At 43.3% G+C, this 571,370-nt stretch overlaps 6 protein-coding genes across 18 annotated transcripts in view; 3 read left to right on the forward strand and 3 right to left on the reverse strand.

The window, feature by feature from the left end:
• The first annotated feature begins 67,823 nt into the window (after window positions 1–67,823).
• Window positions 67,824–134,009, forward strand: nmt2 (N-myristoyltransferase 2). Of its 3 annotated transcripts, XM_068006813.1 has the most exons (12): window positions 67,824–67,958; window positions 89,302–89,440; window positions 102,175–102,319; window positions 105,250–105,368; window positions 107,008–107,099; window positions 107,197–107,313; window positions 109,605–109,775; window positions 111,935–112,043; window positions 112,543–112,713; window positions 127,413–127,580; window positions 128,760–128,897; window positions 132,325–134,009. In XM_068006813.1, exons 1-12 carry the CDS (start codon window positions 67,846–67,848, stop codon window positions 132,343–132,345), a joined length of 1,503 nt encoding a protein of 500 aa, XP_067862914.1. In that variant the 5' UTR covers window positions 67,824–67,845; the 3' UTR covers window positions 132,346–134,009. The 3 variants fall into 3 exon arrangements, 2 of the variants coding, with proteins under 2 accessions (XP_067862914.1, XP_067862924.1); XR_010967328.1 differs by lacking the exons at window positions 128,760–128,897; window positions 132,325–134,009 and adding an exon at window positions 112,817–112,976 and having other exon boundaries at window positions 127,413–127,500; XM_068006823.1 differs by lacking the exon at window positions 112,543–112,713.
• A 3,966-nt stretch (window positions 134,010–137,975) lies between these two features.
• On the reverse strand, window positions 137,976–141,003 carry rpp38 (ribonuclease P/MRP 38 subunit). Its single transcript, XM_067998920.1, has 2 exons — window positions 140,834–141,003; window positions 137,976–139,448 (listed from the first exon to the last, which is right to left on the reverse strand). Exon 2 carries the CDS (start codon window positions 139,398–139,400, stop codon window positions 138,462–138,464), a length of 939 nt encoding a protein of 312 aa, XP_067855021.1. The 5' UTR covers window positions 139,401–139,448; window positions 140,834–141,003; the 3' UTR covers window positions 137,976–138,461.
• Window positions 141,004–160,411: 19,408 nt separating this feature from the next.
• On the reverse strand, window positions 160,412–232,766 carry olah (oleoyl-ACP hydrolase). Its single transcript, XM_068006841.1, has 7 exons — window positions 232,658–232,766; window positions 221,159–221,290; window positions 181,318–181,456; window positions 171,034–171,133; window positions 164,818–164,987; window positions 162,459–162,541; window positions 160,412–161,241 (listed from the first exon to the last, which is right to left on the reverse strand). The coding sequence occupies exons 1-7, from the start codon at window positions 232,662–232,664 to the stop codon at window positions 161,099–161,101; spliced, it is 774 nt and encodes a 257-aa protein (XP_067862942.1). The 5' UTR covers window positions 232,665–232,766; the 3' UTR covers window positions 160,412–161,098.
• Window positions 232,767–235,448: 2,682 nt separating this feature from the next.
• Window positions 235,449–328,393, forward strand: crot (carnitine O-octanoyltransferase). 9 transcript variants are annotated; one of them, XR_010967332.1, is made up of 19 exons: window positions 235,449–235,571; window positions 236,863–237,019; window positions 248,510–248,649; window positions 250,271–250,395; window positions 252,225–252,406; window positions 257,306–257,430; window positions 261,363–261,471; window positions 265,008–265,101; window positions 270,403–270,528; window positions 270,823–270,924; window positions 274,414–274,497; window positions 288,273–288,380; window positions 289,216–289,346; window positions 291,391–291,514; window positions 299,349–299,427; window positions 299,537–299,630; window positions 299,785–299,904; window positions 327,954–328,038; window positions 328,303–328,393. XR_010967332.1 is itself a non-coding variant. In XM_068006894.1 (18 exons), the coding sequence occupies exons 3-18, from the start codon at window positions 248,535–248,537 to the stop codon at window positions 315,355–315,357; spliced, it is 1,755 nt and encodes a 584-aa protein (XP_067862995.1). In that variant the 5' UTR covers window positions 235,449–235,571; window positions 236,863–237,019; window positions 248,510–248,534; the 3' UTR covers window positions 315,358–315,859. The 9 variants fall into 9 exon arrangements, 7 of the variants coding, with proteins under 7 accessions (XP_067862995.1, XP_067863008.1, XP_067862977.1 ...); XR_010967334.1 differs by lacking the exon at window positions 328,303–328,393 and adding an exon at window positions 307,682–307,947 and having other exon boundaries at window positions 327,954–328,021; XM_068006894.1 differs by lacking the exons at window positions 327,954–328,038; window positions 328,303–328,393 and adding an exon at window positions 315,321–315,859.
• Window positions 310,427–435,050, reverse strand: abcb4 (ATP-binding cassette, sub-family B (MDR/TAP), member 4). Of its 2 annotated transcripts, XM_068006854.1 has the most exons (28): window positions 434,962–435,050; window positions 432,240–432,389; window positions 431,787–431,838; window positions 424,859–425,009; window positions 412,751–412,811; window positions 411,629–411,820; window positions 397,247–397,418; window positions 387,005–387,129; window positions 384,849–385,020; window positions 379,880–379,993; window positions 378,852–378,962; window positions 374,198–374,323; window positions 370,900–371,103; window positions 366,904–367,074; window positions 364,231–364,392; window positions 363,894–364,061; window positions 362,885–363,031; window positions 353,839–353,943; window positions 352,618–352,695; window positions 348,041–348,124; window positions 340,590–340,793; window positions 329,674–329,774; window positions 328,301–328,441; window positions 324,284–324,440; window positions 320,390–320,587; window positions 314,554–314,760; window positions 312,251–312,397; window positions 310,427–311,193 (listed from the first exon to the last, which is right to left on the reverse strand). In XM_068006854.1, exons 2-28 carry the CDS (start codon window positions 432,326–432,328, stop codon window positions 310,993–310,995), a joined length of 3,840 nt encoding a protein of 1,279 aa, XP_067862955.1. In that variant the 5' UTR covers window positions 432,329–432,389; window positions 434,962–435,050; the 3' UTR covers window positions 310,427–310,992. The 2 variants fall into 2 exon arrangements, with proteins under 2 accessions (XP_067862955.1, XP_067862964.1); XM_068006863.1 differs by lacking the exons at window positions 397,247–397,418; window positions 411,629–411,820; window positions 412,751–412,811; ... (2 more) ...; window positions 432,240–432,389; window positions 434,962–435,050 and adding an exon at window positions 389,311–389,449.
• Window positions 435,051–496,082: 61,032 nt separating this feature from the next.
• rundc3b (RUN domain containing 3b) overlaps window positions 496,083–571,370 on the forward strand; it is a 118,828-nt gene continuing 43,540 nt past the window's right edge. For both annotated transcript variants that reach the window (XM_068006945.1, XM_068006951.1), the window contains exons 1-5: window positions 496,083–496,825; window positions 523,198–523,313; window positions 558,796–558,929; window positions 563,330–563,415; window positions 563,774–563,863. In XM_068006945.1, the coding sequence (XP_067863046.1) occupies window positions 496,731–496,825; window positions 523,198–523,313; window positions 558,796–558,929; window positions 563,330–563,415; window positions 563,774–563,863 (521 nt within the window). In that variant the 5' untranslated portion in view covers window positions 496,083–496,730. The remainder of the gene's footprint in view (window positions 496,826–523,197; window positions 523,314–558,795; window positions 558,930–563,329; window positions 563,416–563,773; window positions 563,864–571,370) is intronic.

The following is a 571,370-nucleotide window of genomic DNA, read 5'->3' on the forward strand; positions in this document are numbered from 1 at the left end:
CTCAAATGGTGTCTATCTGTGCATGCATAGGCTGCACCTGCAGGGGCATGGTTAGTGTTGTGGCAAATATGAAACTTTACCCACAATCTTACTATCTATTCTGCACATATGCCATTTTGACTGGCTGGGGAACAAAAGGGCATGAATACAAGGTCTCCAGAGCAACCATCAAATAAACATATTAGAGTTAAGAAAAGTCTGCCTGGCTCTCAAGTATTTTGATCCTTCCACATATTGGGCACGATTTTAAAAGTGAAAAACTGTTTAAATTTAAAAGTGGGGGGCAGGGGGGCATTCAAAATCGCAACCATTTCAGACCCGCCTCCAACCCGCCCACTTCTGGTTTTCACCGGGGCGGGACGAGGGGCGGGCGACCAACCCCCTCCCAGGAGGCGGGTCGGGCCTTAAAACCTTGCCAGGTGGCTGTGGGCCTCCATTTTCCTACAGTTTCCGATTTCAACTCGGGGGGCCGGGATTCCAGGGCCTTCTCTTTCACGCACGTGAAAGGAGGCGGGAAGGCCCGAGACTAACAGGTAGTTGTTTTAATGGCACAGCTTGTGGGCGCGGAAAAGCAGGAGTGCATCCCCCAGGCCCAACAAGCCTACCTGCAGCGACCCTCCAACGATTGCGGACCCCCGATCTCCCCACCTCCCCCCCCCGCCCCCCCCACGATCGCGGACACCCGCGATGACCCCCAATCCCGCACCCTCCCCCCCCCCCCCCCAATGACTGAATCCCCCTGTGACTCCATGCCAAACTATGCCCCTGTGCCCACCCATGCCCCCCCCCACCACCCCACACAGCCATACAAACAAAGACTTACCTGAACACATCCGACTGAGACCAGCCTGTCAATCAGTCCGGTCAGTCGAACGGCAAACCGACAAAAAAAAATAAAAGACGTCCTTAGTCAAAATCGTACGGGCATCCGGGAAACCCGTGCTTCCGGGTTTCCCATCCGCAATTTGACCCCCCGCCCCCTTCCCGGCTCGGGGTCATAAAATCATGCCCATTGTCAGTCCTTCTATGAATAAGTGCAAGCAGTCTTGTCACATATTAAATAAAGCTAAATTTACTAAAAATTAAGATTTCTATCCCACATTGTTGTATCCAGAAAGGTACATTTCAAATTTACTTCTGAGTTAGGCTTATTTGTTAAAACTGCAATGCTGCAGTTCTAACTAGTTGTTCAAGAGAGAAAAGAGGGATAACCTGGAAACTTCCCATCTTCCACACTCCATAAACTTGAGCCCATCCAAAACTCTGCTGCCCGTATCCTCACTCGCACCAAGTCCTGTTCACCCACTGCCCACGCGCTTGCCTACATTGGCTCCCGGTCTGGGAACGCCTCGATTTTAAAATTCTCATCCTTGGTTTCAAATCCCTGCATGGCCTCGCCCCCCCCAATGTCTGTAACCTCTTCCAGACGTACAGCCCACCGAGATCTCTGCACTCATCCAAATCTTGCCTCTTGCGCATACCCGATTTTAATCGCTCCACCATTGGCAGCTCGATCATCAGCAAAGTGATGGAAGGTGTCGTCGACAGTGCTTTCAAGCGGCACTTACTCACTAATAACCTGCTCACCGATGCTCAGTTTGGGTTCCGCCAGGACCACTCGGCTCCAGACCTCATTACAGCCTTGGTCCAAACATGGACAAAAGAGCATGGTGGTGAGCTGCCTTCTTGAACTGCTGCAGTCCGTGTGGTGGTGATGTATTTCCAAGTCGGGATGGTGTGTGACTTGGAGGGGAACGTGCAGGTGGTGGTGCTCCCATGTGCCTGCTGCCCTTGTCCTTCTTGATGGTGGAGGTCGCGGGTTTGGGAGGTGCTGCCGAAGAAGCCTTGGTGAGTTGTTGCAGTGCATCCTGTGGATGGTACACACTGCAGCCACGGTGCGCCGGTGGTGAAGGGAGTGAATGTTTAGGGTGGTGGATGGGGTGCCAATCAAGCAGGCTGCTTTGACCTGGATGGTGTCGAGCTTCTCCAAGTCACACACCATCCCGACTTGGAAATATATTGCCGTTCCTTCATCGTCGCTGGGTCAAAATCCTGGAACTCCCTACCTAATAGCACTGTGGGAGAACCTTCACCATACGGACTGCAGCGGATCAAGAAGGCGGCTCACCAGCACCTTCTCAAGGCCAATTAGGGATGGGCAATAAATGCCGGCCTTGCCAGCAACGCCCACATCCCAAGAACGAATAAAAGAAAAAATTTAAAAAGGAAGGAGAGAGAAATCAGGGAACTACAGACCAGTTAGCCTAACTTCAGTAGTAGGGAAATTGCTAGAGTCTATTATAAAGGATATGATAACAGGACACTTAGAAAATATCAATGGCATTAGACAATGTCAACATGGATTTATGAAAGGGAAATCATGTTTGACAAACCTACTGGAGTTTTTTGGGGATGTAAGTGGTAGAATAGATAAGGGAGAACCAGTGGATGTGGTGTATTTGGATTTTCAGAAGGCCTTTGATAAAGTCCCACATAAGAGGTTAGTGTGCAAAATTAAAGCACATGGGATTGGGGGTAATATACTGGCATGGATTGAGAATTGGTTGACAAACAGGAAACAGAGAGTAGGAATAAATGGGTCTTTTTTCGGGATGGCAGGCAGTGACTAGTGGGGTACCGCAGGGATCAGTGCTTGGGCCCCAGCTATTCACAATATATATCAATGATTTGGATGAAGGAACCAAATGTAATATTTCCAAGTTTGCTGACAACACAAAACTAGGTGGAATCGTGAGTTGTGTGGAGGATGCAAAGAGGCTTCAAGGCGATTCAGACAAGTTGAGTGAGTGGGCAAATACGTGGCAGATGCAGTATAATGTGGATAAATGTGAAGTTATCCACTTCGGAAGGAAAAACAGAAAGGCAGAGTATTATTTAAATGATGAAAGATTGGGAAATGTTGATGTACAAAGGGACCTGGGTGTCCTTGTACACCAGTCACTGAAAGTGAACATGCAGGTGCAGCAAGCAGTTAGGAAGGCAAATGCTATGTTGGCCTTCATTGAGTACAGGAGCAAGGATGTCTTACTGAAGTTATAAAGGGCTTTGGTGAGACCACACCTGGAGTATTGTGTGCAGTTTTGGTCTCCTTACCTAAGAAAGAATATACTTGCCATAGAGGGAGTTCAGCGAAGGTTCACCAGACTGATTCCTGGGATGGCAGGACTGTCGTATGAGGAGAGATTGGGTCAACTCGGCCTGTATTCACTCGAGTTTAGAGGAATGAGAGGGAATCTCATTGAAACATATAAAATTCTGACAGGGCTAGACAGACTGGATGTAAGAGGATGTTTCCCCTGGCTGGGGGATCCAGAACGAGGGGTCACAGTCTCAGGATACGGGGTAGGACATTTAGGACTGAGATGAGGAGAAATTTCTTCACTCAGAGGGTGCTGAACCTGTGGAATTCTCTTCCACAGAAGGCTGTGGAGGCCAAGTCACTGAATATGTTTAAGAAGGAGATAGATAGATTTCTAGATGCAAAAGGCATCAAGGGGTATGGGGAGAAAGCAGGAATATGGTATTGAGATAGAGGATCAGCCATGATCATATTGAATGGCGGAGCAGGCTCAAAGGGCCGAATGGCCTACTCCTGCTCCTATTTTCTATGTTTCTATTTAAATAATATACTGCTTTTCTATTCCTCCTGCCAAAGTGGACAAATTCACATTTTCCCACGTTCTACTCCATCTGCCAAATTTTTGCCCATTCACTTAACCTATCTATGTCCCTTTGCAAATGCCTTATGTCCTCTTCACAGCTTACTTTCCTACCTACCTTTGTGTCATCAGCAAATTTAGCAACCGTACTTTCAGTCCCTTCATCCAAGACATTGATATAGATTGTAAATAGTTGAGGCCCAAGTACTGATTCCTGTGGCACTCCACTTGTTACATCTTGCCAACCTGAAAATGACCCATTTATGCCTACTCTGTTTCCTGTTAGCTAACCAATCCTTTATCCATGCTAATATGTTACCCCCTACTCCATGAGCTCTTATTTTGTGTAGTAGCCTTTGATGTGGCACCTTGTCAAAAGCCTTCTGGAAATCCAAGTACACCACATCCACAGGATCCCCTTTATTCGTGTTGCTTGTTACTTCCTCAAAGAATTAGTCAAACGTGATTTCCCTTTCACAAAGCTGTGTTGACTCTGCCTGATTGCATTGAAATTTTCTAAGTACCCTGTTATAACCTCCTTAATAATAGATTCTAGCATTTTCCCTATGACAGATATTAGGCTAACTGGCCTGTAGTTTCCTGCTTTCTGTCTCCCTCCTTTCTTGAATAGAAGAGTTACATTTGCTATTTTCCAATCTGATGGGACCCTTCCAGAATCTAGGGAATTTTGAAAAATTAATACCAATGCATCTACAATCTCTGCACCCACTTCTTTTAGGACCCTAGGATGAAATCTGTCAGGACCTGGGGACTTGTCAGCTTTTAGTTCTAATAATTTTTTCAAAACCCTTTCCCTGGTGATTGTAAATGTTTTAAGTTCCTCCCTCCTTTTCGCCCCTTGATTCACAATTATTTCTGGCATGTTATTTGTATTCTCTACAGTGAAGACAGATGCAAAATATCTATTCATTTCATCCGCCATTTCCTTATTCTCCATTATTAATTCCCCAGACTCACTCTCTAGAGGACCAATGCTCACTTTACTTACTCTTTTCCTTTTTAAATACCTGTAGAAACTCTTACTATCTTTTTTATATTTCCAGCTAGCTTTCTCTCGTACCTAATGACCTCAAGGTCTGCAAATTCCACTCAATCCTGAGAAATGAATTCCAATGGAACTGTGGCCAAATGAGTATGCTCTTGTACATATTTTAGACATAACCCTGCCTCCAGGCTACACCATCACTTTCTTCCCCCAACCCCAATGTCTACAATCCGTAAGGCAAGGGACCACTTTTTTTCAACAGCCCTCATCATGAGGTGATGTATTCTGGAGCTGTAGCACAATCACTTTGAACAAACATGGGTAAAATACAGGTGGTACAGGGGGTTCACAGGATGTTCCTGAAGCAGGGAAAGCCCCAAGATGCAAGGACAGTTTCCTATACTCCACTGACCTTCTAAATTGTTAAAAAGCCATGTGTAAACCAAACCCATTGCCTAATGAGTGCCCTGTTCAATCCTCTTCTTGAATTTTAGTGACTGGCCAAGAAATGGCCTTATCCTTTTTGATGAGTATAACAGTCCAATGTATCAGACCCTAAAGGTATGTATCTGCAAGTACTATGTAATCAGTAACATATTATGCCACACCTAGAATGTCTGGGATTTTTGATCAATCAGGAGAAATTGAAATCCCAATTATACCTGACCAGTCCCTCATAGGATTCTGCTTCAGGGCAAGGAAAGTATTACTTCTGTGGTGCAGGAAAAGTTTGCCACTATAGAAGTGGAATGCTTTGGAATATGGATAGATCCAAAATATAGATACAGTATGACCTTTGGTTCTCCTTTCCCAATGAGTTTGATGGTAATATTTGTGTTTGTGGAGGTTGGAAATGAGGAAGACCCACCTACAATAGGTAATCTCACCATTGATCATTATTCTCAGAGTGGTCTGACTGACTCAGATCCATCAAATGCTGACTGTTTTCTCAAACAAGATGTTTAGAAAGTTAGGGAAGCTCGTGTTCCTTATGAAACTTAGCTTATTGGACTTGGTCCAAAAGCCATTTTATGAAAGGTAACTGAATGAATAAATCCTAGCACACTTAACAGTATATTGGCCTGCTTTAATAAGTACAACCAGCCTAAAAATGTCCCTTAGACTTTGTTCTATCATGTGTATGTCTATTCCATACACATTTTGTCTGATAGAGGTGCTAGATCTTCAAATATATCAGTTCCTGGCTACAGGATTGATTAACAGAATGCCAATATTGTAAACTGATCTATTTAATCAGCACTGACTGAAATATATAATATTTGGTATTCAGACTGAAATTAATGATACCAAGCTATATCAAACAGGTGTGATGTATCTGGAACTGCTTCATATTCAATAGTGATTCATTCTAATCTCTCTATGTGTGGATTAAGTAAGGCCAGAGCTGATCCAGAAAGTGCATATGTAACCTTTAATCTCATCATAAACTGATCAGTGGTTATCTTTGGCACATATTGCATCAACTCTATAATACTAGCTATTTAAAGCCTTGGTGCTTATTCAGATATGTAGTCAGTCCAGCCTATACTATTTATCAATGGCAAAATAGAGTTTTAGGCTGGGGTCTCTGAAGTTAAGACAGGGATCCTTAGGAGTAAATTTGATCCACTTTGATCTGCAATGTTAAAAAGGAGATCGGTTGCTGTTGACTTTCTAGGTCATTTGCAATCCTTTAAACTTTCTCCTGCCTTAATTCAGCGACATTTTCTAAAATAGGATCTCTAGATGCAGATATATAACTGGAGGAGTAATCCATAAACTCACTGGATATTAAAAATGTATCTTTCAAAAATTGAGTAAAACTACCATGTGTAACTAGAATTAAAGACGGTATGTCTTCTTTATCCTTGTGTTCACCTAAAGGGCGTCAGATCCAAATCTATTTGTAACTTGACTGAAAACTGCTTTTAACTTAATAGACAATTTGCGGAACAAAGCCAGGAGCCATCAGGAAGTACTTCTGGTGATTTCACCCCAAATATCTTTTTGATTAACTATTATTAACACATAACAGACAACTTGTTTCATCCCAGCTGGTTTACCTCAGGAAAAAAGTACACTGGCATAATGAAATACACAGCTCCCAGACTTTGTTATTTCTTTAAGTGAATCAAGTTTTAACCCTGAAGGAACCATAAATTTGAGAAGGAAGAAAAATTGACCATGGGCAAAAGATTTTGATTTTGTTAAAACCCTTGTGTATATATAAAACTCAAAATCCTATTTGCCCTTTTTACTGCTTTTAAACATTGAGAATTTTACCATTTAAGATCCATTACCATTCTCTATTCTTTTTCCCAAAATACGCTACTTTGAATTTATTGCATTGAACTGTATTTGTCACATATCATTTCCCCCATACCCATGTCCAAATAATTTATGTATATTGATTACTAGAGGGCATAACAGATCTCTGGAGCATGCCATTAGCTACATTTGGTCAATCTGAAAAAACATCGATTTCCTCCCACTATCTGTTTTCTATCCTTCAGCCATCCTGCTTTCCATGTTGCAACTTTACCTTTCATAGCATAGGCCTCCATCTTTGCAACAACTACCTTGTAGATTGTGCTTTTATACCTTTCTTATAAACAGCCCGGAGATCATTCTTTCCCCATATTTGCTGTCTTGAATAAAAAATTGACCATGGGCAATTTTCCTTTTTAAAACGTGTAAGTGTAAGTGTCGGTGGAGGAGTGACTGTTCTCTTTCACCTTTGGAGTCTGGTCTCAAATTCTGCCCAGACTCATGATGAAAGTTTCACCTATCTGCTGGCTATAAGAATCTCATGTGAAATGAGTTTTCACAAGAACCCTTTCATGTGACGCTTTGTCAAATATTTCTTGAAAGTTCAAATACACCATATCCACTGCATTCTTATGTACACACAGAAATGTCCTTGGCAATTTTAATGAAGCTAATCACTGACCTACCCCTTACAAATCTGACTGACCCTGGAAATGATTAACCTATACCTTCCTATGTGTTCACTAACATTATCCCTTTTTATGGTCTATAGCAGTTTTCCTATTACTAATGTGAAGCTAACTAGAGCATATAGTTGCCTGTTGTCTCTTTTCCCTTTTTTGAACAGAGTGTAGCTTTTGCCACCCTCCAGTCCTATGGCACAATTTCTGTTTCCACAGAATCATAGAAAATTATGGTTATTTCATCACCAGCCTCAATCATTCAAAAATAAAGATTCCATGGCCCCATTAAATTAGATTGTTGAATGGTAAAGATGAATTTTCAGGCTTCGTTCCTCAGTTAGGTAGCAGTTACGATATATTTCAATTATATGTAGTGGAAGATAGCATTATGGTGGAGCTTTAATTTGCCTTGAAGGACACTGAGGGGTGTGATGGTTCAATCATCAATGAGCTGTCAGAATCTTTGTATCCCTTTATTGTGCCAGAACTTGAAGCCACTTTTTTTCACTCTTGGGATATAGGCATTGCCGGCAAGGCCGGCATTTATTGCACCTCCCCGTGGCACAGGTGGAATGTCACCACAGCCCCCAGCGATAAGGAACTGATGATCGACATCTCCGCATAACTGCAGTGTGTGCAGACTGGGAGATGTGAGTGGCCAGCGAGATTCACAGAGGTAAATGTATTCAAGTGGCCAGCACTATTTTTTTTGTTACCCAGGGGTGATTTTGTGGATCGTTAATGTAATCGACCATCATCTAAACTAGTGTTGTCCAGTGAAAGGGGGAAGTTTTCTTTTGTCTTTGGGTAATTGGAGTTTTGTGATATATTCTGAGTTTTTTGCCCTTCCAGATGAATCTGATGATTTTCTTACAAAGGAAGACAAACTTGCATATATATATAATGTATTATGTGTCTCAGACATCAGAAAGTACTTCACATGCAATAAATTATGTTGAAGTGCAGTGACTTATGAGGGTAAATACAGCAGCCATTTTACACACAGCAGGATCCCACAAACAGTTATGGGATGAATGATCAGTTAATCTATTTTTGATGCTGATTGAGGGAAGACTGCTAGTCAGGATACCTGGACAACTCCTTGCTCTTCAAATGGTGCCACGAGTTCTTAAAAGTCCATCTGATCAGGCAAGGGGGGTTCCAGTTTAACATTTTAGTTGAAGGACGGTATTTCTGATGAAAAAGCACTTGAGCAGCAGCCTAGATTGGTCTTTCTGACTCGTATAAGAGTATGCTACCAACTGAATCACGCTGACATTAATTCGGTAAATAGAGCTCGGGCAGGAGGATCCAGATTGTGAACTGTGCTTTGGGCATCCTGGTATTACAGCATTGGTTTTCAGGATTATCTGGAGCTGCATGGGAACAAGACCAAACCCTCAATGTCCTATTAGCAAGCCAACCTAGCTCCTTAATCATCTGTACTCTGGAACGTTGCAAGCTTGCCTGGCTCAGGTATAGGATTATCATGTCTGCCACAGAATTGACACTGGTCTGATCTTTTATTGCCAGCGACATCATCCTGAAGCCAATTCAACTCCAAAGGGAGGTAATCAATATTTGAGCATAATACAACTGACAAGCATGGGTTTGAGCCCTTGCTAAGCGATGGGAGATATTAAGAACTCCTCTTAAGTAGCATGATGAGCAACACAACTGATCATTACATTTGTGACCACATTGCCACCATTCTCCTGAACGTAGCATAGACATGCACCATCAAATGGTAGATCCACCTATGGAGGCACAGAACTTCAACAGCAACTGCCTGTTCAGATCAGTTTAGCAATTGAGTCCTGGAGATATCTGTGTACCTGACCTCATGATAACATTTTCTAGCAGTTGTTGTCCGAAGCTAGAGTTTCCACATCACCTATAGGAGGGACATCTGCCATTGTGAAAGGATCAACACAGGACAGTTGGCAGCATGCAAGCCACCTTGATGCCACTGCTGCATATCAGGCTTACACATTACTAACTGCTTAATCAAGATCCTCCCATAAGGGCCTTTAGCAAAGAGACATGACACAAATCCACTTCAGAGCTTGGTCTTGGATCTAGAAGTGTTAATAATGCATTAGATAAATAGGCAAACAATGTTATAAGATTAAATATGTCTATATTAGTTTTGGTTTTAACATTAAATAGGGATATTTTGGGTAAGTTTCCTTCTATAATTTTATCCCCTTGGTCTATCCAGGAACATAGGAACATAGGAACAGGAGTAGGCCATTCAGCCCCTCATGCCTGCTCCGCCATTTGATAAGATCATGGCTGATCTGTGATCTAACTCCATATACTTGCTTTTGGCCCATATCCCTTGATACCTTTGGTTGCCAAAAAGCTATCTATCTCAGATTTAAATTCAGCAATTGAGCTAGTATCAATTGCCATTTGCGGAAGAGAGTTCCAAACATCTACCACCCTTTGTGTGTAGAAATGTTTTCTAATCTCACTCCTGAAAGGTCTGGCTCTAATTTTTAGACTGTGCCCCCTACTCCTAGAATCCCCAACCAGCGGAAATAGTTTCTCTCTATCCACCCTATCTGTTCCCCTTAATATCTTATAAACTTCGATCAGATCACCCCTTAACCTTCGAAACTCCAGAGAATACAATCCCAATTTGTGTAATCTCTCCTCGTAACTTAACCCTTGAAGTCCGGGTATCATTCCAGTAAACCTACGCTGCACTCCCTCCAAGGCCAATATGTCCTTCCGAAGGTGCAGTGCCCAGAACTGCTCACAGTACTCCAGGTGTGGTGTAACCAGGGTTTTGTATAGCTGCAGCATAACTTCTGCCCCCTTGTACTCTAGTCCTCTAGATATAAAGGCCAACATTCCATTTGCCTTCTTGATTATTTTCTGCACCTGTTCATGACACTTCAATGATCTATTTACCTGAACCGCTAAGTCCCTTTGGACATCCACTGTTTTTAACTTTTTACCATTTAGAAAGTACCCTGTTCTATCCTTTTTTGATCCAAAGTGGATGATCTCACATTTGTCTACATTGAATTCCATTTGCCACAGTTTTGCCCATTCACCTAATCTATCAATATCGCTTTGTAATTTTATGTTTTCATCTGCACTGCTTACAACACCACCAATCTTTGTGTCATCGGCAAACTTTCTATGCCTTCATCTAAGTTGTTAATAAATATTGTGAATAATTGAGGCCCCAAAACAGATCCCTGCAGGACTCCACTAGTCACATCCTGCCAATGTGAGTATCTTCCCATTATCCCTACTCTCCGTTGCCTTTCGCTCAGCCAACTTCCTAACCAAGTCCGTACTTTTCCCTCGATTCGATGGGCTTCTATCTTAGCTAACAGTCTCTTATGTGGGACCTTATCAAATGCCTACTGGAAGTCCATTTAAATAACATCCATTGACATTCCCCTGTCCACTACTTTAGTCACCTCTTCAAAAAATTCATTCAGGTTTGTCAGGCACGACCTACCTTTCACAAATCCATGCTGGCTCTCTCTGATTAACTGAAAAATCTCAAGGTGTTCAGTCACCCTATCCTTAATTATAGATTCCAGCATTTTCCCCACAACAGATGTTAGGCTAACTGGTCTATAATTCCCCGGTTTCCCCCTCTCTCCTTTCTTAAAAAGCGGAGTGACATGTGCAATTTTCCAATCTAGAGGGACAGTTCCTGAATCGAGAGAACTTTGAAAGATTATCGTTAGGGCATCCGCAATGTGCTCACCTACTTCCTTTAAAACCCTGGGATGGAAACCATCTGGTCCTGGGGATTTGTCACTCTTTAGTGCTATTATTTTCTTCATTACTGTTGCTTTACTTATGTTAATTTTATCGAGTCCCTGTCCCCAATTCAATATAAGTTTTCTTGGGATTTCCGGCAAGCTATCCTCTTTTTCAACTGTAAATACTGACGCAAAGTAATTGTTCAACATGTCCGCCATTTCCCCATTGTCAATGACAATATCCCCACTTTCAGTTTTTAAGGGGCCAACACTGCTCCTGACCACCCTCTTTTTCCTAATATAAACTATAAAAGTTCTTCGTATTGGTTTTGATATCCCTTGCAAGTTTCTTTTCATAATCTCTTTTTGTAGCTCTTACTATCTGTTTTGTGACCCTTTGTTGATCGTTGTATCTTTCCCATTCACCAGGATCTGTGCCATTTTTTGCCTTTTTGTATGCCCTTTCCTAATGTCTTATACTGTCCCTTACGTCTTTCGTTGTCCATGGCTGTTTTTTTTGGCAAGTAGAGTTCTTGCCCCTCGGGGGTATAAACTGATTCTGTATCACGCTAAATGTTTCTTTAAACATTTCCCACTGATCATCAGTCATTTTACCCATTAACAGATTTGCCCAGTTTACTGTGGACAGTCTCTGTCTCATCCCATTGAAGTCGGCCTTGCCCAAGTCTAGAATCTTAGCAGCTGATTCACTTTTATTCCGTTTCAAACACTACATCGAACTCGATCATGTTATGATCACTATTGGATAGATGTTCACGCACAGTTAAGCCGTTAACTAAATCTGGTTCATTACTCATTACTAAATCTAGTATGGCTTGCCCCCTTGTTGCCTCTAGGACATACTACTGCAGAAAACTATCCCGAACACACTCAAGAAATTCACTACCTTTCTGACAGTTGCTCGTCTGCTTTTCCCAATCTATGTGAAGGTTAAAGTCCCCCATTAAGACCACTATGCCTTTCTTACACACTTGTCTAATCTCTGCATTTATACAATTTAGCACTTCAGAGCTGCTGCCAGGGCTCCTATATACAACTCCCACTATAGTCTTAGATCCTTTTCTATTTCTCAATTCAACCCATAAGGTCTCTGTTGGCTGCTTACCCCTGGTTATAGCCTCCTTTATCATTGAAGTGATTTCATCTCTAATCATTAAGGCTACTCCTCCCCCTCTTCCATTTTCCCTATCTCTCCTGTCGACCTTATAACCCAGTATAATTACTTCCCAATCCTGACCATCCTGCAGCCATGTCTCAGTAATAGCTATCATGTCATACCCTCCAATTTGAATTTGAACGTGTAGTTCATTTAATTTATTCCTTATACTCTGTGCATTTGTATATAGAACTCTTAGTTGGGCCACACACCCTAGCCTGACTTTCATCTTTGATGCTGTGTTAATCGCCTTACACTTTCTAGTTTTCACTTTATCTGTCGTGCCTAAAGTACACTTTCTTTCCGCTGTTCTACGCTTTTCCCTTTCACTTGTTCTTGAACAACTGTTTGTACTATTTGTATTGTAGATTTCCCCTGGGTCTTCCCCTCTCTTGCTGCTCTCAACTTTATTCCCTTCTAACTCCCCGCTCAGGTTCCCATCCCCCTGCCACTCTAGTTTAAACCATCCCCAACAGCACTAGCAAACACCCCCGCGAGGACATTGGTCCCGGTCCTGCTCGGGTGTAACCCGTCCCGCTTGTACAGGTCCCACCTTCCCCAGAACCGGTCCCAATGTCCCAGGAATCTAAATCCCTCCCTCCTACATCATCCCTGCAGCCACGCATTCATCCTGTCTATTCTCCTGTTCCTATACTCACTAGCACGTGGCACTGGTAGTAATCCTGGGATCACTACCTTTGAAGTCCTGCTTTTTAATTTATCTCCTAACTCCTTAAATTCACCTTGCAGGACCTCATCCCTTTTTTTACCTATGTCGTTGGTAACAATATGGACCACGACTGCTGGCTGTTCATCCTCCCCCTCCAGAATGCCCTGCAGCCGCTCCGTGACATCCTTGACCCTAGCACCAGGGAGGCAACGTAGCACCCTGGAGTCACGTTTGCGGCCGCAGAAATGCCTGTCTGTTCCCCTTACAATGGAATCCCCTATCACTATAGCCCTGCCACTCTTCTTCCTGCCCTCCTGTGCAGCAGAGCCACCTGTGGTGCCCCGAACTTGGCTCTTGCTGCTTTCCCCTGATAAGCCATCGCCCCCAACAGTATCCAAAGCAGAATATCTGTTTGAGAGGGAGATGGCCCCAGGGGACTCCTGCTCTACCTGCCTAGTCCTTTTACTCTGCCTGGCGGTCACCCATTTCCTTTCTGCCTGCGTAATCTTTACCTGCGTTGTGACCACCTCACTGAACGTGCTATCCACAAAACTCTCAGCAGTTCACACTATGTTGTCCGCACACCGTGCTGTCGCACTGGCAGGCCCCTGTATTTCTACAATTTGTGACTCAGATGAGTCAGGCCTGCCCCACCTTCAGGTACCAGTTTAATCTCGCTAACCAATTAACTTACTACAGCAGCTTTATCTAGTTTGACATCCCTGCAGCCAAGTGGATGGGTATGTGGTCTGCTGCCAAACTTCTGTCAATGGGGACCAGGGACCACTCATACAATTTTCCCTTGATTTTCCTGTCCCTACCGCTCCCCTAAAGGAAAATATAACACAACTCTGTTTAAAACTGATCTGAGTGGAACTTAACTCTTCTCTGTCAGTTCTCAAAGTGTTGCATTGGGGTTCCAATTTTAAAGCTGCACTTTATGTAAAAATAAAGTGTTTGTCAAACTTTTTTTTTACAAACATGCTGAAACACATTATCCTATGTCTTGCACATGGTGTCATGATGAGTATGGTGTACACATCAGCACTCCTGGAATGATTCTTGATTTTAAGGGGAGTTTTTCTTTAGCTTTTCAAGGATACTAATTGAAGTTTTTTTCAAAGAAGTATCTATACTTATTGCCACAATCAGGAGAGGCTGACACACATTTGAAGGAATTCTATAAATGTATGGAATTTTACAAACGACTTTGAACAAACAACATCTGGAAGGTGAAGTAGACTGGTATACATCCAACTTTATAGTGTTAAATCTCTTTAGGTTTACCATTTGATGCGCCAAAAACTGGTTCAAAAAGTGGCCAATACAATGATGCTTCTTATGCCTGTATTTGCTTTTCAACCTGATGATTTCTTTATTTTTGATTCTGTACCACGTTGGATAACGGGCTCTTCAACTTCAAAACAAATCCCAGACATAAAACCGAAGTCAGTAACACAAACGTATAACCTTTCACCTATTTCTCCCCCTTCTCTACTCCCAAGCCTCTTCTTGTAACTATAGTTTTCCATCCCTCGCGTCGTCCTGGTCAGTCCTGGATGAGTACAGCTCCAACATTGCTGAAGAAGCTCAACACCATCCAGGACAAAGCAGCCCGCTTGATTGGCACCCAACCACCACCCTAAACATTCACTCCCATCACCACCGGCGCACCATGGCTGCAGTGTGTACCATCTACAGGATGCACTGCAGCAACTCGCCAAGGCTTCTTTGACAGCACCTCCCAAACCCGTGACCTCTACCACATAGAAGGACAAGGGCATTAGGCACATGGGAACAACACCACCTGCACGTTCCCCTCCAAGTCACACACCATCCCTTCATCTTCCCTAAATTAAAAAATCTATTTTTTTATTCATTCACGGGATGTGGGCATCGCTGGCAAGGCCAGCATTTATTGCCCATCCCTAATTGCCCTTGAAAAGGTGGTGGGTGAGCCGCTGCCTTGAACCGTTGCAGTCCGTGTGGAGAAGGTTCTCCCAAAGTGTTGTTAAGTAGGGAGATTCAGGATTTTGACCCAGCGACGATGAAGGAACGGTGATATATTTCCAATTCGGGATGGTGTATGACTTGGAAGGGAACGTGCAGGTGGTGTTGTTCCCATGTGCCTGCTGCTCTTGTCCTTCTCGGTGGTAGAGGTCGCGGGTTTGGGAGGTGCTGTTGAAGAAGCCTTGGCGAGTTGCTGCAGTGCATCCTATGGATGGTACACACTGCAGCCACAGTACGCCGGTGGTGAAGGGAGTGAAAGAGGGGCCTTAAAGGCAACAAAAGCATGAATGAGGCTGGTGTAGGAAATAATGTTTTAAAGGTTTTTCAACATGTAGCTGTTAGTAAAATGAGTTAATGGATAATAACATTTTTGTTTGCAAATTACAAGATTTTAAATTGTTTTCACAATTGACTAAGTGGCATTAATTTGGCAAATATACACAAGATCATCTCCTCATGTAATGTATCTCTAATTGTTCAATCACTATTAAGAAAAGCTGCTTTTAAATGTTGGTTTTAAAAAAAATCTTCAGCCAGAAAATTATTGCAGGTGTTCCAGCATTTTAAACCAGCTAGAATTCTGCCTGCCTGAAGCTTTGATTTGCTCGTCTTGTTGATTTGAATGAACCTCCCCTTTGAATGTGTTCTTTCTGCTCCACCAAGCTAAGCTAACTGCAGTAGCCAGGGTGCCCCTGCAGTGAGCCTTGGGAGGAGCGGATAAAACGGAAGCAGATTAGTGACGAGCAATAGACACGCACAGGAGCACTGCTCGTGATCTATGATTGTATATCTGTGCATTTGGAATGTGGAGGAACAGAGAAAACAAGTGTGAGTATGAAGAATGATGGAGCAGTTGTGTTGCCAGGGAGAGAAGTATTCTTGCTCTGTGTAAGAAAATAGTTGTTGGTCACTCCGAAGAGGGCCGTTGAATTTCTTCAGTAGCCACAAAGGGGACTTGTGGTTGTTTCCCCTTCCTTGTCTTCCTGAAAATAAGCCGTATCACAAAAGATGGGGTGGCACAGTCGTGAACATGGCCTCATCACATAAGAACATAAAAAACAGGAGCAGGAGTAGGCCATACGGCCCCTCAAGCCTGCTCCATCATTCAATAAGATCATGGCTGATCTTTGACCTCAACTCCACTTTCCTGCCCGATCCCCATATCCCTTGATTCCTTTAGAGTCCAAAAATCTATCTATCTCAGCCTTGAACATATTCAACGACTCAGCATTCACAGCCCTCTGGGGTAGAGAATTCCAAAGATTCACAACCCTCTGAGTGAAGAAATTCCTCCTCATCTCAGTCTTAAATGGCCGACCCCTTATCCTGAGACTATGCCCCTAGTTCGAGACTCTCCAGCCATGGGAAAAAACCTCTCAGCATCTACCCTGTCAAGCCCCCTCAGAATCTTGTATATGTATTGAAACATACATGACTGGCAGCATTCAGCAACACGTTCTAAAGCAACAAAACCATTTATTTTATTCCACGTGCCAAAAATTAACCCTTATCTTGCCAATACCAGCCTGTCACTTTAAACCCCAAAGCACCTAAACAGCAGCTCAGGAAGCAGTAATGCCAGGTTTTTATGGGGGCAGTCTGCTCCTGATTTGCACCCAGCATTATTAGAAAAAAATCTATGTGCAGAACCCTCTGACAGTAGTCAGAGGAAGCTTTCATCATATCAGCCTGTGCTGGATTTGAAGCTAGGTTCCAGAGGGCATGACTAAGTATTTAACCCACTATGTCACCCAGTTCACTCTCTCCCTTCCCAAATTTCTTTTAATGTTTCTTCATTCGAAACAGATAATAGAGACAAAGAATGATGAGAAACACATACAAGCACATTCTACAAAAGCTATCCTATCTATTTCAAGCTCTGATGCTCAATGATAATACAGCATATTTCTGTGTACATCAATCAATCATTGACTTCTGTGCACAGTTTTTTTTAAATCAATTATTGTTGATGTCCCATGCCCTGTCTGACTCTCCACCTTTTCTTGTCATTATTTAATCTTTCTTAATGTCACATCTTTCATGGTAGATGTAAAGCTGATGTAGTAAGCTGAATTCCAAAAGAGTATTGAAGAAGCACTGGAAAAACAGCAGATTGCTTGACACATTTACACGTTCACAATAGAATTACACATTCAGCTTTTTATATTTCTGTGAAGAATCCGTGACCAAAAGCAAACTCACATTGTTACTTATTGTTTATTTGTCTGATAACCTCATATGTTCTTCATGTCCTTATAGTAAGAATATTATGTGGGTTTTACTAGTGAAGGTTTAATTTTGCTCCAATATTTTAATCCTTTTCCCTTTTGATCTAATGTTGGCATCCTTTCCCCATCCATTTCACCCCTAAAAACAACTGTAAAGATTTGAATTTAATTTGTTTCTTTACTCATTTCTTAGCTGCTGCTAATTGTCTGGGAAAGGTAGGGAGATGAGAGTAATTATTAAAAGTACGAGAGTTCAAAGTATGGTTGTTATGTAATTTTTCATGCTTTTCCCTTTAAGCTATAACATGTTCCTGGTCCGTGTCTGTTTTTAGCAGTCCTGTTAACGTGGCTATGGTTGTTTCAATGTGAATTAATATAACTGTGCCCAGTTCCAACCCAGCCACACTTTTTGACCTTTTCAAATGCTACATTACAATTTTTTAGAAGCAAGCGTAGCAGTAGTATAACGACATGCCATCCTTTCTTAGTTTTTTTTGGAAACTGAAAGTTGGCCTGAAAAATAATGCCTATAGGAAATAGCGTTATTTGTAGGAATGAATACTAGTGTGAAATGATTCATTCTAATAGAAATACAAACAGTATTTTAAGCTAAATGAAAAAAAAGTAGTGGATAGTACATGGCAGCACAACTACTGCTATAGACTACTGCAAGGAATAATAGAATGCAAATCATGGCCCCATGAACTCATTCAAAAATAGCTATGCAAAATGACATAAGCATATTAAGTACAAGTCATAGAGTCATAGAGTCATACAGCACGGATAGAGGCCCTTCGGCCCATCGTGTCCGCGCCGGCCATCAGCCCTGTCTACTCTAATCCCATATTCCAGCATTTGGTCCGTAGCCTTGTATGCTATGGCATTTCAAGTGCTCATCCAAATGCTTCTTGAATGTTGTGAGGGTTCCTGCCTCCACAACCCTTTCAGGCAGTGAGTTCCAGACTCCAACCACCCTCTGGGTGAAAAAGTTCTTTCTCAAATCCCCTCTAAACCTCCCGCCTTTTACCTTGAATCTATGTCCCCTTGTTATAGAACCCTCAACAAAGGGAAAAAGCTCCTTAGTATCCATCCTATCTGTGACCCTCATAATTTTGTACACCTCAATCATGTCCCCCCTCAGCCTCCTCTGCTCCAAGGAAAACAAACCCAATCTTCCCAGTCTCTCTTCATAGCTGAAGCGCTCCAGCCCTGGTAACATCCTGGTGAATCTCCTCTGCACCCTCTCCAAAGCGATCACATCCTTCCTGTAGTGCGGCGACCAGAACTGCACACAGTACTCCAGCTGTGGCCTAATCAGTGTTTTATACAGCTCCATCATAACCTCCTTGCTCTTATATTCTATGCCTCGGCTAATAAAGGCAAGTATCCCATATGCCTTCTTTACCACCTTATCTACCTGTTCCGCCGCCTTCAGGGATCTGTGAACTTGCACACCAAGATCCCTCTGACCCTCTGTCTTGCCTAGGGTCCTCCCATTCATTGTGTATTCCCTTGCCTTGTTAGTCCCTCCAAAGTGCATCACCTCGCACTTTTCCGGGTTAAATTCCATTTGCCACTGTTCCGCCCATCTGACCAACCCATCTATATCGTCCTGCAGACTGAGGCTATCCTCAGCGAACTTACTGATCATACCTTTTACATTCATATCCAAGTCATTAATGTAGACCACAAACAGCAAGGGACCCAGCACCGATCCCTGTGGTACCCCACTGGCCACAGGCTTCCAGTCACAAAAACAACCTTCGACCATCACCCTCTGCCTTCTGCCACTAAGCCAGTTTTGTATCCAAAGTGCCAAGGCACCCTGGATTCCATGGGCTCGTACCTTCTTGACCAGTCTCCTGTGGGGGACTTTATCGAAGGCCTTACTGAAATTAAGTCGATGGATGGCTATATGCTTTTTTGATCTGTTAATAAAGCCTCAATACTATATATGTACATTTAATTACAATATTTTTCTTTATCTCAGCCCTTGTTATATCGAGTTACATTGAGTCTACAGCACAGAAACAGGCCATTCTGCCCAACATGTCTATGCTCTACACAAGCCTCCTCCCATCCTACTTCATCTACCCCTACCACCATACCCTTCTATTCCTTTCGCCCTCATGTGCTTATCTAGGTTCCCTTTAAATGCATCTATGCTATTTGCCTCAACTACTCCTTGTGATAGCACGTTCCACATTCTTACCACTCTTTGGGTAAAGAAGTTTCTCCTGAATTCCCTATTGGATTTATTAATGACTATCTTATATTTATGACCTCTAGTTTTGGACTCCCCCACAAGTGGAAACATTTTCGCTACGTCTACCCTATAAAACCCTTTCATTATCTTAAAGACCTTTATCAGTTCACCCTAGAGAAAAAATCCCCAGCCTGTTTAATCTTTCCTGATAAGCATATCTTCTCAGTTCTGGTGAATCTTTTTTGCACCTTCTCCAAAGCCTCTATATCCTTTTTATAATATGGAGACTAGAACTACGCACAGTTCTCCAAGTGTGGACATAACTTCTCTGCTTTTCAATTCTATCCCTCTAGAAATGAACCCTAGTGCTTGGTTTGCCTTTTTTATGGCTTTATTAACCTGCATCGCTACTTTTAATGATTTGTGTACCCCGAGATTCCTTTGCTCCTCTACCCCATTTAGACTCTTATTATCCAAGCAATATGTGGTCTCCTTATGCTTCCTGCCAAAATGCACCCCTCACATTTATCTATATTGAAATTAATTTGCCAATTACACATCCATTCTACAAGTTTATTAATGTCTTCCTGTATTTTGTTGCATTCTTCTTTTGTATTAACTACACCCCTAATTTGGTGTCGTCCGCAAATTTTGAAATTGTACTTCCAATTCCCGAGTCCAAATCGCTGATGTAAATTGTGAACAACAGTGGTCCCAGAACCAATCCCTGTGGAACAACACTTCCCACCTTTTGCTAGTCTGAGTAGTTACTCTTAACCCCCTACTCTCTGTTTTCTGTTTTGTAGCCAGCTAACCATCCATTCTGCTATCTGTCCCCTGACTCCACATGCTCTGACTTTAGTCATGAGTCTACAATGTGGTACCTTATCAAAGGCTTTTTGAAAATTCAAATATATTACATCTACTCTCATCTCCTATTTCTTTGATCTTCAGACTTGTTATTTTCACCAGATCCCCCCCCCCCCCGCCCCCTATCTTATTAGTTTAAAGAACTATCCATCGCCCTTTTTATTCTTTCCGCTAGGACACTGGTCCCATTCCAGTTCAGGTGGAGCCAGTCCCAGCGGTCCAGTTCCTTCCTGTCTCAGTACTGGTGCCAGTGTCCCATGAAATGGAACCCCTCCTTCCCACACCACTCTTTCAGCCATACATTCACATTCTTGATCTGTCTATCCCTATGCCAATTATCATGTGGCTTGGGTAGTAATCCTGAAATTACCACCCCTGAGATCCTGTTTCTTAATTTAGCTCCCAACTTCTGATATTCCCTTAGCAAGACCTCCTCCCTTTTCTTCCCTATGTCATTGGACCCAACATGGATCATGACAACTGGATCTTCCCCCTCCCTTTCCAAGTTCCTCTGCAGTTGTTCCGAGATATCCTTTACCTTTGTACCAGGTAGGCAACACACCCTTCTGGACTTTCAGTCGTGACTGCAGAGGACGCTATCTATCCCCCTAATTATCGAATCCCCTACGACTACAACCTTTCTGTTCTGCTCCTCCCCCCTTGGACTGCCTCCTGCTCCATGGTGCCATGGTTAGCTGTTCACCCCGCAGCCTATATCCTTATCCTCTGAGACAGCAAGTACATTGTACCCGTTAGATAGGACCAGTATCTGTGGGACCACCTCCTCTACCTCCCCTTGGTTCCCCGTACCCCGCTGACTAACAGTCATGCTCTCCCCTTCCTGTACCTGTGCTTTCCTCTGAGGTTTGACTGTACTCTGGAGAAAACTATCCAAAAATTCCTCCCCCTCCCTTATGTGTCGGAGTGTCTCTAACTCGCACTCCAGCTCAAGGACTCTGAGCCGGAGTTTCACAAGGCAGAGACATTTCCTGCAGATGTAGCAATCCGGGACAGTCTCGCTGTCCACAAACTCCCACGCATCACAGTCCCGACACATAGGGGGTCATTTTAACCCCCAAAAACAGGAGGGTTAGGGATGGATGGGAGGTTAAAGTGCTGGCTTTTTGGAGCGGGACAGCATCCCGGCTCCAACACGCACTTTCGGGTTTAACCAAGGGTTACAAGGCGCACAACAGACCCCCAGAAGCTGATATTTAAACAGCCAATTCAGGTACTTGAAAAACATTAAGTGATTAACTTTTTGTGTATTCCACAAAAAAAATCAAATTTAACTTCTCCTGAACGTGTCTCCCGTGGCTTCTGAAACACGCTATGGACATGGAGGCAAGTTACAGCCGAAGCTCATTTGGCCCTTTAAACCAGTGATTGACATATCTCAATAATTAGGTAAAATATTAGAGCTGGGCACTAGGTTCACTCAGAAAAACATTTGGCTGGGAGTTTGTGTTTAGATTTCTTTGTTGAGACTGAGAATTCTTGTGTTCAGACAAATTTACCTACATTTTGGAGCCCCTCAAACTGACATCATCAGGAAAGAGGGCGCAATGCATGTATTCCACAGTACATTTAAGGAGGAGGCACATCACCATCTGCGGCAGGCACAATGTGCAGTTCTGGGATCTGCAGGTGCTCAAGACAGAGGTGCGCAACAAGGATCTGGAGAAGAGCAGAGTGGACCAACGCAGGGGCCAAGGTCGCAGGAGGCACTACCCACAAAGGAGGGTCTACAGGCAGAGGCTGAGCTTCCTGGACTTCTCTGAGGAGCAATGCCTATGCAGGCTGAGATTGAGTCGGCAGGTGCTTACAGACATCTACATGCTCCTTCATGAATAGCTGCTCCCAGGTAGACCTGGTGGCCACGCATTGCTTGTCACAGTTAAAGTCACCACTGTCCTCAATTTCTTCGCCTCCAGATCCTTCCAGGGCGCCACCGGTGACATCTCCAGGGTTTCATCTCCAATGGTTCCATTCTTAACTATCCAGTTGTAGCCAGAGAATCACCTCAAATGGCTTCTCTTCCCGCTCCACATCATTATCTCTGGAGCCCCCAAGGATCTATCCTTGGCCCCTCCTATTTCTCATCTACATGCTGCCCCTTGACGACATCATCTAAAAACACGATGTCAGGTTCTATATATGTACACTGACAACACCCAGATCTACCTCACCACCACATCCCTCAACCCCTCCACTGTTTCTCATTTTGGAGCTTATCCGATATCCAGTACTGGATGAGCAGAAATTTCCTCCAACTAAATATCGGGAAGACTTAAGCCATTGTCTTTGGCCCCCGCCACAAACTCCGTTCCCTAGCCACCGACTCCATCCCACTCCCTGTCCACTTTCTGAGGCTGAACTAGACCTTAGCGTCCTATTTGACCCTGAGATGAGCTTCCAACCGTATATCCACTCCATCACCAAGACCGCCTACTTCCACCTCTAACATCACCCGTCTCCGCTCCTGCCTCAGCTCATCTGCTGCTGAAACCCTCATCCATGCCTTTGTTACCTCAAGACTCGACTATTCCAATGCTTCTCTAATTTTTTTTATATTCGTTCATGGGATGTGGGTGTCGCTGGCGAGGCCGGCATTTATTGCCCATCCCTAATTGTGGCCTCTTGCGCATCCTCGATTTTAATCACTCCACCATTGGCGGCCATGTCTTCAGCTGCCTAGGCCCTAAGCTCTGGATTTCCCTCCCTAAACCTTTCCGCCTCTCTACCTCTCTCTCCCCCTTTAAAACACTCCTTAAAATCTATCTCTTTGATCAAGATTTTGGTCACCTGTCCTAATACCCTCTTATGTGGCTCGGTGTCAAATTTTGTTTGATAATCGTTCCTGTGAAGTGCCTTGGGACATCTTACTACATTAAAGCAAGTAGTTGTTGTTGTCTCAGTTATCTGCACATAAGTGTATACAACAAGTGACAGATGGCTTGTTTGCCAGGGCATCAGACTACATCAACAACATCAGCCAGGCTAAGAGGGCAGTGGGTTTCAACTCTCTGGCTGGCTTCCCATGGGTGCAGGGTGCAATTGATTGCACACATGTAGCAATCTGAGGACCTGCACATGAGCCAGGAATGTTCATCGACCAAACGGAGTATCACTCCATCAATGCGCAGCTGGTTTACGACCACCGGAAGAGGTTTCTGTAGATGTGTGCCAAGTTCCCTGGCTGCTTCCTTCATTTTGCGCGAGTCCAACATCCCGGCCCTCTTCCTCGCACAAGACAAACTTAAGGGTTGGCTCCTTGGACACGAGATACCTGCTGCAGTCGTGGCTCATGGCACCTTTGAGAAATCCCACCAACGAGGCACAGCAGTGGTACAACGATAGTCACATCACCAACAGGTCTATCATTGAACACAGGAATGCTGAAGATGTGCTTCAGGAGCCTGGATCAATCTGAGGGATCCCTTCAGTACTCACCAGCGAGGGTGTGCAGAATAATAGTCATGTGTTGCGTCCTGCACAACAACGCAGCAGAGAGGGTTAGAGGTGGAGGAGGTCGAATGCACTTATGAAGCATTCTCCTCAGGCGGCAACATTGAAGAGAAAGAGGATGAGGAGGAGGAGGACGAAGGTGGGGATCCCATCCCCAGAGCAGCGGCACACATGACTGCTCGTGATATCAGGGATTCCCTCATCTCTAACAGGTTCTCAGAATGAGATTTGCAAATTGAAGACTTTGAAATACTCTGGCTGCCTGGAACAACCCCCGCCCCCCCACCCACCCACCCACCCACCCTGTCCCCCACCTCCGTTTGCACAAACCAGTCTTTAAACTATGCATACACCCATTGCACACACGCCCAATGGGTAGCATCATGTCTTGGCATTCACGATGAAGCACATGAAAGGGTGAATTCACAAAAGGGACTCAAGAATGGGCAAGATGTGGCAGTGGTGGTGAGAATTAAAACATTTAATGTGACATTAAAAAAAATATATAAATTAACAATACCCCTATGCGTAGCCTTGGTGAATAACAAAACCTTCGCCTTTCTCTTCCTACCGCTTCTACATGGTGCATCCCCTGTGGATTCAGCAGAGGTAGTGGCAGGTTGCTTATGTCCCTGCCCTGACTGCTGAGATGCTCTCAGTCTACACCCTCTGGGTTTTGGAGCCTGTGAGGGCCCCGCCAGAGACTGTTCCACCTGCACCGGTGCAGGGGCACACTCGACCATCGGGAGAAGAGGCAGCATTGCGGGTACTGATTGGGGAGGGGGGGTGCTTTGAATGGAGTCCCCACTTCCATATCCCCTTTCGCCATCATCCCTCCCTCGGGTCAGTGCAACATCACTCCCACCACTCTGCTGGCCAACAGGCTGGTGAGCAGATGTGCCGCATTCTAAGGCCACAGCAAAAAGTATCTGCCTGCTGGTTTAAGGCGGCAGACATGTTGGCATCCAGAATCCGCAGGGCCTTTGTCATGGCCTGCATGGACTCATTAGAAAGCTCAATGGAGGATAGAATTCTCTCCATCGCAGACATTCTCGCACTTACCTGCGCCACCACTCCATCAGCGATGGAGTTGGACTCCTCCATCCTCTCCGCTATTGTGGAGAGTTTCCAGTACCTCGCAAAAGTGCAGCTGTACCTCTATCATTCTCAATCTCAGTGATGGCACCTGGGGTTCAGCATCTGTGTCCAGCCGAGCAGAGTTTGGAGAGGAGTGTGCCCCCCGACGCAGACTCTCCACAGCTGCCCCTGGCACCAGTGTCTGCTCATGCACACTTGTGAGTGGTGAATCACCAGGTAACAACCCAACTGACTGGCTAACAGAAACCAACAAAGTGCGAGTATCTGCGCTGGTGCATGGCTGGATATAATGTGACAGTGCTCCCTCAGAAGGATTGAACTCCTTGGAGGAAACGCCTTCTTCCATAACGGCTGACCCTTCATCAATCGGGAAGGCCCTGGAAGACAACATAAACCAATATTAAGTATTCTTCAGAGAAGTGACAATCTTTCCAATTACCATACTGAGGTGTGGAACAGATCAATCATTGATAACATCAATTCATCATCTGTGTGAAGGATGTTAAAGTTCTGTCACCAGCTATCTGCGGGTTGCCAGTCTCTCCATCTTCGACAGACAGACATGCAATGTTCTGACTGATGGCCATCGCCTTCTCCGCATCTGTCAGTTGGACTATTTATGGTGGTCCACCTCCAGTCCTCCTCCTCTCCCTTGCATTTTGAACTCTCCTCTCCTACAAGGGGAGAAAGAACAGACCTGTGAGTGACTGAAGGTGACGGGGTCACCCGATGGATGCATTGCTTTGGGTGAGTCTGACAATGAAACAGATGCATCATATAGTGACTATCAGATAGATGCATCACATTGCATCAGGATTGGGGTGAGTGGCAGTGATGGGTGCACAAATGGGGAGGTGAGGAAGTGGATAGAAAGTGAAGGTTAGTTGATGATGAAACTTAAGTGGGTGTCAGGAGTGATGTGATGGAGTAGGCTTGCCAACACAGAGTGAGAGTGAGGGGGGGCGGGGGGGTTCTCTGCACAGGATGTGGGTGAATCAGCAAATGTACTCACTTCTCCTGACCTGGTTAGGTCATTAAACCGCTTCCTGCATTGAACCCAAAACCTGAGCACCATGTTCCTGCTGCTCAACTCCTCTGCCCCCTCCAGCCATGTCTTCTTAGTGGCCGAGCAGGTCTCTTTCTCCTATCTGCTGGATACAGGACCTCCTTCCTGCTTCTCACACCAGCCAGTAGCACCTCAATGGAAGCGTTGCTGAACCTGGGTGCTGCCTTGGCTCTGTATTGCTCCATTTTCCTTGTTCCTCCTGTCTCCTTCAAAATCCATTTTGCATTGGCCCTTTAAATACTCCAGTTCACAGCACATTATGCAGGTGCACAGTACGCCTGCTGCACAGCTTGGAGACGCGAAACCCGGAAGTAAAATTAAGTGCCTTCAATTCAGTTGCAATTTCTCAAACCGACACACTAAAATTATTTCCAGATTTCCCACGTGACTGATAACCCACCTACTGAGTTTTGGAAGTTCAAATATCCATCAATCTTAGTCTTGAATATACTCAATGACTGAGCATCCACAGCTCTCTGGGGTAGAGAATTCCAAATATTCACAACCCTCTGAGTGAAGACATTTTTCCTCATCTCGGTCCTAAATGGCCGACTCCTTATCTTGAGACTATGATCTCTAGTTCTAGTGGGATAACGTTAAAATTAATGAAATAGAGAATACCAACATTAAAGGGTACTGAATTGCACTGAATAAAAATTTGATATACATAAATAATAAATAGGAGTTAAGGGGATACTAAAATAAAGAAGTTAATAAACAAAAAACAAGACAAATAAGTTACAAATTGATCTGAAATCAAGTAATTGTATTATATCTAGAATTAAATTACTACAAACAAATAAATAAATAAAAACTAGAAATAGCAGTGCAGGCTATGGGCATAATTTATTTATATATTTACTGATCTACTGTCGCCGCTTGGTTTAAATTACTTAGCACTTGCTCCCCCTCTGCACCAAATTCCCGTCATCACTTTGTTTAGCAGGTTCCCCCAACTCTCATCCAGCTCTGTTCTTAAAGCTCTGTGCTTTTGCAAATATCCCTCCAAGATACACCTTCAGAAACACACTTGTTACAACTGGTGAGTCAACTCCCAGCCACAATAATTAACATCTAGTCAGGGACCCACTTAAGCTGATTGACTGTTAACTGCCACTGACTTGCAGTTCTCTGTACAACTCATCCATTACTGAATTCCCACTCACACCAAATTCCCGTCGTCACTCTGTTTAGCAAGTCACTCTGTTTAGCAGATTCACCCAACTCTCATCCAGCTCTGTGCTTAAAGCTCAGATGTATTTGACATTATAAGGAGTTTTAGCAAAACAGAGTGCAGCCAGCTGGTCATATTCACAGACATGTGCTTGAAAGGGACCATTGTCATCTGGATGAAAATTGAACAGTAATGAAATATCTTCTACACCTAGTCAAAGATTTTGTAAAAGGCAAAACTGAATGTGTAGAGTCTTGTTTGATTAGAAATGAGTTAGATGATGGTTAGGGCAAATAATATGGCATGGTGTGCCTTATCCTGACAAATCGTGCAAATGTTTGCACTCACCATGAGTAATACAATTTGCTGCCCGATTACCCTCAATTTTGCATAAAAAGTACTAGAGGGAATGAAAATGTCAGGGTCTGAGCTGCAACACATCACTTGCTCTAATGATGGTTACAGCCTGGATAACAATGTTATAGAATCATAGAATAATGGAAGATTACGGCACAGAAGGAGGCCATTCGGCCCATCAAGTCCCTGCCAGCCCAATGCATGAGCAATCCAGCTAATCCCACTGCCCCGCCCTATCCCTGTAACCCTGCACATTTTTTCATTTCAATTATTTATCCAGTTTCCTCTTGAAGGCCATGATTGAATCTGCCTCCACCGCTCCCTTGGGTAGTGCATTCCAGATCCTAACCACTCGCTGTGTAAAAAAGCTTTTCCTCATATTGGTTCTTTTGTCAATCACCTTAAATCTATGCCCTCTGGTTCTTGACCCTTCCGCCAATGGGAACAGTTTCTCTCTATCTACTCTGTCTAGACCTTTCATGATTTTGAACACCTCTATCAAATCTCCTCTCAACTGTCTCTGTTCCAAGGAGAACAATCCCAGCTTCTCCAGTCTATCCATGTAATTTAAGTCCCTCATCCCTGGAATCATTCTAGTAAATCTCCTCTGCACCCTCTCTAAGGCCTTCACATCCTTCCTAGAGTACGGTGCCCAGAACTGGACACAGTACTCCAGTGTGGCTGAACCAGTGTTTTATAAAGGTTCATCATGACTTCCTTGCTTTTGTACTCTATGTCTCTACTTATAAAGCCCAAAACCCCATATGCTTTTTTAACCCCTTTCTCAACCTTGCCACCTTCAACGATTTATACACATATACCCCCAGACCCCTCTGTTCCTCGACCCCTTTTAGAATTGTGCCCTCTAGTTTATATTGCCTCTCCTCGTTTTTCCTACCGAAATGCATCACCTCGCATTTTTCCACGTTAAACTTCAGCTACCACGTGTCCGCCCATGCCACCACAGTGTCTATATCCTCTTGAAGTCTATTGTTATCCTCCTCACTGTTCACTACCCTTCCAAGTTTTGTATCATCTGCAAATTTTGAAATTGTACCCTGTACTCCCTGTTCTACAATTCTCTTTCAGAGGTCATATAAGTTCATCTCACATTTGCACAGCACCTTTTCACTTTGATCACGTCACTGAAAGTGGACTGGTTCTGACCATTTAAATCACGGTCATTATCTTCACATCTGAAAATATAACACCATGAGTAATATTAGGTCTACACAGAAGCAGGTTTCAAAAAATAAAATGAAAACTACATTTTAAACCGTTTAAACTAGATTGATGCCTATAGGAAAACATAACATTCAGTAAATTAAAATAGTTAACATTTCATACCAGTCAAAAATTTCTCAACTAATAACCCTACAGCAAAACATAAAGCTGCATAACATGTAAGAACATTTTATTTCGATTTTGTAAATACAAAATACTGATGTTCCACATATATTTATCATCATTAATAATTTATGATAAATTTGGTATATTTCAGTGCCACATATATCTTGCCTTCAGTAGCCCCTTGAGTCAGAGATGGTGTGTGTGCAGGCCATTCACCCCCTCGAGCCTGTTTCGCCATTCAATTAGAGTATGGCTGATCTGCACCTCAACTCCATTTGCTCCAAATCCCTTGATACCCTTACCTAACAAAAATCTATCAATCTCAATCTTGAAAATTTCAATTGACTCAACATCAATAGCCTCTTGGGGGAGAGATTTCCACTTCTCTGTGAAAAAGTGCATCCTGATTTCTCTCATAAATGGCCTCGCTTTAATTTTAATGATATGCCCTCTTGTTCTGGATTCCCCCACCAGAGGAAAGTTTCTCTATAATAGAAATGTCTGTGTTTTCCACTTTTTGATTTGATCTCAATATTACAGAATGGAGACGAATATTGGGCCTCCATTTCATATTTTGAAACCTGCCCTTTTCAGAAATGTCCTGACCTTGCCAATGGTGATTATTTGTCACAGAGTAGGTGCTATTTAAATGTAACTTGGAACTTGTTAACATTAATATAGGATTATGGTAAATGTTTTGGGAATTGTTTGTACTTTAGGGGATTTTGGACATTTCTCTGGATTGTTTTTAGAAAGCCTATTGATTTTAGTTTTTGAGTGGCTCAGACCTTCTCGATATGTTTGTATAGTTAAATCCCTATCGTCCTACTTGTGTTCTATGATTCTTCTTAATTTGGCAATCCTGGAAAAAGAAACTGAGATCATGCTTGTAAGATTTGGCTACACCTTTAAACCCTAAGCCAACCTGAGTACATATCAACACATAATATGGCATACGTGTCAAAAAAATTAATATATGCATAACCAGTACATTTTTAAAAAAACTACACCATTCCCACATCATCATACAGGATGTTTTGGATACTAAATGTGCAATTTATTTTAAACCATCAAGCTAATGGCTCAGTCCATTCAAAATAATGCAACGTGGATTTGTAGTTGCAAAATTGATGGCAATTCACATTTTAGCAAATGGTGAGAGACTACCTGAGGAGGTAGCTTCATGCCGGCCGCAGTATAACCACCAGCACTACAAAAAAGGTTCCATTTCAAAAAAGTTCAATCTTTATTTTTAATCTTTTTAATGTTAAGAAGCCAACAGTCCATCAGATCTTCACAAACATGAGATTTAATTGGCATTTACAAGACAACGAGCTTTTCTGAATGAAGAGTGATGCAGCACTGTCAGCTGGACTATAACTTGGTGTTGTAAAATTGTTTACAATTGTCAACCCCAGTCCATCACCGGCATCTCCACATCATCAGTATAATTTGGGTTCTACTCGCTCCACATCTTTCTAGGCAGATACCGGATAACTGTGCCCTAAAGTAGGGGTGTCCAAGCCTTTTATCTTCGTGGGCCACATAGATGTATACCCTGGGGTTACATATAAAGTTTAAATCCACGTTCCCATTAATCTGCATATATTTCAAGTTGCCAATACTAACAGAACTTGGTGTTAAGGATTTATCTACCAATGAGGCGAAGGTGTGAAAAACAGCCCTTTCCAAAACTGCAGGCCCACAAAATAAAAGCAGAACAAACTAGCAAATAAGTAATGTCAGTGCAAATGGGACTGAGTTGCCTGAGCTTCAAGGCCAGACTGCTAGAGCTGGGGGAATGCAGTTTGGACATCTTTGCCCTAAAGTACTAGTGCAGCTAGCTTTACGTAGCAGTTCTGGTACAATGCTGGGTAATTATAGAAAATGGCAATGCTTTCACTAAGTAGAACAACCTGAATAAATTAGTGTTGGTTTAGCTCTGCTGTAATAGCAGTTTGACGGTAACCAGAGAACGCACTTACCATTACAACAAGGAGATTCTGAAACACATGATAAGGGGACAAGCCATAGTGTATGAATTTTTACGAACTCTTTTGCATTGGATAACTTTGCTTCTTGCACTATAACAGAAGCCAAGAATCTTAATACCTGCCATAGGAGGTAAAAATATATATCAAGATATTTTGGGTTTAAAAAAAAGCTATGAATATTGGAAAACAGAAAATGTTCAAAACACACAACACGTCAACGGGCATCTAAAAGAGAAAAAGACGGGCTAACATTTCAAGTGGGACTTCATCATACTGTGTTCACATGAAAGGTCACATCTGAAACATTAACCTTTCTGTTTCAGGCACCAATCCTCCTGCCATGTGTTTTCAACATTTTCTATTTTCATTGAATATACTTTGGCCCACACTAGTGAGAAAAATGATACTATAACGAAGAGTAGAGTGGATGGAAAACTACGTGAAAATGGATCTGCAACAACTTGCACTTATATAGCGCCTTTAACATAGTAAAACATTCCAAGGCGCTTCACAGTAACGTTATCAAACAAAATTTGACACTGAGCCACATAACGAGATGTTAGGACAGGTGATCAAAATTTTGGTCAAAGAGGTAGGTTTTAAGGAGCATCTTGAAGGAGGAGAGAGAGGTAGAGTGGCGGAGAGGTTTAGGGGGGGATTTCCAGAGCTTAGGGCCTTGGCAGCTGAAGGCACAGCCGCCAATGGTGGAGCAATTAAAATCTAGGATACGCAAGAGGCAAGAATTGGAGAAGTGCAGAGATCTAGGAGGGTTGTAGGGCTGGAGGAGGTTACAATGATAAGGAGGGGCGAGGCCACAGAGGGATTTGAAAACAAGGATGAGAATTTTAAAATCGAGGCTTTCCCAGACGGGGAGCCAATATAGGTCAGCGAGCACAGGGGTGTTAGGTGAACGGTACTTGGTTCAAGTTAGGATATGGGCAGCAGAGTTTTGGATGAGCTCAAGTTTTTGGAGGGTGGAAGATGGGGGGCCAGCCAGGAGAGCATTGGAATCAAGTCTTGAGGTAACAAAGGCAAGGATGAGGGTTTCAGCAACAGATGAGGTGAGGCAGAGGCGGAGAGAGATGATGTTATGGAGGTGGAAGTAGGCGGTCTTGGTGATGGAGAGGATATGTGGTCAGAAGCTCATCTCAGGGTCAAATAGGACACCAAGGTTGCAATCGGACTGGTTCAGCCTCAGACAGTGGCCAGGGAGAGGGATGGAGTCGGTGGCTAGGGAACGGAGTTTGCGCCAGGGACCAAAGACTATGGCCTCGGTCTTCCCAATATTTAGTTGAAGGAAATTTTTGCTCATCTCGTACTGGATATCGGACAAGCAGTTGACAAATGAGAGACAGTGGAGGAGTCGAGAGAGGTGGTGGTGGGGTAGAGCTGGGTATTGTCAGCATTCATGTGGAATCTGACATTGTATGGGGCAGCATGTAGATGAGAAATAGGAGGGGGCCAAGGATAGATCCTTGGGGGATTCCGGAGGTAACAGTGCGGGAACGGCAATAACTCTGCTACAATAGGAATTCAATCCAAGTATTCTCAAAAACTGAACTGGACATAAATACAGCTGATTATATACCTCACTAATACAACTGTCCTTTTATCCTTGTTGAAGAACAATATTTGTGAACATTTCGTACATTTCCTTTGCTGTATATACTTATAATCAATTTAATTTCACCTGCGAGACTCCTAACATTAGCTAACTCTCACGCTGACCTTGCTTCCTGTCCTCTTAAACATTTACTAATTGTCTTATGATAAAGCCAAGATGAAAGGATTTCTATGCAGAGCTTGCTTACATTTTTTCTTTCCTTTATTTATTTATATTACCTTTCCTGATCTCTCTATCTGTACATTTTTTATTGTATTACAATAACTCGGTCGCCTAAATATCATGAAATTGTTAAGTGTGTAAAAAGTTCTGATAATTCTTACATTTTTCCTTTTGAGTTTGTCTTGCAACCTTTTGACGATAAAAACTAACCCTTTCTATTATCTGCGTATCATGCTGCTAGCCACTTGGGGGCACTTTTGCAGTCACTTCCTGCTGACATACCAGCCACCCATGCTTGTTCAAATGTTGGTGTGTGATCAGCAGATCAGTGGGGGTGGAGACCACAATGCCTGACACTTGCAAAGTGTTGTTACATGCTTATTGGAATATGTTGACAGCTCACTTTGTCTAACTCTTTTCAGGCTTTCAGGCGGATGAATGAAAGGACAAGTTAGTGAAGGGAGAACATCAGGTCGGAGCTGAAGAATGGAGAAAGCAAAAATAGAGATATACATACACACGACAGAAAGATTGAAAGTCAAAGATAGGAAAAGGACAAATAGAGAATTTGTAAAAAACAGAGCTAGACACAGACTTAGAATTAAAGACAAATAAAACAGAGAATAAAAAGGAAACCAAAAAATATACCGATAGAGAGATAAGGAAAAGTAATATAAATAAATAAAGGAGAGAAAAAATGTAAACAAGCTCCACATGGAAATCCTCTGATCTTGGCTTTATCATGAGACAATTAATAACCATTTGGCACCTCTAACAGGACAGGAAGCAAGATCAGCATGTGAGTAAGCTAATGTTAGGGCTATAGCAGGTGAAATTAAATTGATTCTAAGCATATACAGCAAAGGAAATGTATGTAAATATTGTTCCCAAATATTGTTCTTCAACAAAGATAAAAGGACAGTTGTATTAGTGAGGTATATATAATCAGCTGTATTTATGTCCAGTTCAGTTTTTGAGAATACTCTGATTGAATTCTGATTAATCGCAGCAGTTTGCTGTTTGGGCACTTTTAGAAGGAATGCACCAAAGCAGACATCTCAAATGCTACCTTTAGACAGCAGGTATTGGTTTCATTCTCTACCTGTGCACCAAGTTATACTGCAGCTCTGCTCCATTCAGTATCCAGGGAAGTGAGAGCTCCGTACATGGCTACTGCCTTATTGGCTCTTTAACAACATTAAAAGTAGAAAATTGATCCAGCAGATTACACCAGATCGTTTTAAACTCTTAAATTAAAAAAGATATCTTTCAACCAATTGCTGTTATAGTGGACCTGTTGTGAGACGATCTCCTCAAAGTGTTGCAGTGATGCAGAAACTGCAACATAACCAGTACTTCAATTCTGAGCAATAAATTTTAAAGTCTCCTGTTAGCAAAGTGTAGAGAATGAAAGTGCATTTATATAGCACCTTTTACAACCTCAGGACATCCAAAAGTGCTTTACAGCCAATGAAGTACTTTTGGAGTGTAGTCACTGTTGTAATGTAGACAACGCGGCAGCCAATTTGTGCACAGCAAGGTCCCACATACAGCATTATGATGGTGACCAGATAATCTGTTTCAGTGATGTTGGTTGAGGGATAAATATTGGCCGGGACTCCTTACACTGAGTTTTTAATATGGATCATTGTGGGTGGAAAGTGGACAAAGACCACTTCCCTAGACAACAGGTACTTACCATCCAAAGACAATGAAAGAACGGAAGAGGAAACTGGACAAAAGAGGGAGAGAGATGGTAACTGATATATCTCATTTATATCATAGTCCTGTAATATAACCTAGTTTATCATCTGCTGACTCTACTGTTTAGACCCTGGCTTATTTACAGCAACAGATAACTGCACACATTTGAGGTTCAGCATACACAGTTGCTCCAAACTTATGACTGAAACTTTGGGCTTGAATTCTATGCCATTTTCGATGTAATTGCAGTGTATAATTGAGGGTAGGAATTTACTTTGGCAGCAAAATGGGACCAAAACAATTTTCCACGCCAAAACCGATTGGTACTAATTTCCTCACCCTTTTTGTCTCTCGTTTGCTAAGTGAGCTCGTTTTCATATATCAGGAATAGGGCCAGGGTTGCTGCAGCTCTGAGTTTCCTGCTTTTGCACTCACAAAGCAGCAGGGGGAAATCACACTCAGAATTATAAGGCGCAGCTGTTGCCGAGATGTGCTGAGACAGACAGAAGTGTGGAGTTTCTGAGCCTGAAGAGTGTAAAGAGTTTCGTTGTGCATTCTACAGCTGGGAATGACTTTTTTGCAGACCTGAACCTGCTTCTGACTGTCTGAGACCACCAGGAGATTTTCACACACCCCTATTCCCAACTCACAGTGAGGGCTTCTCAGGAGCCTACCTTTGTATACCATTACCATAGAGAAGGAAGAAGAGAAGGAAGAAGAGGAGGGGCAGCAGCGCAGGAAGGAGCATAGAAGAGTCAGGCTGTATTTAAGGATGATTGACCCCACCAGATATTACCACCCCCCCCAAATAGAATACACAAGCAACACAGGTCATATGAGGATCTTAGTGAGGAGATATATATAAGAAAGTGCACTTCATCAAAGCAGCAATAGGGCAGTTCTGCCACTTACTGCATGAGAATCTGCAGCTACATCATCTGCCCACACTGCTCTCTGTGACTATGCAGCTTTTATAGTACCATAGAACCATAGAAAAGATACAGCACAGAAGGGGGCCGTTCGGCCCATCGTATCCGCGCCGGTTTATTTCAGGTAGCCCCAGGGGAATCTCTGTAGTATCAGCCAGGGTGCAGTTTGCATTTGTTAGCTGACTAACTCACTTTACAGGAATATTGGAGAATTCATCACCTTTGATGTTACAGCAAGACAGCAGCAAGATAGATCCACAAGTTTTAAGGGGTTTCTTATGGATTTTGGGTTGATTTGCTGAGTGAGTTTGTATCAGCCAGATTAGTATGCGCCATAAATTGCCTTGGCACGAGAGATTCCCTTAACTGTGCTATAAGACCATAGGACCATAAGAGATAGGAGCAGGAGTAGGCCATTCAGCTCCTTGAGCCTGCTCCGCCATTCAATGAGATCATGGCTGATCTGATTGGTACCTCAACTCCACTTTCCTGCCTTTTCCCCATATCCTTTGACTCCCTTGCTGTTCAAAAATTTGTCTAACTCAGCCTTGAATGTATTCAATGACTCAGCCTCCACAGCTTTTTGGGGTAAAGAATTCCAAAGAATCACGACCCTCTGGGAGAAGAAATTCCTCCTCATTTTCGTCTTAAATAGGCGACCTCTTATTCTGAGACTATGCCCCCTAGCTTTAGAATCCCCCATGAGGGGTAACATCCTCTCAGAATCTACCCTATCGAGTCCCCTCAGAATCTTGTATGTTTCCCTCAGAATCTTGTATGTTTATGAATCTTGTATGCCTGGCAATCATCTTTTTCCAGATTTTCTACTTATCCTGCTCCTCATCTAAAAGGATGATAGCAGCTGCCTTATGACAACCTTCAATATTGCTCTGTTCATGGGTTGGCCTCTGAGTTGCACTTACAGGCTTCAGGTCTATGGGTCCCTCAAGTATGCAGAAATTGCAGCACGACCTGCTTAATTGAATCAATTCCAATTAATGAACTGGTATTTTTCCAAATACTTCAGCAATGCATTTCTGACATTGAAAACAAGTAATGGAAACTTGTACCATAATGCACAAACATGTCGACCAGCAGCTTCCCCCAGGTGTCACTCTACTGTCTGAAAATTTAAGCCCAGTATGACTTATACTTGTGACTCAGCATGGGAAAATACTGTTGTGGCAGCTGCTTCTATTTCTTGACAGCCATGCTGCCATCTATGATTTCAACTGAAGCAGGAAAAACGGAGGACCGAAGACAAACAAGTATCATGTTGGAGGACCTGAGTTTAATACTCGGCACCCTCTGCTGGCTCTGAAATGGACATTGAATAACACTGAAGGATTGAAGTACAAGCACCCTCTGCAGGGTGAAGACAGAAAAGAATAGAGTCAAAAAAAAATTCCAGGCTATGAAAAATTACATTTAACACACGATAAACAGCTCTAATACCTAGTCCCTAACAGTAATTTTTAAAAATCATTTATTCTTTATCATAAAATAATTTTGGGAGATTCTGCTTTATCTAGTAATAGCTACTAACTCATAGGAAGTGATTGTGTGCATTTTTATACCATTTATAAGTAACATCATTTCCACCTTTTTCCTATTTCATAGAGGTAACACCACTATATTTCAGCTATTGGACCTGTTTTTCTTTTGAAACTGATTTGAAGAGAAACTTGCAAGCGGAAAGATTCTCATCTTGTACCATTCAACAATGTGCAGCTTCGACTGCACTGAGGCCAATCTTCTCAGCAAAAAATATTCAGCATATTTTTACTCAAATAACTTTACAAAATTAGCTTTCTCTGTTTACCTATTTCTCCCTTCCTCTCCTGAAAGCGAGTTTATTGCTTGGGGGGTGGGGAGGTGGAGCTTCCACCCAAACTGAGGGCAAAGCCTGCCTTAGTATTTTGGATGAGTGGGAGTAAAATACACAGGCATATAGACCAAGCACCGATCATGGCAGGGCACATCTTTAGTGGGGACTGGCCTGAATTGCGAGTCACCCAATTTCCCAGATGCTGGCTGACCCAAATTCTACCAGCAGTAAAGATCCACTAGTCAGACCCTCATGTGCTTTGTACTGACATTGCCCAAGCTATCAATTTAATAGGAATTATATGATTTCTACTGTTATATTATTATTATATTGCTATCTGTTATATTGAGACGATGTTAGCCATGGCTCAGTAGTAGCACTCTGGCCTCTGGGTCAGAAGGTTCTGAGTTTAAGCCCCACTCCAGGAACTTGAGCACAAAAGCTATGCTGACATTCAAGTGCAGTACTGAGGGAGTGCTGCACTGTCGGAGATGCCATTTCTCGAAAGAGACGTTAAACCAAGGCCCCATCTGCCCCCTCAGGTGGACATAAAAGATTCCATTGCACTATTTGAAGAAGAGCAGGGGAGTTTTCCCCGGTGTCCTGGCCAATATTTACCCCTCAACCAACACCTAAAAACAGATTTGCTGTTTGTGAGACATTGCTGTGTGCAAATTGGCTGCCACGTTTTCTACATTACAACAGTGACTACGCTTCAAAAGTACTTCATTGTATGTAAAGCACTTTGGGACATCTTGAGGTCGTGAAAGGTGCAATATAAATGCTTTCTTTCTGTCTTTCTATGTATATATATATATATATCTACAGTAAATAAAACACTATGGCCCGGAATTTGCTCATATAATTACGGTGAGGCTAACAGCGCTCACCATTATTTCTGTGCATCTGGTACAGCAACTGGTACAGAGTGCATATGCGCTGTCAAATGCGGAAATCCGAAAGTTTCGCGGGAAGGATAGCTCGCTGGCTGAAATGAATGGACCAGCATGAAGTTGCTCTCCTACATAGCTGGAAACAAACTAATCTACACAGAAAAATGTACCCTGGGTTTTTTAGGTCTAAACTAACTTTTAACAGCGTGATAAGTAATAATAATTGCCAAACAACTTCTCTGGCACTGAAAATTAACTTTTAACAATGTAGAGTCTCATTCCTTCTGATTTTAATTGTTGAACATTTTAAAAAAATGTAATTTTAATTTTTTTACTTTTTCTTTTTGTCTTTTTTATCTATGTCTTTTAATTCAATATTTCTTACCCTCTCTTTATTTCACTTTCTCTAACTGATTTTACATTGAATTAATTGTTGTAGCTTTCACTTCCTGGTTGTGACTCTGCATTTGTCAAGGATGCTTGAGTCTGGTTGCTTGGTTGAGGGGACAGAGAGATGCTTTTCCTGTTCACACAGCTCACGATGTCCAGGAGAACACACTGCACTTTTTACAGCTCACCATTAGAAGTTCCTGCACTAAAGCCCATGGATCGTTTGTGGGTAAGATTAAATCTAATGAGCAGCGGGTGCCGTTCGTTTGCCGCTCAGAGCAAATTCCGGGCCGATAAGTGGCCTCACTGGGGGTAATTTTAACCCCCAAGAATGGGTGGGTTGGGGGTGGGTGGGAGTTGAAAATAGTTGTTTTATTGGGTTGCAACTGCAAATTTTTCGGACTTTGTATTCCCAGTGGGAAGCTTGTACTTTAACGCGCCCACATTAAATCCGGAAGTGGAGCCAGGTTGCGGTCATGACCCAAAAAACAACTACTTTCATATTCCACCAGCCCTCAACCCACCCGTTCTTGAGATTTAAAATTACCCTCATTGTCTCTGAGCTATCGAAAAGAAAAATCTGATAGGATTTCTGCTCCTGGTTGCTAGCCACTGATCCCTGTTGCAAATTGTGCATGTGTTGATGTTGCATAAAAACAGAATCAGGCTCAAGGGTTGTGCCTTGGGTTGACTTTCAACGCTCTGTGCCTGGGTTCATGTGTGAAGATTGACCACTTAAACAAGGTACTGGAGGCCTGTTGGTACCCATAAGGCTCAGCAAAATTCATAATGGGGGAGAGAAAAATGTGAATTCCATCTGTAAAAAATGCAGACAAAATTCAGATCAGGTTGATTGGGAAAGTGTAACAAATGCAGACAACAATAAACAATATATGTTTAAGGGCCCTGTATATGGACTGTTGGCAATTTTATTGCCTAAGAAATGCCAAGCATTTTTATGATACATCAAAGAAAAGAGAATAGTAAAGAAGGAGGTGATCTCATTACAAACAGAGTTGGGCATAACAGTCATCGAGAATAAGGGTATGTAGAGACTGCTAAATGAATATTTTGCTTCCATCCTCACAGTGGAAAAGGAGGATATGATATTAGAACTAATCTACCCTACAAGGTGGAAAATTGCCCAGGTATGTCCTGCCAAACAAAAAGCAGGACAAATCCAATCCGGCCAATTACCGCCCCATCAGTCCACTCTCAATCATCAGCAAAGTGATAGAAGGTGTCGTCGACAGTGCTATCAAGCGGCACTTAATCACCAATAACCTGCTCATCGATGCTCAGTTTGGGTTTTGCCAGGACCACTCAGCTCCAGACCTCATTACAGCCTTGGTCCAAACGTGGACAAAATAGCTGAATTCCAGAGGTGAGGTGCGAGTGACTGCCCTTGACATCAAGGCAGCATTTGCCCGAGTGTGGCACCAAGGAGCCCTAGTAAAATTGAAGTCAATGGGTATCAGGGGAAAACTGTCCAATGGCTGAGTCATACCTAGCACAAAGGAAGATGGTAGTGGTTGTTGGAGGCCAATCATTTCAGCCCAAGAACATAGCTGCAGGTGTTCCACAGGGCAGTGTCCGAGGCCCAACCATTTTCAGCTGCTTCATCAATGACCTTCTCTCCATCATAAGATCAGAAATGGGAATGTTCGCTGATGATTGCACAGTGTTCAATTCTATTCGCAACCCCTCAGATGATGACGCAGTCCGAGCCCGCATGCAGCAAGACCTGGACAACATCCAGGCTTGGGCTCATAAGTGGCAAGTAACATTCGTGCCAGACAAGTGCTGGACAGTGACCATCTCCAACAAGAGAGAGTCTAACCACCTCCCCTTGACATTCAACGGCATTACCATTGCCGAATCCCCCATCATCAACATCCTAGGGGTCACCATTGACCAGAAACTTAACTGGACCAGCCACATAAATATTGTGGCTACAAGAGTAGGTCAGAGGCTGGGTATTCTGCGGCGAGTAACTCACCTCCTGACTCCCCAAAGCCTTTCCACCATCTACAAGGCACAAGTCAGGAGTGTGATGGAATACTCTCCACTTGCCTGGATGAGTGCAGCTCCAACAACACTCAAGAAGCTCGACACCATCCAGGACAAAGCAGCCCGCTTGATTGGCACCCCATCCCTAAACTTTCACTCCCTTCACTACCAGCGCACTGTGGCTGCAGTGTGTACCATCCACAGGATGCACCGCAGCAACTTGCCAGCACCTCCCAAACTCGCGACCTCTACCACCTAGAAGGACAAGGGCAGCAGGCAAATGGGAACAACACCACCTGCACGTTCCCCTCCAAGTCACACACCATCCCGACTTGGAAATATATCGCCGTTCCTTCATCGTCGCTGGGTCAAAATCCTGGAACTCCCTCCCTAACAGCACTGTGGGAGAACCTTCACTACACGGACTGCAGCGGTTCAAGAAGGCGGCTCACCACCACCTTCTCAAGGGTAATTAGGGAAGGGCAATAAAAGCCGGCCTCGCCAGCGACACTCACATCCCATTAATGAATAAAAAAAAGTGCAGGGAAGACTAGAAATTACAACTACAACAAATTGCATTCATATATCGCTTTGAACATAGAAAATGTCCCAAAGCACACAAGGTGTAATAAAAAAAAACAAAAAATTAATGAAGGGAATAAACTTACAAGAATGAGTATCAACAGAAAAAGTGTAATGTATAAACTAATAGGATTGAAATCAGACAAATCTTCAGGTCCAGATGATTTATTCGCAAGATTATGAAAGAGAGTTCCTTATTGACCTAATAGAGTTCTTTAATAGAGTCACTGAGGTGATAGGCAGAAAAGGATTAACGTTTGTTGATATGAATTTTCAGAAGGTGTTTGATGAGGATCCATGCAAAAGATTACTAGCCAAAATTAAGGCGCATGGAATCAGAAGCAGCCTTGTGGCATGAATGGGAAATTGGTTGAAAGCTGGGAAGCAGAGAGATGAAGTAAAAGATATATGCTCAGATTGATGGATGGTAACAAGGGTGTCTCCCAGATGCTGATTTTCACTCTGTTTATAAATAACCTTGATTTAGGAATAGAAGGGAGTGTATCCAAGGTTTTAGATGATACTAAATTAGGAGTGAATTGTGGAGAAGAGGATATAATATTGCAGAAGCACATTTGCAAATACATACACCTATACAAATCATTAGTTAGTCTGCAGTTAGAATATTTGCATCCATTACTTTGTGAAGGATATGAAGGCTATGGAGATGGTACAGAAGAGATTCACTAAGATGGTACCAGGGATAAAAGTCTTTAGTTATGAAGGAAGAATAGTCTTACTACAATTGTACAGGGCTTTGGTGAGACACACCTGGAGTACTGTATACAGTTTTGGTCTCCTTTCCTAAGGAAGGATATACTTTCCTTAGAGGCGGTGCAATGAAAATTCACTAGATTAATTCCTGGGATGAGAGGGTTGGCCTATGGTGAGATATTAAGTAAATGAGCCTATACTCTCTGGAACTTAGAAGAATGAGAGGTGATCTCATTGAAACATACAAGATTCTGAGGGGGCTTGACAGGGTAGATACTGAGAGATTGTTTCCCCTGGCTGGCGAGTCTAGAACTAGGGGGCATAGTCTCAGGATAAGGGGTCAGCCAAGACTGAGATGAGGAGGAATTTCTTCATTCAGAGGGTTGTGAATCTTTGGAATTCTCTATCCCAGAGGGCTGTGGATGCTGAAATGTTGAGTATATTCAAGACTGAGATGGATAGATTTTTGGACTCTAGGGAAATCAAGGGTTATGGGGATCAGGCAGGAAAGTGGAGTTGAGGCCAAAGATCAGCCATGATCTTATTGAATGGTGGAGCAGGCGCGAGGGGCTGTATGGCCTACTCCTGCTCCTATTTCTTATGTTCATACGTGAACTGTGGCTCTTTTCACTAGAACAGAGAAGGTTAAAAGAAGATCTGATAGAAGTCCTCAAATTATAAGAAATTACCATAAAGTAAATGGGGAAAAACTATCTCCACTGGCCAATGAGTCAGTAACTAGATAGTTTAAATTTAAGATCATCACCAAAAGAATGAAGGGAGAGGTTAGGTGAATTTTATTTACACAGAGGACTGTTAGAACATGGAATGACCTAACAGAAAGAGTGGTTGCAGCAGAATCCATTATAGCTTTTAAAAAAAGAAATACATTCATTTTTGAAAAAAGAAAAATATAAAAGGCTTTGGAGATAGAGATGGGATTAAGTGTTTAGCTCTTTCAGAGACCCGGCACAGGTGGGATGGGCCAAATGGTCTCCTCTGTGCTGTAAAATTCCATGATTCTATGATATGACAGAGATAGTTCAAAGCAGTAGGCATGGAACGATGGCAGATGCAATAAAACATAATAAAGTATGAGGTGGTACACTTTGGATTTAATAACACAGAAGAGAATACTAGGATAAATTCAGCAATGCCACACTTCAAGTGGGAAGCCACAAGAACTGACAGAAGGATATGAAGGAGCATTGATCAAAAATAGGGCTACAACACTGTGGCACTGATTCTCCAACCCAACTCCTTTTGAGCATGACCCTCCACTGAGAGCACAAAATTACTGAATTTAACCTGTACTGTAGTCTAAATGAGAAAGCAATGGCAAAGCTAGTTGAAGATGTGAAAACAACTTAAGTTTATACATGCATTTATCACATGGAGAATGACATCTGAGTTCTTAAAAAAATTATCCAGTAAGCTGATAGGTTTTAGGCTTCATCACAACTGCTACAGGATACAAAAGCAGGAAAACAATTGTACAGAGTACTGGTCAAACCTCATTTGAAGTATTATGTTCAGTTTTGGACACCACATGATAGGAAGGATATAGTAGCCTTAGTAAAAATCCAGCAACAGGTCCCAAGGATGATACCTGGGATGAAAAGTTAGAATTACCCCAAAGTCTCAAAAATTAAAATCAGCCAAATATCTTTGACTATTGAAGCTGTGGAGATTCTCATCATTTGGTGTACTGATACTCAAGGGTAATTTCCTTCTGGGCCTGGCAAAATCCATTGTGCAGAAGGTCCAGGGTGAAAACGCTCCTTTGGGAAGGTCTCTCTGACTGATTGGCCATGTTCAGGTATGCAACCGGATGACCATGGAGTATGACCACTCAGTATGGTGTCCACTATTTACTTGAAGCCATCTATGACTGCTGGGTACAGCAGGATATCAATTATTTAATGACAAAAGTGGCCAAATTGTTATTTGAATTTATTACCATGCATTTTTAATTTGGACAGACTGTTCTTTGTTAGTGGTGCCCTCTTTCTTTATTTGTAGTTGTTCTGGTGGCAATTACAAGTATCCAAAGGCACTCCATCAGCTCTGACAAAAACATTATATTCAAGGACAATGATGATGAAGCACATTTTTGGACAAATAGTTGTTAACCAAAATTATAAACATATTAGCAAAGAATATAGGGAGCTAAATTGGGCCGCATAGCGCCCATTGTGTAGGCGCTACGCAGATTCCTAAGGACCCAAAATGGCATCCTCAATGCGCGCGCGTACTTCCGGCGTGACTTGCGCAGAATGCCATGTTGGTAAAGGCATTTGCACACGTGCACTTAAAGAATGCCAGGACCATCTAAGGTAGGGAGATTATGCAGTAGATCAGTGTGCAACGCTGATTTAAAGGGACAGATGCGATTTTGGAACTCCACGCTCCAGCTAACGCACTGTCTTAGCCTCGCACAGCTGAACAGATCTTAAACGGCATGGTGGACATCCCAACAGTGCTATTTAAAGGGATCATGCAGGAGTTACAGGTTAGTTGTTGGATTATTACTTCAGGCTGCTTATACGGGAGTCTCCTATACTTGAATACTAGGACAAGGCGACGTTGCCTTAAAATTAGAACCAGGAGTGAAGTTAGGAAACACTTCTACATACAAAGGGTGGTAGAAGTTTGGAACTCTCTTCCGCAAATGGCAGTTGATGCTAGCTCAATTGTTAATTTTAAACCTGATATTGATAGATTTTTGTTAACCAAAGATATTAAAGGATATGGGGCTAAGACGGGTATATGGAGTTAGGTCACGGATCAGCCATGATCTCATTGAATGGCGGAACAGGCTTGAGCAGCTAAATGGCCTACTCCTGTTTCCATGTTCCTTTGTTCCTATAATAAAGTTTCAATTCTCCACAGGGATTGGGCTGGCTAACTGATAGACAACAGCCAGGTCACTGGCAGAGTGGCAGGAATGGGTCAGGAACGCTGTCATCCTGAGAGAGGACAGCAGGTTCATTTTCCATTGAGCCACTGCCACTTGCTGCCTTCTGTTATGCTCTACTTTCTCCTGCAAGGAAGCGGGACGTGTGTCGGTGAGTATACTGCAAGATGTTTGGGTGATGTGGCTATCATGGTTGAAACGTTGCCAGTGTGTGTGACCTGCGAATTGTGGGTCTGTGGCTTGCAACAGTATGTTGGTAGGTGGGTGATTGGGGGGCAGGGGGGTGTAGTGCTGAGCAACATTTATTCAATATTTTGAACAAACTCAACAGTTTGTAAACACAAGGATGGGACTTGCATCTGTGTTTTACGTGTGTGATTTCTGATCTCCATTCAGATCCGTATCTTATATTTTGAAAATATAAGAGTTCTTCAAACTTAGAGCAGCCAAGTTATTGGCTCTCTCAAACAGATATACCGCTTTGGATACTGTTGGGGGAAAGCAGCAAGAGCCAAGTTCGTGGCACTATGGGTGGCTCTGCTGCACAGGAGGGGAGGAAGAAGAGTGGCAGGGCTATAGTGATAGGGGATTCAATTGTAAGGGGAACAGATAGGCGTTTCTGTGGCCGCAAACGTGACTCCAGGATGGTACGTTGCCTCCCTGGTGCTAGGGTCAAGGATGTCACGGAGCAGCTGCAGGACATTCTGGAGGGGGAGGGTGAACAGGCAGTAGTCGTGGTCCATATTGTTACCAAAAACATAGGTAATAAAAGGGATGAGGTCCTGCAAGGTGAATTTAAGGAGTTAGCAGATAAATTAAAAAGCAGGACTTCAAAGGTAGTGATCTCAGGATTACTACCAGTGCCACGTGCTAGTGAGTATAGGAACAGGAGAATAGACCGGATGAATGCGTGGCTGCAGGGATGGTGTAGGAGGGAGGGATTTAGATTCCTGGGTCATTGGGACCGGTTCTGGGGAAGGTGGGACCTGTACAAGCGGGACGGTTTACACCCGAGCAGGACTGGGACCAATGTACTCGCGGACATGATAGCTATCACTGAGATATGGCTGCAGGATGGTCAGGATTGGGAACTAAATATACTGGGTCATAAGGTCTACAGGAAAGATAGGGAAAATGGAAGAGGGGGAGGAGTAGCCTTAATGATTAGAGATGAAATCACTTCAATGATAAAGGAGGATATAATGAGAGGTAAGCAGCCAACAGAGACCTTATGGGTTGAATTGAGAAATAGGAAAGGATCTAAGACTATAGTGGGAATTGTGTATAGGATCCGTGGCAGCAGCTCTGAAGTGCTGGATTGTATAAATGCAGAGATTAGACAAGCGTGTAAGAAAGGCATAGTGGTCTTAATGGGGGACTTTAACCTTCACATAGATTGGGAAAAGCAGACTAGCAACTGTCAGAAAGGTAGTGAATTTCTTGAGTGTGTTCGGGATAGATTTCTGCAGTAGTATGTCCTAGAGGCAAGCCATACTAGATTTAGTAATGAATAATGAACCAGATTTAGTTAACAGCTTAACTGTACGCGAACATCTATCCATTAGTGATCATAACATGATCGAGTTCAATGTAGTGTTTGAAAGGGAAAAAAGTGACTCCGCTGCTAAGATTCTAGACTTGGGCAAGGCCGACTTCAATGGGATGAGACAGAGACTGTCCACAGTAAACTGGGCAAATCTGTTAATGGGTAAAACGACTGATGATCAGTGGGAAATGTTTAAAGAAACATTTAACGTGATACAGAATCACGAGCTCTACTTGCCAAAAAAAACAGCCATGGACAACTAAAGAGGTAAAGGACAGTAAAAGACATAAGGAAAGAGCATACAAAAACGGCAAAAAATGGCACAGATCCTGGCGAAAGGGAAAGATACAAAGGGTCACAAAACAGATAGTAACAACTACAAAAAGAGATTATGAAAAGAAACTTGCAAGGGATATCAAAACCAATACGAAGAACTTTTATAGTTACATTAGGAGAAAGAGGGTAGTCAGGAGCAGTGTTGGCCCCTTAAAAACTGAAAGTAGGGATATTGTCAGTAACAATGGGGAAATGGCGGACATGTTGAATGATTACTTTGCGTCAGTATTTACAGTAGAAAAAGAGAATAGCATGCTGGAAATCACAAGAAAACTAATATTGAATCGGGGACCCAGGGACTCAATAAAATTAATATAAGTAAAGCAACAGTAATTAAGAAAATAATAGCACTAAAGAGTGACTTATCCCCAGGACCAGATGGTTTCCATCCCAGGGTTTTAAAGGAAGTAGGTGAGCACATTGCAGATGCCCTAACTATAATCTTTCAAAAGTTCTCTCGATTCAGGAACTGTCCCTCTGGATTGGAAAATTGCACATGTCACTCCGCTTTTTAAGAAAGGAGAGAGAGGGAAACCAGGGAATTATAGACCAGTTAGCCTAACATCTGTTGTGGGGAAAATGCTGCAGTCTATAATTAAGGATAGGGTGACTGAACACCTCGAGAATTTTCAGTTAATCAGAGAGCGCCAGCATGGATTTGTGAAAGGTAGGTCGTGCCTGACAAACCTGATTGAATTTTTTGAAGAAGTGACTAAAGTAGTGGACAGAGGAATGTCATTGGATGTTATTTATGTGGACTTCCAGAAGGCATTTGATAAGGTCCCACATAAGAGACTGTTAGCTACGATAGAAGCCCATGGAATCGAGGGAAAAGTACGGACTTGGTTAGGAAGTTGACTGAGCGAAAGGCGACAGAAAGTAGGGATAATGGGTAGGTACTCACATTGGCAGGATGTGACTAGTGGAGTCCTGTAGGGACCTGTCTTGGGGCCTCAATTATTCACAATATTTATTAACAACTTAGATGAAGGCATAGAAAGTCTCATATCTAAGTTTGCCGATAACACAAAGATTGGTGGCATTGTAAGCAGTGTAGATGAAAACATAAAATTACAAAGCGATATTGATAGATTAGGTGAATGGGCAAAACTGTGGCAAATGGAATTCAATGTAGATAAATGTGAGGTCATCCACTTTGGATCAAAAAAGGATAGAACAGGGTACTTTGTAAATGGTAAAAAGTTAAAAACAGTGGATGTCCAAAGGGACTTAGGGGTTCAGGTACATAGATCATTGAAGTGTCATGAACAGGTGCAGAAAATAATCAATAAGGCAAATGGAATGCTGGCCTTTATATCTAGAGGACTGGAGTACAAGGGGGCAGAAGTTATGCTGCAGCTATACAAAACCCTGGTTAGACCGCACCTGGAGTACTGTGAGCAGTTCTGGGCACCGCACCTTCGGAAGGACATATTGGGCCCGATTTTAGCAGGGATGCGGGTTCTCGGCAGATGGGCAAGCGGGCGCGTGGGTAACGCGCCCAGTGAAATTAGTGGATTTCCCGCGCGATTGTAGCAGGCAACCCACTAATTGGATTCACTTACCTGCTCCTCCGGGTTCCCCGCTGCTGATCTGCGCGTCGGGCGGGCTGCGCATGCGCAGTAAGATCTGTCAGCTGGAGGAGCTCTATTTAAAGGGGCAGTCCTCCACTGACATGCTGCAACCAATAGCAAAGATGACTGCAGGGAGCAGCCCAGGGGGAAGGCTGCTCCCAGTTTAATGATGCCTCACCCCAGGTATCAATACATGGGGTGAGGAGGAGGGGGAGGACAGAGATCTTCCACCCGGCGGGCGGGAGGAAGCGGCCCGCCTCCGCCACCAGGAAGGCCTGGCTCGAGGTGGCAGAGGGGGTCACCTGCACCACCATCATAGCGCCCACCTGCACACAGTGCAGGAGGCGGTCCAATGACCTCAGTAGATCAGCCAAAGTGAGTACACGTAGTCATTCCCCTACACTCCGTCTGCCACATCACTGCCCCCACCGCACATCTCCTTCGGCACTGCCAACACTACTCTGTCACATCACCCCTCATACCCACTCAAACCCCATCCTCACCTTACCTGCACCTACTCACCTCGCCAGTACTCACCCCGCCACTACCACGCAACCCAATCCTCATACAATCTCATTGATCTATCCCATACTCACCCTCTCGTGCATCTCTCTCATGGCCAGCCTCACTCAACCTGCCACCACCTGTGCTGCAGCCACAGGGCATGCATCACATATGTGCAGTAGGCAGCGTAAGGCAAACGTGTCGTGAGCATGAAGGGGATGCACAAGGGTCTTTGAGAGTTTGTCATGGTTGTTACTTATATTGAATTTCAGAACAACTCACATCACACATTATATTGGCACCACTACTGCCATGTCTTCGCGAATCCTGTCCGGTTTGTGCAATAATGCCCGCTCCTGGGTATCACTATGAGGACCCACCACTGATGCCACCCATTGTGTCACTGCAGAGTGGGTGTAGGTGTATTTGCAGGGCTCTTCTGCGCAGACGACTGAGAGACATCGGGGATGTCCCCAGTTGCACCCTGGAAGGCTGTGGAGGAGAGGTTGTTGAGGGCAGTGGTGACTTTGACAGCGACAGGTAGGAAGATGGTGCACTGCTGCTCAGAGAGGTCCAGGAGGCTGAGCCTCGGTCTGTGGATCCTGTGGCGAGGGTAGTGCCCTCTGCGACGCATCTCTCTCTGCGGTAGCCCTCCCTCCTGCTGTGCAGGTGGATGTGTCACAGCACTCTGTTGTGGAGCTCCACGTGTCAGAGGTGGACGGCGTGGATGGCGAGGCTGGTGAGGCTGGTGATACTGTTCGCCCTCCGAGGAGGTCATGACTGCAGCTACGGCGGCCCCCATCCGGAAGATGTACATCTGAGGGAGTCCGCAAGGTAGGTACATGTCTCCGGACCCCGGGGTAAATGTGCAGGTTGGTGACTTTGACCGTCAGGAGGAGGGTGGTGGAGGCCAAACTTTGTCCCAAATGACAGAGTGGCCTCCTGAAATGGGTGAGGGTCTCCCCCCCCACCCCCCCCCCCTCCCCCCCCCTCCCCCACCTGTCAAATGGACCTTTGCAGCTGCCACAGGCTGACAGCTGCAACACGTCCATTCGAGCTGGGAGTGTTTCCCCCAGTGTGGGAAACAGTCCCATGTTGATCAAAAATCACACACAGTCCCTTAATCAGGTCAGTTAATGACATGAAATACCAAACTAAATATTGTCAAGTGGCATCCCGCTGGCTTTAATTGCCTGCAGGATTCCCACCAGCGGGGGCTGCGCGCGCACGCCGGCGCGTCAGCGGGGAACCCAGAAGTGGGCAGGATCGAGGTGCGATCCAGTCCCGCTCCTGGATTTCGGGATTTTCGGAGCCCCCCGCCGAGAACGCACCCGATAGCGGGTGCTAAAATCGAGCCCATTGGCTTTGGAGGGAGTGCAGCGTAGGTTTACTAGAATGATACCCGGACTTCAAGGGTTAAGTTACGAGGAGACATTACACAAATTGGGGTTGTATTCTCTGGAGTTTCGAAGGTTAAGGGGTGATCTGATCGAAGTTTATAAGATATTAAGGGGAACGGATAGGGTGGATAGAGAGAAACTATTTCTGCTGGTTGGGGATTCTAGGAGTAGGGGGCACAGTCTAAAAATTAGAGCCAGACCTTTCAGGAGCGAGATTAGAAAACATTTCTACACACAAAGGGTGGTAGATGTTTGGAACTCTCTTCCGCAAACGGCAATTGATACTAGCTCAATTGCTAAATTTAAATCTGAGATAGATAGCTTTTTGGCAATCAAAGGTATTAAGGGATATGGGCCAAAGGCAGGTATATGGAGTTGATCACAGATCAGCCATGATCTTATCAAATGGCACGAGGGGCCGAATGGCCTACTCCTGTTCCTATGTTCCTATATTGCTCATTAAAAATTCCAGAGTTCCCATCATCACCATGCTTCACTATATTGCAGCACAGATTCACTTCACCATTGACTTCCACCACTTCCTACAGCCACAGTGCACCTCCCCTTGAAGAGGTGCAGGCTGTGTTTAAGTGGTGCTCGCCATTCGTTTTATCTGGGCCCCCTGCTGATGAACAGCCAATCAACAGCGCAGGTAGCACTGGCTGCACACAGCAATCATAGAAATCACAAGCAGCACGAGTGTTACATACTGCCTGCATCTCAATGACCAGACATGGGTTAATTGTGCATCGTGATCCCCATGCCTGTTTTCGGGGGTTAACCAATTTAACCCCTCATAATGAGAGAGTTTATAATATATAAATATGTCTTGTCAATTTATTAGTTGTTTGTTGCTTATTCCACTGATTATTTGCAGTCATATATCTATGGGAGGCAGTGAGGTCTCTCCTTTGGTGACCCTCGATGGTTTGGTACAGATTAACTGTTGGTGCAGAAAAACATGATAACAAGAAATATGGCCCTGGGAGCACTGATGAACATAAAATAAATTATGAGGACTTTGATAAGGTGTAAATTAAAATAGCTTGGCTTAAAAATTTACGGTCAAGAAAGTGGAGTCTAGAGTTACGATAACATAAGGTTAAATCTCATGGGATCCAAGGTGAGGTAGCCAATTGGATACAAAATTGGCTTGACGACAGAAGACAGAGGGTGGTTGTCGAGGGTTGTTTTTCAAACTGGATGCCTGTGTCCAGCGGTGTGCCTCAGGGATCGGTGCTGGGTCCGCTGTTATTTGTTATTTATATTAATGATTTGGATGAGAATTTAGGAGGCATGGTTAGTAAGTTTGCAGATGACACCAAGATTGGTGGCATTGTGGACAGTGAAGAAGGTTATCTAGGATTGCAACGGGATCTTGATAAATTGGGCCAGTGGGCCGATGAATGGCAGATGGAGTTTAATTTAGATAAATGTGAGGTGATGCATTTTGGTAGATCGAATCGGGCCAGGACCTACTCCGTTAATGGTAGGGCGTTGGGGAGAGTTATAGAACAAAGAGATCTAGGAGTACAGGTTCATAGCTCCTTGAAAGTGGAGTCACAGGTGGATAGGGTGGTGAAGAAGGCATTCAGCATGCTTGGTTTCATTGGTCAGAACATTGAATGCAGGAGTTGGGATGTCTTGTTGAAGTTGTACAGGGCATTGGTGAGGCCACACTTGGAGTACTGTGTACAGTTCTGGTCACCCTATTATAGAAAGGATATTATTAAACTAGAAAGAGTGCAGAAAAGATTTACTAGGATGCTACCGGGACTTGATGGTTTGACTTACAGGGAGAGGTTAGACAGACTGGGACTTTATTCCCTGGAGAGTAGGAGGTTAAGGGGTGATCTTATAGAAGTCTATAAAATAATGAGGGGCATAGATAAGGTCGATAGTCAAAATCTTTTCCCAAAGGTAGGGGAGTCTATAACGAGGGGGCACAGATTTAAGGTGAGAGGGGAGAGATACAAAAGGATCCAGAGGGGCAATTTTTTCACTCAAAGGGTGGTGAGTGTCTGGAACGAGCTGCCAGAGGCAGTAGTAGAGGCGGGTACAATTTTGTCTTTTAAAAAGCATTTGGACAGTTACATGGGGAAGATGGGTATCGAGGGATATGGGCCAAGTGCAGGCAATTGGGACTAGCTTAGTGGTATAAACTGGGCGACATGGACATGTTGGGCCGAAGGGCCTGTTTCCATGTTGTAACTTCTATGATTCTATGATTCTATGATTCTATATCTATAATATGCATTGATTTTGGGCAAATTGATATCTGAATGTTTCAAGAAAAACTATGCCTGGTTCATTTAAGACTGCATTTCCTGGCATTACAGTTCATAATAACTATGAAAATACCAGAGTAAGCACTATCCGATTTACAAATACATTCTGCTACTTACTCCAGTTACATAAATTCTATTACTCTGAGAGATTTTGTAAGGTTCTCACCATTGGGATGTCCAACACTCACTTATCTCAAGGTTATTTCAAGATGACATTTCTGATTATATTACTGTGCTAAACAGTAGATTGTGGAAGGAACTTCGGAAAGGATTTGGATTTATAACAAATAATGCTTTTGCATACCCTAAGCTGAACATAGTATATATTTGCTAACTCCATTTCACTGTAAGTAACATCAGTGTTTCCTATCGATACAGTAGCCGTTGGTGTGCCAGGACCACAACTCTCATGTAACATGTATATTGGGGGATAGGGCGTGGAAACTTGTTCAGCAGCCTTTAAAATGGTTCAGATACTGAGGAGAGCAGCAACAGAATGGGGGAGCAACAGGTATATATTGATTATTGTATCAGAGTAAACTGAATGTCAGCTTATGTGCATAGATGTCTTACCAGTGATTTTATGCAATGTTATAATTGATTTGACTGGATGAGCAGCCTGAAGGACCTGAAGAAGGGAACTGTTCACTGCAAGGAGTCAGAAAAAAGCTTCATAGCTTCAGTGGGTCTGACTTTCAGACCCTCATAGATGAAAGGCAGCAAAAGAGAAAAAGACTGCTGTAGATTCATGGGAGGAAGCCCTGAGAAATTTTCGGGAGCTCTGTGGAGGTGGCAGTGACCCCCCACAACAACAGACCACTGCCGGAAAAAGTGGCCTGACGAGTGCATGCAAGAGTGCTGCCACTGTTCCTTTTCTTTCTTGGGCACCAAGGCCACTAATACACTCAGCACCCTCTTTTATTACTTGTAACAAAAGTCTTCCTTGAAACTGCATTGTGGTTCAAGGGCCTCCTTACGCTTTGGGGGAGAAATTGTTTCCGTCACACCCAATATCCAGGTCTCCAGCAGCCTAACCAGTGGTCCTTAAAAGAACTGCTGGGGGTCACCGAAGAAAAGGTAAGTTTCCTTTTTTTTCTTACCTTAATGTGGAGCTAGGAGGAGCAGGAGTGCTTCTTATGGCTTCACAGCAATATTGGAGCCAGCCGAATTTTCCGGGGCCCCAACCAGCAAGCTGCACTGGGAGGACTGATTGGCATATTATATAGATGAGGCCCAAGGCCCAATTTCCAGTGAGTCTCAGGTGTGCATTACAGGCGTGTCATCCACTTCAATTTCCGGTGTGAAATCAACTTCCCAATATGTGTTGGCATCGGACCATAGGAATTGCTAGGTGAAAAAAGACCAAGATCCATCTAATTCACAGTCTACCATCCTGATGTGGAGATGCCGGTGATGGACTGGGGTGGACAAATGTAAGGAATCTTACAACACCAGGTTATAGTCCAACAAATTTATTTTAAAATCACAAGCTTTCGGAGATTATCTCCTTCGTCAGATGAATGAATGAAAAGGTTCTCAAATCGCATATCTTATACTATGTTGGGACAGCATCACACCAATCAAAAGGTGTCGTTGTTATTCAAACAGGCCAGTCACGGAGAACAGCACACTACACTAGATATACATTGTGTCTATTACACAGGCAGGCAGAAAGAAACTCAAAATGGCAGAGAGAGAGAGAGAATTTTAAAAAACATATAATTTTTTCCCCCTTTTTTGCTGGTGGGGTTACGTGTAGCGTGACATGAACCCAAGATCCCGGTTGAGGCCGTCCTCATGGGTGCGGAACTTGGCTATCAACTTCTGCTCGACGATTTTGCGTTGTCATGTGTCTTCGGGTAAGCGTTCTCCAAGGCGGCCTTCGAGACACACGACAACGCAAAATCGTCGAGCAGAAGTTGATAGCCAAGTTCCACACCCATGAGGACGGCCTCAACCGGGATCTTGGGTTCATGTCACGCTACACGTAACGCCACCAGCAAAAAAGGGGGGAAAAAATTATATGTTTTTTTAAATTCTCTCTCTCTCTCTCTCTCTCTCTCTCTCTGCCATTTTGAGTTTCTTTCTGCCTGCCTGTGTAATAGACACAATGTATATCTAGTGTACTGGGACGTGCTGTTCTCCGTGACTGGCCTGTTTGAATAACAACGACACCTTTTGATTGGTGTGATGCTGTCCCAACATAGTATAAGATATGCGATTTGAGAACCTTTTCATTCATTCATCTGACGAAGGAGATAATCTCCGAAAGCTTGTGATTTTAAAATAAATTTGTTGGACTATAACCTGGTGTTGTAAGATTCCTTACATTTTACCATCCTGATAGTCACATGATACACAATAATGGAGTTATTGACTAATAATAGCAATCAGCCTCTATCAATTAGTCTACAACAGACCCAGACACGAGGTGAGCAAACCCCCGGTGGAGGAAAGCTTTGGGAACCATAGGTCCAAAGTCACCTGTTCCTCCCAAGCACGTTACACTTACCATCTCTCCAACACTGACTTACATGCACAACTTAAAAAAAACATCCTGTCTTCAACAGGTTGTCACCAGTGGATTTATAACATCAGGCACCCTTCACTTGCTAACCGTCACCTGATGCAGTCAATCTAGTTTCAGGAGAAACTGGCTTATAAAGACCATGAAAGGCAGGTAACAGGAGGAAGCATTCATGACATAGCTGATAAGCTATGAGGAGCAGGCCATAGATCAGTAACTCACAGCACTAGTTGTGGGAGATGGTGAGAACAGTGGGACAGTGCAGGCTGCAGGTTAGTGGTTGCAGACCTAGACATTCACCACAGCATCCCTGTAAAGTATTAAGCCATTAGAAAAATCCTATCCTTTCACTGTGCCCTCAATCTCTAGAGGTTCCGTTTACTGATTCTTGGCTCATGCATGCTTTGCCTACATCATAACAATAGCAATAAGGGCCAGCAGAAGATGAACTGGAGGTTGATGAGGAGGAGGAGGAGGAGGAGGAGGGAAGATATTTCTACCCAGTAGATTAAGATGATGATGATGATGAGGATGTTGTTGAGGATGAGGATCAGGATGAAGAGGGCCAGACTAGTCTCTGGATCAAAACCTTTTACCCTGTTCCTCAGCCCCAACCTATTGAAGGGTAAAATTATGGCAGCTAGCTATATGTGGAATGTCTGCTATTGGTTTGCAAAGTGAAGATTATTGTATGTGAAGGCTTAAAAGAGAAAGGAATAAAAGACAAGCCACGGAGCAGTACTCAAGGATCAAGTAGCTGACAGCGAATAAGGCAGTAGAGCGTGCAGGGCCTGTAAGCCATACAGCAATGGGTCAAAACCATTCTTTCCTAGTCACCGGATTGATGTGCTACTCTTTTTTCAAAATGCTTCATTTCATAATTCTTGAAAACGGTGTGAAAAGCAACGTAAATGATCTCTTTTCTCTGGGAATTTCTATTAGCTTTGCAGCATTTTACAAGGCTAATAGAGAAGCTCAATTGCACAAAGGGTCAGCGTGAGCACATTTGAAGCAAATTTTGCTGCGCATTTGTAGTTGGTGATCAGAATAAAGGGAGGAAGGCTGATAAGGACTTATCAAAGGATAAAATGATGGTAACTAGTAGTCATGGAATGCCTGCTGTCATGTTGCAAAGTAAAGATGATTTTACCTGAACTCATGAAAACAGCAGAAATGATTTCTTTGCTTTGAAAAGCAATTGATTTTGTGTGATTGGCAGGAATGTTCATGAGATCAAAAGGTCTGCACAAGCACAATTGAAACAAATCTTGCCAGGGCTTTTGTAGTCAGATAACAAAATGAATGGAGGAAGGCTGACGGACTTAATGAAAAATAAAGTGATGGTAACTAGTAGTATGTGGAATGGCTGCTGTCAATTTGCAGGGTAAAGGTGTTAGCCGTGGTTCAGTGGTAGCACTCTTGACTCTGAGTCAGAAGGTTGTGCGTTCACAATCCCACTTTAGAGACTTGAGCACAAAATTTATGTTGCTACTTTAGTGCATTACTGAGGGGAGTGCTACACTGTTGGAGATGCCATCTTTCCAATGAGACATTAAACTGAGGCCCTGTCTGCCCTCTCAGGTGGCAGTTAAAGATCTCATGACAGAGGAGTACTTCATGGTGTCCTGGCCAAAATTTATCCCTCAACCAACATCACTAAAAACAGATGACCTGGTTATTATCACATTGCTGTTTGTGGGTGCTTGCTGTGCACAAATTGGCTGCCACATTTCCTACATTATAACAGTGGCTATACTTCAAAAGTAATCAATTGGCTGTAAAGCACTTTGGGATGTCCTAAGGTCATGAAAGGCGCTGTATAAATGCAAGTCTTTTTTTTCTTTCTAAAGGTGACTGCACTCACTTGGTTCCACCCTTACTTATCTGATCGTACCCAGAGCATTTCCAGCAATGACTTCTCCTCCCATCCCTGGCACCATTACCTTTGGAGCCACCTAAGGATCCATCATTGGCCCCCCTTTTCTTCCTCATCTACATGCTGCTGCTTGGCGATATCATCCACAGACATGGGGTCAGCTTCCACATGTATGCTGATGACACCCCTCTCTACTGTCTTGACCCCTCCACTACCACCATGTTGTCAGATTGCATGTCTGACATCCAGTCTTGGATGATCTGTAATTTCGTCCAGATAAACATTGGTAAAACTGAAGCTATTGTCTTCCATTCCCCTCCATCGCCACTGTTTCAGGCTGCAACCGACTGTTTGCAACCTTGCCGATTTGACTGAGCTGAAATTCCAACATGAGAACATAAGTACAGAAGAAATAGGAGCAGGAGTAGGCTATCCGGCCCCTCGAGCCTGCTCCGCCATTCAACAAGATCATGGCTGATCTTCTACCTCAACACCATTTTCCTGCACCATCCCCATATCCCTTGATGTCTTTAATATCTAGAAATCTATCGATCCATGTTTTGAATGTACTCAATAACTGAGCCTCCACAGTCCTCTGGGGCAGACAATTCCAAAAATTCACCACCCTCTGAGTGAAGGAATTTCTCCTCATCTCAGTCCTAAATGGCCTACCCCTTATTCTGAGACTGTGACCCCTGGTTCTAGACTCCCAGCCAGGGGAAACATCCTCCCTGCATCTACCCTGTCGAGCCCTGTCAACCATATGTCCCACTTCCCGGAATTCTCTGACTCTAACATCTTGTGCATTAGGAACATAGGACAAGATTAGGCCATTCAGCCCCTCAAGCCATTCAATCATATCATGGCTGCTCTGTATCTCAACTTCATTTACCCATCTTTGACCATATCCCTTGATAAACTTATCCAATAAAAATCTATCAATTCAGTCTTGAAAATTGCAATTGGTCCAGCATCTAAAACTTTTGGGGGAGTGAGTTTCACATTTTCACTACCCTTTGCGTGAAAAAGTGCTTCCTGATTTCACTCCTAAATGGCTTCACTCTAATTTCAAGATTATGCCCCTTTTTTCTGGATTCCCCCACCAGAGGAAATAGTTTCTCTCCACTTGTCACATCTTAACCATCAGAGTACATTCCCTTTATCCCGATTGTCTGTCTCCTACCTCTCAACCAATTACCAACCTATGGCACAAGATTGCCTCCAATTCCATGCACTTTGCCAATAATGTCTTGTGCGGAACTTTATCAAATGCCTTCTGGAAGTCCATATAGATAACATCTATAGACACTCCCATATGTTAATGATCTCCTCAAAATAAATTCAACTAGATTAGCCAGACATGATCTACTCTTCACAAATACATGCTGACGCTCTCTGATCAGCTGATACTAGTCCAAGTGTTCAGTCACTTGACAGATTCCAGTAACTTCCCCAAAACTGATGCTAGACTAACAGGGCTGTAGTTATATTGTTTCTCTTTTCATCCCTTCTTAAATAATGGAGTGACATTTGCAACTTTTCAATTTTTCAATCCAACAGCAAAATTTCCAAATCAAGAGAGCTTTGGAAAATTATGACTAACACATCCGCAATTTCCTCAATTTTCTTTTAATGCCCTGGTGTGGAAACTGTCATGTCCTGGAGATATGTCTATCTTAAGTCTCATTATTTTCCCCATTACCATTTTTTAACTTATATTAAATCCAATAAGATCCTCCCCTTGACTTATTTTTAGTTTCCCTTCTACCGTTGGCATTTTATCCTCTTCCTCTACTGCGAAGGTGGATACAAAGTATTCATTTAACAAGTCAGCCATTTCCTTATCATCCATTATAGTATCAGCTGCAACTCTCTTTAATTGGCCCACATTCCCCTTTACCACTCTCTTTTTCTTAATATATTTATAAAAACTTTTACTATTAGTTTTGATATCCCTTGCCAGTTTTTTTTTCATATTCCTTTTTGCTCCTCTTATTACTTTCTTTGTATCCCTTTATTGCTTTTTATAGCTTCCCAGTCTGCTGGATTTTGACTTTTCCTTGCGATTGTGTAAGCCTTTTCTTTTAGTTTGATACTGTATCTTACCTCATTTGTTGACCATGGTTGCTTAACTACACAAGTGGAGCTTTTGCCTTTTCGGGGTATGTTTCGGCTTTGTATTGTACCAAATACTTCTTTGAATACTTCTCACTGTTGGTCAGTAGGTTAATCTGTTAACAATTCAGCCCAGTTTGCTGTGGTCCATTTATGCCTCATTTCTTTGAAGTTTGCCTTATTCAAATTTAAAATATTGGTTTGAGACTCTCTTCTCCCTCAAAATTAATATCAAATTTGATCATATTATGGTCAATGGTCGCAAGATGTTCCCTTACTGTCAGATTGTTAACTAATTCTGGCTTGTTACTTATCTCTAAATCTAATATGGCCTGCTCCCTTGTCAGTTCTAAAACATATTGTTCCTGAAAACTTTCCTGAATACACACTATTAATTCACTGCCTTTATGAATTGAGCAGTTCTGCTTCTCCCAGTCTGTGTGAAAATTAAAGTCACCTATTATAACCACATTGTTCTTGCTACATGCTTCTCTGATCTCCGCATTTAAACATCCCACCACTACATCACTACTATCAGGAGATCTGTCAACAACTCCCACCAGAGTCTTGTATCTTTTGCTGTTTCTCAATTCTGCCTAAAGTGTTTCCACTGCCTGGTTGCCCTTACTGAAATCCCTTCTTTTTACTGCTGTAATTGTGTCTTTTATCAATATTGCTACTCCTCCTTTCCCAATTTCCCTAACCTTTCTAAAGATCTTATAGCTTGGAATATTTAGCTCCCAGTCATGCCTAGCTTGTAGCCAGGTCTCTGTAATGGCTATTACATCATACCCTTTAAGCTGAATTTGTGTTTCGAACTGGCTTGTTTTATTCCTTATGCTATGTGCATTCATGTACAGAACTCTTATTTGGGTGACTGTCCCCACCCTGCCCATATGTACTGATGGTGCTCTTGTCACACTTTTTGACTTATCACACTTTTTGTTGTTGATGCTGTGTACATTGTTAGACCGGCAATTTAATATGTTCTTATTTTTCATCACTCCTGCTTTATTTTTAACTAGTATTTTATTGTTACTTCTTATAACCTTTCCTGTAAGGACAGAGTGACTGAGTACTTGGACAAATGTGAACTGATCAGAGAGAGCCAGCAAGCATTTCTGGTATTATTTCTATGCGAACCCTCCCCCCGCTATTGGTTTACAGTATTTTTTACAGCCCTATTTAACCATTCCCCTTCCTTCACCCCACCATTAGTGGACGTGCCTTCAACCATCCAGGCCCTATGCTCTGGATTTCCCTCCCTAAACCCCTCTGTCTCTCCATGCCCTCTTTCTTTAAGACCCTCCTTAAAACCCACCTCTTTAACCAAGCTTTTAGTCACCCCTCCTAATATCTCCTTTTTTGGCTCATTGTCCCTTTTTATCGGATTACACCTGTGTGAAGTGCCTTGAACATTTCTTTATGTTAAAGATGCTATATATCTGTAAGTTTTCATGTTATTTTTCAGCAACAAGCAATTTATGTTTATGTTGTGGTTTGTTGGCAGGGTAGTTCAATCACTCAGAAGTTCTGTCTGAGTGCAATTGAAACTAATCTTGCCATTAGTTTTCTTGTTGGGTGATGAAGCTGCTGTACATAATAATGGATAAGAACTTTAAAAATTGCTACATAAATGCAAGTCTTTTCTTTCTTTATAATTGTGGTTGTCATTTAGCTTAACTGTACCTTGTTAATCTCTCATTTGTGGTTTAGTAATGTTCAAAATAAAAAGTAATTTTTTACTGATTTTGTCCAAATTTAGACTTGATTTTTTTAGCTTTAATTTTTCCCCTTGATTTTATCCCACTTTTTGATGCTAACAATAAAAATTGAAAAACATCTAAACCAACACAGACAATAAAAAGTGACTTTAAATGTTCTTATGATTTGTTAATTCTCTCCATCTCTCCTCACCCTCTTTATTTCTCATCATTTTTTTCATCCTTACTAAAATGCCTATCTATCTTTCAGTCTTCAATTCTGATAAAGGATACACACCCAAAACATCATAACCTGTCTTTTCTCTTTGCAGATGCTGAGTGACCCCTATGAATTTTTTTCAATTTCTGTTTTTATTTCAGTGCACAACCTTAGTGTTCTTTTCAATGCTGATTTCAGTATTGAACCCCATTGTCATCACCAAGACCATTTTCTTCTATCTCTGGCTTGCTTACACCTCTACCTCACCCCACTGTTTGTGAAACCTTTATCTATGCCTTTTGTTACCTTGAAGGTTGATTTCTCAAATGCTCTCCACTATTTACAAACTTCTGCTGGTTCAGAACTTTTTTTTTTATTCGTTCACGGGATGTGGGCGTCGCTGGCAAGGCCAGCATTTATTGCCCATCCCTAATTGCCCTCGAGAAGGTGGTGGTGAGCCGCCTTCTTGAACCGCTGCAGTCCGTGTGGTGACTGTTCTCCCACAGTGCTGTTAGGAAGGGAGTTCCAGGATTTTGACCCAGCGACAATGAAGGAACGGCGATATATTTCCAAGTCGGGATGGTGTATGACTTGGAGGGGAACGTGCAGGTGGTGTTGTTCCCATGCGCCTGCTGCTCTTGTCCTTCTAGGTGGTAGAGGTCGCGGGTTTGGGAGGTGCTGTCGAAGAAGCCTTGGCGAGTTGCTGCAGTGCATCCTGTGGATGGTGCACACTGCAGCCACAGTGCGCCGGTGGTGAAGGGAGTGAATGTTTAGGGTGGTGGATGGGGTGCCAATCAAGCGGGCTGCTTTATCTTGGATGGTGTCGAGCTTCTTGAGTGTTGTTGGAGCTGCACTCATCCAGGCAAGTGGAGAGTATTCCATCACACTCCTGACTTGTGCCTTGTAGATGGTGGAAAGGCTTTGAGGAGTCAGGAGGTGAGTCACTCGCCGCAGAATACCCAGCCTCTGACCTGCTCTCGTAGCCACAGTATTTATATGGCTGGTCCAGTTAAGTTTCTGGTCAATGGTGACCCCCAGGATGTTGATGGTGGGGGATTCGGCGATGGTAATGCCGTTGAATGTCAAGGGGAGGTGGTTAGACTCTCTCTTGTTGGAGATGGTCATTGCCTGGCACTTATCTGGCGCGAATGTTACTTGCCACTTATGAGCCCAAGCCTGGATGTTGTCCAGGTCTTGCTGCATGCAGGCTCGGACTGCTTCATTATCTGAGGGGTTGCGAATGGAACTGAACACTGTGCAGTCATCAGCGAACATCCCCATTTCTGACCTTATGATGGAGGGAAGGTCATTGATGAAGCAGCTGGAGATGGTTGGGCCTAGGACACTGCCCTGTGACCTGATTCCTTTCCCACATAAAGTGCTATAGACTCAGTACCGCTTTCCTCAATGGCTTCTTGGGTTCCGGTGAAGTGACTTCAAAATCTTCATCCTCATCTGCAAATTCCTTCCAGCCTCGTTGCATCCTATCTGTGAAATCTTCTACAGCCATATACCTCAACCTGCATCATTCTCTGTCGCTGACTCTAGATTTGTGCTTGTTCCCTGTTGTTTCTAATCTACCATCAGATGCAGATTTTCCAGCCTCTACGCTCTTCCTCAGTGGACTATCCTTTCAAAATCAAATAGCAATGCTACCTCTCTCTTCCTGCTTTCAAACTCTTCTGAAAATCCACCTCTTCAATCATACCTTTGGTCTTGTTTCTCCACAAAATTCCTTCCCTCCTCAGTATCCATCTTTCCCCTTGTAAAAGACTCTGCATTGTTTTTCTATATGAGGAGCACTGTATACAGTAGACATTACACACTCACGATCCCGAAGTGGACCTTCATGCACCAGGAACACATATTGCAAATTTCGGCAGGGAAGCAAGTTGGCATAGGATTCGCCATCTGTAAACCTATCCTTACAAATCTAACTGTACCTGCTCTTCTCAGATGTATATTTGGTTGTGAGAAGCACAGATTGCAAGGTCCACTTGTTTGATTCTACGAGGTGCAGGTTGTCTGGTGCACATGTGATTGTGAGCGGCACAGATTGCCCAATTTATGTGTTTGGTTGCAGAAGGCACAACATTCCCAGTGCACATGTTTAGGTTGCAGGAGGTGCAGATTGACTGTTGCATGTGTTTGGTTCCAGGAGATTCAGGTTACCTGGTGCATGTGTTTTGTGGGAGGCACAGGTTGCCTGGTGCACATGTCGAATGTGGAAGATACAGAGTGCCCATTCCATGTGGTTGGCTGTAGAAAGTGCAGGTTGCCAATGCATGGGCTTAGTTGTGAGAGGCAATGAATTGCTTGGTGCATATGTTTGATTGTGCCTAGTACATGTGTATAATAGTGGGAAGCATAGACTGTCCAGAACACATACTTTGGAGGTGGATGGTAGGTGTAAGGTTCTTGGTGTTTAGTTGTAGGAGGTACAGGTTGCATGATGGATGTGCTCTGTTGTAGGATGTGCAGATTGCCCAGTACACATGTTTGGTTGTGGCTGGGGTGTACAGGTTTCCCAGTAGACTTGTTTGTGGGAGGTGCATGTTGTTCTATGTTTGATTGTGTGAAGCACACGTTGCCCAATGGATGCATGAGGCACAGATTGCCAGGAGCACATGTACAGTTGTGGAAATGCAGGTGTCTGATCTGCATTTTTGGTTGTGAGAGGCGAAAGTTGCCTGATGTGTGTTTGATTGTGCAAGGAGGTGCAGGATTTCCAGTTGCACATTTGGATCCAGAAGATGCATTCTGCCTGGTACACATGTTTGGTTTGAGAGATGTTGGTTTCCCACTGAATGCATTTGGTTGTGGGAATGTGAGTTGCCTGGTGCGTGTGTTTGGTCACAGAAAGCACAGGTTGTTTGATGAATGTGTTCATAGAATCATAGAAAGTTACAGCACAGAAGGAGGCCATTCGGCCCATCGTGTCCGTGCCGGCCGAAAAAGAGCTATCCAGCTTAATCCCACTTTCCAGCATTTGGTCCGTAGCCCTGTAGGTTATGGCATTTCAAGAGCATAGCCAAGTACGTTTTAAATCAGTTGAGGGTTTCTGCCTCTACCACCCTTTCAGGCAGTGAATTCCAGACCCCCACTACTGTGTTCAATTGCAGGAAGCACAATTTATCTGGGAGGCACAAGTTTTCCCAATATGTGTGCTTGTTGAAGGAGCAGGTTGTCTTGTGCACTTGTTTGATTGTGGATGATGTAAATTACTCAGTGTGTACTTGATTGCAGGAGGTGAAGGTTGCCTGGTGCATGTGTTTGGTTGGGAGAGGTGCAAATTGACCAGAGCACATATTTGGCAGTGGCTGGGAGGCATAGGTTTCCCAAGAAAAGTGTTTAGTTGCAGGATGCTCAGATTGCATGATACATGTGTTTGCTTGTGGGAGGCGCCCATTGCCTTCGGCACATATTTGGTTATAACTGAGAGGTGCAGGTTTCCGAATACACTTGTTCGTGGGAGGCACAGGTTTTCCTGTTCATGTGTTTGGTTGTGAAAGGCACAGGTTGCCCACTGCACGTGTTTGGTTGTATGAGGTGCAGATTGTCAGGTGCGTGTTTGAATGTGGAAGGTGAAGGTTGCCTGATTAATGTTTAAGGTGTTAGCCATGGCTCAGTTGGTAGCACTCTTGCCTCTGAGTCACAAGGTTGTGGGTTCAACTCCCACTCCAGAGACTTTAGCACAAAATCTAGGCTGGCACTTCAATGCAGTACTCAGGGAGTGCTGCACTGTCATAGGTGCTATCTTTCAAATGAAATGTTAAACGTAAGCCCTGCCTGCCCTCTCAAGTGGATGTAAAAGATTCCGTGGCACTATTTTGAAGACGAGCAGGGAAGTTCTCCTTGGCCAATATTTATCCCTCAACCAACATCACGAAAAGAGATTATCTGGTCATTATTTCATTGCCGTTTGGGGGACCTTTCTGTGTGCAAATTGGTTGCTGCATTTCCTACTTTACAACGGTAACTACGTTTCAAAGCCACTGTATAGATTAAACTCTTTGTTTTTTTTAGGAGCCACAAGTTAGCTTGTACACATTCGGTTGCAAACATTTGGTTTGCCTGATGTTGATCGCAGGAGTTGCAGATTGCCTAGGACGGGCGTTTGGTTGTGCCAGGGAGGTGCAGGTTTCCCAGTGCATGAGTCTGTTTGTGGGAAGTGCAGGTTTCCCGGTGCGTGCGTTTGTTTATGGGAAGTGCAGGTTTCCCAGTGCATGAGTTTGTTTGTGGGAAGTGCAGGTTTCCCGGTGCATGCGTTTGTTTGTGGGACGTGCAGGTTTCCCGGTGCATGAGTTTGTTTGTGGGAAGTGCAGGTTTCCCGGTGCATGCGTTTGTGGGAAGTGCAGGTTTCCCGGTGCATGAGTTTGTTTGTGGGACGTGCAGGTTTCCCGGTGCATGAGTTTGTTTGTGGGAAGTGCAGGTTTCCCGGTGCATGCGTTTGTGGGAAGTGCAGGTTTCCCGGTGCATGAGTTTGTTTGTGGGACGTGCAGGTTTCCCGGTGCATGAGTTTGTTTGTGGGAAGTGCAGATTTCCCAGTGCATGCGTTTGTTTGTGGGAAGTGCAGATTTCCCAGTGCATGCGTTTGTTTGTGCGAGGTGCTGGTTTCCCAGTGCATGAGTCTGTGGGAAGTGCAGGTTTCCCGGTGCATGCGTTTGTGGGAAGTGCAGGTTTCCCGGTGCATGCGTTTGTTTGTGGGACGTGCAGGTTTCCCGGTGCATGAGTTTGTTTGTGGGACGTGCAGGTTTCCCGGTGCATGCGTTTGTTTGTGGGAAGTGCAGATTTCCCAGTGCATGCGTTTGTTTGTGCGAGGTGCTGGTTTCCCGGTGCATGAGTCTGTGGGAAGTGCAGGTTTCCCGGTGCATGCGTTTGTGGGAAGTGGAGGTTTCCCGGTGCATGAGTTTGTTTGTGGGAAGTGCAGGTTTCCCGGTGCATGCGTTTGTGGGAAGTGCAGGTTTCCCGGTGCATGCGTTTGTGGGAAGTGCAGGTTTCCCGGTGCATGCGTTTGTTTGTGGGAAGTGCAGGTTTCCCGGTGCATGCGTTTGTGGGAAGTGCAGGTTTCCCGGTGCATGCGTTTGTTTGTGGGAAGTGCAGGTTTCCCGGTGCATGCGTTTGTGGGAAGTGCAGGTTTCCCGGTGCATGCGTTTGTGGGAAGTGCAGGTTTCCCGGTGCATGCGTTTGTTTGTGGGAAGTGCAGGTTTCCCGGTGCATGCGTTTGTGGGAAGTGCAGGTTTCCCGGTGCTTGCGTTTGTTTGTGGGAAATGCAGGTTTCCCGGTGCTTGCGTTTGTTTGTGGGAAGTGCAGGTTTCCCGGTGCATGAGTCTGTGGGAAGTGCTGGTTTCCCGGTGCATGAGTCTGTGATGTGGAGATGCCGGTGATGGACTGGGGTTGACAATTGTAAACAATTTTACAACACCAAGTTATAGTCCAGCAATTTTATTTTAAATTCACAAGCTTTCGGAGGCTACCTCCTTCCTCAGGTGAACGATGCGGAAATGAAGTCCTCGAAATGAAGTCGCATTTATAATTCACAGAACAATGCTTGGTGATTACAGACAGTTTTTTCAACTGCCCGTTGCCAAGGCAATCAGTGTGCAGACAGACAGTGTGCAGACCTGGCAGGTAACACCTGTCTGTCTGCACACTGATTGCCTTGGCAACGGGCAGTTGAAAAAACTGTCTGTAATCACCAAGCATTGTTCTGTGAATTATAAATGCGATTTCATTTCGAGGATTTCATTTCACATCGTTCACCTGACGAAGGGGGAAGCCTCCGAAAGCTTGTGAATTTAAAATAAAATTGCTGGACTATAACTTGGTGTTGTAAAATTGTTTACATGAGTCTGTGGGAAGTGCTGGTTTCCCGGTGCATGCGTTTGTTTGTGCGAGGTGCTGGTTTCCCAGTGCATGCGTTTCTTTGTGGGAAGTGCGGGTTTCCCGGTGCTTGCGTTTGTTTGTTGGAAGTGCAGGTTTCCCGGTGCATGAGTCTGTGGGAAGTGCAGGTTTCCCGTTGCATGAGTTTGTTTGTGGAAAGTGCAGGTTTCCCGTTGCGTGAGTTTGTTTGCGGGAAGGTGCAGGTTTCCCGTTGCGTGAGTTTGTTTGTGGGAAGGTGCAGGTTTCCCGTTGCGTGAGTTTGTTTGTGGGAAGTGCAGGTTTCCCGTTGCGTGAGTTTGTTTGTGGGAAGGTGCAGGTTTCCCGGTGCATGAGTTTGTTTGTGGGAAGGTGCAGGTTTCCCGTTGCGTGAGTTTGTTTGTGGGAAGGTGCAGGTTTCCCGTTGCGTGAGTTTGTTTGTGGGAAGGTGCAGGTTTCCCGTTGCGTGAGTTTGTTTGTGGGAAGGTGCAGGTTTCCCGTTGCGTGAGTTTGTTTGTGGGAAGTGCAGGTTTCCCGTTGCGTGAGTTTGTTTGCGGGAAGGTGCAGGTTTCCCGTTGCGTGAGTTTGTTTGCGGGAAGGTGCAGGTTTCCCGTTGCGTGAGTTTGTTTGTGGGAAGGTGCAGGTTTCCCGTTGCGTGAGTTTGTTTGCGGGAAGGTGCAGGTTTCCCGTTGCGTGAGTTTGTTTGCGGGAAGGTGCAGGTTTCCCGTTGCGTGAGTTTGTTTGCGGGAAGGTGCAGGTTTCCCGTTGCGTGAGTTTGTTTGTGGGAAGGTGCAGGTTTCCCGTTGCGTGAGTTTGTTTGTGGGAAGGTGCAGGTTTCCCGGTGCGTGAGTTTGTTTGCGGGAAGGTGCAGGTTTCCCGTTGCGTGAGTTTGTTTGTGGGAAGTGCAGGTTTCCCGTTGCGTGAGTTTGTTTGTGGAAAGTGCAGGTTTCCCGTTGCGTGAGTTTGTTTGTGGGAAGGTGCAGGTTTCCCAATGCACGCGTGGGGTTGCGGGAAGCACCGGTTTGGTTGCTGGAGGTGCGCGTGTCTCTTCCGCGCGGGGGCGCTGTTTCTGGCTCCGCTCGGGCTCGAGCTCAGTGGCGGTTACATGATGGCGGAGGACAGCGAATCGGCGGCCAGTCAGCAGAGCCTGGAGCTGGACGATCACGACACCTGCGGGATCGACGGAGACAACGAGGAGGAGAATGAGCAAACGCACAGGTAACCGGCGGGAGATGGGACGGGGCCGTCTCTGTGTGTGAGAGCCGGGGAGACCTTCACAAACCCCGGGCTCAGGGCCCGCCAGACAGCAGGCCGGGGACACGGCGGCATTTAACGGGGAGGCGGGGGGGGGGAACCAACCCCCTCCTCCTCCTCCTCCTCATTCAGGGCACCCGATACAGCCAGAGCCAACTGGCCGAACGTAAACTCCAGCTCCAAGTAATAATCGTCAGGGCTGCACCGGAGAAGGGGATAGCTGGAGGCTGCCGCCCGGGTCGGTAAACCGGGAGGAGGAGGAGGAGGAGGGGGGACCCTGCTTGAGGGTCGAGCATCTGTACCATGCAGGTTCGACAGGTAAATCGAGGGGAGGGGAGTCGGGTCATCGCCTTGCAGGTTCGTGGGTAAATTGGGAGGGGAGTCCCTGGCTGAGGGTCGATTGCTTGTGCCGCGCAGGTTCACAGGTAAATCGGGAGGGGGTCAATTCCCTACCCCGTGAAGGTTTGGCAGGTAAATGGCGAGGCGGGGTGGGGGGGGGGGGAAAGAGGGGTGTGTTATTAAATTCTTGAGGTATTGTCACCTGTTTAAAATGTGTAGTTATTTTAAGTGAAATATTGTGTGCCCGTTATTGTCATGAAAGTGAACCCGTGACAGTGATCCGCTATCACTGTGTGATCAGTACAGTTCCTACTAAAATATAGTTAGATTTAATATTTATTTTATAATATTATAGTAGCTATCACTTGAATAGCGTTAGTAGAAATATTTGAAATTTTTTCTTCTGAGCATATAAACTTATTAAATTTATAGACAATTTTTTTTTGTTGTCACGGTATGTAGCACTGAGCTGCATTCTAGTTTGATCCTTAAATATCTCTAAGCAGGGATTAAAAAGTCTGAATATAAGTTAGCAGTCAGAAATTATTTCTTCCACAACTGAATATGTAAAGCAGTAGTGCAGTTACAGATCCAATATTGCATTATATTGTGTTGATGTCACTTTTTGTGGCTACTCAGCTTGCATTTTAAAAAAGTCTACAGTAGCCCATTAACAATGTATATTTATTCCAAGAGTGTAGCCAAATATGGGTCAACTTAGTGTTTTGTAGAGAGCCTTAGTCAAGTGTCACAACTGAATTACATAGAATCATAGAATGGTTACAGCACAGAAGGAGGCCATTTGGACCGTCAAGCCCATGCCGGCCCTTTGTAAGTGCAATCCTGTTAGTCCCATTTCCCCACTCTTTTCCCGTAGCCCTGCAAATTTTTTCCCTTCAAGCATTTATCGAATTCCTTTTTGAAAGCCACAATTGAATCTGCTTCCACCACCCTTTCAGGCAACGCATTCCAGGTCATAACTACTGGCTGCATAAAAAAGTTTTTCTTCACATCGCCTTTGGTTCTTTTGCCAGTCATCTTAAATCTGTATCCTCTGGTTCTTGACCAATCCCCCAATGGGAACAGTTTCTCTTTATTTACTTTATCTAAACCCTTCGTGATTTTGAACGCTTCTATTAAATCTCCTTTTAATCTTCTCAGCTCTAAGGAGAACAACCCCAGCTTCTCCAATCTATCCACGTAACTGAAGTCCCTCATCCCTGGAGCCATTCTAATAAATCTTTTCTGTACCCTCCCTTAAGGCCTTCACATCCTTCCTAAAGTGCAGTACCCAGAATTGGACACAATACTCAATACTCCAGTTGTAGCCGAACCAGTGTTTTATAAAGGTTCAACATAACTTCTTGCTTTTGTACTCTATACCTCTATTTATAAAGCCCAGGATCCTGTATACTTTTTTAACCACTTTCTCAACCTGTTCTGCCACCTTCAAAGATTTGTGCACGTTTACCCCCAGGTCTCTCTCTTCCTGCACCCCCTTTAGAATTGTACCATTTGGTTTATATTGCCTCTCCTTGTTCTTCCTACCAAAATGTATCACTTCACACTTCTCTGCATTGAATTTCATCTGCCATGTGTCTGCCCATTCCACCAGCCTGTCTATGTCCTCATGAAGTCTTACTATCCTCCTCACTGTTTACTACACTTCCAAGTTTTGCATCATCTGCAAATTTTGAAATTGTGTCCTGAACACCCAAGTCCAAGTCATTAATATATATATTAAAAAAAAGCAGTGGTCCTAGTACCGATGCCTGGGGAACACCACCGTGTACCTTCCTCCAGTCCAAAAAACAACCGTTCACCACTACTCTCTTTTCCTGTCACTTAGCCATATTTGTATCCATGCTGCCGCTGCCCCCTTTTATTCTATTGGCTTCAATTTTGCTGACAAGCCTATTACGTGGCACTTTATCAAACGTCTATTAAAACATGACCTGGTTGTCATCTGCATACTTATTTGCAAAAGATGAAACCTTTTCAGTGATGATTGTAAATACACTCTAGATAAGTACAGAATACTAAGAACTGCTTGAAATTTTAAGGTTCTGTAGTTTCATGTAGGTGAGAAGAACATGGGGTTGGAGAGAGAGAGTCTTTAAATACTGGATTGTTAGGAGTAATTGGAGCAGTAATCTAATCAAGAGGTTTAGGTAATGTCATAAACTACAATAAATAACTGCCATCGGAACGACAGGATTGAATTCTTATTTTGAAGTTCTTCCTGTGTGTTTAGTGTATCATTTACATTTTATGGAGTGATTGTTTTCACGTTTGAGTTCACATTTGTGAAGGTTGTGGCTGTCACTGCCAAAGTCACCTGGTTGTGATGCAGAAGGATTCTTGTGTCACAGAATTAATAATGGCAATGTCACACAAGTTTACTACAAAATAATTTGCAGTTGATTGCCAAGTTAACTATGACCAGTTGATTATGACTTTTGTCGCTAAGATTGAGACCATCCTTTCTGCTGCTTCCCTTGCCTTCCCTTTGCCCACCAAACCAAGCCCCCCTCCAGGCTCCCCCATCTCTCATAGTGCCCTCTCCGAATTGAACTCTTACATGAGACCCATCTCCTGCTCCCTTGACCCCACTGCTGCTAAACTGCTGACCACCAAACTTCCCTTCTTGGCTTCCATGCCAGTTGTCCTTCTCAATAGTTCCCCCCCTCAGCTTTTGTCCCCCACCATTTCAAAACCGCCATCATCACCCCATCCTCTTTTTGAAAAAAAAACTCTTGACCCTTCTGTTCTTGCAAACTACTGTCCCATCTCCAATTTCCCTTTCCTCTCCAGAGTCCTTAAACATGTTGTCACCTCCCAAATCCGTTCCCATTTTACCCGTACTCCATATTTGAATACCACCAATCAGGTTTCTGCCCTGCCACAGCACCGAAATGGCCCTAACCAAAGTCACAAATGACATCCTCTGTGACTGTAACCGTGATGCATTATTCCTCCTTGTCCTCTTTTATCTCTCTCCAGCCTTTGGCACAGTCAATCACACTATCCTCATCCACGCCTCTTCTCTGTTGGCCAGCTCTTACCTATCTAATCATAGTCAGAGCATCTCCAGCAATGATTTCTCTTCCCGACCCTATACTGTATCCTCCGGAGTCCCCCAAGGATATACCCTTGGCCCCCTCCTCTTCCTCATCTGCTTACTACTGTTTGGCAACATCATCCGCATTTATGGGGTCAGCTTCCACAAATACTCTAACAATCAGCTCTACCTCTGCATGTAAGCTGTTCACGTACTGTGTTTTATGCTTTAAAACTAATTAAGGTGTAACTTGTGAGCAGGCTTTGAGCATAACTTAATGGGACTTCTCATATTAGCATGTGACATAAAATGTCTGTTTCCAGGATAACTAGCAATGTCAACGTATAAAGCGCATAAATATACAATATTTACACAGATACAGTTGCAATTATTGGTATTTTCACTGCATCTGTGCTTGATTTAAATGATTAGCTGATGGTATTGTTGCACTATTGTTTACAGGAGTATATTAATACTGTCGCCTGCATTAATCCTAGTTTCAACAATATTTTGATAATTAAGATTTCTTTTAAACATGCCAGATGTGAGGGAACTGGTGCGTGTTGTAACATTGTCCTTTCAGTTCTGGGATTTTGATTGAGATTCAACCCAGTCAGATGGGATTCAAGTTTCCCCTCTCTCTTTTGGCTGCGAACAACCGACATGATATGATTTTAAATAATTTAAACCTAGTTCCTGGTAGGCATAGACCATCTTCAGCTGCTTCATCAATGACCTTCCCTCCATCATAAGGTCAGAAATGGGGACGTTCGCTGATGATTGCACAGTGTTCAGTTCCATTCGCAACCCCTCAGATAATGAAGCAGTCTGTGCCCGCATGCAGCAAGACCTGGACAACATCCAGGCTTGGGCTGATAAGTGGCAAGTAACATTTGCTCCAGACAAGTGCCAGGCAATGACCATCTCCAACAAGAGAGAGTCTAACCACCTCCCCTTGACATTCAACGGCATTACCATCGCCGAATCCCCCACCATCAACATCCTGGGGGGGGTCACCATTGACCAGAAACTTAACTGGACCAGCCACATAAATACTGTGGCTACAAGAGCAGGTCAGAGGCTGGGTATTCTGCAGCAAGTGATTCACCTCCTGACTCCCCAAAGCCTTTCCACCGTCTACAAGGCACAAGCCAAGACTGTGATGGAATACTGTCCACTTGCCTGGATGAGTGCAGCTCCAGCAACACTCAAGGAGCTCGACACCATCCAGCACAAAGCAGCCCGCTTGATTGGCACCCCATTCACCACCCTAAACATTCACTCCCTTCACTGGCGCACTGTGGCTGCAGTGTGTACCATCCACAGGATGCACTGAAGCAACTCGCCAAGGCTTCTTAGACAGCACCTCCCAAACCCGCGACCTCTACCACCTAGAAGGACAAGGCATCAGGCACATTGGAACAACACCAACTGAACGTTCCCCTCCAAGTCACACACCATCCCGACTTGGCGATATATCGCCGTTCCTTTATCGTCGCTGGGTCAAAATCCTGGAACTCCCTTCCTAACAGCACTGTGGGAGAACCTTCACCACATGGATTGCGGCGGTTCAAGAAGGCGGCTCACCACCACCTTCTCAAGGGCAATTAGGGATGGGCAATAAATGCTGGCCACGCCAGCGATGCCCACTTCCCATGAATGAATAAAAAAACCATCAGACTGTCCATGAATTGGCACTAATGACTCATTTATACTTGACCAAGAGGAGCAGTGTTGGAGTAATATTTAACTGCAATGTGAATGAGCAGCCATCGCTATATTGCTGGCTTGCAGGGGGTGCGAAATAGGCAGAGTTGTCAGTGTTCATATTTAAACATGTACGCAGAGCTCAGCTGACCAGCCGCAATGACATTTTTAATAGAACAGAGCTGGCACAATAGTTCTTTTTAATCAATACTTTAAATTGTGCATCTTCAGTAAAACTTAGATTTGTTCTTTATTGCGATTTAGTTTGAAATCAGGGTACATTGGTGAAATCTGAAAATGACAGCTCCCAGATAGAAGCTTTTAAGAAAGTTGAGAATCTAATGGCACATCATAAGATCTGTCTTAGAAATCTTCTATTAGGCCTATCAACCAAAAGGTATTAAACCGTATACCAGTATCTTTCTATTTTTAAAAAAAACTCAACACTTCTGGCTGTGAACTTTGTTGCACTCCTGTGTAACAGTAACAGCTTGCATTTAAATAATGAAGAAAAATAAAGAAATAACTTTAATTTATATAGCATGTTTCACAATCTCATGATGTCCCAAAGCTCTTTACAGCCAATGAATACTTTTGAAGTGTAGTCACTGTTACAATGTAGGAAACGCGGCAGCCAAATTGTGCACAGTAAGGTCCCACGAATAGCAATGTGATAATGACTAGATAATCTGTTTTTTAATAATGTTGATTGAGGAATAAATATTGGCCAGGACACCGGGGAGAACTGCCCTGCTCTTCTTCGAATAGTGCCATGGGATTTTTTACGTCCACATGAGAGGGCAGATGGAGCCTTGGTTTAACGTCTCATCCGAAAGATGGCAGCACTCCCTCAGTTCTGCACTGGAGTGTCAGCCTAGATTTTGTGCTTAAGTCGCGAGTGGGTCTTGAACCCACAACTTTGATTCAGACGAGAGTGCTACCACATAGCCACGACTGAAACTGTTAAATGACTCTGTATAATGCCTTTAACAATGCAAAAAATCCCAAATTACTTCATGAGAGGTGCGGGCAGGGACTCACGCAGTGCAGGAGTTAGAGCAGATGACCTAAAAGGTGGGTTTTGGGGCGCCTTCAGCTGTCTGGCTCCTACTCTCTAGAACTCCTTTCCCAAATTTCTCCACCTTTCCATACCTATTTCCTTCTTTAAAAAAGCTCTTTTAACCAAGCTTTCAGTAACTCCTAATCTCTCCTTTCCTACTTTGGTGTCTATTTTCCTTATGCTTATCTATGAAGGGCCTTGGGATATTCGTACTTTAAAGCTGTTATATAAATGCAAGTTGTTTTGAAGGTAGAGAGGGGAGTTATAAAACCGAGGGGTTTAGGAAGAGAATGCCAGAGTGTAGGGAAGTGATGGATAACAGGAGGAAAAAGACTTACAGCAAGCCAATGTCAGAAGAGTTGGGGGTGTGAGATAGAATAAAGGGTTGAAGGAGGTTGCAGAAGTAGAGTGGGATGTGGCAATGGAAGAATTTGTAAACCAGGATGAGGATTTTGAAATATTGCATTGGGGACAAGGTGGCTGTGCAAATCTTAGAGGACAGGATGGAAGGTAAGTGAGATGTGGTACAGGATAAAGTGCAGGGGGCAGAGTTTGAAACAGTTGAAGTTTGTATAGGGTGAAACTGGCAGGGAGAATGTTAGAGAACAAAGATATAGATGAGTTTCAGCTGCTGCATGGGTGAGGTAGGGAAAGGGGTCGGTGATGTTCTGTAAGTGAAAATAGATGATGTTGGTGATAGAAAGGATATGGGATTGGAAGATCAGATCGTGGTCAAAATGACGAGATTGTTTTTCATCATTGCATTCAGCCTATGAACCGCCAGCTGGGAAGGGTTGTTTAGGTGTGGGGTTTCTGGCAGAAGCTGAACAGGCTGGTTTTGGTTTTGTAAATATTGAGCTAGAGAATGTTCTCGCCCAACCACAAGTTAATATCAGACAGCTTAGTAGCGAGGAGCTGAGGGGTCAAGTTGGATTTCATCAGCATATATATGTGATCATAAGTAGTACATGGAGGTGAAATTGTCCATCTGATCTCTGTTACATGTCTGCTGGCAATATGAGATGTCAGGGCAGTGACTTGATATTGCTATGTTGAACCTTCTTAATTACAATTTAAAAGGTCTGTTTGTGATAGTGTAAACACTGCAGACTGCAAATTAGTACCCCGAGTGAGCTAGTTTTCTGTCCAGGTCTACCTTAACTGTGAGTAATGAGAGGATGAAAATCTGATATCACTTACGGATAAAAAGGATGTGTAGTCCATTAAAAATTAAGTTCCTGATGGCTGGTTCATATCTTTAACTGTGAAGTTCCCCGCTGCCCAGTTGTGTTGACTGAAACATGCATTTTTTAAATGCCAATTCATGTTTATTCTGTTTTTTATTATACGATACGTTTTGATGGAGAAAGAAATTGCATTTAATCAGGATTCCACTTATGCAGTACAAGTGGCTCTACTGCTCTTTTAAGGGCCACAAATAATATTAACTGAGCAGATTGAGCCTCATCAGGGGACTACACTGAGTAAAACTATTTCCGCTGGTTGAGGAGTTTAAGACTAGGGGATATCGCCTAAACATTAGAGCCAGAACTTTCAGGAGTGAAATTAGGAAACACTTCTACACGTAAAGGATGGTAGAAGTTTGGAACTCTCTTCCGCAAACAGCAGTTGATGCTGGTTCAATTGTTAATTTTAAATCTGAAATTGATTGATTTTTGTTAACCAAAGGTATTAAGGGATATGGGGCTATGGCGGGTATATGGAGTTAGGTCACAGGTCAGCCATGATCTCATTGACTGGCAGAACAGGCTCAAGGGGCTAAATGGCCTACTCCTGTTCCTATGTAACTCTTATCTCTGTTGTAGTACTCACATTGAAACCTCAGTTGATAATGTGTAGAACTGCTTTTATACACCGATAAAAGCTGACATTTCTTGATGGTTTCATTATATAAAAGTATGATAGCTCATGACTGCTGGTGTGATAACATATTTATACAACTTGTGAACCTGCTTGGATGTAACTCATTCATAACAACTTACATTTATATAGTGCCTTTATCGTAGTAAAACATCCCAAGGTGCTTCACAGGAGAGTTATCAGACAAAATTTGACCGACCTTTGTTGTGTTATATGATTAGTTTTAATTGGTGTTTGAACCTCCTCTATATGTGGCCTTAATGGAATCCAGTACAGCGCTGAACTACACCTAACCCTTATTTCTAAAGCTTTCTGCTCAAATACTGCCACTTGATGAGGTTACAGATTCATGGTTGATTTTTCTTACGATTTACATTTTATGGGGAATCCAAGACATTTGTTACATTGGGACAAAGTGATTTGGTTTTTGAGAACTTTTATGAATCTGGAAGTAGTTACATTGTGCATGAAATAAGATAATGTATGCATTCTATTGTCATTTTGAATCTCCTAAAATTGAATTCTTGTAATGCAGATAGATTATTTTTCTCTAATTTTGCACCTTTTGGTATTCAGTCTCCACTGCTATGTTATATTTCAATTGTCAGTTATTTTTTGCAAAAGAAGCTGTGGGGAGAGATTGTTTAAGAAAAAATATTGCTTAAAAGTTGTGTAATTTATTCAGCTCTGCAGGGATCTGTCAATTCTGGTCTCAGTGGGGAGCTGCTCTGCTAACAAAGAACAAACTTGTATTTATATAGCACCTTTCATGACCTCAGGATGTCCCAAAGCGCGTTAAAACCAATTACATACTTTTGAAGAGTAGCCACTGTTGTAATGTAGAAAACGCGGCAGCCAATTTGCGCACAGGAAGGCCTCACAAATAGCAATGAAATAAGTGACGAGATAATCTGTATATGGTGTTGGCTAGGACATTTCCTATGGATGAGACCTATAACTTACATTTTCTATATGACATAATCTGGGCTGACGTTCCCCAAGCAGTACTGAAGGAGTGCTGCACTGCTGGAGGTGCCATCTTTTGGATGAGATGCTAAACCGAGGCTCCATCTGCCCTCTCAGGTGGATATAAAAGATTCTATGCCATAATGCTGGGTGGCACACAGTTGGGAGTCCTCCCAACAATTGGCATTAAATGCCTTAGGAGGCTTGGCAAACTCGTGGGGTGGTGGGAGGGGTGCAAGGTGGAGTAAGTTTAATTGAAAGGCAGCTTGTACTTAAAAGGTGACTTATTAACGAGGGATGGCAGCAGAAAATGGCAGGGAAATAAAGTAACTCATTTTAGTGAGGGTGATTTGGAGCTCAAGTGAATTCAGGTAAAAATTGAGGTAAACTGTCCTTCAAGAACTATTTGAGAGGAAGTGGTATTGGCAGTAAGTGGAAGATCTCTAACCAGCAGGACATGCCTGCAGAGGTTCAATGATCTGAGAAGGGCAACAAAGTTAGGTGCTATGGAGGCTCAGAGTACTGCCTCATAATGTTTGGCAGATTGCTGTGACAGAGAATGCCATTCTCTGGCACCATCACAGAGGGATATTTGATGCAGTGCACTTTGGAGTGAGTAACAGCTGCAGAAACATCTACATCTCTGTTCCCTGACAGGGAAGCTTCCAGATCACTGAGTGCTGCCAACGTGGAAGTATTTGCTAATGGTCAAAGGAGAAAGAAGAGACTTGCCAAGGCACTTTACAGCTAGTGAAGTTCTTTAGGTCTGTTTTCCTGTAGATCAGCGGTCACCAGTATCCTGACCCTGCTTTCAGTGGGATAGTAAGAGAATGCTCCATGGAGCTTGATGTGCCTCAGCACAGGGGCAGAGGAGAGCTCCCAAGATGTCCCCTTAGATGCACAAGTGGAAGGTAATCTGCAGACCCAGGTGGTGAGGATCCCAGCCCAGAGAAGCAACGTGCTGTGGTCCGCCTCAGAATTCAGCAGCCCTGTGAGGAGGGTGTCCTCCGTCCCAACAAGCTTGTTTATAAAGGTCAGAAGCTGTCCGCATCATTGACCCCAGGTCTTCAGGTAGCACCTAGAAGTGTAAGAATAGGGGAAAAGAGAATTGTAAAGACTCATGGGTTAAGCACACCATGAGTCTTTACAATTAGTTTCTAATGATCCATGCTGATGTGTTGGGTACTTCAGTTTGTTTTTATTTCTTCATTCCAATATAGGAACTGCAGATGCTAATATGGATTAATGGATTTTATTATTTCAGACATTCGTGCTGATAATCTTAAGTAAATCATTGAAAGGAGATCCCAGGCCAGTTGTTGCCAGTAATCCCTTGAATCGCTCTGTGAGGAAAATCTGTAGCACAGTAGTTACTTTCTCCTGTACTGTGCACCCCGTCCTTGTTCTTGTAGTCTGGAGTTTGTCCTGTTAAAGGTTCAAAGCCTCTTCCAGGGCTTCAGGAGTGAAATGAAGCCTCCTGAAGTGCAGCCCTCAAAATTTTCTTTTTACAAAAAATACGAAAGCAGACAGAAGTTACATAGAATGTACAGCACAGAAACAGGCCATTCGACCCAACAGGTCCATGCTAGTGTTTATGCTCCACATGAGCCTCCTCCTTCCCTATTTCATTTAACCCTATCAGCATATCCTTCTATTCCTTTCTCCCTCATGTGTTTATCAAGTTTCCCCTTCAATGCTACTTGCCTCAACTCGTTATAGTAGCGAATTCCACATTCTAATCACTCTGGGTAAAGAAGTTTCTCTTGAATTCCCTATTGGATTTATTAGTGTCTTCCTTATATTTATGGCCCCTGGTTCTGGTTTCCCCCGCAATTGGAAACATCTTCTCTATGTCTACCCTTTCAAACCCTTTCATAATCTTAAAGACCTCTATCAGGCGACCCCTCAGTCTTTTTTCTAGAGAAAAGAGCCCCGGCCGGCTCTATCTTTCCTGATAGGTAGAAACTCTCAATTCTGGTATCATCCTCGTAAATCTTTTTTGCATCTTCTCCAGTGCCTCTATATCCTCATCATAATCTGGAGACCAGAACTGTTCACAGCACTCCCAAGTGTGGACTAACCAAGGTTCTATACAAGTTTTACATAGCTTCTCTGATTTTCAATTCTATCCCTCTGAAAATGAACCCCGGTGCTTGGTTTGCCTTTTTTATGGCCTTATTAACCTGCATCGCTACTTTTAGTGATTTGCGTATCTGTACCCCCATATCCCTCTGCTTCTCTACCCCATTTAGACTTTTATTATCCAACCTTATTATGCTAAAGCTTTATAAATCACTGGTTAGACCTCAGCTGGAATATTGTGTTCAATTTAGCAGCAGAATTGTATTCCAGCACAATCTGTGACCTCATGGCCTGGCATATTCCTCACTCTACCATTATCAACAAGCCAGGGGATCAACCCTGGTTCATTGAGGAGTGTCGAAGAGCATGCCAGGAGCAGCACCAGGCATACCTAAAAATGAGGTGCCAACCTGGTGAAGCTACAACTCAGGACTACATGCATGCTAAACAGCGGAAGCAACATGCTATAGACAGAGCTAAGCGATTCCACAACCAACGGATCAGAACAAAGCTCTGCAGTCCTGCCACGTCCAGTCGTGAATGGTGGTGGACAATTAAACAGCTAACGGGAGAGGAGGCTCCATGAACATCCCCATCCTCAATGATGGCAGAGTCCAGCACGTGAGTGCAAAAGACAAGGCTGAAGCGTTTGCAACCATCTTCAGCCAGAAATGCCGAGTGGATGATCCATCTTGGTCTCCTCCCTGTTTCCCCACCATCACAGAAGCCAATCTTCAGCCAATTCGATTCACTCCACGTGATATCAAGAAATGGCTGAGTGCACTGGATACAGAAAAGGCTATGGGCCCCAACAACATCCCGGCTGTAGTTTTCCAGAACTAGCCGTGCCTCTAGCCAAGCTGTTCCAGTACAGCTAAAACACTGGCATCTACCTGACAATGTGCAAAATTGTCCACAAAAAGCAGGACAAATCCAATCCGGCCAATTACCGCCCCATCAGTCTACTCTCAATCATCAGCAAAGTGATGGAAAGTGTCGTCGACAGTGCTATCAAGCGGCACTTACTCACCAATAACCTGCTCACCGATGCTCAGTTTGGGTTCCGTCAGGACCACTTGGCTCCAGACCTCTTTACAGCCTTGGTCCAAACATGGACAAAAGAGCTGAATTCCAGAGGTGAGGTGAGAGTGACTGCCCTTGACATGAAGGTAGCATTTGACCGAGTGTGGCATCAAGGAGCCCTCGTAAAATTGAAGTCAGTGGGAATCGGGGAAAACTCTCCAGTGGCTGGAGTCATACCTAGCACAAAGGAAGATGGTAGTGGTTGTTGGAGGCCAATCATCTCAGCCCCAGGACATTGCTGCAGGAGTTCCACATGGCAGTGTCCTAGGCCCAACCATCTTCAGCTGCTTCATCAGTGACCTTCCCTCTATCATAAGGTTAGAAATAGGAATGTTCGCTGATGATTGCACAGTGTTCAGTTCCATTCGCAACCCCTCAGATAATGAAGCAGTCCGTGCCCACATGCAGCAAGACCTGGACAACATCCAGGCTTGGGCTGATAAGTAGCAAGTAACATTCGCTCAAGACAAGCGGCAGGCAATGATCATCTCCAACAAGAGAGAGACTACCTACCTCCCCTTGACATTCAACGGCATTACCATCACCAAATCCCCCACCATCAACATCCTGGGGGTCACCAATGACCGGAAACTTAACTGGACCAGCCACATAAATACTGTGGCTACAAGAGCAGGTCAGAGGCTGGGTATTCTGCGGCGAGTGACTCACCCCCTGACTCCCCAAAGCCTTTCCACCATCTACAAGGCACAAGTCAGGAGTGTGATGGAATACTCTCCACTTGCCTGGATGAGTGCAGCTCCAACAACACTCAAGAAGCACGACACCATCCAGGACAAAGCAGCCCGCTTGATTGGCACCCCATCCACCACCCTAAACATTCACTCCCTTCATCACCGGTGCACCGTGGCTGCAGTGTGTAGCATCGACAGGATGCACTGCAGCAACTCGCCAAGGCTTCTTCGACAGCACCTCCCAAACCCACGACCTCTACCACCTAGAAGGACAAGGGCAGCAGGCACATGGGAACAACACCACCTGCACGTTCCCCTCCAAGTCACACATCATCCCGACTCGCTGTTCCTTCATCGTCAGTGGGTCAAAATCCTGGAACTCCCCACCTAACAGCGCTGTGGGAGAACCTTCACGCGGACTGCAGCGGTTCAAGAAGGCGGCTCACCACCATCTTCTTAAGGCCAATTAGGGATGGGCAATAAATCATGCCGACCTTGCCAGTGACGCCCACATCCCATGAATGAATAAAAAAAAATTCTGGGCACCACACTTTAGGAAGGCCTTGGAGAGGGTACAGAGGAGATTTTCTAGAATGGTACCAGGGATGAGGGACTTCAGTTATGTGGAGAGACTGGAAAAGCTGGGACCGTTCTCCTTAGAGCATACAATGTTAAGGGCAGATTTAATAGAGGTGTTCAAAATTTTGAGGGGATTTGATAGAGTACATGTGGACCAACTGTTTCCAGTGGCAGAAGGATCAGTAACCAGAGGACACAGATTTAAGGTAATTCGCGAAAGAACCAAAGGGGAGATGAGGAGAATTTTTTTTTACCTAGCGAGTTATGATTTGTTATGCACTGCCTGAAAGGGTGGTGGAAGCAGATTCAGTAGTAACTTTCAAAAGAAAATTAGATAAATACTTGAAGGGAAAAAATTGCAGGGCTACGGGAAGAGCAGAGGAGTGGGACCAATTGGATAGCTCTTTCAAAGAGCCGGCACAGACACGATGGGCCGAATGGTCTCCTTCTGTGCTGTATTATTCTAAGCAGTATGTGGCTCCCTTATCCTTCCTACCAAAATGTAATACCTGACATTTATATTAAAATTCATTTGCCAATTACACACCCATTCTGCAAGTTTATTAATGTCGTCATGTGTTTTGTCGCAGTCCTCCTCCGTATTAACTATACCCCCCAACTTTGGTGTCGGCCGGAAATTTTGAAATTGTACTTCCAATTCCCGAGTCCAAATCGTTTATGTGAATAGTGAGCAGCAGTGGTCCCAGCACCAATCCTTGTGGAACACCACTTCCCATCTTTTGCTAGTCTGAGTAACTACCTTTAATCCCTACTCTTTGTTTTCTGTTTTGTAGCCAGCTTGCTATCAATTCTGCTACTTGTCCTCTGACCTTAGTCATGAGTCTACTATGTGGTATCTTATCGAAGACCTTTTGAAAATCCACATATATTACATCTACTGCATTTGTTACCCTTGTCTACCCTTTCTGTTACTTCAAAGAATTAAATAAGGTTGGTCAAACATGACCTTCCCTTTTGAAATCCGTGCTGACTATTCTTTATTATATTTTCGGTTTCTAGATGTTTTTCTGTTACATCTTTAAGTAAGGATTCCATTATCTTTCCTACCACCGACATTAAACTAATTGGTCTATAGTTCCCTGGACTGGTTCTATCTCCCTTTTTAAATATAATTGTAAACAATTTTACAACACCAAGTTATAGTCCAGCAATTTTATTTTAAATTCACAAGCTTTCGGAGGCTACCTCCTTCGTCAGGTGAACGATGTGAAAATCGTTCACCTGACGAAGGAGGTAGCCTCTGAAAGCTTGTGAATTTAAAATAAAATTGCTGGACTATAACTTGGTGTTGTAAAATTGTTTACAATTGTCAACCCCAGTCCATCACCGGCATCTCCACATCATTTTTAAATATAGGAATCAAATTAGCTTTCCACCAGTCCTCTGGCACTCTTCCCTTTTCTAATGAATTTTTATATATTTGTAATTGTGCCTCTGGTATATCTTCCCTAACTTATTTTAATATGTGGAGATGCCGGTGATGGACTGGGGTTGACAATTGTAAACAATTTTACAACACCAAGTTATAGTCCAGCAATTTTATTTTAAATTCACAAGCTTTCGGAGGCTACCTCCTTCCTCAGGTGAACGATTTTTCCGCATCGTTCACCTGAGGAAGGAGGTAGCCTCCGAAAGCTTGTGAATTTAAAATAAAATTGCTGGACTATAACTTGGTGTTGTAAAATTGTTTACAATATTTTAATATGCGCAGAGACAATCCATCCAGACCAGGAGTTTAACCTCTCTAAAGTTTGATTAATTTATCAATTATCTCCCCCCTTTAGATCTTAAATATCTTCATATCTTTTTTGATCTCTTCTTCTAATGTCATGCCCACCATGTTAGTCTCCCTGGTAAATACTGAGGCAAAGTAATTATTTAATATTTCTGCCATTTCGCTGTCATTACCTGATTTTCCTTTTGTTATTTATGTGTCTGTAGAATACTTTACTATTTCTTTTTATATTCCTTGATAATTTAATTTTATAGTTGCTCTTTGCCTTTACTCACGTCACATATTTGCTTAGATATTTCTTCCTCTATCTCCTTTTCACTATTAGGTGGTCTGTAGTATACCCCTATTAGTGTGATCAATCCCTTTTCTTTTATTTCAATCCATACAGATTCTGTTTCTATCATTCTGTTAGTTATGGCTCTTTTTTCTACTACCATTATGTTATCCCTAATTATTTCAGCTACTCCACCCCCTTCCTTCCCTATCCTTTCTGATTCTGTTATAGCCTGCAATATTTACTTGCCTGTCCTGTTCTTTATGTAGCCATGTTTCAATTATTCCTACTACATCTGGTGCCTCGCTTTGAATTATTGCCTCCAGTTCCCCCGTTTTATTTTGAACGCTGTCTACATTGCTGTACAGGCAGTTTAATTTTTTTTTTATTTGTTCATGGGATGTGGGCGTCGCTGGCGAGGCCAGCATTTATTGCCCATCCCTAATTGCCCTCAAGAAGGTGGTGGTGAGCCGCCTTCTTAAACCGCTGCAGTCCGTGAGGTGTAGGTTCTCCCACAGTGCTGTTAGGAAGGGAGTTCCAGGATTTTGACCCAGCAACTATGAAGGAACGGCGATATATTTCCAAGCCGGGATGGTGTGTGACTTGGAGGGGAATGTGCAGGTGGTGTTGTTCCCATGTACCTGCTGCCCTTGTCCTTCTAGGTGGTAGAGGTCGCGGGTTTGGGAGGTGCTGTCGAAGAAGCCTTGCCGAGTTTCTGCAGTGCATCCTGTGGATGGTACATACTGCAGTCAAAGTGCGCTGGTGGTGAAGGGAGTGAATGTTTAGGGTGGTGGATGGGGTGCCAATCAAGCGGGGTGCTTTGTCCTGGATGGTGTCGAGCTTCTTGAGTGTTGTTGGAGCTGCACTCATCCAGGCAAGTGGAGAGTGTTCCATCACACTCCTGACTTGTGCCTTGTAGATGGTGGAAAGGCTTTGGGGAGTCAGGGGGTGAGTCACTCGCCGCAGAATACCCAGCCTCTGACCTGCTCTTGTAGCCACAGTACTTATGTGGCTGGTCCAGTTAAGTTTCTGGTCAATGGTGACCCTCAGGATATTGATGGTGGGGGATTCGGTGATGGTAATGCCATTGAATGTCAAGGGGGAGGCAGTTAGACTTTCTCTTGTTGGAGATGGTCATTGCCTGGCACTTGTCTGACGCGAATGTTACTTGCCACTTATCAGCCCAAGCCTGGATGTTATCCAGGTTTTGCTGCATGCGGGCACGGACTGCTTCATTATCTGAGGGGTTGCGAATCATGAGCGAACATCCCCATTTCTGACCTTATGATGGAGGGAAGGTCATTGATGAAGCAGCTGAAGATGGTTGGGCCTAGGACACTGCCCTGAGGAATTCCTGCAGCAATGTCCTGGGGCTGAGATGATTGGCCTCCAACAACCACTACCATCTTCCTTTGTGCTAGGTATGACTCCAGCCACTGGAGAGTTACAGCAAGAAGTTTTGAATGCTTTATCCTTTGCAGTTCCCCTTTAAGAACCTACTTCTGCCTGCTTCATCAGGTTCTGGCAAAAATGCCTGTTCCATATAAATATATTTTATGGAGGCATACCGGAAGGTGGAAATAACAGAATTTGGGATGGGTAACGTCACCCCATCCTAAATCTGTAATGTGCATGCCGCACACTTTATAGGGTGGATCTATGGTCTGCCCCAATTTCTGGTCACAGGGCAATCAGGTCATATTCCCCTCCCCTCTCAGAATATTGGAACATTAAGAACATAAATAGGAGCAGTAGTAGGCCATACTGCCCCTCGAGCCTGCTTTGCCATTCACGAAGATCATGGCTGATCTTTGACCAGCAACTCCACTTTCCCGCCCGATCCCCATATCCCTTGATTCCCCTAGATTCCAAAAATCTGTTGATCTCAGCCTGCAATATACTCAACGACTCAGCACTCACAGTCCTCTGGGGTAGACAATTCCAAAGATTCACAACCTTCTGAGTGAAGAAATTCCTTCTCATCTCAGTCTTAAATGGCCGACCCTTTATCCTGAGATCATGCCCCCAAGTTCTGGACTCTCCAGTCATGGGAAACAACCTCTCAGCATCAACCTGTCAAGCCCCCTTCGAATCTTGTATGTTTCAATGAGATCACCTCATTCTTCTAAACTCCAGAGAGTATAGGTCCATTCTACTCAATCTCTCCTCAGAGGACAACCCTCTCATCCCAGGCGTCAATCTAGTGAGTCTTTGTTGCACCCCCTCTAAGGCAAGTATATCCTTCCTTAGGTAAGGAGACCAAAATTGTATACAGTACTTCAGGTGAGGTCTTGTCAAAGCCCTATACAATTGTAGCAAGACTTCCTTACTCTTGTACTCCAATCCCCTTGCAATAAAGACCAGCATGCCATTTGCCTTCCTAATTGCTTGCTATACCTGCATGCTAACTTCTTGTGTTTCTTATGAGGACACTCAAATCTCTCTGAACACCAACATTTAATAGTTGCTCACCATTTAAAAAATATTCTGCTTTTCTATTCTTCCTACCAAAGTGAATAACCTCACATTTCCTCACATTATTCTCCATCTGCCACCTTCATGCCCACTTATTTAACCTGTCTATATCCCTTTGCAGACTCTTTGTGTCCTCCTCACGCTTACTTTCCCACCTAGCTTTGTATCGTCAGCAAACTTGGATACATTACACTTGGTCCCTTCATCTAAGTCATTATTGTAGATTGTGAATAGTTGAGGCCCAAGCACTGATCCTTGCGGCACTCCACTTGTTATAGCCTGCCAACCTGAAAATGACCCTTTTATCCCTACTCTCTGTTTTCTGTCTGTTAACCAATCCTCTATCTATGCTAGTATATTACCCCCAACCCCATGAGCCCTTATCTTGTGTTACAACCTTTTGCGTAGCACCTTATCGAATGCCTTTTGAAAATCCAAATATACTACATTCACTTGTTCCCCTCTATCTACCCTGCTGGTTACATCCTCAAAAAAAAAACTCTAATAAATTTGTCAAACACGATTTCCCTTTCATAAAACTATGTTGACTCTGCCTAATTAGAGTTTATGGGCGTCATTTTAGCACCCGCTATCGGGTGCATTCCTGGCGGAGGGGCTCCGAAAATCGGAGAATCCCGGCGCGGTATCGGAGCCCGCCCCGAACCCGCGCACTTCTGGGTTCCCCGCTGACGCGCCGGCGTGCGCGCGCAGCCCCCGCTGGTGGGAATCCCGCAGGCAATTAAAGCCAGCGGGATGCCACTTGACAATATTTAGTTTGGTATTTCAGGTCATTAACTGACCTGATTAAGGGATTATGTGGGATTTTAGAGCAAACTGGGACTGTTTCCCATACTGGGGGAAACACTCCCAGGTCAAATGGATGTGTTGCAGCTGTCAGCCTGTGGCAGCTGCAAAGGTCCATTTGACAGGTGATGGGGGGAGACCCTCACCCATTGCAGGAGGCCACTCTGTCACTTGGGACAAAGTTTGGCCTCCACCACCCTCCTCCTGACAGTCAAAGTCACCAACCTGCACACTTACCCCGGGGTCCAGAGACATGTACCTACCTTGCGGACCCCCTCAGATGTACATCTTGCGGATGGGGGCCGCCGTAGCTGCAGTCATGACCTCCTCGGAGGGCGAACAGCCTCGCCATCCACGCCGTCCACCTCTGACACGTGAAGCTCCACAACAGAGTGCTGTGACACATCCACCTGTACAGCAGGAGGGAGGGCTACCGCAGAGAGAGATGCGTCGCAGAGGGCACTACCCTCGCCACAGGATCCACAGACCGAGGCTCAGCCTCCTGGACCTCTCTGAGCAGCAGTGCACACGGAGGCTCAGAGTCACTCGACATGTAGTCGTGGACATCTGCAGCCTCTTTCATGCCAAGCTGCTCCTGGCTGGCCCGAGCACCATCTTCTTGCCTGTCGCTGTCAAAGTCACCACTGCCCTCAACAACTTCTCCTCCGCATCCTTCCAGGGTGCAACCGGGGACATCGCCGATGTGTCTCAGTCGTCTGCGCAGAAGAGCCCTGCAAATACACCTACACCCACTCTGCAGTGACACAATGGGTGGCATCAGTTGTGGATCCTCATAGTGATCCGCAGGAGAGGGCATTATTGCACAAACCAGACAGGATTGGCGAAGACATGGCAGTAGTGGTGCCAATATAATATGTAATGTGAGTTGGTCAGAAATTCAATTAAGTAACACCCATGACAAACCCTCAAACACCCTTCATGCTCACGACACGTTTGCCGTACGCTTCCTACTGCACATATGTGATGCATGCCCTGTTGCTGTGAAAGAGATGCACGAGAGGGTGAGTATGAGAGAGAGCCATGAGATTGTATGAGGATTGGGTTGAGTGGTAGTGGCGGGATGAGTACTGGCGAGGTGAGTAGGTGCAGGTAAGATGAGGATGAGCTTTGAGTGGGTATGAGGGGTGATGTGACGGAGTAGTGTTGGCAGTGCTGAAGGAGATGTGGGGTGGGGGCAGTGATGTGATAGACGGAGTGTAGGGGAAAGACTACGTGTACTCACTTTGGCTGACCTACTGAGGTCATTGGAGCGCCTCCTGCACTGTATGCAGGGGGGCGATATGTTGGTTGCGCTGGTGACCTCCTCTGCCACCTCGAGCCAGGCCTTCCTGGTGGCAGAGGCAGGCCGCTTCCTCCCTCACGCTGGGGGGAAGATCTCTGTCCTCCCCCTCCTCCTCACCCCATGTATTGATACCAGGAGTGAGGCATCATTAAACTGGGAGCAGCCTTCCCCCTGGGCTGCTCCATGCTGTAATTTTTTCTATTTGTTGCAGCATCTGTCAGTGGAGGACTGCCCCTTTAAATAGAGCTGCTCCAGCTGACAGATCTTACTGCGCATGCGCAGCCCGCCCGACGCGCAGATCAACAGTGGGGAACCCGGAGGACCAGGTAAGTGGATCCAATTAGTGGATTGGATGCTACAATCGCGCGGGAAGCTGACTAATTTCACCGGGCGCGTTACCCACGAGAACCTGCAGCCCTGCTAACATCGGGCCCTATATGTGAAATATTGTAAGGTATGCTGGGTAAAGAAGTGCTTCCATTTAATTTCATTGTTACAGCAAGTTAATTGTACATAACCTTTTACAAACCTGTACCTAGAAGTAAGTTAATTGCTTCAATGTCTTTCTGAAAGATAAATGAAAAGCAGAAGTCATATTCTATTCCTCATTCAAATTATACAAGGGGAGAAAAGAGAACTTCACTTGGTGTACCAGAGTCAGTACAATGCTACTGAAATATAAAATTGCTTAACTCGCAGAGACAGAACATATGAATAGAAGTGTAATTCAAATGTGTTATACTAGAGTTTTTTGCTAAATGCATCCCATTACCAGTGTGGATTGAGCAGGAAATGTTAGGAGATAGGAAGAGATATGATCAAAGTTTTTTTAAATAATGAAAGAAATTTGATGGGTGGATGTAAAACAATTTTGTATAGAACTAAGGGAGGGTTCTGTAATTTAAGGAGTAACTGCTATCCATTTTGAGTTGTAGAATTAAAGTATTCAAAAAGGAAATGGACAGCTTCTAGGCCCGACAGGAGGAGATGAGCTTAGTGCCAAGGCAAGATACAGATGAAAATGGTTAATTTTGAATCGTGACCGAAGAGTGCCACAATAGAAACTTGATGGACTAAGTATCATAGTAGTTACAATTACAGGAGGAGGCCTTATCTCATTCTAATATTCATCTGTGTCAATAGAATGTTGATACATGCAGTATTAATGAATTATTACATAGCTTAATTTATAAAATTTACTGTTGTAATATCCATTTTTCTCATATTTTCTAAATTTGCTGACAGAAGTCCTGGAGGGGATACTGGAGCCAGAAAGAAGAAGAAAAAGCAGAAAAAGAAGAAAGAGAAGCCTAGTTCTGCTAGCACCAAGTCTGACTCTGCTTCAGATTCGCAGGAAATCAAAGTTCAACAGCCTCCTTCAAAAGTGAGGCCATATTTTTGTTTATTTTACTAATTTGTTCACATTGCATGCAGAACAAAGAAGAAAAACTCAATGTGCACAATTTCTTATGTGAAAGTGTTGATAAGTGTGCTTTCAGCTTTTAACATGAACACAGTTTCCTATACTTCAAAACTGACTAGTGCTTAGAACTGAGATAATTTGTCTGCTGGTTTACTCCTGACTAGTAAGTGAGAAGACTGCTATGCTAGCGCAGACGCTGTACGCATCAATAACAGAATCTACTGACAGCATAGTTACAGATTTAATATAAACCTATAGTCAAAGAAAGGATACAGCACGGAAGGAGGCCATTTGGCTCAAGAGCAATCCAGCTAGTCCAACTCCCCTGCCCTATCCCCGTAGCACTGCAAATTTTTTCCTTTCAAGTACTTATCCAGTTCCCTTTTGAAAGCCACGATTGAATCTGCCTCCACCAGATCCTAACCACGTGCTGCGTAAAAAAGTTTTTCCTCATGTCATCTTAGGTTCTTCTGCCAATCACCTTCAATCTATGTCCTCCGGTTCTTGACCCTTCCGCCAATGGGAACAGGTTCTCTCTCTCTCTATATATATATATATATATATATATATATATTCTGTCAAGACCCTTTATGATTTTGAATACCTCTATCAAATCTTCTCTCAACCTTCCCTGTTCCAAGGAGAACAACCCCAGCTTCTCCGGTCTATCCACGTAACTAAAGTCCCTCATCCCTGGAATCGTTCCAGTAAATCTTTTCTGCACTCTCTCTAAGGCCTTCACATCTTTCCTCAAGTGTGGTGCCCAGAACTGGACACAATACTCCAGTTGTGGTCAAACCAGTGTTTTATAAAGGTTCATCGTGACTTCCTTGCTTTTGTACTCTGCCTCTATTTATAAAGCCCTGAATCCCTTATGCCTTTTTAACCACTTTCTCAACCGCCCTGCCACCTTCAACGATTTGTGCACATATACCCCCAGATCTCTCTGTTCCTGTGTACCCCTTTTAGAGTTGTGCCCTCTAGTTTATATTGCCTCTCTTCGTTCTTCCTACCGAAATGTATCACTTCGCATTTTTCTGCCTTCAGCCTGCCTATATCCTCTTGAAGTCTATCGCTATCCTCCTCACTGTTTACTACCCTTCCAAGTTTTGTGTCATCTGCAAATTTTGAAATTGTGCCCTGTACAACCAAGTCCAAGTCATTAATATATATCAAGAAAAGCAGTGGTCTCAGCACTGACGCCGGGGAACACCACTGTACACCTCCCTCCAGTCTGAAAAATAACTGTTCACCACTACACTCTCTTTCCTGTCCCGTAGCCAATTCTGTATCCATGTTGCTACTGCCCCCTTCGTTCCATGGGCTGCAATCTTGAAGATTAGCCTACCGTGCGGCACTTTATCAAATGCCTTTTGAAAGTCCATATACACCACGTCAACTGCGTTGCCCTCATCTACCCTCTCTGTTACCTCATTAAAAACTAGTTAGTTAAACAGGATTTACCTTTAACAAATCCGTGCTGGCTTTCCCTGATCAATCCACCCTCGTCCAAGTGACTGTTAATTCTGTCCTGGATTATCGTTTCTAGAAGTTTCCCCACCACTGAGGTTAAGCTGATTGGCCTATAGTTGCTGGGTTTATCCTTACACCCTTTTTTGAAGAAGGGTGTAACATTTGCAATTCTCCAGTCCTCTGGCACCACCCCCATATCTACGGATGTTTGGAAGATTATGGCCAGTACCTCCGCTATTTCCACTCTTACTTCCGTCAGCAACCACGGATGCATCCTATCCGGACCGGGTGACTTATCTACTTTTAAGTACAGCTAGCCTTTCAAGTACCTCTTCTTTATCAATTTTTAGCCCATCCAGTATCTCAACTATATCTTCCTTTACTGAGACTGTGGCATCATCATCTTCCTTGGTAAAGACACATGCAAAGTGCTCATTTAGTACCTCAGCCATCCCCTGTGCCTCCAGGAGTAGATCTCCTTTATGGTCCCTAATCGGCCCCACCCCTCTTGCTAGCCATTTACTGTTTACATGCCTGTAGAAGACTATTGGATTCCCTTTTATGTTGGTCGCCAGTCTGTTCTCATACTCTCTCTTTGCCCCTCTTATTTCCTTTTTCACTTCCCCTCTGAACTTTCTATATTCAGCCTGGTTCTCACTTGTGTTATCAACCTGACATCTGTCATACGCCCCTTTTTTCCATTTCACCTTACTCATTATCTCTTTTGTCATCCAGGTTGCCCTACCTTTCTGCTTCATGGGAATGTGCCTAGACTGTACCCGAACCATCTCCTCCTTAAAGGCCGCCCACTGTTCAATTACAGTTTTGCCTGCCAATCTTAGATTCCAATTTACCCAGGCCAGATCTGTTCTCATCCCATTGAACTTGGCCCTCCTCCAATTGAGTATTTTTACTTTAGAGTGGTCCGTGTCCTTTTCCATAGCTGTTCCAAACCTTATGATACTATGATCGCTGCTCCCTAAATGCTCCCCCACTGACACTTGCTCCACTTGACCCACCTCACTCCGTAGAACCAAGTCCAGCAATGCCTCCTTCACTGTTCGGCCGGAAACGTATGGTTAAGAAAGTTATCCCAAACACATTTCAAAAATCCCTCCTCCTCTGTGCCTCTTATTATTATTGTTATCCCAGTCTATATTAGGATAGTTGAAGTCCCCAGTTATCACTATTCTATAGCTTTTGCACCCCTCCAACCACTCCACCAAAGATGAGCCTGGGTTCTGCCAGCTAATAACTAAGACTGAAAATATGTTCTTTACAGGCAGCCACCTAGCAATGGGTTTGCTGATATGAGTTTGATGTTAGTCTGTCGAGCTTTATCCATTACCTTCTAACACTAGACCCATTGCTTTTTATTTTGTGAAATGTGTTGTGATTAGAAGGGGGCAATAGTAGAATATTTAAAACATTTACTGAACCTGCTTGATACTATAACTGACCTGAGAGTGCTTGATGTTACTGCGTACAAAGCAGGGAAATGTTCCAAGCCTGATGCATACTAAATTTTGTTAGACTTTCACCAAACTTGATAATGAATTTACTCATGGTAGTTGCCTTTAGAAAATAGAAACCCACATATTCTCATACACCGATGTGTCATCTCAGTATGTCAAAATGCTTTATTAGATTTTAAATTGAATGGAGGAAGAAAGAAAGTTGGTCATTGTTAAAGTGATGCTGATTAAACCAATATAATTTGTTGGGCTAAGTATTCTGAGTACGCGCAGTGACAAGGAAGCTCGTCTGCTGCCAGCGCACATTGGAAGATTTTGGGCACGCTGTTTGGCCTGTGATTTTCTGATATATGATGGTGGTGAGTGAGGTGCTGCTGGCATTTTTGCTTGAAACATTTTTAAGTATCTTTGCTTTTTTGGGTGGGAGGGATATGAAAAGCATGATTTCAATGGATTTAAATGTAAGACCTATTGAATGCACAATTTTAAAGTCATGAAAACAAGGCTTTGAGTTTGATCTTTTATGATTGGAAGGTATCTGCTGAAGCACAGAGCGAACAGAATGGATTGTGCACCAAGTGGGAACTTGAGAATTTGGTGAGAGTAGGGTCTAGATGGGGAAGGAGGTGCTAAATTTTAAAATAAAAAGCAAAAAAAACCAAAACAAACAAAGTAATTATCTATAAATAAATATAAGAGTAAGATATGGCAGAGCAGATTGTGTGTCTGGACTGCAGTATGTGGGAGTTTGTGGACATCGAGAATGTCCCGAGTAAACACCTTTGCAGTAGATGTCTCCGCCTCGAATCTCTCCAGCTCAGAGTCATTGAGCTGGAGTGTGAGTTGGAGACACTCTGACACATAAGGGATGGGAAGGAGTATCTGGGCAGTTTGCTCCAGACCTTGGTCACACCTCATAGAGAGGTGCAGGATCAGAATGGAGTTGGTGTGACCGATAGTGTACAGAGTAAGGGGAACCCAGGTGAGATAGAGAACATCAAGGCAGCATTTGACCGAGTGTGGCACCAAGGAGCCCTCGTAAAATTGAAGTCCATGGGAATCAGGGGGAAAACTCTCCAGTGGCTGGAGTCATACCTAGCACAAAGGAAGATGGTAGTGGTTGTTGGAGGCCAATCATCTCAGCCCCAGGGCATTGCTGCAGGAGTTCCTCAGGGAAGTGTCCTAGGCCCAACCATCTTCAGCTGCTTCATCAATGACCTTCCCTCCATCATAAGGTCAGAAATGGGGATGTTCGCTGATGACTGCACAGTGTTCAGTTCCATTCGCAACCCCTCAGATAATGAAGCAGTCCGAGCCCGCATGCAGCAAGACCTGGACAACATCCAGGCTTGGGCCCATAAGTGGCAAGTAACATTCGCGCCAGATAAGTGCCAGGCAATGACCATCTCCAACAAGAGAGAGTCTAACCACCTCCCCTTGACATTCAACGGCATTACCATCACCGAATCCCCCACCATCAACATCCTGGGGGTCACCATTGACCAGAAACTTAACTGGACCAGCCATATAAATACTGTGGCTACGAGAGCAGGTCAGAGGCTGGGTGTTCTGCGGCGAGTGACTCACCTCCTGACTCCCCAAAGCCTTTCCACCATCTACAAGGCACAAGTCAGGAGTGTGATGGAATACTCTCCACTTGCCTGGATGAGTGCAGCTCCAACAACACTCAAGAAGCTCGACACCATCCAAGATAAAGCACCCCGCTTGATTGGCACCCCATCCATCACCCTAAACATTCACTCCCTTCACCACCGGCGCACTGTGGCTGCAGTGTGCACCATCCACAGGATGCACTGCAGCAACTCGCCAAGGCTTCTTCGACAGCACCTCCCAAACCCGCGACCTCTACCACCTAGAAGGACAAGAGCAGCAGGCACATGGGAACAACACCACCTGCACGTTCCCCTCCAAGTCACACACCATCCCGACTTGGAAATATATCGCCGTTCCTTCATCGTCGCTGGGTCAAAATCCTGGAACTCCCTTCCTAACAGCACTGTGGGAGAACCGTCACCACACGGACTGCAGCGGTTCAAGAAGGCGGCTCACCACCACCTTCTCGAGGGCAATTAGGGATGGGCAATAAATGCTGGCCTCGCCAGCGACGCCCACATCCCTTGAACGAATAATAAAAAAAAATTCACGGAAACTGATCCTATCCGACAGGTACGATGTACTTGCTACCTTGGAGGATGAGGATAAAGACTGTCAAAAGGACAGCCAGAATGCTGGCCATGGCACCCTGGTACAGGAGACTGTCCAAAGTTGTGGGGGGGGGGGAGGAGGAGGAGGAGAAGCGTGATGTGGTAGTTGTAGGGGATTCAATAATTAGGGGGACTAATAGCATCCTTTGTAAACAGCATTGAGAATCCCACATGTTATGTTGCCTACCTGGTGCCAGGGTGAGGGACATCTGGAACTGGCTTGGAGAGGGAGGATCCAATCGTTGTGGTTCACATTGGGACCAACAACATTGGAAAGAGTAGGCAAGAGTCCCTGTTCAGAGAGTACCAGGAGCTAGGAGCTAGGAGCTAAATTTTTAAAAATCAGGATCTCAAGAGTTATAATCTCTGGATTATTACCTGAATCATATGCAAATTGGCATCGGGATAAGCAGATTAAGGAAGTGAAGGAGTGGTGTGGGAAAGAGGGGTTCCATTACATGAGACACTGGCACCAATACTGGGAGAGGAAGAAACTGTATCATTGGGACGGGCTCCACCTGAACCGGGCTTGGACCAGCGTCCTAGCGGAAAGGATAAATAGGGCGGTCACAAGGACTTTAAACTAGTAAATGGGAGGGGAGGGCTCAGGTGAAAAAGGTAGTATAAATAATAATTCTAAAACAAATGAAAAGGAAGCGAGTAGAGTAATACTCAGAAATTATGCTTTAGGCACTACAGGTAAAGGGAAAACTAAAAATTGTAAAGTAATTAAATCAGTAGAGAGATATAAGAAATGTGCAAGGAAAAACAACATTAGAGCAGAAGGACAGGTGACACAAATAAGCGTTCTTTATACAAACCCATGGAGTATAAAGAACAAACTGAATGAATTGCAGGCGCAAATTCAGCTTAGAGGGTACGATATGATAGCCATGGCTACAAGACGGTCAGGAACTGGTGCGCGTTGTGACATTGTCCTTTCAGTTCTGAGATTTTGATTGAGATTCAGCCCAGTCAGATGGGATTCAAGTTTCCCCTCTCTCTTTTAGCTGCGAACAACCTACATGATGTGATTTTAAATAATTTAAACCCAGTTCCTAGTAGGCATAGACCATCTTCAGCTGCTTCATCATGACCTTCCCTCCATCATAAGGTCAGAAATGGGGATGTTCGCTGATGATTGCACAGTGTTCAGTTCCACTCGTAACCCCTCAGATAATGAAGCAGTCTGTGCCCGCATGCAGCAAGACCTGGACAACATCCAGGCTTGGGCTCATAAGTGGCAAGTAACATTCGCTCCAGACAAGTGCCAGGCAATGACCATCTCTAACAAGAGAGAGTCGAACTACCTCCCCTTGACATTCAACGGCATTACCATCGCCGAATCCCCGACCACCAACATCCTGGGGGTCACCATTGACCAGAAACTTAACTGGACCAGCCACATAAATACTGTGGCTACAAGAGCAGGTCAGAGGCTGGGTATTCTGCAGTGAGTGACTCATCTCCTGACTCCCCAGAACCTTTCCACCATCTACAAGGCACAAGTCAGGAGTGTGATGGAATACTCTCCATTTTCCTGGATGAGTGCAGCTCCAACAACACTCAAGAAGCTCGACACCATCCAGGACAAAGCAATCTGCTTGATTGGCACCCCATCTACCACCCTAAACATTCACTCTCTTCACCACTGGCGCACCATGGCTGCAGTGTGTACCATCTACAGGATGCACTGCAGCAACTCGCCAAGGCTTCTTCGACATCACCTCCCAAAACCGTGACCTCTACCACCTAAACGGACAAGGGCAGCAGGCACCTGCACGTTCCCCTCCAAGTCACACACCATCTTGACTTGGAAATATATCGCTGTTCCTTCATCGTCGCTGGGTCAAAATCCTGGAACTCCCTTCCTAACAGCACTGTGGAAGAACCTTCACCACATGGACTGCAGTGGTTCAAGAAGGCATCTCATCACCATCTTCTCGAGGGCAATTAGGGATAGGCAATATATGTTGGCCTTGCCAGCAACGCCCACATCCCATGAACAAATAAAAAAATATATAACAAGAGGTAAGCAGGCAGTGAAGACTTTATGGGTAGAATTAAGAAATAGAAAAGGATTTAAGACTGTAGTTGGAGTTGTGTATAGGCCCCCTGGTAGCAGCTGTGAAGTGACAAATGCAAAGATTAGACATGCATGAAGCAAAGGCAGAGTGGTTTTAATGGGGGATTTTAACTTTCATTTAGATTGGGATAAGCAGACGAGCATGTCAGAAAGGTAACGACTTTATTGAGTGTGTTTAGGACAGCTTTCTGCAACAATATATCCTAGAACCAACAATGGGTCAGGCCATATAAGATTTAATAATGAGTAATGAGCCAGATTTAGTTAACAGCCTAGCGGTGCGTGAACATCTATCTAATAGCAATCATAATATGATCGAGTTCAATGTTGTGTTTGAAAGGGAGAAACCCGTAACAGCTGCTAAGATTCTAAATTCAGGTATGGCCAACTTCAACGGGGTGAGACAGAGACTGTCCACAGTAAACTGAACAAATGTTAATGGGTAAAACGACAGAAGATCAGTGGGAGGTGTTCAAAAAAGAATTTAACATGATACAGAACTAGTTTATATCCTTAAGGGGCAAGAGCTCTACTTGCCAAAGAAAAACAGCCGTGGACGACAAAATAAGTAAGGGATGACATAAAACTAAAAGAAAAAGCATACAAACATGCAAAAAATAGCACAGATCCTGGCGACTGGGAGAGATACAAAGAACAGCAAAGAGTGACAAAACAGATAGTAAGAACTACAAAAAGGGAATACGAAAAGAAACTTGCAAAACGTATACAAATTATGTTAGGGAAAAAAAGGGTTGTCAAGAGCAATGTGGGCCCCTTAAAAACTGATAATGGTGATATTGTGAATGAAAAGAAGGAAATGGCGGATATGTTAAATAATTACTTTGTGTCAGCATTTACAGCAAAGGAAGAGGATAGCATGCCGGATACCCCAAGGAAACTAATTTTGAATCGGATGGGGACTCACCATAATTAACGTAAACAAATTAATAGTAATAAAGAAAATAATGGCATTAAAGAGCGACATATCCCCAGGACCAGATGGTTCCTATCCCAGGGTTTTAAAGGAAGTAGGTGAGAACATTGCAGATGCCCTAACTATAATCTTCCTAAGTTCTCTTGATTCAGGAACCATTCCTTTTAGATTGGAAAATTCCACATGCCACTTCGTTATTTAAGAAAGGGATACCCGGGAATTATCGACCAGTTAGCCTAGCATCTATTGTCGGGAAATTACTAGAGTCTGTAATTAAGGATAGAGTGACTGAACACCTTGAAAATTTTCAGCTGATCAGAGGGAGTCAGCAAAGATTTGTAAAGAGTAGGTCATGCCTGACGAAACTGATTGAATTTTTTGAAGAGATGACTAAAGTAGTGGACAGGGAGAATGTTGTTTATATGGACTTCCGGAAGGCATTGGATAAAGTCCCTCATAAGAGACTGTCAGCTGAAGTTGAAGCTCATGGAATTGAGGACAAATTATTGACCTGGTTAGAAAATTGGCTGAGTGACAGGAGACAAAGAGTAGGGATAATGGGCAGGTCCTTAAATTGGCAAAATGTGACTAGTGGTGTCCCACAGGGATTTGTGTTGGGGCCTGAACTATTCACTGTATTTATTAACGACATAGATGACGGGATAGAGAGCCACATATCCAAGTTTGCCAATGACACAAAGATAGGTAGCATTGTAAGCAGTGTAAATGGAAGCATAAAATTACAGAGAGATATTAATAGATTAAGTGAATGGGCAAAACTGTGGCAAATGGATTTCAATGTAGGCAAGTGAGAGGTCATCCACTTTGGGCCTAAAAAGGATAGATCCGAGTACTTTCTAAATGGCGAAAAGCTTGGAATAGTGGAGGTCGAAAGAGACTGAGGGGTCCATGTACTGGATGCAGTTCTGAAGAAAGGTCTTCGACCTGAAATGTTAATTCTGTTTCTTTCTCCACAGATACTGCCTGACTTGCTGAGCTTCTCCAGCATTTTCTGTTTTTAGCACACAAATTAGAATTCCACATTCCCTGAAATTTAGAAGATTAAGGGGTGATCTGATCAAAGTTTTCAAGATATTAAGGGGAACTGGTAAGGTAGAGTCTAGGACTAGGGGACATAGCCTAAAAACACTTCTACATGCAAAGGGTGGTAGAAGTTTGGAACTCTCTTCTGCAAGCGGCAGTTGATGCTGGTTCAATTATTAATTTTAAATCTGTGATTGATAGATTTTTGTTTGCCCCATATCCCTTAATATGGGTATATGGAGTTAGGTCACAGATCAGCCATGATCTCATTGAATGGCAGAACCAGCTCGAGGGGCTAAATGGCCCACTCCTGTTCCTATGGTTTCAGTTCAGATATCCCAATTATCCCAAGAATATACCTGGACATTTGTTGTTTACTTAGGAAAAAATGCCCCAGCATTTAATTGTAAATTAACCAAATTAAATTTGTTTGATACCCAAATTAAACCTTATCTGGAGCCATAAAATAAACAAAAACCATGGTGGGTTTAAGTGGTGGGAATTTTGTGCATATATAAAGGCTATAGGTAAATTGTAAATGAATTGCACTATTTTGAAATGCTATAGTTTGCTCATTCTTTTTTGCTACATTTCACGTTCCAAATAGACTTTGGATTTGTCGTTGCCCAAAACCCATTTCAGTAGGGTTCTACTCCTGAGTTTGGCATTGCACTGGCCCTTGGGGAGCAAATTTACTTCTGAAACCCAACTTCCAAAATATATAGCCACACGCACCCCCAACATTCCCTTCTTTTCCTCCCCCCTCCCCAACACAGAGTTAACTTCCCCGTGTATTGAGATCAACTGCTGAAATATGCATATATGAGCACTATTTATAATATCCCCCCACTTTCAGTTTTATAACTTTTCTCCCTTTAACCTTTTCTCTTGAAGGGAGTAAATCATGTTAAAGTGGTTTCACGGGCAACAGAGACCTCACGACTTTACTGAAGTGGTCATTTTTCATATGTGAGCTTAGACAGTGAGACCAAAGTAGTTAAGCCTGATCTTTGCCTCACCTAACGTCTGGATGTGCAGTCTAGTGGAAGGAGGGGGGAGAGAAGACTGTTGTTGGATAGAGATCAGGAATGGGAGGAAGTCTCCCTCCCCTGCCATCCCAGGGTTACTGAGGCTAATTGTAGTATTCCATTTCTGTCCTGACTGGGACTAGTTAATTCAGATGGAGATTTTAACTTGTGGCCTTCCAGATTGTTTGGCCCAGTAGAGGATTGGTATTAATGGGAGTGGATCTGAATGGGGTTTGCTCAAAGTGTGGTTCTGCACAGATCTGTGCTGGCTCCATTGCTGTGTATTATTTTCATTAATGATTTTGATGCAGGCATTAATGGAACTATTTGTAAATTTGCAGATAGCATAGAAATGTATACAGGCATAAGTTAATATGGACAAAATGCGTAGGTTGCAGGTTGATTTAGGTAACAAGTTGCATTTATATAGCGCCATTAACGTAGGAAAACATCCCAAGGCAGTCACGCGCTTAATCAGACAAAAATTGACACCGAGCCAAAGAAGGAGACATTAAGAGGGATGACTAAAAGCTTGGTCAGAGGTAAATTTTAAAGAAGGTCTTAAATGAGGAGAGAGAGACAGAAAGTGTTAGGGAGGGAATGCCAGAGTTTAGGGCCTAGACGCCGAAAGACACGGTCGCCAATGGTAGGGCCAAGGGAGTAGGGGATGCTCAAGAGGCCAGAGTTGGAGGAATGCAGAGTTCTTGAGTGCTGGAGGAGATTCCAGAGATTACAACGAGGGATGAGGCAGTGGAGGGATTTGAACACGAGGATGAGAATTTTAAATTAATGGACCGGGAGCCAGTATAGGTCAGCGAACACAGGTGATGAGTGAGCAGGACTTTGTGCGAGTTGGGATACAGACAGCAAAGTTTTGGATGAGCTCAAGATTATGGAGGGTGGAAAATGGGAAGGCCGGCCAGGGGAGCGTTGGAGTAGTCGAATCTGGAGGTAACAAAAGCAAGGATGAGGGTTTTAGCAGCAGATGGGCTGAGGCAGGGGCGGAGCTGGATGATCTTACGGAACTGGAAATAGGCGGTCTTTGTAGTGGAGAGGATATGGGGCGGAAGCTCAGCTCGGTCAAATAGGACGCTGAAGATGTGAACAGCCTGGTTCAGTCTGAGATAGTGGCCAGGGAAGGGGATGGAATTGGTGGTGGGGGTCAGAGTCAATATCTTCTGTCTTCCAAATGTTTAATTGGAGGAAATTGCAGCTCATCCAGGACTGGATGTCGGACAAGCAGGTTGACAACTCAGTAGCAGTGGAGGGGGTTGATGGAGATGGCAGTGAGGAGCTGGGTGTCCTCATGGTGTTGCGAGAATGATGAGGATGGTTTTGGGAGGGGACAGCACGTTCAAAGACTTTGGAGAGGAACGGCAAGTTGGAGACGGAGTGGTAGTTTGCAAGGACAGAGGGGTCAAGGTAAGTTAGGGGAATAGATCCGGGTGTGGCATATATCCTTCAATGTGGACAAGTCCAGTCACAGAAGGTAAGTTAGCTAGCTGGGATGATGAGGATGAGCCATGAGCTATCACAGTCTTCTGGACTTTTTAGTGCTTTAGGGGGTTGGAGAGAAATTTTCCAGAATTTATCCTAAATTGACCAGACTTTTTTTTTTAGTGTACAGTGGTTTTTGAAGCTAGCAGCTTCAAGTTTAGAAGCAACAGTGAAACCATACCAAACTAAGAGCTTAGGACCTGAGAAGAGCAGCCTCAAAAGAATGAAGTAGTAAGCAAAAAGCATTGTCATCAGAGATAAGGGTTGGAACTGCTGCTTGCAAGTTCTGAAAGCACCAGTCTTGCTTTGTTTATGTTCACAGTTTCTGCAGACTTGGAGATGCTGTTGGTTTTATTGAATATTTTAAAAGTTAATTGTTTGAGCCCGATGATGTTTTGGGTTGGAGTTTTTGTATTTTAACCAACACCACCCAGTAAAAGCTGATTAGCTGATTATTCATCTCATAGGTGTTTATAGGACCGTGTGCTTATGACTGCTGCATCTGCCTACAAAACAACAGTAGCTACATTTCAAAAGTAATTAATTGGCTGTGCAGAGTTTTAGGACATCCTAAGGATATGATCGGTGCTATATAAATGCAAGGTTTTTTATTCTATATGAAACAGGAGTTTTGTTTCAAATTCTCTTGCTTAATTGTATGTAAAGTAGAGCTCACTGCAATAGGTTTGATAATGTGTATTGAGATAGTGTGCAGATTGGTAGATTAGAATGGTCAGAAATGTGCCATGTATTCTGGGTGGCACTGTTAAATAAGCTTTTCTTATGTCTCAAAGTCACTTTTGCAACTGTATTCCATTCAAAACTGGTGACAAAAAGGGGAATATAAATTACTCTGCACGAGAGATTCATTGGTGCTTAAATGAACCTTTTTTTAAACATTTTTTTTAACCTGATGATGTTCATTCTCATTAGAATCCCTCCGTTCCAATGCAGAAACTACAGGATATTCAAAGAGCCATGGAGTTGCTCACAGCATGCCAAGGCCCTGCCAAGAATCTGGAGGAGGCAAGTCAACACAGATACCACTTCTGGGACACCCAACCGGTACCCAAACTTAGTACGTTTAACACATATTCTGACTGACTACACTACATATAGATGTCTTCTGTTGTTGTGAAGGGTGCAGTTTCAGCTCAGCAATCCTCTTATAGTAAAAGGAGGATTCCTAAGCACAGGAAAGGTCCAACATTTGGTTTGTTAAGACAAGTTATTAACAATGTAATGTTACTGGACTAGTAATCCAGAGAACGTGAGTTCACATCTCGCCATGACAGTTTGAGAATTTGAATTAGTTTTCAAAAATCTGAAAATAAAAAGCTGGTTTCAGTAAAAGTAACCATGAGCTGTTGAATTGTTATAAAATCCCAACTGGTTTGCTAATGTCCGTTAAGGAAGGAAACCTGCTGTCCTTACCTGGTTCAGCCTATATGTACTCCGGTCCCACACCAAGGTGGTTGACTCTTAACTACCCTCTGAAATGGCATAGCCAGCCTCTCGGTTACTACCACTGTCTTGGCCAATTAGGGATGGGCAGTAAATGTTGGCCATGCAAGCGATGCCCACATCCTGAGAATGATTTTTTAAAAAATCAATGCCAGCTAAATAACAATTGTCCCAAAAATGTGCTGTGGGTGTTGTCTGGGATTGATAGTGGTCATGTATTCCTAATCAATCTGCTTTTTTAAGATACAAAAACAAGTTTTTACCCTATAAATGCATCTTCTGCAAGAGCATATAGTTTTGAGGGGTAAAACTTACTATTTTTTTTGCTTCCCTAAACAATCAGTGGACTTTCTGTACCATTAATATGAATACCTTAATGCCAAAATACATTTATTAAACTTAAACCTGTTTTTGTTCAAATATGTTAATGTTCATACTGCATACTGAATATTGAAACCCAACACAACTGTGAGATGGGCTAATGACAGAGGTGAAAAAGAAACCTAGGCTTGCCAGATGGGCCAAGTTAGATTGTTTTGGCATAACTTATTTTGCTGCATCCACTATGAGCATTCCAGTAAAGCCACTCTGGACCATAAAGTTCCACATAAGGCTAATTCTGGGGGATATCTAGCTTGACACTAGCTATAGAGACTATCAAGCTAATTGTATCCATTTCGAAATTTCAACTCTCCTGCCCTCCCCCTTTCCATTTCATCATATCCTTCTAGAAAAGCGAAGACTGAGAGATGACCTGATAGAGGTCTTTAGGATTATGAAATGGTTTGATAGGGTAGACGTGGAGAAGATGTTTCCACTTGCAGGGGAGACCAGAACTAGGGGCCATAAATATAACTCAGTCACTAATTAATCCAATAGGGAATTCGTGAGAAACTTCTTTACCCAGAGAGTGGTTAGAATGTAGAACTCGCTACCATAAGGAGTAGTTGTGGTGACTGGCATAGATGCATTTAAGGGGAAGCTAGATAAACACGAGGGAGAAAGGCATAGAAGGATATGTTGATGGGGTTAGATGAAGTAGGGAGGGAGGAGGCTCGTATGGAGCATAAACACTGACATAGACCCGTTGGGCCGAATGGCCTGTTTCAGTGCTGTACGCTCCATGTAATATTTTGGTATGCTGGAAAATTGTTTTTTGAAGGCAATCATCGAAACAACATTAGCTAAATAGCAACCAGTTCCAAATCTCACTATATCAAGAAATTCCTCCTAAATGCCAGCTTAATTATGATTTTCTACTTTGAACGTATGCTTCCAGTTTCCAGTTGTGACCTCTCTACATTCTGTCTTTCGATCAAACCTCACCATTCGTTACATCATAGAACCATAGAGGTTTATAGCACAGAAGGAGACCATACAGCTTGTTACCTGTGCCAGTTTTTTTTGAGAAGTTCAGTACTAATCCCACTGCCGTGCTCTCTCCCCATATCCTGTATCTTCCCCCCCCCCCCCCCCTTTTAAATATTTAATCCAATTTTCCCTTAAAAGATACAATGATTACTGCCTCAATCACACCCTGATCCAACAACCCCTTTAATTGACAAAATTTGACCTAAACTTTCTCCTCGCTCTCCTAGTGATAATTTTTTTAATTGATGACCCTTCATCAGCCTAATACTTGGTTTCCCTTATTATCTACTGTTTTGTACCAATTGCAGGCTTTTAGGGACTGGTTGATTACCATTCTTAAATTATTTTCTCATTCCTTTCACTTTAACTAATGTCATGTATAGTTATTTTATTATTATCATTTAATCTTCATGTACTGAGTTCAGCAGTATAAGCTACAACATATGCCCTTAAATACTGTAAGATAGTTAAAGGAAAAGTGCAAACACTTTCATATCTTTTCCATAAAGGATTATTTATTATTAGTGAATTCATTTATCAATTTATATGTTCAGCTCTCCACAGCTCATGAGCTATGGAGAGCTGAACATATAAATTGATATATCTATTTACAGTTCTTCCAAAATCTGAATTATTTTACAAAATTAAGTTCCTATGAGGAAAACTGGAGGTGGCATTTACTTTTGGCACTTCTGGTAACAAGAAAGTGATGTCTGTGCACTGACTCCCTTACATTGTTTACATTGCGATAACGGCTTCCTTATCTTGATTGCAGTATTGTAGATCCACACAAAAAAAATGGGTCTATGATTCTATCATCTGGCTAAGGGAGCTAATTTTAATACTGAACAAGGTGGGGAAAAGGAGGGAATGGCACTTAAATATCAACCTCTCGATCTGAACTACAGAAGCACCAAGTGTAAACATTTTTCTAAAAAACTTGCAGATGCTACTAAATTGAACATTAGTCTTTTAAAAGCCTGTTAATTGGTATATTTAATTGTGAAATTAAGCCATACAAATTTAATTTTTTGGTTTAATAGTTTGTCTCAGAAAATGTGTCTGTTTACCGAGTCTCCGTTACATCTCCATCTAAATATAGTTGATTTATGTTAACATCTACATTAAGTAATTGGTGCATTTATGAAAGTGTTTCTGTTTTGGTCCTTATAGATGAAGTTGTGACAACTCATGGTTCCATTGAGCCAGATAAAGAGAATATCCGTCAAGAGCCATATTCTTTGCCTCAGGGCTTCATGTGGGATACTCTGGATATGGGCAGTTCTGAAGAGGTTTGTAGTTCAAACATTTTAAATTTGAAAAAGGTCACTGCTTGTTTTGTTTTCTTTTTCTTATAAATATGATCATCTTAACTAAAATTCAGTTTGTGTAATATTTGAGCATTATTCTCTCCCCTTTCCTTGTTGCAAGCTGTGAGAACAAGACATTGGGTAATTTATTTTTCCATAGTTTTCATCAGCTGAGAGGGGTATGAGGCTGGATATTGTAGTGGGTTAGACTCAAAGAAGGTGTGGAACACAACTTGAATCCAATCCAATCTAAAATGTTGAAATGAAAATTCTTTCTCTTTGCCTGGAAGGGTCTTGTTGAAATGAATTTGAGAATTCACAACCTAGGTCACAGCAGATGTGAGCCCACTGCACAAAGATGCTAAATTGAAGAAGCCATTGAGATAACTGATGTAGGGAATTGAAATGCAACACTTGTGAAATTGTGTAGGTGAAGTTGGATCAGGATTTACCATTTATGTTTAGGAGTGTGTATAGTGGGACCTAAAGTGGCTTTGTAAATTATTTCAAGAAACTCATAGCCAGTGGTTAATACCAGTATAATGCAGGATTACTGAATCACATTTGTCCAGGTTAACATTTATCCTTCAACCAACACCACTAAGATAGATTATCTGGTCATTTATCTCATTGTTGTTTGTGGGACCTTGCTGTACGCAAATTGGCTGCTGCGTTTCCGTACATTACAACAGTGATTCCCTTCAAAATGCTTCATTGGGTACTACATTCTAACGAAATTTAAGGCAGTCTGACCAATTGCACCAAATAAATCCAATTTTTGTAGATTGTTTGCGATATGATTAATTTTATAAAACATGTCTTATAAAATGTGGCTGTGAAATTAACTTCATCAACATAAAATTATCATTCATATATGTTTTTGAGTGCATTAGTAGGAAAGCTTGCTGTTGCTGATATATTTGTCTCAAGGATTTTAATACACAATGTTACTGGCCACATGAACAGAGAATAAATCCCTTTGCCTTAGCTATATAGCTTGCTCATTACTCTTGATCGTGCAGCTTCAGTTTTATCTGCACTATTGTGTAAATAGCAATTGAAGGAATTTGAAAGAATTCACCCAATAATGAGAGTTTCTTCCTACAGCAGGAAGTACTCTTTTATGATTGGGCAGCAAAGGGAGCTTTATCTGCACCATGCCCAATGCTGTTTGATTCTTGCATTAGTGCACAAAGTAGAAATTGTATAATTTCCAGTACTGGGATTCCTTGTTGAGTGTAGAAATCACACCAAATTTTATTTTTAAAAAAAGGCAATCTGTATTTTTAGCTCAAATATCAATAAGATGAATCCATAATGAAAACTGATTTGGCATTCCCGTTTCCCTACATGACCCAGGTTTGTAGTAGTGAGCTTGACTGTACCTAGCTTCCTTGTCACAAGTTTACATAATTATGCATTTCAGCTGCCACAATGGAAAATATTTATCCATTTCATTTTTTAAATGAAACTGGAACATGCATCACAGTGTCTGACCATTGTTATAAAACTGGCACACTGAAACTTTTTCACATTTAAAAAAATTGAATATTCAGTGACTGGTATGAGGCTTAGATTATTAATGTGTTATGTTTTTTAATTAAACTGTTTTTGCTTGCAGCTGAAAGAATTGTATACATTGTTAAGTGAAAATTATGTGGAAGATGATGACAATATGTTTAGATTTGATTACTCTCCTCAGTTTTTACAGTGGTGAGTACACAATTCTACTTAATGCTGCTTTTTGTGACTTTTATTTTAAATTAAAATTAATTAGGATTGTTGATCTAAAAGGTGCATATTCTTACAGGGCTCTTCGTCCTCCAGGCTGGTTACCACAGTGGCACTGTGGAGTTCGTGTATCTTCAAACAGAAAATTAGTGGGGTTTATTAGTGCCATTCCTGCCAATATTCGTATTTATGAAATGTAGGTTCTCATTCTATTGCATTTGTTTCAAATATCGTTTAATTGTTTCTCTCAGCTGTTTTTTGTGAAAGCATCTTTTTACTACTGAACTAAAATTTAATTGCTGTAAAATTGCTGTCATTTTTTATTATTGAATTCCTTTTTTCTTTTACCTTTTGAGAGATGAAGTAACATGTTTATTTCAAATTTTTATAATGTGCTCAGGTTGTATGGTTAAGACCTCTTACAAGCTGAAGTCATATTATACCCTTGATATACAAATTCTTTTGTAACATGGCCATTTTCCACATTTCAAATCTGTGAGCACTTGATACTGGCACTCAACTCAAGTGTCAATCTGCTGCAATTTTTATGCTGCCATTCCACTCCTGATGGCATTGGAGCCTGCCCAATTGTGATGTTTCTAATGCTTCCATGCAATGTCAGATCCTGGCCAGTGTCAGTTTGTGACAGCATTCACTCAGTTGACGAGCCTATGACTAGGACATGAACTGACTTGATGGTAATGTGCTTGCAATCATTTGGGGATGGTTCCTCACTCCAACAACATTTCCCAGCAATACTGTCTCTAAACTCAGTAAATATCTGTACACCACCACAGCATTCCCTAACCTGGCTGACTGAAGAGGACTTAGTGGTCAAATGTAAATTATTCACCTTGCCTAAATTCCCTTTCGTCTGCACGTACCAAAGCTAGGCCTTTAATATATGTATGTGTTATAGTAAAGAAAGAAACATTTGTTAAAGGTGAGCCATATTTGCAGTATGGATAACATGGCAACAGTAGCACCATTGTTGCTCCTAGAAACAATGTTATTACCATAAGAATTGTCAGTATACAACATATACATAAATTTTAAATGATCAATAATTGTACATATTATGCAGGTCATTTTAATTTATTGGGAAGAATGCACTGTTGGCTGTTTAAAATGCTAATCTGGACCATAAGAGATAGGAGCAGGAGTAGGCCATTCGGCCCCTTGAGCCTGCTCCACCGTTCAATGAGATCATGGCTGATCTGATTTTTACCTCAACTCCACTTTCCCGCCTTTTCCCCATATCCTTTGACTCCCTTGCTGTTCAAAAATTTGTCTAACTCAGCCTTGAATGTATTCAATGACTCAGCCTCCACAGCTTTTTGGAGTAAAGCATTCCAGAGATTCACAACCCTCTGGGAGAAGAAATTCCTCTTCATTTCCATCTTAAATGGGCGACCCCTTATTCTGAAACTGTGCCCCCTAGTTTTAGATTCCCCCATGAGGGGTAACATCCTCTCAGCATCTACCCTATCGAGTCCCCTCAGAATCTTGTATGTTTCAATAAGATCGCCTCTCATTCTTCTAAACTCCAATGAGTATAGACCCAACCTGTTCAATCTTTCCTCATAAGACAACTCTTCCATACCCGGAATCAACCTAGTGAACCTTCTCTGAACTGCCTCCAATGCAAGTATGTCCTTCCTTAAATAAGGGCACCAGAACTGTACGCAGTACTCCAGGTGTGGTTCTCACCAGCACTCTGTACAGTTGTAGCATGACTTCCCTGCTTTTATACGCCATCCCCCTAGAAATAAAGGCCAATATTCCGTTTGCCTTCCAGATTACCTGCTGCACCTGTATGTTGACTTTTTGTGTTTCATGTACAAGGACACCCAGATCCCTCTGTACCACAGCATTTTGTAGTATTTCTCCATTCAAATAGTATTTTGCTTTTTTATTTTTCCTCCCAAAGTGGATGACTTCACATTTTCCCACATTATATTCCATCTGCCAAATGTTTGCCCATTCGCTTAACCCTTTGCAGACACTTTGTCCTCATTGCAACTTGTTTTTCCACCTATCTTTGTATCATCAGCAAATTTGGCTAGTAATCTGTGCAATATCTATAAAATGGTTTTTATTGACAATGCAGCAGTCTGGCTAGTGATCATGTCGTGAGTTGTACACTGCAGTTTTCTTAGAGCATTTCATTTAATGTATTCTTTCAAATTCGATATGTTCCTTTAATCCTACTTTATATTTGTATTAGACATTTATTCATCATTAGAAACCACTTCATTGCATTTGTTTCAAGTTGATTCACGATAATGTCACACAGATGAAAGATAGTATTTCCACTGAGGAATATAGTCTAGCATAGTGTAATATAGGTTTATATTGTATGATGGTTTTTTATAGAATATTTAGGATTACAGTGGTGAAGGCACAAAGAATTTTAATGGTCAGTTTTATAATACTTTTTTTTAACCTCAAATGCATAATTTTATGTTTTGTAATTGTTTCTGTCAGCGAGAAGATGATGGTAGAGATCAATTTTCTTTGTGTGCACAAGAAGCTGCGGTCGAAACGTGTTGCACCGGTTTTGATCCGTGAAATTACACGAAGGGTAAATTTGGAAGGGATCTTTCAGGCAGTGTACATAGCAGGAGTGGTTCTTCCAAAGCCTGTAGCTACATGCAGGTAGCATATTATTTTTGTTCATCTAAATTGTACATCGGAAGTTAATAACTGTAAGTGGTTGTGTCAATACATTTGTTAGACAAATGTATCCATTCTTCTCCAGCAGAGTCCCACCAACAGACATGAAGTAATCTATTTTCAAAGAAAAAGAATAATCAGTCAATCTATCTTTAAGTGATTGAGACCAGGAGTACTTCTTTGGCACCATTGGATCTTTAATGTCCACTAGATCAGATAAATGGCACCTAAATTTAACATTTCATCTGAAAGATGACACCCCTGACAAAGCAGCACTCCCTCAGAGCTTCACTGGAGTGTCAGTCTAGATGATGTGTTCACCCCCTGATGTGGGCTTGAACAACCAACCTTCTGACCCAGATGTGAGATTCCTATCAACTGAGCTAAGCAGAAACACAAACAACAAAAAATGCCGGAAATACACCAGATCCAATGCTGAAACATTAACTTGTCTTTTTTCCTCGCAGATGCTGATGGGTTTGCTGTGTATTTCCAGCATTTTCTATTTTAATTTGAGATTTACAGCATTTGTAGGGTTTTTTGTTTTGTTTTACCAATGATCCACAAATAAATGAACAAATGCCAGGTGTTGTATGTAAAATTACTATGATATTGTAGGCACTATTCCAAATTGGTAAAATGAAGGCAATTGAATTCCTTAAAAGCAAATGATTTGTATTGTAGGTAAAAAAAAAAGTGACAGTCTATAAAAAAAAATCATTTTTGCTTGTTTGATTTCAGCATTTGACTTGCTTGTTACTACGTTTATGTACCTTGTTTATAATGTTAATATCATGGAACAACAACAACTTGCATTTATATAGTGCCTTTCATGTAGAAAAATGTTCCAAGGCCCTTCATGGAAGCATATTCAGACAAAAATCAACACCAAGCCAAAGAAGGAGATATTAGGAGCAGCAACTTGGTCAAAGAAGTGTGTTTTAAGAGTCTTAAAACTTGGTCTTAAAAGTGGAGTGGTTTAGATAGGGCTTCAGATGGCTGAAGGCATGGCCACCAATGGTGAGACGAAGGGAGAAAGATGCACAAGAGGCCAGATTTGAGGAACATAGTTCTCACAGAGTTGTAGGGCTGGAGATGGTTACAGAGATAGGGAGGGGTGAGGTCATTAAGGGATTTAAACACAAGGATGAGAATTTTAAATTTGAGGCATTGGGAGACTCGCAGCCAATTGATGTATAATTAATGAGCACAGGGTCAGTGGGACTTGGTGCAGGATAGAATAAAGACACAGTTTTGGATGAGCTGTCGTTTATGGAGGGTGGAGGATGGAAGGCCGGCAGGAGAGCATTGAAATAGTTGACTCTGGAGGTGACAAAGGGTTTCAGTAGTAGATGGGCTGAGGCTAAGGCAGGAACGGGCAGTGTTATGGAGGTGGAAGTAGGTGATCTTTGTGATGAAGAGGATATGAGGTTGGAAGCTCAGTTTGGGATCAAGTTGGATGCTAGGGTTGCAAATAGTCATGTTCCATCTGAGACTGGTTGGGGAGGGGAATGGAATTGGTGGCGAGGGTACGGAGTTGTGGAGGCCAAAGGCTTATCAGGATTGGATGTCGGAAAAGTCATCTGACAACACAGAGGTAGTGGAAGAGTGAAAAGTGGTGGAGCGGTAGAGCTGGGTGTTGTCAGCATACATGTGGAAGCTGATCCCAAATCTTGAAATGATGTCGGCAAGGGGAAGCATGTAAATGAAGAAGAGGAGGGAGCAAAGGATAGATCCTTTGGGGACTTCAGAGGTAATCGTGCAGGGGCGGAAGAGAAGCCATTGCTAGAGATGCTGAAATTATGATTGGATAGGTAAGAGTGGAATGATGTGAGGGCAATCCCACTGAACTAGACAATAGGGGAGAGGTGTTGGAGGAGGATGGTATGGTCAACAATGTAAAAGGCTGCAGAGAGCTCAAAGGATGAGGAGGGACTCCACTCAACTCCTTTCTGTGACCAAGTTCAGAACTTCACACGTTTGGTTAGAAACGCACATCCTACCATTTTGGCACAGCACCAGTATGCTGTACTTAGTTTGCTGTTAATATTCTTGGAAGCTTGCGATCCAAGTGTCTTTGATGATGTTAGGATATCATTGATGCATTTGATTTAAGATCAATACTGCTGTTGTATTCCAAGGTACTGGCATCGATCCCTGAACCCCAGGAAGCTGGTGGAAGTGAAGTTCTCTCATCTCAGCAGAAACATGACTTTACAGAGAACCATGAAGCTCTACAGGTTACCAGATGTAAGCAGCTCAAACCACTTGCATCTTAAAATAGATACTACGGAAATAGTAACGCCCTTTCTAATTGGTTTCTTTTTGTCCCTTTCATACAGTGTTTGTTTCAGTGAGAGGAGAATTGAACAGTTTCAGAATGATATTTTGCATCATGTTCAGTTGTCCATCATAAATTGTACTGTACACAGATCATACTTTTATTTTGTGCTCTGCAATATTTGTTGTCAAATTGTCAGGAAGAAAAATTCCTAGCAGCTAAAAGAATCATCTTTTAAAAATATTCTTTGGTGCAATTATTGGAAAGTCAGTATTTCTGTTTTTTTTTCAGTAAATGTAAAATATACACTCATAGCAGTTAGTGGGTATGTTTATATTGCTACGGCATGGGTTCAAATGAAGGTACAACATAGACTAATGGTATGAAATTAGGCTAAACTGGTTAGAAATGGCAATACCAAATTCTGTTTATCTCAATGACAATTCCATTATATTTCTTTTCTGCTAGACCCCCAAGACAACAGGTTTGAGGCCAATGGAGCAAAAGGATATAAAAAGGGTACAAGAGCTGCTCTTTAATTATCTAAAGCAGTTTGAGCTTGCTCCAGTGATGAGTGAGGAAGAAGTGATCCACTGGTTATTGCCCCGTGAAAACATTATTGACACTTATGTGGTAGAGGTAATGCAATGCTGTTGTGTGTCTGTATATTTAATGACATTCTGTTTTTAAGAAATTTATAACAAAAAACTTTACACCACTCCCCACCCCCATCCCTTGACAGTCATCTAGGCTCAACATGAAAAATAGCCACTTGGGTGAGGAGTTGGAGGCGTTTTATCACCCGTGAAATTGTATCCTAGCACCAGACATGGTCTTTTTGGGGGAAAGGAAAGAGAGAAATTACGTTAAACATACCTAATCAGAATTTTTTGTTGAAACAGGTACTTACTTTATTTTTGAAAATTGTACATTATCCATTTGAAAAGAATATAAGGCAGGCTTATTGTTGTGGTTCATACATAATGTTTACAATATCAAGTGTTCATTCAGAATTTGATTTGTTTCAAAAACTTAGCCACTATTTAAACTCATGCTGAGAACATTTGCAGGAAAGCAAGCTATGTTGTCAATATACCATTGTAGAACAAGCAGAAACACTTTCATGCAAGCTTTAGCAATGTATTTAAAAAGCACACTTCATTTGGTAGAGAACATGGAGTATTCTTGTTAGAGAATTGGCTTTCTTTCACCATCTTACTACTATTTCAATAATATTGAAATGGAATGAGTAATAAATTGTATATTGACACTTGAGGAATGTAGTAACATTTCTGCAGGAGCATGGAAAATACCAGAATTATAAGTTACTCAAATATTTTTAATGGTGCCTCTAATATGCAGAAAATAATTTATTCCAGACATAATATACTTTTGTAAAATGTTTGCTTTGAAAGAGGAAATTGACTTTCCATCTTCAGTGGTTTAGTAGTAAAACATAGTAGAATGGATTATTAAATTTAAGACCTTTTTGATCTATGCATAATATTTCCATAATGAAGACTATTAATGCAAGCTTAGTTTTATGTTTCTGTCAAGTATCTGCACATTGAACATAGCAACACTAATTGTTATTAAGAAATGCACTCGAGACATTGGCATTTATTTTCATCCCCCAGTGGAAAATTGTCAGGAGATGGGCAGGGCAAGAGCAATGACAGTTGATGGGGGGGGGGGGGGAACCTGTCCTAGTTTCTGGGTCATCCATCGTGTGCATGGTTGAGATGAGCTGCCAGCATGAAACATGCTCCCCATCGGCAACACGCTAATTAGGAGGTGGAAAATTGGGTGCTGCTGCAGGTTCTTGAGGCTGAGCAGCAGTTTAAGGGGGAGGTGCATTTTTTGTGGCCAACACAAGGAAGCAACACTGTGCAGCTGCAAGATGTTGTCAGGGGAAATTTAAATTCAATTAATTAAATAAAATCTGGAATTAAAAAAAACTTGTATCAGTAATGGTGGCCATGAAACTACCGAATTGTCGTAAAAACCCATCTGGTTCATTAATGTCCTTTAGGAAAGGAAACCTGCTGTCCTTATCCGGTCTGGCCTATATGTGACTCCAGACCCACGGCAATGTGGCTGATTCATAATCGCCCTCTGAAATGGCCGGGCAAGCCACTCAGTTGTACAATCTTACTACAGAAAGTCACAATAAGAATAAAACCGGACGGACCACCCGGCATCGGACCACTAGGCACTGGACACGACAAAGGCAAACCATGCCCAGTCAACCCTGCAAAATCCTCCTCACTAACAAATCTGGGACTTGTGCCAAAATTGGGAGAGCTGTCCCACAGACTAGTCAAGCAACAGCCTGACATAGCCATACTCACAGAATCATACCTTTCAGCCAACGTCCCAGACTCTTCCATCACCATCCCTGGATATGTCCTGTCCCACCGGCAGGACAGACCAACCAGAGGTGGTGGTACAGTGGTATACAGTTAGGAGGGAATGGCCCTGGGAGTCCTCAACATTGACTCTGGACGCCATGAAATTTCAAGGCATCAGGTCAAACATGGGCAAGGAAACCTTCTGCTGATTACCACCTACCGCCCTCCCTCAGCTGATGAATCAGTCCTCCTCCATGTTGAGCATCACTTGAAGGAAGCACTGAGGGTAGCAAGGGCACAGAATGTACTCTGGGTGGGGGACTTCAATGACCATCACCAAGAGTGGCTCGGTAGCACCACTACTGACTGAGCTGGCCGAGCCCTGAAGGACATGGCTGCCAGACTGGGCCTGCGGCAGGTGGTGAGCGAACCAACACGAGGGAAAAACCTACTTGACCTCGTCCTCACCGATCTACCTGTTGCCGATGCATCTGTCCATGACAGTATTGGTAGGAGTGATCACCGCACAGTCCTTGTGGAGACAAAGTCCCGTCTTCACACTGAGGACACCATCCAAAGTGTTGTGTGGCACTACCACCGTGCTAAATGGGATAGATTCAGAACAGATCTATCAGCTCAAAACTGAGCATCCATGAGGCGCTGTGGGCCTTCAGCAGCAGCAGAATTGTATTCCAGCACAAGATGTAGCCTCATGGACTGGCATATTCCTCACTCTACCATTACCAACAAGCCAGGGGATCAACCCTGGTTCAATGAGGAGTGTGGAAGAGCATGCCAGGAGCAGCACCAGGCATACTTAAAAAAAAAAGGTGCCAAACTGACGAAGTTACAACACGGGACTACATGCATGCTGAACAGCGGAAGCAACATGCTATAGACAGAACTAAGCAATTCCACAACCAACGGATCAGAATCAAAGCTCTGCAGTCCTGCCACATCCAGTCGGGAATGGTGGTGGACAATTAAACAACTAACGGGAGGAGGAGGCTTTGTGAATATCCCCTTCCTCAATGATGGTAGGGTCCAGCATGTGAGTGCAAAAGACAAGGCTGAAGCCTTTGCAACCGTCTTCAGCCAGAAGTGCCGAGTGGATGATTCATCTTGGCCTCACCGATATCCCCACCATCACAGAAGCCAGTCTTCAGCCAATTCGATTCTCTCCACGTGATATCAAGAAATGGCTGAGTGCACTGGATACAGCAAGATTATGGGCCCCGACAACACTGTAATGCTGAAGACGTGCTCCAGAACTAGTTCCAGTACAAGTACAACACTAGCATCTACCAGACAATGTGGAAAATTGCCCAGGAATGTCCTGTCCACAAAAAGCAGGACAAATCCAATCCGGCCAATTACCGCCCCATCAGTCTACTCTCAATCATCAGCAAAGTGATGGAAGATGTTGTCGACAGTGCTGTCAAGCGGCACTTACTCACCAATAACCTGTTCACCGATGCGCAGTTTGGTTTCCGCCAGGACCATTTGGCTCCAGACCTCATTACAACCTTGGTCCAAACATGGACAAAAGAGCTGAGTTTCAGAGGTGAGGTGAGAGTGACTGCCCTTGACATCAAGGCAGCATTTGACCGAGTGTGGCAACAAGGAGCCCTATTAAAATTGAAGTCAGTGGGAATCCGGGGGAAAACTCTGCAGTGGCTGGAGTCATACCTAGCACAAAGGAAGATGGTAGTGGTTGTTGGAGGCCAATCATCTCAGCTCCAGGACATTGATGTGGGAGTTCCTCAGGGCAGTGTCCTAGACCCAGCCATCTTCAACTGCTTCATCAATGACCTTCCCTCCATCATAAGGTCAGAAGTGGGGGTGTTCGCTGATGATTGCACAGCGTTCAGTTCCATTTGCAACCCCTCAAATAATGAAGCAGTCTGTGCCCGCATGCAGCATGACCTGGACAATATCCAGGCTTGGGCTGATAAGTGGCAAGTAGCATTCGTGCCAGACAAGTGCCAGGCAATGACCATCTCCAACAAGAGAGAGTCTAACCTCCTCCCCTTGACATTCAACGGCATTACCATTGCCGAATCCCCCACCAACATCCTAGGGATCATCATTGACCTGAAACTTAACTGGACCAGCCACATAAATACTGTGGCTACAAGAGCAGGTCAGAGGCTGGGTATTCTGCAGTGAGTGACTCATCTCCTGACTCCCCAAAGCCTTTCCACCATCTACAAGTCAGAAGTGTGATGGAACACTGTCCAATTGCCTGGATGAGTGCAGCTCCAACAACACAAGAAGCTCGGCACCATCCAGGACAAAGCAGCCTGCTTGATTGGCATCCCATTCACCACCTTAAACATTCACTCCCTCCACCACCGGCATACCATGGCTGCAGTGTGTACCATCTACAGGATGCACTGCAACAAGTCACCAAGGCTCCATCGACACCACCTCCCAAACCCTTGACCTCTGCCACCTAGAAGGACAAGGGCTGCAGGCACATGGGAACAATACCATCTGCACGTTCTCCTCCAAGTCACACACCATCCCGACTTGGAAATATATCGCCGTTCCTTCATCGTCGCTGGGTCAAAATCCTGGAACTACCGACCTAACAGCAATGTGGGAGAACCTTCACCACACGGACTGCAGTGGTTCAAGAAGGCGGCTCATCACCATCTTCTCAAGGGCAATTAGGGATGGGCATTAAATGCTGGCCTTGCCAGCGACACCCGCATCCCATGAACGAATTTTTAAAAAAGGAAGAATTCCAACAGGGCCCTCAGATTTTCTCGTGGAGCATGTGGAGATTCTCGTGGAGCATGTTGAGATTAGAAAAGAGATCCTCCGGCCCCTTACATGGCCAGCGGATACCAAGACAAATCTATGGAACAGGCTCCCTAGGGAGGTGGTGGAAGCAGTTATAATTGATGTATTCAAATTCAAATTGATAGTTTTTATTCAGAAAATAGCGTTTTGGGATACAGTATATGAGTAATTTGAAACATGACATACAGTAAGTGTAGCATGCTTGGAAGGAACAAGGTGTCTTTGGACTTATGGTTCCCAAACAAGCTCCCCCACTGCAATTTTCCTTGTCATTTCTGGGACTGTTGTAGACTAATTGATAGAGATTGATTGCTATGATTAGTCAACAACTCCATTATCATGGTATCATGTGACTACATGGATGGTCGATGGCAAACTTGATGGACCTTGGCCTTTTTTCATCTAGAAATGCCTGTGTTCCAAATTGGTGAATGTGATCAGCATTATATCCAGAATCTAGCTTCAATGCAGAAAGAAATTTAATGGTCTCACCAGAAGTGTCAAGGTGAGACTCCCCATCACATCTCTCATGCTTTCTGCACAGCCCTGCAGCCTCAGCGCTGTCAATCCTTCCCTTCTTTCCCCATGGCTGTCCATAAGCTAGCAGGAAAAGCTTTACTGCACCTCCTTTCTGTTTGCACTCACCCACAAAAGCTGCTACTAACCCCGCAACGACTCCTGCATCTCAATCTCACTTGCTGCTTCTTCCTGTCATTGTGCACTATGGTAAGCTTTCTATGATAAGCTGACTCATACATGTTGAGGGTTGAAAGCCTTTGGCTAGAACATATATTAACCCACTTCCACTCTACAAACTTCTCCTGCAAGAACACAACAGGAGGGAGACAACCAGCAAAGGAGGAGATCAGGCTATGCTGTAAACATTCACTCCTATGGAAAAGGACACCACTGAAATCGTAAGAAAACACACAGCAGTCAGTATTGGAGACGAATAGGCTGGAGGCCCGGCACAGCAGGGTTTGTTGGCATCTCCCCTTTCTCTTTCCACTTAATTTTTTCAATCACCCTCATATAATCATACCCTGAATATGACAACCTGGTGTTAGACTGCACTGCCACTGATCTGCTTGTGCTTAACCTCCCAACTACATCCTAACCCTGTGTCATTTAGATAGTAATTTTGGAGGGATTATACTAGGGATTTCACCAGGCACAAGTGAGCAGGTGGAGGTGGCAAGAAAGGCCAAGCCAAGACCTAACCAGAGGGACAGCTCATGACCTAACTCTACTGAAGAGGACAGAAATGTTGGGGCCGATTTTCGGATGGCCGAGTGGGGGCGGGGGGGGCTTGTAAAATGTGGAAATCCCGGAGTGAGTCCAGAGCCCGGCTCCAACCCGCCCACTTCCGGGTTCCCCAATGACTCGTTCGGGTGCATGCACAGCTGACAATTCACATACTTATTTAGATAGTTGAGGTCCTTGACAGTTGGGATGTCTTGTTGAAGTTGTAGAAGACATTAGTAAGGCCACACTTGGAATACTGTGTACAGTTCTGGTCACCCTATTATAGAAAGGATATTATTAAACTAGAAAGAGTGCAGAAAAGATTTACTAGGATGCTACCGGGACTTGATGGTTTGACTTATAGGGAGAGGTTAGACAGACTGGGACTTTTTTCCCTGGAGAGTAGGAGGTTAAGGGGTGATCTTATAGAAGTCTATAAAATAATGAGGGGCATAGATAAGGTAGATAGTCAAAATCTTTTCCCAAAGGTAGGGGAGTCTATAACGAGGGGGCATAGATTTAAGGTGAGAGGGGAGAGATACAAAAGGGTCCAGAGGGGCAATTTTTTCACTCAAAGGGTGGTGAGTGTCTGGAACGAGCTGCCAGAGGCAGTAGTAGAGGCGGGTACAATTTTGTCTTTTAAAAAGCATTTGGACAGTTACATGGGTAAGATGGGTATAGAGGGATATGGGCCAAGTGCAGGCAATTGGGACTAGCTTAGTGGTATAAACTGGGCGACATGGACATGTTGGGCCGAAGGGCCTATTTCCATGTTGTAAACTTCTATGATTCTATGACCTCATTGGCAGGAGATTTTGGCAGGGGTGCAATTTTCAAGTATCCTCGCGTGTTTCCCATGCTGTGGGAAACACTCCCTGTTGAAGCAGACGTGTTTCAGCCAGCAGCCAGTGGGAGATGCAAAGGATTATTTGACCGGTTTGGGGGGGCACCTCATTCATTGCAGCACTCTGTCACTTTAGACAAAGTTTTGGCTGCAACACCTTTGTCTTTCCACTCAATTATTAATTTATACCCTAAACTCTGCTGTGCAATCACATTTACCTACTTTGCTGACCCCCTCAAACTCTCACCGTCAGGATGGGGGGCGCCATAGCTGCATTCATCACTTCATCCGAGGACGAGCACCATCGCTAGGCACGCCGTCCACCTCCGCCACATGGAGCTCCACAACACAGTGCTGCGCCACACGCACTTGCACAACAGCATGGAGGGCAACAACCGAGAGAGCGGCATCGCAGGAGGCACTACCCTCGCCACCGGGTCTACAGACCGAGGCTCAGCTTCCTGGACCTCTGAGGAGCAGTGCATACGGAGGCTCAGGCTCAGTTGCCAGGTAGTCACGGACATCTGCAGCCCTCTTCATGCCGAGCTGCTCTTATAGTGTCTGTTGTGCCTGCAGAACAGAGAGGAGTGCCGCTGGAGGAGGCCCCATCCACATCTGCCACCCATATTAAGGAGGAGGAGGCAGAGGAGGAGCGACCCATTGGCAAAACAGCTGCTCACCTGGCTGCTCGTGAGGCCAGGGAGTCACTGATATGTGAACGGTTCTCCTAACATCAGACAGTGTAAAGAGTCCAGTTCTCACCACCTGGACAGAGGAGCGGCCACACCAGCCCCTTCCCCTGCACAAAATAGTCGTGCACCTACACCCACTGTAGAGTGACCCTGTGGGTGGCATCAAGTGTGGGTGTTCATGGTGAACCTCATGAAAGGGACTTATTGCACAAGCCAGTCAAGAATGGGCAAGACATGGTGATAATAAGAATTATTGTGAGTGGAAAAAAAATCAAATATAAATTTTAAAAAAACATGACAAAGCGTCAAACACCCTTATGCATCCCCTTTGTGCTCACAAAAACTTTGCCGTACGCTTCCGGCTACTCCTATGTGGTGCTTCCCTTGTGGCTGCAGCAGAGGTAGTGGCTGGTTGCTCTTGTTAATGCCCTGACCGATTAGATGCTTTGGGCCGACGCCCTCTGGGTTTCGGTGCCCGTGAGGATCCACCCAAAGACTGCTCCACCTGCACCTGTGCAGAGGCAGACTCGACCACCTGGAGAGGAGGCAGCATTGCGGGTACTGGTTGAGGGGGGGCAACGGGTGAGATTTGGAAGCGTTTTGAGTGGCATCCCCTTTTGCCATCATCCCTCTCCTGGGCCAGGCCCACATCACTCCTACCACTCTGCTGGACGACAGTTTGGAGGACGTGTGTGAAGCCTTGTAAGGCCAGTGCCTGAGTATCTGCCCGCCTGTTTAAGGCGGCAGAAAGTTGCTCACCCTGAGTCCGAATGGCCATTGTCAGGGCCTCACTGGACTTATTGTTGAGCTGTGCTTGAAGCTCGATGGAGGCTAGCCTTTCCTCCATTGCAGACATTCCTGCACTTACCCGCGACACTATCTCCGAGATGCCCTCACGTCCCTATGACAGTATTCCACTCGTGCAGGAGTTGGACTCCTCCATCCTCTGCGCGATTGTGGAGAGTGCACGTGGCACCTGTTCCAGCACCTCGCAAATGTGCTGCTGCCCCTCGATCATTCTCCTTTTCATGGATGGCCCCCAGGGTTCAACATCTGTGTCCAGCTGAGCAGAGCCTGGAAAGGAATGCTCCCACCGACGCGGACTCTCCACAGCTGCCCCTGCCACCATTGTCTGCTCGTGCTCACATGCGTGGTGACTCACCATGTGCGACCCCAACTAAGTGACGACGGGGACCCACCGAGGTGTGTGTATCTGCGCTGGTGGATGGCTCTCTCAGATGTGACACTGCCCCCTCAGAGGCCGGCATGTCCTCTGAGGAATCGCCTTCCGCAGTCGCTGAAGGTCTTGTAAGAGAACAGAAGGCAATATTAAGCATGATGACAGATGTTGAGGTGCTGAAGATGGCAAGGCATGTTAACATCATTTGCTATTGTGAGTGCTGAATGTTAAAGTTCTGTCACCAGCTGTTCGTCGGGTGCCAGTCTCGGCGTCCCCCACGGACAGGCACTCGAGGGTGCGGCTCAAATCGAGAGCTTCCTGCTCTGCGTCTGTGAGGACAACCTGATGTTGCGGCCCCCCTCCGGTCTCCGCCCTCTCCCGTCCATTCTGGGCTCTCTTCTATAAGGGGAGAAAGTAGAGAGGCATGAGTGAAGGATGGTGACGTGGTCAACCGCTGAATGCATTGGTTTGGGTAAAGTTGACCGTGAAAGAGATGCATCAGAGGGTGAGTATGAGACTGTGCCATGACATTGTATGAGGATTGGGTGGAGTGGTAGTGGTAGTGGTGGGATGAGCACTGGGGAGGTGAGTAAGTGCAGGGAAGTTGAGGATGAGGTTTGAGTGGGTGTGAGGAGTGATGTGATAGAGTAGTGTTGGCAGTGCAGAAGGAGTTGTGGGGTGGGGGCAGTGATGTGGAAGACGGAGTGTAGGAAAATGAGTAAGTGTACTCACTTTGGCTGACCTAGTTAAGTCATTGAAGTGCTTCCTGCACTGTATCCAGCTGCGGGATACATTGCTGCTGCTGCTGCTGACCTCCTCTGCCACCTCAAGCCAGGCCTTCTTGGTGGCAGAGGCAGGCCACTTCCTCCTGTCCACCGGGTAGAATATCTCTCTCCTCCTCCTCCTCACCCCATCCAGTAACACCTGGAGTGAGGCATCATTAAACCTGGGAGCAGCCTTTCCCCTGGGCTGCTCCATGCTGCTCTTTTGGTTGTTTGCTGCAGGAGCAGCATTGGAGGATTGCCCCTTTATAAAGGGCTCCTCCAGCTGACAGCCTGTGATGCGGGTGCGCAGTCCGCCCACTGCGCAGGTTTCCAATGGGAAATCCGGAAACCAAGGTAAGTGGCTTCAATTTACCCACAATCGCGTGGGGAAAGCACCGATTTTACTGGGCGGGTTACTCACACTCTCAGTCGCCTCCCCCTGCCAACCCACCTCCCTGGTAATATCGGGGCCGTAGACTTCAAGGACCCGGCATTTTTTTTTAAATGTACACTAGCAATTGCTGAATTCATTGACCTGCCTAATAATATGGTGGAGTCCACTACCAACTTGTATGTGGTTTTCATGCCTGGCATTGAACACTCTACAATCAGCCAGCTTATGGTCACCTCAGTGGCCATTACAGATGAGCCTTCACTTCCTGCAGGAGTTTAACACCAGTAATAGCACCTCTCGGGTGTGCATACTGGGGCCATTCAGGCTTGGGGCTCAGCCATCATGTCTGCCTTGAACAAGCTGGGAGATCGAATGGATAGGAGCTTCACTTGAATTGCCGATCTCAGAGTTTGCAGTCCTGCAGATCAGTAGGTGTGTTGAGCCGCAGCCCAATCACATTATATGAAGGAGCCCGCGCGATGATATGGGTGCAGTCAATGATACATTGGACTTGGGAGAATCCTGCAATCTGTGCAAGCTTTAGCCTTCTGCTTCTGCATGTCCATGAGGAAAATGATGAAAGTATTTTCGTTAGCAAACTTTTGGGGAGAGAGTTCCAGACTTTTACTACCCTTTGTGTAAAAAAAAGTGCTTCCTGATTTTGCTCCTGAATGGCCTAACTCTAATTTTAAGATTATGTCCCCATTGTGCTTGATTATCCTACCAGAGGCAATAGTTTCTCTGTATTTACCCTATCATATCCTTTTAACAGTTTAAACAACTCGATCAGATCATCCCTTATTTCATACTCAAGGGAGTACAAGCCAAGTTTATGCAACCTGTCCTCATAATTTAACTCTCTAAGCCCTGGTATCATTCTGGTATATCTGTACTGCACCTCCTCCAAGGCCAATATATCCTTCCTGAGGTGTGGTGTCTGACCAAGGCTGTATACAACTGAAGTGCACTTCCTCCCCTTTATATTCCAGCCCCTTTGAGATCAAGGCCAACATTCCATTAGCCTTTTTGATTGCTTTTTTTGCTAGCTTTTAATGACTCCCAAATCTCTCTGCTCCTCTACAGTTCTTATTTTCTCACTTTAGAAAATACTCTGATTTATCTTTTTTGGATCCAGAGTGGATGACCTCACACTTGCCTGTATTGAACTCTGTTTTCTATAGTTTTGCCCACTCACTTAATCTACCCATGTCCCTTTGCAACTTCTTGCCCCCATCTGCACTGTTTACTGTTGCTCCTAATGTAGTGTTATCTGCAAACTTGGATATACAACTCTCTTGTCCTTCATCCAAGTAATTAATAAAGTGAAAAATTGAGGCCCCAGAACAGATCCCTGGGCAACACCATTTGTCACATCCCACTAATCAGGGTACATACACTTTATCCTCACTCTCTACTTCCTATCTCCTAACCAAATTCCAACAGAATAATAAAATATGGAGGAAAAAATAAAAAGTTTTTTTTAAAGTCAACTTAGTTTAAAAAAACACAGCAGGAGTACTTCACTGCCGACTGGGAGTATCAGAATCCACCATCATGAAAACCCAGGATAGGCAGTGATGTTGGAATGTCAATATTTTCCTCCATATTTTGTTATTCTGCACCCTGGCTAAGAGTACAAGTAACTGACCTGCTCTGTTGTCTACCAACGTTGCTTTTGAAGGATTGTGAAGGCAGGTTAGGTTGATTTGTTGAGTTTCCTTTCCTTCCCTTCCCCCTGCTAATGGTTAGTTGGTGATTGAGAATCATGGTAAATGGTTCTCCAGGAAAAGGATTTGGGAGTGATCATTGATCATACTCTAAAATGAATTTAAGAAAATGCAGAAACACATTAAAAGGGTGATACGTTTCTTTAAATACCATAGTTTCTTATCAAAATGCCCTTACATGGCATGGCAGCATGACCTAATCACAATTGGTTCACATGGAATTTTACATTTCTGAGCTAGTGGTCCTTTGTTATGGGTGAAGCAGACTCGACCTTCAATCGCTTTGTTTTCTACCCTTCTACAAACTAAAGTAAGCAAGTTTCTCTTATCTTCCTTCCTGGGGTCTGCAAAACATTCTTTAAGTTTTAACTAGGTTAGTACCACAAATGGATATTTTCAAGGTTTAGAGAATGCAGGTGGAATCTACCTTTTCAGAATGTTGATGAAACTAAGAATTGAATTTTCTGGCTATATTCATGTGCTATTTCTTTCGTATACTGGAGTCAGCATTCTACATTTTATCCCTTGTTAACCCTTGTCCTCTAACAAGGAAACAGCGGTTCAAACTAGTAAATGGTAAATTTAGGACTGATTTGATGAAGTTCTTCATGCAGAGTGATTAATGTATAGAATAGACTTTCAAATAGAATAGTGAAGGTAAAAATTCTGGAAGCATTTAAGGTACAGTTGGATGGTACAATGTGGAGATTTTATGATCTTTTCGGATGCCTGAATTTGAACGGGCTTGTTAGATGAAATTATACGGGCTGAATATCTTCCTCATCTAAAACTACCTTAGGATCTTTCGAAAGCATCTGGTCAAGCAAATCAGGTACAGGAGGGCATTAGACTAAAATCAGAACAAGTGAGACTGACAGTGTACAGTCAGTGTGAGGCCAATTCTGGAATATGGGGTGCAATTTTGGTTGGACTAGCTCAAAAAAGATTTAGATGCATTAGAAGAGGTTCAGAGGAGTGTCCAGGATGATTCCAGGCCTTGTAGAGACTAAGTTATAAAGAAAAGCTGAAGCAACCAAACTTATTTTCACTGAAGAAAAGACAGGTGAGACATGATCAGTCAGCACATTCGGCTGTTAACCGAAAGGTTGGTGGTTCGAGCCCACCCAGGGATGGGAGCTTTGAGTTTCTTGAAAGGGGAAAATTTACAGGGCAATGGGGAAAGAGCAGGGGAGTGGGACTAATTGGATAGCTCTTTCACAGAGTTGGCACTGGCGCGATGGGCCGAATGGCCTCCTTCTGTGCTGTATGATTCTTTGATTCTATGATACAGGTCTTCCAAATAACGAAGACCGTAGGTGAGGTGGAATTAAAAAGCTACTGATCTTGGATAATGAGTATAGAACTAGAATACACTGCTATTTGTATGATAATTGTAAACAATTTTACAACACCAAGTTATAGTCCAGCAATTTTATTTTAAATTCACAAGCTTTCGGAGATTTTCTCCTTCCTCAGGCAAATGTTTCAAGATCTCCTTGAAGCCTACGCATTTATACATATTGAACAATAAAACATGGTGTTTACAGACTGCCCCTGCAACTGCCCGTTGCCAAGGCAATCACCGTGTTCAGACAGAGACCACATCATTTGTATGATACACAGACTCAATTTACTTCAAATTACTTTGGTTGTATCAAAATATTTTATATACTTGTTTTCTTTGAAATATTCTACTATCATTTTTCTTTGGAAAATTAGGTTGCGTTATCCAATTAGATTGTATTTAGTCTCTAATGGAAATACGAAGGTAATTTTGAACATTAATGCCTTTACTGCCAGAGTTGATCAGGCTGATAATTGTGCAGGTTCTTCCACATTTGGCTATTAATTCAGGGTTGTAAGCCTTATGGCAATTTTTGCCAGACAGCTGGTAGAGAATCTTGTTAACTTTTTTAGGCATTTTGAACACTGGTATTTTCCAGAAATTGACAAGAAAATCAACATGCCCTCAACTTGAGACAAAATAGTCTGAAAAATAAAAATTAAAAACCACCAATGCTGGAAATTCCAAATAAAAACAGAAAATGTTGGGACTGCACAGCAGGTCAGCCACCATCCATAAAGGGAAAAGATGGGTTCTGATGTTTCAGTTATGTAACTCGAAGTAATCCATCATCAAAATTGCGTTCAGTGAAAGGTTACACACCCGAAATGTCACTAACTGATCTTTTCTCTTTACAGACGCTGATTGACCTGCCTATTTCCAGTAATTTGAATATAGTTTGATTTAAATCTATATATATCCATTTTATCCATTATATTCTGTTGTTCCTAAAATATGTCCATCACCACCTTATACATCAAAACAGATAATGGTGGCATATTTATAAATTACTGCCAATTTGTTAAATTCATTGACATATTTTGGATGTGTTTTGTCCTTTATAGCCCAACAATACAGAAATTGATTTTTAAAAATTCTCTTGACTTTTAGCACAAATAATCATGCATACACCTACATTTCTGGTTTGGTTCGGTTCTTTTAATACATTGCGAACTAGTCAGTCTTAAATTGACTTTACCCGTTATAAAATGTGTGCTAGGAATACCTCTGTGCTATTAAAAGCATTGTGGATTTCATTTCAAAAATTACAAATTTTAAATACATCTTGGGTGGTATTATGGTTCCCCACTGAAAAAGTACTTACACGTACAGTTTGAGTGTTGTGGAAAAACGTATTGTTGGTAGAAAGGGAGAGGAGTTGTAGAGAGGGTGTTTTTATATTTCTGTATTAACCAGAAATAATGTGTGATATTTGAAGTCATGAACATGGTAGATCCAAAGTTCATTATAGATGGATCTTAACACATTTTTGTAAATTGCTTTGAATTTTAGGGTGCAGCTTAAATTAGAAAACCGCAAATTCTCTCAACGTCAAGCATGCCTTTAACAAAGAATGATGTTTAACAGACTTTAATCCATTCTATTGATTTCCGAATATTCTTATTTAAACATTAATTGACGATTGCATCTTTGAGGAAGTGGCTGAGTAAAATTACTTACTCAGCAATCATGTATTTGCAAATTAATTCAGCTTCCTCGAGACATCAAACACAGTAACTTCACAATATCTCTGTTCCCCCTCCCCCTGCCCTGTGCAATTTGCACTCACTTGCAGTCATCATTTTAATTTGTATTAAGTGTTTTTTTAAAAAAGTAGCAGTAATGGCTATTGTATTTGTTACCAAATTTGGATTGTCCATGTATTTGTGGACAAGTTTTGTCTTCAACTTTGATATTTAAAGATGATCAAACTGATATTCAAAATGGCCTTTAACATATCCTTTAAATAATTGTTTCTTTTCTTTCAGGGTTCTGATGGTGTGCTGACAGACTTTGTGAGCTTCTACACTTTACCTTCCACAGTTATGCATCATCCTATTCATAAGAATCTTAAGGCTGCCTATTCCTTTTATAATGTTCACACTGAGACCCCACTCATTGATCTCATGAATGATGCACTAATAATTGCAAAATCGGTAAACTTTTCATTATTTAATCTCTTGAAGTAATACAACATAGATAAGTCACAGCATAATCAAATCAGTCATGGGCAACATTGTCACAAATATGTTTTGAGGGTAATACAGTAGCTATAGAATGAATTGTTTATGTGGGTCATGTACTGAGCAGCTTTCCAGTTGAGTGCAGTAATGTAATTCATACACTGTTTATTTCTAGAATAAATAACATTTTATTAGATTAGATACGTCAGAAGTAACAACAGTCCCTAGAAATGTTGGAGATGGTCACTGAACTATGGGTGAATTTACACTGGAGCTAATGGTCGCAGATTGGTAGCTAAAGTTTGGGTTCTAGACGAGCACAACTCTGTATACACTGAAGGCTCATGCATGGCTGGAAATTTTAACTGTTCCCTTTAGGAGAGAGCTCTTCACATGGCTAGGTACATGAAAGAACAGTACTGTCTGGGAATTTTGACAAAGGCAAAATATTTGTGAGATTAGATGATGTTAGGATTAGGCCTGATTATTAGCCTGCCAGCAGCCACTGTCTAGGTATACACATAAAGAATGACTGCTTGGTTGAGGTCCTAGGGAATGGCAAATGGCTGGCTCGCACTTTAGAACTGCACCCTGGCAAGAGTGAGCATATTCAGGACAGGAATATAATTCTTTTGCATTATAAAATATTTCTTAATTAACCATCACTGTACAGCACTTAATTTCAGTAACTATACTGGCTTTCTTGTTCCCTTAGAATAATCATAGTAACACTGAACAAATGTGCCTATTTATGTAATGGGAGTTGCAAAATTCCTCTCCCACCCTACTCAAGGGTGAGATATATTCCAGCTTGAGCTGAAAGACAAAGCAACTCACTAGCTTTCATGTGTTATCATCATGTTTATTCCCCCCTCTCCAGTTCTTCATTTTGTTTTCTGCTATCTTGCTACTTTTGAATCTTTGTAGTCTGTTGCAATTCTTCTATACCCTGCTACATAGCTACTTGTCAATATCAGTTTTTTTTTTAACTATTCCTGTGATTAAAGCCCAAATAAGAGCTGTGGCAAATGAAAAGTTATTTAGGCAAGGTGAAAGAGAAGTCCTCAGCAAGCAAGGAAATAATTTCTGAACATTTTATTTTTCTGTCAACTCCATTCATTTCCTAACAAATATTTTAATTTTTCTTTACAGAAAGGATTTGATGTGTTGAATGCACTTGATCTAATGGAAAACAAAACATTCCTAGAAAAACTAAAATTTGGTATAGGTGATGGCAATTTACAGTACTATTTGTACAACTGGAGATGCCCAGATATGGAACCTGAAAAGGTGAGAAGCATTGATATCTTCATTGTAAACACTAGGGCTAAAAATACTTGGGCCCACTCTGCCACTGTTAGTGTGGCGGATCTGAAATCCTGCTGTACTGCCGATCTCTGCTTCTGGCCCTGCTAGAGAATTCAGAGTCAAGGTGGGTTCAGCTATTTTAGATATTGCCAGCGGACACCTGTGCCAGTATGGGTACAACTTGATCGGGAGAGGAAGATGTATCATTGGCAAGTCACTGGGGGGGGGGGGGGGGGTTTGAAGGGGAGAGAGCACAAGCCAGTTGTGCTGGCTTAAAAGTCTTTTCCGAATGTCAGCAATCAGTCCCCTTTGTAAGAGGGTTGATTTGCCCGATCGTGCCATCAGTTTTCTGGGGTGTCCAGTCCTGGACATCCTGATGAGTCCCACTTGCACCCATCCAGGGATTTGGATGCCAGTATTTTTTGTGCGTTTAGAGGTGGAATCGCAGTAATATTGGCAGGGGAAGCCATCCCTCTGGCCCCGCCTCCTTCTGAGGTTATGGAACAGACAGACACCTTTTTCCCACCCGAGGCCCAGGGGAAATTCTTTTCGCCTGCTCTTCAGGATGGAGACTTGACATTTCAGGGTCCCATCCGATTTTCCTCCCCTTTCTGCTTTCATGCCCACTTTACACCAGCAGTGTGCTTCAGGGCCTGAGGAAATCCATGCTCATAGTATGTACATTATTATTGAGTTTGGCTCACACATTGGCCCTGTATTTGCTGACCTACGTTAGCCCCTCGTCCCCCATTGCCTCAGATTTAAAATAGGAGCAGGAGTAGGCCATTCGGCCCTTCGAGCCTGCTCCGCCATTCAATATGATCATGGCTGATCCTTTATCGCAATACCATATTCCTGCTCTCTCCCCATACCCCTTGATGCCTTTTGTGTCTGGAAATCTGTCTAGCTCCTTCTTAATTATATTCAGTGACTTGGCCTCCACATCCTTCTGTGGTAGAGAATTCCACAGGTTCAGAATTCCACAGGTTCACCACCCTCTGAGTGAAGAAATTTCTCCTCATCTCAGTCCTAAATGTCCTACCCCATATCCTGAGACTGTGACCCCTCATTCTGGACTCCCCAGCCAGGAGATACATCCTCCCTGCATCCAGTCTGTCTAGCCCTGTCAGAATTTTATACGTTTCAATGAGATCCCCTCTCATTCTTCTAAACTCGAGTGAATACAGGCCAAGTCAACCCAATCTCTCCTCATACGACAGTCCTGTCATCCCAGGGATCAGTCTGGTGAACCTTCGCTGAACTCCCTCTATGGCAAGTATATCCTTTCTTAGGTAAGGAGACCAAAACTGCACACAATACTCCAGGTGTGGTCTCACCAAGGCCCTGTATAACTGCAGTAAGACATCCTTGCTCCTGTAATCACATCCTTTTGCAATGAAGGTCAACATACCATTTGCCTTCCTAACTGCTTGCTGCACCTGCATGTTTGCTTTCAGTGACTGGTGTACAAGGACACCCAGGTCCCTTTGTACATCAACATTTCCCAATCTCTCACCATTTAAATAATACTCTGCCTTTCTGTTTTTCCTTCCGAAGTAAATAATTTCACATTTATCCACATTATACTGCATCTGCCATGTATTTGCCCACTCACTCAATTTGTCTAAATCTCCTTGAAGCCTCTTTGCATCCTCCTCACAACTCACCATCCCACCTAGTTTTGTGTTGTCAGCAAACTTGGAAATCATTGGTATATATTGTGAATAGCAGGGGCCCAAGAACTGATCCCTGCGGTACCCCACTAGTCAGTGCCTGCCGCCCCGAAAAAGACCCATTTATTCCTACTCTCTGTTTCCTGTCTTTTAACCAATTTTCAATCCATGCCAGTATATTACCCCCAATCCCACGTGCTTTAATTTTGCACACTAACCTCTTATGTGGGACTTTATCAAAGGCCTTCTGAAAATCCAAATAAACCACATCCACTTGTTCTCCCTTATCTATTCTACCAGTTACATCCTCAAAAAAAACTCCAGTAGGTTTGTCAAACATGATTTCCCTTTCATAAATCCATGTGATATTATTTATTGAGACATTTCACTGATAATCATCTTTCATAGGAATTGTTTGAGGATCTGACTTATACAGGGATGTAATTTGTTAAAGCAGTTAAAATTTTTCTCCCCTAACCAACTTGAATTTCACAAGATTCCTATCAATGACGCAGGCATTCAGCTCATCTTAGCCATCCATTCAAAAAGGTCATAAAGCCCAATGCTGCATGTAATTGTTTCTTAGATGATTCCGTGGTCTTCACCATTACTGTCCTATCTGGAAGTCCATTATAACTGTTGAGTTTGTAACATGTCTGAGTCTTGGAGCTTTTGAGGCGAGCAGAATTGGTAACCAGTTAACCTTCTGCATTAAGCTAATTATTAATTTATAAGTTTTTCCTAAACCTAAATAACGTGGCAGCCTGATTGAAGATGGCAAGACAGTTTTTTTATAACCTTTACTTACTTTAGGTAGCCGATATATACATATTTTGAAATGTGATAGTTATGGACATATAATGAAGGAAACAATACAATAGTTTGTTTCTGATTTGTTGGTATACAACTGTTAACATTAGATTGAAATTTAACATTTACGCTACTAACTGTGAGAATTCCAAATGTCGTCTCTAGTGCGACAACTCATCACAACTGGAGCAAGTAGCTGAAATGTTAAGCAGCCCCAGAAGTCACCTTGTGGGTTACTGGCATTTAATAACAAATCTTAAAGCTCCGAACAATAGTAACTTAGTTTATTTGTATTGTAGCACTGATGGATTTTAGTGATTTTATAAACTAATTGCCAAAGGATTTATACAATAGCAATCTGTAGTAATATTGACTGCACTCTGAACTTACAAATGTAATTTCATGGCAAACTGGGTATGAGCTGTTGGAGTCAATTTTGCTAATATTGGTGAATAGCTATAACAATAAAATTAAGGAATGCAAAAGTCAAGGATAAGTACAAGTCATTCAAAGCTCAATCCCCCAGTATGATAGCTCTCCCATTTTAGTATCCATCTGCATTGAAACCCCACTCCCCTCGGTGTTTTACCTCTACTACCCTGCCTGATTAAATTATTCTAAATATTTACCACTCTCAGTAAAGAAGTTCTTTCTAATAACTTTTTAAATGTACTTTTCACTAATTTAAATTTTTCTCTGGTTCTATTTTCCTGACCTTTTTTAGGGAAATATTCTGGGTTTACTTTATCTATGCTATTTAATACTTTTATATACTACAATGAGGTCCTCCCTTAATTACCATCTTTTCAAACTGCTGAGCTTGAATTTCTGCAGTCTTTATTCATGAATCCTCCCCTTCACACGGGGATAAAGCTTGTCTATCTTCCCCCTATTTTTACTGAAAGTTTTGATTTCTTTTTCTGTAGGTTGGTCTAGTTCTACAGTAGAACACAGTACTACTTCTGTAGAAGCCTCTTCATAGAAGCCAAGGGTCCAATATCATGCCTTTGATCAGTGACAAAAATCTACCAGCTCAACACAGAATTCTGTAAAAGGAGCTAGTAGTTCCAACCGTGTTTTGCTTTCAACAGAATGAAGACCATTGATTCTTTTTTAGGATTTGATTTTATTGTGCAGTGAAGTGTTGCATAATTCTATGGTGTTTTGTTGGGAGTTTAAACCACTGTGAACAATTTTATCTATTTACCATTTGCAACCTGAATGAGAATTCTCATAAATGCCTGAGAGAGGATTTCGTACGCACTTTGTTTTGTTAATTTCAAGAGGCAGATCTCCATTTCAACTTTCATAAAGAACATGTTACTGCTACCTTAGGTAGTGAGGAACTGGAGGCTTCTTTTGCAGAATGACAACTCAGTCCTTTGTACAAATGAAGTGCGGTAGTAAATTGTGTGAAGAAGAAAATTGTTACTGTTATATCTGGTAGGTGGTCTTGTACTGCTAGACAGATTCCTATTTATTGACTAGTGTTTTGTAAGTGTTCACTATGGGAACAGTGAAGGACCTGTGGGATGAACTGACTAATTTTTACCCAATTGTGTCATGTTTGCAAGATAGAGTATGGGAATTTTTGCAATAATGCATTAGTGTAAATTCCAGAATCTCCAGCAATGCAAATAAATTGGAAAGTGTCCCACTCTATTCCATATGCACCCTCAATGTCAACAGCGCAATCTGGCTGCTCATAGATAGTGTTCATGGCTTATTTGTGAAAGAGGCTGCATCCCCCACATTTTTTTATGTACGGCTGGGACAAAATTTTACTTGTCACTGTTAGTTTTTAAGCTTTTTTAAATGCCACCTGGTGTGGCCTAATAGCAGTGGTAAAAGTGCTTGCTTTACAATTCAGAGATCAGGGATTGAAGTCCTGGAGCTGCTTGACATTTCAGCTGTGAGCCTGGTTTGTGACTAATTTTCAGGCCTCTGGGCAAGCCATAACAGGAGTACCTGAGTTGGTGGCAGTTACGGAGAACAGCAGCTGAAGAAAGCTGCATGTAGAGGCAACCACGCAGATAAAAATGTAAATTTAAAATAAAAAATCATGATGGATTAGCATCTTTTTTCTGCCAAATCTTTTTTCATTCTCAACACATGAGCATTTGGATATTTCTTTTTCTCCAGATACCTGGATATTGAGTCAGGTGTGTGTGTTTTTTTTGGTACAAACTGCACATGTGAATACCTGACAATAAATAAACTAAATCAAAGGGAAATACTTTTTTTAAAAAAAAGAAAAAGGTGAAAGCTGAAAGCTTTGTTCAGTGTTGTGTTTTGCACAAATTATGTTAAGAGGAAGGATTTGGGCCTTGTTTGTTAAAGCATGTTTAGCTGTTCAGCAGCTTAAAACTTTGCCTGGTCAAGTAACAGGTTACGTACAGTTTACTATTATTGCTATGCATGCTTCACTGAAAAGGCCCCACACTAGAAAATGTGTGCAAGAAATTATCCATTCCTAAATCTGTTCTGGAATGGAGGACCAACACAATTTAAATGTTGCCAGAGAAAGAATGTACTTTTTGATTTCAGTAATGTTTTAAAGTCACCAGCATGACTGTTTGATGTTTGAATTAATAAAAATCATTACAACTTTGTTATTACTTGCACGTGGTTTAATTCTTCCAGTTAATGCACGGTTAAATGGCATTTAATGATATCACTCAAAATATATAAACTTTAGACAGTTTAATACATTAGTCATCCCATCAGAAAAATCTAACCTTTACACTAAATGTATATATTTCTGAATGGGTGTTTTTCTTACCCTTCCCTTTTCTAGGTTTCCCTTCATACTTAACTAGTCTTGCTGAGAGGACAGATAGCTCTGAATGTGCTGATTTTTAAGCAGTTAGGAGTTATTTGTTCTCATTTTTCATTTATCTCAATGGGAATTGGTCTATTTCTGCCAGGCATTTTACCTGTGATAAGAATGAGATTGGAAAATTGAGGGGAAAATTGTGGGTGTAACTGTTCTATTCAGTTTATATTTTACCATTCATTAAAACCTACTGGAAAAGTATGTGGTTCTAGAGGTTGGATAAGGGCAGGATTAGCCTTTGATGCCCCCCCTTAATGAATAACCTGCTAAAAATCTTAGCTCACACATATAAATTGGCCACCTCGGTGAGATGCTGGAGAGCTGCCGAGTCCTGTGGAACCAGAAATCAGCATTTGGTTACTGACTGCAAGAACAATGGAAAAATGGGCTCAGGAAATGTGAATAGAATTAAAAATTAAGGAATACTTTTACAGATCAAATAGGATATTTAAGTCTGTAAAGAGGTAGGAGGAATTATAGAGGTAAGAGCCAAGTATATGGGTAACTGATTTCTTTATGTGCTTGCTATTTTAAGTTTTATTTTGAGGTATTTAGTGGTGGTGAGGAACTGATATAGCTGTGTATTGCAGGATATTTTGTTGGACAGCAAATTTAAATTACAGAAAGATTATGTAATTTAGTGCATAATGAAAGTAGAAAATAACTTATTAAAGACAAGCACTTCAATGAGAGCAGAAAATTGATACTCATTGACCATGGAGAGGATGAGAAATTTATAAGGATGATTTGAACTGGTGCTTCTGAACTTCACTTTCTTATTCTTATGAATGTGAAAGATTTGACTCTTTTTATTAAAATAAAATTCAACCATCAGTGAGCAGTTACCAGGTAATTTTTTCATGTGATTGAACATACAAATTGTAATTTTAAAAAAATCTAAAATAAGTGCTGGAATAAATAGTTTATAAAAAAGTTCTTATCTGTTTTCCATTGAAACGGCAGGAACCCGAATTTGATTTCCAGCATTTGAGGGTGTTTTTTTTTCTTTGTATAAGAACGTGGTGGTCACAGTTCAAGTTTAAGTGGGTTAGTAATGTTACCTCCTCTCCTGCTCCAAAAATGCCATATGTCCCTTCAAATTCTTTGCAGTTTTACTAAAATATTTTCCCTGGAATATGGTTTAGTTATTTGATTTTCACTCATTCCAATAGACCTTTTACCTAAATACAAAAATGTCAATGCTTTTTCCTCTGTGGAAATGTTACCTAGGAGTTAATACACTATCACCGCACATAAAGTAATGACTGAATCATTGTTCTTTATGCTTTTCATTGATTTATTTATACCATTTAAAATCATGTATTTGTGCATGTGGGGAATAATGCAGTGTGTGAATTCAACACGTGCAGTTCCAAATGAGATTTCAGTCACTTGTGCATTTTTAAGCCCTGATTGCCCTCTACTACATATACTAACTCTGACTGTTTTAGTTTGTATATGTACAGGGTTACCTGTTTGTGTAAGAAGTATCCATTGCACTAAATGGTCCAATAGCTGCACTGATCCGGCTGTTGAAAATAATTGTGTGTGACACTGCAGGTGCATAGTTACAGGAAAATTTGCACATTGAGACATATGTAGGTTTAATTTTAAGAAGTAGCTAGTGTTTAGGCATGATAACAGTGCATAATGTCAGATCTAAGAAAATCACTTAGCATCTGGCTAACTTCATTGAGGGGTAGGGTAGTGTTGCGATTGTGGTTCTGGACTAGTAACCTAGTTATAAGTTCAAATCCTCCTGCACAGGAGCCTAGAGTCAAAAGTCTGAAGGGTGCAAGAGGGAAATTAAGTCTGGAAGAGGTTGCAGAGGTAGGATGCAGCCAGGCACTGGAGGGATTTGCAAGGACTTTAAATTGTAGGTTTGCAAGGATGGGAGAGCAGGGCTTAGTAATGGACAGGATAGGGGCAGCTGTGTTTTGAACAAGAAAAAAGGTCACCAAAAAGCATTTGAAAAAATAAGTCTGGAGAGGACAAAAGCAAGGATAGCTATTTCAATAATGGAGGAGTAGAGACAAAGAATGTTATGCAGAGGCAAAAGTGGTCTTGGTGGTGGAGAGTGTTGTAGGAACTCCTGCTCACTACGAAGTACCACACCTGAGTCGTGAGAGTTGTACAGAGATTTTATTCTCGAGCATATGCAGGGGAGCACGTCATGGCTGTCTGCCACCGACATTTCAAAGAATACATACAGAGTCACATCTTTTATACAATCATACAAACAGCCTTGGCAATACTTGGAGTGGAGATGTGTTACAAAACAATGTATGGTTGTGCTGTCAGTCTCTCAACCATTAGGCCTGCTCTTAGGAGTCCATTACAGTTACAGATTCTAAGACGTACGCTCGAGCCGGTGTTTCCAACTGTCTCAGCCTCAAGGTCCTTACTCTATGGTTCCCTGACCCTCTTATCTGGCCTCCACAGTCTCCAATTGTTGTTGTAACATGTTTATAGCTGTGAATTGCTAAACTGCTACCACTTCACTTTTAGTCTGCTGTCTGCTTTTAGTCAAGCTCCTATATGCCTTGTGGTTACACTAGTTGTCTCATAGCTAACAAATTAGTATACATTTAAAGATTATACCCTTTATTTTTACATCAGTATTAATATAGCCACAACAGAGGACATGCAGTTTGAAGATACTGGGTGCATTCAGTATATATACACACAAGACCTGACTCTCTGGCTCCAAATTATGTCAGAGAGAGGGCATACAGATAAGGAAAAGGGAGGGACTAATGACAGACTCTTAAAGGATTCTTAAGGAGATAATGTGGTAAAAGGAAGAGAAGCTATTGTTAATGCATTGCCTGCACCTGGCTAGGTAGATGTGGAAATATGCAAGGGCAGCCTCGTGGAGCTATACATAAAACAGAGGAGGAGGCCAACATAATCAACAGTGTTGAATGCTGTGGAAAGATCAAGGAGGAATAGCATACTAGAGGATGACATTCACAACTTTAACCAGGGCACTCACTGTCATGGACAGAAGCCGAACTGGAGAGAATTGCTGGAGCACAGGATTGGGAAATAACATGGTTGAGCACCTTAAAAAAAGATGGGTTAGAGATGAGGCTACAAGATGGATGAGTCAAGGATGGATTTTCTGAGCAGAGGGTGATGACAGTGGTTTTGAAGGAGAGAAGGATTGTGCCTGTGAAAAGGGAACAATTAGCAATCTCAGCTAACATGGAAACTAGGAGTGGTAATTGAGTCAGGCGTTGAGTGGGGAGGGGAACAAGGGGGTGGGAGGTGAGTTTCATGAAAGATGAGTTTGGAGGGGGCAGGGGATCAGGGCTGGGGCAGGAACAGGAGAAGGGAGTTTGAGGAAATTCAAAAACTAAAATTTAATTCATGTGGGAAAAGTGTTCCAACAAATTTAAAAATTTGAAAACTAGATAAGTAACCCCTTGTCATGTAAAATATAACATTAATATAATTGCATTAATGATAGAGGAAAGCCATTCTACAAATCACAGCAGTTTCACTCACAAAGCAAAATACAGCAGCTGCTGGAAATCTGAAATAAAGAGAAAATGCTGGAAGCCCTCAGCAAGTCAGGCAGCATCTGTGGAGAAAGAAAGAGTTAATGTTTCAGGTCAAAGACCTTTCGTCAGAACTGGAAAATGTTAAAAGTTTTTAAGCTTTAAAAACTTTAACTCTAACATCTTCCAGTTCTGACGAAAGGTCTTTGACCTGAAACATTAACTCTTTCTTTCTCCACAGATGCTGCCTGACTTGCTGAGGGCTTCCAGCATTTTCTCTTTTTATTTCAGTTTCATTCATTAAATGGGGTAAAAATCTCTATTTTCAGCACACTGCCTGAATATGCTCAGTAACAGACATCACAGAATAATTTGATTGAGTATAGCAATCTTTAAAAATGCAACAGTTGGAAAAACAAGCATGTAATAGTATCACTGGACATATGATTTAAAAATATCCACCATACAGACAGGAAACAAAAGAATGAATTTCAGATTTACATGACTAGAAGAGCAACTGTATGAAATATTTATTTTTTTTAAATCACTATGCAGTGAAACTATTTTCCCTTCCTCCCCTTTATTCTGTTCCTTTTTAATCTGCAATTTATTCCAGTTCTGACAGAGTCTACAACTGAACCTGTTCTGTCCACAGATGCTGACTGACCTGCTGAGTGTTTCCAGTATTTTCTGTATTTGTTTCACATTTCCAGGCATCCGATATTTAATTCTTTTTCTTATTCTTTTTTGGCTTCCGAATTTTATTTGGATTTGGAACTACCTTCTTTATTTTTAGAGGCAGCAATGTCACTCCTACTTTCTTGCTTTTTGTACTACCCAGTTCTAAAGGAAAGTCACTTGATGCTACTTCATAGAATTTACGTTTCTGACTTTGTGGAAACACAGCATCTGCTAATTCAGTCTTTGGCATTTCACTGGTATCATCTTGCTCTTTTGTCTCCAATCCTTCAGCATTCTTAATTAGCTTACTTTGCTGTATCCATGAAACATTTAACAGAGGTACTTTTGGGGTAATGGCTTTAACAGTCTCAATAAAAGTCTCTGAATTCTTTTTAAATCCCAGTGCGAGTATAGATTTTAAGCCCAGCACCGGTGCCACGGTCTCACTCAGACGGGGAACTTGACAGGCAGGTACTGCCCGACTCACGCTCAGTTGAATGAGATGGTGAGTCATCAAAGTAGGTTTCACAGACTTACACACCAGAACCAAACACAATTCATCTTTCTCCAAAGCCCGAGTGACTTCATTGATTCCAATGGCCAACTGTTTCCTAAGTTCCACATTAGTCCACCCTTGTTTAGACTCTTGAATCCTGATCAGAGTATAGTCTTCCTTCTCCTCTTTGACCTCCTCGGCCTTCTTTTGGTCTTCAATTTCTTTGACATTCTCTTGCGTATTCCTCTTTTCCTGACTTTTTGATGCCTTGGAAACTCTTTGTTTCCTGGGCCTTTGAGTAGGTTCTATTTTACACAAGCCAGTCTGTTGAAACGTTTCCTGTAACTTCTTCAAGACGAATGCCATGCTTTCCCCGTCCAAAGATTTCCATCCTATGCTGTATGGATTGTGGAAAGAAGTCTTAGCAGGTGGAGGTCTAGCTTTCCGTACCCCTCCTCCTTTCCCAACTTGTGCTGGACTTTCCATATTTTGATTTAATGTGAATATGATACAATGTACAAAACCTCTGCCAATCTGTAAAAAAGAGTGTATTAGAGAAGTAAGCAAACTAAAGGACTAATATTTTGACTAACCAAATTAGAATCAAAGAAAGGTCACACCCAGGATATTAGCCTGCATTATCTACTAGAGTTCCTCTCAACCACCAAGCCAGCAGTGCAGAGCAAGTTACAGCTGACAGTAGTTAATTGTTTTAGATGATTCTAGGGTTTTTGCCTCCACTAATCTCTGATCACTGTGTGAAGAACTTCCTGCTATGTCAAAAATTACCTTTTATTAGTTGAAACTTATGTCCCCTACTTCTACTCCTGCAATTTAATTTAAAGTAATATCCCAGGTTAGCCTTTTCTATATCCTTAATAATCTTGTATACCTCTATACAATCATCTCTCAGATACCTTCTTTCCAAGCTGACAAGCCCAAGATTCTCCAGCCTCTCATAACTCACTCCCAACACAATGCATCAGCCCCATGCTCCTTCATGGCTTGAATGTCTCTTGGCAACTAGAACTAGATGAGCTGTTCAAGCACTATAGAATTTGATCACTACCACCTATAATGTATATTCTACTGTTTTGCCTATATAGTTCAACAACTTATAAGCATTATTGATTGTTGTTCTGCTCTGGTTCAAAGGTTCACTAGATTAATTCCTGGGATGAGAGGGTTATCCTATGAGAGAGAGATTGAGGAGAATGGGTCTATACTCTGGAGTTTAGAAGAATGAGAGGTGATCTCATTGAAACACAGAAGATTCTGAGGGGGCTTGACAGGGTAGATGCTGAGAGGTTGTCCCCCTCCTGGCTGGAGAGTCGCAGGATAAGGGGTTGGCCATTTAAGACTGAGGTGAGGAGAAATTTCTTCAGGGGTTTGTGAATCTTTGGATGCTGAGTCGTTGAGTACATTCAAGGCTGAGATCAATAGATTTTTGGATTCTAGGGGAATCAAGGGATATGGGGATTGGGCAGGAAAGTGGAGTTGAGGTTAAAGATGCCAATTAACCCCAAATCAACTACCACAAGCCCAAATCCTGTGGAATAAAAAGACCCCCCCCCATACCCTTGTTTAAAAGATTATAAATTTTGTACCTACACAATGTGAACTGTAGTGATACAAATTATGTTGAAATGTAACATGGTAGATCATAAACTATTAAGTGAGCATATCCAACAAAAGTAAATATTTTCAAAACGCGGATTTCTAAGTGTTTTACAGTAACAGCACTTTTTGGTCTTCAGAAATATTAAATATACCACAGTCATCCATAACACGCCAGATTTTATTTACGGTTCATTTAAAACCTGTACCGTGTAACATTACAGCTTTAAAAATCCTGCAGGGAGCCTCGGGTCTGGGATAAACGCTGCTGTTTGCAGATCCCTCCGCCCACTGTTACTCACCCGCCGGGAAGCAGAAAGTGGGTCCAAAGCTCTAGTCTAGTCTATAGCTCTAGTCTAGACCCAGTCTAGTCCCAGCCCTGTCCGTGCGCGGGCTGTCCTTCCTGCTTTAGAACCACGCGGCCTGACCGACACAACGTTCCATCCTCCTCCCAGCCGGGTGAAAGGGGTGACACGGACGCATGCGCAACCACACGTTGGCCGGGGCACCGCCCAGTCGGGACGATGAGGTGTGAGCAGTCCCTCAGTCCCTCCCCCTCCCTCCTTTAACAGGTCGCAGTCCAAGAGCTGGAGGCAAAAAAAAGAGAAAAACTGCAAATGGCGATCTGAAACTAAAACTGAACTGCTGGAAATGTGCAGCAGCTGAGTCAGAAGTAACTCTTCTGGTGAAAACCATACCTCCCAAACTATAAACTGGAAAATTAGAGTTACATTGCTTAAAATCAGGGAAATTGATTAACATGAATATTAAAATTACCTTATATTTTCATTTTGAAAGAAAACTTTTTTTTTGCCTTAGTGTTGAGTTATGGTTTCCACAATTCCAAATACAAAGAGCAGCCAATGCGTAAGGAAAGAATTTGGCATATTAACATATAATGTTAAATAGACAATTAAAAAGAAAATAAAAATCAAACCAAATGCCAGCCTTCAGAGCTTCAGCCCACACAAACACCCAACTCATCCAAAACTCTCACTCGTATGCAGTAAGATCTGCTCTCCTATTACCCCATCCATCACGTACATGATGGATGTGCCCTCTAAAATGGGGTTTGGGGAGGGAATCCGCAATAGGATCTAACTGGTCTACACAGATATCAGAAGCGCAGTTTCAATCAACGAGTGGGAATCAGAAAGCTTTCCGATCAAATAAAGGCAGGGCTGTCCTCTCTCCTCCATCTTGTTCGTGTGTTGCATCGAATCCTTTGCCGAGTCCATCAGGAGGGATGCGGGCATAAGAGGGGTGATGATCCCAGGCAGCGGAGGCACTCAGGTCAAGGCCTCCCTGTACATGGATGACGTCCCTGTCTTTTGCTTGGATCAGCTGTCAGTCCGCAGATTGATGAGCATCTGTGACCAGTTCGAACTGGCCTCAGGGGCCAGAGCAAAATCATAGCAAGAGCGAGGCCATGTTCATTGGGAACTGGACCGACCAATCCTTTGTCCCCTTCACCGTCAGGTCGGATTACCTGAAGGTGCTGGGGATCTGGTTCGGGGGGGGCCGGGGCGTGCACCAAAAACTGGGAGGAGCGTATTGCCAAGGTCAAGCAGAAACTGGGACTCTGGGATCGACAATCCCTCTCGATTGTGAGCAAGAACCTGGTCATCAGGTGCAAGGTGCTCTCGGTGTTGCTGTACGTGGCCTAGGTCTGGCCCATACCTCGCTCCTGCGCCATGACAGTCACCCGAGCCATCTTCCACTTTATCTGGAGATCAAAAATGGACCGTGTCCGCAGGCTCACGATGTACAAATCTCCAGAGAAAGGGGGGAAAGACGTGCCCAATGTGGCCCTCATCCTGAGGGCCACCTTTGTGGGCGGCTGCATCAAGCTGTACGTAGACCCTCGGTTCGCAAACACAAAGTGTCACTACGTGCTGAGATTCTACCTGTCCCTGGTGTTGAGAAGGATGGGCCTGTTCCACCCCACCTGTCCTTCGTGGAAAAGTTTGTGCAGATAAATACCTTTGACCACAAGGCAATCAGCAAGTGGTCCGCACATAACGTCCTCGAGACCCTGCGGGAAAAGGTGATGGTGGATCCTGTCGATTGGTTCCCCGAGCAGACTGTCAATGTCATTTGGCAGAACGCCTCATCTCCAGAGCTTTCAAACAAGCACCAAGACCTAGCTTGGCTGGTGGTGAGAAGGGCCCTTCCCGTCAGATCCTTCATGCACTCCCAGAGTCTCAGCGCCACCGTGCACTGTCCCCGAGGAGGCTGCGGTGGAGATGAGACCGTCACCCATCTCCTTCTGGAATGTGCCTTTGCAAAGAAGGTCTGGAGAGAGATGGAGTGGGATCTGTCCAGGTTCGTCCCGAGCAGTTCCTTAACACAGGATTCTGTGCTCTACAGGCTGTTCCCGGGGACGCACACTGAGACGGACATCAACTGTTGCTGGAAGACCATCAACTTGGTGAAAGACGCCTTTTGGTCTGCCCGAAACTTGCTGGTCTTCCAGTGCAAGGAGCTGTCCTCGACCGAATGCTGCAGACTGGCACATTCCAAGATCCAGGACTACGTGCTCAGGGACGCTCTGAAGCTGGGTGCGGCCACCGCAAAGGCTCTGTGGGGAAAGGCAACCATTTAGAGCCTTCCCGCCATTGTATACCAAGGGGATGTAATCAGGGAAAAAACCCCTCGGGCAGAATGTAAAATTCAAATTGATGTAATGAATCTGTAATCAATAATCTGTATTGATTGTGATGCAATGAGGCACCCTAGAGTGTCATGAACTGTAATTATGTCCAATGTGTTCATTGAACTGTACTTGATGTAACCAGCTAATTGTATAATCTGTATTGTGTACGTTTGAAATGTGATATGACAACTGTATTGTATGTATTGCTGCAAATTTTATGAATAAAGTATATTTTTTGATAAATAAAAAAAATTACCCCATCCATCACCAATGTCCATTAGTTCCTTGTTCCACAACACACTGAATACAAAATCCTCACCCTCACAAATTTCTCCGTGGTTTGGGCTCACCCTTTCTCTGCAACCCAATGCAGCCCTCCTCCCAGCACTTGTGGTTCTCTGACTCCAGCTGCCTCTGCAGCCCCCTCCTTCCTCATTTGTGGCAGAACCTTAACTGTCTTAGCGCTACTCTTTGAAATTTCCTCCCTAAATCCCTCCATCTTGCTATTTTTCTGCCTGCTTTTAAAAACATCTCAATCTTACTTTTGTTCATCTCTCTTATTGGAGCTCAATGTTCATTTTGGAAGGGTAGTGAACAGTGAGGAGGATAGTGATAGACTTCAAGAGGATATGGACAGGCTGGTTTTTTGGGCAGACATGGCAGATGAAATTAACGCAGAAAATGTGAAGTGATACATTTTGGTAGGAAAAACGAGGAGAAGCAATATAAACTAGAGGGCAGAACTCTGAAAGGGGTACAGGAACAGAGAGATCGGGGGTGGGGGGGTTTATGTGCACAAATCGTTGAAGGAGGCAAGGCAGGTTGAGAAAGCAGTTAAAAAAGCATACGGAATCCTGGATCCTGGGTTTTATAAACAAAGGCATAGAGTACGAAAGCAAGGAAGTCATGATGAACCTTTATAAAACACTGGTTAGGCCACAACTGGAGTATTGTGTCCAGTTCAGGGCTTCGCACTTTAGGAAAAATGTGAAGGCCTTAGAGAGGGTGCAGAAGAGATTTACTAGAATGATTCCAGAGATGAGGGACTTTAGTTACGTGGATAGACTGGAGAAGCTGGGGTTGTTCTCCTTGGAACAGAAACGGTTGAGAGGAGATTTGATAGAGGTATTCAAAATCATGAAGGGTCTAGACAGAGTAGATAGAGAGAAACTGTTCCCATTGGCGGAAGGGTCAAGAACCAGACGACATAGATATACGGTGTTTGGCAAAAGAACTAAAGGTGACATGAAGAAAAACTTTTACACAGCGAGTGGTTAGGATCTGGAATGCACTGCCCGAGGGAGTGGTGGAGACAGATTCAATCATGGCCTTCAGAAGGGAACTGGATAAGTACTTGAAAAGAAAAAGTGTGCAGGGCTACGGGGATAGGGCGGGGGAGTGGGACTAGCTGGATTGCTCTTGCATAGAGCCGGCGTGGACTCAATGGGCCGAAAGGCCTCCTTCCGTGCTGTAACCTTTCTATGATTTTGTCTCTGTGAAGCACCTTAGGTTGTTTTCTGTGTTAAAGTCATACGTAAATGTACATTTTTGTGAAAATGATTGTTTGAAAATGTTCTTTTATGATTTTTTTTGCATTTGGGATCCTAAATTCTTTCTGGGGTATCTTTTTTTCTATTATCAGTGTTATTTAATTTCTTTATAATTTTCCTTGATTTGTATAATGAAAATAGCTCCTGGTGTTGCAGAAAGACTTACTGAACATTAGAATTGAGTTTAGATGAGCCATGTACTTGGACATACATGCTCTTTCAGTGAGCTGGAGAATCAGGGGAAGGTTGCCTTTTCTAATAAAACCATGAGGAGACACTGGGCAGCCCCAGTGTTATCAAACAAAAACAAACGGAAGTGCCCCCTTTTTAGAGGGGCACAACTAATACTAAACCATAAAACAAAGTAAACTTATAATATGAAATAATAATATTTTCTTCCATTCCATCCCTGGCTCATTAACCTACATATGACAATAGACCTAGCAACCTTACTTGATTATGGAAGAAGTGTTTGAGACTTTGATCAGGAACAGCATAATGGAACTTCTGGAAGAACCAGAGCTGATTGAGGAGAGCCAGCATAAGTTCAGAAGGCGGGGTGGGCGGGGGGGGGAGTAGTCCTGTTTGATCAATTCACTGATTTTCTTTGAGGAGGTTACAGATCTGGATAAGGGGAGGCAGTTGGTTTTACATACTTTTCAGAAAGTCGTTTGGTACTGTCGCACATCATAGACTAATGCACAATCTGTGAGGCATGAGGTAGATGGTAAACATGATGTGGAGATGCCGGTGATGGACTGGGGTGGACAAATGTAAGGAGTCGCACAACACCAGGTTATAGTCCAACAGCTTTATTTGAAATCACAAGCTTTCGGAGCTTTGCTCCTTCGTCAGGTGAGTGAAGAATTGCATAAAGGCACAGCATATATAGTCAGAGAACAATGCCTGGTGATTACAGATAATCTTTCTAACTGCCCTTTATCACACCTCGGCAGAGAGATAATCACAGCAATCAAAGGAGTGAATGGTGTTCAGACAGGTTAGTCAGGGAAACATTACATCCAAGAATACTGAGGTGGGGTCACAAGGGGTCAAATCAGAAAGACAGAGAGAGAGAGAGACCAGAAAGACAGAGAGAGAGAGAGAGAGAGAGAATGATCAGTTGTATTAAAAACAGATAACTTTTTTTCGCTGGAAATCGCAGCAGGTCCGGCCGCATCTGTGTATGGAGAACAAGCCAACTACGACTTGAGTCTGGATGACTCTGCGTCAGGTGGGGTTACATGTAGCGTGACATGAACCCAAGATCCCGGTTGAGGCCGTTCTCATGGGTGCGGAACTTGGCTATCAATTTCTGCTCGACGATTTTGCGTTGTCGTGTGTCTCGAAGGCCGCCTTGGAGAACGCTTACCCGAAGATCGGAGGCTGAATGTCCTTGACTGCTGAAGTGTTCCCCTACTGGGAGGGAACACTTCAGCAGTCAAGCACAACAATCACCAGACAGGAGGGTTCCCTCCCAGTCGGGGAACACTTTAGCAGTCAAGGACATTCAACCTCCGATCTTTGGGTAAGCGTTCTCCAAGGTGGCCTTCGAGACACACGACAATGCAAAATCGTCGAGCAGAAATTGATAGCCAAGTTCCGCACCCATGAGGATGGCCTCAACCGGGATCTTGGGTTCATGTCACGCTACATGTAACCCCACCTGATGTAGAGTCATCCAGACTCAAGTCGTAGTTGGCTTGTTCTCCATACACAGATGCGGCCGGACCTGCTGCGATTTCCAGCGAAAAAATGTTATCTGTTTTTAATACAACTGATCACTCTCTCTCTCTCTCTCTGTCTTTCTGGTGTCTCTCTCTCTCTCTCTCTCTGTCTTTCAGATTTGACCCCTTGTGACCCCACCTCAGTATTCTTGGATGTAATGTTTCCCTGACTAACCTGTCTGAACACCATTCACTCCTTTGATTGCTGTGATTATCTCTCTGCCGAGGTGTGATAAAGGGCAGTTAGAAAGATTACCTGTAATCACCAGGCATTGTTCTCTGACGATATATGCTGTGCCTTTATGCAATTCTTCACTCACCTGACGAAGGAGCAAAGCTCCGAAAGCTTGTGATTTCAAATAAAGCTGTTGGACTATAACCTGGTGTTGTACGACTCCGTAGATGGTAAAGTATTAGGCTGGATTGGTGCTTGGCTGGAAGGTGGTGAGTGAAAAGTAGTGGTGTGTGGGGAAATGTTAGCATGGAAATAGGTTACGAAAGAAAGAATCTGCATTTATATAGCGCTTTTCACAACCTCAGGATGTCCCGAAAGGCTTCACAGCCGATGAAGTCTAGTCGCTGTTGTAATTTTGAGAGACACAGCAGCCAATTAGCACACAGCAAAGTCCCACAAACAGCAATGAGATAAATGACCAAACAATCTGCTTTTGGTGGTGTCGGTTGAGGGATAAATATTGGCCAAGACACCTGGAGAATTCCACTGCTCTTCGTCGAAAAGTACCATGGGATCTGTGGCAGTATCTGAGTATTTTCAGCATTTTCTGTTTTTATTTCAGATTTCCAGCATCTGCAGTGTTTGGTTTTGATTTAAGTACAAAATATTATGGTTATTCCCACAAAATTAAAAAAATGACTCCTTTATCTGTTTCACTGCAAAGCTATTCTAAATTACGTTTACCCTACAATGAATTTGGCTTTACAGTTGTTATATTTACTGTTGAACAGCAATTCTGGTACTCCTTCCACCAGAGGGGGATATGGAGCTGCTGCTCTCCTTTTCTGATGCCACTTATCCTTGTGCTGTGACGTGAATCCCTGAGCTTGATAGCCATGAGAAAAATGCACCATTTTGCCCCCTCCCCCTTTGTAATGTTTTAATTAACTTAGCAACATTTAATTTAACTGCCAGTTTTGTTTCGACATTTTAAAAAAATTCCTACTGATTTACCTATTTAAAACAACTCAAGCGTCCAGGCTAACCTCAGATTAGTAATTTTGCTGCTTTAGCTCCTAATTTATCATGTGCCTCTGTCGCACTTACTTTAAATCCTCTATAATATTGCGTGTGCTACAGAAATCGGATAGTTAGTATTATCCATCCTAGTAAAGACTGATACATATCAAGCTATTTCTCAAGTACTCGTTATTCATTTTTCATAGGCTGGCCCGTGCCTACTATGAGCTGGAAACCGATAACCAAATTTATGGAGTGAATCGGCTAAGTGTGCCTCAGGAATAATAATCTACCCTTTTACTGAGATTTTGGAAGTTGCATGGGATACTCCTTGTGAGTGTTAGGAATGTGAATTTTAGACAAAAGGCTGCGTCCTGAAGTTATATGCCAAGGATGAATTCAACAAAGGCTTGAAAATTTATTAAAACTTAAATGAACCTGAACATACAGCCAACAACTGAGGTTACAATGGATGCTTTGCCGCAGAAGATATACACATTACAGTCGGATGAGTTCAGCCCTCCAGATGCCTCCTTTATCTCCCAACCTATGGTTATGATTTCACTTCATTTATCCTGTTTCTATGTCATTGGTATCAGCATTCCAGAACCCTTTACCCGCTCTCAACCTCTATTCTGGCAGCATAGGGTTTTGAGTTGTACAGAGAAATATTGGTGTTTTAGGGTCAGCATGATACAAAAGGAGCAATATTGCAAAACAACAATATAAGAATCCAGTTTAGAGTGATAAAGCAAATCTAAATGTAAACGTGCTTGCTATGTGCATTTTGGCTGCCATGTTTCCTACATTACAAAAGTGACTACACTTCAAAAATACTTAATTGGCTGTAAAGTGCTTTGGGGTGTCCTGAGGTCATGAAAGGTGCTATATAAATGCAAGTCTTTCTTTAAAATGTGACAATTTTTCAACAAATTTAATTTAGATGTCTCCCTGCCCGCAATGATTATCTTCAAAATGCACTGCATCAGTGAGTACTGAGCCATACAGAGCAGGAAGGATTCAGATTTGATTCCTGGCCTGTCTTACATTGGTAAATCTCAGTTGGAAAGGTAGTAGGGGCATGACCGATGATTTCAATATCCTGGGTTAAAAGGGAAGAAAAAACCACCATGTTCGCCGATTACTATCTTGAAACGTACTTGAATATGTATATGAGGTCACAGGCTGGGATGGGATGAGACAAAAATGGCTGGATTCCCATTTCTGATTGCTATCAAGTGGCATGTGCTCAATTGTGTACGTGTGGATGCCTGGCTGAGATGGACCCACTGGCTGTGCAGCTTGACAGCAAGAAACCACCATTTGGATAAGGTGCTAGATGGCCTAGCTCATGGAACCATACTCCACTTGGAAGTGATGCCTTCAAGAGAGGAGGAAATTGGAGAAAATTGCAGGAATTTGTGCTGAAAAGCAATATAAAAGCAGGGATGTTATGCTGGAACTGTATAAAACACTAGTTAGGCCACAGCTTGAGTACTGCGTACAGTTCTGGTCACCACATTACAGGAAAGGTGTAATTGCACTAGAGAGGGTGCAGAGGAGATTTACGAGGATGTTGCCAGGACTGGAGAATTTTAGCTATGATGACAGATTGGATAGGCTGGGGTTGTATTCCTTGGAACAGAGGAGGCTGAGGGGTGATTTGATTGAGGTGTATAAAATTATGAGGGGCCAAGATAGAGTGGATAGGAAGGACCTATTTCCCTTAGCGGAGGGGTCAATAACCAGGGGGCACAGATCTAAAGTGATTGGTAGTAGGATTAGAGCGGAAATTAGGAAAATAAATTTTCACCCGGAGAGTGGTGGGGGTCTCAAACTCACTGCCTGAGAGGGTGGTAGGGGCAGAAACCCTCAACTCATTAAAAAAAATACCTGGATTACCAGAAATACCTGAAGAGCTGTGACCTGTAGGGGTACGGACCAAATGCGGGAAAGTGGGATTAGGCTGGGTGGCTCGTTTCTCAGCTGGCATGGACACGATGGGCCGAATAGCCTCCTTCTGTGCCGTAAATTTTCTATGATGCTATGAAGTGACAGTTAACTATTTTTGAATGTGTTAATGGAAGGGACAGAATTACGAGAGACACTTTCACAGGAGCAGCAAGGGTGATTTTATCACACTGGTCAGAAAACACAGGTGTGCAGCAATATATTCCTACACTTACCACCACCGTGTGAACATTACAATTTCTGATTACACTCTGCAGTGAGTTAAAACACTCAACTGGAAGTTAATTGGAATTATTCAAATCAATTGCCTCAACAAAGCACATTATGTATGCTAACAAATTCGAGAGGACATGACATCATAACTTGGTGGTGGAGGTGCACTATGGAGTCCAGAAGGTGTCGAAAACTTAATTACCCCTTATATACAATGCATTAACTCCAAACACTTATTTTCAGACAAGTAAGAATTTTAATTAAGAGTAACTTGAGCTCAAGTGGAAGTGTACCCCAAACAATGGTTGAGGCTACGTCTTCACTGTACATAGAAAACAGTTAACTTTTATACAGTTAATTCAGTAATGTCTGTCTATCATAGAATATGGGCGTACATGTACATTCCCCATTAGTTGAAGTGGTTAGTCAATCAAGCAGGGAGCCTGCCTCCTCTGGACATCCATAGCTCATTCCTGTTTTGGTACGTAGCAGGCCTCACAGGCATGAGAACACTACCTCCCTAAATTCCAAAGCTGGTTAATCAGTAGGGCTGAAGTCAGAATCAAGGCCACATGGCCTCTCAAGAAACTGTATTCTCATTATATTATAAGCCAGCAATACCCTTATCTGAAAGGGGGGAGGGGGGGAGGCCAGACAGTACCAAGCACCTGGACAGCCAACTTAATTATCAACGTACCAAGGACAATTGTGTCTTTCTGTGTGTGAGTGAAATTGTAACTACCCTATGTATGGGAGTCAAGGAGTTAACATTGGTCAAATACCCATCATGCTTTTCTCTTTTTATGGTCAAGTAACTGTTCACGTATTTCTACATTAATGTGGTCTTTATGGTTTTCCACAAAGGAAGTACAAATTATTACATTTCTCAGAATCATATATACTAAGATTAATTCTTTGGAACTCAATCAACTCTGCCTGCTCCAGGAACATGAACTTGGACCCTGACTTCAATGCAAAGATCCGAAGTACACTGAGGAATCTCAGTCCCACTGAAAATAGCAGACACATGGCAAAAGGAAACCAAAAAGAGGTTATTCAAATTCAAGAGAAAAACCTCGTCATCACAGATTCAGCAGTCTGGTAAGTGTAAAATAATGATTGGGGTAAGGATAACCAGATTGTGTCAGGAAGGGACAGAGCGTACAAACAAAAGACAATAGGGTCCGGTTAAGAAAAAATGGTAATAAGACAAATAGGGCCATAGTACAAAAAAATATTAAGATGTCTAAAAACGTTAAAAAGACAAATCTAAAGGCACTGTATCTGAATGCACGAAGCATTCGTCATAAGATAGATGAATTAACAGCGCAAATAGAAGTAAATGGATATGATATAATAGCAATTACAGAGACATGGCTGCAGGGTGACCAAGGCTGAGAGCTGAATATCCAAGGGTATTCAATATTTAGGAAGGACAGGCAAAAAAGAAAAGGAGGTGGGGTGGCTTTGTTAGTAAAGGATGAAATCAGAGCAATAGTGAGAAAGGATATTGGCTCAGAGAATCAAGATGCAGTATCAGTCTGGGTGGAGTTAAGAAGCACCAAGAGACAAAAAACACTGGTGGGAATTGTCTAAAGGCCTCCAAACAGTAGTGGTAATATAGGGGATGGGATCAAACAGGAAATTAGAGATGCATGTAACAAGGGTACTACAGTAATCATGGGTGATTTTTAATCTGCATCTAGATTGGCCAAACCAAATTCGCAATAATACTGTGGAGGATGAATTCCTGGAGTGTGTACGAGATGGTTTTTTAGACCAGGAGCCAACCAGGGAACAGGCTATCCTAGATTAGGTATTGTGCAATGAAAAGGGGTTAATTGTTGTGCAGGGTCTTTTAGGGAGGAGTAACCATAACATGATAGAATTCTTCATTAAAATGGAAAGTGAAGTAGTCCAATCTGAAACTAGGGTCCTAAATCTAAACAAAGGAAACTACGAAGGTATGAGGAGTGAGTTGGCTATGATAGATTGGGAAGCTTCATTAAAAGACATGATGGTGATAGGCAATGGCTAACATTTAAGGAACAAATGCATGAATTGCAACAATTATACAGTCCTTTCTGGCGCAAAAACACAAAAGGAAATGCGGCCCAACCGTGGCGAACAAAAGAAATTAAGGATAGTATTAGATCCAAAGAGGAGTCATATAAAGTTTCCAGAAAAAGTAGCAAGCCTGAGGATTGGGAGCAGTTTAGAATTCAGCAAAAAAGGATCAAGAGATTGATTTAAAAGGGGAAAAATAGAGTATGAGTGTAAACTTGCAAGGAACATATAAGTGGATTGTAAAAGCTTCCACAAGTGTGTAAAAAGAAAAAGATTAGTGAAGACAAATGTAGGTCCCTTACAGTCAGAAACGGGAGAATTTATAATAGGGAACAGGGAAATGCCAGAGCAATTAAACAAATACTTTGGTTCTGTCTTCATGGAAGAGGACACAAATAACTTCCCAGAAATGCAAGGGAATCAAGGGTCTAGTGAGAAGGAGGAATTAAAGGAAATTAGAATTAGTAAAAAAATAGTGCTGGAGAAATTAATGGGACTGAAAGCCGATAAATCCCCAGGACCTGATAATCTGCATCCCAGAGTACTAAAAGAGGTAGCCATGGAAGTAGTGGGTGCATTAGTTGTCATCTTCCAAAATTCTATAGATTGTGGAACAGTTCCTGCAGATTGGAGGATGGCAAATGTAACCCCACTATTTAAAAAAGGAGGGAGAGAGAAAACAGGGAACTACAGACCAGTTAGCCTAACACCAGTAGAAGGGAAAATGCTAGAGTCTATTATAAAGGATGTGATAACAGGACACTTAGAAAATATCAACGGGAATAGATAAAGTCAGCATGCATTTATGAAAGGGAAATCATGTTTGACAAACCTACTGGAGTTTTTTGAGGATGTAACTGGTAGAATAGATAAGGGAGAACCAGTGGATGTGGTTTATTTGGATTTTCAGAAGGCCTTTGATAAGGTCCCACGTAAGAGGTTAGTGTGCAAAATTAAGGCACATGGGATTGGTGATAATATACTGGCATGGATTGAAAATTGGTTAACAGACAGGAAACAGAGAGTAGGAATAAACGGGTCTTTTTCGGGGTGGCAGGTAGTGACTAGTGGGGTACCGCAGGGATCAGTGCTTGGGCCCCGGCTATTCACAATATATATCAATGATTTGGATGAAGGAACCAAATGTAATATTTCCAAGTTTGCTGACGACACAAAACTAGGTGCGATTGTGAGTTGTGAGGAGGATGCAAAGAGGTTTCAAGGTGATTTAGACAAGTTGAGTGAGTGGGCAAATACATGGCAGATGCAGTATAATGTGGATAAATGTGAAGTTATCCACTTCGGAAGGAAAAACAGAAAGGTAGTGTATTATTTAAATGGTGATGGATTGGGGAATGTTGATGTACAAAGACACCTGGGTGTCCTTGTACACCAGTCACTGAAAGCAAACATGCAAGTGCAGCAAGCAGTTAGGAAGGCAAATGGTATGTTGGCCTTCATTGCAAGAGGATTTGAGTATTGGAGCAAGGATGTCTTACTGCAGTTATACAGGGCCTTGGTGAGACCACACCTGGAGTATTGTGTGCAGTTTTGGTCTCCTTACCTAAGAAAGGATATACTTGCCAAAGAGGGAGTGCAGCGAAGGTTCACCAGACTGATTCCAGGGATGGCAGGACTGTCGTATGAGGAGAGATTGGGTCAACTCGGCCTGCATTCACTCGAGTTTAGAAGAATGAGAGGGGATCTCATTGAAACATATAAAATTCTGACAGGGCTAGACAGTCTGGATGCAGGGAGGATGTTTCCCCTGGCTGGGGGATCCAGAACGAGGGGTCACAGTCTCAGGATATGGGGTAGGACATTTAGGACTGAGATGAGGAGAAATTTCTTCACTCAGGGGGCGGTGAACCTGTGGAATTCTCTACCACAGAAGGATGTGGAGGCCAAGTCACTGAATATATTTAAGATGGAGCTAGATAGATTTCAAGACACAATAGGCATCAAGGGGTATGGGGAGAGAGCGGGAATATGGTATTGAGATAGAGGATCAGCCATGATCATATTGAATGGCGGAGCAGGCTCAAAGAGCTGAATGGTCTACTCCTGCTCCTATTTTCTATGTATCTATGTTTCTATGTGTTTCATCTTCCAAGGAATTTCCCAGTACAATAACAGTAAGTCTATAACTTTGTTTTTAAATATCTCCCAGCTTTACTTCATCTTCATATATTATTTGCTGCCAGTATGAATGCTGCAGCAGTCTTTTTCATATCAAGTGCATGTGTACATTGTGTTGATCTCCACACAGAAATGATGTTCATCCAACTCCCCTGCATCCATCTGTGAAACTATAATCATTTCAGAGAACACTGATGAGGTCCAGGAGGGATGGAATCTACTGCCATTGAACAGTTTCCACCCAAGGAGGGGAGTCCACATTGCATTGTCAAGTGGCAATAAGACCCTGTCATCCTGGATGCTCCACAAGATCTTCTCAGAGCCACATTAAATACACAGGAAGGTCTGCAATAGCTGTCCACGGGTATATCAATTATATACGGCAGATGCAGACCATTTGAAACCTACATCCCAGAGCTTTATAGAGGAGAACATGTGTCTGCTTAAGAAGGCTATTGATGATGTCCATGCCAATGTGTAACCTGAGAGCCCAAACTGGTGTGGTAATACAGTCTAATATTTTAGTTGTCTGGACTCATTTGACAGAACAGATGGGCTCTCTAATTAATCTTCTCACTGTACTAGGGCAAAAGTAGCGATCCTCATCATTCACTTTGCTGTGTGATGTAGGTGTTCACAGTCTCCTTGAGTCATCTGAAGGTCCTTCAGCAGGGATTCTGGGGCTACCATTTTACCAGCAGCTCAGATGGCCATCGCATCCAGGGTATCACCCTGTGCAGCATCCTTCAACAGAAGGAAACCTCTCAGTATCAACTTTCCAAAAATTCATAAACAGAAATGGGAAACCAAATTTTAGCTCTGTTAACATTGGTGTGACGATGTACTCTTATTGGTATTGTTTATCTTTTGCACTTAAAACTAAAAGAAAAAGCATACAAAAATGCTAAAACTAGCACAGATCCTGGCAACTGGGAGAGATACATAGAACATCAAAGGGTGACAAAACAGATAAGAGCTATCAAAAAGGGAGTATGAAAAGAAACTTGCAAGTGGAAAAAGAGAGTGGTCAAGAGCAATGTGGGCGCCTTAAAAACTGAGGAGTAAAGATGTCTTACTGCAATTATATAGGGCCTTGGTGAGACCACACCTGGAGTATTGTGTACAATTTTGGTCTCCTTACCTAAGAAAGGATATACTTGTCATAGAGGGAGTGCAATGAAGGTTCACCAGATTGATTCCTGGGATGGCGGGATTGTCGCATAAGGGGAGATTGAGTAGACTAGGCCTGTATTCTCTAGAGTTTGGGAGAATGAGAGGTGATCTCATTGAAACATACAAAATTCTCACAGGCTCGACAGGGTAGATGCAGGGAGGATGTTTCCCCTGGCTAGGGAGTCTAGAACCAGGGGTCACAGTCTCAGAATAAGGGGTAGGCCATTTAGGACTGAGATGGGGAGAAATGTCTTCACTCAGAGGGTGGTGAATCTTTGGAATTCTCTACCCCAGAGAGCTGTGGAGGCTCAGTCTTTGAGTACATTCAAAACAGAGATTGATAGATTTCTAGATATTAAAGGCATCGAGGGATGTGGGGATAGTGCAAGAAAATGGCGTTGAGGAAGAAGATCAGCCACGATCTTCTTGAATGGCGGAGCAGGCTCGAGAGGCCGGATGGCCTACTCCTGCTCCTATTTCTTATGTTATGTTCTTATGATGATGCTGATATTGTAAATGAAAATAAGGAAATGGCACACATGTTAAATAATTACTTTGCGTACAGGAAGAGGATAGCATGCCGGACACCCTAAGGAAACTAATTTTCAATCAGGGATGGGGACTCACCATAATTAATGTAAGCAAATTAACAGTAATGTAGAAAATAATGACACTAAAGAGCGACAAATCCCCAGGACCAGATGGTTCCCATCCCAGGGTTTTAAAGGAAGTAGGTGAGAACATTGCAGATGCCCTAACTATAATCTTCCTAAATTCTCTCGATTCAGGAACCGTTCCCTTAGATTGGAAAATTCCACCTGTCACTCTGTTATTTAAGAAAGGTGAGAGAGGGAAACCAGGGAATTATAGGCCAGTTAGCCTAACATCTGTTGTTGGGAAATTACTGGAGTCTAGAATTAAGGATAGAGTGACTGAACACCTTGAAAAATTTCAGCTGATCAGGGAGAGCCAGCATGGATTTGTAAAGGGGAGGTCATGCCTGACGAACGTGACTGAATTTTTTGAAGAGGTAACTAAAGTAGCGGACAGGGGAATGTCTATGGATGTTGTTTATATGGACTTCCAGAAGGCATCTGATAAAGTCCCTCATAAGAGACTGTTAGCTAAAGTTGAAGCTCATGGAATTGAAGGAAAATTATTGACCTGGTTAGGAAATTGGCTGAGTGGCAGAAGACAGAGAGTAGGGATAATGGGCAAGTACTCAAATTGACAGGATATGACTAGTGGTGTTCCACAGGGATCTGTGTTGGGGCCTCAACTATTCACTGTATTTATTAACAACTTAGATGACAGGATAAAGAGCCACATATCCAAGTTTGCCGATGACACAAAGATAGGCAGCATAGTAGGCAGTGTAGATGGAAGCATAACATGACAGAGAGATAATAAAGTGAATGGGCAAAACTGTGGCAAATTGATTTCAATGTAGGCAAGTGTGAGGTCATCCATATTGAACCTAAAAAAGATCAGAGTACTTTCTAAATGGTGAAAAGCTTTTAACAGTGGAGGCCCAAAGAGATCTAGGGGTTCATGTACATAAATGTACTTTAAAATGTCATGGACAGGTACAGAAAATAATCAAAAAGGCTAATGGAATGCTAGCCTTTATATCTAGAGGATTAGAATACAAGGAGGTAGAAGTTATGCTACAACTATACAAAGCCCTGGTTAGACCATACCTGGAGGACTGTGTTCAGTTCTGGACACCGCACCTTAGGAAGGATATGTTTGCCTTGGAGGGAGTGCAGTGTAGATATACTAGAATGATACCTGGAGTCCAAGGGTTACATTACAAGGAGAGATTACGCAAACTAGCGTTGTACTCCCTGGAATTTAGAAGATTAAGGGGTGATCTGATCAAAGTTTTCAAGATGTTAAGGGGAACTGCAAACGGCAGTTGATGTTAGCTCAGTTGTTAATTTTAAAACTGAGATTGTTGATTTTTGTTAGCCCCATTTCCTTAATACCTTTGGCTAAGGTGGGTATATGGAGTTAGATCACAGATCAGCCATGATCTCATTGAATGGCAGAACAGGCTCGAGGGGTTAAATGGCCTACTCCTGTTCCTATGTTCCTAATTGTTGAAGTCTTAAAGATGTTGAACAGAGAAGCTTAACTTCTTGTATCATTCCGTCATTTACAGTTACTGCCTAGATTGTAGTGGATTTAGCTAGTTTCTCATTTTATTATTTTTGTCCTCAATATTTATACTATATTTACTGTGTAATAATTGTCTAGTGAAGTAAAAGTCCTTTATTTTTCTTCTGTATTTTCTTTTAACCTATACGCCAATCTTTTGATCACAGTTCAAGTGCAGATTGGACCCAATAGCATGTTGGCTGTTTAATTCATTATTGTAACTCTAACAATTCCAAATGTGGTTGACTTTTAACTGCCCTCCGAAGTGGATAGCAAGCCCCTAGATTGAATAACACCACCTCAAGGCAACGAGGGATGGGCAATAAATGCCAGCCTTGCCAACATCCCAAGAATGAATTAAAAAAAAAATTAGTCACTTGTGATGCTCTGTTTTTTGTTTTAGGGGCACTACTAATCTTCCTTAATTCATGTAGAGAATGTTGATTGCTTCTGTCCCAACAGCATATTTTTTTCTCCGCTATCGGGTGCGTTCCTGGCGGGGGGGGCTCCGAAAATCGGGGAATCCTGGAGCGGGTCGGGAGCCCGGCTCCAACCCGCCCACTTCCGGGTTCCCCACAGACGCGCCGACGTGCGCGCGCAGCCCCCGCATGTGGGACTCCCGCAGGCAATTAAAGCCAGCGGGGTGCCACTTGAGAGTATTTATCTTGTCATTTCAGGTCATTAACAGACCTGATTAAGGGAATATGTGAGGAGGGGTTGGATTTTAGAAACAACTGGGACTGTTTCCCGTACTGGGGGAAACACTCCCAGTTGAAATGGACGTGTTGCAGCTATCAGCCTGTGGCAGCTGCAAAGGTCCATTTGACAGGTGGGGGAGGGGGAGACCCTCACTCATTACAGGAGGCCACTCTGTCACTTGGGACAAAGTTTGGCCTCCACCACCCTCCTCCTGACAAGAAAATTCACCAACTTGCATATTTACCCCAGGGTCCAGAGACATGTACCTACCGTGTGGACCCCCTCAGATGTACATCTTCTGAATGGGGGCCGCCGTAGCTGCAGTCATGACCTCTTCGGAGGGCGAACAGCTTCACCAGCCTCGCCGGCCAAGCCGTCCACCTCTGACACGTGGAGCTCCACAACACAGTGCTGTGACACATCCACCTGCACAGCAGGAGGGAGGGCAACCGCAGAGAGAGATGCGTCGCAGGGGGCACTACCCTCGCCTCAGGGTCCACAGACCGAGGCTCAGCTTCCTGGACCTCTCTGAGCAGCAGTGCACACGGAGGCTCAGAGTCACTCGACATGTAGTCGTGGACATCTGCAGCCTCCTTCATGCCGAGCTGCTCTCGGTTGGCCCGAGCACCATCTTCTTACCTGTCGCTGTCAAAGTCACCACTGCCCTTAACAACTTCTCCTCCACATCCTTCCAGGGTGCCACCGGGGACATCGCTGATGTCTCTCAGTCGTCTGCACAAAAGAGCCCTGCAAATACACCTACACCCACTTTGCAGTGACACAATGGGTGGCATCAGGTGTGGGTCTTCATTGTGATCCTCAGGAAAGGGCATTATTGCACAAACCAGACAAGATTCGTAAAGATGTGGCAGTAGTGGTGCCAATATAATATGTGATGTGAGTGGTCAGAAATTCAATATAAGTAAAAACCATGACAAACCCTCAAACACCCTTGTGCATCCCCTTCATGCTCACAACACGTTTGCCTTACGCTTCCTACTGCACATATGTGATGCATGCCCTGTGGCTGCAGCACAGGTAGTGGCAGGTTGAGTGAGGCTGACCGTGAAAGAGATGCATGAGAGGGTGAGTATGAGATAGAGCCATGAGATTGTATGAGGATTGGGTTGAGTGGTAGTGGCGGGATGAGTACTGGCGAGGTGAGTAAGTGCAGGTAAGATGAGGATGAGCTTTGAGTGGGTGTGAGGGGTGATGTGACAGAGTAGTGTTGGCAGTGTAGAAGGAGATGTGGGGTGGGGGCGGTGATGTGGCAGACGGAGTGTAGGGGAATCAGTAAGTGTACTCACTTTGGCTGACCTACTTAGGTCATTGCAGTGCCTCCTGCACTGTATGCAGATGGGCGATATGTTGGTGGTGCAGGTGACCTCCTCTCCCACCTCGAGCCAAGCCTTCTTGGTGGCAGAGGCAGGCCGCTTCCTCCCACCCGCCGGGGGGAAGATCTCTGTCCTCCCCCTCCTCCTCACCCTATCTAATGATACCTGGAGTGAGGCATCATTAAACTGGGAGCAGCCTTCCCCCTGGGCTGCTCCATGCTGTAATTTTTCCTATTTCTTGCAGCATCAGTCAGTGGAGGACTGCCCTTTAAATAGAGCTCCTCCAGCTGACAGAGCTTACTGCGCATGCGCAGCCCGCCCGACGCGCAGATCAGCAGCGGGGAACCCGGAAGACCAGTTAAGTGGATCCAATTAGGCTGCGATCGCGCGTGGGGCAGACTGATTTCACCGGGCATGTTACCCACGCGCCCAATAGCCCCCCCGCCGCGAACCCGCAGCCCTGGTAATATCGAGCCCATTGTTGCAGATATTGCTGGGAGCACTACAGCAACTTGGAAAACGATACATGAGAATGGTATATACACTCATTTTGACTGAGGTACTGTATTCTGGACTATTAGGAAAAAAGATGATTTTCATTATACTAACTTTATTCCACCAGAGTAGAAAATAATCTAGTCTGAGTGTGACTTATAATTCTCTGAGTACACCATATTACTCTGGGATCTGTGGTTTAACAAAAGTTAATTGCCATTCCACTTCCATTACCATTAACTGGCTGAATTACCATTTGAAAGTCACATTTTTATAATATTTTTGTCCTAAATTGACTTCGTATAATATGTATGTTTGTCGTCTAACTTCTAAGAATTATTCAGCTTGTGAATTAGTAATTTTTATCATAACTCTAAATAATGTAGATTTTCCAGATGTCATACTGAAACACTTTTTTTGAGATGTCATGCTGAGAAATGTTTGAGACTTACAGAAATATGAAGAACATCTCAACTCATTTTAAATGAACTGACCCATGTGCACAGTTACTTTCTTTTATTTTTGATGTAGATCATTACTACAGACTTGACACAACATATTTAGTATCTTCTATGGAAAATAAATCAATTTAAAATAAATCAAAGCATGTCTAAAATGTATATGTTTCTCTTTTCTTTGCAGGTATGAATGAATAAAAAAGATGTCATGAAAGCTTATGTTGAAGTGATGGTAAAGAAATACAGGAAATGAAATAGCATTTTGGATTAAGTAAACACCTTGGCCCTGGAATTCCGGGAGGGTAGAACTGTGGTGTAATCATGTGAGGGAGCTGCAATTTGGGCCAGAATGTGGATCCCCCAGGTTTCCACCCAATGTGTTTTTTCCTGGAAATTGCACTCTAGAGAGGGCAGTCTTTTCTTCTGCCCAAGGAGTACAATGATGGTGTGCCTGCGGGTATTCCTCCACTACCCTGGGAATTCTGCCCAGCTTGCCACCTGATAGGCCCAGCTTGTGTTCAAATAGCAAAGGAAGGAATTTCTTGTGACTGCATTAAACATTCATATGCTACTGTCCCCAGGCACAATTTCAAGCCCATAGTGTTTAAATGTGGAACAAGAATACATCATAGTATGTGTACAAAGTGGAAAAAAATCTTTGTTAAACTTATTATAATATTGTAGAAGTTCCTAATATTTGAACTAAAACCCTTATAAGCTGCCCTGGTCTTTAAAAATAGTTTATTTCAACAGTTTCTAAATGCTTCGTAATGTAAGCTACTAAAAAGTTTTCATTATCTGGCTCTTTGAGGTAAAAATGGCCTCCAGGAAAAATACGGATGGTAAATTCCCCACTTGTGAAGTCGTTCCAAGCTGCAGGAATTAAACAAAATACAATTTTAATTCTCATCTCATTGCTGAATTGCCACTAAAACCTAACTGGTCTGGTTCATTAATGTTCATCAGAAAGAGGCCGAAAACAGCCAAAGAACCCAACAAGGCTGGGGACATGGAGGTTCTGCCAAATGTAATGTCAGGACCTCATTATCATTTTTTAAATTCTGTTTCCCACATGGCAGACAGCCTAATTGAAAACCAGCGGCAGGAAACTGCAGCTGGGGATCCTTGGGGATGGTCCCCGGCAATTGGGAAGTGGGCAGGCTCCAGATCGGGGCTTGGGGGAGGGGGGGAAGGAAGGGGGATCGGCCGTTATCATGGGAGGGGAGCAGACTACAGATCGGGGCTGGGGGTGGGGGGGGGAAGAGGGGGATCAGCTGTGATCGTGAGAGGGTAGTCATGATGTGGAGATGCCGGTGATGGACTGGGGTTGACAATTGTAAACAATTTTACAACACCAAGTTATAGTCCAGCAATTTTATTTTAAATTCACAAGCTTTCGGAGACTTCCTCCTTCCTCAGGTAAATGTACCTGAGGAAGGAGGAAGTCTCCGAAAGCTTGTGAATTTAAAATAAAATTGCTGTACTATAACTTGGTGTTGTAAAATTGTTTACAATCGTGAGAGGGGAGCAGGCTGCAGATCGGAGCTTGGGGGCGGGGGTCGGCGATCGCAACAGGGGCTAGAGAGAGGCTGCGATCGGCCAAAGGGAGGCCGTAGGCTTCCTTGAGGGGCCGGGGAGAGCACTCCTGCTCCACAAGGAGTGCTAAAAAGGCACTTACTTTCTGGAGCTGGCCGCTCCCACCTCCCTTTCACTGCCGGGTTTACCGAGCCTTGGGAAACCTGGCCGGCAGCAGTTAAATTTAAATCAGGCTCCCAATATGTTAATGAAGTGTCCCGCCACTTGTGCGCTACGCTAATTGCAGCCGTAAAAATGGCAGCAGGCACATAAGTATCGGGGTGGGGTCTTGTTTCGTGTTTTTTAGGATTTAACCCTCCTCCTCCCACCCATCATGGGTTTGGGGGGGGGGAACTTAATATCGAAGCCTTTATTTCTAAGACATCAGATAGCAGTGTGATTTATACTGATAGTAGTTAGTAGACTAATAAGCAAATTTGATGCATGCATGAACCAAACAAAAATTATTTTGTGCAACTGTAGGTTCAAGCTATATGCTGGAACATTAGTCTCACCTTCAAGGTCATGTCGCGCATTCTCCTCTCCATCAAAAATGCTGATGGAACAAGAGAAGAACTTATTCTGTAGTTTTTCAAAGCTGTAGCAGAAACAAAACCAGTTCAAAATTATTCGAAAGTCATTAACTTCATACTAACAAACAACTTGCATTTGAATAGCGCCTTTCACGTAATAAAATATCCCAAGGTGCTTCACAGGAGCATAATCAGACAAAAATTGATATCTCACACTAGAAATGGCAACAGTTCAATTCTTTTTAAAACAAAAACTCACTTCATTCTATCCTCCCTTCAGATCTACTTCACACATAATGGGGGTGATTTTAAACCCCAAGAACGGGTGAGTTGGGGGCGGGTGGGAGTTGAAAATAGTTGTTTTTTTGGATCGCGACCGCAACCCGGCTTTATTTCTGGGTTTAACATTGGCGCGGAAAAGTACAAGCTTCCCACTGGGAATACAAAGTCCGAAAATTTTGCGGTTGCGACCCAAGAAAACAACTATTTTCAACTCCCATCCGCCCCCAACACACCCGTTCTTGGGGTTTAAAATCACCCCCAGTGTTGCAGACGTGGCAGCAGTGAGGTGATTAGATGTCAAGCTGTTTTGGGATAGCCTATAGAAGGTGCAAAAGAGCAGCTTGGTGTGAGTTGGCTGTGGAATTTTCCTTCTACAAATGCCTGGCCTCAATTCAACGCCTCCCTAAAGGAACAAGTAAGTCTGGGAACCTGCCAAATGGGGAATCACAGGCACAAGCCTTCATCCTGCCAGTCCTTGGGAAAGTTGTCTTCTGAAATGCTCCTTCTCGCAAAGGTGATTGAGGAGGTAACATGGAGGGTCGATGAGGGTAACGTGTTTGATGTAGTGTACATGGATTTTAGCAAGGCTTTTGACAAGGTCCCACATGGCGGACTGGTCAGAAAAGTAAAAGCCCATGGGATCCAAGGGAAAATGGCACGTTGTATCCAAAATTGGCTCAGTGGCAGGAAGCAAAGGGTAATGTTTGACGGGATTTTGTGACTGGAAGGCTGTTTCCAGTGGGGTTCCGCAAGGCTCAGTACCAGGTCCTTTGCTTTTTGTGGTATAAATGATTTGGACGTGAATGTACGGGGCTTGATCAAGAAGTTTGCAGATAATACAAAAATTGGCCGTGTGGTTGAGAGTGAGGAGGAAAGCTGTAGACTGCAGGAAGATATCAATGGACTGGTCAGGTGGGCAGAAAAGTGGCAAATGGAATTCAATCCAGAGAAGTGTGAGGTAATGCATTTGGGGAGGGTGAACAAGGCAGGGGAATACACAATAAATTGTAGGATACTGAGAAGTGTAGAGGAACAGAGGGGCCTTGGAGTCCATGTCCACAGATCCCTGAAGGTAGCAGGACAGGTAGATAAGGTGGTTAAGAAGGCTTACGGGATACTTTCCTTTATTAGCCGAGGCATAGAATATAAGAGTAGGGAGGTTATGCTAAAACTGCATAAAACACTGGTTAGGCCACAGCTTGAGTACTGCATACAATTCTGGTCACCACATTACAGGAAAGATGTGATTGCACTAGAGAGGGTACAGAGATTTACAGTGATGTTGCCAGCGCTGGAGAATTTCAGCTGTGCGAAAAGATTGGATAGGCTGGGATTGTTTTCTTTGGAACAAAGAAGGCTGAGGGGAGATTTAATGGAGGTGTATAAAATTGAGGGGCCTAGATAGCGTGGATAGGGAGGACCTGTTTCCCTTAGTAGAGGGGTCAGTGACCAGGGGGCATAGATTTAAAGTAATTGGTAGAAGGATTAGCGGGGAGCTGAGGAGAAATGTTTTCACCCAGAGGGTGGTGGGGGTCTGGAACTCACTGCCTGAAATGGTGGTAGAGGCAGAAACCCTCAACTCATTTAGAAAGTACTTGGACGGGCACTTGAAGTGCCGTAAGCTACAGGGCTATGGACCAAGTGCTGGAAAGTGGGATTAAGCTGGATAGCTCTTTTTTGGCCAGCACAGTTACGATGGGCTGAATGGCCTCCTTCTGGGCCGATCTTTCTATGATTCTATAAAACATTTTTAATAAAGTTGCGTGTTTAACTTTGTGCACTGTCTGAAAGAATGCTGCTGTAGTGACTGACTGCATTTTATCTACTAAAAAGTTAGTGTTGAAGGCAGAAAAGAGTTTAATCCAACTGGATTCTTTCATGTTCACAATATGAACTACACATAGTTACAATATTACAGCAACGCGATCACATCAAAAGAGGATCATTGTGCTTCAATTTTAATGTGAAAAACAAATCAAAAGAGAACAGGTAGAAAATAAATCTAACACATTGTACCCACTTTATAATTCTAATCTTACTATACATTATGCAGATTTACTTTTTTAAGTCCATAAGTCTAATATCTGCTTTTACAACTGGGACAAAGAGTTGCAGAATGTCTTTATTTGTAAGAATTTCCGATGGGGTGCCACCGACAGATGTCATCCATTCCAAGAATTCATCATCTGGGAGGTCTGACCTCTTCTGGGTGGGGTAATGAGCCGCAGACTAAATTATAGAAAAAGATGAAATAATTAACCAGTATCATTTCAACCGTTAACCTTTATAACCTTTATTAAAAAAGCGAAGCCAGATAATAAGTGCAAATGCATACATGGCATTTTTTTTTATGATCATAAAGGTGCGGGATATCAGTGTAAGCTGTAATCACTTCCAGATCAGCTGCAGCACAAGTTACATGCTGCTCTATTTACTCTGCTCCAATAATGTGCCTTAATCCCAACTTTTTATTACACTAATTCACTTTTTTTGTTTCTCACACCAGCCATCCTTGAGTGAGTACCAATTTTAGTTCTAAATTATGGTCAGTTTTGTTTTGTTGGAGAACATGGCTGAGATTGCCCAAATGTACTTAATCTAGGACTCTTGCAGCTGCCAGCAAGGAGACTTTCATCCAGTCAGGCTGGGTTCCAAATATGATGGATGAAAGGATGTGTGGTAAATCCACTGCTTCACTTAGTCCCTGTACACAACAATCCTGCTGAGAAACTGATAAAGCAGCATGGTCACTGCCCTTTAGTCACCTTGTGTGCCTGTGCTCCACTGAGTTGACCTTGTGCACAGTGAGCTTATCTAAATAAATGTTTACGGCCCTTGGCACATAACATGTTGGGAGCGTACAAGGGGCTACACACAGCTCATACACCACTAGCAACTCCTTAAAAAGGTCTGCTGGTTCCCTTAAAAGGGAAATTAGCTACAATTCAAAACATGGCAAAAGCAAGGAGAAAAGGCAGAACAGCGCAATTCCAAAACACTTTGCTGGAAGTGCTATAGAGAAGGGTGGATCTTTTTGGAGCTGATGGCCACTTTCTACTCAAGAGTACTGTCCGAGCAGCGTGAATAGTGTGACAGAGAAAACTATGCTGTCTCAACTGTGGTCCGAGCCTGGGAGCAGGCGGGATGAGGAAGAACTTTGCTGGGCTATGCAAGGTTGCCAAGTGTGTTCACACTTTGCATAATTTAACAAAGTTGTCTTACAAGGTACCTTAATAGCACTTTAATGTAAATGTGGTGTAGCAGCGCAAAAGGACAATGTACTGCTGTTTAACAATGGCTTATTTATTTACAAATGCATAGGCATGCCCATGTTTGACATGGAGCTCTGCATTGCTGCCATCACAATGAATTTGCACCTTGGCCCATAAAATGTGGCAAGCAACGAACACTAAGCACGCTGCCCACACAAGATACCTGCTCGCACTCACTTAAGGTGGCTGCTAGTCTGGGCACGTGAACCATAAACATCTTGCATATTGCTTACTTCAACATCTGTCTCTGTACTAACTCCTTGCAGGAACTGCTTGCACATAACCAGTGCTAGCAAATGGAGAAAGTGAGGGTTCACTTCAGCTGTGACCTTTGACTCCTTATGAGGAGAGGGCCCTGGCGATTGTGGGCATGGAGACGAGTGGGGGAGGGGAAGGTCAGAGGCGTCTCAAAAGCAGGATCATCTGATTTTCATTCTTTCTTTCCTTATTCAGTTACTCATTCCCTCAAACATAAACATATACTGTAGTGTTTTATTGCTACCATTCTAAAATATGTTCTTCTTCTGTTCCTCTAGGTGCCCAAGGGGCGGTGGTTCAGAGACCTCGAAACAAACACAATGAGCATATCACACACTCTCACTGCTCATACAGTGGCAACGATACATCCACTTCATTGAGGTCAGTCTTGAGTTACAGGAGGGGGTAGAAGCACAGAGCACAAGCCAGAAGGAGCAAATGTAGGTGGAATTAAAGGAGATGCAATCTGCTGGCTAGAGGGTCAGTACAAGAGCTCTGGTAGCTGCTGAGCCTTAGCTTACCACAGCCACAGCTTGCAAAGCTTGTAAACTCAAAGAAAGAAAGAACTTGCATTTATATAGCACCTTTCATGACCTCAGGACGTCCCAAAGCGCTTTACAGACTTTTGAAGTATAGTTAGTGGTATAATGCAAGTAACATGGCAGCTAATTTGCATACAGCACGGTCCCAAAAACAATGAGATAATTACCAGATAAATTTTTTTTATTCGTTCATGAGATGTGGGCGTCGCTGGCAAGGCATTTATTGCCCATCTCTAATTGCCCTTGAGAAGGTGCTGGTGAGTCGCCTTCTTGAACCGCTGCAGTCCCTGTGGTGAAGGTACTCCCACAGTGCTATCAGGTCGGGAGTCCCAGGATTTTGACGGAGCGATGACGAAGGAACGGCGATATATTTCCAAGTCGGGATGGTGTGTGATTGGAGGGGAATGTGCAGGTGGTATTGTTCCCATGTGCCTGCTGCCCTTGTTCTTCTAGGTGGTAGAGGTCACGGGTTTGGGAGGTGCTGTTGAAGAAGCCTTGGCGAGTTGCTGCAGTGCATCCTGTAGATGGTGCACACTGCAACTACGGTGCGCTGGTGGTGAAGGGAGTGAATGTTTAGGATGGTGGATGGGGTACCAGTCAAGCGGACTGCTTTGTCCTGGATGGTGTCGAGCTTCTTGAGTGTTGTTGGAGCTGCGCTCATTCAGGCAAGTGGAGAGTATTCCATCACACTCTTGACTTGTGCCTTGTAGATGGTGGAAAGGCTTTGGGGAGTCAGGAGGTGAGTCACTCGCTGTATAATACTCAGCCTCTGACCTGCTCTTGTAGCCACAGTATTTATGTGGCTGGTCCAGTTAAGTTTCTGGTCAATGGTGACCCCCAGGATGTTGATGGTGGGGGATTTGGTGATGGTAATGATGTTGAATGTCAAGGGGAGGTGGTTAGGCTCTCTCTTGTTGGGGATGGTCATTGCTTGGCACTTGTCTGGCGTGAATACCAGATAATCTGTTTTAGTGATGTTGGTTGAGGGATAAATATTGGCCAGGACACCGGAAGAACTCTTCATATAGTGCCATGCGATCTTTTGCTTTCATCTGAGAGGGCAGGCAGGACCTTGTTTAAACGTCTAATCTAAAAGATGGCACCTCTGACAATACAGCACTCCCTCAGTACTGCAGTGAAGTGTAAACCTAGATTATGTGCTCAAGGCTCTGAAGTGCAACATGAATCCACAATCTTCTGACTCACAGGCAAGAGTGCTACCACTGAGCCAAGGCTGACACCTATCAGCAGTTCATTCAGGCATTGGAAAGCATGCAAAACAGCTTATTCCGTATGGGGGCATCTGGCTGTGTTGTAGATTACCATGAAGAGTGTGTGCACGTCAGGCCCTGCGCTGTGGAGCCCTTCATGGTCGAGGACTAGGCTTGGGCATAACTTTCATCACAAATTTATTAGCTAGGGTTCTTGAGACCCAGGACTTCAACTTACAGCAGTCTGTCTTGTCTGAATTCACCATGTTGGAGAATCAGATTGAGGTAGCCATAACATGGCTTGAACTACCTCACTGCCGCTCAGTAGCCTACTACCACACAGATCTTGGAATTCTTTGGCCCAAAGAGTTGTGGAGGCTGAGTCATTGAATATATTCAAGGCTCAGTTAGACAAATTTTTGATCAGCAAGGGAGTCAAAGGATATGGGGAACAGGTGGGAAAGTGGAGTTAAGGCCAGAATCAGATCAGCCATGATCTCATTGAATGGCGGCGCAGGCTCGAAGGGCCAAATGGCCTCCTCCTGCTCCTATCTCTTATGTTCTTATCTCTGAACGTGCTGAGGGAGCACCCAGAAGGGAAATGGCTGGAGTCTGCTAAGATGGGGTTGTTTCTCAGGCTGACATCACATCCAGCCACTCCACTCAAATAAGTACAGATGTGTCATTCAGGATACAGGCTTAAGCAGTCACTGCAGATCCTTCTACAGAAGCAGCACAAGGTGGTGTTGGGCCACTTCCATCTCTAGAGGTAGCCACTGAAATGCAACAGCTATCCACCTCACTTCCTCCTCTGACTGGGGAAACACTTAGAAGGAGTACACGGTTAAGAAGTAGAAGACACAGAACAAACACTGTCACAAAGTGAAGGCATTGGGGAAAACACACCTGCCCCACCTGCAGTTAGTGTGAATAAAATTTGGCATCACTAATATTCTACTGGGTGCCATGAGTTCTTTGTTATGAGACAGATTAGGGTAGCTATGAGAAATCCTGCTTTATTGAGAGGCCCTGATTTTACACACAGGGAGATAGGGGCAAGACTCTATTTGCTGAGGTATTGAGCAGATGTGGAAGTGACTGTTGTGCTTTGGCTGTTCATGCAGTTAAGTGAAAGCGTCTGTGAAAAACTGCCTTATAACCCCAGCTGATTGGCTAGTTTGCACATATTTTTGCCTCTTGGTCAGGGTCATCTTCTGGTGCGTGACTTCCACAGCCTGCTCCACAGAAAGGCACCCGTGTAGGGTGAAATTATATAAAATCCAGCAGGTTGTAAAAATGATGGATATCTTCGTCAGGCTGTACTGCAGTACATCCTCCATTGTTTTAGGCACGTGAACCTTTGCTTCAGGATGGTAATGGTATGTTCAGCCAACACTGCTGGTAGCAATGTGCACCTCATTATATCACTCTTTAGGTCTTGTTCTTGGGATCCCCAATTGGGTAAGCAATCATGATTGTATTGGATAAATTTGGTCCCCAACAGCCATCCATTCAATCTTCCAGATCCTTCAAATAATGGTGGAATCACAGATTGTTGTGAAATGAATGAATTGTGGCAACTGCCAGGGTAACGGGCATTAATATGAATGATTTGGTACCTGTGGTCACAGATCAACTGCACATGGATGGAGTGGAATTTCTGTTCCAAATATGTGCCATCAATAATATTCTGCACTTTGGGAAATCCAGTCAAATAGTAAAAGTGCAGGGATCTTTTATATTGCTGCATGGTTTCAATGGAAAAATTAGTGAATTGAGAGGCTCGGCCAAACAAGATGTCTGTGATCTGCAAGAAGCAAGTGTGCGCTACACGTTGGGTTATTTGGCAGATATATCCTGCTGCTGACTTGAGCAACCCCAAAGAATAGAAATCACCATGACTGTGGCTGATTCAACTGTCCCTGTTACTGAAGTGAATTGCAAGTGTGGCTTCAGGACTTTGTAAAGTTCAGTGATGTTCTTTTTGAGAAAACATAGCCTCTGCATTCAAGTTTTGTCAGACATGTCCAGGTATGAATGGTGACATAAGAACAGATCGTCATTTATTTCCTAAGGTGCAAATGCACCAGTCTGGCATCTCTCCTGTGACTCTCCTCCTTCCTCCTCCAGCAACTGCAATTAAAGAAGCATGCCCATAGCAATACCCATAACTGCTCCCAAGGCAGCACACAGAAACTGTTCTTTGGAAACAGGGACAGAATACACATACTGTGCAGATTAAGTAGTAAGCTTCAATAAGTTTCATTTATTTCCTTTCTCCAACAACAGCAATATAGCACAGAAGCAGTGAGTGACAAACGACTGTAGAGAAATCCAGGACCCAACTGAAGTGAAGAGGCATGTCAAGTAATGCCTTTCTTGGGATCATCTCCCAAAACTTGGGGCCTTAATAAGCCTACTAGATAACAGCTGTGCAGGCTATAATTGCCACAAGTACTTCAGGGTTACATTATGATGCACACAATGCATCAAGCATCTGCACTCCATAACACAGGGAGCCAGTTCGCAACGGCCATAGAAAATCATATTATCAATTCCTTATAATACTATAAGTAATCAAGTATGTGCGGATTCCACTGAGTGTTTTCTATTTCTAATCATTTTACAGTAATTTTTATTATGAACACAGGGTGACTTGTCCTCCAAGCTGCCCTTCATGGAGGTGCTTAACCTCTGCTCATTGCCTCCTCATCATGTGTAAACTGCTGGCATAAACCTGCCTCCTACCACTCCATGACATATCATGCTGCAGCACAATGTGCTGTGGCAACTGTGTAATGCTTTCTAAGTCACTGGTAGATGTCTATTACTCAATGTGTAGAGCTCCTGGTGGAACTCAAAGTAGTCCATATTTTTGTCCAGCTCAGCCAGCCTGAGAAAAAGAAATAGATAGTACACTCCATAGGACATTTTTTAGTATAAATATTTTGATAAAAAATAATGTTAAACAGTTTTAATCTATTTTACTTACTTGTGGTGCTTTTCCACCAGATAGAAAAAGGTGCACAGGCTCCAAACCATGATTTCTTTTTAGGCACTCTGCTGTAGCAAAACCGAGGTATGCCCCAAAACTATAGAGGAAAAAATGTGATTAAGGCCTTTTGAGCTTTAGCCTAGATCTTGTATCAAAGGTACGCACAATACAACACTGCTGTGAAGTCAGTATCAGTGCTGTTATTGTCCATTATGAATCACTGGTATATTTACTCAGATAATTTATTTGGCACTGTAATTGTTTTCTGCACATCCCACATATACAATCTGGGTGTAGGGGTGTTCCAGGAGCTGGCCTGCTCAAATAGGCTTCTTAAAAGAAGGTGGTTTCTGAACCAGCTTTTATTTTGTAAGGGTGTTATTTTCCTCTTGCTGCATTTTGCTTCATGCATTGGTTAGTTTTGCTGAGCAGCCCTCCATTTCTTCCCTTGCCAATAATTTTCTTCATTACTGTTGGTTACTGATTGTTTTGAAATTCACCAAAGAGGTAAGGATGGCTATTCTTTTGCACCATTCTGTATGCACTGCAGAATTGAGAAAGGAGTTTGTGAGGGGCCTACAAATGCAATTACCCTTTAAGTTTTTTGGCCACACCTGTCACTAACCCAAGACCTGCATTAATAGACGCTTTATGGTACCTGGACATCATGAAACTTGTCTTTGCCAATTCTACTTCATGAGACAGGCTGCCACAGAGTTATGTCATCTGCCCCAGAATTACCTGCACATAGCATTAGGATGGCTCTTCCTATAGAAGTAAAGGTTACTACATCATGAAGCCTACGTATTACTGACCTTCTAAGCCACCCGGGAGACATGCCACATCAGGCAATCTGCAGTGCATGTATCCATCAGGGAAGTGACAAATGCTATGTTTGCAAAGGCAATATCTTCTTCACTTTTTTTTCTAGAAAGGAACTAGTGGCAGTCAAGTTTACACAATCCTGAACTGTTATACTTCAGGCTCATTCTAAACTACCACAGGGGACAGCAGCAACATCAGTCAATCCACAGTGCATAGATGCATCAAGCAGGTTACTGACAAGCTTTTCACCTGGGCAAACAACTTCATTGTTTCCTCCCTGGAAACACAGCAGTATGAGGGGCTCCACAATTTGCACACTGCAGGAATCCCTCAAATCCAGGATGTTATTTATGCCACTAGTGGTCATTTCAGACTCTGATTTGGCTTTCATGACTCATCATTTAGCTTTCATGAAGTACATGGAGTTCCACTCCATTGACGCCATGTGGAGTGCTTCAGATATCTGGACAAATGATCAGCTGTTTTAAACAAGGAAATGGCAGAGCATTTAAAAAAATACTTTGGTTCTGTCTTCACTGAAGAGGACACAAATAACTTCCCAGAAATGCTAAGGAACCACGGATCTAGTGAGAAGGAGGAATTAAAGGAAATTAGTATTAGTAAAAAAAAGTGCTAGAGAAATTGATGGGACTGAAAGCTGATTAACCCCCAGGACCTGATAATCTGCATCCCAGAGTACTAAAAGAGGTAGCCATGGTAACAGTGGATGCATTGGTTGTCATCTTCCAAAATTCTATAGATTATGGAACAGTTCCTGCAGATTGGAGGGTGGCAAATGTAACCCCACTATTTAAAAAAGGGAGAGAGAAAACAGGAAACTATAGACCAGTTAGCCTAACATCAGTAGTAGGGAAAATGCTAGAGTCTATTATAAAGGATGTGATAACAGGATACTTAGAAAATATCAACAGGATTAGACAAAGTCAGCATGGATTTATGAAAGAGAAATAGGGCTTCAAACATCGGGGAATCCCGGAGCGGGTTCGGAGCCCGGCTCCAACCCGCCCACTTCCGGGTTCCCCACAGACGCGCCAACGTGCGCGCGCAGCCCCCGCATGTGGGAATCCCGCAGGCAATTAAAGCCAGCGGGATGGCACTTAAAAGTATTTACTTAGGTATTTCAGGTCATTAACTGACCTGATTAAGGGAATATGTCAGGAGGGGTGGGATTTTAGAGACAACTGGGACTGTTTCCCATACTGGGGGAAACAATCCCAGTTGAAATGGACGTGTTGCAGCTGTCAGCCTGTGGCAGCTGCAAAGGTCTATTTGACAGGTTGTGGGGAGGGGGGGGTGGGGGGAAGACCCTCACTCATTGCAGGAGGCCACTCAGTCACTTGGGACAAAGTTTGGCCTCTACTACCCTCCTCCAGACAATCAAATTCACCAACTTGCACACTTACCCCGGGGTCCAGAGACATGTACCTACCTTGCGGACCCCCTCAGATGTACATCTTCTGGATGGGGGCCGCAGTAGCTGCAGTCATGACCTCCTCGGAGGGCGAACAGCATCACCAGACTCACCAGCCTTGCCGGCCACGCCGTCCACCTCTGACACGTGGAGCTCCACAACCCAGTGATGTGACACATCCACCTGCACAGCAGGAGGGAGGGCAACCGCAGAGAGAGATGCATCACAGAGGGCACTACCCTCGCCACAGTTCCACAGACCGAGGCTCAGCTTCCTGGACCTCTCTGAGCAGCAGTGCACACGGAGGCTCAGAGTCACTCGACATGTAGTCGTGGACATCTGCAGCCTCCTTCATGCTGAGCTGCTCCCGGCTGGCCCGAGCACCATCTTCTTATCTGTCGCTGTCAAAGTCACCACTGCCCTTAACAACTTCTCCTCCGCATCCTTCCAGGGTGCCACCGGGGACATCGCCGACGTCTCTCAGTCGTCTGCACAAAAGAGCCCTGCAAATACACCTACACCACTCTGCAGTGACACAATGGGTGTCATCAGTTGTGGGTCTTCATTGTGACCCTCAGGAAAGCGCATTATTGCACAAACCAGACAAGATTTGCAAAGACGTGGCAGTAGTGGTGCCAATATAATATGTGATGTGAGTTGGTCAGAAATTCAATAGAAGTAAAAACCATGACAAACCCTCAAACACCCTTGTGCATCCCCTTCAGGCTCACAAAACGTTTGCCTTACGCTGCCTACTGCACATATGTGATGCATGCCCTGGGGCTGCAGCACAGGTAGTGGCAGGTTGAGTGAGGCTGACCGTGAAAGAGATGCATGGGAGGGTGAGTATGAGACAGAGCCATGAGATTGTATGAGGATTGGGTTGAGTGGTAGTGGCGGGATGAGTACTGGCGAGGTGAGTAAGTGCAGGTAAGATGAGGATGAGCTTTGAGTGGGTATGAGGGGTGATGTGACAGAGTAGTGTTGGCAGTGCAGAAGGAGATGTGGGGTGGGGGCGGTGATGTGGCAGATGGAGTGTAGGGGAATCAGTAAGTGTACTCACTTTGGCTGACCTACTTAGGTCGTTGCAGCGCCTCCTGCACTGTATGCAGGTGGGCGATATGTTGGTGGTGCAGGTGACATCCTCTGCCACCTCGAGCCAGGCCTTCCTGGTGGCAGAGGCAGGCCGCTTCCTCCCGCCCGTCGGGGGGAAGATCTCTGTCCTCCCCCTCCTCCTCACCCCATCTAATGATACATGGAGTGAGGCATCATCAAACTGGGAGCAGCCTTCCCCCTGGGCTGCTCCATGCTGTATTTTTTTCCTATTTGTTGCAGCATCTGTCAGTGGAGGACTGCCCCTTTAAATAGAGCTCCTCCAGCTGACAGAGCTTACTGCGCACGCGCAGTCCGCCTGACGCGCAGATCAGCAGTGGGGAACCCGGAAGAACAGGTAAGTGGATCCAATTAGGCTGCAATCGCACGGAGGGCAGACTAATTTCGCTGGGCGCGTTACCCATGCGCCCAATAGCCCCACCACCGCGAACCTGCAGCCCTGCTAACATCGAGCCCATAGTGTTTGACAAACCTATTGGAGTTTTTTGAGGATGTAACTGGTAGACTAGATAAGGGAGAACCAGTGGATGTGGTGTATTTGGATTTTCAGAAGGCTTTTGATAAAGTCCCATTGGTCAGAACATTGAATGCAGGAGTTGGGATGTCTTGTTGAAGTTGTACAGGGCATTGGTGAGGCCACACTTGGAGTACTGTGTACAGTTCTGGTCACCCTATTATAGAAAGGATATTATTAAACTAGAAAGAGTGCAGAAAAGATTTACTAGGATGCTACCGGGACTTGATGGTTTGACTTATAGGGAGAGGTTAGCCAGACTGGGACTTTTTTCCCTGGAGAGTAGGAGGTTAAGGGGTGATCTTATAGAAGTCTATAAAATAATGAGGGGCATAGAAAAGGTAGATAGTCAAAATCTTTTCCCAAAGGTAGGGGAGTCTATAACGAGGGGGCATAGATTTAAGGTGAGAGGGGAGAGATACAAAAGGGTCCAGAGGGGCAATTTTTTCACTCAAAGGGTGGTGAGTGTCTGGAACGAGCTGCCAGAGGCAGTAGTAGAGGCGGGTACAATTTTGTCTTTAAAAAGCATTTGGACAGTTACATGGGTAAGATGGGTATAGAGGGATATGGGCCAAGTGCAGGAAATTGGGACTAGCTTAGTGGTATAAACTGGGCGACATGGACATGTTGGGCCGAAGGGCCTGTTTCCATGTTGTAACTTCTATGATTCTACTTCTATGATTCTATAAGAGATAAGTGTGCAAAATTAAAGCACATGGGATTAGGGGTAATATACTGGCATGGATTGAAAATTGGTTAACAGACAGGAAACAGAGAGTAGGAATGGGTCTTTTTCGGGGTGGCGGGCAGTGACTAGTGGGGTACCGCAGGGATCAGTGCTTGGGCCCCAGCTATTCACAATATATATCAATGATTTGGATGAGGGAACCAAATGTGATATTTCCAAGTTTGCCGATGACCCAAAACTAGGTGGGATTGTGAGTTGTAAGGAGGATGCAAAGAGGCTTCAAGGCGATTCAGACAAGTTGAGTGAGTGGGCAAATACGTGGCAGATGCTGTATAACGTGGATAAATGTGAAGTTATCCACTTTTGAAGGAAAAACAGAAAGGCAGAGTATTATTTAAATGGTGATAGATTGGGAAATGTTGATATATAAAGGGACCTGGTTTTCCTTGTATACCAGTCTCTGAAAGCAAACATGCAGGTGCAGCAAGCAGATAGGAAGTCAAATAGTATGTTGGCTTCATTGCAAGAGGATTTGAGTACAGGAGCAGGGATGTTTTATTGCAGTTATACAGGGCCTTGGTGAGACCACACCTGGAGTAATGTTGCAGTTTTGGTCTCCTTACCTAAGAAAGGATATACTTGCCATAGAGGGAGTGCAGCGAAGGTTCACCAGACTGATTCCTGGGATGGCAGGATTATCGTATGAGGAGAGAATGGGTCAACTCGGCCTGTATTCACTCGAGTTTAGAAGAATGAGAGGGGATCTCATTGAAATGTATAAAATTCTGACAGGGCTAGGCAGACTGGATGAAGGGTGGATGTTTCCCCTGGCTGGGGGGGGACTAGAACGAGGGGTCACAGTCTGAGGATACGGGGTAGGACATTTAGGACTGAGATGAGAAATTTCTTCACTCAGAGGGTGGTGAACCTGTGGAATTCTGTACCACAGAAGGCTGTGGAGGCCAAGTCACTGAATATAATTAAGGAGGAGATAGTTAGATTTCTAGACAAAGAAGGCATTAAGGGGTATGGGGAGAGCGGGAATATGTATTGAGATAGAGGATCAGCCATGATCATATTGAATGGCGGAGCAGGCTCGAAGGTCCGAATGGCCTACTCCTGCTCCTATTTTCTATGTTTCTATACAATAAAGCTCCATCAGGGTCTCCTAGATTATCGCATTATCAACATTATCTGCTAAATTATCAACAACTGTGCCATATAGACAGGCCCAGCAAAGGTGGAGGAGGAGGAGGATGAGGAGGAGGAGGCCTATTTATAGACAAGGACAGAGCAAGACACTGAGGTAAAGCCAGGAGATACCGCTGCTGTAACACTGTTGTACACAACAAAGCCAAATGGCAGGATCTCATACAGCTAAATTCCACCTTTGCCCCATGCCTCCACCCATGTGCACAATGTAGTGATCCAAAACATCTTCAGCAACATTGGCCTTAACTACCATGGATACCAATCCTTTATTCTGCAAAATTTGTTCTATGCACTCTCTGATCACAGGTGAAATAAATTTGATTTCCTAAAAGTGATTTGTGAATGTGGCTAGTATTTCTCCCTCCCACCCACCCACCCCAGTGCTTCCCCTTAGTGATTGTGTATGTTCTGTGTGCTCTACACTCTAATCTTGTGCTCCTAAGTTTGAGCAAGGAGTAAGTGAAGTGGCTGGCTGCTGAGTGTGAGTCTGAGCGGGGGGTCGACTGGGCGGTGGGTAACGCGCACGGTGAAATCAGTGTGCTCCGCACGGAATCGCAGGCTAATTGGATCCACTTACCTTGGCTTCCGGGTTTCCAGCTGGTAAGCTGCGCGGCGGGCGGACTGCGCATGCGCAGCAAGGTCTGTCAGCTGGAGGAGCCCTATTTAAAGGGGCAGTCCTCCACTGACTGATGCTGTAACAAATAGGAAAAATTACAGCATGGAGCAGCCCAGGGGGAGGGCTGCTCCCAGGTTTAATGATGCCTCACTACAGGTATCATTGGATGGGGTGAGGAGGAGGGGGAGGACAGAGATCTTCCCCCCCGGCGGGCGGGAGGAAGCGGCCTGTCTCTGCCACCAAGGCCTGGCTCGAGGTGGCAGAGGAGGTCACCTGCACCACCAACATATCGCGCACCTGCATACAGTGCAGGAGGCGCTTCAATCACCTAAGTGGGTCAGCCGAAGTGAGTACATTTATTCATTCCCCTCTGTCTGCCACATCACCGCCCCCACCCCACATCTCCTTCTGCACTGCCAACACTACTCTATCACATCACCCCTCACGCCCACTCAAAACTCATCCTCATCTTACCTGCACTTACTCACCTCGCTAGTACTCATCCCACCACTACCACTCAACCCAATCCTCATACAATCTCATGGCTCTATCTCATACCCTCTCATGCATCTCTTTCACGGTCAGCCTCACTCAACCTGCCAATACCTATGCTGCAGCCACAGGGCAATCATCACATATGTGCAGTAGGAAGTGTAAGGCAAACGTGTCGTGAGCATGAAGGGGATGCACAAGGGTGTTTGAGGGTTTGTCATGGTGTTTACCTACATTTAATTTCTGACCAACCCACATTACATATTATATTGTCACCACTACTGCCACATCTTTGCGAATCTTGTCTGGTTTGTGCAATAAGCCTTTTCCTGAGGATCACTATGAAGACCCACAACTGATGCCACCCATTGTGTCACTGCAGAGTGGGTATAGGTGTATTTGCAGGGCTCTTTTGTGCAGACGACTGAGAGACGTCGGCGATGTCCCCCTTGGCACCCTGGAAGGATGCGAAGGAGAGGTTGTTGAGGGCAGTGGTGACTTTGACAGCAATAGGTAAGAAGATGGTGCTGGGGCCAGCCGGGAGCAGCTCGGCATGAAGGAGGCTGCAGATGTCCACAACTACATGTCGAGTGACTCTGAGCCTCTATGTGCACTGCTGCTCAGAGAGGTCCAGGAAGCTGAGTGTCGGTCTGTAGACCCTGTGCCGAGGGTAGTGCCCTCTGCGACGCATCTCTCTCTGCTGTTGCCCTCCCTCCTGCTGTGCAGGTGGATGTGTCACAGCACTGTGTTGTGGAGCTCCACGTGTCAGAGGTGGACGGCGTGGCCGGTGAGTCTGGTGATGCTGTTCGCCCTCCGAGGAGGTCATGACTGCAGCTACGGCGGCCCCCATCCAGAGGATGTACATTTGAGGGGGTCCGCAAGGTAGGTAAATGTGTCTGGACACCGGGGTAAGTGTGCAAGTTGGTGAATTTTATTGTTAGGAAGAGGGTGGTGGAGGCCAAACTTTGTCCAAAGTGACAGAGTGGCCTCCTGCAATGAGTGAGGGTCACCCCCCCCAACCTGTGAAATGGACCTTTGCAGCTGCCACAGGCTGATGGCTGCAACACGTCCATTTCAACTGGGAGTGTTTCCCCCAGTACGGGAAACAGTCTCAGTTAATTTCAAAATCCCACCCCTCCTAAAATATCAGATCAATCAGGTCTGTAAACAACCTGAAGTACCTGTTCAAGTACTTTAAGTGGCATCCCGCCGGCTTTAATTGCTGGCGGGAGTCCCACATGCGGGGGCTGCGCGCGCATGTCAGCGCGTCACTGGGGAACCCGGAAGTGGGCGGGTTGGAGCCGGGCTCCAGACCCGCCCCGGGAATCCCGGATTTTCGCAGCCCCCCCACCAAGAACACCCCTGATCGCGGGTGCGAAAATCGAGCCCCTTGTGTCCTCCTCACAGCTTACTTTCCCACTTAGCTTTGTATTGTCAGCAAACCTGGATACATTACACTGGGTCCCTTCATCTAAGTCATTAATACAGATTAGCATGAGTCATTAATATAGATTAATGACTCATGCTAATCACTAATCACTTATGCTCTATGTATCTTGACAGCCATGTCCAGGTATGTGCCAAACAAGAATTATTTCCTGCCCCTCACAGACAGTGAACCCCTTTCTCAACCCAGCAAGCCCAATTCAGGCCAGAAACTCACCATACATTTTTAACAAGACTGGCCTAGCGAAAGAAACCCAACACAACTTCACTGAGCACAAAACTCACTGTGCTACAGTCCTGCTGCTTCTATGTCAGGACCAGAAAATTTCCCTAATAAGTCAAATGTACAAATGAGGGTTTTAACACATTACTTAATAAACTCTCAGCTTTGCCTCATCAAACAATCAAAACATGTTTTAAGAAACCCCTGCCAAAAAAGTGCACATCTTTGCTTGGATTACTCCAAAATTACCACAGAACAGTAATTGCAATTGTACTAAGTAATACATATGAAGAAAGCAATAAATTGATTTATGGGACCAAGTTCGTCTTAAAAAGTTTACGCTTTAAGGCTGAGTGCAAATGACATTCAGCAACATTGAAAAAGACAATGTGCGTTTACTTAAACATCTATTATATATTACAATCACTGAGTGGGTTGTAAAATTCCATTTCAAAATACACTGAAGACTGCTATGCCAGGCTCCATTATGGCAAAGTCCATTATAAGAATGTCAATATTTAACAGTAGTACCTGTAATGGTTATAGGTGGTGCTGCAATAGTGTTTCTTAATGTTAAGTGCAAGGCAACTTTAGCTGCTTCATTATATATACACCCCATCAATGAGTGAGGAAACTGAGGTCCATTGGCTTCCCTTTCCTCAAAGCTTCAAAACAGGCTCTGGGAAACTGTTGCACCAACACCACTAATCATCCAAACATCCTCCATCTCTCCTCCTCCTGTCCTTTTACTCTTTCCCTCCCCCCATGTCCACATCTCACTTTCCTCCTCCTCACCCTCTTTTTTTAATTCGTTCATGGGATGTGGGCGTCGCTGGCAAGGCCAGCATTTATTGCTCATCCCTAATTGCCCTTGAGAAGGTGGTGGTGAGCCGCCTTCTTGAACCGCTGCAGTCCGTGTGGTGCAGGTTCTCCCACAGTGCTGTTAGGAAGGGAGTTCCAGGATTTTGACCCAGCGACGATGAAGGAACGGCGATATATTTCCCTCTCCTATTCCCCTGCCCCACCCACCTTCTGCCATTTCCCTTTCCCCATTCTCCTCCTCCTCTCTTCTCCCTCCTGCCCTGTCCCCCTTTTTCTCCAACTCCTATATCTGCTTCACCACTCCTCCTCTTTGCATCTCACCTCTGCCCTCTCCCCCATATGGAACCAGTTATCCCTGCTTGACCTGAATACTGCACTTAGCCTGGACTCCCCTTGTGCAATACCATGGGAGATTGACTGGTTATAATTAAAAAGAAAAAATCAACTTATTTCAATAAACCATTTTTTGACCTGAAGGCAGCAGTAACAAATTAAAACTAAAAGCAAATTGAACTACCTAACTGCTGCCCAATTTTCTCAATGCAAGGGCGATTAGCTAGAAAAAGAACAGTTTGAGGCTGACACTTAATCACTTGCAGTACACTTGTTAAACAAGTAATAACTTTTTATATTAAACTACCCTAAATTCCCCCTTGGAACAATCAATTAACTGAACTACTCAGTGGCTAAAGTTGATGCTGTAATGAGTGAAGTCTAGTAGACAGACATTAGCATTGGCATTTTACTGAATACCAGTTTCAAAACTGACTGGTACCAGATTTAAGCACTGATTATGGTAAGACATCAAACAACATGAAAAAAACTCTTATTGGTTGAAATGGTTTGGTTATTTGTAGCCCAAGATAAGCCCACACCCCTGGTTCATTATCTTCCATACCTGTGACCAAAAAATGCAAAGGGCTTCTCTTTAAGGCTAGGCAACAAGATGCTGGTAATTTCTTCAGTAAGTTGCTCGAGGTTCTGTGCAAAAGGCTCCTTAAAACGAGTCTCTCTTCCAGGAAGGCGAATAGAATAAACTGAAATTGAAAGAGTTTGATTATTGGTGTCAGTGCCTCTTCAAATTCCAGAATGTGGATTATTTTATACTGTGATGGATAAGCATGCAGAATCAAATATGTTTAACAAACATTTTGCACTACCCTTCCATACAAAAGGGGCATCATCAGATCTTCCTCCTGTGTCTCGGGTGTTAGATAACCTTGTTAAATGTCAATTGTTGGAAGACCTTAGAGGGGGCCTTAACCTTGTTAACTGACAAACGTAAGAATATAGATGAAAGAGCGCGAAAAGAACAAAACACAGCCAATTTGAAGACGACCTACTATGTTGCACCGCTGTCCAGAGGCTTGGACTGGGTAATACCGACCTTGATTCTGTTAATTGTTGCTTGAATACTATGTGTATTATTGATTCTGCTAATGTTATAATAAAGCTTTGTTATACCCAATTGGGAGTGCCAAGCCGAATCATTGGCAGGATGACCTAGGACTGAGTACCCTCTGACACCCAAGACAAAGTGGTGACCTGAGGCAGGACTTGGCAAATAACAAGGTAAAGTAGTCGAAGCAGAATCCCTTCGGATTGTAAAGGGTCATAACCTAACTCCTGGGGAAGGATACTAGTTTAGTAGACTGGGAATGAGGGCGGTATGCTACCCTCCGACAATTAAACAGCATGAGTAAGAAAGGGGAATCTGACTGGATCCACCAATGTGAGGAGAAAGTCAAAAGATGGTGTAGAAAAACCAGGTAATGCGCTGATCCTGGTAATGTCCAAAGCAGATGAACTGTACAAGGAGGTTAAGAAAATAAAGCCAGGCCATCAAGCAGAACATTTGTGCAGTTATGCTATGTGGTTCTGCGCAGTTAAAAATGAAGATAGGGCTAAAATTTTAAGGAGGAATTGATGGAGCATAAATGCAAAGCGAATGCGAGAAAAGGGAACTACACCAGTCAATTGAGAGCTTTCACTTGCAAATCACTGAGTTAACTGCTGTGTTAGGAAACCAATCAGCACTAGTGAACTTAGCAGCTGCACAAGGGTCAGAACAGCTAGCACAGGAGTGTGAGAGAAAGAAGCTGAAAACAAAAGTAGAAAAAGTTAAAACAGCAGTTAGAGGATGCAAGAGGAAAGAATAAGGAGATGGGTAAACCTGACCATCGACAGTGTCAGATGCAAATACGAGCGCTCAGGAGTCAGTTGGGGCAGAGAACAGCTACTGTAGAGGCAGTAACCTGAGGAAGTTGTGGATTTGGAGGTGATGAAATTGATTGGGGAGCATTGGAGGATGTGGCGTATCACTACCATGATGATGATAACGATCTTCCTAAATGAGCACAGGAACAGGTAGAGATGGTGCATCAGACAGTCTGGACTAATCCGGCAGGTCAAGTAACAAGTAATTATGAGGAGGATCGTCTGATCACCCCAAGTAGAACAGCAGGCGATGGCACAAGACATAGGTCCGAATAAAGATGGAAGGGACCCATTAGAGCTCACTCAGACATTCGGGGTCATCCTGAACTTGGCAATCCAGATCTTAAGCGCATATTGTTTAATGGCTTGAGTCCGGACCTCAAGGCATGGTTGGACCCAATGGTCTTTGCTGCCACCATTAACGCTCAAGCTGTAAAGAATACTATTCTTGTAGTGCTGGGAATCGGTCAGATAGATGTATATGGTGCAATCAGTAAATGTGAACGGGAACAGCAAGAGCACCCACAGGTACCTGAGCAAAGACTGCATGAGCTATACATTATATACCAACTGCTGACCCCCACAGGGACCAATCATTGCAATCTGGAGGGATATAAGAAGTTGTTCCTCCCAAAATTGACCCCAAAAGTTAAAACAGCCCTGGGAGTGATAGTGAATGGAAACAGTGCCTGGGCCGCAATCATGGCCGCTGTACTTCAAGTACATCAAAATATACAGGTGTTTGGAATCGGAGGTGATAATACTGGAGCAAAGCCCAGGGGGAAGTCCGTACCCTAAGGGGGCTAGTGGGCGCGGCAGTAGTCAGGGTAGACAACAATGATACAAATTGGATAGCCAGGTGGTGAAGGATAGAATACTAGAGCCTGGTCTTCAGTTGTTTCCAAACCTTTATTCACAGAGATCCACATTATCCACCCCCTCCACACCATAGATTAGCTCTCTCATAAATGGATACAAGAGAGTCCCAATTGATAAGCACCACCTGAATATAATTAACACTAACTGATATAAATCATATGGATGCAATTAACATATTCCCTTCTCTTTAAATAAGAAAAAATTAAACTTTGTACATACAATACAAACAAAAATTTCAAAAATCAAAAACTTCCATACTTTGTATAACTTATACCATTCAAAGCATTAGATTGTGAGGCGATCTTTCTCCAGGACTCCTAATAAGTTCTTCATACATGTATTTCTTTCAGTAAAACATTCTGACAGTTGAAGGCTTAAATCCACCCATTTAATTTTAGAGATTTCCTTTCTCTCCAGCATTAATTTCAAGCCAGCAAGGTCAATCCATAATCTTTTCTCACTCACATTTTTCATAGAGTGTACATTATCCCACAATGAACGATTGACTACATAACATTCAATGGGTATACTATCTTCAGTACTCCCATTGTGCAGCATGTCATTCAAAATATTTGCCAAATAGAATCCCATATCCACTGCGTCGACAACAGCCAGTGTTTCAACAGCCAGAGTACTTTTAACAATCCTTTTTATTTTCCTAGCTTCCCGAGGTAAAGGACAACATTTCCCATTCCCACCCATTAGAAACACTACGAAACCAGCTGCACTAGAATGCTTATTAGGAAGATTAGTATGTGAAGCATCGTTAAAGATAACTAGCGTCATTTTCTTTGGGAAACGTAAGGATGGGAACTTAAGTACGCATTTATTTGTATTTAATTTTTGTAGTGTTTCACTTGCCCTTAAAACATTCTCTACTATGGGTTGTTTCGTTGAAGCACTTAACTCCAACACATCAAAACTAGTATCTGGTCTGGTCTGAGTGCACAACCAGTTCAACTTACCAATCAAGCTTCGTAATTGCTTTGTCTCTTTTTTAGATACGACATCACCTTTCTGCGATGACCTAATATGATTCATTGGGATGGGAGTAACACATATGAATATGTTGCCAAAAGAGCCAAACAGATGTTTTAAGATTACCTTTCCAGCAGTGGGAGAATCCACTCGAACATCTGTATCTGTATCTGCGGCGAGTGACTCACCTCCTGACTCCCCAAAGCCTTTCCACCATCTACAAGGCACAAGTCAGGAGTGTGATGGAATACTCTCCACTTGCCTGGATGAGTGCAGCTCAACAGCGGCAGCAACATGCGATAGACAGAGCTAAGTGATTCCACAACCAGCGGATCAGATCAAAGCTCTGCAGTCCTGTCACATCCAGTCGTGAATGGTGGTGGACAATTAAACAACTAACAGGAGGAAGAGGCTCTGCAAACATCTCCATCCTCAATGATGGTGGAGTCCAGCACGTGAGTGCAAAAGACAAGGCTGAAGCGTTTGAACATAAGAACATAAGAAATAGGAGCAGGAGTAGGCCAATCGGCCCCTCGAGCCTGCTCCGCCATTCAATAAGATCATGGCTGATCTGATCCTAACCTCAAATCTAAATTCATGTCCAATTTCCTGCCCGCTCCCCGTAACCCCTAATTCCCTTTACTTCTAGGAAACTGTCGATTTCTGTTTTAAATTTATTTAATGATGTAGCTTCCACAGCTTCCTGGGGCAGCAAATTCCACAGACCTACCACCCGCTGAGTGAAGAAGTTTCTCCTCATCTCAGTTTTGAAAGAGCAGCCCCTTATTCTAAGATTATGTCCCCGAGTTCTAGTTTCACCCATCCTTGGGAACATCCTTACCGCATCCACCCGATCAAGCCCCTTCACAATCTTATATGTTTCAATAAGATCGCCTCTCATTCTTCTGAACTCCAATGAGTAGAGTCCCAATCTACTCAACCTCTCCTCATATTCCGCCCCCTCATCCCCGGGATTAACCGAGTGAACCTTCTTTGTACTGCCTCGAGAGCAAGTATGTCTTTTCTGATGTATGGACACCAAAACTGTATGCAGTATTCTAGGTGCAGTCTCACCAATACCTTATATAACTGCAGCAATACCTCCCTGTTTTTATATTCTATCCCCCTAGCAATAAAAGCCAACATTCCGTTGGCCTTCTTGATTACCTGCTGCACCTGCATACTAACTTTTTGATTTTCTTGCACTAGGACCCCCAGATCCCTTTGTACTGCAGTACTTTCCAGTTTCTTGCCATTAAGATAATAACTTGCTCTCCGATTTTTACTGCCAAAGTGCATAACCTCACATTTTCCAATATTGTATTGCATCTGCCAAATTTCCGCCCACTCACCCAGCCTGTCTATATCCCCTTGTAGGTTTTTTATGTCCTCCTCACTCTCTACTTTCCCTCCCATCTTTGTATCATCTGCAAACTTTGATATCTTACACTCGGTCCCCTCCTCCAAATCGTTAATATAGATTGTAAAGAGTTGGGGACCCAGCACCGACCCCTGCGGAACACCACTGGTTACTGGTTGCCAGTCCGAGAATGAACCATTTATTCCAACTCTCTGCTTCCTGTTAGATAACCAATCCTCCACCCATACCAGAATATTACCCCCAATCCAGTGATTCTTTATCTTGAGCAATAATCTTTTATGTGGCACCTTGTCGAATGCCTTCTGAAAGTCTAAATACACTACGTCCACTGGTTCCCCTTTATCCACCCTGTACGTTATGTCCTCAAAGAACCCAAGCAAATTTGTCAGACATGACTTCCCCTTCATAAAGCCATGCTGACTTTGTCCTATTAAATTATGCTTATCCAAATGTTCCACTACTGTCTCCTTAATAATAGACTCCAAAATTTTACCCACCACAGATGTTAGGCTAACTGCAACCATCTTCAGCCAGAAGTGCCGAGTGGATGATCCATCTCGGCCTCCTCCCGATATCCCCACCATCACAGAAGCCAGACTTCAGCCAATTCGATTCACTCCACGTGATATCAAGAAACGGCTGAGCGCACTGAATACAGCAAAGGCTTTGGGCCCCGACAACATCCTGGCTGTAGTGCTGAAGTTTTGTGCTCCAGAACTAGCTGTGCCTCTAGCCAAGCTGTTCCAGTACAGCTACAATACTGGCATCTACCCGACAATGTGGAAAATTGCTCAGGTATGTCCTGTCCACAAAATGCAGGACAAATCCAATCCGGCCAATTACCGCCCCATCACTCTACTCTCACTCATCAGCAAAGTGATGGAAGGTGTCATCGACAGTGCTATCAAGTGGCACTAACTCACCAATAACCTGCTCACCGATGCTCAGTTTGGGTTCCGCCAGGACCACTCGGCTCCAGTCCTTATTACAGCCTTGGTCCAAACATGGACAAAAGAGCTGAATTCCAGAGGTGAGGTGAGAGTGACTGCCCTTGACATCAAGGCAGCATTTGACCGAGTGTGGCACCAAGGAGCCCTAGTAAAATTGAAGTTAATGGGAATTAGGGGGAAAACTCTCCAATGGCTGGAGTCATACCTAGCACAAAGGAATATGGTAGTGGTTGTTGGAGGCCAATTATCTCAGCCCCAGGGCATTGCTGCAGGAGTTCCTCAGGGCAGTGTCTTAGGCCCAACCATCTTCAGCTGCTTCATCAATGACCTTCCCTCCATCATAAGGTCAGAAATGGGGATGTTCGCTGATGATTGCACAGTGTTCATTTCCATTTGCAACCCCTCAAATAATGAAGCAGTCCGAGCTTGCATGTAGCAAGACCTGGACAACATCCAGGCTTGGGCTCATAAGTGGCAAGTAACATTCACGCCAGACAAGTGCCAGGCAATGATTATCTCCAACAAGAGAGAGTCTAACCACCTCCCCTTGACATTCAACGGCATTACCATCGCCGAATCTCCCACCATCAACATCCTGGGGGTCACCATTGACCAGAAACTTAAACTGGACCAGCCATATAAATACTGTGGCTACAAGAGCAGGTCAATGGCTGGGTATTCTGTGGCGAGTGACTCACCTCCTGACTCCACAAAGTCTTTCCACCTTCTACAAGGCACAAGTCAAGAGTTTGATGGAATACTCTCCACTTGCTTGGATGAGTGCAGCTCCAACAGCACTCAAGAAGCTCGACACCATCCAGGACAAAGCAACCCGCTTGATTGGCACCTCTTCCACCAACCTAAACATTCACTCCCTTCACCAACGGCGCACAGTGGCTGCAGTGTGTACCATCCACAGGATGCACTGCAGCAACTCGCCAAGGCTTCTTCGACAGCACCTCCCAAACCTGTGCCCTCTACCACCTAGAAAGACAAGAGCAGTAGGTACATGGGAACAACACCACCTGCACGTTCCCCTCCAAGTCATCCAGCATCCCGACTTGGAAATATATTGCCATTCCTTCATCGTCGCTGGGTCAAAATCCTGGAACTCCCTTCCTAACAGCACTGTGGGAGAACCTTCACCACACGGACTGCAGCGGTTCAAGAAGGCGGCTCACCGCCACCTTCTCAAGGGCAATTAGAGATGGGCAATAAATGCCGGCCTCGCCAGCGATGCCCACATCCCATGAACGAATAATTAAAAAAATCATTGATACATATTGTGAATAGCTGGGGCCCAAGCACTGATCCCTGCGGTACCCCACTAGTCACTGCCCGCCACCCGGAAAAAGACCCGTTTATTCCTACTCTCTGTTTCCTGTCTGTCAAGCAATTCTCAATCCATGCCAGTATAATCCCCCCAATCCCATGTGCTTTAATTTTACACACTAACCTCTTGTGTGGGACCTTATTAAAAGCCTTCTGAAAATCCAAATACACCACATCCACTGGTTCTCCCCTATCTATTCTACTAGTTACCTCCTCAAAAAACTCCAGTAGATTTGTTAAGCATGATTTCCCTTTCATAAACCCATGCTGACTTTGTCCAATCCTGTTAATGCCCTCCACGTGTTCTGTTATCACATCTTTTATAATAGACTTTAGCATTTTCCCCACTACTGATGTTAGGCTAACTGGTCTGTATTTCCCTGTGTTTTCTCTCCCTCCTTTTTTAAATAGTGGGGTTACATTTGCCACGCTCCAATCTGTAGGAACTGTTCCAGAGTCTATAGAATTTTGGAAGATGATCACCAATGCATCTACTATTTCCAGGGCCATTTCCTTTAGTACTCTGGGATATAGGTTATCAGGCCCTGGGGATTTGTCAGCCTTTAGCCCAATTAATTTCCCTAGCACTATTATTTTACTAATACTGGTTTCCTTCAGTTCCACCCTCTCACTAGACCCTTGGTTCCCTCACATTTCTGGCAGGTTATTTGTGTCCTCCTTTGTGAAGACAGAACCAAAGTATGTGATTAATTGTTCTGCCATCTCTTTGTTCCCCATTATAATTTACCCCATTTCTGACTGTAAGGAACCTACATTTGTCTTCACTAATCTTTTTCTCTTGACATATTTATAGAAGCTTTTACAGTCAGTTTTTACGTTCCCTGCTAGTTTACTCTCAAACTCTATTTTTCCCCTCTCTTTGTCCTCCTTTGCTGAATTCTGAACTGCTCCCAATCCTCAGGCTTGCCGCTTTTGCTGGCAATTTTATGTGTCTCCTCTTTGGATCTAATACTATCCCTAGTTTCTTTTGTAAGCCACGGTTGAGCCACCTTTCCTGTTTTATTTTTGCGCCAGACAGGAATGAATAGTTGTTGTAATTCCTGCACACGTTCTTTAAATATTAGCCATTGCCTATCCACCGTCATCCCTTTTAGTAAAGTTCCCCAATCTGTCATAGCCAATTCGCACTTCATACTTTGGTAATTTCCTTTATTTAGATTCAGGGCCCTAGTTTCGGATTCAACTACTTCATTCTCCATCTTAATGAGGAATTCTATCATGTTATGGTCGCTCTTCCCTAAGGGACCACGCACAACAAGATTGTTTATTAATTCTTTCTCATTGCACAATACCCAGTCTAGGATAGCCTCTTCTCTAGTTGGTTCCTCAACGTATTGGTCCAGAAAACCATCATATACACACTCCAGGAATTCCTCCCCCACAGTATTATTGCTAATTTGATTTGGCCGATCTATATGTAGATTAAAGACGCCCATGATTATAGTTGTACCCTTCTTGCATGCGTCTCTAATTTCCTGTTTAATGCCCTCCCCCACATCTCCAATACTGTTTGGGGGCATATAGACAACACCCACCAACGTTTTCTGCCCCTTGGTGTTTCTTAGCTCCACCCATACAGATTCCACATCGTGATTTTCCGAGCCAATATCCTTCCTCACTATTGCCTTGATTTCCTCCTTTACTAACAACGCTACCTACTTTCCCTTTTTGCCTGTCCTTCTTAAATATTGAATACCCCTGGATGTTCAGTCCCATCCTTGGTCACCCTGCAGCCACGTCTCCGTAATCGCAACTATATCATAACTGTTAATATCTATCTGCGCTGTTAATTCATCTACCTTATTGCGAATGCTCCGCGCATTAAGACACAATGCCTTCAGAGTTGTCTTTTTAAGATTGCTACTCATTTTAGTTTTATTTTGCACTATGGTCCTATTTATTTTTTGCCATTGTTTTCTCTGCCTTCCAATATTGCTTCTTCCCTTTCTGTCTTTTATTTCTTTTCTTGTTTCCCCCTCTCCTGTCTTCCTGCTCAGGTTCCCAACCCCCTGCCATTCTAGTTTAAACCTTCCCCAACAGCACTAGCAAACACCCCCGCGAGGACAACGGTCCTGGTCCTGCTTGGGAGTAACCCGTCCCGCTTGTACAGGTCCCACCTTCCCCAGAACCGGTCCCAATGTCCCAGGAATCTAAATCCCTTCCTCCTACATCATCCCTGCAGCCACGCATTCATCTGGTCTATTCTCCTGTTCCTATACTCACTAGCACGTGGCACTGGTAGTAATCCTGAAATCACTACCTTTGAGGTCCTGCTTTTTAATTTATCTCCTAACTCCTTAAATTCACCTTGCAGGACCTCATCCCTTTTTTTACCTATGGCATTGGTACCGATATGGACCACGACTACTGGCTGTTCACCCTCCCCCTCCAGAATGTCCTGCAGCTGCTCCGTGACATCCTTGACCCTAGCACCAGGGAGGCAACATACCATCCTGGAGTCACGTTTGCGGCCACAGAAACGCCTATCTGTTCCCCTTACAATTGAATCCCCTATCACTATAGCCCTGCCACTCTTATTCCTCCCCTCCTGTGCAGCAAAGCCACCCGTGGTGCCACAAACTTGGCTCTTGCTGCTTTCCCCTGATAAGCCATCTCCCCCAACAGTATCCAAAGCGGTATATCTGTTTGAGAGGGAGATGGCCCCAGGGGTCTCCTGCTCTACCTGCCTAGTCCTTTTACTCTGCCTGGCGGTCACCCATTTCCTTTCTGCCTGCGTAATCTTTACATGCGGTGTGACCACCTCACTGAACGTGCTATCCACGACAATTTCAGCATCACGGATGCTCCGCAGTGAATTCACCCGCAGCTCCAGCTCCGAAATGCGGTTAGCCAGTAGCTGCAGCTGGACACACTTCCTGCACACGTAGTTGCCAGGGACACCCGTAGTGTCCATGACTTCCCACATAGTGCAGGAGGAGCATATCACGGGTGCGAGCTCTGCTGCCATGACTTGCCTTAGATTTACACTGCGTCCACCTCTCGGACTGTCTTTCCGCACTCGGGACTCTCCTTTTACACTGCGCTCACCTCTCGGAACTCTCCTTTTACATTGCGCTCACCTCTCGGACTCTCCTCCCGCTCTCGGACTCTCCTTTTACACTGCGTTCACCTCTCGGACTCTCCTCCCGCTCTCGAACTCTCCTTTTACACCGCACTCACCTCTCGGACTCTATTTTTCCCCTCTTAATCAATCTTTTGGTCCTTTTTGCTGAATTCTAAACTGCTCCCAATCCTCAGGCTTGCCTCTTTTTCTGCCAACTTTATACAACTCCTCTTTGGATCCAATACTATCCTTAATTTCTTTTGTTCCCCATGGTTGCGCCGCTTTTCCTTTTGTGTTTTTGCGCCAGAAAGGAATGTATAACTTTGCAAATCATGCATTCGTTCCTTAAATGTTAGCCATTGCCTATCCACCGTCATGCATTTTAATGAAGCTTCCCAATCTATCATAGCCAACTCACTCCTCATACCTTCGTAGTTTCCTTTGTTTAGATTTCGGACCCTAGTTTCGGATTGGACTACTTCAATTTTCACCTTAATGAAGAATTCTATCACATTATGGTCACTCTTCCCTAAAGAACCCGCACAACAAGATTATTAATTAACCCGTTCTCATTGCACAATACCCAATCTCGGATAACCTCTTCCCTGGTTGGCTCCTCAACGTACTGGTCTAAAAAAACCATCTCGTACACACTCCAGGAATTCATCCTCCACAGTATTATTGCTAATTTGGTTTGTCTAGTCTACATGTAGATTAAAGTCACCCATGATTACAGTAGTACCCTTGTTACATGCATCTCTAATTTCCTGTTTGATCCCATCCCCTACATTACCACTACTGTTTGGAGGCCTATAGACAACTCCCACCAGTGTTTTCTGCCCCTTGGTGATTCTTAACTCCACCCAGACTGATTCGACATCTTGATTTTCTGAGCCAATATCCTTTCTCACTATTGCTCTGATTTCATCCTTTACTAACAACGCCACCCCTTTTCCTTTTTGCCTGTCCTTCCTAAATATCGATATTCAGCTCCCAGCCTTGGTCATCCCCCAGCCACGTCTCCATATTCGCAATTATACTGTATCCGTTTACTTCTATTTGCGCTGTTAATTCATCTACCTTATTACGAATGCTTCGTGCATTCAGATATAGTGCTTTTAGATTTGTCTTAACGTTTTTAGACATTTTAACATTTTTTTGTACTATGGCCCTATTTGTCTTATTACCATTTTTTCTTACCCGGACCCTATTTGTTGGTGCACTCTTTTGTTTGTACGCTCTGTCCCTTCCTGACACAATCTGGTTATCCTTACCCCAATCATTTTCCTGCACTGCTTCCTTGTCTTTTCTCTTTAGCATTCTAGATTTCTTTCCACCGGGACCCCCCCACCCCACCTTATTTATTTTAAAGCCCTATCTACCTCCTTAGTTATTTGATTCACTAGAACTCTGATCCCAACATGGTTCAGATGTATTCCATCCCAACGGAACACCTCTCTCTTTCTCCAGTACTGATGCCAGTGCCCCATGAATTGAAACCCACTTCTCCTAAATGAATCTTTGAGCCATGCATTCATCTCCCTGATCCTATTGACCTTATGCCAATTTGCTCATGGTTCAGGTAATGATCCAGAGATTATTACCTTTGTGGTTCTGCTTTTTAATTTAGTCCCTGGCTGCTCAAACTCTCAGCTGAACCTTTTTCTTAGTCCTACTTATGTCATTGGTACCTACGTGGACCAGGACAACTGGATCCTCCTCCTCCAACTCCAAATTCTTCTCCAGCTTGGAGGAGATGTCCTTAACCCTGGCAACATAGCCTTCGGGACACATGCTCCTGGCTGTGGAGAACAGTGTCCATCCCCCTAACTATACTGTTGCCGACTACAACCACCTTCCTTTATACTCCCCCCCACTTGAATGGCTTCCTGTACCAAGGTGCCGTGGTCAGTTTGCTCGTCCTCCCCGCAGTCCCCACACTTGTCCACAAGGGTTGCAAGAACCTCAAATCTATTGGACAAGCGCAGGAACTGCGGCTCCTGCAATACTACCTCCTGGATTCCCATACCTGCCTCACTCACAGTTACACCCTTCTGTCCCTGACCACGTGTCAATTCTAAAGTATTTAATCTAAGGGGTGTGGGTGCCTCCTGGAGCAAAAGATCCAGGTAGTTTTCGCCCTCCCTGATGTCTCGCAACTTCCGCAGTTTGGACTCCAGCTCCAGTTCCTTGAGCCGCAGAGACTTACTGCAGACATTGTTGCCCTGGACAAAAATGTCCACAAGCTCCCACATATTGCAGCAGCAACACATCTCCTGTTCTCGCATTATTTTAATTAATTAATTTAGTGTTAATCAAATTATTTACCTCGTTTAATTTATTAGATTAATTAAATTAAGTTTAGTTTTTAACATTTAGTTATATGCTACATGTTAACTTAAAAGTTAGCCCACAATCACTACCAATCACTTACCTGCCTCACCTGTGACGTCACGCTGCAGTTTTCTCTTGTTGCAGGTCTGCTGCTGCTCAGGTCCACCGCCGCTTTGCGGAAGAAGTTAGGAAAAGCAAGGCAAAGCAAAGGAGCACCTCCTTCCCCCACTTCACCGAACTCCCACACTTACCAAACTCTCAAGTTGCTCACTCTGTGCCCGCACCACCTGAATACAATTAACACTAATTGATATAAATCACATGGATACAATTAACAAACGGGGCTATGGCGCCAGACCAGGGAACAGAAATTGCCCTGGTGAGAAAGGATGTTTTAACTGTGGTAAATTGGCACACTGCTTCATCAATGACCTTCCCTCCATCATAAGGTCAGAAATGGGGATGTTCGCTGATGATTGCACAGTGTTCAGTTCCATTCACAACCCCTCAGATATTGAAGCAGTCCATGCCCACATGCAGCAAGACCTGGACAACATCCAGGCTTGGGCTGATAAGTGGCAAGTAACATTCGTGCCAGACAAGTGCCAGGCAATGACCATCTCCAGCAAGAGAGAGACTAACCACCTCCCCTGGACATTCAACGGCATTACCATCGCCAAATCCCCCACCATCAACATCCTGGGGGTCATCACTGACCAGAAACTTAACTGGACCAGCCACATAAATACTGTGGCTATAAGAGCAGGTCAGAGGCTGGGTATTCTATGGCGAGTGACTCACCTCCTGATTCCTCAAAGCCTTTCCACCATCTACAAGGCACAAGTCAGGAGTGTGATGGAATACTCTCCACTTGCCTGAATGAGTGCAGCACCAACAACACTCAAGAAGCTCGACACCATCCAGACAAAGCAGCCCCCTTGATTGGCACCCCATCCACCACCCTAAACATTTACTCCCTTCACCACTGGCGCATGTGGCTGCAGTGTGTACCATCCACAGGATGCACTGCAGCAACTCGCCAAGGCTTCTTCGACAGCACCTCCCAAACCCACGACCTCTACCACCTAAAAGGACAAGAGCAGCAGGCACATGGGAACAACACCACCTGTACGTTCCCCTCCAAGTCACACACCATCCCGACATGGAAATACATTGCCGTTCCTTCATCATCGCTGGGTCAAAATCCTGGAACTCCCTACCTGACAGCACTGTGGGAGAACCTTCACGACACGGACTGCAGTGGTTCAAGAAGGCAGCTCACCACCACCTTCTCGAGGGCAATTAGGGATGGGCAATAAATGCTGGCCTCACCAGCGACGTCCACATCCCATGAACAAATAAAAAAAAACACTGGACGAGAGATTGCTGAAGCGCACCTGCTCGATCTGGGGATGGCGGATGTCCAGGACCGAGGTCCAACTACCCTCCTCCCTACGAATCCCCACATCCGTCCATGACAAATAAAAAATTGGACAAATTAATTGCATTATTGGCTACTCAGCAATTAGCAGGTGGCGGCCTCCCTCATGTCCATTTGGTCCAGGCCTCAGTGACACTGGTAGAGGGCAAGCCAACTCGTCCGGACCCACAAAGATGGGGTTCTGGCCCCCATCTCTATCCAGTAGTAAGGTTCTGGAGGACACATCACAATCAGACTTTTGTCATTGTTGTGATCAGAGGGTGCCCACAACAGATGTTATTAGTTGACACTGGTTCTAATTTCACTGTCTTACATACCTTACACCCCTCTGACTTTGCAGAAGCCACAGGGGTTATTCATTCACTGCAAGGCTTTAACAGCTCTGTACAAGAATCTATGCAATTGACTTATGTTGATCTGAATATGGATGGTATTCAGATGTGAATACCTGATTTGGTCGCGATGCCAATGCCGATGGCTAGGGAGCTATTGGGATCCGATGCACTAACCCGGTGCTTGATTGATTATACTAACCAATGTTTGTGCACAAAAGACGTGACGGAACAACAGTCTAAGGTGTCTTCCGCGATTATATCTGATGTTTTTATCGTGTATGCAATTAAGAAACCTGAACTGTACTCTCCCCTCATTCGTTCTGACCCAGGCGTTCAATCAATCTTGGGCCAGATGGATGGGCTGACGGCTAAAAAATAAATATGATTGTGGTAGGTTAGACGAGAAGGGTTAACAGCCCACCCTATGGTAATTGTAAACAATATCCAATTCCCACTGAGAGCCATCCTTATGTACAGGCTGCAATTGACTCTCTGCTAGAGCAGAATGTGATCCGTCAGGGATATTCACAGTGAATTCACCAATTTGGCCAGTAAAGAAACCAGATGGTAGTTGGCGATTGACAATCGATTACAGGAAATTGAACTCGGTCACACCTTCATGCGCGCCTGTGGTGAGTAATTCACCCATTTTGCTGGCACATGTCCAGAGGACGGCCGAGATCTTTTCGACCCTCGATATCTCCAATGGATTCTGCAGTGTTCCAGTTCGCCCGGAATATCAGTATAAGTTTGCAGTTACTTTCAACGACCAACGATATACCTGGACATGCTTACCACAGGAGTTCCATAACTCCCCTACAATCTTCCACAAGCATATACTGAAGGGATGTTCTTACTCACAATCTGATCTACAATATATGGTTGACATTTTGATTGCCACCAAGACGTGAGAACAAAATGATCATGCTCCGGGACGTTCTGGGCAGACTAAGGACTGCTAGTCTAAAGATCAATCCCAAGAAAGCTCAGCTACTACAATCAGAAGTATCTTTTTTGGGGATCATTTTATCATAGGACGGAAAGACACCTGACACCCGCAAGGTGGACATTATGCAGAGGCTACCATTGCCAGTTCAAAGACGGCTCTCCAGTCGTTTCTGGGGCTGGTATGGTAGCAACGACCGTTCATTTCCTTTGAGTAAGCTGTAGAATGGATTAGCGAGTTCTGCAAACTGGAATGATGATTCAGTTCAACAGGCTTGGATGGACGAACATACTGATGCAGTAAACAAGCTGAAGCAAGCGGTTGCACAGGCTACGTGCTTGACCTCTCCAGATCCAAATCAGCCATTTCACCTGGAAGTGGTGGCCACATCCGAAAGCCCAGCAGTTGTACAGTGCCAGGAGGTGCATGGTAGATTGACACCGATCGCTTATGCATCCCACATCCTGGCTGGAGTTGAGAAGATGTTCGATCCATGTGAGCGACACCTTCTAGCAACCTTCTGGGCAGTCAAGCATTTTACTAATAACACTGGGCTACAGACTTTGGTGTTGCATCCTCCTCACGCCCCTCTGAACTTGTTACTAAAACCCGGTGACATATTGGTCTCGTCGCAACAACTTAACCACTGGACATTGCTGCTGATGGAACGTGACCTCCAGATCAGCCCTAAAAAGACAATACTCATTCCGCATCTTTTATTGTACCAAGGGGAGTCACACACGTGTCCCTTGCCCATCATTCAGTTTGATAGTCACCCAGTCTTAAAGACCCCAATAGATGATGCGCAAAGCATCTACATTGATGGCTCATCCTATCACGAATGAGAAACCACATACCAGATTCACAGTGGTTACCCCTGCGCAGGTGTACCAGTATAAACGTAACATGCACTCTGCAAAGTATGTTGAATTGGTGGCTTTACTAATGGCTGTTCACATCACACCCGGTGTGGCTACCAACGTCTGTTCGGACAGTGCCCATGTCATCAACACGGTACTGTTGTTGCCGCTTTGCTACCGGCATAACTTCTGTACCGCGGACCAGAAACCGCTGGTACATGCAGCAATGCTCTCCCAACTTTGGATGGTGTTACAAGGTAGATAGGCACCTATCTAGCTCAGGAAAGTCGAGGCTCATAGCAAAACAGGATACCCATGGGGTGCCGTGAGAACCTACACCCATGCAGCAGGTGTCAGTGGTGGACTCTCCAACCATCCCCCTCCCCCCCTCCATGAATAATATCCGATTCAAGGGAGGGCCACCAGGCTGATTCTTTGATTTTAGAGATACTAGTTTCTGATGACGCATGACCGCCCATAGGTGAAAAGTGAAACATTTGGGAGAAGTCCTCTGCGTAACTGGGAATTGGCACCCAGGCCCTTCGTACATGAGGACCCAGTGTGACTCATGGATCAGGGGTGTCTTATGGTGGGCATACGGTGTGACCTACATATCTTATAGAACGAATATGAGCCCTACTGCCAAATCTGCGAGTGGCACGACCAAGGGAAACCTCTTCCATGACCCATGCCGTATGCCCACTGTAAGACACCCCTGATCTATGAGTCACACTGGGTCCTCATGTACGAAGGGCCTGGGTGCCAATTCCCAGTTACGCAGAGGACTTCTTCCAAATGTTTCACTTATCACCGATGGGCGGTCATCCGTCGTCAGAAACTAGTATCGCTAAAATCAAAGAATTAGCCTGGTGGCTCTCCCCTGAATCGGATATTGTTCATGGAGTTAGTCGACGTTTAGCTCATCAGCAGCATAACCCAGGTGCTAGGGTTAATAGATAGTTTTTAAGGTCAGCACCTCTGCCAGATGGTCCTTGGACCCACATTCAAGTTGATTTTATTGGCCCACTACCACAAGCGCCGGGTGGTTATGTTCACTGACTAATCATTTTGGATAAATTTACTAAATGATAGAGCTTTCCCTGTACGCACCAACACAGCTTTAACCACAGCTTGTGTGTTATTGTGTAAGGTGATCTGCAGGTGGGGAGTACCAATGCGGATGTACAGTGAACAGGAGTCACATTTCACAAGGAACATTTTTGCCGAGCCACAAGCAATGATGGGAATCAAACAGAAGTTACACGTTTCCCATCACCCACAATCCTCAGGGGTAGTGGAAAGGGGTAACCAAGCCCTAAAAACTATGCTCAGGAAGTTTTGTACAGATCGCCCTGCACAATGGGCAAATACGCTTCCTATGTGGTTAATGGCTATCACAGCCACCCCACATTCTACAACAAGCATATCACCATATCATACTATGACCGGAAGGCTGATAAGGACACCTGGTCACTTGTTAATCCCAACAGCTACACCAACGTTGCAGGGAACAATCACTGAAAATTGGGTACAAAAAAGTGGAAGAATCAATCAATCAGAACCATAAACACGTACGTGGCTAAACAATTAGGCAAATAAAAAAAAAACAGATGAAAAGGTATTTCGACAAAAAGGCACAACCTTTTGAATATCAGGTTGGCGACACAGTAATGGTAATAGATTATGGCAGAAAGGAACACCCCTTTGCACCTAGATGGAAGGGACCGTTCCCCATAATCGATAAAGCTAGTCCGTCAGTATACCTTATTCAGAGTACCGGGAAGAAGAATGTGAAAAGTAGCAGATGATATATCAACCAGCTTAAAACAACGGGTTAAGAATTATGTTTAAGACTGAGATAGTAACAGATACTATGCTTGGTTTACAGAACTAAAACTGGAAATAGAGATTGGACGATATCTACTGCTCAGACTGATATCTGACCTGTGGGTGAGTCCACAATCAACGACTCAAGCATGTAACATCACGGTCGATAGAGATGGAGTTTTGAGAGGCAACAGCACTACAAAGACTATATCTTGGGGACATAAAGCTTATGATCTGTGCAATTAATGTCAAAAACCACACTCAGGTTAATATTACAATCTTAGACATCATAGAATCCAAACTTCACAACTACATTGCCCAGTTTGGATATGATATCCCTCCAATTCAGGAAGATTTTATTACATTAATTAGGATGCTTAATTGTTCTGTAAATTGTTCTATACCAGTTGCAGCAAAGGAACCAGGAACTATCTGCGGATATAAAGAACATGACCGCCAAAACTCAATGGTGGATGTTTTAACTGATATCTTCACTCACCCCGGGTCAGAATCGCATCACATGTCTTGGTGGTGTTGCAAGTGACTATTATTGTTATATTGAGTATTCTGGTGTGCTGTTTAAAGTGTATGCTTAAAAGGCTTAACCGACGCGCTAATAATCTGGAGGTGGCTGCCCTTGAGTGGGAGGGAGATGATGATTAGTCATCGTGTTGAGGGATCAAAACTACGTTTTTCCACCCTCAAAGTGGGGAACTGTTAGATAATCTTGTTAACTGTCAGATGACCTCAGAGGGGGCCTTAATCTTGTCACTTGACAATCGTGAGGATATAAATGAAAGAGTGCTGCTGACCAAGGCTTGGACTGGGTAATACCGACCTTGATTCTGTTAATTACTGCTTGAATATTGTGTGTATTATTGATTCTGCTAATGTTACAATAAAGCCAATTGGGAGTGCCAAGCCGAATCATTGGCAGGGTGACCTAAGGCCGAGTACCTTCTGGAACCCTTTCCAACACAGGGACTACTGCCGCTCGTCTCATGGCAGACCCTGGTTATGGCAGGATCAGCAGCAGAAAGAAAGGAAATTGGGCAGGTTGCCAAGTCCCATCTCAGACCCATTTTTTAGATGTGGCAGGGTGTAAACAAGGCAGCTGGTGGCCTTCCTGATGGGTGTAGGGGGAAGAAAACAATAGTAGGCTTTACCACCAATTTTCCTGCCGCTTTACTGCCTGTCTCGGTATAATGGAGGAAAATTCAGGCCTGGTTCTTCATCAACGTTGCTTAAACTGGCCATTAGAAATGTAGGCAGACACACAATCAGCTATCTTTCCATTCTGATATTGGACACTCCAATGCTTAATGATTAATTATTGATGGAGCTTAAGCCAGCTGTAAGTTTGAGACTCTTCCTATTACAGAAGGACAGTTTCACTTCCCTCTGATTACTGACGGGGTTCCGCTCTTTCCAAGGGTAGAATTGGCTGCTGTGTTATTGGAGTTCCAGTTAAAATTTGCAGATGACACAAAACTTGGAAGTGTAGTAAACAGTGAGGAGGATAGTAATAGACTTCAAGAGGACATAGACAGACTGGTGGAACGGGCGGACACATGGCAGATGAAATTTAATGCAGAGAAGTGTGAAGTGATACATTTTGGCAAGAAGAACAAGGAGAGGTAATATAAACTAAATGGTACAATTCTAAAGGGTGAACAGAGATACCTTGGGGTATACGTGCACAAATCTTTGAAGGTGGCAGGGCAGGTTTTTTTTTTATTCGTTCATGGGATGTGGGCGTTGCTGGCGAGGCCGGCATTTATTGCCCATCCCTAATTGCCCTTGAGAAGGTGGTGGTGAGCCGCCTTCTTGTACAACTGAGTGGCTTGCTAGGCCATTTCAGAGGGCAATTAAGAATCAACCACATTGCTGTGGGTCTGGAGTCACATATAGGCCAGACCGGGTAAGGACAGCAGGTTTCCTTCCCTAAAGGACATTAGTGAACCAGATGGGTTTTTACGACAATCTGGTAGTTTCATGGCCACCATTACTGATACTAGTATTTTAATTCCAGATTTTTTATTTAATTAATTGAATTTAATTAATTAAATTTAAATTCGCCAGCTGCCATGGTGGGATTTGAACTCATGACTCCAGATTTTAGTCTGGGCCTCTTGATTACTAGTCCAGTAACATAGCCACTATGCTACCGTACCCATTTTTGACAAAATGAAGGGACAAACCATATGGGACCCTGGGCTTTATAAATAGAGGCATGGATTACAAAAGCAAGGAAGTTACGTTGGATCTTTATAAAACACTGGTTCGGCCACAACTGGAGTATTGTGTCCAATTCTGGGCACCGCACTTTAGGAACGATGTGCAGGCTTTAGAGAGGGTGCAGGAAAGATTTACTAGAATGGTTTCAGGGATGAGGGACTTCAGATACGTGGATAGACTAGAGAAGCTGGGGTTGTTCTCCTTAGAGCAAAGATGGTTGAGAGGAGATTTGATAGAAATGTTTAAAATCATGACGGGTTTAGATAAAGTAAATAAAGAGAAACTGTTCCCATTGGTGGAAGGGTCAAGAACCAGAGGACAGAGATTTAAGATGATTGGCAAAAGAACCAAAGGCGATGTGAGGAAAAACTATTTTCAGGCAGTAAGTTGTTATGATCTGGAATGCGCTGGCTGAAAGGGTGGTGGAAGCAGATTCAATCGTGGCTTTCAAAAAGGAATTGGATAAATATTTGAAGAGAAAAAATTTGCAGGGCTACGGGGAAAGAGCGGGGGAATGGGACTATCTGGATTGCTCTTACAAAGAGCTGGCACAGGCTCGATGGGCCGAATGGCCTCCTTCTGTGGTGTTATGATTCTATGACAAGCAAGTGAAGGAACAGCAGTGTTACCTTGAGGGAGTGATGTACAGCTGTGCATGTACCCTGCTCCTTTGTACGTGCACAGCTGTGTAAAAAAAATCATGGATGTGTGCAAAGTGCTGGTCTACATGAAAAAAAGTCTCCTAAAGACCTTGATTTGGAGCACTGGCACCAACTAGGGCAAATAGGAGAGTGCATCATACATGCAGTTCTCAGTTTCAGTGCTTCTCTTCGAGACTCCAACTTAAGTGTTAAAGTGTCATGGGTGTCTCCTCTGGTGATTCAGTGAGCATTGAAGCATAAAGATCAGTATGGTCCTAAGTTTGATTCCGAGCGTGTGCTGAATTAACAGATTTCAGCCAGGAAAGCAGTATGGTGCTACAATTGCCTTCAGTGTCCTCCTGGGCCAAGAGGGGTAGAACAACTAGCCAGAGTTCAAGTTCCTTATTGCTATCAAGTGACCCAAGCTAGAAAGCGTCTGTGTATGGGTATCAAGTATGGACTGAATTGGGCTCAGCTGAAATAGCCGACTGACACTTACATGAAGGTCTCAGAGCACTACCAGCACCAATGAACTATAGGGGTAATTCTGTGGCAAGTGCTACAGCCCTATCTCCAACCTGTGCTTCCTGGGAATGCAGGATCATGGAATTACCCCTTCTATCCCAGCACGAGTCACTGCCTTCAAAGTGCAGGAGAAACAGGAAGAAAATTAGAAGAAAAATTACCATAAGGTTGAATTGCTTAAAACAAAATTATGCATACAGCCCTCTATTCTAATGTACATTTGAATATATACCAGCACATTCCTACCCGCCAGGAAGTCAAATAATGGAGAAGAATGCAAAGAGTGACTCACAGATAAAAAATCCCTTCATTCAAAGCTTAGACACCTGCATATGGACTGAGCTGATGCCAAATGGACTTTCTCTTTATTGTTGAATTTGGAAAACTGCCAAAATATTTATCTGATTGTTGCTAGCTGTTGCTTCAGCAGCTTTTTTTAAAATCTAAAAGCAAGATGGTTGTGATGGAAACAACCTCTTCCCGAGAGTAATATTTATTCTCAAATCTTTGGTTCCTAATTTAGATTTTGTGTGTCACCTTAATTATAAGAATATGCAAACACCTCAAATTTTTAATCTGTCAAGTTAGGCACATGGAGGGGAAAGAATTGCTCTGGTCATTATGTATAGTGAAATCATAAACAAGAATCAACAGAAAATATCCCGGCTGTAGTGCTGAAGACTTGTGCTCCAGAACTAGCTGCGCCTCTAGCCAAGCTGTTCCAGTACAGCGACAACACTGGCATCTACCCAACAATGTGGAAAATTGCCCAGGTATGTCCTGTCCACAAAAAGCAGGACAAATCCAATCCGGCCAATTACTGCCCCATCAGTCTACTCTCAATCATCAGCAAAGGAAATGGAAGGTGTCGTCAACAGTGCTATCAAGAGGCACTTACTCACCAATAACCTGCTCACCGATGCTCAGTTTGGGTCCCACCAGGACCACTCGGCGCCAGACCTCATTACAGCCTTGGTCCAAACATGGACAAAAGAGCTGACTTCCAGAGGTGAGGTGAGAGAGACTGCCCTTGACATCAAGGCAGCATTTGACCGAGTGTGGCACCAAGGAGCTCTAGTAAAATTGAAGTCAATGGGAATCAGGGGGAAAACTCTCCAATGGCTGGAGTCATACCTAGCACAAAGGAAGATGGTAATGGTTGTTGGAGGCCAGTCATCTCAGCCCCAGGGCATTGCTGCAGGAGTTCCTCAGGGCAGAGTCCTAGGCCCAACCATCTTCAGCTGCTTCATCAATGACCTTCCCTCCATCATAAGGTCAGAAATGGGGATGTTCGCTGATGATTGCACAGTGTTCATTTCCATTTGCAACCCCTCAGATAATGAAGCAGTCCGAGCCTGCATGCAGCAAGACCTGGACAACATCCAGGCTTGGGCTCATAAGTGGCAAGTAACATTCGCGCCAGACAAGTGCCAGGCAATGACCATCTCCAACAAGAGAGAGTCTAACCACCTCCCCATGACATTCAACGGCATTACCATCGCCGAATCCCCCACCATCAACATCCTGGGGGTCACCATTGACCAGAAACTTAACTGGGCCAGCCATATAAATACTGTGGCTACAAGAGCAGGTCAGAGGCTGGGTATTCTGCAGCGAGTGACTCACCTCCTGACTCCCCAAAGCCTTTCCACCATCTACAAGGCACAAGTCAGGAGTGTGATGGAATACTCTCCACTTGCCTGAATGAGTGCAGCTCCAACAACACTCAAGAAGCTCGACACCATCCAGGACAAAGCAGCCCGCTTGATTGGCACCCCATCCACCACTCTAAAGATTCACTCCCTTCACTACTGGCGCACCGTGGCTGCAGTGTGTACCATCCACAGGATGCACTGCAGCAACTCGCCAAGGCTTCTTTGACAGCACCTCCCAAACCCACGACCTCTACCACCTAGAAGGACAAGAGCAGCTGGCACATGGGAACAACACCAACTGCATGTTCCTCTCCAAATCACACACCATCCCGACTTGGAAATATATTGCCGTTCCTTCATTGTCGCTGGGTCAAAATCCTGGAACTCCCTTCCTAACAGCACTGTGGGAGAACCTTCACCACACGGACTGCAGCAGTTCAAGAAGGCGGCTCACCACCACCTTCTCAAGGGCAATTAGGGATGGGCAATAAATGCCGGCCTTGCCAGCGACGCCCACATCCCATGAACGACTAAAAAAAAATGCAATTATGTACATTATGTTTTTAGCAAAATGGTCAGAATAATTTTTTTTTAAATTCACGATTGGTTCTAAATTGTATCTTAAAAGCTGTACTTTCCTGGAACCAGAGCATCACAAAACATTCGAACAATTGATTCTAGCCAAAGTAATTCCCACAATTCTCAGTCACTTGCTCTGGTTACCATAATTCTGCCAGTTCCTACATGAGCTGCAAAATGGTGCAATGCAGAATAGCAAGGTATTTGTTCTCAGGAAATGGAAAATATTTAAAATCACCTCCTTTTATTTTGTTGGCTCAGCCTATCATGCACTATTTCCCAGCAGGGAGGGCGTGTTACGTTACCTCTAGACTCGACTATTCCAATACTCTCCTGGCCAGCCTCCCATTTTCCACCCTCTGTAAACTTGAGCTCATCCAAAACTCTGCTGTCTGTATCCTAATTTACACCAAATCCCATTCACCCATCACCCCTGTGCTTGCTGACCAACATTGGCTCCAGGTCCGACAATGCCCCAATTTTAAAATTCTCATCCTTGTTTTCAAATCCTTCCATCTCTATCTCTCTAACATCCTCCAGTCCGACAACTCTCCGAGATCCCTGCACTCCTCCAATTCTGGCCCATTGTTCATCCTCGATTTTCATCGCTGCACCATTGGCGGCCATACCTTAGCTACCTAGGCCATAAGTTCTGGAATTCCTTCCCTAAACCTCTCTCTCCTCCTTTAAATTGGTCCTTAAAACCTACCTCTTTGACCTGTCCCTAATATCTTCTTATGTGGCTCGGTATCAAATTTTGTCCGATAACGTACCTGTGAAGAACCTTGGGACGTTTTTACCACGTTAATGACGCTATATAAATGTAAGTTGTAGTAGTAGTAGTGCTACTCCACGTTGACTACAAAGTGTTGTAAGTGAGTGCAAACTGATTGAGGACAAGAACTCATTTTGTGAAGAGTCACAAGCCTGAACTTGTACAGCACAGAAACAGGCCATTCGGCCCAACAGGTCCATGCTGGTGTATATGCTCCACACGAGCCTCCTCCCTCCCTACTTCATCTAACCCAATTAGCATATCCTTCTATTCCTTTCTCCCTCATGTGTTCATCCAGCTTCCCCTTAAATGCATCTACCCTAGTCGCCTCAACTACTCCTTGTGGTAGTGAGTTCCACATTCTAACCACTCTCTGGGTAAACAAGTTTCTCCTGAATTCCCTATTAGATTTATTAGTGACTATTTTGATACACTTGTGAGATCGTGCCCATTGAATGAGTGTCTATTTCGAGGTTTTACGTGGCTTGTCCACGTTGCAATATCCAGCTTCACCACAGCCAAGTTGGGCCGGCTGCTAGTGATTCGCAGGTACATTAAGGTGGGGAGGAGGGGTTGATCTATGACTGGTAAAACAGACGTTACCGACAGGTTCACTGGGCATGGAATCCACCATAACAGAGAGACATGACTGAGCTAGTGTCGTTTGGTTAGTGGCAATGCCTGCCGGTTTCCCACGATCATCATCTGATGGTTGCGCTTTACTACTAATTATCACACATCAGACAACGTACAATAACATAACAACAATGGATTTAACATGTAACATAATTACAGAGAGTCGACTTAGCGGCTCTTAAGTTGACCCATCAACTTTGTCATTTAAATGTCCATATAGTGTCTCTGGTTTCAGGAACCCCCCGCGGGGTTGCCTCTATACTGGTTTCCGTACCCACTGATCTGGGGATTAAATAGTATATCGCCACTCCTCTTGGAACGCCTTCCTCGAGGGTCTGTAGAGCTCTCATCGACATCACCAGCTGAGAACTACTTTCGCGGTCCCCCCTGGTCTTCAGAATTGACTGACAGTCCGTTCCAGTCCAGTCTTCCGTGATTTGGTTTACAGCTGGGCACTTGTTGATCTTGCCAGGTTGTCATCCTCCATCTCGGTAGAGGCTTGTGATGCTGAAACTGCAGGAGTCAGTCCAGCGGTGCAGTTTTTGTATTTTACGCCTTGGTTGGCTGCCACCAAACGACGGGGAGGTTTTTTGCCCGGTACCAAACCCATCCGGCCGTGAGCGAACTCACATATTTTTGTTTTAGAAGGCTCCCCTCCTGAGGGAGTGTGATCACTGTCTGATCACCCTTTGTGCATTCTCTGAGCAGTCGCAACAGCCACGTATCGTAAGGAGGCTGGTGGGAACATGACTCACTGTGACCGAGAACACACACGAGAGTCACAGTTACAGTAAGACGAAGACTTCACCAAGTGAGTGCTAGTTGGGTCGCGATTTAACAGCAGAGCTGCACGACTACAGCTACGTTGCTACTGTAACTGGACATACTAAAACAAACACCAGCTGAGGGCAAGTCGTTACCCCCACCCTTTGGTCCCACACCAGGCATCTACCTGGGCTCTTGCCTGGACAGGTCAAGAGAGAAATCGCTTACCTCCGCGGATCTACGCAGATCACCCGTTAAGCAAGTTCTTTGAGCAGCCCATTCAGCCAACGATGTTATGTTGTTTCCAGCGGGACCACGTGGAGGCACGGCTCACTGTGACAGAGAACTTACAAGACTATCACAGCTACAGCAACCAGAGGGCAACCCTCCGAGACCACCTACTAAAGCCTCGAAGAGAGTCATCGTTAACTTATATTTATGACCCCTAGTTCTGGTCTCCCCCTCAAGTGGAAACATCTTCTCTACATCTACCCTATCAAACCCTTTCATTATCTTAAAGACCTCTATCAGGTCACCCCTCAGTCTTCTCTTTTCCAGAGAAAAGAGCCCCAGCCTGCTTAATCTTTCCTGAGAGGTATAACCTCTCAGTTCTGCAACAATCGTGGCTTTCAAAAGGGAATTGGATAAGTACTTGAAGGGAAAAAATCTGCAGGCTTATGGGGAAAGGGCAGGGGAGTGGGAATAACTTGAATGCTCTTGAAGAGAGCTGGCATGGGCTCGATGGGCCGAATAGCCTCCTTCTGTGCTGTAACCATTCTATGATTCTATTCTAGTAAATCTTTTTTGCACCTTCTCCAGTGCCTCTATATCCTTTCTATAATATGGAGACCAGAAATGTTCACAGTACTCCAAATGTGGTCTAACCAAGGTTCTATGCAAGTTTAATGTAACTTCTCTGTTTTTCAATTCTATCCCTCTAGAAATGAACCCCGGTGCTTGGTTTGCTTTTTTATGGCCTTATTAACCTGCGTCGCTACTTTTAGTGATTTGTGTATCTGTACCCCTAGATCCCACTGCTCCTCTAACCCATTTAGACTCTTATTATCCAAGCAGTATGTGGTCCCCTCATTCTTCCTACCAAATGTAGTATCGCACATTTACCTATATTGAAATTCATTTGCCAATTACTTGTTCATTCTGCAAGTTTATTAATGTCTTCTTGTATTTTGTCACAGTCTTCCTTGGTATTAACTATAGCCCCCAATTTGGTATTGTCTGCAAATTTTGAAATTGTACTTCCGATTCCAGAGTCCAAATCGTTTATGTAAATGGTGAACAACAGTGGTCCCAGCTCCAATCCTTGAACACCACTTCCTACCTTTTGCCAGTTTGAGAAACTATCTTTAACCCCTACTCTCTGTTTTGTAGCCAGCTTGCTATCCATTCTGCTACTCATCCCGATGCCACATGCTCTGACCTTAGTCATGAGTCTACTATGCGGTACCTTATCTAAAGTCTTTTGAAAATCCAAATATAATACATCTACTGCATTACCCTTGTCAACCTTTTCTGTTATTTCTTCAAAGAATTCAATAAGGTTGGTCAAGCATGACTTTCCCTTTTGAAATCCGTGCTGACTATTCTTTATTATATTTTCAGTTTCTAGATGTTCTTCTATTACATCTTTGTGTAAGGATTCCATTATCTTTCCTATCACCAATGTTAAGCTAATTGGATTATAGTTCCCTGGACTGGTTCTATCTCTCTTTTAAAATATAGGAATCACATTAGTTGTCTGCCAGTCCTCTGGCACTATTCCCTTTTCTAATGATTTTTTTATATGTATACGTAGTAGTGCCTCTGCTATCTCTTCCCTAACTTTTTTTGAAATGCATGAATGCAATTCATCCTCTCTAGGTTTGATTAGTTTATCAATTATCCCTCCTCTTACTACTATCTTCATCTTTTTATCTTTTTTGATCTCCTCTTCTAACGTCATGCCCACCATGTTAGTGTTGCTGGTAAATACTGAGGCAAAGTCATTATTTAATATTTCTGCCATTCGCTGTCATTACCTGTGAGTTTATCGTGTGTATCCCTTAGTGGCCCTACCCTTATCCTGATTTTTCATTTGTTATTTATGTGTCTGTAGAATATTTCCCTTAGCAGAGGGGTCAATAACCAGGGGGCATAGATTTAGAATAATTGGTAGGAGATTAGAGGGGAGTTGAGCAAAACATTTTCACACTCAAAGGTAGGGGGGGGGGGTCTGGAACTCACTGCCTGGAAGGATGATAGAGGCAGAAACTGTCATCACATTTAAAAAATACCTGGATATGCACCTGAAGTGCCGTAACCTACAAGGCTACGGACCAAGTGCTGGAAAGTGGGATTAGGTTGGTGGCTCATTTTTGGCTGGCACAGACACGATGGGCCTCCTTCTGTGTCATAAATTTTCTATGATTCTTCTATTCTAATACTTTACTATTTCTTTTATATTCCTTGATAATTAAATTTCATAGTTTCTCTTTGCCTTTCTAATTTTTTTAAAACGTCTTTCCTAACCTTTTCGCATTCCCTTTTGTCATCCTGTTGTTGTCCATGTACTTAGTGTTCGCCTTTTCCTTTAGTTTCAATTTTGCCTGTATTTCTTTATTCATCGATGCTGTATCTTTACTGACTAGCTTTTTAGTGGGATATATTTCTCCTGGACTCTATTGATCACCATTTTAAATGTTTCCCATTGCTGTTCTATTTCTCTGTTTATCAGTACATTTTTCCAGTTTATTTTCCCTAGTTCCATTCTCCCCTGAAAATCAGCTTTTTTTCCAATCTATTACTTTGGTCTTTGTTTTATTTATGTCCTTCTCAATCTTTATCTTAAACCTTATTATGTTGTGATCGCTATTGCCTAGATATTCCCCTACACCTACTTCTCTTATCTGTTCTGGTTCATTTCGCTTTACTAGATCCAGCAGTGCTTCCTCTCTTGTTGGGTTTTTTACACACTGGTTAAGAAAAGAGTCCTGCACACATTGTAAAACCTCCATTCCCTGTACCCTTTTACCGACCTCTTTTTGCCTATTTATTTGGGGATAGTTAAAATCTCCAGTGATTATTATTCTATGTTCTTTACTCATTTCATATATTTCTTCCTCCACCTCCTTTCAACTATTAAGTGGTCTGTAGCATACCCCTTTTAGCGTGATGAATCCCTTCGTATATTTTATTTCAATCCACATGGCTTCGGTTTCTATCCTTCTGTTAGTTATGTCCCTTTTTCTTATCATGTTTGATCAAGTTTCTTCTAAAACTCGCTTTCATAGCCACATCTCTTTCCTCAGTAACTGTTTCCAGCTCAGACTTATTCCACGTGGTTTCCAACTTAAATTCTACCCTTCGTGTTTCGGATCCATCTGTGATTACAGCTATCTCCATGATATTCAGCGTTTCTCAAACCACTGTTCTCGCTGCTTCCTGAGATCCACGCTCAACGCCAGGCGCCGCCACATTCACACTCTCTACCTCTCTCTTCAGCAGCACCAACTCATTATTTCAGAGTTGTCCTAATCCGGCGCTTTAACAAAAAACTTTTCTTCTTCCTTTAAGTAAAAAGTGTCGCTATAGGAACCCGTATGCGTCCCAGCTATGCCTGTCTTTTTGAGGGATACGTGGAATATTCCTTGCTCCAGTCCTACTCAGGTCCCCTCCCTCATCTCTTTTCCTGGTACACTGATGACTGTATCTGTGCCGTTTCCTGCTCTCGCCCAGAACTGGAAAATTTCATCAACTTTGCGTCCAATTTCAACCCTTCCCTCGCCTTCACATGGTCCATCTCCGACTCTTCCCTTCCTCAACTCCTCTATCTCCATTTCTGGGGATAGGCTGTCAACCAATATCTATTATAAGCCCACCAACTCCCACAGCTACCTTGATTACACTTCCTCCCACCCCGCTTCCTGTAAGGACTCTATTCCCTTCTCCGTTCCATCTGTTCTGACGATGCCACCTTCCACGCCAGTGCTTCCGATGTGTCTTCCTTTTTTCCTCAACCAAGGATTCCACAGTTGACAGGGCCCTCGACCGTATCTGTTCTATTTCCCGCACTTTTGTCCTCACCCCTTTCCTTCCCTCCCAGAATCATGATAGAGTCCCTTTTGTCCTCACCTTTCTCCCCACCAACCTCCACATTCAACGGATCATGCTCTGCCATTTCTGCCATCGCCAGTGAAATCCCATCACTAAACACGTCTTCCCTCCCCTTTCAGCATTCCGAAGAGACCACTCCCTCCATGATACCCTGGTCCACTCCGCCATCATCCCCAACACCCGCTCTGCTCCCCATGGCATCTTCCCTTGGTGAGCGCAGGAGATGCAGCACCTGCCCTTTCACCTCCTCCCTTCCCACCGTCCAGGGCCCCAAACATTCCTTCCAGGTGAAACAGCCATTTACTTGTACTTCTTTCAATTTAGTAGCCATGATGTGGAGATGTTGGTGATGGACTGGGATGGAGAAATGTAAGGAATCTTACAACACCAGGTTATAGTCCAACAGCTATAACCTGGTGTTGTAAGACTCCTTACATTCAATTTAGTATACTGTATTCGCTGCTCACAATGCGGTCTCCTCTACATTGGGGAGACCAAATGCAGATTGGGCGATCGCTTTGCTGAACACCTCCACTCTGTCCGTAAGCGTGACCTGACCTGCCGGTTGCTTGCCATTTTAATTCCCCATCCCACTCCCACTCTGACCTCTCTGTCCTCGGCCTCTTACACTGTTCCAATGAAGCTCAACATAAGCTCAAGGAGCAGCACCTCATCTTTTGTTTAGGCACTTTACAACCTTCCAGACTCAACATTGATTTCAATAACTTCAGATCATAACCACTGCTCCCATTTTTTCGGACAGCAAATGCTGCTAATGGTTCTGCTGCTGCCATTCACAGCTGTTCTAGACCGATCTTTTGTTTCTTAACCCGTCCCATTACCTCCTTCCTTGCCTTGCACCATCATCCCTTTTGTCATTTAATCACTCCTGCCCTCCACCCTATCACAGACCTTCCCTTTTGTTCTTTCCTCCCCTCCCCTCTTTCAACCCCTTTCCCGGCTATGTATTTGCTTAAAAACTTTAACTCTTTTAACATCTTCCAGTTCTGATGAAAGGTCTTCGACCTGAAACGTTAACTCTCTTTCTCCACAGGTGCCTCACCTGCTGAGCTTTTTCAGCATTTTGTTTTTATTTCAGTTTTCCAGCATCCACAGTATTTTTTTGCTTTTGACTCCCTTTTCTCTATTGCCATTATGTTACCTCTAATTAGTACAGCTACTCCGCCTATCCTTTCTGATTATGTTATAACGTGCAATATTTACTTGCCAGTCCTGTTCTTTATGTCGCCATGTCTCAGTTAGTCCTTCTACATCTGGTTCTTCACTATGGATTATTGCCTCCAGTTCCCCCGTTTTATTTTGGACGCTGTGGACACTGCTATACAGACAGTTTAATTCCTCTTTAAAAGTTGTTCCTTTTAATTATTTTTAACAGTCCTTTTATACTTCTGTTTTATAACTGTATTTGTTCCTTGACCGTTTGTTACCTTTATTCCTTACCCTGGTCTGACCCTTACACTCATCTCCTGTTTCTTTTATCTTTAAGCTTTTGTAATGCTACCACAACCCTCCTCTCCCCCCCCCCCACCCCAAATCTTGCTAGGTTAACGCCTTATGCACCATCCTATTTATCCTTTCCGCTAGGACTCTGGTCCCATTCTGGTTCAGGTGGAGCTCGTTCCAGCGGTACAGCTCCTTCCTGTCCCAGTACTGGTGTTAGTGACCCATCAAATTGAACCCCTCCTTCCCATACCAGTCTTTCAGCCACGCATTCACCTTTCTGATCTGTCAATCCCTATGCCAATTAGCACATGGCTCGGGCAGTAAACCTGAGATTACCGCCCATTTTAATTTAATTTAGTTTCTAGATTTTTAATTTAGTTTCTAGCTTCTGATGTTCCCTTAGCAGGACCTTATGTTCTTCCTTATGTCATTGGTGCTAACATGGATCCTCCCCCACCTTTCCAAGTTACTCTCCAGTTGTTCCGAGATGTCCTTTACCCTTGCACCAAGTAGGCAACACACTCACCTGGATTCTCGGTTGCGACTGCAGAGGACGCCATCTGTCTCCCTGATTATAGAATCTCCTATGACCACAACCTTTCTATTCTGATCCTTCCCCCCCCCCCTTGAACTGCCTCATGCTCCACAGTGCCATGGTTAGCATTCTGGACATCCTCCCTTAAGCCTTCAAACCTTATTCTCACAGGTATCAAGTACCTCATACCTGTTGGATAGGATCAGTGTCTGCAGGACCTCCTTCTCTACCTCCCCCTCCCTTATGTGTCAAAGTGTCTCTAACTCGCACTCCAGCTCAAAGACTCTGAGCCGGAATGTCTCAAGCCAGAGACATTTATTGCAGATGTGGCAATCTGGGAGAGTCTCGTTGTTCACAAACTCCCACATATTAGTCTCGACACAGCCTGTACTGCCATTTCTAGTTTTTATTTATTTAATCAGTAGTTTATTTCTAGGACTAATAGAATCACTTGAGATCTAGATTATATAGAATCATAGAAGTTTACAACATGGAAACAGGCCCTTCGGCCCAACATATCCATGTCGCCCAGTTTATACCACTAAGCTAGTCCCAATTGCCTGCACTTGGCCCATATCCCTCTACACCCATCTTACCCATGTAACTGCCCAAATGCTTTTTAAAAGACAAAATTGTACCCGCCTCTACTACTGCCTCTGGCAACTCGTTCCAGACGCTCACCACCCTTTGAGTGAAAAAATTGCCCATCTGGACCCTTTTGTATCTCTCCCCTCTCACCTTAAATCTATGCCCCCTCGTTGTAGACTCCCCTACCTTTGGGAAAAGATTTTGACTATCTACCTTATCTATGCCCCTCATTATTTTATAGACTTCTATAAGATCACCCCTAAACCTCCTACTCTCCAGGGAAAAAAGTCTCAGTCTATCCAACCTCTCCCTACAAGTCAAACCATCAAGTCCCGGTAGCATCCTAGTAAATCTTTTCTGCATTCTTTCTAGTTTAATAATATCCTTTCTATAATAGGGTGACCAGAACTGTACACAGTATTCAAGTGTGGCCTTACTAATGTCTTGTACAACTTCAACAAGACATCCCAACTCCTGTATTCAATGTTCTGACCAATGAAACCAAGCATGCTGAATGCCTTCTTCACCACCCTATCCACCTGTGACTCCACTTTCAAGGAGCTATGAACCTGTACTCCTAGATCTCTTTGTTCTATAACTCTCCCCAACGCCCTACCATTAACGGAGTAGGTCCTGGCCCGATTTGATCTACCAAAATGCATCACCTCACATTTATCTAAATTAAACTCCATCTGCCATTCATCGGCCCACTGGCCCAATTTATCAAGATCCCGTTGCAATCCTAGATAACCTTCTTCACTGTCCACAATGCCACCAATCTTGGTGTCATCTGCAAACTTACTAACCGTGCCTCCTAAATTCTCATCCAAATCATTAATATAAATAACAAATAACAGCAGACCCAGCACCGATCCCTGAGGCACACCGCTGGTCACAGGCCTCCAGTTTGAAAAACAACCCTCTACAACCACCCTCTGTCTTCTGCCGTCAATCCAATTTTGTATCCAATTGGCTACCTCACCTTGGATCCCGTGAGATTTAACCTTATGTAACAACCTACCATGCGGTATCTTGTCAAAGGCTTTGCTAAAGACCATGTAGACCACGTCTACTGCACAGCCCTCATCTATCTTCTTGGTTACCCCTTCAAAAAACTCAATCAAATTCGTGAGACATGATTTTCCTTTCACAAAACCATGCTGACTGTTCCTAATCAGTCCCTGCCTCTCCAAATGCCTGTAGATCCTGTCCCTCAGAATACCCTCTAACAACTTACCCACTACAGATGTCAGGCTCACCGGTCTGTAGTTCCCAGGCTTTTCCCTGCCGCCCTTCTTAAACAAAGGCACAACATTTGCTACCCTCCAATCTTCAGGCACCTCACCTGTAGCTGTCGATGATTCAAATATCTCTGCTAGGGGACCCGCAATTTCCTCCCTAACCTCCCATAACGTCCTGGGATACATTTCATTAGGTCCCGGAGACTTATCTACCTTGATGCACGTTAAGACTTCCAGCACCTCCCTCTCTGTAATATGTACACTCCTCAAGACATCACTATTTATTTCTCCAAGTTCCCTAACATCCATGCCTTTCTCAACCGTAAATATCGATGTGAAATATTCATTTAGGATCTCACCCATCTCTTGTGGTTCCGCACATAGATGACCTTGTTGATCCTTAAGAGGCCCTACTCTCTCCCTAGTTACTCTTTTGCCCTTTATGTATTTGTAGAAGCTCTTTGGATTCTCCTTTGCCTTATCTGCCAAAGCAATCTCATGTCCCCTTTTTGCCCTCCTGATTTCGCTCTTAACTCTACTCCGGCAATCTCTATACTCTTCAAGGGATCCACTTGATCCCAGCTGTCTATGCATGTCATATGCCTCCTTCTTCTTTCTGACTAGGGCCTCAATCTCCCGAGTCATCCAAGGTTCCCTACTTCTACCAGCCTTGCCCTTCACTTTATAAGGAATGTGCTTACCCTGAACCCTGGTTAACACACTTTTGAAAGCCTCCCACTTACCAGACGTCCCTTTGCCTGCCAACAGACTCTCCCAATCAACTTCTGAAAGTTCCTGTCTAATGCCATCAAAATTGGCCTTTCCCCAATTTAGAATTTTAACTTTTAGGCCAGACCTATCATTCTCCATAGCTATCTTAAAACTAATGGAATTATGATCACTGGTCCCAAAGTGATCCCTCACTAACACTTCTGTCACCTGCCCTTCCTTATTTCCCAAGAGGAGGTCAAGTTTTGCCCCCTCTCTAGTCGGGCCATCCACATACTGAATGAGAAATTCCTCCTGAATACACTCAACAAATTTCTCTCCATCCAAGCCCCTAATGCTATGGCTGTCCCAGTCAATGTTGGGAAAGTTAAAGTCCCCTACTATTACCACCCTATTTTTCTTGCAGCTGTCTGTAATCTCCTTACATTTAGCTTACTAGTTTCTAATTTATATAAATGGTCTAGATTCAGAAACTCAATAAGAGTAATGAGATGATGCAGCTCAGAAATTACAGAATGTGTTGGAAAAATATGTAAGTGGCTAGAACATTTGCAGATGAAATTTAATGCAGGCAAGTATGAAGTAAGGTACATCGATAGGAAAAATGGGCAACACACGCAATGAATGCTATTGAAATAGCTAAGAATAAAGTTGAAAGAAACCTAGGAGAGTCAGTGGACTTGTTGATAAACATGTTAAACTCATATAGAGCAACAATCAGCAAAGCCAATAGAATGTTAAACTACACAGCCAAAACAGTAGAATATCGGTCAGAGGAAGTTATGATCAAACGTTATGACACTCTGGTCAGACTGCACTTTAAGTACTGCATCCAGTTCTGGTTGCTGAGTTGCAAGAAAGACAATCAAGAGCTGGAGAAAATGCAGAGAAAGAGCCATGATGCTAATGCCTAGCGTCAAAGCTTGAGTTCTAAGGAAAGACGGGAGAAAGTTAGGCTTTTCAGCCTAGGAAGGTGTCACCTTGAGTTAGAAGATTATGGGCTCAGACCCTACTCCAGAGAACTGAACACATAATCTAGGCTGGCACTTCAGTACTGAGGGAGTCCTGCTCTGTTGAAGGTGCCATCTTTCAGATGAGACGTTAAACTGAGGACCTGTCGACCCTCTCAGGTGGATGTAAAAGATCCCATGGCACTATTCGAAGCAGAGCAGGGGAGTTCTCCTGGTATTCTGGCCAATACTTATTCCTCAATCAACACGTAAAAATAGATGATCTGGTCATTTATTTCATTGCTGTCTGTGGGTCTTTGCTGTGCACAATTTGGCTGCCACATTTCCTACATTACAACAGTGACTACACTTCAAAAGTACTTAATTGGCAGTAAAGCGCTTTGGCGGTCCTGCGGTTGCAAAAGGCAATGCATAGATGCAAATCCTTTATTTCTAGGAAGAAAGTGTCTGAGAGGTGACCTCAGAGGTTTGTAACACAGTTAAGTGCATGGAAAAAGTAAACCTGAAATATTACTTTAAATTAAATTGCAAGAGGACACACAAGGGAACACAAATCAAATGGATAAAAGGTATATTTAGGACTGATACCAGAGGCCATAATTTGCTGTGGCAGGGCATCAAATGGTGTCTGCTGTTAGTTAGACTTGAATACAGCAACTTCACGCCATTCAATGCATTTCAATGGTAAGGCAGTCAGCGAGATGTCGTTTTCACAAAGCTAACGGTGCAGCGGTGCAAGGATTAACCCAATAACAGATATAATTTAGTATAATTATAATCAATAGTAGAAGGAGAATGAAATGTACTATGAATCTATGTATCTGTAAATGTAAATTGTACTGTGTATTAATATAGTATGAACAATGTAACGTGTATTCAATAAGAAAGTGCTGGTGGGCCGAGAAGGATGGATGATGGTTATTATAGTCAAGTTTGCAGTTAAAACTAAAAAGAATGCTGACAACATTAAAGTGGGAATTAACAGATCTTGGGGAAATCACAGGCGCTAAGGGAGGATGTGCTGTAATAGCATAGTGTCTAAAAGACATGTAGATAGAACCATAGAAAAGATACAGCACAGAAGGGGGCCATTCGGCCCATCGTATCTGCGCCGGCTCGAAGAACAACCAGGTGCCCATTGTAATCCCACCTTCCAGCACCCTGCCGTAACCCTGCAGCTTACAGCAGGTCTAGTTACTTTTTAAAAGAGTTGAGGGTCCCTGCCTCTACCACCAATTTGGGCAGCAAATTCCATACACCCACCACCCTCTGGGTAAAAAAGCTTTTCCTCATGTCCCCTCTAATCCTTCCACCAATCAGCTTAAATCTATGTCCTCTAGTTCTTGAACTCTCCGCTAGGGGAAACAGGTACTTCCTGTCTACTCTATCTGGGCCTCTCATAATTTTGTACACCTCCATCAAGTCAACCCTCAGCCTCCTTTGCTCCAAGCAAAACAACCCAGCCTATACAATCTCTCCTTGTAGCTGCAATTTTCAAGCCCTGGCAACATTCTTGCAAATCTTCTCTGCACTCTCTCCAGAGCAACTACATCCTTCCTGTAATGTGGTGACCAGAACTGCACACAATACTCCAGCTGTGGCCTTACCAGCATTTTATACAGTTCCATCATTACATCCCTGCTTTTGTATTCTATACCTCGGCTAATAACGGAGAGCATTCCGTATGCCTTCTTCACAACCTTATCTATCTGTACTGCCACCTTCAGGGATCTGTGCACATGCACGCCAAGGTCTCTCACTTCCTCGACCCCTCTCAAAATATTCCCGTTTACTGCGTATTCCCTTTTACTGTTTGCCCTCCCTAAGTGCATTACCTCACACTTCTCCGGGTTGAACTCCTATTGCTACTTTTCCGCCCACTCCACCAACCCATTGATATCTTCTTGGAGTCTACAGCTATCCTCTTCACTATCAACTACACGGCCAATTTTTGAGTCGTCTGCAAATTTGCCAATCACGCTCCCTACATTCAAGTCCAAATCATTAATATATACCACAAACAGCAAGGGACCCAACACTGAGCCCTGTGGCACACCACTGGAAATGGATTTCCATTCGCAAAGACATCCATCGACTTTTACCCTTTGTTTCTTGTTACTGAGACAATTTTGGATCCAATTCACCACATTTCCCTGTATCCCATGGACTTTTACCTTTCTGACCCGTCTGCCATGTGGGACCTTGTCAAATGCCTAACTAAAATCCATGTAGACAACATCCACTGCACTACCCACATCAATCCTCCTTGTCACTTCCTCAAAGAATTCAATCAGATTTGTAAGGCATGACCTTCCCTGAACAAATCCATGCTAACTATCCCTGATTAAACCATGCCTTTCTAAGTGACAGTTTATCCTCTCTCTCAGTATTGATTCTAATAGTTTGCCCACCACCGAGGTAAGACTGACCGGCCTATAATTGTTCGGCCTTTCCCTCGTACCCTTTTTAAACAATGGTACTACGTTTGTAGTTTACTAGTCCTCCGGTACCTCCCCTGTATCTGGTGAGGATTGGAAAATGATCCTCTGAGCATCCGCTATTTCCTCCCTGGCTTCCTTCAATAGCCTAGGAAACAATCCATCTGGCCCTGGTGACTTATCAACTTTCAAGGATTCCAGTCACTCTAGTACTTCCTCTCTCGTAATGTTTACCTTATCCAATATTTCGCACCTCTCCTCTTTAACTACTACGTCCGGATCATCCCTTTCCTTTGTGAATACGGAGACAAAATATTCATTTAAAACCCTACCCACATCCTCTGCTTCTACACTCAAGTTACCCTTATCATCCCTGATAGATCCCACCTTTTCCTTAGCTATCTTCTTGTTCTTAATGTACTGATAAAACATCTTTGGGTTTTCTTTAATCTTACTAGCTAATATTTTTTCATGCGCTCTCTTTGCTTTCCTTATTTCCTTTTTTACGTCATCCCTGTACTTTCTATAGTCCTCTAGGCTTTCTGCAGTATTTAGTTTTCTGTGACAGTCATAAGCTTTCTTTTTCTGCTTTATCTTGCCCCGTATACTTCTAGACAACCGGGGGCTTTAAATTTGGCAGTGCCATCCTTTTTCTTTGAGGGGACGTGTCTGCATTGTACCCGTAGATTTTCACTTTTTAGTGCCTAGATAAAGGGTACCGAAGGTTAATTAAATCAAGGAGTCACGCAGACTTCGGCCTCCCTATCTCGAGCCTCCGCAAGCTAGTGAATAGAAGTTTATACAAACGGTTTTGTCTAAAAGGTACCATTAAGTCTGTAACATCAAGGCACGGATGGTACCAGGAGTTGTGCTTGGGATGTAACTTCTGAAGTTTGAGAGACATGACTAACAGTAAGGCTGAGAGATGTGGATGTGTTAGTGAACTGCCACATAGACTGAAAAAGGGTATAAGAAGAGACCTCCAAAGCTGAGGAAGGCGCACAAGATTCTGGCAAGGAAGAAGAGACCTCTCCAGTCAACAGAACACAGCAAGAAAGAGACCGCACCCCAGCCACTTGGAGGGATACTTCCAAGGTTTCAAGGATCAGACTGTGACTATTTTGCTTTGTTAAGTATCACTTTTTTGTACTAATTGTGATGTGCTTAATAAATCTGTTTTGCCTTGAACCATAATACCAGTACCGTGATGGTCTTGTTGTTGTCACGAAACAATCCTTGGATTGGATTAAATTAAATTATAATCCTGAAGGTTGGGGTTTAAATCCTTAAATACAGCAACTTCATGCCATTCAATGCATTTCAATGGTGAGGCAGACAGCGAGATGTCGTTTTCACAAAGCTAATGGTGCACCTTAGACGGCAACTTTTGGATTTTTGAGTTGGACCGCACATCTGTTCCTTGCCTTTGCTGTGCAATTTGCGCATAAATGATGGCGAGCGCCATTAACCTCATCATTATTTTGACAGCAAAGTCTGGGCCCAGGAATTTCTTCTTCATACAGATCAACAAGTGGGACAGACTTTTCAACAGAGTAGAGGTGAAAACCCTTGAATAATTTAGGAAACAACTGCATGCTACAATGGAGGGGGAGAATTTAGGGTCTTTCTGGGTGGATGACTTAAGATAGGCTGAATGGCTTTCCTCATCCATAATTATCTTGTGAGGTCATTAATGAAGATGAGAAAATAAGTAGCAGCAAATTTCCCTAAGGGTCTCTGCATCGAAAAAGTTTCCATTTATCATGGTCTGATTTTAGAGTCTTCTGACAAAGTCACTTAACCAGCTTAACAACTCACTATTCCTATCACAGATTCTAGAAATGTTAATGCACATTCTAGCTTAGTGCCAAGCATGGAGAAATAACTAAATTTATAGACTTAGAGATTAAGAGCATTGTAAGTTAACCTATTTTCTTTAAAGTCAAACAGGTAACCAGATAGCAGTTTGTTGTGACTGAGATGGCACAACAGTTTTTCATGTAGCTTCTATCAGTTTGACATGGGGTAGTGTTGACAACATCTGTGGAGAAATATACATCTAAGATAATTCTACCCTTGGACAACTGGGTATCACTGGGGATCTAACAAGGAAAGGGAGAGAGAGATGGGGTAAAAATATATAAACACAGGTTTGTTGACATTATTCCTGATAATGTAAAATTATACAAAGTGCCATATAGTATTATATAGAATCCATTACCAAGTATTATCTGAGTTGTATATTTATCAGCAAAGATATTTCAAAGGATCCATACAATGTTACCTTCTATTGAATTGTTGAAGTGTTTTCCCCACTGAGCATAATGTATAGATCCACCTCCAGCCCAGGGAAAGCAGATAAGTCTGAAAAGAGCTTCAGGTCTTCTGTACAGACAGTTCACTATTTTATCCATTTCTGAAAAATAATACATAAGTTTTAAAATAAAGCTTTGATTATCCCACAGAACACACATGCAGATTTAAGGTAATACATTTCAGGCTTAGGTATTTTGTGCTGCAGTATTGCAACAATGTTCCTTTTATTTTCGGCATTCAAGTTCAAATCTAAGAGCCTGGAGGTAAATGTGACAGTTGGTGCCAGAAATGGAAATGTTGGCGGAGAGGGAGTGTTATTTCAGGATTGGAACTGAACCAAATAATATTTCATCTGCAAGTCCATATGTGGAAAACCATAAAGACCACAATAATGTAGAAATACGTGAACAGTTACTTGACCATAAAAAGAGAAAAGCATGATGGGTATTTGACCAATGTTAATTCCTTGACTCCCATACATAGGGTGGTTACAATTTCACACACACACACAGAAAGACACAATTGTCCTTGGTACGTTGATAATTAAGTTGGCTGTCCAGGTGCTTGGTACTGTCTGGCCTCCCCCCCTCCCCCTTTGCAGATAAGGGTATTGCTGGCTTATAATATAATGAGAATACAGTTTCTTGAGAGGCCATGTAGCCTTGATTCTGACTTCAGCTCTGTGATTAACCAGCTTTGGAATTTAGGGAGGTGGTGTTCTCATGCTGGACCAAATGCTGGAATATGGGATTAGAGTAGACAGGGCTGATGGCCGGCGCGGACACGATGGGCCGAAGGGCCTCTATCCGTGCTGTATAACTCTATGACTCTATGCCTGTGAGGCCTGCTACGTGCCAAAACAGGAATGAGCTATGGATGTCAGAGGAGGCAAGCTCCCTGCTTTATTGACTAACCACTTCAACTAATGGGGAATGTACATGTACGCCCATATTCTATGATAGACAGATATTGCTGATTGAACTGTATAAATGTGGGGGGCGTCCTTTGTCCGGGGAAGTGGTAGTTCTGGCTATTGTCAGAGCAGATCTTCCCTTGAGCTCAAGTTTCTTTTAATTAAAATTCTTTCTTGTCTGAAAATAAGTGTTTGGAGTTAATGCATTGTATATAAGGGGTAATTAATTTTTCGACAGTTCTTGGAGGTCCCACCGAGATCGCTTGTGATCCCCGGTAAGTACGGACACAAGTTGTCTGTACAAACCCAGACATACAGCGATTGAATAAGTATATGCATTAACTGACGTGACTAATTCTTCTGTTTGCCTTTAGGAATTGGAAGGCGATCATAGGAAATGTGTTTCGTATAGACAAGGAAAGAAAAAAAAAGAGACGCACGACAGATTACTCGATATTGTCAGCTGCGGTGTTGTAGTAACGGGCTGAGAGAGAGCAATAACGGAGTAGATCTGTGATACCGGTGATACTAGAGCGAAGTTGAGGTGGCTGTATGGGACCAACAGACTGTCAGCTGCTAGTGGATAAAGGCGCCAGGAAAAAAAAGGTAAACCAGGTTACAGACTTGTTTAAAAAAAATTCTTAGTGTGAAGTTGTAATTTGGACAAGCGCAGACTAGATGTTGCGTAATTCGGAAAAGTGTGAAATTACAAGTCTGTAATGGCGACAAACGCAGACTGGTGTGGATGTCGCGGATTCGGAAAAGTGTGAAATTCTGGTTTACCTGAATTAAGTGTTTAGATAGAAACACTAGTAGTGTTCCCCCTTCTCAAAAGGAGAAGCACTTTTAAAAAAAATCTTGCGTAAGTCAGCTGATTCAACTAAGTGCAGACGTTTCTCTCACACACCTAGCCTGAGCTGGTTATTAAGTAGGTTTTAACCCTACGTGAAGGCCAGGACCCTAAAGTAGGTGTAGAGAACACATGACGTCTTGTCCAATCAGCTGAATTATCAAGTATAGAATTGTGATAGTTAAGATAGGCCTTGATTGTTGTGTAATTACAGTGTGGAGGATTGTATAAACTATAAGCCATGGGCGCCAACGCTAGCAAAATCCCTCCAAAGGGAACACCTGCTGCTTATATGTACAGAAACTTTGGGAAAGAAACAACTGACGAGTTGCAAAACTAAGAAATATCCCTTTCCCGAAGACGGTACATTTAATATGGATAGAATTAAGTGACTAGAAAAAATGTTTAAAAGACAGAGACCCGGAAAATTATGAGGGGCACAGATAGGATGGATACTAAGGAGCTTTTTCCCTTCGTTGAGGGTTCTATAACAAGGGGACATAGATTCAAGGTAAAAGGCGGGAGGTTTAGAGGGGATTTGAGAAAGAACTTTTTCACCCAGAGGGTGGTTGGAGTCTGGAACTCACTGCCTGAAAGGGTTGTGGAGGCAGGAACCCTCACAACATTCAAGAAGCATTTGGATGAGCACTTGAAATGCCATAGCATACAAGGCTACGGACCAAATGCTGGAATATGGGATTAGAGTAGACAGGGCTGATGGCCGGCGCGGACACGATGGGCCGAAGGGCCTCTATCCGTGCTGTATGACTCTATGACTCTAAAAGAAAGGTTCTTTTTTCAGTGTATTGTCTCTTTAAAAAGCCTGTCCTTATTGTGAGTGTTTTCTGTCGGTGTTGTGGGCCACGCCCCCTTCTTACTGCGTCTTACGTGTTTTCTTCTTTTGTGTGATGTATCTGTTTTGTCTTGTGTTTAATTCTGATATTGCTGAATTAAAATTGGAGTTATTGAGGTTAAGTGACCTATTAAATTCTGGTTCTTATAAAATGTGAGCATGTTAAATTCCAGACATGGGATCTTCAAAAAAAAATTGGCATTTTGAATTTTTATCTTGTGATTGGCTGTGGTTAAAAAAAGAGGTTCAAAAAAAAATTAACGGACAGATAAAGAAAAAAGCTATCTGGTATCACCGTGATAGGAAAAGTCGGAAAGCTGGAACAGCTCGGAGAGTTGGTTATAATCATATCCACTAAAAGTATGTGGAAAAAAAAGTGAATTGGACAGCAAATTATAAAACTTACGAAGCAATGTGAAGGGTGATCAGTACCTAAACAAAAGTTGATCACAACAATCTGGAAATACTAGACTAACTATAAACTAAAATGTACGATGGGAGATGTTATTTCCCGGTATGAATTTTTTTTTAAAAAAAAGAATGTGTGTGAAAATTATGTTGACATATGCTGAGAACGCTGCATGAATCTGATATCTGACTCCGTCGTTTTGTTAAAAAAAGGTTAACTCCTTCCTAGGACACCGACATCTGTTTTCAATTCACCAAGACAAAATGAGGTTTAATTATAAAAAGAAAAGATAAAGTGCAGATTTAAAGAATTACAAGTTACAGTTGCAGGATGATCTCTGGTTATAAATTAAACTGATCTTCAAAGCATTTTGTGCTATTGTGATTGATTAAACACTATGATTAAAATAAATCTCAAAAATAGTGTGCAAAATATATAGTGTAAAGCAATCCACAAATGTGAGAAGTGAAAAAAAAAAATCAGTCAAACCTGTGTGAAGAGAAATTTTGAAGGTGAAATGTGGAAACTTAATCTCAGAGGGAGAAGTATCAAATTACTGCTAACCCCTTCCATCCCAAGAAGCCAGACTGTCATGCCAAGAGCAGTTCAAATAGATAGAAATGACCCAGTCGGTTGAGAACTGTCTGAGGCTTGCCCAGAACACAGGTGAACATGAGGTAACAATTGGTATAGGTCATATATTATTAAAATTGAACCAATTACTCGGAAATGCCAAAGGCTACAATTGACTGAGATATAAGTTTCCACACAGACAATGCTACAGTGAGAAAAAAAATTGATAAGAAAGGAATGTAAAACAAATCATATGAAGAGAAAGCATAGGTTGGACAATTGGAAGTCCATTACTTGAGCTATGTACTGACACAGGGTACTAAACGTCTATCAGTTTTACCCCGCCACAGTATGATAAGGAAGTTCGACAAGTTCTGGGGCTATTCAATTTTATTTGAAACTATTCACGAATAGTAGCTCCAATACAAGATCTGACCAAAGAGGGGAGACCTTCCCTGACAAATTATATAACTCGCATTGAGAATGCTAAGAAAACTCAAGAATTATATCAACACCTCCTAACTCAAGTGTTAAAACAACGCGCGACATGGAATGGAGGTGGACATCGTAAAAAAGATAGACAAATATGGAGACATAAAGATCTGTGATAAGTGATATAGCAACTGCCTTTAATACGGGTGCCTCAGTTGTTAACACCATTGATTTGGCAACATTAGATCAAAAGGTCAGAGATTTAGGGTCTCGCATTAAAGATATATTTAAAAATAAATGAAAATACAGATAAGGAATTGTCTGAGGATCAAATGCTGACCATACATTTGCAAAAGATAGCTACAGGGCTAGAAACACATGCCCAAACCACTAATAAATTAATAAAAGAGGAATATAGCGTATCTTAGCAGGCGGCTGCTAATGACATCTGCTTAATGTGGTTACATCTTGAAAGCACAGAGATTAGGACTTGGAGTTGGAAATTCCAGTCTGTAGTCCTACGTACATCTGTATGTGGGAGAGACAGTGTTTATTTCAGACAGGTTGCGTGCTCCAGAGAGAGAGAGAGAGAGGGACTAGGCAATTTCTCTCTCCTGTTTTGTTTTCTGGATTTGTTTCGGGTAAAGGGATTATTCCTTTGGACAAAATAAATAAAAAATGATGATTTGACAAATTAACCCCTTGGGGTCCCAAGAAGAGCCACAATGGATTTTCTGTGTTTCTTTTAAAACAGGTGACTCTGGTTTTTGGGACCACGTGAGTGTTGATGGTGCAGGATTATCAAGAGTAGTTCTTTGACATAAAATTACTTTACAAAGTTATGGTGCAACCTTTGCTGGAGAAATTTGGTGCAGGAAACGATCCAGTGGTGTTAAAAATTTAAGACTTTAGCTGCAGACATCAGCAGATACCAAGGGCCCGATTTTAGCAGGGGTGCGGGTTCTCGGCGGGTGGGCAAGTGGGCGCGTGGGTAACGTGCCCGGTGAAATTAGTGGGTTTCCCGCGCGATCGTAGCAGGCAACGCACTAATTGGAGCCACTTACCTGCTCCTCCGGGTTCCCCGCTGCTGGTCTGCGCGTCGGGCGGGCTGCGCATGTGGAGTAAGATCTGTCAGCTGGAGGCGCTCTAATTAAAGGGGCAGTCCTCCACTGACAGATGCTGCAACAAATAGCAAAGATGACTGCATGGAGCAGCCCAGGGGGAAGGCTGCTCCCAGTTTAATGATGCCTCACCCCAGGTATCAATACATGGGGTGAGGAGGAGGGGGAGGACAGAGATCTTCCACCCGGCGGGCGGGAGGAAGCGGCCTGCCTCTGCCATCAGGAAGGCCTGGCTCGAGGTGGCAGAGGAGGTCACCAGCGCCACCAACATATCGCCCACCTGCACACAGTGCAGGAGGCGGTCCAAAGACCTCAGTAGGTCAGCCACAGTGAGTACACATAGTCTTTCCCCTACACTCCGTCTGCCACATCACTGCCCCCACCCCACATCTCCTTCTGCACTGCCAACACTACTCTGTCACATCACCCCTCATACCCACTCAAACCCCATCCTCATCTTACCTGCACCTACTCACCTCGCCAGTACTCACCCCGCCACTACCACGCAACCCAATCCTCATACAATCTCATGGCTCTATCCCATACTCACCCTCTCGTGCATCTCTCTCACGGCCAGCCTCACTCAACCTGCCACCACCTGTGCTGCAGCCACAGGGCATGCATCACATACGTGCAGTAGGCAGCGTAAGGCAAACGTGTCGTGAGCATGAAGGGGATGCACAAGGGTGTTTGAGGGTTTGCCATGGTTGTTACTTATATTGAATTTCAGAACAACTCACATCACACATTATATTGGCACCACTACTGCCATGTCGTCGCGAATCCTGTCCGGTTTGTGCAATAATGTCCGCTCCTGGGTATCACTATGAGGACCCACCACTGATGCCACAAATTGTGTCACTGCAGAGTGGGTGTGGGTGTATTTGCAGGGCTCTTCTGCGCAGACGACTGAGAGACATCGGCGATGTCCCCGGTTGCACCCTGGAAGGCTGTGGAGGAGAAGTTCGGGAGGGCAGTGGTGACTTTGACAGCGACAGGTAGGAAGATGGTGCACGGGCCAGCCAGGAGCAGCTCGGCATGAAAGAGGCTGCAGATGTCCACAGCTACATGTCGAGTGACTCTGAGCCTCCGTGTGTACTGCTGCTTAGAGAGGTCCAGGAGGCTGAGCCTCGGTCTGTGGACCCTGTGGAGAGGGTAGTGCCCTCTGCGACGCATCTCTCTCTGCGGTAGCCCTCCCTCCTGCTGTACAGGTGGATGTGTCATAGCACTCTGTTGTGGAGCTCCACGTGTCAGAGGTGGATGGCGTGGATGGTGAGGCTGGTGATGCTGTTCGCCCTCTGAGGAGGTCATGACTGCAGCTACGGCGGCCCCCATCCGCAAGATGTACATCTGAGGGGTCCGCAAGGTAGGTACATGTCTCCGGACCCCGGGGTAAGTGTGCAGGTTGGTGACTTTGACTGTCAGGAGGAGGGTGGTGGCGGCCAAAATTTGTCCCAAGTGACAGAGTGGCCTCCTGCAATGGGTGAGGGTCTCCCCCCCCCCACCCCCGTCAAATGGACCTTTGCAGCTGCCACAGGCTGACAGCTGCAACACGTCCATTCGATCTGGGAGTGTTTCCCCCAGTGTGGGAAACAGTTCCATGTTGATCCAAAATCACACACAGTCCCTTAATCAGGTCAGTTAATGACCTGAAATAGCTACATAAATACTCTCAAGTGGCATCCCGCTGGCTTTAATTGCCTGCGGGATTCCCACCAGCGGGGGCTGCGCGCGCACGCCGGCGCGTCAGCGGGGAACCCGGAAGTGGGCGGGATCCGGTCGGGATCCTGGATTTTACGATTTTCGAGGCCCCCCCGCCGAGAACGCACCCGATAGCGGGTGCTAAAATCGGGCCCCAAATGTCACAGCGTGGTGATATCAACCTGATTCTCTTCTTTTGAAAACATTTTGATTTGTTTTGTTTTAACCCATTTATTGTCTTCCGAGACAGAGTGCTCGAGGTGGGAAGATATGGGAGTTACATCCAAAAGTAATTACGAGCACTTCATCTCTACTATAAAACCACAAAGCCTGGACATAATTTGTTTCTGAAATTGGAATTGATAAGAAAAATTTATATGAGTTGCTATTCAAGCACTCGAGAAAGAAAAATTTACTTGTAATTTAAGGGGATAATCAAATTAAAAATAAAAAGTCCAGTCTAAATGGTTCCTATTGAATGCTGTGTATCAAGGAAGAATTCTTTTCGGGAGGGAAAAAATTTTTACATTGACAAGTCCTGTCAGTCCAACAATACTGCTCTCAAGTTGGCATAATTGTGAAATGATAGAAGGGACTCGGGCACAATGTAGTGGGATATTTTGGGAAATGAAAAGCGGTTCAAGAAGAAATTACGTAAAATAAACAAATTTTGGCATATTGGACCTGACTGTAAATATTGTATCGGACAGTAACGTTCCTCCAGGGCTCATGATAGGTAATATAATGGGTTATGTAAAATTGGATGAGGGGAAGTGATTGAGAATTAAAGTAAAGAAACAGAGAAATTACACCAAATGGGAATTTCTCTAAAGTCATTGAACTGGGCATGATTTACCAAAAAAATATCAATCTGGCATAAATATACAATCTAGTGAAAGTCAGGAAAGTGTAGTTGAGAATAGTAAATTGATAGCTTTCTCGTGGAGATATTTGTGTCCTTGCCTATAATGAACAATGAGAAAGCTACTACCCTGACATCGGGACCATGCAGGGGGAGATAAGCACTATAGACACCCCTGATCTTTTTGATAAGATAACCTGAAAACCTAAGAATGGCTACAGTGGACATAAAAGATACAAATGTATGTTGCCATCATCTGAAACGGAGACCAGGATGAAGAACATGATTACAAAGGCCTATGGCCTGGTGAGCTAGTGGAACCACTCTTTAAACAAACCAGTTGCTTTTACAGGACTGAATCCTACTGGACATATGATGTGTGCCATGGAAAACACGTTCGGAAATACCATGAGGAAAACTAGACTGGCCAGCAGAAAGTTAATATCCAAGAACACTACCTATGATATGTTGCTAGTATGCGGAAATACATGAAGAAGATACACTGAAGAATGAGTCTCAGACAGGCTCAGTTACTTGACAACAGCACAACATGAAATGGTTAATGTGGTCCAGGCGAGTGAGAAATCCTTTTAAACAAGGCACTGACACATGGTCCATAGAGAAACCAACTAATTAATGAAACAGTCAGGAAACACTGGTACCAATCAGAAGGACTGAAATTAAAGTAAAGAGGGACATAGTAATTTGGATTTCCAAAATTTAGGGTTAGGTTCCCATCAGTTAACAATGAAATTGAGAGAAACAATACTTAGAAGATATCCACATGATGGATACAAAATTACAAAATTATGAGGGGCCCAGATAAAGTAGACAGGAAGTACCTGTTTCCTCTAGCAGAGGGTTCACGAACTAGAGGACATAGATTTAAGCTGATTGGCTGGAACAAAATTAAAGGGATGTGTTACTAGACATGCTGTCACTGTATGTTCACATAGTGTTGGACACAGCCCAGAAGCACAGTGTGGGTTTAACAATCAGGATATTAACCGTACCATGGAGGCCCTAGAGGCGGATCTAAAACCCACTCAAGTGGCATATGCCGGAGAGGGCGAATACTGTGTTACAACTAATTTGAAAACATTTAAATATGCCAATCTAACTTGTGATATTTTAAGTCCAGAGTTCTGCTCCATTCCTGAAGTCCCGGTTTGGATTGGGCCCGAGGAACTGGTAGAGATACACCGGCATAACCTCACCACCTTACAAGTTTCTGTGGATATCAAAAAGGACTTAAAAGAATATCAGGACACATTTGGGTATCTGACACCCCTGTTGCCTGAATACTTGAAAGCACTGCGAATGGAGATACGCCTCTCCCAGAAGGTTTATTATAACCTACAACAGAAAATAAAAAAAATTAAGCATGACATTGACCAAATTAAAGTCACCACTTGGTGGGATGACCTCTGGAATTTGGGACTGAATATACAGATCCATCCTTGGATTAGATTAATTTCATATGTATTAGTCGTAGTGCAGTTTGTTGTAATGTGCTTCTTAATTTTCATTGCATGTAATAAATGTAAGCAGAGGATGAAGGGTTTGGCAAAGATAGTAAAACAGAGCCTGGGTGAGAATGTCCCCATTGTCTCTGTGATTTCAACTAAGAACACATCTTATGGTACCGGGAGTATCACCCGCTGGGGTAAGGTGCATGTAAAAGGGAAGACAATCATAGTTTGATAGGATTATCAGATGCTCTGCCTCTCTTCCACCCGGACTGGTGGCCAACACGAAGGGAACCTGGTAAAGAAGAGGTACAGCATCTAAGAGGATATTGTAGGGATAAAATTTGGATTAAGGGATATAAAGGGGAGGGCCCCAATTCACAGGTATAAAATGGTCTGAAAGGTACCATTCAGTCTAGTTAGGCTGGAAACAAAATATAAAGTACCATGGGATATTTGACTATGTTAGCCCTTTTCAAACTAACATGAATAGGTTTAGCTGACCAAGGACATTCGCAGCTTACTTGAGAAATGTTTAGAAGGAGTCTGTTCCTGATAGACAGGGGGGGGGGGGGGGGGAGAACAAAAGGGAAGGTGTCTGATATGGTGGAAGGCAGGAGTGATTATATGATAAAAGGGATGATGATATGATAAAAGGGATGATGATGCAAGGCAAGGGGGCGGTAATGGGACAAGTAAAGAAAAGGCAACAAGGACATACATCAAAGGCTTTGGATCAGGAAAGCAATGATAGGTGTGGAAAAAAAGCATGGGCCTCTAATTCCTATCTGGTAATCTGTTCAAAAGAACTGGGATTTGGCGAGTTGCTGCAGTGCATCCTGTGGATGGTGCACCCAGCATATGGTCAAATGGTATAAGGAATGGATTTGAAGCCTTTGAAGCAATCAAAATTGAGACGCAAGGACCATTAAGAATGTCTGTGCGTAGAAACGTAAGGGACTATCTCTACATGAAAGGCCATAAACAGAGACAGCAAAGGGGCCTTTACAACCCATCTTTCGAGCACATGGTCTTTTCTACATCAAAGGGTCTCCAGTCACATGAATCAAAACCTAAACTGTCAATCACTGACCTATGTTAATGATTGAGGCATAGCAACAGGGAGCACCCCAATCCTACGTCCTATTGGTAAAAAACAATATAAAAAGACTTTGAGCGCAGTCTCTTGTTCACCACCCGGCAGTCACAAGGAATGCTCACTGCAGTCAAACATCACGCAAGAAGAAAAGGGCCTCGAGTACTGAAGAGTTGATCAACCTTCAGGTCTGATAAGCAAAAGCCTTGGTTTAAAAGTTGTCTATGTATTAACAATTCATACACACATCAAGCAAATCATTAAGTCATTACATAATAACGTTGTGAATCATTGAGTATATAATGGGATTTTATAGAGGAAAGTCATATGTATGGTTTGATTTTGCTTCATGAATGCTTGTATGAATATCATTAAATGATTACTTTTGTTTAAAGAAACTATCGTGAGTGAGGGTGACTTTCTTTGCTTGACTATTCGTCCAGTGTCCAACAATCACAAAAAGTAAGGAATTCTCTACACCCTTCTCCCTTATTCCTTGAGTCTGCACCTGCTTAAAAGCCGTTCATCTTTAACATCTTCCAGTTCTGATGAAAGGTCACCGACCTGAAACGTTAATCCTGTTTCTCTCTCCATAGATGTTGTTTGTCTCGCTGAAAGCTTCCAGCACTTTGTTTTTATTTCAGCATATTCTGTTTATTTCAATTTATTTTTGCTTATACCGTTTCTAATATCTACTCATAAGTTTTGGTAACAATTTTGATACAATATGCACGTTTATAAATTATTGACATTTACATTATACGCATACTGTGAATCGCTGGTAATAATACCACTGTCAGATTACGCTTACGTGCACACTTGTGATAATTATTAATGATGTGGAGATGTCGGTGATGGACTGGAGTGGGCAAATGTAAGGACTTGCACAACACCAGGTTATAGTCCAACAGTTTTATTTTAAATCATAAGCTTTTGGAGCTTTCCTCCTTCGTCAGGTGAATCAGCTTGTGATTTAAAATAAAACTGTTGGACTATAACCTGGTGTTGTGCAAGTCCTTACAATTATTAGTTACTTTGCGCAAGACTAGCACCATAACCAAACAATTCCGATTAGACGCTTCAGAAGGCAGTAGTACAAAATCACAGTTCCCATTGAAATAATCGATCTTTAGACCCCCCCCAAAAAACCAAGCACAGATTTAACGACTGCAAACGGGGAGCACTTACCTGACATATCTCTTCCTCCCCTTCTGCGTTTTTCTGGTCAGACTCTCGCGCACACTGAGGCAACTGCGCGTGCGCCTTGTGGAGATGATTGACAGGCTGTAGTCTGGAACACTTTCCTGGTGTTTGTAAATCCAACGAGTCATAAATGTTAAATCAAAAGTGAAGGAGACAAAAATACATAACGAGAAAAAGATTTTGGAAACAAAAGCAAATTTACACCCACAAAGGTAAAATATCCAGCCCCGCAGTGAAATTGTCGTCTTTAGTTTAGACTTATCTTCAGCTTCATAAGGCGAATAATATAACCAGACAAGGTTAAAACTCGAAAGGACAATCAACCGGACATCGAGCAACAGTACTGAGTTGCCCAAACAAAGTTCATTTTTTTTTCTTTTATAACTTTGAACAAAACAAAGGGAAAACTTAAAAACTAAATTATCATCTTCTGGGCAGTTGTTGCTCACTTTGGATGATTATGGTTATCCAGCTCGACATGAAAACACAGCCAGGATAGTGGAAAGAAGACATTATGACTTTGTCCTTATGACAATGTTTTAATCTTAAAACCACGGGGGTCGCCACAGATATTTATATGTGAGACCCAGCAGAGCCAAACTTCTTTATCCAAAGAATGGTAACAATGTGGAACTCGCTACCACAAGGAGTAGTTGAGGCAAATAGCATAGATTCATTTAAGGGGAAGCTGGATAAGCACAGGAGGGAGAAAGGAGGAATGGAAGGTTTCCTCGTAGAGTTAGATGAAATAGGGAGGGAGAGACTTGTGTGGAGCAAAAACGCTGGTAAGGACCAGTTGGGCCGAATGGCCTGTTTCAGTGCTGTAGTTTCGATGTAACTGTCCAAATTTTTTAAAATTTTTTTTATTCGTTCACGGGATGTGGGCGTCGCTGGCAAGGCCGGCATTTATTGCCCATCCCTAATTGCCCTCGAGAAGGTGGTGGTGAGCCGCCTTCTTGAACCGCTGCAGTCCGTGTGGTGACGGTTCTCCCACAGTGCTGTTAGGAAGGGAGTTCCAGGATTTTGACCCAGCGACAATGAAGCAACGGCGATATATTTCCAAGTCGGGATGGTGTGTGACTTGGAGGGGAACGTGCAGGTGGTGTTGTTCCCATGCGCCTGCTGCCCTTGTCCTTCTAGGTGGTAGAGGTCGCGGGTTTGGGAGGTGCTGTCGAAGAAGCCTTGGCGAGTTGCTGCAGTGCATCCTGTGGATGGTACACACTGCAGCCACAGTGCGCCGGTGGTGAAGGGAGTGAATGTTTAGGGTGGTGGATGGGGTGCCAATCAAGCGGGCTGCTTTATCTTGGATGGTGTCGAGCTTCTTGAGTGTTGTTGGAGCTGCACTCATCCAGGCAAGTGGAGAGTATTCCATCACACTCCTGACTTGTGCCTTGTAGATGGTGGAAAGGCTTTGGGGAGTCAGGAGGTGAGTCACTCGCCGCAGAATACCCAGCCTCTGACCTGCTCTCGTAGCCACAGTATTTATACGGCTGGTCCAGTTAAGTTTCTGGTCAATGGTGACCCCCAGGATGTTGATGGTGGGGGATTCGGCGATGGTAATGCCGTTGAATGTCAAGGGGAGGTGGTTAGACTCTCTCTTGTTGGAGATGGTCATTGCCTGGCACTTATCTGGCGCGAATGTTACTTGCCACTTATGAGCCCAAGCCTGGATGTTGTCCAGGTCTTGCTGCATGCAGGCTCGGACTGCTTCATTATCTGAGGGGTTGCGAATGGAACTGAACACTGTGCAGTCATCAGCGAACATCCCCATTTCTGACCTTATGATGGAGGGAAGGTCATTGATGAAGCAGCTGAAGATGGTTGGGCCTAGGACACTGCCCTGAGGAACTCCTGCAGCAATGCCCTGGGGCTGAGATGATTGGCCTCCAACAACCACTACCATCTTCCTTTGTGCTAGGTATGACTCCAGCCACTGGAGAGTTTTCCCCCTGATTCCCATTGACTTCAATTTTACCAGGGCTCCTTGGTGCCACACTCGGTCAAATGCTGCCTTGATGTCAAGGGCAGTCACTCTCACCTCACCTCTGGAATTCAGCTCTTTTGTCCATGTTTGGACCAAGGCTGTAATGAGGTCTGGAGCCGAGTGGTCCTGGTGGAACCCAAACTGAGCATCAGTGAGCAGGTTATTGGTGAGTAAGTGCCGCTTGATAGCACTGTCGACGACACCTTCTACCACTTTGCTGGGCAACTCCTGGGAGTGAGATTTATTTGATCATGAGAGTGAGACCGGACACAAACCACTGAAACATGTGGAGCTGCGCCTTTAACGTAGAAAAACAACCCGAGGCGATATTAGACAAGAATGAACACCGAGCCAAAGGACATATTGCGAGGGATAACCAAAAGCCCTGCTTAAAAAAGTGGGTTTAAAATTAATCGAAATAGGTGATTTTTTTAAGCAAAGTGAGTGAGATGACAAGTGCAACTCTTCACTGCTACGGTTCCTCCATTTTCTACAGTGCCCAAAGTGCGTTACTGGTGTTTTCTTTGTATTTACTGCTGTTCTCCATCTGACCGCACCACTCACTTCCCCGCAGTCCTCAGCGGGGCGGAAGTGCAGGTTGAACGCCAGCGCTGAGGGGCGGAAGTTCAGGGTGAAAGCCAGCGCTGAGGGGCGGAAGTGCAGGGTGAAAGCCAGCGCTGAGGGGCGGAAGTGCAGGGTGAAAGCCAGCGCTGAGGGGCGGAAGTGCAGGGTGAAAGCCAGCGCTGAGGGGCGGAAGTGCAGGGTGAAAGCCAGCGCTGAGGGGCGGAAGTCGAATACGGCGACGGTCACACGGAAACAGTAGCGACTCTGCTCGGAACAGTCGTGCCGGGGACCAAAAGAAAATAAGCGACTTGTTTTGTATTTCTAGCAGAAATTAGACCAGGAAAACACAGAGTAAGTTACCAACTTGAGAGCATTGAGACAAGAGCCGCTGCTCTGCATAAATTATTACTGATGTCAGCACTATTGTTTTGGAAGGGTATTAGTAAAATATACCAGGTGTATGTGTGTGTGTATATGTAACATATATTTAAAATCCTCTATGTAAACATTACTTGTAACGATATAGTTGTAGGCTACAGCCAGTAAGCGGTGCACTGGTGAGTTTCTGAAATCCCTCTCCCACCCTAGTGGAAAAAAAAACTTAAATTCAACTACCTATGAGTAAATCCATGGATAATTTACGAGTAATATATTAAAAGTTTTGAGACTTCTGTTTATGCCTTGCTTACTTCCAGTGTCAGAATTTGTCTGTCATCCTACTTGCATTCTTGTCATGCCTAGGTATTAGTTTTAAGCTGTGAAGTATTTATACTTGCCTTTCAGTCCTCCCAAAATTAGGTGGCACTATATGCCACAGCACCAGCCACTTGACAGTCCCTGAGAGATCCTGGCCGGCAGCACTAGTTAACTGCCTCCCCACCCCCATGACCCAAAAACTGGCCATCATCTGATGCTGCCTCTTGACCTTCCCACCCTGTTCCTAATCCTGACATTCACCCACCTGACCTGTTCCTGTTGGCACTACTCATCTGCCTAACCTGGACTTGGATGAAGGAATAGAGAGTTGTATATCCAAGTTTGCAGATGACACTAAGTTTGGAGGTACAGTAAGTTGTGGATGGGAGGGGAAAGTTACAAATGGACATAGACAGATTAAGTGGGCAAAACTATGGCAGATGGAGTTCAATGTGGGGGAAGTGTGAGGTAATCTACTTTGGATCCAAGAAAGAGAAATCAGAATTTTTTTTTAAATGGTGGGAGACTAAGCTATGGCGAAGCAAAGGGATGTATGTAAGGGTCCATGTACATAAATCACAAAGCTTGTGAACAGGTACAAAATCAAAAAGGAATGTTGGCCTTTATTTAAAGGGAACCAGAATACAAAAGTAAGGAGGTGATGCTTCACTTGTGCAGAGCTTTGCTCAGACCCATCTGGAGTATTGTTCAGATTTGGCACCAAACTGGGAAAGATATATTGGCCTTGGAAGGAATACAGTGCAGATTCATAATCATAATACCAGGGCTTAAAGGGTTAAATTAGAAGGACTGGTTGCATAAACAAAAGTTTGTATTCCCTTGAATGTAGAAGGTTGAGGAGTAATCTAAATAGACTGTTCAATGACACAATACCCCTGTTGTTGTATTGTTCAGTCACTCCCTCAGTTGTACTTTTGATTTCCAGCTGTTCTCCATCTGACCGCACCACTCACTTCCCCGCAGTCCTCAGCGGGGCGGAAGTGCAGGTTGAACGCCAGCGCTGAGGGGCGGAAGTGCAGGGTGAACGCCAGCGCTGATTTCCAGCCAGTGGGAGAGTCTGTTGGCAGGCAAAGGGACGTCAGGTAAGTGGGAGGCTTTCAAAAGTGTGTTAACCAGGGTTCAGGGTAAGCACATTCCTTATAAAGTGAAGGGCAAGGCTGGTAGAAGTAGGGAACCTTGGATGACTCGGGAGATTGAGGCACTAGTCAAAAAGAAGAAGGAGGCATATGACATGCATAGGCAGCTGGGATCAAGTGGATCCCTTGAAGAGTATAGAGATTGCCGGAGTAGAGTTAAGAGAGAAATCAGGAGGGCAAAAAGGGGATATGAGATTGCTTTGGCAGATCAGGCAAAGGTGAATCCAAAGAGCTTCTACAAATACATAAAGGGCAAAAGGGTAACTAGGGAGAGAGTAGGGCCTCTTAAGGATCAACAAGGTCATCTATGTGCGGAACCACAAGAAATGGGTGAGATCCTGAATGAATATTTCACATCGGTATTTACGGTTGAGAAAGGCATGGATGTTAGGGAACTTGGGGAAATAAATAGTGATGTCTTGAGGAGTGTACATATTACAGAGAGGGAGGTGCTGGAAGTCTTAACGCGCATCAAGGTAGATAAATCTCCGGGACCTGATGAAATGTATCCCAGGACGTTATGGGAGGTTAGGGAGGAAATTGCGGGTCCCCTAGCAGAGATATTTGAATCATCCACCGCTACAGGTGAGGTGCCTGAAGATTGGAGGGTAGCAAATGTTGTGCCTTTGTTTAAGAAGGGCGGCAGGGAAAAGCCTGGGAACTACAGACCAGTGAGCCTGACATCTGTAGTGGGTAAGTTTTTAGAGGGTATTCTGAGGGACAGGATCTACAGGCATTTGGAGAGGCAGGGACTAATTAGGAACAGTCAGCATGGTTTTGTGAGAGGAAAATCATGTCTCACGAATTTGATTGAGTTTTTTGAAGGGGTAACCAAGAAGATAGATGAGGGCTGTGCAGTAGACGTGGTCTACATGGACTTCAGCAAAGCATTTGACAAGGTACCGCATGGTAGGTTGTTACATAAGGTTAAATCTCATGGGATCCAAGGTGAGGTAGCCAATTGGATACAAAATTGGCTTGACGACAGAAGACAGAGGGTGGTTGTAGAGGGTTGTTTTTCAAACTGGATGCCTGTGTCCAGCGGAGTGCCTCAGGGATCGGTGCTGGGTCCGCTGTTATTTGTTATTTATATTAATGATTTGGATGAGAATTTAGGAGGCATGGTTAGTAAGTTTGCAGATGACACCAAGATTGGTGGCATTGTGGACAGTGAAGAAGGTTATCTGGGATTGCAACGGGATCTTGATAAATTGGGCCAGTGGGCCGATGAATGGCAGATGGAGTTTAATTTAGATAAATGTGAGGTGATGCATTTTGGTAGATCGAATCGGGCCAGGACCTACTCCGTTAATGGTAGGGCGTTGGGGAGAGTTATAGAACAAAGAGATCTAGGAGTACAGATTCATAGCTCCTTGAAAGTGGAGTCACAGGTGGATAGGGTGGTGAAGAAGGCATTCGGCATGCTTGGTTTCATTGGTCAGAACATTGAATGCAGGAGTTGGGATGTCTTGTTGAAGTTGTACAGGGCATTGGTGAGGCCGCACTTGGAGTACTGTGTACAGTTCTGGTCACCCTATTATAGAAAGGATATTATTAAACTAGAAAGAGTGCAGAAAAGATTTACTAGGATGCTACCGGGACTTGATGGTTTGACTTACAGGGAGAGGTTAGACAGACTGGGACTTTTTTCCCTGGAGAGTAGGAGGTTAAGGGGTGATCTTATAGAAGTCTATAAAATAATGAGGGGCATAGATAAGGTTGATAGTCAAAATCTTTTCCCAAAGGTAGGGGAGTCTATAACGAGGGGGCATAGATTTAAGGTGAGAGGGGAGAGATACAAAAGGGTCCAGAGGGGCAATTTTTTCACTCAAAGGGTGGTGAGTGTCTGGAACGAGCTGCCAGAGGCAGTAGTAGAGGCGGGTACAATTTTGTCTTTTAAAAAGCATTTGGACAGTTACATGGGTAAGATGGGTATAGAGGGATATGGGCCAAGTGCAGGCAATTGGGACTAGCTTAGTGGTATAAACTGGGCGACATGGACATGTTGGGCCGAAGGGCCTGTTTCCATGTTGTAACTTCTATGATTCTATGATTCTATCTCTCATCCCTGTTGCCCCCATATTTACTCAAGTCCAAGGGGAGGATTACCATCTTACTCACCTAAAGCTGTATCTGGCTTGACCACATCAAGCCCTACTGGGCTTTGTTGGCCTCTGCCACAACTGGCTACTACTCTAGGATCATCCTGGGAGAAGATAACCCTAGGCTCCTTTTCTCTGCTATTGACTCACTCTCCCATGTTCCTTCAACCCTCAACTCCAACTAGTGCAAGGAGCTCATGGATTCTTGGAAATCACCAATTGTCCAGCTACCTCCAATGCATCCTCCTTCTATGTCCCCTAAGCCAAAAAAAACCATTCCTGCTCCTATTTTAGCCCTAACTTTTTCTCTCTAGTTTAACCCCACCCCCACAATTGACCTAGACCTAATTTAAAACTAAATTCATCACTGCCCAGCTTCTCTTCTTGGCCCTTATGCCAACTGGTGCAAAATGTTCCCTCCCTTCAAGTGCTGCCTTGTAATAAACTGGCTAGCCAGATGGTGGAAGAATAGAATACTAAAGCCTGCTTGTCAGTTGCTTTTATTCAGAGATCCACATAACACCAACACCCATCCTGGATCAGCGCTCTCATAAATGGAAAGAAAAAAGTTTCCAATTGATATGCACCACCTGAATACAATTAACACTAATTGATATAAATCACATGGATACAATTAACAGCAATGTTGCAAAATGGGCACCATTACTCCCTCCTCAAATACCCTCTCATAAGCCCTGTCCTTGCTGATTGCGACCCTATCTTTTCCTTTCCAAAGTCTATGAATGTATGAAAGGTCATTGACCTGAAACGTTAACTCTGTTTCTCTCTCCACAGATGCTGCCTGACCTGCTGAGTGTTTTCAGCATTTTCTGTTTTTATTTCAGATTTCCAGCATTTGCAGTATTTTGCTTGTGTCTTTGAATGTATTGTTATCTTTCAGATGTTACCATATCTCCTGCAACCCCCCGCCTAAATGCCTCCAATCTGAGCTCTGTCCTTCCCAAAGCACCAAAATGGTGTAAACCAAAGTTAATGACATACTTTTTGACCGTGATACATTATCATTCCTCAACCTCTCTGCAGTCTTCAACATGGTTGACCACTTCATCCTCCTCCAATGCTTCTTCTCTTGTTGACCATATCAAGGAAAGAAAAGGATAAAGGAGTAAAAGTTCTCAATTGGGGAAAGGCAAATTTTACTAAGCTGAGAAGTGATTTAGCAAAAGTGGACTGGAAACAGCTACTTCAAGGTAAATCAGTGCCAGAGTAGTGGGAGGTATTAAAGGGGGGGGGGGGAATAGTGAGGGTTCAGAGCAAATATGTTCCCACAAAGAAAAAGAGTGGGACTCCCAAATCTAGAGCCCCCTGGATGTCAAGGAGCATACAGGGTAGGATAAGACAAAAAAGGGAAGCTTATGTCAGATACCGAGAGCTCAATACTGCAGAAAGCCTTGAGGAGTATAGAAAGTGCAGGGGTGAAATTAAAAAGAAAATTAGGAAAGCAACGAGAGGGCATAAAAAAAATTGGCAAGTAAAATCAAGGAAAACCCAAAGCTGTTTTATAAATACATAACGAGCAAGGGAATAACTAAGGAAAGAGTAGGGCCTATTAGAGACCATAAAGGTAACCTATGTGTAGAAGCGGAAGATGTTGGTATGGTTCTTAATGAATACTTTGCATCTGCCTTCAGAAAAGAGAGGGACGATGCAGACATTCTAGTTAAGGAGGAAGATTGTGAAATATTGGATGGGATAAACATAGTGAGGGAGGAAATATTAAGGGACTTAGCATCTTTGAAAGTAGATTAATCGGCAGGCCCGGATGAAATGTATCCCAGGCTGTTAAAAGAAGCAAGGGAGGAAATAGCGGAGGCTCTGACCATCATTTTCCAATCCTCCCTGGAATCAGGCGTGGTGCCGGAGGATTGGAGGACTGCTAAGATTATACCATTGTTTAAAAAGGGAGAGAGGGATAGACAGAGTAATTACAGGCCAATCGTGTGGTGGACAAATTATTGGAAACAATTCTGAGACAGTATTAATCATCATTTAGAAAGGCATAGATTAATCAAGGACCGTCAGTGTGGATTTGTTAAGGGAAAGTCGTGTCTGACTAATTTGATTGAATTTTTTGAGGAGGTAACAAGGAAGGTTGATGAGGGTAGTGCGTTTGATGTAGTCTACATGGATTTTAGCAAGGCTTTTGACAAGGCCCCACATGGCAGACTAGTCAAAAAAGTAAAAGGCCCATGGGATCCAAGGGAAAGTGGCTAGTTGGATCCAAAACTGGCTCAGAGGCCGGAAGCAAAGGGTAATGTCGACAGGTGTTTTTGTGACTGGAAGGCTGTTTCCAGTGGGGTTCCGCAAAGCTCAGTACTAGGTCCCTTGCTTTTTGTGATATATATTAATGTATATATTTAACTATATTATAGTATTCTTCATTGTTTATTTCCAAAATAGCATGTAACAAATGTATAAGCTGAAAAGCCTATTACTTAAAAAAACAGAAAATGCTTCTTTCCATTAAAGATAATTTGCTAGAGAAAAGCTTTTGTCTTGCACTTGAACTGTATTGAGCTGTATTTTTTTCTCTCGTGTCTTTGATACCCAGCACAATGGACGACTAAATCCATTCATATGATCCATTAGTTGTCTTTGTGTGGCTTAGTTTGTCACATGACAGCAAATTGTATTTGCATTTCCATCAGTACTTTTCCTATTGAGCAGATTTTCTGTTTTTATTCACCAAATTTGGTGTTTTAAAAAATGTTAGTCAAAATGAATATAAAATTGGGTCAAAAGCAAAATACTGCGGATGCTGGAAATCTGAAATAAAAACAGAAAATACTGGAAATACTCAGCAAGTCAGGCAGCATCTGTGGAGAAAGAAACAGAGTTAGTGTATCAAGTTGATGACCTTTCATCAGAACTGGAAAAAGTTGAAGATTAAACAGTTTTTAAGCAAGTACAGAGCCAGGGGGCAGGAGGGGAGGAAAGAACAAAAGGGAAGGTCTCTGATAGGGTGGAGGGCATGAGTGATTAAATGACAAAGGGGATGATGGTTCAAAGCAAGGAGGGTGATAATGGGACAAGTAAAGAAACAAAAGCTGGGTCTAGAGGAGCTGTAAATCACAACATCAGAACCATTACCAGCACTTGCTGTCCAGAAAAATTTGAACAGTGGTTATAATCTGAAGTTATTGAAATTAATGTTGAGTCCAGAAGGTTGTAAAGTGCCTAATTGAAAGATGAGGTGCTGTTCCTCGAGCTTCCGTTGAGCTTCGTTGGAACAGTGTAAGAGGCCGAGGTCAGAGTGGGAGTGGGACGGAGAATTAAAATGGCAAGCGACCAGCAGGTCAGGGTCACGCTTACGGACAGAGTGGAGGTGTTCAGCAAAGCGATCACCCAATCTGCGTTTGGTCTCCCCAATGTAGAGGAGACCGCATTGTGAGCAGTGAATACAGTCTACTAAATTGAAAGAAGTACAAGTAAATCGCTGTTTCACCTGGAAGGAGTGTTTGGAACCCTGGACGGTGGGAAGGGAGGAGGTGAAAGGGCAGGTGTTGCATCTTCTGCACTCGCACGGGAAGGTGCCATGGGAAGGTGAGTGGATTATGGTAGAGTGGACCAGGGTGTCGCGGAGGGAATGGTCCCTTTGGAATGCTGAACAGGGAGGGGAGAGGAAGATGTGTTTGGTGGTGGGATCGGGTTGGAAATGGCAGAGGATGATCTGTTGAATGCGAGGTTGGTGGGGTGGTAGGTGAGGACAAGGGGGACCCTATCATGGTTCTGGGAGGGGGAGGGGAAGGTGGTGAAGGCAGAATTGCAGGAAATGGGACAGACATGGTCGAGAGGCCTGACAATCACAGCGGAGGGGAATCCTAGGTTGAGGAAAAAGGAAGACATATTGGAAGCACTGGTGTGGAAAGTGAGATCTGATACAGAGTTGAGTTCCATTTCATTCACAAAATGTTCTGTGGTTCTAGAACAAAATGAAAAAATTGAAAACTGCAGTACAGACTAGAATAGAAAGAAATACTGTGGATATGCAGACCAGAAAGTTTTGCATGTCGATCTTTTTTAAACTAGCTTGCTGGAGTTTTCTGTGGGAGTTTATTAACAAACTACATTTCCCAGCATCCATTGCAAGCTCCCCAATACATAATTTTCTTGCAAAATACCAGATAAATATAACTTCAAAATAAGTTCTTCATTTTTAATTATGCCTCTAATGCATCAGTTAGAAATATCAATCAGCAAGTAGAGAACGGTTAACATTTTCCCAGAAGTACAGTACCCCATTTTAGAAACAATGAACTTTTTTGTTTTCGAGAAAGGTTTAAATGTAGGCTAACAGCATCCTATGTAACTAGCAGGGTAGATAAAGGGGAACCAGTGGATGTAGTATGTTTGGATTTTCAGAAGGCATTTGATAAGGTGCCACACAAGAGGTTGTTACACAAGAATGTGAATAGACAGGCTGGGTGAGTGGGTGGAGATTTGGCAGATGCAATACAATATTGGAAAATGTGAGGTTATGCACTTTGGCAGGAAAAACCAGAGAGCAAGTTATTTTCTTGATGGCAAGAGACTGGAAAGTACTGCAGTACAAAGGGATCGGGGGGTCCGAGTGCAAGAAAATCAAAAAGTTAGTATGCAGGTGCAGCAGGTGATCAAGAAGGCCAACGAAATGTTGGTGTTTATCGCTAGGGGGATAGAATATTAAAACAGGGAGGTATTGCTGCAGTTATATAAGGTATTGGTGAGACCGCACCTGGAATACTGCATACAGTTTTGGTGTCCACACTTAAGAAAAGACATACTTGCTCTCGAGGCAGTACAAAGAAGGTTCACTCAGTTAATCCCGGGGATGAGGGGGAGGACATATGAGGAGAGGTTGAGTAGATTGGGACTCTACTCATTGAAGTTCAGAAGAATGAGAGGCGATCTTATTGAAACATATAAGATTGTGAAGGGGCTTGATCGGGTGGATGCGGTGAGGATGTTCCCAAGGTTGGGTGAAACTAGAACTAGGGGGCATAATCTTAGAATAAGGGGCTGCTCCTTCAAAACTGAGATGAGGGGAAACTTCTTGACTCAGAGGGTGGTAGGTCTGTGGAATTTGCTGCCCCAGGAAGCTGTGGAAGCTACATCATTGAATAAATTCAAAGCAGACATAGACAGTTTCCTAGAAGTGAAGGGAATTAGGGGTTACGGGGAGCGGGCAGGAAATTGGACATGAATTTAGATTTGAGGTTAGGATCAGATCAGCCATGATCTTATTAAATGGCGGAGCAGACTCGAAGGGCCGATTGGCCTACTCCAGCTCCTATTTCTTATGTTCTTATTAGGGCTCATGGAATTGGGGGTAATATATTAACATGGATTGAGGATTGGTTAATTGACAGAAAACAGAGTAGGCATAAACGGGTCATTTTCGGGTTGGCAGTTTGTAACTAGTGGGGTGCCGCAAGGATCGGTGCTTGGGCCTCAGCTGTTTATAATATATATCAATGACTTAGATGAGGGGACCGAGTGTAATGTATCCAAGTTTGCTGACAAAACAAAACTAGATGGGAAAGTAAGTTGTGAGGAGGACGCAAAGAGTCTGCAAAGGGATATAGACAGGTTAAGTGAGTGGGCGAGAAGGTGGCAAATGGAGTATAATGTGGGGAAATATAAAATTATCCACTTTAGTAGGAAGAATAGAAAAACAGAATATTTTTTAAAAGGTGATAGACTAAGAAATGTTGGTATTCAGAGGGATTTGGGTGTCCTTGTACATGAATCACAGAAAGTTAACATGCAGGTACAGCAAGCAATTAGGATGGCAAATATGGTATGTTAGTCTTTATTGCAAGCAGGTTGGGTATAAGAGTAAGGAGGTCTTGCTGCAATTACATAGGGCTCTGGTGAGACAACACCTGGAGTACTGTGTACAGTTTTTGGTCTCCTTAACTAAGGAAAGATATACTTGCCGCAGAGGGGATGCAACGAAGGTTCACTAGATTGATTCCCAGGATGAGAGAGTTGTCCTATGATGAAAGATTGTGTAGAATGGGCCTATATTCTCTGGAGTTTAGAAGAATGAGAAGTGATCCCATTGAAACATATAAAATTCTTAGAGGGCTTGACAGGGTAGACGGTGAGAGGCTGTTTCCCCTGGCTGGAGAGTCTAGAACTAGGGTTCATAGTCTCAGGATAGGAGGTCAGCCATTTAGGACTGAGATGAGGAAAAATTTCTTCGCTCAGTGGGTTGTGAATCTTCAGAATGTTCTACCTGAGAGAGCTGTGGATGCTCAGTTGTTGAGTATATTCAAGACTGAGATCGATAGATATTTGGACACTAAGGGAATGAATGCATATGGGGATCGGGTGGGAAAGTGGAGTTGTGGTAGAAGATCAGCCATGATCTGATTGAATAGCGGAGCAGGCTCGAGGGGCCGTATGGCCTATTCCTGCTCCTATTTCTTATGTTCTTATGTTCTCTGTGATTTCTTTCAAACTTAAGAATGGATTGGTTTTAGCAAAGGGGAAACAGAATAGAATGTGAATAATCCCAGAAAGTACAGTACTTCCCTTCACTCCAAAGGATGCAGTTTTTTTAACTTGTTCTAGCTTAAGACTCTTTGGTTTTCAAGTCCAATCTCACTGACTCTTAACACAACAACTTGCATTTGTGTAGCACCTTTATCTCCAGGTGCTTCACAAAATCATGAATAAAACAGACACTGAGTCAAAGGGAAGATTAGATGGGATGACCAAAAGCTTGGTCAAAGGTGGGTTTTATGGAGGGTCTTAAAGAAGGAAAGGGAGGTGGAGAGGTTTAAGGAGGGAATTCAGAGAGTGAAACTGAGCTGGCTGAAGATATGGCGCCAAATAAGGGGTTGGGGGCGTGTGGATGCACAGAGTTCAGAGTCAGAGGAAGGGAGAGTTTGGGAGGTGGGGCTGTAGAGCTTGAGGAGGGACAAGGCTATGGAAGGATTGAAGGTTTCCACAAGGATGAAAGTTTTAAATTTGAGACATATGGGACCAGGAATCATTGTACGCACTGGGAAGTTGGGGGTTGGGGGGTGCGGCGGGGAGTGATGGGTTGGTTGGACTTGGTGCATGATAGGATAGGAGAACCAGAGTTTTGGGTGAAGGTTGGGAGACCATCAAGTAGAGCATTGGATTAATAGAGTCTAGAGGGGGACTAAAGTGTGTATGAGGATTTCAGCAGCAGATGGGCTATTGTAGGGATTGAGGTGGGCGATGTTATGAAAATGGAAGTAGTTGGGTTTTATGATAGAAAGCATATAGGGGTCGGAAACTCAGCTCGGGGATAAACAGGTCGCCCAGGTTGTGAAAGTTGAATGATTTCAAAGCTAGCCCCACAGTAGGTGTGCCAGCATTCATTTTCCAAATTTGGGGAGGGGACATTGGGAATGTGAGTTATAAATATGGGATGCAGAAGGGAGTGATTTTTGCAAGCCTGAATAGTGCAATGTGGAGAAACCACTGTAGATATTGAGATGTTTGCTTAATACTAATGACTTGTTTTACTTCATGTTCAGGAATTATAAATGGTATTGTCAAGTGATATGAATTTGCTTTATGTGCAGCTTCTAGTGCATTCATTGATTTAGTTGATGAGGTTAGATGAAGAAAGGTGGGAGGAGGCTCGTGTGGAGCATAAACACCGGCATGGACCTGTTGGGCTGAAAGGGCTGTTTCTGTGCTGTACATTGTACGTAGCTGCTGAGATTAAATTGATTTTTTTCCTACATAGTGCTAGATATGGGACAGACTCTAGCTAAAACAGTTATTCACAGTTTTGATTAACAACATTGAAAAATAGCTAATGACTGGTTAGAGATGGATTTGAGGGTTGTATAGAAAGAAATGATCAAGCATGGGTTCTGAATCTTGAAAATACAATGCCAAAAAAGGTAACTGGTCAGGAATGAATAACATAGATATAGGTTCTTCTTTTAGGGAGGAGGAGAGCAGAAGAAAATCTTTCACAGCAGATTAAATGAGGTTGAAAAGAGTCTGGGATAGTTGCAGGAACAGCAGTTCTTAACTTAAAAGCAAAACCTACTATGGGTCTGCAACATAAGACAAAAATCTACAGCTTTAATAACTATTCACTTTTTCAATGACTGCTTGCATTGCTCAAGACCAGACAGGCAGGCCTCAGACCTTTGACCCCAGGCTTCTTGACTGCCAGGCTGGTTCCAATTCTCTCTCTAATTGCCACTAAAGCCAAGAACTGGCACCAATCAAAGCATTTCTCACTCTCATAACTGTTGTCAATTTTGTAACTGTTGGTAGTTACTTGTCCACTTGCACATAATGGTTGTTGATCCACACCAAGCTATTCTGCCACTATGTTCTGCTTTGCTTCTCTAATGCATTTCTTGCTCCTCCTCTCCCAATAGCTGCTTTGCATCCACTTTTGATGCCCTCATCTCCACCAGATCCTAGATGCTCTCCCATTCTTACTACTCTCACTCATTTGCTCTCTCTCTCTCGCACTCACTCACTCACTCGCACATGCTCACTCGCGGTCTCTCTCGTGCTCTCTCGCTCGCTCTCGCTCATTCACTCGCACATGCACTCGCTCTCGTTCTCGCTCTCTCTTGCATGCGCTCTCTCACTCTCGTGCACTCTCGCTCTCTGTCTCGCTCTCCCTCTCTCGATCTCTTGTACTCTCATCCACCACAAGGCCACAATCTTCCATCTCCAGACATTGAACATTTCCATACCTATGTCACCCCATCTGCTGTTGAAACCTTCTTTCAGGATTAATTTCTCTAATGCCTCCCTCAATAGCCTCCACCCTTTCAAAACTTCAGCTAATCTACAACTGTGCAATCCTAGTCCGCTCCCAATAAAAGCCCTACTTCTCACCACTGCTCCAGCATCACTGGCTCCCTGTGCTCCAGTAAATTGTCCTAATTTTCAATTCCGCCCTTGGCTTCAACCTGTTTGTGAACTCTTCTCCTGCCATGTGTTTTAACATGAACCCTGTGATCCTCTGACTCAGGATTACTGCTTGTCCTCCACTCCCCTCCATTGTACCAACAATAGATGATTTCAGCCTCCTTTGGACCTCTCTCCTAAAACCATTTTCTCCTGGTATCTCTCTTTCTGCCTTCGAAACCCTCTTCACCTGCCTTCACACACACTTCCCCCCACCCCCCCCCAATTTTCTTTATTTTCTGCACAGCTTTGATCCTCCTTATATAGTCATCTGAGACATTCTTTTAAGCAAGTAGTACTATATAAATATTTGTTGTTGAAGCAGATTGTACTTCACCTGTGGAAGGAAAGATCTTTATGGGCTGAATGATTTTTCACATTCCTTGCTTTCTTGTGTTCTTATTAGAAATCAGCTGAAACTTTGATAAAACATGGAAAATCAGATGTTTGAATCAAAAGAAGAGCGTACATTCCAGTACCAGGACACATTACCTCCTTTACCCGTTCCCCCTCTCGAGGAATCCTTGATGAAATATTTAGATGCAGGTACGGTATCATCTTCATAGTTTACATGTTGGGGATAGAATTTTATATCTGTCCATATACTGCAGTTGACTCTCTTTAGGAGACAAAAAAGGAACAATCTTTTTTTTAGAGTTCCTCTTATAGGCAAGACTTATTAATAAAATTGTCAGATGTGTGTCAGTAACTACATAATATACTCAGCATGATGGTCTTAATATTGGTGCAGAGATCTAGTTAGACATTAATGTGTTCACGTAAGTTTCTTTATGTAGATTTATTTATTTTGTATTTAATAGTTTGTACTGATCAGCGTTGATTCATTTTTTAAGTGTGGGGTTTCGATTTTCCCCTCCACTCCTCTGATTTTTCTGTCCTTGCGTCTCTTTTCACAAAGGTAGTGACTCTGGCTGGCGTCTGGTTCCATAGATGCCAGTGATTCTTAGATATATCACCCTAATTGACCATTCTTCATGTATGAGTCTGGACAGTGAATGTCATCAGGCTGTTTAACGACATTCACAGCCCCACTCGATGCTATCCTCATTTACAGTAATTAAAGTGAAGTTTGGTAAGAAGGATTACTAGTCTTTACCCCCACCAGAAACTTTTTATTACTTTTAACTTGGATCTCTCCCACTGCCTTTCCACTCTATATTGCAAGAATCTGGAGTCTCGTATGTGACCTGTGTCTCTCCTGCTGCCTGATTCTCATCAATACAAAAATGTAAAAAGCACTTTAATTTTTGAAACATCCTGTAGTGGTGAATAGGGAGTGGAAAAGCCCAGCGAACTGATGCCAGTTTGTGATCTTCTACAAGAGACAATCAAAAGGCATGTTGCCAGGGAGTGGGATGAACCTTTTGACATTGATTTCAACATAAATAATGCATAGTAAATCTCTTATTTGGTTACTGTCACAGATTTCAATTGTTTTTTCTAAATGTTCATTCACCAGAACAGAAAAAAGGACAGCAGAAGTAAATATTTTTAGGCAGTGTTACCATGATTATATATTGCAATGTTTAACTGTATTTGGCATCTAGTCGCAATAATGCCTTGGTCCTTTGATTCTTAGTTTTTGTCATTTGGGAGATGTTGAGTGTTGTACACTCTTGAATTTTATCATGTTTTGCTAAATGTACAGACAGTAGCTGATCATACAGAGTGGGGTGTTGCAGAGTTTATGGGTTCTAGTGACTTATTTCATTTCTCAAGTTTTGCTTTATGATTTATATTAGCAGAACTGGTGTTGCAGCCTTGAGATTCGATCCGTTTATTTTAACATTCATCTGTGTCTCAATTAGATATTGCTGCAACCCCAAGAATTCTGTCCCTGATACTGATTATTATGTATAAATTTTCAAACTATCATTAATACCTCTTCCAGACATCTACCTTCATCCATATTGTGCCATAATTGATCTATAGAAACAGTGGTTGTTTGGTATAAAGAAAGCTCTTATTCCTAGTTCCTTCAGGTTTCAACCTCTTAAGTTTACAGTTGCAATGGCCCCATATTTCTCAAGGGTTTTATATTTTATGCCGTGAAATCAGTGAATAGCTGTTATTGCCTATTCTACGTAGGCTTGTCAACATTGTTTAGTTGTAATTATACAGTTAAATTTTTTTAAAATTGTTTTAGTGAAGCCATTTTTGAATGAAGAAGAACTTCAAAGAAGTACAGAAATTGTTAAAACATTTGGACAAGGGATTGGTAAACAGCTGCATCAAAAACTTCTGGAGAGGGCCAAAGTTAGGAGAAACTGGGTAAGCAGGAGCCTAGATGCTGTTGGTATTAATATAATAATGAAGTAGTATAGTTGGTTGGCTTCAACTAATTTACTTATTGGTTGTCTGATACCTACGGATTTTTATCTAAATATAGTTTGCTTTGCTTACATTTTTGCTAAGTCTTCTATTTTATTTCATGCATAGTTCTATATGTGTCTTTTAAGGACATTTTCTGTCCATTCCATCCTTCTGTTTTCTCCTTTCTAGCCCCTTGCACCATCCACACTCGAAAAGGTGACTGACCTCCGAAGCTTATCACCGCTTCTAAAGGGCTGCCAGGAAGCAACTAATATCAGCCTGAGTGACTCTCCCTCCTCTTGGCTCCTCTCCTCAGTGATATGGTTGAGATTATGAACTCAGCCAAATGGAGGATCGAAGGTGCATCCCTCCATTCTGTGGCATTGCACTGCACCATCACACTACGATGCATATTTTATTTCACCGACTACTAGGAGCTGACCTGAATTTTGGCAAGAAGGATTTGTGAAAATAGACTTCATTCATTTTGTATCTCATTTAAAGATGTTTTCTCATGCACCTATTTGCTCTTTCTTTTCCTTTTTATTTTATCAAATCCTAATGCTCTTCATTTTTATTTCAAATTCCCCTTTTTCGCATGCCAAAAGTGACATTGGTGCAAGTTCAAAGAATGGGTACAGCACAGAAGGAGGCCATTCGGCCCATCGAGCCTGTGCCAGCTCTTTGTAAGAGCAATCCAGTTAATCCCATTCCCCCGCTCTTTCCCCGTAGCCCTGCAAATTTTTTCCCTTCAATTATTTATCCAATTCCTTTTTGAAAGCTATGATTGAATCTGCTTCCACCACCCTTTCAGGCAGCACATTCCAGATCATAACTATTCGCTGCATAAAAAAGTTTTTCCTCACGTCGCCTTTGTTTTTTTTGACAATCTCCTTAAATCTGTATCCTCTGGTCCTCGATCCTTCTGCCAATGGGAACAATTTCTCTTTACTTACTTTATCTAAACCCTTCATGATTTTGAACACTTCGATCAAATCTTCTCTTAACCTTCTCTGCTCTAAGGCGAACAACCTTAACCAGTCAAACCAAATAACTGAAGTCCCTCATCTCTGGAACCATTCTAGTAAATCTTTTCTGCACCCTCTCTAAGGCCTTCACATCCTTCCTAAAGTGCGGTGCCCAGAATTGGACACAATACTCCAGTACAATAAAATGACAGGGGCCTGTGCTGATTCTGCAGCTGATCTCAAACTTCGAGAATCACTTTGCTCAGGGATTTCACAACAAGGAAGCTCAGTACTGCTGTCACATTACCACCTTGGCATCTTCTGTTGCATGGGGACAAGTGATGTTTGTTGGTATGAAATCCAAACCTGAAATCTTTGCTCACCCCAAACTATGGGGCCTTACCTGCAAGTCTTAAGCTGTCTTTCTTTACCCAGAAACAAAATCTTAGAGTAAAAAGTTGAAGTGACATCAAAGTCATTGTTTAATTATAATAGTCAATTTTCCAATGTTTGCTATTATTATTAGTTAACTTCTCATATTTTCTGGGGAAATCCTTGTCTGTAATGCAAGATGGACTTTAAAACTATGAGAAGCACTGTAGTGCCTTGTACTGGTACTTTAGTGTACAATAACTCGATGAATCTACAAATCAAATATATCTTCTGGATAAAATGCTGTGAAGTTCCTTCAGATGTATGTACATTTTTAGAACATTTCAATGTAATTGGTATTGGATGCTGCTTTCTTGCGTGAATGTATTACTTTTCTGTTAAATTTTAGAAGAACTTGACCACTATTGTTCTGTGTCTTTTAATCAGCTTGAGGAATGGTGGCTGATCAGTGGCTATCTGGATGTCCGAATGCCATCAATGTTGAACGTAAATTTTGGAGGTCCTGCTCCCTACTTAGAACATTATTGGCCAGCAAAAGAAGGCACGCAGCTCGAACGTTCTGCTATAGCTGTCTTCCACATGTTGCAGTTTTGGAATCTACTTAGGAAGTAAGATGAATTATATGCAGTAGAAAATTTTAAAACTCATCTTGTACTGAAAAAATAAGGCAAAGAATGTACAATCTCATTTCTGAAGTGTGCACTAGGATGGGAGAAAGTTTAACTGCAATTTTGAGGTAGATGGGAGAATCTGTTTTAAGAATAATTTGCAACATTTCCCAGTGTTAAGAGCTGTGTAAACGGTGTGAAATTGTACTGAATAGCTTGTAGAAATTGGATCTAAATTAAACCTTTTGGATTTTGGTGGTCTTGATTTGGATTCAGTTTTGCCATTTGTACCTGTCCTATTCTATCATTCTAAAACTTACAGTATGCATTCTCTGCACCTGAAATACAAGATGCATATTCATAGATTCATAGAAAAATTTACGGCACAGAAGGAAGCCATTCGGCCCATTGGTCCATCGTGTCTGCGCCGGCTGAGAATGAGCCACACAGCCTAATCCCACTTTTCAGCACTTGGTCCGTAGCCTTGTAGGTCATGGCACTTCAAGTGTACATCCAGGTACTTTTTAAACGTGAAGAGGGTTACTGCCTCTATCACACTTTCAGGCAGTGAGTTCCAGACCTCCACCACTCTCTGGGTGATAACATTTTTCCTCAGCTCCTCTCTAATCCTTCTACCAATCACTTTAAAACTGTGCCCCCTGGTTATTGACCTCTCTGCTAAGGGAAATAGTTCCTTCCTATTCACGCTATCTAGGCCTCTCATAATTTTGTACACCTCAATTAAATCACCCCTCAGCCTCCTCTGTTCCAAAGAAAACAACAATAGCCTATTTAATCTTTCCTCATAGCTAAAATTCTCCAGTCCTGGCAACATCCTTGTAAATCTCCCCTGTACCCTCTCTAGTGCAACTACATCCTTCCTGTAATGTGGTGACCAGAACTGTACACAGTTCTCTAGCTATGGCCTAATTAGTTTATACAGTTCCAGCATAACCTCCCTGCTCTTATATTCGATGCCTTGGCTAATAAAGGAAAGCATCCCGTATGCCTTCTTAACCATCTTATCTACTTGTCCTGCTACCTTCAGGGATCTGTGGACATGCACTCCAAGGTCCCTCACTTCCACTACATTTCTCAGTATCCTCCCATTTATTGTATATTCCCTTGCCTTGTTTGTCTTTCCCAAATGCATTACCTCACACTTCTCCGGATTGAATTCCATTTGCCACTTTTCTGCCAACCTGACCAATCCATTGATAACTTCCTGCAGTCTACAGCTTTCCTCCTTACTATCAACCACATGGCCAATTTTTGTGTCACCTGCAAACTTCTTAAATGTAGAGTCATAGAGTAGAGTTATACAGCACGGATAGAGGCCCTTCGGCCCATCGTGTCCGCGCCGGCCATCAAGCCCTGTCTACTCTAATCCCATATTCCAGCATTTGGTCCGTAGCCTTGTATGCTATGGCATTTCAAGTGCTCATCCAAATGCTTCTTGAATGTTGTGAGGGTTCCTGCCTCCACAACCCTTTCAGGCAGTGAGTTCCAGACTCCAACCACCCTCTGGGTGAAAAAGTTCTTTCTCAAATCCCCTCTAAACCTCCCGCCTTTTACCTTGAATCTATGTCCCCTTGTTATAGAACCCTCAACGAAGGGAAAAAGCTCCTTGGTATCTATCCTATCTGTGCCCCTCATAATTTTGTACACCTCAATCATGTCCCCCCTCAGCCTCCTCTGCTCCAAGGAAAACAAACCCAATCTTCCCAGTCTCTCTTCATAGCTGAAGCGCTCCAGCCCTGGTAACATCCTGGTGAATCTCCTCTGCACCCTCTCCAAAGCGATCACATCCTTCCTGTAGTGTGGCGACCAGAACTGCACACAGTACTCCAGCTGTGGCCTAACCAGTGTTTTATACAGCTCCATCATAACCTCCTTGCTCTTATATTCTATGCCTCGGCTAATAAAGGCAAGTATCCCATATGCCTTCTTTACCACCTTAACTACCTGTTCCGCCGCCTTCAGGGATCTGTGAACTTGCACACCAAGATCCCTCTGACCCTCTGTCTTGCCTAGGGTCCTCCCATTCATTGTGTATTCCCTTGCCTTGTTAGTCCCTCCAAAGTGCATCACCTCGCACTTTTCCGGGTTAAATTCCATTTGCCACTGTTCCGCCCATCTGACCAACCCATCTATATCGTCCTGCAGACTGAGGCTATCCTCCTCGCTATTTACCACCCTACCAATCTTTGTATCATCAGCGAACTTACTGATCATACCTTTTACATTCATATCCAAGTCATTAATGTAGACCACAAACAGCAAGGGACCCAGCACCGATCCCTGTGGTACCCCACTGGCCACAGGCTTCCAGTCACAAAAACAACCTTCGACCATCACCCTCTGCCTTCTGCCACTAAGCCAGTTTTGTATCCAAAGTGCCAAGGCACCCTGGATTCCATGGGCTCGTACCTTCTTGACCAGTCTCCTGTGGGGGACTTTATCGAAGGCCTTACTGAAATCCATGTATACCACATCCACTGCGTTACCCTCATCCACACGCCTAGTCACCCCCTCAAAAAATTCAATCAAATTAGTCAGACATGATCTTCCCTTGACAAAGCCATGTTGACTATCCCTGATTAATCCTTGCTTCTCCAAGTGGAGACTAATTTTGTCCTTCAGAATTTTTTCCAATAATTTTCCTACCACTGATGTTAGGCTCACTAGGGGGCATGATTAAGTGCAAATCATTAATATGTATCACAAAAAGCAAGGGACCTAGTACTGAACCCTGTGGAACCCCACTGGAAACAGCCTTCCAGTTACAAAAACACCCATCGACCATTACCCTCCTTTGCTTCCTACCACTGAGCCAATTTTGGATCCAACTTACCACTTTCCCTTGGATCCCATGGGCTTGTCCTTTTTTGACCAGTCTGCCATGTGGGACCTTGTCAAAAGCTTTGGTAAAATCCATGTAGACTACATCAAACACACTACCCTCATCGAACCTCCTTGTTACCTCCTCAAAAAATTCAATCAAGTTCGTCAGACACGTCCTTCCCATAACAAATCCATGCTGACTGTCCTTGATTAATCCATGCCTTTCTAAGTGACAGTTTATTGCAGAATTGATTGCAGTAATTTGCCCACCACCGAGGTTGGACTGACTGGCCTGTAATTACTCGGTCTATCCCTCTCTCCCTTTTTTAAACAACGGTACAATGTTAGCAGTCCTCCAATCCTCCGGCAACATGCCTGATTCCAGGGAGGATTGGAAAATAATGGTCAGAGCTTCCGCTATATCCTCCCTTGTTTCTTTTAACAGCCTGGGATACATTTCATCCGGGCCTGCCGATTTATCTACTTTCAAAGATGCTAAGTCCCTTAATATTTCCTCACTCACTGTGTTTATCCATCCAATATTTCACACTCCTCCTCCTTAACTACAATGTCTGCATCGTCCCTCTCTTATGTGAAGACAGACGCAAAGTATTCATTAAGAACCATACCCACATCTTCCGCCTCCACACATAGGTTACCTATTTGGTCTCTAATAGGCCCTACTCTTTCCTTCGTTATCCTCTTGCTCTTAATGTATTTATAAAACATCTTTGAGTTTTCCTTGATTTTACTTGCCAATATTTTTTCATGCCCTCTCTTTGCTTTCCTAATTTCCTTTTTAATTTCACCCCTGCACTTTCTATACTCCTCTAGGCTTTCTGTAGTATTGAGCTCTCTGTGTCTGACATAAGCTTTCTTTTTTGTCTTATCTTACCCTTATTGCTCCTTGACATCCAGGGGGCTCTAGATTTGGCAGTCCCACCCTTTTTCTTTGTGGGAACATGTTTACTCTGAATCCCTTAAATGCCTCCCACTGCTCTGACATTGATTTACCTTCAAGTAGTTGTTTCCAGTCCATTTTTGCTAAATCACTTCTCAGCTTAGTAAAATTGGCCGTTCCCCAATTGAGAACTTTAACACTTGTTCTATCTTTGTCCTTTTCCATAACTATGCTAAATCTAACTGAGTTATGATCACTACCACCAAAATGCTCTCCCCCCTGATACTCCTTCCATCTGCCCAGCTTCATTTCCTAAAACTAAATCCAGAACTGCCCCCTCTCTTGTTGGGCTTGCTACATACTGGCTAAAACAGTCCTCCTGAATCCAATTTAAGAATTTTGTACCCTCTATACCCTTCACACTGTTTGCATCTTGGTTAATATTAGGGTAGTTGAAATCCCCTACAATTACTGCCCTACTGTTTTTGCATGTCTCAGAAATTTGCCCACATATTTGCTCTTCTATCTCCCTCTGACTGTTCGGGGGTCTATAGTACACTCCCAGTAGCTTGACTGTACCTTTTTTGTTCCTTAGCTCAACCCATATGGCCCTCATTTGATGATCCTTCTAACATATCATCCCTCCTCACAGCTGTAATTGTTTCTTCAACCAAAATTGCCACCCCCCCTCCTTTTATATCCTCCTCTCCATCTCGCCTTTCAATGTCTTTATTAGATTTATTGAGAGTTCGTCCCACACACTATGCTCTGAATATCTTTAGGCATTATAGAATTTATCAATGGATAGTTTACATTAGATTTGTTAAAAGCACAATATTTCAAAATAGCTTATTTTTAAATAATGGAATTTATCTTTTGTTAAATGTCTATCCTAGGAAGAAATATGATGGGAGCTATTATATGTTTACAATATAAAATTGATATACGGGGAAATGATAAAGTGGTATGTTTTGGCTTTCGTGAAATGGCATAAGCATATATTGATAGCTATGCTGATGATCTGGTGTAGGAGTTTTATTTAATTGTTTAATGCTGCTCACAAGTCTTATAAAGCAGTCTCTTTTGTAACTGCAATTGTTCTCTGTACACCCTAGGTGAGAACAACAATCCTCATTTTTGTTTTTTTCCCTTAGAGAGTGCTTGGCTGTACATAAAGCTGGTAGTGTGCCATTAGACATGGATCAGTTTCGTATGCTGTACAGTACCTGCAAAATACCTGGAGTAACCAGAGATTCCCTTGTCAGCTACTTTAAGACAGGTAATTATTTTGTATTAAAAGCAACAAATACAAAAACCGGTAAGAATCAGATTCTATTTATTATACATAAAAAACAGTGAGTGGTCTAAGGATTCCAAAGCTACTGCACCTGTCGGTGGCACTGTGAATGTATTGTTACATGACAAATTGAGAACAATGGGGGAAAAAATTGGATAGGGGCTGTTTTTGGGCGTAGGTAGCATAATGTGCTATTACCCCACGCCCAATGGTCCCTGCACAGGCACGACGCAAATTTCAGCCCATCCCAGGACTTACCTGTGATCAGTGTTCCATTCCAGGCCTTGCACGTGGAATCAATGCAATTCGCACATTCCACCACCAGAGAGAGCTCAATCTCTTAAAGGGAGGATGTTGCTTAGAAATCTCTTAAAGGTATCTGGTACCTGTTATTTACTGAAAATAACAGTCTACTGTCTGCACGGAGTCTAAACGGAGATCAGACATCGCACACGTAAAACACAGATGCAGGTGCCATCCCTATGTTTGCACACAGAGTGATGTTAAAACATTGAATAAAGAGTGTGCACTACTAAATCCCACATCCTCCAATCTGCACGCCAAACCTCACCAATGTGCCGATCTGAGTTGGTATGAGGCCTGCAAGAGTGCGTGCACCAAGGTTCTTCACTGATGCACTAGAGACCTTGTTGCAAGAGGTGGACAGAAGGAGGGACATCCTATATCTGCAGGGGTGGGGGGGCGTGCAAGAGGCCCTCCAGACATATATCCAAAAGGCAGTGGGGGAACGAAGTCAATGCCAGGCACACAGCATCATGAACATGGATGCAGTGCAGGATGAAGTTCAATACTTTGACATGAGTGGTCAAGGTGAGTGAGGTCAATTGTCAAGTGGCGTCTCCTACCAACTGCATCACGCACTACACCCCCATCCCCCACATACCAACAAATTCTTTCCATCAGTACTCAACTCTTCCAACCAGATGCTTCCTCTCAACCTTACACATTACCACTGTTTCAAGCCACCAACCCACAACTCGCAGGCCACACACACTGGCAGCACTGCCACACTGACACATGTCCCGCTTTCTTGCAGGAGAAGGTGGCGCATATCAAGAGAAGGCAAGTGACAGTGGCATTTAGCTCCTTGAGCCTGTTCCACCATTCAATGAGATCACGGTGGACCTGTGACCTAACTCCAAATACCCGCCTTAGCCCCATATCCCTTAATACCCTTGGTTCACTGAAATCTATCAATCTCAGATTTAACTTTCACAAGTGAGCTAGCATCAACTGTCGTTTGCAGAAGAGTGTTCCAAACGTCTCCCACCCTTTGCGTGTAGAAGCATTTCCTAATTTCACTCCTGCATGTCCTGGCTCTAAATGTTAGGCTATGTCCCCATGTCCTAGTATTTAAGCGTAGGAGACCTCCAAAAACAGTTGTAAATGTCTGGGCAGCCAGAAGCAATAATCCAGCCACTAACATGTAAATCCTGCACGGTCCCTTTAAATAGCGCTGGTAGGGGGTCCTCCAGGCACTGTAAGACACCTTCAGATGGTCGGGGTTAAGACTGTGCAGTGAGTTGAGCGTTGAGTCCCAAAATGGTGTCTATCACTTTAAATTAGCGTTGCACACTGATTGAAGCCATTTTCTCCCTACTTTACATGATTCCAGCGTTCGTTATCTGCGCCTGCGCTAACTCCTATACAAAAGATGGCGTCTGGCACACGTCACACTGGAAACGTGCAAGCGCATCCAAGACGCCATCTTGGATGTCAAAGAGGCTGTATAGCGCAGAAACAATGGGCGCTGTAGGGCCCAATTTAACGCCGAGCGTTAATGACACCTCCCAAAAATGAACATTTAATAATGCTCATGTACTCTGTTGTGAAAATATGCGCAATTGCAGCCTCACACGAACTGGCCAATCGAACAGACTAAAATGTAAAACATGTATGGTATTAATTCCATAGCTGTTAGTTCAAAACAAAATTAAAGTTAATAAAGCAAATGCAGTCTGTCAGATTACTTCTGTGAATTTTGTGATGCAGATCAGTAGGAATGAAAACCCCAGTAATATGCATGGACAATTCCAATGTATTTCACACTGAAACATGAGAGAAGATGCAAGACCGTTCAGAAGCAGCATTTTGGCAAACGAATTTCAATATAGATAAATGTGAGGTATTACATTTTGGTAGGAAGAATAAGGGGGCCATATATTGCTTGGATAATAGTCTAAATGGGGTAGAGGGATCTGGGGGTGCAGATACACAAATCACTAAAAGTAGCAACGCAGGTTAATAAGGCCATTTAAAAAAAATCAAACCAAGCACTGGGTTTCATTTCGAGAGGGATAGAATTGAAATGCAGAGAAGTTATGTTAAACTTGTATAGAACCTTGGTTAGACCACTTTTGGAGCACTGTGAACAGTTCTGGTCTCCATTTAGGGATATAGAGTCACTGGAGAATGTGCAAAAAAGATTCACAAGGATAATCCCAGAAATGGGAGGTTATACCTACCAGGAAAGATTGAACAGCATGAGGCTCTTTTCTCTCGAAAAGAGAAGACTGAGGGGTGACCTGATAGAGGTCTTTAAGATTATGAAAGGGTTTGATAGCGTGGACGTAGAGAAGATGTTTCCACTTGGGGGAGACCAGAACTAGTGGTCATAAATATAAGATAGTCACTAATAAATCCAATAGGGAATTCAGGAGAAACTTCTTTACCTAGAGAGCGGTTAGAATGTGGAACTCACCACCGCAAGGAGTAGATGAGCCGACTAGGGTAGATGCATTTAAGGGGAAGCTGGATAAACATTTGAGGGAGAAAGGAATAGAAGGATATGCTGATGGGGTTAGATGAAGTAGGGAGGGAGGAGGCTCATGCGGAGCAGAAACACCGTCATGGACCTGTTGGGCCGAATGGCCCGTTTCTGTGCAGTACATTCTATGTAATTCTATAGGACAGCAAAGTGATACAAACCTACCTGGACCCCCCCACCCCACCCCGAGCATTCAAACTCACAATAATTCCCCAAACCCACCGCCAACCCACCGCCGCCCCCCCCCCCCCCCCCTTTCCAACCAATAGCAAAGCTGAGCAGGCACAAAGCCTGCCATGCCAACTTTTCCACATCGTTCACCTGAGGAAGGAGAAAGCCTCCGAAAGCTTGTGAATTTAAAATAAAATTGCTGGACTATAACTTGGTGTTGTAAAATTGTTTACAACTTTACACTCAGTATCCACCAAAATAGAAAAAATCCTGGCCAGATCAAAGATGAGTTATTTATAAAAGATTCAAGGCTACCGAGGGAGGCAGACAACTCAGAACAGATTGATCAGCCTGACACAAAGATTGGCAGTAAGAAGAAACTGGAGAAAATATGGGAGATGGAGCAGCATCTAACTCTGAAAAGTTGATGTTGGTGGCGTGAGACTGGTGTAATAGAGCTTATTCTAAATGCTAATGGAAATAGTTCCATGATGTGTTAAATCTGGTGCTCAGAATTTGTCTTTTTAATGCAAAGCTTTGTTAGGACATGGACCGGAAACAGAATCCATACTAGCTTTTTAAAGGGTAATGGATAAATATTTGAAAAAGACAAATTTAAAAGGGGATGGGGATAGGGCAGGCATTGGGATTAAGTGGATAGCTTTTTCAGAGAGGTGAAATGGGCCAAATGTTCTTCTCCTGTACTGCAAAATTCAATGATTCCAGTTCATATTGCAGGACAGAGTTCAGAGCAGCACACTGAGGCACCTGTGCATATGCAAGCTCTTAGCACGTTCACAATTGCTTCTAAATTGTATTTGCAAGTTGAAGTTTCTGGCTGTGGAATGTTGCTTCTATGAAAGCAGTTATGCTTATTTTTTTCATGCTTTTTCATATTGGTGAAATAACAACTAAATGTCTGATGCTTAAAATATTTTTTTAAATCTCTCTGTAGAAGCTGAAGGACCGTGTCCTTCCCATTTAGTGGTCCTTTGTCGTGGGCGAGCGTTTGTCTTTGAAGCCATGTATGAGCATCATATCCTAACACCACCAGAGCTTTGCAGGTTTTTATTTGCTTATTACACTAGATACAGCTTAACGGAGATGTTACAGATTGTTTTTTTAACTTTTTAAACACGTATACTATTTCCTGAAACTGCAAGTGAAAGCAAGCAAGATTAATACTCAGAAGAAAGGCAATGAAAGATCCTTGACAAAGGCTGACTGTTGCAACATAGCTGGGATATCTGAAAATGCTCAAGCATCTGCAAATTTTGTTGTTTAAAAATGTTGCGAAGATTTACTACTTTGTGTTTAATATGTATCAAATTTTATCAGCAACTCAATAGAAAATACATAGAAACATAGAAAATAGGAGCAAGAGCAGGCCATTCTACCGTTAAGGCCTGCTCCGCCATTCAAAATGATCATGGATGATCGTCTAACTCAGAACCCTGTTCTGGCTTTTTCCCCATATCCCTTGATCTCTTTAGCATTAAGAAATATATCTCTCTCCTTCTTGAATACATCAAATGACTTGGCCTCCACTGCCTTCTGTGGTAGAGAATTCCACAGGTTCACCACCCTCTGAGTGAAGAAATTTCTCCTCATCTCGGTTCTAAATGGCATACCCCGTATCCTGAGACTGTGACCCCTGGTTCTGGACTCCCCAGCCATCGGGAACATCCTCCCTGCATCTAGTCTGTCTAGTCCTGTTAGAATTTTATATGTTTCGATGAGATCACCTCTCATTCTTCTAAACTCTAGTGAATATAGGCCTAGTCGACCCAATCTCTCCTCATACGTCAGTCCTGCCATCCCAAGAATCAGTCTGGTAAACCTTCGTTGCACTCCCTTCATGGCAAGGACATCCTTCCTCAGATAAGGAGACCAAAACTGCACACAATACTCCAAATGTGGTCTCACCAAGGCCCTGTATAACTGCAGTAAGACATCCCTGCTCCTGTACTCAAATCCTCTTGCAATGAACGCCAACATACCATTCGCCTTCCTAACTGCCTGCTGCACCTGAATGCTCGCTTTTAGCGACTGGTGTACAAGGACACCCACGTCTCGTTGCACCTCCCCTTTTCCCAATCTATCACCATTCAGATAATAATCTGTCTTTCTGTTTTTACAACCAAAGTGGATAACCTCACATTTATCCACTTTATTCTGCATCTACCATGTTCTTGCCCACTCACCCAACTTGTCTAAATCATATTGGAGCCTCTTTGCGTCCTCCTCACAGCTCACATTCCACCCCAGCTTTGTGTCATCTGCAAACTTGGAAATGTTACATTTAGTTCCCTCATCCAAATCATTGATATATATTGTGAATAGCTGGGGAATTTGCTGCCCCAGGAAGCTGTGGAAGCTACATCATTAAATAAATTTAAAACAGAAATCGACAGTTTCCTAGAAGTAAAGTGAATTAGGGGTTACGGGGAGCGGGCAGGAAATTGGACAGAAATTTAGATTTGACGTTAGGATCAGATCAGCCATGATCTTATTGAATGGCGGAGCAGGCTCGAGGGGCCGATTGGCCTACTCCTGCTCCTATTTCTTATGTTCTTATGTTCTTATAAACCCATGCTGACTTTGTCCAATCCTGTTAATGCCTTCCAAGTGTTCTGTTATCACATCCTTTATAATAGACTCTAGCATTTTCCCCACTACTGATGTTAGGCTAACTGGTCTGTAATTCCCTGTTTTTTCTCTTCCCTCCTTTTTTAAATAGTGGGGTTACATTTGCCACCCTCCAATCTGTAGGAACTGTTCCAGAGTCTATAGAATTTTGGAAGATGACCATCATTGCATCCACTATTACCAGAGCCACTTCCTTTAGTACTCTCCGATATAGGTTATCAGGCCCTGGGGATACACAGAAATAACATATCCCTTTGTCCCCCTTCTTTCGTCTCCCAGTCCAATCTGATGGTGACTTTGAAGTGTCAGCCATGGCTCAGTGGTAGCAGTCTCGCCTCTGAGTCAGAGGGTTGTGGTTCAAGTCCCACTCCAGAGATTTGAGCATATAATCCAGGCTGACACTTGATTGCAGCACTGAGGGAGTGCTGCGCTGTTGGAGGTGCCGTCTTTTGGATGAGGCGTTAAACCGAGGTCCCGTCTGCCCTCTCAAGTGGATATAAAAGATCCCACTGCTTTATCTGTTTTTGTGGAATAAATTGTGATCTGATGTCATGACTAGCATGAACTAATGAACAATGCTATGGGAGCGTTGCAATTTACAGTCATAGATTTAGCTGCTCGATGGCAACAAAACTTCTATTTACTTTATTTGTTTAAAAATCATAATTTTCCCAAAGGAACCATAGTGCAGTTCGTAAAGTCAGTATCAATTTTACTTATATTCTATGAATACTTTATGAATGTGCTACTGAGGAAATAATTGTCAGTATTTTAAAAATGTACTAGCTTTTGTAGGGCTACATAAGTCTTAAACATCTTTCTTCTCAGTATTGGTATGTATTGGACATTTGCTTACATTACAATTAGGGGACATGAGGAAAAACTTCTTTACCCAGAGGGTGGTGGGTGTGTGGAATTCGCTGCCCGAATTGGTGGTAGAGGCAGGGACCCTCAACTCTTTTAAAAAGTACCTGGACCTGCACCTAAAGTGCTGTAAGCTGCCGGGCTATGGACCGGGTGCTGGAAGGTGGGATTAGAATGGGCACCTGGTTGTTCTTCGAACCAGCGCAGACACGACGGGCCGAATGGCCCCCTTCTGTGCTTTTCTATGGTTCTGTGGTTCTAATACTTGTAGCATCTTACATATGATGTCAAAGGTGTAAAGCAACTCTCAGCAACATATGGAATATTTACAACTTTCATATATTTTTTAATGCTATAATAAAAAGGCAGTGAAACTGGAGATAATCACCCTCACATGAATGAATGTAGCTTTTTCTTTCTCCCTTGCTTTTTATTTAATCTCCCCCTTACCCTCTCAGCTATGCATTGGTGGCCTGCCAACATCACTAACCATTCTTCTCTTAGCTGACTACTAGGAAGCGATTGAGAGTGGCTTATTAGAAACCAGTCCTCTTATCTCTACCCCTCCTTTCTGTTAATTGTACTCATATGATTTATATCAATTAGTGTTAATTGTATTCAGGTGGTGCATATCAATTGGGGGCCCTTGTATCCATTTATATGAGAGCTTATCTAGTGTGGAGTGGGTAATGTTGATCTCTGTGAATAAAGGCTTGGAAGCAACTGAAGACCAGGCTCTAGTATTCTATCCTTCACCTGGCTATCCAGTTTATAACACTTCCCCTCTTCCACCACGAAGAGATGCCTCTCCTACACTTAGCATCTCTCTGCAGCAGTCCAGGTGAGATAAGGAGCTCAGCAGTGGAACTAATCTTGTGCCAGTGGCAACTAAATTGCTCAAGCTTTCCTGATGCAGTATTAAGCTGTCTTCCATACTGCTTTACAATTGTTACTTTATAATCTATACTATGTCAGATTATACCATTAAAATATTTAACTGAGTTGAATGTTTGAAGTTCTATGTGGTAGCTGGATTGTATAAGATGACTACTGGCATCTCCTACTTGTTCTTATCTTGTCTGTGTAGACAACTGACATACATCAAAGAAAGATGCAACAATGAACCTGAAGGACCAGGTGTGTCAGCATTAACTGCTGAAGAAAGAACGCGCTGGGCAAAAGTAAGTTATGCAGATTTCAGTTATTGTTGCTAACAGGAAGACTAACTTTTTTCAGAGATAAACGGATTGGGGGATTCAATATTTGGCTTATAACCCAATGTTATGGCATGTTGCCTTTTAACTAGCAGTAGGAATTGTGAATCTCACTGAAAACGCCTACATCTTACTACGTTAACCTTTTTTTATTTGTTTATTGTTTATATTTTTACTTGTTCTTGGGATGAGGGTGATGCTGGCAAGGCTGCTTTTATTGCCCATCCTTAGTTCCCCAGTTTGCCAGTGTAGGACCAGTGGCAGGCTCCATTGCCTGAAGGACATTAGGGAACCAGGTGAGTTTTAAGTACAAAAAAACCCAGCAGCTTTCATGCTCATTTTTCTGGTGCTTACCCACGAATTACCTCTGGGTTTAGTCAAGTGCCATAACCACTAGGCTACTGTGCCTATCCTGTAAATTATGCACCATTTTTGTGCTCACATGTACTAGTTTTCACTTTGTTTTCGATAGTAAATGCAAAAATGTTACGAAATTTAACAGTTTCAATTGAGAATCTAGTCACAAAGGTGAAGCAGCTTTAATGGTAAATATTGAAGTTAACTTTAGGACCTAACTTCAATATTTACCATAGTACTACTTGACATTTCAGTAATTGTACCAAATAAATTTCTGAAACTTTCCAACTATTGCTCTGTAGTTAAAGTCATGGCTGTCTGACGATAAAGCATAATGAGAAATAACTGTTACCTTTAGGTAACAGAAGGTATCAAATAACAGAGGCAAAATTAAGTGTGTTCCCACCTTCTTTCCTCCAATTTCATGCATCCGAGCCTGGTTTAATGTAATCAGAAGCTATTCAGAGATTGTATTCAGTGTTGATCATTCCAAGCACAAGCTGAAGGCACTCTCCTAATGTTTACACAATGGACTGAAACAGATTTAGTCATAGAATTATAGAAAGGTTACAGCACGGAAGGAGGTCATTCGGCTCATCGAGTCCATGCCAGCTCTATGCAAGAGCAATCCAGCTAGTCCCACTTCCCCGCCCTATCCCCATAGGCCTGCAAATTTTTTCCTTTCAAATATTATCCAGTTCCCTTTTGAATGTTATGATTGAATCTCCTCTGGCAGTGCATTCCAGATCCTAACCACTCGCTGTGTAAGAAGGTTTTTCCTCATGTCACCTTTGGTTCTTTTGCCAATTACCTTAAACCTGTGTCCTCCGGTTCTCGACCCTTCTGCCAATGGGAACAGCTTCTCTCTATCTACTCTGTGTAGACCCCTCATGATTTTGCACACCTCTATCAAATCTCCTCTCAACCTTCTCTGCTCTAAGGAGAACAACTCCAGCTTCTCCAGTCTGTCCACATAACGAAAGTCCCTCATCCCTGGAACCATTCAAGTAAATCTTTTCTGCACCCTCTCTAACGCCTTCACATCTTTCCTAAAGTACGGTGCCCAGAACTGGACACAGTACACCAGCTGTGGCCAAACCAGTGTTTTATAAAGGTTCATCATGACTTCCTTGCTTTTGTACTCTTTGCCTCTATTTATAAAGCCCAGGATCCCGTATGCTTTTTTAACTGCTTTCTCAACCCGCCCTGTCACCTTCAAAGATTTGTGTACATATACCCCCAGATCTCTCTGTTCCTGTACTCCTTTTAGAATTGTGCCCTTTAGTTTATATCGCTACTCCTCATTCTTCCTACCGAAATGTATCACCTTGCATTTTTCTGCGTTAAATTTCATCTGCCACGTGTCTGCCCATTTCACCAGCCTGTCTACATACTCTTGAAGTCTATCACTATCCTCCTTACTGTTCACTACATGTCCAAGTTTTGTGTCATCTACAAATTTTGAAATTGTGCCCTATACACTCAAGTCCAAGCCATTAATAAATATCAAGAAAAGCAGTGGTCCTAGTACCTACCCCTAGGGAACACCACTGTACACCTCCCTCCAGTCCAAAAAATAACCATTCACCACTACTTTCTGTTTCCTGTTATTTAGCCAATTCTGTATCCATGCTGCTACTGCCCCTTTTATTCCATGGGTTTCAATCTTGATGACAAGTCTATTATGTGACTAATTCCTAAAGTCCTATAAAGGAATAGTCTAATTCCTTTATATTCCATCTCACCGCCACCTCCCTCGACCCCTCCACTGTCTCTAATTTGTCACGCTGCTTGTCTGACTGGATGAGCAAAAATTTCCTCCAACTAAATATTGGGAAGACCAAAGCCAATGTCTTCTGTCCCTGCCACAAACTCCATTCCCTAGTCACTGTCTGAGGCTGAACCAGACTGTTCGCAACCTTGGCATCCTATTTGACCCTGAGATGAGCTTCCAACCACATATCCGCTGCATCACCAAGGCCGCTTACTTCCACCTCCGTAACATCGCCCGTCTCCGCCCCATCTCAGCTCATCTGCTGTTGAAACCCTCATCCATGCCTTTGTTACCTCTAGACTTGATTATTCCGATGCTCTCCTGGCCGGCCTCCCATCTTCCACCCTCCGTAATCTTGAGCTCATCCAAAACTCTGCTGCCTGTATCCTAACTCGCTCCAAGTGCCGTTCACCCATCACTCCTGTGCTTGCTGACCTACATTGGCAGCTTTGTGCTGTCGGCCCATGTCCACTGTTTTATTTTTGGTTTTTCCCTCTAAACGTTTTCTTGGGTTCAATGTCTCGTGCCATAGGTCAGCCCATGCTCCCTATGAACTGCAGTGTGCCTTTACCTGCCCAATATGTGGGAAATTTGTAATGAGCACAGGGATTGAACACAAGACTCTTATTAATATATTTCAACTACTGGTTATATTGTGCCCTCAAACGATCTTTCTCAACTTTGGAAAATGATAGAATAACACTTGACTGTGGCTTAGCCAAAACATATTTACTAATCCAATAAATAGATAAATGAACAGAAACAGAGTAGGGCCTATTAAAGACCAAAAAGGCAACCCGTGTAGGGAGGCGGAAGACGTGGGTATGGTTCTTAATAAATACTTTGCGCCTGTTTTCAGGAAAGAGGGGAACGATGCAGACATTGTAGTTGAGGAGGAGGAGTGTGAAATATTGAATGGGATAAACACAGTGAGAGAGGAAATATTAAGGGGTTTAGCATCTTTGAAAGTAGATAAATTGCCAGGCCCGGTTGAAATATATCCCTGGCCGTTAAGAGAAGCAAGGGAGGAAATAGGGAGGTTCTAACCATCATTTTCCAATCCTCTCTGGCTACAGATGCGATGCTGGAGGACTGCTAACGTTGTACCGTTGTTTGAAAAGGGAGAAAGGGATAGGCCGAGTAATTACAGGCCAGTCAATCGAACCTTGGTGGTGGGCAAATTATTGGAAATAATTCTGAGGGCTTGTATAAATCGTCATTTAGAAAGGCACGGATTAACCAAGGACATTCAGTATGAATTTGTTAATGGAAGGTCGTGACCGACTAACTTGATTGATCCTCATTGTTACCTCCTCAAAAATTTCAATGAGGATAGTGTGTTTGATGTAGTCCACATGGATTTTAGCAAGGCTTTTGACAAGGTCCCACATGGCAGACTGGTCAGAAAAGTAAAAGCCCATGGGATCCAAGGGAAAGTGGCAAGTTGGATCCAGAATTGGCTCAGTGGCAGGAAGGAAAGGGTAATGGTCGATGGGTGTTTTTGTAACTGGAAGGCTATTTCCAGTGGGGTTCTGCAGGGCTCAGTACTAGGTCCCTTACTTTTTGTGGTATATATCAATGATTTAGACTTAAATGTAGACGGCATGATTAAGAAGTTTGCAGATGATACAAAAATTGTCCGTGTGGTTGATAGTGAGGAAGAAAGCTGTAGACTGCAGGAAGATATCAATGGACTGGTCAGGTTGGCAGAAAAGTGGCAAATGGAATTTAACCCAGAGAAGTGTGAGGTGATGCATTTGGGGAGGGCAAACAAGGCAAGGGAGTACACAAATGGTAGAATACTGAGAAGTGTAGAGGAACAGAGGGACCTTGGAGTGCTTGTCCACAGATCCCTGAAGGTAGCAGGACAGGTAGATAAGATGGTTAAGAAGGCATACGGGATACGTTATGAGCCAAGACACAGAATAAAAGAGCAGGGAGGTTATGCTAGAACTGTATAAAACACTAGATAGGCCACAGCTAGAGTACTGTGTACAGTTCTGGTCACCACATTACAGGAAAGATGTGATTGCACTAGAGAGGGTACAAAGGAGATTTACAAGGATGTTGCCAGGACTGGTGAAGTTTATCTGAGGAAAAATTGGATTGGCTGGGGTTGTTTTCTTTGGAACACAGGAGGCTGAGGGGAGATTTAATTGAGGTGTACAAAATTATGAGGGGCCTAGATAGAGTGTATAGGAAGGGCCTATTTTCCTTAGCAGAGAGGTCAATAACCAGGGGCCATAGATTTAAAGTAATTGGTAGAAGGATTAGAGGGGAGCTGAGGAGAATTTTTTTCACCCAGAGGGGGTGGGGGTCTGGAACTCACTGCCTGAACTGGTGGTAGAGGCAGAAACCCTCAACTCATTTAAAAAGTACTGGGAAATGCACTTGAAGTGCCGTACCTACGGACCAAGTGCTGGAAAGTGGGATTAGGCTGGATAGCTCTTTTTCAGCCGGCACAGACACAATGGGCTGAATGGTCTCCTTCCATGCTGAAAATTTCTATGGTTCTATGAGAAACAGTGACACACTGTAAATGTGCAGTGGTTACATGCTTAACTATCCCTCCCAGAAGATAAAGAAAAACTGTCCAGTCTGTTGCACTGACCTACAGTGCGAGCTGAACCGGACACGAGGTTCTTGAATATTAATTTTTACATCGCAGTTTGGTGTTGTCCATCTGTGGAGCCTCTCGATCACCTATTTACTTTTCTTTGATGGCTTCAGATGGACGAACCAATTTTTACAAAGCAGAGAAATACTTTTTCCTTCACTCTGATCATTTTTCAATTAAACTTAGATATGTGGTTTTTAATCTCAAAGAAGTACTAATCAAACATATACGCTTCACAGGAGCATAAATGCCCAGTTGGGTCGAATGGCCTGTTTCTGTGCTGTAGTTTCGATGTAAAACCCACAAAATGCTTGTCTTTAAATTGAATGGCTTGCTGTGAGTTTTCCTGACTTTTACCATTATCCGTACAATGACAAAAAGAAAGAAGGCACTACCATGATTCATTATGGAGATAAATGCTTCATTTTTGTCACAGAGATTTCTTGAGGCGGAGGTATTTTTAAAAAAGAAGTGACTATATTTCTGTCAGGATAATTTTCACTTCAATGTTTTGTTGTAGGCACGGGAGTATCTAATTAGCTTGGATCCCAAAAATTTGACTATACTGGAACAAATTCAGAACTGCTTGTTTTTGATATCAATGGATGATACCAGTCCCCATGCAACGCCTGAAGATTACTCTCAAGTGAGTAGATGAGTATAAACTATGTATGTACATTATGTTTGTTTTTGGATTCATGCTGAATGGAGCTTCTCATTGAAATCAGACTGAATTCTTTGGGATCTGTGCATGTAGCAAGTTCAGAAAACGAAACTCCAAATCTGTTTTTGTCTTCATAGTTTACTTGCCATTCCTCTGTGATTTCACTGTGCCTCTAAAGTATAAGTTTATATTGAAAAAGAGTACATGATATTTGGATGTTATGCATATGTATAAAGAAGCAGCCCATATTGTGTTTTGATTGTTTACTGCTTTCAGATATGTTTATCAGCTCTAACTGGAAACCCAACCATACGATGGGGTGACAAGTCTTACAATTGCCTCAGTTTCTCCAATGGAACTTTTGGTTCAAACTGTGATGTAAGTGAATCAGTCAAAGAAAAACATTGTCTTTATATAGCATCTTGTGTAGGAAAAGCAGTAGACAGTCTGTGCACAGAAAGATCTCTTAAACTCACCAAGGCTTCTTTGACAGCACCTCCCAAACCCGCGACCTCTACCACCCAGAAGGACAAGGGCAGCAGGCACATGGGAACAACACCACCTGCACGTTCCCCTCCAAGTCATACACCATCCTGACTTGGAAATATATCGCCGTTCCTTCATCGTCGCTGGGTCAAAATCCTGGAACTCCCTACCTAACAGCACTGTGGGAGAACCTTCACCACACGGACTGCAGCGGTTCAAGGCAGCAGCTCACTACCACCTTCTCAAGGTCAATTAGGGATGGGCAATAAGTGTTGGCCTTGCCTGCGATGCCCACATCCCATGAATGAATTTTTAAAAAAATAGCACATGAAGTGAATGACCAGTTAATTTGGTGAATTGGTTGAGGGAGGAATGTTGGCCAGGACAGTGGGAAAATTCCCTGCACCAAATCAATGGGATTCGTTCAGGTACACATAAAAGGCAGTCACGGCCTTGTTTTAACATCTTATTTGAAAGATGGCACCCCTGATAGTGCAGCACTCCCTACTTAAAAAAGTAAATTGGCCATCTGTGAATACATTTTTACCAGAAATACTTTTTAAAAATGTTGTCACAATGACAGATAAGCATTAACATTTGAATGTTACATCAGACAGATTCACCAGACTCAATTGTGAATAAATCATGGTTGGAATTTAATGCCCTTGCAGGGAGGTATTGAAAATGAAGTCCATTAAATGATAGGTTATGCTGCTCACGGACAGTGAAGTTCCCATTTCCTCCAAAAGTTTGCCATAAAGTATTCTATGACCATCTTTTCCTCTAACTTCCTTTTTGTGCGATCTTAAATTTGTTGCCTCTTGTAATGATCTCACCAACTAATGGAAACAAACTATCACTGTTTGCCTTATATAACCATTCATAATCTTGAAGACCTCTCCGATGACCCCTTAATCTTCCCACCTCGAGTGAAAAAGCCTCTTCTATCTTTCTCTTCTCTAGCTTTGTTCATTTTAGACTGTCTCATCAGTATATCTCACTCCCATCTCAGAACTGGTCCAATACTGATGAATTTGAACCGTTCCCTCTCAAAACACATATCCGGTCGTGCATTTCTTTCTCAAATCTGTCTATTCCAATACTGACTAGCATGCAGCATTGGTGTTAATCCTGATATTACTACCTTTTTACGATCCTGCTTCTTAATCTACTTCCTGATCTCCAGAACTCTCTGCAGAACTTAAATCCTGATTCTGACATAAATCATGACTTCTGGCACATCCTCTCCCTTTCCAAGAGCTTCTGTTCTGTTCTGTCCCTTGCCCTCGCATCAGGGAGGCAGCGCACCTTTCAGGATTTGCATTTATGATCACAGAAGCGATTGCGTACTCCCTTCACGATTTAATCTCCCATTTCCACTCCATTTTGTACTTAGAATCAAAGAATCATACAGCACAGAAGGAGGCCATTCAGCCCATCATGCCTGTGCTGGCTTTTTGAACGAGCTATCCAATTAGTCCCACTCCCCTGCTCTTTCCCTATAGCCCTGTAAATTTTTCTTCTTCAAATATTTATCCAATTTCCTTTTGAAAGTTACTGTTGAATCTGCTTCCATCACCCTTTCAGGAAGTGCATTCCAGGTCATAACAACTCTTCATCTCCCATTTGGTTCTTTTGCCAATTACCTTAAATCTGTGTGTTCTGGTTACTGATCCTCCTGCCAGTGGAAATAGTTTCCCCCTATGTACTCTATCAAAACCCCATATAATTTGGAACATATCTATTAAATCTCCCCTTAATCATTCTGTGCTCTAAGGAGAACAATCCCAGCTTTTCCAGTCTCTTCCCACATAACTGAGTCCCTCATCACTGATACGATTCTAGTAAATCTCCTCTGCACTCTCTCCAAGGCCTTGACATCCTTCCTAAAGTGCGGTGCCCAGAATTGGACACAGTACTCCAGATGAGCACTAACCAGTGATTTGTAAAGGTTTAGCATAACTTCCTTGCTTTTGCATCCTATGGGCACGATTTTAAAATGGAAAAACGGGTGGGTTGGGGGCGAGGGGGCATTTAAAATCACAACCGTTTTGAATCGGCGCCAACCCACCCGTTTCCAGTTGTCACTGGGGCGGGACGAGGGGTGGGCGACCAACCCACTTCCAGGAAGTGGGTTGGGCATTAAAACCTTTCAAGGAGGCGGCGGGCATCCATTTTTCCACAGTTTCCAATTTCAATAATGGGGGGCTGGAATTCTTTCTCGCCACGTGAAAGGAGGCGAGAAGGCCCGAGACTATTTCCACTGGCAGGTAGGTGCCTTTCTGGCACAGCTTGTGGGCCCGGAAGAGCCAGAGTGCTTCCCCCAGGTCAACAAGCCTACCTGCAGTGACCCCACAATGATTGCAGACCCCCGCAATGACCACCAATCCCGACACCCCAATGATAGCCGATCCCCGATTTTTTTTTTATTCCCGCCCGCCAAACGATCACGGACCCCCACGATGACCCCCGATCCCAACACCTGACCCCCATCCATAGGATCAAAGACTTACCTGAGTACATGAGTACATTCTCTCCCTGGCTGGTCTCCCATCCAACTAAAACCAGCCTGTCAATCAGGCCAGTCAGTCGGACGGCAAACCAACAAAAAAAAAGACGTCCTTGCGTCAAAATCGTAAGGATATCTGGGAAACCTGTACTTCCGGGTTTCCCGTCTGCAATTTGACCTCCCCTGCCCCCTTCCCGGCTTGGAGTCAAAATCATCATGCCATATGCCTCTGTTTATAAAGCCAAGGATCCCATATGTTTTTTTAACAGCCATATCAACTTGTCCTGCCGCCTTCAAAGGTTTCGTACGTAAACCCCAGGTCTCTCTGTTCCTGCACCTCCTTTAAAATTGTACCATTTAGTTCATATTGCCTCTCCTCATTCTACCTGCAAAATGCATCACTTCACACTTCTTTGCATTAAATTTCACCTGCCATGTGTCTGCTCATTTCACCAGTCTTTGTCCTCCTGAAATCTGTACTAGCCTCTTCACTGTTTCCTCACATTTTCTAGTATCATGTCATCTGCAAACTTTGAAATTATGTCCTGTATACCCAAGTCCAGGTCATTAATACGTATTAAAAAGAGCAGTGGTCTTAATACTGACCCCTGTGGGACGCCACTGTATACTTGACTCATTACTCACCCTTTCCCCTTGAACCACTTGCTGCACAGCGCCCTGGCAAAGCTCATGAATTCTCTCCCAAGTCACCATTCTCATCAATATCACTGGTATCCAGCCAGCACTGTTTACCCATCATACAGCCTTAGAACTCAGTACTTCAAAATTAGTAGTAATTCTCTGATGTTCAGGCTGTGTAACATAATTAATGTGTTAATACAGATAGTTTATTTGATTCTGATTTGTCCCAGCATTCTCCTTACGATGCCATGGTCTTGGTTTCCATGTGCTATTACACTGATCAGAGTATCAAGTTTATGGAAGGCAAGTGGAAGGTACGTGAAGAAAAGTATATGCACCTTTTGTCAGTTGTACTTAGTATAATATTAAGTTCAATTTTTCTGTACCTGTAACAGTGATTTTTTTCCAGTTTGACATTATAACCACATTTTATGATATGTCAAAACTTTTACTATAAAGTTTTTCCTCACCCATCCATTGATTTAGGAAACCTCACCTGCTGGAAATATCATTGGCGCCTTATGATAATGTGAAAGAGAACTTACATCACTACTCATGGGCACAACAAAGTGCACTATTTTCTGTGTCATTTGGCTGTTGATCACGTTTGAATAATGTCATGTCAGTAGCTTAAATATTTTTTTCTATTATGCAAACAGAATTTAAAAAGTGAGATCCTGCTATTAAACTCAGTTTCCTTCTTTGTACAGACCTGCTGGAAACTAGATGCAGGTGTATATATCATAATAAGGATAGCACAGGAGGAGGCCATTCGGCCCATTGTGCCCGCCGGCCCTTAGAAAGAGCTATCCAATTAGTCCCATAGCCCTGTAAATTTTTTCCCTTCGAGTATTTATCCAATTCCCTTTTGAAAGTTACTGTTGATTCTGCTTCCATCACCCTTTCAGGCAGTGCATTCCAGATCATTACAACTCGCTACGTAAAAAAATTTTTCCTCATGTCGCCCCCGGTTCTTTTGCCGATCACCTAAAATCTGTATCCTTTGGCTACCGACCCTTCTGCCACTGGAAACAATTTCTCCTTATTTACTCTATCAAAACTGTTCATGATTTTGAAAACCTCTATCAAATCTCCCCTTAACCTTCCCTGTTCTAAAGAGAACAAACCCAGCTCCTCCAATCTCTCCACATAACTGAAGCCCCCTCATCCCTGGTACTATTCTAGTAAATCTCCTCTGCACCCTCTCTAATGCCTTGATATCATTCCTAAAGTGTGGTACCTAGAATTGAACAAAATACTCCAGCTGAGGCCTAACCAGTGTTTCATAAACATATAAACATAGAAAATAGGAGCAAGAGTAGGCCATTCGACTGTTCGGGCCTGCTTCGCCATTCAAAATGATCATGGCTGATCGTCTAACTCAGTACCCTGTTCCCGCTTTTTCCCCCCTATCCCTTGATCCCTTCAGCATTAAGAAATATACCTATCTCCTTCTTGAATACATCCAATGACTTGGCCTCCACTGTCTTCTGTGGTAGAGAATTCCACAGGTTCACCACCCTCTGAGTGAAGAAATTTCTCCTCATCTCAGTTCTAAATGGCATACCCCATATCTTGATACTGTGACCCCTGGTTCTGGACTCCCCAGCCATCGGGAACATCCTCCCTGCATCTAGTCTGTCTAGTCCTGTTAGAATTTTATATGTTTCAATGAGATCGCCTCTCATTCTTCTAAACTCTAGTGAATATAGGCCTAGTCGACCCAATCTCTCCTCATACGTCAGTCCTGCCATCCCAAGAATCAGTCTGGTAAACCTTCGTTGCACTCCCTCCATGGCAAGGACATCCTTCCTCAGATAAGGAGACCAAAACTGCACACACTACTCCAGATGTGGTCTCACCAAGACCCTGTATAACTTCAGTAAGACATCCCTGCTCCTGTACTCAAATCCTCTTGAAATGAAGGCCAACATACCATTTGCCTTCCTAACTGCTTACTGCACCTGAATGCTCACATTCAGTGACTGGTGTACGAGGACACCCAGGAGGTCTCGTTGCACCTCCCCTTTTCCCAGTCTATCACCATTCAGATAATCTGCCTTTCCGTTTTTATAACCAAAGTGGATAACTTCACATTTATCCACGTTATACTGCATCTGCCATGTTCTTGCCCACTCACCCAACTTGTCTAAATCACATTGGAGCCTCTTTGCATCCTCCTCACAGCTCACATTCCACCCCAACTTTGTGTCGTCTGCAAACTTGGAAATGTTACATTTGGTTCCCTCATCCAAATCATTGATATATATTGCGAATAGCTGGGGCCCAAGCACTGATCCCTGCAGTACCCCACTAGTCACTGCCTGCCACCCAGAAAAAGACCTGTTTATTCCTACTCTCTCTTTCCTGTCTGTCAACCAATTCTCAATCCATGCCAGAATATCCCCCCCAATCCCATGTGCTTTAATTTTGCACACTAACCTCTTGTGTGGGACCTTATCAAAAGCCTTCTGAAAATCCAAATACACCACATGCACTGGTTCTCCCCTATCTATTCTACTAGTTACCTCCTCAAAAAACTCCAGTAGATTTGTTAAGCATGATTTCCCTTTCATAAACCCATGCTGACTTTGTCCAATCCCATTAATGGCCTCCAAGTGTTCTGTTATCACATCTTTTATAATAGACACTAGCATTTTTCCCACTACTGATGTTAGGCTAACTGGTCTGTATTTCCCTGTTTTTTCTCTCCCTCCTTTTTTAAATAGTGGGGTTACATTTGCCACTCTCCAATCTGTAGGAACTGTTCCAGAGTCTATAGAATTTTGGAAGATGATCACCAATGCATCCACTATTTCCAGGGCCACTTCCTTTAGTACTCTGGGATGTAGATTATCAGGCCCTGGGGATTTGTCAGCCTTTAGCCCTATTAATTTGCCTAGCACTATTTTCTTACTAATACTGGTTTCCTTCAGGTCCTCCCTCTCACTGGACCCAAGGTTTAGCATAACTTCCTTGCTTTTGTATTCTATACCACTATTAATAAAGCCCAGGATCCCGTATGCTTTTTTAATAGCTGTCTTAACTTGTGCTGCCACCTTCAAGAGATTTGTGTACATACATCCCCAGGTCTCTATTCTTGCACCCCCTTTAAAATTATACCACTTAGTTAATATTGCTTCTCCTCATTCTTCCTATCAAAATGTATCACTTCACATTTCTTTGTGTTAAATTTCATCTGCCCATTTCACCAGCCTGTCTGTGTCCCCCTGAAGTCTGTTACAATCCTCCACATTGTTAACTACATTTCCGAATTTTGTGTCATCTGCAAACTTTGAAATTATACCCTCTATACCCAATGCAGGTCATTAATATATATCTAAAAGAGCAGTGGTCCTGATACTGACCCTTGGGGAACACCACTGTATATTTCCGGTACTTTGAGTACAGCCAATCTTTTCAGTACCTCCTCTTTATCTATTTTTATCCTATCCAATATCGCTATGACCTCTTCCTTTACTGCTACAATGGCAGCATCCTCTTCTCTAGTGAAGACTGATGCGAAGTATTCATTCATTACCTCAGCCATGCCCTCTGCCTCCACAAGATGATCTTTTTTGTCCCTAATTGGTCCCACCCTTCCTTTGACTACCTTTTCACTATTTATATGTTTATAAAAGACTTTTAGGTTCCTTTTTATGTTAGCCGCTAATCCATTCTCATGCTCTCTCTTTGCCCCTCTTATTAGATCTCCTTTGCACTTTCTCTATTCAGCCTAGTTCTCTACTTGTATTTTGAACCTTACATTCGTCATAAGCCTCCTTTTTCTGTTTCATTTTAATTTCTAGACCTTAGTCATCCAAGGAGCTCTAGCTTTGGATGCCCTTCCTCCCCCCCCCCCCCCCCCCCCCCACTGCAGGGATGTGTCTACTCTGTACCTGAACCAACTCCTCCTTGAAGGCCCCCCATTGTTCAATTACTATTTTGCCTACCAATTTTGATTCTAATCCACTTGGGCAAGATCCCCTTTTAACTCACTGAAATTAGCCCTCCTCCAGTTAAATATTTTCACATTTGATTGTTCCTTGTCCTTTTCCATGACTATTCTAAACCTAATGATATTATGATCACTGTTCCCAAATGCTCCCCAACTGAAACATGCTTCACCTGCCCCACTTCATTCCCCAGAACTAGATCCAGCACTGCTTCCTCCTGGTTGGGCTGGAAACACACTGTTCCAGAAAGTTCTCTTGTACACATTTCAGGAATTCCTCCCCATCCTTATCCTTTACGTTGTTACTGTCCCAGTCTGTATTGGGATAATTGAAGTCCCCCATTATTACTACTCTATAGTTCTTGCATCTTTCTGTAACTTGCCTGTATTTTAATATGTAGATTAACGCTGGATTGTTACCATTGTAATCTGAACTACACCTGAACCATGCTGGGACTAGAGTTCTAGCGAATTGAATAACTAGGGAAGTAGATAGGGCTTTAAACTAAATAAGTGGGGGGAGGGTCCCGGTGGAGAGAAATCCAGAACGCTAAAGAGAAAAGGCAAAGAAGCAGTACAAGAAAGTGATTGGGGTAAGGATAACCAGATTGTGTCAGGAAGGGACAGGGCGTGCAAACAAAAGACAACAATTAGGGTCCAGGTAAGAAAAAATGGTAATAAGATAAATAGGGCCGTAGTACAAAAAAATGTTTAAGATGTCTAAAAATGTTAAAAAGACAAATCTAAAGGCACTAAATCCGAATGCACGAAGCATTCGTAATAAGGTAGACGAATTAACAGCGCAAATAGATGTAAACGGATATGATATAATAGCAATTAGAGAGACATGGCTGCAGGGTGACCAAGGTTGGGAGCTGAATATCCAAGGGTACTCGATATTTAGAAAGGACAGGCAAAAAGGAAAAGGAGGTGGGGTGGCTTTGTTAGTAAAGGATGAAATCAGAGCAATAGTGAGAAAGGATATTGGCTCAGAAAATCAAGATATAGAATCAGTCTGGGTGGAGTTAAGAAGCACCAAGCGGCAGAAAACACTGGTGGGAATTGTCTATTGGCCTCTAAACAGTAGTGGTAATGTAGGGGATGGGATCAAACAGGAAATTAGAGATGCATGTAACAAGGGTACTACTGTAATCATGGGTGACTTTAATCTGCATATAGATTGGCCAAACCAAATTAGCAATAATACTGTGGAGGATGAATTCCTGGAGTGTGTACGAGATGGTTTTTTAGACCAGTACGTTGAGGAGCCAACCAGGGAACAGGCTATGCTAGATTGGGTATTGTGCAATGAGAACGGGTTAATTAATAATCTTGTTGTGCGGGGTTCTTTAGGGAAGATGACCATAACAAGATAGAATTCTTAATTAAGATGGAAAGTGAAGTAGTCCAATCCGAAACTAGTGTCTTAAATCTAAACAAAGGAAACTACGAAGGTATGAGGAGTGAGTTGGCTATGATAGATTGGGAAGCTTCGTTAAAAGGCATGACAGTGGATAGGCAATGGCTAACATTTAAGGAACGAATGCATGAATTGCAACAATTATACATTCCTTTCTGGCGCATAAACACAAAAGGAAATGCGGCCCAACCATGGCGAACAAAAGAAATTAAGGATAGTATTAGATCCAAAGAGGAGTCATATAAAGTTGCCAGAAAAAGTAGCAAGCCTGCGGATTGGAAGCAGTTTAGAATTCAGCAAAAAAGGATCAAGAGATTGATTAAGAGGAGAAAAATAGGGTGTGAGAGTAAACTTGCAAGGAACGTAAAAGTGGACTGTAAAAGTTTCTACAAATATGTAAAAAGAAAAAGATTAGTGAAGGCAAATGTAGGTCAGTGCGAACTGCACGGTGTGCGGACTACACAGTGTGCTGCTGAGAGTTTGGTAAGTGTGGGAGTTTAAGGGTTAATCTCTTTAAATCTAGTGCATATTGCTTCAACTGTTTAAGTTCAATTTAAAAGTTTAAATTTTTAAGTTTCTGTCAGGCTTCAGCAGAGAGAGCTGCTGTAGCAAGTTAATTGGTTAGCTAGATTAAACTGGTACCTGAAGGTGGGGCAGGCCTGACTCATCTGAGTCACAAACTGTAGAAATACAGGGGCCTGTCAGTGCGAACTGCACAGTGTGCAGACTATACAGTGTGCTGCTGAGAGTTTGGTAAGTGTGGGAGTTCGGTGAAGTGGGGGAAGGAGGTGCTGCTTTGCCTTGCTTTTCCGAACTTTTCCCGCAGAGCGGCAGTGGACCTGAGAGTAGAAGACTGAGATTGGGGATTAAAAGCAGCGGCAGACCGACAACAAGAGACAACTACTGTGCGACATCACAGGTGAGGCAGGAGAGTCCGAGAGGTGAGCAGAGTATAAAAGGGGAGACCTAGAGCGGGAAGAGAGTCTAAGAGTCTAAGGCAAGTCATGGCAGCACAGCTCGCACCCGTGATATGCTCCTCCTGCACTATGTGGGAAGTCATGGACACTACCAGTGTCCCTGGCGACCATGTGTGCAGGAAGTGTGTCCAGCTGCAGCTACTGGCTAACCGTCTTTTGGAGCTGGAGCTGCGGGTGGATTCACTGTGGAGCATCCGCGATGCTGAGACTATCGTGGATAGCACGTTCAGTGAGGTGGTCACACTGCAGGTAAAGAATACGCAGGCAGAAAGGAAATGGGTGACCGCCAGGCAGAGTAAAAGGACTAGGCAGGTAGAGCAGGAGTCCCCTGGGGCCATCTCCCTCTCAAACAGATATTCTGCTTTGGATACTGTTGGGGGAGATGGCTTATCAGGGGAAAGCAGCAAGAGCCAGGTTCGTGGCACCACGGGTGGCTCTGCTGCACAGGAGGGGAGGAATAAGAGTGGCAGGGCTATAGTGATAGGGGATTCAATTGTAAGGGGAACAGATAGGCGTTTCTGTGGCCGCAAACGTGACTCCAGGATGGTATGTTGCCTCCCTGGTGCTAGGGTCAAGGATGTCACGGAGCGGCTGCAGGACATTCTGGAGGGGGAGGGTGAACAGCCAGTAGTCATGGTCCATATTGGTACCAACGACATAGGTAAAAAAAGGGATGAGGTCCTGCAAGGTGAATTTAAGGAGTTAGGAGATAAATTAAAAAGCAGGACTTCAAAGGTAGTGATCTCAGGATTACTACCGGTGCCACGTGCTAGTGAGTATAGGAACAGGTGAATAGACAGGATGAATGCGTGGCTGCAGGGATGGTGTAGGAGGGAGGGATTTAGATTCCTGGGACATTGGGACCGGTTCTGGGGAAGGTGGGACCTGTACAAGCGTGACGGGTTACACCCGAGCAGGACCGGAACAAATGTCCTCGCGGGGGTGTTTGCTAGTGCTGTTGGGGAAGGTTTAAACTAGAGTGGCAGGGGGATGGGAACCTGAGCGGGGAGTCAGAAGGGAATAAAGTTGAGAGCAGCAAGAGAGGGGAAGACCCAGGGGAAATCTACATTACAAATAGTACAAACAGTTGTTCAAGAACAAGTGAAAGGGAAAAGCATAGAGCAGCGGAAAGAAAGTGTACTTTAGGCACTTTAGGTACTTTATGCACGACAGATAAAATGAAAACTAGAAGGCGTAAGGCGATTAACCCAGCATCAAAGCTGTGGCAGGGGGTTGGGAACCTGAGCAGGGAGACAGAGGAAAGCGTATCAGGAAGGGACAGAAGGTATGGAGTAAAAGGTAAAGTGTTAAAAAAGGAAAAAGCAGGAACTAAGTGTCACAAAACACATTTGAAAGTTCTTTAACTGAACGCACGTAGCATTCGTAACAAAATGGACGAGTTAACGGCACAAATAACGATGTATGGGTATGATCTTGTGGCCATTACAGAAACATGGCTGCAGGGTGACAACAACTGGGAATTAAATATGCCAGGGTATTTAACAATCAGGAAGGACAGGCAGGAAGGAAGGGGAGGTGGGGTGGCTATGTTAATAAGGGAAGGAATCACTGTAATACAGAGAAAAGATATTGGGACAAAGGATCAGGATAATGAAACAGTTTGGGTAGAGATAAGGAATAATAAGGGGCAAAAAACACTCGTGGGCGCAGTATATAGGCCTCCCAATAGTTGCAACTCTGCTGGAAGAAGTATTAATCAGGAAATAGTCGGGGCATGTAATAAGGGAACAGCTATAATTATGGGGGATTTTAACTATCATATTAACTGGACAAATCAAATTGGGCAGGGTAGCCTTGAGGAAGAGTTTATTGAGTGTATTAGGGATAGATTTCTTGAGCAGTATGTAACTGAACCTACAAGGGGGCAAGCAACCTTGGACCTGGTCCTGTGTAATGAGCCAGGATTAATTAATAATGTCCTAGTTAAGGATCCCCTTGGAAAGAGTGACCATAACATGGTTACATTCCATATCCAATTAGAGGGTGAGAAGGTTGGTTCACAAACAAGCGTACTGAGCTTGAATAAAGGAGACTATGATGGTATGAGAGCGGAATTGATTAAAGTGGACTGGGAAAATAGTTTAAAGGGTAAGACGGTACATGAACAGTGGTGTTCATTTAAGGAGTTATTTTACAACTTTGAAAAAATATATATTCCACTGAGGAAAAAAGGGTGTAAAAGAAATGACAGCCATCCGTGGCTAAGTAAAGAAATTAAGGTAGTATCCAACTAAAAACAAGGACATATAAGGTAGCCAAACTTAGTGGGAGGATAGAAGATTGGGAAGTCTTCAAAAGACAGCAAAAAGTAACGAAAGGATTGATTAAGAAAGGGAAGATAGATTATGAAAATAAATTAGCATAAAATATAAAAACAGATAGCAAGAGTTTCTACAGTTATATAAAAAGAAAAAGGGTGGCTAAGGCAAACGTAGGTCCTTTAGAGGATGAGACCGGGAAATTAATGGTGGGAAACATGGAGATGGCAAAAATGCTGAACAAATATTTTGTTTCAGTCTTTACGGTAGAGGACACTAAGAATATCCCAACACTGGACAAACAGGGGGATCTGGGGGGGCGGGGAGGAGCTAAATACGATTAAAATCACTAAGGAATTGGTACTCAGTAAATTAATGGGACTCAAGGCGGATAAATCCCCTGGACCTGATGGCTTACATCCTAGGGTCATGAGGGAAGTGGCAGTAGGGATTGTGGATGTAATAATTTTCCAAAATTCTCTGGACTCGGCAAAGGTCCCGGCAGATTGGAAAACTGCCAATGTAACACCCTTATTTAAAAAGGGTAGTAGGCAGAAGGCTGGAAATTATAGACCAGTTAGCCTAACATCTGTGGTGGGTAAAATTTTGGAGTCTATTATTAAGGAGACAGTAGTGGAACATTTGGATAAGCATAATTTAATAGGACAAAGTCAGCATGGCTTTATGAAGGGGAAGTCATGTCTGACAAATTTGCTTGGGTTCTTTGAGGACATAACGTACAGGGTGGATAAAGGGGAACCAGTGGACGTAGTGTATTTGGACTTCCAGAAGGCATTCGACAAGGTGCCACATAAAAGATTATTGCTCAAGATAAAGAATCACTGGATTGGGGGTAATATTCTGGCATGGGTGGAGGATTGGTTATCTAACAGGAAGCAGAGAGTTGGGATAAATACTCGGACTGGCAACCTGTAGCCAGTGGTGTTCCACAGGGGTCGGTGCTGGGTCCCCAACTCTTTACAATCTATATTAACGATTTGGAGGAGGGGACCGAGTGTAACATATCAAAGTTTGCAGATGATACAACGATGGGAGGGAAAGTAGAGAGTGAGGAGGACATAAAAAACCTGCAAGGGGATATAGACAGGCTGGGTGAGTGGGCGGAGATTTGGCAGATGCAATACAATATTGGAAAATGTGAGGTTACGCACTTTGGCAGGAAAAATCAGAGAGCAAGTTATTATCTTAATGGCAAGAAACTGGAAAGTACTGCAGTACAAAGGGATCTGGGGGTCCGAGTGCAAGAAAATCAAAAAGTTAGTTTGCAGGTGCAGCAGGTGATCAAGAAGGCCAACGGAATGTTGGCTTTTATTGCTAGGGGGATAGAATATAAAAACAGGGAGGTATTGCTGCAGTTATATAAGGTATTGGTGAGACCGCACCTGGAATACTGCATACAGTTTTGGTCTCCATACTTAAGAAAAGACATACTTGCTCTCCAGGCAGTACAAAGAAGGTTCACTCGGTTAATCCCGGGGATGAGGGGGCAGACATATGAGGAGAGGTTGAGTAGATTGGGACTCTACTCATTGGAGTTCAGAAGAATGAGAGGCGATCTTATTGAAACATACAAGATTGTGAAGGGGCTTGATCGGGTGGATGCGGTAAGGATGTTCCCAAGGATGGGTGAAACTAGAACTAGGGGGCATAATCTTAGAATAAGGGGCTGCTCTTTCAAAACTGAGATGAGGAGAAACTTCTTCACTCAGAGGGTAGTAGATCTGTGGAATTTGCTGCCCCAGGAAGCTGTGGAAGCTACATCATTAAATAAATTTAAAACAGAAATAGACAGTTTCCTAGAAGTAAAGGGAATTAGGGGTTACGGGGAGCAGGCAGGGAATTGGACATGAATTTAGATTTGAGGTTAGGATCAGATCAGCCATGATCTTATTGAATGGCGGAGCAGGCTCGAGGGGCTGATTGGCCTACTCCTGCTCCTATTTCTTATGTTCTTATGTCCTTTACAGTCAGAAACGGGAGAATTTATAATGGGGAACAGGGAAATGGCAGAGCAATTAAACAAATACTTTGTTTCTGTCTTCATGGAAGAGGACACAAATAACTTCCCATAAATGCAAGGGAACCAAGGGTCTAGTGAGAAGGAGGAATTTAAGGAAATTAGAATTAGTAAAAAAAAATTGCGCTGGAGAAATTAATGGGACTGAAAACCGATAAATCCCCAAGATCTGATAATCTGCATCCCAGAGTACTAAAAGAGGTAGCCATGGAAATAGTGGATGCGTTAGTTGTCATCTTCCAAAATTCTATAGATTATGGATCAGTTCCTGCAGATTGGTGGGTGGCAAATGTAACCCCACTATTTAAAAAAGGAGAGAGAGAGAAAACCGGGAACTACAGACCGGTTAGCCTAACATCAGTAGTAGGGAAAATGCTAGAGTCTATTATAAAGGATGTGATAACAGAACACTTCAAAAATATCAACGGGAATAGACAAAGTCAGCATGCATTTATGAAAGGGAAATCATGTTTGACAAACCTACTGGAGTTTTTTGAGGATGTAACTGGTAGAATAGATAAGGGAGAACCAGTGGATGTGGTTTATTTGGATTTTCAGAAGGCCTTTGATAAGGTCCCACGTAAGAGGTTAGCGTGCAAGATTAAGGCACATGGGATTGGTGATAATATACTGGCATGGATTGAAAATTGGTTAACAGACAGGAAACAGAGAGTAGGAATAAACGGGTCTTTTTCGGGGTGGCAGGTAGTGACTAGTGGGGTACCGCAGGGATCAGTGCTTGGGCCCCGGCTATTCACAATATATATCAATGATTTGGATGAGGGAACCAAATGTAATATTTCCAAGTTCGTTGACGACACAAAACTAGGTGCGATTGTGAGTTGTGAGGAGGATGCAAAGAGGTTTCAAGGCGATTTAGACAAGTTGAGTGAGTGGGCAAATACATGGCAGATGCAGTATAATGTGGATAAATGTGAAGTTATCCACTTCGGAAGGAAAAACAGAAAGGTAGTGTATTATTTAAATAGTGATAGATTGGGGAATGTTGATGTACAAAGGGACCTGGGTGTCCTTGTACACCAGTCACTGAAAGCAAACATGCAAGTGCAGCAAGCAGTTAGGAAGGCAAATGGTATGTTGGCCTTCATTGCAAGAAGATTTGAGTATCGGAGCAAGGATGTCTTACTGCAGTTATACAGGGCCTTGGTGAGACCACACCTGGAGTATTGTGTGCAGTTTTGGTTTCCTTACCTAAGAAAGGATATACTTGCCATAGAGGGAGTGCAGCGAAGGTTCACCAGACTGATCCCTGGGATGGCAGGACTGTCATATGAGGAGAGATTGGGTCGACTCGGCCTGTATTCACGCGAGTTTAGAAGAATTAGAGGGGAATCTCATTGAAACATATAAAATTCTGACAGGGCTAGACAGACTGGATGCAGGGAGGATGTTTCCCCTGGCTGGGGGGGTCCTGAACGAGGGGTCACAGTCTCAGGATACGGGGTAGGACATTTAGGAATGAGATGAGGAGAAATTTCTTCACTCAGAAGGTGGTGAACCTGTGGAATTCTCTACCACAGAAGGCTGTGGAGGCCAAGTCACTGAATATATTTAAGAAGGAGATAGATAGATTTCTAGACACAAAAGGCATCAAGGGGTATGGGGAGAGAGCGGGAATATGGTATTGAGATAGAGGATCAGCCATGATCATATTGAATGGCGGAGCAGGTGCGAAGGGCCGAATGGCCTACTCCTGCTCCTATTTTCTATGTTTCTATGAATCATCATTCCACATCTTCCTCATGCATTAGGTTTTCAACCTAGCATGATAGGTCCTTGGAAAACCACAGGCTGAACTTGCACATGAAAGTGTTGCAGATGGGTGGTGTTGCACCTGGTTTTCAACTCCTACATCATATAACGTCACAAGACCTGTGACAATTATTTTTTGCCCAGCTAAATATCTTTGCTCCTTGAGTCGGACCTCATATTGAAGACTCTAGCCTTCCTGCAGGAGTAGGTTAGATTAGACAAATAAATGAGTTGGTGTTCCATTTTATGCAAGTTATTTGGAAATTTTTTTTTTATTATTCGTTCACGGGATGTGGGCGTCGCTGGCAAGGCCGGCATTTATTGCCCATCCCTAGCGAGATTTTTACAACTGAGTGGCTTGCTAGGCCATTTCAGAGGGCAATTAAGAATCAACCACATTGCTGTGGGTCTGGAGTCACATATAGGCCAGACCGGGTAAGGACGGCAGGTTTCTTTCCCTAAAGGACATGAGTGAACCAGATGGGTTTTTACGACAATCCGGTAGTTTCATGGCTATCATTACTGATACTAGTATTTTAATTCCAGATTTTTTTATTTATTTAATTAATTGAATTTAAATTCGCCAGCCGCTGTGGCGGGATTTGAACTCGTGACTCTGGATTTTAGTCCAGGCCTCTGGATTACTAGCCCAGTAACACAACCACCACGCTACCATACCCGGTTAGGGTCTCACGGGTTCTTACAAGATAAATTTTTACCTGAGGTGCTTTCCCAATTTCATTTAGCTCAAAAAATGTTCTTGTTGATTTGTCATCTGCCATAAAAATATGTTCCCCCCCCCCCACTCCACACTCCCAGACCGTAAAAATTAGTGTAATTGATATTAGTGGACAAGCAGTTAACACGTCCTGTGTTCAAAATCATGAAGGGTTTAGCTAAAGTAAATAAAGAGAAACTGTTCCCATTGGCGGAAGGGTTGAGAACCTGAGTACACAGCTTTATGGTGATTGGCATGAGGAAAAGCTTTTTTACATAGCGAGTGGTTATAATCTGGAATGCGCTGCCTGAAAGGGTGGTGGAATCAGATTCAATGGTAGCTTTCAAAAAGGAATTCGATAAATAATTGAAGGGAAAAAATTTGCAGGGCCATGGGGAAAGAGCGGCGGAACGGGACTAACTGGATTGCTCTTACAAAGAGCCGGCACGGGCTCGATGGGCCGAATGGCCTCTGATTTTATGATCCATATGGAACTTTTCTGCATGCTCTTTTAAAGGCAACATTAACCTATTTATTTTAAATGAGTTAACAGCTCCATTAAAATAGTGGATGGGGAATATTATTAGAACCTGTCAAGAGTTGATCTGCTGTTATCATTAACAGTACTTTTTTGGCCAGTATTTTTATTAATTGGTGATCTGTAAGCTTGATCACTAACAACATTGCTATTTTCATGGCTCAAACTAGTTTTTTTAGATCTGTAGGGCAAACAAATCTTCATTAGTCTGACCCACAATAATGCTCGTATACTGTTATAGCTCATAGTTTTTAAGCAGTTGTGGCTTATATATGCTTCTAATCTAATGGGATAAACTTGAATTTTGCTTTGTAGATAGTTACTAAAAATTTGACTACATGCCTTCTAACTTGAAGAGATAATATGCAATATTATAAAATCTTTCTTTCAGGGATCAACTGCTGTACGTGACCTGCCTTTGCCAGAGGAGCTGGTTTTTGTGTTGGATCAAAGAGTTCTAAATGACATAGAGCAATCTAAGCAACAGTATTACAAGCAGGTAAGAGTCAGTTCTGCAAACGTAAGTGAGCTATATACATCTGAATCCCAACAAGCACATAAATAGCTTGCCAAGAAATCAGAGTGAAGTTCTCAAGGATAGCTATGCTTTATGTTGTATTTTAATGCAAGTTAATTATTCCACAGTGAAAGATTGATTTCTGGCCATTATGATGTTGCAGTTTGAATTAAAGAATAGTTAAAACTGATTGAAAATACTCAGTAATTTTATTCCCTCAATCTGCGGTCAAACCAAGCCCAGACCGAGGGGATCAAAGTCTCCTCTGTGTGCTGGCTATGTGAAATGAGTTTGGGCAGCCTCCATCCAATTCCTGTTGGGCATGGTCTTAATTCAGCACTAATTGGCAATCTCACTCAGAGGCCACAAGATGGCTGGTGTGTGAAATGGGAAAAAGAATGACACACCAATGCAGTAGGGTGTGCTTTTCTAAAGTTGGAGCTGAGTTACATTGTTGGGACAGAGTGGAGGGAGCATTATTCTGAATCTAGCTGTGCTATATCTGACCTGAGAGCAAGTGCTTTACACTGATACTGGGTGCCTGAAATGGGAAGAGTTCTCTTGCACTAACTTCCCTCACCTCGATGAGCACAAACAATTAATTTTTTTTAAAAAAAAGAAAATACTTGATCATGGTGTTGTGATGTCCTGCTGGATTGAAGTACTTGGAGGTGGAGGAAAAGCTGTGTATAAGGCTACAGTCATTAAATTTGGAAATTAAATGTAAATATGTTTACGGTATCATTTTAAAAGACATGTTATATAGTAAATGAGAGTAGTTTTATGTGATCATGGTAACTCTCATTTGATTTTACAGGCATCGGATATTCAAATTGCCAGTTATGCCTTCACTGCTTTTGGAAAATCTCTGATCAAAAAGAAGAAGTTTCACCCAGATATATTTGTACAGCTTGCACTTCAGTTAGCTTACTACAGATTTCATGGACGGTAAGTATCATGGCCTGCTTGGTATCGAGCAAATATATTTGTTCCATAATCCACACTTTTACTGCGTGGCATTGAGTTATTTCATTGAACTGAAAACACAAATAATTGAATATGTTTTTTTTAAATCACATAATAGTCATATGTCACTATTAGTATATTAGATGGTCTGATTGCATGTTCTTTGTTCCTATGTTCTTCTGTTTTGTTCATGTAAGTCAGCTTTGGCTCAGTGGTAGCATTCTCGCTTCTGAGTCAGAAGGTTGTGATTTCAAGCCCCACTCCAGAGACTTCAGCACAAAATCTAGGCTGACACTTCATTGCAGTACTGAGGGAGTGCTGTACTGTCAGAGATGCCATCTTTTGGATGAGATGTTCATTCGAGGCTCCATCTCTCAGGTTGATGTAAAAATCAAGGAAGAGCAGTGAAGTGAAGTTCTCCTGGTGTCCTGGCCAATATTTATCCATCGCTAAAGCAGATTATCTGGTCATTTATCTCATTGCCGTTTGTGGGACTTTGCTGTGTGCAAATTGGCTGCGGTTTCCCTACGTTACAACAGTGACTACATTTCTAAAGTACTTAATTGGCTGAGGTTGTGAATGGCGCTATATAAATGCAAGTCCTTTCCTTACATAATAATGTGGTGCTTTGTTCACCACCCTGTTTTGAAAAGAAAATACTTTTGGCAGGAGTTTATTTATCTTTTTAAAAATTATTTAGTACAGTGAGCAGATTGGAACATCAAACAAGTTTTTATTGTGGGCTGAGATCCCATTTTCCAGTTGAAAGACATAAACTGCATTTGGATTCAGACTGAGCAGAGGGAGTATAATGCTACAGGATCTCATATCCCATTTGTTGCCATTTGCTCAAAGTCCTGGTTTAATGAAAGATTTGCTGTAGCACTGGTCAATTAAAGTCCCATTAGTACCTCCCTCAAAGGTACAAATCTGTGATTAACTCCAAACTTCTTCACAGTCGAGCTCCAAGCAATAGTCGAAAATCTGTATCCATTGTCAAGCATGTCCTGTTAGAAAAGACTGTTACAGACTACGTCTCTGTGGTGAAGTTGATGCCCACAATTGCTATAGGCGTTAATAATCCAAAATCAAATCCACAATTTCAAAACCTTGATCTTAGGGAAGCTCCTTGCCCAGCAGCTCAGTTTTTCAAAGTCCTATCTAGACTGCTGCTGCCTTCATCTATTTCAAATTCTCTTTGCTAATCAACATTTGAGGAGAACACTGTAAACATCATCCCTATCCACAAGATATCAGAAGCTCTGCCAACTGCAGACCAGTAGTTACCTGACAGAAACCATAGTCAATGCAAAGCTTTTGCACCAGCTCCAAGCGATGTCCTTGCTGCTGATGACACCACTGTTTATAATATGGTAAACTCATCCTCTAGAAAAACAAGCAGCAATCAAAGCACTGGGTAGATATACGCCACTCGGTAGTTCCGCGTATATCAGATGTCCAGCCAGAATGTCTTAAGTTTAAATTTCACGCTTCACTGTCATTTGAATTCGCCTGTCAACATTGCTAGACTTAACTAGTTTTTTGCTAGTCTGCTGGATGGAGCACTGCATAAAGGCAGAGTCTCTATCTCAGATGAGCATTGTGAGTGTAAAAAAGCAGGAAAAATTGCTATGACAGTTTCGTGTACCATTCTCCTTCTCTTCTGATTCATTTCTTGTTATCTTGTCATAAATTGAGATTGTGTGTGTTACAGTAGTTTGCAACTAAGGAGGTATGTTGATAAATTTAGTGTAAAAGCCATTAAGTATTAGCAATTAGGTAATGCAGTATTTGCTGGTCTACTTTTACATGTCTTTAATTTCAGCCGCATGATTTAGGCATGGAAAGCAGTGAGACATACACTTGTGCAATACCACAGCAGTGTTTCAAAACTGCATAAACTTATTAGAAAATTGCACTTTTTGTTTAATCCAAGAATATGTGTTGACCTGACAACATCTAAGATGTTTATAATTTCATAATACCTAGGCAACGTAACTTTTCTTTCCAAATCAACTCCTCACAGACCTGGCTGCTGTTACGAGACTGCAACGACTAGACGTTTTTATCATGGCCGAACTGAGACTATGAGGCCCTGCACTGTTGAGGCAGTGGAATGGTGTAGGGCAATGCTGGATCCAGCAGCTTCTGTAGGTGTTCATTTAATTAAACTGTATTTTTCATTATGTATTGTTATATTCCTCCAGCCCTGTGCTTACTTACAGTAGGTCTGACACTATTCAAGTTTCTTATGTCCCTTGTCACTACAACTAATAATAATTTTTAAAATTACATCAGAATCATTGCATCTTTTGTTCCTTTTCCCAGATCTTACTCTTTAATGAACATTATTGGCTGCAAATACCCTTCCCAGAGAACTACCCACAAATTAGCAGAAAGGCCTTCAACTGTCAGATAATCTGTCCAAACTGGATTCATTAAAGTTGGCATTTGATGTGTAGTGCAAAGTTGATGCTATCAACTATATACATATATAAAACTGATACTTTTATGCAATGCCAAAAGTTTCTTCATTGGGTTGATTGACAGCTCTTCTTTGCTGCGTTCTGTACATTGGGATTTGGGAAAGTATTTCTTGGGCTGCTTGCAATCTTATACTCCAATTTGTTACAAACTGGATAGCCAGGTGGTGAAGGATAGAATACTAGAGCCTGGTCTTCAGTTGCTTCCAAGCCTTTATTCACAGAGATCCACATTATCCCACACCACACCCTAGATCAACTCTCTTATAAATGGATACAAGAGAGTTCCCAATTGATACACAATACCTGAATACAATTAACACTAATTGATATAAATCATATCGATACAATTAACCCAATTAATGTCTAATTTTCAAAACTAACAGTGTTACATGAAAGCATAATTAGGGTTATATTTTATAAAGCATACTTCAGTCATAAGGTTCAGATGATATCCTAAACAGGAACAATAAAGCGCGAGTGATTTATATTCCTCATCTGAACCCTGAAGTTGAGTTGCTGCTTTAAATTCATTTAGCTGCCCATTGTTTGTAATCTATACATTGTGAATTTATCATTAAAAATAATTTTCCTGATGATTATACCAGTTTAATGGAAAAAGCGCCATATGAAACCGAGCTAAGGATGTTGTTAATTTTATACCTTAAATTGTATTGGATTTGTGTTGTAGGATTTCCTTTACCAGTCGATCTTATTCTTTTACAATGTACTACATGTTAATTAATCTCCGGAGTGTACCCCAATTCCCTGTGGATTTCCCTTGTTATGACTGCTATGTCTAAAATAATATATAAATTAAGAATTGAGCTTTTTTCAGAAATATAATGTGTGTGTAATGGTGTGAGCTTAGTGAAGATACAGTGGTTGTATATTGGGGCTGCAGTACCACTGAACATTTGGGGGTAAATTTTAACTGAAAGGCAGGGCGGGGACAGGGACATTCCCAAGTGCATAATCTGGAAGGTAAGTGGGTGATCACGACCTTAATGAGGCCCATCAATTTGACTTCCGGGTTTCGCGCCCGGCAGCTAGTCTGATTAATAGGCTGGCTGTCGGTCAGAAAGGCCTGCTGTGGCAGGCCGCAGCCGGGGATCAGAGGGAGAGAGTGAGGGACCGTAGACCGGGGAGAAGATTGGGGGGGGGGGAGTGGCTAATGAAGAGTTGGGGGCTGTTGAAGAGATCGGAGATCACTGGAGGTCAGGTGAAGAGCTGGATGTAAGTGGGGTCCACCATCGGGGGAGGGGGTGGGCGATCGCAGAGGTCCTGTTAGCCAGGTGAGCTTGTTGGGTCTGGATGAAGCACTCCTGCTCCTCCAGGCCCACAAACAGTGCAGTAAAGGCACTTACCTCATGGATCTGGACCTTCCTAACTGCTTTCACCTGAAGTGAATGGGAAGCGATGGGAAACCCGAACAGGTATGGTTAAATTCATTTTATTATTCCAATACACAAAATATTAAATACCTCAAGTAGATCAATGAGGTACATTGCCCTTTTGAATATCGGCCTACCAGATTTAAGTGGGGGTGGGACTTCCTGGTGTCTGCTCTCCACATGCAGACAAACCTGCCTGAGTTAGTCCCAGAAGCAGGCGTGTTGGAGCTGGGAAGCTATCCCGCTCTGAATATCGAGTATTTTTACTTCCCAATCCACCTGTTTTTGGGGGTTAAAATTCACCCCCTGGTGTTGGTACCATTACAAAAAGCGCAGAGCTGTCACCAGCAGGAATGTTGGTGTACTGCAGCTGTTTGTTCACACATTCAACTGAACCCACTCAGTCTCCTGAAGGAGATGGCTAATCACAATTCAAATCCCCAGCAAGGTAAAGCTCAGTTAAATTTCTTCCTGAACAAAGAGGATAATTAGGACGAACACTAAGCTATCTTTCCAACCTTTGAAAATCCAAATATACTACATCCACTGGCTCCCCTTTATCTACCTTGCTAGTTACATCCTGGAATTTTGGAAGATCAGTTCAGAGAAAAGCAACAGGGATGGTTCCAGGATGTAAAGTTGAGTTATAAAGAAAGTTGTAGAGCTGAATATATTTTCATTGGGGGAGAAAAGGAGTGACAAGAGGACACAATCATTAAAATAATGAGGGGTGGATAATATAGATATATAAGCATGCTGTTTAACTCTTCATGTGATTGTAGAACTGGAGGACTGGAACCATCCTGTTGCTTTTCTCTGAACTGATCTTCCAAAATTCCCTAGATTCTCGAACGGTCCCAGCGGATTGAAAGGTAGCAAATGTAATCCCACTATTCAAGAAAACAGGGAACTACAGGCCAGTTAGCCTGACTTCACGTTATTCAACTGTCACCAATTACATCTCATAAATGATGCATTCATTGCCCCAGTGGCACAAGAACCACAGTATCCTTCAGAGTGTTTGATCATCTATTTCAATCCTTTTCTTTATAACCTTCATTCCCTTTCCAGGTATTTATTCAGTACTGTTTTCAAAATGAGTAATTGTCATAACATTAACTGCTATAGTTGGGAGTTTATTTCACAAATCTGCTGGGTAGGGGGGAATTTTCTTCTAATCTCAAGCCTCACTTGAGGCTCCTTTGATGGTGGACTGCAGTCCTCCAGTTCTACAATCACAGCATGCTTATATATCTATATTATCCACCCCTCATTATTTTAATGATTGTGTCCTCTTGTCACTCCTTTTCTCCCCCAATGAAAATATATTCAGCTCTACAGCTTTCTTTATAACTCAACTTTACATCCTGGAACCATCCCTGTTGCTTTTCTCTGAACTGATCTTCCAAAATTCCCTAGATTCTAGAACGGTCCCAGCGGATTGAAAAGTAGCAAATGTAATCCCACTATTCAAGAAAACAGGGAACTACAGGCCAGTTAGCCTGACATCGGTCATTGGGAAAATGCTGGAATCTATTATTAAGGAAGTGGTAACAGGGCACTTAGAACATCATAATATAATTAGGCAGAGCCAACATGGTTTTATGAAAGAGAAATTGTGTTTGACAAATCTATTAGTATTTTGAGGATGTAACTAGCAAGGTAGATAAAGGGGAACCAGTGGATGTAGTATATTTGGATTTTCAAAAAGCATTTTTTTTTTATTATTTGTTCACGGGATGTGGGCGTTGCTGGCGAGGCCAGCATTTATTGCCCATCCCTAATTGCCCTCGAGAAGGTGGTGGTGAGCCGCCTTCTTGAACCGCTGCAGTCCGTGTGGTGACGGTTCTCCCACAGTGCTTTTAGGAAGGGAGTTCCAGGATTTTGACCCAGCGACAATGAAGGAACGGCGATATATTTCCAAGTCGGGATGGTGTGTGACTTGGAGGGGAACGTGCAGGTGGTGTTGTTCCCATGCGCCTGCTGCTCTTGTCCTTCTAGGTGGTAGAGGTCGCGGGTTTGGGAGGTGCTGTCGAAGAAGCCTTGGCGAGTTGCTGCAGTGCATCCTGTGGATGGTGCACACTGCAGCCACAGTGCGCCGGTGGTGAAGGGAGTGAATGTTTAGGGTGGTGGATGGGGTGCCAATCAAGCGGGCTGCTTTATCTTGGATGGTGTCGAGCTTCTTGAGTGTTGTTGGAGCTGCACTCATCCAGGCAAGTGGAGAGTATTCCATCACACTCCTGACTTGTGCCTTGTAGATGGTGGAAAGGCTTTGGGGAGTCAGGAGGTGAGTCACTCGCCGCAGAATACCCAGCCTCTGACCTGCTCTCGTAGCCACAGTATTTATACGGCTGGTCCAGTTAAGTTTCTGGTCAATGGTGACCCCCAGGATGTTGATGGTGGGGGATTCGGCGATGGTAATGCCGTTGAATGTCAAGGGGAGGTGGTTAGACTCTCTCTTGTTGGAGATGGTCATTGCCTGGCACTTATATGGCGCGAATGTTACTTGCCACTTATGAGCCCAAGCCTGGATGTTGTCCAGGTCTTGCTGCATGCAGGCTCGGACTGCTTCATTATCTGAGGGGTTGCGAATGGAACTGAACACTGTGCAGTCATCAGCGAACATCCCCATTTCTGACCTTATGATGGAGGGAAGGTCATTGATGAAGCAGCTGAAGATGGTTGGGCCTAGGACACTGCCCTGAGGAACTCCTGCAGCAATGCCCTGGGGCTGAGATGATTGGCCTCCAACAACCACTACCATCTTCCTTTGTGCTAGGTATGACTCCAGCCACTGGAGAGTTTTCCCCCTGATTCCCATTGACTTCAATTTTACTAGGGCTCCTTGGTGCCACACTCGGTCAAATGCTGCCTTGATGTCAAGAGCAGTCACTCTCACCTCACCTCTGGAATTCAGCTCTTTTGTCCATGTTTGGACCAAGGCTGTAATGAGGTCTGGAGCCGAGTGGTCCTGGCAGAACCCAAACTGAGCATCGGTGAGCAGGTTATTGGTGAGTAAGTGCCGCTTGATAGCACTGTCGACGACACCTTCCATCACTTTGCTGATGATTGAGAGTAGACTGATGGGGCGGTAATTGGCCGGATTGGATTTGTCCTGCTTTTTGTGGACAGGACATACCTGGGCAGTTTTCCACATTGTTGGGTAGATGCCAGTGTTGTAGCTGTACTGGAACAGCTTGGCTAGAGGCGCAGCTAGTTCTGGAGCACAAGTCTTCAGCACTACAGCTGGGATGTTGTCGGGGCCCATAGCCTTTGCTGTATCCAGTGCACTCAGCCGTTTCTTGATATCACGTGGAGTGAATCGAATTGGCTGAAGACTGGCTTCCGTGATGGTGGGGATATCGGGAGGAGGCTGAGATGGATCATCCACTTGGCACTTCTGGCTGAAGATGGTTGCAAACGCTTCAGCCTTGTCTTTTGCACTCACGTGCTGGACTCCGCCATCATTGAGAATGGGGATGTTTGCAGAGCCTCCTCCTCCCGTTAGTTGTTTAATTGTCCACCACCATTCACGACTGGATGTGGCAGGACTGCAGAGCTTTGATCTGATTCGTTGGTTGTGGAATCGCTTAGCTCTGTCTATAGCATGTTGCTTCCGCTGTTTAGCATGCATGTAGTCCTGAGTTGTAGCTTCACCAGGTTGGCATCTCATTTTTAGGTACGCCTGGTGCTGCTCCTGGCATGCTCTTCTACACTCCTCATTGAACCAGGGTTGATCCCCTGGCTTGTTGGTAATGGTAGAGTGAGGAATATGCCGGGCCATGAGGTTACAGATTGTGCTGGAATACAATTCTGCTGCTGCTGATGGCCCACAGCGCCTCATGGATGCCCAGTTTTGAGCTGCTAGATCCATTCTGAATCTATCCCATTTAGCACGGTGGTAATGCCACACAACACGTTGGATGGTGTCCTCAGTGCAAAGACGGGACTTCATCTCCACGAGGACTGTGCGGTGGTCACTCCTACCAATACTGTCATGGACAGATGCATTTGCGACAGGCAGATTGGTGAGGACGAGGTCAAGTAAGTTTTTCCCTTTTGTTGGTTCGCTCACAAAAGGCATTTGATAAGGTGCCACATGAAAGGTTGTTACGCAAGATAAGGGATCATGGGGTTGGGGGTAACATATTAGCATGGATAGAGGATTGGTTAATGGACAGACAACAGGGAGTAGGGATAAATGGGTCATTTTCAAGTTGGCAGGCTGTAACTAGTGGGGTACCACAAGGATCAGTTCTTGGGCCTCAACTATTTACAATCTATATTAATGACTTGGATGAAGGGACTGAATGTAATGTATCCACGTTTGCTGATGATACAAAGCTAGGTGGGAAAGTAAGCTGTGAGGAGGACACAAAGACTGCAAAGGAATATAGACAGGTTAACTGAGTGGGCAAGAAGGTGGCAGATGGAGTATAGTGTGAGGAAATGTGAGGTTATTCACTTTAGTAGGAAGAATAGAAAACAGAATATTTTTTAAATGATGAGAAACTATTAAATGTTAGTGTTCAGAGACACTTGGATGTCCTGGTACAAGAAACACAAAAAGTTAGCATGCAGGCACAGCAAGCAATTAGGAAGGCATAAGGTATGTTGGCCTTTATTGCAAGGGGTTGGAGTACAAGAGTAAGGAAGTCTTACTACAATTGTACAGGGCTTTGGTGAGACCTCACCTGGAGTACTGCGTACAGTTTTGGTCTCCTTATCTAAGGAAGGATATACTTGCCTTAGAGGCGGTGCAACAAAGGTTCACTAGATTAATTCCTGGGATGAGAGGGTTGTCCTATGAAGAGAGGTTGAGTAGAATGGGCCTATACTGTCTGGAGTTTAGAAGAATGGGAGGTGATCTCATTGAAACATATATGATTTTGAGGGGGCTTGACAGGGTAGAGGCTGAGAGGTTGTTTCCCCTGGCTGGAGAGTTTAGAACTAGAGGGCATAGTCGCAAGATAAGGAGTCGGCCATTTAAGACTGAGATGAGGAGGAATTTCTTCACTGAGGGCTGTGGAGTATATTCAAGGCTGAGATAGATAGATTTTTGGACTCTAGGGGAATCAAGGGATATGGGGATTGGGCGGGAAAGTGGAGTTGAGGTCGAAGTTCAGCCATGATCTCATTGGATGACGGAGCAGGCTTGAGGGGCCGTGTGGCCTACTCCTGTTTCTTATGTTCTTACGTACCACTGCTTACTGATAGCAGCTTCATGATGTCTGGGAACTTTGAATATTTAATTAATTTTTCCTACTTTTGGTCAAAAGTAACCAATGATTACCTGTGTTTAGTGAAGTATCAGCTGTCCCTCCAAATGTGGTTGAAATTGACTCCTCATTACTGTTTTTAAGCTTTGTGCCAGCACCTTATCTCCCCATCTGGTACTTGCAGTCCATTTTCCCTAATCTTCATACCTAAGATAACTCACCCTTTTATTTACTAAAGCAGTTCAGTCCTGCATGCTATTTAAATGTCACTCATTGAAGTCAATTATCCTGCTTATTTTTTCTATATGCTCAGATACGATAATCTTTACAGTCTTTTCTTTAAACTTATCTACTATTGGGTATACTTTAATCCACTTATTAATACGAGTGGAAAAAGTCAGTGCGAATGTAAAGCAGATTTCCCCACTTTATACTCAACATTTTTGCTAACCAGAATAGAGGAACATGTACCCTTCTATCTTTATTGCTTCTTAAGCTCAATCAGTCCTTCAGTCAAAGATATAATTTGTGCCCACATGTAATACCCCCTTCATTGGCTGATTGCCAATTTTAAAGTATTTAGAAGATGAATTTAATGACCACATAAATTAAATAGAATTTAAAGATGGCTTAGATTCTGACAAGATGTATATAAATAAGTAACTTGTAAATTTACTTGTAAGTGAATAAATTTTGACCAGTATATGTGCTTAAATTGGCAAACAGTGTAGCCAAGATAATTAATATTAAGCTGAATTGATCTCTTTGAATTGTGGTAAAGTAGGGATAATAATCTGGATTCTACTACAAGCATTTTTCTGTAATCCATTTCCAACTGTTGATGTTGAGTAATCTTTTGTGCTTTAACTACTTAATATTCTATCCTAGAATGTGAAACGTCAGCAGCTAATGATGAAATCTTTTGCAAAACACCACAAACTGATGACTGAATGTCAGAATGGTAGAGGTAAGTAGCTTTGCTTTTTTGATTGATATTTACAGAGTTTTTAAATTAATACTTGCAGATTTTATGTATAATTCATTTTATGATCCAATTAATTATATTTATACTTCAGGCTTTGACCGACACCTCCTGGGTCTCCTGCTTATTGCTAAGCAGGAAGGTCTTCCTGTGCCAGAGCTGTATTCAGATCCTGCCTTTACTAAAAGGTAATTGTTCCCTGTTTCACAGACTAAGACAAAAATAACCTGACCTAACATGATTTGTTACAGGTAAGGTATACACTTAGGCTAGCTCTCTGGATGCTTTCATGACTGTTTTAGTTTGGCATTGTTATTTTCTTCATATCTTTTATTTTAACAGTGGTGGTGGAGGAAATTTTGTTCTGTCAACTAGCCTTGTTGGATATACTACAGTCCTAGGTGCTGTCCTTCCTATGGTCCACAATGGCTATGGATTTTTCTACTGTATCAGAGATGACAGGTGAGGGTCAGAATATAGATTTAAGGTGTCTAGTACGTGAGCAACGAGACAATTAAATGCATGGGGAGAGATCTTTATTCAGCACAGATCTCTGCACATGCATTTAATTGTCTCATTGAAGTCCAGAAATTTTTGTTATAATTTTAAAAGAGTTGAGGGCCCCCGCCTCTACCACCAATTCGGGCAGCGAATTCCATACACCCACCACCCTCTGAGTAAAAAAGTTTTTCCTCATGTCCCCTCTAATCCTTCCGCCAATCAGCTTAAATCTATGACCTCTAGTTCTTGAACTCTCTGCTATGGGAAACAGGTACTTCCTGTCTACTCTATCTGGGCCCCTCATAATTTTGTACACCTCAATCAAGTCACCCCTCAGCCTCCTCTACTCCAAGGAAAACAACCCCAGCCTAACCAATCTCTCCTCGTAGCTGCAATTTTCAAGCCCTGGCAATATTCTTGTAAATCTTCTCTGAGCACTCTCCAGAGCAATTACGTCCTTCCTGTAATGTGGTGACCAGAACTGCGCACAATACTCCAGCTGTGGCCTTACCAGCGTTTTATACAGTTCCATCATTACATCCCTGCTTTTGTATTCTATACCTCGGCTAATAACGGAAAGCATTCCGTATGCCTTCTTCACAATCTTATCTACCTGTACTGCCACCTTCAGGGACCTGTGCACATGCACTCCAAGGTCTCTCACTTCCTCTACCCCTCTCAATATATTCCCGTTTACTGCGTATTCCCTTTTACTGTTTGCCCTCCCTAAGTGCATTACCTCACACTTCTCCGGGTTGAACTCCATTTGCTACTTTTCCGCCCACTCCACCAACCCATTGATATCTTCTTGGAGTCTACAGCTATCCTCTTCACTATCAACTACACGGCCAATTTTTGTGTCGTCTGCAAATTTGCCAATCATGCCCCCTACATTCAAGTCCAAATCATTAATGTATACCACAAACAGCAAGGGACCCAACACTGAGCCCTGTGGCACACCATTGGAAATGGATTTCCATTCGCAAAGACATCCATCGACCTTTACCCTTTGTTTCTTGTTACTGAGACAATTTTGGATCCAATTCACCACATTTCCCTGTATCCCATGGGCTTTTACCTTTCTGATCAGTCTGCCATGTGGGACCTTGTCAAATGCCTTACTAAAATCCATGTAGACAACATCCACTGCACTACCCTCATCAATCCTCCTTGTCACTTCCTCAAAGAATTCAATCAGATTTGTAAGGCATGACCTTCCCTGAACAAATCCATGCTGACTATCCCTGATTAAACCATGCCTTTCCAAGTGACAGTTTATCCTCTCTCTCAGTATTGATTCTAATAGTTTGCCCACCACCGAGGTAAGACTGACTGGCCTATAATTGTTCGGCCTTTCCCTCGTACCCTTTTTAAACAATGGTACTATGTTTGTAGTTTACTAGTCCTCCGGTACCTCCCCTGTATCTGGTGAGGATTGGAAAATGATCCTCAGAGCATCTGCTATTTCCTCCCTGGCTTCCTTCAATAGCCTAGGAAACAATCCATCTGGCCCTGGTGACTTGTAAACTTTCAAGGATTCCAGTCCGTCTAGTACTTCCTCTCTCATTATGTTTACCTTATCCAATATTTCACACCTCTCCTCTTTAACTGCTACGTCTGAATCATCCCTTTCCTTTGTGAATACGGAGACAAAATATTCATTTAAAACCCTACCCACATCCTCTGCTTCTACACACAAGTTACCTGTATCATCCCTGATAGGTCCCACCTTTTTCTTAGCTATCCTCTTGTTCTTAATGTACTGATAAAACATCTTTGGGTTTTTTTAAATCTTACTAGCTAATATTTTTTCATGCCCTCCTTTTTTGCTTTCCTTATTTCCTTTTTTACGTCATCCCTGTACCTTCTATACTCCTCTAGGCTTTCTGCAGTATTTAGTTTTCTGTGACAGTCATAAACTTTCTTTTTCTGCTATATCTTGCCCCGTATACTTCTAGACAACCAGGGGGCTCTAAATTTGGCAGTGCCACCCTTTATCTTTGAGGGGACGTGTCTGCATTGTACCCGTAGAATTTCACTTTTTAGTGCCTCCCACTGGCTTGCCACTGATTTCTCCTCAAGTAGTTGTGTCCAGTCCACTTCTGCCAAATCACCTCTTAGTTCTGTAAAATTTGCCTTCCCCCAATTTAAAACGTTTACTCCTGATTTAACTTTGTCCTTTTCAATAATAATGCTAAAACTAACTGAATTGTGGTCACTATCCCCAATATGGTCACCCACTTGCCCATCTTCATTTCCCAGAACTAAATCTAGAATTGCATCCCCTCTTGTTGGGCTTGTCACGTACTGACTAAAAAAGTTCTCCTGGACACCAATCAAGAATTTTGCACCCTCTGTGACCCTCACACTGTTTGAATCCCAGTTCTGAAGGTCCTGTCAAAAGTGGCTAACAGGATGTAGCCTAAACTGGCTTTTTAGTTTTAAAATCTAGGTTTTTTTTTAGAAACATGGAGCACTAGCATAAATACTGACTTACTCTGCTAGCTCTCTGAATGTTTGATTTCTGTGACAGTTTCATGGTGAAAATAATGTTCCACTGTTCTTGCTCCAGGTAAAAACATGGTGTCATTTTTAAAAAGTGGAGACAAAAAATGTTCTTTTAAAAGTGCAAAAATTCTCTTTTACCCTAACAGGATTGTTGTAGCTTGTTCAGCCTGGAAGTCGTGTCCAGAGACTGATGCAGAAGAATTGTACAAGGGGCTAGTTCAGTCATTTCTTGAAATGATCAAGTTGACTACAACAGCCCAGCTTTAAGCGACAGCAGAAAGGAATACATTCTGCTAAAACGTACTAAAGTGCTAATTCTTTACGTATTTGCATTAACGTACTAGTAAATAATGCATGAACCCCCTGTAAAGTCTGTGCTAAAAAACTTTACTTGAAGCAACAGAATGTTGTTTTTTGAATCATTACTTTGCAACAGCAATGCAAAATTTTTGAAACTATGCACAATACAATGCAAAAAATGCAGTAACAATGCAGACTCTTAAACCACAAAAAAGTAAAGTAATTACAATGCAGATTTCACATCTTGTAGCATTGGCTTTTAACTGTGTGGAAAAACAAGAAGCCACAAGAATTATTAATTTTATTTAATCCTTGACAAACCTAGTTTGTCTATTTCCTAGAAACATTTTACGATCTAGGATTCTGAAACTAGGAGTCAGACGCTAATGTTTAGAGTAGAAAAAGGTGTTTTTAAGATGTGTAAATATGATTTTAGAATTTATTAAATATATTTAGTGTATAAACAGAACATCAATGTTGGACTAATCTTTAAATTGTTTTAATAGGCTGTACTATTTGGGCACCTTTTGATTAATTCTATAGTATCCATTGGATAGTTACCAAGATAAAACACTGGCAAGCTGTAAAGCTGACTACAGTAATTGTTACCCTTTCTAAAGAAACAAAGTTTGATTCACAACCGATTGAAATGTGTCTAGGGTCTGCATAGGCGATGATAGCCTGTTGGTATCGGGTGAATCATGCAACAAACAGAATTACTAAAATTATTTCTCCATGCATGTTAATCAAATATGAAATATTTTTCAGTTGAAGAAAGTAAAAATATACTAACTTGCAGTACCTGCAAAAGATTGTTTTAATCCATGATAGATAGATAACAGACTCTGGTGCTGATTGAAGTGCTAATTGGGTAACTTTTGAATTATTTGGCGGGCATGATTTTTTTTTCCAATTATCAGTTTGGCATTGATTTTTCTTTTAAATGTTACAAATGTTTTACTTACTTTCACCTTTTACTTCTCTTTACATATTGTCCTTTGCAGCCAGTGAAAAGCCCCAGATTAGACTAGTTGCATCCTATTATAATGGCTGATCATTGATGGGTGAACTCATCTGGGTCCCTGCAGTTTATTTTTTTTTGTTCGTATTTAACACTACTCTTTTTCCCTTGGATTTTTTTTTTCCAAGCTATCCCCTCGTTCACGTTTTTCCATCTTTTCCCTGCTTATACCTGGTCAATTTGATTTTGGGAGAACCGTCACCACACGGACTGCAGTGGTTCAAGAAGGCGGCTCACCACCACCTTCTCAAGGGCAATTAGGGATGGGCAATAAATGCCAGCCTCGGCAGCGACGCCCACATCCCATGAACGAATAAAAAAAAATTCCCTTTATTCCTTTTTGCTAAATTCTTTTTATTTGTATATTTACCTCATCTGTTTATACCTTCTCCACAGGCTCTATGATTGCTTTTATTTTCGCTGCCCTCTTCCTTCCTTCCTAGTTTAAATGACATCCCTTTTTATTAATCATGCCAGTTCATTAGCTCCCTTCCTATTAACATGTAACCTGTTGCAGAAGAGCTTTCATCTTCCCCAAAACTGGTGCCAATGTCCCCTGAAACAGAAACCCTCTTTCTGACACTACCGCTTCAGCCATATGTTGAGCTTCCTAATCTTCCTATCCTTCCCTATTCTAGCACGTGCCTAGCAGAGTAATCTAGAGATTATCACTCCTGAAGTCCTGCTCGTAAACCTGCTTCCTAATCTCCTAAACTCCTCTTTTCTCAGGCCATTCCTTTCCTATATCATTGGCTCTCACATGGACCATATTGGCTGCTGGCCCTCCCCTTTCATAATCTTCTGCAGTCTTACTGAAATGTCCTTTCGCTAGCACCTGGGAGACAACAAAGCATCTGGGGCTCTTGGTCTAGACTGCAAAAGATGGGGTTTACCCCTCTAACCATTAGTCCTCTTATTAGTGCCGCATTGCTAACTGAATTACTGATTTCTCTTTCTCCCCCCCCCCCCCACGTTTAAAAATAAGACTCCTAATAAGGGTTTACGCACTCTGTTACATACTGAAAATAAAAGTATACATTTTGCTTGCAACAGAATGCTCCCATACTGAAAGGATGCACTAGTGGAGAAACATAGAAAAATTACAGCACGGAAGGAGGCCATTCGTCCCATCGAGTCCGTGCCGGCTCTATGCAAGAGCAATCCAGCTAGTCCCACTCCCCCGCCCTATCCCCGTAGCCCTGCAAATTTTTTCCTTTCAGGTAATTATCCAGTTCTCTTTTGAAGGCCATGATTGAATCTGCCTCCACCACCCCCTCGGGCAGTGCATTCCAGATCCTAACCACTCGCTGAGTAAAAAAGTTTTTCCTTATGTCACCTTTGGTTCTTTTGCCAATTAACTTAAATCTACGTCCTCTGATTCTTGACCCTTCTGCCAATGGAAACAGTTTCTCTCTGTCTAGACCCTTCACGATTTTGAATACCTCTATTAAATCTCTCAACTGTCTCTGTTCTAAGGAAAACAACCCCACCTTCTCCAGTCTATCCACATAACTAAAGCCCCTCATCCCTGGAATCATTCTAGTAAATCTCTTCTGCACCCGTTCTAAGGCTTTTGTATCTTTCCTAAAGTGTGGTGCCCAGAACTGGACACAATACTCCAGTTGTGGCTGAACCAGTGTTTTATAAAGGTTCATCGTGACTTCCATACTTTTGTACTCTCTGCCTCTATTTATAAAGCCCAGGGTCCCGCATGCTTTTTTAACCGCTTTCTCAACCTGCCCTGCCACCTTCAACGATTTGTGCACATATACCACCAGATCTCTCTGTTCCTGTACCCCTTTTAGAGTTTATATTGCTTCTCCTCGTTTTTCCTACCGAAATGTATCACTTCGCATTTTTCTGCGTTAAATTTCATCTGCTACGTGTCCGCCCATGCCACCAGCCTGTCTATACTCTCTTGAAGTCTATCACTATACTCCTCACTGTTTACTATCCTTCCAAGTTTTGTGTTATTTGCAAATTTTGAAATTGTGCCCTGTACTCCCATGTAGTCATTAATATATATCAAGAAAAGCGGTGGTCCTAGTACCGACCCCTGGGGAACATCACTGTACACCTCCCAATCCGAAAAACAACCATTCACCACTACTCTCTGTTTCCTGTCACTTAGCCAATTCTGTAACCATGTTGCTACTGCCCCAGTTATTCCATGGGCTGCAATCTGAAGTACTGCTGTACTTGAACAATGCAGAAAAAGACAGTAATTGCCAACGAAGAACAATTTGACCTTTAACAATAGTGGATCTCTACTGGTATTGCTTATAGTATGAGGTCATGCTAATTTGTAGCGGCAAGAGCATATAACAAATAACGCTTGTTATAAAATACAGTGGATCTCTCGTAGCAACGGTCACAGAGTTGTATGTATTTGGGTGTTACTTAAGGCATGGTGGCGGGTGTGGGGGTTACACTTGGATGAAGGTTGGAGATATTTATGTGATCCATGGAATAAATAAATGGTACAAGAAGAATGCTTTGGTGGGAAATAAAAGAAGTGGAGTGAGGACATGCTGGCAGCAACTAATAAAATGGGAGTAGCCAAGGATGTAAAGAACCAAAATGAATAAAGGCTACAGTAGGAAGCAACATTGGCTCCACTACTAAAATCTTCTCATAGGCAATCATTTGAGATGTACCCAGAAATATTGATGTGAAGAGTTTGTGAAGTGAAGAGCTATACAAACATTTGGTTACTTTCTAACAGTAGTATATGTGATAATCCTGTATTTTTTGTAGTACTCTTAATTCATTTCACAGCCTGTATTCTATAGTCAATGGCTTAGTTGCTTGATTTTAAAGATATACATGAGCAGATCAGCCAGTCAATGTAGATTTGTTTGAAGTCAAGCTTGTTCAATTTGTCTGTGATTTGGAAATAAATTTGATGAAATTTACACTGTGGCAGTATTTTTGATTGACCTGTTTCCAAGATGATTTTGCACATTCCACCCATATGGACTAAATCCAAAAGAAAATAAAAGCTCTTCTGCAGTATCTGTGGTTATTCAGTTGCTTTGTGTAACTTTGTGTTAACGTGGCTCAGTGGTAGCACTCTCGCCCGAGTTAGAAGGTTGTGGTGAGAATCCCTACGTGGTCAGTTTTCGGTAAAATATTAAAATGCCTACGTGGCAAAGAAGCAGAATGCAAAATGGTTAGAAAGGGTTAATTAGTTAGTAACTGAGATTGGTACAGGTGGCCTGGCCTCCTGCTGGGCCATATGTTTGCGTAGTCAGCAGGTTTGCATGGTCTTATCAATGTAGAGTCTTTGATGTGATTCAAGGACTGGTCTGAATGTCTCCATGTTTATGGCAGATCAATATAGGTAACGAGCTTAGCCAAAGTTGAAAGACATTCCAGGTTGAGAGATAAGGAACAGAAGGAACAGGGAAGAACATTCCAAGTTGGAAGGTGAGGAAGTATCCCCTTTGATGTCTAACAGCAGTATGATCAGCACATGGACGATTTATGATTGGCTGGAAATAATGTAACCTCGCATGGCAACCTGTGCCCGGCTTATGATTGGTGTTGACCCTCGTTAAGTATGTTCCAACCCCTATTGATTGTATAAAAACGTGTGGATTTCTGTATGTTTTTGTTCTTGCTCTGCCAGCATAGAGGGACTCTATCAGGAGTCCAAATCAATGCTGCAGACTAAGAACCCTGCTATTAAAGTTGTGATGAACTTTAAAATGTATTCGACTTCAGTTTTTACTGAACCAGACTGAGGGGAAAGAATCCGGATTGTCAGTGGGTTCAAATCCCACTCCAGGGACTTGAGTACAAAATCTGAGGTGACACTCCAGTGCAGTACTGAGGGAGTGCTGCACTGTTGGAGTTGCCGTCTTTTGGATGAAACGTTAAAATGAGAGACCCTGTCTGCACCCACAGGTGGACGTAGAAGATCCCATGGCACTATTTCGAAGAAGAGCAAGGGAGTTCTCCCTGGTGTCCTGGCTGACATTCATCCCTCAACCAACATCACTATATAAAAAAAAATCATCTGGTCATCATCACATTGCTGTTTGTGGGACCCTGCTGTGCATAAATTGGCTGCAGCGTTTCCTACATTACAACAGTGATTACACTTCAAAAGTACTACATTGGCCATGAAGCGCTTTGGGATGTCCCAAGGCCGTGTAAGGCGCTATATAAATGTAAGTCTTTTTTGTTTCTTTTAGCTCACCCTTCGATCAGGAAGTTTAAAAAAGAAATTCCTTTCCAAAATATATACAACAGCAACTGCTGCAGACCAAGGAGAGGTTGAGTGTTAAGCCAGGCTGTCCAGAAATTTATCACTTCAAACTGGGCGCTGGGTTACACTGGCAGCACCCTTCTAACTAACTTCATTTTAAACTAATGGAAATACAATCCCATGTTCAGCCTATCTATACTGAGTTCTGAGTTCATCGAGTATTGGTGAAGGGATAGGGGAACCTAGTGTTAGGGTGAGCTGGCTAATTGTACTTCTTTTGAGGAAATATTACCAAAGTAGACTGTAGTACAGGAAGTAGACCGATTCAGAAAGCATGATGGAAGGGGAAAAACATCCATCTTATCACTACTGTACTAAAATTAAGAATCTTCATGTAAATGATTGTCTGTGCCTCCTTACTTGGATATGTATGTATGTAGTCACATCCATTTATTCTACACAGACCTGATGCGAGCAAATTCCGACCTAAGGATATTTGTGTCCAGCCCAATCAACTTTAGAGTCTTCACCCCACCTTCAGATCCTTCCATGGCCTCTCACCCTATCTTAGTGATTTCCCCAACCCATATGTTCCTCCACAGATCTGACACTGGCTTATTCCTCATTACCCACTGTTCCATCAGAGGCTGCTCCTTCAGTCCTCTGGAATTCTCTCTTTCAACAACATTTCCTTGACACTCCTGCCTTGTCATCTCCCACCCTACTTTCAAAAACCTTTTCTTCAAATGTGCATCCCCCAAACCTTTCCCTCCCCTCTGCTTGGTGTTTACTGCTTTAATAAAGAAAGAGACTTCCCACGCTGGTAGGAGTTGTCTACAGACCTCCTGATTGTATAAATACAACGGCCATTACATCATTACTGAGATCAGGGAAGCATGTAGCAAAAACAGTATGGTTATAATGAGAAATTTTAATTTTACCTAGACTGGAAGAAGCACAACAGCTCAAATAGTATATTAATTTCTAGAATATAGTCAGATCAGTTATCGAGAACAATATGTTTTAGAACCAAGAAGGGAACAGGTTGTGTTGGATTGGAGACTGAGAACATAAGAAATACGAGCAGGAGTAGGCCAATCGGCCTCTCGAGCCTGCTCCGCCATTCAATAAGATCATGGCTGATCTGATCCTAACCTCAAATCTAAATTCATGTCCAATTTCCTGCCCGCTCCCCGTAACCCCTAATTCCCTTTACTTCTAGGAAACTGTCTATTTCTGTTTTAAATTTATTTAATGATGTAGCTTCCACAGCTTCCTGGGGCAGCAAATTTCACAGACCTACTACCCTCTGAGTGAAGAAGTTTCTCCTCATCTCAGTTTTGAAAGAGCAGCCCCTTATTCTAAGATTTTGCCCCCTAGTTCTAGTTTCACCCATCCTTGGGAACATCCTTACAGCATCCACCCGATCAAGCCCCTTCACAATCTTATATGTTTCAATAAGATCGCCTCTCATTCTTCTGAACTCCAATGAGTAGAGTCCCAATCTACTCAACCTCTCCTCATATGTCCGCCCCCTCATCCCCGGGATTAGCCGAGTGAACCTTCTTTGTACTGCCTCGAGAGCAAGTATGTCTTTTCTTATGTATGGACACCAAAACTGTATGCAGTATTCCAGGTGCGGTCTCACCAATACCTTATATAACTGCAGCAATACCTCCCTGTTTTTATATTCTATCCCCCTAGCAATAAAAGCCAACATTCCGTTAGCCTTCTTGATCACCTGCATACTAACTTTTTGATCTTCTTGCACTAGGACCCCCAGATCCCTTTGTACTGCAGTACTTTCCAGTTTCTTGCCATTAAGATAATAACTTGCTCTCTGATTTTTCCTGCCAAAGTGCATAACCTCACATTTTCCAATATTGTATTGCATCTGCCAAAGTAGAGTTTTGTTAGGTAAGGGGCAAGGGATATGGAGCTAAGGCGGGTAAATGGAGTTGAGGAACAGATCAGCCATCATCTAATCAAATAGCAGAACAGGCTAGAGGGGTCAAATGGCCTACACTCCTGTTCCGAAGTTCCTCTTCCTGTGCATCTGCGGTTTACTCCATTTTAATTCCTGTGCATGTGTGGTTGTCTCTCTTTCCATGTATTTATCTCTGGTTTCTCATCCTGTGTTTCCTTTGTTGTATTTAGTTTGTTTTGACCTGTTTATGGTTCTCACTCTCTCCTCCCCCATTCTTCCTGTGATTCTGTTTGCCTTTCCCTATGTGTATGTGAGTTTTGTAGACGGGAAGTTTGCACAGAAGTTTTTAATGAGGTCTAGCTTTTTAAAAAAAAAACTCATACTTCAGTTGTGACTTTTTAAAAAAAACTTATTGGTTTTATGTTAGAAAATATCAAAATGTAATAGCCTGGTCAGATTTTGAGTAGTAATCACAACATTTTAAATGTTTTTTTATAGAAATATAAAGCCTTAATTATTCATTGATCATTCTTTAATTATCATTACACATAATAAGGAACATTTTCCGATCTCGTACTCCCAGAGCCACACTCGAAGGTAGTGCAGGTCAGAGAATTGGTGGTACAGTGTTGTAGTCTGACTCTGCTCACCTCAAGGATGGATCCCTGCTGGGAGTGTGGGATCATTGAATTCACCCGGATAGATCTTCCCAGGAAGTTTGGGAGCAGACAGTGGTTTGGCTTGTGTACAATCTTTACACCCTACATATCTGACATTTTCTAACAGATCTAAACCAGGTTTGATTAACAGCCAAGTAACCAGAGTCACTCCAATGCCATGGTGTAAACACAACTTAAGACAGTTACCTGTATAGTGTAATGAAGGTGCAATTAGCTGAAATCACCTTAGGATGTTTTTTCTATGTTAAAGGCATTATATATACACAAGTTGTTGTCCCATAGGTTTATTTGGTATCTACCAGAAATTACAATGAAACTATAAATTATACTTTTGTGAATTATTATATTGTGGATTATTTCATATCCTTCAATTTCCCCCCCCCCACCAACCTAAAGTCACTCAGTTTTGTCCCAATTGTGCAGTAACCAGACTGTAGTAAAGAGCTTGGTTAGCAAGAAGCTGATGGTGTGTTCCTTCCTCTGCAATCCGCCCATTATTAAACACTGCTATTTTATTGGCATTCTGGATGGTAGACAGGCGATGAGCTATTACAATACAGGTGCGGCCCTCTCTTGCTTTGTCCAGCGCCTCTTGGACAACCTGTTAAAACGGATGAAGTGAAAAAATAAACCTCAATGAACAGCAGTTTAAATTTAGTGAATCATTTTGACCATGTTAAGATTTTTCAAAATATGTCTGACCAATGTTAGTTAAAATTGATAACTTTGCAATTATATATCTATGATCTAGTAAGTATGGAATGCACACAAAGCATTTTCCACAGGAAATTGGATCAAATCTATAGCATAACCAAAACTGGAAACTTTTCAAGTTGGAAAAGGATTATGTCCAACTCTGTTGACCCCTGAGCTCCACTCATATATATATATATATATATATATCACATATATATATATATATATATATCACTACTCCAAAAATCTACCTCCCACATCCTGTCCTGCAGTAACTCCTTCTTGCCCATCACCCCTATTCTCGCCAACCTTCAATGAATCCTTGTCCTGTTTGCAAGTCTCACTATGATCTTGCCCCACCTTACTTGTGCAACCACCTCCAACTCTACATTCCAACCCATGGCCTTCTATCATCTAAGTCTAGCCTCTTGTACATCTTCCCTCCTTCCACTCAACCATCAGTGGCACAGCCTTTAGCCACCTTTGCCCTACTTTCCTCCCTAACCAAAATTCTGACTTGCTACTTTTTGTCCCACATTTAAAAGTCATATCAAAACCTTTTCAACCACATTTTTGGTCATCTCTTCTACTTTTTCTATTACCGTTCAATATCTGTTTTCTCCTAAGTAATAGAAAAATCCCTATGCATAGTTTGTCATTAAATAAACCCAGGCTGTCTCTTTATTCAATATCCTGTCTCTTTTCATAGATCAACTCCACTTTCCTAACTTCCCACTACATCAATCACTTTTCAATCCAGAAACACACTTGGAGGTAAATCAGTGCTCCCGGCAGAGCTTTGCATATAGGTGCATATAGTGGAATATAGGCATGCACAGCCCCCACAGTTTCCTGCCCATTAATTTGCTCCCTAGTTACCTCTTGGACATTTCAAAGTTATAATGGCTTTGCCTTATAAAACTTATTCCACAAGACAACATGACCAACTGTTGTTGCCTTACCTTTTCACTTTCTGTATCCAATGCTGAAGTAGCTTCATCTAAGAGGAGGATCTTGGGGTTTCGCACTAATGCTCGGGCAATGGCGACACGCTGTTTCTGACCTCCAGATAGCTGGGTGCCCTTGTCCCCTACACACGTATCGTATTTCTAAATAAATTGAATTAAAAAAATAAAATTACTATTATCATTTTTGTATATACAACATTTTATTCTATTTGTATAGATTCTTTATTTGCAGCTCCTGCGTCCAGATTAACTGCAGTCTATTTGTTTTTGACATTAGTTTAATAGCTTCAGCATGAATAGGTCCTGACTCTTACAAAGTTAGGAATAACTTCATTTTTGCAAATATAAACTGGCATTACTTCAGAATTAGACTGATATACTATATATCGTGGCACTGCAGAGAGTGACAAGCTGTTTGACAACAACAGGCGTGTTATAGCATATAACACACAATATAATCATGATGTTTCTTTTTATTCATTCTTGGGATGTGGGCGTCGCTGGCGAGGCCGGCATTTATTGTCCATCCCTAATTGCCCTTGAGAAGGTGGTGAGCCGCCTTCTTGAACCGCTGCAGTCCGTGTGGTGAGGGTTCTCCCACAGTGCTGTTAGGAAGGGAGTTCCAGGATTTTGACCCAGCGACGATGAAGGAACGGCGATATATTTCCAAGTCGGGATGGTGTGTGACTTGGAGGGGAACGTGCAGGTGGTGTTGTTCCCATGCGCCTGCTGCCCTTGTCCTTCTAGGTGGTAGAGGTTGCGGGTTTCGGAGGTGCTGTCGAAGAAGCCTTGGCGAGTTGCTGCAGTGCATCCTGTGGATGGTACACACTGCAGCCACAGTGCACCGGTGGTGAAGGGAGTGAATGTTTAGGGTGGTGGATGGGGTGCCAATCGAGTGGGCTGCTTTGTCCTGGATGGTGTCGAGTTTGAGTGTTGTTGGAGCTGCACTCATCCAGGCAAGTGGAGAGTATTCCATCACACTCCTGACTTGTGAGTTACTCGCCGCAGAATACCCAGCCTCCGACCTGCTCTTGTAGCCACAGTATTTATACGGCTGGTCCAGTTAAGTTTCTGGTCAATGGTGACCCCCAGGACGTTGATGGTGGGGGATTCGGTGATGGTAATGCCGTTGAATGTCAAGGGGAGGTGGTTAGACTCGCTCTTGTTGGAGATGGTCATTGCCTGGCATTTAAGTGGCAAGTAACATTCGTGCCAGACATCAGCCCAAGTCTGGATGTTGTCCAGATCTTGCTGCATGCGTGCACGGACGGCTTCATTATCTGAGGGGTTGCGAATGGAACTGAACACTGTAAAATCATCTGCGAACGTCCCCATTTCTGACCTTATGATGGAGGGAAGGTTATTGATGAAGCAGCTGAAGATGGTTGGACCTCGGACACTGCCCTGAGGAATTCCTGCAGTAATGTCCTGTGGCTGAGATGATTGGCCTCCAACAACCACTACCATCTTCCTTTGTGCTAGGTATGACTCCAGCCACTGCAGAGTTTTCCCCCTGATTCCCATTGACTTCAATTTTACTAGGGCTCCTTGGTGCCACACTCGGTCAAGTGCTGCCTTGATGTCAAGGGCAGTCACTCTCTCACCTCATCTCTGGAATTCAGCTCTTTTGTCCACATTTGGATCAAGGCAGTAATGAGGTCTGGAGCCAAGTGGTCCTGGCAGAACCCAAACTGAGCATCGGTGAGCAGGTTATTGGTGAGTAAGTGCCGCTTGATAACACTGTCGACAACACCTTCCATCACTGCCGATGATTGAGAGTAGACTGATGGGGCGGTAATTGGCCGGATTGGATTTGTCCTGCTTTTTGTGGACAGGACGTACCTGGGCAATTTTCCACATTGTCAGGTAGATGCCAGTGTTATAGCTGTACTGGAACAGTTTGGCTAGAGGATAGATGTAGCATGTAACACAATGTGATACAACGTAACTCATTTAGCATGTAGCACACAATCTATTCTAATAAAAGGAATACAATCCCTTCCCTGTCCATGTATGATAAGGTCCGCAAAACTATTAGAAAGGAATAAAATGAGCACCCACACAAATTAAGGAAATACAGACAATCCCTTACCCCCACTGATCCACAATGAAAAGATGTTTTTTTGCCTGCCCCCTAATCTCATGAAGGAAGCTACGAACCACTACAATAAGCAGCTGGTCTTGCAGTCAACATATACTTCTTTCACCAGCACCATGGGGTAAACAAGCTGTTCTTTTCAGGATTTATTACTGAGCGGCTACATGATTATATTGAGTGAAACCATGTAGAAACTTACCTTAGGGAGAGTTTCAATAAAGGAATGTATGTTTGCTGCTTTGGCTGCAGCCACTATCTCCTCCTGGGACACAACCCTGCTGTTGTCCCCGTAGGCAATGTTCTCAGCAATGCTGCAGTCAAATAGAACAGGTTCTTGGGACACAATACCGATCTGTGCCCGAGACCACTGAACATTGAGATCCTTTATATTGTGGCCATCTAAAAGCTGGAGAAAAATTATTTCAATTATCAGTATTTCACCTAGTGTCATTAAAGTAGATGTACATTGCAGAGTGGATGCAGGAGGATCAAAAGATGGTCATGGGAGTAGCTAATTGACACGCTAAGGATATACAGTTATTGCATAGCAAAATGTAGGATTGCTGCATGACAACTTCATGCAGAACATTTAGCAAAGTGATTATTAATGTCCATCACGTACACATGATGGCAACAAGAAAGACTTAATAATTTTGTGACGTCTGAGTCCTGCGACAATATTGGCACAGATTTTGAATTACACTTTTGCAAATTTTGATTGCTCATACTTCAATAAAATTTCTTTATTGTTGCATTTTTTTTATACTTCCTCTTTGTAAATAATCACCTGTTTTTGTGTTATCCTCATTGAGAAAGCAGGACAGGATAATCCACCATGTGGTCAACTATGTGGATGCTATCAGTGCAGGATCTGTGAGTGATGAACTATCTATGATCAGGGCTATTGACTTCCAGTGACTGAAAATGTCAAATTCTGTTTTTCTTACATGGGATTGACTTCTACAGCTCAGTTCATTTTTCTGTGATCTTGCCCAAGCCCTAATTAAAATGAACATCCATTGACAGCACTTGAAGAAATAGGATTTTAAGAAATAAATGGCACAAAGGACAGTTTTTCAAAATATTGTGATGCTGCAGCTGCCCTTGAGATGTGTATTTCCGGTGCTGTAATGTGCAATGGTTTTGTAATTTGGTAAGCAGTTTCAATTCTGAAAATGCATGATTTTCTAAATGTGAGAACAAATATTTTCAAATATCAGGGGAAACAGAGAAAGAACATTACCATCTCCTCTTTTGAATTCTGAATAAAGATATATAAACACTCCCCCCGCCTCTTCTTCCTGGGGCATTTTGTTAATCGGCTTTTAATAGCTTTAAAGTGTGGCGACGAGAATTATTAATGTGCACAAGTATCTGCCATCAGTGTTTCACATACATCAGTGTCAACCTCCTAATCACTTTTCACATTTTTAACGCATCAATCTGAATCTCATGAACCATTGGATCTCAGGGGAAATCACCAATGTGAAAAATCTAATTCTTTCCACTGTGCAATCCAAGATAAGTATTCTCAGGTATGTGAAAAACTCTAACAAAATCAGGCACAACTCTCTAAAATTGATGTGATATAACTTCAAACGCATGTATCCAAACATTATTCTGCATTTGACTTATAAAGTCACTTAATAAAGCAAATAGAACTGATAAACCTAGTGACAAAGGGCTGGATTTTCCTTTGATTGGAGGGTTAGTGGCAGAGAGGGACTTCCACCTGCCCACATGACTCTGTCACTAACCTACTGGTTTTTCCACCTGGGGCCCTAATTATGTTTGTAGGGTGGGTGCGGCGTGGTTATCGTTGCTGGGAGGAAGGGAAATAGAGTGGTACTGCAACAACAACAACATGCATTTATATAGCGCCTTTAACATCGTAAAACATCCCAAGGCGCTTCACAGGAGCGATTTTCAAACGAATTTTGACACCAATTCACATAAGGGAGATATTTGGACAGGTAGGTTTTAAGAAGCATCTTAAAAGGAGAAGAGAGGTTTAGGGAGGGAATTCCAGGGCGTAGGCAGCTGAAGACATGATCGCCAATGGTGGAGTGATCAGGGATGCGCAAGAGGCCAGATTTGGAGGAGCGCAGAGAACTCGGAGGGTTGTAGGGCTGGAGGAAGTTATAAAGATAGGGAAGGGCGAAGCCATGTCTAAAGCAGAGTCCAATGACCAAGAGAACAGCAGTCTCTTAAGGAGTTGAAATGGCTCAAGGATGGGCTAGAACCGAAAGACTTTTTGGGACTAAAGGCGGCCCCTATGAAAGGAGGCTGCTGAAGCAGTCAGTGCGACCTCCACCATCGCAAGAGTTGCCACACAGTGCAGGAAGAGGTTTATTGACCTCTCAAGGTTGGTCAAGGTACGGCAAGACACTGGAGGCAATCTTGTGGTCTGACATTTATTGGGCCGATTATGTCGATGGGTTCATTTTCGTGGTCGGGCCTCATTTGAATAGTTTCGGCAAAGTGCCTGCATTGGATGAGCACTGATAGACAACTCGCCAGTGCTCCGCCTGGTCCTACAAAAAAAGTAATTGGAAAAGCTTACCTGCAGAATTTCTGGAGCCGCCTCCAGCAGCCCTTTTAAAGGCCCACTGGTTCGGCCACTGAGCATGCAGATCCGATTGAGTGGAGCACGTACTCCATTCAATGGAACACCAGAATTTCATCAAGGTCCTACAGATGGCGTAGGATCCCGATTTGCATATTAAAGTCAGCCTCAGCCTGTCTTGGACATGAGCTCTGCTGGCCAGTTTTACTGACCCACTCCAATACCTTAGTTAGGCCTCATTTTGATGTACTGCATGCAGTTTTGGTCCCCTCGTGGTGGGGGATATTGTGGCTTTGGAAAGGTTGTAGAGGAGGGCCACAAGATTGATTCCCAGTTTAAAACACCTTAGTTACCCAGATAGGCTGGGTCTGTATACTATAAAGATGCATCGGGGCGATTTGATCAAGATTTATAAATTAATGAAGGGACTAGATTTTGTTTGTGGAGAAATTATTTCAACCGGACAGGTTAGGAAGGACCAGGAGTTACGCTTACAAGTCACGTAAGGGCAGGACTATGTTGGATGTTAGGCAATTCTTCTTTTCCGAGAGAATATCAGACCTGTGGAACAGGTTACTGGTTTGCGTAGTAAACATTGATTCGCCGTATACTTTTAAGAGAGAGATGGACTTGTTTCTTGTTGGGGAGGAGATCATAGCATACAAGAGATAGGTATCCTGTGATATAAGTCAGGGTGAAAACCTAGGCTTTTAAAAGGGGTCGCTGCAGGAATAGTGGATGCATTGGTTGTGATCTTCCAGAATTCCTTAGATTCCAGAACGGTCCCCATGGATTGGAAGGTAGCAAATGTAACCCTGCTATTCAAGAAAGGAGGGAGAGAGAAAACAAGGAACCAGGTGCTGGAAAGCGGGATTAGGCTGGGTGGCTCATTTGCGGCCGGCGCGGACACGATGGGCCGAACGGCCTCCTTACGTGCCGTAAATGTTCTATGATTCTATAGGGCAGTTAGCCTGACATCAGTAGTAAGGAAAATTCTAGAATCTATTATTAAGGACATTGTAACAGGGCACTTAGAAAATCATAATATGATTAGGCAGAGTCAACATGGTTTTATGAAAGGGAAATCGTTTTAGATAAATCTATTAGAATTTTTTGAGGGTGTAACTTGCAGGATAGATAAGGGGAAAACCAGTGGATGTAGTATATTTGGATTTTCAAAAGGCATTCAATAAGGTGCCATACAGGAGGTTGCTACACAAGATTAGGGCTCATGGGATTGGGGGTAATATATTAGCACAGATTGAGGATTGGTTAATGGACAGAAAACAGAGAGTAGGAATAAACAGATCATTTTCGGGTTGGCAGGTTGTAACTAGTGGGGTGCCGCAAGGATCAGTTGCTTGGACCTCTGCTGTTTACACTATATATCAATGACTTAGATGAAGGGACCGAGTGTAATGTATCCAAGTTTGCTGACGATACAAAGCTAGGTAGAAAAGTAAGCTGTGAGGAGGCTGCAAAGGGATATAGACAGGTTAAGTGAGTGGACAAGGTAGCAGATGGAGTTTAATGTGGGGAAATGTGAGCTTATCCACTTTGGTAGGAAGAATAGAAAAGCAGAATATTTTTTAAAAGGTGAGAGACTAAGAAATATTGGTCGTCAGAGGGATTTGAGTATCCTTCTACATGAATCACAGAAAGCAATTAGGAAGGCAAGTGGAATGTCAGCCTTTATTGCAAGGGGGTTGGAGTGTAAGAGTAAGGAGGTCTTGCTGCAATTATATACAGCTCTGGTGAGACCACACCTGGAGTACTGTGCACAGTTTTGGTCTTCTTACCTAAGGAAGAAAGGGTGCAACGAAGGTTCACTAGATTTATGCCTGGGATGACAGGGTCGTCCTATAAGGAGAGATTGAGTTGAATGGGCCTATATTTTCTGGAGTTTAGAAGAATGAGATGTGATCTCATTGAAACATGTAAAATTATTAGAGGGATTGAAGGGGTAGATGCTGAGAGGCTGTTTACCCTAGTAGGAGATTCTAGAACTAGGGGTCATAGTCTCAAGATAAGTGGTAGGCCATTTAGGACTGAGATGAGGAAAAATGTCTTCATTCGGAGGGCTGTGAATCTTTGGAATTCTCTACCCCAGAGGGCTGTGGATGCTCAGTCATTGAGTATATTCAAGACTGAGATCGATGGATATTTGGACATTAAGGGAATCAAGGGATATGGGGATAGGACAGGAAAGTGGAGTTGAGGTCAAAGATCAGCCATGATCTCATTGAATGGCAGAGCAGGTGCAAGGGGCTGTATAGCCTACTCCTGCTCCTATTTCTTATGTCAATGTGGTTGTGATGTCCTGGATTAGTTTCGATCACCTAAAGGGGTGGGAGAGGAATTTTCCAGATTTCTTTTCCCTAATTTGCCTGGGTATTTATCTGTTTTTTTGTCTCTCCCAGCAGATTACATTGCTCCAGGTGGGATGGGAGACTCTGTATCATGGTGCATAAGGCATCACAACTGTATGGGCAGGCTAGATGGACCAGTCGGTCTTTGCCTATCTGACATTTTTGTATGTTCATGTGAATGAGGGAGTTCTCATATGGAGCTGTGAGCGCCACATACATGCTATGTTGCTTATTGCCAGTATAGGAGCCCTGCCAGTCAGCAGAACTGGATGGCTGTCTTTGTTAATCTGGTTCCATTGAAAAGGAAATGAACTACATGGCCCACTTAAAGAGAGCATCAGTGGCTTTCTTTATATGATGACGAGATGCTGCCTGACTAATGTGCTAAAGTTCACCAGATGCTGCCTGGGAGGATTCAGTCTCAAAGAAATTCAAGACAGTGGTTACTTTGATTGGATCAGACAATGCTGTTCTCCTGGTGGAAGTGGACAGCAGGCCTACACCCAGCAGCTGATATATCTCCTTAGTTGTCTCTGGGGGGACGGAGAGTCTTCAGAGGCAGAGAGTGCAGAAAATTCTAAGTAAGACCTTCTCGGTCTGTAAGCCCTGGTGAGTGGGTATCTGTGTGTAGGGAACAAACATCTTCTCTGATGCCTCACGCTAGGTGCTTCCAATCTAACCTCTTCCATATCCCCATTCTTCTCCTCTTCAAAGCATAGGAATACAGGGATTCCCATTGGGAAATCCAAGTCCCCAGTTCAAAACTATACTTTCTGCAGAGTTGACTAAATAAGACAGGAAAAGTGGTGACAGAACCTCCAGGGCACCAAACAGTGGGTGTCAAAGGGGAATGGGGGATTCTGGGATAGAAAATTCCAATGCAATTTTTTCGGGGTAAATTTGAAGTGTTAGGTCCGACTACCCCATTTTACTCCGTTTAGTGCTCCAAAACTGCTGGTATTTCTAAGGACAATCTAGGCCAAAGTTTCCATTATCTGAACTTTCCTTCAGTTTGCAAAACACATAGAAGATGATTATATGGGTTAAACAACATCAGTTATCAAAATGCTGATCATGTTGAAAAGGAGTAAATCACTTACCACTTTTCCATTTAGTGGGTCATAGTACCTCTCCAGCAGCTGAACAGTGGTGCTTTTCCCACAGCCACTACTTCCCACCAGAGCCAAGGTTTGTCCCTTCCCAATTGTAAGTGTCAGACCTTGTAACACAGCCACATCGGGGCGAGTAGGATAGTTAAAGACAACATCTTCAAACTTGACTATTCCATCAAATGCAACCTTAAAAAAAATCAGACCAATAACATTTAATACCATTTTAAGATTAGATAATACCAAAACACATCCTGAATTACTTTTGCAAAGATACATTTTTCAAATGTTGTTGTTTCTATTTACAGTCTTAGAAAACAAACAGGAATGGATGAGGCAAAAATTTACATTCTGTACAGCTAGAGAATAGCATTTTATCATAACATTTTCACTTGTATTTGTGTGATAAAATGTCAGAACCTAATTTTAGCCCTCTGTGTCAATTGTGAAAATTTTTGCAAGTGCTGTCCTTGGTTGATCTACAAAGACCTATGGCCAAGGGCTGCTTATGTTGACATGTTTTTTTATTCATTCTCGTGATGTGGGTGTTGCTGGCAAGTCCGGCATTTATTGCCTATTCCTAGTTGCCTGCGAAAGTGGCGGTAGGCCCTCTTCTTCAACCGCTGGTAGTTCTTTGATACCGCTGCAGAGGGCAGTTAACATTCCATGTGGAACTGGAGTCACAAAATGGCCAGAAAGGACGTTAGTGAACCAGTTGGGTTTTTTTTTAAATGACAATCTGACTACTTCAGTTTTTCTGATATCGGCTTTTTATTTCCAGATTTTTTAAACTGAATTCAAATTCTCAATTTGCAGTGGTGGGATTTGAACTTGTGTTCTCTGGATTTAGTCCAATCCTCTCAGATTACTAGTCCAGTAACACAACCACGACACTACCGTACCTGGTCAAACAAACAATAATCCATCACCAGAGATCAAGATCCTGAAAATCCCATTGTAAATTCAGCAGAACACTACCTAAATGGCCACAATCTCAGCCAACCTCTGGCAATGCTGGATCCCAGCCTTTAGCCACAGTTTCTGGATGGCACCTAAAAGTCCCTGCAATGTCTAAGGTTGGCAGTTATTCATGGCAACAAGTGCATTAATTTAAAGACTCCAACTGAGGTGTAAGTGTCCGTAATCCAGTAAAGAAGAACCAAGCTTTTTGGCCCCAATGAAAGGCAATCCACAAAGGCCATGTAGCAAGCCCAGCGGGAGGAGACACCTTGGCAGCGAGTGCCACGTCAAGGAACTCCTGAAATGTTACTCAATGCCGGAAGAAGTTCACTGACCTCACCAGGGCAGCCAGGTTACAAGAGGCATTCTTACCTCGTAACGATGTACTGTAAAAATCATGTTTGCCAGTTACAGCTATCTTACCCTCACAGCCATTTTTTTTTATTCGTTCATAGGATGTGGGTGTCGCTGGCAAGGCCAGCATTTATTGCCCATCCCTAATTGCCGTTGAGAAGGTGGTGGTGAGCTGCCTTCTTGAACCACTGCAGTCCGTGTGGTGAAGGTTCTCCCACAGTGCTCTTAGGAAGGGAGTTCCACGATTTTGACCCAGCGATGATGAAGGAACGGTGATATATTTCCAAGTCGGGATGGTGTGTGACTTGGAGGGGAACGTGCAAGTGGTGTTGTTCCCATGTGCCTGCTGCCCTTGTCCTTCTTGGTAGTAGAGGTCATGGGTTTGGGAGGTGCTGTCGAAGATGCCTTGGCGAGTTGCTGCTGTGCATCCTGTGGATGGTACACACTGCAGCCACGGTGCGCTGGTGGTAAAGGGAGTGAATGTTTAGGGTGGTGGATGGGGTGCCAATCAAGCGGGCTGCTTTGTCCTGGATGGTGTCGAGCTTAGAGTGTTGTTGGAGCTGCACTCATCCAGGCAAGTGGAGAGTATTCCATCACACTCCTGACTTGTGCCTTGTAGATGGTGGAAAGGCTTTGGGGAGTCAGGAGGTGAGTCACTTGCCACAGAATACCCAGCCTCTGACCTGCTCTCGTAGCCATGGTATTTAATGTGGCTGGTCCAGTTAAGTTTCTGGTCAATGGTGACCCCCAGGATGTTGATGGTGGGGGATTCGGCGATGGTAATGCCATTGAATGTCAAGGGGAGGTGGTTAGACTCTCTCTTGTTGGAGATGGTCATTGCCTGGCACTTGTCTGGCACGAATATTACTTGCCACTTATCAGCCCAAGCCTGGATGTTGTCCAGGTCTTGATGCATGCGGGCTCGGACTGCTTCATTATCTGAGGGGTTGCGAATGGAACTGAACACTGTGCAATCATCAGCGAACATCCCCATTTCTGACCTTATGATGGAGGGAAGGTCGTTGATGAAGCCGCTCAAGATGGTTGGACCTAGGACACTGCCCAGAGGAACTCCTGCAGCAATGTCCTGGGGCTGAGATGATTGGCCTCCAACAACCACTACCATCTTCCTTTGTGCTAGGTATGACTCCAGCCACTGGAGAGTTTTCCCCGATTCCCATTGGCTTCAATTTTACTAGGGCTCCTTGGTGCCACACTCGGTCAAATGCTGCCTTGATGTCAAGGGCAGTCACTCTCACCTCACGTCTGGAATTCAGCTCTTTTGTCCATGTTTGGACCAAGGCTGTAATGAGGTCGGGAGCCGAGTGATCCTGGCGGAACCCAAACTGAGCATCGGTGAGCAGGTTATTGGTGAGTAAGTGCTACTTGATAGCACTGTCGACACACTGTCCATCACTTTGCTGATGATTGAGAGTAGACTGATGGGGTGGTAATTGGCCGGATTGGATTTGTCCTGCTTTTTGTGGACAGGACATACCAGGGCAATTTTCCACATTGTCGGGTAGATGCCAGTGTTGTAGCTGTACTGGAACAGTTTGGCTAGAGGCGCGGCTAGTTCTGGAGCACACGTTTTCAGCACTACAGCCGGGATGTTGTTGGGGCCCATTGCCATTGCACAACACCTGCACCGTAGCACCTTAACAGCAATGCGCAGAACGTACTACTGTACATTTCATACCGCCTTCTTTCTTTTGCAAGTGTTCGCTTACTTACAGGTGAATACCTAGAGAAGCAGTGGAAGACTCATGTAGTCGGTATTTCATTGCTATTATCTGTTCTCACCTCCATTAAGGAATGCTTTTTGTCACCTGGTTTGCATTCCATTTTATGGCACAGAATGCCTTCAAACATTCTTCTTGAAGGGGAAATCACCCACATCCAAAAGCAGGGAAGTGCCACTTTCTGTGCAAGGCATCAGGGGTGCAGGGAACCTATGTCAATGATATTCATAAGCTGGACTTGCAATATCCTGCACGCTCAGCTACCCACAGTTCCATCGTGAGCAGCAGCTCATGTGGTGCTCTCCCGGCAGCTTTTATGCTGGAATTGTAAAATGGTCCCTTTTATGCCTAATCCCTGATGCTGATGGGATTACTCACCTGTTCCTTTGCGGTCTAGGGACGGTTGCTATCCACTTATGCTTTCAGTATTAATACTAGACATTGGGATTCAGATATGGAGAATCTAAATCTTAGAGCTACTGAACCCAAAGTTAATATTTCTGAATGTTCATTTCTAATAAATGATCAAAATAAAGTCTACTTTGCAAAAATAATTTGACCATATTAAACTAAATAAATGCATTATTAGCCTTCCTTTATTGCCCTTCTGCAAAATAAACATTTCCCCCTAATTCTTGTTCCATATCTGTCCAGTTTACAGGAATCTAGCAAACATTTCTGGCATTTTTATCCAAAACAGATGAATGTTTGTTTCATAATTTTGTGCCAACTGTTTGGTGGGCAGGTGCTTCTGAGTAACCTGAGATTATAGCATTTCATAAAGTTTCATTTCCTAATTTTCTACTTTATTGGACAGTGAAGTACTTACAGGAACATCACCAGCGTCACTATAGCTGTCTATAGATGGCACTTGCTCAAGCAGCATGCAGACCTGGGCTGCTGACATCTTGGCCTTTGCATAGTCAGGTGCAAATGAGCTGGTCTGTCCCAAAGCCATAGCTCCAAATACAATTGCTGAGAATACACTGGAATAGACACAAATCAGATTAAGCAATGCACAGTTTTACCTTTACTAACATGTTAGTGATGTTCACATTGATGATAATCCAAAAAAGAATTTATCAAAATCCTCATACAGTACATAAACAGCTTATTGCTTCATAATTCTCCATAATATAGAGAAAATAGAATGAGGGAAAACTAGCAAGAAATATGAAAACAGACTGTAAGAGCTTCTACAAGTATGTAAAAAGGAAGAGATTAGCAAAATTAAACATGGGTCCCTTAGAGGCTGAGACAGGAGAAATTATAATGGGGAATAAGGAAATGGCAGAGACGTTAAACAAATATTTTGTATCTGTCTTCACAATAGAATTTACAAAAACCATACCAGAAATAGTGGGAAACCAAGGGTCTAATGAGGGTGAGGAACTTAAAGCAATTAATATTAGTAAAGAAAAAGTACTGGAGAAATTAACGGAACTAAAAGTCGACAAATTCCCTGGACCTGATGGCCTACATCCTAGGGTTCCAAAAGAGGTGGCTGCAGAGATAGTGGATCCATTGGTTGTGATCTTCCAAAATTCCCTAGACTCTAGAACGGTCCCAGTGGATTGGAAGGTAGCAAATGTAACACCGCTATTCAAGAAAGGAGGGAGAGAGAAAACAGGGGATTACAGGCCAGTTAGCCTGACATCAGTAGTCAGGAAAATGCTAGAATCTATTATTAAGGAAGTGGTAACAGGGCACTTAGAAAATCATAATATAATCAACATGGTTTTATGAAAGGGAAATCGTGTTTGACAAATCTATTAGAGTTTTTTTGAGGATGTCACTAGCAGGGTAGATAAAGGGGAACCAGTGAATGTTGTATATTTGAATTTTCAAAAGGCATTCGATAAGGTGCCACACAAAAGGCTGTTACACAAGATTAGGGCTCATGGGATTGTGGGTAACATATTAGCATGAATAAAGGATTAGTTAAGGGACAGAAAACAGAGAGTAGGAATAAACGGGTCATTTTTAGGTTGGCAGGCTGTAACTAGTGGGGTGCCGCAAGGATCAGTGTTGGGACTCAGCTATTTATAATCTATATATGTGATTAGATGAAGGGACAGAGTGTAATGTATCCAGGTTTGCTGGAAAGTAAGCTGTGAGGAGGACACAAAGAGTCTGCAAAGAGATATAGACAGATTAAGTGCAAGAATGGCAGATGATGTATAATGTGGGGAAATGTGAGGTTATTCACTTTGGTAGGAAGAATAGAAAAACAAAATATTTTTCAATGGCGAGAGACTATTAAATGTTGGTGTTCAAGGGATTTGGTGTCCTTTTACATGAAACACAGAAAGTTAACATGCCAGGTACAGCAAGCAATTAGGAAGGCAAATGATACATTGGTCTTTATGGCAAGGGGGTTGGAGTACAAAAGTAAGGAAGTCTTGCTGCAATTGTACAGGGCTTTGGTGAGACTACACCTGGAGTACTGTGTACAGTTTTTGGTCTCCTTACCTAAGGAAGGATATACTTGGTGCAATGAAGGTTCATTAGATTGATTCCTGTGATAAGAGGGTTGTCCTATGAGGAGAGATTGAGTAGAATGGGCTTATATTCTCTGGAGTTTAGAAGAATGAGAGGTGATCTCATTGAAACATATAATATTCTAAGAGGGCTTGACAGGGTAGATGCTGAGAGGCTATTTCTCCTGGCTGGAGAATCAATAATAGGGGACACAGTTTCAGGATAAGGGGTCGGCCATTTAGGACTGAGATGAGGAGAAATTTCTTCACTCAGAGGGTTGTGAATCTTTGGAATTTTCTACCACAGGGGGCTGTGGATGCTCAGTCGTCGAGTATATTCAGGGCTGAGATCGATAGATTTTTGGACTCTAGGGTAATCAAGGGATATGGGGATCGGGCGGGAAAGCGGAGTTGAAGTCAAAGATCAGCCATGATCTGATTGGATGGCGGAGCAGGCCGTATGGCCTATTCCTGCTCCTATTTCTTATGTTCTTACGTTCTTATCTTAATACATATCAGACGTCAATATATTGGAAAAAACTTTATTTGGAAAACCTTTAATAAAACTGTATAGTCATCTTTCTTTAAAAAATGCAATTTATAGGTGGCATAGGCAACAAAGGGCTACTTGATATGAACTTAAATACAAGCAGAAAGGTGCTAATCATACTGGTGTACAGAAACAGCAGAACAGCATCCTGCTTCCACATCCCCACCAATGACTTTCTTTGGCAGTCTACAGGATGCACTGCAGCAACTCGCCAAGGCTCCTTCAACAGCACCTCCCAAACCCGCCCACCGAGAAGGACAAGGGCAGCAGGTACCTGGGAACAACACCACCTGCACATTTCCCTCCAAGTCACACACCATCCCGACTTGGAAATATATCTCCGTTCCTTCATTGTCGCTGGGTCAAAATCTTGGAACTCCCTACCTAACAGCACTGTGGGAGAACCTTCACCACACGGACTGCAGCGGTTCAAGAAAGCGGCTCACCACCACCTTCTCAAGGGCAATTAGGGATGGGCAATAAATGCTGGCCTTGCCAGCGATGCTCACATCCCATGAACGAATAAAAAAAAGTCACTAGGAAGTACATCACAGCTGCCCGAGTACACCTTTCCCTGTGCTCGCCTCATAAACTGACAGTGGGGGAAAGAGAACCTGAGTGTGTCCTCTCTGTGATGTTCCAACACAGTGCCCACCACTCCATCAGACAGGGAGAGAGATGGAAACAAACAGGAGATGTAGATGGGAAAAGCACAAGACCATGTAAGAAAGGAAAAATATAGAAAACAGACCGAAGGATAGACAATCATTCAGAGGAAATGAAATGAAAGATGGAAAGAAAAATGGAAAATATTGGAAACATTCATAGAATTGCATTATATTGAAATTACAACACGGAAACAGGCCGTTCAGCCCAAGCAGTCTATTTTGGTGTTAATCCTCCACATTAGCATTAGTCATAATTCCATATGCTCACGCTGTCTCCATATCCCTTTATTATCCTTTCCTTCAACCATCCATATAACTTATTCTTAAATTTTCACATGGTCTCTGCTTCAATCACGAACTCTGGTAATACATTCCACAGCCTCACAACCATTTCTCCTGCTCTCCGTCCTAAATATCTTACATTCAATCTTAGATCTTTGTCCTCTTGTTCTAGACCCCTCAGCCATCAGAAATAGTCTGTTTCTATCTACCCTGTCCATTCCTTCATAATTTTAAACACCTCTATCAAATCACCTCACGGTCTCCTCTGCTCTAATAAAAACAGCCCCAATTTTTCCATGCTTTCTTTGTATTTGTATTCCCTTAAAACCAGCAGCACTCTAGTGAATCTGCACTATACCCTCTCAGTTATCTCAACATCTTTCCTATAATGTGAAATCGATAACTGCACACAATACTTGAATTCTGGTCTTACTAAGGTTTTATATAGATTCACCATTATATCTTAATCTTATTGAAGAGTTTACGCCCGAAACATTAACTTGTCTGTTCTCTCCACAGATGCTGTCTGAGTTGCTGAGTGTTTCCAACATTTTCTGCCTTAATTGCCTGGGGGAACTGCGCCTATAAATTCACTGCATAACATGTAAATATCAATAGAGACACATTATATGCTTCAAAGAAACAACATGGGAAGAAACTGAAGGAGGTCAGATGAGATGTAGAAGCAGGTTGAGTTTCTCACTATGTACTGTCCATGGGTGCATGGGGTCTAGGATTACTCTGGTTGCATTTAAAGTATTTTACACAGTTCAAGCAGTACATAAACAATGACTTGCTCTAATTGCCTTATTGAAAAGTATTGTTTTGCGGCATTCTGAATGTTCACAACAATTATTTATACTTACAGGAAAACATCCTGGAACACCATATATTTATGTGTCACCAGCCAGGCCCCAAATCGAAAACATGCAGCATAAGCAAAGAATACAATTGCTTGTGAAAGTGCAAAAGTGAGTCCATAAATGTGAGCCTTCTTTTCTGCATTCCTTTGAAAAAATAAAGGAGAAAATGCATGACAATTCTGCTGTCTAGTACAAGACATGATGTGGAGATGCCGGTGATGGACTGGAGTTGACAATTGTAAACAATTTTACAACACCAAGTTATAGTCCAGCAATTTTATTTTAAATTCACAAGCTTTCGGAGGCTTCCTCCTTCCTCAGGTGAACATTGTTGGAAAGACACTGTAGGGACAATTTTAACGGATTATCGTTCCATTCCCATTGTCTCCGTCAACTGCCATTCTAACTGCAGTTTCTTTAGTTGGCAAAGGCGTCCACTAGAGGCAGGCAGGGGCCTCATGATGCATGCAAATCAGGGTCCTCTAACACAATTAGAACCCCAATGTCAATTTGACACAAAGTCGCAGAAGTCCTGCCCAGTGCCCAACCAGTCAGTAAATCAATGTTGAGGATTCCCATGGTCACTCCCCCCACTCTCCCCAAACCGACTGAATACCACTGTGCCCCCACCTCTGGATTACTAGTCCAGTAACATAACCATTACACTACTGTATCCACTTGGTCCTTTTATATTCTTCCTTATCCAATTCCACTTTAAATTATGTTATAATCGATGCCTCAATAGCCATTTATGGTAAAGAATCCATGGCCTAATAACCCTGTGTGAGAAATGTCTTCTAACTTCCCTCTTCGTTCTTCTAGTAATAATCTTGAATTTATGGCCCTTTGTGACTGATTCGCCAACCAGTGGAAACAATCTCTCATTATTTACCCTCTCAAAACATTATTAAAGAATTCAAATAGCAAGAATATATACATCAAATTCAATGCATGTTCCACATTTTAATGCAGATTTTCACAACTTGCATACCTAATTCACAAGCAACCATTTACTGCTTGTCCACTCATAGCTTTCGTGTGGCCAGGATACCTTAGGCTGGAAATTGGGCATATGGTAGCAGAAAATAGGGTAGGGAGGCCTACCACCCTATCCCTGCCCCACCCCTTATCCGGCAGTAGGACAGAAATCCAGGTCCTTGAATCAACAGTGGAAATAGTACTCGTCCGGCCTGCACAATGGTTCAAATTATAAATGGGTGGAATTGCAGAATGTGATTGCCAAAACACTGGTAACAATCATGAATTCTTTCTGATACAAATAGAATTTGACTTATTCAGTTCTAATCATGGTCTTTCCACCTGTTAAACAGAAGCCACCATTACACGATCAACTGAAGAAGTATGACTGCCATTACCTGCAAGGAACTTTCAAGCTTTCTTCATACATTTGTTCAAACCTTCTTTCTCGTGTTAGAGCTACAACTGTTCGAATGTTTTCAACTGCCTCTGTAGCAATCTGTTTAAAATAGAGAAAACAATATTGTTAAATAGAGCAGGATAAAGGGAGCTGCTTGCAACACAATAAGAATAGATTCTTAATTGATGGGCTTCAAAATCCCAATCTTGAAACTCAAATTCTCCTATCAAATGAGTACATTTTCCTTGACCTGGGAAACTAGATAAAACAGTATTCTTTCCCGGTGGACCAAAAAAGCAGCAGCATCTATGAAGATTTTTGCAATAAGCTATTCCATCATTCCAACAGCGCATAGGGCATAGCCCCAATTTTACAAGGTTCCATTTGAGCAATCATCCAGCATACCCAAATTATTTGGAGGCAAAGGGAAATGAGATGGATGGCTGCTATGAGATCAGGACTGCCACCTTCAGCCCTAGCAACCCCCAGAACAGCTGCTGAGTAGAAATACAAAGCACCTGCTTCAACCAGAATTAATCTCGAGCACAACTTTGGTATTTGTGAGCAAACATTCCACTGTTGGGACTTTGGCCCTCTGGGGCTTCCCTGCAGATGTCCACGAATTTGCTAAGTGCTCCAAAGTGCACTCCAGTTGTGCGCAGAGACGTCAGAGGTGTATTGCTATGGATTCTCCGACAACTACTTACAACGAGCTCTACACATTTTCAAAAGACATCATGAAAGCCTTTTTTCTCATCCCTTCTGAAGGCACGTCCAGTGGGGTACCAATCCCTGGTCCATCCAGCTGGGGAATGCCCAGGGCTGGCATTACAGCCAGCTGCTTACTGTTCCTCCTCAGCAATCTCTGCTTGTTCTTCCTCACTTGTGATTTATTGTTCGCCTGGTACTCCCACCTCAAATTCACTATCTAAATTCCCGGAGATGTATGTATCCATGTCAGCAACCGCACTGTATGATGCAGCATGTTATGAAGTGCTAAGTTCCATTGAATCATTCCTCCCCATAGAAACCTCTATTGAAAGAGAAAAGGTAAATGTGTTTCCATGGTGTCAGGCGAGAACTGCCTTATAATAGAAGTAAATTGTCAATATACGCGGGGAGGTTTTCCTGGGCCTGTGCGCAACGAATATTGTAAAATCGGGAGAGTTACAGCATATGCCTACAAAGGAACCAGCCAGATTTTTCTCCTTTAATTTAAATGGAGAAAAATTGGGTGGGTTCTTTTTTCCAGGTGTCCGATTTTCCAATATTCACTGTGCCCAGGTGATCCAGTGCGGCTGGGCGCAAGTCTAGGAAAATCTCTCCTAATGTGTGCCACGGTACTGTTGTGCAAAGTATGCCTGTTTGTGAGTAAATGTAACAATGAGATTAATAAAACAAGAGTGCTTGCTGAGTGGTGGTCTCACACTGTCAAACAGTCCATCCCCTTTTGGGCCAAATATTACCAATGGCTTTTCCTTGAATCTGGATAGGTGCTTCAAGTTGGAAGATCCCTTCCAGTCCAAGTTTTCTCCTAATGGTTATGTGCTGCTTTCGCCTGAAAGCACACATAACATGTCCGGATGTTAAAATTTAGAACAGCAGTGAGACTGTCACCTCTGTGCCCAGTCTACATCGCTCCAGTGTGAGCCCATTACAATGCTGCATGCATGTTGTTCTGGTGGCAGTTTGGTTCGAGGTACAACCTACACGATTTGTGTGTGACAATGCAAGCTATTCCAGTGCCACATGACAACAACTTCCATTTATATAGCGCCTTCAACATACAAAAACACCACAAGGCACTGCATAGAAGCACGATCAGCAAAAATGGGATGTCGAGACAAAGAAGGCGGATGTTTGTTCAAAGAGGTGGGCTTTAATTAAGGGCCTTAAAGGAGGAGTGGGAGGTGGAGAGACAGAGGGGTTTAGGGAGAGAATTCCAGAGCATGGAGCCTGGACAGCTAAAGGCATGGCCGCCAATGATGGGGCAAAGGGAGGGAGGATACACAAGAGGCCAAAGGCAGAGAAACACAGTTCGGGGGTGGTGGGAGGATGCAGGGCTGGAGGAGGTTACAGAGGTAGGGAGGGGCAAGATTTCAGAGATTTAATCACAAGGATGAGAATATGAAATTTGAGACAATGGGGGACAGGGAGCCAATGTAGGTCAGCAAGGACAGGAGTGATGGATGAGCGGGATAGGATATAGGCAGCAGAGTATTGGATGAGCTGAAATTTATGGAGAGTGGAGAATGGGAGGCCAGCCAGGAGAGCATTGGAATAATCGAGTCTGGGGCTGACAAAGACATGGATGAAGGTTTCAGGGGCTGAGGCAAGGGTGGAGGCAGACAATGTTATGGAGCTGGATTCAGGTGGCCTTTATGATGGAAACTATATGGAGCCAGAGGCTCAGCTTGGGGTTGAAAAGGATGCTGAGATTGCTAACAGTCTCGTTCAGCCTATCCTGAAGCTTTACTAAAAAAGCATGGGTGCAAAAGCTGATAGGTTGTCTCTATACTCTGCATGCTGATTCCCTGAGGATGTACCAGGTTAAAAGTTCTAGTTGAGTCAGGCATGCTATTCACCAATGAGTGGGATAGATTCTAACTCGGGCTGCCCAGTGTAAGGTGCCCTTCAATTGCAAAGATCCTACTTTTGCTGCACTTTCTGACCTCCAAGGCATCATTTCAGTTTCAGCCATTTTTTTCTCCAGTAGTTAGTGCAGCTATCTTCCCCTTTGATGGTGTGCAGCAGTCTTTTAAAAGCTGATGCAATGCCAGATTTCTGTCAGCCCAGCACTAATGCACTGCCCTGTGCTCCCTGCAAATGCCAGAGAGCTTATTAGCATTGGTAGGAGGGACGAATTTCTTAAATAGTATGTTTCTAGCCCAACGAGGAAGGAACATAAGAACATAAGAAATAGGAGCAGGAGAAGGCCACATGGAACCTCGAGCCTGCTCCGCCATTCAGTAAGATCATCGCTGATCTTCAACCTCAACTCCACTTTCCTGCCCAATCCCCATATCCCTTGATTCCCCTAGAGCCCAAAACTTTATCTATCTCAGCCTTGAGTATACTCAACAACTCAGCATCCACAGCCCTCTGGGGTAGAGAATTCCAAAGATTCACTACCCTCTGAGTAAAGAAATTCTCCTCATCTCAGTCTTAAATGACCAATCCCTTGTCCTGCGACTATACCCTCTAGTTCTAGACTCTCCAGCCAGGGGAAACAACCTCTCAGCATCTAGGAAGCTGTGCTGGTTCTGGGGAATGAAGTAGGGCAAGTGGATTGTGTTTCAGTGGGAGAACATCTGGGTAATAGTGATCATAATATAATCAGGTTTAAAGTAGTTATGGAAAGGAACGAAGAAAAATCAATGGTGAAAATACCCAACTGGAAGAGAGCAAATTTCAGTGATTTGAGAAGGGATCTAGCACAGGTGGACTGAAAACAAAGATTGGCCAGCAAAACAGCAAATGAGCACTGGCAGGCCTTCAAGGTGGAGACAGATCGGGTACAAACTAAGCATATCCCCATAATGAGGACGGCACCCTCCTGGGTGACAAAGGAAATAGAGGTTAAAGTAAAACAGAAAAAGGTTTATGACAAATGTCAGGTACAGAATACAGTAGAAAACAAGGCAGACTACAGTGCAGGGGGAAATGGAAAATTGAAAAAGGACATAAGAAGGGCAAAGAGAGCGTATGAGAAAATCTTTTATTAACATATAAAAAGTAAAAGGATAGTTAAAGGAATGGTGGGGCTGATTAGGGACCAAAAAGAAAATCTTCTTGTGGAGGCAGAGGGCATGACCGAGGTACTCAATGAGTACTTTGCATCCGTCTTCCAAAAAAAAGGGGATGAAGTTAATGTCGCAATAGAGGAGGAGGGAGTAAAGATATTGGATCGGATAAAAATAGAACGGAGGTGCTAAATAGGTAGGCATCACTCAAAGTTAATGGGCTTGATGTTACCAGGGCTGTGGGTTCGCAGCGGGGGGGGCTATTGGGCGCGTGGGTAACGCGCCCGGCAAAATCAGTCTGCCCCCCTGCGCGATCGCAGCCTAATTGGATCCACTTACCTGGTCTTCCGGGTTCCCCACTGCTGATCTGCGCGTCGGGCGGACTGCGCATGTGCAGTAAGCTCTGTCAGCTGGAGGAGCTCTATTAAAGGGGCGGTCCTCCACTGACAGATGCTGCAACAAATAGCAAAAATTACAGCATGGAGCAGCCCAGAGGGAAGGCTGCTCCCTGTTTAATGATGCCTCACTCCAGGTATCATTAGATGGGGTGAGGAGGAGGGGGAGGACAGAGATCTTCCCCCCGGTGGGCGGGAGGAAGCGGCCTGCCTCTGCCACCAGGAAGGCCTGGCTCGAGGTGGCAGAGGAGGTCACCTGCACCACCAACATATCGCCCACCTGCATACAGTGCAGGAGGCGCTCCAATGACCTCAGTAGGTCAGCCAAAGTGAGTACACTTATTCATTCCCCTACACTCCATCTGCCACATCACCGCCCCCACCCCACATCTCCTTCTGCACTGCCAACACTACTCTGTCACATCACCCCTCACACCCACTCAAACCTGATCCTCATCTTACCTGCACTTACTCACCTCGCCAGTACTCATCCCGCCACTACCACTCAACCCAATCCTCATACAATCTCATGACTCTATCTCATACTCACCCTCTCATGCATCTCTTTCACGGTCAGCCTCACTCAACCTGCCACTACCTGTGCTGCAGCCACAGGGCATGCATCACATATGTGCAGTAGGCAGCGTAAGGCAAACGTGCCGTGAGCATTAAGGGGATGCACAAGGGTGTTTGAGGGTTTGTCATGGTTTTTACTTATATTGAATTTCTGAACAACTCACATTACATATTATATTGGCACCACTACTGCCACATCTTTGCGAATCTTGTCTGGTTTGTGCAATAATGCCCTTTCCTGAGGATCACAATGAAGACCCACATCTGATGCCACCCATTGTGTCACTGCAAAGTGGGTGTAGGTGTATTTGCAGGGCTCTTTTGTGCAGACGACTGAGAGACGTCGGCGATGTCCCCGGTGGCACCCTGGAAGGTTGCGGAGGAGAAGTTGTTGAGGGCAGTGGTGACTTTGACAGCGACAGGTAAGAAGATGGTGCTCGGGCCAACCAGGAGCAGCTCGGCATGAAGGAGGCTGCAGATGTCCACGACTACATGTCGAGTGACTCTGAGCCTCCGTGTGCACTGCTGCTCAGAGAGGTCCAGGAAGCTGAGCCTCGGTCTGTGGACCCTGTGGCGAGGGTAGTGCCCTCTGCGACGCATCTCTCTCTGCGGTTGCCCTCCCTCCTGCTGTGCAGGTGGATGTGTCACAGCACTCTGTTGTGGAGCTCCACGTGTCAGAGGTGGACGGCGTGGCCGGCGAGGCTGGTGATGCTGTTCGCCCTCCGAGGAGGTCATGACTGCAGCTACGCGGCCCCCATGTACATCTGAGGGGGTCCGCAAGGTAGGTACATGTCTCTGGACCCCGGGGTAAGTGTGCAAGTTGGTGAATTTGATTGTCAGGAGTGACAGAGTGGCCTCCTGCAATGAGTGAGGGTCTCCCTCTCCCACCTGTCAAATGGACCTTTGCAGCTGCCACAGGCTGATAGCTGCAACACGTCCATTTCAACTGGGAGTGTTTCCCCCAGTATGGGAAACAGTCCCAGTTGTCTCTAAAATCCCACCCCTCCTGACATATTCCCTTAATCAGGTCTGTTAATGACCTGAAATACCTAAGTAAATACTCTCAAGTGGCACTCCACTGGCTTTAATTGCCTGCGGGAGTTGGCGCGTCTGTGGGGAACCCAGAAGTGGGCGGGTTGGAGCTGGGCTCCCAACCCGCTCCGGGATTCCCCGATTTTTGGAGCCCCCCCCCCCCTGCCAGGAACGCACCCGATAGCGGGTGCTAAAATAGAGCCCAATAAGTCACCCAGTCCAGATGGGTTGCATCCTAGGTTGCTGCGGGATGCTTGGATGGAAATAGCAGAAGCTCTGATCACAATCTTTCAATCCTTCTTGGATATGGGAGTGGTGACAGAGGACTGGAGGGTTGCAAATGTTACACCCCTGTTCAAGAAAGGGGAGAGGGATAAACCAGGTAACTACAGGCCAGTCAGTCTAATGTCAGTGGTGGGAAAAGTACTAGAGACTATTGTCAGGGACAAAATTAATTCTCACTTGAAGAAGCATGGGTTAATAAGGGACAGCCAGCATTGGTTTTTAAAGACAAATCATGTCTGACTAACCTGATTGAGTTCTTTGATGAAGTAACAGAGAGGGTTGATGAAGGTAGTGCAGTAGATGTTGTATATATGGACTTTCAAAAGACATTTGATAAAGTATCACATAACAGACATGTTTGGAAAATAGAAGCACACGGTATTAAAGTGACCGTGGTAACTTGGGTACGTAATTGGCTAAGGAATAGGAAGCAGAGAGTAGTGGTGAACGGATGTTTTTCCTGACGGAAGAGAAATATGCAGTAGGGTCCCCCAGGGGTTGATATCAGGACCATTGCTTTTCTTGTTATATATAAATGACACTGATTTGGAAATAGGGAGTACAATTTCGAAGTTTGCAGATGATACAAAACTTGGTAACGTAGTAAATAGTGAGGAGGATAGTAGCAGACTTCAGGAGGACGTAAACAGACTGGTGAAATGGGCAGACACATAACAGATGCAATTTAATGTGGATCAGTGTGAAGTGATGCACTTTGGGAGGAACAACATGGAGAGGCAGTAAATGGTACTATTTCGAGGGGGGTGCAAGCGCAGAGGGATCTGGGGGTGCATATGCACAAATCTTTGAAGGTGGCAGGGCAAGTTGATAAAGCGGTTAATACGGTGTACAATTCTGGGCACCACACTTTATTAAGGATGGCAAGGCCTTGGAGAGGGTACAGAGGAGGTTTACCAGGATGATACCAGGGATGAGGGACTTCAGTTATGTGGTGAGACTGGAGAAGCTGGGATTGTTCTCCTTAGAGCAGATAATCTTAAGGGGAGACCAAATAGAGGTATTCAAAACTATGAGGGATTTTGATAGAGCAAGGAGGGAGAAACTGTTTCCTCTGGCAAGTAGGTCGGTAACCAGAGGTCACAGATTTGAAATAACTGGTAAAAGAACGAGAGGGGAAATGAGGAGAAATTTTTTTCACACAGCGGGTTGTTAAGATCTAGAATGCACGATCTGAAAAAGAGTGATGAAAGCAGATTCCATAGGAACTTTCAAATGGACGTGTACTTGAAGGGGACTAATTTGCAGGGCTATGGGAAAAAAGCTGGGGTATGGGACTAAACTGGACAGCTCTTTCAAAGAGCTGGGACAGGCACAGGCACGATGAGCTGAATGGCCTCCTGGTGCTGTAAGATTCTATGATTCTAATTTCACAGGACTTGCCCTCTGCATTCCCAGATGTACAATGCTCATGCTCAATCTATCCAGAATCACAAAATCAAGGCTTAGACGTCGAGTAGTTAACAGTACTTGCGATGGGCTGAAACAGTCCAGTTTATCATTTTGATTCATATACCATTGGGTGCTTCATAGCAGTGCTTCTGTTATTATTAGGCCATTTGCGAGTGCGGCTCGAGGCCAGCGGAGGATTACCATTCTAGGTAGTCAGTCGTAACATTTCATTTTCATTTATTTAAAGGTTTCTCCTCCTTTTTGGCAGAGCAGAAGGTTGTTTAATAAATTTTGTGGTCAAAACCCTTGGAGTAGGTAAGCATGAGTGGCAGTACAAGCTCGGGCCATTGCAGCTGACTCTCCACATTCTCTTTACATTTCTTTCTTTCACTGGTGTCACCACTTTTTCCTACAATTACTGCTGTTAATTTTGAAGATCTTGATAGAGGTTTTTCAGGTTTTCTTTAATGATATGAGAGAGGTTGTAGAATTGTTCATGTGCTTAGGCACAGACCTTTTTTAAAAAATCATGCACAGTCTCAGGATAATGGGTCGGCCATTTAAGACTGAGATGAGGAGGAATTTCTTCACTCAGAGTTGTGAATCTTTGGAATTCTCTACCACAGAGGGCAGTGGATGCTGAGTCATTGAATATATTCAAGGCTGAGATCGATAGATTTTTGGACTCTAGGGGAATCAAGGGATATGGGGTTTGGGCTGGAAAGTGGAGTTGAGGTTGAAGATCAGCAATGATCTTAGTGAATGGCAGAGCAGGCTCGAGGGGCCGTAAGGCCTACTCCTATTTCTTATGCCTTCAAAGCAAACTGTTTCTCTGTGTTTGTATGTGTGCATAAGCACGAGAGAGACTGCAACAGTCTCCTGCGATTAACTGAGAAGATTTATCATACCACACGGACTGCAGCGGTTCAAGAAGGCAGCTCACCAGCACCTTCTCAAGGGCAATTAGGGGTGGGCAATAAATGCTGGCCTCACCAGCGATGGCCACATCCCATGAATGAATAATAAAAAAAATCAACAAACAAAATGCCATTTAGAGCTCTTGATGTAAAAGCAAACATCTTGAAGTGCTTTTCAGAAGTTAAAACCAAACATCCATAGCACACTGTGCTTATGCTCCTCCCAAAAAAGAACGTTCTCCATATAGATTTTCAGTTACACATCTAGACCATGGAAATTTGCTCAAGCTGTCCCCATTACCTTTAAGAAACAAATGACCATGATGATGAAGTTTACTGAGTGCTCTTCTCTTACTAATTCCATTATCCTGAGACTGTGCATTTACTGAATGAAAATGAAAGCTAAATTCACTGCATTCTGAGAGAACAAAAAGTTAGGTCGTGGTTATGTGGGGAGAGGGAGCAATGCTTACCTCTTCTTAACATTCTACATTTTAACCAGAAGAGGAGGGGGAGGAAGAAAGAGCAGGCTAAGAAACTATTTGGTGGACATACAGACAGATATTGCCTTGGCTCTTGTGAGGTTATGTATTTCCCAATGGGATATTAATCTGTTCTCAGCTGAATAAGCTGTGAAAATAAAAAAGCACTGCTTTCAGTTCTGCATCTTTCTTGGGCAGAGGAACTTCCTACCAATAGAAGAGGCCTGAGAATCACAAAGAAAGCTGAAGTTTTGGTTTTGCCCTTCATTTACAGTGGGACACTAGCATCAGGATAGCAAAGAGTTTATATGGGGCATGCACAACCGTAGCTAATAGGAAGGTTGTTAACCTATTCAAAGGCTTTCACCCGTGCTGCTCTGAACCCATTGTCGGATTGGTAAGAGCTGCTTGGAGTCACTTTTCCTCCTTTCCTTTTGCCTTTCCAATTGTAGCCAGAGCATCACTAGTTATAGCTTCCCTTCCCACCCTGCACCATCACCTCTTGAATCCCCAAGGATCCAACTTTGGTTCCCTCCTCTTTTTCATCCACATTCTGCTCATTGGTGACAAATGGAGTCGTGGGATCAAAAGTGCTTCATGTGGGGTCAAAAAATTCAGGAAGGGATCATTATTTAAATGGGAAGAAAATAGTATTGTTGGAAAATGAAAAAAGATTTGGGGGTCCTGATTGACAACAAATTGAAGCTATCGCAACAATGTTCAGTAGTAGTGAGTAAGGAAAATCAAATGTTGGGATGTATTAAAAGGTGAATATTGAGCCGTGAAGTGAGGTAATGCTGCCACTTTATCAGTCACTGGTACAACCACACTTGGGATACTGTGTACAGAGGGATATTGCAACAATCGAGAGGATACAGAAGAGGGCAACCAGAATGATTAAAAGGATGAAGGGACTGGATTATGAGGAGCGATTATGCAGGCTGGGTATGTTCTTACCGGAGAAGAGAAGGTTCAGAGGTGATGTGATTGCTGTTTATAAAATTCTAAAAGGACTGGATAATGTAGATCGTGATTAGCTGTTTCATCTTTCCCAGAACAGTAGAACTAGAGATCACAGAGGAAATTCCAGTATGGTATTTTGTGGAGCTTGAGACTGACCAGATGGTCGTAAACATTTCTATGTTGCATAATGTGAACATAAGCCAACATATAGTATTATATTTGGAACAATGGTTTGTGAAATGAATAATTAAATTATTCATATTATTAAGGAATAAGATTTAAGAAATTATTTGTTGATGATAAATAGATACCAAAGTTAGCGCAGGCATGCGAATGAGGTAAGGGCATAAACTTATCATTAGTACTTTTCATTTAGAGATATAGTCCCACCACTCAAGACGCCCATGTTTAAAATCGGACAATTGTTTAAATGGGCCAAAAAGCACTAATCATTTTCCATTTCCACTATAGACAATTACAAAGTTGCCATTTACGGCATGTTAAGTGCGTCATGTATTTCAGGCAGAAACAGGTGTTTACTCAATAGTTGACTGCTTCAATAAATGTTACGAATCGATGAAGTGTTGACTGTGATAAATTAATAATTATATTCTTTGATGAATTTGTCCAGTTATTGTTTGAGAGCGTTCAGTTTTGCACCTTTTACATCTCTTTTCCGTCTCCTGGCTCTGAATCCTCATCAAGTGGTTCAATCACCCCTACTCTCCCAGAATAGCTGTCCCTTCCTTCCATCTGAATTCGCTCCATTTATCTCACTTCCCGTGCCAATTCTTCCTTTGTAGTCCAAATACCTGTGCTCCTCTCAAACTCGCAGCAGATGGGATCTCAGCCACCAGACACCATGAGGTTGTTGCCAGACCTGCACAGTGCACAGGTAAACCCTCCAACATGTATGCCAGGCTAATCGTTTTAGCACTAACGCGCCTGCTATAAGCAGTGGAGACTTAGTGTATTTGTTTTGTTTCATCATTATCCTGTTCCCCCCAACTAAATTTCCATCCCCTCCATATGAAAATAAAGACTAGGATTATATCTGATAATTCAAATCAAAATGCCATCAAATGCCCACCCCCTCTCCAAAATAACCCACCTTTCCAGCATTCTCCAGTTCTTCCTTGTCCTTGTTGGCATGTCCAGTAAGCACTCTCATCTGTATCAATCCTGATATTGCCAAGATTGGCACAATGGCCAAGATCAATAGTGTAAGCTGCCAGCCATAGATGAAGGAAATAATAATTGCACATCCTAGATTAGCTACGTTCTGTGCAATTATGCCAAGCCTGACACCAGTAGCCTACAGTAAAGACATGAATGGAGGAAATTATTCATTGAACATCACCTTTTAAAACATTTTCCCAAGTTTTCTCTTCAATGCTTCTATTTTAAATTAATTGCCCAGCTTTTAACAAATTTTTTATAGCATTCTGGGAACTAGATTTATGATTTATTAGGGACTTAATATGCATTGTTTAAAGAATGCTTTGGTTGAGCTGAAATAAATTAAAAATACATCTCCTTCTGAATACTACATTAAACTTAACATCTATATGAAACAACCATAAGGCACTCAGCCTCAGGATACTGGATCAGGAGCTGTACAAGAAGCAATATTAATATTCTGCACAATATAATAACCTTCTAAGTGTTGGCTCAATTGTTAAGAAATTAATCCTCTGCCCTAATTAGGTCACCACCAAGCCCAGAGCCAAATTGGAGCATTGTCAGAGGGAAATGATTAATAAATTAAGATGTTACTATGACTTCTTAAGACATTTAAAATAAAGTAAGTCTTTAATTGATATTTAATAATTATCTAAAAGCTCATACCACTGTCCCTTTAAATATTTGGAGAGGCAACACCTGAACATCTAATTGCAAAGCATTCGATATATCCAAACTTTTTTTTTTCCTAATTGCCTATCTTGATTATGTAGAATCCTTCGGGGGAAGAATACGATAGGGCCTATTATTGGGGTCGGGTAGCGTGATCCACTATTAACCCAGGTCCAATGGCCCCTGCGCAGGCAGGACCAGACTTTCATCAGGCCTGAGGACTTACCTGCAAGCAGCTTTGGAAATCAGAGTTGACACGAGGATTCAATGCAATTCACATTTTCCACCAGGAGGTGGAGACACAATCTCTTAAAGGGAGGATCTCTTAAAATCTCTTAAAAAGGTAGCTAAAAGTAGCAGTCTGCTGCCTGCACGGAGTCTGAACAGAGATCAGACATTGCACAAGTAAAACACAGCAGCAGATCCCGTCTCTATGTTTACACAGTGATGAATTATGTTAAAACATTGAATAAAAGGTTGCGCACTACTAAATCCCACATCCTCCAATCTGCATGCCAGACCTCACCAATCTGCCGATCTGAGTTTCTACCAGGCCTGCGATAGTGCGTGCACCAAGGTTCTCTGCTGGTGCACTAGAGGCCTTGGTGCATGAGGTGAAGAGGTGGACAGAAGGAGGGGCATCCTATATCCGCAGGGGGTGGGGGGGGTGGACGTCCTCCAGACTTATGCTCAAAAGACAGTGGGAAGCAGCGGGGGACGAAGTCAATGCCAGGCACACATCACCACGAACGTGTGGATACAGTGCAGGAAGAAGTTCAATGCTTTGACACGAGTGGTCAAGATGAGTGAGGTCAACTGTCAACTGGCATCTCCTGCCAACTGCATCCACTACTCCAAGCACCACAGTCCCCCCATCCCCCACATACCAAAAAACTCCTTCCATCAGTACTCAATTCATCCAATCAGATGCTTCCTCTCACCCTTACACATTACTACTGTTGCAAGCCGCCCATCCACAACTCACAGGTCACACACACTGGCAGCTATTCAACCATGACATCACCCAGGCACATGTCCCGCTTTCTTGCAGGAGAAGGTGATTCATAACAGGAGGCAGCAAGTGGCAGTGGCATTTAGCCGCTCGAGCCTGTTCCGCCATTCAATGAGATCATGGCGGACCTGTGACCTATAGCACGTTCAGTAAGGTGGTCACACCGCAGGTAAAGATTACACAGACAGAAAGGAAATGGGTGACCGCCAGGCAGAGTAAAAGGACTAGGCAGGTAGAGCAGGAGTCCCCTGGGGCCATCTCCCTCTCAAACAGATATTCTGCTTTGGATACTGTTGGGGGAGATGGCTTATCAGGGGAAAGCAGCAAGAGCCAAGTTCGTGGCACCACGGGTGGCTCTGCTGCACAGGAGGGGAGGAAGAAGAGTGGCAGGGCTATAGTGATAGGGGATTCAATTGTAAGGGGAACAGATAGGCGTTTCGGTGGCTGCAAACGTGACTCCAGGATGGTATGTTGCCTCCCTGGTGCTCGGGTCAAAGATGTTGCGGAGCGACTGCAGGACATTCTGGAAGAGGAGGGTGAACAGCCAGTAGTCGTGGTCCATATCGGGTACCAACGACATAGGTAAAAAAAAGGGATGAGGTCCTGCAAGGTGAATTTAAGGAGTTAGCAGATAAATTAAAAAGCAGGACTTCAAAGGTAGTGATCTAAGGATTACTACCAGTGCCACGTGCTAGTGAGTATAGGAACAGGAAAACAGACCGGATGAATGCGTGGCTGCAGGGATGGTGTAGGAGGGAGGGATTTAGATTCCTGGGACATTGGGACCAGTTCTGGGGAAGGTGGGACCTGTACAAGCAGGACAGGTTACACCCGAGCAGGACCGGGACAAATGTCCTCGCGGGGGTGTTTGCTAGTGCTGTTGGGGAAGGTTTAATCTAGAGTGGCAGGGGGATGGGAACCTGAGCGGGGAGTCAGAAGGGAGTAAAGTTGAGAGCAGCAAGAGAGGGGAAGACCCAGGGGAAATTTATAATACAAATAGTACAAACAGTTGTTCAAGAACAAGTGAAAGGGAAAAGTGTAGAGCAGCAGAAAGAAAGTGTACTTTAGACACTACAGATAAAGTGAAAACTAGAAGGTGTAAAGCAATTAACCCAGTATCAAAGCTGAAGGTCAGGCTAGGGTGTGTGGCCCAACTAAGAGTTCTATATACAAATGCACGGAGTATAAGGAATAAATTAAATTAACTACAGGTTCAAATTCAAATTGGAGGGTATGACATGATAACTATTACTGAGACATGGCTGCAGGATGGTCAGGATTGGGAACTAAATATACCGGGTTATAAGATCTACAGGAGAGATAGGGAAAATGGAAGAGGGGGAGGAGTAGCCTTAATGATTAGAGATGAAATCACTTCAATGATAAAGGAGGATATAATGAGAGGTAAGCAGCCAACAGAGACCTTATAGAATCATAGAATCATAGAAGTTACAACATGGAAACAGGCCCTTCGGCCCAACATGTCCATGTCGCCCAGTTTATACCACTAAGCTAGTCCCAATTGCCTGCACTTGGCCCATATCCCTCGATACCCATCTTCCCCATGTAACTGTCCAAATGCTTTTTAAAAGACAAAATTGTACCCGCCTCTACTACTGCCTCTGGCAGCTCGTTCCAGACACTCACCACCCTTTGAGTGAAAAAATTGCCCCTCTGGATCCTTTTGTATCTCTCCCCTCTCACCTTAAATCTGTGCCCCCTCGTTATAGACTCCCCTACCTTTGGGAAAAGATTTTGACTATCGACCTTATCTATGCCCCTCATTATTTTATAGACTTCTATAAGATCACCCCTTAACCTCCTACTCTCCAGGGAATAAAGTCCCAGTCTGTCTAACCTCTCCCTGTAAGTCAAACCATCAAGTCCCGGTAGCATCCTAGTAAATCTTTTCTGCACTCTTTCTAGTTTAATAATATCCTTTCTATAATAGGGTGACCAGAACTGTACACAGTACTCCAAGTGTGGCCTCACCAATGCCCTGTACAACTTCAACAAGACATCCCAACTCCTGCATTCAATGTTCTGACCAATGAAACCAAGCATGCTGAATGCCTTCTTCACCACCCTATCCACCTGTGACTCCACTTTCAAGGAGCTATGAACCTGTACTCCTAGATCTCTTTGTTCTATAACTCTCCCCAACGCCCTACCATTAACGGAGTAGGTCCTGGCCCGATTCGATCTACCAAAATGCATCACCTCACATTTATCTAAATTAAACTCCATCTGCCATTCATCGGCCCACTGGCCCAATTTATCAAGATCCCGTTGCAATCCTAGATAACCTTCTTCACTGTCCACAATGCCACCAATCTTGGTGTCATCTGAAAACTTACTAACCATGCCTCCTAAATTCTCATCCAAATCATTAATATAAATAACAAATAACAGCGGACCCAGCACCGATCCCTGAGGCACACCGCTGGACACAGGCATCCAGTTTGAAAAACAACCCTCGACAACCACCCTCTGTCTTCTGTCGTCAAGCCAATTTTGTATCCAATTGGCTACCTCACCTTGGATCCCATGAGATTTAACCTTATGTAACAACCTACCATGCGGTACCTTGTCAAAACCTTATGGGTTGAATTGAGAAATAGGAAAGGATCTAAGTCTATAGTGGGAATTGTGTATAGGACCCCTGGCAGCAGCTCTGAAGTGCTAGATTGTATAAATGCAGAGATTAGACAAGTGTGTAAGAAAGGCATAGTGGTCTTAATGGGGGACTTTAACCTTCACATAGATTGGGAAAAGCAGACTAGCAACTGTCAGAAAGGTACTGAATTTCTTGAGTGTGTCCAGGATAGTTTTCTACAGCAGTATGTCCTGGAGGCAACAAGGGGGCAAGCCATACTAGATTTAGTAATGAGTAATGAACCAGATTTAGTTAACGGCTTAACTGTACGCGAACATCTATCCAATAGCGATCATAACATGATCGAGTTCAATGTAGTGTTTGAAAGGGAAAAACGTGAGTCAGCTGCTAAGATTCTAGACTTGGGTAAGGCCGACTTCAATGGGATGAGACAGAGACTTCACAGTAAACTGGGCAAATCTGTTAATGTGTAAAACGACTGATGATCAGTGGGAAATGTTTAAAGAAACATTTAACATGATACAGAATCGGTTTATACCCCTGAGGGGCAAGAACTCTACTTGCCAAAAAAAAACAGCCATGGACAACTAAAGAGGTAAGGGACAGTATAAGACATAAGGAAAGGGCATACAAAAAGGCAAAAGATGGCACAGATCCTGGCAAATGGGAAAGATACAAAGATCAACAAAGGGTCACAAAACAGATAGTGAGATCTACAAAAAGAGAGTCTGAAAAGAAACTTGCAAGGGATATCAAAACCAATACGAAGAACTTTTATAGTTACATTAGGAAAAACAGGGTGGTCAGGAGCAGTGTTGGCCCCTTAATAACTGAAAGTGGGGATATTGTCATTGTCAATGGGGAAATGGCGGACATGTTGAACAATTACTTTGAGTCAGTATTTACAGTAGAAAAAGATAGCATGCCGGAAATCCCAAGAAAACTTATATTGAATCGGGGACAGGGACTCGATAAAATTAATGTAAGTAAAGCAACTATAATGAAGAAAATAATAGCACTAAAGAGTGACAAATCCCCAGGACCAGATGGTTTCCATCCCAGGGTTTTAAAGGAAGTAGGTGAACACATTGCAGATGCCCTATCTATAATCTTTCAACGTTCTCTAGATTCAGGAACTGTCCCTCTAGATTGGAAAATTGCACATGTCACTCTGCTTTTTAAGAAAGGAGAGAGAGGGACTTGGTTAGGAAGTTGGCTGAGCGAAAGGCGACAGAAAGTAGGGATAATAGGTAGGTACTCACATTGGCAGGATGTGACTAGTGGAGTCCCGCAGGGATCTGTCTTGGGGCCTCAATTATTCACAATATTTATTAACGACTTAGATGAAGGCATAGAAAGTCTCATATCTAAGTTTGCCAATGACACAAAGATTGGTGGCATTGTAAGCAGTGTAGATGAAAACAAAAAATTACAAAGTGATATTGATAGATTAGGTGAATGGGCAAAACTGTGGCAAATGGAATTCAACGTGGACAAATGTGAGGTCATCCACTTTGGATCAAAAAAGGATAGAACAGGGTACTTTCTAAATGGTAAAAAATTAAAAACAGTGGATGTCCAAAGGGACTTAGGGGTTCAGGTACATAGATCATTGAAGTATCATGAATAGGTGCAGAAAATAATCAATAAGGCTAATGGACTGCTGGTCTTTATATCTAGAGGACTAGAGTACAAGGGGACAGAAGTTATGCTGCAGCTATACAAAACCCTGGTTAGACCGCACCTGGAGTACTGTGAGCAGTTCTGGGCACCGCACCTTCGGAAGGGCATATTGGCCTTGGAGGGAGTGCAGGGTAGGTTTACTAGAATGATACCAGGACTTCAAGGGTTAAGTTACGAGGAGAGATTACACAAATTGGGGTTGTATTCTCTAGAGTTTAGAAGGTTAAGGGGTGATCTGATCGAAGTTTATAAGATATTAAGGGGAACGGATAGGGTGGATAGAAAGAAACTATTTCCGCTGGTTGGGGATTCTAGGAGTAGGGGGCACAGTCTAAAAATTAGAGCCAGACCTTTCAGGAGTGAGAATAGAAAACATTTCTACACACAAAGGGTGATAGAAGTTTGGAACTCTCTTCCGCAAATGGCAATTGATACTAGCTCAATTGCTAAATTTAAATCTGAGATAGTTAGCTTTTTGGCAATCAACGGTATTAAGAGATATGGGCCAAAGGTGGGTGTATGGAGTTAGATCTCAGATCAGCCATGATCTTATCAAATGGCGGAGCAGGCACGAGGGGCTGAATGGCCTACTCCTGTTCCTACGTTCCTAACTCCATATACCCATCTTAGCCCCATATCCCTTAATACCCTTGGTTCACAGAAATCTATCAATCTCAGATTAAAATTCACAATTGAGCTAGCATCAATTGTCATTTGCAGAACAGCATTCCAAACTTCTACCATCTTTTGCGTGTAGAAGCGTTTCCTAACTTCACTCCTGCACGTCCTGGCTCTAAATGTTAGGCTATGTCCCCGCGTCCTATTATTCAAGTATAGGAGGCCTCCAAATACAGTTACAAATGTATTGGCTGCCAGAAGCAATAACCCAGCCACTAATCTGTAAATCCTGCATGGTCCCTTCAAATAGCACTGGTGGGGGTCCTCCAGGCACTCTAAGGCATGGTCAGATGATCGTGCTTAAGACTGTGCGTTGAGTTGAGCGTTAAGTGCCAAAATGGTGTCAATCATTTTAAATCAGCGTTACACACTGATTTTCTCCTTACTTTACCCGCTTCCGGCGTTCAGTATTTGCGCACGCGCTAATACCTATACCATGCTAGCGTGCGGCGCAAGTCACGCTGAAAACGTGCGTGCGCAGCCAAAGTGCCATCTTGGATGTTCGAGAGGCCGCATAGCGCCGAAACAACGGGTGCTACATGGTCCAATTTAGCACCCATTGTTTCTTAAATTACTGAGATAATTGGCCATCCATTTGATTAGCAAACTAAATCAAAGAATATCTTTAGAATAATTCAATTTGATTTCATCACAACTTTTGACTCCTGTGGTAGATTGGGCTGGTTAAACCCAGCAGTCAACTCCTGCAGATACTTACCCCCTTAACTTGAGATGCATCAGTAGCAAGTCTGGTAGTCAAAGCGCCAGTGTTGTTTTTAGAATCATCAAACCAGCTAACATCCTAAAAAAAAATATATATATATATACACGTGAATGAGCTTGTTATATTATGCACATATAATGAGAAAATGCAATCAGACTCATATGCACTCACCCCATTTTTTGGCTGGGCTTGACTTGTGTGCAAAGTATTTTGGAATATGACTTGTTAGAATGTTAAATGAGAAGAGTTTGTTAAATGCTGAATGGATATTGAATTTTAATAAACTCTGAAGACCAACTGAAAGGTTTGCTGTACATTGTCACTTCAGTAAATTGTGGCAAGGACACATTATAATAAATGCCAATTCACTACTTCTTAATAAAATATTCCTACAGAAATTTCCCCCTTATTAGCAATAAGTGCAGAATCAGATTCAAATCCCAGCACATGGTAAATCAGGCCAGTTTGATGAACATGTCAAGTCTTTCCTGACGGTCTAGGGAATTCATACAACCCTGTTCTATGGCATTGTTGGCACACTAATTAGTCTGCGAGTTATTGGTCACATTCTTTCCAGTCCAGAAGTTGACCCCATTCCCACTAAACAGCTGACCACCCAACTTCCTTTCCTGGTCCCCATGCAAGCTGACATTGTGAATGGTTCTCTCTCCTCAGGTACCATCCCTTTCAAAACAGCCATCATTATCCTCCTCTTCATAAAACTCAATCTCAACCCCTCAGTTCTTGCAAACTACCCTCTCATCTCCAAACTTCCTTTACTCCCCAAAGTCCTTGAACGTGTCGTCATCTCTCAAATCAGTGCCCATCTTTCCTGCAAATTCATGTTTGAATTTCTCCAATCAGGATTCCACCCCTGCCACAGCACTGAAACGGCTCTAATCAAAATCACAAATGACATCCTCTGTGACTGTGGTGCATTTTCCCTACTCGTCTTCGACATCTCTGCAGCTGATGACATAGTCGATCACTCCATCCTCCTCCAACTCTCCTCCTCCCTTGTCCAGCAGAGTGGGACTGCGCTCGCTTGATTCCATTCTTACCTATTCCAATCATAGCCAGAGCATCTCCAGCAATGGTTTCTCTTCCCGCCCCTGCACGGTTACCTCTGGAATCCTTCATGAATCTATCTTTGGCCCCCTTGTATTCCCCATTTATGTGCTGCCTCTTAGCGACGTCATCCAAAGACATGTTGTCAGATTCCACATGTAAGCAGACGACACCCAGCTCCACCTCACCAACACCTTTCTCGACCCCTCCACTGTCTTTGTGCTGTCAGACTGCTTGTCCAACATCAAGTCTTGGACAAGCTGCAATTTCTTCAGTTAAATATTAGAAAGGCTGAAGGCATCATCTTTGGACCTCTACCACAAACTCTGTATGGTTACCACCAATTCCAACCCCCTGCCCAGCCATTGTCTCAGGTTGAACCAGACTGTTTATAATTTCTGTGCCCTGGTGAACCCCAAGCTGAGCCTCTGGCCTCATATCCTATCCATCACAGAGACCGTCTACTTTCACCTCCATAACAGCGCCCACTTCTGTCCCTGCCTCAGCTCATCTGCTGCTGAAACTCTCATTAATGTCTTTGTCACCTCCAGATTCAAATATTTAATTGTTCTCCTGGCCAGTCTCCCATCATCCAACACTCTGCTGTCCATATTCTATCCTGACCAAGTCCCACTCACCATTCACTCCTGTCCTTGCTGAACTATATTTGCTCCAATTTAAAATGGTCATCCTCGTGTTTAAATTCCTTCACAGTTTCGACGTTCTCCATCTTTGTAAACTCCCTGAGCCCTACAAACCCTCCCGAACTCTCTATTCCTCCGACACTGGTAACACAATGTGCCCATGACTCTGTTTGACTTTTATACAAGGTAAAAAGATGATGGCCAACTAGCCTCATTATTTTTGAGGTAAGTTTCAGTGGCAAGAAAACAAGCGTTAATTCAGGAAATTCACAGTTGTCATTAATGTTAATGGAGCGGAGTTATAATAATTAACTTCCCACTGTTTGGGCGGCACAAATGGCAAAGGAGCTTTAGGTGTGGAGTAAAAACTAGTGCAAGAACGTAAGAAATAAGAACAGGAGTCGACCATACTGCCCCTCGAGCCTGCTCCGCCATTCACTAAGATCATGACTGATCTTCGACCTCAATTCCACTTTCCCACCCAATCCCCATATCCCTTGATTCCCCTAGAGTCCAAAAATCTATTGAATATTCAAGGCTGAGATCAACGACTAAGCATCTGCCACCCTCTGGGGTAGAGAATTCCAATGATTCACAATTCCAATGATTCACAACCCTCTGAGTGAAGAAATTTCTCCTCATCTCAGTCCTAAATGGCCGACCCCTTATCCTGAGACTATGCCCCTTAGTTCTAGACTCTCCAGCCAGAGGAAACAGCTTCTCAGTATCTACCCTGTCAAGCCGTCTCAGAATCTTATACGTTTCAATGAGATCACCTCTCATTCTTCTGAACTCCAGAGAGTGCGGACTTATTCTACTCAATCTCTCATCATAGGATAACCCTCTCACCCAGGAATCAATCTCGTGAACCTTTGTTGCACCGCCTCTAAGGCAAGTACATCCTTCCTTAGGTAAAAAGAGACCAAAACTGTACACAGTACTCCAGGTATGGTCTTACCAAAGCCCTGTACAATTACAGCAAGACTTCCTTACTCTTGTACTCCAACCCCCTTGCAATAAAGGCCAACATACCATTTGCCTTCCTAATTGCTTGCTGTACCTGCATATTAAGTTTCTGTGTTTCGTGTACAAGGACACCCAAATCCCTCTGAACACCAACATTTAATAGTTTCTCATCATTTAAAAAATATCCTGTTTTTCTATTCTTCCTACCAAAGTGAATAACCTCACACTTCCCCACATTGTACTCCATCTGCCACCTTCTTGCCCATTCACTTAACCTGTCCATATCGCTTTGCAGACTCTTTGTGTCCTCCTCGCAGCATACTTTCCCACCTAGCTTTGTATCATCAGCAAACTTGGATACATTACACTCAGTCCCTTCATCTAAATTATTAATATAGATTGTAAATAGCTGAGGCCCAAGCACTGATCCTTGCAGCACCCCACTAGTTACAGCCTGTCAACCTGAAAATGACCCGTTTATTCTTACTCTCTGTTTTCTGTCCATTAACCAATCTATCCATGCTAATATATTACCCGCAACCCCATGAGCCCTTATCTTGTGTAACAACTTTTTGTGTGGCACCTTATCAAATGCGTAATTCATATACACCATAATTTCCTGGAACTTCTGCACTAGAATAATGGTGTATGCCATAGATGCACCATTACTATGGCGCAAGTCTTCAGGAAATTCCGGGCCATTAAATCATGTTCCTCTTGCACATGGATTTCTGTATTTAACCTTTGTGCCAGTGCCAATGAACAAACTTGTTTTGGTACATGCTCTTCTGGGCAGTGAATAAGTTATCTCATTTAGCACTTCAAGCTTGTAAAGAATAGAATGAAAAAGATTCAAAATTTGTCCTGGTCCCTCCAATGATCAAATCAAGCTTCAACATTCATAGAAACATAGAAAATAGGAGCAAGAGTAGGTCATTCAGCCCTTCAGGACTGCTTCGCCATTCAAAATGATCATGGCTGATCATCTAACTCGGTACCCTGTTCCCGCTTTTTCCCCATATCCCTTGATCCCTTTAGCATTAAGAAATATATCTATCTCCTTCTTGAATACATCTAATGACTTGGCCTCCACTGCTTCCTGTGGTAGAGAATTCCACAGGTTCACCACCCTCTGAGTGAAGAAATTTCTCCTCATCTCGGTTCTAAATGGCATACCCCGTATCCTGAGACTGTGACCCCTGGTTCTGGACTCCCCAGCCATCGGGAACATCCTCCCTGCATCTAGTCTGTCTAGTCCTGTTAGAATTTTATATGTTTCGATGAGATCACCTCTCATTCTTGTAAACTCTAGTGAATTTCATAATTACTGGAAAACTGGTCTTTGGAACCAGTTTCAAGTGATCAAAGAACAAATTTAGGTGATTTGAATTCCAGTTCCAGAGTTAAGTTAGTTTGAGCAGAGGAGAAAAGGTAATTTTTGATTATACACAAATTAAATACGATAAAATACAAAGTAAAAAGTTGAAATAGGGAATAATATAAAAGTCAAACTGGTTATCAGTGAGAAAAGAGATAAGAGCAACAAAATGAGAGATGAGAAGTAAAACTTCTTAAAACTGTAGTTTTTTTGTTAAAGTGTACATTTTATTAATAGTACCATAATTTTAGAGTAACTGAAATCTCAGTAAAAAAGAACTTGGACTTACATCGTGCCTTATCATCCCAAAGCACTTCACAAATCAATGGATTACTAAGGTTAGAGCATTTTTAGTATTACAGTGTATGAACCCAGTGCTGACAAAGAAAAGGTTAGCTTTTTTTCTCTGTACAGGGATATTAAGTAAATACAACTACTTAAACTTGTAAAGTATTCATTTATACATTGCAAAATAATAAAGAAACAAAACCAATTTGTTAATATATGGTTCTTACCTGTCGCATCATTGCCTTAAAGGCCATGTATCGTAGTCTCATTGTCAGTACTTCTCCAGATTTGCCAAATGTGAAACCCTGTCAAAATATGTAATGTGGAGATAATGGAACTACATTACAAAAGAATAGCTATTACCACCTAAATCAATTTTGCAAGAGAGTTAAAATAATGTAGAATTTTTATTGAATAAAATGTTCCATAGAAAAAAGTGGGCTGAGCATCCAAGTTCTGGAAACTTGAACAGAGCAATGTAGAATCATAGAATCGTTACAGCACAAAGGGAGGCCATTCGGCCCATCAAGCCTGTGCCAGCTCTTTGTAACAGCAATCCAGTTAGTCCCATTCCCCCACTCTTTCCCCGCAGCCCTGTAAATTTTTTTTCTTCAAATATTTATTCCTTTTTGAAAGTCACGATTGAATCTGCTTCCACCACTCTTTCAGGCAGCGCATTCCAGATCATAATCACTCGCTGTGTAAAAAAGATTTTCCCTCACGTCGCCTTTGGTTCTTTTGCCAATCACATTAAATTTGTGTCCTCTGGTTCTCGAACCCTCCGCCAATGGGAACAGTTTTTATGCCAGTCATGATTTTGAACACTTCTATCAAATCTCCTCTCAAATTTCTCTGCTCTAAGGAGAACAACCACAGCTTCTCCAGTCTGATGGCAGCCCCATGAGACAGAGAGGATGACTGATGGGAGGCCCATATAGAACTAATTGTGTCTAAAATGTATATAAAGTTGGGTACCTCTTCGTATTGATTAGGATGTTCTCGGAGCGAGGATGGACTGCACAGGCTCCGACTTGTTCCCACCTAAAACGGCAATCGGGGTCCTGTTTACATCATGGGACACCGATTTCATTATTGAAAAGGTCCCTATTGCCTGAAACAGGCGGGAGCTTTTGACAGCTGGCGGTAGGTCCCTTTCAAAATGGAGCCGGCCACATCCCTGGTGTTAACAGGGTGGTATGGCTACCAGCCCAATTTTGAGGCTGTTACCGCCCCATTAACGCCAGGCGATGGCAGTCAAAATCAACCCCATGATCTTTCAGTGCTGAGCGCATGTGTGATTTTCCTCAATAACAAACTGCCCAGTGCATCAGCTGAGCAAGTTTTGCTCCTGCAGTTTATGATGCTATCTGAGCCAGTCAGTTGGATTACTGCCTTGTAACCCACTCTATCCAGTATCCTATTTATTCACAGATTTCTTTACAACTTACCTGTAGAAAAAATGTGATGAAGGAGATACCTCCAATTGCTAGGAATAACAGGGAAAAAAATGTGCTCTCACGACGAACTACATCCGTTTCTATCTGAGCAAAAACCTGTGTTGGGTAAAAGAAATATTATTCAATGGAGATTATTACATAACAACAAGTTTAGTAATTTAATATTGCAAGACAAAAAACAAGTAATTCATGACTGATGTAAAAATAAACAACTCTTACTTCATTTAGGAAATTCATTTTGGTTTTAGACAGTGGGGTAGATTTTCAACTTGCTGCCCGGATGTAAAACTGGTGCTGCGGATTGAGCCCTCATCGTGGAAACTGCCCAATTTCCATTTCTATTGAAATTAATGGAGATAAAAACTGGGCAGCCTCTAGAACAGGTGGTGGATCCGTAATGCTAGTTTTAGGCCTGGGTGCCAAGTTGTCTACTCACTGTGATAAGAATTCCTCTTTTTGCTATGTGTAGGGACATAATGAATATTTTTGTGAAGGCTTCTTCTGCAATTTTGCTAAACATAGCAGAAAATCTTCATAAATCGCACAATGTTGCTACGGTGTTAGCCGTAGCTCAGTGGTAGCACTCTCGCCTCTGAGTCAGAAGCTTGTGGGTTCAAATCCCACTCCAGAGACTTGAGTACATAATCTAGGCTGACACTTCAGTGCAGTGCAGAGGGAATGCTGCACTGTCGGAGGTGCCGTCTTTCGGATGAGACGTTAAACCAAGGTCCCGTCTGCCCTTTCAGATAGATGTAAAATATCACATGGCATTATTCGAAGAGCAGGGGAGTTTTCTCTCGATATTCTGCCCAAACTAAGGCAGCTATTAGAGCAGCTCAAAAGATTATTGGAAAAGAGGATAGTGGACAATTGTGGTAGTAATAGGAAATCTTTTTTCAACTATGTCAAAAATCAGAGGGCCATCAAAGACTCTATTGGGCCACTGAATGATGCTCAAGGACAAGTTAGAAAAGGCTCTCAGGGTATGGCAGAGCTACTAAATGAATATTATACACTGGACTTTACTCTTGAAGATGATGCTCAACTGACAGCATTAAGTGGTGCTGTTAACAGTAAAATTGTTAACATGAAGATAGATGAGGATATCGTCTTAGATAGAATAAGAAACCTTAAAATAGATCGGGCTGCTGGCCCGATGATATCCACCCAATGGTCCTTAAAGAAACAGAATAGGTACTATGCGAGCCCCTTGCCCATATCTTTAATAGCTCACTGGAGTCAGGGACTGTTCCCCTAGACTAGAAGGATGATAATGTAGTTCCAAATTTTAAAAAAGGTGATACAGCAGATGCGTTTACATAAGAACAGGAGTAGGCCATTCAGCCCCTCGAGCTTGTTCCTCCATTCAATTAGATCATGGCTGATCTGCATCTTAACTCCATTTACCCGCCTTGGTTCCGTAACCCTTAATACCCTTGCCTAACAAAAATCCATCAATCTCTGTTTTGAAATTTTCAATTGACCTAACCTCAACAGCTTTTTGGGACAGTTCCAGATTTCCACTACCTTTTGTGTGAAGAAGCGCTTTCTGACATCATTCCTGAATGGCCTAGCTCTAACTTTAAAGGTTATGCCCCCTTGTTCTGGATTCTACCCTATCAAATCCTTTAACCATCTTAAATACTTCAATTAGATCACCCCTTAATCTTCTATATTCGAAGGAATACGAGCCTAGTCTATGCAACGTGTCCTCATAATTTAACCCTTTTAGTCCCAGTGAATTCTGGTGAATCTGCACTGCACCCTCTCCAAGGCCATTATCTCCTTCCTGAGGTGCATGCCCAGAACAGAATGCAGTACTCCAGATGGGGTCTAACCAGAGCTCTGTACAGCTGTAACATAACTTCCAGCCTTTTGTATTCCAGCCCTCTTGAGATAAAGGCCAATGTTCCTTTAACTTTTTAAAATATTTTTTATGCCTGTCCACTGGCTTTTAGTGATTTTTGTACTTGGGCCCCTAAGTTAACTATAGGCCCATTAGCTTGACTTCATTAATAGGTAAGATGCTCGAAGGAATCATTAGGGATGCCTATATGACCACTTAGATAGAGACGGCCTTGTCAGGAACACCCAACATGACTTCTACAAAAGAAGGTCGTGTCTTACGAATACAGAATCGGTTTATACCCCTGAGGGGCAAGAACTCTACTTGCCAAAAAAATCAGCCATGGACTACTAAAGACGTAAGGGACAGTATAAGACATAAGGAAAGGGCATACAAAAAGGCAAAAAATGACACAGATCCTGGCAAATGGGAAAGATACAAAGATCAACAAAGGGTCACAAAACAGATAGTAAGAGCTACAAAAAGAGAGTATGAAAAGAAACTTGCAAGGGATATCAAAACCAATACGAAGAACTTTTATAGTTATATTAGGAAAAACAGGGTGGTCAGGAGCAGTGTTGGCCCCTTAAAAACTGAAAGTGGGGATATTGTCATTGACAATGGGGAAATGGCGGACATGTTGAACGATTACTTTGCGTCAGTATTTACAGTCGAAAGAGAGGATAGCATGCCGGAAATCCCAAGAAAACTAATATTGAATCGGGGACAGGGACTCGATAAAATTAATATAAGTAAAGCAACTGTAATGAAGAAAATAATAGCACTAAAGAGTGACAAATCCCCAGGACCAGATGGTTTCCATCCCAGGGTTTTAAAGGAAGTAGGTGAGCACATTGCAGATGCCCTAACTATAATCTTTCAACGTTCTCTAGATTCAGGAACTGTCCCTCTGGATTGGAAAATTGCACATGTCACTCCGCTTTTTAAGAAAGGAGAGGGAAACCGGGGAATTATAGACCAGTTAGCCGAACATCTGTTGTGGGGAAAATGCTGGTGTCTATAATCAAGGATAGGGTGACTGAACACCTCGAAAATTTTCAGTTAATCAGAGAGAGCCAGCATGGATTTGTGAAAGGTAGGTTGTGCCTGACAAACCTGAATGAATTTTTTGAAGAGGTGACTAAAGTGGTGGACAGGGGAATGTCAATGGATGTTATTTATATGGACTTCCAGAAGGCATTTGATAAGGTCCCACATAAGAGACTGTTAGCTAAGATAGAAGCCCATGGAATCGAGGGAAAAGTACGGACTTGGTTAGGAAGTTGGCTGAGCGAAAGGCGACAGAGAGTAGGGATAATGGGTAGGTACTCACATTGGCAGGATGTGACTAGTGGAGTCCCGCAGGGATCTGTCTTGGGGCCTCAATTATTCACAATATTTATTAACGACTTAGATGAAGGCATAGAAAGTCTCATATCTAAGTTTGCCGATGACACAAAGATTGGTGGCATTGTAAGCAGTGTAGATGAAAACAAAAAATTACAAAGCGATATTGATAGATTAGGTAAATGGGCAAAACTGTGGCAAACGGAATTCAATGTAGACAAATGTGAGGTCAGCCACTTTGGATCAAAAAAGAATAGAACAGGGTACTTTCTAAATGGTAAAAAATTAAAAACAGTGGATGTCCAAAGGGACTTAGGGGTTCAGGTACATAGATCATTGAAGTGTCATGAACAGGTGCAGAAAATAATCAATAAGGCTAATGGAATGTTGGCCTTTATATCTGGAGGACTAGAGTACAAGGGGACAGAAGTTATGCTGCAGCTATACAAAACCCTGGTTAGACCACACCTGGAGTACTGTGAGCAGTTCTGGGCACCGCACCTTCGGAAGGACATATTGGCCTTGGAGGGAGTGCAGCGTAGGTTTACTAGAATGATACCCGGACTTCAAAGGTTAAGTTACAAGGAGAGATTACACAAATTGGGGTTGTATTCTCTAGAGTTTAGAAGGTTAAGGGGTGATCTGATCGAAGTTTATAAGATATTAAGGGGAACAGATAGGGTGGATAGAGAGAAACTATTTCCGCTGGTTGGGGATTCTAGGAGTAGGGGGCACAGTCTAAAAATTAGAGCCAGACCTTTCAGGAGCGAGATTAGAAAACATTTCTACACACAAAGGGTGGTAGAAGTTTGGAACTCTCTTCTGCAAATGGCAATTGATACTAGCTCAATTGCTCAATTTAAATCTGAGATAGATATCTTTTTGGCAACCAAAGGTATTAAGGGATTATGGGCCAAAGGTGGGTATATGGAGTTAGATCACAGATCAGCCATGATCTTATCAAATGGCGGAGCAGGCACGAGGGGCTGAATGGCCTACTCCTGTTCCTATGTTCCTATGTATTGAACTTTTTGAAGAAGTCGCCAGGTTAGTGGATGAGGATAACCCGGTAGACATTGTCTACGTGCACTTTCAGAAAGCTTTTGATAAGGTGTTTACAAGGTAGAATCTTGTGGAATTAGTGGTAAACTGATGGGGTGGATTGAAACTGGTTGAATGCCCGCAGGCAGAAAGTTGTAGTCAATAGATGTGAACTTGCCTGGAGACCGATTACTAGTGGTGTCCTGCAGGTATCGGTGTTAGGACTTTTGCTATTTACTATTTTTATTAATGATCTAGATGTAGGTGTTGGGGGAAAGATCTGCAAGTTTGCAGATGATACCAAGATGTGTGCGAGTGTTAGGACTGTGGAGGCTACTCAACTACTGCAAGCAGATCTTGATGTGTTGGAAGAATGGGCTTGTGTTTGGCAAATTATGTTTAACTTATAAAAGTGTAGCATTATGCATGTGGGCAGATTAAATGCTGAATGCTTTCACACCCTACAGGAACAGAATTAAAGCTCGTGGCGAAAGTAAGAGATCTGGGTGATTTAGTGCATCACTCTCTAAAGGTTCATAACCAATGCCATGAAGCTACAGCTAAAGCAAACAGGGTTCTAGGTTGTATTCACTATAAAACAAAATATACCATTCTGTCCTTGTACAAGACTCTGGCTAGGCCTCAGTTAGAATACTATGTCCAGTTTTGGTCTCCTCACATGGTGGGGGATATTGAGGCCCTGGAAAGGGTGCAGAGGAGGGCCACAAGATTAATACCTAGTTGAAAATACCTTAGTTACCCAGAAAGGCTCAAAGAGCTGGGTCTGTATACTTCTGTACACACCATCCCAACCTGGAAATATATCGCCATTCCTTCATCGTCACTGGGTCAAAATCCTGGAACTCCCTTCCTAACAGCACTGTGGGAGAACGTTCACCACACGGACTGCAGCGGTTCAAGAAGGCGGCTCACCACCACCTTCTCAAGGCCAATTAGGGATGGGCAATAAATGCCGGCCTTGCCAGCGACGCCCACATCCCATGAACGAATTTTTAAAAAAACTTTAGAAAACCGTAGACACAGGGGCGATTTGATCGAGATTTATAAAATAATGAAGGGACTAGTTTGTATTTATGTGGATCAATTATTTCAACTGAATAGGTTAGAGAGGACTAGAGGTCACGTTTACAAGTTGTATAATGGCAGGACGAGGTTGGATGTTGGGCAGTTCTTCTTTTCCCAGAGAATTGCAGACATGTGGAAGAAGTTGCCGGCTCGTGCAGTGAATGCTGATTCACTGTATACCTTCAAGAGAGAGCTGGACCTGTTTCTGGCTGGAGTGTACAAGAGGTTATAGAATCATAGAATCATAGAAGTTTACAACATGGAAACAGGCCCTTCGGCCCAACATGTCCATGTCGCCCAGTTTATACCACTAAGCTAGTCCAATTGCCTGCACTTGGCCCATATCCCTCTATACCCATCTTACCCATGTAATTGTCCAAATGCTTTTTAAAAGACAAAATTGTACCCGCCTCTACTACTGCCTCTGGCAGCTCGTTCCAGACACTCACCACCCTTTGAGTGAAAAAATTGCCCCTCTGGCACCTTTTGTATCTCTCCCCTCTCACCTTGTTATAGATTCCCCTACCTTTGGGAAAAGATTTTGACGATCTACCTTATCTATGCCCCTCATTATTTTATAGACTTCTATAAGATCACCCCGAAACCTCCTACTCTCCAGGGAAAAAAGTCTCAGCCTATCCAACCTCTCCCTACAAGTCAAACCATCAAGTCCCGGTAGCATCCTAGTAAATCTTTTCTGCATTCTTTCTAGTTTAATAATATCCTTTCTATAATAGGGTGACCAGAACTGTACACAGTATTCCAAGTGTGGCCTAACTAATGTCTTGTACAACTTCAACAAAACATCCCAACTCCTGTATTCAATGTTCTGACCAATGAAACCAAGCATGCTGAATGCCTTCTTTGCCACCCTATCCACCTGTGACTCCACTTTCAAGGAGCTATGAACCTGTACTCCTAGATCGCTTTGTTCGATAACTCTCCCCAACGCCCTACCATTAATGGAGTAGGTCCTGGCCCGATTTGATCTACCAAAATGCATCACCTCACATTTATCTAAATTAAACTCCATCTGCCATTCATCGGCCCACTGGCCCAATTTATCAAGATCCCGTTGCAATCCTAGATAACCTTCTTCACTGTCCACAATGCCACCAATCTTGCTGTCATCTGCAAACTTACTAACCATGCCTCCTAAATTCTCATCCAAATCATTAATATAAATAACAAATAACAGCGGGCCCAGCACCGATCCCTGAGGCACACCGCTGGACACAGGCCTCCAGTTTGAAAAACAACCCTCTACAACCACCCTCTGTCTTCTGCCGTCAATCCAATTTTGTATCCAATTGGCTACCTCACCTTGGATCCTGTGAGATCTAACCTTATGTAACAACCTACCATGCGGTACCTTGTCAAAGGCTTTGCTGAAGTCCATGTAGACCACATCTACTGCACAGCCCTCATCTATCTTCTTGGTTACCCCTTCAAAAAACTCAATCAAATTTGTGAGACATGATTTTCCTCTCACAAAACCATGCTGACTGTTCCTAATCAGTCCCTGCCTCTCCAAAGGCCTATAGATCCTGTCCCTCAGAATACCCTCTAACAACTTACCCACAACAGATGTCAGGCTCACCGGTCTGTAGTTCCCAGGCTTTTCCTTGCCGCCCTTCTTAAACAAAGGCACAACATTTGCTACCCTTCAATCTTCAGGCACCTCACCTGTAGCTGTCGATGATTCAAATATCTCTGCTAGGGGACCCGCAATTTCCTCCCTAACCTCCCATAACGTCCTGGGATACATTTCATCAGGTCCTGGAGATTTATCTACCTTGATGCGCGTTAAGACTTCCAGCACCTCCCTCTCTGTAATATGTACACTCCTCAAGACATCACTATTTATTTCCCCAAGTTCCCTAACATCCATGCCTTTCTCAACCGTAAATACCGATGCGAAATAGTCATTTAGGATCTCACCCATCTCCAGTGGTTCCGCACATAGATGACCTTGTTGATCCTTAAGTGGCCCTACTCTCTCCCTAGTTACTCTTTTGCCCTTTATGTATTTGTAGAAGCTCTTTGGATTCACCTTTGCCTTATCTGCCAAAGCAATCTCATATCCCCTTTTTGCCCTCCTGATTTCTCTCTTAACTCTACTCCGGCAATCTCTATACTCTTCAAGGGATCCACTTGATCCCAGCTGCCTATGCATGTCATATGCCTCCTTCTTCTTTCTGACTAGGGCCTCAATCTCCCGAGTTATCCAAGGTTCCCTACTTCTACCAGCCTTCCCCTTCACTTTATAAGGAATGTGCTTACCCTGAACCCTGGTTAACACACTTTTGAAAGCCTCCCACTTACCAGACGTCCCTTTGCCTGCCAACAGACTCTCCCAATCAACTTCTGAAAGTTCCTGTCTAATACCATCAAAATTGGCCTTTCCCCATTTTAGAATTTTAACTTCTGGGCCAGACCTATCATTCTCCATAGCTATCTTAAAACTAATGGAATTATGATCACTGGTCCCAAAGTGATCCCTCACTAACACTTCTGTCACCTGCCCTTCCTTATTTCCCAAGAGGAGGTCAAGTTTTGCCCCCTCTCTAGTCGGGCCATCCACATACTGAATGAGAAATTCCTCCTGAATACACTCAACAAATTTCTCTCCATCCAAGCCCCTAATGCTATGGCTGTCCCAGTCAATGTTGGGAAAGTTAAAGTCCCCTACTATTACCACCCTATTTTTCTTGCAGCTGTCTGTAATCTCCTTACATACTTGCTCCTCAATTTCCCGTTGACTATTTGGGGGTCTGTAGTACAATCCTATCAACGTGATCTCTCCCTTCTTATTTTTCAGTTCTACCCATATCGACTCCGTGGGCGAACCCTCGGATATATCCCCTCTCACTACTGCCGTGATGTTCTCCCTAATCAAGAACGCAACTCCCCCTCCTCTCTTACCTCCTGCTCTATCTTTCCTATAGCATCTGTACCCTGGAACATTGAGCTGCCAGTCCGGCCCCTCCCTTAGCCATGTTTCAGTAATAGCTATAACATCCCAGTCCCATGTACCCATCCATGCCCTGAGTTCATCTGCCTTGCCCATCAGACTTCTTGCATTGAAATAAATGCAGTTTAATCTAGACTTCCCTTGGTCTTTGCCCTGCTTTCTCAGACCATCTGTCCGGTCATGTTTTGTACACTCTCCCTTACTGCCTTTTGTTTCTGTCACCACTTTACTTCCCACTGACTTCCTGCATCAGTTTCCATCCCCCTGCCACATTAGTATAAACCCTCCCCAACAGCACTGGCAAACACTCCCCCTAGGACATTGGTTCCAGTCCTGCCCAGATGCAGACCGTCCAATTTGTACTGGTCCCACCTCCCCCAGAACCGGTTCCAATGGCCCAGGAATTTGAATCCCTCCCTCTTGCACCATCTCTCAAGCCACGTATTCATCCTAGCTATCCTGTCATTCCTACTCTGACTAGCCCGTGGCACTGGTAGCAATCCTGATTGGTATCCTATAATATAAATCAGGGTCTACGTGAACTGTATGCCTCTATGTCTGAATAGGCTGTTTAATACTTGGTCTCTGGGCCTTTCCCTATTGACTATTAGAACCATCTGTTGTGTCTTTAGGAAAACCATTAGTTCTTCTTCCAAGAGAGTATTTTTAAAATGCAGTTTCTTAAAATCTTTGCAGTTGTTTCACTCATGTTACCAAAATATATTTGAAGATTTTAAACTTACTCCAATAATTTCTGAAAATATCAGGGCAAAGGCAGGCTGCAAGACACCATTTATAACAGCACAGAAAGATCCCACAAGCAGATAAGGCCATTCAGTCTTGTTCATCTTCAGAATATTCAAAAAGGATATATTGGGATGCTTTTCATCCTGAAAAATAGAATATTTCACACTTTGTGGTAATATGGAATATGCTTGTCAAATCTGTGATCTGCAAATGATGGAGCTTCACACTTTTACCTGTCCATTTCTAAATGTAAAAAAGCTAAGTGACAGAATTTTAAAAAAAACCTGAGCAAGAGCAAACAATACACACAAATTCTGATTTCGTATCGTAGAGTGACAAGGGGATTCAATTACATTAATTCATGGCTGAATTATTGCAATAACAGTTGAATTATTTGGGGAAATTTTGGAATCAGTAAGATAATTCAAAAACAGCATCCCTAATATTTACATTTCCCACGCCTCCCATTCTTGTGGCCTCTGACTAAGTCTGATAATGCAACACCATCAGCAGTTTTGTGCTCTGCAATCATGCTCACTAGGAACTGAGTTAAAACTATCTAATTCCATTACCTCACAATTCTTACAGTCAGCAGCGAACACATTTTCATCTCATCGGCTTGGGTTGAATTTGAAACCAATGCTCACTGTGTAAAGTAGTATTCTAACTCATAGTGCCACTAAGTCTCTAAGTTATGTGCTTAGTAGATACCTTACATTAATATAAATTGAAATCCACATTATATATTTAGATTAAATACCTCTGAATTGAATCAGCAAAGAAACATATTAAACTCATCTCTCTTACCTCTTTGTCTTACTAATTTTTAAAATAGAGCAGAAACAGAACACATCATAAAGATAAGATTTATATCCCACAAGTGGGCTGACTGGAGAACTCATAAGTAATAAAGTCTCATAATATATCATTAATGCACTATTTAAAATGAAAATTGAATTAGAATGCAGATTATATTTCTCTTGACTAAATTAAAGTGACCCATACCTGTGGGACTGTAGTCACGTCCGTTTTTTCGATAGCTGTTTCTACCTTTTTTATACTAACTTGTGTTGACCGTCTTCGCAATGACTTTGTGGTGCTGATTGTCTCAAGTTCAGCTTCATTTTTCTCATGAATCAATTTGTGTGCCTCATCACCACCTTTCTTAAATGTCTAAATGAAAACAAATGAGATTATATTTTATCTTCTCAGTTTTTCTTTTAAGCAAATGAAATTTGAAGTATATGATTTTATTGATTCTTAACTTCATGATGTTATAAACTTTAATAAATGGTTAAATTCATGTTATAGTTGAAAGAGGTAATTGGCTCCCAACAGGTACCTGCGTGGTGACTAAAGTATAATAGATTCCCTTTGCCCCCATCAGTTCTTCATGGGATCCTCGCTCCACAATTACACCATCTTCCAATCCTGCAATGATGTCTGCATTTTGAATTGTTGACAGACGGTGAGCAATTACTATAGTAGTGCGGCCTTTTCGTACCTTTGAGAAAATACAAGAAATATGTTAAGGTTGTGGGGCATATCCATATTTGGTCTCAATTCATGCTTCTACCCCATTGTCTATGTCGCTTCCTTATCAGAAAAAATTCCTTTAGCATATTAGTTTCTCAAAAATCTTTGCATCAGCTTGCCACAATCAGTAGCACTCTTGCCTCTGGGTCAGAAGATTGTAGGTTTCAACCCCACACTAAGAGTTTGAGCAGATTGTGTGGTAGTGAGGGAGTGCTGCTCTGTAAAAGAGCTATCCAATTAGTGCCATGTCCCCTCCAGAGTTGGAGGAAGGCAGACTTCTTGGAGGGTTGTAGGGCTGGAGAAGGTTATAGAGATAGGGAGGGATGAGGGAATAGAGGGATTTGAACAAGGATAGTACTTGGTGCGGGTTTAGGATACGGGCAACAGAGTTTTGGATGAGCTCAAGTTTACAGAGGGTGCAAGGTGGGAAGCTGGCCAGAAGAGCCTTGAGATAACAAAGCCGTGGATGAAGGTTTCAGCAGAATACGAGCTGAGGCAGGGGCATATATGGTGATGTTACGGAGGCTTACAGTATGTATACTTTACATATCAAATAAATTTAAACACAGCAGGGGAAAAAATTGGATAAGGGTACGTTTCGGGCAGGGGTAGCGCGATGCGCTAGTACCCCGCGTCCGATGGACCCTATACAGGCAGGACGCAAGTTTGGACCTACCCAAGGACTAAACTGCAATCAGCCTTCCTTTCCAGGCCTTGCAAGTGGAATCAATGCAATTTGCATTTTCCCCACTAGAGGGAGCTCAATCTCTTAAAGGGAGGATGTTTCTTAGAAATCTCTTAAAAGGTAGCTGGTACCTGTTATTTACTGAAAATAACAATCTACTGTCTGCATGGAGTCTGAACGGAGATTAGACATCGCACACGTAAAACACAGATGCAGGTCCCATCCCTATGTTTACACACTGATGAGTTATGTTAAAATATTGAATAAAGGTTGCCACTACTAAATCCCACATCCTGCAACCTGCACGCCAGACCTCACCAATCTGCCGATCTGATGTTGGTTCCCGGCCTGCGAGAGAAGGTGCACCAAGGTTCTCTGCTGATGCACTAGAGACCTTGGTGCAAGAGGTAGACAGAAGGAGGGACATTCTATATCCGCAATGGGGGGAAAGAGGCCCTCCGGACATATACTCAAAAGGCAGTGGGAGGCAGCGGGGGACAAAGTCAATGCCAGACGCACAGCATCATGAACATGGATGCAGTACAGAAAGAAGTTCAATGCTTTGACATGACTGGTCAAGATGAGTGAGGTCAACTGTCAAGTGGTGTCTCCTACCAACTGCACCACGCACTACACCGCCCATCACCCACATGCCAATAAACTCTTTCCAATCAGATGCTTCCTCTCACCCTTACACATTATCACTGTTTCAAGCCATCCATCCACAACTCACAGGCCACACACATTGGCAGCTATTCAACTATGACAGGCACATCACCCAGACACACGTCCCGCTTTCTTGCAGGAGAAGGTGGCACATATCAAGAGGCAGCAAGTGGCAGTGGCATTTAGCCCCTCGAGCCTGTTCCACCATTTAGTGAGATCATGGTGGACCTGTGACCTAACTCCATATACCCACCCTTAGCCCCACATCCCTTAATACCCTTGGTTCACAGAAATCTATCAATCTCAGATTTAACATTCACAATTGAGCTAGCATCAACTGCCGTCTGCAGAAAAGCGTTCCAAACATCTCCCACCCTTTGCGTGTAGAAGCATTTCCTAATTTCACTCCTGCTCGTCCTGGCTCTAAATGTTAGGCTATGTCCCCGTGTCCTAGTATTGCAGTCTAGGAGACCTCCAAAAACAGTTACAAATGTCTTGGCAGCCAGAAGCAATAATCCAGCCGCTAACCTGTAATTCTTGCATGGTCCCTTTAAATAGCCTAGGTGGGGGCGGCCCTCCAGGCACTCTAAGACACGTTCAGATGGTTGGGGTTAAGACTGTGCATTGAGTGGAGCGTTAGACACCATTTTGGGACTTAACACTATGTAAATCAGCGTTGCACACTGATTGAAGCCATTTTCTCCCTACTTTATATGATTCCAGCGTGCGTTATCTGCGGCTGCGCTAACTCCTATCCCAAGATGGCGTCTGCTACACGTCACGCAGGAAACATGCGTGCGATTCCAAGACACCATCTTGGATGTCGGACAGGCCGTGTAGCGCCAAAATAACGGGCGCTACACGGCCCAATTTAGGGCCCAGTATTTCTTAAATGGGGCGGAGGGGAAGAGAAGCTCTTCTTTGTTGTAAACCCACATCTACTATTTTGCTACAAACAATGTACAGAGCAAGTCTCAGTCCTTGTCATTCCTTAACCATGATTTGAACAGCATTTCATCTGAAAATCTAGAAATTGGACGATACTTCTGGTAAAAAATAAATAACTCTAATTGCAGCAACATAACTAAACTAGCAATGTCTGATTTTATTTAGTGAGAACATCATTACCTTATCAAGTGCAACTTGAACTGTAGCTTCACTCTCAGCATCTAATGCAGACGTAGCTTCATCCAGCAGCAGAATCTTGGGATTGCGTACCAGAGCACGTGCAATGGCAATTCTTTGTTTCTGACCTCCGCTTAGTTGAGTGCCTCTTTCTCCAACTAATGTTTCAAATTTCTACAACAGAACCACAGAAATTCTAGCACTTTAGCGGTATTACTGTGATATTAGGAGTGTGGGAATGCTCTCCGTTTGCTTGGAGGGGCGCAGCTGCAACAACACTCAAGAAGCTCGACACCATCCAGGATGAAGCAGTCCAATTGATCGTTACCTCATCCACTAGCCTATTCCTCCAGACCCTCCACCACTGGAGTACCGTGGCTGCAATGTGTATTTTCTACAGAATGCACTACAGGAACTTGCTAAGGCTTTTTCAGCAGCACCTCTCAAACCTGCGACCTCCACCACCTAAAACGGTCAAGGGCAGCAGGTACGTGGGAAAACCATTATCTTCAAGTTCCCCTCCAAGTCACACACCATCCTGACTTGGACATATATCGACGTTCTTGCATCATCATTGGGACAAAATCCGGGAACTCCCCACCTAACAGCACTGTGGGAGTACCTTCACCACATGGACTGCTGTGGTTTAAAGAGAAGGCTCACTATCACCTTCTCAAGGGCAATTAGGGATGATCAATAAAAATGCCGACCTTGCCAGCGACACCTACGACAATGGATGACAAAAAAAATTGTGCAATGATGCATGGCCTGAGTCCAGGTATCAAGTTCCAAGCCACAATGAGTGACAATATAAATAAGTCCAATGCCCAATAGTTAATTTTTAATACTCAAGTTATCAGTAGCATCAGTTCAGATAAGGGATTATAATAGCGTCTTTATATTTGCACTCAGCGAGGGACTGGCAATCTCACCCTGGTGTTTTTTTTTATTCGTTCATGGGATGTGGGCATCGCTGGCGAGGCCGGCATTTATTGCCCATCCCTAATTGGCCTAGAGAAGGTGGTGGTGAGCCGCCTTCTTGAACCGCTGCAGTCCATGTGGTGAAGGTTCTCCCACAGTGCTGTAGGAAGGGAGTTCCAGGATTTTGACCCAGCGACGATGAAGGAAATATATTTCCAAGTCGGGATGGTGTGTGACTTGGAGGGGAACGTGCAGGTGATGTTGTTCCCATGCGCCTGCTGCCCTTGTACTTCTAGGTGATAGAGGTCGCGGGTTTGGGAGGTGCTGTCGAAGAAGCCTTGGCGAGTTGCTGCAGTTATCCTGAGGATGGTACACACTGCAGCCACTGTGCGCCAGTGGTGAAGGGAGTGAATGTTTAGGGTGATGGATGGGGTGCCAATCAAGCGGGCTGTTTTGTCCTGGATGGTGTCGAGCTTCTTGAGTGTTGTTGGAGCTGCACTCATCCAGGCAAGTGCAGAGTATTCCATCACACTCCTGATTTGTGCCTTGTAGATGGTGGAAAGGCTTTGGGGAGTCAGGAGGTGAGTCACTCGCCGCAGAATACCCAGCCTCTGGCCTGCTCTTGCAGCCACAGTATTTATATGGCTGGTCCAGTTAAGTTTCTGGTCAATGGTGACCCCCAGGATGTTGATGGTGGGGGTTTCGGCGATGGTAATGCCGTTGAATGTCAAGGGGAAGTGGTTAGACTCTCTTGTTGGAGATGGTCATTGCCTGGCACTTTTCTGGCGCGAATGTTACTTGCCACTTATCAGCCCAAGCCTGGATGTTGTCCAGATTTTGCTGCATGTGGGCTCGGACTGCTTCATTATCTGAGGGGTTGCGAATGGAACTGAACACTGTGCAATCATCAGCGAACATCCCCATTTCTGACCTTATGATGGAGGGAAGGTCATTGATGAAGCAGCTCAAGATGGTTGGGCCTAGGACATTGCCTTGAGGAACTCCTGCAGCAATGTCCTGGGGCTGAGATGATTGGCCTCCAACAACCACTACCATCTTCCTTTGTGCTAGGTATTACTCCAGCCACTGGAGAGTTTTCCCCCTGATTCCCATTGACTTCAATTTTACTAGGACTCCTTGGTGCCACACTCGGTCAAATGCTGCCTTGATGTCAAGGGCAGTCACTCTCACCTCACCTCTGGAATTCAGCTCTTTTGTCCATGTTTGGACCAAGGCTGTAATGAGGTCTGGAGCCGAGTGGTCCTGGCGGAACCCAAAGTGAGCATCGGTGAGCAGGTTATTGGTGAGTAAGTGCCGCTTCATAGCACTGTCGACAACACCTTCCATCACTTTGCTGATGATTGAGAGTAGACTGATGGGGCGGTAATTGGCCAGATTGGATTTGTCCTGCTTTTTGTGGACAGGACATATCTGAGCAATTTTCCACATTGTCGGGTAGATGCCAGTGTTGTAGCTGTAATGAACAGCTTGGCTAGAGGCGCAGCTAGTTCTGGAGCACAAGTCCTCAGCGCTACAGCTGGGATGTTGTCGGGGCCCATAGCTTTTGCTGTATCCAGTGCACTCAGCCGTTTCTTGATAACATGTGGAGTGAATCGAATTGGCCGAAGACTGGCTTCTGTGATGGTGGGGATATCGGGAGGAGGCCGAGATGGATCATCCACTCGGCACTTCTGGCTGAAGATGGTTGCAAACGCTTCAGCCTTGTCTTTTGCACTCACGTGCATGTAGTCCTGAGTTGTAGCTTTACCAGGTTGGCACCTCATTTTTAGGTACGCCTGGTGCTGCTCCTGGCATGCTCTTCTACACTCGCCATGAGGTTACAGGGTTACAGATTGTGCTGGAATACAATTCTGCTGCTGATGGCCCACAGCTCCTCATGGATGCCCAGTTTTGAGCTGCTAGATCTGTTCTGAATCTATCCCATTTAGCACGGTGATAGGACACCATCCAACGTGTTGTGTGGCGCTCAGTGCGAAGACAGGGCTTCATCTCCACGAGGACTGTGCGGTGGTCACTCCTACAATACTGTCATGGACAGATGAATCTGCGACAGGTAGATTGGTGAGGACGAGGTCAAATAAGTTTTTTCCCTCCTGTTGGTTCGCTCACCACCTGCCGCAGGCCCAATCTGGCAGCTATGTCCTTCAGGACTCGGCCAGCTCGGTAATTAGTGGTGCTACCGAGCCACTCTTGGTGATGGACATTGAAGTCCCCCACCCAGAGTACATTCTGTGCCCTTGCTACCCTCAGTGCTTCCTCCAAGTGGTGTTCAACATGGAGGAGGACTGATTCATCAGCTGAGGGAGAACGGTAGGTGGTAATCAGCAGGAGGTGTCCTTGCCCATGTTTGACCTGATGCCATGAGATTTCATGGGGCCCACAGTCAATGTTGATGACTCCCAGGGCCACTTCCTCCTGACTGTATATCACTGTACCACCACCTCTGGTGGGTCTGTCCTGCCGGTGGGACAGGACATACCCAGGAATGGTGATGGAAGAGTCTGGGACGTTGGCTGAAAGGTATGATTCTGTGAGTATGGCTATGTCAGGCTGTTGCTTGACTTGTCTGTGGGACAGCTCTCCCAATTTTGGCACAAGTCCCCAGATGTTAGTGAGGAGGACTTTGCAGGGTCGACTGGGCTTGGTTTGCCTTTGTCGTATCCAGTGCCTAGTGGTCCGATGCCGGGTGGTCCATCCGGTTTTATTCTTATTGTGACTTTTTTTAGCGAGATTTTACAACTGAGTGGCTTGCTCGGCCATTTCAGAGGGCAATTAAGAATCAACCACATTGCTGTGGGTCTGGAGTCACATATAGGCCAGACCGGGTAAGGACGGCAGGTTTCCTAGGCACAGAAGGAAGGAAGATAATGTAGTTTAGAGACATCAAACTAGTTCTTGTAATGCTGTTCCATTCCTGATATGATAACAGCTAGAAGACAAAAACAATCTCTGAAGGGAAATGGAGATGAGCTTATCAGAACAGTAATCATGTTTAGAGCAACCAGTTATCCATAATGTAAACTTTTTAGTTCAATAGCAATCAGGATCAGTACTTACATCTGGCAATTTCATGATGAAATCATAGGCATTAGCTTCCTTGGTAGCCTCTTCAATTTCAGTCATGCTGACATCTTCACGACCATAGCGAATGTTTTCAGCTATAGTGGTGGCAAACAGGACAGGCTCCTGGCTAACAACCCCAATAAATTCCCTGAGATGCCTAGTATTCAAGGATCGAATATCCTGTCCATCAAGAATAATCTGTTGAAAATATTATACATCTAATTCAATAATTATGTTATCCATTGAAAGTACTATATGTGAAAATTATTGCCATAAAAACATGCATGAACCTCATGGGAGAGCAAACTTCTTGTCCAAAATGACACATAACCCCTCAGATGAATCAGGCAGAAATTAAAAATAATCAGGATCCCTAATTGTGCATACTAAGATAAACAAACAATACCCTATACACCTAACCCAAACCTGAACCAAGCCTTAGTAGAAGTACGTTCAGATTGTGTGTTTATGCTGGTGCCTAGCACTTTTCCCCAGTACTATTTGTTCTGGTGTTCATTATACATGTGTGGCCTACATCCTTTACCTAGACAATATTGGGGGGGGGGGGGGGGCGGTATTTTAACCCCCTCCACCCCGCAGTTAAAATGGCGCCGGGGTCTTACCCACTCAGTTCCCATCCCGAAGTGGCCGATTGCAATTTTAAATAGATTCACTCTATCAAAGCACCTCAGAATTTTAAATATATATATTAAATCTCCTCTTTGCCTTCTCTGCTACCATGGACATAGTCCCTGTATCACAAATGTCTCCTCATAACTATAGTTTCCATCCCTGGCATTACCCTGATGAATCTACGCAGTGAACTCTCTGTAACTTTAATGTTATTTACATAATGGAGCATCCAAAATTGTCCACAGTACTCGAACAGATGTTTTGGACATGTTTATCATTACTTCTTCACTCCTGTACTCTAACCCCTATTTATAAAACCCAAAATGCTGTTGGCCTTTTTTTATGGTTTGATCTACTTGCAGTTTCAGGTTTCCCTGTTCATCCAGACTATAGGGGGTAAAATCTCTGCTAATTTTAGTAAAAATGTAAATGTATGGTGAAGTACAACTTTTTATGGTACTGATAGGTATAACCTCTCAGTTATACGCTGCCTATCAAGAAAGATTGAGCAGGCTGGGGCTCTTTTCTCTAGAAAAGAGAAGACTGAGGGGTGACCTGATAGAGATTTTTAAAGATTATGAAAGGGTTTGATAGGGTAGACGTGGAGAAGATGTTTCCACTTGTGGGGGAGACCAGAACCTGGGGCCATAAATATAAGATTCACTAATAAATTCAATAGACAATTCAGGAGAAACTTCTTTACCCAGAGAGTGGTTAGAATGTGGAACTCACTAACACAAGTAGTTGAGGTGACTGGCAAAGATGCATTTAAGGGGAAGCTAGATAAACACATGAGGGAGAAAGGAATAGAAGGATATGTTGATAGGGTTAGGTGAAGTAGGGAGGGAGGAGGCTCGTGTGGAGCATAAACACCAGCATGGACCTGTTGGGCCGAATGGCCTGTTTCTGTGCTGTACATTCTATGTAATTTATGTCAACTGCAAAATAACATGAGTTTTCTAATTGCCAAGGAGATGTTCCGACTCCTGTCGACCTTCTGGTCCTGAGGTGATTTGTATGCTAGAGGCCTCCGTTGGGGAGATCTGCCAGAATTGAAACAGATATCAGTAACGGTAGGCCAGGGAAGTCTGTTGCAGTGCCAAAGTGCTGGCAGACTCGACGTTGTCAAAGGCTAAGAGGTTTTTTTTAAAAAAAAGTTCAAAAATTACATCCTGTCTTCTGGGGCATGTGCATTCCAATACCTAGACAGCACAGGCCCATGCTATCGGCACCATCCTTTTAGTCCCTCTGCCAACCTTTGATTGTCATCTTCCAGTCCTGTCCAGCCTAGATCCACCAAATAGCTGGCAGGAGGGGACTGGAACTGTACTCCAGCACAAATTAGTGATTTCAGGAGAGGAGAAATGTGAGGAAGAAATCCCACTCCTGCTCACTCTCAATGCTCTTTAATTATCCTCTCTTTGAAGCAACTATCTAATCCCTTGCAAGAGTTTGTAGATTCAGCTTCAATTTGTGGCAGATAATTCCACAATCTAAACATTCTCCTTGTAAAGAAGCTTGTTAGAATCACCTTTTAAATTATTTTTGTGATTAGCTTTAAGTTTTATTGCTGTCTCACTGACCAGTGGAAACGATTCATCACTATTCACCTTATCATAACTCTTCACAATCTTGTATACCTCTATGCAGTCACCCCTTAGACTTCTCAGCTTCAGTGAAAGAAGCCCTAACTATGTGCAGCTTGTCCATTGCTTTTGTATTCTTTCTACAATGGGGTTCCCAAAATTGTGCACAATACTTCAACAATTGGCTACCTAAGGTCTTGTACAAGTTCAACATTACCTCCTTCCTTTTTTATTCTATGCCTCCAGATACCAAACCAAGGATTATGGCCCTGTTTACTTGCACTGCCATCTTTAATGGCTTGTGTAGCTGCACACAAAGGCTCCTCTGCTCTTCTACTCCATTTAAAATATCATTTAAGGTGCATTTCCTTTCCCTATTTTCATTTTGCACTTTCTACTTTGAGCTGCAAGAGCCCATTCTGCTAACCTATCTATGCCCTCCTGCAGTCTTTCACAACCCTTGTCATAATTTGAGACACCCACAATTTGATGTCATCAGCACACTGCGATATTGCTCACTCAATTCCTACATCCAGATAATTTATGTATCATTTATGCTCACTCTTCCCACTAATCTCAATGTCCTGTGATCATTACCTCCCATATTCATTTGCTCTTACTTCATTGGTCTCCAGTCTTGGATTATGTTTTTCTCCCCCAGGAGAGACAGTACTACGTTCAGGTGGTGGAGCAATACTATGTATCACGTACATTATACCTACATCTATGGGCACACAGGAACTGTATACCATTTTCTGCATACAGAAGTTCATCTGTACAGCTGCTGTACTTACCTCAAACACTAGACAAAGGAATACTGGCTCACGGCTTGTCCTATCCAGCTGTTAAAATTGCCATGTCCTCATTCTGCAGTGGGCAGCTGGGAAATTAACTCGCCAGTGTGGTTTCCCACCGGAAACTCACTGCAAGATATAATACACCCCAGCTTGTATTGTATCTCAACCTGCCAAGAATACATTGACTTTGGAGCCCCTCAGGTTTTGCTGCTGAAGCCCATTTGGTGTTTATCTACCTTCTTTTTACAACACGATGAATGTCGTTAAATGCTTTACCATTCCATCTTGAGGATCATAGAATCTCTGCAGAAGCTGGATAGTAGTGCTCTTCCCACAGCCACTGCTGCCAACCACAGCAACTGTTTGCCCGCTGTTCAACTTCAGGTGCAGACCTTTTAATATCTACCACAAAACAATAGGGAAGGAAAAGGAAATAAGGTACTATTTGGTTTTAACATTTAATGTTTTGTGTACCGACATTTTATTTCTGTTCTGAAAACGACGGCATATTTAGACAATATTGTGCAAATTTCTCCTTAACTGTAGCCTTATGTAACTGAAAACAAATAGGTTGCAAGCTTATGGTCCCTAGCAGAGCATCAATTTAATTTAATCTGATGCTGGTTAAGACAGTGAATAAAACATGACAGGTACAATAAGCTTACTGTTTAAAGCCTTTAATTTCAAAAGGATATGGATTAGTAAATTAATAAATGCGTTACACCTTTGCTGTTTTTTTTATAAATTCAGGTTTTATGTTTAATCGTGAATTGCTGGCAGATAAAGCGGAGAATGGAGCCTTATCCCAATTTATTTCAAAATAATTTTCCATCACAAGTGCCTAATAAGCTAATGAATTGAAAGAATCAGGAATTAAAATCTAAATCAGCAGGAAATTTGGGTGAGATTTGTTGGTTAAAAGCGTGGCTGAAAGAGTGGTGCAAGAAGCAGGGGTTTTGATTCATGGGGCACTGGCACAGTACTGGGTAAAGAGGGAGCTGTTCCATTGGGATGGGCTCCACTTAAACCGGGCTGGGACCAGTGTCCTGGCGAATCGAATAACTAGGGAGGTAGTTTGGACTTTAAACTAATAAGAGGGGGTGGGGGGGGAGGGTTCAGGTAAGGGTACATTTAATTTTATCAGTTTAAAAAGAAGTAACGGCTGTAGAGCAGAGTAGTGATTTGGATAAAAACAAGCAGAGTGTGTCAGGAAGGGGCAGAGAGTTTAACAAAAGTAATAGGGTATTAGTGACTAAGATCACATCAGGGAAAAAAAGTAACAAGTTAAAATTAAAGGCGCTGTATGTGAGTGCACGAAGCATTTGTAACAAGATAGATGAATTAATGGCACAAATAGAGATAAATAGGTTTGATCTAATAGCCATTACTGAGACATGGTTGCAGGGTGACCAAGGTTGGGAACTAAATATTCCAGGGTACTTGACTTTAAGAAAAGATAGGCAAAATGGAAAAGGAGAGGAGTTAGCTTTGATAATAAAAGATGAGATAAAGACAGGAGTGAGAAAGGATCTTAGCTCAGAAAATTAGGATGTAGAATCAGTATGGGTGGAGCTAAGAAATAACAAGGGGCAGAAAACACTCATGGGAGGAGTTTATAGGCCCCCTAACAGTATAGAATCATAGAAATTTACGCCACAGAAGGAGGCCATTCAGCCCATCATTTCTGTGCCGGACGAAAAAGAGCCAACCAGCCTAATCCCACTTTCCAGCTCTTGGTCCGTAGCCTTGTAGGTTACGGCACTTCAAGTACACAAGTAGTTATAGCGTTGAACAGAGTATAAATCAGGAAATTAGAGGAACATGTAACAAGGGTAATGCAATAATCATGGGGGCTTTTAACCTTCATATAGACTGGGCAAACCAAATTGGCAAAAGTAGTTTGGAGTTCGAGTTCATGGAATGCATTCGAGACAGTTTTCTAGAACAATGTCGAGGAACCAACTAGGGAACAGGCTATTTTAGATCTAGTATTGTATAATGAGACAGGGTTAATTAGTAATCTTATAATAAAGTATCCTCTGGGGAAGAGTGATCATAATTTGATAGAATTTCATATTGAGTTTGAGAGTGATGTGGTGAAGTCCAAAACTAGGGTCTTAAACCAGGCCAATTATATAGGTATGAGGGGAGAGTTGGCTAAGGTAGATTGGGAAATTAGATTAAAAGACATGATGGTAAATAGGAAATGGCGAACATTTAAATAAATAATTCATAATTCCCAATGAATATACATTCCCTTGAGGAATAAAAAACTCTACAGGAAAAGTGATCCAACCGTGGCTAACTAGAGAAGAGGCTTACAATGCTGCTAAAAAGAGTAGTAAGCCTGAGGAATGGGAAGGTTTTAGAAATCAGCAAAAGATAACCAAGAAATTGATAAAGAGGGAGAAAACTGAATATGAGAGTAAACTAGCAAGAAATATAAAAACAGATTTTAAGAGCTGCTACAAGTATATAAAAAGGAAGAGAGTAGCAAAAGTAAACATGGATCCATTAGAGACAGAGACAGGAGAAATTATAAAGGGGAATACAGAAATGGCAGAGATGTTAAACAAATATTTTATATCTGTCTTCACAGTAGAAGACACAAAAAAAATCGGAAATACCAGGGAACCAAGGGTCTAATGAGAGGGAGGAACTTAAAGTAATTAAGATTAGTAAAGAAAAAGTTTTAGAAAAATGAATGGGTCTAAAAGCCGACAAATCCCCTAGAACTGATGGTTTACATCCTAGGGTTTTAAAAGAAGTGGCTGCAGAGATAGTGGATGCATTGGTTTTGATCTTCCAGAATTCCCTAGATTCTAGAACGGTCCCCATGGATTGGAAGGTAGCAAATGTAACCCCGCTACTCAGGAAAGGAGGGAGAGAGAAAACAGGGAACTATAGGCCAGTTAGCCTGACATCAGTAGTAGGGAAAAAGCTAGAATCTATTATTAAGGATGTAGTAACAGGGCACCTAGAAAATCATAATATGATTAGGCAGAGTCAACACAGTTTTATGGAATGGAAATCGTGTTTGACAAATCTAGTAGAGTTTTTTGAGGGTGTAACTAGCAGGGTAGATAAGAGAGAACCAGTAGATGTAGTACATTTGGATTTTCAAAAGGTATTCGATAAGGTACCACATAAGAGGTTGTTACACAAGATTAGGGCCCATGGGATTGGGGGTAATATATTAGCGTGGATTGGGGATTGGTTAACGGACAGAAAATAGAAAGCAGGAATAAACAGGTCATTTTCAGGTTGGCAGGCTGTAACTAGTGGGGTGCCGCCAGGATCGGTGCTTGGGCCTCAGCTATTTACAATCTATATACTACTAACAAAATGGACACTATTAAATAAAATGGATTCTGTGACTGTGGGAAAGACAGTTAAAAGTGTTGAGTTTGTATATTCCAAAACTGGCTTACAGTCTAGGAATACAAAAGACATTTCACAACGAACTGATAAAAGTATAGAACCAGACTGCATGAAACAAAGGCATACTGTCTTAAGGTGATAACAGTTGTTTTAATTTGATTGGTTAATGTGTAAGCAGTCCGTTGTTGCCATGCGGGCTTAATTGGTTAATGTGTGTAATCAAGATTAATGATGTAAAAGCTACTGAAAATCTGTATTTCAAAGGTATAAAAAAGCATGACAACCATTTTAAAGTTGAGAAGGTAGCTGCATTCACTACGGAGTGGCCAGTCCTTCTCCCAAAGCTTTGTCCAATAAACTGCATGTTGAATCTTTAAGTCTGACTCCGAGTGGTGATTTTTCCCACAATACAAAGCTAGGTGGGAAGGTAAGCTGTGAGGAGGACGCAAAGAGTCTTCAAAGGGATATCGACAGATTAAGTGAGTGGGCAAGAAAACGGCAGATGGAGTAGAATGTGGGGAATTGTAGAGTTGAGGTCCAAGATCAGTCATGATCTTATTGAATGGTGGAGCAGGCTCGAAGGGCCACATGGCCTACTCCTGCTCTTATTTCTTATGTTGTTCAGTAGAAAGGCTAACAGGTCCTGCTGGCCTCTTCTCAGGTGGACATAAAAGACCTTGCTGAGACTGCAGAAACAGAATGAATATGCTAACTGTAAACAAAGGCATTGTCTAAAAGGGGTCTTATCAGGATACAACTGCAGACGCTACATATTAGTCAGGCAGCTTCAAAGCTGTGATGAGACTATGGTCTGCAGTCAGGTCCACGTGAGCAGACTGGAGAAGACAGTTGCCTAGAAGAGGTTGCCTAGGAATCAGTCTAAAGCTAAAGATTTTGTGATATGAAGAGCAGAGGTGTAAGATTGTGTGTTGCCTGAAGAAGGGACGCAACCCAGGATCCCGGATCCTGAAGAAACATCAGGGAACACCAGCGAAGAAAGTTTCTCCTTCCGCCACGAGAGCTGGTCACCCTCTGCGGTCGAGTCACATTCTCTGCTTAAAAGGTTGTATTTGTTTATATCTAGGTTATAATAAACTTGAGTAAAAAGGAACAATCCTGTGTTCGTGCTTCTCATTTCTCAGTTGCTGAACATTGTATATCTGTGGGGAGTAGTATCTAAAAGATCATTTCTCTTACAGAATCCACCATCATTGAGTGCATTCACTGGGTGATGTACTGCTTTTTAATTGCAAAGAAAATAGTGAACATGATACATTACTCTCATATCTTCCTTTAGGTAAGATGACTCATACCTTAATATTAGGTGACAAGAGTATCACTTAATGTATGTTTGTATAAAAATCAGTGCATTTTCACAGTAACTCAGTCTATGGAAAGTGCTTTGAAGTTTTTCTGGGATCTAATAAGACTCAATGTAAATGCAAGTCTTCCTTCTTTTAATAGTTTAATTTAAGTAAGGACTCTATCTTAACACAGGGTCAATACAGTACTGCAATCTTTACATATGAAGAACTAGAATAACTCCTACCTTAACATCAGGCCGTGAGGGATAGCTGAAATGCACATTTATAAATTCCACATCTCCTTTAATTTGATTAGGTTTGTGTCCGCTTTCTGAAAAACTATCAATTGATGGCTCCTGTATTATGATAAAGAAAAATTAAACAAGATCATATGAATTTATCCTGTATATACATTTCCAGTGGAAGGCTGGGCATGTGCCAGCAAGTTACATTTATATCGTACATTGAAATGTAGAAAAACATCCCAAGGCGCATTACAAAGGCATAAGGAAAACCAACACGGAGCCAAGGAAGAAGAGATTAGGCAGGAAGACAAAAGCTTGGTCAAAGAGATGGGTTTTAATGAGGGGCTTAAAAAAAGGAGAGGATTGTCGAGAGTGGAGCGATTTAGGAAGTGGAACATAGGCAATTGAAGGAATGGCTGCGAATGGTGGAACAAAGGGAGAGAGGGAGGCATGAAGAGGCTAGACTCAGGAATGGAGAAATTTGGTGGTGGGGGAGAAGGGGCCGTAGGATTGACGGAGTTTATAGAGATAGACAAGGATAAGGCCATGAAGTTAAATCTAGGATGAAAATTAGTAAGGATTAAATTTCGGAGCAAGGCAAAGTCTGTAAGAACAATATAGCAGTTAAAATACAAAATATATTAACAATATCCATTGTTTAGTGCTTATTGGCTTACTATACATCCAGTTTTAATGTTTCATTAGGGGGTTCAGAAACTTCTAAAAAGTTAAATGGGCAGTAAAATTATGATTATTAAAAAATAATGTATTTTTAAAAACTTCTTTATCTTATGATAAGGAGGCATTAGTTATTGCAATTTTGAGATTATTTTAGCCTTTAAATAACATTTCATTACCTCTCTGTTTCATCCTTTGCATGTGCATAATTTGGTTTTTGGACTTGTAAAAGGTAACAATTCTGTGTGCTTACTCTGTGGAAGTAGTTGCTGATTATTTGCCCTTCCCTTATTTATGAGTCATTAGTTTTGCAATAACATACATGTACTGTGATGAAATGATTAACTCACCTGATCGATGATGTGGAAGATTATATGTGCTGCTCCTCTTGCACTGGCGAGTGCCTCAATGTTTGGTGAAGTCTGACCCACGGCAAATGCGCCAATTAAGATTGAAAAGAATACCTGGAGATTTTTTGAAACACTGAAATTAAAGAAGGCTGCTACAAGCAGAAAAATGCTAACATTGGTATTTGTTTGTTCCTGATCTGAATTTCATCATATAATCTGTTATTCTATTAAAAATCATTGGGGTAGAAATTAGTCTGGGCCCTTTTTCGCATGAGCAGCGCACACCTGAACAGAGATGCCCGAGGCCGAATCGAATTTGGGTCTCAGGCCTCATCTAAATATTTTGGGCGAGCTGCCATCACTTGCCACGTCACCACAGGCAGCTCACCCTTCAGGAGGGTTGAATTTTGGGCCACTTGCCTCACCGGCAGCGCCCCAGGGTAAGCCCCGAGAGACTGGGGGTTGGCGTAATCATGACCAGCAGCAGCCGTCAGGAGTGCTGTGGGGCCGGGACGAGCACGCGTCCTTCTCCTGGCTCCACATTAAAAAATTATAAAATTTTTCTTAACATTTTGCTCAGGGCAGCCCAACTTCTGTGAGGGGTCCTAAAACAGGCGTTAGACCCCTTATTAGTGTAGGTAAGTACCCAGCTTCTACCTTGCTCTTGTAGTGACGGTGCTGATATAATTAGTCCAGTTAAGTTTCTGGTCAATGGTCACCCTCAAGATGTTGATAGTGAGACACTCGGTGATGACGGTAACGTTGAACATTGGGGGAGATGGCTGGGCTTTCACTTGTACATATCAAAGATTTATTGAAATTTTGCCATTCCGGTTGATATAATTGATGTATAAAATTTTCAAGCACAGATCATTGTTAAAGATCAGAAGTAAAACTATATAAAAACATAAGAAATAGGAGTAGGAGTAGGCCATATGGCCCCTCGAGCCTGCTCCACCATTCAATAAGATCATGGCTGATCTTCTACCTCAACTCCACTTTCCTGCCCGATCCCCATATCCCTTGATTCCACTAGTGTCCAAATATCCATCGATCTCGGTCTTGAATGTACTTGATGACTTAGCATCCACAGCCCTCTGGGGTAGAGAATTCCAAAGATACACAACCCTCTGAGTGAAGAAATTTTTCCTCATCTCAGTCCTAAATGGCTGACTCCTTGGGCCCGATTTTAGCAGGGATGCGGGTTCTCGGCGGGTGGGGCAGCTGGCGCGTGGTTAACGCGCCCGGTGAAATTAGTGGGTTTCCCGCGCGATCGTAGCAGGCAACACACTAATTGGATTCACTTACCTGCTCCTCCGGGTTCCACACTGCTGATCTGCGCGTCGGGCGGGCTCCGCATGCGCAGTACGATCTGTCAGCTGGAGGCGCTCTATTTAAAGGGGCAGTCCTCCACTGACAGATGCTGCAACAAATAGCAAAGATGACTGCATGGAGCAGCCCAGGGGGAAGGCTGCTCCCAGTTTAATGATGCCTCACCCCAGTTATCAATACATGGGGTGAGGAGGAGGGGGAGGACAGAGATCTTCCACCCGGCGGGCGGGAGGAATCGGCCTGCCTCTGCCACCAGGAAGGCCTGGCTCGAGGTGGCAGAGGGGGTCACCAGCACAACCAACATATCGCCCACCTGCACACAGTGCAGGAGGCGGTCCAATGACCTCAGTAGGTCAGCCACAGTGAGTACACGTAGTCGTTCCCCTACACTCCGTCTGCCACAACACTGCCCCCACCCCACATCTCCTTCGGCACTTCCAACACTACTCTGTCACATCACCCCTCATACCCACTCAAACCCCATCCTCATCTTACCTGCACCTACTCACCTCGCCAGTACTCACCCCGCCACTACCACGCAGCCCAATCCTCATACAATCTCATGGCTCTATCCCATACTCACCCTCTCGTGCATCTCTCTTACGGCCAGCCTCACTCAACCTGCCACCACCTGTGCTGCAGCCACAGGGCATGCATCACATATGTGCAGTAGGCAGCATAAGGCAAACGTGTCGTGAGCATGAAGTGGAAGCACAAGGGTGTTTGAGGGTTTGTCATGGTTGTTACTTATGTTGAATTTCAGAACAACTCACATCACACATTATATTGGCACCACTACTGCCATGTCGTCGCGAATCCTGTCCGGTTTGTGCAATAATGCCCGCTCCTGGGTATCCCTATGAGGACCCACCACTGATGCCACCCATTGTGTCACTGCAGAGTGGGTGTGGGTGTATTTGCAGGGCTCTTTTGCACAGACGGCTGAGAGACATCGGCGATGTCCCCGGTTGCACCCTGGAAGGCTGCGGAGGAGAAGTTCGGGAGGGCAGTGGTGACTTTGACAGCGACAGGTAGGAATATGTTGCACGGGCCAGCCAGGAGCAGCTCGGCATGAAAGAGGCTGCAGATGTCCACGGCTACATGTCGAGTGACTCTGAACCTCCGTGTGCACTGCTGCTCAGAGAAGTCCAGGAGGCTGAGCCTCGGTCTGTGGACCCTGTGGCGAGGGTAGTGCCCTCTGTGATGCATCTCTCTCTGCGGTAGCCCTCCCTCCTGCTGTGCAGGTGGATGTGTCACAGCACTCTGTTGTGGAGCTCCACGTGTCAGAGGTGGACGGCGTGGCCGACGAGGCTGGTGATGCTGTTCGCCCTCCGAGGAGGTCATGACTGCAGCTACGGCGGCCCCCATCCGCAAGATGTACATCTGAGGGGGTCCGCAAGGTAGGTACATGTCTCCGGACCCCGGGGTAAGTATGCAAGTTGGTGACTTTGACCGTCAGGAGGAGGGTGGTGGAGGCCAAACTTTGTCCCAAGTGACAGAGTGGCCTCCGGCAATGGGTGAGGGTCTCCCCCCCCCCCCCCCCACCTGTCAAATGGACCTTTGCAGCTGCCACAGGCTGACAGCTGCAACACGTCCATTCGAGCTGGGAGTGTTTCCCCCAGTGTGGGAAACAGTCCCATGTTGATCAAAAATCACACACAGTCCCTTAATCAGGTCAGTTAATGACCTGAAATACCAAACTAAATATTGTCAAGTGGCATCCCTCTGGCTATAATTGCCTGTAGGATTCCCACCAGCGGGGGCTGCGCGCGCACGCCGGCGCGTCAGCGGGGAACCCGGAAGTGGGTGGGATCGAGGCGCGATCCGGTCCCGCTCCTGGATTTCGGGATTTTCGGGGCCCCCCCGCCGAGAACGCACCCGATAGCGGGTGCTAAAATCGAGCCCCTTATCTTGAGACTATGACCCGTAGTTCTAGACTCTCCAGCTAGGGGAAACAGCCTCTCAACATCTACTCTGTCAAGCCCTCTTAAGGATTTTATAGGTTTCAATGAGATCACCTCTCATTCTTCTAAACTCCAGAGAATATAGGCCCATTCCACTCAATCGCTCTTCATAGGACAACCCTCTCATCCCAGGAATCAATCTAGTGAACCTTCATTGCACCGCCTCTAAAGACAAGCATATCCTTTCTTAGGTAAGGATACCAAAACTGTACAGAGTACTCCAGGTGTGGTCTCACCACAGCCCTATATAATTGCAGCAAGACCTCCCTGCATTTATACTCCAACCCCCTTGCAATAAAGGCTAACATGCCATTTACCTTCCTAATTGCTGTACCTGCATGTTAACTTTCTGTGATTCATGTACAAGGACACCCAAATCACTGACTACCAACATTTCTTAGTCTCTCACCTTTTAATATGATTTAGCACTCTCCCCAGAGAACTTTGCACATCAGGAATCAGCATATCGGGAATTTGGGCGCAGAAGTCAGCCGCACCTGATGCATGGCTTAGACAATTTTCCATTCACGAAAATAAAAGAACAGAAAATTGCGCAGGGCACAAAACAGGCTCACTGAGCTTCACATCCAAATTCCTGATTTGCACTCCCGGTGCCTGAATTCCCAATTTGCGCAAAGCTCTGTGCTAGAAGCACTAAATTATAAAACTTTGCCCCACTGTAAACTTTGACCAGCATATATAATATAACCCCTTGTTGGTAGCTCCTTGGCTAATAAAATTGTTTGATTTAGCCTCACTTAGAAGTCTATTACTGTACTGATATTGCTAACATTAATCTGTAAATATTTAGAAATGTAAGCTTAAAAGTTCTACAGGTAATTTTTTATTACTTAGTGCTTTTGGCATATATCTTTCTATGATAGGTGCGCATAATAGGAAATCTGGTGTGGATGTCAGGGTCCCCGATTCACTTCCTGCACAATTTTCTGTTCATTAATTTTAATGGCTGGGAATTTTGCAGCGGCGAAACAGGTGCACTTAACTCCCTCCTTTCCTGAATTTCCGATTTGCACTCCCGGTGTGTGAAGCTCCATGCAGTGAGTTTTAAATCATAAAATTTACCACCTAGGAATTTATAATTAATAAATATTAAAATTCAAAATTGAGAATTTATTTAATGTGATTGTCAAAACTAAAACATATTGCACCCATAATTCTCTACATATGGAGCTCCAATCTCAGCCGGGATTTCAGGAGTAACCAGCAAGTGGAGATGAGGCACTACTACATGGGAGGAAAAAGTAAATCATAGGTCAATCAATCTGGACCATTTCCATCCATATCCTTGCGGCCTGCACCGGGGGCGTAAATCAGACGCAAAATGTACCAATTCAGCAGTGGGACAGCCTGCCCTCGATCCGCACGGGTGTTGGCCCCACTGCTGAATTCATGGGGTTCATCTTTTAGGTGTATCAGGCAGACACTTAAATAGAAATTAGTCCTCAGGCCTCTTGGTTCGGGCAGGTCTGCCCATGCAGCACCAAGTGTGGGCCAGAAAATGGGCCCAGATTGGTTTCTACCCCATAAAGATGAAATGGGGCAGGGAAAACTAAAGAATCAGAAAGAAAAGAAGAAAAAAGGAAGAACACAATTTAAGAATCATAAACTCTTAGCACTTCTCTGTGTCTAACATAACCTGAAATATCACTTACTGTGAGCACTATTCCAATTGAATAGCCCTCATCCAAAATGAGTGTACTTCCATACCAGAATGCCAGAGCATACGACGCATAGATCATGAAGAAGGTGAAACCCACCGCGACATTGCTGCTAATGGACTTTTTGATTCCAATTTTCTTGGCTTCAATTAAATTTTTGTGATACCTATATAAAAAGATGAATAAAATTTGCAATTGGAACAATAATCCAAGCTCTGCGCTACTTTGGTTCATCTTCACAACACGATGAACAGAGAACTATTCCAACCACCTACCTTCATTCTGATCTAATTAAGACAAAAAGAGACAGACAAAGCACATATTCCTGACAGCAGTTCACATTTTTGCCTCAGGAGCGTTAAACTTTTTTTTATAGTTATTCACTAAAAATCCAACACCTGTACAAGTAAAACTAGAACACAATTGCTGGATGGCAGCGATTTAAGAAAAGATTTCAATATCTAATTCTACAGGGATTTTCATAGCTCTAATTGGCACTAATAATTACAGTACTGGATTTGGTTTGAATCCCCACATAATAAACGTGCAGGCAGGTCCGCTGTGCATCGCATGCATGACGCATAAGTAACATGCAGACCTCATCCCATACCGTTTGTCAAGGTCAGCTCATTTTCCTCATTTCCATGTGCTCCCTGCGCTGATTGGCAGATGCAAAAGCAGCTTGCTGGAGTTGTAAGGTGGGATATCCAACAAGACAGTTGCTCTTAAAGGGTTGCACTTGCAATTATTGATCTGCACATTTTGGAATTGCAAATGTGAATATGGCAGCTAGCAGGGAGAGAAGCATAACTTGTCCTTTTAAGGATACAGCTCTGTTGATTTGTGGGTAAATGATGCATGTAGACTGTACCATATCTCAGAGGACGGGCCGAATGGCCGAGTTCTTTTCCTGTCCTTATTTTTGTATATCTGTATGAAGTGCTATTCTAGGAGCTACTGCAAAGGAGGGTTGTTCTCAATGAAACTGAGGTAACAGGAGCCAGGATCGAAATGCCTGCATGCAAATGGCAGAGCAAGTAAATGCAGTCTCACGTTCATAGATTTGTGGGAGCAGATATGGATAATATTTTCTGGACTCAGAGTGCCAAGCCATGAGTAGCCACACTTTGCCTACTTTTAGAATATGATGACTGCAAACAAATGTTCACTTTCACCTTGGTACTGCTTCACTGAAACAGCATGGAAAGCACTCATCTGGCTGACATAAGCACATCCGTACTGTGCAGGGCCCATTTTGTCACTGCCACCCAACTATGCTTCTAAAGTCGCACATAAAGTTAGGACCGCCAATTCCAACCTGTGTGTATTTTGTATCTGCGTAAAGGAAAACACTGCGCATAGCAGGTGAGAACGAATGCAGAGTGCAGTGGGACTCTTTGTGATAAATAAGTTACGAGGAGAGATTACACAATTTGGGGTTGTATTCTCTAGAGTTTAGAAGGTTAAGGGGTGATCTGATCGAAGTTTATAAGATATTAAGGGGAACAGATAGGGTGGATAGAGAGAAACTATTTCCGCTGGTTGGGGATTCTAGGAGTAGGGGGCACAGTCTCAAAATTAGAGCCAGACCTTTCAGGAGTGAGATTAGAAAACATTTCTACACACAAAGGGTGGTAGAAGTTTGGAACTCTCTTCCGCAAACGGCAATTGATACCAGCTCAATTGCTAATTTTAAATCTGAGATAGATAGCTTTTTGGCAACCAAAGGTATTAAGGGATATGGGCCAAAAGCAGGTATATGGAGTTAGATCACAGATCAGCCATGATCTTATCAAATGGCGGAGCAGGCACGAGGGGCTGAATGGCCTACTCCTGTTCCTATGTTCCTAAATTAAACTTTGCATTCAGATTTTGTAATGCTTGTTGCCTCTCATTTACATGTATTCATGTGTACCCAAGAGAGAACACAACGAATAGAGCAGCAAATAAAGGGTTAACGTAAAGGAGGGAAATCATGGAAGGACTGTTGCACCCTTCAAGTTTTTGGGTGAGTCTATATAAAGTCCTGCATTTAGATATGGTACATAAACAGGTGCTCTTTAATACCAACGAATCCCATTGCAAAAGCATAAATTTAGTGCCATCAGCCATTATCAACAACACTTGGGAAAGTAAATTAAAATTCTAACCTCTCTATTTCTTTCTTTTGTCCTCCAAAAGCTATCACAGTTCTGAAAGCTGACAACACCTCCTCTGCCACTGCTCCAGCTTTTGCATAGGCACTTTGTTCTTGTTTTGTGAACGAAGTCAATATCTGAATCATTCAAACAAAAAGGAAAAAAAGTCATAATTCACATTTAGCGATGCATTACAATTAGTACCGCAGTCATCCAAGCACCGTAAGAACACAAGAAAATGTAATTTGATCGACTGTAGCAGATGTTAACCTCACGCACTAGTCTGAAAGCTATTCAATCCCGAGGGGGGCAGGAGAGGGCAACTTTCTCACCAAGCTGAATCCTGTCCCACTCAACCTCCATACAGGCAAACCAGTCAGTCACTGCCCTGTCTCTCATCAGATAATGGTTGGCCCAAGGCTCTTCCAACTTCATGTGTTAAAGAAGCCTCTAAAATGTGCAGAACTATAAACAAGACCCAGCAGATTTACTTTGGGAAGGGAGAATTGAATTTGTCAAACAAACCACATGCACTGACAACACCCATTTCTAATCATGAACTGCCTGTGTCCAAAATTGATTAATTTTTGTTACTAATTGATCCTCAGAACTGATACACAAAAAAATCTCAAACACAAGAAACCTTATAGGGAACATTAAATTAACACTGTGGTTGTAAAAAAACATGCACGCACATTCCCTGAAAACAATCCTGTAAACATCACAAATAGCACAGAGTCAATTCAGTGTTACGTATCTCCGAACAGAGGAGAATCTCTCCCCCTTTGATGGCTTAGTAGATATCAATAGGCAAGTGCACACCTTATGTTATGGCACAGAGTTATACAGACCAAGCAAGTCCCAGGTTTGAGCTGCTTAAACACCTGTCTGTTATAAGGCAGCATAATTGCTTTTAGGGGGAGTGTGGGAGCAGAAAAGAAATCGGAACATTCCTTTTAAAGACTGAATAAAAGACACGGGGGGAAGAAATTGGATTGGGCGGTGGTAGTGCAATCCGCTATTACCCCGCGCCCAATGGCCCCTGCATAGGCAGGATGAGGCTTTTGTCAAGCCTGAGGACTTACCTGTAATCTGCATTGGAAATCAGCGTTGAACGAGGATTCCATGCAATTCGCACATTCCACCAGCAGGGAGAGCTTCAATTTTTTAAAGGCAGGCTGTCTATTAGAAATCGCTTAAAGGTAGCAGGTACCTGTCATTTGTGAAAACAACAGCCTGCTGTCTGCACGGAGTCTGAACAGAGATCAGACGTCGCACATGTGAAACACAGATACAGGTCCTGTCCCTATGTTTACACACCGATGAGTCACGTTAAAACATTGAATAAAGGTTGCGCACTACTAAATCCCACATCCTCCAATCTGCATGCCAGACCTCACCAATCTGCCGATCTGAGTTGGTACCAGGCCTGCGAGAGTGCGTGCACCAAGGTTCTTTGCTGGTGCACTAGGGGCCTTGATGCAAGAGGTGGAAAGAAGGAGAGACATTCTATATCCGTGATGGGGGGGGGGGGGAGGGGGGGCAAGAGGCCCTCCAGGCACATACCCAAAAGGCAGTGGGAGGCAGCGGGGGATGAAGTCAATGCCAGGCACACAGCATCATGAACATGGATGCAGTGCAGGAAGAAGTTTGATGCTTTGTCGAGTGGTCAAGGTGAGTGAGGTCAACAGTCAAGTGGCATCTCCTACCAACTACACCACTAGCTTCATTCACTGCTCCACGCACTACACCCCCATCACCCACTCAGCAACAAACTCTTTCCATCAGTACTCAACTCTTCCAATCAGATGCTTCCACCGACCCTTACACATTACCACTGTTGCAAGCTGCCCACCCACAACACAGGCCACACACATACTGGCAGCTATTCGACTATGACAGGCATATCACCCAGACACACGTCCCACTTTCTTGCAGGAGGTAACGCATATCAAGAGGCAGCAAGTGATAGTGGCATTTAGCCGCTCGAGCCTGTTCCACCATTTAATTATGGTGGACCTGCGACCTACCTCCATATACCCGCCTTAGCCCCATATTCCTTAATATCCTTGGTTCACAGAAATCCATCAATCTCAGATTTAACATTCACAATTGAGCTAGCATCAACTGCCGTTTGCAGAAGAGCGTTCCAAACATCTCCCACCCTTTGCGTGTAGAAGCATTTCCTAACTTCACTCCTGCACATCCTGGCTCTAAATGTTAGGCTATGTCCCTGCGTCCTAGTATTCAAGTATAAGAGACCTCCAAAAACAGTTACAAATGTCTCAGCAGCCAGAAGCAATAATCCAGCCACTAACCTGTAAATCCTGCAGGGTCCCTTTAAATAGCGCTGGTGTGGTCCTCCAGGGACTCGAAGACATGTTCAGATGGTCGGGATTAAGACTGTTGAGTTGAGCATTAAGTCCCAAAATGGTGTCTATCACTTTAAATCAGTGTTGCACACTGATTGTAGCCATTTTCTTCTTACTTTACATGCTTCCGGCATTCATTATCTGCGCCTGCGCTAACTCCTATACCAAGATGGCGTCCAGCGCATATTACGCTGGAAACGTGCATGCGCAGCCAAAACACCATCTTGGCACTTCGGGATGCTGCATAGCGCTGAAACAATGGGCACTACACGGTCCAATTTAGCACCCACTGTAACACTAGTCACATTATTGGATTTTCAAAGGCCTTCGATAAGATACTGCATAGTAGACTCATGACTAAGAGCGCGTGGAGTCAGAGGACAAGTAGCAGAATGGATAGCAAGCTGGCTACAAAACAGAAAACAGAGTAGAGATTAAAAGGTAGTTACTCAGACTGGCAAGAGGTGGGAAGTGGTGTTCCACTAGGATCATTGCTGGGACCACTGTTGTTCACTATTTACATAAACAATTTGGACTCGGGAATTGGAAGTACAATTTCAAAATTTGTGGGCGACACCAAATTGGAAGGTATGGTTAATACTGAGGAGGACTGCAACAAAATACAGGAAGACATTAATAAACTTGCTGAATGGGCATGTAATTGGCAAATGAATTTCAATATTGGCATGAGGTATTACATTTTGGTAGGAAGAATAAGGGGGCCACATACTGCTTGGATAATAAGAATCTAAATGGGGTAGAGGGTTGTAGGGGTACAGAATCACAAATTACTAAAAGTAAGGACGGAGGTTACTAAGGCCATAAAAAAGCAAACCAAGCACTGGGGTTAATTTCTAGAGGGATAGAATTGAATAGCAGAGAAGTTATGCTAAACTTGTATAAGAACCTTGGTTAGACCACACATGGAGTACTGTGAATAGTTCTGGTCTCCATATTATAAAAAGGATACAGAGGCACTTGAGAACATGCAAAAAAGAATTACTGGAATGTTACCAGAACTGAGAGATTATACCTATCAGGAAAGATTGAGCAGGCTGGGGTCCTTTTCTCTAGAAAAGAGAAGACTGAGGGGTGACCTGATAGAGGTCTTTACGGTTATGAAAGTGTTTGATAGGGTAGATGTAGAGAAGATGTTTCCACTTGCGGGGTAGCCCAGAACAAGGGGCCATAAATATAAGATAGTCACTAATAAATCCAATAGGGAATTCAAGAGAAACTTCTTTACCCAGAGAATGGTTACAATGTGGAACCCGCTACCACAAGGAGCAGTTGAGGTGACTAGCATTGAGGCATTTAAGGGGAAGCTAGATATACTCATGAGGAAAAAAATAATAGAAGGATATGCTGATAGTTAGATGAAGTAGGGAGGGAGGAGGCTCGTGTGCAGCATAAACACCGGCATGGGCCTACTGGGCCGAATGGCCTGTACATTCTATGTAATTATTTGAAAAGCATTAAGTGCTTCATTAAGCTTGTGTTTACAACACCTGTATTGGACTATTCAACCAAGTGTTAACAGCCAGATTCTAGACATGACTTAATTGGCTTTGAAAGCAGTAGTTCATCAGAAATTCTTACAAATATTACTGAATGCCCAGTATACTGCACTAGTTCCTTTTTAGGTCACATTAAGTACAAGTGTGAGGAAGGCTATCTATAATCAATCCACTCAGAACTACAGTTTCAGGACAAAAATCACTTTTTATTAGAATATTTGAGCTGATGGAGATGTACCACGAATTTAGGAATGTTCTGTGCTTTGCTTTATTTATCCAATTCTTGATCATATTTTAAAATTATTTTTGCATTATATGGTTATTGTTGGGATCAAAAATTCCACAGGGATTTGAATCTTCACCATAGCATGAGATGGCTCTATTGACAGAGATATTTCCCTTTTTAACCAGTGCCAAAGTCCAGCCAAGCCCAAGACAAAGATATCTTTAGCTAGTATGGTTAATCAGTCAATACCATTTAAGGCTATCAGGATAGAATTTATGCAACACATTTTTGAAGTTTATTTTTAAAACCTTGTACATGAAATATAGTGAAGGTGTGACAAGATGCACAGAATGTGAGATCATTGACCTCATGTCCACTCTCCTCTGAACAAAAAGAAGCCATGCATACAACTGGTTAGAAGCTAGATAAGGGCATGAGGGAGAAAAGAATAGAAGGATATGCTGATAAGGTTAGATGAAGTAGGGAGGGAGGAGGCTCATGTGGAGCATAAATGCCAGAATAGACCAGTTGGGCTGAATGGCCTGTTTCTGTGCTGTACTTTCGATGTAACTCGACGAAATGTACTGAGAAAGTCACACAATTACAATGGGCAACTCAGAGCCAACACACTCCATTAAATTTTAAAAGCCAATAAACACTTCAAATTATTCTTGGCAAAACGTATTTATTTTCAGCCACCATACCCCGCACTCTGGAATTCTGCTCTTAAACTTCTTTGTCTTGCTACCTATCTCTCCACCTGCTCAAGACAAATTGTTTTGACCATGTCTTCAGTGACCTCCTCTAACTTCTCCCCCACTTCCTGTTTGGTCTCTCCTACTCACGTTTACTGTACCTGACAACCCACAACATCAGAGTTCTGTCTAACCTTGATTTGAGCTTCAAACTCCACATCCCATCCATCACCAAGAATGTCCATTTCCATTCCCGCATATCACTCAGCTCCATATTTACCACACCCCACACTGTCACTGAAACCCACGTTCATGGGTTCATAAACAGTGTGAAGGGTATAGGGGGCGCAAAATTCTTAAATTGCATTCAGAACTTTTTTAGCCAGTATGTAGCAAGCCCAACAAGAGAGGGGGCAGTTCTGGATTTAATTTTAGGAAATAAAGCTGGGCAGGTGGAAGGATTAGCAGTGGGAGAGCATTTTGGTGGTAGTGATCATAATTCAGTTAGTTTTAGCATAGTTATGGGAAAGGACAAAGACAGAACAGGAGTTAAAGTGCTCAATTGGTGAAAGGCCAATTTTACTAAGCGAAGAAGTGATTTAGCAAAAGTGGACTGGAAACAGCTACTTGAAGGTAAATCAGTGTCAGAGCAGTGGGAGGCATTCAAGGTGGAGATTTAAGAGGTTCAGAGTAAACATGTTCCCACAAAGAAAAAGGGTGGGACTGCCAAATTAAGAGCCTCCTGGATATCAAGGAGCAATAAGGGTAAGATAAGACAAAAAAGGAAAGCTTATGTCAGACACCGAGAGCTCATGTCAGACACCGAGAGCTCAATACCACAGAAAGCCTGCACCAGATGGCAGACTGGTCAAAAAAGTAAAAGCCATGGGATCCAAGGGAGAGTGGCAAGTTGGATCCAAAATTGGCTCAGTAACAGGAAGCAAAGGGTAATGGTAGACAGGTGTTTTTGTGACCGGAAGGCTGTTTCCAATGGGGTTCTACAGGGCTCAGTACTAGGTCCCTTGCTTTTTGTGATATATAATAATGATTTGGACTTAAATGTAGGGAGCATGATCAAGAAGTTTGCAGATGATATAAAAATTGACCGTGTGGTTGATTGTGAGGAGGAAAGCTGTAGACTGCAGGAAGATATCAATGGACTGGTCAGGTGGGCAGGAAATTGGCAAATGTGAGAAGTGCCGAGTGGATGATCCATCTCTGCCTCCTCCCAATATCCCCACCATCACAGAAGCCAGTCTTCAGCCAATTCGATTCACTCCACATGATATCAAGAAATGGCTGAGTGCACTGGATACAGCAAAGGCTATGGGCCCCAACAGCATACCGGCTGTAGTGCTGAAGACTTGTGCTCCAGAACGAGCTGCGCCTCTAGCCAAACTGTTCCAGTACAGCTACAACACTGGCATCTACCCGACAATGTGGAAAATTGCCCAGGCACGTCCTGTCCACAAAAAGCAGGACAAATCCAATCCGACCAATTACCACCCCATCAGCCTTCTCTCAATCATCAGCAAAGTGATGGAAGGTGTCGTCGACAGTGCTATCAAGCGGCACTTACTCACCAATAACCTGCTCACCGATGCTCAGTTTGGGTTCCGCCAGGACCACTTGGCTCCAGACCTCATTACAGCCTTGGTCCAAACATGGACAAAAGAGCTGAATTCCAGAGGTGAGGTGAGAGTGACTGCCCTTGACATCAAAGCAGCATTTGTCCGAGTGTGGTACCAAGGAACCCTAGTAAAATTGAAGTCAATGGGAATCCAATAACCACTAGCATCTTCCTTTGTGCTAGGTATGACTCTAGCCACTGGAGAGTTTTCCCTGGTTCCCATTGGCTTTAATTTTACTAGGGCTCCTTGGTGCCACACTCAGTCAAATGCTGCCTTGATGTCAAGGGCAGTTCATCTCACCTCATCTCTGGAATTCAGCTCTTTTGTCCATGTTTGGACCCAAGGCTGTAATGAGGTCTGGAGCCGAGTGGTCATGGCGAAAGCCAAACTGAGCATTGATGGGCAGGTTATTGGTGAGTTAGTGCCGCTTGATAGCACTGTCAACGACTCCTTCCATCACTTTGCTGATGATTGAGAGTAGACTGATGGGGCGGTAATTGGCCGGATTGGATTTGTCCTGCTTTTTGTGGACAGGACACACCTGGGCAATTTTCCACATTGTCAGGTAGATGCCAGTGTTGTAGCTGTATTGGAACAGCTTGGCTAGAGGCGCGGCTAGTTCTGGAGCACAAGTCTTCAGCACTACAGCAGGGATGTTGTCGGGGCCCATAGCCTTTGCTGTATCGAGGATTTACGAGGATGTTGCAAGGACTGGAGAATTTTAGTTATGAGGAAAGATTGGATAGGCTGGAGTTCGCTTTAGAACAGAGGAGGCTGAGGGGTGATTTAATTGAGGTGTACAAAATTATGAGGGGCCTAGATAGAGTCGATAGGAAGGACCTATTTCCCTTAGCAGAGAGGTCAATAACCAGGGGGCATAGATTTGAAGTGATTGGTAGAAGGATTAGAGGGGAGCTGGGTAGAAATCTTTTCACCCAGAGGGTGGTGGGGGTCTGGAACTCACTGCCTGAAAGGGTGGTAGAGGCAGAAACCTTCAACTCATTTAGAAAGTACTTGGATGTGCAACTGAAGTGCCGTAACCTACAGGGCTACGGACCAAGTGCTGCTAAGTAGGATTAGGCTGGGTGGCTCATTTTCGGACGGCGCAGACACGATGGGCCGAATGGCCTCCTCCTGAGCCGTAAATTTTCTCTGATTCAATGATTCATGCCTCATGCCTTTATTACCTCTGGATTTGATTAAGGTAGAGGGCATTGATGATTGGATAAAGCCTCTTTCCTAAAAGGAGTATGATCTAATGATGGTCATGAACGGTCAAGCAGATTTTATATCACAATACGGGGTCTTCAGCTGTGCGTCATGCTTCAGTCCCCTTTCTGTTCTCTATCCCAGTACAAAATATACCATGTTGAAAAATTCACAGCTACACTTCAAGAGTATTTTGTTGGCTGTAAAGTGCTTTACGACATCCTGAGGTCGTGAAAAGCGTTGTATAAATGCAAATTCTTTCCTTCTCTACTCTATTAAACAGTGGTACTCATAATAATGCTCATAAGCCATTTGCAGTCAGCCTCTCTCATCTGTGGCTCTTGGGAGACTTGTTGCTCCATGTGGCTCTGGGCCTACGCTCACTGCCTACCCAGTTTTGGGATGTTGATCCGTTGAAGGATATGTTGATAGTGTTAGATGAAGTAGGGTGGGAGAAGTCTCGTGTGGAGCATAAACACCGGCTTGGACCGGTTGGGCCGAATGGCCTGTTTCTGTGCTGTACATTCTATGTAATTCTATGTAATTTTATGATCGAGCTAGAATTTGGTGCTACTTCCTCTCTTTTTCTTGCTCACCAACAAAAGAAGACAAGGGACTCATTAGAAGCAAGGACATTCTTACTACAAGTGAAAAGGGCTATTAATTCTATGCATCTTTCCCTTCTTTCTTTGGGAAGTGGCTGGTCTCACTTGGGAGTTACCCATACTGAACAGGTTACAATCAGGAGCTCACTATGTGGGAAATTAGCATCTCATACATTCCTCATGAAGAAGTTAGAACCTATGGGAATACAAGGCAAAATCTTAAATTTTATCCAGGATGTGTACATCAGGTCTAAGAGCTGTGTTAAATTAGTCAAGAGACTCACTCAACTAAAATCATAGAATGATACAGCACAGAAGGAGGCCATTCGGCCCAACGTGCCTGTGCTGGCTCTTTGGAAGAGCTATCCAATTAGTCCCACACCCCTGCTCTTTCCCCATAGCCCTGCAATTTTTTCCCCTTCAAGTGTTTATTCAATTCCCCTTTGAAGGTTGCTATTGAATCTGCTTCCACCACCCTATCAGGCAGTGTATTCCAGATCATAACAACTTGCTGCATAAAAAAACGTTTCCTCATGTCACCTCTGGTTCGTTTGCCAATTACCTTAAATCTATGTCCTCTGGTTACCGACCCTACTGCCACCGGAAACTGTTTCTCCTTATTTACTCTATTTGCGCCCTTCATGATTTTGAACATCCCTATCAAATTTCCTCTTAACCTTCTCTGCTCTAAGGAAAACAACCTTAGGTTCTCCAGTCTTTCCATATAACTGAAGTCCCTCATCCCTGGTACTATTCTAGTAAATCTCTTCTGCGCCCTCTCTAAGGCCTTGACATCCTTCCTAAAGTGTGGTGCCCAGAATTGGACACAATACTTCAGCTGAGGCCTAATCAGTGTTTTATAAAGGTTTAGCATAACTTCCTTTCTTTTGTACTCACGAAAGAAGAGTGAGGCAAGGTTGTCCACTGTCACCCATCCTATTCAACATCTTTATCATTGATGTGTTGGATGGCATTGTAAGTAAAGACCTCAAAATGTCTTTTTGCCAGGCATTTCTAAAAGTATTGCTCCTTTTTGCAAGTGATATTGTGTTGGCAGACTCAGCTGTGGATCTGGGTGGTGATTCCAGCACGTGTGTTGGGAATGCACCCACAGGGAATACCCACCAATGATCCCGGGAAACATTCCAAGATTGCAAAGGGACCCTAATTTGCATGCAAGTGGCGGGTGCCTGCAACACTAGGGGTACATCTAGGGTGTCCGCATTATGAAAATCCAGCACAGGTGCCTGGGTCGGAGTGGAGGGGAGATGAAGTATCAGGGAGATATGCAGCTGCCCCCAGCAGCCTCCTTATAAAGGTTGACCCCACAATCTGCAGGCACACCAGGTCCCAGTGAAGTCTGGAATGTGGAACCTCTGACATTCAGAATCCACCCCCCCACCATTCTATGTCGATGGCCATGTTTAGGCAAACAAAAACAGGTGGGTGTAGACTTCTCAATAGCTTGAATTGAAGACTTTTGAACATGGTGATGAGTTTCCACATCTCAGATGGCTGACCAAAAAAAAAGAGGAACTACAGGAGCAGCACAATGTCGCATCACTCTGTGGTGACCATTCTCGCAAGTGTGCCTCGACAAAGACACTGATTGGGTTTATAACCCTTGACAAAAGTTCTTATTGACTGGTTCAAAGCAGCTGAGTCCTGAGAACGGGCTTCCTGCCCATCCTGCAAGTGTTCAGTAGTTTGGAAAAAACATGGGAGAAAAATCGGGATAGAAATATCCAATTTTTTCTTTTACAAATAATGAAAGGTATCAGGTATCATCATTCAAAATGTTTTAGGTGACTAAGATTCTGGTATAAAACAAAGTTCCAATAAAATACATTTACCTATAAAACAATCCATAACATCTTTATAGCTATCATCTACAGAGCTTTAACTTGTTATTTAATCATATGCATGTAGAAAATCTCTGTCATTTGTTTAATTGACTGTACATATTTTTAAAATAAAACACATAGCCAACCTTACTAACCTTAGACCAGATTGCTGCAGAAATTCCCAGAACTGGACTCACAGCCAGAATCACCAATGCCAGCTTCCATCCTTTCACAAAGCCAACCACAAACGCAGCTATAAAGGAGGCCAGTGACTGGATGAGCATGCCTATTTTATCGCCAATTCCGTCACTTATTTTCGAGATATCACTGGAAAACAAAGAGATTGTAACTCAAGATCACCATCTGGTAAAACAGCAGTCTACAGTGAGGCATGTTTTGCTGCTCAACTCATAACTTTTAATCATAAACTCTATTAAGCCCATCCCTTGTTCTACTCGCATCATGAATAGAGTTATAGTGCCTTCTGACCGTCATTGTACAGAAGAGAAGGAAGAGAAGGAGAAAGAGAAAAAGAGAAGAGAAGGAGAAAGAGAAGAAAGAGAAGGAAAAGAAGACGACCACCATTCTTAAATCAGATGTACAGCAAAATGCACTTGATCAGATACCATTTTGGAAGCAGCCAGTGTAAGCAGGCCCCAAAGGTGTCACTTGCTATTCCTTTCTGGCAACACCAGTACTGCCAAAAATAACGTCCCTAAGTTAAAAAAAATAGCCCCTGAAGATGTTACCGAATCTAATTCCTTGTTTAAGCTTTGGCATGCATTCAAAATCTGTCCCTGAGCATCGACACTTACTAGGCCGATCATCAAACACGAACATACAAATATACGAACATTGGCTGACAGGAAAAGACCCTCTGGTCCATCCAGCCTATCCCACACAACTGTGATACCTTGTGCATCACAATATATACACTACCTATTCCACCCGAAAGCCATGCGATCTCCTGGGAGAGGCAAAAAAGCAGATATAAACCCAGGCCAATTAGGAACAAAAAATCTGGAAAATTCCTCTCCGACCCCCTTAGGTGATCAAAAGTAGGCCAGGAGACCACTCTGGCCCTGCTTAATTTTATATAGTACCTACCTTTTGTACGAGATGATCTCCACCCCAGCCAGAAACTGGTCCAACTCTCGCTTGAAGGAATTCAGTGAATCAGCGTTCACCATACGAGCCAGCAGCCTGTTCCACAGGTCCACTGTTCTCTGGGAGAAGAACCACCTCCTGACATCTAACCTATTTCTGGCCTTACATAACTTGAAATTGTGACCCCAGTCCTCCCTAACCTATTTAGTTGAAATAAGCTGTCTAATGAACACAATCTTTTTTTCTTTATTCATTCTCGGGATGTGGGCGTCGCTGGAAAGGCCGCATTTATTGCTCATCCCTGGTTGCCCCAAGAAGGTGGTGGTGAGCCTTCTTCTTGAACAGCTGGTAGCAGTTTTGATACAACTGAGTGGCTTGCTAAGCCACTTCAGAGGACAGTTAAGAGTCAACCACATTGGAGTCACATATAGGCCAGACCAGGTAAGGACAGCAAGTTTCCGTCCCTAAAGGACATTATTCTATCCCCTTCATCATCTTATAAACCTTGATGAAATCACCCCTAAGTCTACGCTTCTCTAAAGTGCAGAGTCCCAGCTCTTTGATAACTAAGATGCTTCAAATTGGGAATTAATCTTGTGGCCCGCCTCAGTTTATATTGTAGGGTGATTTCACAAGTAGAAAGGAGAGAAAAAAATAGTTGCAGTAATGAGAAAAGTAAGAAGTTATATTTTTAAAACTACTTGCAGCCTTGTTTTGCTAAGATAGGAGGAGCCCTTTAAAACCAATTACATGGAGAGCAGGACTGTAATAGGAGAATTGGAGTGAGGTGGACTCAAAAAACACAGACCTATCAAACGCTTCTGCACTTGTCATCCAGGCACAGAAATCAAGAGCATTTGGCACTTAGCACTGAGGTCAAAGGGAGTTTATCAGTGGCAACAGTATTAGGCTTCCAATTCCATCCATTCCAAGCATCAATATTTCACAAGGTTTTCTAACGGCTGCAGATTCTACTTTTATATTTGCTTTCTGTCTTTAGAATAGGATCTCAGCCAAAGGCAACAAATTTGCTATCAGAGCAGTCAAAAGAACATTGGAGTAGAAGATAGTGACTAGCCATGGTAGTACAGTCCCCACCACTTATAGCAGGTGTGTTATTGTTAACACGATTTGCTCACTATACACGATAGACAGTAAAACCAAAAAGCAAAGTAAGCAACATTTAAAGAAAACATGAAGTTTACACATACCAACTGCTTCTTTTAGTTGCATCTACTCATAATGAATCCCATCACGAGGGTAACCGCAATTCAACCAGGTGCGAACAGCTGACTGAAACTACTTGAAGGTCCGACTTTGCCTGCAATCAGCAGAGCCTTTTAAATTGGTAAGTACAGGGTAGCTACTTATTGAACTGCCCGAAATAGTTTACCCAATATAAGTGGCTGCCCGTGCTAACTGTGGATGATGTAAGTGGTGGGAACTGTAATAACAAGGTCTTTGGCAAGGGCCATTAAAGAATTCTTCGGGGCAGATTTGAATGGACTCTCAGAGCATGGAAAAGGTTTTATATAATTACTTCTCTACAGAAGATGATGGTGAGTTACCAATAATACATCATAGGATTGATGCTAAAGTAAAAAGAGTTAAAGTGGATGTGGATATCGTACTGTTTAGAATAAGGCATCTCAATACAGATTGGACTGCTGGCCCTGACAGCATTCATCCGGAGGTGTCAAAGAAATCGGGGCTGTGCTCTGTGAGGCTCTTGCTCATTTATTTAACAGCTTGTAGGGGTCTGGGAATGTTCCCACAGACTGGAAAGAGGCCTATGTGGCACCAGCGTTTTAAATAGGGCAGCAAGTCAAAACTGGGAAATTACAGGTCCATTAGCTTGACCTGAGTTCTCGGCAAGTTGCTAGAAAGAGATCATTAGAGACACCTTGACAGAGAAGAGGTTATTAGAGAGCTTTTCAAGAAAAAAGGTCAAAACTCACCAACCTGGTTGAATTTTTTTGAGAAACTTACTAGGTTCGTAGATTTTGCCAGCTCAATCAACGTAATATACCTTGATTTTCAATCGCCTTTGACAACTGCCACACAATATGCTATGTAATAAGGTTGAGTCCTATAGGATTAGCAGGCAGGTTTTGAGTTGGATAAGGAATTGATGGCATTCTCACCACAAAAATTTGGTATTAATGGTAAAAGTTCTGCTAGAGGAGCTAGTTGAAATATTGGAGGCTCTAAAAATTGATAAAGAGGAGGTACTAGAAAGGCTGGCTATACTTAAATTAGGTAAGTCACCCGGTCTGGGTGGGATGCATCCTAGGTTGCTGAAGGAAGTAAGGGTGGACATTGCAGAGGTGCCGGCCATAATCTTCCAAACATCCTCAGATATGGGGGTGATGCCAGAGGACTTAAGAAATGCAAATGTTACACCCTTGTTCAAAAAAGGGTGTAAGGATAAACCCGGCAACTACAGGCCAGTCAGTTTAACCTCGGTGGTGGGGAAGCTTCTTAGAAACAATAATCCGGGACAAAATTAACAGTCACTTGGACAAGTGCAGATTAATAAAGGAAAGTCAGCACAGATTTGTAAAAGGTAAAACTAACTTGATTGAGTTTTTTGATGAGGTAACAGGGAGTGTTGACGAGGGCAATACGGTTGTATATGGACTTTCATAAGGCATTTGATAAAGTGCCACATCGTAGGCTTGTCAGCAAAATTGAAGACCGTGGAATAAAAGGGGCAGTGACAGCATGGATACAAAATTGGCTAAATGACAAGAAACAGAGAGTAGTGGTGAACAGTTGTTTTTTGGACTGGAGGGAGGTATACAGTGGTATTCCCCAGGGGTCGGTACTAGGACCACTGCTTTTTTTGATATATATTAATGACTTGGACTTGGGTGTACATGGCACAATTTCAAAATTTGCAGATGACACTAAACTTGGAAGCGTAGTGAACAGTGAGGAGGATAATAATAGACTTCAAGAGGATATAGACAGGCTGGTGGAATGGGTGTACACTTGGCAGATGAAATTTAATGCAGAGAAGTGCGAAGTGATACATTTTGGCAGGAAAAATGAGGACAGGCAATATAAATTAAATGGTACAATTCTAAAAGGGGTGCAGGAACAGAGACCTGGGGGTATATGTGCACAAATCTTTGAAGGTGGCAGGACAGATTGAGAAAGCGGTTAAAAAAGCATACCGGATTCAGGGCTTTATAAATAAAGGCATAGAGTACAAAAGTAAGGAAGTTATGTTGAACCTTTATAAAACACTGGTTCGGCCACAACTGGAGTATTGTGTCCAGTTCTGGGCACCACACTTTAGGAAGGATGTGAAGGCCTCAGAGAGGGTGCAGAAGAGATTAACTAGAATGGTTCCAGGGATGAGGGACTTCAGTTACGTGGATAGACTGGAGAAGCTGGGGTTGTTTTCCTTAGAGCAGAGAAGGTTAAGAGGAGATTTGATAGAAGTGTTCAAAATCATGAAGGGTTTAGATAAAGTAAATAAAGAAAAACTGTTCCCATTGGCGGATGGGTCCAGAACCAGAGGTCACAGATTTAAGGGGTTTGGCAAAAGTACCAAAGGCGACATGAGGAAAAACATTTTTACGCAGCAATGATCTGGAATGCGCTGCCTGAAAAGGTGGTGGATGGAGATTCAATCATACCTTTCAAAAAGGAATTGGATAAATACTTGAAGGGAGAAAATTTGCAGGACATAAGGGAAAGACCAGGGGAATGGGACTAACTGGATTGCTCTTACAAAGAGCCAGCATGGGCTCGATGGGCCATATGGCCTCCTTCTGTGCTGTAAACGTTCTATGATTCTAGTTTACTAGTGGCGACCTGTAGGGACTGAGGTTAGGACTGTTAATCCACCATCTTCTTTAATGATCTAGATGAAGATGTCGAGAGAGCTGTCTGTAAATTCACAGATACAATGATATGTGCAGAGGTTAGGATCATAACTGAGTAAAATAGACTACAGATTTTCAGTGGGGTCCCGCAGGGCTCAGTACAAGGTCCCTTACTTTTTGTGGTACGCATTAATGATTTGGACTTAAATGTAGGGGGCATGATTAAGAAGTTTGCAGATGATACAAAAATTGGCCCTTTGGTTGATAGTGAGGAGGAAAGTTGTAGACTGCAGGAAGATATCAATGGACTGGTCAGGTGGACAGAAAAGTGCCAAATGGAATTCAATTCGGAGAAGTGTGAGTTAATGCATTTGGGGAGGGCAAACAAGGCAATGGAATACACAATAAATGGGAGGATACTGAGAGGTGTAGAGGAAGTGAGGGATCTTGGAGTGCATGTCCACAGATCCCTGAAGGTAGCAGGACAGGTAGATAAGGTGGTTAAGAAGGCATATGGAATACTTTCCTTTATTAGCCGAGGCATAGAATATAAGAGCAGGGAGGTTATGCTAGAACTGTATAAAACACTCGTTAGGCCACAGTTTGAGTACTGCACACAGTTCTGGTCACCACATTACAGGAAGGATGTAATTGCATTAGAGAGGGTACAGAGGAGATTTACGAGGATGTTGCCAGGATTGGAGAATTTTAGCTATGAGGAAAGGTTGATAGGCTGGGGTTGTTCTCTTTGGAACAGAGGAGGCTGAGGGCTGATTTAATTGAGGTGTACAAAATTATGAAGGGCCTGGATAGATTGGATAGGAAGGACCTATTTCCCTTAACAGAAGGTCAATAACCAGAGGGCATAGATTTAAAGTGATTGGTAGAAGGATTAGAGGGGAGCAGAGGAAAAATGTTTTCACCCAGAGGGTGGCAGGGGTCTGGAACATGCTGCCTGAATGGGTGATAGAGGCAGAAACAATCAACTCATTTAAAAAGTACTTGGATATGCACCTGATGTGCCATAACCTACAAGGCTACGGACCAAGTGCTGGAAAGTGGGATTAGGCTGGGTGGCTCAATTTCGGCCTGCACAAACACGATGGGCCAAATGGCCTCCTTCTGTGCCGTAAATTTTCTATGATTCTATAAAGGTGCGATGGGAGAATGGGCCCACATCTGACAGATCTCACTTAACATAGATGAATATAGTGTATTGCACATGGGTAAGGCTAACACCAAGCATGTGTGGGACATACAGGGTTGTGTGCTCAAGGCTATCAAGAGGGAGAAAGACCTGGGTGTTATAGTGTATGAGTCTCTTAAGGATCATGACCTGTGCCGTCTGGCTATTGCAAAAGCAAATAAGAGTGATCAAAGGTATTGCGAATACAGTTAGATACAAAACCAAAAAATATTATACGGTCTTGGTAAAAAGCTTTGGTTACAATACTGTGTCCAGTTTCAGTCCCCTCATATTTTGGGTAGTATAGAGGCCCTGGAAAAGGTTCAGAGGAGGGCCACTAGATTGATACCTAGTTTAAAAGCCCTTAGTTAACACAAAAGGCGTAAAGAGCTAGGGCTTTTTACCCAAGAAAAGCATAAACTTCGAGAAGGTTTGATTGAGGTCTTTAAAATAATGGAAGGATTAGATTTGGTCCATGTGGATAGACTATTTGAATTAGATGGGTTAGGGTGGTCCGGGGACATGAGTATAAGTTACACAGAATTTACAGCAGACCAGTCCGCCCAACTGGTCGATGCTGGTGTTTATGCTCCACACGGGCCTCCTCCCACCCTACTTCATCTAACCCTATTTGCAAATCCTTCGATTCCTATCTCCCTCATACACTTGTCTAGCTTCCCTTTAAAGGCATCAATGCTCTTCACCGCAAATACCCCATGTGGCAGCAAGTTCCACATTCTAACCACTCTCTGGGTAAAGACATTTCTCCTGAATTTTTCTATTGGATTTATTAGTGATTATTTTATATTTATGGCACCTAGTTTTGGACTCCCCACAAGTGAAAACATCTTCTCGACATCTAGCCTATCAAGCCCCTTCATAATTTTAAAGACCTCTATTAGGTCACCCCTCAGCCTTCTCTTTTTTAGAGAAAAAAACCCAGCCTATTCAGTCTTTCCTGAAAGGTATAACCTCTCAGTTATGGTATAATCATTGTAAATCTTTTTTGCATCTCCTCCAGTGCCTCTATATTTTTTTGTAATATGGAGACCAGAACCAGACTCTTAAGTGTAGTATAATCAAGGTTACAAGTTTAACATAACTTCCCTGCTTTTCAATTCAATTCCTCTAGAAATGAACCCCGGTGCAGTTTTTAAGGGTCTTGTGTTGCTATTTTTAATGATGTGGAGATGCCGGTGATGGACTGGGGTTGACAAATGTAAGGAATCTTACAACACCAGGTTATAGTCCAACAGTTTTATTTGAAAATCACAAGCTTTCGGAGGCTTTCTCCTTCGTCAGGTGAAGTGTGGGATTCCTTGAAGGTTGCCACATTTATAGTCAGAGAACAATACCTGGTGATTACAGATAATCTTTCCAACTGCCCGTTGTCAAGGCAATCAAAGTGTTCAGACAGAGAGATGTTACATACAGGACCACCGAATATACAAACGGCCAGAACAAAAGGACAGAGAGAGCAAGAGAGAGAAACATCCGAAAGGAAGAGAGAGAGAATGACCCGTTGTAATAAAAAGATAACTTTTTTTCGCTGGTGGGGTTACGTGTAGCGTGATATGAACCCAAGATCCCGGTTGAGGCTGTCCTCATGGGTGCGGAACTTGGCTATCAATTTCTGCTCGACGATTTTGCGTTGTCATGTGTCTCGAAGGCCGCCTTGGAGAACGCTTACCCGAAGATCGTTGGCTGAATGTCCTCGACTGCTGAAGTGTTCCCCAACTGGGAGGGAACCGTCCTGTCTGGCGATAGTTGCGCGGTGTCCGTTCATCCGTTGTCGCAGTGTCTGCATGGTCTCGCCAATGTACCATGCTCCGGGGCATCCTTTCCTGTAACGTATGAGGTAGACAACGTTGGCCGAGTCACAGGAGTATGAACCATGCACCTGGTGGGTGGTGTCCTCTCGTGTGATGGTGGTATCTGTGTCGATGATCTGGCATGTCTTGCAGAGGTTGCCGTGGCAGGGTTGTGTGGTGTCGTGGACGCTGTTCTCCTGAAAGCTGGGTAATTTGCTGCGAACGATTGTCTGTTTGAGGTTGGGTGGCTGATTGAAGGCGAGTAGTGGAGGTGTGGGGATGGCCTTAGCGAGGTGTTCGTCGTCATCGATGACATGTTGAAGGCTGCGGAGAACATGGCATAGTTTCTCCGCTCCGGGGAAGTACTGGACGACAAAGGGTACTCTGTTGGTTGCATCCCGTACGTCCTATCGTATCAGGCAACGGAACCCTGTGTGAGAACCTCTCTGGATACGTCGAGGGCATCCTGAAACCCATCGTACAGGGAACCCCCAGCTTCTGTCGCGACACTACAGACTTCCTACAAAAACTCAGCACCCACGGACCAGTTGAACCAGGAACACGTCTTACCACGATGGACGTCTCGGCACTCTACACCAGTATCCCCCACGATGACGGCATCGCTGCAACAGCATCAATACTCAACACCAACAACAGCCAATCTCCAGACGCCATCTTACAACTCATCCGCTTCATCCTGGATCACAATGTCTTCACCTTCGATAACCCGTTTTTTACCCAAACACACGGAACAACCATGGGGACCAAATTCGCACCCCAATACGCCAACATTTTCGTGCACAAGTTTGAGCAGGACTTCTTCACTGCACAGGACCTCCAACCAACGCTATACACCAGATACTTCGACGACATTTTCTTCCTATGGACCCACGGCGAAGAATCACTGAAGAGACTACACGATAACATCAACAAGTTCCATCCCACCATCAAGCTCACCATGGACTACTCCTCAGAATTGGTTTCTTTCTTGGACACACGAATCTCCATCAAAGACGGGAACCTCAGCAACTCACTCTACCGCAAGCCCACGGACAACCTCACGATGCTCCACTTTTCCAGCTTCCACCCTAACCACGTCAAAGAGGCCATCCCCTATGGACAGGCCCTGCGAATACACAGGGTCTGCTCAGACGAGGAGGAACGCGATGGACACCTACAGCTGCTGAAAGACGCCCTCGTAAGAACGGGATATGACGCTCGACTCGTCGATCGACAGTTCCGACGGGCCACAGCGAAAAATCGCATAGACCTCCTCAGAAGACTAACACGGGATGCAACCAACAGAGTACCCTTCGTCGTCCAGTACTTCCCCGGAGCGGAGAAACTATGCCATGTTCTCCACAGCCTTCAACATGTCATCGATGACGACGAACACCTCGCTAAGGCCATCCACACACCTCCACTACTCGCCTTCAATCAGCCACCCAACCTCAAACAGACCATCGTTCGCAGCAAATTACCCAGCTTTCAGGAGAACAGCGTCCACGACACCACACAACCCTGCCACGGCAACCTCTGCAAGACATGCCAGATCATCGACACAGATACCACCATCACACGAGAGGACACCACCCACCAGGTGCATGGTTCATACTCCTGTGACTCGGCCAACGTTGTCTACCTCATACGTTGCAGGAAAGGATGCCCCGGAGCATGGTACATTGGTGAGACCATGCAGACACTGTGCCAACGGATGAACGGACACCGCGCAATTATCGCCAGACAGGAGGGTTCCCTCCCAGTTGGGGAACACTTCAGCAGTCAAGGACATTCAGCCAACGATCTTCGGGTAAGTGTTCTCCAAGGCGGCCTTCGAGACACATGACAACGCAAAATCATCGAGCAGAAATTGATAGCCAAGTTCCGCACCCATGAGGACAGCCTCAACCGGGATCTTGGGTTCATATCACGCTACACGTAACCCCACCAGCGAAAAAAAGTTATCTGTTTTTATTACAACGGGTCATTCTCTCTCTTTCTCTTCCTTTCGGATGTTTCTCTCTCTCGCTCTCTCTGTCTTTTGTTCTGGCCGTTTGTATATTCGGTGGTCCTGTATGTAACATCTCTCTGTCTGAACACTTTGATTGCCTTGACAACGGGCAGTTGGAAAGATTATCTGTAATCACCAGGTATTGTTCTCTGACTATAAATGTAGCAACCTTCAAGGAATCCCACACTTCACCTGACGAAGGAGAAAGCCTCCGAAAGCTTGTGATTTTCAAATAAAACTGTTGGACTATAACCTGGTATTGTAAGATTCCTTACATTAATGATTTGTGAATGTGGACCCCTAGATCCCTTTGCGCCTCCATCCCATTTAGATTCTTATTTTCCAAGAAGTATCTGGCCTCCTTATTCCTCTTACCAAAATGCACCACCTCACACTTATCTATATGAAAATTCATTTGCCAATTACAAGCTCTTTCTGCAAGTTTATTAACATCTTGTATTTTGTCATCGTTTTCCTCAGTATTAACTATACCTACCCAATTGGATGTCGTCCACAAATTTTGAAATTGTACTTCAGATTGCCGAGTCCAAATCGTTTATGTAAACAGTGGTCCCAGCACCGATCCTTATGGAACATCACTTCCCACCTTTTGCCAGTCTGAATAACCCCCTTTAACCCCTTCTGTGTTTTCTGTTTTGTAGCCAGCTCGCTATCCATTCTGCTGCTTGTCCTCTGAATCAACATGCTCTGATCTTAGTAATGAGTCTACTAGGTGGTACCGTATCGAAGGCCTTTTGAAAATTCAAGTATATTACATCTACTGTATTATCCTTGTCGATTCTTTGTTACTTCTTCAAAGAATTCAATAAGGATGGTCGAGCACGACCTTCCCTTTTGAAATCAGTGTTGACAATTCTTTATTATATTTTCGTTTTCTAGGTATTTTTCTATTACATCTTTGAGTAAGGATTCCATTATCTTTCCTACCACCAACATTAAGCCTGGTCTGTAATTTCCTGGGCTTGTTCTTTCTCCCTTTTAAAATATAAGAATAACATTGGCTTTCCTCTGGCGCTATACAGTTTTCTAATGAATTTTATAAATTTTTAAAAGTGCTACCATTATCCCTTTGCTAGCTTCTTTCAGGAGGGAGAGAGAAAACAGGGAACTGCAGACCGGTTAACCTATCATCAGTAGTATGGAAAGTGCTAGAGTCTATTTTAAAGGATGTAATAACAGGACACTTAGAAAATATCAACGGGATTAGACAAAGGGAAATCATGTTTGACAAACCTACTGGAGTTTTTTGAGGATGTAACTGGTAGAATAGATAAGGGAGAACCAGTGGATGTGGTTTATTTGGATAAGGTCCCACATAAGAGGTTAGTGTGCAAAATTAAATCACATGGGATTGGTGATAATATACTGGCATGGATTGAAAATTGGTTAACAGACAGGAAACAGAGAGTAGGAATAAACGGGTCTTTTTCAGGGTGGCAGGCGGTAACTAGTGGGGTACCACAGGGATCAGTGCTTAGGCCCCAGCTAGTCACAATATAGATCAATGATTTGGATGTGGGAACCAAATGTAATATTTCCAAGTTTGCTGACGACACAAAACTAGGTGGGATTGTGAGTTGTGAGGAGGATGCACAGAGGCTTCAAGGCAATTTAGACAAGTTGGGTGAGTGGGCAAATACATGGAAGATGCAGTATAGCGTGGATAAATGTGAAGTTATCCACTTCGGAAGGAAAAACAGCAAGGCAGAGTATTATTTAAATGGTGGTAGATTGGGAAATGTTGATATACAAAGGGACCTGGGCGTCCTTGTACACCAGTCACTGAAAGCAAATATGCAGGTGCAGCAAGCAGGTAGGAAGACAAATGGCATGTTGGCTTTCATTGCAAGAGGATTTGAGTACAGGAGCAAGGATGTTATACAGGGCCATGGTGAGACCAGACCTGGAGTATTGAGTGTAGTTTTGATCTTCTTACCTAAGAAAGGATATACTTGCCATAGAGGGAGTGCAGCAAAGGTTCATCAGACTGATTCCTGGGATGGCAGGACTGTTGTATGAGGAGAGATTGGGTCAACTAGGCCTGTATTCACTCGAGTTTAGAAGAATGAGAGGGGATCTCATTGAAACATATAAAATTCTCACGGGGCTAGACAGACTGGATGCAGGGAGGATGTTTCCCCTGGCTGGGGGGTCTAGAACGAGGGGTCACAGTCTCAGGATACGGGGTAGGATATTTAGGACTGAGATGAGGAGAAATTTCTTCACTCAGAGGATGGTGAACCTGTTCAATTCTCTACCACAGAAGGCTGTGGAGGCCAAGTCACTGAATATATTTAAGGAGATTGATAGATTTCTAGACACAGAAGGCATCAAGGGGTATGGGGAGACAGCGGGAATATGGTATTGAGATCAGCCATGATCATATTGAATGGTGGAGCAGGCTCGAAGGGCCGGACGGCCTACTCCTGCTCTTATTTTCTATGTTTCTATGTTTTAGTATGCGCGGATGTATAGAGGATTTTATCCTCTCTACGTTTGACTAGTTTATCAATTATCTCCCTCCTTTCTATCTTAAATGTCTTGATATATTTTTTGATCTCATCTTCTGATGTTATGTCCACCCTGTTAGTTTCCCTGGTAAATATGGAGGCAAAATAATCATTCAATATTTCTGCCAATAACATTAAGTTATGCAAGCATAGAACTAGATTAGCTATCAGGAGACACTTCTTTTCACAGAGAGTTGGGACTTATGGAATAAGTTGCTGGTTTGTGCAGTGAGTGCAGATTCACTGCAAGTGTTCAAAAGAGAGCTGGATGAGTTTCTGAGTGTGGCTGTCATAACCACATTTAGAAGGTAGATGGGTATTGGGGTGTGTGCCCCCCAGAATTGTTTGATTTCCTTCAGGGGTCAAAGAGGAATTTCCCAGAGCATCTTGCTAAATTAGCTTAAGGTCTTTTTTTGACTCTCCCAGGAGATTGCATAGCTGGTGGGTGGGAGGAGAAGGGCAGTTGGGGATTATGACGTGCAGAAGTTGCAACATGACAGTATGGGAGAGGCTCAATGGACCAGCTGGTGTTTTCCTCTCCTTTGTTTTTGTGTGTTTTGCATTCGACTTAAACAGTGAGCACAGAACTAGAGGACATGTTTAAACTGAATAAACCTTGAGACTTGAAATTAGAAGATGCGATATTGTTTAATGCCTTTAAAAAGTTGGATAAATATTTATGGAGAATTGGATTGGAAATTTCCAGTTAAGTATAGTCCTGGATGATAAAATAGTCATTGAGACAAAATAATTCCTGTGTTACTGGAACTCAGGGAGGGGGTGCTGTCCTTTTTTTTTGTCAGCTGGGTGTCTGACATGAGTGAAACTCACCACCATGTTTAAGAGTCTCCAATTTAAGTCACTGAGAAATCTACATCCACCTGTATGGTTTCTGTTTGCCCAATAGGGATGCACACTTTCTCCCTGTAGGTACATATCCCACTTTCTAAGACCAGACAGCTTAGGTTCAGGTTGACAGAGCCAAAACTTAGGGACCCCCAAAAGTGTACAGGAGTATTGTTAGAGTTCAATCAGTTAAAACTGTATAGCTTAGCAGCACTGGGAAGCTTCCTGCAGCTGTCTCTGGGGGCCAATAGAACAGGATTAAATAGTGAAAATGTGATGATGAATTAATATTACAGTTGGGGATCAGGGAGAATTTATTCATAAATTTTCCTCAAGAGATTAATTAGTTTGAGTACAGTCTATACCAACACAGATTGTACATGATGTATATGTAGAAGAAGTGTGCTTGATGAGCTGAATGGCCTTTTCTTGTTCATGCTCCCTGATATTCTTAACTAAAGAGATAGCACTGATAGGATCTGTGGAAATAGACCTGACTGAAACATTCTGTTCTCCAGAACAAAGGGGGATAGTAGTGCGGAGGTAAAATATTTAACTTGGTGAGGCAGGAAGAGAGAAGGAAAGAAAATAAGGAAAATGTTAGAGTAACAGAATTGCTTGAACATGACATGGTTCAGTGAGTTCGCACAATGTTCCTACATAGCTAGAACCTGGTTTTCAATTCAGTCCAGAGAGAAGGGATGAAAATTCTTTTGTATACCAGCTGCAAAACTCCTTTTCTAAATTGTATCTCAACCCAGTTCCAAGTATGTATGGACCACAGCACAAATTAACCATAATTCAGTCAAAGTTAGAAATCTAACTAAGAGAGGTCAAAGGATGGTATGAAATATTCACATTGGTCAGTGGAGATTTTGAGTTTGGAACCAAAAAATATTGTTCGAGCAAAAATAAAAAGGCTTTACTCTGAATCTAGCTATAGCATACCCGAGCAGTCAGAACTTGATGTTATCACTTATTGCCAAAAGTAGTAAAGTATTCCATTCATCAACACTCACCTTAGGTGAGTACAAAAAAAAATGACTAATTAGAATAATGATTCACTTCAACATCCATAATTTAGGCTGCCATTGCAAAATATGTACATCTGATTGGGCACAGGTGACATATAAATAAGCCAAATGACAGCACATATATATTTACATATTTTTCTGTGTATCATTAAAGTCTGCATTTGTGATCACTTACTCTGTTAAGCGGGTGTTGAGCTCTCCAACCTGACTGACGTCAAACCATCCTATTTCCTGACGCAATACTGCATGAAAAAAGAACCTTCTTATCCTCTTTGTCTGCTTTGCTGCAGCCAGTGCCCAGAAGGCAATCTGCATATAGGATGCAATCATAACACCCACCCCTATCCCTACATAGTAATAGGAATATCTGCAAATAAGAAAGAAAAAAAGCTCTCTTGAAATTAAAACATGGCATTTAGTCAATAAAAGGCATTTCAAAACTGTGAAGTCATTTATCAATAATTTCCATTCTTCGCTTTTCAATTCCCCCACACCACCACCCCCCAAAGATGATGGGGGTAATTTTCAACTTTGCCGCCTGGGTGGTGGTAACCTGCTAGAGAGGATCGCTCGCCCGTTGTAGAACCCACCTGATGTTTGTTCCATTGAAATACACGGAATGAAAATTGGGGGGGGGGGGGGGTTCTATAAAGGTTACCACTCAGGTGAAAAAGTTGAAAATTACCCTCCCTGCCTGCTAACTCTTGCTATGGCGATGGCACCTCACCCTCCAAATGACCATTCTTCTGGGTCTAGGCACCGTGTATGAGATGACTAATTGTTTGCTAGATGGTGAAATCGCCAGTGACTCCAATCCTGCTATTACCCAAACGTACAGCAGGAATCACAAGAAAGCAACCAGCCAGGAGCAGGAACGTTGGCTCATTTTCCCTATTACAGAGGTCCTGTAGTCAATTGTAGTCAACTAAAATCACCAATTAACTATTATGATGTATTTACATTTTACTTTAACTCAAATTTTAAAATGGATAAAAAGTAAATAGAAAACTTTTTCATCAATATACTCTTTCAAAACTAAATCTAAAAATAATCCAATATCAATTTTTCTCTCCATACAGTTTTAGTTCAAACTGTACCTAATCATTCCACAAAACATATTTACAAACTATTATTTTTAAAGATGATAGTGTACGGTGAAATACTTCAGGAATAAGCTCATTTCAGTTATTTGCAATTCTGAAGTAAAAACCAGAAAACCTCAATAAAGCCACTGCAGCCAAACACAGGTCACAGTAGCAATTAAAACAAGTGTAATCCCTTTTGAAATGTTTTATACCTTGTCATCTGCTCCTCCAGTGTCTCTGTAAAATTGATGGTTATATTCACAGTTGCATTTTCTGGAAAGCAGTATGTTCTAGTTAGTGGCACAGTTGGAGGTGATCAATTAAATATCAAGCATGGACAATACAGTAATTAGAAAAAAGTACAGAATGCACAATTTTTTAAACTTAAAACATCTATATATGTTAACCTGGGAGCCATTTCACTGGCAGTCAGCCAGGAGGCAAACGAAAGCTTGTCATTTTTTGAAACTACTAGTTTATCTCCCGTGGCTTTACACACAGAGTTAAGATGAAGATGTCAGAAGACACCAGTACAGCAGAGTAGGGGATGGGGAGGGTAGAGCAGAGTTAGAGGCTGGGGGAACGTGGTCAGGGTTGGATGATAGGGATTTGGAGGGAAGGAGAGTGAAGCTGTCTTCCATCTCTGTTTTGATTTATTACTTTTACTACATCCAGTAGTCTCCTACTGTAGTAGCGATCTTTGACAGTGGAATGGTGTGGGAGTGGGAAAATGTTCACACAAAAACGTGACAAGAATAATACAGGTGATAATCAGGTGAGCTAATTGAAGCTGTTGTAACCGTCAACAGAACACAGGTGATAAATCAGGTGAGTTAATTGAAGTTTTTCTGTCAACACCACAGCTGATTATCAGGGTTTGCTCTTTGTTTCCACATGATGGTGAGCTGGTAATAAGAAAGCACAAATTTAAGGTAATCACAAAAAGAATGAAAGAAGTTAGAAAATAAATTCTTTGCACAGTGGATAGTTCAAATGCGGAATTTTCTGCCACAAACTGTTGTTGAAGCAGAGTCCATAGATTCTTTTAAAAGGGAATTGAAAAGTTGCATGATAGAGAAAAATATTAAGGGATATGTGCAGTGAGCAAGAGAGCAGACTGGTTGGCTCATTTGTATAAAAAAAATTGGCACAGACTTGATGTGGCAAGTGGTCTGCATCTGTGCTGTAACATTTTATGATTCTATAAGTAATAAGGTGAGACAAGGATTCTTATGAGGTAAATAAATTGAAATAGCATTAAATAACAGATAGTAGTTTGAACAAAATCAGTGTTAACTGAGTTCAGTGCTCTGATGAAAGGTCTTCGATCTGAAATGTTAACTCTGTTTCTTTCTCCACAGATGCTGCCTGACTGGCTTAGCTTCTCCAGCATTTTCTGTTTTTTATTTCAGATTGCCAGCATCAGCAGTATTTTGCTTTTGATTCAGTGTTAACAATGCACTAACGGCTTCAAATTGGGTTTGCAGACTTACCGCCTCATTAGCGCTGATACTCTGGTTGCCACCATTTTTATAGGGGCCTACTCCTGGGCGGTCAAAGCCTCCGCCTACTTCAGGGTGGGGGGGAAGAGAGGAAGACTAAGGGTTGGGAGATTGGGGCTTGCTCCTCTTTGCAAATCAGTTGAGTCACATCCCCCCATACACTAGCAAGTGCATTCTTTAGATTTGTAGAAATTTCAGTACAGAAGGAAATCACTAGGCTCATCATGCTTGTCCTGGTGCAAAGCTATCTACTATAATTCCATTTCACTGCTTTTTCCTTGTACCCTACTTCCTCAGGATTTTACTAATTGGCCGCCATAACTTTGGCAGATCATCGGAACCCCGGATAGACAAGTGAATGGGGTTTCCGCCGATCTCCTGCCGAAGTTATAGCAGCTGATTGGGAGAATCTTGAATATAGTCCCACCGCAAGATTCCCTTTTAATTATCGTGACTAACTCAGCTTCAATAGCCATTTGTGTTAAAGCACTCCATATTCCAAAAAACCTTTGTGTGAGAAACATTCTTTCAACCTCTCCCTTTATACTTCTTTTATTAATTCTGGATTTATGCTCCCTTCTTACCCAACTGGTGGAACTAATTCACTGACTAGTGGAACTAATCTATCATTATTTACTCTTTCAAATCCATTCATAATGTTGAACACTTCTATTAGATTCCCACTTACTTTTTTCTGCATTGCTTCACATGGCTCTATTTTGTTTTGTCATCATAACTATGGGGTAAATTTTCATCTTCACCTGGGCGGCAATCAGGTGGAGCAGATTGCCTGCCCTTTATAGAACCTGCCAACTTTATTTCCTTTGAAATCATTGGAATGGAAATTAGCTGGGTTCTATAACAGACGGGCGATACATTATGCCAGATTACTGCACAGGCAGTGAAGGTGAAAATCTAGCCCTGTACCTTCTCATCCCTGGTATCATCCTCGTGAATCCATATTGTGCCTTTTTCATGCCTCCAATATCCTAGCCACATTTTCTTCTTGCTCCAGAGGTATGGCAGAGGAGCACTTCAGCGCCGTGAACTGATGCCGACTCTGTGAATTTCCCCGGATCAAAATCATTTGAATATTTTAGGTGGGCTCTTGGTGGTGTATCCTCATGTGATCTGGGGAGCTTTTTATGGAGGAAGGGGAAGTGGAATGGCTGCAGGAGTCATATTCTTCCTCTTTCTAACCAAGATCACCATAGCCAATTCTGGCTTCCTACCACCACCCTGACTGAAATCAGCTAACTCAGCACAGACTGAGGATTGAACCTGGGCTGCACTGTTTAACTATTGAAAACTGACTAAACACCTGAGCCATAGAGGCAGCTTATCACAGTTTTAGTACGCATGTTGTGCAGTTTTACAAGGGGAATTTAAACTCATAAAAATCAAGTCACATTATTTTCTATTATCTCTGCACGCACATACAAATAACTCATGGTCATGACATGGATAAGTCAGTCATGATCACATTTAAGTTCAACAGTCTGATACAAACCTTTGCCCTGCTCTATAATATATGCAATCTTATAAGAACACAGTAAGAAAGTTAAAGGTCATCGTAGTGTATGTTTGATGTTTGTTGTTTGTTATTATATGACTCACTAGAGCAGAAATTCGTTTAGGCCTCTTTTGGACTCGATTTGGGCGGCGTGCGAGGAGCGCACACCCTAACCGGGCAGCCCAAAATTACACCTCGGGCCTCATTAATAGTATTTGGGTGCATGGCACATCTCCACAGACAGCTCACCGGTTTAAAGAACAATGTCGGGCCACTTGCCTCACCGTTAATGGCCTAAAAGTAAGTCCTGGGAGCGGTGGTGGAGTGCCAATGGAAGAGGGGCGCTGCAATCAGAAATACTGTGGAGTCAGGGGAGCACCTCTGCTCCTCCTGGCTCCACAGGGATGAATTTTGAAATGTTTTTAAAAACAAAACTCATTTTGTTGACGGCTGCTGCTTAGGCTGGAGCAGCTGCTGAAGAATCCTGAGTGGAACAGGCCTGACTCCAGCCCCTCTCATCAGCGTCCAATTTCACAGAGGGGGCCTAAAACAGTCATTAGGCCCCTCATTTACAAATGTAAAGGGCCTAACACCGGTTTTAGGCAGCTGCCAGGGTACCTGAAAAATGGCCTGATTAAATATCGGGTTGGACGTCTTTCAGGCACACTTTGGGTGTGGGACGTTGGTTCCCGAAACTGGCCCTCACTGTGTCCGTTTTATGCCTGTAAAACGGGTGTAACAAGATTCAATTTCTATCCCACAGTCTGTGATGATTTTTTTCATTTGAATAACGCAGATTATGGATCGATATAATAGAATTTTTTTTTTTAATTATTGAAGAATGGGACAGGACAGATAGAAGCAGACTGGTTCCAGTAGTTGAGGGGTCAAGAACAAGGAGCCATAGATACAAGAGTAAATGTAAGAGGTATAGAATAGAGAACAGGAGAAACTTCTTCACACAGAGAGTTGTGAGGCTGTAGAATTCACTTCCAGGGTTAGTGGTTGAGGCTGAAACTTTGTCAACATTCGAGGTTACACTTGCTAGGTGGATGAAGGAAAAAGGGTTGAAGGGATATGGGAACAGGGTGGGTAAATGTGATTCGAACTATTTGTTCATGTGGAGGGCAAATGCCAACACAGACTGGTTGGGCCGAATGTCCTGTTTCCATGTTGCAACTTCTACATATTTCTATGTGTATGACAAACTCCAGTTTATGTTGTCCTCAACTTATTATCAGCTGACCTGCAGGCTAAGCACAACTTACAACTAACCTTACACTGTGCTTCCTAACATGGTACTTCACTCTGCTATATTCCTCAGATTATTAACGAAGAAGCAGATCATATTTATTGTGTCATAAAACATGCACCTTGTGATCTCAAAACATAATTCTCTTTAAAAGTCATGAATAAAAAAAGCACGTCATGTTTTCAATTGTATTTTTTCTTGCACTTAATTATGCTGCAGAAGCACAATGAAAAAGAGTTGTCTATTTGCATTCCGAAATTATGTAACATAAAATATATTTTTAAATCTTTAGATGACTGTCAGCAGGTTCAGAGAAGCTCATGGCTCCCTGAGCTGACCAGTTTTGCTTCTTTACACGCACTGTGACATTGTAATAAACATAAATATTACACTAATAAAGCTACTCAAACATCAGAAATAGCTTTATTACTCTGATAACACCACCAAGCTACCAAATTTCAATTTCATGGGACACTGGCACCAGTACTGGGACAGGAAAGAGGTGTACCATTGGGACGGGCTCCACCTGAACTCGGAATGGGACCAGTGTCCTAGCGGAAAGGATGAATAGGGCTTTCAATAGGAATTTATACTAGTAAGACGGGGGTAGGGATCTGGGGAAGATAACATAAGTCTGAAGAGAAAAGAAATAGGAAATGAGAGTAAAGGTCCGACCAGGTTAAGGAATAATGGTAACATAAACGGTCAGGGAACGAAGACAGTTATAGCACATAGGTACAAAATGACTGTTAAAAATAAAGGGAGGGGAACAATTATAGGGACATAAGTAACACTAAGATAGAAACAGAATCCATATGGATTGAGACAAAGGATAAGAAGGGATCGATCACGTTAATAGGCATATTCTACTGACCACCTAATAATGGAAGGGAAGTGGAGGATGAAATATGTAGACAAATCTATGAAATTAGTAAAAAAAACACACTGAATAATAATCATGAGAGATTTCAACTAACCCCAAATAAACTGGCAAGAAGAGGTAGGGAAAGGAGAAAAGGGAATGGAGTTTTTACAGTGTGTACATAACTCGTTTCTTACCCAGTATATGAGAAGCCCAACAAGAGAGAAATCACTGCCAGATCTAGTTATGGGAAATGAACCAGAACAGATGAGAAGTAAGCGTAGGGGAACATCTAGGCAATAGTGTTCATAACATAATAAAGTTTAAAATAATGATTGAGAAAGACATAAGTAAGACAAAGACCAAAATAATAGAGTGGAAAAAAGCTAATTTTGAGGGGATGGGAATGGAACTAAGGCAGGTAAACTGGATAAAAAAAATTTGACAGACGAAGAAATAGAACAGCAGTGGGAAATATTTAAAACGGTGATCAATAGAGTTCAGGAGAAATATATTCCTCTAAAAAGCAAGAACAAACTAGCCAATAATGAACCACGATGAATGAATAAAGAGATATAGTTAAAATTGAAACTAAAGAAAAAGGCATACTCTTAAGTACATAGACAATAAAGGAGAGAATGACAAAAGGGGTTACGAAGAGGTTAGGAAAGAAGTAAAAAATAATTAAGAAAGCAAAGAGGAACTACGAGATTAAATTATCAAGGAATATAAAAAGAAATAGTAAAGTATTCTACATCCACATAAATAACAAAAGAAATCGGAATAGGGATAGGGCCACTAAATGATGCACAAGATAAACTCACAGGTAATGACAGTGAAATGGCAGAAATATTGAATGGTTACTTTGCCTTCAGATTTACCAGGGAGACTAACAAGGTGGGCAGGAAATTAGAAGAAGAGATCGAAAAAGATATTAAAACATTTACGATAGAAAGGGGGGAGATAATTGATAAAATAATCAAACTTAGGGAAGATAAGATCCCTGGTCCAGATGGATTGCATCTGCGAATATTAAAAGAAGTTAGGGAGAAGATAGCAGAGACACTATTACATATATAAAAATTCACTAGAAAAGGGAATAGTGCCAAAGGACTGGTGAACAGCTAATGTGATTCCTATATTTAAAAAGGGATATAGAAGTAGTCCAGGGACCCATAGACCAGTTAGCTTAACATCGGTGGTAGGAAAGATAATGGAATCTTTACTCAAAGATGTAACAGAAAGACATCTAGAGAACGAAAATATAATAAAGAATAGTCAGCATGGATTTCAGAAGGGAAAGTCATGCTTGACCAACCTTATTGAATTCTTTGAAGAAGTAACAGAAAGAGTAGACAAGGGTAATGTAGTAGATGTAATATATTTGGATTTTCAAAAGGCCTTTGATAGGTTAGCGCATTATAGACTCATGGCTTGAGGTCAGAGTATGTGGAGTCAGGGGACAGGTAGCAGAATGGAGAGCAAGCTGGCTACAAAACAGAGAGTAGGGATTAAGGGTAGTTACTCAGACTGTCAAAAGGTGGGAAGTGGTGTTCCACAGGGATCAGTGCTGGGACCACTGTTGTTCACAATTTACATCAGCAATTTGGATTCAGGAATCGGAAGTAAATTACAAAATTTGCGGATGGCACCAAATTGGGGAGTGTAGTTAATACAAAGGAAGAATGTGTCAAATTGCAAGAGGACATTCATAAATTTGCAGAATGGATGTGTAATTGGCAAATGAATTTCAATATAGATAAGTGTAAGATGGTGCAGTTAGTAGGAAGAATAAGGAGGTCACATACTGCATGGATTATAAGAGTTTATACGGGTTAGAGGAGCAAAAGGGATCTAGGGGTACAGATACACAAATCTCTAAAAGTAGCGACGCAGGTTAATGAGACCATAAAAAAGGCAAATCAGGCACGAGGATTCATTTCTAGAGGGACAGAACTGAAAAGCAAAGAAGTTATGTTAAACTTGTATAGAACCTTGGTTAGACCACACTTCGGGTGTTATGCACAGTTCTGGTCTCCATTTTATAGAAAGGATATAGAGGTATTGGAGAGGTTGCAAAAAAGATTCACAAGGATGATACCAGAATGGAGAGGATATCCTTATCAGGAAAGGCTGAACAGGCTGGGACTCTTTTCTCTAGAAAAGAGAAGGCTGAGGGGTGACCTAATAGAGGTCTTTAAAATAATGATAGGGTTTGATAGGGTAGATGTAGAGAAAATGTTTCCACTTGTGGGGGAGTCCAAAACTAGAGGTCATAAATATAAAATAGCTGCTAATAAATACAATAGGGAATTCAGGAGAAACTTCTCTACCCAGAGAGTAATAAGAATGTGGAACTCGCTACCACAAGCAGCAGTTGAGGCAAATAGCATAGATGCATTTAAAGGGAAGCTAGAAAAGCACGAGGGAGAAAGGAATAGAAGGTTATGTTGATAGGGTTAGATGAAGTCGGGAGGGAGGAGGCTCGTGTGGAGCATAAATGCCGGCATAGACCAGTTGGGCCGAATGGCCTGTTTCTGTGCTGTACTTTCGATGTAAATTAAACATCCAAGTGTCGGCTTGCCTCTGAGTCAGAAGATTGCAGGTCCAAACTTCACTTAAGCACGTAACTGTGGTCTGATACTCTAGTGCAGTACCAACGGAGTGCTGCTTTGTGAGAGGCACCATCGATAGGATAAAAATTAAACTAAGATCCTGCTTCTTCCAGTGGTTCATGTGGATGTTGAAAATCCCAGGGAACAATTTCCAGATGGCATATCCTAGCCAACATTCCTCTCTCATTCAAAACCACCAAAAACAGATGAACTGGTCATTGCTGATGTGACAGCTTAAACACTCTCCTGTATATTTTCTCTTTCTGTCCTTTTTCTTTAAAACTTCACTTTTGTATCGTTCTTTTCTACCTGGAATCATAGAAGAATTATAGAATCATAGAAAATTTACGGCACAGAAGGAGGCCATTCGGCCCTTCGTGTCCGCACCAGCCGAAATTGAGCCATTCAGCCTAATCCCACTTTCCAGCACTTGGTCCGTAGCCTTGTAGGTCACAGCACTTCAGGTGCACATCCAGGTACTTTTTAAATGAGTTGAGGGTTTCTGCCTCTACCCCCCTTTCTGGCAGTAAGTTCCAGACCCCCACCACCCTCTGGGTGAAAACATTTTTCTTCAGCTCCCCTCTAATCCTTCTACCAATCACTTTAAATCTATGCTCCCTGGTTATTGACCTCTCTGCTAAGGAAAATAGGTCCTTCCTATACACTCTATCCATGCCCCTCATAATTTTGTACACTTCAATTAAATCACCCCTCAGACTCCCCTGTTCCAATGAAAACAATCCCAGCCTGTCCAATCTTTCCTCATACTAAAATTCTCCAATCCTGGCAACATCCTCGTAAATCTCCTCTGTACCCTCTCTGGTGCAACTACATCCTTCCTGTAATGTGGTGACCAGAACTGTACGCAAGCTGTGGCCAAACAAGTGTTTTATACAGTTCCAGCATAACCTCCCTGCTCTTATATTCTATGCCTCAGCTAAAAGTATTCCATATGCCTTCTTAATCACCTTATCTACCTGTCCTTCTACCTTCAGGGATCTGTGGACATGCACTCCAAGGTCCCTCACTTCCTCTACATCTTTCAGTATCCTCCCATTTATTGTGTACTCCCTTGCCTTGTTTGCCCTCCCCAAAAGCATGGCCTCACACTTCTCTGGATTGAATTCCATTTGCCACTTTTCTGCCCACCTGACCAGTCCATTGATATCTTCCTGCAGTCTACAGCTTTCCTCCTCACTATCAACCACACGGTCAATTTTTGGATCATCTGCAAACTTCTTAATCGTGCCCCCTACGTTTAAGTCCAAATCATTAATATATATCACAAAAAGCAAGAGACCCACTACTGAGCCCTGCGGAACCCCACTGGAAACAGCCTTCCAGTCACCATTACCCTTTGCTTCCTGCCATTGAGCCAATTTTGGATCCAACTTGCCACTTTCCCTTGGATCCCATGGGCTTTTACTTTTTTGACCAGTCCGCCATGTGGGACCTTGTCAAAAGCCTTGCTAAAATTTATTCGTTCATGGGATGTGGGCGTCGCTGGCAAGGCCGGCATTTATTGCCCATCCCTAATTGCCCTTGAGAAGGTGGTGGTGAGCCACCTTCTTGAACTGCTGCAGTCAGTGTGATGAAGGTTCTCCCATGTAAACCACATCAAATGCACTACCCTCATCGACCCCTTCTTGTTACCTCCTCAAAAAATTCAATCAAGTTAGTCAGACATGACCTTCCCTTAACAAATCCATGCTGACTGTCCTTGATTACTCCATGCCTTTCTAAGTGATGGTTTATCTTGTCCCTCAGGATTGATTCCAATAATTTGCCCACCACCAAGGTTGGACTGACTGGCCTGTAATTACTTGGTCTATCCCTCGCTCCCTTTTTAAACAATGGTACAACGTTAGCAGTCCTCCAATCCTCCGGCACCATGCCCGTATCCAGTGAGGATTGAAAAATGATGGTCAGAGCCTCCACTATTTCCTCCCTGACTATTTTTTTTAAAAACAGCCTGGGATACATTTCATCCGGGCCTGCTGATTTATCTACTTTCAAAGATGCTAATCCCCTTAATACTTCCTCTCTCGCTATGTTTATCCCATCCAATATTTCACACTCCTCCTCCTTAACCACAATGTCTGCATCATCCCCCTCTTTTGTGAAGACAGAAGCAAAATATTCATTAAGAACCATACCCACATCTTCCGCCTCCACACATAGGTTACCTTTTTGGTCTCTAATAAGCCCTACTCTTTCCTTAGTTATCCTCTTGCTCTTAATGTATTTATAAAACATTTTGGGTTTTCCTTGATTTTACTTGCCAATAATTTTTCGTGCCCTCTCTTTGCTTTCCTAAATTTCCATTTCAATTTCACCCCTAATCCAATTTTACTTATTCTTAAAAAAGACTAAAATATTTAACATGCCTTTGTTCTTCTCCCTCTCTGCTTCCGTCAACCATTTTGGAGGTGGGAGAAACATTTTTTAAAAAAACATTATCGGCTGAAAACCAGATTTAAATGTCTGTTTTCGAAAAAATCAAAAGCCTCAATTCTGAAAATTGACCTGGTTGTGTCACGTATACGTGACCATTGGGGATGGTGCATGTGATGTGTCCTTCCTATCCCTATCCCTATCCCTAGTGGGAAGGAAAGATGGCAGCCTAATGTTGGTGAAAAACTGTTCTATCCCTCTTGGGAGTGACTTAAGTAACTTCAATGGATGATACGTGATCCTTATTGCTAGTGGTGAAGTTTAGATGGCAGTTTATTAGTGGTGAAGTTTAGATGGCAGTTTATTAGTGGTGAAGTTTAGATGGCAGTTTATTAGTGGTGAAGTTTAGATGGCAGTTTATTAGTGGTGAAGTTTAGATGGCAGTTTATTAGTGGTGAAGTTTAGATGGCAGTTTATTAGTGGTGAAGTTTAGATGGCAGCTTCATTGTGATGATGTGTCAATTCTAGCCTTTGAAGATGTTGCTTAGCCAATCAACAGTCAGAACAGATCACTCTCTGGGTGCAGTCACGCAACAGTACCAGTGTCGAGAAGCAATTTTGCTTCACCTCAATGCTAGACCTGTAGTGTACAGTCCCTGGATTAGGCCGTCCTATTCCAATTTGTCCAAAGTCAGGTTGGGCCCTTAGTCCAGATTTACACAAGAAAACTTTAGCTGCTTTTAAATTGCAGCTTGAGTCTTAGTAGAGTGAGCAAACTGAGCCCTTCTCCCCCGTTTAGTTTTGTAATATGCAGTCAGTCTTGCTGGACTTCACTAAGAGGACTGAATATTTCATGAATGCACAGGGCTGGCTGTGACATTTTGACCAGTGTGTATGCACAGAGCACTAACGTCGTGATGCAATGTCACTAAGAATAATGCAAAAAATGTTATGCGCTGATGACATGCCACAGCAGTGCATTGATTAGCCCTAATAAAACCAGCAGTAACCAAGGGCTCGATTTTACAATGTGGCGGGTTGGCAGCAGGGAGGGGTGAAGGTGCGCGTGGCAAACCCGCATGAACTTACCGTTTCTGACTGACTGACAGACTGGCTGCCATCAGGAGTTGCAACGCGGGGGTGGGGGGGGTGCGAGAAAGGGAGAGAGTGAGACATCATCCGGCGGGGGGGGGGGGGGTGCGGGGGGGGGGGGGCGCGGGGAGGGAAAGAAAGAAAAAGAGAGTGGAAGATCGGGGGGAGGGAGACGGAAAGAGTGGAAGATCAGGAGGACATGGTGGGGAGGGGTGAAGAGGGGGACATCGGGGCGCGGGGGTGGTGGTGGTGAATCAGAAGTGGTGGGCAAGCCACCCAAGTAAGTTGAAAATCGTTCTGATCACTTACTCTGTCACAGGTAAAGTGCCTTTAGTACCTCAATGAAGTACATTTGGCTCTTTAACTGCCATCAGCTTTAATTGCCAGCGGGACTTCCGTTTTCGGGTCACCCGCGCGCACACAGGTGGGTCCCTGGGAAACTCGGAAGTTGGAGCCGGCTTCCGAACCCGAACGGGATTTCTGCGATTTTCAGAGCCTCCCTGCCCCCAAAGCACCCGAAATCGCCTCCTAAAATTGAGCCCCAGGAGTCCCAGTAATCAAAGGATCTTCCTCGTCGGCCAACTAAAAATATCTGACAGTTTATGTTGATGTGACTGCCGGCTGCAGGACACCTCTGCCACGGGAACCAGCAGCCAAAAAGTAAAATTCAAGTAACTTTTAGCTTCTATGTGTAATGAAACCAACAATACTATTGCTCTGTCAGTGTATGCTCCGATGCATTTTTACATATCAAAACAGGAAGAGGCTCCACCAAATCGCAAGTAAATTGATTGTTGGCACATGACAATAGAATGTCTGGATAAATGAAGTTGTCCAAGGTGTGCACTAAGGGTTAAATTATACAGTACTAAATTCAGAGTAGCACTGTGGTACCTCTCTAATCTGCAACATTACATTGTGAAATATTTGTTAGGTCACCTTTACCATTTGCTACACAAAAAGTTTGTTCAGTCATTTCCTCTGTCCCATGTACAGAGCGCAGAAAAGGGCTGCTGTCTATTTACACAAAGGGGTCAAGAAAAGTAATCAGATTCAATAGTGCTTTCTGAGAGCAAGGTTGAGCATTTACCTGGTAGATTTTCCAACATCCCATTATGGACAAAGCTATCAGTCATCTCTCCAAACACTATGATCATGAGAGGAAGGCCAGCCCCGTGAAGTAAAGCAGCAACACTACCCAGGACCATCAGTAGTTTGTCTACACAATCTGCGTAGCGAAACTAAATAAGAATAATACAATAATATATTAATATTACTATTATTTTTCAAGGCAAAGTTACAGTAGCACAGTTACATTATTGTTTTTATAAATCAGATAGATATATATTCAAATCCTAGGGCAGTCTGCATCTCAAAATCCACCTGCCACAGTTGAGGAGACTTTTGTTAAAGGATTCTGGATAAGTTGATTATTAATCATGTTCACTAACAGTAAGTGCCCATTGTAAAATCTTTTATCAAATTCCATGTTTTTCCTAGTCTGTTATTAACATGTTAAATTTGGGGACTAAAGAATGGAGAAAAAATTGTAAATATTGGATATCTTTAAATAATAAAAGAAAACACTGGAAATGCAGAGCAGGTCAATCATCAACTGAAGCAGAAAGTTAATGTTTATCAGAACCATCATGGAGAAGCCCTGTTTTTTTCTAAAAATTTGTTCCTGAAATGCGGGCGACACTGGCAAGTCAGTATTTATTGCCCATCCCTAGTTAGCCTGAGGGCACTAATGGTCATCCATATAGTGTGGGACTGGAGTCACATGTAGGCCATACTGGGTAGGTGTAGCAGGTTCCCTCCCCAAAGGACATTAGTGAACCAGTTGAGCTTTTAAGACAATCCAGCAGTTTCCCTGGTTATTTTCCTGATGCAAGCCCACCAGTTACCATATTTATTCAATTCAATTTCACAACTTACCATGGTGGGAATTGATATTTATATTTTGCTCAGCCGGGTGCCTGATACATAAATAAATCTGGGGAACTTAGGTGTAAATTGGCATAGACAAGGCTTAGGGCCTCCCAATTGTGCGCAGGAGTATTGCTGGAGCTTAACTAGCTACAATCACACCACTTTTCAGAGTAAATTACTGGTAAGCTTCCCTCTGCCAGTCTTTTTTTCTTGTCACAGTACATACAGGATTAAAAAGCAGTCTTAGAAAATGGCCCATCTTGTATTGGTACATAATAGTCGGATCTAGGACAGGAGATGCAAACCGGCCTCCGAAGAATATGCAAAAGGGGGTGGGAGAGAGTGCAGCTCCATTTTGCCACTGATGGGCATGCTGGACACCCAGGAAACTTTGCAGGAATGGGACATCAGGGCAGACCTTTAAGTGGGAGGAGAGCCTTTAAAAGGTCCACAGAGGTTAAAGGTAAATGTTTTGAGGCCTTTTCTGGGTGCCTCTTGTTAACTTTTTCTTTTGCTGGCACTCAGGCTTTCATTAGCATTTGTGCCAATTGGGGTGAATTCTTTACCTCCAGCTCCCTTTAATGGCAGCAGTAAGCAGTCCATTAAAGTGTCAGAGCCGATGTGTTAGAAGGAACAAGATGATGCTGTGGAAAGTTGACAGGCAGCCCAAGAGGTTCATTATGTTCTTCCACCTCCACGTCTGCAGAGAAAGGTAAAATAACCTTGCTTTGGCAGATATAATTTGATTGGACTCTCCTTTTCTCAAAGGAAGCTGTGCCAGCAGATACCTGGCGGCTTCACTAAGAGATGTGAAGGCCTAACTAACCGTTATGCCGGAATATTTTTCAGAATCACCCCAATCACAGCATGTGAAGGCATGCAAGAATGATCAAGAACCAGCATTGCCTGATTATCGTGCATGACTAGATGCCAACCATTTCTGCAGGCTCTGGCACACCAATATGTGAATGACAGAGACCTGTTTTAGCAGAGAGTGGAGCCATATGCTGCACAGATACCTGCAGTGACCTTGCAGCAGAGGGCTAGCACATGCAAGAACAACAGTCTGCTGCGGCCTGAAAGTTAGATGCACCTCCTTGCAGGCATACTGCAATGCTGATCTGTTGGGATGGTACCATAGAATGGCATTAGCAAAACCCTCTTTGCAACTAACTTATGCAGCATTACCTCCACTTCACCATGGAAGTTACAGCACAGAAAGGCCATTCAACCCATTGCATTTGTGCAGCAATCCAAAACTAGTCCCAATACATTGCTCTCGCCATTTGGATGTATCTTCCTCTGCTTCATATATTTACCAGTTTTTTCTTATAAGAAGCAATGGTCTCTACCGCAATCACCCACTGTGGCAAAGCATTCCACGCTCCAACAACCCTCTGCAAATTTCTCCAAACCTCCTCACTCTCAATAACAATTTTAAATTGATGACCTCTTGTTACTAACTCTCCAGCCAGAGGATATAGTCTTCCCCTATTCACTCTAAAAACCTCTATCAAACCTCCTCCTGACCTTCTTTGCTCCAGTGGAAATATTTCCACTACCTCAAGTCTCTCTTTATATCTATAATTTCCACCCCTGGCATCATCCTGGTAAATCTACACTGTATACTCTCTCTGGCTTTAATGTCCTTTCTATAACTGTGGTCTAGCCAATGTTTTGTAAAAATTCATCATTACTTCCTTTACTCTTGTACTCTATGCCCCAATTTATAAAACCCAAAATGCTGTTGGCCTTTTCTATAGCTTTACCTGCCACTCGTACTTCAGGGAATTATGTATTTGAGTCCCTAGGTCTCTCTGTTCATCCATACCATCAGCGTCTTTCTATTAAATATATCTTTGCATCCATTGTTTTTTCTTTCAAAAATGTATTGCCTTGCATTTATCTATATTAAAATGCATCTTCTACTTGACTGCCCATTCCGCTAACCAATTTACGTCTTCCTGAAATATTTGACAGTCCTCGCTATTTGCCAAACCCACCTACTTTTGTGTTATCTACAAATTTCAAGATTTTGTTCCTTAAGTCCAAGTCCAAATCATTTATGTATCAACAACAAAGTGAACCTAGCACTGACCCCTGAGGTACACCATTTCCAACCCTTCAATCTGAATAGCATCCATCTTTCCATTCAGGCTGCTACATTTCCTCTTATACCATATGCCTGAATTTTACAAAACAAGATTCTTGTATGCCCTTTTATTGACTGCCTCCTGAAAATCTATATAAGTCACATCTACTGCATTCTCTTTAACGATCAAAACCATTCACTTCTGCAATTTTAAGGCAGGGGTGGAGGTAAGTGATGTTACAGAGGTGGAAGTAGGTGGTCTTTGAGATGGAGAAGATATGGGGTTGGAAGCTCAGCTTGGAGTTGCAAACAGTCTGGTTCAATCTGTGAAGGGAGATATAATGAATGATGAGGATATGGAGTGTACATGTGGAAGCTGATCCCATCTGCAGATGATGTCATCAAGGGGCACTATGTAGATGAGGAAGAGGATGGGGCCCAGGATAGATCCTTGGGGGACTCCAGAGGTAATGGCGTGGGTTAAAAGAGAATATATTGCTGGAGATGCTCTGGCTACAATTGCATAGGCAAGAATGAGGACAGTCACACAGAGCTGGACAACAGAGGAGAGGCATTGGAGGAGGATGGTATGATCGACTATGTCAAAGGCTGCAGAAAGGTCAAGAATGACAAGGGTGGATAATACGCCAAGGGTACAGTCGCATAGGGTTTAATTTGTGAGTTTGACTAGGGCCATTTCAGTGCTGCGCAGAGGAGGAAACCTGATTGGAGAGAAAAGATGGACATGGATTTGAGGGGTGACAACATATTCAAGGACTTTGGAGAGGAAGGGGAGGTTGGAGATAGCCCCTGTTCTTTTGTAGGCAAATGTGCAGCCAATTTAGACCCAGCAATGTCCCACAAACAGCAATGAGATGAATGACTGCACAAGTCCTGCAGTGGGGCATCAACCTATAATCTCTGGCTCAGAGGCAGGAGTGCTACCACTGAACCAAACTTCCGTAGTATGCTGAATCTTAAATCATTCTTTCCTTCGACAGAGGTAAGCTTGAAGCAGTTCTTCTCATTTCAAAGTACATGACAATCAACATCATTCTCTGGAGCAGTTTGGGGGCACAAATTGGAAAATCTTTTTCCAAGTGGCTTCAAGCAGTTTGTGATAATTTCATAAGAACATAAGAAATAGGAGCAGGGGTAGGCCATACGGCCCCTCAAGCCTGCTCCACCAGTCAATAAGATCATGGCTGATCTTCTACCTCAACTCCACTTTCCCGCCCAATCCCCATATCTTTGATTCCCTTAGTGTCCAAATATCCATCGATCTCAGTCTTGAATATACTCAACAACTAAGCATCCACGGCCCTCTGGGGTAGAGAATTCCAAAGATTCACAAACCGCTGAGTGAAGAAATTTTTCCTCATCCTAAATAGCCGACCCCTTATCTTGAGACTATGACCTCTAGTTCTAGGTTCTTCAACCAGGGGAAACAGCCTCTCAGCATCTATCCTGTCGAGCCCTCTAAGAATTTTATACATTTAAATGAGATCACCTCTCATTCTTCTAAACTCCAGAGAACTTCCACTAAATTTCTCCTCATAGGACAACCCTCTCATCCCAGGAATCAATCCAGTGAACCTTCGTTGCACCCCCTCTAAGACAAGTATATCCTTCCTTAGGTAAGACGACCAAAACTTTACACAGTACTCCAGGTGTGGTCTAACCAGAGACCTATATAATTGCAGCAAGACCTCCTTACTCTTATACTTTGCATCTGTCTTTACCAAGGAAGAAGAAGCTGCCACAGTAAAGGAAGATATAGTTGAGATACTGGATGGGCTAAAAACTGATAAAGAAGAGGTACTAGAAATGCTAGCTGTACTTAAAGTAGATAAGTCACCCGGTCCGGATGGGATGCATCCTAGGTTGCTGAGGGAAGTAAGGGTGGAAATTGCAGAGGTACTGGCCATAATCTTCCAAACATCCATAGATATGGGAGTGGTGCCAAAGGATTGGAGAATTGCAAATATTAAAGCCTTGTTCAAAAAAAGGGTGTAAGGATAAACCCACCAACTATGGGCCAGTCAGTTTAACCTTGGTGGTGGGGAAACTTTTAGAAATGATAATCCGGGACAGAATTAGCAGTCACTTAGACAAGTGTGGATTGATTAGGGAAAGCCAGCACAGGTTTGTTAAATGCAAATCGTTTTTAAACTAACTCTATAGAGTTTTTTGATGAGGTAACAGAGAAGGTGGATGAGGGCATTGCGGTTGATGTGGTATATATGGACTTTCAAAAGGCTTTTGATAAAGTGCCGCATAATAGGCTTGTCATCAAGATTGAAGCCCATGGAATAAAGGGGCCAGTAGCAGCATGGATACAAAATTCGCTTAGTAACAGGAAGCAGAGAGTCGTGGTGAACGGTTGTTTTTTGGATTGGAGGGAGGTGTACAGTGGTGTTCCCTGAGGTCGGTAATGGGACCACTGCTTTTCTTGATATATATTAATGACTTGGACTTGGGTGCACAGGGTACAATTTCCAAATTTGAAGATGACACAAAACTTGGAAGTGTAATGAACAGTGAGGAGGATAGTGGTAGACTTCAAGAGGACATAGACAGGCTGGTGGCATGGGCGGACATGTGGCAGATGAAATTTAATGCAGAAAAATGCGAAGTGATACATTTCGGTAGAAAGAATGGAATATAAACTAGAGGACACAATTCTAAAAGGGGTACAGGAACAGAGCGATCCGGGGGTATATGTGCACAAATCGTTGAAAGTGGCAGGTCAGGTTAAGAAAGTGGTTATAAAAGCATACGGGATCCTGGGCTTTATAAAGAGAGGCACAGAGTACAAAAGCAAGGAAGTCATGATGGACATTTATCAAAAACAATGGTTCGACCACAACTGGAGTATTGTGTCCAATTCTTGCCACCACATTTTAGGAAAGATGTGAAGGCCTTAGAGAAGGTGCACAAAAGATTTACTAGAATGATTCCAGGGATGAGGGACTTTAGTCACGTGGATAGACTGGAGAACCTGGGGTTGTTCTCCTTGGAACAGAGAAGGTTGAGAGGACATTTGATAGAGGTATTCAAAATCATGAAGGGTCTAGACAGAGTAGATAGAGAGAAACTGTTCCCATTGACAGAAGGGTCAAGAACCAGAGAACATAGATTTAAGGTGATCGGCAAAAGAACCAATCGTGACATGAGGAAAAACTTTTTTACTCAGTGAGTGGTTAGGATCTGGAATGCACTGCAAGGCAGATTCAATCGTGGCTTTCAAAAGGGAACTGGATAAGTACTTGAAAGGAAAAAACTTGCAGGGCCAGCGGGATAGGGCGGGGGAGTAGGACTAGCTGGATTGCTCTTGCATAGAGCGGGCACGGACTTGATGGGCCGAATGGCCTCCTTCCGTGCTGCAACATTTCTATGATTCTACAATCTGTGTGTCATCGGGTAACTTGGATATATGGCTTTCTATTGTGTTATCTAAGTCATTAATAAATATAAAATATCTTGCAATATTAACCCCAACACTTGGGAAGACACAGCCACCAACAGACTACAGTGGCAGCATGTCTGCCGGGTCAATTTGAACGAATTTGAGGCTGTGAGTTTGCAAGATCTGACTACCAAACGCCTGGCACACAAAGCAACTCATCTATCCCCCTCATCTGGCTTTCAATGCGATATGTGTGGACACACAAGTATGTCTAGGATCAGACTCTTCTCCCATCATAACCGAGACTCATCTATTGATTCAACACTGTCTAGTTGAAATCTGACTTGCTTGGTATTTATGAGAATGTTGGAATATAGAGTTAAAGGTCACACAAATGATATGGTTTTTATGTAAATGCTGTGTCAATGCATTTTGAGCACAAGTACAATCTTGTGTTACACTTCATGAAGAATGTATCTGGTCTTTTTTAATAATATCCACCTAATTAGGTCTTAAAAATACTCCATATTTAGAAAAAAAGACAACCGCAAGTTATTTTTCATAAATCATGAAAATTTCTCTTACCAAAGTCAATGGGCTGACCATCGGCTTTTTTTCTTTCTCCTTGTTCTTTTTACTGCAAATTTACATGGTACAGTAATCAGATTTCATGAAACTTTTAGTTTTGTTTCTCCAAATATTATTTAATTAGAATAAATGTGTTATACTATTTCTTGAAATCAGTTAAAATCTGCCAGCCTCACATTGTTAGAAAATGATTATTAAATTATTATGCAACTATATTGGCAAACTAAACAGTAACAAGGTACAGCTTGGCCAAGATATAATTTTTATGGGAAGAGATGGTTCAATATAAATTGAATGCATCAATGTATTAGTTAATTGAGTACTTGTTCACACAATCAAAATAGTGAATAAAAGATGCAGATTTCATAACTAGGATGTGATTTATAAAACAGTAAAATTACTTTCAACTTTCAGTTATTTCTCCACAATCTATCATGTAAAGTTTCTCACCTCTTTTCATCATCTTTTTCATCAGTCTCAACATTGTCTTTACTTCCGTCAGCCTCAGTAGCGTTTCCGTTTCTATATTTTGCTGCCATCTCTTCACCAGTTGTAGAAATGTAACTCTTTTACAATTGCTGAAGTTTGAGTTTCAAACAACTTGAAATAGATTGGAGTACAATCAATGCATTAAAAGGTATAATGAAAGAGGACATAATAAACAACATAAGAGACCCAGTTTGTTCCTTAGCAAATCCAGCCTGCACTTCACAAGATCCACTCTCTACCCCCTAACAGATTCAGCTGTGAGGAATTTAGGGACAAGGGGTACCTACTTTTAATAATCATCTGAAGACCTTTTACAACAAACTTTCAATATTTTTAAATAATCATTTGAAAATACTTTGCAGTAAGCAAATGCTGGAAACACCAGTCAGCTAAATCATGGATGATTAATTTCATCAAGGGAACATACCTTTGACAAGGAACTGATAAAGCCTACACAATGGGACACAAATAAGCACATGATGAAGACAGCAGATATGATCAAGAGGGTCTACCTTAGAGCATTCCTGGTTAACCCTACACAATGGGACACAGATAAGCAAAAAGCTGAAAACAGCAGCTGGCTCAAGGGCACCTACCTTTAACCAGTACTTGAAATAACTCTTTGCTGTTTTTCTTCAGCCTATGTTCATTGTAGTCAGCTAAAATGTAACTAGTTTTGATTAATAATAATAATCAGTAAGAATTGAAACCAAGTTAATCAACAAGAGCCTCGTCAACAAGAATGCTCACAGCCAAGATGAAGTAATTGGAAAAAATGGTATAAATTCTGAGAGCTCAGCTCAAGTTTTTTAGATTTGCTTAGAAGGGCTGAATTGTCTCTCGACTATCAGAGTAAGGTGACTCTATAGTCTTCTACTACTCGGGGATTTAAGGTAAAAGCTACCTTGATAATTGATGGATATCCTGTCTAAATGCTTTTAAGAATTATAATTTTTACCTTTTTAAGAAACTGTTAATGTTGCGATTGACCGGTCTCACCAGCTGTAGATTTCAAATTGTTTCATTATTAAACCTCTGTATAGTTTTTATATTGTCTCACATAGTCTTCTGTATCACTAACTTGTGAACCGCATCTCCGTACACTCTATTGGTGAAGAGTTACATTACTGAGGAGAAACCCCCGGACCATCACAATATCCTGGATATTACAATCTGGCTGGAACTTGCTAAAAACGCTATTTGGAGAACAGTAATATTCTTGGATGATCCCTTTCCCTTGGGGAGAGATAGACCAGACCTTCAGACCCAGTCAGTGTCTTTAGGATTTGGCTACCTTGACCTTAGGTTGAGAGTGAACGCCTGAGAAGTACGCCTGATTTGGGATAGTCCCAAAGGGGCTAGGATTGTAAAATCACCACACAGCATGTGCCTTAGAAGATCCAGCCTGTACCCCAACCACATCCAACATGGGTGGGAATTCTTTAACAATTAAATTTAAAATGCAAACTTGCAATATTGAAAGCCAATATCCAAGACCACTGGAATGTAAATTCAGACAGTAAAAGCTAACTGTATTACCTCAACTCCTGCCTATGCTACTCAGTATCTAAAGATGCTTTTGTATTGGCCGGTTTTCCCCTCCTGTCTGGGAGGAGTGACTTCCATACGTCAATCTCCCTCTTTTACTTTTAAAGTTGTCCGTCAGTCATAGTGTGCATTAATGTGGAATGTAGAAACCCAATTGTTATACCAGTAGAAATGTGGAGCATTGACTGCCGCCATCTGCTTCACTAGACTTGGTCTGCGTATTTTTTCTCTTTATTTTGCTTCTCCCAGGAGATTGTGTGGGTAATTGGGGGTGGGGGGTCATGATGTGCATAAGTTGCACCATGACAGTATGGGACAGGCTTGATGGACTAGCTGGGTCTTTTGCAGTCCATTTTCATATGTCCCCCCCACCACCGCAAAACTGGCTCCCTAACTTCTACATTGTCATCCGTAATCAAACCTGGAGGCACATACACAATGGAGTTTATCCCATGAAGGAAGACTGATCCAGCTCCCATTAGTTGCACTCCTATAAGAATGCCTCGGAGGTTAAATTATCTGAATGCGCACTGACGACAGGCAAGGTTGCTCACTGTTGGTGTGCACTTTGAATATTTACTCCTAAATCCCCAAATGGCTGCCACTTATCACCTGGTTGTCTCACCAAACTTTTCATGTGAGATAATTAAATTGACAGCTTTTTGTTCATCATCACGCTGATCTATGCCCACTTTTACATTTGGGTGTGTACTAATGAGAATGGCAGGAAATTGGAGTGTAATTTGACATTGGCAAAATGGGCGTTAATTTCGGATGCAACCTCGGGGTTATGTCCCCACAAGACATTCCAGGCCATAATCCAGCATATATTTCACTCATACCAAATCTGTGCCATGCAGATTCAATTTGTGCCTAAAAAAGATTTAAGACTATCAAGTACCCAACACCAGATACAACCTGTACTCCACAAGAATTAGGTATGTAATTAACCAGCTCCGACAATTCTCCAAAAACTATACAGAACTGCACATTACCCCCCCCCCCCCCCCCAAATTTTCCAGTTAAATAACAGGTTCTTTTTAAATGTATGAACCTCCGTATTATTAGTCAGCGGTATCATACAAATCATGTTTCTTAGCTAATTGTTATGTTGCAGAAACGAAATGAAACTTACTTTCTTTTCCGTCGAGGATTACCTTAAGGTGAGCCTTTCTAACAGGGTGAAAGAAGATTCACACCGCCGGGGCTCTAAATTATTCCTGAGAGAATGAAAATGGGCGTGTTACTCAAGGATAGTGAACTTTGCATTTTTTTGATTACATATTAAAAGATAAATTAGCCGCCTATCCATAACAGTTATGAAGATAGACTATGCTGGTTGATTGGCTCGGCAATTATTGTAATCATTTTTGGGGGGCTGGATTAAAGCATCAGAGGTAGATCTGATTGGCTGTTTTGTTGTCTGTCGTGTCCACGTGTGTGGATCAGCAATGTTGATTTATTGTAAAATGTATGTGAGTTCATTGCTCTTACGTTTGCTATTAACATGTGAATGTTTGCATTGCTATCCACAGTACTAAATTTGGAGTTGTTTTGTGCACATTAGTGTGATATGTCAGGAAGCACTTCTTCGCACAAAGGGCAGTGGAAAGCTGGAACTCTCTCCCCCAAAAACCTGTTGAGGCCAGGTCAATTGAAAATTTCAAAACTATACTTGATAGATTTTTGTTAGGTAAGGAAGGGTATTAAGGGATATGGAACCAAGGCAGGTAAATTGAGTTAAGATACAGATCAGCCATGATCTAATTGAGTGGGGGAATGGCCTGCTCCTGTTCCTATATTCCACAAATTTGAGGATTACCCACATGAAATTAACTTAAGTGGTAGTGAACAGGGTTTCAGAAGGGGACCCATCCTGACTGACCAAACTCCTTGACTTTTTAGAGGAAGTGACATCTCAAATGGAAGTTGTCAATAAAGTTCCACATCTGCTACACATGCCGAAGACAGTAGGTATCCTACATGAGTAAGGAATTGATTGAAAAAGAGGAAGCAGCAAATATTAGTTAGGGAACGATTGTCAGGTTGGGGGGATGTACTGAGTGGGCTGCTGCAGTCCCTAGTTTTCTGAACTACATAAACAACCCAGATTTGGAAACACAATGTCAGTTGGTAAAATTTACAGATGACACTAAACTAGCTGGGGGGAGGGGGCAGACCAGTAGAGTCACAAGAAACAGTCAGGAGTGACAAAGCGTCAGATCAGCTCAGAGTCCAAATTACAGAATTTAACATACTGCCAGGCAATGATTTTTAATTAACTGTTTACCCTTATTGGTGCCTAATCGGCAGACTATGATTATGGCAAGATAGTGTGGAAAGAGTTAATTATAATGTTTGATCTGAATATTTACAGCACCACAACTTTTCAGCATTTGACTTACTCCACAATTATATTTGTTATTTTATGTAATGTGCACTATAAATTAAAATGTAATTAAAACCGAGTTAAATATCTTTTAATAATTAGAAGATTAAAAATAGCTTTCTCCAACGATGTATTTGCAGGGCCAAAACACGGGGGTCGAGTTTCCACTCGTTTCCGTTAGTTATATCAGCGCAATCCCGGTGAAATGTCCGAACCAGCGCAAAAAATCAGAGAATTTTAAACGTAAATGGTTTACGCATAAAACCACTCACGTTCGTATTTTCTGCGATCATTTACACTGGTTCAAGTTTAAATTCACTGGAATTAGGCCCTGCCCAAAAGCTGGGTCTGATGCCCCCAGATCAAAATTGCGAGAATCTGCCGATTGCGCTGGTCCGGGAATGCTCTTCAAATTGTGTTCATTTCCTTAGGCACACAACAACAACAGCTTGCATTTATAAGGTGCCTTTAATGTAGTAAAACGTCCCGAGGCGCTTCACAGGAGCGATTTTTAAACAAAATTTGACATCAAGCCACATAAGGAGATATTAGCACAGGCGACCAAAAGCTTGGTTAAAGATGTAGGTTTTAAGGAGCATCTTAAAGGAGGAGAGACCATTAGAGAGGTGACGCGATTTAGGGAGGGAATTCCAGATCTTAAGGCCTAGGCAGCTGCAGGCACGGCCTCCAATGGAGGAGCGACTAAAATCAGGTCTGCGCTAGAGGCAAGAATTGGAGGAGCGCAGGGATCTCGGAGGGTTGTAGGGGTGGAGGAGGTTACTGAGCTAGGGAGGGGTGAGGCCATGGAGGGATTTGAAAACAAAGATGAGAATTTTAAAATTGAGGCGTTCCCAGACCGGGAACTAATATACGTCAGCGAGCACAGTGGTGATGGGTGAATGGTCCTTGGTGTGAGTTAGGATATGGGCAGCAGAGTTTTGGATGAGCTTAAGTTTATGGAAGGTGAAAGAGAGCATTGGAATAGTCAAGTCTAGAAGTAACAAAGGCATGGATGAGGATTTCAGCAGCAGATGAGCTGAGGTAGGGATGGAGATGGGTGATGTTATGGAGGTGGAAGTAGGCGGTCTTGGTGATGGAGCAGATATGTGGTCGGAAGCTCATCTCAGGGTCAAATAGGATGCTAAGGTTGTGAACGGTCTGGTTCAGCCTTGGACACTGGCCAGGGAGAGAGATGGAGTCGGTGGCTAGAGACCGGAGTTTGCGGCGGTGACCAAAGACAATGGCTTCAGTCTTCCCAATATTTAGTTGGAGGAAATTTCTGCTCATCCAATACTGGATGTCGGACAAGCAGTGTGACAAATGAGAGACAGTAGTAGTACTAGTAATAGTAGCAGCAGCACAGGCACTAGTAGGCATGTTATAAAAGGTTTTTCAAATCAAAAAATATTTTATTTACTAAGAAACTGACTAGTGAGGAGGACATTGAAGATTTTACGTTTGATTATGCAAATTAATTTTAGTGACAACTTGAACTGTAACCTAACCAGCGCAATTTCAAGCGCAGTTTTGTTGCAATTTCCCAATTGCGCCCAAAGCGGAAACTCTACCCCATGATCTTTTGAGAGAATGATTTTGCATTGTGTAGTGCATATGCTGAGCATGGTTGGTAGATGAAAATAGGAGGGTATTGTAGATGACCATGGAGATGAATTTCCTCAAGGGTAATGCTAGACATCCCCGTACTTTGGTGGAAGAACCACAGAAACCCTGGAACAAGCGCAAACAGCGTTTATGCCATTTTTCTGGGGATTCTACAGCTCTATCGCTGAAGGGATAGCAGACAGAGTAGGTGAACCCCGATAGAAATTCAGCCCAATATGACTTCCACCTGACAGCACACATGTGATGATGTCAAGTTGAAGGTAATAGTTATCAGTATTGCTTTTGGCAAGATTGCTGCAGGACCATCACTTGGAAGTAATTTTGTTTAAATCAGGATGCCACTGATTGTCCTACACTAAGCTTTTGGAAATGTTTTTGATACTGATCATTTGTTGAAGCTGTCTCTTAAAGTGCTGTGTAATGGTGTGTTAATGTGAGACAGTGGGGAAGATTTTCAACATGCTGCCCGGATGTAAAAGTGATGGTGTGGATTATTCACACATTATTAAAAAAAGGCCGATTTTCATTTCCGTTGTCTAAAACAATGATAAATCATGGTTAATTTAAAATATGGAAAATGCTAGAAATACTCTGCAAATATTCAGCAAATCAGGCAGCATCTATGGAGAAAAAAACAGGTTAACGTTACAGGTCGATGACCATTCATCAGAACTGAAACATTAACAATGTTCCTTTCTCAAAAGATGCTGCCTGATTTGCTGAGTATTTCCAGCATTTTCTTTTTAATTCAGATTTCCAGCATTTGCTATATTTTACTTTTAATTTTTTTTTTATTCGTTCATGGGATGTGGGCGTCGCTGGCGAGGCCGGCATTTATTGCCCATTCTTAATTGCCCTTGAGAAGGTGGTGGTGAGCCGCCTTCTTGAACCGCTGCAGTCCGTGTGGTGAAGGTTCTCCCACAGTGCTGTTAGGAAGGGAGTTCCAGGATTTTGACCCAGCGACAATGAAGGAACGGCGATATATTTCCAAGTCGGGATGGTGTGTGACTTGGAGGGGAACATGCAGGCGGTGTTGTTCCCATGTGCCTGCTGCCCTTGTCCTTCTAGGTGGTAGAGGTCGCGGGTTTGGGAGGTGCTGTCGAAGAAGCCTTGGCGAGTTGTTGCAGTGTATCCTGTGGATGGTGCACACTGCAGCCACGGTGTGTCGGTGGTGAAGGGAGTGAATGTTTAGGGTGGTGGATGGGGTGCCAATCAAGCGGGCTGCTTTGTCCTGGATGGTGTCGAGCTTCTTGAGTGTTGTTGAAGCTGCACTCATCCAGGCAACTGGAGAGTATTCCATCACACTCCTGACTTGTGCCTTGTAGATGGTGGAAAGGCTTTGGGGAGTCAGGAGGTGAGTCACTTGCCGCAGAATACCCAGCCTCTGACCTGCTCTTGTAGCCATAATATTTATATGGCTGGTCCAATTAAGTTTCTGGTCAATGGTGACCCCCAGGATGTTGATGGTGGGGGATTCGGCGATGGTAATGCTGTTGAATGTCAAGGGGAGATGGTTTGACTCTCTCTTGTTGGAGATGGTCATTGCCTGTCACTTGTCTGGCACAAATGTTACTTGCCACTTATGAGCCCAAGCCTGGATGTTGTCCAGGTCTTGCTGCATGCGGGCTCGGACTGCTTCATTATTTGAGAGGTTGCAAATGGAACTGAACACTGTGCAATCATCAGCGAGCATCCCCATTTCTGACCTTGTGATGGAGGGAAGGTCATTGATGAAGCAGCTGAAGATGGTTGGGCCTATGGCACTGCCCTGAGGAACTCCTGCAGCAATGTCCTGGGGCTTTGATGATTGGCCTCCAACATAAGAACATAAGAAATAGGAGCAGGAGTAGGCCAATCGGCCCCTCGAGCCTGTTCCGCCATTCAATAAGATCATGGCTGATCTGATCCTAACCTCAAATCTAAATTCATGTCCAATTTCCTGCCCGCTCCCCGTAACCCCTAATTCCCTTTACTTCTAGGAAACTGTCGATTTCTGTTTTAAATTTATTTAATGATGTAGCTTCCTGGGGCAGCAAATTCCACAGACCTACCACCCTCTGAGTGAAGAAGTTTCTCCTCATCTCAGTTTTGAAAGAGCAGCCCCTTATTCTAAGATTATGCCCCCCAAACAACCACTACCATCTTCCTTTGTGCTAGGTATGACTCCAGCCACTGGAAAGTTTTCCCCCGATTCCCATTGACTTCAATTTTACTAAGGCTCCTTGGTGCCACACTCGGTCAAATGCTGCCTTGATGTCAAGGGCAGTCACTCTCACCTCACCTCACCTCTGGAATTAAGCTCTTTTGCCCATGTTTGGACCAAGGCTGTAATGAGGTCTGGAGCCGAGTGGTCCTGGCGGAACCCAAACTGAGCATCGGTGAGCAGGTTATTGGTAAGTGCCGCTTGATAGCACTGTCAACGACACTTTGCTGATGATTGAGAGAAGACTGATGGGGCGGTAATTGGCCGGATTGGATTTAAATTTAAATCGATTTAAAATATAAATGGTCCCAAAGCAGAAATATTTATAAGCTGCTTGCAATTTTTGTTCTTTCTTTCTCCATGGTATGTGAAGTTTATGCCTCAAAAACAGCGACATTTCAGTAGTAAAAACAATTTACATTTATATAAACTAAAACTCTGCGGTCACCAAGGGTTTTGACTGCAAAAATCTACTGTTATAATAGCTGGCTTGTTCTATTGGATGATCATTTTATCTTGTTTATAGTCTCATTCGTGGTTCAGCAGATTGAGTGACCTTAAGTCGCCTTTTCTTTTTTCTTCCCTCCTGTAAAGAATGTGCTCACTCTTGTTGGGGTACAGTTTCACGGGTGCTGGCAACCCTCCAGTATCCTGCACAAGTTGCCATTCTTCTTGTGGGAGCCTGGTTAGTAAGTGTCAGCAGGCTATTTGACCAGGGAGAGTATTACCCTAGCCTGAGGCAGATCGTGACACGTTTACTTTCCACAAATAGTCGCTGGTCAGGAGTGGGGGCTGAGGCTTGAGTTTCCTAATCCGAAAAGCAGGGGTGCTACAAAAGGCCTCAGTTAGGTTAGGAAGAAAAACTGGACAGGATTCCTGCTTCTGATCATTATTCAGGGATCTTTGCTGCAAGTGCACATGTGTGAACATTAGGTGAGGACACGATAAGGCATTGCTGTGATATACCCTTCCTGCTAAAACTCACTGCGAAGGCTCACATAGGGATAATGGCCACTTTGGAGAGGCACTGAAGCATGTGTGTTTTTTTTTTATTCGTTCATGGGATGTGGGTGGTCGCTGGCAAGGCCAGCATTTATTGCCCTTGAGAAGGTGGTGGTGAGCCGCCTTCTTGAACTTCTGCAGTCCATATGGTGAAGGTTCTCCCACAGTGCTGTTAGGTAGGGAGTTCCAGGATTTTGACCCAGCGACGATGAAGGAACGGCGATATATTTCCAAGTCGGGATGGTGTGTGACTTGGAGGGGAACGTGCAGGTGGTGTTGTTCCCATGCGCCTGCTGCCCTTATACTTCTAGGTGGTAGAGGTCGCGGGTTTGGGAGGTGCTGTTGAAGAAGCCTTGGCGAGTTGCTGCAATGCTTCCTGTCGATGGTACACACTGCTGCCACGGTGCACCAGTGGTGAAGGAAGTGAATGTTTAGGGTGGTGGATGGGGTGCCAATCAAGCGGGTTGCTTTGTCCTGGATGGTGTTGAGCTTCTTGAGTGTTGTTGGAGCTGCACTCATCCAGGCAAGTGGAGAGTATTCCATCACACTCCTGACTTGTGCCTTGTAGATTGTGGAAAGGCTTTGGGGAGTCAGGAGGTGAGTCACTCGCCGCATGTCTGGTGTCCATGAAACTATACGTCAGGAGATGGGGGTAGGGGAGAAAAACAGAGAAAAAACCTATAATGTGATTACCAGTAGAGTAATTGCTGCCTAAAAAGATGTTGGCCCGTGGTTTCCGTTGGATTGCACTGGCTTTTTCAGTGCAATCCAGACGAATCAGCGAAAAATATTGCGGAATTTCAAGTTATGCGGGGATAATTTACGGCCGGTGTACTCTTCCAGTTTCTGCGATCTTTTGCAATGGCTGAAAAACATCGCTGAATCTAGCCCCGCCCACAAAACTGGTCACGCCCTCCACTTGAAACAACGAGGATGCTGAGTTTCTGTTGATTGCGCCCGCCTTCGGTTGTTGGTGGAGGGTTTTAAAATTAAATTAGTTTTCTTAGGCGCAAAGGCACTAGTAGGCATGGTTTAATCGTTTCTAAATAGTGAAAAATATAAATTTACTAAGAAACTGACTGACTATGAAAGTAGGAAATGCTTCAGTATAGTTTTTTGTGTCATTTTCAGTGAGTTTAAATCAGATTACTCACAGGCAGAGGACTGGTCACCTTTATTAAAAATGCTTCTTTTTCGGGATTATCCCATTTTTAGCTGTATTACTAAAACTGCACCAGGTTACCACTTGTAAATACATCAATGAATATTTTTGATTGCAAGAAAAATGAAACGATTCCGCTATTTTAAGCTGCCGAATTGCGCTGATTCATTGCAGATTTTAAGTTTGTGATAATGTTAATGCTTTTTGGCAGAAACTCAGCGTAACTCGGCATAAAATGCACCAGCGCAATTTTTGGGCGTAGTTTGTGCCTAAATGCCGATTGTGCCCAAAGCGAAAACTCCAGATCTAAGCTACTGCTCCCACTATTGAAGATCAAAATTCGAAACTGCTGCAATAGAGGTGAGTTAAATCTGAATGGAAACGAGTTTTGGCATTTTTAGTTGAGTTCAATGCCAAATGGAGAGATGTCCTATGTTTAAAGCTGCCCACAATATATTCATTTAAAAAAGTTTAGGTCCCCAAAAATGTTAATGAAAGTTGAAAATGCAAAAGAGAGATTGACTCAATTTATTTCTCTGTATTCTTGAAGGATTGCACTCACAAGCTAATAAATTGTTAAATAATAGTATTGCTTTCATCATATTGAATGTAAGAAAGTCACAGAAGGGAACTAGGGATATACATGAAGACAGATTAAAATCCAGATCCCCAAACTGGCACTTTGTGCATGGGCTGTGCTTCATTGACTATGAACTTGGTTTGCTTTGTTTCTCTTATTTAGCTGGAGACTCGGTAACGTGCTCTGGAAGATAAAGATAATCTTTTACAACGATCATAAAGTTGCAGATAATGACTAGGAGAAACCAGTGAATTATTATATTGGCCTGATTCATGTAACTAATTAGATCACCAGAACAAAGTAATGCCCCTATATGGAATTTTCTATATCCTCACATAAACTTTGATGCAGAGATTAAAATTCATTAAAGAGAGTATTGAGAACAGCTACCTTTCTATAACTCCTCCATCGGGTTACAAAAAAGAAATTGGCGGGAGCATGCATGATTTTTGTTACCAAATCAGTGGATGAGTCATGAATAAAACTGTGTCAGGATTTCTGTCAGGTGTAAGATATACTACTTCCACAAAACTAAGTATCTTGGCTCTATTATCTCCCTTAATATATCCCATGTGTCTCCCCTTCCCTTCAAGCCAGAGTTGCTGAAGCATGTATTAGGCTATCTGTATTCTGTTCCCTGTTGATGTTCTCTGTTTTAAAATGTAGCTATAACTATTACAACCATGGGGATATTCATTACTTATTGTTTGATGTGAATTGCTTCTTACCTCCCTTTCATAGGTGAATGACTGCTGCTGTGAAAATCCCTTCAGTGGGGATGAAGGACTAAGCTATCCCATTTAAAATGAAATATAAGCATAAATTTCCCAATCCTCCCGGATTTTCCGGGAGTCTCCTGGAATGGGGCATGACTTTCTCAGGCACTACTGCTAGCAGCCCAGGAGAACTTTGCCCCTCACTCCATGACGTCAACCCTCGCCCATGCTTAGGGGTGACCGGGAATGTGATCGCCTGGTTGCCGGGAGTTTGGGGATCAGGGGATGAAAGGTCGGGGAAGAGAGGGAGACTGGGGATGAAGTGTTGGAGGATGATGGCTCAGAGGAGAGAGAGAGAGAGAGACAGGGGAAAGGGGATCGGGAGATGGGGAAAGAGGGAGACTGGGGATGTGCGAGACTAGGGAATGGAGGTCGGGGGAGGGGGTGATTGGGGAATGGTGATCAGGGGATAGGGGCTTGGGCGGGAGGAAAGATGAAGATTGGGGAATGGGGTGGGCCTGGGGCCCAGCATTTCCTGCAGAGCCGGGAGCAGTAGCAGGAGCAACATGGTGAGTGACAGCAGCACCAAAGGGGATGAGTGAAACCTGAGGACTTTACTGAAGATAAATAATGAAAGACTGTTTCCACCAGCGGGTGAATGGGGAACAAGAGACTGAAGATTCTCACTGGAAGAACCAAGTGGGAAGGGAGAAGAAAGGTTTTTGAACTGAGGGCTAAAAGACCATGGGATAGCTCAAGTGGGTATTGAGGCAAACTAGAATATTATTTAAAAGGGAATGGGATAAATATTAGAAAAGGAGGATTATAAAAGGAGCTGAAGGGAATGGCGTTACAAGAGAGAGCACCAGCACCTCCTGTGCTGTAATTTCGATAATTCAATGAAAATTCTGCTTTATTTAGACTGAGCCCAGCGACAGGTTTAGAAATGTTGGTGCTGAGCTGAATTTAGGACGATGTGCTTGGTGAGAAATACCCCAAACACTGAACCTTCTGCCCTTTGCACGATCTCTAGGTTTGGTTTAGAAGTTTTGACGTGTAATCTCCAAGTACAGATTGGCTTTGATTGAGGCTCACAGTTCATAGGAACATATGAACAGGAGTAGGCCATTCAGTCCCTTGTGCCTGCTCCTCCATTTGATAAGATCATGGCTGATCTGTGATCTAAGTCCATATACCTGCCTTTGGCCCATATCCCTTAATACCTTTGGTTGCCAAAAAGCTATCTATCTCAGATTTAAATTTAGCAATTGAGCTAGTATCAATTGCCGTTTGCGGAAGAGAGTTCCAAAATTCTACCACCCTTTGTGTGTAGAAATGTTTTCTAATCTCACTCCTGAAAGGTCTGGCTTTAATTTTTAGACTGTGCCCCCTACTCCTAAAATCCCCAACCAGCGGAAATAGTTTCTCTCGATCCACCCTATCTGTTCCCCTTGATATCTTTTAAACTTCGATCAGGTCACACCTTAACTTTCTAAACGCTAGAGAATACAACCCCAATTTGTGTAATCTCTCCTCGTAACTTAACCCTTGAAGTCCGGGTATCATTCTAGTAAACCTACGCTGCACTCCCTCCAAGGCCAATATGTCCTTCCGAAGATGCGGTGCCCAGAACTGCTCACAGTACTCCAGGTGCGGTCTAACCAGGGTTTTGTATAGCTGCAGCATAATTTCTGCCCCCTTGTACTCTAGTCCTCTAGATATAAAGGCCAGCATTCCATTAGCCTTATTGATTATTTTCTGCACCTGTTCATGACACTTCAATGATCCTGAATCCCTAGGTCCCTTTGGACATCCACTGTTTTTAACTTTTTACCATTTAGAAAGTACCCTGTTCTATCCTTTTTTGATCCAAAGTGGATGACCTCACATTTGCTTACATTGAATTCCATTTGTCACAGTTTTGCCCATTCACCTAATCTATCAATATTGCTTTGTAATTTTTTGTTTTCATCTACACTGCTTACAATGCCGCCAATCTTTGTGTCATCGGCAAACTTAGATATGAGACTTTCTATGCCTTCATCTAAGTCGTTAATAAATATTGTGAATAATTGAGGCCCCAAGACAGATCCCTGCAGGACTCCACTAGTCACATCCTGCCAATGTGAGTACCTACCCATTATCCCTACTCTGCCGCCTTTCGCTCAGCCAATTTCCTAACCAAGTCCGTACTTTTCCCTCGATTCCATGGGCTTCTATCTTAGCTAACAGTCTCTTATGTGGGACTTTATCAAATGCCTTCTGTAAGTCCATATAAATAACATCCATTGACATTCCCCTGTCCACTACTTTAGTCACCTCTTTAAAAAATTCAATCAGGTTTGTCAGGCACGACCTACCTTTCACAAATCCATGCTGGCTCTCTCTGATTAACTGAAAATTCTCGAGGTGTTCAGTCACCCTATCCTTAATTATAGACTCCAGCATTTTCCCCACAACAGATGTTAGGCTAACTGGTCTATAATTCCCTGGTTTCCCTCTCTCTCCTTTCTTAAAAAGCGGAGTGACATGTGCAACTTTCCAATCCAGAGGGACGGTTCCTGAATCTAGAGAACTTTGAAAGATTATAGTTAGGGCATCTGCAATGTGCTCACTTAGTTCCTTTAAAACCCTGGTATGGAAACCATCTGGTCCTGGGGATTTGTCACTCTTTAGTACTATTATTTTCTTCATTACTGTTGTTTTACTTATGTTAATTTTATTGAGTCCCTGTCCCCGATTCAATATTAGTTTTCTTGGGATTTCCGGCGTGCTATCCTCTTTTTCTACTGTAAATACTGACGCAAAGTAATTATTCCACATGTCTGCCATTTCCCCATTGTCAATGACAATATCCCCACTTTCAGTTTTTAAGGGGCCAACACTGCTCCTGACCACCCTCTTTTTCCTAATGTAACTATAAAAGTTCTTTGTCTTGGTTTTGATATCCCTTGCAAGTTTCTTTTCATACTCTCTTTTTGTAGCTCTAACTATTTGTTGTGTGACCCTTTGTTGATCTTTGTATCTTTCCCATTCGCCAGGATCTGTGCCATTTTTTGCCTTTTTGTGTGCCCTTTCATTATGTCTTACACTGTTCCTTACCTCTTTAGTTGTCCATGGCTTTTTTTTTGGCAAATAGAGTTCTTGCCCCTCAGGGGTATAAACCGATTCTGCATCACGTTAAATGTTTCTTTAAACAGTTCCCACTGATCATCAGTCTCTGTCTCATCCCATTGAAGTCGGTCTCACCCAAGTCTAGAATCTTAGCAGCTGACTCACTTTTTTCCCTTTCAAACACTACCTTGAACTCGATCATGTTATGATCGCTATTGGATAGATGTTCACGCACAGTTAAGCAGTTAACTAAATCTGGTTCATTACTCATTACTAAATCTAGTATGGCTTGCCCCCTTGTTGCCTCGAGGACATACTGCTGTGGAAAACTATCCCGGACACACTCAAGAAATTCACTACCTTTCTGATAGTTGCTAGTCTGCTTTCCTCAATCTATGTGAAGGTTAAAGTCCCCCATTAAGACCACTATGCCTTTGTTACATGCTTGTCTAATCTCTGCATTTATACAATCTAGCACTTCAGAGCTGCTGCCAGGGGTCCTATACACAACTCCCACTGTAGTCTTAGATCCTTTCCTATTTCTCAATTCAACCCATAAGCTCTCTGTTGGCTGCTTATCTCTCGTTATATCCTCCTTTATCATTGAATTGCTTTAATCTCTAATCACTAAGGCTACTCCTCCCCATCTACCATTTTCCCTATCTCTCCTGTAGACCTTATAACCTGGTATATTTAGTTCCCAATCCTGACCATCCTGCAGCCATGTCTCAGTAATAGCTATCATGTCATACCCTCCAATTTGAATTTGAACCCGTAGTTCATTTAATTTATTCCTTATACTCCATGCATTTATATATAGAACTCTTAGTTGGGCCACACACCCTAGCCTGACCTTCAGTTTTGATGCTGGGTTAATTGCTTTACGCCTTCTAGTTTTCACTTTATCTGTAGTGCCTAAAGTACACTTTCTTTCTGCTGCTCCACGCTTTTCTCTTTCACTTGTTCTTGAACAACTGTTTGTACTTTATTTGTATTGTAAATTTCCCCTGGGTCTTCCCTCTCTTGCTGCTCTCAACTTTACTCCCTTCTGACTCCCCGCTCAGGTTCCCATCCCCCTGCCGCTCTAGTTTAAACCTTCCCCAACAGCACTAGCAAACACCCCCGCGAGGACATTGGTCCCGGTCCTGCTCGGGTGTAACCCATCCCGTTTGTACAGGTCCCACCTTCCCCAGAACCGGTCCCAATGTCCCAGGAATCTAAATCCCTCCCTCCTACACCATCCCTGCAGCCACGCATTCATCCAGTCTATTCTCCTGTTCCTATACTCACTAGCACGTGGCACTGGTAGTAATTCTGAGATCACTACCTTTGAGGTCCTGCTTTTTAATTTATCTCCTAACTCCTTAAATTCACCTCATCCCTTTTTTTTTTAACCTATGTCGTTGGTACCGATATGGACCACGACTACTGGCTGTTCACCCTCCTCCTCCAGAATGCCCTGCAGCCGCTCCGTGACATCCTTGACCCTTGCACCAGGGAGGCAACATACCATCCTGGAGTCACGTTTGCGGCCGCAGAAACGCCTATCTGTTGCCCTTACAATTGAATCCCCTATCATTATAGCCCTGCCACTCTTCAGAGTTGTCATCTTCTCACGGAACATGAGTCCATGGAGATAGGGAGAGAGATGGGGTCTGTTAAAAGTGACATCGACTGGGGCACCTGGCTACACATTGTGCAGTGCAGGGGAATTCTGGCTGTAGTTACAGGGTGAATATCAGTGGGTTATAGGATTACAGATAGGATATCAAGGCATTAAACCTATTACTACCCGTTACATATATTCTATCAGTGAGTTATTGTATTACTGTTGGTTATGAGGGGAATCTGAATCTAAATGTTACGAGTATTACTATTAGTTATCGTTGCAATTTCAGTGAGTTACTATTAGTTACTGATGGAATCAAAGTTCCTCCCACCTTTGGTTTCCCCTCTGCGAACTGCTCCCTGACCTTTGTGTTCCCCTCATCACTGCCCTCGGTTTCCCCTCTTCGCCTGCTCACAGGTGGCCTCGTGGTTGTTGGAACTTCTCGAACAACAACTGCTGGCGTGAAACCACAAACAAACATTCTCAACTACAGGGGACCCAACCTTTAGAAGGTAAATGCAGTAATATTTGCAGATATCACGTGGTCAGATGTGATCAAACCTCCTGGAATACCTCCAGCCATCGATGTTGTAGTTTCGATGTAATTCAATGTAACCAGAGTTGGCAACCCTAACCAGGAGTGAGGCAATTCAACCGCCACCAGCACATATTCGATGCAGCCTGTAATTTTCCAGTATGTGCCGACGGCAAGCAAGGTTTCTCACCATGGACACATACTTGGCAAATTATCTCCATAAAGCCCAAAACATAAAGGCCACAAATTTGCATGGGCCACAATCCCAAATGGGAACAATTTCTTTTTTGCCAGTCCTTTTCTACACTATTCTTGGTAGCTGGTAAAATTTAGAAAGCAGCAAACCAAATGGTGAGGATGGGAATTTCTTTGGAGGCGCTGGTAGCGCTGCAGGGTCTGAATGGCAATTTCATGGAGGGGCAACAAATGTAACCGCAGTGTCACCATTATGCTCACACCCATCAATACTCCAACAAGCCCTTACAGACCCTGTCCTTACCTTCACATGTTACAGGTGGCCTGTCTTTGCTACCTTTGCTTCTCAAGATAGACTAGCCCACAGCCATACCATCTGCTGCAGGCTGGCCTGTGGATAACTTGGAACACAAGGATGGCTTATCCTGTGGGTGAGCAATACATTTTTATGCTATCAGATCCTTCCAAGTCACCACTGGTAATATATGTCAACTTTCCACTGCTGTATTAAGTGTTTGCAATAGACAACATGTTCATTATTTTCCTTGTGAAACGGATGCATCTGCAGAACAGGACACAGACTGTTTCTTTGGTCCAAGGTTTCCCAAGAATGTGGAACATTGTAAATAGCACCCATGTACTTAGATTGTTTAATCTGAACACTGCATTCTTACAAGCAATGTGCACTGCTCCCTTCTGGAGATGATGTCCTGAAGTGCCACACAAGTAACCATCCTCATACCCACCTCATGCAGTGGTGCCTCTACATTTTCAGCCATCAAACAGGGGATTAGTTGCTATGCCACTGCGTCACTTGCCCACAGACTCCTCTTTGTGTCTCCACGTTTGGTTTTCTATTACTTCATTTTTGTCTGGCACACCTTCTGTGTAAAAAGTCGGATAGTCAGGTGGTGAAGGATAGAATACTAGAGCCTAGTCTTCAGTTGCTTCCAAGCCTTTATTCTGAGATCCCCATTACATACTGTGCACCCCCTAGATAAGCTCCCTCCAATAAATGGATACAAGAGAGTCCCCAATTGATACCCACCAACTGAATACAATTAACACTAATTGATATAAATCACATGAATACAATTAACAGGTCTTTTTTTCTAAATGCATCTTACAATTTTGTTTTAGACTTCATTCCTCTCTCTGTCTCTCTCTCTCTGTCTCACTATCTATCTCTCTTTCTGTCTCTCTTTCTCTCTCTCTCATTCTCTCTGTTGATCTCTCTTGTTTTCTGTCTCTCTATCTCTCACTCCTCTCTCTTAAACATTCACGTAGAATAGTAGTGTACATATGTGACACACCTGAGTAAGTATAATCTATTTTAGGCTTTCTTCACAGTGACTTATTATAAAATTTAATGGTGTCGTAAAATTGTTAAAATGCTTTGTCCTGCATCTTCCTGGATTACTTTAAGCTTGAAAATAAAATTATTTATTCTCTTGGCCCTGATTTTTATGATTTCTATTTTTCCTGTGACAACAATAAAAATTCGACCTTGGACTATTTAGAACCATAGAAAAGATACAGTACAGAAAGGGGCCATTCGGCCCATCATGTCTGAGCCAGCTCGACGAACAACCAGGTGCCCATTCTAATCCCACCTTCCAGCATCCAGTCCGTAGCCCTGCAGCTTACAGCACTTTAGGTGCAGGTCCAGGTACTTTTTAATAGATTATTTCTTGTTTGTCACAGCACAAAGTTAAAATAAACTACTGCTAGCTGAATCATCAAGCTGAATAGAATATACATTAGTTTAGTATGTCAAAGGCACTGATCTGTGGCTATTTACCTGCTTGCTGTGGTCAATGAGGACTAATAAGCATCAATTGGATTGCTCCTGTAACTGTGTCCTTGGATGGGGACCCATCTCACGGTCATCCAAAGTGTTTGGTGCTGATCAATGGGCCAAGCCATTCCATTCATTTACAAATGTCCCACTGGGCTATTTATAGTACATGTTTGGCAGCTGTATTCGTGTGGGCAAATACCATTTTGAATACTGCAGAAAAGTAACTGCCTAAATGTAGTTAGGAGAAATATAGTTTTTGACATCTTTTGTTATGAGATGTGCAAAAGATTTAGGAGCTGTACCTGGGCATCACTGCATAAAGATCGCAATCATTCTGAGCCTATCAGGGGTACAAGGCTAACCAAAGGCTCCATAGTAACAGACGGGAAGTAAGAGACTGAGGTGGATTTTGACTTGCCGAAATCGCATTAACCAGGCTGTAATGGTGTAAAAAGTCAGATAGCTAGGTGGTGAAGGATAGAATACTCGAGCCTAGTTTTCAGTTGCTTCCAAGTCTTTATTCTCAGAGATCCCCATTATACGCTGCTCAGCCCCTAGCTGAGCTCCCTCCTATAAATGGATATGAGAGTCCCCAATTGATACTCACCACTTGAATACAATTAACACTAATTGATATAAATCACATGGATACAATTAACATTCTGCACCCCTACCCTCACACCAGACTTGGCAAAGGCTAACAAATACTTAAAATCCAGTTTGAAGCTCTATAAAGGCTGAAACAATATTTGTCCTCATATGCAATCCAGGACCAGCAATCCTGCATAGGCGTGCTACAATGAAACACACACAAAGACAAGGATAAGAATGAAGAAAACCATTGGGATGCTTAAAGGATGGTTCCAGTGTCTGAATGGTTTCCAGGAGTACCTTGTAGTATGCACCTCTACACTGTCTCACAAATTGTAATAGTATGTTGTCTGCTTCACAACTCTGCAATCAGAAAAGGACTGATGTCCTGGAGGATGCCAGAGAGCCTAATGATGTCACTGCTGATGCTGAAGACCTTTGAAGAACTGAAAGCAGGTGCAGAGGCAACAGCTGTTAGACACCTGAGGGACAAACTCATTTGGCACACCTTCACAGGTGAATAGAGTGTTATTATTTGGAACTCTCAGCCGATCAAATATCTGCGTCCTCTCACCAAACTCTCTATAGGCTAAATAAAATCCTTGTTGCTCACACGCTAGCCATCATACCCTCATCATAAGCCTCAACATAGGCGGTTCCCCATTGTCCTACAGAGAAACAAAGACCAAGCCTTACACCAAATATTCCAGTGATTTATTACAACGATTTACAAAAACATAATTTGGTTCTGTCACGTGCACACTCCTTGTGACCACACAAGCTTACCTCTGCACTATTCAAACACTTCTTCTTTGTGCCATCTGAGCATCTGGGGTCTGAAATGTAAATGGCTGCTGCAAAAATTATGAGCCTTTTGGAATGGAGGTGGCAGTTCTCTCAGGGCCCACACACCCTGGGATGGACACAGGACCGGCTGGCTCTCTATCATGAGCTCCTTGGCAACCTGGTCCTGCAAAGATGAAGGCTTCTGTGGGGAGGTGGTGGAGTGTTCCTCTGCGCTGCATCTGTGAGGAGAAACATACTCTGAGGCATGCACACCAGCTTCTCCACTGGTATTGGGAACACCTATACTGGCAAAGAGAAGCCCCAGTAATTTCTACGTCTTACCTTTTACAGCAGCAGCTTTGTTGTTCTCACAATGTCTATTTCCTTTCGAAAAACTTACAAACTCTCATTTTTCAAGGATGAGTAACAATCCAGACAGTTTGATGTTTTGTATTGATATACAGTACACCTAATAACTAGTTCATATTTTTACACTACAAAATGGAATTATCCAATAATTTGAATTAAGCATTATAAATAACACAACAAAGTGGAAGTAAAGTAGTGCTAAAAAGATTTAAATTATCAGATAATTTGAATTAAGTGACTGAATTAAGAGTAATTATTATCCACATCATGAATTAAGAGTAGACTGTAGTGTCATTTTTTTGTTTAACCACAAGAGGGTGCTAGTACAGTACGCTTTGATTAAGTGGACAGTTCTATGTGACTTTTTGTAATCTAAGGGGTAGAAATTCACCTGTGCCCGTTTTTAGGCCCAGAATCAGTGCTGCACAGGCAGCAATGTCCCAACTGGGAGGCCTGACTCAGGTCTCATTTCAATGTTTGGTGAGCACTCGGCGCCTGTTGTGCCTCCACAGCTTGTCCATTTCAGACAACAAATTGGCCCTCGGGCAAGTGCTGGGGAGGTGGGGGGGGCTGGGAACGATTGTAGGAAGGATAGTGAGAAGGGGGTCAAATGCAACGACCAGCAGGAGTGTTGCAGAGCCAACAGGAGCACTCCTGCACCTCCTGGCTCCACATGAATTTTTTTTAAAATAAACTAAAGGAACATAGGAACAGGAGTAGGCCATTCAGCCCCTCGAGCCTGTTCTGCCATTCATTTAGATCACGGCTGATCTTTTTTGATGGCAGCCGCTTGCTAAGCCGCATCCATGTTTGGAGAACCTGAGCGGATCAGGCAAAGCTGCTGCTCCACTCAGGGCAGCCCACTTTTCCTATGGGCTCCTAAAACAAATATTATGCCCCTCATTAGCATATGCAAAGGGCCTAGAGTGGAAAATCAGTCCCAGTGTGTGTTGTGTCTGCTGTACACACCAGTGATTTTCAAATTTTTGTGTGTAAGAGACCACCACAAATATTAACACGTCCCTAACTTCTGAAAGACAGTGTCAGCTACCTAAAGAAAAACAGAGCTACCATTGCAGAAAATGTTCTTTTATTAGTACAGCAACAGAAATAATGTGGTAGTAAACTGGGAACAGATATTATGTATTTAGATAGGAACACAGGAACAGGAGTAGGCCATTTAGCCCTTCGAGCCTGTTACACCATTCAATGAGATCATGGCTGATCTGTGACCTAACTCCATATACCCGCCTTAGCCCCATACCCCTTAATACCTTTGGTTAACAAAAGTCTTAACAAGCTCAGCATTAAAATTAACAATTGAGCTAGCATCAACCGCCGCTTGCAGAAGAGAGTTCCAAACCTCTACCACCCTTTGCGTGCAGAAGTGTTTCCTAACATCCTCCTGAAAGACCTGGCTCTAATTTTTAGGCTATGTCCCCTAGTCCTAGACTCCCCAACCAGTGGAAATAGTTTCTCTCTATCTACCTTATCAGTTCCCCTTAACATCTTGAAAACTTCGATCAAATCACCCCTTAAACTTCTAAATTCTAGGGAATGCAACCCTAGTTTGTGTAATCTCTCCTCGTAATTTAACCCTTGGAGTCCAGGTATCATTCTAGTAAATCTACACTGCACTCCCTCCCAGGCCAATATATCCACCTTAAGGTGCGGTATCCAGAACTGAACACAGTGCTCCAGATGTGGTCTAACCAGGGCTTTGTATAGCTGTAGCATAACTTCTACGCCCTCGTATTCTAGTCCTCTAGATATAAAGGCCGGCATTTCATTAACCTTTTCGATTATTTTCTATATCTGTCCATGACATTTTAATGATCTATGTACATGGACCCTAAGTCTCTTTGGACCTCCACTGTTTCGAGCTTTTCACCATTTAGAAAGTACTCTGATCTATCCTTTTTAGGTCCAAAGTGGATGACCTCACACTTGCCTACATTGAAATCCATTTGCCACAGTTTTGCCCATTCATTTAATCTATTAATATCCCTCTGTAATTTTATGCTTCCATCTACACTGCTTACAATTCTGCCTATCTTTGTGAAATCGGCAAACTTGGATATGTGGTTCTCTATCCCATCATCTAAGTCGTTAATAAATACAGTGAATAGTTAAGGCCCCAACACAGATCCGTGTGGACACCACTAGTCACATCTTGCCAATTTGAGTACTTGCCCATTATCCCTACTCTCTGTCTCCTGCCACTTAGCCAATTTCCTAACCAGATCAATAATTTGCCCTCAATTCCATGAGCTTCAACTTTAGCTAACTGTCTCTTAAGAGCGACTTTATCGAATGCCTTCTGGAAGTCCAGATAAATAACATCCATAGACATTCCCCTGTCCACTACTTTAGTCACCTCTTCAAAAAATTCAATCAGGTTTGTCAGGCATGACCTACCCTTTACAAATCCATGCTGGCTCTCTCTAATCAGCTGAAAATTTTCAAGGTGTTCAGTCACTCTATCCTTAATTATAGATTCTATGCACTATATGTGATTTTATTACCATTAATTTAAACAGTCATAAAATCATACACTCCCAAATTTCCAATATGCTCTCTTGCTGGGCAAGGTTCCTCATTGGGAGCATGAAGTTAGAAAATTATCCCTTAGGATACAGAATACTCAAGACATTGTGCCTACAGCGTGGTCCTGTATTGTGACCTCACAGGCCCCTGGAATCCCATCGCGGGGGAACTGGCCCCTCTGTCTCTTTCGGTCTCGGTCTCTCTTCCTCTCTCCCACCTCTTGTACTTGGTTTTCTTGCCACCTTGCATGAGTAAAAACAAAAACAAGTAAGGCAAAAACAGATTTATCAAAGGCAACAATAAAATTGAACATGAAAGCGAAATGGGATTAAATAGAATATGGCAGAAATAAAGAAAGTGTGAAACACATAAAAATAATTTTAAAAGTATCTAAACTATGTTTGGAAACAATATGGATTTAATTCCATTGAGCGAGGGTGCAATCAAAAAACTTGTGCATCACAATTGTAGAAGAATTGTGTGGGTTCCATTGACAAGTGGGATAACTCAATAATCTGTTATGTATTCTTATATGTAACATGTGATACACAATAAATTAGAACAAATTGGTTATTATTCTTTTACTGTATCAATGTTTATTTCTAGACGAGTAGATGATGCTCCAATTCCTACCATGTCTTTATGTGAAGTGACTTTTACCGCTCCCTGAAAATGTTGTCAACCATCTCATTAGAGATGATTAAAATTAGAAATTATGGGCTTGTATAGCCCTACAATTGTAGCAATGATAATGAAACATCTTGGTGGCAATTTTAACCCCGGGTGGGCAGTTAAAATTGCTCAGGTTACTTACCCACCTATGAACCGGCAGGTGTTGACCATTCCCGATTTTAACCTGCTCAACCGAGCAGGCGGCAGGGACACTGGCCCAAAGTCGGCAGGGTCCTTTCTTACATATGCATGTCGGGGCCGTTAACTTTATTTTGCTTTCCTTATGGGACCAAGAGGAACAAGACTGCTCCTCCGGGCCCCACAATGAAAGCTTAGGTCTCCCCCGCCATCGACTCGTCCCACCTTCTCGATCACAACAACCCCCCCACCCCCAATCCCCAGTGGGATGGTCCCAGTAGCCTATCTTGCTGCTTACCTGGTCTTGGCAGGCGGCTTCCGGGCCATGCGGTTTCCACTGCTTTCCGCCCGGAAAGGTTGGGAAGTAGGTTGGTGGGATTTAAATGAGGCCCGGGAGTTAAAGAAACCCTGGACCTCATTTCTGGACAGCGGGTTTGTTTCTAACTCACACTACTACTCGCCCACCGAAAATTGGCCCAGAGTTAAAATTAGGCTGCTTATATAAAGCACGTGTCACACTTTAAATGTGTTTGTGGGACAAAAAATATGTCATGCTTGTCTGATTGTTTCAAGTACCCATGTGATTTGCTCTAAAATAGACAGGTAGATTAAGCTACCATCAGCCATATTGGTTTCTCACCCACCTCCTACAACCCCCTACAAATAAAACATACAAAATTCAAGAATTCTGAAAACTAATACAAAACTTACCGATACAATTACACATTTAACCTCACCATGAATTCAACAACTTTTGCCCCCTTTCCCAACAGCCTCGGCCTTTCCTTGTACTCCATTCCCAGAGTTTCTATTCTTCTCACAAGCTCAGTGCTCCTCGATTTTGCTCTATGATCTCCCTGCATTCATGATTTTCCACCTCCCTGCCTTTTGTCATGCCATCCGCATGACCTTTGACCCCATCTGTGTCTGTGCCTCCCCCACCCAGCGGTGCCGAGCAAGCCGGCAAGTCAGGAGTATCCCATCGTCTTCACTCCCCATGAGGAGTGCCATGTGAAAACAATTACTATTTTAATAATTTGTGATGGTGCCGGTTTGAGTTTTGAGCTCCATGAAATTTTGCTACTTTACCTATGACAAGAATATAAATAAATTTTACCACAAGAATGTAGCCTCAGCTCTAAGTGTCAATAACAATAACACACTTGTCACTTTAGTTTCTTCCCCACTTAATAATTTCACAAGTAATGTTTTTCTTTCAGTACCAATAAGTCACAGAGATAGAAATTTAGGCTATCCCGATGACAAATTATTAATAGATACATCAGGGGTACATTTTCCAGTCGCTGTGCAAACATGGAAGCTCTAAGCTTTACAAATTGGCTGCGAGCTACCTGTATAGTTTGTGTCTGCAGGCAGGAGCTAGCCAAGGCAGGGTGGAAAATTGTGCATGTTAGCAGCTCTTAAGGGGCTGCAGTACACAATTAAAAGGATTCAATCACTTAAAGTAAGTGGCTGCATTCCAAAGGATGAATGAGGAGAAAGATCTGGCTGTTTAAAACCAAAGAAACGTGGAAGCAGGAAACAAAGGCTGTGAGCAAGTGAAGCAACAGTGCAGCACTGCAATCCAAAGTGGAGATGCTGCTATTTGGCTGCACGCCTACCAGGAGGTGGCAGCTGGGCTCTATGCTGTGTATGCTACTCACACTCCCTGGGAACAGATGCAGAAGAATAACGCACAGTTTAAGGAAGCAGTCAATGAAATAATACCCAACGGTATCAATAACTAGGTAAATGCCACAAGGTGCTGCCTGCCAAACTGTTCCACATTTACTGCAGTCTCATGACAGGTCCTCACACAACCACACAATGTTTTCACTACTTACCATACCCGTACTCCAGCACAACACACATTCAAGTTGCAGTCTCCTGACCCTCACACCTTCAAAGGGCTTCTCACATAAAATCATTCTAATGTAACTGCGTGGTGCATAGTCACTTACTAATACACAGAATGGGTTGAACGTTGCCCACAGCCTTCACTGTGCATATGCTCCTTCACCTTACAAGATGTCCAGACTATTGCCCTCAATTTTCTGAGGTTCTGCTGACAGCCTGGAGCCTCGCTGCTGGCGAACATTGATTGGAAAATTGGGCCCTACGTATCCAATTTTAAGGAGCCGACTGAGGCTGCACCTCAGGCATGCATGAGCTATGCCGAATTTCATGTCTTTGGGTGAAGGCCCACTCAGAGCACATATCTTGCCGACACGTGCACTGCAGAATACCTGATGCGGCAGGTGTCTCCTGTGTGGCTTGGAAGAATCCAGCTGCGGTAATCCTCACTACTATGGGATGTGCTGACCTATTCCAGGCGTTGTCTGTAGGTTGTCCTGCAGCAGAGAATCACCTGCAATGGTTTCTCGTCCAGCCCCCGCACTATTACCTCTGGAGTCCCCCAAGGATCTATCCTTCGCCCCCTCCTATTTCTCATTGTAAGGAAGTGGGTTCAGACTCTGTTTTTCTCCTTTGAACTAAAGATCTACTGGACGATTTAACTTTTAGGATTTGGACATTTACTTGGCTAGTACATTTGAAAACAAAGGTTAACGCACTCTTTGACATTACATTTGGACAGTACAAAGTCAAAACTGCAAAGACAGCGAAGTGCAGTCAGTTAAAACTGGACAATTGGACATCAGCTTAACTCTGCAAAAGCAGCAAAGTACGAAACTTCAACAGACCGTGATTTTCAATAACAACTGATAAGCACGAAGGACCAAAGCTTACATCACCTACTAGAAGCTTCGAGAAACTTCGGGAGTGTGTGAACCGATCTTGAGGTCACATAACAATTGCAAACGACAAATAACTGATAAGACGACAGCTGTAGAAAAGCTTCGTCAGTTCATCTCAGGATATTTGAATAACATCAGTTCATCTCAGGAGATCTGTGTCTCAAAACAAAACAGCTCATTAAAATGCACCTGAATTCACACGGAGAAGATGCAGTGACTTCATACGATTCTTGAGTGGTCCAACCAACCATCCATCATTGATGCAACGATGGATGAGTGGCCAAAATGGCACTTCTCATCATTTGGAGCACACCCAATCTGCTCAGAATCATATAAAGATAGGACATCATAGCAGTCTAAAAGATAACATTGGAGGAGCTGGAAGAAGCTAAAAGAGTGAACAGTTACAGGAGCAACTGTGTTTAAAACTGTAACAATAAGATCGTATTGTATACGATCTGTACTGCATTGCTTTGAAGTGCTGTGCTGCATTTTGTGCCCTTTTTTGAACTGTGTGTGGACTGTGTGTATCTTTAAATTTTGTGGAATAAAGTATATTTTGAAATTTTAAAAAAAGTTACAGGAGCAACAGTTGAACAGCACCATGGTATGAGCTCCTGCAACAATGAGCATTTTGATGATTTGCTTTGGAACTTCGACAAAAAAATTTTGCTTCTGAATTTTGACAAAAAGACTTCACTTCTGAATTTCGATGAAGAGACAAACCTTGATGAGAAGACAAACCCTGAAGAGCAGACCATGAAACTCGAAACATCACTTGACACGTCATTCGACGCAGCAATCAACACCTTACTTTGAGACCTAGACGGCTGCCTTGATGCTTTATAAAGGTTGTATGTGTTACTTGCTCGCTTTCCTTTATGCCTGCTTGTAGGAATCGGGTAGAGTAATCCATGTATTGATTGATTTGCTTCATGCTTATGTGCATTTTTAAAATCATTAAATAATTACTTTGAATTACAAAACTGCCACGTAAGGGTGTCTTTCTTTGTCTGAACTATTGTCCAGGTCCATGAATCACTGGGAAGTAACCATTTCCCTACATCATCTATATGCTGCCCCTCGGCGACATCATCTGAAAACACAGCATAAGGTTCCATATGTACACTGACAACAACAGCTCAACCTCACCATCACCTTTCTCAGCCCCTCCACTGTCTTTGATTTATCACGCTGCTTGTCCGACATCCAGTACTGGGTAAGCAGACATTTCCTCCAACTAAATATTGGGAAGACCGAAGCCATTGTCCTCGGTCCCCACCTCAAACTCCGTTCCCTAGCCACTGACTCTCTCCCCTCTCCCTTTCCCTGGTCACTGACTGAGGCTGAACCAGACTGTTTGCAACCTTGGAATCCTAATTGATGCTGAGATGAGCTGCCGACACCATATCCGCTCCATCACCAAGACCGCCTACTTCCACCTCCATAACTTCGCCTGTCTCCCCCCATGCCTCAGCTCATCTGCTGCTCAAACCCTCATCCATGCCTTTGTTACCTCTAGACTTCACTATTCCAATGCTCTCCTGGCCGGCCTCCCATCTTCCACCCTCCATAAACTTGAGCTCATCCAAAACTCTGCTGTCCATATCCTAACTTGCACCAAGTCCCGTTCCCCCATCACCCCTGTGCTCACTGACCTACATTAGCTCCTGGTCCGGCAATGCCACGGTTTTAAAATTCTCATCCTTGTTTTCAAATCTCTCCAGGGCCTTGCTCCTTCCCATCTCTCTAACCTCCTCCAGCGCTACAACCCTCTGAAATCTCTGCGCCCCTCCAATTCTAGCCTCTTGCACATCCCCAATTTTAATCACTCTACCATTGGCGGCCGTGCCTTCAGCTGCCTAGGCTCAAAGCCCTGGAATTCCCTCCCTAAACCTCTCCTCCTCTCTACTGCTCTCTCCTCCTTTAAGACACTTCTTAAAACCTACCTCTTTGACCAAGTTTTTGGTCACCTGTCCTTATATCTCCTTATGTGATTGGTGTCAAATCTCCTTATGTGGCTCCAGTGAAGTGCCTTGAGATGTTTTACTACATTAAAGGTGCTATTTCAATGCAAATTGTTGTTGTTGTTGATGACACAACCCTGTGACTGTTGACCTTGTGAAGCAATGGCCCAATGATAGGTCTCTCATATGTTCAGATATGTGTGGCAGGGTCTATAAACATGGGTCTTGGGGTTGTGACAGGTCTGGACAAAATTCCTCAGCTGTTGCGCTCACATTTACTATCACCCCATGAATTCATCTTTCTCATGTTAATCATACAATGCAATGGGAATCCCAAAGGAATTCCCACCTTCTCCACTTTGTAGAGTGCTATTTAAATAGAACAACAACTAAGACTAATGAAAGAAAATATTTGTAGGGAAAAAGAAAATGCAAAAATGGCAGATGACCCAGCAAAACAAAAAGGTTAATGCTCAGGTCAAAATGTAATTATAAATGCAAAAAAAAATTAACAGCAACTCTCCCTTTACAAAGTCTACTTGAGCAGATCAGATCCCAGGATTCCCGATGAACCTATTTAATATGTGCAAAGTGCACACAGTACATGTGCCTTGTCCAAAGCTGTGAAATTTACTGTGGAACTAGGGGTGAATTACCACGGAGGTTCTCCTAATTGTCCGCCATAACTTTGGCTGCGGAAACCCTGCGGAAACCCTGGAAAAGCGGTGTAAATGTCGTTTAGATCCATTCTTCCAGAGTTTCTGTGGCTCTTCCACTGAAGTTATAGTGGGCAATTGGGAGAAGCCCTGTAGACATTCATCTCCACCATTTGAAAGAGGATCAGGCATGTGGCACAGTCTCTTTCAACCCCCTGAAATCATGAGTTGCAAATTCAATATGCAGTGAATTTTATGCTCTGTGCCTGTCATCAGCACGGCTTCATGCCGGTGGCAGGTTCTCATGTGTGGTGTTTTGGGGTTGTTCTCACCCTATTGATCGGTGCAGATATCTGGTCTCCGGTCTAGTCAAGGAACACTTATACCTCACAGATCGGGGGTTCAGGAAAACGGGACTTACGCTAAAGCACCCGGTGATGGATCACGTAGCCAAATAGCACAGAGAACACACAAACTCGGTGTTTGAATTGAATTGGAATGTTGGTTTTATTATACTGTCGACACGAAGAAAATAATGATAACAACGGTCCTACACAGTACATTGAGTTACACACACCCACTACAGTACTTTATCCCACTAAACTAAGAGGTTGGTGGGGACCCTGGAGACACCTATCACATGCACACATGTATGGTCGGGGCTCACCAATCCTTTACACTTGCAGGTCTGGCTGACCAGTTCTCTCGTGTAGGGTTCGTTGGTTTCGCTGTTAACTGGTCTCCTCCCTGGAGAGCTGGGGTGAAAAGAAAAAAAAGAGCAGGAACTAAGAGGAAGAGAGAGAAAGACAGCGAGAGAGAGAGAGAGAGAGCTGGAAAAGAGATAAGAGCTAGAGCAAGAACCAGAAACCAAAAGCAAGAGAGCAAAACAAGAGAGAGCAGAACAAAGGGGATAGAATATAAAAACAGGGAGGTATTGCTGCAGTTATATAATTGTAAACAATTTTACAACACCAAGTTATAGTCCAGCAATTTTATTTTAAATTCACAAGCTTTCGGAGGCTACCTCCTTCCTCAGGTGAACGATTTTCCACATCGTTCACCTGAGGAAGGAGGTAGCCTCCGAAAGCTTGTGAATTTAAAATAAAATTGCTGGACTATAACTTGGTGTTGTAAAATTGTTTACAATTGTCAACCCCAGTCCATCACCGGCATCTCCACATCATGACTACCGCAGTTATATAAGGTATTGGTGAGACCGCACCTGGAATACTGCATACAATTTTGGTGTCCATACTTAAGAAAAGACATACTTGCTCTCGAGGCAGTACATCGGTTAATCCCGGGGATGAGGGGGCGGACATATGAGGAGAGGTTGAATAGATTGGGACTCTACTCATTGGAGTTCAGAAGAATGAGAGGCGATCTTATTGAAACATATAAGATTGTGAAGGGGCTTGATCGGGTGGATGCGGTGAGGATGTTCCCAAGGATGGGTGAAACTAGAACTAGGGGGCACAATCTTAGAATAAGGGGCTGCTCTTTCAAAACTGAGATGAGGGGAAACTTCTTCACTCAGAGGGTGGTAGGTCTGTGGAATTTGCTGCCCCAGGAAGCTGTGGAAGCTACATCATTGAATAAATTTAAAACAGAAATAGACAGTTTCCTAGAAGTAAAGGGAATTAGGGGTTACGGGGAGCGGGCAGGAAATTGGACATGAATTTAGATTTGAGGTTAGGATCAGATCAGCCATGATGTTATTAAATGGCGGAGCAGGCTCGAGGGGCCGATTGGCCTACTCCTGCTCCTATTTCTTATGTTCTTATTAAGAGGGAGCAAAAGCAAGACTGCAAAGCAAGAGCAAGAGGCAGAAAAAGAGAGAAAGGGGTTTCGAGTTTCCACTTATATAGCCCTCTCTTACAATGGTCTTTGTCACTTAAATGAGGCACTTCCATGCCTGTTTAAACAGTTCTTACAAAGTCCTTAAGAATCTTTGATGGCTTTTGATGGTCTCTCATCATGTTGCAATTGCTTCTCTCGATGGGCCATTGTTCATTCCGATGTGTTGAGCACTTGCCACACAAGGCTTCCTTTTCATCCAACGTCCTAGGTGCTGATCGGTTTTGCATCAAAACGAAGACATGGCCCCACCATGTCTGGAGCAGTTGTCTCTTTCAATGGCCTGCTGCCTCTCTGATCGTTGACCACCTGCTGTAGGTTTTGCATTAAAACAGAGACATGTCTGAAGCAGTAATTCTCCCACATTCCACCGTGTGTGTTGTTGATTCGTCCGGTGACCTCTCACCTATCCTTCCATCTTAGGATTTTGGTCAATGGCCAAAGTTTTACATAATCAGGGAAAAGGTGGAATTCCCCGAATTCTTACACTCATAAGATTTAACCTATTGTCTATGCCTTAATAGCCACTTATGATAAAGCATTTCACATTGAAATAACCCTTGAGGTGAAGAAACTTTCTTCTAATTTTCACCTTCTTTCTTCTAGTGATAATCTTGAGTCTATGCCCCCTTGTTACCAATTCACACCTCTTTTCTGCCAGCTCTTACGCTTCTTGCATCTATTGAACATCAACTTTAGTTGATGTTCAATAGATGCAATTATAAATTGCTTGCAATTTATAATTGCAAGCAATTCTATTATACCAATTCCAAATTACGTTGCCCTTAAGGCAATAGTCAAAGTTGTGTTAAAGGAGGACTCTATCCTGGACAATGTGTGGAGAAAAGCCTGCAGCACAGGATCTGGAAGTGTATCAGTGCTGGCACATACAGTACTTGCATCATGCCAAACAATCTGCTCAGCAGGTGTACCATAAAACTACAGCATTTTGGCTCAATAAAAGAATAATAAGTAACACTTTCCAAGGAGTGTGAACTGGATACAAATGTGTCATTCTTCTCAGGACACAACACATAGGAATGTAGGAAGACGATCTCTTGCCTTATCCAACAATGGGGGAAGGGTTCAATGCAGAGGGTCTGTACATCTTTATCATGCAGGGCCAACAGTTTGTTAAAGAGTGGGGGATATATCATAGCTGTGCCAATGTAAATTTGTTAGTTCATTCCTTCAATTATAGAATAGTCTAGTAATTAAAGTTTTGGCTGTTGATCATCTGGGTATATAACCCAGGGCGATCTTGAGAACTTCATGAGTATATGTCATATGTGCCAACCAAGAAAACCAGTAAAAGCCGACCAACAGCTTCAAAAATGTTGACACATCCCGCAAAAAGCTGACAACTCAAGAACAGCCCTGACTTGTAAAATTATGTTGTTACACGTGCTTTGTAATTTAAGCTGTAGGTATACACATCATTCCTTCACTTGTATTGGAGAAACACAAGCACACAAAAGCCTGAAAGTGAAATCCAAATGTTAAAAGGTCAAAGGTGGTGGTGCAATTCTAGAGTGGTCTGGGGGCAGGGTGGGGGAAGAGGAACATGCTCCCTGTAAATTTTGAATTTATACATTAAAAATGAAACAATCTGCTCATTTTTCTGGGACATGATTCTTTTATATTAAGGGAGTCCACAGTGGCACTGCTGTTTCAAAACAAAAATCAAGTGTCCGGCTAGATCCTGAGTGATAAAGGGTATCCTCTGCTGCCTTGTGATTGTCCAGAGCACAAACAGAGTTACAATACAATGAGGCCCATTCTGCCCCCAGGGTTATAATAGAGCGCATGATTGGAATGCTGAAGGCATGGCTTCCCGTGCTTTGGACGGTCTGGTGTCAAGGATAGTGGCGATGTGCTGCATACGACACAAATTTCGATTGGAAAGAGGATTCATCAGGGAGGCCACAGAGGAGGCGAATGAAAGTATCAAGCGGATGAAGGTGGGCAACAACAGCAAGACGAGGCTGCCCTGGGGAACCCAGTGTCAGCAGTGGGAGACATTCAGAAACAAATGATTCCACACATCTTGCCCTGAGAACCACATTTCCCCGTTGTCAACATTGTCCCCCTGCTTATCCTTGAGAATCCACTATGCCCAGAATCTTCTTATACCACACAGCTCCCATTCATGAAACATCATCCCAGCCACATGTACACTGTTCCAAAGGCCAAAATATAATTGCACAGATTTCCAAACATTTATCTTGACCCCTCACGAGCAGTGCCCATTTTTACACCTTTGCACCATTGTGTTTCTCTTTGGTGCCACTATGCCTGATCTGGATCTCCTCCTAAGTGCTTTCCGTGGGGTATGTCAGGTGGCTGCCTCAGGCCATTTGCTGCTGAAACCCTCATGCATGCTTTTGTTACCTCCAGACTCGACTATTCTAATGTTCTCCTGGTCGGCCTTCTATCTTCCACCCTCCATTAAACTCATGCAAAAATCTGTTGTCCATATCCTAACTCGCACCAAATCCGATTCACCCATCACCTCTGTGCATTGGCTCCTGGTCCCTGAATGCCTCCATTTTAAAATTTTTATCCTCGTGTTCAAATCCCTCCATGGCCTTGCCCGTCCCTATCTCTAACTTCCTCCAGCCCTACAACCTTCCGAGATCTCTGCGTTCCTCCAACTCAGGCCTCTTGTCCATCCCCCACTTCCTTTATCCCACCGTTGGCACCCGCGCCTTCAGCTGTCCTAATGTCTCCTTCTTTGGCTCGGTGTCAATTTTTATCTGATAACGCTCGTGTGAAGTGTCTTGGGACGGATTACTACGTTAAAGGCGCTACATAAACGCAATTTGTTGTTGTCTTTGTGAGCCTCTTGGGACTGTGCTAGTCATTGTTTCCTGGACCAAGGTCCTGAGAAAAAAACAACTGCAGGCTCCAACTCCAGTGCTGATGCCTGGACAGCACAGTCCTGCTGCCTTACTACCACATATGTAGCTTTCTGAGGGGTTGGTCAGAGGGCATACTTAATCCTACACCTGGAGTACTATGTGCAGTTTTGGCCTTCTTACCTGAGGAAGGATATATTTGCCTTAGAGGGGGTACAACGAAGGCTCACTAGAGTGATTCCTGGGATGAGAGGGTTGTCCTATGAGGAGAGATTGAGTAAAATGAGCCTATATTCTCTGGAGTTTAGAAGAATGAGAGGTGATCTCATTGAAATGTATAAATTTTTTAGATGGCTTGACAGGGTAGATGCTGAGAGGCTGTTTTCCTTGGCTGCAGAGTCTAGAACTCGGGGGCATGGTCACAGGATAAGGGGTCAGCCATTTAGGACCGAGATGAGGAAAAATGTCCTTATTCAGAGGGTTGTGAATCTTTGGAATTCTTTTCCCCAGAGGGCTGTGGATACTCTGTTGAGGGCCTGGAACACAGTGAGGGTAAGTGGTGAGGGAATTCCATACTGCAGTGCATTCTTGCAAGCTGACAGTGACTTCTCTTACATTACTTACCCGTGCAAAATTGTTAAACTTTTCTACTGCATAGTACAGCTGCCCAAGGGTAGTGTAGTTACTACATTTGCCACCTCCCTCCACTGAGCTGCAGCTACTGCACTGGATGTGCTTCTGCTTGCCATCCCAAATAGGCTATGCTTCCTTGGCCTCCCCACCTGCAGAAGGAGCTCCAGCTCATTCTCCATAGCGTTAGCTGCCCACCATCCCAAAGGGGCCCTTACTGCATCTATGCGTTAATTTTCTTTCCTTGCAATGTTTGATCCCTCCCCCCTTCTAATGAAAATGGCCAATCACTGGCAGGACTCCCAGTGAAGCCCACGCAACATTATTTAAATGAGCTGAGTCTAGAAAATGGACCAGGGTCAGTGGCACGCATGTGGGGTGACTGAGCGGGAGTCTCACCATGCTGTAATCTTGATATTATGGCCGGACAGAACATTCTAACTGGTATTTCTTACAGTGGTCTGAAAGTCAAGTTAAAAAGTATCAGAAAGTGTTTTCTTGTATACTTCTTTGTTTCTTTCAGCAGAACTTGATCTCTATTTTATGAAAGAAGCCAATCTGTTGGCATACTTAGGGAACAGTTAGATGGAACAATTATGCGTACCAACTGTTCATAATTCATAGTGCTATGGGGAACTGACTGTTTTGGACTTTCTCCTCAGTGCCGCTCTGGAAGCTCCAAGTTCCTCTCCAAGGCACACACCATCCTGACTTGGAAATGTAGTGCTCTTCCTTCATCGTTGCAGGGTCAAAATCCTGGAAATCCCTACCTAACACTTTTTTGGGAATATCATCACAAGGACTGTAATAGTTCAAAGAGAAGGCCCACCACCACCTGTTCAGGACAACTAGGGATGGGCAATAAATGCAACTTTGCCAGCATCACACACATCCAGAGAGTTTTTTTTAAGAAGACTTCATTATAGTGAATCACCACATAAGACTAGTCAGGAAAACTGTTTTGAAGTTCAGTTTTATGTTGAGTGTTAGCACCGGAGATGCATCTTTATTGCTTTAGATATTCTGAGGATATAAAGTCTGTAATTACCGTAAATTTGTATTTAATTCTGTTCATTCATCTATTTACTGTTCAATAAATCTAATTAGTAGTTTATAGCCTAAACCAGTCTAATATCTCTCTTTCCAAAGTCAAGGAAATTGCATGAGGTCATGTAGTATGCCCAGTAAACTAAAATATAGTGATAAGAGTTCTCAGTTCAGCCCCTGAGCCCACCATATTTATGCAGGTATTGGGCAGGTAAAGGCACATTCAAGATCACAGGGGCCTTAGGCTCCAACATGAAATGAATTGTCTCTTCCAGCTTCGATATTCTACAAATTTTCACAATTTATCATGCTGCTGCTGTTTGTTTGTGAGAGAGAAAATGGAATGGCTTGCAGAAGTGATACTAAAGCATAAAAGTCACATAAGACCTTGACACTCATTGACAGTGCCAAGCCTGTGGGGGAGTTTGATCACATTGGAACATCTGGCATAATTCTGTCACAGCCATTTTTTTAGTGAATTGGAGCCTTTAAAGGCATTGTTCCTCTGCCAAATGGAGGTATGTGCACCTCCTCTTGTAAATGCAGGTGTGAGGGTACCCACAGGTAGATGTGGAGTAACTCTTTTGCAATCTGACCTGCCCGGCTCCCCTCCATTGGTCCTCCTCCTCTTCCTCCAGAAAAGACAGGGGAATTCCCATGGGAAACCCCATTATACCATTATTGTACAAGTAACAATTAGTACAAAGGACTCTGACCACTTAAGTGGAAAAAAGAAAAAAGAAACAAAAGAAAGTTGAGAAATAGCTTCAAAATGCTGATACAAATCTTCCTCCAGGGCTCTTTAAATCCACTTCTGTTGACTGTACAGAGCAACCCTGGATACCCATTTTATAGGGGGTAGGTACATACAAACATACAAATGTACAAAATAGATGGACAGGAAAAGACCAGTTGGTTCATCGGGCCCTTTCCTCTCCACTCTCACCCCTCCCCCACAGCCATGCAATCTCCCGAGAGAAGCAAAAATAAACAAAGACACATCATGACCTACATGTAGATAGCCACTGATGATGATCAAAGTTACAGATGTCATTTTGCTCAAGTATCTTAGTCTTAACCTGAATTGATCCAGAAACTTGCTGAAAATGCCACACAAGGAACATAATGAACATGGTTGAGAACAGTGCAGCAGGAGCAAAAAAAGGAGAACCTAATATGATGCAGCTGACAAAGATTGAAGAATGACTATAATTTTTCAAAGATGCAACTAACAATTACAGTGCTCTCAGTCAGCTCTCAACATTCTCACAAACTTTCTGCAGGCAAATTACCTGACAATCGGGTAAATATAGGGGAGCTCTTACTCTATGGGCACTCAGTAAATGTCCGACAGGAACAATAATGACAACAACAACTTGCATTTATATAGCGCCTTTAATGTAGTAAAACATCCCTAGGCACGTCACAGGAGCAATTATCAAACAAAATTTGACACCGAGCTATATGACGAGATATTAGGACAGGTGACCAAAAGCCTGGTCAAAGAGGTAGGTTTTAAGAAACGTCTTAAAGGGGGAGAGAGAGGTAGAGAGGCGGAGAGGTTTAGGGAGGGAATTCCAGAGCTTAGGGCCTAGGCAGCTGAAGGCATGGCCACCAATGGTGGAGTGGCTAAAATCAGGGATGCACAAGAGACAAGAATTGGAGGAGTGCAGAGATCTCGGAGGGTTGTAGGGCTGGAGGTGGTTATAAAGATAGGGAGGGGCGAGGCCATGGAGGGATTTGAAAACAAGGATGAGAATTTTAAAATCGAGGTGTTCCTGGACTGGCAACCAATGTAGGTCAGTGAGCACAGGGGTGATGGGCAATGGGACTTGGTGCGAGTTAGGATATGCGCAGCAGAGTTTTGGATCAGCTCAAGTTTACAGAGGGTGGAAGGTGGGATGCCGGCCAGGAGAGCATTGGAATAGTCAAGTCTAGAGGTAACAAAGGCATAGATAAGAGTTTCAGCAGCAGATGAGCTGAGGCAGGGATGGAGGCGGGCGATGTTACGGAGGTGGAAGTAGGTGGTCTTGGTGATGGAGTGGATTATGTGGTTGAAAGCTTATCTCGGGGTCAAATAGGACACAAAGCAATGCATGATATTCGCTGCACCACTTCCTAGAGAACTCCAGCCGCAGGCCTGCCCCCTAGCTGTGCTGTGCACCTAAAAATTGCAGAGGAAATTGGTGCGGCAGGCACTTGCGCCATCTTACAATGGGTGCCCCTCCGTTGGGGCACTGAATGAGCAAACTGAAAGGAAGAATGAGGCAGGAGGGCAGGAACACCTCTTCTTGCTTCATTTAAGTGTGAATTCTAGGCCTATGCCTACTAGTCATAGCCCTGGTTGGAGACACTTCAGGCGAAAATATCTGTTGTAGACGTGCCATATCATTATACTTGATGCAGCCAAATGTAGCAAACTTTAGGATAGAAAATTTCTTTCTCATCTGGGTGACTATCCTCCTAACAAGTGACACTGCACTAACATGCTCTGCAGACCTTACAGTAGCCTTTTGAAGAGGGTGCTCCGCAGACTCAAAATGACAAACCAACTTTACTAAACCACCCTGAGCAACACCTCCAGTGCTCCATTGGTGAAGGGAGAAGTCCTCTCTCTGCTGCCACTCCCTTCTGCCATCTCGGTGTTGGGTTGGAAATATTTTTCACCCAGAATTCTTTCTCCAGTTAAAAACTGGCTAGTTTCCCATCAAGGCACAGCATCTCTTTAAATCTGCCACTTGTTCTAGATATCCCATCGCTGCAACAAACACATTCCCTGTGCACTGTCCAATCCATGCAGGGAACTCAAATAGAGGAGGGCCAATTTCAATAGGATGAGAACAGATCTGGCACGGGTAAATTGGAATCAAAGATTGGCAGGCAAAACAGTAATCAAGCAATGGGCAGCCTTTAAAGAGGAGATGGTTCGGGTACAGTCTAGGTACATTCCCATGAGGGGGATAGGTAGGGCAACTAAAGCCAGAGCTCCCTGGATGACAAAAGAAATAGAGGGTAAGGTGAAGCAGAAAAAGGGGGCGTATGACAGATATCAGGTTGATAATACAAGTGAGAACCAGGCTGAACATAGAAAGTTCAGAGGGGAAGTGAGAAAGGAAATAAGAGGGACAAACAAAGAGTATGAGAATAGACTGGTGGCTAATATAAAAGGGAATCCAAAAGTCTTCTATAGGCATATAAATAGTAAAAGGGTAGCAACAGGAGGGGTGGGGCCGGTTAGGGAACCAAAGAGGAGATCTACGCATGGAGGCAGAGGGCATGGCTGAGGTACTAAATGAGTACTTTGCTTCTGCCTTTACCAAGGAAGAAGATGCTGCCAAAGTCACAGTAAAAGAAGAGGTAGTTGAGATACTGGATGGGCTAAAAATTGATAAAGAGGAGGTACTAGAAAGGCTGGCTGTACTTAAAGTAGATAAGTCACTCAGTCCGGATGGGATGCATCCTAGGTTGCTGAGGGAAGTAAGGGTGGAAATTGTGGAAGTACTGGCCACAATCTTCCAATTATCCTTAGATACGGGGGTGGTGCCAGAGGACTGGAGAATTGCAAACCTTGTTTAAAAAAATGTGTAAGGATAAACCCAGCAACTAAAGGCCAGTCAGGTTAACCTCTGGGTGGGGAAACTTTTAGAAACAATAATCCGGGACAAAATTAACAGTCACTTGGATAAGAATGGATTAATTAAGGAAAGCCAGCATGGATTTGTTAAAGACAAATTGTATTTAACTAACTTTTTTTTTATTCGTTCACGGGATGTGGGCGTCGCTGGCGAGGCCGGCATTTATTGCCCATCCCTAATTGCCCTTGAGAAGGTGGTGGTGAGCCGCCTTCTTGAACCGCTGCAGTCCGTGTGGTGACGGTTCTCCCACAGTGCTGTTAGGAAGGGAGTTCCAGGATTTTGACCCAGCGACAATGAAGGAACGGCGATATATTTCCAAGTCGGGATGGTGTGTGACTTGGAGGGGAACGTGCAGGTGGTGTTGTTCCCATGCGCCTGCTGCCCTTGTCCTTCTAGGTGGTAGAGGTCGCGGGTTTGGGAGGTGCTGTCGAAGAAGCCTTGGCGAGTTGCTGCAGTGCATCCTGTGGATGGTGCACACTGCAGCCACAGTGCGCCGGTGGTGAAGGGAGTGAATGTTTAGGGTGGTGGATGGGGTGCCAATCAAGCGGGCTGCTTTATCTTGGATGGTGTCGAGCTTCTTGAGTGTTGTTGGAGCTGCACTCATCCAGGCAAGTGGAGAGTATTCCATCACACTCCTGACTTGTGCCTTGTAGATGGTGGAAAGGCTTTGGGGAGTCAGGAGGTGAGTCACTCGCCACAGAATACCCAGCCTCTGACCTGCTCAGTTTTTTGAGGAGGTAACAGAGAGTGTTGATGAGGGCAATGCGGTTGATGTGGTGTATATGGACTTCCAAAAGGTATTTGATAAAGTGCCACATAATAGACTTGTCATCAAAGTTGAAGCCTGTGGAATAAAAGGGGCAGTGGCAGCATGGATACGAAATTGGCTAAGTGACAGGAAACATAGAGTAGTGGTGAACCGTTGTTTTTTGCATTGGAGGAAAGTACAGAGTGGTGTTCCCCAGGAGTTGGTACCAGGACAACTACTTTTCTTGATATATAATAATGACTTGGACTTGGGTGTATAGGGCATAATTTCCAAATTTGCAGATGAGTCAAAACTTGGAAGGGTAGTGAACAGTGAGGAGGATAGTGATAAACTTCAAGAGGGTATAGACAGGCTCGTGAAATGGGCTGACACGTGGCAGATGAAATTTAATGCAGAGAAGTGCGAAGTGATACATTTTGGTAGGAAGAATGAGGAAAGGAATTATAAATAAAAGGGTACAATTCTAAAAGGGGTGCAGGAAAAGAGAGCCCTTGGGGTTTATGTGCACAAAATGTTGAAGGTGGTAGGTGAGAAAGTGATTAAAAAGGCAAACAGGATCCTAGGCTTTACAAATAGAGGCATAGAGTACAAAAGCAAGTAAGTTACAACGAACCTTCATAAACACTGGTTCGGCCACAACGAGAGTATTGTGTCCAGTTCTGGGCACCGCACTTTAGGAAGGATGTGAAGCCCTTAGAGAAGATGCAGAAAAGATTTACTAGAATGGTTCCAGGGATGAGGGACTTCAGTTACGTGGATAGGCTGGAGAAGCTGGGGTTGTTCTCTTAGAGCAGAGAAGGTTGAGAGGAGATTTGATAGAGGTATTCAAAATCATGAACAGTCTAGACAGAGTAGATAGAGGGAAACTGTTCCCATTGACGGAAGGGTCAAGAACCAGAGGACATAGATTTAAGGTGATTGGCAAAAGAACCAAGGGCGACATGAGGAAAAACTTTTGTACACAGCCAGTGGTTATGAGCTGGAATGCACTGCCTGGGGCAGTGCGGGGGGGCGGGGGGAGGGGGTGGTGGTGGTGGAGGCAGATTCAATTGTGGCTTTCAAAAAGGAATTGGACAAGTACTTGAAGGGAAAAAATTTGCAGGGCTATGGGGAAAGGGCGGGGTCGTGGGACTAGCTGGGTTGCTCTTGCCGAGAGCCAGCCTATTTGATGGGCCGAATGGCCTCCTATTGTGCTGTAACCATTCTATGATTCTATGAGTCTATGATTCTAGGAACATTAATATGTTAATGAGCAGACTTTATTTCATGGGATGTGGGCTTCACAGGCAAGGCCAGCATTTATTGCCCATCCCTAATTGCCCTTGAGAAGGTGGTGGTGAGCCGCCTTCTTGAACCGCTGCAGTCCGTGTGGTGAAGGTTCTCCCACAGTGCTGTTAGGAAGGGAGTTCCAGGATTTTGACCCAGCGACGATGAAGGAACGGCGATATATTTCCAAGTTGGGATGGTGTGTGAATTGGAGGGGAATGTGCAGGTGGTGTTGTTCCCATGTGCCTGCTGTCCTTGTCCTTCTAGGTGGTCATGGGTTTCGGAGGTGCTGTCGAAGAAGCCTTGGCGAGTTGCTGCAGTGCATCCTGTGGATGGTACACACTATAGCAACTGTGCGCCAGTGGTGGAGGGAGTGAATGTTTAGGGAGGTGGATGGGTTGCCAATCAAGCGGGCTGCTTTGTCCTGAATGGTGTTGAGCTTCTTGAGTGTTGTTGGAGCTGCACTCATCCAGGCAAGTGGAGAGTATTCCATCACGCACCTGACCTGTGCCCTGTAGATGGTGGAAAGGCTTTGGGGAGTCAGGAGGTGAGACACTCGCTGCAGAATACCCAACCTCTGACCTGCTCTTGTAGCCACAGTATTTATGTGGCTGATCCATTTAAGTTTCTGGTCAATGGCAATCCCCAGGATGTTGATGGTGGGGGATTCAGCGATGGTAATGCCATTGAACGTCAAGGGGAGGTGGTTAGATTCTCTCTTTTTGGAGATGGTCATTGCCTGGCACTTGTCTGGTGTGAATGTTACTTGCCACTTATGAGCCCAAGCCTGGATGTTGTCCAGGTCTTGCTGCATGCCGGCACGGACTGCTTCATTATCTGAGGGGTTGCGAATGGAACTGAACACTGTGCAATCATCAGCGAACATCCCCATTTCTGACCTTATGATGGAGGGAAGGTCATTGATGAAGCAGCTCAAGATGGTTGGTCCTAGGACACTGCCCTGAGGAACTTCTGCAGCAATGTCCTGGGGCTGAGATGATTGGCCTCCAACAACCACTACCATCTTCCTTTGTGCTAGGTATGACTCCAGCCATTGGAGAGTTTTCCCCCGATTCCCATTGACTTCAATTTTACTGGGGCTTCTTGGTGCCACACTCGGTCAAATGCTGCCTTGATATCAAGGGCAGTTACTCTCACCTCATCTCTGGAATTCAGCTCTTTTGTCCATGTTTGGACCAAGGCTGTAATGAGGTCTGGAGCCAAGTGGTCCTGGCGGAACCCAAACTGAGCATCACTGAGCAGGTTATTGGTGAGTAAGTGCCGCTTGATAGCACTGTCGATGGCACCTTCCATTACTTTGCTGTTGATTGAGAGTAAACTGATGGGGCGGTAATTGGCCGGATTGGATTTGTCCTGCTTTTTGTGGACAGGACACACCTGGGCAATTTTCCACATTGTCGGGTAGATGCCAGTGTTGTAGCTGTACTAGCTTGGCTAGAGGCGCAGCTAGTTCTGGAGCGCAAGTCTTCAGCACTACAGCCTGGATGTTGTCGGGGCCCATAGCCTTTGTTGTATCCAGAGCACTCAGCCGTTTCTTGATATCACGTGGAGTGAATTGAATTGGCTGAAGACTGGCTTCTGTGATGGTGGGGATATCGGGAGGAGGCCGAGATGGACCATCTACTTGGCATTTCTGGCTGAATAAGGTTGCAAACACTTCAGCCTTGTCTTTTGCACACGTGTGCTGGACTCTGCCATCATTGAGGATGGGGATGTTTACAGAGCCTCCTCCTCCCGTTAGTTGTTTAATTGTCCACCACCATTCACGACTGGACGTGGCAGGACTGCAGAGCTTTGATCTGATCCGTTGGTTGTGGAATCGCTTAGCTCTGTCTATAGCATGTTGCTTCCGCTGTTTACCATGCATGTAGTCCTGTGTTGTAGCTTCACCAGGTTGGCACCTCATTTTTAGGTACGCCTGGTGCTGCTCCTGGCATGCTCTTCTACACTCCCCATTGAACCAGGGTTGATCCCCTGGCTTGTTGGTAATGGTAGAGTGAGGAATATGCCAGGCCATGAGGTTACAGATCGTGCTGGAATACAAATCTGCTGCTGCTGATGTCCCACAGCACCTCATGGATGCCCAGTTTTGTGCTGCTAGATCTGTTCTAAATCTATCCCATTTAGCACGGTGGTAGTGCCACACAACACGTTGGATGGTGTCCTCAGTGCGAAGTCGGGACTTCATTTCCGCAAGGACTGTGCGGTGGTAACTCCTACCAATACTGTCATGGACAGATGCATTTGCGACAGGTAGATTGGGGAGGACGAGGTCAAGTAAGTTTTTCCCTCGTGTTGGTTCGCTCACCACCTCCCGCAGGCCCAGTCTGGCAGCTATGTCCTTCAGGATTCAGCCAGCTCGGTCAGTAGTGGTGCTACTGAGCCACTCTTGGTGATGGACATTGAAGTCCCCCACCCAGAGTACATTCTGTGCCCTTGCTACCCTCAGTGCTTCCTCCAAATGGTGCTCAACATTGAGGAGGACTGATTCATCAGCTGAGGGAGGGTGGTAGGTGGTCATCAGCAGGAGGTTTCCTTGCCCATGTTTGACCTGATGCCATGAGATTTCATGGGGTCTGGAGTCAATGTTGAGGACTCCCAGGGCCGCTCCCTCCTGACTGTATGTCACTGTACCGCCACCTCTGGTGGGTCTGTCCTGCCGGTGGGACAGGTCATACCCAGGGATGGTGATGGAAGAATCTGGGACGATGGCTGAAAGGTATGATTCTGTGAGTTTGGCTACATCAGGCTGTTGCTTGACTAGTCTGTGGGACAGCTCTCCCAATTTTGGCGCAAGTCCCCAGATGTTAGTGAGGAGGACTGTGCAGGGTCGACTGGGCTTGGTTTGCCTTTGTCATGTCACACTTCACACTATACAGAAAGATCCACTCCTTGTGTTGTCAGTGCAACCAGCACATGCATTCAAGCACACAAACATACAAAAATGATGGGCAGGAAAAGACCAGCTGGTTCATCATGCCTGCCTGAGTTCATGATGCTGGAGCTTCCTGATTCGACACTTCCTCCCCCCCATCAGCTCTCCTGGGAGAGCTGAAAAAAGCAAAAAAACAGTGGCAAAAAGGGAAAAAAAATCTGGAAAATTCCTCTCCAACCCGCCCCCACCCCCACCCCCGCACCACCCCACGCGATCAAAACCAGTCCAGGAGACCACATTGACCATGCTTACGTTAACTGTTAAATTACTTTCATTTTATATGATGCAATCTCTGCCAAGAACCAATCTAACTCCCTTTTGAAGGCATGTAGAGAGTAAGCACACACAGCCCACAAGCTGGCGATGCATTCCAAAGGCACTCTCACCACCACAGCAATGGGACTGCACAATTTAGCCTATTATTTTATTAACTTCATCCATGAGATCATAATCCAGAGTTTGCTATACAAGCTCCCTATGGCTTGCAGCCCACCCAAACAATCAGGGAAAATTTGTGACTATAATATGGTGCTTGTGTAACATGTGTAAACAAGAATATAATAGTAAAGTGTTTTATAGTTGCTAGGAGATTTGTGCACTGATTCATCTGTTTTGGATATAATGCTGCATCAGATGTTACCAGAAGTGATGTGTATAAAGAAGACGCTTAACTCATGTTTTGCATGTTATAGCCAAGTACCGCATAAGTACAGCATTATGGTAGCTCCAACCATGTGTAGCTATGTAGGTTATTAAGTTATGAGTAATGTAGCCAAGTATGCCTAACACTGTGTATATTGAAGTGGAAGAGAGATGGCTAGAAATTCCTCCGGAATTGATTGGTGAAGCCCACATGCAGCCCAGAACATCACCTACATCTGCTTTTTGCAGCTGCAAGTACCACTGGGCCTAACGTTGGCATATCTGGTGGAATACCCAGGGTAGCCCAGAAACACCCCCAAGACACCACCCTAAAATGCAGTAGGGTGATAGGGTGGAGGTAGGCAGAAGTGCTTGCCTCCCCTTTGGAATTTGATGGTATAGCATCAATAGAGCAGGGACCCAGTGGAGCCAGGTTCTGCTCCAACTTTCGGTCCCTCCACTCAAATTCCACCCCTGCTGGAACACAACTCTGGGCTACAAAGTTAAGCCATACGTAACCATTTGTAAACAAATCCGAGGAAGGTGTAGCATAGGTTGTATTGGGAATCTGTGAGCTGTTGAAATCAAACATACCAAGGAGAAATGTCTTCATTAAAAAATGCTTAACAACTATTTTTTTTGTAGATATCATCCTGCATCTAACTTTTCTTTTACCTTCAAGGTCCTTCAATGCATCATTGCACTCAGCTCTGTGCTCACACCTCTCATAATTCATAGTAACGGTTTTAGGCAGGAGAAGACCTTCGGTCCATCTCACCCACCTATCCACAGTAGTGCCTTGGTGCATTTTCTAATAGCACTGAATCCCATTTGTCGACAAGAACTTGTCTCGTTCCTTTTTGAAACCTATCAATATTTCTTGTTCTAACACCTGTGCCGATAATTTGTGCTACATACTTATCACCCTTACAGTAAAAATGTTCCACCTACAATTCCTATTTTCTTTTGTTGTCCTTAGTTTGTAAATATGACCACTTGTGCTTAAAATCTGTACATAGCAGAAAAGCTTACTTGTATCCAATTTGTCAAAACATTTCTTAATTTTAAACACTTCTATCATATCCCCTCTCAGTCTTCTCTTTTCAAGAGAGAAAAGATCCAGGGTGAACAATCTTTTCTCATACCTCCTTCCGTTAAGTTCCAGGATCAACCATGTAGCCCTTCTCTGTACCTCCTCCAATAACTGAATATCCTTTTTGAAATAAGATCAAATTCCTTTAATCCAGATTTTGCCCTGCCCACAGTATTGAGACATCCCTTGTCAAAGTCACTAATGACATCCTCTGTGATATTAACTGTGGCACCTTATCCCTCCTTGATCATTCTGTAATATTCAACATAACCAGCCCATCCTTATCCACTGCCTCTCCTTGACACATCTCCAAAGTACTGCCTATCCCAGCATAGTCCGCATATCTCTAGCAATGTCTTCTCCCATCCTCGCACAGTGATCTCCAGAATACCCCTGAATATTGGCCCCTCCTTTTGCTCATTTACATGCTGCTCCTTGAAGATACTATCTGCAAGGATCAATTTCCATTCATGCACTGACCATATCCAGCTTTACCTTTCCATGACCGTATTGATTTTCCATGGTCTTCTGTGTTTTCTCAGATTGACTGACATCAAGTCGTGAATGAGCCAGTAGGTTTTGCAATAAAACATTGTGAAAACAGAATCTATCCTTTGCAGCTCCTTCCAAAAATTCTATATACTTGTCCCTGATTCCAGCCCTCTCTCCAGCTGCTCGCTCAGGCTGAACCAGATAATATGTAACCTCAATGTCTCATTCAGTCCTGAGCTGAGTCAACTCGTTCAACTCCTTCCTCATCAACCACCCAAGCTCCACCCTACACAAACTCCAAATCATCCAAAATTTCACCGCTTGCATCCTTTCTTGTACCAAATCCTGCTCACCCATCATATCTACATTTAAGTGCTTCCCACACCACAAGTCCCAGCCAGAATGGGTAATTCCCCGGTCAACCACGCGTGGAGACCACACTGCCACAAGTGACTGGGATTGATTTTACACACATCATTTGTATTATGTAGCTCTCCTCCACTTTTGCTGGAGAAATAATCCTGCTTTTATCGGGTGACTTTGCTGTAGTTTTGATCATGAGTTCTGTTTGCTGTAGTTCGTAGAGGCTATGTTTAAATAGACTATTTGCTGAAGTGCGTGGTTTAAATGGACTCTGTTTGCTGTTTTCTGTGTAAATAGGTGTTGTTTGCTGTAGAATAGACTGTTGTGAGTCCTGCCATAAGTCCCGCCCCACCTCCAACTCATTGGCTGACACAGTGGTGTCAATATTGCAGTACTTAAAACCCACAAGGACCTGCTTCAGTCCCAGGACTAGCCTGAGATTTGTTGCCACTCCTTGCCAGGATTCACAACTGTACAAACTAAAAGATCATTCAGAATTCTGTGGATGCACAAGAATCTCTCAAGCATGAGTACCAATTGTAATATTCTGCAAACCAGACAACAGGTGTTCGAACAGTTCTTGGGTCTGTCGGTTGGGTCCAAGATTTCCTGACTGTAATTAGTATATTATTATTCTGGATTTTGTTCCAGAAGGGATGCAATTGAAAACTGCAATCCATCTGTACTGGAGTATAGGTATATATAACTTGTTGGCAGATCTGATTGACACCTTCATTTGTCAGAGACATAATTGGACTTGTATGGTCATTCTCGTTTGAGTCTGAATTTTCAATTAAAGATATCCAGATCAATTCCATGAATATAATATACATCAATTGGATTCTAATCAATAACTTTTGCCTAAACTTCTCTTACACTTAAGTCTTGGGGATCTTTTAGCTCAGCAGCGATTCTTGGCTGAGCTGGACCATTTGGGCCTAGTCATGCATTAATGCTTGGGTTGAGGGTACTTGAGGAGTTTGCTGCGACCAGTTGTGTGGATGCTTCTCTACTTGTACTCTGATTTTGCTGCAGTGTCCCATCTTCTTTGTTATTTTTCCTATTTCCTCTTCTACTAACTTTCCCATTCTTTCCTCCTACGAACCCTTAAGTGTCCCTACCCATATGGACTGCTTGTTGGTTCTTGTCAGGGATGAGTATTTTGGAATCTCTGTCCTGAATGACTGCCTGCTGGTGGACTATCATTCCAGTTTCTCTGGAACCTTTTCTACTCCAGTAGACCTGACCTCTCTTATAGTTCTGACTAGTAAAATTTCTATCACAAGTATTACTTTCCTGGTTTTGCAATTGGGGACCTAAACGTTTTATTGCATCATTCTTTTGGTTAGCACTGCTAACTGTTTGCTTGGATATAGCCCACCCTTTATCATATATGGTAGAAAGAGAATACACCTCCCCAGGTGGGCTTTGTTTCCCTGATCTGGAAACATTCATAGGGCAGCTACTGGTCACCCAGAAGTCTTGAGCTTTTTCCATCATTGCATATCTAGATGTGCTATTCCCGGTATGGAAGAGGATCTTTTCCTGTATCTTGTGTAAAATGTTATTACAAAACACTCAGGAAAACTCTACATTGTCCCCAGTTGGATTATCTCCCTTCTTGCAAAATAGGTACACCGCAGTCAGTCATAAAAGTTTCCTGGGTCTTCCTCTTCTAGTTGCTTGGTTTGGCATGCAGTCATTATTGCATAATCTACATCTTAGAACTTACTATAGTGCCGTTTCATTAACTCACATAGCTCCTGATAAGTCTTCTAGCTATGACAGTTGGTTTCTATCCACAACTGAATATTAGAGAAAACTGTAAGAAGCAAAAAGTCAATCTGTTCCATCATCTAATGTGTTCCCTATCAGTTCCAGTTGAGAGCTAACAACTATTAAATGTTCAGAAAGGGATTTTCCTGGCACCTTCGGGCAAAACATACCGATGAGAGCGACATATTTGAGCACGAGGTTTTGTCATTTCTCAGGAGAGTGCAATATTATGTTCACTGCTCTTGCTAGGTGGTTTCCCACTGAATCCATCATCTTCGGCTGCTGCACATTTCCACCAGGATTTGCAAAAAATGGCTGAACAAGTCCTATGGGTAAGGAAGTGCCTGTACCTAGTAAAGGTTGGAGTCCACTAATTGTGTTATCCAGCTCTGGCTGGGTAACATAGCTTGCAGGAGCCATATCAGGAGCCCCCAGCTGACAGTATGGGTGCAAAGATTGCAGTGAGACCAATTGGTGTATCTGCCCTGAGAAACACCTACAGCAAGGTCCTGGAGTGAGATGATTGGCCTCCAATGACCACAACCATCTTCCTTTGTACCAGATATGACTCCAGCCACCAAAGGGTTTTCTCCTTAATCCCCACTGACTTCAGATTTACAGGGGCTCCTTGGTGCCACACTAGGTCGAATGCTGCCAAATGTCATGTTAGATGGAGACGCAGCAGCCACCCAAGAGTGAAGCCTCATCTTCTGATATATCTCAGCTACTTGTTAAGTAAAGTAAATCTATGTTGTTCAGATTTTTGAACAACCTGTTACATTGTCTGAGCTATTTGAAAGAACTTGGCCCTATACCTTGAGGCTTCTTGGATTTTTTTTCACAATTGGCTAAACCATTATTTAGTTTATCTGAACTCTCTTGTCTATTGTTACAGGTCTGCTTCTAATTGCTTGACTTCTACTTCCCATTCAGCTAACTGGTGCTTTTTCTCCTGCAGATCTTCTGCCCTGTTTTGGAGTTTGACACCTTTGTGACCTAACTGCTCTTTAATTTTTGCTCTACTTTGTTTCTTGGCTGTAGAGTTCTGGTGCCATTTGGGCTAGTTGTTGTTTACATTTGGTATGCCTCAGAGCTTGCTGTTGTTTTATCTCTTGATGGTTTGCTTTGCTTAGTGCTAATTGCTGTTTAACTTCTGTAAACTCTATGCTTTCTTTACCTCTGATTGTGGTAATACATTAATGTGATCAGGGAAGAGGTGATAGCTAATTTAAATTGTTTATTCTGTCTACCTTCAGACTTCTCTCAAGTATCATTATCTTCTATAACAAACTGCCTATGTAAAGCCACAGCCTAGCAACTCAAGGGCAATTAGGGATGGGCAATAAATGCTGGCCTCGCCAGCGATGCCCACAACCCATGAACAAATAAAAAAAACTCTAAACACCAATTTTTATGGGTAGGAATAGGAATGGGCATGTACCCAGTGTAATGGGTGGAAAATATTGTAGAAGGTATAATTATCTTGATTCTGTGCCATTATAATATTTAAGTTCTATTAGATTGCTGGGATCAGTATGTTAATAAATTTTGACAGGAATATTTATGAAAGGGTACCAAACAAATCCTTTATTCCTTCACTTTAACTCCTCATCAGTGAACTGTCTGGGGTTGATCACCAAGTTTTGCCTGGGAAGGAATGATGACTAAACGTGGCTCGTCAAACCATTTTACAATAATCAGTTCAAATGATATTAATCTTTACACTCCCAACCTTAGGATACACACAAGTGAATGAATTAACCCTTTCTTACCAAATTATCAAAGAAGAAGCCAGACCATAAAGTCATGACCTAACATTTCTTCATTAACCTGTGATCACAATTAACAGTATTTAAATTTTAAATATTTGTGTATGCAAATTATTTAGTAGGCAGGGTTAACTACTGGAGTGGATCATGGAGTTAGAAAAGCAATTCAGTTATGTCACAGTAATTCAGCATTAACTAGTTAGCTGATTATAACTTGATAGTTAAGATCAGTTTCCGAGATTGATATAAATTGATAAGATTAGTTTATGATTAGACTCCTGATGTAGCTGACAAGTTAACAGCATAATAGCATCTCCATTGGATATATTAATGTCTAATGATTTCAGCTTATTACTGATTGGCTTGCAGTTAGTAATGATCCCAGGAACTTATATGACCTCATCCTTCTGAGTTGGCGTAATGAAGTTGGCTGCCTCGCCTTCCTCTGGGATGATAGTGTCAGCTTTTTTGGGAAATCAGAGTTGATGAACCTCTGTATGTTCATATCATATCCGTTCCCTCCAGGATCCTCTGTTTCTGGGTAGATCCTCCTTACATGCTGATAGCTGTATTTGGACTCAAATCTCATTCATCTTAATCTCAGGGAAACATCTCATACATCTAAGTGACGCACTCACTGACCTATATTGGCTTCCGGTTCAGGAATGCCTCGATTTTAAAATTCTCATCCTTGTTTTTAAATCCCTCCATGGCCTTGCCCTTCCCTATCTCTGTAACCTCCTCCAGCCCTACAACCCTCCGAGATCTCTGCGCACCACCAATTCTGGCCTCTTGCGCATCCCTGATTTTAATCGTTCCACCATTGACGGCCATGCTTTCAGCTGCCTAGGCCCTAAGCTCTCGAATTCCCTCCCTAAACCTCTCCACCTCTCTCTCCTCCTTTAAGACGCTCCTTAAAACCTACCTCTTTGACCAAGCTTTTGGTCACCTTTCCTAATACCTCCTTATTTGGCCCGCTGTCAAATTTTGTTTGATAATACTCCTGTGAAGCGCCTTGGGACAATTTACTACATTAAAGGCACTATATAAATACAAGTTGTTGTTGTTGTTGTTGTTGTTGTTGTCGTCGTCGTCGTCGTCTGTCGGTATCAGGCTGGTATAGATGTAAATTGTTCAACTCCTGTAATCTCTCCTGTCCTTTCAGAGATGCACTTTCCACCCTTTTTACACAGATGCATTTATGCATACAACTATACAGAGAACTCCTACACTATAACACAATCTAAGAATTTTAATTTCTAATCTGATCAATTTTAATCAGAGAACGGTTACAGCACAGAAGGAGGCCATTCGGCCCATCAAGCCCGTGCCGGCTCCTTGTAAGAGCAATCCAGTTAGTCCCGTCCCCCTGCTTTTTCCCCGTAGCCCTGCAAATTTTTTTCCTTCAAGTATTTATCCAATTCCTTTTTGAAAGGCATGATTGAATCTGCATCCACCTCCATTTCAGGCAGCGTATTCCAGATCATAACTACTCGCTGCGTAAAATAGTTTTTCCAAATGTCGTCTTTGGTACTTTTGCCAATCACGTTAAATCTGTGTCCTCTGGTTCTCGACCCATCTGCCAATGGGAACAGTTTCTCTTTATTTATTTTAACTAAACCCTTCATGATTTTGAATGTTTCTATCAAATCACTTCTTAAACTTCTCAGCTTCTCCAGTCTATCCATGTAACTGAAGTCCCTCATCCCTGGAACCATTCTACTAAATCCATTCTGCACCCTCTCTAAGGCCTTCACATCCTTCCTAAAGTACAGTGTCCAGAATTGGACACAATAGCTATGGCCAAACCAGTGTTTTATAAAGGATCAACATAACTTCCTTGCTTTTGTACTCTATGGGGCCGATTTTCGGATGGCGGAGTGGGTGCGTTAAGGGCGGGGGGCTCCGAAAATTGTAGAAATCCGGAGCAGGTTCACAGCCCGGCTTGAACCCGCTGACTTCCGGGTTCCCCAGTGACGCGTTCGGGTGCGCGCGCACCTCCCAAATGCGGGACTCCCGCCGGTAATTAAAGCCGGCGGGATGATGATTTACATATCTTGACAGATAGTTAAGGTACTTGAGAGACCTCATTGAGTAGACATTTTGGCAGGGGTGCAATTTTGAAGGATCCTCAGTGTGTTTCCCGTGCAGTGGGAAACACTCCCTGTTCTAGCAGATGTGTTTCAGCCAGCAGCCAGTGGGAGATGCAAAGGATTATTTGACAGGTGGGAGAAAACCTCATTTATTGCAGCAGGGCACTCTGTCACTTCAGACAAAGTTTTGGCTGCAACACCTTTGTGTTTTCACTCAAAATTCTTACTTACCACCCAAAACTCTGCTGTGCAAACACATGTTGCGGACCCCTGAAACTCTCACTGTCAGGATGGAGGCCGCTATGGCTGCATTCATCACTTCATCCGAGGACGAGCAACATCACCAGCCTCACCAGGCACGGCGTCCACCTCCGCCATGTGGAGCTCCACAACACAGTGCTGCGCCACAGGCACCTGCACAAGAGCACGGAGGGCAATAACAGAGAGAGCGACGTCGCAGGAGGCACTACCCTCGCAACAGGGTCTACGGACTGAGGCTCAGCTTCCTGGACCTCTCTGAGGAGCAGTGCATACGGAGGCTCAGAATCAATCGCCAGGTAGTCGCAGGCATCTGCAGGCTCCTTCATGCCGAGCTGCTCCCGGCTGGGCCAAGCAGCATCTCCTTACCTGTCGCTGTCAAAGTCACCACTGCCCTCAACTTCTTTGCCTCCGGATCATTCCAGGGTGCCACCGGGGACGTCGTCGAGGTCTCTCAGTCGTCTGCACACAAGTGCATAAGGCAGGTCACCGACAGCTTGTTTTGCAGGGCCTCGCACTACCTCAACTTCCCCATGGACGACCTCAGCCAGACGAAGAGGGCAATGGGATTCCACGCTGTGGCTGGCTTCCCACGGGTGCAGCGTGTAAACGAATGTACCCATATAGCAATACGAGCACCTCCACGAGAGCCAGGACTGTTCATCAACAGGAAGGGCTATCACTCCATCAACACTCAGCTCATTTGTGACCAACGCAAGAGATTCCTTCACGTGTGCGCCAGATACCCTGGCAGCTGCCACGATTCCTCAACCTCTGGGAGTCCAACATCCCGCCCCTCTTCCACGCACCAAACACCCGTAAGGGCTGGCTCCTCGGGGACAAGGGATACCCCCTGCACACATGGCTCATGACACCTCTGAGGAAGCCCACCACTGAATAACAGCGTCGATATAACGACAACCACATGCTATTGGGCTGCTCAAGATGCACTTCAGTGCCTTGATCATTCTGGGGAAAGCTTCAATAGGCACCAGACAGAATGGGAAGCATTATAGTCATGAGAGGGGTGCCGCATGAGGAGGCCCCATCTACATCTGCCACCCACATTTAGGAGGAGGAGGAGGAGGACGAGGAGGAGGCGGAGGAGCGACCCATGGGCTGAACAGCGGCTCACCTGGCTGCTCGTCAGGCCAGAGAGTCATTTATATGCGAACGGTTCTCCTAACATCACACAGTGTGAAGAGTCCATCCTCACCACCTGGACAGAGCAGCGGCCACACCAGCCCCCACCCCACTCCCCACACAAAACAGTGCTGCAGCTACACATACACCCACTGTAGAGTGACCCAATGGGTGGCATCAAGCATAGGCGTTCATGGTGAACCTCGTGAAAGGGCCTTATTATACAAGCCAGTCAAGAATGGCCAAGACGTGGCAGTAATGGTGACAATAATAATATTTTATGTGCGTTTAACAAAAAGCAAATATGAATTAAAAAAAACAACCAACCATTAAACACCCTTGTGCATCCCCTTTGTGCTTACAAAACCTTTGCCTTTCGCTTCCGACTACTTCTACGTGGTGCATCCCCTGTGGCTGCAGCAGAGGTAGTGGCAGGTTGCTCTTGTTCATGCCCTGACCGATTAAATGCTTTGGGCCTATGCCCTCTGGGTTTTGGAGCCCGTCAGGGCCCCTCCAAAGACTGTCCACCTGCACCTGTGCAGGGGCAGACTCGGCCACCTGGAGAGGAGGCAGCATTCCGGGTTCTGGTTGAGAGGGGGGCAATGGGTGAGATGTGGGGGTGCTTTGAGTGGCGTCCCCACTTCCATGTCCCCTTTCGCCATCATCCCTCCCCTGGGCCAGGCTCACACCTCTCCCACCACTCTGCTGGACGAACTGTTTGGAGGACATGTGTGAAGCCTTGTAAGGCCAGTGCCAGAGTATCTACCTGCCTGTTTAAGGCAGCAGAATGTTGTTCACCCTGAGTCCAAAGGACCATTGTCAGGGCCTGAATAGACTCATTTGTGAGCCGTGCTTGATGTTCCATGGAGGCTAGCGTTCCCTCCATAGCAGACATTCCCGCACTTGCCCACAACACTATCTCAGAGATGCCCTCATGTGCCTGTGACAGTATCTCAGAGATGCCCTCCCTTACCTGTGCCACCATTCCACTCATGCAGGTGTTGGACTCCTCCATCCTCTGCGCGATTGTGGAGAGTGCACGTGGCACCTGTTCCAGCACCTCGCAAATGTGCTGCTGTCCCTCGATCATTCTCCTTTTAATGGATAGCTCCCAGGGTTCAGCATCTGTGTCCATCTGAGCAGAGCCTGGAGAAGAGTGCTCCCACCGACACGGAATCTCCACAGTTGCCCCTGCCACCAGTGTCTGCTCGTGCTCACGTGTGTGGTGACTCACCATGTGCAACCCCAACTAACTGAGGACGGGGACCCACCAAAGTGTTTGTATCTGGACTGGTGGATGGCTCGCTCAGATGTGCCGGTGCCCCCTCAGAGGCCGGCAGGTCCTCTGAGGAATCGCCCTCCACCGTCACAGCGGTCGCTGAAGGCCCTGTAAGAGAACAGAAGGCAATATTAAGCATGATGACAGATGTTGAGGTGCTGAAGATGGCAAGGCATGTTAACATCAATTGATATTGTGTGTGCTGAATGTTAAAGTTCTGTCACCAGACGTTTGTCGGGTGCCAGTCTCGGCGTCCCCGACGGACAGGCACTCGAGGGTCCGGCTCAGTTCCAGCGCCTCCTGCTCCACGTCTGTGAGCACGACTACCTGTTGCGGCCCCCCCTCTGTTCCTTGCCCTTTCCTGTGCATTCTGGGCTCTCTTCTCCTTTCAGGGGAGAAAATAGAGAGGCCTGAGCGAGAGATGGTGATGTGGCCAACTGCTGAATGCATTGGTTTGGGTGCGGCTGAATATGAAAGAGATGCATCAGAGGGTGAGTATGAGACAGAGCCATGACATCGTATGAGGATTGGGGTGAGTATTGGGGAGATGAGGAAGTGGTGAGGAAGTGCAGGTAAGTTGAGGATGAGCTTTGAGTGAGTGTGAGGAGTGATGTGATAGACTAGTGTTGGCAGTGCAGAATGAGTTGGGGGCGGTGATGTGGAAGACGGAATGTAGGAGAATCAGTAAGTGTACTCACTTTGGCTGACCTAGTCAGGTCATTGAAGCGCTTCCTGCACTGGATCCAGGTGCAGGAGATGTTACTGCTGCTGATGGTGACCTCCTCTGCCACCTCGAGCCAGGCCTTCTTGGTGGCAGAGGCAGGCCACTTCCTCCCGTCCGCCGGGTAAAAGACATCCCTCCTCCTCCTCCTCCTCCTCCTCACCCCATCCAGTAGCACCTGGAGTGAGGCATCACTGAATCTAGGAGCAGCCTTCCCCTGGGCTGCTCCATTGTGCTGTGTGAATGTTTCCTCCAGGAGCAGCCATTGGAGGACTGCCCCTTTAAGTAGAGCTCCTCCAGCTTACAGCCTGTGATGCGGGTGCGCAGTCCGCCCGCTGCACAGCTTTCGGACGGCAAACCCAGAAGGCACATTAAGTGGCTCCAAATTACCCGCGATCGCGTGGGGAATGGACGGATTTTACTGGGTGGGTTACCCACGCGCCCAATTCCCCCCCCTGCCCCTGGCTGCCATCCTGCCTCCCCATTAATACTGGGGCCTATGCCTCTCTTTATAAAGCCCAGGATCCCGTATGCTTTTTTAAACCGCTTTCTCAACCTGTCCTGCCACCTTCAGAGATTTGTGCACATATACCCCCAGGTCTCTCTGTTCCTGCACCCCCTTTAGAATTAACTTTAAGTAATTCAATATATCATCTTATATACCTTTGATTCTCAAATAAACCTCCTCAATTTTATTAACCAATCTGAGTGACACGTGTTACAAGAGTTCATGTCTTTAAGTGTCACTCACTTTAAACAGCCATATAAGAAATTGTGATGACCTTGGGTTAATCTTTGGGTAAAAAGACAGACATCATGTGGCAATTTCACTCTCGTAACTTCACAGCTCTCTTTTTAACAAAGAAATTCCACAAATTCAGATAAAAAGTGACAAAATTTGTACTCTCCTAACACACTATCACTGAAAAGTGGCCTTGACAGTTCTGTTGTGGAATGCTTTGCTTGAGATGAGCATCCATGATTCTTTTTAGCAATAGCTTTTCTCATTTCCCAGAATTTAGCTTGACGGAACTTGAGGACACAGTTATGGGGCACTTTTGAGGGCATTTTCCCTGCACCTTCACTATGTTTCAGGTGGGAGCTTCCTTCACCCACTCACCGGCCTGCTAGAAATACATGTCATGTGCAAAAGGAGCAGAGATCTGGCATTACGGGGTGTTAACAACACGAAAGTTGGGTCCACTCCTTCACCTCTTCTCACACGCTAAGTCAGAAAGCCCTGTTTGTTGTGTAACCTATCAACCTGAAAATCAGCTACCAGCATAGAAACAGTGCTCCCAGTGAAACTTGTTTTCCTTCTCCAGTGAACTTCCATTTTCACTGGGATTTCTGACAGTTGTTTAGGTTACTACAGCCATTTTTATCTCAATTATTAGGGTCGTTAAAACACAATAGGTATGGAAAGGCCTACATGGTGATTTGTTTGTTTCTTCATGCTAATATGAGCATCATGGGGAGGTAAAATATTGCAGCTTTGGACTGCATCTGAATTCTACCAGTAATCTGAATTGCTAATTATTTATCTCATTAGCAGCATTACCCAAAGTGGCAGAATTATCCCCTGATGTCTTGAAGGAGAAGGGTTAAGGAAAGGCTAACGGCCCTTTCTCTTTTGTGTACTCTGTAGGCTGCTTCTGCTGTGTGTATTGGATGCACTTTTATCAGCTTTTAGTGATATGGTGTTTCTACAATGGATAATAATGAGGTAAATGCTGACACTGTGAAAATATGCATTCTTAATTAAATTGGAGGAATAAGTAAGCTTAAATTCTGTATGATCCGACAGTCTGTCTAAAGTGATGACTTGACTTTATTACGATAAGAATTCTGATTGAATTTTCCATCCTTGAGAATGACCCTGAACTATACAATGGATTTTGTAGTTTGAATGGTTTGGTCATAAGCTCTCCCATGCCTCCTTTTATTTCCCATAGGGTGAGATTTTGCACCTAGTCAACCAATCTAAAGCTCAGTTTTTCATGCTTAATCACTTAGTTGTTCTCACTTTCCCTGGTGTCTCAATTGTAATCAGCTTATTTTTTCCTCAACTTTATCTTTCTGCCTCAAAATGTTTTCACTCTCACTGCTTCCTTCCTTTGGCTTCTCTATTTCCTAATCTTTCTCTTCAGCCTGCACCTCAGTTTTTTTTTTACACACACTGCACACAGACTTTCATTCAGCAGCGGTTCTTTGGGGAATTGTCAAGTTGATAACAAGTGGCAAACAACTATTTTCTATAATGACAGCAAGTGCACTTACTATCATGAATCCTGACTGCAGATGAAATTTTCCTAGTGCTTCGAACCTCTCTAATGTTCTTCCTGCCATTATTCACTGATTATGTGGCGAGTGATGGGCTGGAAACTGAGTTGCACACAAGATTTCTTCCAAATCAGTGTTGCCTGATGGTTGCTCCTCCCGCAAGGCAGTATTGTAATTGATCTGTGCCCTAGTTTAGGATAATGGTGTAGACCAACCAGTGATGAGATTTAATTCTCTTTGAAACTCAAAAAAATCAGTTTATATATATTTGTCGTAAGAGCAGGCCTTTTGCTGCGATATTGGGAAACTTCTAATTAAGACAAAAATTTTCCTTATATTACTTGGACAAAGTCTTTAAATAATGTACAGCTTCAGTGTACTTTTCGGATCCACGAATAGACACCAAACAGGAATATACATTGCTTCTCCCCTCGCCACCTCCTCCTCCCAATTAAATCACAGTTCAGATAAGCCACCGAGTCTCCCTCTGTTATTATATCCTCAGCAGGAGTAGCTACACATCAATGAATACCGTCGTCTCCCTGTGCACCACTCACGTGACTGTGGACAGAAATAATCTCTGCTACAACAGGAATAAATATTGCCATTGAGCACTTAACAGAAATGTGTTAGAGTAGATAGGGAGAAACTGTTTCCATTGGCAGAAGGGTTGATAACCTGAGGACACAGATTTAAGATAATTAGCAAAAGAACCAGAGGGAAGATGAGGAGACATTTTTTTACGCAGTGAGTTGTTATATTCTTATGGAATGCACTGCCTGAAAGGGTGGTGGAAGCAGATTCAATAGTAACTTTCAAAAGGGAATTGGATATATACTTGAAAAGGAAATATTTTCAGGGCTATGGAGACAGAATAGCGGAGTGGGACTAATTGGATAGCTCATTCAAAGAGCCGGCACAGGCATGATGGGCCACATGGCCTCCTTCTGTGCTGTATGATTCTATAATTTAGTAGATAATCAGAAAGAAAGTACTGAAGGTTAAAATGCCCATCAAGATCCAACATCATATGCTGTAGTCTGTCTGTGTTACCATTTCCCATCTACCACAGACACTACATTGTGTGGAGATACTGTACCATGTACATTCCAAGTTTTCTATTGAGCCCTTCTTAATTCAAGGTGGGAACATGGGAATATACAGGATCAGATAAAACCACTGCAGTCTATCTGGTCAGTCCTATGTCTAGGAAATCTTATATCCCATGATATCTCTCATATCCTCGATCATTTTTTTTTGCCATATACTTATCCAACTCTCTCTTGAATTTGATGAGCCAATTAGCCCCTACTGCCCCATTTGGTGATTGATCCCATACATTAGACCCACTCTGCATAAAGTAGTTGAATGTAAAGTTTTTGTCAACCTCCTTTTTCTAAGTTTGGGGGCGTGTTTTCTTTTAGACTATGCGATTATGTAAATATTTTGACATTTATCTTGTTTGTGCCCTTTAGCATCTTGAATACTTCTATAAATCACCCTTCAGCCTTCTCTTATTATAGTAGGTACAGCACAGGAGGAGGCTATTTGGCCCATCGTGTCTGTGCTAGATCTTTGAAAGAGCTATCCAATTAGTCCCATTCCCCTGCTCTTTCCGCATAGCGCTGCATTTTTTTTCCCTTCAAGTATTTATCCAATTCCCTTTTGGAAAATTACTTTTGAATCTGCTTCCATCGCCCTTTCAGGCAGTGCATTCCAGATCATTACAATTCGCAGCATTAAAAAATTTTCCTTATGTTGCCTTTGGTTCTTTTGCTGATCACCTTAAATCTGTGTTCTCTGGTTACTGACCCTTCTGCCACTGAAAACAGTTTCTCCTTATTTACTCCTTCAAAATATTTACTCTTGTGTAAATATTTCCAGCCTTTCCTCATAATTTAGGCATCTAATCTCAGCTATCAATTTAGGTGCTATTTGCTGTATCCTCTCCAAAGCCAGGATGTCTTTTTTACAAAACAGTGATTAGAATTATACACAGTACTCCAGGTTAGCTGGACCAGTGCTCTGTACAAAGATTTGTGCTCTATACAGCCAAGATCCCATTTGCTCCCTTTACTGCTGCCGATGGCTTCAGTGACCTATGCACCACTCCCGCCCCCAAATCTCTTTTGTGTGTTGTCTCATGTAGAATAATATCATTTAGTTTATATTGCCTTTGTTTATTATCCTTTCCCAATCTATAAGCTTTTACATTTTTCCACATTTAATAACAGCTGCTACCCATTAACACAGTTCCCTCATCTATTTTGTATTTGATTAGCCTCTTCCCTATCGTTAGCAGTCCCTCCCAGTTTAGTAATAGCCATTTTAGAACCTCAATATGTCTAACTCATCAGAGATTTAAGCTTTATGTTTTACTATTGAAAAACTTGAGGTGAAGGGCAAAGAGCCATTGTACATGACACCACTAAAGATTAAAGAGAGTAGAAGAGAAGAAATAAATCAAGAAGTAACAGTTAAATTATGCAAGTTTGAGTTTTTAAAAACATTTCGATTGTAGGAGAAAGGGAAGATTGAGGGAGTTAAGGAGTTCAACAGGTTTGAGGTCGACAAGATAGCGGAAACAGTACAATGAGCCTTAATTTCAAGTGAGATCCCCTAGGCCTCTGCTCGCTCTGGCCTTGAACCACCATCTCTCTGCAATGTTCCCTTATCTCCTCTCTGCCCTCTCCAAAAGGAAAGACTTGTATTTATATAGCGCCTTTCACGACCTCTCAAAGCACTTTATAGCCAGTGAAATATTTTTGAAGTGTAGTCACTGTTCACATCTATGAGACTTATCTTTTGCTTCTTTAATCCCCTTTCCATTTAACTCCTGACCATCCAACTTCTCTTCTGCTCTAGCTAAAATTGTCAATGCTTCGCTTTCCTATGGCACATTCCCTCTTCAAAACTGATGTTATCACTCCTCTCCTCAAAAAACCCATGCTTGTCCTTTTCATCCTCACCAGATAATCCCTCATCTCCACCTGTCTTTTCTTCTCTAAAATCCTTTAATGTGTTGTTGCCTCTCGGGTTCATGTCCATCTCTCCCATCACTTCCTATTTGAATTTGTCTAGTCTGGCTTCTAACCCTCCATGAGAGGGCCTTAACCAAAGTCAGAAATGACAACCTCTATGACTGCAAGCATGTGCATTAATGCTCCTTGACCTCTCTACTACATGTCGTAGTGTTGTATAACAAGTATACACCAGAGTGTCTCCAACAATGGCTTCTCTTCTCACCCCTGTACCATCACCTTTGGAGTCCCCCTCCTCTTCATGCTGCATCTCACAAATATCATCTCAAGACGAGGTCAGCTTCCACTTAAACACAGATGACACCCAACTCTACCTCTTCACCACTTCTTTCAACCCTTCCCTATCTGTGCTGTCTAATTGCTTGTCCAACATTTAGTCTTGGATGAATCTTACCTTTATCCAGCTCAACATTGGAAAGATCAAAAATCATCTTCAGCCCCTGTCACTCCTTGCCACCCATTCTATCTCCCTATATGGCCACTCTTTCAGGCTAAACCAGACAGTTTATAGCCTCAACGTCCTGCTTGACTCTGAGATAAGCTTCAGACCCCATACTCTCTCCATCATAAAGACTGCTTACTTACATCTCCACCACATTACCCAACATTACCCCTACCACAGCCGCTCCACTGCTGATACATGCCTTTGTCACCGCCAGACTTGAGACACCTCCATGCTATTGCTAACCTCCCATTCACCAACTTCCATGAGCTCCAACTTGTCCAAAGCTAGATATACGTTGCCCAAACTAAGTCTTTTTTTAAAAATTCACTCGGGATTTGGGCATCACTGGCAAAGCCAATGTTTATTACACATCCATAATTGCCCTGGAGAAGGTGGTGGTGAGCCTGCTCCTTGAATCGTTGCAGTCTGTGTGCTGAAGGTACTCCCACATGCTGATAGGGATGAGATGAGATGAAATGAGCTTCCGAACACATATCCACTCCATCACCATGACCGCCTACTTCCACCTCTGTAACATCGCCCATCTCCGCAACATCGCCCATCTCCGCCCCGCCTCAGCTCATCTGCTGCTGAAACCCTCATCCATGCCTTTGTTACCTTTAGACTCGACTATTCCAATGTTCTCCTGGCTTGCCTCCCATCTTCCCTCCCATCTTCCATCCTCCATAAACTTGAGCTCATCCAAAACTCTGCTACCTGTATCCTAACTTGCACCAAGTCCCGTTCACTCGCTGACCTACATTGGCTCCCGGTCTCGATTTTAAAATTCTTATCCTTGTTTTCAAATCCCTCCATGGCCTTGCTCCTCCCTATCTCTGTCACCTCCTCCGGCCCTACAACCCTCTGAGATCTCTGCGCTCCTCCAATTCTTGTCTCTTGTGCATCCCCAGTTTTAATCGCTCTACCATTGGTACCCATGCCTTCAGCTGCCTAGGCCCTAAGCTCTGGAATTCCCTCCCTAAACCTCTCCGCCGTTCTACCTCGCTCTCCTCCTTTAAGACGCTCCTTAAAACCTGCGTCTTTGGCAAAGCTTGTAGTTACCTGTCCTAATATCTCCTTATGTGGCTTGGTGTCAAATTTTGTTGATAACGCTTCTATGAAGCACCTTGGGCCATTTTATTTCATTAAAGGCACTTTATAAATGCAAGTTGTTGTTGTATGAAGTTCCAGGATTTTGACCCAGCATCGGCAATCTGTCCATCACCCTAGTCCTCCATGACCTAGATTGACTCCCCATCTCCCAACACCTCAAGTTTAAAATCCTCATCCATACCTTTAAATCTGTCCATGACCTTGCCACACCATATTTCTGCAACTCCTCCAATCCTATATTCCCTGTCCAAACCCTCCATTCTTCTGACTCTGGCCTCTTGTGCATCCCTCCTCCTTTCATCCCACCATTGATGGCTGTGCCTTCATCCACTTAGGTCCTACTGTTTAGAATTCCTTCTGCCTCTCCACATCCTTTAAAAACCTGTTTGAAACCAATCTCCACCTTCCATAAACTTCAGCTCATCCAAAACTCTGCTGCCCATATCCTATTCCACACCAAGTCCTGTACACCCATCCCCCCTCCTCCTCCTCCTCCTCACCCACCCCATCCCCAATCTCCATCCCCCTCCTCACCCACCCCCATCCCCCTCCTCACCCACCCCCATCCCCATCCCCATCCCCAATCCCCATCCTCCTCACCCACCCACCCCAGTCCTGGCTTCCCGTCCCCCAACACCTCAAATTTAAAATTCTCATCCTAGTGCTTAAATCCCTCCATGGCCTCACTCCTCCCTATCTCTGTGACCTCCTCCAGCCCTACAACCCTCCGAGACCTCTGCGTTCCTCCAATTCTGTTGTGGTTGATTAATGATCTAATTCTCAAGGCAATTAGGGGGAACAATGCTTTCACACTACATTACACTTAGGGCTTCAGAAAAGAAAAGTTATTTAAATACAAGACGAGGAAGGGCAGTCACCGCTCAAATTACAGTTTCACATGAAATAACAACCAACCTTAAACCAAAAATTGTAGTAAATGGATTCAATCTAAGTATGACGAATTTACGAGGTATTGGTGTTAAGTGCAACCTAATCAATTTGATGCCAGGTAATTATTTCACTTCATAAGAAGTAAAATGCAGTATTTCACCAGCTAAAAACAAACAGCACAACCATTTACTTGAAGCTATGGGCCAAACTAATAGTGTATTACAAAGCCGGTTGTAGCTCTTCCCTATTAGCTTGCAATCAGGATTTCAAATTTGCTGAGATGTAGCGACACAACAGATGGAGGGAGGGTGTGTGGACCCCCAGCTTTCCATAGATGAGGTCATGCTGTAGGTGTCCCTTTAAAGGGGATTCAAGCTGTAAACTTCCGGTCCCGTGGTGTGACAGAAGGAAACTGGATGGAGAGCAGCTTATTTCTGTGTTATCAGCTGTAGAAAAGGACTGTGGAGAACGAAGCGATGAGCATGGATTGTACCGGGCTCTGCTGCTCAACGCTTCCACAGTAATTAAAGACAAGACAAGACTCGCACATGCCGAAGGAAACCAGGGTTAAAACCTAAAAGAGGGGGGGGGGGAAACAAGGTTATTAGCTCTGCACCACCAAAATCGCTATAATGTGCAAAACTGACATTTGAAGATCTGCTGGAAATATTGCCGTTATCCTAGCACAGTACAAAGCTATTGTGTAATGCTTCGACCCTGCTGCACAAGTGCCTCTTAATGTGCAGCATCATTTGGTGATTTTTTTTGTTGGCAAGCCCAAATCATTTCCTTCCCCGTTGGCTGGTGTGTTTTTTTAAAAAATAGCCGATTGTCCTCATGTTTTTTTTTTGCCCGAGTCTCAGCATTGTTGAGGCTGATGCTGTGGTCGAACCCGGCCCCACAGAGCGGCACCGATGAGCAGGGATCCTGATCCCCGTCCCGATACCCATCTGCACCAGGAGCATTGTGCACCACGGATCTTCATCCATCATTCCCAACGGCGTCTCCCCTCCCATCACTTCAACTCGTTACAATAGTTCACTTTTATAATATATATATTTAAAAAAATAGAAATGGCTTCTCTCAGTCTGGGACTAAATTTCTCACGAAAGAAGAGCATGGCGAGAAACGCTGCAGTGGAGCGGAAAAACCTCATCACCGTCTGCAGGTAAATCGGAGCTTTTGTACGTGTCGGGAACAGAGCGATGCACCGAGACGCTGCTGCTCTTTGTGTGCCGTTAGTTACTGTGGTTTATTTCACCGGGTCAGCTTCCCAGTAACTCAAAGCTTAAAATGTACATTTTTTCCCCCTTTCAAACACCCTCGATCATCATTAGTTTTGTGCATGTTTATCCACAAATTGTGGAATTATGGGGTTCTTTTGGTCAAATGCAAAGAATACTGAACAAAGTGTTCACTGTTCTTCTCGCAGTTGGTTAATGTTATATATTCTGATCCATATGTCAGGAGTGCATTATATTCTCTCTGATAAGCGAGAAAGGGAGTGGACCTTTAACAGACACTGGGGAGGGAGGGGGGGTGCAAATGACTCTTTCCCCTGGCACTCATTATTTATCAAATTTTAGTACTTTCGTGCATGCGTGCGGCTCTTTCCAGCTTACTCGTCACCCATGTATTCATTGGAGATGAGGGCCGTTCTGCAGCCCAGCTCCCCATTCTCGGGGTTAATGTAAGCCGGTGGGACCGGGCAGTAGGAGGCGTTGCTCCAATGGGACGAGTAAGCCAATTTCCCAGTCCAATCGATAACGCGCCTCGCTGTTGTCTAACGCTCGACTCTGCCCTCGATCAAAGCGACTCAACCAAGCTTGGAGTGGTCCGCAGATCTGGGACTTCAAATCTTCAGCCTTCTGGCAGACAAATTGACTTAAAATTTCAAGTTTTTAAAACATATATTCAATGAATGTTTAATTTAGTTAGAACAATTGTGATTACGTGAGTAAAGGGATGAGGAGATGGGCACCGGAGTTCACAATTTTCTTTACCTGTTTATTTGTAAATATTACCCTCACTCTGCAGGTGTATTTTTTTCCCCTTGTGCAAAGAGACTGTGCAGGTGACCCGCTTCCAGGTTTTTGCCGATGTTGTTGTAAAATTGACCACTAGGCGGTGTAAGTGACTGACCCGGGGTGAATCGTTCTCTCATCTCCCGTCCTACTACATGCGGGGAAACGCCCACTTCTCGCTGTCTTTCCCTGACGGCAAGCCAAAATTGGACAGCTCCCTGTGGGGAACCGTACTGCATCTGTCAAGCCATGGCGAGCTGTACCACTATTGTTGCCATATCTACTTATTTTTATGAATTCTCTTTGCAGTTAATCCACTTCACGGGGAACTGTGGAATGAATATCTTTGTCCAGTTTCTCACAATGCACAAATCTTCCAATAATTGAATGATTATTTATCTCCGTATTCACTCGTGCATATTTGCAGCATGCTTGGTGACTAATCGATAATGCTTAGCAACGATTAATTAGTACGGTAGGAAAGGTTTACTGGATAAGGCACAATATCTTTGGCGAAGGGTACCTGCTGTAAGAAGGATTTAGATGCTTGATTGTTGAAAATTTTCCCTCTGACTCTATGCTTGAACTTCTCCAAATCAGGTTTATGCCACTATCACATCATTGAAAGGGCCCAAATCAAAGTCACAAATGACATCCTGAGATTGTGACCAACCTGCACTAACCCTCCACCTCCTTCTCGACCTCTCTGCAGTCTTTGACATGGTCAACCACACCACACTTTGTTCCACTCTTACCTATCCAATCATAGCCAGAGAATCTCCTGCAATGGCTTCTCTTCCTGCACCGTTACCTCTAGAGTCCCCCAATTATCTATCCTTAACTCCCTCCTATTCCTCATCTATATGCTGTCCCTCAGACACATCATCTGCAGACATTACGTCAGGTTCCAATGTATGCTGACAACACCCAGCTCTACCTCACCACCACCACCATCACCTCTCACGACCCATTTACTCTTTTTTTATTCGTTCATGGGACGTGGGCATCGCTGGCGAGGCCAGCATTTATTGCCCATCCATAATTGCCCTTGAGAAGGTGGTGGTGAGCCGCTTTCTTGAACCGCTGCAGTCCGTGTGGTGAAGGTTCTCCCACAGTGTTGTTAGGAAGGGAGTTCCAGGATTTTGACCCAGTGACGATGAAGGAACGGCCATATATTTCCAAGTCGGGATGGTGTGTGACTTGGAGGGGAACGTGCAGGTGGTGTTGTTCCCATGTGCCTGCTGCTCTTCTTCTAGGTGGTAGAGGTCGCGGGTTTGGGAGGTGTTGTCGAAGAAGCCTTGGCGAGTTGTTGCAGTGCATCCTGTGGATGGTACATACTGTGCGCCGGTGATGGATGGGGTGCCAATCAAGCGGGCTGCTTTGTCCTGGATGGAGTCAAGCTTCTTGAGTGTTGTTGGAGCTGCACTCATCCAGGCAAGTGGAGAATATTCCATCACAGTCCTGACTTGTTCTTTGTAGATGGTGGAAAGGTTTTGGGGAGTCAGGAGGTGAGTCACTCGCTGCAGAATACCCAGCCTCTGACCTGCTCTTGTAGCCACAGTATTTATATGGCTGGTCCAGTTAAGTTTCTGGTCAATGGTGACCCCCAGGATGTTCATGGTCGGGGATTCGGCGATGGTAATGCCGTTGAATGTCAAGGGGAAGTGGTTAGACACTCTCTTGTTGGAGATGGTCATTGCCTGGCACTTCTCTGGCGTGAATGTTACTTGCCACTTATGAGCCCAAGCCTGGATGTTGTCCAGGTCTTGCTGCATGCGGGCTCGGACTGCTTCATTATTTGAGGGGTTGCGAATGGAACTGAAGGCTGTGCAATCATCAGCGAACATCCCCATTTCTGACCTTATGATGGAGGGAAGGTCATTGATGAAGCAGCTGAAGATGGTTGGGCCTAGGACACTGCCCTGAGGAACTCCTGCAGCAATGTCCTGGGGCTGAGATGATTGGCCTCCAACAACCACTACCATCTTCCTTTGTTCTAGGTGTGACTCCAGCCACTGGAGAGTTTTCCCCCTGATTCCCATTGACTTCAATTTTACGAGGGCTCCTTGGTGCCACACTCGGTCAGATGCTGCCTTGATGTCAAGGGCAGTCACTCTCACCTCACCTCTGGAATTCAGCTCTTTTGTCTATGTTTGGACCAAGGCTGTAATGAGGTCTGGAGCCAAGTGGTCCTGGCGGAACCCAAACTGAGCATCGGTGAGCAGGTTATTGGTGAGTAAGTGCCGCTTGATAGCACTGTCGACGACACCTTCCATCACTTTGCTGATGATTGAGAGTAGACTAATGGGGCGGTAATTGGCCGGATTGGATTTGTCCTGCTTTTTGTGGACAGGACATACCTGGGCAATTTTCCACATTGTCGGGTGGATGCCAGTGTTGTAGCTGTACTGGAACAGCTTGGCTTGAGGCGCAGCTAGTTCTGGAGCACAAGTCTTCAGCACTACAGCCGGGATGTTGTCGGGGCCCATAGCCTTTGCTGTATCCAGTGCACTCAGCCATTTCTTGATATCACGTGGAGTGAATCGAATTGGCTGAAGACTAGCTTCTGTGATGGTGGGGATATTGGGAGGAGGCAGAGATGGATCATCTACTCAGCACTTCTGGCTGAAGATAGTTGCAAACGCTTCAGCCTTGTCTTTTGCAGTCACGTGCTGGACTCCACCATCAATGAGTTTGGGGATGTTTGCAGAGCCTCCTCCTCCCATTAGTTGTTTAATTGTCCACCACCATTCACGACTGGATGTGGCAGGACTGCAGAGCTTTGATCTGATCCGTTGGTTGTGGAATCGCTTAGCTTTGTCTATAGCATGTTGCTTCTTCTGTTTAGCATGCATGTAGTCCTGAGTTGTAGCTTCACCAGGTTGGCACCTAATTTTTTGGTACGCCTGGTACTGCTCCTGGCATGCTCTTCTACACTCCTCATTGAACCAGGGTTGATCCCCTGGCTTGTTGGTAATGGTAGAGTGAGGAATATGCCGGGCAATGAGGTTACAGATTGTGCTGGAATACAATTCTGCTGATGGCCCACAGAGCCTCATGGATGCCCAGTTTTGAGCTGCTAGATCTGTTCTGAATCTATCCCATTTAGCAAGGTGGTAGTGCCACACAACACGTTGGATGGTATCCTCAGTGCGAAGATGGGACTTCGTCTCCACGAGTACTGTGCGGTGGTCACTCCTACCAATACTGTCATGGACAGATGCATTTGTGACAGGTAGATTGGTGAGGACGAGTTGAAGTAAGTTTTTCCCTCCTGTTGGTTCACTCACCACCTGCCGCAGGCCCAGTCTGGCAGCTATGTCCTTCAGGACTCGGCCAGCTCGGTCAGTAGTGGTGCTACCGAGCCACTCTTGGTGATGGACATTGAAGTCCCCCACCCAGAGTACATTCTGTGCCCTTGCTACCCTCAGTGCTTCCTCCAAGTGGTGTTCATCATGGAGGAGGTCTGATTCATCAGCTGAGGGAGGACGGTAGGTGGTAATCAGCAGGAGGTTTCCTTGCCCATGTTTGACCTGATGCCCTGAGATTTCATGGGTTCCGGAGTCAATGTTGAGGACTCCCAGGACCACTCCCTCCTGACTGTATATCACTGTACCGCCACCTCTGGTGGGTCTGTCCTGCCGGTGGGACAGGACATACCCAGGGATGGTGATGGAAGAGTCTGGGACGTTGGCTGAAAGGTATGATTCTGTGAGTATGGCTATGTCAGGCTGTTGCTTGACTTGTCTGTGGGACAGCTCTCCCAATTTTGGCACAAGTCCCCAGATGTTAGTGAGGAGGACTTTGCAGGGTCGACTGGGCTTGGTTTGACTTTGTCGTGTCCGGTGGCCAGTGGTCCGATGCCGGGTGGTCCATCGGGTTTTATTCTTATTGTGACTCTTTTTAGTGAGATTTTACAACTGAGTGGCTTGCTAGGCCATTTCAGAGGGCAATTAAGAATCAACCACATTGCAGTGCGTCTGGAGTCACATAGGCCAGACAGGGTAAGGACGGCAGGTTTCCTTCCCTAAAGGACGTTAGTAGTTGTCAGATTGCATGTCCAACATTTAATTCTGGATGATCTGTAATTTCCTTAAGTTAAACCTTGGGAAGACCAAAGCCATTGCCTTTGACACCGCCACCCCCCCCCGCCCCCCCCAACCAGCAAACTCTGTTCCCTCGCCACTGATCCCATTCCCCTCCCCGCCCATTGTCCCAGGCTGAACCAGACTGCTTGCAGCCTCGGCGTCCTATTTGAATTTGAGCAGAACTTTAGACCCCATATCCTCTCTTTTATTATAAAGACCGTCTACTTACACCTCCATTACATTGCCAATCTCCGCCTGTGCTTCAGCCCACCTGCTGCTGAAACATTCATCCATGTTTTTGTCACCTCCAGACTCGATAATTCTTCCAACATTCTCCTAGATAACCTCCTATCCTCCATCCTGCATAAATTTCTGCTCATCCAAAACCCTGCTAGTCGCATCCTAACCCGCACAAAGTCCCACTCACCCATCACTCCTGTGCTCACTGACCTACGTTAGCTCCTGGTCCACCAATACCTCCATTTTAAAATTCTCATCGTGTTCAAATCCCTTAATGGCCTTGCTCCTTCCTATCTCTCTAACCTCCTCCAGACCTACAACCTTCCGGGAACTCTGCTTTCCTCCAACTTTGGCCTCTTACACATTCCCCACTCCCTTCAGTCCACCATTGCCGGCCGCGCTTTCAGTTGTTTCGGCCCTTTGTTCTGGAATTCCCTCCCTAAATTTCTCCCTCTCTCTCTCATCTCTTTGACCAAACTTTTCATCACCCTTCCTAATATCTCCTTCCTGAGCTCAGTGTCAATTTTTGTCTGATAGCGTTCTGTGACGTGCATTGGGATGCTTTCCTGCACTAAAGACACTATATAAATGCAAGTTGTTGATTATGAAGGAATTTCCTGGTACAATATCATATAACGATATATAAAATTTGTTATCTTTCACCTTTTATTGAGATCATCCCAAACTATATAAGCCATCAGGAAAAGTGTTTAAGGCAATTGTAACTGAATGCCTCCAACAGGTATAAGGCCTGGTGTTGCATTGGTTTGTACAGAGCAGGAAGGTCCCAGATTTGATCCTTGATCTCAGCTGGGATGATGGCAGAGATACTGGAACTGGCCTCAGAAGCACACCAGGATTCCTATTCTTTATCACCATTCAGTGACTGCTGCTGGAATGTGCACATGTTTAAATGGTGGGTGAGAAGATGATTTCCCACACATTTGAATAGCCTGGTAACACACTCTGCCTGTGCTCACACAGATAGAGAATGGCCATTTGGATGAAGTAGCAGAAGGCTGACAGTGGCTATGGAACCACACCATTGAGTCTGTACCATCAGGAGAGAAGGAAGAAGGAAACAAAAATTACAGCTACCTTTTATTATTTAAATTTTTTAACCTAGACAAAATTGAATTACTTTTTGAGAAAGATGAATGAAATTCCATAATTTATTTTGAAACATTGTAAAATAACTGATTAAAATCAACAAACCATTGTGCTGCTCTAAACCTACTTTCACTTCTATAAAACCTACTGTTGTTTGCTTCACAGCAATTAATAGAGATAGGAAATGGGAAGTAAAAATAAGTAATATGCATATCTTTCATCATGTGATGGCAGCAAATGTCACCCAATCTTCTCCATGTGACTTATTTAAACATAATGTGAAAATGGATCAGAATTGCTTTAAACATATTTTCCTATTGCTCCCCTCACTTCCCTGAAGTCCAGTGATCTGGCATTAAGGATGCTATGGAGGACACTGATCGTCCAGTGCAAAGTAACTGAGATGATTGCCCTGTCAAAAATCTGCAACAAAGATTGATTTCCATGGTTACCTAGTTGATCATATGTGTCATCATGTAACAGTCTTGGTTGGGTAGATTATAGTCATACTGGATTCTGCATTTCTGTGGACTGCTATCCAACCTTTTATGGCACCTCTTCTCACTATAATGAGCACCAGAAATGGAGGGAACTGCAGAAAAATCTGTCTCTATATTGGGAGCTCTCTAAAACCTCGTGAAGGATCTTCAGGCAGAAGCAATCAATTCACCACTCATTGATCATCCCCTGGGATCTCTTTCTATTTCTGCACAAGTACTTGGCCTCCAGAGCTACAACAACAATTTGCATTTACGCGGCGCCTTTAATGTAGTAAAACATCCCAAAGTGCTTCACAGCAGAGGAATAAGACAAAAAATTGACACCGAGCCAAAAATGGAGATATTAGGATAGGCTTGGTCGAAGAGGTAGATTTTAAGGAGGAACTTAAAGGAGGAAAGAGTGGTGGTGAGGTTTATGGAGGGAATTCTAGAGCTTAGAGTCTAGATGGCTAACGGCATAGCCTCCAACGGTGGGGTGAAGGAAATGGGGGATACACGAGAGGGCAGAGTTGGAGGAACGCAGAGTTCTCAGAGGGTTGTAGGGCTGGAGGAGGTTATAGAGATAGGGAGGACCGAGGTCATGGCAGGATCTGAATACGAACTGTCAACATTATGCAATCCTAGATGAATTTTTTTTCTGTCCTGAGTCAGTTGCGTACCTGAGGCAACCCTTGTCAAAATGTAAATGTAATTTAAAAACAGCAAGATGAATCTATCATATTGGCCACAACCTATCTGTGATCATGTCTGAGTTTGCTGTCCTATTACCATATATGCTGCTCTTAGGTTATTAATTCTCTTCAGTTATCATTAAATGTACTTGCTTTGTGCATGCACTTGAGTATGCCTTATTCAACTTCATAACTCAATGTGGCATGAAAATATTATTTTGCTTTCATGTTTTCTCTTTTTCTTTTCCCTCTCTGGATCTCATAGCCTCTGGGGTTTTTGTTTTTTTCTGTTTTTCACATTGACGTGCAAGCAAAAACAAGAAAACCCAGGAACAGGAGTAAACCATTCCACCATTCAATTAAATCATGGCTGATCTGTATCTTAACTCCATTTACCCATCTTTGATCCATATCCTATTATGCCCCCTTGTTCTGTATTTCACCACCAGAGACAATAGTTTCTCTGTATCCACTCTATTAAATCTCTATCACTTTAAAGACCTAGATTAGATCACCCCTCAACTTTTTAACTCAAGGGAATACAAACCAAGTTTTAAAAAAAAAATTCATTCTCAGGATGTGGGTGTCGCCTATAAGGCTGGCATTTTATTCACCCCTAGTTGCCCTGAGAAGGTGGTGGCGGGCCGCCTTCTTGAATCGTTGCAGTGGCAATTTGATACAACTTGAATGGCTTGCTACGCAGTTGAGTCAACCACGTTGATGTGAGACTGGAGTTACATTTAGGCCAGACTGAGTAAGCATGGCAGGTTTCCTTCCCTAAAGGAAATTAGTGAACTTTACAACAATCCAATAGCTTCATTTTTAGTTCCATTTTTTAAAAATGGAATTCAAATTCTCAAACTGCTGTGGTGGGATTTGAACTAATGTTTTCTGGGTTGTTAGTCCAGGCCTCTGAATTACTAGTCCAGTAACATAACCACTACAATATCATACTCATAATTTAATCCTTTAAGCCCCGGTATCATTATGGTGAATCTGCACTGTAAACCCTCTAAGGCCATCTATATCTTTGCTAAGGCTTGGTGCCCAAAACTAAATGCTGTACTCCAAATGGGGTCTTCTGTCCAAGGGTTTGTACAACTGAAGCACCACTTCCTCTCCTTTGTATTCCAACTCCCTTGAGGTAAAGGCCAACATTCCATTAGTCCTTTTGATTAATTTTTGTACCTGTCCACTAGCTTTTTGTGATTTGTGTACATGGACACCTAAATCTCTTTACTCCTCCACAGCTCTTAATCCCTCACCATTAAGAAAATATTCTGATTTGTCTTTCTCAGATCCAAGGTAGATGACCTCACTTCCCCCACATTGAACTCCATCTGCCATAGTTTGGCCCACTCATGTGATCTCACCTAAGAGATGTTGGTAGATGGGTTTGGATGCCCTTGTACATGAATCACAGAAAGTTATCGTGCAGGTACAGCAAGCAATTAAGAAGGCAAATGGTATTAAGAAGCCTTTATTGCTAGGGGGTTGGAGTATAAGAGTAAGGAGATCTTGCCACAATTATATCGGGCTAAGCGAGACTACACCTGCAGTACTGTGTACAGTTTTGGTCTCCTTACCTAAGGAAGGCTATACCTGCCTTAGAGGGGATACAACGAAGTCTCACTAGATTAATTCCTGGGATGATAGCATTGTCCTAGGAGGAGAGATTGAGTACAATGGGCCTATATTCTCTGGAGTTTAGAAGAATGAGAGGTGATCTCATTGAGATGTATAAAATTCTGAGACGGCTTGACAGGGTAGATGCTGAGAGGCTGTTTCCTCTGGCTGGAGAGTCTAGAACTAGGGGTCATAGACTCAAGATAAGTGGTCGACCATTTATGACTGAGATAAGGGAAAATTTCTTTAGTCGGAGGGTTGTGAATCTTTGGAATTCTGTAATCCAGAGGGCTGTGGATGCTCAGTCGTTGAGTATATTCAAGACTGAAATCAATAGATTTTTGGACACTTAGGGAATCAAGGGATACGGGGATAGGGCAGGAAAGTGGAGTTGAGGTAGAAGATCAGCCGTGATCTTATTGAACGGCGGAGCAGGCTCGAGGGGCCCTTTGGCCTACTCCGGCTCCTATTTCTTATGTTATGTTATGCCCCTTTGTAACTTTCTGCTCCCGACTAAACAACTTGCTGTGCCTCAGCAACGCAGAGGCAGGGTTGCATAGTGCAACTGGAAGAACTCTATTAAACTACGACAACAACTTGCATTTCATGCATGAGTCTCACCAAATATGGCAGCGTTGTCAGTTCTTCCTCACCAAGTTTATGTTTTGAAGAGAGAATAAATCCTGACTCCATCATTATCAAAAGCAAAATACTGCAGATGCTGGAAATATGAAATAAAAACAGAAAATGCTAGAGAAGCTCAGCAAGTGAGGCAGCATCTGTGGAGAAAGAAAGAGTTAATGGGGGTGATTTTAAACCCCAAGAATGGGTGGGTTGGGGGCGGGTGGGAGTTGAAAATAGTTGTTTTTTGGGTCGGGAACGCAACCTGGCTTTATTTCCGGGTTTAACATTGGCACGTAAAAGTACAGGCTTCCCACTGGGAATGCAAAGTCCAAAAATTTTGCGGTTGCGATCCAAAGAATCAACTATTTTTAACTCCCGCCCGCCCGCCCCCAACCCACCTGTTCTTGGGGTTTAAAATCATCCCCTATGTTTCAGGTCAAAGACCTTTCGTCAGAACTGACTCCATCATTGCTGAAGTGAAAACTAATTACAATTTTTGCATTGTATAAGCAATAGAGTCTTTAACGTTCTCTGCATTCTTAGAAATACACTAAGTGAAAATCTTCCTGCTATTTTTCAGAAAGAAGTGGCCACAGTTTGTTGAAATAGATCTTTCTTAAAATACCACGCAAAACGTTCCTGCCTAAAAGCTGTCTCTGTCTCATTCATTACTGTCAGATACTTTGCTGGCATTGATTAGCTTTCTGTCAAGGCACCCAGGGTATTATCCCTCAGTGTAATGCAATTCTCTGACTTTCAGATGTTCTTTAGGACTGGAATTACTTTAGCTCCCCGATTGTGAATAGCCAGTTGTATAGCTAATTTACATGCAATATGGCTTCATTGAACATTTAGCAATGGTTCCAATGTAAAAATGGACTTGATGAATTCCCCGAGCTGAAGATTCTGCTGGGAATTGTCTTTAGAACTCAAATCAAATCCGTTCAATTCAAAAGAACACTGGGCAAATGTAATCAGTACTGAGTAGATGAGAGTAGAACACCCCATGTACCTGCATGCATCCATTTAGACAGAATGAATTAGTTTAACCCATAACCTGAGAGATGTTTCTCCCCCATGCTGCTTTTGGATACCCCATACCTAAAATTACATTTACATCATTAGTTTGAAGCCACAATGGATTCTGTGTCTGTACAATTCATTTTTTTAAACTACAGTAGAAACTGAACACATTCTGGGCTGCAAGTTGGTATCTACAGGGGTTATTTCCTTGCCAGGACAATATTGGAAGCTGTAAACATTGTAAATTTACTACTGAACTGACAATTCCAGTGGCCCCCTGGGTTGCAGTTGTATTGAAACTGGGGCTGGGAATGACACTGCAGTGTCAGTATTACCTGAATTCAGATGATAAGTTTAAAATTTCTGCATGTTCTGATAACTTAGGAACACATCTAGGCCATTCAGCCCCTCGAGTCTGTTCCACCATTCAATGAGATTGTGCTGATCTGTATCCTAACTCCGTTTACCCGCCTTGGCTCCATGTCCCTTAAAGCCTTGGCTAGCAAAAATCTATCGATCTCCGATTTAAAATTATTAATTGAGCTAGCATCTACTGCTTTTTGTGGGAGAGTGTTCCACACTTCTATGACCCTTTGCGTGAAGAAGTGTTTCCTAACGTCTGTCCTGAATGGCTTGGCTCTGATTTTAATGTTAAGTCCCTTTGTCCTAAACTCTCTCACCAGCAGAAAAAGTTTCTCTCTATCTATCCTATCAATTCCTTTCAAAATTCTAAAAACCCCTTAACCTTCTATATTCCAGGGAATACAAGTCTAGTTTATGTAATCTCTCCTCATTATCTAATCCTTGGAGCCCTGGTAACATTCTGGTGAATCTGCGCTGCACTCCTTTTTCTGCTAATATAATTGTAAAAAACCTTTTGTGTTGATCTTGATATCCCTCTTTGCATCTCTTACTATCTTTTTTGTCTTCCTTTGCTGTTCTTTATATCTCTCCTAGTCCCCTGGTATTTTGTATGCTCTTTCCTTTTAGTTTTATGTTATCTCTCAGCTTTTTTGTCAACCATTGTTGTTTTATTTGGTAAGTAGTGCTCTTGCCCCTTAAGGGTATATCCTGGTTCTGTATTAAGCTAAATTCTTTTTTGAACACCTTCCACTGTTCATCTGTAGTTTTACCCGATAACAGTTTTGACCAGTTTGCTGTCGTCAATCTCTGCCTTATCCTTTTAAAGTTAGCCTTACCAAAATCCAGAATCTTAGTAACTGTGTTAAGTTTCTCTTTTTCAAACCTAACATTGAATTCGATCATATTATGATCACTGTTAGATAAATGTTCCCCTACTAATAGATTATTAACGAAGTCTGGCTCATTGCTCGTTACTAAATCTGGTATGGCTTGCCCTCTTATTGATTCTAGAACATATTGCTCCAGAAAACTATCTTGAATGAACCCGAGAAAATCACTACCTTTCTGACTTGAGCCATTCTGCTCTTCCCAATCCATATGAAAATTAAAGACTCCCATTAAAACAACTAAAAGCCTCCCTAATCTCTGAATTAATACATTCTGCCACTTAATTACTGCTATCAGGAGGCCTGTAGACAACTCCCATTACAGTTTTAAGTCCTCTCTTATTCCTCAATTCTAACCATAGAGTCTCCGCTGATTGCTTCTCCTTACCTATATCCTCTCTTACTAATGTTGTAATAGTATCTTTAATCAATAAGGCTACCCCTCCTCCTCTTCCAGTTTCCCTATCCTTTCTAAAGACCTTATAACTTGGAATATTTAGCTCACAATCATGATCAGGTAGTGTAATCTCTCTGAGGGCTTCACTCAGAGGGTTGTGAATCTTTGGAATTCTCTACCCCAGAGGACACTGGTTGCTGAGTCGTTGAGTATATTCAAGGCTGAGATCAATAGATTTTTGGACTCTAGAGGAATCAAGGAATATGGGTATCGGGCAGGAAAGTGGAGTTGACTTTGAAGATCAGCCATGATCTGATTGAATGGCGGAGCAGGCTCGAGGGGCCATATGCCTACTCCTGTTCCTATTTCTTATGTTCTTATGAAAGCATTTGACTTGCATTTCAAGATAATGTGAAAATGATGGAGGGGAGCATGTCGTAAATTTACCAGAGAAAGTCTAATACTGTGATTTTTAAAGTTTTGTGTGTGTGGTACCCCTTAAAAGTAATCAACTTGCCCCAGGGACCTGCTACAGAAAGAGAACCTCTTACATAGCACTTTGGCACATCCCACACTGAATTAATTACTTTTTGGAGCGTAGTCACTGTTGTTATGTAGAAAACACATTCCCGGGCACTGCTTTGTCCTGGCTTCTGAAAGACATCGTCCACTGACCAAACAATACAGTACTATCATAGAAGTAAGTGTTTATTAGTACATGGCACAAATAACATGCTTGTAAGTCAACAAATATTTTTTTTTTAATGAATTTTTTAGACTGCGTCCATCCCAGATGGACAGAAATCTGATGGCCTCATAGACTCATACTTGGACCACAGTTTGAAAGCTCATGGTCCAATAAAGTCAAGTGATTGGCAATGAATCTCCTGAAAAAGATGCTTGGTGAGTGCTAGAGACTGGAGAGTCTCGGTCGGAGAGGAGTTGGTTGTACGGTTGCCAACTTTAGTTGGATGTATTCCTAGAGGTTTCAACATTTGACCTCCTGCCTTCAACTGCCCTGCCCAGTAATACAGCCTTTTTACCCATCTTCAATATTTTTATAACTAATAAATTAAAGTGCTCAAAGAAAATGAAATAAAACACAATCTTTTTAATGTCCCTATGATGTTTCTCCTTGGTTGCTTACAGGAGCATCTAAGGATTAATCTTCAATTTCTGAAAATTCCAAGACAATCCTGGCTGGTTGACAACCCTAGTTAGTTGGTGTTGCAGAACGATTCACAAGCCCTGAGAGCTATTTCTTTAACCAGCAGTTGATTAATTCATAGAATGAATCAGCCACCCACAGTATGGCCACAGACGTGTTCTGCTGAGAGCACATACTATAAACAGGACAGCTGCACAGAACTCTCTTTTTAGTGTGGGTTAGAGGTTGAAATTGATTCTGGGTTCTGGATATATCTTTTTATACAAGAGTAAAATGCCTCTCAGCCTATTTAACACCCTCCTCCTCCTCACTGTAGCCCCAATGCTACAATGGATGCTAAATGTATTTTATTTCTGTTGTATATTGTGGTTGCAGTCCCAAGCATGTAATGTGAATATTTATGCAATGTATTGAAATACAAATTTTCATGACTGATAACATTTTAAAATCTTTAATCTTAAAATCTATAAATTGTAAATTTTTCTGAAATTTTGCTATAAAATTGATTTTTTTTCTTCTCCAATTCTTCTATGTAATTGCTCCATTTTCTCTTCCGCTTTTATTTTGTTTTTGACGGGAATGTGAAGGGACCACAGATTCTACAAAGCTCACCTCTCGTCCTGCTCCTCCCCTGATGTCCTTGTATATAAATAGTTTAGTTAGATTTGTCACATTGCACCCTAACTGAGACCGGATAAACTGACATGAAGTATCTGCCAGTGCTGGGATTCATTCCTGTGATCACTACAATGTGAAGGCTTTGTTTGAGAAATCGGGACCAGCTCTTTGTAACTGAAATCTTTTTGAGGATTTTTTTTAAACACAGCAGTTTGTTGTTGATCTTACCAGCTGTAAAAAAAAATGCACTTTTTTTCATAAAGCAAGTAAGATTTCTTTCATTTCTTTAAAAAAAATTTATTATCGTCTGTTAATTCATAAACCTATGCAGTGACAGCAGCATTTCATAATAATTGCTACCAGCAAAAAAAAAAGTAATGTTTTTGGGTCTATTCTACCCTCCTTACTTAACTCTCATAAATGAGTCCCAGCTCTGTGTGACATTGAAAGTATCTTCACTAGCTTTACTATCAAGGTATGCTTTTGGTATTGTGCCCAGGATGATGAACAGAAACCCTTTTTTTGATTATTTTAGCTGCTGTATTTAATCTAGGCATCCTCAGAATTCCTCATCTTTGATATACAGTAGAGAGGCTCAACATCAGATCTAGTATTAGTTTTAAATGTTCAAGTGAATTTATTGAACAAGTGAATAAATAACAGTAACTTCATACAAAGAAGTTACAGTATTAGTTTGTCAAAAAGAGAATAGTAAAATGTTAAAAGTTCACAATTACTACACTAAATTACTATTCTTTTGAAGTAACATTTTGTCTGAATGGTGATTCTTGTATTTCTCACCACTTTGTAAGTTGAACCAACCTGACTTAACTATTGAAGGCTCCAAACAGGTCTCCTCAACTCTATTCCATTCAGGCACAAATATATTCCCTCAACACTTGTGGATTTGCATAGGTGAGTCCCAGTTCCCTGTGACTTTTGAGAGCATCTTCACCTACTTTGATCTCTGGGTAAGCTATTGGTAGATTAAACCCTTTCTGATTATTTTAGTTGCTGTCTCTGTGATGGTGCTGAAAATGAAAATCTTGTGTTGTTTTAGGAATGCTGGGTGATTGAACTGTTTGTGTTGTTCTGCTATCAGGGTTTGCTGTTTTAAAATGCTCAGTTTACTTGCTGTCTCCAGCTAACCTGAAGGACAGATATGTCTGTCGCAGGAATTGGGTCCAGTTTTACTAAGTTTGCATTTGATGTAATTGGAGGTTGGTGCCAGTGGCACAAAAGCCTTTTCTCTTTCTAGTTTTCTACTTCATGCTAACAACTATCCCTATGGTACAGATGGAAGCGGATATTTTTTTGCCGCTGAGCAAGTTAACTTTCCCGGTGCCCAGGGTCTGGCATTTTATCGTTAGATTAGTTGTTGATGCAAAGTGATTTTTTTTTTAGGGAGGTGGTGGGGCCTTACTGGTTTAACCAGAGCATTCTACTGTCAATTAAAGATGTTTAAAACCATGAAAAGGATTTTTTTTTTAAGAAAAGGGTTTTGCTACTTATCCATAAACCTTCTGGCTTTAGGATTAAAGAAAGAACTTGCATTTAAATAGTGCCTTTTGGGATAGACTTGCCTCCCATTTACTGCTTGTTTTGCGGCAGATGTAGGGTAGCTGGAAAAGGAGCCAGCGAGGCCTAGTACTGAATCCCTGCTGTTTTAAAAGAAAAACCCTGTGGCAATGTTCCTCTGGCTACGATTCTGCCCACCACATGTAAATTAGATTTAAATCGCTGTTTGCACTGGAATGTTCTATTTCTCCCCTTTTAATGCCAGTGGCCCACCTATCCAAATGAATGACTGTATAAAAGCAGTGTTGTTGGATGATGATGACCAAGTAGAGGTGTAGTTGAAGTCCTCCATTTGAGGTTAAAACTTTGCTCCTTAATACTTGCTCCTTTTTTTTGCAGCTCAATTTTCCTGATGCGTTCAGTATTGCTCCTGGTACTATGTGCCTTCATTTTTTTTCCCCATCTGAATACATTCTCCTAAAAGTGTAGGGTCTCTGGCTATTAACAGCATCATGAACACCCGCACCAAGGTGGAGTGAAAATACGATGAGGCTCATGCTTCCACATGAATTCCGATGGAGCGTACATTTGGTTTGTTAAAGTAGTGCTTATGATATACGGACAGATTGTGAGGTCCTACTCTACAGCCCTGAGAAAGTATCCAAGGTCATCTGTATCCTGTGTACTGTACAGCTTTGTCTTTCATAGAAGGAAGCCCTTGCAGCTAAAGGAGGAGGAGGAAGAAGAAGAAGGCGGCGAACTGGGTACAGCTGATGCATGGCTCGACCGACAAGGAGTGATAGACAGGACTTTCAATAAATGCATGGGCTCAAGGGCTGCTTTTAAAAGTCCTCTGATCCGCTCTGTTGTACACTGGCTCCATTTCAACATGGAGCCCAAATCTCCTTTCCTTCATTAGTATCCCTGCATATTAGTTCCCAGTACCATCATTAATATATCCCTTCAGTCCAAATAAAATCATCTTCAAACATTTTAAAGAAAATGCAAAAAGTTTAATTCCCTACTGTCTGTGTGTGCCTGTGTAAATGTTTGCTTCCACAATGCCTGCCCTTGGTGATAGTGTAGGGTATGTGTTGCCTAATTCCTAATCTTCAGCTCTTCTATATGCCACTTTATTGGGAGGAGAAAGTGTACTGTCATGTTGCTGCTTGTCAACGGGAACCTTGCGACTTGCCTGTGCCAAATGCCCAATTGCTGCTGGGTCAAGAGATGGCCATGCCACTATTGCCAGCACCTCTGATTTTTTTTTTATTCGTTCCTGGGATGTGGGTGTTGCTGGCAAGGCCACCATTTATTGCCCATCCCGAATTGCCCTTGAGAAGGTGGTGGTGAACCGCCTTCTTGAACCACTGCAGTCCGTGTGGTGAAGGTTCTCCCACAGTGCTGTTAAGAAGGGAGTTCCAGGATTTTGACCCAGCGACGATGAAAGAACGGCGATATATTTCCAAGTCAGGATGGTGTGTGACTTGGAGGGGAACGTGCAGGTGGTGTTGTTCCCATGTGCCTGCTGCCCTTGTCCTTCTAGGTGTTAGAGGTCATGGGTTTGGGAGGTGCTGTCGAAGAAGCCTTGGCAAGTTGCTGCAGTGCATCCTGTGGATGGTACACACTGCAGCCACGGTGCGCCAGTGGTGAAGGTAGTGAATGTTTAGGGTGGTGGATGGGGTGTCAATCAAGCGGGCTGCTTTGTCCTGGATGGTGTCGAGCTTCTTGTGTTGTTGGAACTGCACTCATCCAGGCAAGTGGAGAGTATTCCATCACACTCCTGACTTGTGCCTTGTAGATGGTGGAAAGGCTTTGGGGAGTCAGGAGGTGAGTGACTCGCTGCAGAATACCCAGCCTCTGACCGGCTCTTGTAGCCACAGTATTTATGTGGCTGGTCCAGTTAAGTTTCTGGTCAATGGTGACCCCCAGGATGTTGATGGTGGGGGATTCAGTGATTATTATGCTGTTGAATGTCAAGGGGAGGAGGTTAGACTCTCTCTTGTTGGAGATGGTCATTGCCTGGCACTTGTCTGGCGCGAATGTTACTTGCCACTTATCAGCTCAATCCTGGATATTGTCCAGGTCTTGCTGCATGCGGGCTCGGACTGCTTCATTATCTGAGGGGTTGCGATTGGAATTGAACACTGTGCAATCATCAGCGAACTTCCCCATTTCTGACCTTCTGATGGAGGGAAGGTCATTGATGAAGCAGCTGAAGATGGTTGGGCCTAGGACACTGTCCTGAGGAACTCCTGCAGCAATGTCCTGGGGCTGAGATGATTGGCCTCCAACAACCGCTACCATCTTCCTTTGTGCTAGGTATGACTCCAGCCACTGGAGAGTTTTCCCCCTGATTCCCATTGACTTCAGTTTTACTAGGGCTCCTTGGTGCCACACTCGGTCAAATGCTGCCTTGATGTCAAGGGCAGTCACTCTCTGCTCACCTCTGGAATTCAGATCTTTTGTCCATGTTTGGACCAAGGCTGTAATGAGGTCTGGAGCCTAGTGGTCCTGGCGGAACCCAAAGTGAGCATCGGTGAGTAAGTGCCACTTGATAGCACTGTCGACGACACCTTCCATCACTTTGCTGATGATTGAGAGTAGACTGATGGGGTGGTAATTGGCCGGATTGGATTTGTCTGCATTAGCTCCAGGTTCATACCTGGTTCTTCTATCTCAGAATGACTATGGGAGGCTGGGAGAGGCCGATGGGTCATCATCCTAAGGAATATAGGAACAGGAGTAGGCCATCCAGCCCCTAGAGCCTGTTCCGCCATTCAGTGAGGTCATGGCTGATCTGTATTCTAACTCCATCCACCCGCCTTGCCTCCATTTCCCTTAATACCCTTGGCTAGCAAAAATCTATCGATCTCAGATTTAAAATTATTAATTGAGCTGGCGTTTACTGCTTTTTGTGGGCGAGTTCCACACTTCTACCACCCTTTGCGTGAAGAAGTGTTTCCTAACTTCTCTCCTGAATGGCCTGGCTCTGATTTTATGGTTATATCCCCATGTCCTAGACTCCCCCACCAGCGGAAAATGTTTCTCTCTCTACCCTATCAATTGCTTTCAAAATCCTAAAAACCTGAATCAAATAAATCACCCCTTAACCTTCTTTATTCCAGGGAATACAAGCCTGGTTTATGTAATTTCTCTTCATAATCTAATCTCTGGAGCCCTGGTAACATTCTGGTGAATCTGTGCTGCACTCCTTCCAAAGCCAATATATCCTGAGAGGTGAATTCCTCACCCACCTGTCCTTCTGCTGGATGTCCCTTGTGAATAACAACCACCTCCATGTTCTCTTCATGAAGGGAGCAATTCCTCAAACCATCACCTTTGCATAGCAATAAGTCTCCACCGAACTTAACCAAATCATTTCAATTGGATGATCCTGCAAAATCCAGTGGGATTGGCCTGGCATGCAACTGCATTGGTACACACGTGAGGATCAGGAGTACAGGCTATATTTTGGCCAAATGGGATATCAGCGCTCTGATGCGGTGCATATAGGTGCCTTTCATATTTGATGTTCGTTGTTTCACCTTCTCTCCGTACTGACTGGCAGCATCAGCATTGACTGCACCTTCCGTCATCTGCAACATAAGCTGACTGCTGAACAAAGTTCCACGGGGAACAAGTCACTGAGGATGTGGTTAATGCTATGCGCTAACTCCTTTTATTATATTTGGTGAAGATAGTTGTAAGCATTTGTTTTACTGATTTAAACCCAAAGTTTTCCAATTCCGAGATTTGGTTTTAGTTTTGACTTGGTGTGTATTTGCTTGCAGCTGATTTCACTTACACTAATTCAGCAAAATAAATCACAAAGCCTGATGATCAGATGCAAGCAGCAGCCACAACTCCTTATTTCCCTAGACCAATATTAAAATAACCATTTGCCATCTGATGCAATAGAGAATAAAATCCATATCATTGACTTTAACTGTAACTGTTTTTCCATTCCCAGTCCATACATTATGTATTTCTGAAGTACACATTGCAAATGGAATTACTAGAATACTCCACATCTAATAATGTTTTCCTACCCACTTTTTCAGAAAATTTCCATTCTTTTTTTCTTATGCGAGTTAGACATTTGTTTTGGATGAGAAAAGGTTAGGTCACTTTACAACATGGTAGAGTGAAATTAATGAGACCTGCTGGATTTTCCATTGCCTATCAGTAATTGCTCCTGTCATACTGCGTTATAGGAGCTAAATTTAGCATTTAAATGGGCGTTATTTTAAGAAGTAAGTTGTTTGGCCCATCATGCTTGTCCTGCCTGTTCTGCCAATGCTGCAGTACGATCATTCACAGTCTCTTCTAGTTTGCACTCCACCTCCCACTTTCTCGTCATCCACTTCTATCTTGATAAACATGTAACTCTTATGTGCCTCTATATTTTCTTATCCAAGTCATTTTAAAGCTCTTGTGTACTGGATGACATTATTGTTACTGTCAATCCTAAAGAGATTAGGTTGGTATTTTCCAGTATGTACAGAATCAGTCAGGAGGGAGTGGCCCTGGGAATCCTCAACATTGACTCCGGACCCTATGAAATTTCATGGCATCAGGTCAAACATGGGCAAGGAAACCTCCTGCTGATTTCCACCTACCACCCTCCCTCAGCTGATGAATCAGTCCTCCTCCATGTTGAACACCACTTGGAGGAAGCACTGAGGGTAGCAAGGGCACAGAATGTGCTCTGGGTGGGGGAATTCAACGTCCATCACCAAGAGTGGCTCGGTAGCACCACTACTGACCAAGCTGGCCGAGTCCTGAAGGACATGGCTGCCAGACTGGGCCTGCGGCAGGTGGTGAGCGAACCAACAGGAGGGAAAAACTTACTTGACCTCGTCCTCACCAAGCTACCTGTCACAAATGAGTCATAGAGTCATAGAGTTATACAGCACGGATAGAGGCCCTTCGGCCCATCGTGTCTGCGCCGGCCATCAAGCCCAGTCTAATCTAATCCCATATTCCAGCATTTGGTCCGTAGCCTTGTATGCTATGGCATTTCAAGTGCTCATCCAAATGCTTCTTGAATGTTGTGAGGGTTCCTGCCTCCACAACCCTCTCAGGCAGTGAGTTCCAGACTCCAACCACCCTCTGGGTGAAAAAGTTCTTTCTCAAATCCCCTCTAAACCTCCCGCCTTTTACCTTGAATCTATGCCCCCTTGTTATAGAACCCTCAACGAAGGGAAAAAGCTCCTTAGTATCCATCCTATCTGTGCCCCTCATAATTTTGGACACCTCAATCATGTTCCCCCCTCAGCCTCCTCTGCTCCAAGGAAAACAAACCCAATCTTCCCAGTCTCTCTTCATAGCTGAAGCGCTCCAGCCCTGGTAACATCCTGGTGAATCTCCTCTGCACCCTCTCCAAAGCGATCACATCCTTCCTGTAGTGTGGCGACCAGAACTGCACACAGTACTCCAGCTGTAGCCTAACCAGTGTTTTATACAGCTCCATCATAACCTCCTTGCTCTTATATTCTATGCCTCGGCTAATAAAGGCAAGTATCCCATATGCCTCCTTTACCACCTTATCTACCTGTTCCGCCGCCTTCAGGGATCTGTGAACTTGCACACCAAGATCCCTCTGACCCTCTGTCTTGCCTAGGGTCCTCCCATTCATTGTGTATTCCCTTGCCTTGTTAGTCCCTCCAAAGTGCATCACCTCGCACTTTTCCGGGTTAAATTCCATTTGCCACTGTTCCGTCCATCTGACCAACCCATCTATATCGTCCTGCAGACTGAGGCTATCCTCCTCACTATTTACCACCCTACCAATTTTTGTATCATCAGCGAACTTACTGATCATACCTTTTACATTCATATCCAAGTCATTAATGTAGACCACAAACAGCAAGGGCCCCAGCACCGATCCCTGTGGTACCCCACTGGCCACAGGCTTCCAGTCACAAAAACAACCTTCGACCATCACCCTCTGCCTTCTGCCACTAAGCCAGTTTTGTATCCAAAGTGCCAAGGCACCCTGGACTCCATGGGCTCGTACCTTCTTGACCAGTCTCCTGTGCGGGACTTTATCGAAGGCCTTACTGAAATCCATGTATACCACATCCACTGCGTTACCCTCATCCACACGCCTGGTCACCCCCTCAAAAAATTCAATCAAATTAGTCAGACATGATCTTCCCTTGACAAAGCCATGTTGACTATCCCTGATTAATCCTTGCTTCTCCAAGTGGAGACTAATTTTGTCCTTCAGAATTTTTTCCAATAATTTTCCTACCACTGATGTTAGGCTCACTGGCCTGTAGTTCCCCGGTTTTTCCCTACTCCCCTTCTTGAATAATGGTGCTACATTAGCGGTTCTCCAGTCCTCTGGCACATCCCCTGTGGCCAGAGAGGTTCTGAATATATGTGTGAGAGCCCCCGCAATCTCCTCCTTTGCCTCACACAGTAGCCTGGGATACATTTCGTCCGGGCCTGGGGATTTATCCATTTTTAGGCCTGCTAAAACCGCCAATACCTCCTCCCGCTCGATGTTAATATGTTCGAGTATATCACAGTCCCCCTGTCGTATTTCTATGTCTACGTCGTCCTTCTCCATAGTGAAAACAGATGCAAAAAATTCATTTAGAACCCCTCCTACATCTTCCGGCTCCACACACAGATTGCCATTTTGTCCCTAATGGGCCCTATTTTTTCCCTAGTTATCCTCTTACCCTTAATATACTTATAAAACATCTTAGGATTTTGCTCGCCAGTGTTTTTTCATGGCCCCTCCTTGATCTCCTAATTTCCTTTTTAATTATCCCCCTGCACTTTTTGTACTCCTCTAGGGCTTCCTCCGTCCTTATCCTTTTGTATCTGCCAAAAGCGCTCCTTTTTTTCCTAATCCATTCTCGTATATCCCCTGACATCCAAGGTTCCCTGGAGTTCTTGGAACCACCCTTGACCTTTACGGGAACATGTTGCCATTGTATGGTCTCAATCTCCCTTCTGAAAGACTCCCATTGCTCCGATGCGGATTTTCCTACAAGCAGCTGATCCCAGTCCATTTTGGCCAGATCCTGCCTTATCCTATTAAAATCGGCCTTCCCCCAATTTAGAACCTTTATTTCCGGCCCCTCCCTGTCCTTTTCCATGACCACCTTAAATCTCACTGAATTATGGTCACTGTCACCAAAGTGCTCACCTACTAGCACTTCTTCCACTTGGCCGGCCACATTCCCTAGAATTAGGTCCAGTACCGTCCCCTCTCTTGTAGGACTTTCTACATGCTGGCTCAAAAAGCTCTCCTGGATGCACGTTAAGAATTTTGTACCCTCTAAGCCTTTTACACTCTGAGTATCCCAGTTAATATTGGGGAAGTTGAAATCCCCCACTATTATTACCCTATTATTTGCACAATTTTCTGAGATTTGCCTACATATCTGTTCCTCTATCTCCCCCTGACTGTTCATGACAGTACTGGTAAGAGTGACCACCGCACCGTCCTCGTGGAGACGAAGTCCTGTCTTCGCACTGAGGATACCATCCAACGTGTTGTGTGGCACTACCACCGTGTTAAATGGGATAGATTTAGAACAGATCTAGCAGCTCAAAACTGGGCATCCATGAGGTGCTGTGGGCCATCAGCACAGCAGAATTGTATTCCAGCACAATCTGTAACCTCATGGCCTGGCATATTCCTCACTCTACCATTACCAACAAGCCAGGGGATCAACCCTGGTTCAATGAGGAGTGTAGAAGAGTATGCCAGGAGCAGCACCAGGTGTACCTAAAAATGAGGTGCCAACCTGTTGAAGCTACAACTCAGGACTACATGCACGCTAAACAGCGGAAGCAACATGCTATAGACAGAGCTAAGCGATTCCACAACCAACGGATCAGATCAAAGCTCTGCAGTCCTGCCACATCCAGTTGTGAATGGTGGTGGACAATTGAACAACTAGTGGGAGGAGGAGGCTCTGTAAACATCCCCATCCTCAATTATGGCAGAGTCCAGCACGTGAGTGCAAAAGACAAAGCTGAAGCGTTTGCAACCATCTTCAGCCAGAAGTGCAGAGTGGATGATCCATCTCTGCCGCCTCCCGATATCCCCACCATCACAGAAGCCAGTCTTCAGCCAATTCGATTCACTCCATGTAATATCAAGAAACGGCTGAGTGCACTGGATACAGCAAAGGCTATGGGCCCCGACAACATCCCGGCCAAAGTGCTGAAGACTTGTGCTCCAGAACTAGCTGCGCCTCAAGCCAAATTGTTCCAGTACAGCTACAACACTGGCATCTACCCGACGATGTGGAAAATTGCCCAGGGGTATCCTGTCCACAAAAAGCAGGAAAAATCCAATCCAGCCAATTACTGCCCCATCAGTCTACTCTCAATCATCAGCAAAGTGATGGAAGGTGTCGTCGACAGTGCTATCAAGCGGAACTTACTCACCAATAACCTGCTTACCGATGTTCAGTTTGGGTTCTGCCAGGACCACTCTGCTCCAGACCTCATTACAGCCTTTGTCCAAACATGGACAAAAGAGCTGAATTCCAGAGGTGAGGTGAGAGTGACTGCCCTTGACATCAAGGCAGCATTTGAACGAGTGTGGCACCAAGGAGCCCTAGTAAAATTGAAGTCAATGGGAATCAGGGGGAAAACTCTGCAGTGGCTGGAGTCATACCTAGCACAAAGGAAGATGGTAGTGGTTGTTGGAGGCCAATCATCTCAGCCCCAGGACATTGCTGCAGGAGTTCCTCAGGGCAGTGTCGTAGGCCCAAGCAGCTTCAGCTGCTTCATCAATGACCTTCCCTCCATCATAAGGTTAGAAATGGGGATGTTTGCTGATGATTGGACAGTTTTCAGTTCCATTCGCAACCCCTCAAATAACGAAGCAGTCCAAGCCCGCATGCAGCAAGACCTGGACAACATCCAGGCTTGGGCTGATGAGTGGCAAGTAACATTCGCGCCTGGCAAGTGCCAGGCAATGACCATCTCCAATAAGGGAGAATCTAACCACCTCCCCTTGACATTCAACGGTATCACCATCGCTGAATCCCCCACCATCAACATCCTGGGGGTCACCATTGACCAGAAACTTAACTGGACCAGCCATATAAATACTGTGGCTACAAGAGCAGGTCAGAGGCTGGGTATTCTGCGGTGAGTGACTCATCTCCTGATTCCCCAAAACCTTTCCACCATCTACGAGGTACAAGTCAGGCGTGTGATGGAATACTCTCCACTTGCCTGGATGAGTGCAGCTCCAACAACACTCAAGAAGCTCGACACCATGCAGGACAAAGCAGCCCGCTTGATTGGCACCCCATCCACCACCCTAAACATTCACTTCCTCCACCACCGGCGCACCGTGGCTGCAGTGTGTACCATCCACAGGATGCACTGCAGCAACTCACCAAGGTTTCTTCGACAGCACCTCCCAAACCCGCGACCTCTACCACCTAGAAGGACAAGAGCAGCAGATACATGGGAACAACAGCACCTGCATGTTCCCCTCCAAGTCACACACCATCCTGACTTGGAAATATATCGCCGTTCCTTCATCGTCGCTGGGTCAAATTCCTGGAACTCCCTTCCTAACAGCACCGTGGGAGAACCTTAACCACACGGACTGCAGCGGTTCAAGGCGGCGGCTCACCACCACCTTCTCAAGGGCAGTTAGGGATGGGCAATAAATGCTGGCCTCGCCAGCGACTCCCACATCCCATGAACGCATAATAAAAAAAAATTGTTTGTTTTGATTCTGGGGAAGCTCTGTATTCCTGCCAAGTGAGCTGGATTATTGCTACCTAAAATTTATAGATATCTTTTTGGTAAATTTTCTAGAATTGGACAATTTAATGACCAAAGCCATTGGTTTGTGGTTTTCAGTGAAAAATGGAATCCCAGAAAGTGGCCCTCAAAATCCTAGCATCCCGTGTATTAAAAATAGAATTGGACTCTTCAGTCACTATAAATCAGTGGCCCTGATAATGTCCATTTAAAGCGAATGTTTATTTCACATAAGGTCATCTTTGTGTAATCTACAGGTTGTGGGAAATCATTCTTTTTAATGTTTGTTGCACTCTAAACCTGTTGGATGAGATAAAAATGACTTCTTGAAGTAAAATCTGGCGATGCTTTTAATTCTGGCTCTTGTCACTGTTTCCCATTGGTGGAATCCTGGGAGCAGAACCCAGTTCCTATCAAAATAGACAACCAGAAAGTTTTTAAGGTCCACACAATTAAATTTCAGCTACTACTGTCATTTTGGATTTTCTTCTGGAAGTTTTTTGGGCTTTTGATTTTTGCTTTCCTTTATTTCATCTCCATTTTTCTCTTCTCCCAAATGTGCTGATCCCTGCAACTGTGTTTCTTAAAAACTGTGAGTTCATCTTAAAGCTTTTCTCCCTCTACCTGATCCATAACCAAGATGGGAAAAAGTAATGTCTGGTTTTGACTGACTCCAGTCCCATCCTCTAATTGGTCTGAATGTCTGATACTGGCAACCGGCAATTCCAGTGAATAAGGTGATTTTTTTTTTAATGAAATGTGAACAAGCTGAATATTACCTTAAATGCCCAACTGTTGGCATATATGGCCCGTCCTGTGTTTTATTTTTGTTATTGCTTCGAATACGTTTTTCTTTTCACAGCCTGATTTATTTGAATCTTAGACCTAATGTATATCTTTCTTGCGTTTTATGTTTTGCAGGTTTTCTGTCAAGACCCTAATTGATCGCTCCTGTTTTGAGACCATTGATGACTCATGTTCTGAATTTACAAACTTTGCAGCTATTCTGGAGCAAGTCCTGAGTCATCGTCTCAAAGGTAACGTTATCTGCTCTGTGTGCAGAAAGCAAAAGATGTGAATTACCCAACTGGGGTACATTTGTGTTATCAAATGTAATCATAGGTGGGGTCATTTTTTTTAGTGTGGAGATTAATAGATTTATAAAGTTTACCAGTTGTTGGGATGGGGAGATAAGTGAAAATTCAAGTTGAACAAAAATTGGACTGCATTTTGAGTTGTAGAAAGCATCAAAGAGCAATCTTAGATTATGTGTTCTGTAATACTGAGATTTCAAAATGTTTGTAAATTTGAGTGATTTTGCACATGAATGAAATCCATTACTTTACTTTTGTGAATTTCAGTGCAGGCATATAAGGAATGACAATTGCTCGGGGAGGGAAGGCAAGGCACATGTCAAACAAACATTTACACTCACTAATGTCTAATGCTCCATTCCCAGCTGATACAAGTGGGAAATGGAAGCAAAATATTTTGGACATTATTTCAGCTCCACCAAGTTGTAGGGTGTGTCAAAATGGGACTGAATTTATTTTGTGCGTCATTTGAAACAATACTAGTAAATAATTTCCCATGATGCTGTAAGGTGACCCACATTTAAAGCCCTGCTGGTGAGAATCTTGCTTCACAGTTTGGAATCACAGGGGTTGAAGTTGTTCTACAGAGGCCCTTTTTATATTTATCCCCAACGAAACCCGACTCTCAAGTGAAAAAGGCATATAGATATGGAAACTGAATAACAATTGATTCAGGATTGGCTGAAGAATACATCAAGTTCCATTTCATAGGTATTAAAGAACCTTCATAACTCTTGATTTTGTGGTCAGATATTATTGATCAACATAAAGTTAAGAATCAGATTATTCTAAGACGGAAAATGTTCCTCAGGTTTTTGACTCTTTTTATTCCTCTGGGGGGGAAGCACGATGGGATGTGGTTAAGAAACTATTTACTTCCCTTTCCCTTGCCTGGTCTCTGCCACAAAAATGCTGGACAGCTGGCCATGTCCTGGTTTTCTTTCTACCAATACTGCTCAATAGCAGCTACTAAAAGAAACATGATAACCTACAGTGTGATTCTTTTCTCCCTCAGCCCCTCTCCCTTGAGAAATTCATGGCTTCCATTTGGAACCTACTACATATTAGTGCGATTGGGAGCTGGCCATACTATGATGGCACAATGTGTTAGCAAAGGACTTGAAGCTCCAATGTGATGTGCCAAAGTGCCATTCCACTTCATGGTTGATGCTTCAAGAACAGTGAACTGGAACCCAGGATCCAATATATTTTCTCACTGCCAAAGCATTTTATTTATTTAACCAACATCATTAAGTGCTTTTGTAAACTGATTGTTCCTGTGCATAAATTCTCTTCACAATGGAATCTTGCTGACTGTTGCCACTACCTGTCTTATTGATTGAAGGAAAGAACAAACATGCATTTGTATAACATGATATCATATATCATATCTCTCAGGATATGAAAAAATACTTCACATACAATGAATTATTTTGATGTGTTACTCATTTTGCTGTGCAGCTATTCTGCACATAGCAAGGTCCCAAAAGCTGCAATGTAATGAATGACCTGTTAACATTTTTAGTGATGTTGGTTTCGGGAAGATTACCTGTTAATGGATGTTTTTATTTCTTCCCATGATGACTTTTTCCAGTTCACCTATACTTCGTTTATCGGGACCATTGTTCCATACTCAATGTTCATAGTATAAATTCTGTGGAAAATCTAAGTGTAGAACCACTAGATCTAAAATAGACTGACTGCATTACACCTTCAGTGAGACCTCCCCAGATGGTGCTCTGGCAGGGAAGTAACGTGTTGGCTCCAACGTGAGGGACAACGTAATGCCCATAATCCAATGATTGTCCCAACATGCATCATAGTCATGCTAGATACTTATTGCAGCAAGTCTGACTTGTTGGCAGGCAGCGCACTATAGGGATAGGGATAAAATGTGCAAAATGTGGCCAATTACAGGCCAGGCGCATTGAAATTTAGAGCAGCACTACAAATAAACATATAGTGGAGCCCTATTGAGCATATACAGGAGTATAAACACTGTAGGGTTTGGAAGAGGCCAGAGTATCCAATGTAACTTGTCAGTATCGTCATTGGCAGGTGATATTATTCAAAGCACTTTACAAGTCAAATTGCCTGTTTTAGGCAGCTGCTCTGGACGCCTGAAAAATGGCCTGACCCAATTTCTAGTCAGATGTTTTTCAGGCGTTCTTGCACCCTTAAAAGAGGCGCAACAAAGTCCAATTTCTACTCCAATGTGTTCAGCAGGGGATGGGGGAGAATTTAAGAAAAAAGCAATCTTCTATTTCCATGAAACCAACCGCAAAACTGAAATCTATTTGGTATTTGCTGCATTTGTCAGAGTGGTTCCGGTGGATGCAAAAGATTCCAGATTCGAATAAGAACAGTTTCCTGGCCAACATTCCTTCCTCAGATAATACCACCAAAAACAGACACATGTCATTTACTATTTGTGGGGAATTACTGGACACAAATTGGCTGCCTATATAATGACAGTGACTGCACTTCAAAAGTCATTCATTAACTGTGATGTGTATTAGGACATCTAAGGATGTGATACGATGCTACGTAAATGCAAGTTATTTCTTTCTGTTTATTTATTAGTGGAGAGTTTGACTGTGAAATCATGGTAACTTCAAAGTGCTTTGAACGTTTATTTCGGCCTCCTTTAAATTGCCACACAGAAGCCAGTCCTTTGAAATCGCAAAAACCTGTGTGTCGCCAGGAAACTTAGAATATATTAAGATATCAAACTGTTTCCATGCACTGCAGACTTCACAGCAACTTCTGTTTTATTGATCAGGCAAAATCAAATCTTCATGGCAAAAGTTGACATAACATTTCTATGACGACCAGTTTGAAAATACGCTAATTTGGGAAACTGGTGTAATTGTGCGTTCTGCTTGTGATTTGAATTCACCGAGTCCGGCGGTGTGTCTAATTTTATCACCTGGCGTTCTTACAGGATATTTGTTTGGTTCCGCTTTTCAATATGAAGTTTTAAAGCCCTTAACCCCATCACAAGTTGATGCTGTCTATCATTACAGCCCCAAACCAGACATACTTTCAACAAAAATATAGGGTCTGTTTGTCGACCGTGTTTATTTTGTGCATCACTGATAACTGGGGAGATGATGAGAGAAGCTTCTCCTAATCCTGTTACAAATTATCTGTATTTGGCTGGATGTCAGTACTTATCTGTCCCACATTGTGCTGTCAGCAGTGTTATGAAAATATCATCTTGTTGATGGATGCCCTCCACCCATATCTCCCTCAGATAAATGGGACAGAGATCAATGAGATCTCAGAAGACTTGGGCTTAGAAGTTTAGTAATTGATCAAACTATGTCCAGATTGGTTTGGTTTATTACTTCCAATCAGAATAGAAACATCATGAATAGTTTTGGATAACTTTCTGCCCATTACTTGTCTGAGTTTACTTCAGAACACCAACACGCCCTCAATAAAGGGTGTAGAGCATATTACCCATTGGTTAGCAAGGATGAAATTTGGAGGTGACATGTACTTCATAAGAAATTTTTCCTTCATGCTGAAATGCATGTCATGATATAAATTTGACATAGAACTTGTAAAACAAATCAGCTGAATCTCACTCTGGTACAGCTCCCCCACCTATAATGAGACCAGCAGATGGTTGTTATCAGAGCAATGTGGGCTGCAACTTACCTGGTAGAGCTGCCACAGTGCCTCAGGATATGATGTCTTACTTGACCTCGCAGATTCCTAACTCTCATTGAGACATCCCTCTGGTAAGAGTCTGACCCCTTGCTGGTAATAAGTCAATTTAAATGTGTTGCCTTCGTCCACCAACTTTCTTGTTTCCTCCCAAATCTGGAGCATGACTGTGCAGCATGGACCTGTATATGCATTGAGTCATGGATATACTTATGGCACTCCCAAGTTTTGGAGGAAGTCAGAACATTCGGTGTGAGTGTGGGAAGAGTAATGTGGGCACTTACGCAATACACCTCACCTGTGCTGGCCAGAAAATTACAACAACATGATATCATTACAGTTGAATCAGGTCTTAAATATCCACAAACCAACAGAGCAGTAACTTGCTATTTGACTTTTTCTGTCAGTAACTTTCGTATGTCAACAAGTGTATAACATGTTTGTTACCTTGTTAGTCAAGTTTCTTTATCCAGCAAATTTTGTAGGGAACAAGAAAAGTCTGATATTAACCCTTTCTCTCCCAAATGTCTATTTTCACAGGGCGTGGGTACGTTCTATATTTCACATAGTGTGAGAAGTGTTCAAAAGCTAATGGTACTGCTCAGTACTGAGGAGTATTTGATAATGTTGCCAGTGAATAACTCAATAAATACTGCATGTTGATATTACACACTGCATTAACATTTTGTTTTAAAAATTTATTTGTGTCAGCAATTTGAAAAGTGAAACAGGCTTCTTTAGTGTTGTTGGAGCTGCACTCATCCAGGCAATTGGAGAGTGTTCCATCGCACTCCTGACTTGTGCCTTGCAGATGGTGGAAAAGCTTTGGGGAGTCAGGAGGTGAGTGACTCGCCGCAGAATACCCAGCCTCTGACCTGCTCTTGTAGCCACAGTATTTATGTGTCTGGTCCAGTTAAGTTTCTGGTCAATGGTGACCCCCAGGATGTTGATGGTGGAGGATTCGGCGATGGTAATGCCGTTGAATGTCAAGGGGTGGTGGTTAGATTCTCTCTTGTTGGAGATTGTCATTGCCTGACACTTGTCTGGCACGAATGTTACTTGCCACTTATGAGCCCAAGCCTGGATGTTATCCAGGTCTTGCTGCATGCGGGCACGGACTGCTTCATTATCTGAGGGGTTGCGAATGGAACTGAACACTGTGCAATCATCAGCAAACATCCCAATTTCTGACCTTATGATGGAGGGAAGGTCATTGATGAAGCAGCTCAAGATGGTTGGGCCTAGGACACTGCCCTGAGGAACTCCTGCAGCAATGTCCTGGGGCTGAGATGATTGGCCTCCAACAACCACTACCATTTTCCTTTGTGCTAGGTATGACACCAGCCACTGGAGAGCTTTCCCCCTGATTCCCATTGACTTCAGTTTTACTAGGGCTCCTTGGTGCCACACTCGGTCAAATGCTGCCTTGATGTCAAGGGCAGTCACTCTCACCTCACCTCTGGAATTCAGCTCTTTTGTCCATGTTTGGACCAAGGCTGTAATGAGGTCTGGAGCCGAGTGTTCCTGGCGGAACCCAAACTGAGCAACGGTGAGCAGGTTATTGGTGAGTAAGTGCCGCTCGATAGCACTGTCGACGACACCTTCCATCACTTTGCTGATGATTGAGAGTAGACTGATGGGGCGGTAATTGGCTGGATTGGATTTGTCCTGCTTTTTGTGGACAGGACATACCTGGATAATTTTCTACATTGTTGGGTAGATGCCAGTGTTGTAGCTGCACTGGAACAGTTTGGCTAGCGGCGCGGCTAGTTCTGGAGCACAAGGCTTCAGCACTACAGCTGGGACGTTGTCGGGGTCCCTAGCCTTTGTTGTATCCAGTGCACTCGGCCGTTTCTTGATATCACGTCCAGTGAATCGAATTGGCTGAAGACTGGCTTCTGTGATGGTGGGGATGTTGGGAGGAGGCCGAGACAGGTCATCCACTCGGCACTTCTGGCTGAAGATTGTCTGTCCAAACGAGGCCTGCTATAGAAATGTAAATTGTTGTCATTGTCCAGTCATAATCATTAAACTTGTAATGAAATTCTCAGCATCTGATTTATCTTGTTTCTTTTAGCATCCTTTTATTTGTTGCTTTCAAGCTTTTTTAAAAAAAAACACATTTTCCACTTCGCTCACTTTTCTGTTTTCTCTTGCTTTGTTTCTTAACTCTTAACTCCCTACTCCCTTTGTTCTTATTTATCCTTTTCTTAGATTTACTTCTCACTTTCCCTGCTTTTCATGTTTTTGGATTTTCAAGTCTTCCAGTTGGTGACAGATGCTAAATTTGGAGAGAAAATGAGAAGATAGCAAATGTGGCTGGCTTGCTGCTTCCATAAAAATGTTTTCAAGGCTGTACATAAGGCCAACATGGTTTCATGACTGGATAAATGTAGCCAGTTGTAAAAAGAGTGCATAGGATGAATGTCTCTGTCCTCTAAGTTTGCCAACCCTCCAGGATTGCTCTGGAGTCTCCAGGAATTAAAGATTAATGTCCTGGATACTGCTGCAAGCAACCCAGAGAAAAATAATGACATTAAAGAAATTGTGTGCTTTTTTTCCATTTTCTTTGACCACTTTTGTTTATTAGTTCTAAAAATATTGGAGGTGGAAAAATAGGTTGTTTTGACCATCAAGGGTCATCAAATTGGGTAATGAAGACTTAATTTGCTTTCCAATTGACGTGGGAAAGGGGTGGGCTGCAAGGATGGATGTGTCAGGCGACCAATGGCAGGCGTGTGGGGGGAGGGCAGTGGACGCAGGAGGTCATGTGATGAAGCCTCCAGGAATGCATCCAACCAGAATTGGCAACCCTACCAGCCTCAGATCTAGACATTGTTCAAATGTTACAGCAGGACTGGCGGAATGGATATGGGAGCCATTTCCAAGAAAGGATAGTCTTAATTTACAAATACATATAAAAAGCTTAAAAAATAAACTGATTGATTTATTCCCATAGAGGATTATGACTGATTTATTCCTATCTGTTTTATTATGCTGCTCATGATGTATTTAGTCATTCATTATAACAAAAAAGTTTCTGCGTTGATGAAATAATTTATCAATGCAAACAGAATAATTGACTCTTTCGTAATTCAGCGACTCCATTTTTCAAAATGGACTCCTGATTCTCTTTGCTTGCTTAATGTTTTTTTAACAACTAGCTTGGTGATGACAGAATGTGCTCTGAATCTAAACTGGTCTGAAAAGAGCTAGTTCAGTTTAATATCTCAATTTTGTCCAAATTCAGTTTTAGAAATAATGCAAATTACAATTTAATAAATATTATATAATATTCTAATGTATCTGAAGATGTTCCTTCATGACAGCCCCTACCTCAACATATATACAGAATATAAGCTTTGAATTGAAGCAAAGATTCCGTGAATTCAAATGTGCAGAAATTCCCTCTCCTTCTACATCTTCAGGAGCAGTAATTAGCTCTGCAGCAAATTGTTCAAAACTATGAATTCTTGGTAACTGTCTGCGAGATTTTCTTGCTTCTGATAATGTTTACTTACTGCTAGTCTCCTTCAGTACACTTCTAAAAGTAATTCCATAAAAAACATATATTTTCCACTTCCCTCATTTCTGTTTTCTCTTGCTTTATTTCTTAACTCCCTACTCCCTTTGTTCTTCTTTATCCTTAGATTTACTTCTCACTTTCCCTACTTTTCATGTTTTTGGATTTTCAAGTCTTCCAGTTGGTGACAGATGCTAAATTTGGAGAGAAAATGAGAAGATAGCAAATGTGGCTGGCTTGCTGCTTCCATAAAAGTGTTTTCAGGGCTGGACATACGGCCAACATGGTTTCATGACAGGATAAATGTGGCCAGTTTTAAAAAGAATGCATAGGATGAATGTCTCTGGCCTTTAAGATTCTATAATTCCATAGTTGTTGTGCCACATAATATTTCACACAGTTTATAGAAATCATATAAACTGTTTTTAGTAGAAGTGATTTAGTTACTTAGTTTTAGACTGCTTGTCATAGAAGGTAATGGTAGGAATTGGATCATGTTATAGAATCTTAGATAAAACTACAAATTTCAGTTCAGGCATTCTTGTGATCGATGAAGTGATGTAGATGTGAACATATGACCAGACACTGGATAATCCTACTCCTAATAATATAGAATCATAGAAATTGTTTTAGAATCATAGAAAACTTACGGCACAGAAGGAGGCCATTTGGCCCATCGTGTCCGCACCGGATATCAACAGTGACAACCCTTAATAATATCAATAATGATGTGTTCATCCAAGCAAAGTAACAAAAGTGAGTTGATGAAAGTTTTGAAGCTACATTTATCGTGATGCTAAAGTGGCAACTCATTTGGGGAAAAAAGCACTCACTCGTGCTCTAAATGTATATTGAAAAGTTTTTTTTAGGGTGGGTGAATTTGTACTTGAGGTGAAGCACACCATGCTAGGAAATGAAACACTCTCCCCATTTTTTTCACCCAATCTCTCACAGTTCAGGAGGTATATAGGGTATGGTAGCATAGTGGTTATATTACTGGACTAATTCACAAGTTCAAATTCCACCATGGCAGTTTGAGAATTTGAATTCAGTTTAAAATAAAAAGCTAGTAACAGTAAAAGTGACCATGAAGCTGTTGGATTGTCATTAAAAACTCAACTGGTTCATTAATGTCCTTTTAGTGAACAAAACCTGCTTTCTGGTATGTGACTCCAGTGCCACATCAATGAGGTTGACTCTTAACTGCCCTCTGAATTGGCCACTCAGTTATATTAAAACCAGCAACCAGGGATGGGCAATAAACACTGGAACATAGGAACAGGAGTAGGCCATTCAGCCCCTTGAGCCTATTCCACCATTCAATTAGATCATGGCTGATCAGTATCGTAACTCCATCCACCCGCCTTGGTTCCCTAACCTGTAATACTCTTGCCGAACAAAAACCTAGTTTTGAAATTTTCAATTGACCTACCCTCAACAGCTATTTGGGAATTGTAAACAATTTTACAACACCAAGTTATAGTCCAGCAATTTTATTTTAAATTCACAAGCTTTCGGAGGCTTCCACCTTCCTCAGGTGAACGTTGTTGGAAATGAAATCCTCGAAATGAAATCGCATTTATAATTCACAGAACAGTTTTTTCAACTGCCCGTTGCCAAGGCAATCAATGTGCAGACAGACAGGTGTTACCTGCAAGGTCTCCGAATATACAAATCACCAAAAAAAAACAAAAAAAAAACAGAGATAGAGAGGTAGAAACATAGAAAAGACAGCAACTGACCCGTTATATTAAAAACAGATAACATTTGTTCGCTGGTGGGGTAACGTGTAGCGTGACATGAACCCAAGATCCCGGTTGAGGCCGTCCTCATGGGTGCGGAACTTGGCTATCAATTTCTGCTCGACGATTTTGCGTTGTCGTGTGTCTCGAAGGCCGCCTTGGAGTACGCTTACCCGAAGGTCGGTGGCTGAATGTCCTTGACTGCTGAAGTGTTCCCCGACTGGGAGGGAACCCTCCTGTTTGGTGATTGTTGCGCGGTGTCCGTTCATCCGTTGTCGCAGCGTCTGCATGGTCTCGCCAATGTACCATGCTGTGGGGCATCCTTTCCTGCAACGTATGAGGTAGACAACGTTGGCCGAGTCACAGGAGTATGAACCATGCACCTGGTGGGTGGTGTCCTCTCGTGTGATGGTGGTATCTGTGTCGATGATCTGGCATGTCTTGCAGAGGTTACCGTGGCAGGGTTGTGTGGTGTCATGGACGCTGTTCTTTTGAAAGCAAGGTAATTTGCTGCGAACGATGGTCTGTTTGAGGTTGGGTGGCTGTTTAAAGGCGAGTAGTGGAGGTGTGGGGATGGCCATAGCGAGGTGTTCGTCGTCATTGATGACATGTTGAAGGCTGCGGAGAACATGGTGTAGTTTCTCCGCTCCGGGGAAGTACTGGACGACGAAGGGTACTCTGTTCGTTGCGTCCCGTGTTAGTCTCCTGAGGAGGTCTATGCGATTTTTCGCTGTGGCCCGTCGGAACTGTCAATTGATGAGTCGAATGTCATATCCTGTTCTTACTAGGGTGTCTTTCAGCGTCTGTAGGTGTCCATCGCGTTCCTCCTCATCTGAGCAGACCCTGTGTATTCGCAGGGCCTGTCCATAGGGGATGGCCTCTTTGACGTGGTTAGGGTGGAAGCTGGAAAAGTGGAGCATCGTGAGGTTGTCCGTGGGCTTGCGGTAGAGTGAGGTGCTGAGGTGCCCGTCTTTGATGGAGATTCGTGTGTCCAAGAAAGAAACTGATTCTGAGGAGTAGTCCATGGTGAGCTTGATGGTGGGATGGAACTTGTTGATGTTATCATGTAGTCTCTTTAGTGATTCCTTGCCATGGGTCCATAGAAAGAAAATGTCGTCGATGTATCTGGTGTATAGTGTTGGTTGGAGGTCCTGTGCAGTGAAGAAGTCCTGCTCGAACTTGTGCATGAAAATGTTGGCGTATTGGGGTGTGAATTTGGTCCCCATGGCTGTTCCGTGTGTTTGGGTAAAGAACTGGTTATCGAAGGTGAAGACATTGTGATCCAGGATGAAGCGGATGAGTTGTAGGATGGCGTCTGGAGATTGGCTGTTGTTGGTGTTGAGTATTGATGCTGTCGCAGCGATGCCGTCATCGTGGGGGATACTGGTGTAGAGTGCCGAGACGTCCATCGTGGTGAGAAGTGTTCCTGGTTCAACTGGTCTGTGGGTACTGAGTTTTTGTAGGAAGTCTGTAGTGTCGCGACAGAAGCTGGGGGTTCCCTGTACGATGGGTTTCAGGATGCCCTCGATGTATCCAGAGAGGTTCTCACACAGGGTTTCGTTGCCTGATACGATAGGACGTCCGGGTGGGTTGGCTTTGTGTATCTTTGGGAGGCAGTAGAAGTCTCCCACGCGGGATGAGAGTGCGTAGGATGCTTTGAAGGTCTGGATCGAAGGTCTTGATCAGTTTGTTGAGCTGGTGGGTGTGTTCTTTGGTCGGATCTGCGGGTAACTGTCTGTAGTGTTCCTGGTTGTCCAGTTGTCGGTATGCTTCTTTGCAATAGTCCGTTCTGTTCTGTATGACTATGGCTCCTCCTTTGTCCGCTGGTTTGATGACTATGTTGCGGTTGGTCTTGAGCGTTGATGGCGTTGCGTTGAGCTCGGGTGACATTCTGGACTGTCTTCTGAGTGCGGCTGATGAATCTGGCATTGATGCATTTCCTGACAGCTTGAGCATACATGTCCAGCTGAGGGCAGCGACCCTCCGGAGGAGTCCAGTTTTTAATATAACGGGTCAGTTGCTGTCTTTTCTATGTTTCTACCTCTCTATCTCTTTTTTTTGGGTTTTTTTTTGGTGATTTGTATATTCGGAGACCTTGCAAGTAACACCTGTCTGTCTGCACACTGATTGCCTTGGCAACGGGCAGTTGACAAAACTGTCTGTAATCACCAAGCATTGTTCTGTGATTTATAAATGCGATTTCATTTCGAGGATTTAATTTCCACATCGTTCACCTGAGGAAGGAGGAAGCCTCCGAAAGCTTGTGAATTTAAAATAAAATTGCTGGACTATAACTTGGTGTTGTAAAATTGTTTACAATTGTCAACCCCAGTCCATCACCGGCATCTCCACATCATAGCTTTTTGGGAGAGAGAGAGGGTTCCAGATTCCCACTGCTCTTTGTGTGAAGAAGTGCTTCCTGACATCACCTTTGAACTGCCTAGCTCTAATTTTAAGGTTATGGCCCTTTGTCCTGGACTCCCCCACCAGAGGAAATTGTTCCTCTCTGTTTACCCTATCCAATACTTGAATCATCTTAAACACCTCAATTAGATCACCCTTTTAATCTTCTATACTGAAGTGAATACAAGCCTTGTTTATGCAACTTGTCCTCATAATTTAACCCTGTTAGCCCTGGTATCATTCTGGTGAATCTGTGATGTACCTCCTTCAAGGCCAATATATCCTTCCTGAGGTGTGGTGCCCAGAACTGAACACAATACTCCAGTTGGAGTCTAACCAGAGATTTATAAAACTGTAACATAACTTCTACCCCTTTGTATTCCAACCCTCTTGAGATAAAGGCTGACATTCCATTAGTCTTTTAAATTATTTTTTTGTACCTGTCCATTAGCTTTTAGTGATTTTTGCACATGGACTCCTAAATCTCTCTGCTCCTCCACAGTTCCTAGCTTCTTACCATTTATAAAACACTTCAATTTATCTTTTAGGTCCAAGGTGGATGACATCACACTTCCCCACATTAAACTCCATTTGCTACAGTTTTGCCCACTCACTTCATCTATCAATGTGCCTTTGCAACTTTCTGCTCCCATCTACACTATTTACTGTGCCACCTAACTTAGTGCCTTGGATATAAGGCTCTCTATTACATCATCTAAGTCATTTATAAATATAGTGAAAAGCTGAGGCCCCAGTACGGATCCCTGGGGGACACCGCTAGTCACATGTTGCCAATTTGAGTATATACCCATTATCCCTATTGTCTGTCTCCTACCTCCTAACCAATTCCCTACCTATGTCAAATGGTTACCTCCAATTCCATGCGCTCTCGTTTTTGTTAATAGTCCCTTGTTGCCTTGCCAGTGACATCCACATCCCAAGAATGAATGTTTGTTTTATTTTTATTCAAAACTGCAGAGTAAAGGTGTGTCCCAGCAATGTGCCATAGTTGAAGCCTCAGACGACATCCTTGCTGCATAGTGTGATTTTTTTTTTAAAGCATTTTTTCCAACAGCAATTTTATGACCAGAGAAATTGCCAATTAGTGTCAAATTGGGGATAGTTTTTTATTGTGACATGGACTCTCTCTCTCTCATCCACTAGAAATTGAGTTGAATTTGCCCAAACTTATTCTATGCAGCAACCTTACAGCTATTGGAGAGATGAGGCATCTCATCAGACTGGGCTGGATTTGAGCCAAGGTGCCAAAAATAAAAGGCCAATGTCTATTCCATTACACCATCCAGTCCCTCATTTTTTTTTGAATATACTTTTTTAACTTGAGCATAATATCCTATCTACAGTAGACTTCTTTCATAAGAGCTTTGGAAAAACTGTAACCTTTGATTGTAAAGCTTTGTTTTAAACATCTGGTTTGCTAATCAAGAATTATGATATCTGCTCCTCATAAGATTTTTTTGTTGATCAAAGATAATGTATTATATTTAATTAAATAGCGCTCCTAGCCTAGTAAAATAAAATCTTAATCTGTAGATCAATGTAATTAATGACTGATTTTTATAACTCTGGTAGCTTTCTAGCTAATTTACATTTAAGATATTTCTTTAGATGGCACCAATGTGTCTTCAATCTTGTTTAATTAAAATAAGAGTCTTAGGCCATTAATCTTTACTAACTGTGTACATGAATAGGGTTCCCTGGCAACAGTATTCATGCACTTATGGTAATAGCAATGTTCTTCGGTTTATATAATCCAGGTGGTGGGTAGGGGGAGATTTTTGAATATATATTTTTACTTTTCTACAGATTTTGAGAGCAGCCATTGTACAGCTCGTGAAAGGGAAAACTACAGGCCTGATTTTAACTCCAGGCCAGTTTTTGGCGGGGGAGCACGGGTATGAGTCAGAAACTCACTCGCTCCAGAAATGAAGCCTAGAGTATTTTAACTCCTGGGCCTCACTTAAATCCCACCCAGGAAGTTGGCAGGAAGCGGTGGAAAATTGTCGGCTCAGAGGCCACCCGCTGAGATCGGATAGATGGCGGGATTGGCTGCTGGGGCCATCCCACGGTGGGGGGGGGGGGGTCTCAATCAGGAATAGAGTTGGGGTGGGGGGTGGGGGTGGGGGGCAGGTGCATGGCAAGGGAGGCCTAAGCTTTCCTTGTTGGGCCCAGGGGAGCACTTGTCCTTCTCCTGGCCACCATAAGAAAAGTTTCAAAACTATATATATTTTTGGGCCTCTTCCCCGCTTTCTTCACCTGGTAGGAAACTCACTGGGCCTTTCCGTTCAGGTTGTTGAGTTAAAATTGCAGTCGAATCCCTGTGACATCACCGGGACCTGATGTGCATATGTTTAAAAAAAAAAGGCCCCACCGGCTTTGGGCCAGTGTCCTTGCCGCCTGCTCAGTTGAACAGGTTAAAATCGAGAAATGTCAGCATCTCCAGGGCTGTTAACTAACCTGGGCGATTTTAACTGCCCAGGTGGGTAGAGTTAAATCACCCCTGCAACTTGAAATGGTTGAAGTTTATTACTGTGTGCTATATGAGGAAATGATAGCCTTCAGTTACATGGAGCGACTAGAGAAGCTAGGGTTGTTCTTGGAGCAAAGAAAGATAAGAGGAGATTTGATAGTGTTCAAAATCCATGAAGGGTTTTGATAGAATAAATAAGGAGAAACTATTTCAAGTGGTAGAAGGATCAGTAACCAGAGGATACAGATTTAAGGTAATTGGCAAAAGAACCAGGGGTGACATGAGGGGGAAAACAATTTCACACATTGAGTTGTAATGATCTGGAATGCACTGCCTGAAAGGGTGGTGGAAGCAGATTCAATAGTAACTTTCAAAAGGGAATTGGATAAATACTTGAAGGGGGAAAATGTACAGGGCTATGGGGATAGAGCAGGGGAGTGGGACTAATTGGATAGCTCTTTCAAAGAGCCGGCACAGACATGATGGGTCGAATGGCCTCCTTCTGTGCTGTATCCTTCTATAGTTCTATGATATATGAATGATTTTTCTCCCCACTTGACTCTGTGCAGACTTCATTTTGCTTTACTTGTTTTACAATAATTAAATACTTTATTGGGATGTTAAATGGAAATCTTTCCTGAATATAATACTGGCAAGAATAAGTGCATTTTGCAAACATGCAGTTTGAATGCTAACATTTTTTTGACTCATTTTTCTTTGAAGGAAGCTGACGGTGGTGGGATTGCTAGACTCTGATAAATGTGTTTCTGTGTTAGCTAAAGAGATATGGTGGCAGCATTTGGTTCAAATACGGGACCGGCTTTGTTTCTGTTTTTAAAACCTGTGGACAATGAATAGGATTGTTATACATTAGCATTCACAGCAGTGATGTATGAATAGGATTAATGGAGTATAGCCAGCTGTGGTAAAAGTAAATGAGCTCATTATAGTGGGATGTCGTGAACAATATGATATTCCATTCAGATGATGAAAATCGAACCCTCTCCCCTATAGTGCACTGATGATTTTGTTACTCAAGCAAGATTACTTTTTTCTAACTGTAGCTGCCCTTCTCTACAGTAGCTTATTGCCATCCTGTTCAGTACAGTTGGTTCTTTGCATTTATCTTTCAGGTGAGAGGACAGGTGAATGGTCTGCAGGCTCTGCTAACATTTTTCTATCAGTTGCCAAGACAAGATGACTGTACCCCACCACCTCTCAGCTTCCAATAGACCATCAAAGAACTGATTTGTCACATATACATTAGTGGAATTGAGAGAGACTATTACTAGAAGTTAACCATGGCCAACCCTGCTTCATGATACAACCTGGGAAATGAGGGCCTCACAGACTCGGGCACCGTGATTAGTGAGTCTTTCCGCAGCAGGCAGTGATTGATCGGGTAGGAAGGCGTGAGCAGCTTGTCTACCCTCAACAAAATCCAGTTTGTATTCATCATGAAAAGTGAATTACATATTTTTAAAATTCCCCTTACAGCAAAAATAAATTGAATTCTGGTGTATTGAAAATACATCAGAATTGTTACAAAATCATGCCATCGCTTTATGCAAAATGTCTGTTTACAGCATATTGAAAAGTCGGATCCATCCTGTTTATAGTGGCCTGCTCTCCACCTATGCCATCTACCAGGGGGAATATCTTGGACATAAGTTGGGCCTGTCCCAAATAATTGAGTTATGGCCTCTACATTGCTCTTTCACATCTAAATACCTCACCTGACACCTTTTATACAAACCGTTCTCCCCTGGGTGCCTATAATTTCTGTACTAGTATAAATGAATTGCAGACCTCGTCCAGAACACAGATTGAAGCTACTAGTCACTCCGTGTATACATGTAAATTGTACTTAAAGGAAGTCACCAGTTGGGATTATTACAGAAGACTATTTAACAGAAAACCACTCACATTTATATAGTGTCTTTAACGTAGTAAAATGTCCCAAGGTGTTTCACAGGAGTGTTATCAGACAAAATTTGACACTGAGCCACTTAGTGATATTAGGACAGATGACTGAGAGCTTGATCAAAGAGGTAAGTTTTAAGGAGTGTCTTAAAGGAGTAAAGAGAGGTGGAGAGGTTTAGGGAGGGAATCCCAGAGCTTAGGGCCTACACAGCTGAAGGGACGGCTGCCAATGGTGAGGTGATGGAAATCGGGCATACACAAGGTCAGAATTGGAGGAGTGGAGAGACCTTGGAGGGTTGTAGGGCTGGAGGAGATTAGAGATAGTGAGAGGTGGGCCCATGGAGGGATTTGAACACATGGATGAGAATTTTAAATTCGAGGCGTTGCCAGACCGGGAGCCAATGAAGGTCAGCAAACACAGGAGTGATGGGTGAATGGGACTTGGGTGCAAGTTTGGGTATGGGCAGCAGAGTTTTGGATGAGCTGAAGTTTACGGAGGGTGGAAAGTGGGAGGCTGACCAGGAGAATCTGGAGAAGACAGCTAAAGGTTTGTGTTCATAAAGTTTATCAACTGTGTGTGCCCTAAATTAATGGAGGTTTCTCAAAGAGGGCAGGTAGTGTTGCATTTTTCTCTCATGAGATTGGGAAGTAATGAACATACAATGGGATTTGGTTAATTGTCACAATGGAGGCCCCCCCCCTCCCCAACAATGCACTGTGGATAATGGAAATTCGTAGATAATTAAGATTCCTCAGTAGCATTCCTCTTCGTTGCTCTTCTGGCAAGATGTGTTGGCATTAAACAACTGATCTAATGACTGATCTGCAGGTCGCTGCACCCCCACTACGGCTCCAGTTGCTGGAACCTAGCGAAAATGCTGCCCCAGATATAGAGCTGGGTGCTAATCGCAGAATGTGTTCACCTTCAGTGATCCCATTGACTGATCTCAGTGGAGCTAGCAACTTAGAAATCACCCAGTTGATGTTATATTCAATACATATTTCCTTCACTACCATAGAAGTGTGTTTAAACAATTGGTGAGTGCGAACTGCACGGTGTGCGGATACACAGTGTGCTGAGAGTTTGGTAAGTGTGGGAGTTCGGTGAAGTGGGGGAAGGAGGTGCTGCTTTGCCTTGCTTTTCCGAACTTTTCCCGCAGAGCGGCAGTGGACCTGAGTAGAAGACTGAGATTGTGGATTTAAAAGCAGCAGCAGACCTGCACCAAGAGACAACTACTGTGCGACATCACAGGTGAGGCAGGAGAGTCCGAGAGGTGAGCAGAGTATAAAAGGGGAGGCCTAGAGCGGGAAGAGAGTCTAGGAGTCGAAGGCAAGTCATGGCAGCACAGCTCGCACCCGTGATATGCTCCTCCTGCACTACGTGGGAAGTCATGGACACTACCAGTGTCCCTGGCGACCATGTGTGCAGGAAGTGTGTCCAACTGCAGCTACTGGCTAACCGTCTTTCGGAGCTGGAGCTGCGGGTGGACTCACTGGAGCATCCGCGATGCTGAGACTATCGTGGATAGCACGTTCAGTGAGGTGGTCACACCGCAGGTAAAGAATACGCAGGCAGAAAGGAAATGGTGACCGCCAGGCAGAGTAAAAGGACTAGGCAGGTAGAGCAGGAGTCCCCTGGGGCCATCTCCCTCTCAAACAGATATTCTGCTTTGGATACTGTTGGGGGAGATGGCTTATCAGGGGAAAGCAGCAAGAGCCAGGTTCGGGGCACCACGGGTGGCTCTGCTGCACAGGAGGGGAGGAAGAAGAGTGGCAGGGCTATAGTGATAGGGGTTTCAATTGTAAGGGGAACAGATAGGCGTTTCTGCGGCCGCAAACGTGACTCCAGGATGGTATGTTGCCTCCCTGGTGCTAGGGTCAAGGATGTCACGGAGCGGCTGCAGGGCATTCTGGAGGGGGAGGGTGAACAGCCAGTAGTCGTGGTCCATATTGGTACCAACGACATAGGTTAAAAAAAGGGATGAGGTCCTGCAAGGTGAATTTAAGGAGTTAGGAGATAAATTAAAAAGCAGCACTTCAAAGGTAGTGATCTCAGGATTACTACTGGTGCCATGTGCTAGTGTGTATAGGAACAGGTGAATAGACAGGATGAATGCGTGGCTGCAGGGATGGTGTAGGAGGGAGGGATTTAGATTCCTGGGACATTGGGACCGGTTCTGGGGAAGGTGGGACCTGTACAAGCGTGACGGGTTACACCCGAGCAGGACCGGGACAAATGTCCTCGCGGGGGTGTTTGCTAGTGCTGTTGGGGAAGGTTTAAACTAGAGTGGCAGGGGGATGGGAACCTGAGCGGGGAGTCAGAAGGGAATAAAGTTGAGAGCAGCAAGAGAGGGGAAGACCCAGGGGAAATGTACAATACAAATAGTACAAACAGTTGTTCAAGAACAAGTGAAAGGGAAAAGCATAGAGCAGCGGAAAGAAAGTGTACTTTAGGTACTTTAGGCACGACAGATAAAATGAAAACTAAAAGGTGTAAGGCGATTAACCCAGCATCAAAGCTGTGGCAGGGGTTTGGGAACCTGAGCAGGGAGACAGAGGAAAGCGCATCAGGAAGGGACAGAAGGTATGGAGTAAAAGGTAAAGTGTTTAAAAAAGGAAAAAGCAGGAACTAAGTGTCACAAAACATATTTGAAAGTTCTTTATCTGAATGCACGTAGCATTCATAACAAAATGGACGAGTTAATGGCACAAATAACGACGTATGTGTATGATCTTTTGGCCATTACAGAAACATGACTGCAGGGTGACAATGACTGGGAATTAAATATGCCAGGGTATTTAACAATCAGGAAGGAAGGGGAGGTGGGGTGGCTATGTTAATAAGGGAAGGAATCACTGTAATACAGAGAAAAGATATTGGGACAAAGGATCAGGATAATGAAACAGTTTGGGTAGAGATAAGGAATAATAAGGGGCAAAAAACACTCATGGGCGTAGTATATAGGCCTCCTAATAGTTGCAACTCTGCTGGAAGAAGTATTAATCAGGAAATAGTCGGGGCATGTAATAAGGGAACAGCTATAATTATGGGGGATTTTAACTATCATATTAACTGGACAAATCAAAATGGGCAGGGTAGCCTTGAGGAAGAGTTTATTGAGTGTATTAGGGATGGATTTCTTGAGCAGTATGTAACTGAACCAACAAGGGGGCAAGCAACCTTGGACGTGATCCTGTGTAATGAGCCAGGATTAATTAATTAATGTCCTAGTTAAGGATCCCCATGGAATGAGTGACCATAACATGGTTACATTCCATATCCAATTAGAGGGTGAGAAGGTTGGTTCTCAAACAAGCGTACTGAGCTTGAATAAAGGAGACTATGATGGTATGAGAGCGGAATTGATTAAAGTGGACTGGGAAAATAGATTAAAGGGTAAGACGGTACATGAGCAGTGGTGTTCATTTAAGGAGTTATTTTACAACTTTCAAAAAATATATATTCCACTGAGGAAAAAAGGGTGTTAAATAAATGACAGCCATCCGTGGCTAAGTAAAGAAATTAAGGATAGTATCCGACTAAAAACAAGGACATATAAGGTAGCCAAACTTAGTGGGAGGATAGAAGATTGGGAAGTCTTCAAAAGACAGCAAAAATTAACGAAAGGATTGATTAAGAAAGGGAAGATAGATTATGAAAATAAATTAGCAAAAAATATAAAAACAGATAGCAAGAGTTTCTACAGTTATATAAAAAGAAAAAGGGTGGCTAAGGCAAACGTAGGTCCTTTAGAGGATGAGACCGGGAAATTAATGGTGGGAAACATGGAGATGGCAAAAATGCTGAACAAATATTTTGTTTCAGTCTGACAAATTTGCTTGAGTTCTTTGAGGATATAACGTACAGGATGGATAAAGGGGAACCAGTGGACGTAGTGTATTTGGATTTCCAGAAGGCATTTGACAAGGTGCCACATAAAAGATTATTGCTCAAGATAAAGAATCACTGGATTGGGGGTAATATTCTGGCATGGGTGGAGGATTGGTTATCTAACAGGAAGCAGAGAGTTGGGATAAATGGTACATTCTCGGACTGGCAACCTGTAGCCAGTGGTGTTCCGCAGGGGTCGGTGCTGGGTCCCCAACTCTTTACAATCTATATTAATGATTTGGAGGAGGGGACAGAGTGTAACATATCAAAGTTTGCAGATGATACAAAGATGGGAGGGAAAGTAGAGAGTGAGGAGGATATAAAAAACCTACAAGGGGATATAGACAGGCTGGGTGAGTGGGCGGAGATTTGGCAGATGCAATACAATATTGGAAAATGTGAGGTTATGCACTTTGGCAGGAAAAATCGGAGAGCAAGTTATTATCTTAATGGCGAGCAACTGGAAAGTACTGCAGTACAAAGGGATCTGGGGGTCCTAGTGCAGGAAAATCAAAAAATTAGTTTGCAGGTGCAGCAGGTGATCAAGAAGGCCAACGGAATGTTGGCTTTTATTGCTCGGGGGATAGAATATAAAAACAGGGAGGTATTGCTGCAGTTATATAAGGTATTGGTGAGACTGCACCTGGAATATTGCATACAGTTTTGGTGTCCATACTTAAGAAAAGACATACTTGCTCTCGAGGCAGTACATAGAAGGTTCACTTGGTTAATCCCGGGGATGAGGGGGTGGACATATGAGGAGAGGTTGAGTAGATTGGGACTCTACTCATTGGAGTTCAGAAGAATGAGAGGCGATCTTATTGAAACATATAAGATTGTGAAGGGGCTTGATCGGGTGGATGCGGTAAGGATGTTCCCAAGGATGGGCGAAACTAGAACTAGGGGGCATAATCTTAGAATAAGGGGCTGCTCTTTCAAAACTGAGATGAGGAGAAACTTCTTCACTCAGAGGGTGGTGGGTCTGTGGAATTTGCTGCCCCAGGAAGCTGTGGAAGCTACATCATTAAATAAATTTAAAACAGAAATCGACAGTTTCCTAGAAGTAAAGGGAATTAGGGGTTACGGGGCGCGGGCAGGAAATTGGACATGAATTTAGATTTGAGGTTAGGATCAGATCAGCCATGATCTTATTGAATGGCGGAGCAGGCTCGAGGGGCCGATTGGCCTACTCCTGCTCCTATTTCTTAAGTTCTTAAGTCAGAAATTTTGCTGAGATCCATGCAGTATCGGCTTTTGGTGGGACCCAAGTTGAGTATGTACTGGTGCAATTGAGAGTGTGCTTGCTCAGCAGCAGCCAGCAATCTATGGAGAAGGAGCAGAGAATGGAGGGTAGCAAAAGAGGGAAAAAACACTGGTACTCAACTTCTATTGGTCTCATTACTTGTGAAAATTCTCAAATACATTTGAAAATCCAGATAATGAGGACACAATAACTGGGGTTGTACTCTACTGCTGATAATGATGTCGTGTTGCTTAGTTTGTTCTTAAGTATTACTGAGCCTCGGCCTGCCATATAAGCAGGCAGAAAAAGAAGTGGGGTCAAGAAAAAGTGAGAACCAAGAGCTACAAGCAGTCACTAAAACACAAACACTCTACTTGGACTGTCAGACTAGAGTTTCATGTTTTAACAGATGTCTGAGAGACAAGCCTGAAGAACTCCTTATTGATTTCTGGAAAAGCAAATGGAAACTGTCAGAGGAGAGTGTCTATGCCATTACTTTTTATTTGTCATTTTAAGTCCCTGCACCTTGTGTTGAATTTGCTACCTACATTGAAGTCTACTAATGTAAGATAACTAGGGCTGGATTCTCCTCCCTGTGGCGGTGTTCTAGCAGGGTGAGCCTTCTACCTGCCCTTCCGACACAACTGGAGCATCAGAAGAGGTGGCCAGCTATTCAAAGCGGCAGTGGAGCCCCAAAGATCAGGGAATCGGCAGCCCTGAAGACCTTGGCAGAGAATGATGTGCTTCAAGGCCTTCTCCCTTCAATTTTGAATCTCGGTCATGACTGCTATTTCCTGGGGCCCACTGCCACCTTCTACATGGCAGTGCCAGAAAGTTGTAGTAACACGAGCGATGCTAGGACAATCTGGTGGGGACCTGGGCCCTGATGGTGGTCGGCCATTGGCAGTGGGAGAAGGCAACGTGAGGTTGGGGCAGTGAGGTGGCAGCAGCAGCCCTCACCACCTGATTTTTCCTTCCCTTTTCCATTACTTTCCTGCCCAATTTGGGCAGGGTAATGAGGAAAATCAAGTCCCTAGAATTTTAAGCTGAGGGTCGCCTCACTGCACTGTAAACTGTTATTTTCCTTACTTTGATTTGTAACCAACACGGACTGGGTCATTAGGAGAATCTAATTGCATTCTCTTTTCTCTAGACCTCTTTAGAGTAGTGCCACTATATGGACAGATGTCTGATTTTAGAAATTGATATATTCTTCATTTAGTTGGCAGATATCCTTGGAGACTGAGTGAATAGTTCAGTAATGAGATGATTCTAGCTGACTCTTCAGATAATCTCTCAGCTAGCTTCTGTTCTATGGCTTTGAATGTAGAAAGTTGCTTTTAGAGATGGATCCAATGTATCCATTTCCTGTCGATTAAAAGGTGTTTAAATTTGAAAAATGATTATGCTAAGTCCATGTAGTAAAATTTAAGTTGCACATTTTTTTTGAACTAGGGAATAGAGCATCCATCACCCTTCTGCAGTCTAAAATTGGGGTTTTAAATGCCAGTCATACTGCAGAACTGCTGAAGTGTTATGAGCAGATTTGAGAGCAGTGTAAGTTGGCGGGGGCGGGAGGGAATCGGTTACATTAAGAAGCTGGGGAAATCAGACATCCATGCATGTGAGCGCTGCTCACTAGCTATCATGAGTCCTCTGATTCACAGCACACTCGATAGACTGTTTACAGTAAAAATTCTGGCCAGGAGAAAATGGGTCCACCAGTATGAAGTGAGATTTGGAATTTTGGTTCAGATGAAGTCACCAGGTTCTCCTATATAGCTCTGCCTAAAATCATGGACTTTTAAGATGATACCAGGGATAGAAAACTGTAGATCTGAAGAGAGACTGAGTTACTGAAGAAAAGCAGTGTAAGGCAGCTTTCTTTTTGGGGGAGAAAAGGAATAGGAGAGAGGGATTGGTGGGGTCCTGTGCTATGTACTGGAATTGGATGTGGGTGACTGTAAGCAGATACATCTATGTCATTTGCATTTGAGATGTATTGGCGAAGATAGCAGATCAGCTGCTGCAGTGGTCCAGGATCACAGTGGCTCCACCCATACAGAAGCCCAGCTTCATGTGAGTGAGGAGGAGACGGAGACAGACTGACTGCCTTGCATGTTGGGTGAATACGTACCGTCTGTGCTGGGAGTGCAGTCTTAGCAGTCTTTTTATTAGTAGAGCCACTCATAGCCCCAACTTCCTACCAATATCAAACTGGTGATAAGTAGGCACTGGGGCTCAACAGTGTGGTCAGACACAGTGTGATGTGAAGAGAGGGAGGTTGGCAAGGGAAATGTGGCAGAAAGCACTTCAGCCTTGAGCACTAAGTATAATTTTTATCCACAAGTAATGCTGTCAGTCATCAACTAACTCCTGAGAAGGAGTTCTTCATTTAAGATAAAAATTGTACAAAATCAATTACTTGTTTAAGAACTACAAATACATGAGAGGGAGTCAATGGAAAGCTGAGATAATCTGTTGTAGCTTCAAGAACTTCCTCAGTAGACCACTCGAGTAGTTTCCTTCATTAGACATGAAGTTCCTTTTTGCTTCTTATTGGAGTGTTATTGATATGATCCTGACCAGGTATTTCTGTATCTGATTTTGTCTCTGAGCCAGGTACCCCACACGTCCACAGATATTTGTGTGGGGAACCCAGAAGCCAATTGAGTGCGTCGCAATCTGCGATTGCAACTCGATTGAAGGTGAGTATTTGAGCTTCCGGGTTTCCCACGCACCAGACAGCCAGATTGGCAGGCTGATTGCCTGTCAGCCAGCACTGGAGATCGGGTTGGGGGGGGGAGGGGGTCAGCCAGCATTGGCAATCGGGGTGGGGGAGGTGTTTCAACCAGCGTAGGAGATCAGGGTGGGAGTCAACCAGCGTAGGAGATCAGGGTGGGAGTCAACCAGCGTAGGAGATCAGGGTGGGAGTCAACCAGCGTAGGAGATCAGGGTGGGAGTCAACCAGCGTAGGAGATCGGGGTGGGAGTCAACCAGCGTAGGAGATCAGGGTGGGAGTCAACCAGCGTAGGAGATCGGGGTGGGGGTCAGCCAGCGTAGGAGATCGGGGGCGGGGTGGGGGTCAGCCAGCGTCGGCGATCGGGGGCGGGGTGGGGGTCAGCCAGCGTCGGCGATCGGGGGCGGGGTCAGCCAGCGTCGGAGATCGGGGCGGTTGGGGGGGTCAGCCAGCGTCGGAGATCGGGGCGGTGGTGGGGGTGGTCAGCCAGCGTCGGAGATCGGGGCGGTGGTGGGGGGGGGGGGGGGCAGCCAGCATCGGCGATCGGGGCGGGGTGGGGGTCAGCCAGCATCGGAGATCGGGGGGGGGTGCCTGCCGGCACTGGAGACCAGGGATGGGGTTTCAACCAGCATCGGAGATCAGGGTGGGGGTCAGCCAGCCAGCATCCCCGATCGGGGGTGAGGGGGGTGGGTGGAGTCAGCCAGCATCGGAGATCGGGGGGGGGGGGTGGTCAGCCAGCATCGGAGATCGGGGGGGGGGGGGGGGGGGTCAGCCAGCATCGGAGATCGGGTGGGGGGGGGTTCAGCCAGCTACGGAGATCGGGGCGGGTGGGGGGGGGTGGTCAGCCAGCATCGGAGATCGGGTTTGAGTGGGGGGGTGGTGGTGGGGAGGCTAATCGTTAGGGTCACGTCGCTCCAGGTAAGATTGGGCCTGGATGAAGCACTCCTGCTCCTCTGGGCCCACAGGCAGTGCAATATAGACACTCACCTCATGGATCCGGCCCTTCCTGCCTGCTTTCACCTAACATGAATCGGAAGCAAGGGGAAACCCGAACAGGTAAGGTTAAATTCATTTAAGTTTTCCAATACACAAAATATTAAGTACATCAACTATTTCAACGAAGTACATTGCCCTTTATCCACAGGATGCACTGCAGCAACTTGCCAAGGCTTCTTCGACAGCACCTCCCAAACCCACGACCTCTACCACCTAGAAGGAACTCCCTTCCTAATAGCACCGTGGGAGAGCCTTTACCACACGGACTGCAGCGGTTCAAGAAGACAGCTCACCACCTTCTCAAGGGCAATTAAGGATGGGCAATAAATGCTGGCCTCGCCAGCGACGCCCATGAACAAATAAAAAAAAGTATCGCCCACCGGCTTTAAGTGGGGGCGGGACTTCCTGGTGTCTGCTGTGCGCACGCATCCAAACCTCCCTGGGTTAAACGTAGAAGTGGGCGTGTTGGAGACAGGTTGAGCTCCTGCTTCAAATATCTACTATTTTGACTGCCCACCTGCCCCCAACTCACCTGTTCCTGGGGGTTAAATCACCCCCACATGTAACTAATGCGCTGATGTATTTGAATGTAATTTTTGCATAATTTATTGTTACTGGGTTTTCGATGAAATCCATTCCACTTCACATTGATGTATAGCAATCTGTCAGTTTGTAAGGAAGAAGAGGAAATTAGGACAAGAATGAAGACAAACATCTTTCCTCAGTGAAAAATATTTTAAAAGGGGTAACAGAGGCAAAAACATTGGGTTTATTCATAATACAATTGGATGGCATAATGGGAGAATTAATGCCCTAGAGGGACGAGCTTCGATGGGCTGAAACCTAATGACCTTTTCTCATTCCTGGCACTTTTTATGTTCTCATGAAAAAAAGATATTCTAATGCGCTCTCTTATGTTGTTGGCCTTCCTGATCAAGGGAGGTCAAAACTGATGGAGTCTGACACAGCTTGAGTCCTTAGATAATCAAAAACCTGCTTTCACAATGAACTCTCCAATGACCTCAAATCTTATTTCAAACATTAGATTCTGACGATGGTGCCTTTGATTCTGTTAGCTGTACGTGCATTACCTACTGTTTACTGATACTAGTGATAATATCGATTTGAAAAAAAACACAGCTAAGTCGTAAAGGAAATTAAATACTGGCTGATATCAAAAAATATCAGCTGTTATCCTGGTGTAACCTAATTGATACACAGTCCAAATTTTCCTCATTGTTTGTAATGGTCTGGTAGTGTCAAATGTGACTCAGTTGGTAGCACTCTCTCCTCTCGTCAAAAGGTTGTGGGTCCAAGTCCTACTCCAGGGACTTGGGCACAAAATCTAGGCTGACACTCCAGTGCAGTACTGAGTGAGTGCTGCACTGTCGGAGGTGCTGTCTTTCAGATGAGATGTTAAACTGAGGCTCTGTCTGCCCCCTCAGGTGGATGTAAAAGATCCCATTGCACTATTCGAAGAAGAGTAGGGGAGTTCTCCCAGGTGTCCTGGCCAATATTTATCCCTCAACTAACAACTTTTTAAAGAAAAAACCCCCCAGATAATCTGGCCATTATCACGTTGCCGTTTGTGGGATCGTGCTATGTGCAAATTGGCTGTTGCGTTTCCTACATTACAACAGTGACTATACTTCAAAAGTACTTCATTGGCTCTAAAGTGCTTTGGGATGTGCTGAGGTCATTTTTAAAAATTATTTGTTCATGCGAGGCCAGCATTTATTGCCCATCCCTAATTGCCCTTGAGAAGGTGGTGGTGAGCCGCCTTCTTGAACCGCTGCAGTCCATGTGGTGAAGGTTCTCCCACAGTGCTGTTAGGAAGGGAGTTCCAGGATTTTGACCCAGCAACAATGAAGGAACAGCGATATATTTCCAAGTCGGGATGGTGTGTGACTTGGAGGGTAACGTGCAGGTGGTGTTGTTCCCATGTGCCTGCTGCTCTTGTCCTTCTAGGTGGTAGGGGTTGCAGGTTTGGGAGGTGCTGTCGAAGAAGCCTTGGTGAGTTGCTGCAGTGCATCCTGTGGACGGTACACACTGCAGCCACAGTGCGCCGGTGGTGAAGTGATTGAATGTTTCGGGTAGTGGATTGGGTGCCAGTCAAGCGGGCTGCTTTGTCCTGGATGGTGTCGAGCTTCTTGAGTGTTGTTGGAGCTGCACTCATCCAGGCAAGTGGAGAGTATTCCATCACACTCCTGACTTGTGCCTTGTAGATGGTGGAAAGGCTTTGGGGAGTCAGGAGGTGAGTGACTCGCTGCAGAATACCCAGCCTCTGACCTGCTCTTGTAGCCACGGTATTTATATGGCTGGCCCAGTTAAGTTTCTGGTCAATGGTGACTCCCAGGATGTTGTTGATGGGGGATTTGGCGATGGTAATGCCGTTGAATGTCAAGGGAAGGTGGTTAGACACTCTCTCCTTGGAGATGGTCATTGCCTGCACTTGTCTGGCACGAATGTCATAAAAGACGCTATAAAAATTGAAGTCTGTCTTTCTGGTATAAACTGGCCCTGTTGCCTGCAAATCTGGCTATGAACAGCTTGGTGCTGTCCACCTTGACTTAATCATGTGACTGAATTCTACTGTTCACCTTGACTTAAAATTTTACCTGTACCATTTTCTACCCTTTTTGTATTGCAAGTCTTTCTGTTTTCCTCCGTGCGCCTTTGTTTTTTTCCCACATTCTCTCCCCATTATTATTCTATTTTGAATTAGTATATGGGTCTTTTCTTACAACTGTTGACTAGAACAATGATATAGGAGGAAGCAAGCCATCTGTAATTCAGTTTGATAGTCCTCAGACTGCCCATCATCTCATCCATCCTGAAATTTTGTAATGGGATATCAGGGAATGGACATTTAAGGCTTTTGCTTGAAATTCCTCTCTCTCTCTTATGTTATCAGAGGCATTAAACTATTTATTTTAAACACACTAAGGCTTTTACTAAGATAGCAGAGAGAGGAGTTTCATAAGAATGCTTAAGCAATTGTATGCCAGTATCCCATTGCATCATTTGAGTGCCTTCATCTTTTAACCACCTTCTTTCACTTTGACCTTCCTTGAGTGGAGCCAGTCAATTGGAAATGTAGTAATTACAACCACAAGGCTACAGCAATCAATCAGTTGTCCTGCTTCTAACTGGAGGAGAAAGTTTTCCTGATTGATTTGCTCAGTTTTATGCTTATGCTGCAATTTCATTCCAATTTACCACTCCTTCTGAACAACCACATTACAGTATTCTCACATTTACATTGTGGAATTTTTTTTTTAAAAACCCAGTGTCAGGATCAAACACTCATTATGATCCTTTGATACGTTTCATCCCTTCATGGATCTGGAGTTTTATAAAACTTTTGAGCCAGTCACCAAATTTCTGGGTGTGCTACTTTTATGAATAAACCATTGAATTTTTCCATTTTGCATAACAATAAGACAATACTAGTTTTTTAAAAAAAATTGTTATATGCCCCCTAACATTCAGTCATTGTTTCTTTTTTGATTAAATGCTCTAATAACAGCTGTTTTACTTATGCCAGTGTTCTGCTGTTCTTTTGTATTCTTCAGTGATACCTTACTTACAATAGATGGTCTACAAACTACATTGATTGCTTTGAATGTTGCCATCTGTCTGTTTACAGGTTAATGCCTCCATTAACGTAACAATAGAGAGACAAATTTTAGGGAAATGCCTCAAATGTATGTTTGCTGATATCCCACAACATAATTTCAGGATTGATGAGATTATGGGCAGTCGGAGGAAAAGGACTACCAGGATGGTATTCAGAGCAACTCGAAATCTGCCTATGCACAGTGCTGACTAAGCATGTTCAGAGTGGAAGAGAATAAATGGACTTGTGTGATATCCTTACTGCATATTGTGTTGTAAGGTCAGTAGGTAAATTGGGGAATTTTATTGTAGATTATGCACCTTTAGGTGAAACCAGTCCTGCAACAGTATTGTACACCAAACACCTGCCCTCTGGTGGAAAATGTGAGGAAAATAACTCGCGAGGCTGCTGGAAAATGCTACCGCGTTGCCATTCATAATCAGATTGTGTAAAATAATCCACCAAAAAGAGACTTCGAGGTAATTGTTTATTTTTGCAGATCTAATTTAATGAACTAAATTAGAAAAATAGGATGAAATGAAATTTGACCAAGATCTGGATTTTTTAATGCAGAAAATAGTGGACTATTTGAGAGAGAGGTATGGGATGGTTCCTAGTCCGGTCACATTGGACCTAGATTAAATGGAGTTAGATTTTAGCCTGCTCTGTAATGTTGCCACTTGTATTTTACACCACATTCATGGTTCTGTCAATAAGAACTTAAACTATTACAGACAAAGATTGTTTTATGGGGCTACCTGCCAATTTGTAAATTCAAATAGTTGTAAATTATTTTCAATTCAACCTATTAATGCAATGGAGAATAATACATACTGGCAGTGTTTGGACGATAGTAACTCATTTAAGAGGTTCAGATATTGCTTCAATTAACAAAACTTAACCAGTTTATAATAGTCTGTTAATAGTCTAGAAATTACTCCAGAACAAGGGGTAATTTTCTGACTTATTCTCCTGATTAGGAACTTCACCTAAGACGGGAGCATTTCAGAAATTCCATTGCATACTTTGTATGATTTTCAAACCATTATTTTAAATTCTTTTTTGAATCTCATGATTTTATGAGGACCTTGGCACCAGATTATATAACTGCATACTTGGTGTCAGTACCATCACTCATTGGATTTACCTACCTTGTCTAACTCTTGGGTGGTTTATTTTGTTTAAGCCCTGATAGTCAGTATTGGCAGGCTATTCTGTACTGGAGGACGTCATCGCTGAGTCCAATCCTATTCTCACCCAACATCCACAGACATGTATCTTTCCAACAGGGGCAACTGGATAACGATCAGGAGTTAGAAAGTCTCCATTGCCAAGGGCTACTAAAACCAATTGCAATGCCAAAAATGCTGTCCTGTCTGAGATCAACTAACCCAAACAGACTGGGAATGGAACTTGGGACTTTCTGGTTTGTATGGCTTAGTATTCCATCAGGTAGTGCCTTTACCACTAGGGTATAGGGGGAGTTTTATTTTTTTTTTCTGAATGAGTTACAGGGGAGTTGAAAACCCACTTTTTTTTGTTGTTTTTCATTTTCAATTATGCCATATTTTGTGCTTAAATTGTGTATCAACTGAACAGTTTTTAGTTGTGTTGACGTCATTGTGGACAGTAAACTGAAGAACTTGCAAGAACTGATTTAGTGGATAACTAAACAAAAAGGAGGGAAGTAATTGCAATTGGAAATTCTTACCCTTACAGCAGAGGTTTATTGCACCACCAGCATTGCTTAGGTACATGTGGAAAATCTGGGGACCGCAACCCAGAGTGTCCTCCGTTCACTAACTGGTACACAAGTGTAATTAATAAATTTATTAACCAATTAAATTTGAAGCTGCGTGTTAGATGATAGTATGGCACGAAAGTCGCCAGTGCAATTTTTTTTTTTTTTAAATTCGTTCACGGGATGTGGGCATCGCTGGCAAGGCCGGCATTTATTGCCCATCCCTAATTGCCCTCAAGAAGGTGGTGGTGAGCCGCCTTCTTGAACCGCTGCAGTCCGTGTGATGACGGTTCTCCCACAGTGCTGTTAGGAAGGGAGTTCCAGGATGTTGACCCAGCGACAATGAAGGAACGGCGATATATTTCCAAGTCGGGATGGTGTGTGACTTGGAGGGGAACGTGCAGGTGGTGTTGTTCCCATGCGCCTGCTGCCCTTGTCCTTCTAGGTGGTAGAGGTTGCGGGTTTGGGAGGTGCTGTCGAAGAAGCCTTGGCGAGTTGCTGCAGTGCATCCTGTGGATGGTGCACACTGCAGCCACAGTGCGCCGGTGGTGAAGGGAGTGAATGTTTAGGGTGGTGGATGGGGTGCCAATCAAGCGGGCTGCTTTATCTTGGATGGTGTCGAGCTTCTTGAGTGTTGTTGGAGCTGCACTCATCCAGGCAAGTGGAGAGTATTCCATCACACTCCTGACTTGTGCCTTGTAGATGGTGGAAAGGCTTTGGGGAGTCAGGAGGTGAGTCACTCGCCGCAGAATACCCAGCCTCTGACCTGCTCTCGTAGCCACGGTATTTATATGGCTGGTCCAGTTAAGTTTCTGGTCAATGGTGACCCCCAGGATGTTGATGGTGGGGGATTCGGCGATGGTAATGCCGTTGAATGTCAAGGGGAGGTGGTTAGACTCTCTCTTGTTGGAGATGGTCATTGCCTGGCACTTATCTGGCACGAATGTTATTTGCCACTTATCAGCCCAAGCCTGGATGTTGTCCAGGTCTTGCTGCATGCAGGCTCGGACGGCTTCATTATCTGAGGGGTTGCGAATGGAACTGAACTCTGTGCAGTCATCAGCGAACATCCCCATTTCTGACCTTATGATGGAGGGAAGGTCATTGATGAAGCAGCTGAAGATGGTTGGGCCTAGGACACTGCCCTGAGGAACTCCTGCAGCAATGCCCTGGGGCTGAGATGATTGGCCTCCAACAACCACTACCATCTTCCTTTGTGCTAGGTATGACTCCAGCCACTGGAGAGTTTTCCCCCTGATTCCCATTGACTTCAATTTTACTAGGGCTCCTTGGTGCCACACTCGGTCAAATGCTGCCTTGATGTCAAGGGCAGTCACTCTCACCTCACCAGGTATCATAGTTTCAGCATTGCCAATGCCCACAATTTCCTTAACAATTTATTGATTATTGCACAATTGGGTTAATGCATGTGATTCATGGGGATGGAGGAAATGAGAGAATTTTTTTCTCTCTCTCTCTCCCTTCTATTCATTGAAGTGTATGCACTAACACAACAGTGAAAACTTAGTAAATGATTAATGAAATTGCAAGTGTGGGCAACACTGCGAAGACCTGCAGGTCAGTTTGGTGATCACTCTTATGCTGTCGGGAGAGGTGCTGAGCTGAGGCCAGGTACTTTGTCACATGAATGTCAAAATCAGCAACTATTACATTGGATTGCAGATCTGCTATTTGCTGGCTGAAGAGGACTATTGGTGGAAGATAGTTTATCAAAATAAAATGGAGAAGATACATAACAACCAATCTCCTTCAGATTTTTTGATAACCTTTTGCATGTGGACCCTTAATAGAAAGTATTGATAGAGTATTGGTTCTAGGTCAACCTAGAAAATTAGCAAAAGCTAACTGACAGCTTCAGAAAAGCTGACGGTTACGCCTTCTGACATGTGAAAACAGGTTAGATTGAAGGTGTTATAACTTAAGTTGCAGGTATACCCAGAATTTGACCACTTCTATTGCAGGGGTCATATCTAAAGTACACAAAAGTGCAGATAGTAATGTTGGTGGATTTGGAAATTACTGAGTGGAAATGTGAGCACTGAAGGTGTGAGGTTTACTTTGAATGGAGATGTTGGGTCACTTACCCTGTCACCAGAGTGTTTAGTTTCTTTTTGACATTTATGCCGGAGTTTTTCACTTGCCGGTTCACCAGTCCGTGATTTTCTTATATGTTAAAATGAATGGACGGAAATCGGGGCTGGCGGGTGCACAAGTGGAAGACCCTAAGTTTTATTTTCTGTCTTTTTGGCATTTTTGAGCTTACTTCATTTTTGCCTTTTATACCAAAAATAATTTCTCCTGGAAGGGCTGCAGATATTTTAAATATAAAAATGATGGTAACTTTAGAGACTTCAATGAGAGAAATTTCAAGTGGTTGTGTTAAACTATTAAGCTTAAAATTACTATTGGAGATATGTTATTCTTTCAAACCTGCCTACGAGGCTTATATTGGAAATAAAAATTATTAAACACTCCAATCATCATTAAGAAAAATGTAAAGTGCACAAAAATGTGGTTTGCAGGAACAGGCATAGGGAGTTGAATGTTGTGCTGTCACATTCAGCTAACTAGCTGCTTTCAATTTGGGCTATTATCCTACTTTTGTTTGTTAATGCCACTCCTCATATTTCCCCTAAATGATGCGCTGTTATGGATGGTATGGATACGCTCCCTGGTTACTCCATGGTAACGAAAGGACCTCAATCATACGTGTTTAAACAAACTGAAAATGTTCGAAGTTACAGAACATTACCAAGCACTGCAGCTGGCCCCCAAAAGAAAAGCCAGTGTTCAGCATCTCACATCACTGTAGCGTGCCGTAGTAAAATCCTAATAATAGCACTCTCCATGTGATACATTTAAATTAAACAAAGGTCATCACCACTCTAACCCACTCCCTGTTTTATTTCCAGACCTGGAATTTCACAAGTGCAGTGACACGAATGCTCAAATAGAGTCAATTAATTTATTCATGCCAAAGAACATCTTCCTTATCTCAAAAAGGTGGCTGCAACTATTCTTGAAGAAAATAAACCTTCACATAAGACAATAGTAAGGCATGTCCCATAAAATTCCTTTAAGGAAAATAACACACACATTTTATCAAAGGCTCCATTTTTAGCAGTTTATCTGTTGTATATGATTTATTTGTGGACAATATTAAATAAATACCTCTTGTAACTGTGATTCTCAACTCAGCAAAAACCTTTCTGCCTCAAGTTTTTGTGCAACCAACAGTGGGAGAAAAGTTAATTCTAAAAAGCCTTAAGTTCTATTCTCCAATTGATTGGAGGTAACCAATATGGACCATTCAAGAAAAAAAGCTGCTAATGAGATGCTAACAAATTGGCACATGTATTGAAACACTGGGATAGAAGTTGGTATGTGTTGTGCCTGTCATTCAGGTGGAACAGGTGCTCAAAGCATGCCGATTGAGAAGTGGGACTGCCTGCGTCCAATCTTTGCAGGCATCGGGCCCTTTTCCTGGCCGTCCCGCGCAGATGCCTAAAATGCGCTTAAGGCCTTATTTGACACATTTAAGGACCCTAAAGCCTTTTGAAAACCTTGTCGAGAAATTAATCAGCGATGAACGGAGCAGGCATCAGGCCTGCCCTGCTCAGCATTCCTAAGTGGCCCCTTTGGCCGCCAACTTTTTTTTTTTTAAAAACCATCCTGTGGAGCCAGGAGGAGCAGGAGTGCTCCTCTGACTCCACAGGAGTTGCGAATGCTTCTCTTTTTCCCTCCACCCACCCCTTTCCTCCAGCCTGCTCCAATTACCCCCCCCCCCCCCAGGACTTAACTGAGGGCCGCTGCTAGCAAGGCAGGTGGCCTCACTTTGATGTCTTTGCTCAAGGGAGCTGCCTGTGGAGGCGTGACCAGCACCAACAGCTTGCGTCGAGTATGTTAATGAGGCCCAAGGACCAATTTCCATCGATCCTTTGGCCTCTTAGCTTGGTCGCGCGCTGGTTGCACGGCACCGAAAACGGCCATAGACCAATTTCTAGGCCACTGATTGTTAACTTAAAAAGCTGATCGTTGTCATGTACAAGTCTGGGAGAATGTCACCTGGTCATGCTTTCAGGTGGTAAATGGTGTATAAAACAGGAATAACTTGCAGAGTGGGAATTTTGTTTTTTTAAAAAAATATATAAATCTCTATTATGTTGTTGCCTGGAACTCAGTCTTTTGCATACAAAAATTTTGAGTGGAGAGTTGAGTTTCATTTGCTGAATCAGCATTGCTGAGTACATTTTAGCATATGAAGAAATAGTTCTGTAATAACAAGCCACAGATTATCTTAAATTCTTCTGTGCTCTCAGCAACCATCAGGGATAATTTGATGAAATATCAGACCTTGTTATGTTTTTTTTTTAGCTGCACTGTGTTCTGTATTTGTGATAAAAGCACATTAGCATTCAAGCACTCAAGCTGCTGACTAGGTTCATTATTCAGACTGTCAAGCTGGAAGTGTATTGACACTTTTTGAATGCAGTGCAGGCTGAGCATATTAATGGAAATGTGCTGACCCAAGGATGACTCAATTCTCAAGATGCCAAAGAAAATACTGTTGAGCGTGAGTTGATCAGGTGCCTTCAATATTATTCTGTAAAGATCTTACAGGAATCTGTGTTTGTAGAACATGTCAGGACTGTTCCTATGGATTCCCTCCTCTCTCCATATGATCCACTCTCCCAGAAGGCCTCCATCTAATAACTTAGCAAGATTGGATAGATATAGCCATTGAAAATGGCTGAGTTGAAATTTTAGTTAAGGCTGGGATTCCGACGTGCACTGTGAATGGGAGGAATGCAGAGTCCAATCCTCAGCGCTACTGTGATTCCATGGAATGCTGCAATATTTATGTAATTTTCCATTCCTTTCTTTCTTTCTTTCTCTCTTTCTTTCTTTCTCTCTCTCTCTCTCTCTCTCTCTCTCTCTCCACTGCTTAGCCAAGAGGTTGGGTGCAAAATCTGTCCATAAACCTCCGCTCATAGCATTTTAGACTATGAATTGTATGAACCTCAGATTTATGGGGAAGAGCCTATCTCCCAGATGGCTTCTGGATGGAGTAATATTGCAATGTACCATATGTCTTGGAGGGGGAAGAAAAAAGGAATTAACAAGACAGGTCCTGTCTTGGCATTCACAAGCACATGTGAGATTGTACTATTGCAGCATGGAGAAGCCTAAGCAATCCCACTTCCCCAGCTTTCAGATCAGATGAGACAGTAGTGGATATTTAAAGAGGATGGGTTGAAAGTGATGGAGAATTATAATGGGTGTAAGAGGGCAAATTCCTCACCTATTGAAGATTTTCAGTCTGTCTTAAAGAATCAAGTTTTGTTTCAGAGGTAAGTTACTAATTTTGTAGATCAGTATTTTTATTTGTTCTTGGTCTCCTTTTTTTGTGCTACAGGTCAAATAAATTGGTTTGGTTATGAAAGCCCTCGAAGCTTCTGGGACTTCATCCGTTTGGCGTGCAGTAAGGTTCCCCATAACTGCATCAGTAGCATTGAAAACATGGAGAACGTAAGCTCTTCAAGGGCAAAGGTTAGAAAGTGGCTGTATCTTGATATTCTGTTCTACTGTTTGCAAACATTGATTGAGTCGATGCTATCGACAGCTGCTATTGTATTGTATGAGACTCACAGTAGTGCTGTCGCTTCCCGATGGGTAGGTTTCACACAACTGGTGGCAACCCGAAAGTAAGTGCCGGGGGTGAGATCCTGGAAGGATTTAAAGATGAGCACAAGGATTTTAGCCTCGATTATAACCTGGAGCAGGTTCCATGTGGGTGAGGTGAGCGGGAGTCTCCCATGGTCTTGTCAGCGTGAAGCTTGGGCCATTTTAACTCCCAGGTCTTATTTTAATATTTTAAGATGTCTCCTGCATATAGGCCATGGGCAGGAATAGGAGCAGGAGTCAGACGTCTCTGGGGACCCAAGGAAACGGTCCCTGGCATAAGGTAAGTGCTGGGATGGTGTGGCCGTTTGCTGAACTGATGCCAGTCAGGGGAGCGAAAGACAAGATCATGACAGAGGAGGCCCAAGGATTCCTTGTGGGGCCTGGAGGGGCCCTCCTGCTCCACCTGGACCCCAAGGAATCCGTCCAAAAAATGTTAAAAATATAACATCATGCTGCTAGAATTCCGGCAGTTAAAATGTCACTGGGCACAAATCAGTTGGCAGTGGTACAAATCTACTGACCACCATTTTAACCACTACCCACCCCATTCATGCTGGGTGAAAATCTGGCCTTTTAAATTTAATGTAGTGAGGAATTTGGGGCCAGTGCAGGTCAGTGAGGATGGAGGTGATGGGTGAGTGGGACTTAATGCAGGACAACATTTTGGACCAGTTGGAGTTTACGAAGGGGGAAGGACGACACGAGAGAAATCACATCGAGAGGTGGAAAAAGCCTGGATAAAGGTTTTAGCGGCAGAGGGGCTGAGGTGGAGGTGGTTAATGTTGTGTAGGTGGAAATAAGCAGTCTTGGTAATGGATGGGAAGCTCAATTCCGGGACAAACAGGGCACCAAGGTTTCACCCGGTCTGATTCAACCTGAGTGATTGGCCTGGGAGGGGGACGGAATCAGTGAGAGGAATGTGAATTTTATGGTGAATGCTGAAATTAATGGGCTGGATTTTGCTGTGAGCGGTGAATGGTGCCAGCACTTGCTCATAGACTTCCTAAGGGGTTCTGCACAGCATGTTCCTGTAAATTAGAGATCCATTCTACAGGGCATCTGGGACCTGTGTGAACAGGACCAGCAACTCTTAAACAATCAGATTGAAGCATCGTTCATAACAGCAGAGTCTGAACCAGGAAGTGTAAGTTAGAATAGTGAATTCAAAGTCAAATCAGGTACAGAAAGGGAAATAAAGAGAGGGAAAGAAAGATTGGATTAAGAGACAGAGATAAAAGAGAGAGAAAGATAAAGTAAGAACATTTTTTAAACTTTTATTTAAATGTCCAACAATAATTAAAATCTGAAGGAATGAGACTCCACACTTGTAAAAGTAAATTTTCAGTGCCAGTAATTAAGACTTACCACTCCGTTAAAAGGGTACTTACACTGGAATGGACAAGGTCTAACTTTCTTTGATGAGTTTACTCTGTGTCTATGAGGTAAGTGCAGAAACTTCATGCTGTTCAATTCATTTGAACGGTAAATCAATGGCGCGAGGAGCAAGGTATCTCGGGCAGCAACTTTCGGATTTCTGTGTTTAACGGTGCATGTGCGGTCGCCAGAAGCCGCTGTTCGATTTGCACATAAATAACAGTGAGCGCTGTTAGCCTCACTGTTATTTTTACAGCAAAATCCAGCCCTACAGCTTTCATCTTCCTGATGTTTAGTTGAAGGAAGTTGTGACTCATCCATGAGGTAATAACAGATGGGGGTGAGGGGGTGAATTTTAACCCCCAAGGGTGTTTTGGGGGCAGGTGGGTAGTTAAAATAGTTGATTTTTCAAGCACGACTGCAACCCGGCTCCAACATGCCAACGTCTGGGTTTAACTGTTTGAATGCTTGCGATTAAACTACTTGCCGCTGTCGGGAACTTAATTAGTGCAGGCGGGCGAGTAGTTATCGCAGCAATTAGCGTCTTTATGCAATTTTAAATAGGTCTTTTTAAATTGATTTTCACTGACCTTTTTAAATTTAACACCACCAACGGGTTTCCCAGGGCTCATTAATCTCGTCAGTGAAAGGGAGGTGAGAAGGGCCGGATCTTGAGGTAAGTGCCTTTATTGCACTGCTTGTGGGCCAGGAGAAGCAGGAGTGTTTCCTCCAGGCACAATAAGCTTACCTGCCACGATGGGACGCCCATGATCGACCGACCACTCTCAGCCCCTCCCCGTAGTGTCCCAAACCCCCCCACCCAGGCGTCCGATTTACCCCCCTCCCCAAAACGGCGTCCGAGGCCCTGATCTCTCCTTCTCCCCCATCCAAACTCCACTCCCCGGCCTGCTTTCCCGCCCTACAGGCATTCAGTAGGACCTGTGGGAATCCCATACTTCCGGGTTTCCAGTCCGCAAACCCCACACCGCTCTCTTCCTGGCTCCAAGTTAATATCTGGGCCAAGCTGTCTGATGGCACAGATGTGGTCATGAGGTTGAGAGTAGTGGAGGGTGTCATCAGATTATATATGGAAGCTATTTTGTGCCTGCAGATGATGTCATCCAGGGGCAAAATGTAGATACAAGCATGGGCAACTCTGGAAGTGATAGTGCAGGGTGATCATTTAAATAGTGCAGGGTGACCATTTTATTTTAAATAGAGTATCATAAAATAGTGGACAGAGGAATCTCTTGTGTACACACTAATATGTCTATTACTAGTGTTGCATAGTGATTTCAACCACTAAGAGTGTACAGTGTGGTTCTATAACTCATAGGTCAATGCTTCCCCAATAACTGGGGAAGCATTGACCTATGAGTTATAGAACCACACTGTGAGCTTATCCACTAAGTAGCTGAGCTTTACAATCCAGTGGGGTTCTACATTTGTGCTGAGTTAACAGATCTCAGCTAGGGCGGTGGGTATTTTTAAAAAATTTGTTCATGGGATGTGGGCGTCACTGGCAAGGCCAGCATTTATTGCCCATCCCTAATTGCCCTTAGAGAAGGTGGTGAAGAGCCGCCGCCTTGAACTTCAAAGGGCGATTAAGAAATGACCACAATGCTGTGGGTCTGGAGTCACATATGGGCCAGACCGGGTAAGGACGGCAGGTTTCCTTCCCTAAAGGGCATTAGTGAACCAGATGGGTTTTTACAACAATCTGGTAGTTTTATGGCCATTACTGATACTAGTTTTATTTATTCCAGATTTTATTTAATTGAATTTAAATTCCCTAGCTGCCATAGTGGGATTTGAACTTATGACTCTGGATTATTAGTCCAGGCCTCTGGATTACTAGTCCAGTAACGTAGCCACTATGCTACCGTACCCTGTTGTGCTACTCTTGTCCTTAGAGGGGGATAGATTGGCCAGGGTTTCTGCGGTTGATTTGCTATTCAGTGTTCCTTGCTGGAAGTGTACAAAAATGAAGGACAACTTTGGTTGAGGATAGCATTGGGCTTGGCTGTGAGGCCTCCATAGCTCAATAACCTGCTGACATCCATTGTTGAGATACATGCATAAATAATAGCAATTTGGGCAAAGTAGCAGAGGTACCTCGCCCTCAGGACAGGAAGAAAAAGAAAATCAGTGAAGGGGGAAATCATAATTCCATCAAAAAACTAGTTGAATTGGAATGCATTGCTCTAAAATTGTATTTTAGTAGTACTCAGTCTTGCTGATTTCTCAGTCTAGTCCTTTACACACCCATGTGAAACAAATAATCAAAAGGCCAAGTGGTTTGCCATGGCACTACGTCCCAAAACAAATCTTGCAAATTTCTACACTTACCGCCAGTAGCATGATTCGGTGTTCAGATACCACAATTTGACACAAATATTGGTTTCTGAGCAGATCCAGATGATAAATCACTTGCCCTAATAATTCATGTTTCTATAAATTGGTAGCATGTACACTTCATCTGTTTCTTGTTAACACCTCCATTGCTGACAGCTGATTAAATTTGTATTCAAATGATGTTCTTCTGTGGGTCTTTTTCTGTATCAGCCTGATTGAGCATCCACAGGAGGTCAGAGAGACTGGCACTGCTGTCATAAGATGCCCCTTTTCATATAATGAGAGTAACTACTTAAAATGCAGTGCTAGGCATTTATTTCCTTACAGCTGTGATTATACTTTTTACTGTCAGCAAGCCGTAGGAATTGTTGCCTGAATGGTATGTAAAATACTGGCTTCCACATGGCTGATGTAAATGTGTCTTGTGTTGTCACCATATGAAGCTGTCAGTGCAGTGAACAGAAGAATGATGTAGCTGTTTGCACAATGCATTTTAATGTTGTAATGCTTCTCTTCGGCCTCTTGTAACTTGACAGGGCAGAGCATGGATCCGCGTAGCACTTATGGAGAAGCGTTTATCTGAGTATATCTCTACTTCCCTGAGGGACATCAAAACAACCAGGTCTTTACAAATTATCCATGTAATGTGACGCCTACGATATAACAGCAGAAACTAATGAAATTGAACTTAGATTGACTTTATTAAATTTTTTTTTTTAAAAAGCAGTCTGCAGCTTGTTACTGGTAATGAATGATATAAATTTAGTTTTTTGATTCATTAACCAGAAGACTATTGTAAAGATGCTGTACAACATTTATTTGCCCTCTGATTTGCTTGGCCAGATATGTAATATTGTTCATTGCCCAGCTGATTTATGTCGATATATAGCATTAAAACTGATTGAGATGATATCTTAGCTCATCTGTTCCCTAGATTGATTTGAGGCTCTGAATGACTTTTGTTAAAATTCCCCTTACAGGAGATATTACGAAGATGGGGCAATTGTACTGGGAGAAGAAGCAAATATGCTTGCTGGCATGCTGCTTGGACTCAATGCTATTGACTTCAGGTATTTGATCTAACTTATTTCTATGAATTCTGTTAGATTGCAAATATATCAAGGTTTGAGACAGTTATATGTTTACAGTGATGCAGGTTAGATAGACCCAAGTTATACCAATAGTTACACATTGTGTGTTTCTGTATGATTGTTTTCTGGCTGGGAAAATACACGCACACAGTTCTGCTCACCGTTTGACATATGCAGGTTAAACTTTAATGTTAACAAACAAACAGCAAGTCAGTCCATTTTCTGTGAACACTGTACAGATTAAAAATGCAGTTTAAACAGATCCCAGGTAGTTGTGAAGTGTATATCCACTCTGGATGGTATAGGGCACTACAATTATTGGGAATGCTTGGTGGCAGCCATCTGGGCTCCAAATAAGTGGTCCTGATTAAGCAAATAGACAAGGGGGTTATACAAACCAAAGGTTTCAGATTAGGGGAGACTGTCAGGATGGAGAGACAAAGGTTCCATTGGTCACTGACAATTTTGAAGTAAGTGTATTTTGTTTGAAGAATATAACACTAAAAGTGCACAAGCATGCTGAACCACCTTCGGTTGACTGAACGTAATTGGTTTCGAGAACACTTAGAAGTGATACTAGTGCTGGCCATCCTGAGACAAGGGACACTCGATCACACAGTCCAATGAAATGCTTGAGAATATTTTTTAAAACTTCGTTTTGCACTGGTTTCAGTTATACTGCCACAGGTGCAAAACGCAAATCATGAGAGGCTACCTCCCAGCTATCACACTGCTTGCCTAGGTTTAATTCAGGCTACTTCACACCCAAGTTATAGCACAGATTTTATATTGGCATGAAGCTGAAACCACTGCTCATTGACCCAAAAGTGTATGGTATAACTAATCTATTACTTTGTGCTCTAGTCTGGAAGTAGCAATTCAAGATTTGTGTATGTACTTGTACAGGGAACGATTTCAAAATCTGTAGATGACACAAAACTTGGAAGGGTAGTAAACAATGAGGAGGATAGTGATAGGCTGCAAGAGGATATAGACAGGCTGGTGGCATGGGTGGACACGTGGCAGATGAAAAATGTGAAGTGATACATTCCGGTAGGAAGAACGAGGAGAGACAATATAAACTAGAGGGCACAACTCCAAAAAGGGTACAAGAACAGAGAGATCTGAGGGTATATCTGCACAAATCGTTGAAGGTGGCAGGGCAGGTTGAGGAAGCTGCTAAAAAAGCATACGGGTCCTGGGCTTTATAAATAGAGGCATCGAGTACAAAAGTATGGAAGTCATGATGAACCTTTATAAAACACTGCTTTGGCCACAACTGAAGTATTGTGTCCAGTTCTGGGCACCGGAATTTAGGAAAGATGTGAAGGCCTAAGAGAGGGTGCAGAAAAGATTTACTAGAATGATCCAGGGCTGAGGGACTTCAGTTACGTGTATAGACTGGAGAAGCTGGGGTTGTTCTCCTTGGAACAGCAAAGGTTGCAAGGAGATTTGATAGAGGTATTCAAAATAATGAAGGGTCTCGTAAGAGTAGACAGAGAGAAACTGTTCCCATTGGTGGAAGAGTCAAGAACCGGAAGACATAGATTTAAGGTGATTGGCAAAAGGTGACATGAGGAAAAACTTTTTTACACAGCAAGTGGTTAGGATCTGGAATTGCCTGAGGGGGTGGTGGAGGCAGATTCAATCATGGCCTTCAGCAGGGAACTGGATAAGTACTTGAAAGAAAAGAATTTGCAGGGCTACGGGGAAAGGGCGGAGGAGTGGGACTAGCTGGATTGCTCTTGCATAGAGCTGGCGCGGACTTGATGGACCGAATGGCCTCCTTCCGCACTGTAACATTTCTATGATTCTAAAAGAACTTGTAAATACTGGAAATCTGAAACAAAATAGGAAATTCTGGAAATACACAGCAGGTCAGTCAGCATCTGGAAAGTGAAGTTAATGTTTTGGTAATAATCCTTCATGTCAACGTACTCCGTTCTGACTAAGAAACATTGACCTATTTTTTTTCTTTCTAGATCTTGACCGTCCTGCTCTTTGTTTCCAACATTTTCTGTTCTTCCAGGTTTTGTCTGCATTTTATGCGGCAAATCTGAAATAAAGAACCCGTACAAATTACCCCTGATCGTTTATCTCATTGCTGTTTGTGGGACCTTTTGTGCAAATTGGCTGTCATGTTTAGCCAGATTACAACAGTGCCTACACTTCAAAAATACTTCATTAACTGTGAAACACTTTGGGGCGTCCTGAAGAAACGAAAGGTGCTAAATAAATGCAAATTTGTTCTTTTTAAGAACATAAGAAATAGGAGCAGGAGTAGGCCATACGGCCCCTCGAGCCTGCTCCACCATTCAATAAGATCATGGCCGATCTTCGACCTCCACTCCACTTTCCCCCCTGATCCCCATATCCCTTGATTCCCCTAGAGTCCAAAAATCTATCTATCTCAGCCTTGAACATATTCACCAACTCGGCATCTACAACCCCCAGGGGTGGGGAATTCCAAAGATTCACAACCCTGTGAGTGAAGAAATTCCTCCTTATCTCAGCCTTAAATGGCCGACCCCTTATTCTGAGACTATGCCCTCTAGTTCTAGACACTCCAGCCAGGGGAAACAACCTCTCAGCATCTACCCTGTCAAGCCCCCTCAGAATCCTATGTTTCAATGTGATCCCCTCTCATTCTTCTAAACTCCAGAGAGTGTAGGCTCATTTTACTCAACCTCTCTTCATAGGACAACCCTCTCATCCCAGGAATTAATCTAGTGAACCTTCGTTGCACCGCCTCTAAGGCAAGTATATCCTTCCTTAGATAAGGAGACCAAAACTGTATGCAGTACTACAATTGTAGTAAGACTTCTTTACTCTTGTACTCCAACTCCCTTGCAATAAAGGCCAACATACCATTTGCCTTCCTAATTGCTTGCTGTACCTGCATGTTAATTTTCTGTGTTTCTTGTCCGAGGACACCCAAATCCTTCGAAACACTAACATTTAATAGTTTTGCACCATTTTTTTAAAAATTCTATTTTCTATTCTTCCTACCAAAGTGAATAACCTCACATTTCCCCACATTATATTCCATCTGCCACCTTCTTGCCCACTCACTTAACCTGTCTATATCCCTTTGTGGACTCTTCGTGTCCTCCTCACAGCTTACTTTCCCACCTAGCTTTGTATCATCAGCAAACTTGAATACATTACACTCGGTCCCTTCATCTAAGTCATTAATATAGATTGTAAATAGCTGAGGCCCAAGCATTGATCCTTGCGGGACTCCACTAGTTACAGCCTGCCAACCTGAGAATGACCTGTTTATCCCTACTCTCTGTTTTCTGTCCTCTATCCATGCTAAAATATTATCCCAACCCCATGAGCCCTTATCTTGTGTCTGTCTTCATTGTCGAGGATACAAATAACGTGCCAGAAATAATTGTGAATCAAGAGGTGAAAGGGAGGGAGGAACTTAAAACATTTACAATCACCATGGAAAGGGTTCTGAAAAAAATATTAGAACTAAAAGCTGACAACTCCCCAGGTCCTGACAGACTTCATCCTAGGGTCTTAAAAGAAGCGGCTGCAGAGATAGTAGATGCAATGGTATTAATTTTCCAAAATTCCCTAGACTCTGGAAGAGTCCCATTAGATTGGAAAATAGTGAATGTAACTCCTCTATGCAAGAAAGGAGGGAGACAGAAAACAGGAAACTACAGGCCAGTTAGCTTAACATCTGTCATAGGGAAAATGCTAGAATCTATTATTAAGGGGGTTATAGCAGGGCACTTAGAAAATCTCAATGCAATCAGGCAGAGTCAACACGGCTTTGTGAAAGGGAAATCGTGTTTGACTAATTTATTAGAGTTCTTTGAGAAAGTAACAAGCAACGTGGATAAAGGGGATCCTGTGGATGTGGTGTAATTGGATTTCCAGAAGGCTTTTGACAAGGTGCCACATCAAAGGCTACTACACAAAATAAAAGCTCATGGTGTAGGGGGCAACATATTAGCATGGATAAAGGATTGGTTAGCTAACAGGAAACGGAGAGCAGGCATAAATGGGTCATTTTCAGGTTGGCAAGATGTAATGAGTGGAGTGCCACAGGGATCAGTGCTTGGCCTCAACTATTTACAATCTATATCAATGACTTGGATGAAGGGACCGAATGTATGGTTGCTAAATTTGCTGACGACACAAAGGTAGGTAGGAAAGTAAATTATGAAGAGGACATAAGGAGTCTGCAAAGGGATATAGATAGGTTTTGTGAGTGGGCAAAAATTTGGTAGATGGAGTATAATGTAGGAAAATGTGAACTTGTCCACTTTGGCAGGAGGAATAGAAAAGCAGCGTATTATTTAAATGGAGAGAGATTGCAGAACTCTGAGGTACAGAGGGATCTGGCTGTCCTAGTACATGAATCACAAAAAGTCAGTATGCAGGTACAGTAAGCGATTAGGAAGGCAAATGGAATGTTGTCATTTATTGCAAAGGGAAAGGAATATAAAAGTAGAGACTGTTCAGATAAGGTTCACTCGACTGATTAGTGGGATGAGGTGGTTATCTTATGAGGAAAGGTTGGACAAGTTGGGCCTGTATACACTGGAGTTTAGAAGAATGAGAGGTGATCTTATTGAAACATATAAGATCCTGAGGAGACTAGAAGGGGTAGATGCTGAGAGGATGTTTCCCCTTTTGGGAGAGACTAGAACTAGGGGCCAAAGTTTAAAAATAAGGGGTCTCCCATTTAAGACAGAGATGAGGAGAATTTTTTTCTGAGAGTCGTGAGTCTGTGGAACTCCCTTCCCCAGAGAGCGGTAGAGGCAGGGTCATTGAATATTTTGAAGGCTGAGTTGGATAGATTCCTGATTAACAAGGGAGTCAAAGGTTATAGTAGGTAGATGGGAAAGTATTGTTGAGGTTGCAATCAGATCAGCCATGATCTTATCAAATGGCAGAGCAGACTCGAGGGGCCGAATGGCCCACTCCTGCTCTTAATTTGTATGTAACAACCTTTTATGTGGCACCTTATTGAATGCCTTTTGGAAATCCAAATATACTACCTCCTCTTTATCTACCCTGCTAGTTACATCCTCAAAAAACTGTACTAGATTTGTCAAACACTATTTCCCTTTTCATAAAACCACGTTGACTCTGCCTAATTAGATTATGATTTTCTAAGTGCCTTGTTACCACTTCCTTAATAATGGATTCCAGCATTTTCCCAATGACTGATGTCTGACTAACAGGCCTGTAGTTCGCTGTTTTCTCTCTCCCTCCTTTCTTGAATAGCAGGGTTATATTTGCTACCTTCCAATCCGCTGGGACATCCTAGAATCTAGGGAATTTTGGAAGATCATGACCAATGCATCCACTATCTCTGTAGCCACTTCTTTTAGACCCCTTGGATGTAGACTATCAGGTCAGGGGATTTATCAGCTTTTAGTCCCATGAGTTTCTCCTCTTCGCAACATTATGGGCCTCTTCTTCTAATCTAATACTAGTTTTAACTTCTTTAGTTAGCCACGGATGAATCACTTTTCCCCGTTGCAGTTTTTATTTCTCAATGGAATGTATATTTGTTGAGAATATTGAAATATTTCTTTAAATGTTTGCCAATTGCTTATCTACCGTCATACCTTTTAATCTAATTTCCCAATCTATCTTAGCCAACTCGCCCCTCATACCTATGTAATTGGCTTTATTTAAGTTGAAGACTCTCGTTTTGGATTTAAGTATGTCACTCTGAAACTCAATGTGAAATTCTATCATCATATAATCACTCTTCCCCAGGGGATCCTTTATTGTGAGATTGATAATTAACCCTCTCTCATTACAGAAGACATCTAAAATAGCCTGTTCCTGCTTGGTTCCATGACATGTTGTTCTAGGAAACTGTCTCGAATGCATTCCATGAATTCGTCCTCCAGACTACCTTTGCCAATTTAATTTGTCCAGTCTATATGAAGATTAAAGCCCCCCATGATTATTGCTTTAGCTTTGTTACAATCTCCTATTATTTCTTGATCAATACTATGTCCAACAGTATAGCTACTGTTAGGGGGCCTATAAACTACTCCCACCAGTGTTTTCTGTCCCTTGTCATTTTTTATTTTCCACCCATACTGATTCTACTTCCTTATTCTGCGAGCCAAGATCCTTTCTCACTTCTGTCCTTATGTCATCCTTTATTATTAGGGCTACCTCACCTTTTCCATTCTGCCTGTCTTTTCAAAATGTCAAGTACCCTGGAATATTTAGTTCCCAACTTTGGTCACATTTTCTTTCTGGATATAAATATTGACCAATGAATTAAAATATTTTGAATCAGCTTCATGATAACATTTGGGATCCTTCGGAATGTTGCAGTGACTTCACCATAAGAAACATATTTGATGTTGTAAATACAAGAAACTGAATTAAAAAGCAAGAAAGTTATGCTAAACCGTTATAAATCACTAGTTAGGCCTCAGCTAGAGTATTGTGTCCAATTCTGGGCCCCCACCCTTAGGAAGGCTGTCAAGGCCTTGGAGACGGTGCAAAAGAGATTTACTAGAATGGGGTACCAGGGATGAGGGACTTTAGTTATGTGCGGAGAATAGAGAAGCTGGCTTTGCTCTCCATAGATCAGAGAAGGTTAGGGCGAGATTTAATAGAGATGTTCAAAATTATGAAAGGTTTTGATAGAGTAAATAGGGAGAAACTGTTTCCACTGGCAGGAAGATCAATAACTTGAGGACACAGTTTTAAAGTATTTGGAAAAAGAACCAGAGGGGAGATGAGCAGAATTTTTTATACGCAACATGTTGTGATCTGGAATGCACTGCCTGAAATTGTGGTGGAAGCCCATTCAATCGTCATTTTCAAAAGGGAATTGGATATATACTTGATGGGGGGGGGGGGGGGGGGGGGGAATTGCAGGGCTATGGGGAAAAAGAAGGGAAGTTGGACAAATTGGAAGCTCTTTCAAAGAGCTGGCGCAGGCATGAAGGGCCGAATGGCTTCCTTCTGTGTTGTATGTTTCTATGATTCTAAAAATACCGATTTTGATTTTGCTTTAGTTGGTAGCTCCTGCTTTCTTCAATAAATCTTAAAAGAGCAGTATTAGCATCAGTTGGCAAAGTTGAAAGACAGTATTATTGAGGATAAGAGAATGCACAGGCTGCCTGTTTTCATTAGGCAGACTGAATATTCTTTTTAACATATGTTCTAAGCAAGTACCAAACAGCCTGTATGTCACAGCATCAATTTGCAGAACATTAGCATTCGAAACTCTTCTGTTTTTCAGTGACGGAAACTGTGGTTTTTAATTTCAGAAAATCTCTAATCCATGAGTTAATGAATTTTTTTTCTTGTCTTATTTTCATCTCAAACATATTCAAAATTGTAGATTGAGGACAATTATTCCATTCTGCCATGGAGGTTTTAAAAAAAAAATAAACTTTACATACAATAAATAAGGTATTGGACAGTGATTTTTTTTAAATTACTGATTTGGCCAAATCTTTAAAGTATTCATGCCTGTCTA

The sequence above is a fragment of the Heptranchias perlo genome, chromosome 2 (assembly GCF_035084215.1).
Source record: "Heptranchias perlo isolate sHepPer1 chromosome 2, sHepPer1.hap1, whole genome shotgun sequence".
NCBI lineage: Eukaryota > Metazoa > Chordata > Chondrichthyes > Hexanchiformes > Hexanchidae > Heptranchias > Heptranchias perlo.

What these genes read in the sequence shown, in the direction of transcription:
- crot (XM_068006876.1), top strand. Translation starts at nt 248,535, where the DNA reads ATGGAAAATCAGATGTTTGAATCAAAAGAAGAGCGTACATTCCAGTAC. An exon ending in TGTCAGCTACTTTAAGACAG is followed by an intron (nt 257,431 to 261,362) that starts GTAATTATTTTG and finishes ATCTCTCTGTAG; the next exon opens with AAGCTGAAGGACCGTGTCCT. An exon ending in CGCCTGAAGATTACTCTCAA is followed by an intron (nt 270,529 to 270,822) that starts GTGAGTAGATGA and finishes TACTGCTTTCAG; the next exon opens with ATATGTTTATCAGCTCTAAC.
- olah (XM_068006841.1), bottom strand. An exon ending in TTTGCATTTTTTGGTCACAG is followed by an intron (nt 171,134 to 181,317) that starts GTATGGAAGATA and finishes TTTCCTCTATAG; the next exon opens with TTTTGGGGCATACCTCGGTT. An exon ending in TGCGCGACATGACCTTGAAG is followed by an intron (nt 161,242 to 162,458) that starts GTGAGACTAATG and finishes TAATTCCTGCAG; the next exon opens with CTTGGAACGACTTCACAAGT.
- abcb4 (XM_068006854.1), bottom strand. Translation starts at nt 432,328, where the DNA reads ATGGCAGCAAAATATAGAAACGGAAACGCTACTGAGGCTGACGGAAGT. An exon ending in TCTTCCACATCATCGATCAG is followed by an intron (nt 378,963 to 379,879) that starts GTGAGTTAATCA and finishes ATCATAATACAG; the next exon opens with GAGCCATCAATTGATAGTTT. An exon ending in CCTCACGGCCTGATGTTAAG is followed by an intron (nt 374,324 to 378,851) that starts GTAGGAGTTATT and finishes GTTTTGTGGTAG; the next exon opens with ATATTAAAAGGTCTGCACCT.
- nmt2 (XM_068006813.1), top strand. Translation starts at nt 67,846, where the DNA reads ATGATGGCGGAGGACAGCGAATCGGCGGCCAGTCAGCAGAGCCTGGAG. An exon ending in TCTCCTCAGTTTTTACAGTG is followed by an intron (nt 107,100 to 107,196) that starts GTGAGTACACAA and finishes ATATTCTTACAG; the next exon opens with GGCTCTTCGTCCTCCAGGCT. An exon ending in CAGATATGGAACCTGAAAAG is followed by an intron (nt 128,898 to 132,324) that starts GTGAGAAGCATT and finishes CTTTTTCTGTAG; the next exon opens with GTTGGTCTAGTTCTACAGTA.
- rpp38 (XM_067998920.1), bottom strand. Translation starts at nt 139,400, where the DNA reads ATGGAAAGTCCAGCACAAGTTGGGAAAGGAGGAGGGGTACGGAAAGCT.